The sequence below is a fragment of the Pinus tabuliformis genome, chromosome 6 (assembly GCF_031772625.1).
Source record: "Pinus tabuliformis cultivar Carrire ecotype Pingquan chromosome 6, CPIR1, whole genome shotgun sequence".
Lineage (NCBI taxonomy): Eukaryota > Viridiplantae > Streptophyta > Pinopsida > Pinales > Pinaceae > Pinus > Pinus tabuliformis.
This window is the reverse complement of record NC_142292.1, coordinates 977605944-978182659: the sequence shown is the minus strand read 5'-3', so window position 1 is coordinate 978182659 and position 576716 is coordinate 977605944. Positions and strand designations below refer to the sequence as shown.

The window sequence follows — 576716 nt, the reverse complement described above, 5'->3', positions numbered from 1 at the left end:
TTTTTTGATCTAAGAGTATGTTTTCTATGGATTTTTTTAGTGGTTGCATTTTTGCGAGATCTAGCTACTTGACCTATTCTCTCCTCTATCTAGGAACCAAATATACTTGTATGGGATCCATACAAACATGTTGTTGCACATTTATTTTTTATGGGGGTGTTGGCTTGAGGGGGCCTAACCGAAGTCTCACCCGAAGCAGTATGGGGGGATGCTGGAACCAAGTTTCCACACCTTGAGATGGTCGTGATGTCGTTTTATTCCCTTTATTCCTGCCTTCATGCAGGTCACTTCGCTCTAGGGCTTGCCAGACGAGCCCTCTATTCCGTCCTTCAATACCTCAGTGAAAGGGTACGGCTCACATTTGCGCAACCTTAACCATTGACCTAGACACTTTCGCACTGCTAAGGCAGTGTACTGTGCAGATCCCTAAACGAGTCTAAGTGTCTTACTTATCTTCTTAGATATTCACAGTTAGCGTCGCATAAACAGATATTCTTATATGCGTTCAGTTATCCAACATAATCATACATGTTCACGCATCATATAAACATTATAAAGGAAATTCATACATAAAATGATAAAATGCATTAATCGGAACAAGGACACAAAAATTGCAGAATACTTCTCTTTATTGATATCCTCCAAGTGATTATAGACTCTATCCACCCTGTGCACACAGCTATAGGGGTTTGCGCACTCAACTGCGAACTTCTACCCTAGGCCTTTGCACACTCAGCTGGAGAGCCTCTTCCTACGCTATGAACCAAGACTTAGACTTCTAGCTCAGAGCTATGACTCTCTTCCATTCTTCATGATTCTAACTACTTAGAGCTTAGCTCCTTTTATACAATCCCATGGTTCGCGGACCATGGGTAGATCTTTTACAGCCGAATTTACTTTACAAATCTAAGGGCGGACAACACTTTATGAATTATGACACCTACGCGCTCCGCGACCACAAAATGAGGAGTCTTTACACTTTTATTACAAAATTTGACTCGAACATGAGCTTTTAGCCCCAAAACTTCCCTTTGGGGGATCTCGTTCCCAACAGGCCCCCAACATAAACATCGGACTCACCCTCCATTCACGTAGTAGGTGCAGAGATCTTTGCGTAAAGTCCTTCTAGCTCGACTCATATGATCACAACCTTGGTCGTGCACTGAGCTATCGCCTACTTCGTGTCTTCCACTGTCTTCTTGGTCATTGCTCTTGCGCTGTCAGTCTGAAGCTTTTGTGGCGTTGCCTGTAGAGTCGCAAGCTTGCCTTCGATATTTCTTGTCACTGCGTAAGCCTCATCCAGCCAGGGTTTTAGTCTCACCTTGAGCACTGCTTCCATGTGCAACACTGTGTCCACTTGTTTCTTCAGCTACTTGGCCACTTGTAGCTTGGATAGTCTTTGTGTTAGCACGACGGTTCACGCTATGCCCTTAACCTCATCGTAGCGCTATTGTAGCTCGCGTGCTTCCTTCTCTAGCCTCTGTACATTGGGGTCCTCCTGCAAGCTTGTCAGGACCTCAAATGACTGCTCGGACAGTTGCGTGCAGTTTTCTACTGCACTATCCACTGCTGTTGCTGCCTCTGTGACAGCGGTCGCTCACTGTTCCTTCACTTTTGGCGGAGTTGAATGCTGGGCCCTTAGCTGTAACTCTGTAATTTGCAGGTTCAACTCCAACTGAACCCGTGCCATCTCAGTCCGAGTGTCACGCACCCTGTGGCCAACTTGCAAATGCATACCTCGACTGGCTCCTCCTCCGGAATGGCCAACTCTGAGACCATTTTGCATGCCTCCTCTATGACCTGCAAAATGTGCTTTCTCTGATTGGTCACCTCAGTCTCAGCGACGATGGAAACATTTCTTTGTAGGTCCATCTGCTCGTTATTGATCTGCTGTTCACTAATCACTTGGAGGGCGTAGTGCTCTCGGGCCCTCAACTCTGCAAGAGGTGGAGTGCTTCATGTGGGTGCGCTTCCAGGTTCAATCTGACTCCCTTTAGGGCGTTGACAGTGGGCCTATCAGCCTCATTCTCTGTGGTTAGTGCTCCATCTGACAACACTATCACACTGGAAGTCTTCGTGTGCAACATATCGACAGCCTCTGAAGTGCCAATAGCCAGGCTAGTAGACACAATACTAGCCTATGACACGTGGGCTTGCAACTCATGCAACCCTATCTAGATGGCCCCTGAGATGATTCGCTGATGTTGTTCAAACTGTTGCAAGGCATTCGCGATGACATCCCTGACTATGTCACCGATGTCATGTAAATCACCCTCTGTCAATGTGATGGGGTCTAGCGAGGTCTTGGTTGCCTTTGACTTCTTCCTGGGCCCTCCCTTCTCCAGCTCTCTTGGGCACTTGATGCAAGCAGACATCTCTTGAGGGTCCGTGTCATGTTGTTTCGTTTCTTCCTCTGTCTCAAGTGAAGGTGACCTCGTGCCTTTGTTAGAGCCCGCTTTGTCCCACCTGTTTGCTTTCCTATCTGTTGCGCGGCCTCGTGCTCCACTTGAGCCTTATCAGTAGCCTCCTTCTTCCTCTTTTCAACCAGCTGTGTCATCTTAAGATTGAACTCCTCCTTTTTCTTCTGCGTGGCGGACTTGCTTCCGCCCACCACAAAATATGTTGTAGAGTGCCACTCTACCGACCATTGATCAAGCACCGCATCAATGGCATCATCCATTGCCAAATACGACAGGTTGTACCATTTCTGCGCATGGGCCTTCCACGCCCCGATGGATACTCAATGTAAGTCTACTTTAAACTCGGCGTAGCCCTATAGGTTGGCATACATCATAGGCGACAATCGTGGCTTGCGATTGATGGCCATCCAAATGTTCATTTCCATCAAGATCCAAAAGATCTTGTTGTCCCTGACTCGCTGTGCATCCTTGGTCACCCATAGCGAAGCGTACTTCGCTGCTTCAAGGAGGTCTGGTGCGATTGAAGGGAATTGGCTGTCCTCTGGCAGCTCCCATGCTACTAGCACAATCGCTAGCAAGAGCCATGTGTAGTGGAATGTCTTGCTGAGCTCTTGTGCTTTGCGATAGTTCGCCAGGAACTCTCTACGAAGGTAGTCTGACCAGTTGAACTAGACTCCTTCAGCGCACTTTGCTGCTAGTGTGACGACAGGCGTCGGCACCTCATCGGCGCGACACTTCCTCATCACCTTCCCCACGAGGATCTGTGTGGCTACTTTCACAATGGGGTCACAGATACTGGATATGGCGTATCTGCGCGACTTCTTCACTAGTTTAAATTTTTCTTTCATTGATTCCGCGAGAGCCTATTTGCCACCTTTTCCGCCAAAGATCATGGCCAGATTCTCTCCTGTATATGGTAGTCATGTTAACCAATGAATCAACCTATTTGTGATGGGTATCAGCTCCTCCAGCCACAAACACCCATCATGCACCAAGCACAACAGCTGCTTGATGACCAAAACTGTCATCATGGTGCGATTGTAGTGCGGTACCTAGAGCAGGTTAAGAAACCCTTCCTTTTCTACTCCCTTGACCCACCTCCACGGCTCCAATGTTGTTATTCCCGAATTTGTATCAATGATGTAGCGCATTAGCTACTCGGTCGCCAGATGTGGAAACTTCTCGTGGTCCACCAAGTCCCAGTCTTCAAGTTTCAGCAGCGGCACTCATGCCAAGCGCAGACCGTCGAACATAATTTCATCTGGCAGTAGAGGGGTTTGCAAGGGAGTCTTACTCTCATCGATGTCCTTCGGCACCTTGGACTTAGGTTTGCGTGGAGGGACATACTCTAGCAATGGAGTAATAGGGTTCACACCCTGGGTTTCAACCTCCTCGACTTCAACTCCCACATCCTCATTGTCCATTGGGATGTCTTCAATGTCTTCCTCCTCTGGTTCTAAGTCTATGGCCTTGCCTTTCTCTTGTGTGGCGGGTTTTGGTGGGTTTCTCTTGGGCGATGCACACACCGGTATGGCAGGCTGCTTGCCCTTCTTGTCCTTCACAGTTTCCTTGGTTGGGTTCAACTTTGGTCTCGACATCCTCGGCGATTTAGGGGTCTCTACCAGTACTTCGGCTACTTTCGGAGCAACTAATTCTGCCTCTCTTTCCATTTCCTATGCTGGATCCTCTACTACTTGTTTGATATTTATAATTTCGACAGGTACTGACATAATGCTTTCTAACAGTGCTTAAGACATCTTTGGCAAGTCTGCAAATGCGGGAGTCTCTTTGAAAGCCTCAAAGAATTCTCGGTCCATGGGTGCCTGAGAGCTCAACAACTCAATTCTCAAAATGCCAAGTGTTTTTTGCTGGACAACCACTTGTAATTTATAGGTCATTTTGAATTCAAATCCGTCCGTTCCCCCCAAATTTGGTCCATTAATGCTCGATTGGCAGCATATTTTCAAGGATCTAAGCCATAAATTTAATCTTAAATGATGGCCGCTCGCTCCATTTGGTCGCACTTCTGCTGTCAAATCATGAATAGTGACTTTAACGGTTTCTTTTTGGCCGACTTGCGCGATTTCTCCCTGGGTAGCGCAACTCCCTCCGCGCTGCCGCGGACCCTATAACACGTCCTTGCTTCGCACCATCTGCTAATCGCGTAGCTCCCCAACCGGGCAGTGTAGTTTATAGTCCCACGCCTCCTTTCAACTTCCAGGAGTGCTAAGACTATGCTACCTTCATCTAGTCACATGGCCAGACTTTCGGTGTATGGCTTCAAGCGACTGCCATTCACCTTTCCTGGGAAGGGATCTCCATTCAACTTGACCAACTCTACTGCTCCTCCATCGGTAATCTCCTTAATGAAATAAGGCCCTAACCAGTGCATCCAGAATTTACCTAGAAATTTATCAAAATTGCTATCATATAACAAAACCAGGTCATTTACCTTAAATGTGCGTAGCTTAATATGTCAATCATGCCATGCCTTTTCGCGCTACTTTTGGACCTATTCGTGAAATCCAACTAGAAATCTTTCTTCTTCGAGCTCATCCAACTGTGCGAGCCTTTCTTCCAGGGCTTCATGATCTATCATACCTATGGGCGCTGCGATGCGTAGACTAGGCACAATATATTCCATAGGCAAACCGCTTCAACACCATAAACAAGCCTAAAAGGGGTTTGTCAAGTCAACTTATTGCATGTCATTCGATAAGCCCATAGTAATATAGGTATGCATAGGTCCCAATCACTTGGCTGAGCATTGCAAACCTTGGTTAGCGCGTTCTCCAGCACTTTATTGAATGCTTCCACTGTCCCGTTAGCCTGTGGGTGATAAGGCGTGCTCTTTTGTTGGTGTACCCAGAATTCCTCCATCAGCGTGCTGATTGTCTCATTCAGAAATTGCGTGCCACGATCACTCATCAAGATCTTTGGACATTCAAATTGCGTTAGTACATTCTCAAAGAGGAACTTCGTGGTAGTTGCGCCTCTGCAATTCTTCACAGGCTATGCCTCCGCCCAACGAGTCAAATACTCCGTCGCGGTGATAATGTACCTTGCTCCCATCTGGGCATAGCCTTTGATAAAATTTCTATAATACGTTATATGTCCTAAGGTAGCGCGCAACTACTTTACACTCCTTGGCGCCTCCAATTTCAGTATCATTGCAATCTTCACGGGGTCTACCATCAGTCCCTGTCAGCAAAACACATGACCCAACATGGTCCCAAAAGGAACACAGAACATATACTTCTTTAGGTTGAGCGCGATCTGGTATCATTGAAAGGTATCCAGCATTAGGCGCAAGCTCGATACATGGTGTTTTACCAACCCAAGCACAGTCCAATCATCAAAGTATACCTCTAGGAATTTATGAATAAATTCCTTGAACGCAGCAACGACTACGCGTGAGAAGATTGCAGGCGCATTCTTCAATCCAAACGACATTACAGTGTATTGAAAACAACCCCACTCAGTCGTGAAGGTTGCCTTGCTCCTATCCTCTGGCACGATTTTGATCTGGTGGTACCCCAAGAACCCATCAGTGAAGGAATATGCCTCCTAGCCACCTACATTGTCCAACACTTCATCGGTGAACGGAGTCGGGAAAGGATCATGTACATAAGCATCATTCAACTTTCTAAGATCCACGCATATCCTTATCTCATCCTTCTACTTTTTCTCCTTTACCACCATTGGGCTTACCCAGTCAGATTCTTCCATAGGCTCAATAATTCCTACCGCAAGCATCTTGTCTAGCTCTAAGCGGACCTTTTCCTTATACTTCAGATTGAGACGGTAAGGTCTTTGCTTAAACGGCTTCGCGTCGGGCTTCAGTGTAATCTTCATCGTACCTAGGTCCCCGATTATCCCCTTCAGATCCATGAACTTGGTAGGGAATAAATCCCGGTATTCATGGAGAAATTCAACAACCTTATCCACTGTCGCGTCGTCCTAGTAATCTCCAATCTTCGCAAATTTTGTCTCTACCTCAGTACCACTATTTACTTGTTTCATTTTCAATGATGCGGTTATATCAGGATTCTCAACCTGTGGTCCTTCAACCTCGCAGTGACCTTTTGTTTCCGGAATGTTTATCTTTCATGGATACTCATCCTCTTCTTCAGCGGTTATATTATAACATTGTAGTGCGTGGCTCAACTGAGTAGCCCATTCAAGCTGAATCAGGTCTAAAGGATCCTGCGGTATCCTAAAGATTGCTGCTTTCACCTCTTGTAGCGCTTCATCAATACTGTCAAACCCGTATTCAAAACTGAATGTCATCATGAATCCTTCGCGTAGAATATCCCATTCACCTGTCCCATGGTGGAGCTTTGTTTCTACATACCAGTTCATCGAGACAACATCCAAGGTATGATAGAACAAGTGCACCCATTCAGGTTGGGGCTTCTCTCCATAAGCTTAAGCCCATTTGGCCAAGTGTGTGCGTGGATCATCCTGCCCATCATACTTGTCTGTCATTCGCATCTTCGGCTTCCCAAAGTGAGTTCTCATCATTCTCCTACATTCGCGCCAATCATCAAAGCTTCCCTTGTGCATACCCCACCACCTTGCGGGCATAGCGTGCAGTGCCTAGTCCAATGCCTGGAAGCGCTACTTTTCTGGTACCTCCCTCTCAAATGCATCCAGAAAAATATCCACATCATTCAAGCCATCATAAGTAGGCAGGTTCCTTACCTCTGACGACACACAATGCAATAACCGGGTGATCATGTTATAGCTCAACGTAGTTACTTCATGTAACCGATTCTTCCAACGCTCTAGTTCTTCATCAGAGTCCGAGGTGCATGAACTCTCGCGATCCCATGTAATTCGCCCATCCGCCTTTGGATTCACCTAATCTTGGTCTTGCATTGTTATCTTATAGATATAGTCCAAATAATCATCACTCTCATAATCGTGGACTGGTTCAATATAGCGTGATCCTTCAGCAGGATCTAGGGGTACTATTACGCGGAGCAATTTCTTCTCAAATATCATCTTTCGCTTCTTTAGATTGATTACCCCGTTCATATCAGTAGCCCAATCAATTCCCAAGAGTGCAGGATAGGGATTGCTATAATCCACTATCTCTATTACTTCAAAATCAACTAGCATGCTCGCACTTTCAATATCCACAATCACCCCCTGCAGTTGCCCCATGGGGATGATCTTCTGCTGATTCGCCATCCTTAGTTGAATCAGAGACCATTGTAACGCGGGTCTCCCCATCCATTCCCAAGTCTGTTTAGGTAGGATGTTCGTGTCTAACCCCAGGTCCAAGATAACCTGATCCATCTCATACTCTCTTATCTGTGTTGTCAGTCTCATCTCTCATCCCGTCCTTGTTTTATGCTTACCTATCTTTCGCACTATGTGTGGATCACCCGAAGCAGTTCTATCGCATCTATTTATCAGCTCTTGTAACCCCTTCACAGCCTTGCTATCGCATAGTAACTTCATACAGGTCTCCAGAAAATTTGTAAGCATAGAAGGATCCATCTCCTGATCAGGCTTATCCTTGCTCCCTGAGGTCGAGGCCTCAGTGGAGATCTTCTTTGCTTCCATGAAGGTTTCACGTGCGCGCTCCAAATAAAACTCAGTTTCCTTTGCTGGAGCTTTGTGAACCCATGTACTGTCTTCAGGTTGTTTCCCCTTATCGTCTCCTGTTGCGATTCCACTTCTGAGCACTATATTAACATTTGGGTCCTCTTCGCATGGCTTAGACCTCATCATCTGTAGGTTTTGAGTAGGATGTGGTGGTAGCGCCCCTTTGTCGCGTATCCTTGCTATCAGCGTAGGACAATCTTCTATTTAATGATCAAACAAAGTGCAATACTTGCACAACGGACGTGTAGGTTTAGTGTAATCGCGAGCATAGTGTCCCGGTCCCGGTCCTTGACCTCTGCCAGGTCCTCCTCTGCCTCGACCTCGTCCGTGCCCTTGAAATCCTGTCTGCGCCATCCCTACGCTCTGGTCAGGGGGTCGCGTTTCGTCCTGAAACCTGTAGGTGGGTGTTCTATCCATCATCAACTCATAGCTTCTACAGTTGCACTCATCATGCCCTACCGACCTACAAAAGTTGCAGAACAGTTGTTGCAGTGTCTGTACAAACTTCTGCAGCAAATGACAATTATCCATGGCATGTTTTCCTACTACCTGACATATAGCGCACCACAATGCAAGCCCCACACTCGGTCTTGCTTGAGCTTCTGGCCTCAAAGGCATTGGTCCTCCTCCTGTAAGGTAGTTCGCAAAGACCGGACAATGGTCTTTGTCATGCCCCTAACTCTTGCATTTCAGACACCATACCTCTTCGCATACCTCTGGTCAAACTGTCCTATCTTGCTTCAAGCTTTGCATCTCAAGGCAAATATTTTTCAACTGTGCATGGATCTGCTGAATCCCCAGATTTGGATCCTGCATCAGTGTTTCATGTAGCCTCATTGCGATCTCCAAGGCCTTTGCCTGAGTTGTTATCTTCTGTTGCGACAACGCAACCCTTAAGTGTGGTAGGAGCAAAGCCACAAACCACTCGTGATGCTATCCGTCTGTTAGGTTCATGTTAGCTTCGTGGATTGTACACTTCAACCTTTGATCGAGTTCCCAAGGTGTCTCACCTAGTTGCATCACGATTTCTTTGAATCCCACAATCGACTGTGCTTCAGATTTAGGCCTATTGAATTCTCTATTTAGTGTTGTCTGGATGTCTACTACTCCAGCATTTGGGTTATCATTAGCATACTTGATATACCAGGTTAGCGCGCGATCCTGCAGAGCACTAACCAATGTTGCCTTCTTCATGTTATCATCTGTAATGCCCTGAGCTTCCCATATGGCTTTCACAACGAACCAAAATTGGTCTGGGTCCTCATTCCCCAAGCCTTTGAACAAAGGCAACTTCACTGAATTCGTCATACTGAACTGCGGTGGAGGTGGAAGTGGTACGGGTGAAGTCACAGGTGATGGTGGTGAAGTTGGAGAAGGTGTGGGTGGAGGTGGTATTTGTGGGAATCCTTTCCTTATTAACTGAATAGCAATTCGTGGAGAAGCCTACGTTATTCCCTCTTCGTCACCTCGTGGAGGTGAGATCAATGGACTATATTTAGGACCCCTTTTTCCTTCGTTTCTGTAAGTTTTCTGCTTCATGTAGCTCTGAACATCAAGGTAGCTGCATAACCCGTTTTTCGCACAATAACATTTTAATCCAGGTATTCAAATATTTCATGTACTTATCTCGTGGTCCTTTGAAAAAGCACCACTCCGCCTCGCTGTAGCTGACTGAGGTATCGACCACAAATTCAGTTACAAATCCTCCGATGATGTGATCGAGCCAATGATCGACAATGCAGTAAATCTTATCCTCCGATGCTTCCAACCTTCGCACTAGCTCCGGGGTCCACACGATAGGACCGTCAAGTTTCCACCTTCCTTGGTTATTTGCTAGCTTCACGATCCACTCGTATAGCTTAATCAGAAAGGAGAAGAAAAAGATCTCATTGATCTCTGTATACAGGTACCTATCCAACCACTATTCCTTTGTCAATCGCGGGTTTTTGTTCTCCTGTACTGCGAATTCATGGATCTTCCTATCTAACTAGTCTCCAATCTCTTTCTTAGTTGGATTCCAGTGATACGACATCACACATCTCTTATGCAGATTCTGGTCCCGGCAATAGAACCATTTGTTGGCTTGAGGGGGTCTGACCCAGGTTCTGCGTTAATTAGTCAAATAAATCCCTACACTACTGGCCCTTTCGGCATCATCCCACGGAACGTGGACCGAAGTCTCACCCGAAGCAGTATGGGGGGATGCTGGAACCAAGTTTCTGCACACTGAGATGGTCGTGATGTCGTTTTATTCCCTTTATTCCTGCCTTCGCGCAGGTCACTTCGCTCTAGGTCTTGCCAAACAAGTCCTCTATTCCATCCTTCAATACCTCTGCGAAAGGGTACGGCTGACCTTTGCGCAGCCCTAACCCTCGACCTAGACACTTTTGCGCTGCTGAGGCAGCGTATTGTGCAGATCCATAAACGAGTCTAGGTGTCTTACTTATCTTCTTATATATTCATAGTTAGCGTCGCGTAGACAAATATTCTTATATGCATTCAGTTATCCAACATAATCATACACATTCATGCATCATATAAGAATTATAAAGGAAATCCATACATAAAATGATAAAATGAATTAATCGGAACAAGGACACAGAAATTGTAGAATACTTCTCTTTATTGATATCCTCCAAGTGATTACAGACTCTATCCACCCTGCGTGAACAACTGCAGGGGTCCATGCACCTAGCTGCAGACTTCTACTCTAGGCCTCTGGGCACTCAGCTGTAGAGCCTTTTCTTACGCTACGACTGAATACTTAGACTTCTAGCTCAGAGCTACGAATCTCTTCCATTCTTCATGATTCTAACTACTTAGAGCTTGGCTCTTTTTATACAATCCCATGGTTCGCGGACCATGGGTAGATCGTTTACAACTGACTTTATTTTACAAAACTAAGGGCGGACAACGCTTTATGAATTATGGCACCTACGCGCTCTGCGACCACAAAATGCGGAGTCTTTACACTTTTATTACAAAATTTGACTCAAACATGGGCTTTTAGCCCCAGAACTGCCCTTTGGGGTATCCTGTTCCCAACAGGGGGTTAATTTCAGATTTGGGGATTGATTTAAAATAGTAGACAACATTGCAACATCTTAAAAAAACCATTGTTATCTATCTGTGTAAGGAAGAAAATTTATCAGAACCATGGATTAATGAATTATGATGATTGAGCTTAGGTAAATTTTTTGTAATGGAGAAACAATGGTGCATGAAACTTGAATCTGTGTGCCTATACCCAAGTGCCGCTACTACTAATCAAAGATTATTACTGCATCTATTTTACACTATTCTTCCTAAAATATGGTTCTTAATTGTTGCAACGGTTATATCTCGAATTGCATGGTTTTGTGGATAGGAAATACCACCTTTCTAGGAACATTATACCTATGTGCATATAAATTATCGATGGGACACCTAGGTTCCTATGTTTAATATCAAGGGCTTATGAGGTTGTATTCGATAGAGTGCATATTCTTGACAATATGTGGTAAGTTACTTCCAAATGGTACTTGTTTTTTGTTGTAGATATTAATTTTGGGGCTACGATCATGTTTTCCATCATTTCAAGGGAGGGGGAGCCTCCTCTAAATCATAAATAGGGTAATTTACTTCCAGATACATAATTTTTTTTTCTTTTATTTTTAGGTGAGATTATTTAAAAAATAAAAATAAAAAAATATTCAATTAATTCATTTTTCTTCTATTCTTAAGTTTACGATCTTTGTTTGCTTTTGATTTGGTTTCTTGTTTTTATTCATCATGTTATAGGCTATTTTGTCTCATCTGATCAATTAGCCTCCTAATGGGATCAATAAACATCCTATTCCCCCTTTACATCCTGATTGCACAAATCCCTATGCATGACTCTCTTATTCCCCACAAATTTTGCCCTAAACTACATCATCTGAGCCAATTTTAGGACCAACGCACCTTGGCCTCTTGCTAGACAATGTTCACCTACAGGTTTCTCCACTATGGCCTGCGTTGATCACCTACATGTTGCTCTCCTTGCACCTACATTGGTTCTATAAAGTTGAGAAAAAGAGAGAGAATCTCGAAGCCTCCATTTCCATAAGCTTCCAAGATCTATTGTAACCATTTACCTCAGATAAAACACTCGAATCCTATCCTATCCTACCTTGGAGTTTCCATCCCTTATCCTTAGATCTCATCCTCCCATCAAGAGTGGATCTCAATCCCAAGATTGGTAAAAGGATAATAACTCCCAACTTACCCCACTCCTCTATATATTTACAACCTTCCATATGTAAGAGGTTGGCTTTTGGAGAGTGATTCTACCATTATGCTGATGTTGTGAGAGTGACTCTTTCATGACTTTAGGGTGATTGAAGGTACACTTTGTGACAAAGAAAGGACAATTCAACAACTTGGAGGAGCTCTTCTACAAGATTGACACCTATTTATGGTTGTAACTCACTCCATTTATATCAATACAAAGAGTTCTTTTGTTTTCCTATATGTGATGTCGTTATTTCATATATTTCAATACCATGTCAATCTGTTGAATAAAGTAGATAGATGATGCTACATAGATATCATAGTTTCTTGGCTTGTGTTGTCTGGTTGTGCAGGTTCTAATTTTGGTAGCTGGAGCTAGGATTGGAGCATTCAAGCCAAAGAAGGAGCAAAACATACAACATATTCCAAGTAGGTTTCTTCCCCTCATCTACTTACTTTAAGGAAAACATTGGGTCCTTTGTCATTCTATTGTTCTAGGTTAGCCACCAAACCTAGGGGAGATATTTCTGTCCGCAGTCATAAATCCCACATAACACATCATAATGAATTCATAAATAGTTTTTGTTTATGAGTTAGTGGGTTCTACCTATCTTCCCTGGAAGAGAGGTTGATATTCTCAAGTGTAAGAATTTATGGTGGTTAGTTAATGGTGAACATAATAAACCTATTGATTCTAAAGACATGGCTAAAGAGTAGTGTGATCAAGCAAGAGGATTGATTGGTCAATTTTTTTTAGATAATGTTCAGGTACGTATAGAGGTTGAAGATAACACTGTTTAGGTATGGAACACTTTATCTTCTTTATTTGACAAATCTAATGTTGTATATGCTTACTACCTTGAAAAGAGAATCCATGAGTTATATCCTAAATATTTTGATATGATAGAACTATTTCTTGTTGAATTAAAAATCCTAAATGAAAAACGATATAACTATGACAAATATTACAAGAAAACTTATACAACCCTAGTAATTTTTGTAGAACACAAATTGCCTTTTTCTTTTGTTATGTCTATCCAAACTAGGAATATAACAATTGAAATGTCTAAAGGATCCATGACAGATAACTTTGAATATTTTTGTGAAGGTCTAATTAATGATAAAGAAATGTGATTGCTTAGGACAATTAATTCCTAATAAAGCTCTAATGGACCATGAAAAAAATAACCATAATAAAGTTCTTAATAAAAATCTTAAATCACATACTACATGATCTTCCCAACACTCTTCTAATGATGTTTGTAATGATGACAGTGAAAATAAAATGTTTAATCATTGTAAGTATTTTGGAAAAACCAACCATCTTGAAAATTTTGCTTTAAACAAAGATGTGAACTTGCTAAATCCAAGAAAAAATCCTCTACTCAACACCAATTTTCTCTTTGTTCCTATTCTATTCAACCAAGTAAATATTCATTTTTTGTGTGGAATGGATTATTGATTACAGTGCTTCTAACCATATGTTTGGTACTGCTGCATTGTTTTATTATTATGACACACAAGCACACATCAAAAAAATTCTAATGATGATTGTGAATAACTTTCAATAGTAGGTTATGGTAATGTTAAAGTTCCTAATGGTACATTGGAAGATGTTTTTCATGTTTAAGGCATGCCTATAATTTTGGTTTCTATTATCATGCTTGTCAAAAAAGTGATAAGTTTTAAGCATGTCTAGATAAATATGTTCTTAAAGATATCAAACATAACTTCAAACTAGTTTCTTACAGTCCTGTTGATCACGAGTCTAGTTTATATAAATTCATTGGTTTCATTCAACTAAAAATAAAGCATTTTATGCTTATGTTTATCACGGTGATGAAAAAAGTAAATTATGGCATGAAAGATTAAGTCACTTGAATTACAGTAAAATGCAAAGGTTATCTAAAATTGTACTTTTATTACCTCCTATTTATTCTATTAAAGGTGTTTATGAAGGTTGTGTGCTTGGTAAACGCCATAGGGAAATGTTTGATAAAGGTAAATCTCGGCGTGCTAAAGAACAATTGCAATTAATTCATAATGATATATGTGGTCCACTTGAAACACATTCTTTGTTTCATGTTGTCTATTTTCTTACTTTTATTGATGATCATAGCATAAAATATTGGGTTTATTTATTGAAACATAAAAGTGAAACCTTTGGGAAATTTAAAGAATTTAAATCCATGGTTGAAAATTAATTTAATAAAATTATTAAGACATTGAGAAATGTTAATGGGGGGGGTTTATTAAAAACAAATTTATTGCATATTTATCTAAGTATTGTATTCAAGGTCCTCAACAAAATGGGGTAGATGAAAGGAAAAATGGAACTTTAAAATGGTTAGATGTATGCTTTGTTCTAAAGGATTACATAAATGATTTTGGGTTGAAGCCATTTGTTGTGCTAACTTTATTTTAAATTGTTTTCTTACTAAGGTAATTTTTCTAGTTACTACTGAAGAAAAATAGAATGGGAGAAAACCCGACATAAGTAACTTTAAGATATTTGGCAGTGAATGTTGATCACATATTCTTGTTGACGAATGGAAAAATTTAGAGCCCAAGTCTCACAAATGTATTTTTATTGGTTACAGTGAGGATTCTAAAGGTTATAGGTTATTTGACCCATCTACCCAAGGTGTTATCATTCGACGAGTATGAATTTTCTCCTTCTCTTGAGTCTTTTGAACCTCATGTTACCTTGAATTTGCATTCATATTTGTGCCTAGCCTTAATTATAGTACACCCACCTATTCCAATGAGCCTCCTAAATGTTTCAAAGATATTAGAGTGGTTCCTCCCACTACCCCTATTCTTTTTTGGTCCCAAAAAACTCTTGAAGTTGTAGGTTATGAGATTAAAATTTCTTATGATACTCATCAGAATAGGTCAAACTTTGCTCTTATAACTAAAGTTTTAGCTACAAATGTTCATTTCACATATTCTCAAGCTAAGGACAAACTTGAATGGGAAAAATCAATGATTGTAGTCTATGACACATTAATAAAGAACACAAATTGGACTCTTGTTCCCCTTCCTCCCGGATATAATTTAATTGGCTGTAAATAGATAAATAAGATAAAGCTTACCATAAAAGGAAAAATTGAAAAACATAAAGCCCAATTAGTGGTAAAGGATTATTCTCAACAAGAAGGTGTCGATTATAATGAGACATTTGCTCTAGTTGCTAAAATGGGAAGTATAAGAAATACTATTTTTCTTGATGCATCTTATCAATGGGAACTGCACCAAATGGATATTGAGAGTGAATCTTTGAATGGTGATCATTGTGGATACATTTATATGTAAAAACGACTTGGTTTTATTACTCTTGAAACTTTAAGTTTGGGATGAAAATTACAAAATCCTTTATATGGTCTCAAGCAGGGACCTAGAGCTTGGTATGAGAAAATCAATACTTATTTCTTGAAAAATAGTTTCAAATGGTGTATAGCCAATTCAAATCTATATGTAAATTATTTTGGTGATGAAGTCCTCAATTTAATATCATATGTTCATGATCTTATAATAAATGGCAGCAAACTTTCATCTAAACAGGTTGAAAAATAATCTTTAGAATCATTTGAAATAATAGATTTAGGCATCTTGCACTTTTTTGGGGGTCTTCAAATTTGGCATATGTCCAATGGTACATTTATTTCATAGCCTAAGCATGTGAACCATTTACTTTCTTAGTTCCATATGAGTAATAATAAGGCTTCCCCAATGCCATTTTAGTTTGCCGTAAAATTAATTGTTGATGCTACTCTTTGTTAGGTAAAATTGACTTGGTGAAAGCGTCAAAGTTGCTCAGTCAAACAATGGTGTTTTCGAGCGCATGGTTTTTCTTTTCAATGGTTTCATGATCAAATATTACATGTAATGAATCCTTTAAAAGGATTGGGAAGACTTCATTATAAAGGGCGAGGGAGGCGAGCATTGAAGGCTCACTTGGTCGAGTTTTTGCCAGGGGACTAATAGAATTCTACTAGCTAGTTTTTCTCTAGGTTAGGGTTTATTTATGTCAAATAGTGTGTGCATGTTTTGTTGTTATTATTCGTTTTCATCTCTCCTAGTAAAATTTAACATGTTATTAGAGATAATGGTTCATGGCTTGTAGAAGGAGGTGATGGTTGAAAATGCTAGCATATTACATGTTGAAGTTGAAGCTAACATAGAGAAGCACAATTGATATTTGACATGCATAAATGAAGATTTTCTGAGAGGAAATAGAGTTCTAGTAGGTTTAGATGCAACCACATAAGAGGTATCTAGTGAGGAGAGCACTCAGTGCGAGTAGGCATGCATATGTGATAGAATGACCGCATTAGTGTCGAACAACAATAAAAGAAAAAAAATTATTGTCATGGAGTTATTTATATATATATATTATTTATTACATGTAAATGGGCATACAACTATAAGATCTAGTAAGGCATGTGTATCCCTATGAAATGACTAGTAAAGTCTATACATAGACATGGGCAAAACAAGGGAACATGCCAAATCCTTAGATATAAACTTTGAGGAAGGTACATTCTGGAGGTGAGTGGTGCTAGCTCACTTGGACAATTCTTCCAAATTTGGTCAAGAGAAACCCCAAGTCAAGTTTTAAGGTGGGAATATTAAGTAAACTTGACTCAATGAAATAGTCAAAGTTGCTTAGTTAAATAATAGTGGCTTGAGCACATGGCTTTTCTTGCCCATGGATTACATGTATCAAATCCTTTAAAAGGCTTGGAAATAATTAAATGTAAAGGGCTAGGGAGGTCAATGGTGAAGGCTCACTTGGCTAACTTGACTGCATTTTCTCCAAGGGACTAATAAAATTCTATTCGCTGGTTTTTAGCATGTTGCAATTTTTTCGTGGTTAAATATTGTGTGCATATTTTGTTATTGTTACTAGTTATTATCTCTCTCGATAAATTGTAACACTCTTTACCATCAACTTGTGGGTAGTTTCATATATTTGACACACAATAGGCTTGATATCTCCTTTTTTCGTTAGTATAGTATTGAGGTTTATGCACAAGCCCCATGAAATTAATTGGTAGAAAACAAAGAGAATTCTCAGATATTTACAAGGGATAATGAATTATGCTGTTTTTTATTTAAGAAAGGCTACAATTTCTCCTTTCTTATATTGATTTTGATTGCATAGGTGACAGTTTAAATAAATGGCCTATTGTAGGGTACATCTTTAAGCTTTGTTCATATATGATTTCATGGTCTCATAAGAAGTTGAGAACTCTTTTCGTCTCTTCTTGTGAAGCATAATACATAGAAACTAAGGAAGAAACTAAACAAGCAATATGGTTATGACATGCTCTTATCGAGTTTGGAGTAATTCAAAAATAAGCTACAAAGTTAAAATGTGACAATCAAAGTGCAATTAAGCTTGCATATAATCGAATGTTTCACTCTAAGACCAAACACATTGATCTTGACACTCACTACATTCAATATCTTATTGAAAATGCTATTATTTCTTTGGAGTATTGTCCCATGGAGTAGCAAACAACATATATTTCACCAAATCCATGATGGAGGTAAATTTTGTGCAATTTCGATAGTTGTTGGGAATGTAGGAAGTTATCATTAAGGGGGAGTGGTAATGTAATGCCATCTTCTTCCATAAGTTTTCCTTCTTCCTAGCCATCATTAAGAAGGAGTGTTGGAATGTGTTGTTTTGAAAGGTAATAAAGTCTAGTGTTATGTCATAAGAAGTTGTAATATTATGTAAAAGAGTCATCTCACATTCATCATGGAGTAAAATATCCTTATTATTGTTAGAAAATGTAGCAAGAAAGGCTCAATTTGACTTTAGCCTTAGCCAAATTGAGTAAATCGAATTTCAACATCAACAGGACAACTTGGAGGCAATTAACTAGTGTGAGATGGATCTTGTCACTCAGTTAGATCAGTAAATTCAAGTTAATGGGCTTGGAGTTCAATCATGCATGTGTTGATTGCTAAATTTTAGCAATATGGTTCAGTTATTTTCAGTTGTAATCAATTAACTAACCTCTAACAATTAATAGAGTCAGTTGAAGGTTAGTTGAGAAGTGGGACAACAGTCTAACTCAGAGATATGTCAGTTAATTTATCAATCAATCCAAAATAGCTCATGCATGCATGGAATTTGAACTGTTAAGTTGGAGTGGAGGAGACAAGGCTAGTGTAACATGAGTTGTATACTAGTTGAGTGTACAATTGTTGCATGCAGTCAGGAGATCAATTCCTTGGGAATTACACAAATAAATAGAGACTTCCCTATTATTTAGGAGCTTAAATATGCTCAAGATTGCGCAAGGAAATAGGAGGCCGAAGGAGACAAAATTTGGCCAAATGTTGGCTAGAGGATCTCATTCAACAAAGAGAACAATTTTTCTTTTGTAGGTGGTGCTCAGAGTTGGAGCATGCAATTGTAATACTTTCTCTATTCAACTGATTAATGCAAAGAGGCTTGAGGGTTTTTTCCCAGTTGGGTTCCCGTAGAAATCACTATGTACTTGTGGTTTTGCTTGTTACATGTCTATGCATGTTGTTCTAAATTGTGATTTCATTCCACAAATTAGTAGAGTAGAATTTGTGTCTCCTGATTTCAGTTCAAATTATTGAGCAGTTGTAATTTCTATTAAATTTCTACAGTTATCGTTTATTATATAAAGAGGTGAAATTACATTTATTCCACATCTATTATTGGGATGTAAATCATCCATATCTCTTGGTATATGATAGAGGCAAGAGAGACCCATGATACACACAAATACCCAAATAAGAAAGTATTATCCTTGTAAAGGGTAAAGCATTTGTGGATGTGCTCTCAATTATAATATTGGATATTTATGAAGAATAATGAAGGCATTACCTTCCCATGGTGTTTCCCCACATTGCAGTTTTACCATGTATATTTGGTGCACTCTTCTCTTTAATTTTATATTGTCTTTTTACTTTGATTAAATGTTTTTATATGGATATGAGGATAGTTTAGTAATGATTTGATGTTTCATATTGTTTTATGTTTATTCATATGTCTCAATATTCTAACATATAACTAGTGCAACTAATGGTTTGATGCGAATAGTTTAAGCTAATCTAGCCTAATACTAGATCCATCATATTAAAAGAAAATGACTATAACCTATCAAATAAATTAATCATGCTCAAATAATCCTATACTATGGGTGGGGTCTTCCAAACAACCAACAATTAAGGCAAAGAACATTCTAACGTGGATGAGTGAAGATATGAGTGAGACAACTATCATTAGGAGGCATTACATGATGAAATCCAAATGGCCCAAAGAAATATTCCTTAGCTTCCCTCCCTCTTGAGAGAGTCACATAGGAAATAATACCTAGTAAAAACGTGTAATAAGTTACCTTGTCTTCAAGATGAAGTCAAATGGTCTTGGGATATTTAGTAGTGAAAGGGAGAGGGGTCCCGATAAAATCTCCAGTCCAAACCTTAGCATTATCCACTCTAAAAGAGCACACTTGTTACTAAATGGGTTGGGAATATCCAATTAGAAAGATTTTTAAAAGTTTCCCTAATTGTCAACCTCTATGTTTTATTCTGAAATGACCAAGGGAATTAGTTGGATGCTTATTTATAGGGTTCCAAACTAACTACACTATTATTTTTGTTATTCAAATGGGCTTAGATCTATTAAATTAGAGGGCTAATCATTAGGCTGAGCTTGACAACTTGAAGCAAGAATAATTTTTTAAGGTGTGAGGTTGTGTGCACGTGTAGTGTATCTAACTAGAAATAAAAGTAAATTTCAAGTAATTGCAATCTAAAATAAGTGAGAAATCAAGTAATAAAGACACATACTAAAATAATGATTTATTTACTTATCTAAATTAAGTTTTAAAACTGAAATGTGCTTGCAAAAATTTAGATCTCAAAACAAAAACAATCTACTCCACTATTGGCTCAGAAGAAAACAACTTCTAAAAAAGAAAGCCTCTATTAGCAAGCAAAACATTGGGGTCCTATGAGACTCTTTTATTTCACTAAGAGACTATTCAATTATGATATAAATGGAATTTTAGGACAATAAGGAAATCTAATTTAAAATTGTAACAAAAAGAAAAAATAGAATGCTAGAAAATATAAGACAATGACCTTTCACACAAATCTATCTCAAGGACAAGTACTAGGGAAAAAGTGAAATCCTTTTTTCATCCAAGATTTATGTGAAAAGGGATGCCTAAAGACTAATCAACAATCAAGAAACCTAATTTACAACGTATTGCGGTGGAGCACACAAAGTAAAATTTGAAATAAATCAATTAGGGGAAATGTATTAGAACCCTAAAGATAATACTTAACCTAAATCAAATATTATTTAAAAATAAATCTACATGTCCTAAAAAACACTTAAAAGAGTCAAAATCAAACCCTAAAAATTGAAAATTTGAGTTTTGGGGGCCCTTGTTTAAACTAACATGAAAACTTCATTTCCCTTGTGATTTCCCATAAATTGTATTGGAAAACAAAGATAAGAGGCCATTAAGTGCATTGGTCAATGCAATGATTGACCCCACAAACCGTGTTGGATTTTAGGAGATTCTTGATAGTTGTGTGCTTGGCCCTAAAGAAAATCTAAATTTCTTCCAATATCTATTTCTTCAAAACACTACACATAAGTGATAAAATTTTAAAAAGGCCTTAAAAACTCAAAATATGAAATGACAAGAGAGGTATATAGATTTAACCACACACCCACAACCAAGGATCATGAGATGGGTTATAGTCCTAGTGGAGTCGCCAATTCATTATGTAAATTTTGTAGCCAGGATTAGAAAAATCTACTAATATGGTGGTTGTATCTAGATCATAGACATATGATAGAAACAAAGATCCTAACTTAAAATGAAAATGTTCGTCTTCATGCCTAAGTTATTCATGTAAATAGAAATAAAATGCAACATAATAAATAAACCAAAACAAAAAATCCATGAAAGAATGAACAAGTGATCCATTACCCAATGAAATGCTTTGCAAAATACACCTATGAGAAAGCTCCTTGAAGAGAATTGTATCCTTGGTCTCATCCTTGTAGGGGTTCTTGTTGTTTCTTGAGTGTGTTGTTTGGCTTGGATCTTCTCCTTTGCAGCTACAAGTAGTGGTTAATGATACTAAAATGTATAAACCAACACAATGGGTATCTTGATCGGTTGGAGAAATTTTGGTAGTGGTTCATTATTTTCAATGGGGGATATGGAAAATGGAGGAGTATTCTTGAATTTATAAGCAAACTAGTGGTTTATGTTTTATAATATCAAAGATAATAGTATGATTATATGACCAAATCAATTTTAATCACTTTTTTTCTATGTGGTTCATAGTCCATGAAGGTCAATGACCACTATGTCCACAAAATAATTGCACCAGGAAAATCTGCCCGAAAGGATCACTTCCCACTGGCTTAACCATAAAGCCTGACCTTGACAATGTCAAGAGAATTGAACCCGTGGCCTCTCAATAGAAGAGGTGATTTTAATGACAGGGACATGACCAACTAATCTAACCCTCACATCTAAATCAATTTTAACCATTACCTTTAGGGTTTTTTTAAAATTTAAATTTTAATATTTTGTATAATTTCAAGAACAAAAAATCATCAAGTAGGTTTATGACCTTAGGAAATGAAAATGACTTTAGGAAAAGTGGTTATTTAAGTTATTTTAGTGGAAAATGGTGTAAAAGTGGGCTTAAACACGAGATACCCATACTATTGGGCTTAAGGACCTGATTTATACTTTTCATACATAAAGTCCAAATACAAAGACAATTAAATATCTAAACTAGACTAGAAGCTAAATTAACATAAATATTTAAATAACATGAGAGAAATTAAATATTATATCATAAATAATGACACACATGTAGTGATTTTACCGTAGAAGCCCTTAATTGGGAAAACCGGCTAACCTTTCAGCTACACCACCCTTATATTCTCAACTGAATAGTATAGCTATATAAATTGAACCCCAAACTTAGCCCGCACATAAGGCTAATGCATGAGTCTTACATCCATAAAATTTCAGCATCTCAACATCTCTCATCAACATTACATCATGCTCTATTTAACGGCAACCCTAATTCGAAGCATCTCAAAATAGTATAGGTGGCTAAAGATCATAAGATAAAATCCTATGAATCTTAGGGTTCATAACAATTTCCTGACAGTAGTTGATTCTCTTTCAACCCTTAGTATAAGTTGACTATGCATTTATGCCCAACTGTGATCCCTCCAACTTCTTCAATCGACTATTGAATTCGAATAGCTGTTTGACTACCCATCGACTACGGCTTAGGTAATTTCTCTTCCAAATTTACTACTAACCTATAAACTTTATTTTTGACTTGTCTTCCCTAGTCAAATTTTTCCTAACTAGATTTGTTGAGGTACATGCCTATTCGTCCTACTCAAACAGAACATTGGATGACTGAACTCTAGCCAATTAGTTAATTACGTATAAAGAGTAAAACACCTCAGCATTCTCTGACCTATTGTATTCTTTGCATGATTTGTTAATACCATGCTTTTAGTGAACCAAGGATTCCAAACCCAACTCCATTTTTCACCAAGATAATTCACCAACACACATCGACTTTGTTAGAAATCCCGCACCATTAGTCACTGCCTCTACTTTTACTAGAAAATCCTTTCTTATTTCCAACATGTTTGATAACAGAATCGTATTATACATCAATATGTTATGTAATTGAATGGTAAATTGGGTTCTTTGCCAAGAATATTGTACTTTGACCATCACAACCTATCCTTATTTCTTGTTGAGCCATCCCAATCTATGAACATAGCTTTGCAATCCGCATACTTCCTTACTTGCATGAGTGGTTGCCATGTGTTCAAACGCCATCATTGATAGTGTTATGAGTGACTGCCACTTATTCATCCAACTAATAGCTTTGCCAAAAAACTTGAACAAATATCTGCCAGTCAACCTTCTTCTATCCAAATTACCAGCCTAGTCATCATCGATAAATCATTGTATAATTACTTCACTATCATCATACAATCCTTCATGGTAGTAGATGGCATGATCACTTATGCCTCACAAATACCTAAATACTCATTTGATAATAGGCCAATGCTCTTTTTGGTTGTTGACATGTATCTTCTTAATACTCCCATTATATGATGAATATTTAATCGATTGCATACCATTTCATACATTAAGCTACCTAGAACACTTTCATATGGAACATGGGCCATGTCCTCTCTCTCTTCTTGTGCCTTTGGACACTATTCAATAATTAGTATTTCCCCAACAAGAATTGGTACCTTCACCAGTTTACAATCTTGCATGCTGAAACACTTTAGAATTGTTTCAATGTACTTCCTTTGCTTTATCGATAGTTTCATCACTGCATAGTCTCTCCCAATCTCCATTCCAATAATGAAATATGCAACACTGATATGTAGAATTTGGAGGATGGTTGCATCTTCACCACTTTGTTTACACCCATGTTGTTTCTAGTTATCGACATGTCATCGACATACAACACTACATATATGAAACACTCACCTTCTGACTTGAGATATACATAGTGATCATCTTGGATTCTCCCAAATCCCAATTCTTTGATGTATATGTCAAACTTCTGGTACCACATCTTGGGTGCCTTGTTTAAACCAGAAGGGAATTCCTCAGCTTGTAGACTAGCTTCTTCTTTCCCTTTATTACAAATCCTTCATGCTATTTCATATATATTTCTTCTTCCAAATCACCTTGTAGAAGTGTTATCTCTACATGTGTTTTCTCTATTTCCAGATCAAATGATGCAACCAAACACATTAGTAGTCTAAATGAAGTTGATTTTGCAATAGGGAAAAACATCTCACCAAATTCAACTCCCTCGACTTGGGAATAACCATTTACCACCAATCAAGTCTTGTACTTATTAACATTAACCATTGCGTCTTTTTTTCTTGGACATCCACTTGCAACTAATAGGCTTCCTTCCATTAGGTAATTTGACCATATTCCATGTCTCATTCATGTGCAAAGTATCTATTTCTTCCTTCATGGATTTCGAGTAGAGTTTACCCTCTATCAAGTTGATTACATCCTCACCAGACCTGGGTTCAGAATAAATGGTAGGCAATACAAAAGAAAACTTAAATTTAGGTGGTAAATATCTTCCAGGTTCTTTTCTTACATGTCCAAACCTCCTCAAAATTGGAGTTTGTTATTATACCTCTTCATCTGACTGAATTGACTCATCTAAGTCTTTTTCTTATGACTTCAACTTGAGATTTTTTTTTTTCCTTTCTCCTTTTCTAGAGTCTCTTCAGTATTGGAAGTACACCTAAGTTCCCTAAAAATAACATCTCAATTATAAATCATCTTCCTTATCACTAGATCCCACAACTTATATTCCTTGATTCCATCCTTGTAGCTAATGAAAATACACTTGACTACCTTGTTATCTAACTGCCTTGTCTTCTTTGGGATATGGACAAAAGCCTCACAAAGAAATACTCTGAGATGTGCAAGTGAGGGTTTTTTACCAAACCATAATTCACATGGAATTTTTTTTACCAACACCAATGATGGAGACTTATTCATTAGGTAACATGCAATGTTAATTTCCTCCACTCATAACTCCTATGCCAATCCCACACTACTGAGCATGCTCCTTTACTTGTACACCAATGTCCTATTTATCATTTTTACAACTCCATTCTACTGAGGGATTTATGGAGTATTCATATGGTGTACTATCCCATGCTATTTGCAAAAGTACTCAAAATCCTTACCATAGAATTCACCTCCATTGCTGGTTCTTAGCATCTCTATCTTCCTATCTATTTGGTTCACCATAAGATATTTGAAATATTGAAAGATATCGAAAACCTTTGATTTCTTCTTCAAGAAATATAACCATTTCATCTTATAGAAGTCATCAATCAAGGATACATAATATATGGAGTCACCTAAAAACTACACTAATATTGTCCAAAATACATCACTACGAATTAACTCCAAAATTCCTTTTGCCCTTGTGGCACCATATAGGAATCTACCATGATTCTATTTCCCATAACAAAGTTCATAGAAATCGATTTCTAGAGAGTTACAAAAAAAACCTTCAATTGTACCTTTTCTTTGCATAGCTTGAAGTCCTTTCTCTCTAATGTGTCCCATTCTTTGATGCCACAACATGGTTTTGTTGATTAGACCAGAGGTTGACCCATCGGTTTAAGAGATAAATGAAATATTGCACCCAATTAGGTCACTATTCCCTAAGAACTTGTATAATGTCCCTGACTAAACACCTCTCATCAACACCATCACCCCATGAACCATTTTTCATTAATCCTTCTTAAATATGATATGCACACCTACATCAACCATTCAAATGATAGATATTAGGTTTCTCGCCCAACCTAGAATTTGTAGCAACCCCAATGATGTTCTACTCGAACCATTATTCAACACTATTCAACCAAATATCTTGGTTGTTGAGTCATCCCAGAGGAAGACATCCCCACCATTATATACTTCATAATTGCATAACCATTCCCTATGGAGTGTCATATGATAGGATGATCCTGATTTGATTAACCATGCCTCATGATCTAACTGCTTACTTATCAAAGATAAATACACACATCCTCCTTCATATGAATAATTTCTCCCTTCAATCCACTACTCATTATATCCTTCATTTTGTTCAACATTATACTTTCACTCTCTTTTATAATGCCTTGCTTTACTGCATTTCCAACATCTTCTTATGGAGTTAGCAGGGGACCTAGATCTTTCTTTGGAGAATCTATATTTAGCTCTGTCGATCAATCAACTTCTCCCCAACAAAGAATATTTTCTCAATCCTTCCATGTTCCTTCACATCACATCCTTTAATAATAGATATGCCACCACATCATCATGTGTCAGTTTGGTTGTACTAGTCTTGATAGCCACAACATTTTAGTTAGAGGTGTTTCGAGATGCACAACAATTTAATGTCCTCGATCTATGAGGGAATCCTCCATTTTAAGCTTCCAAAGCTCAAAATTCTGGCTGTTAAACTTCTTAGTCACAATTCTTGTACTGCTAGCCATCTTTCTTTACTTTAAGCTCTATCTTAAGACTCCAACTCAAACAAATTTATCTTCGATATAATAAAGAATGATGTCCTTTGAACAAATCCACGTTAAATATCCTTAATATTTGATAGTAGATACATTCCTCTATAGCCAAAATGAGATATGATACTAGTTTTTGGGCTTAAGGCACATGGTTTACACGTCATATATAGAAATTACAAATACAAAGATGACTAGACATCAAAACTTGACTAGAAGCTTCATTAGCATATGCCTTTAAAGATCGCGAGAGAAATTGTAGATAAGATAATAAACAATGGCACACCATATATAGTTACACATTGGATAAATATTTCACCTTGGAAACCCTTAACTGGGAAAACCAACTAACCTTGAGCTACACTACTCTTATATTCTCAACCAAATATTACAACCATCTTACAATGAATGTTGACCTTAGTCCACACCTAAGACTAATGAATTCATCTTACATCTCTCATATTTCAACATCTCAACATCTCTCATCAATTTTACATCATTCTCTATTTAAAGGCATAATAAAACCCTAATTCGAAGCATCTCGAATCAATACAGGTGGCTGAGATCCTAAGAATCGTGGGATTCATAACTATTTCCCGACTGTAGTTGATTCTCTTTTGACAAATAGTTGACCATCAGTCTAAGTCAACTATGTGATTACACTTGACTATGATCCCTTTGACTACTCCAATCGATTATCAAATTCCATTATTTTCTCAACTACCCATTGACTTCGACTATGGTAATTTCTCTAAAGAGTTGGTTGTTAACCTATCGACTTGACCATTGACTTGTCTTCCCTAATTGATTTGTTCCCAACTAGACTTTTTGATGTAACTTCATAGTTGTATTACTCGACCAAACCATCAAATGACTAAACTCTATTCGATTAATTACCTTCAAAGAGTAAAATACCTTAACATATAATATTATGAATGATATATTTTGATAAACCTAGAATTTTGGTCTAGGTGATCGACTCTTGTGTGATAACATTAGGCCCTTTATAGACTTCGGGGATATGTAAAAGGGATAGAATTTTTCTTTTCCTTCCTTTACAAATTAGAGAGAAATTCAAAAGATAAGCATTCAAATCATATCTTTAGAGGTAGGAGGTATATTAATTTTATGGACTTTGGAGGAGCATCATAAGAGGCAACGAGCTCCAATTTTGGAGGAAGACTTCATATTTTAAATTCAAATTTGGAAGAGGGAAACCCCTTGAGGGGTTTAGTTTTGAATTTTAGTTTTCCTTATTAAAAAAAAAACCCTCTCATGTCCTTAATTGTAAATAAATGTTCACAAATAATCCCATTTGTCATAAGGTATATTATTCTAATTTTTTGTAAGGAGCCATATGTTGCTTTGACCAAAGAAATGTTTCTACGTCAACACCATTTGGGGTTTTTCCCCACAAATTGGGCCCTTCTTCTTCAAATTGGCATAATTCACAAAACATGAAGAACCACATGGCGTGCCACATACCATCAAGATCATCACAATGAGGAGAATACAACAAGGACGGTCCTGTCCCAAGAAATCATGAATTTACATGTCATTTTGGCCGATAAAAGGCAAGGAATCTACTGGTGCTATTTGGGTTGACATCATTGACAACCACATATCAATAGTTTTCTCCTTTGGCATTGATGGCAACACACGTACTCCCCCTATGATCACTTCTCCCCCTGACTCCATGCCTTTGATCTTCTTGACCTACTTTCTCTCCCCCTTTGACATAAATGGAAAAGGGTGACTCCCCCTCACAATTTGCCTACTAATGTGTGTTGAGAACTCTAGGGCATCAAGATTAGGTGATTTCTCTATTAATGATAACTTCTTGTGAATTCTTTTTACTTCAATAGATTAGGATCTTTTCTTTAGTTAGATTATTATAGTGTTCTTATTCATCAAACAACTACCAAAGCATAAACAATAAAGAGACCAGAGACATAGAATGTAGGTGATCAGCCAGGGCCAAAAACCTCTCCAAATTGAGAGGAAAACCCAAACGAATTCTTCTTCTTATAGAGACTTCAATTGACGAATACCAACACCATGGCCAAGACCCTTTCCCTATTGACCTCTCCAATACCAAGTTACAAGGCTTCCTTGAGTCAATGATAGTCAAACTCCTTGCTTCTTCCTCCTTCTTGGCTATCCTTTAGAAATTTGATCCTGCAACTTTTGAACCTAATACAAAAACCCTAGTTGAGGTATATGAGAGAGAAAGACACCTTGATTCCCTTCGCTTTAGATGGATGCCTTCTCTCCTTCACTTCGACTTGGGAATTACTTTGTTTTTTTCCCAAAACTTCCTTCTCACTATGATTGTAGTAATTCGGCCCTTTTCTGCAATAGACAGTTCTAAAATTTCACATGTGAAAGAGTTTTAGCCGTAAAACATATCCATAAGAATTTGGTTATCTTCATCCCTCCTTTGCTTGATGATTAGGCTTTGTTCTTAATGTTTTCCCACTTCTTATTGCAGACTTGCTTCATCGAATTGCTTGATCTCAAATGGAGGCCAATCTGCCCTATTTATAGTGGTTAGCCCATGTGAACAGGATGACTTGATAGAATCCTAGGACCACATGTCATTTTGTGTAGCTTCATTATTTCATTTAAGGCCGACTTGATGGAGGTGCTTGAGAGAGGGTCTTTTGTCTCTTTCAGTGACTCACATACATTTGTAACATGCCCAAGAAGGGTCTTCCATACATGACATTGACTCAATAGACTTTTATGACATGATGACTCATCCTAAACACTCATAGTGGGAGCCTTAACTAAAAATAAAATTCCTTGATTATGAAACCCACGATTCAAGAATTACAAAAATAATTTTATTTTTATTCTTTACATCAATTACAAAAAATCATAATTACACATGTCATTATTAAGAACGAACCTAGTTACACTTTTCAACACTGCGAACTTGTAACTTGCCTCTACCCCCCCTGTCTACTTGGTTGAATAGGGAGCATCTCAATGTGAACTTGGGATAATCCCAAGTTTTTTTCAAAGATACTTAAACGCCTCACACGATAAAGGTTTGGTGAAGATGTCAATGATTTTCTCCTTTGTCCCAATATATTACACCTTTATGTTCCTTTTTTCTACTTACTCTTGAACAAAGTGATATTTAATAGGAGTGTGTTTTGTTTTTGAATGCATGACAATATTCTTGGAGATTCTAATGGCATCGGTGTTGTCACAAAACATCAAAATGGGCTCATAAAACTTCACCTGCAAGGTTTATTTAATGTAGAGAACCTGTGTACAACATGTTGTTGTTGTGATATATTTTTCTTCTATTGTGGATAAGGACACTAACCATTGCTTCTAGCTCAACCATGAAATAAGACAACCACCTAGATAGAAAATTTCTCCACTAGTGCTTGTACGATCATCAACACTGCCTTCCCAGTCTGCATCAGTATAAGTTGTGATGATTAAGTCATTTTGTGTTGGATACCATAAACCAAAATATAGTGTTCCCTTGAGATATCGAAATATTCTCTTCACTACAACAACGTGAGACTCTTTGGTGTTGATTGGAAACATGCTACCTGCCAAACTTCATGCATCACATCTGGCCTGGACATTGTTACATATGAAAGACTGCCAATCATTGACTTATACATCCTCTGGTTCACATCTTTGGATAAGTCATCCGTGCTTAGCATGCAACATATCACCATTGGGGGGTTGACTAGTTTTCAGTCTTCCATTTGAAATCTCTTCAACATTTCTTTGATATACTTGGTTTGTGAGATGAATATGCACTTATCTTCCTGAGATATCTGAAGTCCCAAGAATAAATTCAACTCACCAAGTAATGGCATCTCAAACTCACTTTGCATATATGATGTGAAATTCTTGCTTAATCTGTCATCATCACTGCAAAAAATGATGTCATCCACAGAAACTTCAATGATGATCAAATTTTCGTGTCAACCTTTACATAAAGGTTGCTATCAACATTTCCACTCTTGAACCCTTGTTTTTGCAAGTACCTGTCAAGACAAGCATACCAAGCTTTAGGAGCCTATTTGAGACCATATAATTCCTTATTCATCCTACAAACATAGTCTTTCTTTTTAGTGAGCAAAAATACCTCAAGTTGTTATATGTATACCTATTCTAACTCTCCATTCAGAAAGGTTTATTTTATGGCCATATGATACACTTTTATTTCCCTCGAACATGCATATACCAAGAACATCCTGATGGATTCCATTCTAGCAATGGGAGAAAATGTTTCTTCGAAATATATTCCTTCAACCTGTGCATACCCTTTGCATACCAATCTTTCCTTGGTCTTGGTAACCTTTCCATCCTCATTCAATTGGTTCATGAAACACATTTGATACCAATGACCTTTTTGTCCTTTGGTCATGGAACCAATTCCCAAGTATCATTCTTTTTAATGTGATCCAACTCTTCGTTCATAGCTTCTATCCAATATTCATCTTGTTAGCTTCTTCAAAGTTGATAGGATCAAATGTGGCCAAGGGGCAATATGGGCTTGTTCTAGCTTGCATAGCTATCGGTTTCTTCTAGTACCTATGCCTTCTTTGATGTTCCCGATGATCTAATCTAAAGGATGTTTCAATTGATACCATTTATTGGGAGTCTTCAAAGGTGCTTGCTGTTCATTTCTTGTCTCTTCTTGGTTGGAAGTTGTTTCCTCATTTGATTTCACTTGCTTTGGTGCTTCCTCTTTGACCTTTTCTAGTTTTTCCTTTTGTGTCTCTGGTTTTCCTAAACATAAGCTTCCTTGTTCAATTTTTGGTCCAAAAGTTTCGTCAAACGTTACATTGATGATTTCAACAATCCAATTGAGTCTCTAATTATAACATCTGTATGATTTTCTTTTGAGCGAGTAATCAACAAAGATGCCCTCATCTACTCGAGACTCAAATTTTCATGTCTTTTGGTCTTCCATTTTAATGTAGAATTTGCTTCGAAAGGCTCAAAAATGTTTGACATTCGCTGGTCTTTTCCTCCATAGTTCATATGGAGTCTTATCATAGCTGCTTCTAAGTAATCCTCTGTTCAAAATGTACACTATTGTATCAACTACTTGAACCCAAAATTTGTTGTCCAATTTTGAATCATTCAACATTATTTTGGCCATTTTTTCTATTATTCTATTTTTCCTTTTGACGACTTCGTTTTGTTGTGCTATGCTAGCTACTAAGAACTGTCTCTTTATTCCATATTCCTCACAAAAGTGTTGAAATGATTGGAGGTGAATTCTCCACCGTTATCCAATCTCAAACATTTGATCTCCAAATCAATTTCATTTTCAACCATTTCCTTGTAGATTTTGAAACATTCAAATGCTTCAGAAATTTTCTTCAAAAATCTGACTATTGTCATCCTTGTATAGTCATCAATCATTAGCATGAAGTATTGTTCACCATCTAATCCTTTAGTATTCTTCAGTCCACATAGATTAGTGTGAATTGGTTCTAATGGTTTTTACATAGAGTGTTCCTTAGCCTTGAATTCAACTCTTGTATGTTTTCCATGACTGCAATGTTTACATATAGTGTTAGTTAGTTTTGAGATCTGTGGAATTTCTCTCACAACCTCCTTTTTAATAACTTTGGCAAGGTTATCAAAGTTTATATGTCCCATCTGTCGAAGATTAAGTCTGGAGTGGCAGGCCTACATTTCCAGAACACATTCTTTGCGTAAGACATTTGTATCTGTTAAGGGCATCTACTATCAGGCAGAAGTCGAGGGTCAAAACATTACGTGGCTCACACCACATGTTCTGCAACAAGTTCTCCCCGGGGATGTTGATTTTCGTGTTATGCTGACATTTGTAGAATTTTATGAGACTCTTATAGGATTTGTGAATTTCAAACTTTATTATGCTATATCTTTAAAGTATCCACCAATACTTGATCCAAGATTGGAGGCAGCAGCAGCGGCAGCAGAACCCGCTTCAAATACTGTGAACCCGCTTCAGGACGATGTTGCTGAAATCGTTGTAGACCAGTGGAGTTGCTGTGTTGCTGAAATCGTTGTAGACCAGTGGAGTTGCTGAAATCTGCCCATGTCTTATATGTGTTTGATTACTCAATCCATTATTCCTTGTGCACGCACATTATGTCATTAGAAATATAAGTTCATAAGCTATAGCATCAGTCAATTGCTTTGCATTATACTCCAGCCCAAACATTCTCACAAGCTCTGCATTATACTCCAGCCCAAACATTCTCACAAATTCCATGTTAGGATCCTTCAAGTACATATTATGTGAACAGTCAATAAGGTAATCCGATCCTTCTTCATCAGTTTTTTTGAAATAAACACGGTACAATTGGGCTACCTGCCTTACTGCATTTACAGGTCCAGTCAACCCCATTATTTTTGCATGAAATTCTTTAAGATATGCACGCAATTGTGAAGGAGTATCACGTAAGGGATCGATGGTAATAAAGACTGGGTTAATCCTCATGTTCTTCAAATCTAAGATATCAATGACTTTGACTATCTTGTTTGAATAAATTCTTTGCACGTGCCAATGAGGAGGCTTTCATACACTTGCTGGAGAGTATTCTTGTACACAGGATTTAATTTGTGAGCACTGGGAGTAGTGTGGGCATAGATATTTCTTAAGAGTGATTTTTGTCAGAACTTGAAAGTAAGAACAGCATTCAGTTCAAATTTATGGTGGTAATTGTACAGTTGGGAATCTTATAATTATTAAAACATTCAGCTAGACTGCCTGTCCTTGAACAACTGTACCTTGTAATAAAATACTTGAGAGGCAGGAACTAGTGATGATGCGTTTTGTGAATGTAGTTGGATCCTACTGAAGAGTGGAGCATGCTTTGTTGGAAGTTAAATTCTCAGGTGAATTGAAGAAAATTCATTTTTTGAATGAGGAGTCTGTTTTCTGGATATCACCATTCTCTGTATGTTGAATCTATTGCAAGCTGATTTGAAGTTGTTGCCATAAGTTTATTTGGTGTCCATCTTTTCCTCATTGTTTTATTATTTTGAGGTTAGAAATGGCTCCAATCGGTGCAATATTAGAGTTAGTGAACAATCTAATACTCTCTACTATGGATAATACAGTCAAAATCAGCAAGGATTTTCTCACCGATATTCATAGTTGTTTACAAGATGTACATGAAAAGATTGATTTTTTACAACTTGAATCTCAGCTTCAGCAAGAAGAATTAAAACAGAGGAGTCATCATTCTAAACATGTTTCTGTTCAGAACATTAAGACAACCACCCATCAGCAGCATGTTAATAATGGTACAATTCATTCAAATAAAGTAGCAGTTGTATATGCAGATGCAGAAACTCAATCTGCACTTCCCAAGCCCATCATCAGACCTTGGGAACAGCTTGTCCACAACAAGCACAGAACTGGTCTTGGATATGACAAGGACTTGTCCTTTCATATTCCAGACTATGCCAAGCCCATTCAGTTTCAGAGTGCTGGATTCATTTATGACAGTTCAACTGCTCCTTATGACAGTTCAGTTTCAGCTGTTCCAGATTCTGCCCCTCTTCCACAGCAACAACAACAACAACAACAACAACAACAGATCGTGAAATGCCAACACTGTGACCGAGTTGGCCATCTGAAAGATCACTGTTTTGATCTTCATCCATGTGAGCACTGTCATAAAACCAGCCATTCTTCACACAGATGCTTCAAAAACAAACGTCCTGCAAGAACAAAGATTCATCTTGGATGGATCGCTTCTTGGCAATGGGCATCAACAGCCAAGAAGATATTCCAAACACATGTTAGAACTTGTTCTAGAGTATTGAACAGTCTTGCAGTTGAGTTTTCTCCATCTTCTCACCTTGTACCTGATAGGGGGGGAAATGATGGTCGTCTACAAGCTTCAAAGTCACATCAAGCGAGCCTGAGCCACAACCTGCCACACCAGTTTCAGAGTTGTAGTCAGAGACAAGATGCCTGAACATGCCTTCAGTTGGCAATCTGGGACTTCTTCTAGCAGAAGACTTCAGCTTCTTGCCAGTTTCGGAAGCATTCCAGGAACATATTAAGAACACTTCCTCTAGTAGAAGACTCCAGCTTCTTGCCTGTTTTGGAAGAGTTCCAGGAATTGCATTAAGCATTCCAGAGTTGTTGGTCATCCTTAAACCATCACAGATTGAGAACACTTCCTCTAGCAGAAAACTTCAGTTTCTTGCCAGTTTTGGAAGAGTTCCGGGAACTGCACTAAGCATTCCAGTGTTGGTGGTCATCCTTAAACCACCGCCCTTTTTTACCAACATTTCATAGAGCACATTCAGCCTAGTGCTGCCATGCATTTTTTTGCACATTTTGTATTACAGCTCTCTTCTTGGACTCATACATAACCCTTCGGATTAAGGGGGGGAATGTTGGACACCTAATCCTAAAGGGTTAGTGTGGAATTCAAATGGACAAAAGCAGTCCAAGAGACCTTGGGATCTGAATCCCAAGAGTCACCTATTGTACTATAAATGTGTATCTTATGTTAATAAAAAACGTATTCAGTGATTTATCTTTCACATTGTTTTCCTATCCATGTGTGTTTAACACATATTTTTAATGAGAAGCACATCCTCTGTTGTAACATCCTTGATTCTAAGCTTGACTGTGCCTGTTCCTATAATGTTTGCAGATTCGTCACTTCCAAAAGACATTGTTCCATTCTTTCCTTCTTTGGGAAATATAAATTTTATTCTTGTCTCCAGTCATATGCATTGAGAAACCACTATCAATAGACCACACATTCTTCTTGCTCTGAGATTTTAGTGAAAGTGCACATATTTCAGTTTTCTTCCTCCAACCCTGAGCATTCTAATTCTGCTGTGATTCCCTTGTGGGAGTAGTTAATGTGCAATCTTTAGCCAAATGTCCAAAGTTGTTGCATTTATGGAATTCTACTTCATTTCTTAAATAACCAAACATGTTGTAGTTTTACTTGTAATCTTCCTGCAGTTTAAGGGATAATCATTCTTGAAAGACCTTCCAAAGTTGCTTCTATTCCTACCATATTCCCGACAATTCACAACTTTATGTCCAAAATTTCCACACGAACAACAAACACCAATAAAGATATTTTGACACTTGAGAGGGGGAGACCTTCTTCGTGATACTATTCTCCATGATCCTTCTTGTTGATATTGAACCTTTTATTCTATTGGGAATCCTCTTTCCTTCTCAATAGATCCTCTAGCAATTGTTGCATAATTTTTCTTTCCATCTCCCTTTTCTGTCGTGCAAGAGGTTGAAATTTTTACAAACGTTTTCTTGTAGCACAATCCTGTCTTTTCAATGTGCGGTCTTTGATTGTTGATGAGCTCATCTAATGCTATGGAGCTATTCACAAAATTCTGCTAAACATTTCTTCTTTTCTACACTTCCTTTCATATATAGATTATCTCTGCTTCTAAATGTTCCCTTGCCTTGTTGCTTTCTTCAAGTTCTCTTCTAAGAGAATCTTCCATTTTCTTGGCTTCTTCCAATTGTACTTTAAGGATGATAATTGCTTCCTTTGATTCTTCATTCTACTCATTGAGGCTTATAGCATGTCCTTTTGCTATCTTTAGTTCAGTTTCGAGAGATTTGAGATTTCCCCTTTCAACCTTAAGATCCTTTATAATTATGACCATCTCGTTTTGAAATTAGATCTTGTCCATATATTCTTCATCTCCTTCTTCTTCTTCAGGTGCTTCCTTCATGCTATCCCCAGCCATGAATAATACTCTTTGTGTATCGTTTTCTTCATCACTATCACTTTCTAATTTAGATGAAGAGCTGTCTTCTTTAGAGATTTTTTAATTATTAAATCCTTTCTTCTTACCTTGCTTATTGAATCTTCTTTGACCCTTCTTCCCTTTCCTGGGTGCTTCATCTTCGTTACCAAAGTTCTTATGAGGACATTTAGCTACAAAATGACCAATCTCACCACAATTAAAACACATTAATGGAAGTTTATCTTTGAACTTACTTGTTCCTCTTTTCATCTTTCTCTTCAAGTTGGCAATTTCTTCATCTGAGTATTCTTCCTCTTCATAGAAACTAGAGATTTGCCTTGATTCTTGTTTGTTATTCTAGGTATTCTTGGATGCTATGAATGATGCTTATCGGTTAGATGGACCATCTTGTTCTTTCAACATTTCATATTCCATAAGTATTTCATGCAACTAGTCCATGTTGAGGTTTTCCAGATCATCTCTTTCTTCAAGCACAAAGACTTTAACATTGAATTTCTCTAGAAGAGATCTTAGAACCTTTCAGACAACTACCTTGCTTTCCAGTGGTTCTCCTAATGCCACTATAGCATTCACTATTTCATCAACATAGAGTAAGTAGGCTGGAATATTTTCCTCTTCATTCATTTTTAGCTGCTCAAATTGTCCTCAGTGGGTTTAGAGCTTGACCTCCTTTACCTTCTTGTCTCCTTCATATGTATTTTGAAGCTTGTCCCAAATTTATTTCATTGATTTGCAGTGCATTATTTTGACATATATAGAATTTGTCACACTAGTCATGAGGGAATTCTTAGCTTTACCAAGGATTTTGTAAACCCTTATGGCATTTTCATCTGAAGGAGGAGTCGTAGGTTTCTTGTATTCAATCAACACAACATTCCAAACATAAAAACCTTGTGCTTCAAGATATGCCTTCATCTTTTTATTCCAGAAATCATAGTTTTTCCCATTGAGTACTAGAATTATCAGCTTATTCCACTCCATGATCTCCTTCCAGTTGTTAAACTACTAGTGAAGGAACCTGCTCTGATACCAATTATTGGAAACACTGAGAGGGAGGTGAATCAATATTTCCTAGCAATTAATAACTTTTTATTTTTTTTAGAACATTAATTTATCTTCAACATTAATTCAAGAACATAAAGAAGTAATAGACAATAGACACCAAAACATTTTAGGTTGAAAACCCCCTTCAGAACAAAAAACCATGAAACACTTCTCTAATAATTTTGTGAGTACATCAAAATGCTTCAACTCCAACTGAAAAGGGTAGCCCCAACTCCCTATTACTCTAGAAAAGTGTTCAATTTTTCTAGCTCCAACTAGAAGGATGCTAAAAGTTTTGTTTTATAAGCTAATGCTAAAAGGATGCTCCAATGCCTTGGTTTTATTAGCCAATGCTAAAAGGATGCTCCAACACACTAGCAAGTTCCAACTTTCCCTAACACCAACCTAACACCTTGAAGTGTTTTCAGGCTCCAACCTGAAGGTGACTCCAACCACCTGCCTAGCCCCACCCAACCACCCTGAAAATTATAATGAATTTACTATTGTGGACTCTTGTACCAGGGATAATAGTTCACTTACAATGAACCAACTTTTGCAATATTATGTGGGCTCTCGTACCAAGGAAAATGACCCAATTACAACAATTTCCAACAAAATTCTTCCTGTCTATTTTGCTTCAGATATATATTAATAGTCTTTTCATGAAACCGGTGTGCCAACAACAAAAACCTGATATAAATTGAAAGCTAGGATACTCCTTTAATAAAAGTGTTGATCAAAAGTACCTCTGATGGAAATATTAATGATGAAGGCCCGAGTGCCGCTGATGATAATATTACTATTGTCTGATGCAAATTATTTTACAGATATTCAACTTCTATTGCTTAAATATAATGTCATTTTATTCTCCAAAATATGATAATGCAACCCCAACATAAAATTTCTTACTGCCTTCTTCAAAATGATAAAACACTATTGCAAGGATGAGAGTAAATATACTTTTTTTGTAATTGCAAATGGGTCATTTTTGTTACAAAATGTTGTGTATAGTCACTGGAAAATTTGTAGATACTTTTATTACAATGATCAATTCATATGCTGCATAGAAGGGACTAAATAAGTATAGACAAGTTCAAGCATTAGGATCCAGGACATAGAAAAGAACCAGCACAATACATAATTACTTGCATACTTGTAGCTCCTTTAAAATTGGGCTACTTTCTGAACCAAATTCCCAATTAAAACACCAATCTCACTTCTACCTCATATAACTAGATGACACAATGCCACAATTCCAACCAATGCCAACAATAGTGAGCATGCTTATGGACTTGGACAAAAGCTTCAAACAACTAATAATTGAGAAGAGCCATATGCCTAATCAACACATCTTTTTGTTGTTATGAGAATTGATTTTGATACTTCTGAGGAAACCCTAGTCCATGGTTTCATAATGAGCCTTAATTATGTCATAGACGAAATCCATAGAACAATAACAGTTTTCAACCAACCTTTAACCTTCTTCAAGAGTAGATTTGGATGTCCAAGTAATAATTATTCTTCACTGGAGTTGGAGCCTACTTAATGTGCTATCTTCATTGCCCTTGGAGCCTACCTTAGAGACTTGTAACTTCAAACAAAAATTATGCCCAAAAATCCTTCACTGATTTGTGACAAAGGCATAGAAGGATAGCTGCAGAGTTTTAACCAATAACTGCATTCTTTTCAAGGCATAAATGTGTTAAATTATGAAACTATGGTCAAATTCCACTTTGGGCAGAACATTTTATGGAGATGATGATTTCATTGAATTCCTCTTTTTGAGAGTACCAAAATCGACCTAAAGGTCACTCAAACCAGATAAGGAAAATTGTACTTATGAAGGAAAGCCCACATATGCACATTTGGACAAGGTCGGCCCCAAAGAAAATTAGACACCGATGGAAGCCTATAAATACAAGTGACCTCAAGCTCATTTGGACATCACCAAGCATATTCTTCTTCTCTTCTTCATTGATTGTTTCGCACAAGTATGAGGATGTGACGACAAAATAAGTTTGCGAAGGGCTAAAATTACAAGGTCCGAGGGTCACATCTGTTTTAGGGTTTTGGGTTACAGTTGCTGGCTTTCCACATGGTACATTCGGCCATAGTCATAGGCATCACAAGCTCAAGGGAGCAACTAGAAACCTTCAGTCGCATGCACAACTCCTCATCGATGTGATCAGGGAGTTCGACTAAGTTGACCATTGACCGCAACTGGCTGCAATTGATTGCAGACAGGAAAAGTTGTCTCTGATATATCTTGATGCTGGAATCATATTTTTGAATGAGATTTGGTTATTGGATGATATTGTATTAAGCTCGTTGTACTCTCCGCTGAACATTTTATGACAATCTAATAGAAGAATATTTTTCAAAGGGTTTCCCCCCTAGTGGGGGTTTTCCCTGGTCCTTGACCAAATTTGGTGTCTCTTGTTGATGTGTTGATTGTCTCCTTTGTCATTGCATTTATTATTCTATCTTCGATTACTCTTGATGAATGGAAAGACTAATTGTATTTGGAAATATTGCTAATTGAAGTATTGAATTGGGCTAAAGTAATTTATACATAGTACAATCTACAAACTTAACATGGTTTCAGAGATAAGGTTAAGGGAAAGCCTAAAAGGAGACAAGCATTAAAGCAATCATCTTTGAAAATTTGAAGGATATAATCTAGTTAAGTCAAGATGTCTTCCTTCTTCAAGGAGAATGAAAAGTTGGGAGGCTCATCAAATTGTGCTGCATGGAAAGTTAGATTGGAGATCGTAACTGATAATAATGATGTTCTAGATTACATTCAAGGAAAAGTACCCGAGCCTTCGGGGAATGCCTCCCTTGCTGTCAAGAACAAGAAAGGTGAGTTAAAAGAAAAGAAAATTATAATTGATGGTTTACAAGATAATCTACTTGCATATGTTGGAAATTTGAGGTGGTCTAAAGATGTGTATGATAAGATAGATGACATGTATGAAATCAACAATTTTAATGAAATCATCTCCTTGAAAGATCAACTTAAAGACATGCAAATTAACAAGGGAGAGCCTGTGCAATCCTACACTATGAGCATATCTTAGAGATCAATTGCAAAGAGTTGGAGAAACTGTGTCTAACAGGGAATTAGTGATCGTAACTCTAAGAGGTATCCCTCTTGTTTGGGAAACCTTCATCACTACCATATGCAACAATAATGTCCTCTCATCATTTGATGAAATTGTTTAAAAGCTTACTAAAAAAGAATCAAGGATGATATCAAGAGGAAGGATTCAAAAGTATGAAGAAGGAGAACCAGCTGCATTCGTCACAAGAAATAAGAAGAAGAAAGGAAAATAAGGTCCATCAAGAAATCCTCCACATCAAGATACAAAAAGAAGGAATGATAGAACATCATCTCACATTGAATGCTACAATTGTCACAAGAAGGGTCATTATGCTCGAGATTGCCCCGAGAATAATAATGGTCCATGCTACAACACTAGAAGCAACAAGAATTTTGATGATCGAAGAAGAAGAGATGAACGAAGGAATGATCGCAATGGAAGAGATGAAAGAAGAAGAAGAGATTCTCCAAGTGACCATGAAGAAGATCGTCATCCTCAAAAGAAGTCAATATACTCCAGGTATGAAAGTAATGTTGGAAAACAATATGAATATCTTGCTATTTCCGCTCTTACTAGTTCCTCTCCTCTGGATTCGTGGGATAGTTGGTTGGTTGATAATGGGGCACTCCTCACTTCTATGGTTATAAGGAAGTTCTCTCTAATTTGCTGGAGATGGAGTCAAATTTGAAAATAATTCTTGGAGACAACTCCACTCATCCCATTAAAGGTTTTGGGTCCATCAAATTTCATTTGAATTCAGGAGAATCTATTTTTCTCCATGATGTGATTTATGTGTCAGGGTTAAATAATAATTTGGTATCAGTATCCACTTTGGAAGACAAAGGGATGAGGGTTTCCTTCATCAGGGGAAAGGTTCTTAATTGGATTGTAGGATCACCTAAGAGAGATGCATTCACATTAGGATCAAGATATGAAGGACTCTACAGGGTTACCGAAAGACCACTTCTAGCATTGGTCCATGACACTAATCATCTGAGTGAGATATGGCATTGAATATTGGCCCATCTACATTATGATGCTCTTCCGAAATTGAGGAAATTGGTCTCAGGGATTTCTAAGGTTCAAGCCCAACATGATGGAGTAAGTCCAGGATATGCCAATGGGAAGAAGACAAGGGGAGCATTCCCCATAGGTGGTCTAATGCCTATAGACTCTCTTGGTGGAAATCTCTATTATATCATCTTCATCGATGACTTTTCAAGAAAGACATGGTTATATTATTTGAAGCATAAGGATGAAGCCTTAAAAATGTTCAAGGAGTTCAAAGATTTGATAAAAAATCAAACAGGGAAGAAAATCAAGATATTCAGGTCTGATAATGGTGGAGAGTACACTTCGAATGAATTCATTGATTTTTGCAAGAAGGAAGGTATCAAGAAGGAAACAAATGTGCCCTATACTCCTGAACAAAATGGAGTAGCTGAAAGGAAGAACAAGTCTATTGTAGAAGCCACTCATGCCATGCTCCATGATCAAAATTTGTCGAAGTTCCTTTGGGGAGAAGCAACAAATGTTGCCGTATATGTTCAAAACAGGGTGCCTCATCAAGCATTGGACAACAAGACCCCCAAAGAAGTGTTCATAGGTATCAAGCCTGATGTTAGCCATCTTTGTATCTTTGGCTGCCCCATATGATTTCATGTGCCGAAGGACAAAAGAAATAAGTTGGAAGCCACCAGAAGAAAATGTACATTTATTGGATATTGTGAAAATTCTAAGGAATTTAAAATATATATTCCTGGTCAAAGGAAGGTTGATATTAGCAGGGATGTAACATTCGATGAAGATGCTTCCCTTGGAAAAGCAAGGGGCCTTCCTCTTCCTCCTGATAAGAATAATGATATGGATATTTGGATGGTCCTTCTGTGCCCGAATCTGAGACATATATTGTTGATGATCCCATGAAGCCCATGGATCCCTTAGATCCTCCTCCATATGATCCTCCCACCAGGAAGAGGGATGAGCTCCCATTCAAATATCATTTAGAGAAAGGAAGAAGCCATGCAGGTATCACAAATATGTTGCAGCCATGAGCACTATGATGCAAGCCGAACCTCCCACGTTTGAAGAAGCCGTAAAAGAACGAGTTTGGAAAGATGTTATGGGGAAATAATATGAATCGACTCTGAAAGATGATGTATGGGATGTTGTGCTGAGATAGAAGGGGAAATATGTGGTAAGTTCGAAGTGGATATTCAAGATCAAGCATGGAGTTAATGGTAGAATTGAGAAATACAAGGAAAGGTTCATGGCTCTAGGATTCTCCCAGAAAGAGGGAGAAGATTATGATGATATATTTGCACTTGTGGCTTGATATATAACCATTCGTTCAATAGTTTCCCTTGCCACAAGTCAGGGATGGACTTTTCATGAGATGGACGTAAAGACACCATTCCTCCATGGTATGTTACAAGAAGAAGTGTATGTTGAGCAACCACAAGGATTTCAAGTAGAGGACCGAAGGACAGATGTTTGTAGGTTGAAGAAGGTATTGTATGGTTTGAAGCAAGCCTCCATAGCATGGTACACACACATAGGAAATTATTTGGTAAAGCTGGGATTCACAAGAAGTAATGTCGATCCCAACCTCTACTTCAAGGTAGTCCAAGGTATGTTGTTGATTTTGGTTTTATATGTTGACGATCTATTCTTGACAGGTAGCGAGCCCCTGATTATCGAGTGTAAGAGGGAGCTAGCCTCTAAATTTGAGATGAAGGACCTTGGACTCATGCACTACTTTCTAGGCCTTGAGGTGTGGCAAAGGTCTAGCGAGATTTTCCTTTCACAAGGAAAATATATTGTGAAGTTGTTGGAAATATTTGGAATGACAAAATGCAAGTCACTACCCACACCAATGGAAATGAATTTCAAGAAGTTATGTGGAGAAGTTGTAGGACCCGATTTGGCGAATCCATTTGAGTATAGACAATTGATTGGGGCTCTAATGTTCCTAGTGAACACCTATTCGGACATATGCTATGCAGCAAATACATTGAGTCAATTCATGATTGAGCCTCTCCATGCATACTGTATCACTTCTAAACACATTTTGAGATATTTGCATGGGACTATCACACTTGGTCTGAGATATTCTACTGGAGATGTTAGAGTTCATAGATACACCGACGCTGACTGGGTAGGAAACATTGTCGATAGGAAGAGTACACCTAGATATTGTTCAAGCCTTGGATCTGCCATGATATCATGGATGAGCAGGAAGCATAAGTTCGTAGCATTGAGTACCACTGAGGTAGAGTATATTGCCGCTAACATGGCTAGCTGTGAAGTAGTTTGGTTAAGGAAGATCTTTGGAGAGCTATTTGAGTAGGTCCTAGATACTATAGTGATATATTGCGACAACAAGAGTGGGATTCGTTTGGCAGAGAATCTTGTATTTCATAACAAGTCCAAACACATAGAGATTCGATATTGCTTCATTCGATACATGGTGCAGAGAGGAGCTGTTTGACTCCATCACATATCGACAAATGAGTAGATTGCAGATATTCTCACAAAGGATTTGCTAAAAGGGAAGTTCTTTGTATTTAGAGAGCAACTTGGACTGATGGATGTGACCCCTCCTGACAAGGGGCATCAATGATCAAGAACACTGAGCCAAATCTTCCCCCCTATCTAAGCTCACAAGGTGGAATTGAGATAGAGGGCTCCTGGGGTTGAGGGATCTCTGGACAATAGGGCCGTATATGTTGCTCCCCTATCTGTTACCCATATGGTTGGAAATGTTTCTCCCCTATCTTGGTATTTGTAGAGTATACCCCATTTAGCATCACACCAGAAGCTCGACTTTTTGGGATTATCGCTCCCCGTCTAGCCAATAGGTTGAGAGTGTACTTTGGGTTGTACAACCCAAGCTGATTATGATGTAGGTGTTCTACTGCATGAATATTGAGGGTCATCATTGGGAAGATCAGTGAGCAATAAGATGGGTTGAGATGTTCTCCCCGATGTAGATTTAGGTTGAGATGTGCTCCCTGTATTATTCTCAATTGAGATGTGCTCTTCGACGTTATAGAGGGTAGAAGCTAATGCTCCCCGATTCTTATTCTTTATATTCAATAATTTTTCAGTAGATAGATTTGAGAAGATATGGGAGATGATATTTCAATAGGATATACATGACCAGATGTTCAATGATCAAATATTGACAGGTGGAATTATCCCTAGTTGAGAGGGAGTGTTAAATTATGCAACTATGGTCAAATTCCACTTTGGGCAGCTCATTTGATGGAGATTATGATTGCATTGAATTACGATTTTTGAGAAGACCAAAATTGACCTAAGGATCACTTAAATCGGATAAGGGAAAGTGTACTTATGAAGGAAAGCCCACATATGCACATTTGGACAAGGTCGAACCCCAAGAAAATTGGACACCCATGGAATCCTATAAATACAAGTTACCTCAAGCTCATTTGGAAATCAGCAAGCATCTTCTTCTCACTTATTCATTGATTGTTTAGCACAGGTGTAAGGCTGGGACGAAAAAAGAAGTTCACAAAGGTTCGAAATTACAAGGCCCGAGGCTTACATCTGTTTTAGGGTCTTGGGTTACAGTCGTTGGATTTACACAAGGTATATTTATCCATAGTCGCAATCATCTTGGGCTCAAGAGAGCGAATGGAAACCTTCAATCGCACGCATAACTCCTCATCCATGCGACCAAGAATTTTGACTGAGTTTTGACCATTGATCGCAGGCAGGAAAAGTTCTCTATGATATATCTTGATGATGGAATCATATTTCTAAATGTGATTGGGTTATTGGATGATATTGTATTAAGCTCATTATACTCTCTGTTGAACAATTTATGACAGTCTAATAGGAGAATATTTTTCAAAGGGTTTTCCCCCTAGTGGGGTTTTCCCTTGGTCCTTGACCAAATATGGTGTCTCTTGTTGATGTGTTGATTGTCTCCTTTGTCATTTCATTTGTTGTTCTATCTTCAATTATTGTTGATTAATGGAAAGACTAATTGTATTTGGAAAGATTTCTACTTGAAGTATTGAATTGGGCTAAAGTAATTGATACAACATAACAATCTAAAAAATAAACGAAATGGTGGTCTAATATAAGCCCTAGCATCAGACCTTGATGTTTTAGAGGGTTGAGACCAACTAGGAAAAGATATTCATAATGGACTTGAAACAATGATGACCACAGAGTTAAGGAACCGAGAATAGGTTTGAATCTTTAGAGAAGAAAGAGCCCTTGTGCTAAGAAAATAACAATGTCAAACCTGAAGTATTATATATCAAGAAGGATCTAAACAAGCATCAAACTGTGCCTCAACAGGGTGCTGAAAATGTTCTAGAATCTGACCTTTTATTAGTCTTTAGGACAATGGCTAGGTATGCAAATAATTCCCAAAAAGTAGATATGTATCAAGATATTAAAGCCCAGACCTTGATGCCCTAAAGAGGGACAAAACTCCTTTCCTACACAAGTGAACAACAATCCCAATCAACAACAAGTCAAGTGAAAAGAAAACCTCCAAGCCTCTTGTCTCATGTGTCTATCTTCCATAGGGTCGAAGTATTTCAAAGAGCAATGCAAAAGATAAACATTCAAATCATATATTTAGAGGTAGGAGGTAGCTCATTTTATAGACTTTGGAGGGGCACTATAGGAGGCAACGAGCTCCAATTTTGGAGGGAGACTTCATATTTTAAATTCACATTTGGAAGAGGGAAACCCCTTGAGGGTTTTAATTTTGAATTTTAGTTTTCCTTCTTAAAACAAAAACCCTCTCATGCCCTTAAGTATAAATAAATATTCACAAATAATCCTTTTGTCATAAGGAATATTATTCTATTTTTTGGTAAGAAACATTATGTTGCTTTGACCAAAGAAATGTTGCTACCTCAACACCCTTTGTGGTTTTTGCCCACAAATTGGGTCCTTCTTATTCGAATTGGCATAATTCACAAACCATGAAGAACCACTTGGCGTGCCACATGCCACTAGAATCAACTCAACGAGGAGAATCCAACAAGGATGGTTTGGTCTCAAAAATTCATGAATTTCCATGTCATTTTGGCTGATAAAAGGCAAGGCATTTGCTGGTGTTTCTTGGGCTGACATCAATGACAACCACATATCAACAAAAACCACCTTTGAATCAGTATATCTCCTTGATGCCTTCATATTTTAACAAAATTTAAACATGTCGTGGCAAGTAAAAGTTATTTTGAGAAATTTAAGCCTTTGTTGAATTTTGGCCTCTGGGATCCTATGCATTGGGGTCCATGAAATACTGTGGGAAACATAAAATGCTGGCAATTGTGAGACTTCCATTTTGATATTATTAAAAATGAATGATATACCAAGGCCAAAGAATGCATACAAAATCTATTACACATGACCATGTGGATAAGACATAGGTGTGTTCAAGACACATAATGGATTGGTCCTACAAAGTGTGATCACCCATATAAAATCAATTTCTCCTCTAAACCATGTTTCTAATCCCTCCAAAACTATATAGGACGAAAGGACCTACAAGTGGAGTCTAAGAAGATTAGGCATGACCAACCACAGCAGGCCTATGATACCACAACACATAACATCACATGCTTCAAGGCTTTGACTTGCAATATCTGGGCTTACAATGGTAATTCCAAATGAAAAAAATGCATATAGCTACACTTGATAAAATGAGGGGTAACAAATCATAAGTGGATTCTCATGGCCACAAACTACTTCACCAAGTATGTTGAAGACATACCAGTTAAGAGGGCCGCTAACAAGGTAGTCATGGAATTTTTGGAAGAAAAAATCATCATTCATTTAAGAGTTTAAGAAAATATCATCATTGCCGATATTAAGGCATTTAGGTCCTTATATTTGTCAACCTTTTGTTTCAACTGTGTAATTTCCCTATCCTACTCCTCCAATTACTATCGTCAAGGAAATGGTCTTTCTTAATCAAGTAATAAAATTTTTATGATCATCATAAAGAAGAATATGGGGGCTAACATGAAAAGTTGGGATAGAAAGATCAAGTATTCTTTATGGACTAATACAATCCTCGAGAAATATTCCACTATAAAGAGCCCATTTGAGTTGGCCTTATTAGCCATGTATGGGGGTAACCATAGAAGAAAATTATTTTCCATGATGCAAATTTCCAACCAAAAGCATAACATGCCCCTCAAATAGTAGTCTCTCAAATTATTCTCACTCATCATTGGTTATCTCATTCACTTAGTCAACATGCTAATTTGATGAAGGTAGGTTACCAACCATGAGGTATATTAGCCATTGTTTCATACTGCTTGCTTACATCTAATGTTTCAGGAATTTAAGTAAGGAACATGAGTTAAAGCTAGATATGGATCATGATTCTTGGTAGTTATACTTGTTGTCTTATTTCACCTTGGTGGTCATCTTTTCCTTCTCGTATGGAGTAATTATGCTAGGGATTTTCTTTCACTATCTAGGAGGGGCATAAATATGAGTCCTAGATAGAGATAGTATATCCATATCCTTCCATACTTAGCACTTTCCATCTATCCATTTCTCTATTGTCCTCTCTTTTGGGTTGGTTGTTGTGAGTTACCCACACTACTTCCCTTTTTTTCTCATTATATGAGAAGAAGGGGCTTGGAAATGCCTAGAGGTTGATGTAGTTGCTTAAAAATAATTAAATAAAGAAAGAAAGAATATAAGAGCTTGTTCCAAATGATGAAATACAAAACAATGGAAAGCTTGGATGAAATTGTGATTAAAAGCCAAATTAGCTTGAACTCTACACCCTCATGTGAGGTCATCACCTCAATCCAATGTGTATCATGGTCTATAAAAATAAAAGGGACTTCAAGAACATCTGAACCCCTATGAGCTATGAATTTATTATTCCAAAGGGGTATTTAAAGAAAATTAATGAAAACTTGTTAAGAAAGCCAATTAAAGGAAATCAAAGACTAAGTGAGGGATGGAAAAAGTAGTGTCGAGGAAAGGGTACGTCAAGTAATGTACACAATCCCTCTACAAAGGTGCTTCTAGATGATGGTATTTCATAACCCATGTATAAGGTCGCTATGACACTTATCATGAAGTCCAACCCTAACCATATCATTTATCTCTTACACTTATTGATTGAACAGTTGGCATAGGAAATATTCCTCCCCCTCAAGGTGGGAGCACCTAATAAGGTTAATTGATGACCCTCCCATACCTAAATTTGAAAACTCATATAGGGTCTTAAATTAGTGTGAAGTTTAAATATGATACTTACAATGAAATACTTATATGGTTTCGACATTAAATATGGTTCATTTTTTATGCTTTAATGACTCTTGTAGCATAGTTTGAAAACTTGGTTGGTCGAATTATTAATTAGCCAAATCGGTCAGTTGGATAGGCCTGGGCATCAAATTAACCAAGAAACTAGACCAAAGGGTCAATTTGTACTTGATAAGTACCAAATTTGCTGGTTTGCTACCTAATTGGTACAAAATGGCCCTGACTGGCCAACTTTGACCCTAAATAGATTTTCAAATCTCACATGTGAGGGGGCAGTCAAAGATCCATTATGGTATTTTTTAAAGTGGTTTTGGAGGAAACTAAGGGCTTTTTCTCTCCCAAAACAACCCCCCATTGCTATAAAATCAACCCTCCCCCTCCTAAACCCTAAACCTAAACAAAAAGGCTAACTTAACCCTAGCAACATTGGCAATCAATGGTAATGTTAAATTCTTAAAGTAATCTTTTACTTATTTTAACATTGCCATTATTTTTTATAAGATGTTTGAGAGTGGTTCCAACCTTATCGGAATTCATATGGAGAAAGTAGAATTTCATATCCTACTCAAAATTTAGTATACTTCATAGTTTTTAGGATTTTAGGATTGGTGGGATTGCAACATTTTCATCTACTTTTATCATTTACGAGGATATGGGATTTACACTTAATCAAGAGCATGAATCCCTTTATGTACCTTTATGTTGGTGGTATTGATTGTTGAACTCTTTTACTATTGGTCGTATTGATTATTGAATTACTATGCCATGGACTTAACAAACTTTGCACCCTTCACTCGAACCAAAATCATTGGTTAGACATGTTAAGCTTTTCCAATTTCTACCATATTATAAGGTTGACGAATTTGAGTCTAAAAGCTTTGAGCTAGATGATGTTTATGTAGTTCTTGTTGATGATCCCATTTTTAGCAGTAGCGAATTGGTGATGAGATTGATAAATGGTCATCTTAATAAGTGGTTTGCAGAAGGCTAGTGACCCAATAGCTTGTAGCCTAATTTTTGTACTCTAGAAGCCATTCAAAGCTTCATTTATTATGTATTTTTTTGTTGATTTGTATTGCACTCGATGCCATTTTGTTTTATTAATCCTTATATGGCATATCAATGAGCAAACTTTGCATATTTTATCTCTAATGGTTTGGGATCATGGTTTAGAATCTTAAAAATAATTTTTTCATTAAAAATGATTATTTTATGTATTTTTTTTAAACCAATTTATCGAATTTGGTTCAAAATCAATTTGATGTGTTCAGTTCAACGACCAACTTTGGTTTTTAAAACTATGTCTTGCATGCATGTTGGTTGGTATCACTTGATTCCTTGAGCCTATGAAATTTAGACATGGTCATGTTCCTTTGGAGGATGTTGATGATGATTCTCTTGCAATTCATGGACAATGTTGCATACCCTTCAAAGGAATTCCACTTGATGATGAGAATTGAGCTTGATGATGAATTCACACATTTTCAAAGACACTCCTCCATCCTTCAGACCTTGGATTTTTCCTTTTAAAGTAAGGGCATTGCACATGTGAGTTGACATGGTACCTTGTGCATGATGTGACATCTTGAAAAGATGACGTTGGGCTTGATGAGGAACCTTTTGACAATGAGACATGACTTTTGAACAAGGATACATGCACGATAAGCTTAGTTTGTGGACTTCTTTTATATTGATTATTGTTTATGGGTGATGGTAATTAAATATTAAGCAAGTGGACATATTATTTTGTTTTCATTATCCGTCTTAGACAAAATCGTCTTCCAGGACTTTGAGAAAGTAGCAAGTGAGCTCTTTCCCTTATATCATCTTTCATGATTGAGATCCTTGATTCAAACCCTAGATATAAGTAAGTGGACTTACCCTAGTCTTTTGAATCTTCAATCAACTACAAAGCTTTTAAGTGCCTTGATCACATACTCCATTAACTCTAGATCAAGAAAGACATTAGTCATATGTCTTCTGCCAATCACTTAAAATCTCTAAAGTTCATTTTTTTTACTTGTTCTAGGGTAAAGTTAGGATTTGATTACAAAAAAATCATATATTTTCAACAATTAATGTCTTAGATGCTATTGTCATATGGTTAGAAATTGCTTGATATATATTGGAAAAGCAAAAGTGTCATTTTAAGTGTATTTTCTAGCCATAAATTAGGGTTGATGTCATGGGTTTTAATTATTGTTATATGCCTTTCAAATGTAGAAAATTGTTTTAATTAATTCTCATGTTTACTCCTATATCTATCCTTCAATTTTCAATTTCTTATCATAGTTTCTAAGGTTAGATTTGTTGTTGTTATAAACTAGTTGTTTGTTGTAACTTTTTATTTTACACATTAGTTTACTTTGACTAGAGGTCTTTTCTTGATTGTGTATGTTTGGGGACCTTCTTTGAACCTTTATTGGTTGAAATAAGCCTATAAATGAGCCATAAGATGGTAGGACTTGTTACAACTTTAGTTTTATGTGCGTGATAAAACCCCCAATCCACAATGCATAATCCAATGGGAACCTTCAGGAAGGTCACCCATTGTCATCTCAACAACTTTTCCTCTCGCTTTAGGATGTCTCCCCTCCAACTCAAGGCATGTTTCCCTAGTAGGATCACTAAGGCATAGTCAATTATGCACAAGATGATGTCAATGGTAGTGTTAATGAAACATATTTTTTTGTAAAAAAAGGGGAAAAAGGCGATGGAGGGATATGATGATCAATGCCAATATCCTATTATGATTATGGAGTCAATAAGAATCAACCATACACAATGGATTACCATCCATTTTCATTCATATTCCTATTAAAACCACTCATATAGGCTAAGGAAGAACCATTTAAGGTTTAGGCCATCTTAAGATGTTTTCTCTCTACTTTTTTCTACTCCCTTATATATATATATATATATATATATATATATAAATAAAAGTTGTTGGAACACTCTAGGAGTAGTAGTTTTACTATACTTTATGTTGTCTAAATTTCCCTAAAAAATCACAAAAATTGCAAGTTATTACATCATAATTCCATACATGGAGTTGTTACAACACTTGCGACTTTGGAAGGCTATTTCTAAGGCAATATTGTAAGTTTTTTTCCTAAGTAGTTTGTTGCAAAAATGGTTTCATTTTAATCATTGATAAATAATGTTGTCTATAAATTATGTGGAAATGGACAAAAAATTTAGTCCTTTAATACATATTTATCATATTACATGGGGGATTTAAATATTTGGAAATGTTAGGGTAGTTGAGTGTGCCTAATGGTTAAGAACATGTGTTTCCTCCTCAAATATCACAAGTTTGAATATGGAGGGGGTATGGTATGTACACCTCCATAGACTAAGTAGTTAAAGCATTGTGCAATTATTGTTATTATATGAAGGAAAAAGTTTATTGTGTTTAACTATGAATATAACTTAAGTTGATTGTAATTGAATTCTATATTGGGAACGCCAATTGATTCCACTTATGAATTTTAAAGATTGTTAGTTTACTAATTTAAAAATAATAATTTGAAGTTTCAAAATTTTGTGACTTTTCGAGTTAAGAGCTATTGGGCCATATTTCAAAAATCCACAATATTACAATTATTTTTGTGATAGAGTTAAATGTTACTTGATGAATTCTATGTAGGAATGATGGTTAAAAATATTTTGTATAAAATAAAATTGATATATTGCCAATGTTGGGTAGCAAGAACTAGGGTATTACATATGGTATTTGAGAACACTTTGAACACCATGGACATATGGCCCAATGAGAAGAATCATCATGCTTGTGCAAGGTATTCAAAATTCACATTAATAGTTACCATTATCATTGTCATTGTCAACATCAATAATGGATTTTGGAAGATAATAGTATAACGTTGTAAATTTCTACACGTCCGTGCTGATCGAATTTTCCCCCACTGAATTTTGAAGCCTATGCCCTCCTTCTGTATCCATGTCCCCTCCAGAGTCCTCTTCGGGAGGAGGCCAACCCCCACCCCCTCCGCTAGATCTAGCTACAATGACCTTCCTTTCTTTGATCACCTCCCTTGGTCCTTCGTGAGAGTGTCCTGTTATCTTAAAGTTTGTAAAGAGTATGGAGTCCATCCCTGAAATTGATCTCCCCCCAACAATTCCTCACAAGGAAAATCTCTCCCTTGGTGAGTGAGGTTTGGTCAGGAGTTTCATTGGTCTTTGGCCTTCACCAAAATTAGTTTGGAAGTGGATAGAGTGTAACTAGTCCATTAAAATCAAGGGACAAATTTCAAACTATTTCTGTGGAAGAGGGTTTTACACCTTCTACTTTGAAACAAAGGAATATAGAGATCTAATCTTCAGAAATCAGAAATAATTCATGGATTTGAGAGGAATCTACTTGAACAGATGGACCCCATGCTTCCATCAGGAGCTTGATATTCTCGGTGTAGTCCCAGTCTAGGTTCGTCTCCCTCATCTCCCACTCCATTGCTGGGGAGATGACTCTATAAGAGAAATAGAGAATACTATTGGAAAATAAATAGATCAAAGTAAGCCAAAGGAGAACATGCATGCATGTGCAAGGATCTACGTGGAGGTTAACTTAGATAAAGGCCTCCCAGAAGCAGTAAAGATAAAGGTTGACAACTGGTCACACATAAAACAACTTGAATACGAGCAACTCCCCTTAAAATGCAATGTATGTCACAAGTATGGTCATTTTAAAAATGGATTCCTCTAACAACCAGCAACTGAATCTACAAAAAAAAATAAGAACAATGGGAAACGACAAGGTGTAAGTCCAACAACTCCAGAAAAAATTGAATCTCTAATGGTCAACCTCATTTTGGCTCTCCTCCTTCAGCCTCTCAACCCCCACCTTCTAACTCTAAACCCATCAACTCTAATCTTTCAAGCCCTTCAAGATCCTCCATTCCCTGCCCCTTCAATCCCTTTGAAGTCATAGTGAGCACATCCTCTGACCTTGATGACCATCAAAACATCTCTTCTGATATTGAGGATGGTGAAGTTACAGAAGACAATCCCCATTCCCCATATGACCCCAAATCACTAATCTGATACTATTGATCATATCAAAGGTAGTCACATTCTCCCTCGAATTCATGAAGAACCCATAAGGCCTCTCAAATTATTGCATGAAGATTTATCTCTCTCTCATTTTGATCCAATTTTCATTCCATCCCAACCTGCTTCAACCTCTGCTGTCATATTGACTTGAACCAAGGCCAAAGAATTTTCGGTGCCACCAGAGGGATCCCAAAAAAGAATTGGTAAGAAATAAAATAAAGAAGTTCAAGATGAGGAAGCACAAAAATATATGGCGATGGGCATTCAACAACCCATTGATCAAATCTTAGGGAAAGGACAAGCATCGAAAGAAATTCAAACCTAGGCAAGGAGAGTCAAGGGATTTTCCATTTATCACCAAGGTAAATGATGATAATGGTCTCCTGGCATTGCAAATGACTGGAATGAGCTCCAAAATTAGGTGCATTAAGAGATTTAGTTTGAAAAAAAAAACCTACAGTCCTTCTCATAAAAGAGACCAAGTTAAATGAGGAAAAAAAGGCATCAACAATCAAGAAAATTGGTAAAGCCCTGAAAGGAATAACGATTAGCGCTACTGGGAGAATCAAGAGGTCTATGCACAATATGGAACCAAACCATCTTAGACATAAAAAAATATACATCAAGATCAACATTGGGTGAAGACCGACTTTAGGAACAAAGAATATTGAAAGGAGTCCACAGTATACAACATCTATGGGTTGGCCCATTACGGAGATAAGGAATAGTGTTGGCACTCATTGGCCCTTAAATTAGAATCATAAGGAAATCATTTCTCAATTCTTGCAAGTGATCTAAATCTGGTGATGAATAACGAAGAAAAAAGAGGCAATTTTTTGTGAAAATTTTATCTATCACAACAACTGGAAATTATTTTTCTAATTGTTAATTTATTCAACAATTTATCTGCTGTTTGCTACGAAAAATATTAAATAATTCACACCATGATTTTTCAAAAATAAGTTGGGGACAAAATAGAGCTAGAAACTGAGAAAATCCAACACACACACAAATAAATTTACACATTTATTTTTGGACAAATGTACCTAGAAAAACCCAACACTGGAAAACTGGTGCAACAACTGAGGGTTTTATTATTATGAAACAGTGAAATCTGTGTACAATCTATGGATGCCCAACTAGAAATCCAAACAACAAGTATCTGACAAAAATAATTAGAGAGAAGACATTCTCTCACTCCATAGGCAATTTCGACACTGGCTCCTCCTGAAAAACTAGCCGTCCAAACCCCAATGTAAGCCCTCTGCACAGTCCTTGCCTCTCACACATTTGGCTTATATCAACCTCCAAGCAAGGCGTCTTTCCTGCCTCTGCTACTGGAAGTGACTCTCTGAACCTCTTGAAGACTTTCCTGACCCCTGGAAGATGAATCAACTTCCTCCCCAGCTAAATCAAATTGCCTTGCTTCAGCGACTGTGTAGTCCTTGCACTGCTTCGGCGTGGATCACTTCTGTCACTTGTTGCTTCCTCTTCAGATCTGGAAAACTTCCTCCAGATCACTACCCCTGTCCCTCACTGTCTCTACTTTGATCTTTGGCTCTCCTGCAACTATCGCTGCTCTCTGGAAATTGATTTGATATTGAAATTGAACTGCTCAAAGTGTCTTGAGTGTATTCTCCAAGTGCCCATTGACTTCTTATAATCTTCTTTTGGAGCACTAACGACCAAGATTAAAACTTAATCAAGGGAAAAGATCATATAAGAGTCAATCCATGTGAGTTTCCAGAGATTCTCACCTTAACTTAATTAATTTTGATTAATTAACCAATTTTCCTAAGTTTAGACTTAAGAAACATTAAAAAATATGTTGATAATCTAATTAAGTCATCTCTAGGTGGAATTTCTAGAAACGATTTCTGAGTTATGGAGATCTCATGTATTCTAGCCCCTCCACCAAGTTTCGTGATTAGAACATATCCGATGCTACAAAAAGTAACATTGTTACCTCCTTGACCCATGTAGATACAAATTGGATAGCATCATGGTGGATCACAACTACATAAACATCAAGGCAAGAAATGACAAATTTACATGGAGCAAGAGGCGTCTTGTCCCCAACAACATCAAAAAGCGATTGGACATGTTCATCATCCACTTCGATATGATAGCAGGCTCCATCAATGCATCTTAAAAAACATTATCGACAACAATATCAAATTATAATCCTGTATGTATCACCTTCAAAGAAAAAAGGCAATCTTAGTCCTCTTCCTTTAAGATGCAATCTTCTTTGGTCCAAGAATAATGAAGTGCTGCAGTTGGTTGAACAAACCTGCTGCACCAATATAGATGGCTCCCAAAGCTATATTTTGGAATCAAAACTAAAACTTGTCAAATCTCCCCTCAGGATTTGGGCAAAGAACAACTACATAGAGCCCTCTCAAGAAAAGAGGGCCATTCAAAGGGAGTTGAAAATAGTTCAATCTAGAACGGAGAATGGAGTAGAGACAAAAGAACTTCAAACCCATGAAAAGGAACTTTATTGGAAGGTCTACCAAACAAACAAAAAAGAGAAGGATGATTGAAGAATCAAGTCAAGGAGTCTTTGGCTCCAGGAAGGAGATAAAAACACAACATTCTTTCACAATCAAAGGCTCAAAGAAATAAAATCTGCATCCAATCTATTTACAAAGAAGGGAATATTCTGGTTGAGGGGGTTGTCACACGGAATAAGTCGATCTTGCGGACAAGATAGACCTTCCTAGAATCTAAAGAAGACCTAATGACAAGCAAACCAACCAGACACTATCTTTCTCTAAATATGCTTTAGTAAACAATAGCAAACAAGTGTTTTTAGGGCCTACCTTATGTCCAACGCTAGCTTGTGGATGCTCTCTCTCCTTCGATCCAAATGAGCTCCTTTTCGTGAATCTACAAACACAAACAAGGCAAACAAATTAAATAGCATCTGAAAAGCCAATTGCATAAAACATATTTAACATGAAAGTCAAGGAGTCCATGAAACAAATAACATAAGATACTTGTTGAGAAAAATGAGTTTGATTGTATTAATTCAAAAGAAGAAGAACCTTACAACCTTTGCCTTGACGCTGTACAAGCTCCTCCCAGGGTCCAGCAAGAAGTCTCCTCTACTTTGACAAGTTTCACTCACTCCCCAATGAAACCAAAAAGGTATGTGATCTCTCCTCTTTAGGCTTAACTAGGAAGTCTTGATTTCACCATCATTTACCCTAAAAAATGTTCAGCTTCTAACCTCCTTAGCAACCAGCCCAATCCCTGTATTTATAGTGCAATGGAGGGAGGTTACTAGGTCCTCCTTCAAAGGGATAGCTCCTCTCATCAAGGGATTAGCTCCTTCTCTTTTGGGATGCATGAACCACCTCAGAGCGAACAATCCACGTCAAAATTCCTTCTAGAAACCTCTAGAATTAACCCAAAGTGAGTTTTTTAAGATAAAACTTGCGCCTTTTGACTTTCACAGGGGTCCGCACCTACACCGTTAGGGACAGAGCAGGTAGGTACGCAACTTTTGTACACAGAAGGTGCGGGACCGCAGGTGACCATGAGAGAAAGTGCAGAACCAGAGTTACATTGATTTTTAATGTCTTTCTCTCATTTCCAAAGCTTGATTTGAAGAGCTGAGGTCTGAGACTTGCTTAGGAGGACAGTACAAGTGATGATAGACCCATACTAACTGTAAATAATCATGATGACGATATTTTTTTGTAACAGATTGCCCCCTAAAGTGCGAAGTCTGTAGTAGATGAGAATTTCTTATCATTTAGGAAGAGTGAAGTACTTTATCATTTCGAGGATCATCTTGTGGAGAACCCGGTTGGAACCTGTAAAAACATTCAATGCAAAATATATATATGAAATCATATCATTGCTGAGGTAGGCATTCCCATGCTCAGATCAAAACTGACTAGAAAAAACTAACTACTGCTCTGATACAGGAATGATATTGTAAAACATCACAAGTATAGACTCATGTGGACACAGTATGGATGCAGCCATCTGTTTATGAATAGTCCATTATATAATGAATACAAAATTCCTCGCAGCCTGGATTGTGGAAACTAGATCCAGGGTCTTCATTTCTACTTCCCGAAACAGTACGATTCTATCCATGCGAATGAATGTGTTGATGTCTAACATGGTAGAAACCACTTGATTACCAGTCAATGATGTAAACCGTTAACAAGTGTGAGAGAAACCACCAGTGATGTCAATGGCTCTCAAAGTACCCAGTGCAATCCATGAGATGCGAATAAATGTGTTGATGTTGAGCATGTCACGGAATCCTCTGATCGAAAGTCAATGATGTAAACTGTCGTAAAAGGCGAGAAACCTGCCATTGATGCATGCAGATCTCAAGGTATTGACGATTCCTAGATCATCTTTCTAGATAATGAGTTGATGTCGATAGAAAGCGATCCGTCGTAGGCAAGCCCACAACACGAAATCATAGATCAAGTTGAAGAAATTTAGTTGCAAGAATTGACTCAGGGATGGTCAAGATGGATGACAGATATTTTGCAGATGAATGGCTTAGTGGCAGTGACCTCTTGAACACATAACGACACAACAGATGGTTTGGTGACAATTGACCCAAAGTTAATACCCAGAAACCGGTTGAAGACTTTCAATGTGGTTTGATCAACTGTTAGGCAAAGGATTTCCCAACCAAGGTGAATAAAAGTGTCGTGTTCAAGAGTGGTTATAAAGTATGACAAACAGGCTCATTTTTCTCTCTTTTCCCCCACCATTTCTGGCAAGTACCTCTTTATTTTTGACAAGTTTGAGGAGGATAACATTTGCTTGATTATAAGCTCATCCTTCGGATGAGTCCAACTTAGTTTAAATTCGAACCCTAAGAAGGAGTGGTTCGTTCCTGTTTGTAATTGAACAGGTCCTTTACTGTAAAATTTTAACGAGTCCAGTATAGTAGAAACTCGGCGTTTTTCAATTTTAGAGAGTCTGAAAAAAACTTAAGAAGACTCCAGGGTTGACCTTTTTCGTAAATTTGTGTCTCTCAAGCCCGAAAAAGTATAAAATAATACTTGAGAGAACCGCTTGATCTTTTACGACCAAGGAGTACTTTTCATCATTAGTGCCCTTGACCCGAAAAAGTAAAAAAGCGATCAATGACACGTCGTTTTATAACCAGTATCGAATTTGAAATGACAAAAATCCGGCAATCTTTTCATGTTTTTACGGTCGGAAAAGAGCTGTAAGGGGACCGTCTTTTAATTCCGTTTTAACGAGTTTAAAAGAAACACTCGGCAATCTTTTCATGTTTTAGGAGTCAGAAAAGAGCTTAAAGATGACTCTACATGTTTTTCTGTCGAAAATGGTAGATTTCGCCTGAATAATCCTTTATTCTGCACAAAAACACAAACATTACTCATACCTGTTTGAAATGGATAAAAACGTCGCAAAATACCTTTTCAAAGTGAAACATAAACAAATTTGCGATTTATTTACTCAAAAAACTTATAAAAAGGGCCTTTGTCGATTCATTTTTACCGTTTGAGTTTGGGTTAGAAAATAGTGCCTTTGCTTAGAAAACTTCCCGTGAAGATTGCGAAAAATCCAACCGTCGGAATCGAGCGCCATCTTCTCCAGGTAATCCACATCATCCTACTCTTCATTTTCAACCGTTTAGTTTTTTGTTTTAGTCCTTCATTTTATTTTTGGGAGGGTTTTTAGGCGCAAAACCCGCGCGCGGGGGCCTGCAGGTTTACCATTGCGGACCCGCAGACCCCGAATTTTTCTCCATCGGGAAAAAGCTCGGGGTCCGCACCTTCCGTGTAGACAAAGTGCGGTCCCATGCACTGTGTCTAACCCGGAGGGTGCGTACCCCGCCGCAAGGGTTTTGAACCCAAAGATTCTCAAAAATGGACCAATCAAAATATTTTCTAGCAATTTAATTAATCTTTATACTTGATGCAGAGAGTACATCATGCTAGATTGGTGTGAACGAGAGCACGAGGACGTGGATGCTGCCGCATGGAATCATCAGCCTTCACTTGATGCTTTGAGGGCGTGCGGACTGTACAAATTCTGGGCCATTCCTGGCATGAGGGCTCAGGTGGATTTCTTACAGTGGCTGGTTGACAGATGGAGCATACAGGACCAGTGCTTCTTCATTGGCGGCCACCAGCTCGAAATCGAGCCGACGGACATATATTTCTTGACTGGTTTGCCTAAGAGAGGTGAAGACTTGACTCTGCACGGGACTAGGCCAGGTGGCCAGTCTGTCGATAGCCTCCGGCTAGAGTACTGCAATAGCCAGGCTAGAGACAAAGGGATAGACATAAAGACCATATCCCGTCCTGAACTCATGGTGATTGCGTTTACTGTCACCAGACTTTGCGGAGCTGCCGCATTACATATTGCCACTGGATCCCAGATGTGTATGGCAGTTGATTGCTTTCGAGGCACCATCTTCAACTGGTGCGATGCCGTGTTGGCCAATGTGAAAGGCCAACTGACCAGGGCCAAGAACGGACGACTAAAGACCTTTGGTTATGGGGCTTTGGTCATGAGTTTTGGCCTGTAGAGGGTTCCTATGCTGATCCCACAGCACCTTACTGTTGGAGCTGGGCTTCCTCGAGAGCCCAAACTGATGCGATGGGTCGTAGTCATGGCCCGTCACCCGGACGAGAGGACAGAGGTTGCTCGGTTCAAACCTGAGTATTTCCAATGGTTGGAAAACCAGGTCTTTTCCATTCAGGACTTCCCTTACGCTGGGATAAATTTTCGTGGTGACCCAGACATGGCTCTTCCACCAGGAGAGCAGTGGGACGAGTCAGGTAAAATCCTTTTCAACTTTTTCCTATTTTAATTTTTTATTTTATTTTTCCATCGTCTCAAAACTGATAGTAAAAATTTCAAATGCAGATGTGGGTCCACAGCGACCAGCCGCTCTCCGGCCTTTCGAGAGGAGGCAACCAGTTGCACACACGCCAGCCCCACAGGACGAATCAGCAGAGGTTTTGGCCGAGTTGGAGGGTCATCTCGAGCGCTTGACAGGAGATATTCCTGAGACCACTATAGACGACATTCCTCGTCGACTTCAGCGCTATGTGATTGGAGTCCCAGGACCTTTTAGGAGGTTCCTTTGCAAGGTGGCCCGTGCAGTGGTTTCTTATAGAGATCATCACCAGTGATAGGATGATCGCCTATTGTGGGCACATGTGACATTTTGTTTTTTGTACTTATCATTTTTGCCAATCATAAGGTGTTTCAACCTATGATCGAGGACGATGTATTTTTTGACACACTCCTATATATATATATCACTATTACCGGCTTATCTTGTAAATCATGTTATGGAATGATTTTAAATTCACATGTATGATTATTGCAAATGTCTATTTAACATTCGAGAAGCAATTGCATTTGCTAATGTATTTAAAGACCTTGGAATATGCTGATATTCAATGTAATCAAACTCACGTTCCAAGAGACGCACTCTCAAAAATAATCTTAATAACACTGGATTTCTAATGGCATACACTCTATTAAGCTGTAATACAACGAGTTCAGAATCTAACCTCACTATCAAACTCTGAATCCCAAATGAAATAGATTCAGACAATAACTCAATCACTGCACTGTACTCGGCAATGTTGTTCGTTGTTTGACCGAGGCTTACCCCATGCATAGATACTAACTCGTCAGAGGGCGAATAGATAACCCAAGCTGCGGAAGAGATGTTCCGTGTATTACGACAAGCACCATCAGCGAAACCAATGTATGTTTGGAGAGGCATCGACATCTGCAATATCAAGAGTAAAACCAAGATAAGCAGGAATAATGACGAAAAACACTCTCTAAGCTAAGCACACTGTTTAAACTAAAACACACCAGCTAGAAAGAAAAACTATCCTAACTAAAAATCTCCATACCCATTCTTTTAAGCATAATACCTCTTCAAGTAAAGGCCATTTCTGGGTTTACCCAAAGAGTCCCCATCAAAGTCTACCAATTCATAAGCCCCTTTGGCTAGCTTTCGCTTGACAACATAGGGACCATGCCACATAGGAACGAATTTTCCAGCGCCTAATTTATCATTAGCTTGATCATAAACTAAGACTAGATCTCCTTCCGAAAAATTTCGAGGGGTCACATTTCGATCATACTGAGCTTTCATCTGTTTTGCGTGAGTCTCGATCGCCAATGCAGCATCACGTCGATTCTCATCTAATTGAGCCAAGTATAACAAACGCTTTTCCTCTTCAGAAGTGGCTGGAAGTAACTCGATGGCCATTTGCAGTGACGGGATTTTGCATTCAATGGGTAACACGGCTTCCAAACCATAGACTAGTTGGAAAGGAGTGAACCCTGTTGATGTTTTTACTGAAGTTCGGTACGCCCAAAGCGCTGAAAATAGCATGTTGTGCCAATTCGACTGATGAATCCCAATGATTCGTCGGATCATGATAACTAAAACTTTGTTGATGGACTCAACCAGACCATTCGCTTGTGGATAATAAGGGGTTGAACTATCGTGACGTAAACCAAGCTGGCTTGTAAGTTCGGTCATCATAACGTTTCGAAAATGACGCCCATGATCAGTGATTATCGCTTGCGAGACACCAAACCTAGCAATTATATGATTGAACACGAAAATTGCAGCTGTTTTGCCATCTGCCTCGAATGTAGGCATCGCCTCGGCCCACTTAGTAAAATAATCTACCGCAAGGATGATATACGCATGCCCCCGACCGAGTGAGGGTTACATGTAATAAAATCGATACCCCATTTGGCAAAAGGACCAACGACAATTATAGGGTGGAGAGGAGCAGGTGGAGCGCGCATCTTACGATCAAAAATCTGGCAGTTGTGGCATTTTCGGACCGCCGTAATACAATCTTTAAATAAAGACGGCCAGAAGTAGCCAGCGCGCAATATCTTTTGGGCTGTGGCATACCCAGACATATGACCGCCACACGCTCCAGAGTGACAGTCATTTAGAACCCTTTCAGCTTCCTCGTGAGTTAAGCAACGTCGAAAAACAGAGTCCGCCCCACGGCGATAAAGAGTATCTCCAATAATTCTGAATTGTTGGGACTGGAATCGAATTTTCCAACGTTCTGACCTTGAAATTTCTAGCCGAAAGGATTGGGTCTGGAGATAAACGATGATATCCCCATACCATGGATCTAAAGTGCTGATTAGAAACAAGGATTCGTCCGCAATGGGCTCCTCCGCCACAGTTTCCGTGTCAGCACGCGGGAAGTCACACATTAACTCCGCAAAAACTAAAGATTTCTTAGACTTAGATTTCTCAAATTCCAAGTCGAACTCTTGCAGGATAACGATCCATTTAGAGTACTTGCCCCCTAGCAATTGCTTGGTCAAAATGTAGATCATAGGGTTGCAATCCGAAATTACTGTAGTTTTACGTAGTAGAATGTAGTGACGAAAACGTTGGACAGCTTGGACGGCTGCCAATGCCAATTTCTCCACATGTGAGTATTTTAGCTCAGTTGGATTTAACGTTCGACTAAGGTAATATATCACATGTTCCGTTCCGAATTCATCTTCCTGAACTAAGACCATTCCAATGGTGGAATGAGAAGCGGTGAGATACAAGAAGTAATCCTGGTTGTAGTTGGGAGGATGCAACAACGGTGCATGGGTCAACGCGTGTTTGAGTGCATCAAAAGATTTCTGAGCTATCTCATCCCAATAGAATTGAGTGTTTTGCTTCAACAACCGGGTAAAACCCTTTGTAACCTCGGCGTAGTTAGGAATGAATCGTCGTAAAAAGTTTGCTTTCCCTTGCAAACTTTGGAGTTGGCGAAGACTCGAAGGAGGAGGCAATTTGATGATAGCTTCGACCTTTGAGGGATCAACGCGAATGCCGGCTTTCGAAACTACAAATCCCAGCAATCGACCCGTTTCTATACAGAAGACACATTTGTGTGGGTTCAACCGAATACGATAATGCCTACACCTCATAAAGATTGCTCGTAAATGGACGAGGTGATCAGCTCGATGTAATGAATGAGCAGGCAAATCATCGAGATACGGTTGCACAATGTGCTTGATGTCATGAAACGCATAAGACATCGCCCTTTGAAAAGTTGCTCCGGCATTCTTAAGCCCAAAAGGTAATTTGCAATAAGAAAATGTCCCCCATGGACAAAAGCTGTTTTTGGTTGATCGACATGTAGAATGTTGATTTGATTGTATCCGGAAAAACCGTCCATAAAGGAAAATATTTCGCTGCCGGCACAATCATCAATGATTTGATCGATATAGGGAGTTGGGTAATTGTCCTTTGGACAGGCTCGATTAATGTCCCTATAATCGATGCATATTCTTATTGTTCCCTGCTTTTTGTTAACCGGAACAATATTCGATACCCAATCCGTTAATGGGATCGGATAAATGAAACCTGCTTTCAACAGTTTTTCAACTTCTGCTTTAATTGCAGCAGCTTTTCGTGGGTGAATCTGACGCAAACGTTGCCGGACGGGTTTAGCGTCCGGGTAAGTCTTGATCTCATGAACAACAATCGCGGGATCAATTCCTGGCATTTCCTCATAGGACCAGGCAAACACGTCGCAGAATTCTTGAAATAGGGCCTTATATAATTGAATTTCGTTATCTGTACACGAGGCACCTATATGAATGTTCTCAACAATTCCGGGCTTAACCGAAATGTCAATAGGAATAGTTCGAGAGATGTTTCCCAAATTTAACTCTGAATCGGGATGTTTCATTGGATTCTGAGGTTCCTTGACATATTCAGTTGTAAAAATTGATGAGAAATCATTTTCAAAACGATCATCCTCAGGTAAAAACGAAGATCTGTGATGGAGATCTTCCCATGGTAAATCATCTACACATAGGATTTCACGAATTTGCTCATCAGAGTGAACAAGTTCAGAAAACGTAGTTAAATCCGAGGTTGATGTGAAAAGTGATTCCTCACAGACCACATTCATTAAGTCATTTTTGGTTGAAAACGAGTTAGCAAACGACTGCACAGCTTCATAGGCAATTTCATATGGACTCAAAGGCATGGAATTACCAAATGAGTCTATCTCAGATTCAGAAGGGACGATCCAAGGATCATCATAAATAATTGTGTCTGATGTAATCATATGAATGGTTGCAAATGAAGATGATGCGTTGATTGGAGGAAAAGGAAAAGTTCCCAGTAAACCGACATCTTTAACTAATCCTACTCCAACATCCTTATATGGGATAGTCGTTTTACCAACATGCTGAATACTCTCCGAAGAGGCTGGGTCGGATGAAAAGTAAGCCAGCTGGTCTATTGTTACGATCTTTCCATTGTGTGGAAACTTTATTACTCGAAAGACCGATGAAACAACCGCTGTCATAGCATAAGACCAACTTCGACCCAAGAGAAGGTTGTAGTCTAGAGGGGCATCAACCACCTCCACATCTAGACTAACAATTTTTCCTTCAACCCCTATAGGCAAATCCTATAGAATGCCAAAAGGATGAAACCCACGGCCATCAAAGGCCTTTAGAATCGTCGGGGATTGATTTAGTGAAGGAGAACCAAGTGATCTCCAACACTGTATCGACATAATACACGTTGAGGCTCCCTCATCAATTACAGTCCGATGAATAGGCCTGTTTTTGACTATCACTGGAATCTGGAAAGCCATTTGATGAGGCAAACGTGGCGTACTATTTTCTAGATAGAAAATTATTAGGTTCGGGTCCTGAACATCAACAGCTCCTATAGCCGACAAAAGTAATTTACGTTGTGCTGGGCATGATTGCAGCACTTCCAAAGCCGACATTGCTGAGGGTGAAACAGCTAAATCCTCAACAATGTTATAATTCTGAGCCGCTCTCGCATGTGGATTGAAAGCTGACTTTCGAAGTATACCCTTGGCGGACAGTTTGATTACCAAGTCTGGATTAGGTTTCTCGATTTGTAGTGGATCGGAACCGGGAGCTGAGGTTGATGGATTAGAATGAGAAGATTCTTCTTCTTTACCATCAACAGGACTCTTACTACCATAATCTTGCGATCGAGTCGCAATCCTAACATGGGACATCATCAGTATGGGTTCTTCATTGGCACTCGAGGATGAACCTATCATCTTGCTGTCTTGAGCCGGAAAAGGATCCTTCAAAACAGCAGGAGTTTGGGAACCCTTGACAATCTTCGCAACCTCTGCACGATGAGGGCAGTCTCTTGTAAAATGTTCATCGTCACAAATGAGACAAGGATAACGAGGTTTGCGTTTTTCGTCATTGGATTCCGCCTTTTCAGGTTTCTCCTTTGAACTTTTGTCCGTTTTATTCTTCTTCTTTCCTTTCTTCTTCCCACCGGATTTTGATTTGGCTGTAGATGACTCTACAACGTGAATATCGGCGGAAATCTCTGCAGAAGAATCTCCTGTTGGGGAATCAGGCAAGGTTATAATAGGAGAAGAATTCTTGGAGGATTTCTTCTTACTTTTAGTGTTAACCGTGCCAATCATACCATCAGCGGCATGAGATCCCGAAGGAGCTGCAGCGATTTGATTTGACTTGGGAAGATCGGGGATTTTTTCGTGTAACGTACCTGACTGAGTATAGACCAAGTCAAGGTACTGTGCTTGAGCAATGACTTGCTCCTCAGTAACCACTCCGGCTTTAGCAACATCTTCAGTGATCTTTGGCAACAAAGATTTTACAAACCACTCAGCCAAGATTTGATCCGGAATAAATACCTTCACTAAACGACGTCGACGTCTCCACTCATGAATATGATCTGAAATGTACGTGGATGTCGATTGTTTTAGCGAAGTTAACAATTCCGTGCCATTGTCATATCGGACTGGCAACTGGAAATGAGTTAAAAATGAGGTAGCTAACTGACTAAAATTATAAAAAGTGCCTCGCGGTAACTCAATGTACCACTTGGCCGCGAGACCAATTAGAGTGCGCTGGAAAAGTCTAAGACGGATCGAATCATCTGTGATGGAGTTAGACGCACACCAGAGGTGGTAAGTCATCACATGGTTCGACGGGTCCTCTCCTGATTTACCTTCGAACTTGGGAATGTCACTGGGCAACTTATTCGGCATTGGCGGCCAAAACGGAAGATAATTAATGGGATCGTTCGTTAGGCGCGACAAGTCAGGTAAGTCCAAAGTTGCGATAAATGGTAACTGCCGATTAGGATCCCTAAAACTCTGGGTCATGAGACCAGCCCCAGGAGGAGGATATCCAGGATAACTAGGAATAGGAATCGTGTTCGGGATATTGTATCCTCCCGGAAAACCAGGATTAACGGGACCATACTGGGGTTGTTGATAAGTGTACCCAAGATACGGTTGATACTGATAAACTGGCTGCTGGATAGCAGGACCGAATTGGTACTGTCCCTGGTACGGTTGATAAGTGAATTGTGGTTGACTTGTGACAACCATACTTAAACCAGGTTGTCCTACAGGCATCTGAATCGAAGTTTGAATCGTAGATCCAGACGGTGGTAAAGATGTCTGAGGAGTAGATACAGGAACAGTAGAAACCGGAGCTGTCGATACTCCAGAAGTAGGTGGGGTAGATTGAACAGATGTAGCAGCAGTTGTAGCAGTCGTTTGAGGCGGAGTACGAGGTGTACTAGGCCCAGGCTGAGAAACTACCGAAGGTACAGAAGTTTGAATGTTAGACTGGACCGGTTGCTGGGATGTACCAGAAACTAAGGGTTGTCCAGTTTGAGATGACAACTGTACACTTGGCTGCAACACCTGTTGGGTTTGCGATGGATCCCACACTATATTCATTCTGGGGTACTGACCCATAACTGGTTGAGAATATTGAGGACCATAACCGGGTTGAGGGTAGGATTGATAATTGAAAGGTACATTTCCCGTTCCTTGAACAAATGTTTGACCTTGGGGTGGTTGGAAACCTTGGTTCGAGTATTGACCTTGGGGTTGATACCCTTGAGGCACATACTGATACTGGGGTTGACCTTGAGGTATAAATTGATACTGGGGTTGACCTTGGGGTACATATTGAGTCTGGGGTTGACCTTGAGGAATGTACTGTCCCGTAGGTTGCCCCCCAGATGTAAATTGTGTACCTTGAGGTTGCCCCCCAGGCGTTAATTGAGGCTGCCCCCCAGGCGGTAACTGGCCACCTTGAGGTTGAGGATTGGGAATAGAACCTGACATCATAAGAATGTCTTCTACGCTCAACGGTTTATTACCATTGCTTCCAGTTAATAACCCTTGCTCAATGGGTTGAGGAGATGCTCCCAAAAAAGTACCAGAAAGAGACTGATACCCAGAGGGAACAGATGGACCGCCGTACAAAAAGGATTCAGGCGATTGAGTAAACATGGACGACTGTCCTGACATATTTACGGGAGTATAAAAACCTCTAGGTGTTGAGTGATAAGGAGCACGAGGTGGTGAAAAAATTAACCCTGAGTTTTCTAAATAATTAGTCAAAGAAAGATACCAAGAACTACTCCTAGGTGGACTGTAAAAAATTGATTCACGCTCCCTTAGTTCAATGACAGGTTGATTTTCAGGGATAGGGATGCCTACTTCTTCTTCTTCCGGAGCAATTTCTTCAATAGAAATAAGTCCAGAAGGAAGATCTTGAGTGATTACTCTTTCTACCCTAGGTGAACCAGGACCACTAAAAGTTGGAGAAACAAACCCCGATGTCGGAGTAGCAGCAAATTCACTTTCAGGCTCGGATATTTCGGGTTCTTCACCTATATCACTAGTAGATGAAAAGCTACCAGCGATTTCGGAGACAGACACTGACTGTGGATTATATTCTACTACTGGCGTTTGAAAATCAGGATGTACTATCAAAGAAGATTCTCCTTCTTCCGGTGATCCAACTCTACTGTCTCTAGGAGTTACGAGGACTTTTAAGCCTTCAAGTTGGCTCGGTACTTCCTCAGGAGGTTGGCCCCGAAGTCTACGGGACTTCCTCAGTAACTCAGCCACGTTTATAATCTCAGGAGACTGGCCCCGAAGTCTACGGGACTGTCTTGGTAATTCAGCCACAGTTAAAGACTTTTAACTACTTCACACGCAAACAAAGTAAAATCTCAATGAAAAACACCTAAAGTCTCTAAAGAACCAAACAAATTTGAATCACATGCCTAAAGAATCTAGGAGATCAAACACACACAAACAGTAACTTTCCGGACCGAAAACACTAGTTGGTGATGAAATCCAACGTCGCAGAGTTCAGTACAGAAATGGCGGTTGGAACAGTTACCCCGGCAACCTGCTTAATGAATAGACTGGCACAAGTTCCTCCACTTAACCGTCTCGAGTGAAGTGAACCCCCCAGAAAATCCAAGTGAGTCTAGCCGACGTCTGCTCCAGGTACAGTGGGATCTTCCCACCACTGTCACCTCAGGAAGAGTCCTAAAGAATATGGCCACTAAGGTTACCAACTAAGACAAATACACCTGGGGGAACAGTCTACGATCCGATACGCACGCAAGGGCAGAGTAGCAAGCTCAATCCCCTTGAAGGCTCCTTGACATAATCCAAGGTTTACCAACAAGTGACCCCAGGCTCCTTGACAATGGTTAATCTGAGGTTTACCGTTTTTAATACGTGAATATCTGGCGTCGTTCCCAATGAGGAAGGATTGATTCCCACACTGGTTCGGACACGATCTCGTGCTTCTCCTTTAAGAGGAGCTTTCCCAGAGCATAAATGCAACAATTGGATTTTTTCCCTACCACAAGATACAACTACTTGTTTGTTTTTACTGTCTTGGAGAGTTAATTACTCTCCTACTCCAAGACACTAGCCTAAGCTAAGTTGGTGTATCAGAGCCCTAGAAATAAAAATGTTACTAGGTGAATTTTACTTTAAGTGTTAATTTTAGTGGTTTTTGTTTAAGTCCAAAGGTGCAGAGATGAAACTCGTGGTATGAAGACTCGACTCAAAATCACTAAAAATGCACCTAAGATGATCTAAACAATCTTTTTCTCTTTGATGAACTTCTAAACTAAGAAAGAGTTTGAGAATGCAAATACTTTGTAAACACAAATCTTTCTCAATTAAACAAATTAAAAGAAAAGCTTTTCCTTTCCAAAGCACTCAAAACGAGACATCTAGTTATTTCACAAAAATTTTCCTTTTTCGTTTCAAAGCATTCAATCACTACAAAAAACAAACTTTTTCAAAAGAGATTTTTTTTTTTATATTTTGTAAATAAAACACTCAAAACGATGCAAATGACTAACTTTGAGAGCTACAAATTATAAAAACCTACTTGAAGTCAAAGCCTACTAAAAGTCTTTTTTGAGGATGTTTTACTCAGCTAGATGCAAGCTAAGGACTAATTCATACAGAATCACAAATCAGTCAAGAACAACCAATTTCGTTTTCTTTTTGAAAATGAAAATCCAAACTCTCAAACACAAGCTTTTCGAAGTTTTGAAATGAGAAAATACAAAGCAGATTCCTCAACAAGGGGAGATTTCATACATGGTCAGACTCATAAGAAGGCTGGTAGACACTAAGGTGATCTGAAGTCCCTACAACCTCTAAGCTCAGAGCCACTACACAACCAAAACGAAAAACAAACCCAACAAGCAAAACTCCTAGGAATTTCACCTAAAACCCTAACACTAACGAAATCAATCCAAGGAAAGTTTTTGACAGGGTACACACAGGTCTGGGCAATGGCTAAAACCTATAAACAAATTCTAAACTGATAAAAAAGAGAAAAATTTAAAATTTCTCAAAACTTTGACAGGGTACGTAGGCAACCTGTTTACACAGGTGCGTTCACGCTCTGTGCACAAAGAAAAAGCGCGTACAGGTACGCACTGTGCTTAACTCAGAGGGTGCGTACTTCTCCCAAAACTATGAAAAATAAAAACTAACTCAAGAGGTGGCTTATCAGCCTTCTTAGCATGCTTATCCCTACGGCGCTGCTCCCTTCGTAGTTTCTTATCGGACTTCACCTTAGAACCATGTGTAGGGTGCTTGAACTGAGGAGGTCTTTTCATTGGACTTAGAATACTGATTATCGGGCCGGCCAATCATGCTCGCCCCGGACCATAACATCCATGGCAAGGAAGAATGGAAAGGGTGGATTTTGCATTTCACTATTTGTGGATGTGGGCAATCTTTGGAGATATGACCTATGTAATGACAATTGTAACATATTATGGGAACTGACCGTCTGCCAACCTTTCCTCCTTGATAACCTCCTCCATACCATCCCTGGTAGCTGCCCCATATCCTCCTTGGTCGCTTCCTTCTACAACCACATTGCACCAGTTTTGTTGGAATCGTCTGCTTGGATTTAGGAACTCCTTGCCCCCCGGAGGGACAAGCGAAGATTAACTAAAATCACCCAATCCCACAATCATCAAGCCAAAAACAGAAACAAAAATACAGTTTCTCAGGTCAAAGTATAAACAAGGAAAACAATCAATTCCCCAGTGGAGTCGCCATTTTGTCACATGGAATAAGTCGATCTTGCGGACAAGATAGACCTTCCTAGAATCTAAAGAAGACCTAATGACAAGCAAACCAACAAGACACTATCTTTCTCTAAATATGCTTTAGTAAACAATAGCAAACAAGTGTTTTTAGGGCCTACCTTAGGTCCAATGCTAGCTTGTGGATGCTCTCGCTCCTTCGTTCCAAATGAGCTCCTTTTCGCGAATCTGCAAACACAAACAAGGCAAACAAATTAAATAGCACCTGAAAAGCCAATTGCATAAAACATATTTAACATGAAAGTCAAGGAGTCCATGAAACAAATAACATAAGATACTTGTTGAGAAAAATGAGTTTGATTGTATTAATTCAAAAGAAGAAGAACCTTACAACATTTGCCTTGACGCTGTACAAGCTCCTCCCAGGGTCCAGCAAGAAGTCTCCTCTACTTTGACAAGTTTCATTCACTCCCCAATGAAACCAAAAAGGTATGTGATCTCTCCTCTTTAGGCTTAACTAGGAAGTCTTGATTTCACCAGCATTTACCCTAAAAAATGTTCAGCTTCTAACCTCCTTAGCAACCAGCCCAATGCCTGTATTTATAGTGCAATGGAGGGAGGTTACTAGGTCCTCCTTCAAAGGGATAAAGCCCTCCTTCAAAGGGATAGCTCCTCTCATCAAGGGATAAGCTCCTTCTCTTTTGGGATGCATGAACCACCTCAGAGCGAACAATCCACGTCAAAATTCCTTCTAGAAACCTCTAGAATTAACCCAAAGTGAGTTTTTTAAGATAAAACTTACGCCTTTTGACTTTCACAGGGGTCCACACCTACACCGTTAGGGACAGAGCGGGTAGGTACACAGCTTTTGTACACAGAAGGTGCGGGACCACAGGTGACCATGAGAGAAAGTGCGGAACCAGAGTTACATTGATTTTTAATGTCTTTCTCTCATTTCCAAAGCTTGATTTGAAGAGCTGAGGTCTGAGACTTGCTTAGGAGGACAGTACAAGTGATGATAGATCCATACTGACTGTAAATAATCATGATGACGATATTTTTGTGTAACAGGGGTGGAGGAGATAAAACAAGAAGCCTATCAACACTTTAAAAGGCTCTTCACAACTGATTTTGAGCCAGTTGATTTTGAGGAGATATGAAGCATAATTCCAAAAATAGTAATTGCAGAGAAAAATGCAATCTTAGTCAAGTAGATAACAAAGGAAGAGATGCAAAATGTTATCTAGAGTCTGCACCTTGATCAATATCCAAGACTTGCTGGTTTCTCTATATCTTTCTACAGAACCTACTGGAATCTTTGCAACAATTATTTCTCGCAGGCCCATTCTCCCAAACTTGTTGGGAATTCCTTCTCCCCTCCCGACCCCCCTGAACTTTAGCCTCTCTATACCTAACTTCTTTGCTAAGTGTAATACCAATTACCCTTTTTCTCTCCCAAAAAAATTCTCATCAAGCGTTTCTGGCATACTCTTCCAGCAATCCTCTACTAGCAAATTTGGCTTGCCAGAAAGAAAAGTATATTTGAGTAAAAAAAAATCCTGAGCAAAGAATGGTCTTGGCCAAGGTCTGGATCCTAACAACTGAGGCTATTCTATCAAAAGGAAGTAATAAACTGGATTATGCTCACCCCATAATTTTGGGCGATTATGCTCTATTGATAAGTCAACTTAGTAAAGGATCCAACTCCAACAACATAGAAATAAATCAAATCATAACCCGTATCAGACACCATCTAGCACGATTGGAAGGGGCCTCCTATTATCACGTTTTAAGAAAGAATAATCAAGTTGTAGACAAAGAAATAAACAAAGCATGCCAGAGAAATCAAGGTGAAGCACCCACATCAATAATGAAATAAAACACATTTCCATTCCATGATCATGAGATAAAATCTGGAATCCATAGAACTCATTCTTAGAAAAGGAAATATAGTAATCCTTCATTTCCCCTCACAACAAAGTCAAAAGGACGACATCCATAGGAAAAAATCCACCAGGAATCCCCACCTCCAACCGTACCCCCTTCTTCCCCCAATCTCACACCATCTCGATCTCAGATTACGATCTCTTGAATCCCTCGCTCACTGTGTGTAAGATGACCAAATTAAGCTTCAAATCTCCCCTCCCTTGACTGCCTCTTCATTCTAGCTCTATGCCTCCAACTTGTTATTTGATTTCAAACTCCCATTTGTTCATCTCCCCTTCCAAATGGACCCCTCTGGATCCTCTGGTTTCGCTTGTAAAGGTTGTGCAAATCCCGAGGCACAGTTGGCCTGAATCAAAGAATTACAAAAGCAATGGAATGAACAATGCGAAGCAACATACAATTTAGAGTTTGAGAGACTACAGGCTAATGCCACCTCCCTCAGGGAATGCCATGTCCCTTCCTAAATTAATTTGGAACAAGATTGATTATTACATTTTGGGGAAAATTTTTGGAGATAGTGGGGCCCATTCGATTCTATTAGGAGATTAGACTTAGGAAAAGTTATTTTTGTTGTGGTTAAGTTCCATGTGGGGGCCACCCACACTAGGGAAATACACACTCCCTAGTTCGAATTGCATGGAGGGGAAAGTCGATGGTTAAGTGAGGGCCCACGATGGAGGGAAAAAGTGCTCCATGAAATATATATAAGGAAGGCAACTCTCCTCATTTCATCTTCTTTTGGCATATACATTTCCCTTTGGTTGATCGAGCTTTTTAGTCGAGTCACTTGTTGTTCATCATGAGTTCCTCAAGCGAAGAGCTCACCCTTTCTTCGGGGGACTCCGAGTGTCACCCTAGGAAGGTTTTTATTCATTCTTTCGCAGGAGGATTTCGTTGTGGTTTCCAACAATTGCATTCATCTCCAGGTGGTGTGTATTACTGGAGGACGCAGTGAAGAGGAGGCCGAGTTTGTTTGTGGTGTCTTGCAGTGGAGTTTTGTTGGGATATTTTCCAGAGAGGAGGCATAGGATGTTTGTTGTCATTTTGAAGAGTTTGGGAGCTAAAGGAGAGTGCTTCTTTGCAATGTGACTTTCGCACTTCCTAGGCTAGCACAGAGGCAACACTTGGTGCACACGTGGGAGGTAGTGTATCAATCTTTGAGGCTGAACTTTTCCGGGGAAGCTAAGGGAAGCATTTTTGGAGGAGATTGCTTCATTTTCATAGCTTGGGACGAGGATTTCACTGGTGTTCCTTGCAGGCCGTATTATTGAGCAGTTTGGAGGGTGTAGGGCATAGTGGAGGCTGAATTTGGGAGGTTGGATTCAGACCAAACCCTTTCTAGGTTTTTGTGAGTTTTGGTCAAGGAGATTGGGGTTAAAGTTTTAGGATTTTCTAAGCATCGGAGACAGGGATTCTTGTAGTTCCTTTTCAGCCAACAATGTAGTTTCTATGGGCAACGTAGAGCATTAGAGGAGCATTCATTTCTAGCTTTTGAGATTATTATTTTATCACCTAGGTTTTGTCACGCTTGCCCTTGAGGCAAGCCCAGGTGCATTTCTCCATACTATTGTAGTTGCTCCATTCATTAATAAAATGGCTCAGCTGGTTCTCACTTTTGGAGTTTTATGAGCATTTGCTGATTGTTTTTATTTTCTGTGTTATAAATCAATTTTGCTTTGCATGTCACTATTTATTTAAGTTTGGAACATTATAATGGTATCACAGCTCAGATTCTGGCTCATTTGTGGGGAACTTTCCTATGAGTGAGGAAGGTCGGAAAAATATTACTTACAGGAGGCAAAGGTACCAAAGCAAGGAAAGAGAGTTGGAAATTACTCTCAACTCAGAGAATCGTAGGAAGGGATTTGTAGCAGAAGATATGGCAGAGCCCAAGAGTAGGGAGGAAATGGCCTTTGATAGTCTCTTGAAGGCCTTGAGCGATTTGGAAAAGGGGTAGAAGGAAATGCTAAATGAGATTAAGATGCAGAATCGGAAGCAGAGCACTCACTAGGAGTTTGTATTTAGAGAGACCTCAGGGGCCTCTCAACAACTTGATCTTCTTTCAACTACTCCACAATAAACATCTTCGAGTGAGCCAACTTGAGCTACTCTACCTTCTTTCCTAACTTTGGTGCAGGGTGAAATGAGTGGAGGAGAGGATCCATCTCTGATGGGAGAGCATTTCAGGGAGTAGCAATCCATGGGAGCTGATTTCAAAGAGGCTCTGTCTTTCAAAGATTTTTTCTAGCTCAAACAAAATGAGAGAGGGAAGGGATATGGAGGGCATGGTATGTAGAACTATGAGCCACATCGTTCCATTGGGAAGATGTATTTTCCTACCTCTGATGGAACTACCAAGTGCACGACATGTGCTTGGGTAGAGAAGCTGGACACATACTTGCAGCTCAACATGATGACAGAAGTAGATGCCATCAAGATGGCCACATTGCCCCTGGAGGAGGAGGCACACGATTGGTGGTTTCATGGCTTGTCCACTCTGGGGTGTGCCAGCGTGACTTCCTATGAGGACTTCACACAGAGAGTAGTGGAGCACATTGATCAGAGGGATCCAGAGGCACACTTCAATGAGCTGACTCAGCTCGGACATACATGGCATCTGGAGCACTATATTTCATAGCTTTTGAGGGTCTCAATCATGGTACCTGATTTTTCAAATGCGAGGAGAGTATACACATTTTTGGAGCGTTTGATAGAGCCACTGTGAGGACTGGTGAAGTCACGCAAAAAATTTACTCTTCTAGAGGTAGTGTCTTGCACTCGAGATTTGCAGGGGGGTATCCCCAAGACCTGAGCTCCATTTCCTTCACGCACTCCCTACCCTTAGAAGGGAATGAGACACTAGAGCGCCCGCAACATAGAGAGCAGCCCAAGGGCAGGGATAGTTGGCTGACGAGACCAGTAAGGACCTCAGGAGGAGGAAGTTATGTTTTACATGCCAAGAGTCGTGGGGACCGGGCCATCAGTGTGCAACAGGCAAGGCTGATTATATCGAGGTCTTCTCAGATAGTGATCAGGAGGAAGAGGTGGAGTTGGAACTTGGTGGAGGAGACATCGAGGATCCAGCAGGGAGGGGACAACCACCACCACCACCACATGGAGGAGCATATTTTGCACCATCCGAGGGAGTCCTAGCTTCTTTCTGTAGGATTCCCAAGTTTTTGACCATGAGGATCAGAGGTACAGTGCAAGGGAAACATGTCTTAGTTTTAGTAGACAGTGGGGCCACCCACAATTTTAGTGATGCTCAGATGGTCTAGAGGAGTGGCATCATCACTGCAGAGTTCAAGGAGTTTTCAATCCTAATATGAGGAGACATGACTATGCAGTGCACTCGATATGTTCCCGCTCTAACAGTGACTATGGGGAACTATTTGATGACAAACCACTTTTTCGTGGTGGATGTACCATACACCAATGTGGTGTTGGGGTCCAATGGTTGTATTCCCTTAGCTAAGTTACCACCAATTGGAAGTAGCTTGTGATGGAGTTTCCTAGGCTAGATGGCAAGCCGGTGGTTCTTCGGGGCATGCATTCGTACCCCCCTCATACAGTTTCAGTCCATAGGATGGAAGTGGATTTGAGGCATGGAGACGTAGCATGGGCAACAGAGATAAGGATTTCAGAGGTTGGGGGGAAGCCCAATCCACCACATCCAAACATACAGGCAGTATTGGATAGATATCTAGTAGTATTTGGAGATATACCAGAGGGACAACCACCTGATAGGGGATTCAAGCACACTATAGAGTTGGAGCCTGGTGTGCAAGCAGTCATTAGTACACCCTATAGGCATCCCAAATTCTATAAGGATGAGATTGAGAGGGCTACCAGGGAGCTATTGGCATTGGGCCACATTAGACTAAGTTCTAGTCCATTCGCTTCTTCGGTTGCGTTGGTGAAGAAGAAGGATGGGATTCTCCGCATGTGTATTGACTACAAGGCCCTCAACAAGAAGACGTTGAGGAACATGTATCCCATTCTGCGTATTGATGAGTTGATGGATGAACTTAGAGGATCCAAGTACTTCTCTAAGATATATTTGCAGTTGGGGTATCATCAGATCCGGGTGAGGGAGTAGGACATCTCGAAGACAACTTTCAAATGTCGTTATGGGAATTTCGCGTTCCTAGTCATGCCTTTTGGGTTTACCAATGCACCAACTACTTTCTAGTCGTGCATGAACCATGTGTTCAAAGGCCAGCTGAGGGGGTTTGTCCTAGTATTCTTTGATGACATCTTGATCTATAGCAAGACTTGGGAGGGGCCCCTGCAAGACCTAGAGATAGTCTTGCATATATTGGAGGAGCAATAATTCTACGCCAAGATGTCCAAGTGATAGTTTGGGCTGACAAAGATGCTTTACTTGGGGAACATCATAGGTGCAGATGGGGTCAAGGTGCACGAGGAGAATATTCGGGATTGGCCAGAGCCTTGAGATGTGACAACGTTGAGGGTATTTTTGGGCATCTATACCTATTATCGGAAGTTCGTGAAGGGCTTCTCACAGTTGGCAGCACCCCTTACTGATATGACTAAGAAGGGGGCTTTTGCGTGGATAGAGGGAGCTCAGGCAACATTTGATTGCCTCAAGGAGGTGATGAGTTGTTGCCCGGTATTGGCACTTCTGGATTTTACACAACCTTTCACATTGGAGTGCAATGCATCGGGTGTGGGGATCATGGCAGTCTTGTCCCAAGGAGGGCACCCCATTGCTTTTGAGAGCCTAAAGCTTCTGCCAAATGAGATGTTGTATTCCATATACAATAAGGAGATGTTGGCCATAATGCATGCATTGGCCAAGTTTAGACAGTACTTGGTGGGGAACCAATTTTTGGTGAAGATGGATCACAACAGACTTTGCCACTCCATGGGGCAGCAAGGCCACAATGACATGCAACAGAGGTGGGTCAGCAAGGTGCAGGCCTACTATTTTGATATTGAGTAGGTGCGGGGGAAGCACAACGTGGCAGATGCACTATCCAGGAGATCAACAGGACCTTCACTCATGAGCATTTGCCATGATTGGAAGGCTCAATTATTGGTAGAGTACTCCAAATATCATTGAGTGAGTGAGATCTTGGAGGGAAACTATGAAGATGAGAGCTACAAGGTGATGGATGAGGTTATTTATTGCAAAGGGTGCATATTTCTGGTTTTGGGATCCCAATTGAGGGAGTGTGTCCTTCAAGTAGCTCATGATTCTCCTTTGTCTAGGCACTAGGTGTTCAGGAAGACTTATATGGCAGCGAGAGAGCGCTTCACCTGGAAGGGCCTCAAAGGAGACGTGTTGAGGCATGTGCAGAAGTGCAAAGCTTGCCAAAGGAACAAAGGAGAGTTGACCCATCGAGCAAGACTGTTGCAACCTCTTCCCATCCCTGAGGGGAAATGGGAGAGTATCTCTATGGATTTCATCATCGGATTTCCCTTGGTGCAAGGGAAGGATTGTATTTTTGTGGTGGTCGGCTGACTGAACAAGTTTGCACACTTCTTTGCCATACCGACATGAAATTCAACCTCACAGGTGGTAGAGTTGTTCTTTAGGGAGGTTTTTCGTTTGCACGGACTCCCTAACACTATAGTCAGTGACCGAGATAGCAAATTCATGGGAGGATTTTTGCAAGAGATTTTCAGACTAGTGGATACTAAGCTCACCCCGAGCACCATCTATCATCCATAGACCGACGACCAAACAGAGATGGTGAACCAATGGTTAGAGTGATATCTCAGGAACTATTTGACAGGGCAGCATAGGGTTTGGATTTGATGGTTGCATCTGGGAGAGTATTGTCACAACACCACACATTACATGTCTATTGATATGACTCCTTTCCATTCTTTATATGGTTATGATGCTTTGTCTTTTGCTGACATTGTTTTTGGAGACAGCAGGGCCCCAAAGGCCAAGGATTGGATCCTAGAGAGCTAAGATATCTTCAAGGCTCTTAAGGATAACTTACAGACAACTTAGAACTAGAAGAAGATGTATGCCGACAGGCATCAAGTTTAGAGGCATTTCGACGAGGGGGACTTCGTCTACCTTCGATTGTAGCCTTACCAACAGTCCATGTTAAAGTAGAAGGGGGACGATAAGCTACAGTCGAGGTTCTTTGGGCCTTACAGGGTGATCAAGAGGGTTGGAGAGGTGGCTTATGAGTTGGAACTACCACTAGGGAGCAGGATCCATAACATTTTTCATGTGTCATGCCTCAAAAGGGTGTTGGGGCAATAGGTTACAACAATTGTGGAGTTGCCTCCACTTGATGATGAGGGGAACCTGGTTTTAGAGCCGAAGGCCATCTTGGAGACCCGGGGGAGGAAACTTAAGAGCAGGGTCATCAGAGAGTATTTGGTGCATTGGAAGAGCTTACCAGATGAGGATGCTACTTGGGAAGGGGAGCACATACTTGAGCATCCAACATTGAAGTTGCTTGGGGACAAGCAACATTTGGAACAAGATTAATTATTGCATTTTGGGGCCAATTTTGGAGATAGTGGGGCCCATTCGATTTTATTAGGAGATTAGACTTAGGAAAAGTTATTTTTGTTATGGTTAAGTTCCACGTGGGGGCCACCCACACTAGGGAAATATACACTCCCTAGTTCAAATTGCATGGAGGGGAAAGTCAATGGTTAAGTGAGGGCCCATGATGGAGTGAAAGAGTGCTCCATGAAATCTATATAAGGAAGGCAATTCTCATCATTTCATCATCTTTTGGCATATCAATTTCTCTTTGGCTACTCGAGTTGCTTAGCGCAGTTACTTGTTGTTCAACATGAGTTCTTCAAGCAAAGAGCTCACCCTTTCTTCGGGGGACTTCGAGTGCCACCCTAGGAAGGTTTTTCTTCATTCTTCCGGAGGAGGATTTCGTTGTGGTTTCCAGCAGTTGCATTCATATCTATGTGGTGCATATTACTGGAGGACACAATGAAGAGGAGGTCGAGTTTGCTTGTGGTGTATTGCAGTGGAGTTTGGTTGGGATATTTTTCGGAGAGGAGGCATAGGAGGTTTTATGTCATTTTAGAGAGTTTGGGCGCTGGAGGAGAGTGCTTCTTTGTAGTGTGACTTTCGCACTTCCTAGGCTAGCACAAAGGCAACACTTGGTGCACACGTGGGAGGTAGAGTATCAGTCTTTGAGGTTGGACTTTGCCAGGGAAGCTAAGGGAAGCATTTGTGGAGGAGATTGCTTCATTTTCAGAGCTTGGGAGGAGGATTTTGCTGGTGTTCCTTGCAAGCCATATTCTTGAGCAGTTTGGAGGGCGTAGGGCATAGTGGAGGCTGAATTTGGGAGGTTGGGTTCAAACCAAAACCTTTCTAGGTTTTTGTGGATTTTGGTCAAGGAGCTTGGGGTTAAAGTTTCAACATTTTCTGAGCACTAGAGATAGGGATTCTTGCAGTTCCTTTTCAGCTAGCAATGTAGTTTCTAGGGGTTGCCAGCATAGAGCATTAGAGAAGTATTCATTTCCAGATTTTGAGATTATTGATTTATCACCTGGGTTTTGTCACGCTTGCCCTTGAGGCAAGCCTAGGTGCATTTCTCCATGCTATTGTACTTGTTCCATTCATTAATAAAATGGCTCAATTGGTTTTCACTGTTGGAGTTCGATGAGTATTTGTTGATTGCTTTAATTTTCTGTGTTACAAATCGATTTTTCTTTGCATATCACTGTTTATTTATGTTTGGAACATTACAGGGAAGCACTCAACAATTGAAATCAATGCTAAAGGCATATGGAATCGACAATCTCTTCTCTGGGAGAGATCATCTCCGCACACCAATGTAGAATCACCAACCTAGAGCACAAGATCTCGCTGCTGGAGTGTAAGACCTAGGAGGTGAGTGAATCCAACAACGAAGAACAATTCCACACCGTAGGAGAGGACAAATCCATCAATCAACCAACCAAAAAACACATAAATGCAAAGTCAACCTCCAAAACAATTTTGTTTTTTGTCATGAAATGTAAATACATTTTTATGACGTTCTAGTATGCTTGTTGCTATACGAGTGACACAATAGCTCCAGATGTTAGTTTTAGAGTTACAAGTAGTAGCCATGTAGCAATGTTATCATAGAATCCATACCCCTCCCATGAATCCTATGAATGAATGAATGAAATTTTAACATCCACGAGACTAGAAATAGTCTATGGAACCACCAGCCTCCTTGTGTTTTGCCTTTTGCAATTTAATCCTTTTATTACTCAACTTAATGATGAGCTAACCCAACCTTCTAACAGTCCCCTCACTGAAAAGAAAATACCAAGGAACCAATGTTAACATACTGTTGTAACTATCTCTGATGTCTCTGAAAGCATCACATTCCAAAATGAAATGTTTTTTCGATTCCACTACCCCAGGAGTGCAAAACGTACACACGTTCTTCCCAAGCTTCTTTAGGTCTTTTGCAATGACCCATTTCGCATCGAAGTTGATGCGAGTTAGTTCTTAATTGAGCAATAAGAATCTTTTCTCTCCATGGAATGTTAGCTCCAATGAACTCTTCTTCTTGGACATCAGAAGTGGGGTTGGATTCCTGAACATAGTACCTCTTCTTTCTACCTAGCTCTTTTCTCCATATACGCTTACGAAACTTCTCCATAACAAAATCCTTTAAATCCTTGCTATGTACTTAGGCCTCCAAGCCCATAAAATTCAGAAATAATACAAAATACCAATTTCTGTTATTAAAAAAAAAAACATCCAAATCTTCTATTACAACAACAATTATTCTTTTGGTACAAAGCAAGGAAAACTAGGGAAGCTCTTTTAATTACATAGTTCGATGATGTTTTGATAAGGCTAATCCTACATGTTATTTGGAAAAGTTATTTTTCTTTTCCAAGTAAAACTTCACAAGCAAATCCAAGAGATGCTTACCCACATATGCTTAAACCAAAGAAATTTAAACTAGACACTGCTAGCATGGAACTAGCCAAATGCCCAACACCAATAACATTGGTGACAAATAGTTAAATTAAATATAAAACATTTAACTTAAGGAATTTCATGGAAATTCAAACCACCACCTCCTTAAGTTAATCCATAAACATAATATGAAAAGTAATCCACTTAATGCCCAATTCTTATCATACTAACATCCTCAAAGTCTGTTGCCCACATTACTCATAATGTGTCAAAGTTTCAAGAAAAAACTACATTTAATACCAAACTCAAATATATGAACTCTCATTTACATACCTACTCTTCATTAACCCTTTTAAATTTCCTTGCAAATTCCCATATTCTACTATAATTCAAATTTCTTAAAATATGCTTTACTAGCTAAACAAATATTCTATTATAAAACACCCCAAATCGAAGGAATTCAAAATATCCACCATAACAATAAATTCTAAATGAAGAAGAAAATGTTAAGCTAACAATAAATTTCTTGTATTATTCTCCCCTCTAAATTTGTTTTGACATGTTGTAAGGAAGAATGATAAGTAGTGTACCGTTCTAAGTTCTTAACAAACTATACAATTATAGGTCAATGCACAATCCATGTATGGTGAATTTATAAAACTTTTTTGGTTTATGTATATAAAATTAAAATTCATGAGTGTATTTAAGTTGCTTGCAATTTTAACTAAAATTCAAACATCAAATTGTCATAAATATGTATAGGTTTTAGTGTCTAGTTAAATAAAGTTGTTTGATCATATTCATATTGTTGCATTAATTTGTTAATTGACTGTAAATTATCAATATCAAAACAAACCAATTTTCTTTTAACAATAAAAATATAATATAAAGGTGATGACTTTGTTTTTTTATAGAGGTGTGTACACGTACAATCTTCTCAAAATATGGAATAATCAACCACCAATAATAAATTATTTGACCATGATTAAATTAGGTAAACGCTGATAAAAAAACAAATCTAAAACTTTGGGAGTTTGTATAAGATAATCGTTGCGATTGTGTGTAAGTGATATTTCACTAAAAACTGAATGTGTGACAAGAGAGATGTTTCAAAACACTAAAGTTGTGATAATGAAATTGGATTTACTAGCCTATCAATTTAACTAGTGGCTATTGAGCATTAAACCGGTGATGTAAAAGAGAGTTCATAATCAAGTTGTTTAGCAAATAACAAAACACAAACAAAATTATTTTTACCTATCGGATGAGAAGCTCTCTCTTTTCTTTCCTAAACCTCACAATTTAAACTTTGAATGCATTAGTAAATGTGTACATCTATACATGGTTGTTGATAAAATTGAGGAGTGGCGATTGTAACATACTTTATGTTTTCAAATTTCCTAAAACAAATGACAAAAATTAAAAGTTTTTGTTTTTGAAATTTCATCTAAAAGGGTAGGAACCACTTCCCCCTTTGAGTACCATCCCTAATCTAAAAGGGTAGGAACCACTTCTTCCTTTGAGTACCATCCTTATTGAGAGAATGGAAAGGCTTTATTGCAACATTCATGACTTAACCTCAAAATTTTGCCTCTACATGAGATCAATATAATATTTCTAATGAATTATTTATTCATTGTAGCTAGAAAATTGACAACTAGGTCAGTTTCATACTCATGTGATGTCAAATCAATTTTGATCACTAACATTATAACTTGTAGGTGCTTACATATGCCCCTTCCACAAACACGAGTAATTTGGGGGATTAAATCTTGCATCTCATAGTTTACATAACACCTCATGGCATGACTTTGCCTATTAAGCTTCTCCTAAAACCTATTTCTAATGAATTTATATAAGCAATTGTCTTGACTCTTTCGTTACAAAAATGGTTGCATTTTGATCGTTGGTTAAAATCGTGTTTTTTATTAACAACATAAAGATGAAGGAAATTTGAGTGCTTTCTTACATGTTTATCACAATACTATAGGGATTTAAATGATTGAAGATACTAAAACAATTTTATATTATGGGATATTGTATAGTGAATTGTTGTAATACTTTGTAAACATATATTTATTCTAAAGACATGCATTTTTTATTTCTCATTTTCAACAATTTTATTAGTTACACTATTTTATTATTTTTGTTAATTTCATTTTCATGATAGTTTAGTGAGTAATTTTTTTTAAAGAAATTATCTTTATAAAAATTATCTGATGCAAGTGTAGATTTTCATACTTAATAATATTGTTGTAAGAGTTTTTTGGAAATCGGTTGGGTCCGAAGTTTTGAAATGTCCAACATTTTGAATAAACACTCCACTCATTATCAAAGATTAAATAAGCTATAATGTTCAAAATGAGTGCCAAGAAATGAATAAATGAATGTACAGATGATGTCAAAAGAAAACAATTGACAAATGTAAATAGAATTCAAAGATAGAGAAATCATTGTGTAAAATAATAAATTAGATATTATGAGGAAAATAGGGGGTGGGGGGTTATAAAATATTAAATATAAACATTATGAAAAATATAAAATTTATAAAAAAAATAATATAAGATTATACTATTAAAAATAAAAGAATATAATACCAAAATTAAAGTTTTTCACTAATAATTAAGCCATATATTATGCCCTAAAACTGCTTCTTGGCCAAGAACTCGTTTTCCTCTGATGTAAAAAAATAGATTAATGGCCCAAGATCTAGAGGTATTTGATAGGAGTGACAACCTACCCCCTTACGGACCATCAACGGGTCATTCGAGATGGTGTATTTTTCCTTGAATAACGGTCATGAGTCAACCTGCATTCGTGGATATCAGCCAAAGATGGTTATCCTTGTTGTTGGTTTGACAACTAAGTTATGATAAGTTTTCCTGCTGTAGAAAAAAGAAGAATTCATTATGGAAATGATTAAACATATGCAAGGAAGAAATAAAAGATTAAAAAGGATAAGGAAAATATAAGAAAGGGATGATCCACGATTAAAAGAAAGAAAAAAAATGCTTTGATGATAAACAAAGGTCAAAATGTGAGGTTAAGCCAACAATGCGGGGGCGGGGAGGAGTTGTGTGAATCTAAATCAAGAGAAAAAAGAAACCAAGAAAGGCCTAGTGGTGACGGTGATGAATAATGGGTTTCCAATTCTAGCTAAGCTTATAACTATCTTCTCAATTAAAATTATTGCAGTGCTTTTCAATTTCGAGAGCTTTCCGAATGATGAGTGAACTGTAATAGGGAGTCGAGGCCAATATTTTTGTTTGGTCATAACAAATGAGATGTTTTGATTTGAAAGAGTGCTCAACAATATTTGATTTGGAGATCAGTTGTGGGTGGTGCCAACGAAATTCTCTTTGAGTCAGACCTTAATTGAAGGACTAGTTTGTCCAATGTATGATTTGCCTACGAGTAAGGAATTTGGTAAACCCCTTATCCTAACACAAGTTTCAACCTATCCTTGGTAGTTCAAAATAATTGTTTAGGAGCTTAAAAGGGTTTAAAGAGGGTTTTTATATTCCATTTGGCTAAAATTTTGGATATAACATTGATGGTGCTTTGGCTATAGGGAAGCGAGATGAGGGCTCAAGGTAGAGAGGAGGTAGAAATTTTAGAATTAGGATTATGGGTAGTATGAAAAACTTTGTTGCTTTTAGGATAGAGTAACCATTGGCATTATGAGCTTTAGTCAAATGGGCATTTTATTTCTCCAAGAATTTGAGAAGAAAAAATTTGAAGAGCCCGAGTAATTAGAGTTTTTAGCACAACAAATTTTGAGTTAAGTGATGATGAGATTAAACATGAAGGTATTAGTTAGTGCAGGTATTTTTTCCCGTAAACTTGGTGAGGGAGCCATCTAGAACATGGGAGATGAGAACACCAATTTAATATCCCTTTTTCGAGAACAAGAGACTAGAAATAATTAATTTAATTATTTAATGTCATCTTAAAGGTGATAGTTAATAGTTAAATTAAAAAGGAGACTATTATGTGACTTGATTTAATTAAGAAATAAAACTCATACTCACTTTATTATTAAAAAGGTGACCCATGGTATTCTCCCATGGTATTTGGAGGAGAAAAATTATAAAAAAGAGGATGAGAGTTCATTGAGGATATGAAAAAGTATTGATATTTTGTTAATTGTCCCAAGAGCTCTAGTAGCTTATGGTGGGAGGGAAAAACCCTCATTATATTTCACAGTTTCGATGTTGAAATACACACCCTCATTGGTGGCAGTTGGTTTCAATAGTTGCATAGCCACCATAGCAAATTTTTGATCCTATAAGGAGTTTGAAGTGGTCTAGCAAGGAGTAAGCTTATCCATCCAACACATGGGCCAAGTTACCATGCTTAAGGAAGGCCAAACCAGTATCTCTGGAGAGGTGAAATATTCAAGATTGAGTTGTCAATGAGTTCAGGGAAAATACTTATGGGAGTCTAACTAGGTTTTGCTTCAGATATATATGTAAATTTCCTCTTGAAATTCTATTAATAAAATATTTCCAGAGTTGCAGTAGTTCACTTAATTTCTGGGTTTTACATTGCAAATTTAATTTAATTTTATAGCCATTAATATTGTGCAAAAATTGTGCAAATTCTTTTGTTTTTTGGAAAATGAATTAATGGGTTATTTTTCTGAAGTAAATTCTTGAAATTTTTAATCAAATAAAATTAAAAACCATTATAGTAGTATCAAAGATGGTTTTCTTGCCATCCTGAAGAGTTTAGTTGGATTAAAAAGACTTTCGAACTAGTAGGAGAAATTGTTCGCAAAAGTATTTCAAAAAATTGAGTATTTTAGTAGAATATGTGAAGATATAACAAAAAAATTGAAGATTATAACAGAAAAATTGAAGTATCTAACAAGATTTATGCAGGAATGGTATATCAGATTGAAGCATGGGCATCATCAATGGAAGCAAAAGGAAAAAAAAATTGCAAATTTGAAGTAAAAGGTAAAGACAAAAACACAGAGATTGAAGCAATGATCCAAATAAAAATATGGAAGAAGAATCCACTAGGAAGAAGAGTAATAGCTAGGAAGCAATAAAAGAGAAAGAAGGTTGCAGATTTGAAGACGATGGAACTGTAGTTGAGTGATTCCTGCAACTATTGAACAAAATCCCAGGGCCCATGTTGCAAATGTAGGTAAGACAGATTGACGGGGAAGTCCATGATCAAAGTATCAAGAACGATCTGGAAGAAGTTTCACTTGAGGAAAATAAACAAGATGCAAGAGAGACACCTCTTGCTATTTCAAGGATCGAATGTGAAAACCATGGTCAAACTACCAAGGATAAATTTAGAGAGGTTGCACCTATTGACGAAAAATATAGGGTAAAGCTTAACAATGATGTGGGGATCAGTTATGTGAGGACGATACAACAAATATATGTTGGAGCATTCTAGATGCACATTTGGAATCTTGGTATAGATTTGCGGCTTCCAGATTGTATGCAACAATGATTTAGTAGACTTATCTAGGACCTGGGAATATAAGTTAGGATTTCTTGGGACAAGCAATCTAGGGAAATGATGACTATAACGCCCCCTTTTCGAGAACAAGAGACTATAAATAATTAATTTAATTATTTAATGTCATCCTAAAGGTGATAATGAATATTTAAATTAAAAAGGGACTATTAGGTGACTTTAATTTAATTAAGAAACAAAACTCATAAAATCACTTTACTATTAAAAAGATGACAATGACCCATGGTATTTCAAGACCCATTAGAGAATTTTTGAGGTAAAAAATGAGCCTCAAAACAAAAATGTATAACAAAAATTCAACTTTATAAGAACTAATAGGATTCAATATGACGATATCAACCATGGAGAATGATTCATTATTTTTGAAGTAAAAATTTATAAAGATACAAAAAAAAATTGCTTCTTCAACTCGTATTTTCAACTTATCTCCCTACAATTTTACTCCAATTTCGAGCGGGAGCACTCATTGGATGTGAAATTTAATTTTGCGTCCAAGGAGTATCCATGTTTCATACTTTCTGACTCCTACTATACGAAAAATGTGAAATGCATGAAAAAATGTGATTGGGCACTCCTTGGATGCAAAATTAAATTTTGCATACAAGAAGTGCCCCTGCTTGAAATTTGAGTGAAATTGTAGGGAGATAAGTTGAAAAATAGTTTTTCTTGTAATATAATCTTATTTTATTATTTCTACTATAATTTTATAATATTCCTTAGGAGGCCCATTTTAGATGTCAAAATTTCTCTAATGCATGATATTCACCACGGTATTTGGAGGATATTTTTTTTTTTAAAGGAGGATGAGAGTTCATTTGGGGATATGAATGAGTAATGATATTTTGTTAACAGTCTCAAGAGCTTTAATAACTTATAATGGGAGGGAGAAACTTTTATTATATTTCCTAGTTTCAACATTAAAATACACACCATAGCTGGCAGAGGTTAGTTTCGGTGGCTATAAAGCCAACCTAGCTAATATTTGATTCTGCAAGGAGTTTGAAGTGGTCTAACAAGGAGTAATCTTATCGATCTAACAAGTGGGTCAAGTTCCTGTGCTTAAGTAGGGCTGAAATATTCAGGACCAAGTTGTGAAGGAGTTTAGAGAAAATACTTCTGGGAGTCTAACCATGTTTGATTTCAAATAGTTATGTAAATTTCCTCCCGAATTTCCATCAATAAATTATTGCCAAAGTTGCATAAGTTCATCTAATTTTTGGGTTTTATATTGCAAATTTAATTATTTTGTTGGCAATTAATATTGTGCAAAAATTGTGCAACTTCTTGAGTTTTTTGATAAAATAATTAATGTTTTTTTTGAAGTAAATTCATGAAATTTTTAGTCAAATAAAATAAAGGAAAATTCCATTTCCATATTAAATTAAATATAGGGGAAATGTTATGTAGATGGCTAAGAAAAGAGATTAAGGCATAATGACCATGAGACAAAATAATGAAGATATCATCTACAAAATGATACCAATACGAAATGCTAAGGGTTTAAGTCTAGGGATTTTAAGTGTTCCATAAATATATAAGTGACCACAGGGGACAAGGAGGAACACATGGCTATACCTTTAAATTGTTCATAATAAGTCCTTTTAAAGGTAAATAAATAGATAAAAGATAGATTTGAATAGGTTAAGGGGTTTGGGGTCAACTAATTTAGATATTAATTCAAAAGCTTTAGGAACTGAGATTTTGGTGAAGAGAGACAACGTCAAAACTTGATCATATTGTCCTTTTCATTTAGGTGAAGGTCCTAAGTTTTTTTGAATAAAATTGAAGGAATCGTTAATGAAAGAGGGAGTTTTACCAATGAAGAATTGGAATTTTCCAGCAAGAATGTGACCAAAGGCATGAGTCGGTGCATTGATAACACTAACAATAGGTCTAAGATGAATGTCAGTTTTGTGAAGTTTAGGTTGTCCATAGATCCTCGGGGTTTGTGGGTTATGAGGAATAAGCTATTTTTGTACATTAAGATCCAAGGATGAAGATTTGATAGCATTGATAACCAAATTGGTATTAATGGGGTTTTTGGGCAGAGGTTTATACAAGGAAGAAGAGATAATATTTAAAAAGTTAGACTCATGATTCGAGGTATTCATGATAATTGTAGCGATACCTTTATTAACTTTTATGATTGTGATATTAGGGTTATCATTAAGGCACTAAATTGATTGGAATTTCTCTTTAGTTAAATTGGGTTTTAGTTTAGAACAAGGGAAAATGATTTTACACTTTACTCGTATTTCCTCGTATTTCTTTATCTTTGTTTGGGGGAAGGTTTTGTTTCATGGATTCAATGATGCAAAATAATATCTTCAATAGGGAGATGATGAAGAACAACAACATAGTTAAAAACTACTTTCTGTAACAAATAGAAAATGGAAGATCTTTTATTTTTAATAATATTTGCATGATTTTATATATTTTTTTGTATGTTAGTCATATTTTTCATAATGTTTATTTTTAATCTTTTGGAATAACCACATTTTTTTTTATAACATTTAATTTATTAATTTATTTTTTGAAGTAATGTTTTCTTTCCCCATTTTTTATTTAGTTTGTCTTTTTAATGACCTTACCTTTACATTCATTTCTGAACCTTTGTTTCCAACATTATAACTTTGGATATAATTCATTTCCAAAAAACTTTTACAAACAAAATTATCTTCATTAATTCATAATAATAAAATTAAAATGATTAACAAATTAACAACTGAAATTAAATCTTGAATAGTTAGATAAATTTACACCCCTCAATGAATAAAAAAACTGAGATGCATTGGAGGAAAAAGCACTCAAGTATTGTTATGGAGGTGATTGTTGGATGAGGAATCGTTACAGGTTCATTGTGCAATGAATTTGTAAAAGTTTGATGTCTTAACTATTTGGGTTACAAGAAAATTTGGGAATAAAATATGTACATAGAAGACAATAGACAGTCAAACGTTTCCCTCGCTTCCGAGATTCTTCATGGGTGGGCTTACATCTACAAGAAGATGGCGAGAAAAGGAAGAAGGTGTTACCACTGAAAGTCCAATAGGTGAGGACATTACTACAAAGGAGGGCCATCAAATGTCATACACATGCAAAACATCTTAATTGTAAACTTCTTCTTGTTGGAAACCCTCTTGCAGTGTCTAAAAAATGACCAACATGTATTCCATCAGTTTGGTCTAAAACACTTGTTGCTATTATCGTTGCACTAATTATTTATTTTGTTGTCGATATTGGATAAAGCAAAAGTAGGCACACAGTTAACAGATCCAATTCCAATACCTTAACCCAGTGCCATTGATCTTGTTTCAAGAGTTAGTGCTGATGTTCAATTTGCTGCCTTAACATTGTTGGAATCCTAAGAGTCGGAGCTCCTAGAAGGTTTCAGATAGCTATATCGCAACACAGAATGACATTGACTATTGACCTAAAACCAAAAACAAACGCGCTACAAGTGAAAGCCATAGTGTGGGTTCCAAGTTGAAGAAACACATGTCTGGATCCCAAGTCATGAGATTTGGACAGTAGGTCATAGGTTTTAATAGTGAGAAGCAGGTGGAATTAACAACTTGGTCCACTATGACATAAACTAATAGCAATTGTGATATATCCCTGGCAGGATCTGCAGCTTACATTGTAAATCAATGGTTCGATTAATCTCAAAACAAAGTCACAATTGTTGGAAAGATGGATAAATTTTGGCAATATGCAGAAATACAGAATTTTGGAGAGTCTTGAGAAACGATGGGGTACTTATGTGCCTCCATTGTGAAACCATAATCTGGTGATGTCGATGCCCCTGCAAATTCGCTCCCACTGCTTGGAGTTGAGAGCTCAAAAAAGATTCTGTGTAGGAAAATTCCTAGGGATATTGGTAGGGTGGAACTCTTGCAAAGCCCTATCTTTAGGGTTCAGTACCTGTTACCACTCAAACCAGCAGGGAACTAAAAGGGGTTCCTAAGAGGGCAACTGCTAGGTCAAGGGCAACGATGGCGGCTTAACCCCACCAAAACTAAGTCTCCTTGCGCTTACGAACTTTCACTGATGGGAGGAGTCCCAGTAGTGTAGGGATCACTTTGTAAAGTAGATGTCAATGGATAGGTGAGGAGTGATCACTTTTCCAAGGATGCAATGAAAAATGTAACTTGCTTGCTCTTTAAGCAAGGGACTTGGTTCACCAGGGGTAAGGAGTGAGGATTGGAGGGATGAGGGAGAAAGAATAGGCTTATAAAGGAGTTTCTCAATCCCTATAATCCTTGGAAAGTTGGATTCCCAAATGGTCCTTGACAAATAGTCTTTATTGACAAGTGGGACCACATGGGGCCAAGTGAACCCAACCCAGGTTCAGGAATGGAATGTAGCAACCAATGATGTTCCTATCCTGGACAAGATGAGGGGAAATGACCAAACAAGATAACTTTCTTCAAAAGGTTGAATTGATCCTATTAAGGTCTAGCCTTGGGGATGCCTAGGCACAATTCGATCCTAAAGCTAAGGCTTGAGATTCCTAGAGATTCCACTGTTCGAATTGCCTCAAATTTGGAGGAGAGGGAGGGGACCCATGAGTGCAGTAGCCTATAGGAGATCAAATTTTTTCCTTGGGTCAATTCCCGGGAAATTGATGCCCTAGGTGACCTAATGGGTCTAGACTCGGCGAAAAGGGGGAAAATGGTTAAAAAAGGGTTGAATTGATCACCCTTCTTGAGGGATCAATGCCTAGTTCACTTACGGATATGGAGTCAAGGATAATGATGAGTAAGAACTTGGTTTCTTGATCAAGGAGGCTCACAAAGTCAACTTCGTCCAATTTTTGAGAGAGAAAAGAAAAATGACCTTCAAGCATTTATACTTTAAAGCAAGTGATGCAAGCTGCTCGAGATAAATAAATCTCTAGGACATTTCATTCATATAACATTGGCCCATACATTAAATTAGCTAAAACATGCTCAATTCCACATTTCGATAATGCAACAACTAGCCCTAATTTTAGAAGTATGCAGCAACAAGAATAATAACATCAAAATTTACTTACGACGTTATAGAGTATATCTAACCAGCATTTTTTTTGCTCATTAAAGCTCCAAGACAAGAGAAATAGCCCAGATCCATACATCAAAATTCATCCATCTCCAAAAATATCCACCAAGGAAAAAGTCTGAAAGTTCTCTATGATTAGAGAGATCCCAAGTCAAGTGATGATACAAATGAATGTATCTAACACCAATATATAGCCTCCTAAGTAGTTTGAATTAGCCTATGGGCCGTTAAAGATAAAATAATGTGTCAATAATAACTATTAATGGTGACAAGCCCACCATACTAGCTCATAATGTAAAAAACAAGCCTCATAAGAGGCCGAATAATGATGTATGCATGTCGTAGGGCCCTCCAAAAGCTCAATAACATCTTGAAGTGCCATATTGAGGAATAAATTCCTCAGAATATGATGGACAAGGGGGTGGCCCCTTGTTCTCCAAGTAGTAGACTCGTGGTGCTCTTAGTGGGTCTGAGGGCACATCAATGACCTCATGGGTATCCATATGAATCAGAGATGTTTGTAGATCCTATGCAATGGTCCAAGTGGTGGAATGAATGCTGCAATGACATCGTACAAGTGCTGGGACACCTGCCAAGAGTGTGCGGCTCCTGCGGGGGTCTGCTGGGCATAATGTACCAATCATGTCACCAATGTCCCAAAAGTGGATTGCTAGTAGTCTCTGAGCATCCATGAAGAGTTGTGGAGTGTTGTTTGCTGCTATGGAGGTCCATGGCTCTCTATGCACACCCTAGATGTGCCAATGTGGACCTTTCGGGTTCAAGATCCCATATAGGGAAGCCAAACCCAAATGGAAACCACCTGCAATCCTGCATCAGATCCAATGCGTCCTCTAGGCTCTCGGTACAATTAGTCATTAGAATAATGGGGCAAAGGAACTTACAAACCATGGATAACAACATTGGCACTTCATAATGGCATGCCCTTCCATAGTGGGCTTTGGCATGTGCTAGTGTCTTCAAACTCCAGAGGGGGTTAGCCAAGTACCTTATTAGGTGGTTTCAACTCTTAAAAGGGGATAGTATGTCCAAGGTACGCCCTTCTAATGGGGGTGGCATGTGACAAATAGGTGAGCTGGAATATGGAATGAGAGGGGCAGCCCTGGGCCACATAATGGGACATAGGGGTAGCTAGATAAGGGAAAGTCCACACCTGGGTATATAATGTATAGGAGGGAGAAATCGTGGTACATGAGGTGCTCCGACCTTGATTTTCCCACCCTTCTTTATATGCCTTTTGACTTTTATGAATTTTTCTTTAGTTAATTGCTCGGGGCTCAAAGGACAAGAGCATGATGTGTATAATATAGCAGTGATTACCCTTCTTGTGGTAGGGCGGTTCATTGCCCTCAGGGGTTGGGACAATCATGGGTTCTTGAATGATACAGGAGGCTCATTTAGGGCCTATGGAACCAGGGTGATGGCCATGGATGGGGTAGAGCTCATGTGTCTGTTTTTTCCCCCGTGCTAATTATTTTTGTCCTAGCCATCTTTTGCATTTTGTGGTACAATTTCCTATTAAATGTGGCCATTTATGCTTTTCACTTTTCTTTTAATTGCTTCAACTTCCGGGGCATCATTCTAGGCCTGACCCAAGGTGGGGGCAAGAGGGAAGGGAGGCTAGCCCTATGTGGACCTAGAATGTGAATGTGGACCCAAGTGGGAGAAAAGATGAATGGGGGTGTTATCACAAAACCTAACTTTGACAAGCTGCTGATCAGGTAGACCTTGAGTAATTGTTTCAAACCAACTTTTGGCTGAGGCTTAGCCTCCTCAACCTGAGAAGGCTTTCTCACTATGTTAAAGATTTTGATAATGGATTAGATGGCTCTATGAAACAAATGAAGGAGTGTAACTGGTTGAAACAAAGTCAATAAACATCCATTGGGCTTATGGAGTCAGAAAATGCTTAGTATGACAACAACATTAGTTGAACATGGAAGTCAGGGCATCAAAAGTTCAATATATCAGTTAACATATAGAAACATGTAGGAAACACAGTCTACAAATGCATGAAGGAAGTTAGATCATTGCCAATGAGTTCTAAGTATCATACATTCATACTACTGCAAATAAGGAAGTGAAAACAAACATAAAACAAGCCACCATTTAACTCTTTCTGAATCTTGAGAAGTAAAGCCAAAGTCTGTATTCATAAAAACATAATCTTCTACAATGACACAATATGAGTGTTTTCTCTGAAAAATTCCAACCTCTGGTGCATTACAACTCTTGTCATATATAGAGTTTCCTTACAAGCTTGAATTCCTTCCTCTAGCAAGAGGGGAATTCGAATTTCTCTAGACCTGACACCTATTGAACTTTAAACAAACTATTAATTACAACTGACTGTAAACTAACAGTCTTAGAGACCTAATTTGACTAGGAGTGTAACTCCTTATCTATGTTGGCAACAACCTTAGCTATGAAAACAAACTCGTTCTTTGACATCTGTCCCTCTTCATTTTTGGCTTGAGTGATGACTTTAAACTTCATGCTGGCCTTTGATTGCTTGTCCTTTAACTGTCCCTGGATAATAGGAAAACTGCCCTTGTTTTTTCTGCTTTGGTCTCCAAAGTGGTTCCTCGAATTCTGCTAACCATCTTATCCTTTTAATAACATGTGATGCCTTGAATTAGACCAAAGGTCCTGCTCATATACTCGTGCTAAGACAAAACCCCTTAGATGCTGGTTGAAGCATGACAACTGTTTGAGCTACGAAATGACTGCTGTTTTTGTAGCGCAGAGTTTGGAGTTATTAGATGCTTCTCATTCTTTGAATTTTCCTTTGCCTAGTATTCCAAACTTCTGAGGTGGCCCTTTTGTATCTTCTGCAGCAACATTCTTTCATAATGGTTCCCCCCTTTCATTTCAAAATTGATTCAAAAAACAAAACTGGCAGCTTCAGCAATTTCGTAGCGCGCTACGAAACTGCTGTGTGATTCAAGAACACAGTTTTTGTCATTTTTTTGGATTTTTCGATGGCTTATCCACATGCTATGAGCCAAATAATCTGACATTATCTATCCAAAATAACCTTCAATCTTCAAAAAGTAAACTTCACATCAAAATTGTCCCAAAATTGCTTCACTTACTGTCTGCTTCATTTATGTTGAGGCTGTTCTTCTGGTTCATTTAGTTGAATCTTCAAATCTTCGATCTATCTTTTCATCATTCGGATTCCAGTTCTCAATTTTTCATTGACCCTTCTGATATATCTTTCCTCTTTTATTGCAGGGACCGTCCAAGTGAAATATTGAGCATGACAGCTAACTACTTCAGGTATTGAAACTGTTTTATCTTCCTACAGAGCCTCCATTCTGTTGAAGTTGGCTTCCTTAACTGCATGTTTCCTTGTTTTTTTTTTCTAAGTTTGGCAATCTCAAGATTGGCAAGCTTCAATTTCTTTTCTACCTCTTCAAAACCACATTCCTCCTGCTGAGTGATAACTGCCTTACCTCTGTCATCTTTGTGCAGTTGTGATGATGTTTATGATGGAACCACAGGTTCTTCATGTAATTCTGCTACCTCCCCTGTCTCACTTGCTTCTGGCTGTGCCTCTTGTATCCTTCTTGAATGTCTTGTCACAGGTCTTCTCAGCTTGAACACAAACTCTGAGACCTGGTCATCAAATTGAAGCTTTTTGGAAGATTTAACTCTTTTGGTTTTGTTCTTGCTAGCTTCAAGTAGCTCTGCTTGGACCAGAGGAGTCTCTTCTATGTCAATGGCCTGGAGGAGATCGTTCAAACTTCCCTTTGAAGCTGGGCTTTCATCAACAATCACAATCTTCCCCTTTTCCTTGGCTAATTGACTTCTTGTTACTCTTCTTTGGATAGTTTTATCAACAGACTGCTCTTGTACCACCTCATTGATCTGAACCTTCTTCCTCTGTGACTGTTGAGGGGTGTCTTGAACTGCTAGTGGTGTCATAGGCTCCTTCACCTGCTTTTTAGCTTTCAATTTCACAAATCTTCTTGATCTTGTTTCCTCCTGATGACTTACTGCTGGTGCAGAAATTTCCTTAGCCTTAGGGCTAAGTCCTATTTCAGTTTTAAAGCCTGTCATAAACAAGAAAGCAGACCATTCTCTTCCAATCTTCTGAAGCTCATGTAAAACAATCAACTTGATCAACCCATGATGGAATAAGGAGGTTTCACAAGCTTCTTTCTTCAGTTGAACCTTATCAGAGATTTTGCCTAAGCTACGAAACAGATAAAAAGGTAAATCAAGAGATATCTTTCCAGTGAAATGTAAGAGGAGCTTAAAATGGTAAGAGTACACCTTATGGTATCTTCCCTCCCAAGTAAAATATCTTTGGATGCATGTCAGCAGGTTGGCATATGAATCCTTTACATAGCTTCTGGGCACTGATTTGGTTAAGTCCGAGCCTATGAATTATGGCTTCAAAAATTCTTGGCAGGATGCCATTTCGAATTTAAAGTTCTTGAACCATCTTTCCTGGCCTCTTGGTATCTCGGCGACTGCAGATATGACCTCAGGAGAAATTGGAATTTCTAGCACTCCAACTCTTGAATTCAAACCAGCGAAATTGAAAGCAAAATCTTTGGTTACTTGAACATGACCACCTTGAAGTTTTTTGCAAAATCTCCAACAACCCACCTGTTTGAATGCATGTTCAACCTCTCTGCTTCTCATGAGCACATCTAAACCTTCAGATTCAACTCTAAGACACCAGCTTGATCTGTGATTTTTCCTTTCTTCAGACATGTCTATGAAATCCCTGCAAAGAAAACTTGAAAATAAACTTGCACTGTATCAGATTGAACACTGCCTTGCTTGAATTTGAGACTGAGAACTGCCTCACTTGAGCTTTCAAAAAATTCTGATGAGTGCCGTCCTTAAGCTTGCCAATTGTCTTCTTATGCATGAAAGTAACATGGGAAAAACCAATACTAACTCACCTCACCTTAATTTTTTTGAAATTTGAAAGAATGTGTACAAGACATCTAACGAATCTAATGATGAGAATGAATGGCTGCATGTGATAGGCATGGTTCAAGGACTGACACATGGTGATGAAACATTAACGGATTTTGATGGAAAAGACAGCTAGACAAGATCTTGCATGAATCCCTGATTTCATAGTGCAGCGAGTGCAAATTCTGGGTTTTGTGCTACAAAATCTCCTAGTTACAAATCCCTGTTTTCGTAGCGCACATAGTGTATTTTTATGAGTTTGCGCTACGAAAACTCCTAGTTGATTTCGTAGTGCATGTCAATTTTGAAACAGCCTTGACACATGACACCTTTGAATCAATGTGGAATTAATGATAGGTAAAACAAGATTGTTGACCTTATTTGCTAATGGGAACAAGACTCCACTCTATGTTCTAGACTCCTTAAACAAAACTATAAAAATGACTTTGACTAGGACTAATCATAAAACTTTGGAACCAAACCAGTTGTCCAAATTTTTTTGAAAATTTTTCAGTGATAACAAGGGGTATAGTGAGTGGAAAGGGAGTGATATATGCAGATAAAGGAGCGGGACTGCACGCCCAAAATCGAGGTTTCCCAAGTAGTACCACCCTAGAATCAAATGGTCAATAAAGGAGATCCCACGGGACTAAGATGCAAGGGTAATAACCCTAAAGAGATCAAGGGGATAGGAGCACAAACTAAGTCCACTCTTTCTGCCAAATCCCCCCATCAATCCATACCCAAACGTATCCATGATAAGTAAACCAAATACTCAATTACCAAATGACAAGGCATACCTTAGATTCAGGAGGCCCACCTTCGAACATATGATCAATATAGGTGGGTGAGGGACCACATGGCTGGCTTAGGTGGCAGAGAAATGGCACAACGAGCTAGTAGGAGGCATCAAGGGGCTGCCGGCGGAGGCTCATCATGGAGAAAAAATTCTCCCGGGGATATCACCCACAAGGTGGTGGGTAACATATGGCTCCAACTGGGACGTGATCTCTCGTAGAAATGGTCGAGCCTGCTCGAACGTGAGGTCATGAGAAATCCAACAATCTCTTGGTCACTGTAGACCTATTATCTGCACATGTCAAAGATCAAAGCCACGAGATAACATGTTTTTCACGGTGTCTGATGATCACCCATGCTTAATGTTAGCCCATAAACTAATAAAATATGCAAATCATATATATATATATATATATATATATATATATATATATATATGCAATCTAATCTATCATGAAAAACATCATATGCAGTTAGTTCTAATGCAAAAATCATCATGCAATGCATCCTACTCTAACATGCATATGGTACAATGTCAAGTGCCTTCGGGAAAATACTCCTTCAAGAGTTGCCCATTTACGGGGAGAGGGACTGACTCACCTTCTTTAGTTTCCAAGTGATACGAGTTTACTCCTGCGGTGTCAGTTATCTTAAAAGGGCCTATCCATAGATTATCCCACTTCTTGTGCATACCTAGCTTCTCCCTTCTTTTATCCCATAATAGTACAAGATCCCTGGGTTTAAATGTTCTAGTTTGTGTATGTTTGTTAAATGTAGTTTTCATATTGTCATGGCCACAGGCAATTTGATCAAGGGCCTTCCTCCTATTTTCATCGCTTTCAATAATTTGTGCAACATGGGACTGTATAGTGTCTTGCTGTTCAAGGAAGGCTTTTAGGCACCCGAGAACAGGGAGTTGGAGTTGCATAGGTAGCTTGGCCTCTGACCCATACACCAATTGAAAGGGGTTGAAATAGGTGGAAGCCTTTACTGTGGTTCTGCCAGCCCAGAGGACGTATTTGATCTTGCTATCCCAATCTCTCTTGTGATTGTCCATAGTTCTCTTGATGATTCTAATGAGATTCTTGTCACTAGACTCAGCTTGGCCATTTCCCTGGGGGTAATAATTAGAGGAATGAGACAATATTATACCATACTTGTTACAGAGGGATGTGAGAGCCATGGAGTCAAAGGCTTTGGCATTGTCAATCACAATCTTAGGGGGAACCCCAAACCTGGTTATGATTTTGTCCTCAAGGAAGTCCATGACTACTTGGTCAGTTTCCACTTTGGTTGGTATGGCCTCCACCCATTTGGTGAAGTAGTCGATTGCAGTGAGGATCCACTTATGACCATGACTCAATTTTTCCTTGAATTCACCAATGAAAACCAAGCCCCATTGTTGAAAGGGGGCATCCACTACTACGTGTTCCAAGGGAAATTTTTTACAAAGTTCAAGGTATTAGCGAAGATAATGGGCCAATAGTACCCTGCTATTAGAATCTTGTGAGTGGTGGTTCGGGCAGCATAATGTCCCTCGCAAAACCCAGCGTGAAACTCCTTTAGTAATTTCTCGGATTCTTCTTTATTAACACATCTGAGGATCACCCCATCGGGGCTCATCCATCCGAGTCCATTTTGGGTTAGGCAGAACTTAGATGCCTTCAGCCTTAGGGACCTTCTTTTGTGGTTTGTTAGGTGAGGAGGGGAAAATATGTTTCGCAAGTAATAGACTATGTCTTTGTACCACTCGTCTTCCTCAAGCTCGATAGTAGTAGCGCGTAGTTGCTCTTCCTCTCCTTCTCTTATGGCTTTGTTATTGCTTTCAGTCATCATCTCGGCCAAGCCTTGCCCCCAAATGATCTTCTTTGGGCAAATGTCAAGGTCATATTCTTGGATTTTGGACACCCATTTTCCCCTGGACCCAAGGCAATCAGATTGGGATAACACATCTTTGACATCCAGGTACGAGACATATGCATAGATTTTGTTGTACCCAACATAGGCCCTGAAATGCTTGACCGATTTGACAAGGGCGTATGCTTGTTTTTCGGTAATGGTGTATCTTGTTTCGGCATCGCGGAGTGGTTTACTCATAAAATCTATCGGCCTCTCATCTCCATTACCGTCTCTTTGCACAAGTATCCCAACAATAATGCCTTTGGAGGCAAACAAGTAGATGATAAAATCCTTAGTGTAATCAGGGCTAACAAGGATGGGGGTTGAAGCAATTCTTTTCTTTATTTCCTCAAAGGCTTCATCCGTTGTGGAGTCCCATATGTATGGGGTGTTTTTCTTCAAGAGGTTACTCATGGGTTTGACAATTTCAACAAAGTTTGGTATGAATCTTCTTACGAAATTGATTTTGCCGAAGAATGATCTCAAAGCGTCTTGATTTTTGGGATAAGGGATATTGCTAATAGCTTGGATTCTTTCGAGGTCAATGCTAATCCCATCTTTGGAAACCACATGTCCTAGCAATCTTCCTTTGTCCACGCCAAAGATTGATTTCTTAGGATTAAGAGAGATGTTGTATTGTCTGCACTTCTCAAACACCTTTCTCAGATGCTTGGAATGGTCTTTTCTTTCTTTAGAGGCTACGGTCAAATCATCTTGGTAGATCTCCATGATCTTCCCGATGAGGTCCCTAAAGGTGAAGTCCATGGCCCTTTGAAAAGTAGATCCAGCATTTAGGAGACCAAAGGGCATCCTAAGGTACATGCATGTTCCCCATGGTATAGTAAAACCGAAATTCAAGTGGTCCTCTTCATTGACAATGACTTGGTTGTATCCAGAGAAGTCGTCCAAGAATGACATCATTTGAGACCCTGTTATTCTTTGTAGTAGGTTTTCCATGTTGAGCAAAGGGTAGTTGTCTTTTAGGCATCCACGGTTAAGGTCCCTAAAGTCAATGCACATCTTGATATTACCAGTCTTTTTTCGAGTGATTACCGGGTTGGAGATCCATGATGAATGCCTAATAGGGGCAATGATCCCTGCGTCCACCATTTTTTGGAGCTCTTCCTTGATGAGAGGGGCAAGTTTGGGATTCATCCTCAGTTTTTGCCTCACAGGTTTCACCTCCTCTTTGAGAGGAATTGTGTGTTGGATAATCTCAGGGCTATATGCTTTTAAGTCATCATATGACTAGGCAAAGACATCTTTAAACTCTCTTAGAAAACTTTTGAGCTCATCCCTTTCCCTTTTGGAGAGTCTTTTTCCAATATTGATGATTTAGGGAGAAGTCATAGATCCCAGGTTTAGATCAAACGTGTCAGGGTTTTCCTAGCTACTGTTAGTAATGCTAGAATCATTTCTATCAAAGTGTTGCTCATTGATGATATCTTTTTCTTGTGAGTGAGAGCTTTCATGATCTTGCAGGAAGTTATTTATGTCTTGGTCATCTCCAAATACATGCTGGTGTTCCTAATAGTTAGGGATGAGAGGTCTATGACTTGTATCAACGATGCATCTCCCTTTCCTTGCAACATCATGAGGGATAATTGTGGAGGTAGAAGCGACCACGACCAAGGTGTTAGCCACGTCGTTGAAAGATCTATCAAATGCCCGAAGAGATATCTCATCGAACCCTTTAAGCATGTGAGTGATTTTTTCTTTGTAGGGTTTCAATTTCTCATCCTTTGTGTTAGAGGTTCCCCTAAGTTGTGATACTACTAGATCCAAATCCCCTATTACAATTATTTTTTGAATCCCTCTAGACTTGACTACTTACAGACCTAACAAGAGGGCCTCATACTCGACAATGTTATTGGTGCAAGTGAATTAGAGTCTCAATGAAAACAAAAGGTATTCTTCGTAAGGGGAAATGATCACAATACCAGCCCTTGCCCCTGATTTGGAATGTGCCCCATCAAAGTACATTACCCATAATCCTAGATGTGGAGGGGTAGCAACATGTTCATTTTTGAAAAGCCTCCATTCTCCAATGCTATCACTCTCTTGCTTTAGGAAATATATATGTTAATTCTCTTTGCTTGATAATTGCTTGTGTTAGCTTTTTCCTTATTAGTTTTGATCTTTGTTAGTTCAATATGCATAACATCAAACAACTACCAAAACAGTAAGAACAATGACACAGTATGTAGGCTCCAAGCCAAGGCCAAAACCCCTCCTCTTGAGGGGAAAACCCATAAAATCTCTTCTTATCTTTTAGATCTTTCAATTGATGAATACCATGACCTAGACTCAGACAAGTACCCTCCAAGATCAAGTCTTCCTCGACCTTTTGCTGCAATATCTACGACCTCCTTAGTAAATCCAAAATTCTATCGCAGAAGCTGCTACAATTGCTGCTACTTCACTAGGAGACTTCGATCTCCTTTTTGCTGCTTTCCCTTGACCTCGCTTACCTTGATTTGAGTCTTAGGGCTAGAAGGAAAGCCTAAGAGACCTTTGCTTTCCTTCTAGCTCTTGCTTCTTCCAAAATCAAACTTCTAGACTTCCCGAGTGCAAAAACCCTAACTTTGCATTCCCAGAAGAAAGTAGAGAGACCCAAAACACTTCGACTTCTTTCTTCTTCCTTCCACTTCTTCCTCCTTCATATGAGAGACGAGTGAGTGAATGATCCAAATGGAGGACGATTTCCTCTTATATATAGGCTTCCTTCAAGGGTGGACATGTCTCTTCACCTAGGCTGACTTGATCTTGGAGGTATTTTGACATTTTCAAGACAATAATTTTTCTTTTACAATTTACAATGTGACCATAGGGTCTTCCATATATGGAAATGACTCTTATACCTAGGACAAACCCTAGAAGCACTCAATGGGTGCTTGACCTATAAAATAAAAGAACTTGAGCATGAAACCCATGCTCCAATTCCAATAATAATAATAATTTCCTTTTTATTTTTTATATACAAGAATACATTTCATACTAATGAAGACCGATCCTAGTTACACATTTTCAACAGAGGCTATCATAGGGGCAGAGAACTCATGTCTTGGAATTGATGCACAAGAGTTTTCTCTCCATGGGAGATAAATGACAAAGTCATCTTCATTCATGGATAGATTGAAATCCTTGATAAATTTCTTGGACATGATCATTCCCCATGTTGGGGGGTTTCTACCAAAACTATATTGATTGAAAATATCATTTCCAGATATGTATGAAGGAAGGTCTTTACACCTTCCATGATCTCACACACCTTCAACTTGTCAAAGTTCAAAATAATTTTGGAGAAACGTTTCCTTGAAAGCTTAAGTTCCATTTTTTTCATAACACTTGAAGACATGATATTGATGGGGCTACTATAATTTAGAATACAATTCCTTAAGGTAAATCCATTCAATCCAAAGGTGATGTAAAACAGGTTGCTTAGATCAAAGGTTAACCTTAGCAGGATCTTTGAAATAGGGTCAGGGGGTTTCTCTTCTACTTTGGGAGAAGGTTGGGACATAACATCTTCCTCATTGGGGGGGAGATCTTCATCATCAAATGAACTATCTTCTTTGACCTGAAGCATGTTGATGGATGTTTGCCTCATAGATTGATCAAGGTCAAATATGATGTTTTGGGCTTGGAAAAGGCTGCCAGGTTGCTTGTTTCGTGTGTCAAAAGCTAACTTTCCTGTGAAGGAATTCAAGTATACTGCCAAGGTTATTTCTTTTGGAGGGATCAAGTTATATGGGCATGCATGACAAAATTAAACTTGTGATTAAATTCGGCAACAAACTCATTGCTCCTTTTTCGATAGACAAGAATCCCTTGTATAATTGAACCACATCCTTTTTACTGCACCATCTTTTTTCAAATGTTTCAATCAACTCCTCCCAAGAAGATATGGATTTTGCAGGGAGGGAAAAATACCATTCACGGGCCTTTCCTATCAGGCTTGAGGCAAAGGCAGTTGTGCGGTTTAATTCATTGTAAGGTTCTCCACAGGTGAGGCCCTCAACTCTTAGCAGGTGTTCTTGAGGATCTTCTTCTCCACTAAATGTAGGTATGTCATCATCCTCTGGAAGGGGGGTGAATAGAGCCCCAGTTTCCTTTGAAAAGTTGAGAGGTGCGAAGATTTTATGCTTGAGTGTTAGGTTCTTGCACTTCCTCTCATAGAAAGAGACACTGGACTCATGTTTTTGTCTACGATGATAGGTAAGTGTCTCATGGTTTTTCATCCTAAGATGGAGATCGTGGAGTTGCCAGAGGAATGTTGAGAAATGTTGTTCATAAATCAATTCCTTAATGATTCACTATGGAGGTAAACCTGCTTCCTCCCCAACAACGGCGCCAGAAATGTTACCACTCAAACCAGCAGGGGACCTAAGAAGGGTTCCTAAGAGGGAAACTTCTAGGTCAAGGGCAACGGTGGAGGCTTAGCCCATTGTCACCACAACTAAGTCTCCCTGCTCTTTACAGACTTTCATTGATGGGAGGAGTCTCGGTAGTGTAGGGATCACTTTGTAAAGTAGATGTCAATGGATAGGTGAGGAGTGACCCTGAAAACCCTTTCCCAAGGATGGAGTGAAAAAAGGGAACTTGCTTGCTCTTTAAACAAGGTACTTGGTTAACCAAGGGTAAGGGGTGAGGATTGGAGGCTTGAGGGAGAAAGAATAGGCTTATAAAGGAGTTTCTCAATCCCTATAATCCTTGGAGACTTGGATTCCCAAATGGTCCTTCACAAATAGTCTTTAATAAGAAGTGGGACCACACAGGACCAAGTGGACCCAACCCAAGTTCGGGGATGGAATGTAGCAACTAATGATGTTCCTATCCTAGACAAGGTGAGGGGAAAGGACCAAACAAGAATACTTTCTTCAAAAGGTTGAATTGATCCTATTAAGGTCTAGCCTTGGGGATTCCCAGGCACAATTCGATCCTAAAGCTAGGGCTTGAGATTCCTGGAGATTCCACCTTCGAATTGCCTCAAATTTGGAGGAGGGAGGGTACCCACCAACACAGTAGCCTATAGGAGATCAAACTTTTTCCTTGGGTCAATTCCCGAGAAATTGATGCCCTAGGTGACCTAATGGGACTGGACTTGGGGAAAAGGGGAAAATGATTAAAAGAGGGTTGAAATGATCACCCTTCTTGAGGGATCAATGCCTAGTTCACTTGGGGATATGGAGTTAAGGACAATGATGAGTAAGAACTTCGATTCTTGATCAAGGAGGCCCAAAAAGCCAACTTCGTCCAATGTTGAGAGAAAGAAAAGAAAAGTGACCTTCAAGCATTTATAATTTAAAGAATATGATGGAAGCTTCTTGAGATAAATAAATCTCTAGGACATTTCATTCTTATAACATTGGCCCATACATTAAATTAGCTAAAACATGCTCAATTCCACATTTCGATAATGCAACAAGTAGCCCTAATTTTAGCAGTGTGCAACAACAAGAATAATAACATCAAAATTTACTTAGAATGTTATAGAGTATATCCAACTAGCATTTCGTTTGCTCATTAAAGCTCCAAGACAAGAGAAATAGCCCAAATCCATACATCAAAATCATCCATCTCCAAAAATATCCACCAAGGAAAAAGTGTGAAAATTCTCTATGATTAGAGAGATCCCAAGTCAAGTGATGATACAAATGAATGTATCTAGCATCAATATATAGCCTCCTAAGTAGTTCAAATTAGCGTATGGGCCCTTAAAGATAAAATAATGTGCAAATAATAACTCCTAATGGTGACAAGCCCACCATACTAGCTCATAATGTAAAACTCATAAGGGGCCATATAATGATGTATTCATGTCGTAGGACCCTCCAAAGGCTCAATAACATCCTGCAGTGCCATATTGAGGAATAAATTCCTCAGAATATGATGGACAAGGGGGTGGCCCCTTGTTCTCCAAGTAGTAGACTCGTGGTCTTAGTGGGTCCGAGGGCACATCAATGACCCCATGGGTCTCCATATGAATCAAATATGTCTGTAGATCCTCTGCAATGGTCTAGGGGGTGGAATGAATGCTACCATGACATCGTACAAGTGCTAGGACACCTGCCAAGAGTGTGGGATTGCTGTGGGGGCCTACTGGGCATAGTGTACCAATCATGTCACCATCATCCCAAAAGTGGATCACTTGTAGTCTTTAAGCATCCATGAATAGTTGTGGAGTGTTGTCTATTGCTGTGGAGGCCCATGGCTCTCTATGCACATACTACATGTGCCAATGTGGAAGCCAAACCCAAATGTAAACCACCTGCAATCCTGCATAAGATCCAATGCGTCCCCTAGACTTCTAGTACAATCAATCATTAGAATAATCGGGTAAAAGAGGTTACAAACCATGGATAACAACGTGGGCACTTCATAATGGCATGCTTTTCCATAGTGGGCTTTGGCATGTGCTAGTGTCTCCAAACTCCAAAGGGGGTTAGCCAAGTACCTTATTAGGTGGTTTCAACCCTTAAAAGGGGATGTATGTCCAAGGTACGCCCTTCTAAAGGGGGTGGCAAGTGAGAAATAGGTGAGATGGAATAGGGAATGAGAGGGGTAGCCTTGGGCCACATAATGGGGCATAGGGGTAGCTAGATAAGGGAAAGCCCACACCTGGGTATATAATGTATAGGAGGGAGAAGTTGTGGTACATGAGATGCCCCAACCTTGATTTTTCCACCCTTCTTTATATGCCTTTTGCCTTTTATGAATTTTTCTTTAGTTAACTACTCAGGACTCAAAGGACAAGAGCATGATGTGTCTAATATAGTAGTGATTACCCCTCTTGAGGTAGGGCAGTTCATTGCCCTCGAGGGGTTGGGAATCATGGGTTCCTGAATGATAGAGTAGGCTCATATAGGGCCTATGGAACTAGGGTGATGGCCATGGATGGGATAGAGCTCATGTGTCGGCGTTTTCTCACGTGCTAATTATATTCGTCTCGACCATCTTTTGCATTTTGTGGTACAATTTCCTATTAAATGTGGCCATTTATGCTTTTCACTTTTCTTTTAATTGCTTCAACCTCTGGGGCATCAACCTAAGGTGGGGGCAAGGGGGTATGGAGGCTAGCCCTATATGGACCCAGGTGGGAGAAAAGATGAATGGGGGTATAGTGAGTGGAAAGGGAGTGATATGTGCGGATAAAGGAGCAAGACCACGTGCCCAAAATCGGGGTTTCCCAAGTAGTACCACCCTAGAACCAAATGGTTAATAAAGGAGATCCCACGAGACTAAAATGCAAGGGTAACAACCCAAAAGAGATCAAGGGGGCAAGAGCACAAACTAAGCCCATTCTTTCGCCAAATCCCCCCATCAATCCATACCCAGAAGTATCCATGATAAGTAAAGCCAATACTCAATTACCAAATGAAAAGACATACCTTTAGATTCAGGAGGCCCTGTTACATAGTATTTTGTCACATTCCCAGCTTTGTACCCAAAGTGTCTTCCTTTGTGCCACTGTTGTCACAAATGTTGTAAAACGACAAAAGCTGTGTAAACTCATTCACCATGAATTATATGATGAACACATCCTTGAAGAGATGGAGAACTAATGTCTTAAAGTAATTCTGGAAAAAATTGTGAAAACCCTAATTTTCAAGACCAATGCTACTTTTAGTAGGCAAATCTGTGTTGGTAACCTTTTGTCTAATTAGTGACTAGCGTTGGCAACTTAACTTTTCATAGGAAAATCCACGCTTATCCTCTTGAGGTAGTTTCTCCAAAAATGGAGCAAAACCTTCTCTTATTAGAAGCCTCGAGAACAATGATATAGTAGTTGTTAGATAAATATATGGTCGAGTACTCCCATTTACAACCTTTGATCCTACCTTTAGGGATCTTACCTTTGGGATAAGGACCTTCTTCCCCCTTTGGTGGATCTCTAACCTCCTCTCCATCATTATAAATCCGTTCTTCACTTTCCTCAATGGGTTGGTCATTGTTGGTTGCCATTCTTCTGCTCAATTGTGCTTAGATGCTGCCATTTTGGTGAGAGAGGAAAGGAGAGCTTGTTAAGTTTGGCTTGGACTTGGAACCATCCTGAAGGAGGCCTTCAACATCAAGGCACTAGTTGTATGCTTCCCTCTTTGATTTAATCATTAATACAAAGCATGCTTTATTTCCCATAAGGTTGTCTATGATAGTTTGCTTAATACAATACTCCTTGATCTGTTGTATAAATTACATTGGAATTTATATGATATGATCTCTCTTGCAGGTATTCCGATGTGAGGAATATCGAGGAGCGAGCTTGGGAGCGAAGGGATCGGGATCATCATCAAAGGTTGAGCGCATAGGAGAAAGGTAGTCCATCTCCCTTTCTCATTTGTCATTCTAGTTTAGGTTAGGGAAGTTTGCTTGTTTTGTCATGGTTGTTACTAGACCCACACATTGGGCTCGAGGGATCGCTTCTATCCGTAGAATGTGAAAATTCCTAAATCTAACACATCTGAAACCCCTACTGCAATTTTTGGTTTACTATCTCCTACTTGTTCTTTACATTAACAAGTTATTTAATTGCATAAACATTGAAGTAAACACAAATGCTGCCTTCACAGATATACAAATCATGCACTGAAGTAACAAGAAACAATAACACAAGGGACACCGTTATTTTTGGACAATCATCCCCGGAAAAAACCAATGAGGGAAAACCGATGCAACATATATGAGGGTTTTATTATTAAGCAGATTTCATGAATACAACTAGGGTGCCAAAATTGGCTCACCCAACAGAGAATGTCGTCGGCAATTGTACCTCTATTCGGAGACAGATATTCTGGCAAATCAACAATCAGATGATCAACCCCACAGTGACTCTAATTGTTCCTTGTGTTGGTCAGCGAAAGCTGCTCCAAGCACTACTCTGGAATTGCGTCACCCTCTCTTGGCTAATCTGCTCTTAGTCTGCCCCACAAAATCTCCCCAAAGTTGCCTCTGAAGCCCAACATCAGCCTCTACAACCCTTTGCACTGCCTGCGTCAGCCTCTACAGCCTTCTGCATCCTCTGCATCAACCCTTCTAGGGCCTGCGCTGTCTCTTCTGCACTGTGTTGCCTCTCTGGTATGTATTCTTCAGCCTCAGATGAAAATCCCTTGCTGAACTGCCCCTCACTGCAATTGATCATTAACTCAATTTCATCAGCAAACCTTGCCCCAAAAAATCGAATTCTTTGATCACTCTTGGTGTGTCTCCAACTGATCCTCAAGCCTCCTCTTATACTTTTCTTGTTGACGATTCAACGGCTGAGATTAAGTCCCTAATCAACGGCTAAGATTAGAACTGGCTTGATCCTCGTCACTTAGAACTTTCTCACCCATTTTATATTAATACACATTAATATTTTTATTTTCCTAAGTTTAGACTTAGGCACCCATTAAAAATATTAATTATTTTAATATCTCTTCATCTGGGTGGAATTTGCTCCACCAAATTTCATTGCTAGAGCACATCCGATGCTACCAAAATTCAACACTCCCTCTTAGCGAGGAATGTGCTCTAGCAATGCTTCCGCATAGAAGCATCACACTGATCCTCCGCATCGGTCCTTTGTACTGATGCTTGGCCTGCTGCCCCACATCCACTGCGCTGTTGCTTCCTGTACTGTTGCCCATGACACTGCCACTGCCACTGCTACATCTGTACTGCAACTCCCTCTCAACATGCTGCATCATGCTACCCATAACACTGCCACTGCTAACTACTGCACTACAACTCAGTGACCGAGAAGTAAGTAATTGACTTCACCCAAACACTGACATCCTGGTCAATCTGGAAGCCTTGTGATGCTAAAGCTACCTTTGCTGCTAACCTGTGCTCCCTTTGCTGCCACTGCGCTGCTGCAACCCCTTCTGTGCCTCTCGCATTGTTGCAACCTCCACTACACTGCTGCAGACTTCTACACTCTAGCACTGCCTTGTCGCTCCATCACACCTTGCTCCACCCGAAACCTGTCATCATGCTACTGTCTTTAAGGGCTCTCGTAGCCGTATGTGATCCAAGAGTTTAGGCACCTCAAGGATCTTGCTCCCGCATGTAGTCCTCTTGACTACAACTCTATGTCTCCCCACCTCTTCTCTAAAGGTGCATGAGCACTTACGACACAATTGTCATCAATCTCGACATCCTTCTTCGCCTTTGCTGGAGTAGCCTTTGAGTCAGAAACTTCTCCCTTGCCTTTCTTCCTGGGCACTAATAGGCATAATGTCCTAACTCCCCACAGTTGAAGCACTTGACCTTGGAGATGTCTTTCTTCTTCCTCTTCTAAACCCCTATTGTCCTGTTGATACTAGTGCTGCATCCTCCTCCTCTTTCTTGATTCAAACTCCCTTACTGCTACTCCTTGCCTTGGTCAATCTCCCGATCTCTTCCCGTTGAAGAGCTACCCACATATCCTCCCAATTGGGAGAGTTGCTCTGCCAAAAATGCTTTGGAGAAATGTTTCCTAGTCCTCGGAGACTACATTCAGAGCAGTTATGACCATGAACTCTAGATTCGGTGTAGATCCCACGGAAGTAAGTTTGTCATGAATTCCTTACAACCTGAGAAAGAATGAATCTATATCCTCTCCTTTCTGCATATGATATGACCTCAACTGATTTTCCAATAACATCTTCCGCTGCACGTCGTGGCACGAAAGAGCCCTAGTATAAGGTGGTCAATGTCTGCCACATCTCCCTCGTTGTGTTCTTCTCAGCAATATGTGGTATGACATGATCCTTGACCTCCTCTAGGATCATGCATTTCGCTTTTGCCTTGGCCTCGTCATACTTCTCATTTGCATTAGGGTCAACTGGGACAACTATGATTTTCAAGGCACAGTCCTTGATGCGATGTTTATCTAGGATTGCCAGGATCCTGGCCTTCCAGATGACAAATTTGGAAGTCCTGTCCAATCTGTCCTGATCCCTCAATTCGCTTATTTCCATTTCTGCTCCTCTTCTATAGACTCCCTCCGAGTCCTGATTTCCCTCTTGGAAATCCTCCAACCAACTGTCGAATAATCCTCTCCAATCCTCCTTTGCTGCTGCAACTCGGATCTAGATTTCTTGGCTAGAAATTTGTTGAGGTAGTGCTTTCCTCTACCTTGGTTTAGTCTCCTTAGGCACTGCTCTGCACTCAGAGAAACGTCCCACTAACTCCACAAATCAAAACCTACTCAACTCCCTTAGCCCCGACGACTGAAGAATCTGAGCCCTTCTCGCTCTGCACAATCAAAGTGAGCGCTGGATCAGCTCCTCCTGGCCACTACGTTAATCCTTCCTGGCTCAAAAAGATGAATTGGCACCGAGTAACCATGATCTGCCTCCCTCTGCCTCTATGCTGGCCTAAACAACTGACTCAACTATTGCATGGGCTCCTCCCAGCTACTGCGTCTTCCTCTCTCGGCTCAGAATGCTGACACAGGCATTGCGTGAGCCTTTGCATCACACTCTCTGCACTGCATCACTCCTCTCACCTCTTCAACTCTCGAACAATGTTGTCTCTCAGGACAACTGCTTCTCTGCTACAAATTCTCAGATTTTCTCGATTGGTGTCTTCAGTCGCCTCTAATCTGCAATTGCTCTGATACCATGTGAAAATTCCTAAATCTAACACATTAGAAACCTCGACTGCGATTTTTGGTTTACTATTTCCTACTTTCTATTTACATTAACAAGTTATTGAATTGCATAAACATCGAAGAAAACACGAACGCATCCTTCACAGATATACAGATCATGAACTGAAGTAAACATAAACAATAACACAAGGGACACCGTTATTTTTGGACAATCGTCCCTGGAAAAACCCAATGCAGGAAAACCAGTGCAGCATATATAAGGGTTTTATTACTAAGAAGATTTCGTGAATACAACTAGGGTGCTAGAATTGGCTCACCCAACAGAGAATGTCCTCGATAATAGTACCTCTATCTGAAGACATATATTCTGGCAAATCAGCAACCAGATGATCAACCCCACAGTGACTCTGACTATTCCTTGTGTTGGATAGCAAAAGCTGCTCCAAGCACTGCTCTGGAACTATGTCACCCTCTCTCGGCTGATTTGCTCTTAGTTTGCCCCACAGAATCTCCCCAACGCTACCTCTGAAGCCCAGCGTCAGCCTCTACGACCCTCTACACTGCCTGTGTCAGCGTTGCCTTCTGCGTCTGCCTACACTGTCTCTCCTAACTGCGCCTCCTCTCTGATATGTATTCTTCAGTCTCAGATGAAAATCTCTTGCTGAACTGCTCCTCGCTACAACTTATCACTAACTCGATTCCCTCAGCAAACCTCACCCCAGAAAATTGAATTCTTTGATCACTCTTGGTGTGTCTCCAACTAACCTCAAGCCTCCTCTTATACTTTTCCTGTTGACGATTCAACGGCCGAGATTAAGTCCCTAATCAACAACTAACATTAGAATTGACTTGATCCTCGTCACTTAGAACTTTCTCACACATTTTATATCAATACACATTAATATTTTTATTTTCCTAAGTTTAGACTTAGGGACCCATTAAAAATATTAATTATTTTAATGTCTCTTCATCTAGGTGGAATTTCTCCAAATGATTTCTGGGTCATGGAGATCTCATGTGCCTTAGCCTCTCCACCAAATTTTATGGCTAGAGCACATCCGATGCTACCGAAATTCAACATAGAAGGGATTGTCTAGTTAACAAATTGGCGACTCACTGGGCAAGCCTACACCCTTTTCATCCTCCTTTCATTTTTTGCCTTCTCGTTAAGTTTGGCCAACCGTCGAAAGACCCTGTCTTTGGATTGATTTTCAGTCTGTACTCTGAATTGCTGGTGTATTAGGGTATGAGGTCGAAAGTTTCTTCCTGAGTCTTTCTTGTTTTTCCTAAAATTTTCTTGCTCAGCGCATGTTTTATCAGTGACAGTCACGTTGATAGTCCCTGTTTTTCCTTGTACAGTTGTGTTGAAAACCCGTCTTCCATTGTTTACCCGCACTGAAGACCAGCACGGGTTTTGCTATGAAAAGTAGTGCTGCTAGCATAGGTTTTGCTATGAAAAGTAGTGTTGATGACCTTGTCAGCACGGGTTTTGCTATATAAAGTAGTGTTGGTCCTTGAATGTGAGAATTTTTAGGGTCTCTACTGAAAACTCTAGTGTGTCCTGGTCTCTGAGGTCTCTTCTCTACTTTATCTGCATCAGTCTCTATCTGTATGCTTTTGATTTCTTTGTGGAATGCAAAAGATTGTCTCTTGCTTGAAGTGGTAAAAAATCAGATTTTGATTGAGTTTTTTCAAGTTTTGAGTCGATTGAGATCTTTGTTTACTACTTGTGTGCTTGAGAATTATTGATTGTTCTGTTAATTAAATAATGATTGCTCTTTTGCATTGATTAAAGGAATCGATTTTGCATTGAATTAGTTTTCATTTCGAAAAATTTACTTTTCGTTAAAATTGCATTAGATCACTTGCATGAAAAGTTATTTTTTGGAATTAATTATTGGAAATAGATCACATTTTTCAATAATTGAAAACTAAATGGTGCATTAGTTGCATTAAATCATTTAAAGCAAAAAGAAAAACATAATTCATATAAGTGCATCTTAGGAAAAGTGAAAATCATTTTTACTTTTTGGCATTGCATTTGGAAAACGAAAGTGAAAGTTAGTAGAGAGCATCTTGTTCACTGCATTTTGTTTGATGCATTATTGATTGAAACCTCTTCCCTTACTAGATTAGCTTTGATCGAAACAGAAAGAATCATTTTCTCATGATTGTTGCATCATACGAGTTCAGGCGACATCGTTTTGAGCCTTAAAACTGGAACTTAATTGAAGATAAACTTAAAATTTACCTCATAATCTAAGGAGCATTTGGAACTTAACGCAAACACTTAGAGGTCTAGGCTAGAGACGTGTTCCGGCACCGTTAAATGTAGGAGCTGTCATTATTTGCCAGCGTTGTATCCCAGGGGTGAAATCTCGTTCCACGTACAGAAGTGCATAGGATTGTTCTCTAGTATTTTCGGGTATATCAAAGGCACTCCACGAATGGTAAGTATATGGGAATGCTCTCATCAAATGATTACGCATTAGACATCACTACTACGGACTACACTCCCACGTATCGTCATGTATATATTGGGAATCATTTATAGGTTGTTATCCATCCATAGGTAACCGAGTCTGCTGCCTTGTATATAGTGATACACCGAACACAACATTCAGGGAGATTGGCTACCGTACATTAAGTCTTTGGTTCGCTAAGGTGTATATTGCAGTTGACGGTTGCTTGGTAAACCTTAATTACCCATTTTTGATTTATTTTTGTTAAGTTCTAAAATCAATTAATTGACTGCGGAAAAACATCCTTCTTGTGGAAATACTCCTTAGTAGATCTAAGTTGAGACTAATGGCAACAGTTTCCGAATTCACCAATCAAGGAAACTCCCCTGACGGGAATCACAGTCCTTTTCCTTCTTCTGGAAATTTTGGTGCTCGTTATATGGCAACGTTGTCCCTTCCTAGTTTTACCATTGGTTTGCCAGTTTGGTTATTTTCGAACCCTATGGTTCCGAATGTCCAAACTGCTCCTCAACCACGCTTTCCTCCACCTGAGCAGTATCAGCGTCCGATTGATCTTAAAGTTGACCCTTTACCTGCTTTGTTTTTTCGGTCTTCTTCCTCTTCGTCTGGTGAAAGCCTGCAAGCTAGTAATCAAGTGGATAAGAAGAAGAAGAAATATAATATTAAGAAAAAGAAAAATAAGCAAAAGGCCAACCAAGAAGTCATTGCTATCGATGCAACTGATGTTGAAAAATCTTCCAATCAACCTCGAAAAGTGAAATTCCCTTGTATGCTATGTAAGGGTGACCACCTTCTTAGAGATTGCCCTGGTATTCCCAAGGTCTTAGAAGTGTGGTCATCAGCCTCTAGAGATCATGATGGTGATAAAACTTCAACTAGTGACAGTAAAGTCCATGGGAAAAAGGGCAAAGTCAAATTTTCCTATAGGTTATGTGAAGAGAATCATCCTATTCACCTTTGTCCTTGTTTGGATGAAGCCTCAAAAGTGTTGGATAACTTTACTGCTTCTCAACCTCGTCTTCTGACTGGTTATCGGAAGATTTCCCTTGATCCTCCACTAATTAATCACGTGATTGATCAAAACTCATATTCAGTCAATCCCACTCTCTCTAAAAGCGAATCTCATGAGTCCATTTCCAACCAACCATTGGTTGAGGAAATGGTTGACCCGATTCCACTTTCAAGTAATCACACATTTCCTATAGAGAGTGAACCTCATATCGCTCATGTTCTTCTTGTTTCATCACATTGAAATGAGTCAGAGGGAAATCCTCCCGTTCCCATGGTACAGGGGGGTGATCCTCCTGTTCCCATAATGCAAGGGGGCAGTTCTCCCATTCCCATGGCACCCCCTCCAAGTAGTATGGTCGTTTCCTTTGATTGGAGTCGATTGGCAGGATATTGTCTTCCTTCTTATGTGCCCTTCCAGATCATGGTGCAGGCTTATAATATGGATGTACCTAGCACAATTATAGATGAAGGCGCGTCTGTTAGTATTTTGTCCTCCACTGCTTGGCAAGCTTTTGGTTGTTCGCAGCTTGTGCTCATTACCCAAAATCTGTTAGCTTTTAATAGAGGAATCAGTCAACCATAAGGGATCCTTCCTAAGTTGCCCATTACTTTGGGAGGAAAAACCATCTATCTTGATGTGATGGCTATCCAAGGCCCTTTAGATTTTAATCTACTCCTTGGCCGTGACTATGTTTATGTCATGGGAGCTCTTGTCTCTTCTCTCTTTCGTGTGTTGTGTTTCCCGCATGAAGGAAGAATTGTGACCATTGATCAGCGGTCATTCGTTGGTCCTAATTCAACTCCCAATCAACCATCTTCCCTAAATGGTCCTTACACACAAGTGGTATCATTCCCTGCCACAGATTCATTATGTGGCCCCCTGTTCCATGCCCACGTCAACCGATGATCTAGTCAATGATATAGTGTGTCATGTACTGGGGACATTGGAACCCGATCTTTCCATTAGATCCTTTGACATGTATCCCTTCCATAACATTGTTCTCCCATCTGATGAGAACCTCTTGGAAGCCATGGTCTCTTATAGTCCATGATCAAGGTCATGAGGATAGTTCTTTTACCATGTCAACCTCGTTAAAAAATGAAATAGGTTCCCATGAGGATAGTTCTTTTACTATGTCAACCTCGTTAAAAAATGAAATAGATTCCCATGAGGATAGTTCTTTTACTATGTCAACCTCATTAAAAAAATGAAATAGGTTCCCATGAGAATAGTTCTTTTGTTATGCCAACCTCGTTAAAAAATGAAATAGGTCTCCATGAGCAGAGTTCTTTTACTTGTGTCAAGCTCATTAAAAAATGAAACAAGGTGTCATGAGCATGGTTCTTTTCATATGTCAAGCTCGTTAAAAAATGAAACAAATCCCCTTCCAATTTGAGTCTTTGACTATATCTCGTAAAATTCCAGTCGAGTCTTTCATTTGATCTAGTAAGTGAACCTTCATTCCATCCACCTGTTAGTAACTAGTTGTCTACTTAGGTGCATGAAATGAAGCTTGGGGGGCATGCAAACTTATCTCAAGCATAGTGTTGTTTCCGTTTCAAGCTTGTGTAAAAATGAAACCAAATCCAAGCACAATTTTTTCTCATATTTCAAGCTTGTGAAAAAATGGAACTATCTTCAAGTATCCTCCAACATAGTTTGTTTCCGTTTCAAGCTTGTGTAAAAATGAAACCGAATCTAAGCATAGTTTTTTCCCATGTTTCAAGCTTGTGAAAAAATGAAACCATATTCAAGTATACTCTAGCATAGTTTCCCATGTTTCAAGCTTGTATAAAAAGGAAACTGTTCTCACTTTACCTCTCGTCATTGCCATTTTTATCAGCCTGTTTTTTTCCAGATGAGCCTTGATTTTTTCATTCCATCGTCACCATCTCTTTGGCCAATCATACACTTTCATTTGGTTGTTTTACCGTTGCCTGGGGAACATCTGTGATGAGTGGTCTTATTAGCTAGCCTCTTGACCTTTACATGTTTTGAGCAGTTCCATCATGACCAGAACCAATTTCTATCCTTTTATACCACTCGTTCCTCCAGGTGGAGTCCTCTTTCAACTCTTTTCAGACTCCAAAAATATGAAAATATTTCCAAGCACTTGTCTTTTCGAACTCGTAAAAGTAAATGAAAAGACGTATACTCAGTATAAGTTTAACCCTTTTCCAGACTGAGATGGACTAGTTACGAAAAAGGAATACCTTAGTTGAACATGGCTAAGAGGTTCTCTTGAATATTGTTTTCTACCTTTTCAGATTCGAGAAACTATCTATGAAAAGGGACATCTGGAGTTTTCTTTTTTGCCTCTTTTTCAAACTCTCTAAACATGAAAAAGACGTCGAGTTACCCCTCTGTCAGACTCGTAAAACTTAAACGACACAGGACTTGTCACCATGACGAGACCGAGTTTCTCCTTCCTAGGACTCGTTAAACTTACTAGGATGGATTCATCTGAAAGATGGACTTATAAAATAAGAATATGGTATCCTCTTTAAGCTTGTGATTAAAAATAAAGAGGTACTCACTAGCAATAGTGGAGGGGGGGGGATGGAAGTAAAGTGTGCTTTGTACCTTGTATAAAAGGCATCATGTCCCTCTTGAACATGACAATCATCTGTATCTCGTGGGGGGGGGATGGAAGTAAAGTGTGCTTTGTACCTTGTATAAAAGGCATCATGTCCTTGTTGAACATGACAATCATCTGTATCTCGTGTCGGGTTTGGGATATCCTCTCTTTGCCACTTGTCTTCCTGAGTTTGGGAAATCCTTTTGCCTCTAATTCAATCACCCATGTTGTCACCATGACCTCTGATCCCATTTTGAGTCAAATGCTGCCAAACTTTGGAGTCGTGTCATCGATATGTTCAAGAGAAGTCCTATCTACAAAGTCAAACTTCCTATACTTATTTGACCCTCTCTGCAACAATCTTGAATCACTCCTATCATTTTGAGATATCCTATGTTTCGTGTCGATGATGTGGGAAACTTTATGGCCCTCCTTCGACGGATCACTTCTTGTCGACTTTAGCTCATTATCCAGGAAGATGATTTAGAAATTCCCTTTCAATACCTTGGAGCTTGCATGCCTCAATGGAAAGTTCTTCGTGTTCGACGACATGCTTACATCATTGGCCTTTGATTGAATGATTCTGCAAGTGTTCGACTTTAGCTCACCTATTCACACTTGAAGATTGTATTGGTGTACCTTGAGGGCCATTGTCATTATTGGTGGTTTCTCTCGTGCCTATTAATAGTTTACATTATTGACCAGTAATCAGGTGGTTTCTACCATGTTTAACGTCAACACATCTATTCACATGGTTAGATTCGTACTTTGGTTGGGATAGAGATGAAGACCCTGGATCTCATATGTTAAAATCCAGGTTGCGAGGAGTTATTGAGTATTCATGATTGTATACATGATCCTTTTCATACGGATGGCTGCGCCCATGCCGTGGATCCATATACATGATCCTTTTTAGATGGATCGCTGCATCCATACGATGGATTCATGTATTATATTTTGATGCCTATTTAGATGTATTATTAGGAATATGTATATATCACAGATGTCATATATTGTATCATGTTTGATTTGCAGGTCTCTTGATGGTGGTCTTCCAAGTTCCTTGCCTTAACCAATAAAGCACTTTAACCATCACTACCTGTTCTGCTTTCATGTTTTAGGGGGCATCTGTTATACAATATTTTGTCACATTTCCAACTTTGTACATGAAGTGTCGTCCTTTGTGCCACTACTGTCACAAATGTCATAAAGCGACAAAAGATGTGTAAACTCATTCACCATGAATTATGTGCTCAACACATCTCTGAAGAGATGGAGAACTAATGTCTTGAAGTAATTCTAGAAAAACTTGGGAAAAACCCTAATTTGCAAGACCAACGCTACTTTTAGTAGGCAAATCCGTGCTTGTAACCTTTTGTCTAACTAGTGACTAGCACTGGTAGTGCGACTTTTGATAGGAAAATTTGCATTGATCCTCTTCAAGCAGTTTCTCCAAAAATGGAGCAGAAGCTTCTCTTACTAGAAGCCTCGAGAACGACGAGTTGGTAGCTGTTGGATAAAGATGTGGTCAAATACTCCCATTTAGAGCCTTTGATCCTACCTTTAGGATAAGGACCTTCTTCCCCCTTTGGTGGATCTCTAACCTCCTTTCCATCACTATAAATTCGTTCTTCACTTTCCTCAATGGGTTGGTCGTTGCCGGTTGCCATTCTTCTGCTCGATTATGCTTAGATGCTACCATTTTGGTGAGAGAGGAAAGGAGAGCTTGTTAAGTTTGGCTTGGACTTGGAACCATCTTGAAGGAGGCTTTCAAAATCAAGGCGCAGAATATATGCTTCCCTCTCTGATTTAATCATTAATACAAAGCATGTTTACTTCCCATAAGCTTGTCTATGATAGTTTGCTTAGTACAATACTCCTTGATCTATTGTATAACTTACACTGGAATTCATATGCTATGACCTCTCTTGTTGTTGTCTTTTGATCTCTCTTGCAGATATTCAGATGAAAGGAATAGCGAGGAGCAAGCCTGGGAGCTAAGGGATCGAGATCATCATCAAAGGTCGAGCGCATAGGAGAGAGGTAGGCCATCTCCCTTTCTCATTTGTCATTTTGATTTAGGTTAGGGAAGTTTGCTTGTTTTGTCACGGTTGTTACTAGACCCACACATTGGGCTAGAGGGATTGCTTCCATCCGTAGATGGGATTGCCTGGTTAACAGGCCCATCTTCAAACATACGATCAATACAAGTTGGTGAGGGACCACATGGCTAGCTCAGGTGGCAGGGAAATGGCACAACGAGCTATTAGGAGGCATCAAGGGGCTGCTGGCTATTGGCTGAGGCTCATCATAGAGAAAAAATTCTCCTGGGGATATCATCCACGAGGTGTTGGTAATAGTACCAATTGATTTGTTCACAATTCCAACAATGCAAATATTCTCACATACAAGTATAAAAAACCACAAAATGAAGTATGCAACTATGGGAGGAAATTGTTGAGACTGTCCACATTTGTACACACTATCTTGTACATCTTGAGTGGGCCTAATGGTTAAAAGAATGTGTTTCCTCTTAAGAAATCATAGCTTCAAATCTAGAGGGGTTAGAGTATGTATGCCCTTTGTAGACGTTAGCAGTTAAATGGTTGCACAGAGGTGGGTCCTTTGTCCCACAAACAAAGGGTCTCATACAACAATTTGGTGTCTGATTTTGCTGTGATCTTAAAATTAGATTATTATTATTATTATTATGTATTGATAGAAATACAAAATGTTGGATTTTTCTCATATTTCACTAAATCTGCAATAAGAAATATTCAAACAAGTCCCATTTGCAAGCATATGGCAACAACAACCCCAGAGGAAAAGTCATTGATGATTCTGCCTTTTATATTCCCACATCCACACCTCTCACCTGGTCATTTGATCTCTATGTGAAAGAATTGTTAAGTGCAAAAAAGAGGTTGGAGGTTTTAGAAGATAAAGAACATGAAATAGATCATACAATTCATGTAATAACAATTGAGAACCAGACTTTAGCAAAAAGCAATAAAATTTTGAAGGAGCAAGTGGCATTGCTACAAAAAGCTTTCTTGATAGGGAAGATATAATGGCAACACATGATGACAGATGCACAAAACATGAAGAAATTTGTAGTGGAGAGTGCAGAGGTGGTGAATGCAAAACCATCTTAGGATAAAGCGAAAGCGGTTGCCCAAATAGAAAACCATGAAGAGACAACAAGAGAAGAAAGGAAAGGAGGTTCCACACAAGTTTCCAAAACTTGGGCTCAATTTATTAGAAATTCTGCTAATAGGGAAGGAGAAACAAACATTCGGGTTGGCAATATGCAAGATAGAGAAAGCAACGAAAGGCAAGATAGAGCAACAAACATAATTATATCTATTCTTGACCTTACAAGGGACTTCTTAAAAGACAAGTTTCTATGGCAGGGACAAATATGCCAAGCACAGAGGGTAGGAAAGTTTAACAGTGAGAGAGTCAGGCCCATAAAATTCATCATGCCTAGCTTGCGCGATAAATATATTATTCTAAGCAAGAAGCAACTCTTGAGGGGTTCTCGCTTTTTTCTAGAAGAAGATTTAACTATAAGACAACAAGAGGAAAGGAGGGAGTAAATGTCAAAGGTTGGGGTAGCAAGAGATGAGGGCAAGAGAGCATGGTTTTTAAGGGTAAAGTCTAGCACGATTTGGACCTCCTTTCAAAACAGGGTAGCGAGATGATAATAAAGAAGAGGCAACACACTCTTTGGCAGGAAAGCAGGAAGCAAGGTAAGTATGGGCAAGCAGGGACAAAGATTCAACTGTGAGTCTTCCATGTCAAAACAAATGGCAATCAAGTCATACCTAGGTTGCTTTAAGATTAGTTTGTTGGAACTGCAGAGGTTACCCATGGAGACGAGGACATGGGTTAAGGCCTCTTATGGAAGATAAAGACATAATTTGCCTCATAGAAACACATGAGCATGAAGGGTGCAAGGCACCTTTGTTTGAAGGGTACTTGAAGATGGCCGTGTGGAACAAGGCAACAGGGAATGGCAAATGACACAGGGGTATCATGGTATTAGTGAGAGAAAAAGGTCGTTTCATTCAGCTAGAAAAAGAAGACTCAAATAAACAATTCATTTGGTTTAAAATATCAGAAAATGGAAATCACATTAGAATTGCAGCGTGCTATTTTGCGCTTCAAGTTTAAAAAATCTACAAAAGTAGGGGGCTTGACCACAAAGATCTTGCAGCCTTAAAGGCAGATATTGCAACATATTCTTAGCTAGGTGAAGTCATTATAGTGGGTGATTTCAATGCTAGGACTGCAAGTGAGCAAGCTAGCATTCTTTGTTGTAAAGAAGACTGCAACCCTATCTGGCTTACGAAAGAGAGTAATCATCAATGGGAAGAATTTCAGAGAACAAAAGCTGCAATCTATTTGGTGAACAATTGCTTACTCTATGTGGGGCTTTCGATTTAGTCATTTGTAATGGTTTGACTAGATGGGAAACTTCGGTAATTTCACTTGCAATGCTTATAATGGAGCAAGTGTAGTAGACTATGTAATTTGCTCACATAGTTTGCGTGAGAAAATGAAGTTTTGATTGAAGATCAGCTTTGGGACTTAAAATCAGATCACAAACCAATTTATTTAAGTTTTTCTTAGACCGGAAAGAAGAAGTTAGGGTCAAAAACTCAGTGTGTTCAACAAAATATCCCAAAGGGCAAAGTTCTTTTGACTCCAGAAAATTGTAATACCTTCAAAATGGCATGAGAGAGGCTCTTCGAGAAGGAGAAAATCCCATTTCACAACGTTCATAGTCACAAATTAACACATTTAATTCAAAGCGCACTTGCAGAGTGAAAATGAGCAAAAATTAAGAAGTTTAAAACAAATTGCTTTCAGGTTAATGCTTGTTTTGACGAGGAATGCAAAAAGACAAAGAGAATGTGGAAAGAGCCAACAAGGATAACATAAAGATCAAAGCTTACAAGCATATATTAAGAAAGAAAAAGGCTGATTTCAAGGTTTCCAGGAGAGAAGAACTAATCTTCCTTGGGAAAAATAACCCCAAATTATTTTGGAAGGAGCTCCAACCGAGAAAGATGCAAATTGAAAACAATATTACAACTTCTAAATGGTTTGACTATGCAAGACAACTTTATGAGCATGATCCCAAGGTTGACCCTCCTCCCTTGGTCAACACTGATACAAAACTCTTCACAGTGCAAGAGGTAGAGATGGGTATCAAGAAGTTGGGTGTTGGAAAAACAAAAGACTTAGCTGAACTCCAAGCAGAGTATCTAAAGTGGGGCTTAAAAATTCTTGCACCTCACATTACAAAAATTTTCAACAACATCATACAACAGGGGTTCCCCACAGATTGGACAACTAGTCTGGCAATACCTCTTTTCAAGAGTGGTGACATCAATAATCCCTCCAATTATAGGACCATAATGATAAACCCCTTGTTTGCAAAGTTATTTGGAAGCATGTTAGAAAATAAAATCAGCAAGTGGGCAAAAGAAAGAGATAAACGTGCTAAAGGGAAAGCAGGTTTTAGACCTAAACATTCCACAGTTGATCATGGTATAACTTTAAGGCACATCATTGAAAACGTTTGGGAGAAAAAGGAAGAAGCCTTTTGTTGCTTTGTTGATTTCAGAAAAGCCTTTGACATAGTTCCTAGGGATAAGCTTTGGCACAAAATGGAGGAACTTGGGGTTCCCAGGTGTTGTTGCACAGAATGTCTAGGCACTGCGACAACGCTCAGATTGGGGGTTGTCACCCTGATCACCAATCTCTCCGTTTAAGCTGTCTCCCTACAATAGGCTAAGGGGGGTAGACTCTATGGAAAAATGGGATGAAGAAGAATTAGTTGGGAATCAACCAGTTCGAGAGAGACAATGAGACGATCAAGTACTTGATTAAGATTTAGCAAGACTTAAGATTTGATTTGATTTTAAATGATTAATACCAGTGCCTTATGGAGTCAACGATCTTGCTAGGGAAATGAAGACCAAGTAATCGATTAGCAACTGCTGCTTAGGTGAATGACTATCTTATATGAAATGCAGATCCTAAAACTTAAAGTGAGATGCAGGGATCTTGGTTGATTTTAGTTAAATGCCTACTTAGATTGTGAATCCTACAATCCTTTCTGTGTTGAGCTCGATTTCGTAGTAATTGGCAGAGAGGAGGCCAGGAAAAGCACACTAAGGTGTCATTAACGATGCCTCTCTTGAACTTCAAACATACTCGGTGCCTCCGGCGCTGCAGAGAGTTGTGGCTCTGACGAATGCAAGGTCACCATTTTAAGTACTATTAAAACAGGCTTCTCAAGAAAAGACGGATGGATATCTATTTGTCTATCGACCAAGCTTATGCTTTGAAGTAAATTTTATCTATGCACAGTTAACTTATATGCAAATGCACTGGAAGATGAGATAAAATTAGACTCGAGGATGGGAAAACACTTATGTCGCAAAAGCCCTCAACTACCCAAATGAAACACTCGCTTTTTTAGATGAAGACTTACAAGATAAACTCTTGAAGATATTATAAATAAAACACTAGCTTATTTCAAATCTTCTTGATACAATTTAGCTCAATGATAACAAAAACTACTTTGCAATTCGATATCAATATCAACAAATGCTCAAAGTATGCTTAGCTTAGGAAACAAAGATATACAATCTATTGTACTTCCACGATAGAGCACTTTAACAATTACTTGAAAATATTCACAATATATCTAACATGTAGTACGCATCAAATAATTCAAGTAATGATGCAAGATATTCAACAGATGCACAATGTTCTAGCGATTAAGTTTCAAGAGATACAAATACTTTAAACAACCATGAAATTTAAACGCTAACCAATTTCAATTCTAGAATTAAAAGATGCATGCTTAGTGACCAAAATCTAGGAAAATTTACCTCTCCAATAGTTAATCTTTAGATATAGAAATTTAAGCACATTTAACTATAAAGAAATGAAAAATACTAATACCACAAAAGTTCATCTTTAGATTTTATCCTTAGCACAAAAGACACCAAGAAGGAATTAAAAAATTGACAAATTTAGTTAGTTCTTTAGGAAATCTTTTTCTCAGTATGCTAAGCAAGACTTAATGTGGTAAATGATTAATCTTTTTTTTTTAAATGTGACCAAAACAAATCGAATTGACTTAATAATTTTTTAAATATTTTAATGGGCCGAAGGCCACATAAAAAATTTAAAAATCTTTAAGCATGAAAATTAATTTCGATCTATTTCCTAGCCACATAAAATAAACTTTCTAGGTTTTTTTTTGGGTTTTTAAAATATTTATATTTTTTAAGATTTTTTTTTTGAATTTAAAAAAAATTAAATAAATCAAAATTTAAATAAAACAATAAAAAATCAAAATAAAACCAAAATCTAACCCCTTTTTATTTTTTATGTTTTTAGATTTCTTTTTTAAATCAAATTAAAATGACAATCAAAATTGTAAATTAAACAATCCAAAAGAAAAGAAAAGAAAAAATCAAATTGGAATAAAATAAAAAAATAACAAAAGAAATTAAATTTTCAAATGCACTAGGCTAAATCGAAAAAATCAAATTTAAACAAAATATGCATATGCTAAACCTAACCAATGCAATCGAATAATAAAAAAAAAGGAAAAGTGTGAAGGTTTTCGAACGAGTTTTTTGTTGTTTTGTTCGCAGGTCTGAGGGACTCGACGAGCAGCAAAGGAGCACGTATGTAGCGATAAAAGGATGCAGAAAAGCAACTGGAGAAGGGATTGCGGGGTTTGGAGGTTAATGGGATAGCAGCGAATGGACTGCGGGATGGAGCAGAACGCGAGGGAGTAGAGTGAAGGGGATGAGGACTGCGTGCAGGTTTGGCAGCGGACATGGATGAGCGATGGGAGAAGGGTACGCACAACAGAAGGAGGGTATGGGTTTAGGTATGCGTGGAAGAGTTTGGAGGGCTGCGGAAGAATGGAGATGGAAACACAGGTTTGGAGCAACGGACGAGGGTTTAAGCTTAATGCAGAATGGCAGCGTGCTAGGAAGTAGAAACTGAAATGCAGTTTGTAGGTGGGATGGACGCCGAATGAGATGGAGATGTGACAGCTGCGAAAGAGGATTTTCGAGGGTGGAGAAACTGCAGCCAACAAACTGTGGATAGTAGAAAAAAAAATTAGGGCCACAAAAAAATTCGAAATTTCTAGAAACCCTAAAAAAGGACTTCAAAATTTTTTGGAGGAGAAAAATGCAGCAGAAAATCGAAAACCCAGGCAACAAACAACAAGCAAAAATGGTGGCTAAGAACTTCTTTAAATACACCAGATCTTAAAGAATTTTCAGAAATCTTAATTAAAATTTTTAAATCCCTCTGTTTCAGATTTCTTTGAATGAAAATCCTTAAAAATTTTCTCCAGATTTAAAATATTTGAAAAACCCTTGGACTGCAAAAATAATGTCCCCGCAAAAGTTGGTTTTGACGCCACATCTTACCCTCCAGGGCCTAAATCTAGCTTCAAAATCAAACTTCACCTTCAGATCTGCAACCTGTATCTGAAAACACAAACACTTACAGATTTATGCACAGGAACAACAGATCTATCAGATATGGCGAGTGTGAGTCCAACTCCGCTTCTGATTTGATAATCTAAGGCTTTTAAAAGCCATATTTATCACTTTAGCACAAAAAAATTTGAAATTTTGATTTTAAACAGAGATGCTTCGCCCAAAACCCATCATGCATCACCAATGAAATTTCTTACGATAAGCCCGGGATCCAATCAAGCTGGGCTCTTAAGCAAATACGAATAAGGAGTTGGTTGGTACAACTGAAAACTTCTCCAAACACCCGATGATTTAAAAAATCAAGAATTTCCTGCACAACTCAATTCAACCATCAACGTAAAGCGAGAAAATGATAATAAAATTCAGATTTAATAGAGATATCTATTATTATATTCAAAACTTAAAATACCATTCAAACCTCAGTGATTGACCGAGATATCTGTGTTCAAATCACTTTTCAGAAAGCTATCATCAATGACTAAAAGGAAATCTATGCATGAAAATAACACATCTTACATCATTTTCACGAAGAGTAACACCAACAGAAATTAACCCCAAAGTCTTTCTTTATTGCTCATAAAAATATTACAAGAGATCTTTCACTTAGCACACGACTCAAAGATCAAATGATTTCAACTGACAACTGACCTCCTATTTAATGATAAATCTTCTAACGGCTAGTTCGAGTGATCATTGTCAAAACAATCTCAACCGTTGATGAGAATTAAAATTTCTTTTAATCTCATCCGTCGAAATATTAAATTCTTGAGGAAATTCGAATTTTTCAATTAAATGCATTTTAATTAACCCAAAAATAAAAATTTTGAGTTAATTTCCTCAAAATTTTGACTTTGACTTAAACCCTAGGGACTAAAGGCTTAAAATTTAGCAAAATAATTAATTTATCTTAGTCCCAAGACCTTTTAAAATTTGAATTTTAAGGACCCACGAATTTTGCCTTTGGAAAATTTAAATTTACCTAGGACCTATAATTAATTAGATTTCTAGGTTAGGATTTTAATTAATTTTTTGGCCAGAGAATTTAATTAATTGACCTATGAGGGGATAAATTACTTTTCCAACCCTCAAGACACTTTACATCATCATTTTCATATATTTTATATCAAAAGGGGGGAAAACCCATCTGAAATAGACCCTCACAGACTACCCATTTCTGCGACACAAATATAATTCAACAGACTAAGCAATTTGTAATAAAATAACCTACCCAAATAGTTAGGATTATTCCCAAATCACTTTTATATAGACTCCATCTATAATACTAGGACTTGCCTAAGATCCCCGTGACAAAATTTATTCCGGCTTTGGGGTAAGGCTAAAGGAAAACTCTGTTGACCATCCGAAAATGGGTCGATGAGACAAAAAACCTCCCGGAATGTAAATCGTCACCAGAAAAATAGGTTTCCCTAGGCAATTACATACATGACACAGATCTACTGAGATTATTTACATTACATACATGCAGAATGGGTTTACATTATAACATGACAATCAAGGTGATGATGATAGCTGGACAATACAAACACATCAATCAAGTGCTATCCCTTTTGTGAAAAAAGGGGGTGTACTGCTATGGGTCATTGACACGTAGTGGTCAACACCAGGCATTTGAGAGCAACTGTGTATAGGCTGTATGAAGAGGTGAAAGTCAAAATTAGAACTTCAGCAGGCATTTATGAAAGTTTTAAAAGCGATATCGGGGTCAAACAAGGTTGCCCATTGTCTCCTACCTTCTTTGGTTTATATATTGACAAGCTTGAAGAGTGGCTAAATTTGCAAGGGGGTGACGATATCCATTTGGGAAAATTTGTTATAAGGCTTATTTTGTACGCAGATGACCTTATTCTGATTGCTAAATTTTCTCTTGGTTTGCAAGAGCACTTACTTTCCCTTGAGCATTTTTGTAGAAGAGTGGGGATGCAAGTCAATATTAGCAAAACGAAAGTAGTGATTTTCTCTAACAAAAGAAAACATAACTAACATAAGTTCTACTTTGAAGGCAACAATCTAGAAGAAGTTGCGGATTACAAATGCCTCGGAATTGAATTCAACAAAAATCGAAGCCGGGATGGATGTAGAAAGAAAAAAACTTTGGGGGGTTGGAAAGCATTTTATGCTTTTCAAAATAGGTGTAGAGAGACAGAGTTATGGGATTGGAAAAACACTCTAACTCTTTTTGGGCTTTTAGTGATTCCACTGATTCTCTACGTTTGTGAACTATGGGCTAGCAGTGCATCCAACATGTAGTGGAAACACATTGAGAAACTTCAAAAGCGTTTGATTACAAACAAATTCAAAATTAAAAGTGCAATTCCTTATGCTATCTTGTTAAGTGAAATGGGGGTTGTTCCTATTGAAGCAATTGCTATGGTGCGGGTCATAAGGTATTTAAAAAAAATTGAGCAAATGGAAGAGGGTAGATGGCTTAAGGTTGCATTTAATGACATATTGTGCAAAATAAAGAAGACTTGGATGTGGGAAAATAACAAATCATTTAGTAAATGGGGTATTTGCTTGAGCATGTGTCCCACAAATAGTAAATAGATAAAAACTTTTTCATATGGATAAGTTCCACAAACGTACTTGGGAGAAGGAGCTAGGGAGAAAGAAAAAAAATATTATATTGAAGAGTTTAATCCCACTCATAATCATCAACAAAAAGCGTATATAGGGGCCAATATTTCTTGGAGAGCCAAAATTTTTATTGCTCAATTAAGGACTAATTCTCGTCAACTCCATTGTGAAACAGGGCGCTGAAAAATGCCAAAAGAAGTGTGGAAGGAAAGAGTGTATTTTTTGTTCTTCCGGAAAAGTGGAAACAAAAAATCATTTCATTTTAGAATGCGAGGCATTCAAAGACAGCAGGGAAAGTTATGCATATATTTTGGCAGCTAGCTATTGGGATAATCTATTCAGCGAGGGGTTTGTCGAGAAACTCATAGCGTTTATTGTGAAACTTCACAGGAAAATGGCCAAATACAAGAGCCAAATAGAGAAGCAATCAGCCTCTTGGACATTAAAATAGCTTCTTCTTCTTCTTCTTCTGCTAGGGTTACATAAAATATACATATTTAGGTGAGTGATCAAGTTCACTGAGGCTCATATGGATTATTTACAATGACAATGACAAATAAAAAAATAAAGTGAAAAAGTGTGTAACATTTCATCAAACTAAGCCTACTATGAACCTAGTTACTAAGTCTCATCAGGAAGTAAACTATAAGATCACTTAAACAGTCTAGAAGATGTCAATGGAGTACTCTAATATTTAACATTTGTCTTCAATACGTTTTAGCTCAGTATCTACTCCACTTCTAGTATTCTGATTTTCTTTTATTTGAATAAAACAAAAGAAGACTTTTATTTACCAAAATGTGATTCACACCAAAACTTATGATACAAAAACTGCACATTACTTCACAACTGCATAGCAACTTACTAACATCATAGCTCGTACATGGAGTTCAACTGTCTTCTTTTAATTGGTATTCCCAAGGAGATATGCATTAGCACAGAAATATAAATTGACAAAAAAGATTTTCAAAATTTAAACAGTCGGATATTCTCAAAAAGCCTAATCCCATGGAGGAGAGTACTTGTCTCCGAATACCAGTGCAAATACCTGCCACATCCTAAGCATAATCTGAATATGAAGGCCCAGTATCAAACTAGCTATTAAGATTTTCCTCTAAAGGGTTAGATGACTCCTCAGCATATTATCTTTTGTTATAAATATCAGCGTATATTGAAGTTTTCTATTTTCAAGTTTGGAAAAAGCGTCAGGGAAAAAACACAACCTATGAATTCTTTCATTTAAGTTTTTGTGGTGAGGTCTTCATCGCATCATCCTTGTAGAATTTTGGCAAAGGGAAGGAACTACCACTTTGAACAAATGGCCCATATATCTCAGTCATATAATCTAGTTTATTATCGCTATAATTTCAGATGGCAAAAACACAAGGAAATAGAAGCTATGGTGGTTGATTTATTTTCATAATAATTGACATTTCTGTGCCACTTACAAGCTATATACAATGACTAAGTGGGCAATAGCTAACTTATCTACAACCATTATTTTCATTTCAATTTTTTGGGATGAAAACGGGAAATTCCAATGCCAGAAACCTTTTGCAAGAAGAATCTGCTATAGCCTTTACAAATGTCCTATATATTTTTCAATTCCAGCATCTACTTTAGTATTTCTCTGATTTCAGCTACCAAAAGCAGGAGGAAATACAAATATCAATGACTTATTTAATGATAAAACTCACATTCCTATCCCATTTATGAGCTACAGAGAATAAATTAAATGGTTGTTTAACATCTTTGTTACTTTTCCAGCTTGCTGACAAAGGATTCTAATGGTGGCAACTCATTAATTAGCTCTTTCCAGTCAGGCATTCCCTGGAATAGGAAAAAACAAGATCCGTGAGATAATTTTTAATATCCAATTACCCCATACTCGTTATAATCTCCAGCTATTTCAAATAAGAAATCTAAAGAAAAAAATTTGACAAGAAACGGATAAGCTAGAAAAAGAGAAGCCTAGAATGAAAAATTTGATGATGACTCGCAATGACAACTTGCATTATAATCCAAGTTCCTTTTGGTGTGTGACAGCTGCTAGTTAGGCATTTAATTCTTTCCATCTCTCTTCCCCCCTCCTCATATTTAAGTGGTTACTTCAGCTTCTGAACGAATCTATTCCCATCCCGATGATTATTTTGGTTTCTAGTTTAGTTCAATTCAGATTTTTCCATCAATTACTTGTTGAGGTCTGGATAAAAGGGGATACAATAATATAATGCAACAATTTTCGGTACACATGCACGTCTTGTAAAAATATGGTCTAGTTAAATGCTTGGACGTGCTATTGCAGATAGCGTATTAAAATGACCAAGACCAAAATTGATGTAGAAATTGTTTAGTATAGGTCCAAGAGAAATTCATTCGACACAGGTTATTGGTTAGATTTGAGATTTGTAACGGAAAATTGGAAGAAAATAATTCTGATCGCATGTAAAATGTAATAGAAGAAAGCTTTAAATGTTTTTAGAAAAATATAAGGGTCTGAATCAGTGTGATTCATGGGATGAGATGAGCACTGATAGAGATGGTGCTAATGTAGTGAAGGACACTGTTTTTGACAGTTACTTTTGGTCACAAGTTAAATATGTTTTGCAATTCAGCAAGCCAATTTAGTATATGATCAAATTTGCAGATTCAGATTGACCAATAATTGGGGAGGTGTATGAGCAGATGGATAGCATGCTGGGGCAGATTAAAGAAATTGTTGAGCCTAGAGATATCACTTTGTACAATTGTATTCGTGTAGAGGTGGAAAAACAATGGGAAATGCTAAACATTCCATTGCATGCCTTAGCATATGTTCCTACACCTAAATACTATCATGTATCAGGACCTTCAACACCAACACTTGGTGGAGGGACCAAGAGAAAATTAAACCAAGATCTAGAGGTTCTGGCTGGTTATATAAAAGCATTGGAGAAATTAGTCCCTAATGAGGAGTGTGACAACATACAGAAACAATTGAACCACTATATCCTTCTTACTGGTGCACTTAGGACCAATCATGTAGTTAGAGATTCAGGGAATTTTTCCTCTCTTGAGTGGATGAATATGCGTGGCAGTGCTACTCCACATCTACAATGTTTGGCAATACGGGTGCTCTCGCAGGTGGTGAACACTTCTTCCATAGAGAGGTTTTGAAGCACCTATAGTTTCATCCACAATGTCAAAAGAAATAGGTTAAATTTAAATCGCGTAGAGAGCTTGGTTTATGTTGATTACAACATGCAACTGTTGTCCCACTACTGTGAGGAGGCAAAGGCAAATAAGGACTTGAAGGTTTGGGACAAAAATCCAAAGGAGAACAATTTGGACAATGGAGTGTTGTATTTAGAGAAATTGGAGGATGCTCTTAACCAGGATGATGATGATCGTGTTGAGATGCCACCCCCATCTAGTGCCATGGTCCCAATGTTCGAGTCTTCAACTGTTGAAATTTGGGTAGCCCAAAAGGTATTTTCCAGTGGAGAAAACCCACAAAAAGTGAGCTTGTGGGCAAGGTACCCAAGTTTGGGGGTTTTGACCCAAAGGAGTGGGCTTAGAACCAAGAAAGTGAATTTAATTTGGTTATGAACCTCGAGGTTTCACACCCCTTGGACTGGTATAAATAGGCCAAAGGAGAGGCTAAAATAAAAGGTGTGAAAGGACACACACTTGTGAGGAGGGCGAGCAAAGGAGCCACATATTTGAAAGAAAGAAGTCACAGTTAACTAGCTAAGGAGGCCGAGTGAATTTGTTTAAGGAAGAAGTTTGTTTGCAGGTGGCTGTAGGTAGGCTGCAAGGGGGGCACAAAGAGGGTTGTAGTGCTAAAGTAGTCCAATCCCTAGTTTGAGGGTTGGATTGTGTTTGGTGTTGAAGAATCACTTAGAGTTTAATGTGATTCTTCTTAGCTTGATAACTATTTGTGAGGTGTTTTTAACTTTTCTTCTTAGCATAATCTTCACTTGTTATTTATTGAGTGTGTCTTCTTAGTTTATCAAATAGCTACCAAAACAAAGAGACAAGAACACACGATGTTGGCTTTCTGCCAGGGCCAAAACCTCTCCCTCTTGGAGAGGAAAACTCGCACAAAATTCTTCTTATAGAGATTACAATTGACGAATACCAAGATCATGACCCTTGACCTACTATGCCACTCCAAGACCAAGACACCAATCCTCTTCTTTGTCACTGCTAAGATCATCATCATCATTGTTGTACCATGACTGTTTCTTCAACTAGATGACTGTTGCACCATGACTGCACCTTCTTCATAATTGTCTTGACGTTGTCTTTATTAGGATCATGACTACAATTATGTCAAGGTCATGATTGTGTTCATGAGACATAGTTTACTATTGTGAGATCACTCTAATCTTTCTCCTTATGATTATGCCGAGGCTGTGATTGTATTGAGAGAGTAGGCCGAGATAAATAATGCCTCTCCTTGACTCTTCTCTTCATAAGTATGCCAAGACATGACCCTTCTCCCAACCGAAACATTATACTGCTCCTTCTCCGAGATACCTGTAACACCTTATCCATCCGAATACTGTCCACTGTACTTTTGTCTGAGCTTCCTGCACTTATCCGAAGTTGCGGAGATATATACGAAATTCTCTGAGACAATGACTACATTCTTGTATGATTGCATTTCAGTATTGAGACTGTGATTATAAGGAGGCCGAGACACACTTTATTACTTGCACCGAGACACAATACTTCATCACTGAGACGCAATACCTGATCACCGAGATCTTGTACCCATCCGAGATTGCAGACTTGTCCGAGATTTCTTGTTTCCTGTGGTGACCTCAGTGGGGTATATATAGTTGTCATGTCTCCATAATTAACCGACATGTTAAGGTGAACCAATGTGTCTTTATTTTTGAGCCGACTTGTCATTAATATTCATTTTGAGGCCGACTTAACTGTTCTCTTCATCGTTTTGCAGGCAAACTTCTTCTAGTTCTTGTCTTGGAGGGTTGTTCTAGACTTGTATACATTTTACATAGGCTCAAGAAGAGCTCCTTATACATGACTTTGACTCTTTGACTTTCCTAGACCTATGAAATGAGCAAGAAACTCATTCTTATAAATTACAAAAATAATATTTCTTTTTCTTGACAAGTACAAAGATCAAAATTACATTTGTAAATATCAAACCTAGTTACACTTTCTTCAACACTCCCTCTTAACTAGGGAGGTATTTATAATGGTACTTGGTCATTCTCAATTTGAAGAATTTCTCATAAGAAAAATCAGATTGGTAATCCCATCTGTATAGCCTCATATCAACCAACATTGTCGCAGTGCAAGGCGTTGGCTAACAACTCCATCTCTCCATGGGATCATGAGCTACAATGCTGGTGAGACCAATGATTATAGACACCTTCATCATTGTCTCTCAAGGTACATACCCACCCGGGTGTTCACTGAGTATGACCTTCTAGGACTATTCTTCTCTTGGGTTCCCAACCCTCAAAGAATATCAGTCCTCTTGCCTACTCTTGTCTTGGATGCCCTACACATCCTCAAAGAGCATCGAATGCTAGATGATTACCCAATCCTCCATTCTTTCTTCCAAAGTGAAGACAAGAATGTTGTGTCTATCTCTCCCTCTCAACTGGGGAAGATATGCCCAAGCTCCCTCTGATCAGGAACTTGCCCAAGCTCCCTTTTAATTAGGAACTTGTCAGAGCTCCCTCTTAGCTAGGGACTCTTCTATACATCAACAACTTCTTCTTTGTGGGTCCTTCAGCTGCTTGATCAACTTCTCTTCTTGATGTCATGAAATTCAGTTGAGCTTCTTCCTTGTAGGGCAACAACCATCAATCACTTTCCTCCTTTGTTCGTCATGTCATTTCTTTCTTCATGGAAAGTGGCCTTCTTCATATCTGGAACCTTTGTTATATGGCTACTTCTTCCTCAACATCATGAATGCCAGTAGTATTTGTACTTCCAATTTCTTGTTTCAGTAGCCATGCATGAATTTATCCATATATTTTTTCAAGAAACCAAAACATGATTCTAAATCAAATCATATCTTACGAGATGGATTTTCATCATGACATCTTTCTGTGGGCATCAACATCCTGCATACATGTTGACACATCTCCCAAAGATATCCATTGTCAAGGGTCTTCATCTTTTTCCATCAGAGTCTTCATATCTTTTCGGGAGATTTCCTAGTTAAGTCTTCTTGGTCTTTTGGATGTTGATCACCTTCATTAGGGTTGCTCATCTTACGATCTCTTCCTTCTCCACACATTCCATTCCCAGGTGCTTTCAATCAAAGTTTCTTAATTGTAGTCAACTACCTCATACTTCATATGAGGACATATTATGTTGATTTCATCCAGTGTGTCTTATGCCTTCCTGCATCCTTTCAGAGGAGGAGATCCTTTTTCCTCTTGATCATGCTTCTTAAGATAAAAGTAATGATCCTTGTTACCTGCAACCATATGACATGACTTTATAATTTTAAACACAATCATACATACCTTACTTTACCTTTAGGTCATCTAGGCTTCTTTCAACAACTTCCTTGATTGAAGTGTCTTCAACCCCTTGATCTGCTTCTTCTATTATGTCACCATAACATCATCCATGAATTCCACAAGTTGGAGTTCTTGATGAAACACTTGCTTCCTCTCTAGATTGGTGAACCCTCTAATGAGGATTCCATTAGAGAATCTTGAGGATCTTGTATATCCTTATCTAGCAGATGTTTCCCTTCTAATGCATGATGAACCTTGTCGTGGATGACGTTTTCCTTTCCTTCAATGTTTACTAAAGTTCCCAAGAGTCATATCCTTCATGTTTGTCTGCCATGGATTTTTGTCCTTCATGATTCTCATGGTGATGTTACAAGCTCTTGTGTCTAATGATTCCATGATGCCATGATGCCATGATGCATCTTATTATCTTGATCATATCTATAACACAAGATTTAGGAGCTTGTGATTGGACCCTTTTGTGAGGGATATCATCTAGATAATAGTAGAGATCTATTAGTCCCTCTTTCCTTGGCCCTTTTTCTTCAGCTTCCTTCATCTTTCCGGTGATATGATCATGTTTCCACAATCTTTCCATAGCATTGAATCTCAACTATACTTATTTTGTCTTGCTTGAGGACCAAACTTGCCTTTCCTTTCCTCACATGTTTGAGTCCTTTACCTTTACTGCATTTGCCATCAACTTATCTTTCTCTAGCACAAATTGTTGAATGAGGTAACCTTTTTGTTCATGGACATTTTTTACCTTGCCTATCTGTTAGAACAATGATGATTATTTTATTATCATCTTTCCCAGGTCTCCCAATTGAGATCTTATAAAGATATCCCTACATTCTTTGATATCTTTAATCAGGTCTAAGTGATATGACCTTCTTCATTGTATTTCCGAAAGTTTATTTTCTAGCATTTCACATCTCTCTTTTATGTTACCTCCCCTGCTACATAGGTATGAGAGGCCCTACGACTGATTTCATATGACTTCTCTTTCGGGGACTATATCTATCCTCCTTTTTCATGCAAGGGATTTCTATAACCCGACCAGTATATTGATCTTCTTGCAAACACGAAGTCATTTAATTAGAGTCGTATTTATGAAAGATAATTACTTGGGACATGAAGATGAAATCTTCACCTTGATGCTTTCTTGAATGATCTCCTTTAATGAGATTCTTGCTTGAGCTACTTAGTACAACTGAGTTCCAAGACTTCCCTTGAGACTTTCTTGCATTGTTCAACACCAAGCAATTCTTCTTTTATAATATGTTGAGATTACTTGATCTCTTGACTGAGGGTATGATATCGAGACCAAGAACTTTGAGAGTACTGTCATAATGCCTGTTTGAGATGTGCCACTGTGTTCTCTTCTTGTAGTGATGTCGTTGTAGTCTATGATGTGATTATTCTTGATACCGTGCAGCACTTTGTTGACACATCCTTTTGACATTCCATGGTATGTCATTTGTTCATTGAGGTATGCCTTTGAACTATGAGTGGTACTGAGATACTAAGACCTTCCACTAATTGTTCTTTAGCATCGAATTGAGTTCCTCTGTATCACTGTGCATCATATTTTTAACACGGAGCTGCACCATCAAACATTACTAGAATACTGGACAAGGAACATTATTATAGCACTGAGAATTGTCAAGTCACTATGATCATGATTTTGTAGTATAAGCTGGAATAGTGCAGGCATCGTCACTGTGATTGCCATCAAGGCTGTGATATTGAAGACTGAGATATGTCAAGAAATGTCAAGGATGTCCTTGCTTTGCTGCCCTCCTTGAAGCTGATCCTTGTCCTTGATTGTCCCTTTTTGCTACCCTTCCTTTTAGCACCTTAGCTTCGATATCATGTTGAAGAATCTAGGGCACCTAGAGTTTAATGTGATTCTTCTTAGCTTGATAACTATTTGTGAGGTGTTTTTAACTTTTCTTCTTAGCATAGTCTTCACTTGTTATTATTAGAGTGTGTCTTCTTAGTTCATCTAATAGCTACCAAAACAAAGAGACAAGAACACACGATGTTGGCTTTCTGCTAGGTCCAAAACTTCTCCCTCTTGGAGAGGAAAACCAGCACAAAATTCTTCTTATAGAGATTGCAATTGACGAATACCAAGGCCATGACCCTTGACCTACTATGCCACTCCAAGACCAAGACACCAATCCTCTTCTTTGTCACTGCTGAGATCATCATCATCATTGTTGTACCATGACTGTTTCTTCAGCTAGATCACTGCTGCACCATGACTGCACCTTCTTCATCACTGTCTTGACTTTGTCTTCATTAGGATCATGACTACAATTATGCCGAGGTCATGACTATGTTCATGAGACAAAGTTTACTATTGTGAGATCATTGTAATATTTCTCCTTATGATTATGCCGAGACTGTAATTGTATTGAGAGAGTAGGCCGAGATAAAGAATGTCTCTCCTTGACTCTTCTCTTCATAAGTATGCTGAGACATGACCCTTCTCCCAACCGAAACATTATACTGCTCCTTCTCCGAGATACCTGTAACACCTTATCCATCCGAATACTGTCCACTGTACTTTTGTTCGAGCTTCCTGCACTTATTCGAAATTCTCTGAGATAGTGACTGCATTTTTATATGACTGCGTTTCAATATTGAGACTGTGATTATAAGGAGGCCGAGACACACTTCATTACTTGCACTGAGACACAATACTTCATCACTGAGACCCAGTACCTTATCACCGAGATCCTGTACCCATCTGAGATTGCAAACTTGTCCGAGATTTGTTGTTTCCTGTGGTGACCTTAGTGGGGTATATATAGTTTTTACATCTCCATAATTCCCTGACATGTTAAGGGTGAACCGATGTGTCTTTATTTTTGAGCGTACTTGACATTAATATTCATTTTGATGTCAACTTAACAGTTCTCTTCATCTTTTTGCAAGCAGACTTCTAGTGCTTGTCTTGGAGGGTTGTTCTAGACTTGTATACATTTTGCATAGGCTCAAGAAGAGCTCCTTATACTTGACTTTGACTTTCCTAGACCTATGAAATGAGTAAGAAACTCATTCTTATAAATTACAAAAATAATATTTCTTTTTCTTGACAAGTACAAAGATCAAAATTACATTTGTAAATACTGAACCTAGTTACATTTTCTTCAACACTCCCTCTTAACTAGGGAGGTATTTATAATGGTACTTGGTCATTCTCAATTTGAAGAATTTCTCATAAGAAGAATCAGATTGGTAATCCCATCTGTATAGCATCATATCAACCAACATTGTCACAGTGCAAGGCCTTGACTAACAACTCCATCTCTCCACGAGATCATGAGCTACAATGTTGGCGAGACCAATGATTATAGACACCTTCATCATTGTCTCTCAAAGTACATACCCACCCAGGTGTTCACTGAGTATGACCTTCTAGGCCTATTCTTCTCTTGGGTTCCCCGCCCTCAAATAATATCGATCCTCTTGCCTACTCTTGTCTTGGATGCCCTACACATCCTTAAAGAGCATCAGATGCCAGATGATTACCCAATCCTCCATTCTTTCTTCCAAAGTGAAGACAAGAATGTTGTGTCCATCTCTCCCTCTCAACTGGGGAAGATATGCCCAAGCTCCCTCTGATCAGGAATTTGCCCAAGCTCCCTTTTAATTAGGAACTTGTTAGAGCTCCCTCTTAGCTAGGGACTCTTCTATACATCAACAACTTCATCGTTGTGGGTCCTTTAGTTGCTTGATCAACTTATCTTCTTGATGTCATGAAATTCATTTGAGCTTCTTCCTTGTATGACAACAACCGTCGATCACTTTCCTCCTTTGTTCGTCATGTCATTTCTTTCTTCATGGAAAGTGGCCTTCTTCATATCTAGAAACTTCATTATTTGGATACGTCTTCCTCATCATGCTTCTTCTATCCACCACATGAATGCTAGTAGTATTTGTACTTCCAATTTCTTGTTTCAGTAGCCGTGCATGAATTTGTCCAAATATTTTTTCAAGAAACCAAAACATGATTCTAAATCAAATCATATCTTACGAGATGGTTTTTATCATTGTTGACCCTGCTGCCTACACCTACCTACAAGTCCGTGAGAAAAAGCCTTCAACCCCACAAGGTGTGGTTGGTGGCAGGGAACTCAGAGAAGGGGTTGTCAAACTAATCCTGACTCTCTGCATTTGAGCTATCTCATAGGTTAGCTAAGGGGGGTGGTCCCTAATGAAAAGTTAAGTTAAAGAAGATGTGAGTTTCTAGGAGAATTATTAGAGTTAAATAGATTATTTCTTTAAGATTTATAAGCAAAAACTGATATGAGCAATAACCATCACGACATAAGATAAGCATGAAATACATAAACAACCAGTGCCTTCAAAGTATTGCTCTTGAAGAAATGAAATTGTATTTGCTTAAAATGAAGTGAAATGATTTCAAATGGAAAGCCAAAATAATCCTGAAAAATGAAATAATAAATTGTTAGCACAAGATATTATAAATGCTTTTAAGATGAATACATCTACAAATTAAAGCATGGAAACTATCTCGCTCAAAAAAATACCATTAGAAATCTACTTGTGAGAAATGGAATGATAAAAAGAACTCAAGTATTAGACCAAGATGACAACATGCAATTAAGTTTGCAAACCCAAAATAATAGTACTTGAAAGTGAAATCAACCATTCATGACAATATGCAATTAAACCAAAAGATAAGCCTGCTGACCACTAGAGTGGCACCTGATGATTATATGAAGACTCCATGCCCAAGATGATCCAGAGGACACTTGTACCATCAGATATCGTCAGTCAACAAAGTTTTTTAAACTCTACTTCTATCTTCTCATCATTTTTTTTGTACCCAGATTCAACACCTTACGGGGAATTGTAATAAGTGATACTAGTAACGATGAGTTTTGAGTCTGTAACAAGCCTATGATGTTGGGACTCGATCAGCAAATGAGTAAACCTTGGAGTGTTTTTTTTATCTGGTTAAATATCCCCTTTTTTTCAGAGGCAGATAATTTTCTAGGTTTTTTCACTCACATTTTACCCCAAAGTCGGGGTGACGGTTTGAAGGTTGAGCCCCTGACACATCTTAGTGTCTAGAGTCGATGTATATTACCATACTAGATCACACAAAAAATTTAGTGGAATTTGGTTAGGTCTAGGTAGTCATTTTTTAATTTTTTAGGTTTCCCACAGGTCAAAAATTGCAAATAAAATTGTATTTAAATTGTAATAAGTGTGGAGTAGAGAAGTTGTATGGGGTATGAGTAATCAAAATTACACCTCTTACCTTCAACTTTCTACTATGACACACTTTGAGGGGTTAATAATGTGTTTTGGACCCTCAAAACCCACTTTTCCTAAGTTTAGTGGGAAAACTGGCAATTAATTAAGCCAACAATTAAATAAATGGAGAAAAATAAATATCTGCACATGCTAAATGTTGTGGAAATGAAGTGGAAAATTATGGGGGAGTTAAAGTGAAGTCCCAAGCTGATGTGGACTCCTAAAATCAAGGAAATGACGTGCTCAAATAAAATCGATTTTCTGGAATTAAATGAAAAAGCTGCTTGGAAATTCGAATTTATGAAGTTAATGCACATTTGGGAGGATTTGGGAGAATATTTGGTAGAGAATTTTGTGGGAAATTGTCCCCACATGGGTTACCACCCATATACACTTGTCATTCCACCATAAAATTCGAATTTGGCACATAAGGGAAGAAGAAAATAATGTCCACTTGCTAGAATTCGGTTTTTACACTTGGCATTGGAGCTCCATTCAAAAAATTCGAATTTCTCTTTGGATTGTCACCTCATGCCGCTTGTTTAACCACTTCTACGTTATGATTGGCTCCAATGCCATTTGTCATTGTCATTCTTTATTGGGATTTGCTCCCAACTCTCAATATAATAGAGCCATGGGCTCTCACATTGCATAATATTGTTACTAGCTATTGTGCTTGCAGAAGCGCTACTGTGTTGTACACCTTTAGATATATCAATAAAGACTTTGGGGTTTCGTTCATGAGGTGTTCCTCCTTTTCGAGTGTGATTAATTGTTGAGTATTGGTATAATTCCTTTTACTCATGCTTTGATCTAATTTGCTCCCATATGCTCTTGTAGATTTGTTAATGTAGAGCTATTTTGCATTGACATTTGATTTAGAAGTATGCTCTAGGTATAGAATGCTCTAGTTGGTTTTAAAGAAATCTCTAGAGTTTCTTATCATTGTTTATTGCTAAATCTATATGGAACTAATTCTTGATTGAAGCTTTGTAGAGGGAACATCTTGTTGGGATTACAAAATCAAGTGTGAGGGGAAGTCTTTCGAGAGACCAACTCACTCTTGATACATTCTTAAAGGAGCTCTCATTTGTTCTTTGAACCTTCATAGTCTTATCTTACAAAGTGGTTTTGCAGGGATTTCGGCACATAGCTTGTACACAAGTCGAGAACTCCTAAATTTAAATCTCCTTTAAAAAAACATTGTATTTCAATTCTTTCATTTGCTATCTAAGAGCTTGAAGATGGCTAACCAAAGACGAGAGTTTACTCTCACTCTTTAGCTTAGCCTTTTGTATAATTGTACATATACATTTTATCTTGCTAATTTTTCCATCAATACTTAACTTATTTTGTAGCCATTGTTTGCTAACTCTTGTGTGGCAGATTTTGAAGAGCAACTTCCCGCAACATCTAACAACTGTTTGCAGGACTTTTGGCAAGTGTTGGGGGTTCGATTTCCAAGGATGTCGTGAGCCCTTTTGAGGCTTATTTTGGCCAAGTCGAGTTCACTAGACGACTGCTCATTTCCTCTTTAAGCCGTGGGCATTTGGAGGAAACTCACACCTTGTTTCCCTTGCATAAGTTTTGTGAGATCTTGTCACTACTTTCTCAAGAAAGGAGGTCTAGTGTCCAAGTTTCAGGCAATTATTGTGAGGACTCTTCTTGAAGTATAGTTGAAAACTTTGAAGGGCCCTCTTCTCATTGTAATATTAATAAAAGATCTAACTTGCTTGTGGGAGCTTGGGATTTCTCCCATGGTATCCTATCTCCCCATTTAGAGAGAGGCTTCTCTTAGGTGGATTGACATTTGCATGGTTTAAGCTTTCATACTTCATTCACTTGCATGTTTTAAATGGGAATTAACACAACCTCACTATCACATTTCATTAAGTTAAAGTTTGTTACAATTTCATTTGAGCTTTGCATTTTCTTTCTCATTGTTTCTTGGAGCTACAAGCTTACACTTTACTTTGGGCAATTCATCCTTTACATGTAAGCATTTTATATTTTTAACAAACTTTGATTCATTTCCATTTACCTTGGTAAATTGTTTCATGAGCACTTGAGTACATGCTTCAATTTTATGCTACATTGTTATTTTGAATATTGGAGCAATTTATTGTCATTGTCTATTTGAAACAAATTTTACTTTCAAGCAAATTATTTGTATCATTTTAATTCATTGATGAAACACATGCAACACTTGTAAGCTAATTTTATTCCTCCAATTGAAGTTATAATTGGAAAGAATGTTGAACACTATTTCATTTTCAAGCATTGCAAATCAATCTCTTTAAAGCATTTGCATGTATCATTATTTTAATTTGGGGAATTAACACAATTTGCATTTCATCTAGGTATTTTAGTGTAGGAAGGCCCCAAGTCTCATTAAAATTTTACCTCCAACATAAGTTGGTTGAAGTAGACATCTTAGGGATCCTCTACTCCTCTATTGATTCCTCACTGTGAGATCCATATCATTGGGCGAGGGTGAGGTCTGAAGATTGAAAAGTTAAATTGTAATCTTTTGTTGATTTGGGGTAGCATCGGAGGTGCTCTAGCCATGAAATTTGGTGGAGACATTGGGGCACATGAGATCTCCAACACCCAGAAAGGGTTTGGGTAGATTCTAAACAGTTTGAGAAATATTAAAATAATTAATATTTTTAATGGAGTCCCTAAGTCTAAACTTAGGGAACTTAAAATATTAATGTGGATTAATATGAAATTATGTTAGAATAGTCCAACAGACATGGATCAAGCCAGATCTAATCTTAGCCATTGATTAGGGACTTAATCTCGGCTGTTGATATGTCAACGAGAAAAGTATAAGAGGAGGCTTGAGGGTCACTTGGGCATGTGGCATTGTCATTTCAAGTTGCTCACTTCATATTTGCCCATAAAGCCTTAAAAGTAATCAATTTTCACTATAACACTCTTCTAAAAACTCACATATTTTAACTTAACTTTTCATTAGGGACCACCCCCCTTAGCTAACCTAGGAGATAGCTCAAACGAAGAGAGTTAAGATTAGTGTGACAACCCCTTCTCTGAGTTACCTGCCACCAACCACACCTTGTGGGGTTGAAGGCTTTTCTCACTGACTTGTAGGTAGGTGTAGGAGGCAGGGTCAACAAAGCCAATTTCTAAGTACAAGAAATTTAAAACTTATTGCAAAATTAAAAGGGATTACAATGCTTGCATCCAAAGTGCCTCTTAAAATAAGATTTGCATGTGAGACTTTAAACCATCAAGATAGCAAGAAATTTAATAACTTTGCAAACAAAACAAATGTGATAGAATGTGTTCTTGGTTTATTTTATTAATTAGTGCTAAGGCAAAGTTACAATTGAACTCTAGTCCTTAGACCTCATCCTTGCCCAAATATTTGGATCTTACAATGAGGAGTCAATAGAGGTAGAGGGTCCCTAAAAGTCTATTCAATCAACTTAAGTTGGAGGTAAGTTTTAGTGAGGCTTGGGGTCTTCCTATACTAAAATGCTTAGATGAAGTGCAAATTGTGTTAATTCCGAAAATTAAACTAATGTTTCATGTAAATGCTTCAAAGAGAAATAGTTTGCAAAACTTGAGAGGCTAGAATGTAAATAAGCTCATATGTGTTTGCACTATTGAATGAAAAATAAGCAAATAAAATGGAATAGATTTTTTTTTTGCTACAATTGTTTCAAATAAATGATAGTGCTCCAATAGTTTTCATAACATATATCATAAATTGACCAAGTAGTGAAGCATATACTTGAAGAAATTATGAAACAATTAAAACTTGCCAAAGTATGAAGTGTTTACACATAATATGAGATTTTCTCTAGTTTACAATTTGAAAGCATATTCATGTGGGAATTTAAATAGAAGATGAATAAAAATTTGCATGTGGAGTGAAATTTATTGATTTTAAGCATGCACCATATGAAATTAAAGGCTAGAAAGCTAATAAAAATTAGAAGCAAGATTAGGCCACCCACAAGAATCCCTCCTTTAAATGAGGAAGGGGGATGCCATGGGAAAAATCCCAAGCTCCCTCCAACAATTTTTTTTAATCTTTTATTAGCGCTTAAAGCGAGTAAAAATGCCTCTAAGAGGGCAGCCCACAATACGAGAGAGGTCTTTACAAAGATGGACTAACAAAGCTAGATTTTCTCCCCAAAAATTATAACAACAACAAACTTGCAGATAGAAAAAACTCTCCAAAAGAGATTCACAAGGCTCAAAAGGCCCACGGCCTAGATGAGTTTGCAACTCTCTCCCAAGTGCTTATGGCCTCCCTAGAAATCAGTGTTTGGATAGCATGAGGGGGTCCGCATACATACGAGTGAGTAGTTTTCCAAAACTTCTCTTCAAGCTCCTTGCTGCCCAATGCTCAAGCCTATGGGCTACAAAACACAAAACAAGTTGTCAGTGTGAAATTAGGAAAAAGAAACCAAAACTAAACTTAGAATTTAATATACAAAGTACTAGCTCAAGTAATGGGAGTAAACCCCCATACTTGCCTAGCTTTGGAAATGACTCTTGAATAGGAGATATAACTTTGAAAGAACGAGAATCAAAGAAGTATTTTGAATTTAAATGGATAATCAAGGAGCTATAGAGTAAGAAAACTCTCTTTTTCTCTTCGTTGGATGGAAAACTTGGAGCAAAAAAATGGATGAGTCTTGGATCGCTCTGACTCTAGGAGTGAGTTGATCTAATTGAGATTTTTCTCACTTCTAGATGGATTCCTGTTCACAATACAAAATATCTTTCCTACATATTTGAGCATGTATTAATTTGCACAAGATCAGAGCAATATAATGAATAAGATAAACCAAGCATTCCTCCTAAAATGAATTGGCAAGTTTATCCCTAAAATGCTACTCTAAATCAATAATATGTGCAAGATAGCTTGCACACATCAATCCAAGCAAGATGGCAAGTATAAACTAATATTAATTCAATATGTGAAAGAAATTAAACACAATAGCAGTAGTATAAAAGGACATCACCTCATAATGCCAAGAGAACACTACCCAGATAGCTCCAAAGTTTTGATCGTATTAAGAAAATATGCAAGTACAAAATGACAGAGTTTTCTCAAGCCCAATAGCTCATTATATGATCTGATATGAGAACATATAGCCTCATTATATAGAGTTGGGAGAAAATCCCAAGGAAGAATGCATGTGAGAATTGATCTTGGAGCAAATCCCAAGGAAAGATAAGTCAAGTTCGATGTGGAGAAGATAAAGACATCAGAGAAAAATCGAAATCCATATGTGCACATCAAGGAAAATCGAATTCCATATATGGCATAGTAAACTCATCCATGAGTGAATCCAAGTACCGTGATAACTCCAGTCAACAAATTCAAACTTGAACTATGTGATGCCACATATGTAGATGATCTCCAGATAGCTCTACGTAGTTTCCCAGGAACTGCGTGATTCCTCCATGTGCGACTCGTAGTCTGGGCCAGTGAAACTCATAATCCTCAAGAGTGGAGTGCTAAGAGTAGAAAAATTTGAGATAATTGTGAGATGAGGCCCAACCTAATCTTCAGTCCAAATATACCATAGAATATTTCTTCAGTACATAAGCTCTTCTAATAAATTCAAAATCGAAATCCATATGTGCACATTAAGGGAAATCGAATTCCATATATGGCATAGTAAACTCATCCATGAGTGAATCCAAGTACCATGATAACTCTAGTCAACAAATGCAAACTCGAACTAAGTGATGCCACATATGTAGATGATCCCCAGATAGCTTTGCGTGGTTTCCCAGGGACTGTGTGATTCTTCCATGTGCAACTCGTAGTCTGGCCAAGTGAAACTCACAATCCTCAAGAGTGGAGTGCTAAGAGTAGAAGAACTTGAGATAATTGTGAGATGAGGCCCCACCTCATCTTCAGTCCAAATATACCATAGAATATTCCTTCAGTGCATGAGCTCCTCTAATAAATTCGATTTTCCACATGTGCAACTACTGCTTTATCTCTGGGAAATTCGATTTTATGAAATAATGGTGTATTTATGATGCAGTGTGCTCAGTCATCTTCCACATGTCCATTGACTCAACTCTTTGACTTAGGATAATTTCCAAGTCATTTCCACGTCATTCTGTCACATGGAATAATTTATTTCTCTCTATTTTATTTAATTCTAGCCTAATTAAATGCCACAATTTCCACTAAACTTAGGAAATGTGGGTTTTGAGAGTCCAAAACACATTATTAACCCCTCAAAGTGTGTCATAGTAGAAATTTGAGGGTGAGAGGTGTAATTTTGATTACTCATACCCCATACAACTTCTCTAGACTACACTTATTACAATTTAAATACAATTTTATTTGCAATTTTTGACCCGCGGGAAATCTAAAAAAATAAAAATGACTACTTAGACCTAACCAAATTCCACAAAAATTTTTGTGTGATCTAATATGGTAATATATATCGACTCTAGACACTAAGATGTGTTAATGGTTCAACTTCCAAACCGTCACTCTAGCTTTGGGGTAAAAAGTGAGTGAAAAAACCCAAAAAATTATTCGCCTCTAAAAAAGAAGGGATAATTAACTAGATAAAAAAACACTCCAAGGTGTACTCCTTCACTGATCGAGTCCCAACATCCTAAGCCTGTTACAGACTCAAAACTCATCATTACTAGTATCACTTATTACAATTCCCCATAAGGTGTGGAATCTGGGTACAAGAAATATGATGAGAAGATAGAAATAGAGTTAAAAAAAACTTTGTTGATTGATGATATTTGATGGTACAAGTGTCCTTTGGAGCATCCCTGCGCATGGAGTCTTTCATATAATCATCAGGTGTCGTCCCAGTGGTCGACAATCACGACATCTTTCTGTGGGTATCAACATCTTGCATACATGTTGACACATCTCCCAAAGATATCCATTGTCAAGGGTCTTCATCTTTTTCCATCAGAGCCTTCATATATTTCCAGGAGATTTCCTAGTTAAGTCTTCTTGGTATTTTGGATGTTGATCACCTTCATCAGGGTTGCTCATCTTACGATCTCTTCCTTATCTGCACATTCCATTCCTAGGCGTTTTCAATCAGAGTTTCTTAATTATAGTCAACTACCTCATACTTCATATGAGGACATATTATGTTGATTTCATCTAGGGTGTCTTATGCCTTCCTGCATCCTTTCAGAGGAGGATATCCTTTTTCCTCTTGATCATGCATCTTAAGATAGAAGTAATGATCCTTGTTACCTGCAACCATATGACATGACATTATAATTTTAAACACAATCATACATACCTTTAACTTTAGGTCATCTAGGCTTCGTTCAACGGCTTCCTTGATTGAAGTGTCTTCAACCCCTTGATTTGCTTCCTCTATTATGTCACCATAACATCATCCATGAATTCCACAAGTTGGAGTTCTTGATGAAACACTTGCTTCCTCTCTAGATTGGTGAACCCTCCGATGAGGATTCGACCAGAGAAACTTGAGGATCTTGTATATCCTTATCTAGCAGATGTTTCCCTTCTGATGTATGATGAACCTTGTTGTGGATGACTTCTTCCTTTCCTTCAATGTTTACTAAAGTTCCCAAGAGCCATATCCTTCACATTTGTCTGCCATGGATTTTTGTCCTTCATGATTCCCATGGTGATGTTACGAGCTCTTGTTCCTAATGATTTCATGATGCCATGATGCATCTTATTATCTTGATCATATCTATAATACAAGATTTAGGAGCTTATGATTGGACCTTTTTGTGAGCGATATTAGCTAGATCATAGTAGAGATCTGTTACTCCCTCTTTACTTGGCCCTTCTTCTTCAGCTCCCTTCATCTTTCCAGTGACATGATCTTCTTTCTATAATCTTTCCATAGCATTGAATCTCAACTATACTTATTTTGTCTTGCTTGAGGACCAAACTTGCCTTTCCTTTTTGCACATGTTTGAGTCCTTTATCCTTTACTACATTTGCCATCAACTTATCTTTCTCTAGCACAAATTGTTGAATGAGGTAACCTTTTTGTTCATGGACATTTGTTACCTTGCCTATTTGTTAGAACAATGATGATTATTTTATTATCATCTTTCCTAGATCTCCCAATTGAGATCTTATAAAGATATCCCTACATTCTTTGATATCTTTAATCAGGTCTAAGTGATATGACCTTCTTCACTATATTTCAAAGAGTATATTTTCTAGCATTTCACATCTCTCTTTTATGTTACCTCTCCTGCTACATAGGGATGAGAGGGCCTAGGACTGATTTCATATGGCTTCTCTTTCAGGGACTATATCTATCCTTCTTTTCATGCAAGGGATTTCTATGATCCGATTGGTATATTGATCTTCTTGCAAACACGAAGTCATTTAATCAGAATTGTATTTATGAAAGATACTTACTTGGCACATGAAGATGAAATCTTCACCTTGATGCTTTCTTGAATGATCTCCTTCAATGAGATTCTTGCTTGAGCTGCTTAGTACAACTGAGTTCCAAGACTTCCCTTGAGACTTTCTTGCATTGTTCAGCACCAAGAACTGTTGCTTTTATATTATGTTGAGATTACTTGATCTCTTGACAGTGAGGGTATGGTATCGAGACCAAGAACTTTGAGAGTACTGTCATAATGCCCGTTTGAGATGTGGCACTGTGTTCTCTTCTTGAAGTGATATCGTTGTAGTGTATGATGTGGTTATTCTTGATACCATGCAACACTTTGTTGACACATCCTTTTGACATTCCGTGGTATGTCATTTGTTCATAGGGGCATGCCTTTGAGCTGTGAGTGGTACTAAGATACTGAGACCTTCCACTGATTGTTCTTTAGCATCAAATTGAGTTCTTGTGTTTACTGTGCATCATATTTTTAATACTGAGCTGCACCATCAAACATTATTGGAATACTAAGCAAGGAACATTATTATAGCACGAAGAATTGTCAAGTCACTGTGATCATGATTTTGTAGTATTTGCCGGAACAATGCAGGCATCATGACTGTGATTGCCATCAAGGCTGTGATATCCGAGACTGAGATATGTAGAGAAATGTCAAGGCTGTCCTTGCTTTGCTTCCCTTCTTGAAGCTGATCCTTGTCCTTGAATGTCCCTTTTTGCTGCCCTTCCTTTTAGCACCTTAGCTCTGACACCATGTTGAAGAATCTAGGGCACTTAGAGTTTAATGTGATTCTTCTTAGGTTGATAACTATTTGTGAGGTGTTTTTATCTTTTCTTCTTAGCATAGTCTTCACTTGTTATTATTAGAGAGTGTCTTCTTAGTTCATCAAATAGCTACCGAAACAAAGAGACAAGAACACACGATGTTGGTTTTCTACTAGGGCCAAAACCTCTCTCGCTTAGAGAGGAAAACGCACACAAAATTCTTCTTATAGAGATTCCAATTGACGAATACCAAGACCCTGACCCTTGACTTACTATGCCACTCCAAGACCAAGACACCAATCCTCTTCTTTGTCACTGCTAAGATCATCACCATCATTGTTGTACCATGACTGTTTCTTCAGCTAGATCAATGTTGCACCATGACTGCACCTTCTTCGTCACTGTCTTGACGTTGTCTTTATTAGGATCATGATTGCAATTATGCTGAGGTCATGACTGTGTTCATGAGACAGAGTTTACTATTTTGAGATCACTGTAATCTTTCTCATTATGATTATGTCGAGACTGTGATTGTATTGAGAGAGTAGGCTGAGATAAAGATTGTCTCTCCTTGACTCTTCTGTTCATAAGTATGCCAAGACATGACCCTTCTCCCAACCGAAACATTATACTGCTCCTTCTCTGAGATAACTGTAACACCTTATCCATCCGAATACTGCCCACTGTACTTTTGTCTAAGCTTCGTGCACTTATCCAAAGTTGCAGGAGTATATCCGAAATTATCTGAGACAGCGACTGCATTCTTGTATGTCTGCCTTTCAATATTGAGACTGTGATTATAAGGAGGCCGTGACACACTTTATTACTTGCACCGAGACACAATACTTCATCATTGGGACCCAGTACCTTAACATCGAGATCCTGTACCCATCAGAGATTGCAAACTTGTCCGAGATTTCTTGTTTCCTGTGGTGACCTCAGTGCGGTATATATAGTTGTCACGTCTCCATAATTAGCCGACATATTAGGGTGAACCAATGTGTCTTTATTTTTTAGCCGACTTGTCATTAATATACATTTTGAGGCCGACTTAACAGTTCTCTTCATCATTTTGCAGGCAAACTTCTTCTAGTGCTTGTCTTGGAGGATTGTGCTTGTCTTAGAGGGTTGTTCTAGACTTGTATACATTTTACATAGGCTCAAGAAGGGCTCCTTATACATGACTTTGACTCTTTGACTTTCCTAGACCTATGAAATGAGCAAGAAACTCATTCTTATAAATTACAAAAATAATATTTCTTTTTCTTGACAAGTATAGAGATCAAAATTACATTTGTAAATACCGAACCTAGTTACACTTTCTTCAACACTCCCTCTTAACTAGGGAGCTATTTATAATGGTACTTGGTCATTCTCAATTTGAAGAATTTCTCATAAGAAAGATCAAATTGGTAATCCCATCTGTATAGCATCATATTAACCAGCATTGTCACAATGCAAGGCCTTGACTAACAACTCCTTCTCTCCATGGGATCATGAGCTACAATGCTGGCGAGACCAATGATTATAGACACCTTCACCATTGAATCTCAAGGTACATACCCACCCGGGTGTTCACTAAGTATGACCTTCTAGGACTATTCTTCTCTTGGGTTCCCAACCCTTAAAGAATATCGATCCTCTTGCCTACGCATGTCTTGGATGCTCTACACATCCTCAAAGAGCATTAGATGCCAGATGATTACCCAATCCTCCATTCTTTCTTCCAAAGTGAAGACAAGAATGTCATGTCTATCTCTCCCTCTCAACCGCAAAAGATATTCCCAAGCTCCCTCTGATCATGAACTTTCCCAAACTCCTTTTTAATTAGGAGCTTGTCAGAGCTCCCTCTTAGCTAGGGACTCTTCTATACATTAGTAACTTCTTCTTTGTGGGTCCTTCAACTGCTTGATCAACTTCTATTCTTGATGTGATGAAATTCAGTTGAGCTTCTTCCCTCTAGGACAACAACCATCGATCACTTTCCTCCTTTCTTCGTCATGTCATTTCTTTCTTCATGGAAAGTGGCCTTCTTCATATCTGGAACCTTTGTTATATGGCTACTTCTTCCTCATCATGCTTCTTCTATCCAACCCAAGAGATGCACTGTTACTGCCTAGAAAGGTGCTGCTACCTGAAATGATTTGTTGTTAGAGCCTTCCCTCTTGCTCAAAAAATTCTGGAAAATTAATCCCAATCTCTACGTAAGAAACCCAGAATAACCCACGAAGAAATTGGCCAAATGTTGACTGAAAATTTTGGCCCAAATTCCCCTTAGCTCCTCTTGCTGCTGGTTGAGTTGGGACCTCTGTTTGACCCCTCAGATCTGCCTAGAAAATTCTATAACATTAGGAGTGTGATCCTTCCCCAAAACCCAGAAAAACCCATAAAGGGTTTCCCTTGGTTCCTACCTTCAAAAATTGACCCTTCATAGCTTGGCCCTCCTCCAATTTCGAATTCAGCTGCTGTGACTGACCCTGTCAATCTCTGCTCTGCCGACTCCAGCAATCCTCCTCAAATGGCCCTTCAAATGATCTCCCAGCACCCTAGCTCCAAACTCCCCCGAATGTTGCTACCCCAAGGAGTCTCACTCCAATGACTACGCAGTCATGGAGGAGATGATGCAATCCTGCGTGTGATGAAATGAGAGCTGCGTGTAGGATAGCCCTCTTGTCTGTAGCTTCCCTCTATACTCCTGAAAATTATGAAAGGATGCTCTTGTCTCCCCAACTTCCTGGAGTGCCTCAGGCTGTGACTGCACAATCCTCGTGATACTGTAACTCCCCCTGTTGCTGGTACTTGACTTACAACTGCTGTAACTTGTCTCCCTGCTGCTGCTATGAATTGAGATGAAGAAGAACTCCCTCTTAGAGCTAGCACTCAAAGTCCATCGAAGCAAGGGTTGAGATCCCCACTCGGAGACACTCGTGTGCTAAACAACACAGTGACCCGACTAAGCAGCTCGAGCAACTAAGATTGAGTTCAATATGTCAAAAGATAAAATGCTAAAATGAGGAGAGTTGACTTCCTTATATAGATTTCGTGGAATACTTTTACCTCCATCTTCCTTCCATCGTGGGTCCCTCACTTAACCATCAATTTCCCCTCCATGCAAATTGAACTAAGGAATGTGCATTCTCCTAGTGTGGGTGCCCCCCACGTATAAATTAACCACATCGAAATAATTTATACAAAGTCTAGCCTCCTAATAAAATCGAATGGGCCCCATCACCTCCAAAATCGACCCCAAAATGTAGAAATTAATCCTGTTCCAAAATAATTTAGGAAGGGACATTACAGTCCTCCCCTCCCAAATGTTGCTTGTCCCCAAGCAACTTTAGTGTTGGATGCTCAAGTATGTGTTCGCCCTCCCAAGTAGCATCCTCATCCGACAAGCTCCTCCAATGCACAAAAAATCACTTTTCCTCAAGCAATGCCTGAGCAAGCATCCTCTCTAACTGTTTCTCCCCATTGTAATTGCAAAATGTGCCAGGGTCCCAGATGTGCCATTGGATCGTGCCTGACCTTTGCACTGTCCTGATATGAAAGAATCCTTCAATACCAGGGTCCAAGGCCATCCTATCCAACGTGAAGCTCCCCTCGCTCCACTCATTATTCTGCCCGGTGCAAGTACTAGAAGTCCCCTGCTCCATCAGTGACTCGCTAAAACCCAATGTAAGATCTATATGATCTCCCCCTATGTTAGCTAGCGCATCCATAAAGGTTATTGAGCTGTGATGCCCCAGTTCCCTGCTAGTCCCAGAGTGGTGCCACCATGCTGACGCTACATTACTCTGACTATGACATACTCCCCATCGTGCGCAGATAGTATCCTCCCCTCCTAAGGCCTAGTGGCGAAAAATCTGTGAAAGTCAAGCTCATCCTGCCCGAGCATCTCCATGATGCCAATATCTACCCCTCCACTGCCAATCTCAACTTTGAGCCATAATAGGACAAGTCTGCCTCGCCATGCAATGGAGGTTTTAGTGATCCCCCATGTGTCAAACCCAAAGTGAAATGGATCATCCTCTGCCATGACCCTGCTCGTTACAAAGTGGAGTGATATGCCCGCCAGCCAGATCCCCAGATTCCCCAAACATATGGGGACCTCATAACTCCCACTCTTCACATGATGTCGCTGCGTAACATCGTTACCAGCTAGAACCCATCTGGCCCTCATCTTCGATCCCTATATGTATTCCCTGGGTGGACCCCAAGTATAAGGAGTAGGTCTCATGCCTGTGAACCTGCCCTGCTCCTGCTAGATCATGTAGTGAAATCCGCTATCCCAACTCCTAATGATACACCTCGACACTGCTCGGAGTTTAGGTACCCTCCTGTAGACGAAGTCTACCATCCAACGTCCCTCAAGTGTGAGCTCAGGGGTGGAATATATGCTACCTCGACTATCAACCACATCATCCCTAAGCCTGTATCTGACAGCTCGTGCACCTACCAAGGGTCTCAATTGAAGAGTCTCCTCCCGACTCATGGCATGCAATGTCTCATCCAACTATCTAGGGTGAGCCTCCCATACCTTGCTGACTGAATGGAGAGTGTCAAGGGGAAACAACCAGACACTCAGTGACTGTAAGCAACACTGGAGGATGATGGGTGAGTATGTCCCAAACGGTATGATCAAAATTCTGCCGGAATGCCCAAGAGTGATCCTACAGATGACACTCTCTCCGCCTCAGATCTGCTGATAACTCCCTCGAAGCCCTGTCTCCGCTAAGCATGGTGTCCCCAGATGCTCAACAATGTCCTCATCGATCCTAGGTGAGCTGCATCCAACGATACACCTAATGCCCTTGTCCATATGCCTCCTTGGAGGCAACGCTCCAAGAGCCCACTGCGCCACACCATGCATCACTGCACACCACCAAGCAACACTGCATTCCTTGACATGCCATTATATGCCACAACCTGTCCCTATACACCACTGGATACCTCCAGCTACAACTATGCCATCTTGTACCGTCCTATGTCCCGCCCGTGTCACTGCACCAATCACTCCCCGCATATACTCAATGTGATGTGATGCACTCCCCCATGTGTTTCCATGCCCATATGCAGACCAATTCTCCACGCTAGATGCTCCTACCCATCCTCGAATGAGATGGCCTAAAGCTGTGTCCCTATGAGTCGACCCACACCCGATTGGTATCATCACCTCCATCATCGCATCATCATACCCTTCGGTGAATGGATCTTCACTCCAAATCCTCCCTGAGGGATCTGAGAAGTGAATCTCCCTATGTGTCAGCAGTGATGCTACCCCTGCGCTGCTCCTTTGCATCCTCTGTGCCCCACACAAAAGTGAAGAATCCCCAACTCCATACAAGGCACCATCTGGTGGCCTGCCAATGCCACCTCCTTCGACAAACTCCTGCCAAAGTGTGTTGATCACCCTGTGATCCTGTGTACAAACGTCATACCAAGTCAACCCAAGAAGCATGTCCATAAACTGGTTGGCCACTGGTGCTGACCGAAACTCTCCTAGTGGAGGTGCATGCTCGACTGCTAGGTCAACTATACCCTCTAGGTCGTAGTCAACCGGTATACCTGGGAAATGATAGGTGGTCCCTCCCAGATCCCAATGCCAGTCGGGGCTTCCAACATCCCTAGTGCCTGGAAACTCCTACTGAGCTCCACCTGGGTCCACTACCATCTCCATAGCCCACTCCACCGGGTACCAACTCAGAATCTCTCACCACCCAACCCCAAGAGAGGGATCGAATGCACGAACTCCTGCACATAGAACAACCCCAACATGCGGGTGTTGCACCCTGTGCAACTCAAGTCGTCTCATCTCGCTATCCTGGTCAATACATAAAATCTGACTAGGTAGCTCTATCTCTCTCTATCCAATGGGCCAAGGTAACCTAACAGTGTTGCCAACCCCATCTATGTATGCCCGAAGAGGGTTGCTCTCATGCTCCAACATGCACTCTAGCTGCACCAGTAGGGAATCCAACCGCTCCCCAACGTGAGTCAATTTGGCCGTGGACTTGGCACAAACCGCTCTCATGCCCTCCAACTCCTTGTTCTGCTGCAGAATAGCCTCACACACTAATGCGACCTTCCTTTTTAATGCTAGAAGGTTGGCCTGAAACTGGTGGAACTGTCGTGGGCCTCTATCGCCTGTAAATTCGAACATAGCTCCAGATACCTCAACAACTGTTGGCATCTCGTCCATGGGTGGCTCCTCCTCAACAGATGGCTCTATGTGTGTAGGCTCTATCTTCTCCACCAAGGTGTCAATTGGGGCTATCAAAGAGGTCTCTAATAAAGGTGACTCCTGTGCCACACCGGGTATATTGATGTGCTCCTCACCATCCTGTGGGCTCTCAGCATCATGCTCAACCTCCTCTTCAGGCTCCTGATATCTAAAGCCAGGTCTTCACCAGATCCATCCTCCTTAGAATCTTTCCGAAAATTTTCAAACTCATCCAAATTGTCAAGAAAACGGATCACCTGTTTCTCATCATCAAAAACTTGCCAATGCTCTGAGTTATTTGGAGCAGAGGGCCTAAATATAACTTCCATTTTTATCTTATCCTTAATCAGCCCATTAGATAACTGCAAAGTAGAAGCAGCTACAGCAAGCTCATCCGCCGAACTATTATGCTCTCTTGGGATTGCCTCAAGGTCAAGGGCGTCAAAGTATTCCATAGTATCCCATATAGCATTTTGATAATTCTTTAACCTTTGATTTTTGCATGTAAATTTATTTTTAAGCTGCATGATAATTAAGTTAGAATCTCTCTTAATGCTAAGCAACTTAATTCTTAAAGCCTTTGCCAACTCAAGACCCAACAACAAAGCTTCATATTCAGCAACGTTGTTGGTTGCTTCAAATTCCAATTGATAGGCAAACTTGAAAATACGACCAAGGGTGATTTTAACATTATCCCTGCACCTTTACCATGCCTAGACGATGCACCATCAAAATACATGTACCAAACTTTATCATTGAGATCCCTAATCCTTTTATCAACCTTATCATCAGGAGGAACTATGAAATTGGACATGGTAGCATAGTTCCCAATGTCGGATTGTTCTTTAATTATCTCGTTATGAGGTCGCGTAGGATCTTCAACATGGAATTTTCTCTCAGGCTCTCTATTAAGTCTCACAAAACCATCACCTCTAGGGGAAGGAATCATAGCATATGACCAATTCATTTGAATACTCCCTCCTAGATCAGAGGCCCATTTTCTAGATAAAAGCATACCTCAAGCATCAGGCACATTGTAATATCCCCTATCAGGAATATTCCTCAAACACAAGCAAACTCCAACCAGAGATGGATTGGGGGGGCATTTACCAGATATGTCGCCTATGAAAAGAGGACGAGATCTGAAGGCTACCTAGCCCTTTCTAGACTCTGTCTAAGAGTATAGGAGAAAACACACAAGTGGTATAATAGCCAGGAATCTCAAAGAGATAAAAATAACAATGGTGCAACATATAACAATATAACCATAAGCAGATACTCAAGAAGCGCAGTCATCTAAGATGCTCAATTCTCCTACCAAAATGTTGACAAAACTACTGCAAAATACTGATGCAAATACCTTGCCCGAGCAGGCACTCGAAGTCCCCCGGGGCTAAGGGTGAGGTCTCCGAACGGAGACACTCAATGCACTAAATAGTGCTGTAGACTAGCTAAACAGTCAGCATGCTCTCAGTCGAAGTGACAAGCTCAAATGCACATAATCCCATCCAAAATGAGGAGGCTCCTCTCTTCTTTATAGCATTGGCCTCTCTGAATCCCAAGGCTCACCTCCTCCAACGTAGCTTTCCTCTTGCCACGTGTTTCTCACCATCTGCGCAGTCACTCCAAGTGTCTATGTGGGCCTCTCCTCTACGTGGTTCTTTGGCCCCCCCTTGGCTCACCTTTTAAGTTACAATGTTGTGCTACTAGGGAGTGTCTTTATTCATGAAGTGAGTATGTCCCCCTCTCCTCACCTTTTTATTTATAAATAGCTATAGAAGGCAAAATTGAGCAAAATCGAATATTCCAATTAGCCATGGCTAATTAGGAATATTACAGTCTCCCTCGACAAAATGTTGCTTGTCCTCAAGCAACTGAAATGATGGATGCTGCAAGATCTTCTCACTCTCCCAAGTGGCATCCTCATCCGGTAAATTCTTCCACCTCACCAAGAATTCTCGGACTGTCCTGTTCCGAAGCCGCCTCTCCCTGGTATCAATAATAGCCTCTGGCTGCAACACCAAATGCCCCTCATCATCCATGGGTGGTAACTCATTTGTCATTGTCACATGCTATCCCAATGCCTTCTTCAGGCATGATACATGAAAAATGTTATGAATCTTACTGCCTTGGGGCAGCTCCAACTCATATGCAACCTGTCCAATCCTACGTATCACCCTGTATGGCCCATAAAAGCGGGGCTTGAGCTTCTTAGCCTGCTTCTGCTTCAGTAACGACTATCGGTATGGCTGTAATCATAGGTAGACCAGGGCCCCTACCTCAAACTGTCTCTCCACCCGACCCCTGTCAGCATACAACTTCTGCTGGCTCTGCGCTGTAGCCATATTATCCTTGAGAGCTCGGAGAATATCCTGACTCTCTTGGATCCAAATCTTGGCTCTTGGAGCCTTGCTAGCACCAAACATCACGTCAGTAAAAGATAAAGGATGATACCCATACAAAGCATAAAATGGTGACATACCGATGGACAATTGATGAGTAGTGTTGTAGCAGTACTCACCCAGATGCAGCCACTTCAGCCATGTTCGCTGCTGCCCATTGACATAGTTACGCAAGTAGCCCTCCAGCCACTTGTTACCTATCTCTGTCTGCCCGTCCGTCTGTGGGTGATAACTAGTATTGGGTGTCAAATCCGTCCCCACCAACCAGAAAATCTCCTGCCAAAATCCGCCCATGAAACGGCTGTCCCTGTCACTGGTGATGGTCTTAGGAAGACCATGTAACCTGAAAATCTCTCTGAAGAACAACTCGGCCACTTGCGCTGCTATGTAGTGTGCAGATATGGTGAAAAAGTGTGAGTACTTTGTCAGCCGATCAACGACGACAAAGATGCAATCCTTGCCCTATACCATGGGCAACCTTGTGATGAAATCCATCGTAATACACTTCCATTTCCCCTCCGCAATGGGAAAAGGCTGTAATAGTCCTACTGGATGGTTCATCTCCCCCTTGTTTCTCTGGCAAACATCACACTCCTGGACATGCTGGAGTACGTCCTCCTTGAGGCCCTTCCATGAGAACCTCTCTCTAATGGCCCTGTAGGTTTTGGTAAACCCCTGATGACCTGCCAATGGTCAATCATGTGACACCTGAAGTATCTTCTTCTTGAGTTGAGACCCCTCAGTCAAGAAGATCCAGTCCCTGTAGTAGATGATCTCATCGACCACCCTGTACCCGTCATTCGCCACCTGCCCATCTAGAACCTCACATGCAAATCTGTCCTTGAAGTACTCTACTAAGAGTCGAGCCCTCCAGTCTGCATCCAAGCTCATAAGAGACAACGTAGCTGGCCTACGTGAAAGGGCAACCGCTACCACGTTGTTCTTACCCTTGACATACTCAATGTCAAAGTCATATGCTTGGGTTTTGCTGATCCACTTCTGCTGCCTCTCCTGTAGCTGCTTCTGCTCCAGAAAGAACTTGAGGCTGTTGTGGTCAGTCTTCACCCTGAACCTGTTACCCACCAAATACTATCAGTACTTAGCCAATGCATGCATGATGGCCAACATCTCCTTGTTGTATATAGAATACAACCTCTCGTGTGGAAGGAGCTTCCAACTCTCAAAATCTATAGGGTGACCTCCCTACATCAACACTGCGCTGATCCCCTCTCCCGACGCATCACACTCCAAAACAAATGGGTGCGTAAAATCTGGAAACGCAAGCACTGGGCAGCTGCTCATAACCTCCTTGAGCCTGTCAAAGGCTCGCTGCGCTGTATCCGCCCAATTGAATGTCGCCTTCCTCGTCAAATCTGTTAGGGGTGCAGCAAGCTGTGAGAAACCCTTGACGAACTTCTGGTAGTAAGTACAAATGCCAATGAATCCTCGAAATTCCGTCACATTTCTCGGCTCCGGCCAATCTCTGATGGCCCTGATCTTCTCCTCGTGGACCCTCACTCCGTCCACTCCTATGATATGTCCCAAGTATAACATCTCCGTCAACCTGAACTCACATTTAGAGAGCTTGACATAGAACTGCTGCTCCTCCAAGATGCGCAATACTGTCTCAATGTGTTGGAGATGCTCCTCCCAAGTCCTGCTGTAGATGAGGATATCATCAAAGAATACCAACACAAACTTCCTTAAGTGACTGCGGAAGATGTGATTCATGCAAGACTGGAATGTAGCTGGGGTGTTGGTTAGCCCGAAAGGCATCACCAAAAACTCAACGTGCCCATAGTGACACCTGAAGGCGGTCTTGGAAATATCCTGTTCCCTCACGCGAATCTGATGGTACCCAGATCTCAAATCAATCTTTGAGAAGAACCGGGTTCCTCTCAACTCATCCATCAACTCATCGATCCTGGGTATGGGGTACCTGTTCTTCAGGGTCTTCTTGTTTAGGGCCTTGTAGGCAATGCACACCCTCAATGTGCCGTCCTTCTTCTTCACCAACACCACAGAAGAAGCAAAAGGACTCGTGCTCGACCGAATGTGCCCAAGAGCCAGCAACTCCTAAATGGCCCGCTCAATCTCATCTCGATAGGCCTTGGGATGCCTATAGGGGGTGGTAATCACTGCCTGTATGCCCTGCTCAAGCTCAATGGTGTGCTCAAATCCCCGGTCCAGTGGTTGTCCTGGCGGAATCTCCCCAAATACTATGGCATACCAGTCAATGATGGACTGTATCTCTGGGTGCACTGTCTGCCCTGTAGTCCCTGCCTCTGATGCATGTAGTTCCACTGCCCACTCTATGTCTCCCTTCCGGAAGACTGCCTCCATCCGATGAGCTGAAACAGTCTGAGGCGGGTATGTGTGTTGTCCCCATATCTTATGCCCCCCTGTCTTCTCATCATCCCACTCCATCTCTAGGGCCTTCCAATCTGTAGTGACCTTCCCTAGAGTGATGAGCCACTGAACACCTAGTACTATGTTGGTGTCCGGAATATTAACCACAAAGAAGTGGTCAGTCAGTGTGTAGGTGCCCATCGTCACTGATAACTCTGGAACATAACGAGCACACACCATGGTCTGATCTCCTGGGACCAAAACTGAAAATCCATCGAAGCTCTCTGTCGGTATACCTCTTCACTCAACCATTTGTGCATCGATGAAGTTGTGGGTGGCCCCACTGTCAACCAAAACTGATACTCGCTGGCCACGTACTGTCCCCTGTACGCGGAACGTCAAATACTTGGGAACCCCTTGCAATGCTGCAAGGGCTCCATCGATAGGTGCAAAAGTTGCACCACCTACTACTGGTGGTGGAGGCGACAAAGGACCCTGCATGGCATGACTATCTCCTGCCTCCACATCATTCTCCTCATCTTCTTCCCTGCCGCTCTCGGAGAAGACCTCAATAAAATGTGCTTTGCCAGCAGCACATCTATGTCCTGGTGCCCACGGCTCCTGACAGGTGAAGCACAACCGCTTCTTCTTCAACTCCCTACTGGCATCATCATCAATGTGTACTCGTCCTAGATTCCCCTTCGGAGGCGGAATCCTCACATCCTTCCCCTTAGGTTGAAAAGCCTGTTGCTGGGGGTAAGGTGTTCGGGTCTTGGGTAAGACATCCTGTAAGTCCCAGGTCCAGGTAATAGCATCCTGAAGGGTGGCTGGTCTAGCGGATCTGACTAGACCCCGAAGTGGCTCTGCTAACCCTCAACATACATGTAGATCGTTTGTGTCGTGGATAGATCTGGCACCATCATTGAAACCCTCAAAAAGTCCGCAATGTAGGTCTCTGGGCTCCCTATCTGTTTGAGCCTCGTCAGCTCAACAAAGTGTTGTTCCAGATCCTTCCGGTCAAACCTCTCCATCAACCTCTTGGTGAACTCGGCATACGTCGTCACTGTGGAATGCCCGAGTGTAACCATCCCATGGAACCACCAATCTTGGGCCTCACCATCCAAAGGTAACGTCGCCACCTTAATGGCCTCTGTCTCTGACATCTGGTTAAGCTGGAAGTAAATGTCTAGCTTCTCCAACCAAGACTTTGCCGAACTGTTTGATGAACCATCAAACGTAGGCAAGTGGAATCTACTAGCTGCACAGTGGGTGTCACCATCATGATAATGCCGGTACCCTCTGTGATGGTCGCGGGGTCTACTATCCCACTGGAGCTGAACAAAGTCTCTGAATGAGAGAGCCTCCCTGAACTCCTGCCCATAGGCCTGGTATTCTGCAAAATAATTGCCCATATGACCAGGCTCTGCCTCTTGCTGGGCTCTGGCCCCCGTGTCTGCTCCTAAGAAAGTAGGCATGGTAGAGCGTGTAGGGGCATGTGAGGCCACCTGTTGAGTAGTATCACGCTGCTCTAGCAAATGGTGGGATGCACCCGATCCCTCACCAACCTGGAAAACCCGTGGGCTCTCACGCTATCTAGCCTCTACTGCCATGAATCTTTGTCCCATCACCTCAATCTGCCTTGACAGATCCTATGCTAATTTGAGGAGCATGACCGCAAATCTCTTCCCGTCATCATCTGCCATCAGATTCTCCTGCTCTGCGTCCACCACAAGCTCTTCCTGTCCTGCGCCCACCACAAGCTCCTCCTGTTATACGTTCACCACCGGAACACAGTCTCCCTCTCTGTACGTGTTCTCCAACCTACAACCAGCGTCTCTGTATCTCCTACCTCTGTAACAGATATAGGGCTTTTCCCCGGTGTCATAGATTGCTAGCTCCGCAGGCTAAGCCAGATCTATGCTCTGATAACACTGTAATATCCCTTATCAGGAATATTCCTCAAACACAAGCAAACTCCAACCAAAGATGCACTGGAAGGGCATTTACCAGACATGTCACCTCTGAAAAGAGGATGAGATCTGAAGGCTACATGGCCCTTTCTAGACTCTGTCTAAGAGTATAGGAGAAAACACACAAGTGGTATAATAGCCGGAAATCTCAAAGAGATAAAAATAACAATGGTGCAACATATAACAATATAACCATAAGAAGATACTCAAGAAATGCAGAGAGAAATGCTAAGCCATTTTATTATACTGAGTAATAGAATGAGTACAGGAGGTGATTAAAAAGATGGCACTTCAACTTGCACAAGTGAAGAAATACACTTAGAATAGCAAAGGAATGGCCTCTCTCTGAACTGCGTCCAAGCTGCTTAAGAACTGTCGTGCTGCTGCTATTGGTGGAAATCAAATGAGGATTTGGGGTTGTTCCCCCCCTCAGAAAATGTTGAAACTTTGGAATTGGACTCTACTCAAGAAACCCAGAAAAACCCATAAAGCTTTTCTGAAATGGCCGACCCCCAAAAATCGCCCCCTTGAGGACCCACGCAATCCCTCAAGGCTCTGCGTTGCCACTGAAATAAACCCACCACAACTCTGCCTGAAACTCAGCCAAAATCCTCCAATATGCAAGGGCTGATCCCCTGCTCAACCTCCCAGCACAAATCCCCCTGCAAAACCTCAATCCAGAACTCCTGCCAGAAAGAACTGCGTCATCCCTCTCAAGACTGCACAGTCATCTAAGATGCTCAATCCTCCTGCCAAAATGCTGACAAAACTACTGCAAAATACTGATGGAAATACCTTGCCCGAGCAAGCACTCAAAATCCCCCAGGGCTAAGGGTGAGATCTCCGAACGGAGACACTCAATGCACTAAACAGTGCTGCAAACTAGCTAAATAGCCAGCATGCTCTCAGTCAAAGTGACTAGCTCAAATGCACATAATCCCATCCAAAATGAGGAGGCTCCTCTCTCCTTCATAGCATTGGCCTCTCTCAATCCCAAGGCTCGCCTCCTCCAACATAGCTTTCCTTTTGCCATGTGTTTCTCACCATCTGCGTAGTCACTCCAAGTGTCTACGTGGGCCCCTCCTCTACGTGGTTCTTTAGCCCCTCCTTGGCTCACCTTTTAAGTTACAACGTTGTGCTACTAGGGGGTGTCTTTATTCATGAAGTGAGTATGTCCTCCTATCCTCACCTTTTTACTTATAAATAGCTATAGAAGGCAAAATTGAGCAAAATCGAATATTCCAATTAGCCATGGCTAATTAGGAATATTACACATCAACAACAACGATGTCCATAACAATCATAATGTCAGGGTAAACTGATAAATGAACCTGTAAATCCTTGATCAGACCGTGAACTTCAATCTTTTTAGAATCCATGGCACATATATTGTAGTAAGGCCTAGAAACTCTCAAATTAAGCTATTCCATGACCCTCTTGGACATGACACAAGCTGACACACCAGAATCCAGCATGCAATTATTCAATTTATACCCATTAACCATCAAAGTGATAAAGAAAGGCTGATGATCCTTGTTATCTGAATCTAAATTTTGCAAATATATAGGAGCATCATGATAATCAACCTCTGGGGCTTTTTGTTGAGAAACATTAACTTGAGGACCTTCAATAGCTTTTAGTAGCTTAGCCCTTTAGGAAGGAATTTTCACAATCTTAGAGACAGGAACCCCGATTTTTGCATTATTAAACCAACTTCCCAAATTGACATCTAATCCAGAGTTTGAACCTGGGTTAAAGGTTCGAGGGGGAATTTGATTCCCGCTCTGATCTTTATCCCTCCTTTGATAAGTTAAACCTTTATCTCTAGCAATTTCCATGATTTGCTCTGGAGAAGGTTTTTCACCATATAATTTAGCCAAGATATCATCTTCACTTTCAAAATTATTTATACTAAAAGCTGACGAGGGATGCATAACGTCTCGACTATTTTCCTTAACTTCCATCCAGTCTTTCATAGACAAACTTCCATCCAGTCTTTCATAGACAAAGGAAACTCTTTACCCACTACATTTATTTGATTACCTGCCCCAAACATTCCATTATCCAACATTCTTCTAACGACGGGACAAGTAGCCTCCTCATGAAGGGCATCACAAGCCCGACAGTAAGGCGAAGCATCATCGACCAAATTAGTATGTTCAAGTGGATTAGGAGGTCTCTACTCGCTAGATTGACCCTTCTTTTGCCAATTATTATTTCGATTATTATTATTATTTCTAGGCTGGAAATTTTGCGTTTGAGCTCTGGACCAACCTATTCTACAAAGTAGCTAATTCCTTAGCATGGTTAGAGGTTAATTTTGCTTGGTTAATCTCCATGCTTTCAATCTTTTGCAGCAATTTCTGAACAAGGTCGTTATCAAGTTCTTGAACCTCTTTTCCTTTATGTTCTTTCAATTTCGTTGAATGCCTATCAAAACCTGGGATTTCAGATTTCTCGGATACTGCCTTATCCTTTTCAAGCTCTACAGCTAAAGCTTGACAATCCCTATAATCAGGAAGTTTAGCACGTCTCAACTCATAGGAGGGCTCAGGGCTAAAGGCATCAATATAAAAATCTCAAAGAGATTTGTTGGTAGGTTTATAATCTTGAGGTATTTCCTTAATAATATCATTAAACCTCTTGTTAAATTCTTCAACAGTTTCATTCTCTCTCTTTTTGATTATGCTGATAGCTTTCACGAGGTGTCTTCCTTCTCTCTTATCTCCATACTTTTCCTTAAATGCATTAATAATCGATTGCAAGGAATCAAATGAATCTCAAGGATTTTCTGTAAACCAATCTAAAGCATCGCCCTTCAAGATTAGAACAAAAAGGGTCATTTTAACATCTTCATGATTAAAATCAGTAGCGCTTGCATATTTTACCAGCCATTTACTAAAAGCTTTCAAATGCGAGTTAGCACTAATTGCATTATTTCCCTGAAAGATAGGTAATTTATCCATCCCATGCTTTGGAATATCATTGGGATAACCTTGAATGTTAGCAAAGTTACAAGGGGCGAATATGATGTCGTGCTCGACCAGGCTAGTAAAAAGCAAGCGGATATCAGAGAGGGCTTCTTGTCCGAGGTTAACAAGAAGTGTACGAGAAGAGAGTTTGTGTAATCGTACTATGAGAGCCCTTTCAAGATTAGGAGCAGGATTAACCAAACTGATCAAATGTCTTCTAGTATACACCCTTGCGAAAGGTAAATGAAGTGGAGTCGCCACCCGGACAGAAAGTGTAACACAGAAAAAATCGAAAGGAAGGAGTCAAAGATAGGAAAGGACGAGAGGAACAAAACGAGATGAATGTCGAGGAAACCAAGGACAAAAAAAACTCTATCCCCGGCAATGGCGCCAAAAAATGTTGTCGCACAAAGTGTCTAGGCACCGCGACAACGCTCAAATCAGGGGTTGTCACCCTGATCCCCAATCTCTTCGTTTATGCCATCTCCTTATAGCAGGTTAAAGGGGATAGACCCTATGGGACAAAGGAGAACCAGCTGGGAATCAACCGGTTTGGGAGACACATCGAGGCAATCAAATACTTGATAAAGACTTAGCGATATTAAGAAATCAATTAAATTTTAAATGATTACAACCAGTGCCTTATGGAGTCAATGATCAAGTAATTAATTATCAACTACTGCTTTAGGAAATATGAAACCAATTTTCAATTCCATGATAAAATTATTTAACAATCATCTGCAAAATGTAGAAAAACATTAAATGATCTATGCAACGACGATCAATTTATGCACAATGCCTTAATCCCCAATAATTTAATTTCCTCAATAATTTAATTTCGACGGATGAGATTAAAAGCTTTTTGATCCCCACAGAGATTGGGTTGTATCTTTAGGACTTACCCCTTGGTGTGCATGTGGTGGACTACTTGGTAGGGCAGCTTCATGGAGAGTTGGATAGAGTGCTACATTATCATGATGCTCTACTTATTGATAGTATGTAGAGGGATTTTGGAGCTTATACCTGGTTGGATGGTGAGTGGAGCAAGGGGTGCTTCACATTGATCAGGATGTCTTGGGATCCTGGTATTGAGAGATTCCTTCATGATCAGACAGTGCAAAGATCGGGGTTGAATCAGTGGCACATTTGGGACCCTAGTATTACTAGTGATGATAGTGGTGATTAGCAGTCAGAGGGGGCGCTTGTTTCGGCATTGCTTGAGGACAAGCAATTTTTGGCGGGGAGGACTGTAATATCCCCAATTTTGTGAGCATGGGAATTTTGCCTAATTTTGGTGATATTAAGTAAAGGGGCAAATATTATTTTGGAGAAAGGTGGCAAGTATTATTTTATTGGAGATTGGCGGAAAATTATTATTTTATTAAAATGGAGGAAAAAGTCACTTAGTGGAAAATGGCCCCCACCAATAAAATAATAATTTAAAAAGGAGTCTAGAAGCATGGGAGAAATTATAAAAAGAGGATGGACTCATTTGCTAATCATCTTTTGACTATTACATTTCACCTTTCATCTTCTCTTAGGGTTGTTTAGCACAAGAAGAAAAGTGTTGTTTAGCACCAGGAATTCCAAGCAGAATTCCACCCTCATTTCAGAGAACTTCGAGTGTCTCCCTAGTGAGGTAATTTGGGAGTCCAATTCAGGGCTTTCCTTGAGCTTCATTGCAGGAGTTTTCCCAGCTATGCGCATTTCCCAGGCATGAAAGGAGTTTGTGGCACATCATTTGGAGCAGTTGCAGTTGGTTGGAGACTCCAGGATTTTGCTGAGACATTCTTCATAGTTAAGGTCAGAGATTTGGAGCATTTTGCAAGGGAGCGAGTGAGGTCAGAATTTGTGATGAATTTCCCCTCATTTTGATAGTGCGCACAACTCACTGGCTCAAGTCTGCGTAGGAGTAGGAGGTGGCTTCTTTCCGAGGAAATTTGGGTTGGAGAAATCAGGCATTTTCCAAAGGGGATCTTTGTAGAACTTTGGGAGGATTGCAATGTCATATTTTGGGAATCCTACAACAGTTCCATTCTATGGGGCATTTTCTGGCCAAATTGGGTAATTTACACTCGTTGGGGGTCATTAGGGGTCAGTGGATTTAGCCCAAATCCTTTCTGAGTTTTTGCGGGTTTGGTGAGAGGAGGCTAGGATTAATTTTACAAAATTTTCTGAGCAATTCTGAAGGTAGAATTCCTAGTTCCATTTAGCAATCAGTAGTAGAAATTGTCGGAAGAGGACATAGTTTATCTCAGGTGTTGATTTGGGATAGCATCGAATGTGCTCTAAGCCTCAAATTTTGCAGGAGGGTTGTGCACATGTATTCCAAAGAACCAAGAAATCGTTTTGGGAAATTCCACCCAGAAGTGATTTTATTAAAATAATCAATATTTTTAATGGGGTTCCTAAGTCTAAACTTAGGAAACTTAAAATATTAATGGGTATTAATCTAATTAGGGGTGAAACTTCTAGAAAAGATGCAGATCAAGACAAAACGATCTGAGCCTTTGATTATGATTTAATCTAGGCCATTGGTTTTCCAACAGGAAGATATAAGAAGGAGCTTGAGGGTCATTTGGAAAACACAGAGAGATTGAGGAAATCGATTTTATGAAGTGAGAAGTTCTCAGGAGGAAAAATCGATTGAAGAGATCTCTTGCAGTCGAGGGGCAGGGATAGTAGCTTCCAGAGAGATGTTGGAATTTCTAAGTTTAACCCATTAGAAATTCTTCCTGTACTATCTGATTTATTTCTTCCTACTTGTTCAATTACTTAACAAGTTATTTACCATGTAAATATTGAAAATAAATATAAGTATAGTATCAACACATACAGATCATCAACTGAAAGTAAACAAGCACACAAGTGACACCGTTGTTTTTGGACTAATGCCCCTGGAAAAACCCAATGCAGGAAAACTGGTGCAGCTATTCAAATGATTTTATTATTATGCAGTTTTAGAATACAACCTAGGTGCCAGAAATGGCTCACCCAACAAAGAATGCCCTCGGCAGTAGTACCTCTCAGTCGGAGACAGATATTCCGACTAAATCACCAGATGGATGATCGCACAGGAACAATGCAGCTTCTGCTACTCTGTGTCACCCTATCTAGCGCTCCAGCTCTAATCTGTCCTATGAAAAATCTCCCAGTGCTGCCTCTAGGCCCTGCATCAGCCTCTCTAGGCTCTACGTCAGCCTCTGGAGCCTCTGCGTCTCACACGCTGGCCCTCTCTGGCTCTGTGCAGCTACTAGCTGGCTCTGCGTGGCCTCTGGCTACCTCTGCATGGCCTCTAACTGGCTCTGCGTCAACCTCTCCTAGCTTCTGCGTTGATCCTCTCGGTACTAACTTTGCCTCTCTGCTATGTATTCACTGCCCCTCAGGTGCAACTCAAATGATTCACTCAATTTCCTCAACAAACCTTGCACTAGAAAATCGAGTTCTTGATCTCTCTCGGTGTATTCTCCAAATGACCCTCAAGCCTCCTCTTATACTTTTCTCGTTGGTCCATCAACAACCGAGATTAAATCTCTAATCAACGGCTAAGATTATATTTGGCTTGATCCATGACTTTTGGACCCTTTTAACTCAGTTTCATATTAATACCCATTATTATTTTATTTTTTCGAAGTTTAGACTTGGGAACTCCATTAAAAATATTAATTATTTTAATATCTCCCAAACTGGTTAGAATCTACCCAAACCATTTCGGGGTCTTGGAGATCTCATGTGCTTTAGCCTCTCCACCAATTTTCGTGGCTAGAGCACATCTAATGCTACCCCAAATCAACACTCCCTCTTAGCGAGGACTGTGCTCTAGTAATACTCCTCACTGAGTATCGCCCTGATCATCCAGCATCGGTCCCTGTGCTAATGCTAGGCCTCCCTGCCCAACATCCTCTGCACTACTGCATCATGTATTGCTACCCATGGCCCTTGCACTGCCACTGCTGGATCTGTACAACAGCTCCCTCTGCATCCATGCTGCTGCCCATGGCCCTGCCACTACCAATATTGTATCGGCACTACATCCCCTCTCATCATGCTGCATCGTGCTGCCCATTGCATTGCCACTGCTAACCGCTGCACTACAACTCAGTTACTGAGAAGTAAGTAACTGATCCTCCCAACTCTGACATCTCTGTCAGGCTAGAAACGCTCCCGATACTGAAGCTCCCTCTGTCGCTGACAAGTGCTCCCTCTACTGACCTCTGCGTTGCTACAACAACTCCATGCATCTCGCACTATTGCCTTACATTGTCCTGGGACTCCTGCACTGTAGCAGCCTCTGCCACTCCATCTGCATCCATATCTACCGACAGCCGCCAATCCTGCTACTTCTCTTTGGGCCTCCTGTAGCAAGGTATAATCCAAGAAGTTGGGTACCTCAAGGATCTTGCCCCTCATTGTTTGTAGTCCGTCTGACTACAGCTCGATGTCTTCCCACTTCCTCTCAAGTGGCGCATGAGCACTCATGGCACAGTTGTCATCTGTCTCCACTTCTTTCTCCGCCCTTGCTGGCACTGCCTTGGTTTTAGAAGCCTCTCCCTTGCTTTTCTTCCTTGGACACTGGTTCGCATAGTGACCCAGTTCTCCACAGTGGAAGCACTTGATCTTAGAGAGGTCCTTCTTCTTTTGTTTCTCTTGCTTTCCCGTAGATACTAGAGCATCATCCTCCTCTTTCTCCTTCTTGATTCTGAACCCTTTACCACTACTCCCTGCCTTGGTCAACTGTCTGATCTCTTCTTGACGAAGAACCGCCCAGAGTTCCTCCCAATCCATAAGGTTCGACCTGCCCAGTAAGCTCTGGACAAATACCTCCTAGTCTTTTGAGACCGCGTTCAGTGCGGTCCTCACCATCATCTCCTCATCTGGCGTGGCCCCTATTGAAGTTAGCTGGTCCCGGATCTTTGTCAATCGTCTGAGGAAGATATCTATCTGCTCTCCCTTCTGCATCTGGTATGATCGCAGCTAATTTTCTAGAAGCATCTTCTTCTGCATGGAAGTATGCTGATACAATTTCTTCAAGGCATCCCACATCTCATTTGCCGTACCCTTCTCGGCAATATGTGGTACCACATGAGCCTTGACCCCGTCAAGGATGATGCACTTAGCCCTGGCCATTGCTTCTTCATACTTCTCATTTTTAGCCGGGTCAATTGGGGTCGCTATTGTTTTCAAGGCGAAGTGCTTGATGCGATACCTGTCTAGAATGGACAAGATCCTGGCCTTCCATACTACGAAGTTCGAAGCTCCTTCTAGTCTATCCTGATCTCTCAGCCCATTCATTGCCATTTCACTGCTCCTCTTTCGACTCTCTCAACTTCCTGTTTGGAAGTTCTTGGTTTGACTCACTCTGAGCCTCGATTTCCCTCCTGGAAACCTCTCTGCCAATGTCGAGATGCTCCATTCCGATCGTTTGTGCAACTGCACCACTAATCCAGATTTCTTGGCTAGAAATTCTCGGCAGCAACTCCCTCCTCCTTGGTCTTGCCCTGTTAGGTATTGTTCTGACCACAACACCCCACCAGCTTCACTCTGCAACTTACCCACAGCCTCCTATGCCTCAACAATCTGATGGTCTGAACCTCTAGGCTCTGTGCAATCCTAACACTGGCAAAATCTGCACCTCTTGGCCATAGTTTCGATCCTTCCTGACTGAGAAAGATGACCGGATACTATGTAGGTCAGGTCTGCTGCTCTCTGCCTCAGCGCTGATCCTCCTTCTGGCTCGAATTGATGACGCAAACCCTCTGCATCACCCCTTCCTTGCTGCTTTCTGTTAGGAACAACTTCTCGGTACAACTGTTTTTGCTGCTACTGCTCTACTCGGCTAATGCCTTCAGCTTTCCTGTGATCTGCAACCACGCTCTGATACCATGTTGGAATTTCTAAGTTTAACCTGTTAGAAATTATTCTTGTACTATCTGATTTATTTCTTCCTACTTGTTCAATTACTTAACAAGTTATTTACCATGTAAATACTGAAAATAAATACAAGTATAGTATCAACACATACAAATCATCAACTGAAAGTAAACAAGCACACAAGTGACACCATTGTTTTTGGACTAATGTCCCTAGAAAAACCCAATGCGGGAAAACCGGTGCAACTATTTAGAGGGTTTTATTATTATGCAGTTTTAGAATACAACTTGGGTGCCAGAAATGGCTCACCCAACAGAGAATGCCCTCAGCAGTAGTACCTCTCAGTCAGAGACAGATATTCCAGCTAAATCACTAGATGGGTGATCCCACAACAACAATGCAACTTTTGCTGCTCTGCGTCACTCTAATAGGGACTGCGTCACCCTATCCAGCGCTCCAGCTCCAGTCTGTCCCACAAAAAATCTCCCAGCGCTGCCTCTAGGCCCTGCATCAGCCTCTCTGGCCCAATGTCAGTCTCTCTGGGCTCTGCATCAGCCTTTGGAGCCTCTGCGTCTCACACGCTGGCCCTCTCTGGCTCTGCGCAGCTACTCGCTTGCTTTGCGTGGCCTCTGGCTAGCTCTGCGTGGCCTCTAGCTAGCTCTGCGTCAACCTCTCCCGGCTACTGCACTGATCCTCCCGGTACTAACTTTGCCTCTCTTCTATGTATTCACTGCCCCTCAGCTACAACATAGATCACTCACTCAATTTCCTCAACGAACCCTGCCCCAGAAAATCGAGTTCTTGATCTCTCTCGGTGTATTCTCCAACTGACCCTCAAGCCTCCTCTTATACTTTTCTTGTTGGTCCATCAACGACCGAGATTAAATTTCTAATCAACGGCTAAGATTAGATTTGGCCTGATCCATGACTTTTGGACCCTTCTAACCCAGTTTTATATTAATACCCATTAATATTTTATTTTTCCTAAGTTTAGACTTACGAACTCCATTAAAAATATTAATTATTTTAATATCTCCCAACCGGTTAGAATGTGCCCAAACCATTTATGGGTCTTGGAGATCTCATGTGCTTTAGTCTCTCCACCAATTTTCGTGGCTAGAGCACATCCAATGCTACCCCAAATCAACAAGAGAGAGATTCTCAGCCAGAGATACATCAGCAGAGAGTGATCCAATAGCCTTGACGTAGGGCCAGAAGGGCCACACAGAGGGAGAGAGAGAAAGTCGAAAATCAGAGCAGAGGTTCAGTTTCAGTAGTCGAAAGCTAGGGTGTGAGACCGGGAGGCTGAGAGTAGTGACTTTGGGCTACTGATCGATTCCCCAGTTGGGTGACGCTGTGGCTGAGAGGGTTGACGTTGGGACAACGTAGAGGCAGCGCAAAGATAGCACAAGGCCTGCCAGGGGCACCTCATCCAGCAGCCGGAACAACCGAGTCTTTTTCTCAGTGATTGTGTGAGTTAATCTCACTAAGCTTTTGCTAGTATTTTGCTCAATAACTAAATAACCCTGTGAGGTATTCAGTGATGTATTCAGAATTTGCTATTGCTTAATAATAATAAACCCTCAGAGCTGTTGCACCGGTTTTGCCGCATTGGATTTTTCTAGGGACTTTTGTCCAAAAATAACAGTGTCCTATGTGTTTCTATTTCATTGCTCAGTTTCTATGTTTCAGAATCATATTTAATTGGTGTAGGTTGCTTTAGCAATTTACTACAATGTTTCGAGAAGAAATTTGAAATAATCTTGTAATGTAATTTACAATCTAGGTGAAGTAGATTCAGTTGGTTGCAGTATGATTCCTGAGATTGTTAGATCTAGGAATTTTCACACCGGAACCATTTCCACCACTTGGGTCCATGAGATATTTTTGGGTTTTGTTGGAGATGGTGTGGAGAACGTACATTTAATTTTGCAGAATTTTTGGAGTACATTTGAGGGTCGAAATCTCAATTCACCTATAGCAATAGTTGCAATGATTCACTGGGTCAGCGCAAAGGTTTTTGGTGGAGTCATTCTAGTACTTGGGCATCACAATTCCAACCTAGGTTTTGCCTAGCTTGCTGTAGCAAGCCCAAGTTCCTATTTCCATACTCATTGTACTCCATTTTGCTCAAAATAAATAAAATGGCTTAGAGTTTTGGTGCATTTCCTCTTGTGTTTTGATTTCCTATGTATGTGTTGAATTTCCTAGTTGTTGTTATAGTGCATGTTTCTGTTATTCACTTTGTTATCACTCAGATTTTCCTTGAAGTTGTTGGGAAGAGGAAAGGGGTCCGAGGTAACCACAAACCAACTTTTAGGTACAGAATCTAGCCAATCTGTACCCAGAGAGGGCTCTCTCTTTAAGTTTTAGCTTTGTTTTGAAGGATATTAGGCTAGTTATGAAAGATTAGGAATTTTGATTGTGTTTGGTGCTGAAACTCAATAGTAGAGGGGTAGGACTAAGTAGTTTAGGCCATTTGGGCTAATGGAGTCAAAGAAGATGGCTTAACTGGATTTGGTTTCTTAACAAGGGATGGTTTCACAAGGCAAGGTAGCTAAACAGGGAACAAATAGAGACTTAAAATAGATGGAATGGACTCAAAAGAGATGAAGGGCATTAAGAATTCTTCAACATATTCGAAAGAGGGAACTTGAATGATTACCAATAAAGAGCAATTAAGAATTTTTTACTAAATAATCAAAGTGAATAAACTAGGAAACATGATCAATTAAGAATTCACTGTTTATGCCAGTTTAAAGGAAAACATTAAGAACAAAAATGATTGAAAACAGATTGCACTCAAGCACTTTCTGAATTATTCTTTTTCGTTTATCATTCAGACATGAAACATAGTTGATATAATAAACAAGAAAACTTTAAAACATGAGATAATAGAAGACTTATTGATGTGGTGTTTGACTCAGGAATCCAGTGAAAAGTCCTTTGCATCAATTCTTCATCCAGCTAGCCATACAAAATTTTGTCCAACAACGCTTTATTCCAAAATAATCAGTATTACAGCAATGTCTAAGAATCCACCCTCAATACTCCAATTGAGGGAGTATTTATACAAAAATTTTACAAAAAATATCTCATAACAGAGAGATATATTCTAGGATGACTAAGAATAAGTTATAAGAAAATAGAGACAAATGGTCTCGTAGATAGGAGAAAAGGTAAACTGATGTTGTGCTGTTCCTATTTTTGTGAATGTGCTGGAGGCAGGCCCTATGATTTGGCTTGTTGCTGTCTTCTTTGGTAACTCTGTGTTGGCTGCCTTGTTTTCACTGATACTCTTTACCTGTTCTGATACACTTCGACTTGTTTGATCTCTGTTTATCTTCTTTACCATTACTTACTGCAGTAAATAACCAAAATTTACCCAAGGATAATTTTACAAAATGTCTAACATTTCTTCCCACCATTGTGCTTCTGGTATTCTGGTTCTTTGAAGCTTTCTCAAGGTCTCATCAGTTTCTGTGTACCTAAAAAAGGTAGGCTGAATTGGAAACAAGTGCTTTATCTCATGCTCGACATAGAACAAGTTCTCTAGACTGTCATAGAGAACTCTGCCTGTAGGCAATGCTTTTGCTGCTGATGCACTTGTTGATGGACCTGCCTGGTTGCCTGCATACTTATTCAATTTCTCCACATAGTCTATATGACTCATTAGTTTATCATGAATAACTAAAGGACTTGGCAACCCTTTACTCTGCAAAATATCAAATCTCTTCATGAAAGCATTAATTTCTTCCTGCATGTCATGGCACCTTCTTTCTAAGTTTTGCATGAGAGTTCTTTTAGTAAAATCCCTTTTGAATTCCAAAATTGTTCCTGTTCTATCTTGAATGCCCAACTCTTCAAGCTAGTACTTATTCTTGGTATTCAAAAACTATATGAGCCTGTTGGCTTCCTCAAGCATATTTCCTAATTCCGCCCTTGCCTTTTGAACTTCTTGAGCTAGCTTCACTAAATCAATTTGCTCGAAAATTATTTGGATTGATGGCCAAACATCATTTATTGATTGAGTGATGTTGGCCCAAAGAATTTTCTTAATTTCTGTCAAAGGTTTCTCAAATGTGAGATCCGTTTCTAATGATTTCACTAGGTTTTCTAACCCTTTGATCTCTCTTGTCTTTTTTGCAACATTTATCATTGAGAGATCATACCTCTGTTCCAAGTTGGCACACTGTTCTTGTACCTTTTTAAGCTCTGAAACTTGCAGTTTCATGTCCTCCATTGATTTGATTAGTTCCTCTGTGCTCAAATTGACAGTACTATCCTGTGCTGCTCCTGTCGTTGTTGTATCTGTAACCACCTCTGCTGTAACTGCTCGAATGTTTGGTGCCAGAGCTGCTCCAAGAGTTGAAGGGATTACAGTTGAGACTACTGGTATCACATTGGAAGGCTACGAGGTCGACTCTCCCTGCTTGTCCTTCAATGCTTTTTCAAGTTCTTGCTCAGTCTCATTCAATCTTTCATTAAGTTTTAAGAGCAAATCCATCAGCTCTTCTTCAAATTTTTGCTTTATGATCTCAGCAGTCTGTGGATGCCTTGAAGGTGGTAGCTTTAGTTGTTTCCTTAGGGCAACAATATCTTCATCTTTCTTTTTTATTAAGGCTTCTGTAGCCTTTACATCTTTGGGATCATGACCCAATCCAATAATTATTTCTTCTAAAGACTTTATTCTGTTATCTTTGGCCTAGGAGGAAGCTTTCTCCAAATGTAGTTGGGCAGTTGTGTTATCCAAAGAATTTTCCAGCCTTTATGCCATCATAGCCTTGCTAGTCAATGTGGAATAAATCATTTCTCCAGTTTGTTTGTGCAGTTCAATCTGATCCAAAGGATGAATATCCTTTGCCATGACTTCAAAATTTGTTCTAAGATAGTCTGTTGTTGTTTGAGGCTGTTGCACTTTAGGCTTGAAATAACTCATGATCATCTTACCTTCCTTGATGTCATAGGCTGACATCAATCTGTTTTGATTTGAGGGAGCCATTTTCAAATATTGATTATAGACCTGAAGCCTTAATGGATCATTTTTGGCTTTTATGTCAATAAATGTCTTTTTGATATCCCAAGTGTCCTTCACTGGTGGTCTGAAAGATGATACCTCTGCACTTTGTTGCCTCTCTAACTCCTTTCTCTGTGAGCTAGTAGATGTCCCACCTATTGGGAAAGTTTGTTGGCTATCTACTCCTTCTCTCCTCTGACTATCAATAGTCTCTTCAACATATTCTTCTTCTGAGAGGGGATTTAGTCTTTGCCTTTTGGTACCAGGCTGTCCCGAAGGTCTACTGGCAGGGGTAGCAATTTCCCTGTCTCTCTTTTTATTTCTTTCCTCATTTATAGGAGTTTGCAAGATTGGAGGTTCTTCCACATTGCCCTGAGTGGGAGGAGTCTGCATTTGGACCTGTTCTTTGGAAATTTTAGGCTACTTAGACATTGTAGACTGCTCTATGGCCTATGTACTGGTTTCTAGTTCCTTGCCTTTGGATGTTCCTGTGGTTGGTGTGCTGGTTTCCTGTGAATGTTGCTGAGAGGTTCCAGCTGAGGAGGGACCAATCCCTAATCTTTGTACTTGTGTTCGGGGAGTGAACAGTGCGGAAAAAGGTACAGGCAGTAGCTGATAGGTTCTGGGATGGTTCGGCTGCAAATTTCCTAGCAAGGTGGCGGTTGGAAATCTTCGACAGTTGACCTCAACGTTTTTTGCATGGGAACATTGGTATACGGTAAAAAACAATGAAAATGACATTCATTTGTTTTATTAACAAAGTCAAGGTTGGTGGGGTTTTTTTTGGTTTTCGGGCGGATGGCGTGCGCCGAGAAAGAATTGACGTTTTGTCGTATGTGGAAAGCGGTAAGTGGTTTCATCGCACCGCTTTTGGGGATGGGCAGTATTTAGCTGAGAGCCAGCAATTCCATAGATTGCTTGACGCGTGGCAGAGGTACGAGGGAAAACCACTTAGTGATTGCGCGCTAACGCACGGTCACTAAGGGGTGCACGATATTGTTTAAGGCCGTCAGATCTGGAGAGGGCGATCGGACGGCTGACGAGAGGCGCGATACGGTGGGGTTTAACAGCGGCGGGCCCAACATAATTAAGTATTAGTTAATTATGTCGGGCGCGATATGATAGGTCGGGGAGAGTTATTAATTAGTCCTGATGACTAATTAATCCTTTTTAAACGGTGGCCGAGTAGGGTTCTTAATTAACTACAGGTTAGTTAATTAATCCCAGTTTAAAACGTATTATGGTTATATTTAACCATCGGGGCGGGGTATGTAAAAATTTGGGGTTTTTTAATATATTTAAATAATACGGGAAAGGGTAATTTTATTTTATTTGGGATTTATATAATAAAAGTTAAAAGTTAATATGATCAAATGAATGGAAAAAGTGCTAAGTACAATGTTTCCGAATATATTTCATCTTATAACATATTGACTTAAGCTAAAGTGTAAAAAAGGGTTTTTATGAAAATTTATTTCAATTTACCTAAGTAGAATAGGATTTTACTTAGGGAAAAGACTTATGAAAGTAAATGAATGATTTATGGATGATTATAAGTATTTAGGCTTTTAAATTATTGGGCCGAGGGTCTGGTCCCTCTAGAAGTCAGAGAAATGCTCTGAGCCCCTCTAATTTTCAAATGCCTTAGTACTTAGGGGGAATTAGTGAAAATTTAGGGAAAAATGAGAAGGGGAGTTAATTATTTGACCTTGTCTTACTTGAAATGCTTCCAGTGTAATGTCTGCCTTGTACTTGTGATGAAAGTGAAAATTAACACATTTAGAGTCATTATCCATCGCATGTAATTCTGCAACATCATCTACCTACCCTACCTACTCTAACCTAACATTTTTTTTCTTTATTTGGGTGCACTTAAACTGGCAAACCCTTATCACACTTTCTTTTCTTTTACATGTAGATATCTATCACACTTTCTTTTCTTTTACATGTAGATATCTATCTAAGTCTAACTTTATTACATCCAAGGGCTCAGACTAAACTGTTGAGCTCCTTTTATTCACTCTACCTATCTACTTAGCTGCCAAGATTAAACAGTTTGGTCAGATTTTATTCTCTATCTCTAAAACATAAAATTCAAATATGAACTAGCCAAGCTTAAGTTGTTTGACTGTTCATCAATTGTGGCATAAGTTGCAAGTTGCACCAATGTTGCAGGAAGCGTCCCCCCCGGTTCCAAGGCCCGAAGCGTGTCCCGTGCGGATGCGTCCAGGAAGCATCCCCAGAAGTGCGTTTCCAAAATTCGGAAGCGCGCTTCCGCCTATTTTGGACGCTTCCTAGAAATTTTGGAAGCTTTCCTCCGAAGTGTGCTTCCGAATCTCTGAAGCGCGCTTCGTAAGACGCTTTGGCAATACGAAGCATGGCACTTCGGAGGGCGAAGCGTACGCTTCCATACGATTCCGAAAAAGCATTTAGAAAATCGTTTTTTTTTTCAATTTTTTTTTTAATTTTAGGTGAGTTTGCTTGTTGGGGGTGGGTCCACCTTGGGTTAGGGTGAGGAATGAAGGCAAATATATCTATATATATATATATATATATAAAAATATAGCAAATGCTCCTTCATGGTAATCTTAAATTTTTAAAGTAAAAGTGAAGGATGAAAATGAAAAATAAAGGAGAATGTCACTTTTACTTAAATTTTTAACATTACCATGAAATGACTCAGGATGTTTGAGTGGTTCCAGCCTCATTGGACTTCATATGGAGAAAATAGAATTTCATATCCTATTCAAAATTCAGCAGACTTAATAGTTTTCGGGAATTCAGGATCAATGGGATTTTGGCATTTCATTAGATTATATCAAGTATGAAGGTATGCGATTAGCATTTAATTAAGAGCACCAAGCCCTATATGTACCCTAGTGTTGGTGGTGTTAATTGTTGAACTCCTTTGTCACGCGACACACCCTTAGCAAAAAATTACCTTTCAATCAAGTCAAAATCATCGATCAAGCATGTTAAGCTTTTTCTACCATATTTTAAGTCTTGAATTAGGTAGTTTGATCAAATTGGACAATGTTGACTAATATCCCTAGACAATCAAGGTAGAGGCAAAGGCTAGACAAGAGGAAAAGAATCTAGATTCTAGATGGTTGATGCATCTAAATGGTTGATGCTCGAATAATTAACCATTAATGTACAATGGATGTTATATCTATCTTGATTTATGCAAAAATGTGCATGTTTTCATGTCTTCCACAACTAATTTGGTATTTGGGATGTTTGTTTTGAGTATAAATGCAAATATATATATATATATATATATATATATATATAGCAGATGCTTCCACAGACGCTTCGCTTCCTAGATTTTTGGAAAATGACGCTTCCGCGTCCTCGCTTCGTGCAACATTGAGTTGCACACAATTTGTTTATTACGTAAGAGTAAAAAGTAGTGGCATTTTGACTTGCACACTTTCCTTGGTCTTTCGATTGGTGGGGTTCATTTTCTTTCACTTTTTTGACTATCTTACTCTTTTCACCCTTTGATTTTTCTTTTAGGGTATACCCTCTTTAAAGCCAGCCTGGTGGAAGCGATTTGTCGATGATACCAATATAAAATGGACACATGGTAAAACAAAGCTTGACAAGTTTTTTATTCACCTACATTCTATCTCTCGAGAAATAAAATTTATTATGGAGCTAGAAGAAAACATGAGCATTCCATTTTTAGACGTTCTCATCATCAGAAAAGAGGATGGCTCTTTAGCGCATAAAGTTTTCAGGAAGTCAACCCACACAGAAAGTTACCTCCACGCTGATTCCCACCATCACCCAGCCCAGAAGTTTGGTGTTCTAAACACTCTTGCTATCAGAGCCCTTCGAATTTCTAACTCTGAGCATCTGAATGAAGAGAAGAAGCATTTAATTTCAACCTTTAAGAGTATAGGCTACAAAGAACAGGAGATTAAAAGAGCCATAGAGAAAGCTGAAAGAAGGATGTTATCTCATGAACCTAAGGCTCAAGACCAACCTCAGAGTGGTAGGGTCTTTCTACCTTATATTCATAGAGTAACAGACGAGATTGCTAAGATCCTAAGGAAGCAAAACATATTCACGCAATTCTCAGCACCTGGAACTATTAGGCAAGGTATGAGGTCTGTAAAAGATGATATTGATAAACATCAACTTAAAGGAGTCTATAAAATAGATTGTTCATGTGGAAAAAGCTACATTGGTGAAACAGGTTGTTCCCTGCAGACAAGACTCAAGGAACATGGAGCTGATATTAGGAATGAAAGATCTTGTACTTCGGCCTTGGCGGAGCACTCCTCAAAAACTAAGCACCATATCTGCGTGGAAAGCGCCTCAATTGTCGCAAGGGAAGAACAGCATCATAGGTGAAAGATTAGAGAAGCACTTGAAATTATCAAACATCCTCATAATCTGAACAGAGACAATGGTATGGAGATTAGTGGGAGCTGGCTTCCCTTGATCAGAGAAATCAAGATCACCAACACTTCCTAGGTATAGCAATCAGTAGGTAGGTATCCCTCTCCTATTCTAATATTTAGTAGTTAGTAACCCTGCTTTAATAATTTAATAATAATAATAATAATTAACATTTAATTACAACATTTACAATAATTACGATAATAGCTATTACTATTATCATTAACTATTATTAAAAATTTTATTATTAAGTTAAAAAAAATAATAATAAATAAATAAATAAATTTTTTTCATAATAATGGGTACTATTTTAATTATTAATTATGATGTCGTAATATTAATTAATATTAATTATCAATTATTAATAATAATAATTATTAATGAATTATTAAGTGATTGTTAATTAATCAATATTAATATTGATTTATTAACATCAATAATATTTATTAATATTAATTATTTTAATATATTAATTATTTTTAATATAGCAATTAAGTAATATATTAATTATTATTAATATTAATACAACTTTAAAATTATATATATATATAATTTTAAATAATAATACAATTTACTAATTTTTCTATTCATTAAATACTAATATATATTAAAAATAAATAAACATTTCACATACAAAAATAAAATTAATAATATTATATTAACATATGTTAAATATTAGATGCTTAAATGAGTTATTATTATTAAGATTATTATTAGCATTAAGGTTAAGGATTTTAATAATAATAATTTAAATTAATATATTAACTCATCAATAAAAATTAATATATTAAACTCTTCAGTAAAAATAATTTATTCAAAAATCTACAATTAAATATTATAAAATCAAGCCGACATTCAGCTGATCCTTAAATCTATTCTCTTCATAACTATTTATATCCTTCAAATAATCTCTTCTTATTTCATCATTCATAAAGTCCTAATGATGGATCCCGGTTGGGATTTGAAACGTTGACAAAAAATGGTTCATACTGTGGATTCTCTGGTAACTAAGTCAAAAGATTTTTTAATTTTTTTGACAATATGGAAAACCTTTGCAACAAGTAAAGATATGAACATATTACATAGCCCATCAACTCAATCATGAAATATGATACCTATTGGCATAGGAGCATAACGCACTTAATATTTCCGTTAGGAATATTACAGATGTAACGCTTTATTACTTCATGTTCTGTAACATTTTATTCCCTGATAATGTACAATGATATAACCACCATACTATATAACTCTATTAATTTATTCATATCGAATGTGTCCTTAGTTGTTTGTTTATCTTGGTAATATTTTTTTGCACTTATCTATGTAGGTGGGGTTTCTCACAAGTTGTGCATACTATGGTAACTTGAGATGCTAATGAAAACATCTAAAAAATATTTATGAAATTAGAAGTAGAAGGATGTATTGCTAAGAAAAGGCCAATTCAATAGGTAATCAAATGTGAAAAACGAAAATGCAACTAGCGAATTTAGTTTGACTCACTAGTTGTGAAGAGGAATTCGAAGCAATTAAATCTTCATTAATACAATATGAGTTGTTTTAACCGAAATAGAATGTCATGCTCATACATTCTATTCTTCTTTCTTCTACAACTAAATCTTATCAAAGGACAATCATGACGCACATGGATAAAGCAAGAGATTGGATACATACAAGAACAATGTGGCAAAATTTAAAAGAAGCCTTTGCTATGTTATACATACCCGACCAGATTTTCGAACACGACCATCCAAACGCAAGACAATAAACACATCTTCCCCTGGAGTTACTCCTTCAGACTCTTGTTGCTCACGAATCCAACTGATCAAACAAAGTGTACTAGCATATGAGATGAGTTTTCCACTCATTGCACAACTAGTAAGCATGATGACAAGAATTTATTTGCATCCTAATGAGAGTAAAGTTTACAGAGATTCAACACTTGTGCCCAATTCAGTCTCTCTCCTCAAACTATTCTTCTTATCCCTTTTCATAAGGGCACATTCTCATTGAAAAATTGCTATTGATGTTTATCCTCCATATTGCAACTTCTACATTTTAAATTGTAGGCATGACATTTACAAATGAAATTGAGAAACCATAAAACAATATAATAATATATGGGGCTTAATTGAACTTCTCCAATTTAGTGGTGTCACAATAATGGTTAATATCAAAGAATAAAGGGAGACCATATGACCACATGAAAGAGATAATTAATCCTTCACAAAGTTTTATCATGAATGTAATAAAAAATTATCATTCAAATGGATCATGATACCAAGAAAGTACATAAAATCCTAAACCATTCAAGAACTAAAATGCGAGAATAGGTCAGTTTAGTAATAAATGATTTTTAAAGGCTCAATGGCTTCAAATAACTATAGTATTCCTTGGTATACAGGTTCACAAGCTTTTGGTTTAAAGAGAAGTAAAATAATTTTTAGACGCACCGTAAAGTACTGCCACATAGAAGATTATCTGTCACAAGGGCAATAAACAAAACTGCTGACATGACTAATTCGCATTAAATTTAACATTAACAATATGTGTGCCAGTGTGAAAGTCTCCAACAAAACAAATATACACTTAACATGTAATGGAATTACTCCAAATCAACTATGGAAAATAACAAGAGAAATACAAAGAATAGACAATTACACCTATGATTTGATGGCTAGAAGCTTATAATCATTAATAAATACATGGTACATATTTTGCAATGAAGTGCACTATCTCTCACTCAGGCTCTCAACTGTGTGCAAAGGTTATAAATAAAGTGATATAGCCAATAATGAATGATCGAAGGGCCCTTGACAGGGTTCGAAAGGCCGCCCAAGCCAATGCTTATTTGTCAATAAAGACACAAAATAATAATTAATAGCATGGTTGGTCATGACTCATGTTAGCCACAAATAGTGCATACATGTTCTAAGATAGCACTAGAGGGGATTCTGCGAAAAAGCATGCATACAAATCTGACCCTTAAAAGATTATTTTGTCCTCAAATCATCAAGGCTCAACATTATCTGGAAAATAAGAATCTGCTGTGAGTTGGTTTTTGTTGTCCCCTTCAACATATTGACAAGTAAAATCTAGAAAAATATATATAATGATGGTGGTGTTGCATTGAGCTGGCAGTCGAAAACAGTGACATTGTGAGTCTTTTTCTGAAAACTGGTATTGAATACTATTTTTTGTCAGTCTAGAGGCAGAAGCAATTTGACCAAACATTGGTTATGCACCAAGATGGAAGTCATAATCAACAATGCAAGAGATCCAAAACTGAAACAAACCCAACTAATAAAAACTGGATGGCCAGAGCTCAACAAAATATGTTATAAGGTTGCTGTTAAAAGTGTGTGATCTATGCCTACAGCAGCTGATGCAAAATTGCGCAAGTTGTATGCAATGATTGATACATAGCCAAGATTTCTAGTATCTAGAGGCAGTGAATTGTCAAACCTGGCCAAGATTCACAAGGCACTATGCTCATTTAGTCAACTATCTCTAACCAAATCAGATGACCTTGCAGACATACTTTTAGGGCACTGCTTGGCCCAGGAGGAGGTAATGTTGTTGATAACTTTATCTTGTTTCTTATACTAGATGGTTGACTGGATTTGGGCAACACAGACTATTTCCAAAGTCTTGGGCCAATTGCTGACTGAAAGAGGAGGTCTAGGCAGCTTTAATTTGTCCCAAGTTCAATCCGTCTGACGAATGTGTTCAGTTACAAGACAATCCCAATTGTCCTCTCCAGTGAACCATGACTACAACCAAGGTTGCAAAAGCATGGGAGTGGAATGGGAGCAGGAACTACATTTCCCAAAAATCCCAAGATTTTAAATGATATATATTTTATATATTATAAGTTATAACACATTTATACTCAAAAAATGTGGAATTGCAAATTAGGTGCAGAGTATATGAAAACATACAATATTGTGTGACTCATACATAAATACTACATTATTATGAACTTAGAAATGTAATCCATGGCAGATTAATGTTTAATTATTCAAGCATCAGCCATCAATCAATTGCAAACATACAAGTTCTCAAGCCATATAATAGGAAGTAGATCTGTGATTCATGGAATGAAAAGGGCTATCTGTCAATTGCCAACGTAACTGAGGAGTTATGTTTATGAAATGGGCCATCTGCATAAGTTCTAAAATGATAATTTAATTGATATATGACGATTGAAAGGTCCAAAACACAAAACTGAGTTGAAATCTATGATACGTGAAGTAGTGAAAAAGGAGAAGCAACTATTCTAATTTCTATTTATTTTTCCTTCCTCTTGAGTCTTTGTACTACTGTGATTTCCCCGTGAGGCTCCACGTGGTTGTTGAGTCAAAGCCGGAATTGAATTGCTGGAGGTAACTATGGCTCATTTTCTTCATTTTCTCAAGAGGAGGGGAGCATGCTAGGAGTGTCAGGGGAGTGATGCAATCATCAAACAATGTAAATTAAATCAGCAATAAACCATCTTTTACCTTATAATGGCACCAGGGTGTTCTTACCTTTTCTAGCTCTGAAACTTGTTACTCTAGCACCTGATGGAAATTCTGGAAATTTGGCAAAACAGTTAAACATCCTCAATATACAAAGGCAACACTGCGTTAATTGTCAAGAAATCTCCAATCGAACACAGATACAGATCAAATACGTACTTGGAATTAGTGAGCATTGACAATCCACCATGTTGTGTAGATGATCTAAACTCTACACCAAGAATGACCACATAGGCAGGTTTCTTGACTTTTTTTAGAATGACAATTCAACTCCTGCATTATATGCCAACAATTTGAACCATAACAGGGGTATTTCTGTCCTTTAAGCCTATGAATGCATCCTAGAGATTTGATATTTGATCCTTGTTACCCATCAAAAGTGGGAAAAACTCATAGGAGAAATTTGTTCTCCTCATTTGACAGCCAGCCAGCCAGCAGCCCCGTGATGGTGAGCGCATAGCATTATGTTGGAGTTCTCCACCCATTGCTCCATCCAGATCTCTCTCCCATCTAGTATTCTTCTTGAAGGAAGGTGGGTCATCTCTTGGCAAGTACTGTGTAATATTCCTTTTTATTTATTTGGCTAAAAATCCCCGAGAAAGATTACAGCAAAATTTTTTGCCAGAAACATTAATAAAATGCAACATATAACCACAAAGTTGCAGATAATAATGAATGCATGAAATCCCAGTTTTTATTTTTATTAATAACTTTCGGGAGGAGATTACATCAAAAATTTGGAAGATACACTGGGTTTCTGGTTCTCGGACTTCTGCAATTTGATCTTTAGCAAATTGGCAATGTGCTCCATCCCTTCTGAATAAACCAATTCGGCCCTCGGGGATTATCCAAATTCAGCCTCCTTGTATAATCAATTTGAACTCTCAAGCAAAAGGAAATGATTAGCTAGTGTGGCTTTAAAACCACCGAAACCAACCACCACCAGCTAGGGTGTGTATTTCAACACCAAAACTGGGAAATATATCGAGGGTTTCTCCCTCACACCACAAGCTACTAGATCTCCCGGTATAATTATCAAAATATCAATTCTCAATCATGCCCCTTAATGAGCTCCTCCTTCCCTTTTATTGAGATAGCCATACAAATACCATGGGTCAATACCATGGATCATCCAAATACAATGGGTCCTTTTATTCTTTAAATCAATGTTATCAGAACCGAACCAATGATCGAACCGAAAAACCTTGTGGACTGGGAACCGGTCGGAACCAGTAAAAAATGGGAGAAAAAACCAGTTTACCAAAAACACGTAAAATATTCATATTTTAAAGAAAAACATATATATTCAAGTGCATCCATATGAATCCAAACCATTTATACACAAGTATGCAAAATTATTCATTTATATAGCGTGTAAGGGTGCACATAACCAAAATAGCATCGAGTGCAATCCATCTCTGAACAGAAAATACTTCAACAAATAGGCTCTTGATGGCCTTTAGCATCCAAAAAAAATCATGCTACAACAATGCCTACATATCATTAAAATCATTGCCTCTATTGGGGTCTTCGCCATCAATATAACCATTTAGGCATTAAAATAAGATAGAAAAAATGTAGCATGTCATGTCAAGATTTTGTTTGAGTGATGGGTACATTTTTAGTAGAGTCATGATAGAGGAGTTCGACAATCAATCCCACTATCATCAAAGTATATAGAGGACTTGGTGCTCTTTATTAAATACTAGTTCCATACCCTCGTACATGACAAAATCCAAAGGACATGTTGCAATCCTCCCAATCCTGAAATCTTGAAAAACTGTTAAGTCTGCTGGATTTTGAGTGAAATCTAAAATTCTACTTTCTCCATATGAAATCAAATGAGGTTGGAACCAATCTCAAACATCCTGAGTCATTTCATGGTAATGTTTAAAATTTAAGTAAAAGATTTTCATCCTTTTACTTTAAGAATTTAACATTACCATGAATTGCATAATACTAGGGCCATAGGCTTGATTATTAGGTTGAGGGTCATACGCTTGAATATTAGCCTAGCCTAGGGGAGAGTAAGAAGTGGGCCAACCAACTAAAAAATCAAAATATTTAAAAAAAAGGCAATTTCTTTTCTGCACAGAACCGGTCCTGAATCGGCCAGTTCAATGAAATAGGCTAGTTCCATTATAGAACCAGCCGGTGTTGATTTTTGGTAGTATTGGATGTGCTCTAGCCATGAAAATTAGTGGAGAGGCTAAGGCACATGAAATATCCAAGTCCTAGAAATCGTTTGGGGAAATTCCACCTGGATGGAGAGATGTTAAAATAATTAATATTTTTAATGAGACTCTAAGTCTAAACTTAGGAAAATTAAAATATTAATGGGTATTAATATAATATGGGTGAACTCGGATGCGGGTGATCAAAATGTCATTAATGGTGATTAGATGGAAGGACGGCGGGAGGCAAGGCCACATGACCGCTCGCGTCCCCCCTCAAGCCAGAATGAAGCAAATTCATGGCGACTTGCAGGCACCATTAATAGGGTGCTCAAGTCGAGAATTCTGTAACAAGTTCAAGACAATGGCCTCCACAGACCATAATGCAGTCTTTCCTCCTCTGATCAATAGCACTTTCCCTCCTCAGGTTGCGGAGCCTTGCTCTCGCACCATCACTGGAAGTCGTTGTTGGTTGCTTAGCTGCATGGATGTGGGAAATGGGTATCATTTCTCCCAAACCATGCACTGTAATTTGATTCCAGCCAAGAATTTATTTGCTCTCCCTCTGAGAAACCATACCTCTGATACACCAAGTGATATATCTATGACAAATTCAGTCATGATGCACATACGCCACTGCATGCGCAGCAGAAGAGGGAGCAGTCGTGGTGGAAGCATTCGTCCTCCCATTATGCCCAACCCTGAATCTACTTCCCCCTCCTCTTCTCATATCATCTCACATCCCCATAGCACCTTCTCTGGTAGGTATCCAAACACCCGCAGTGGCAGAGGGCGGGCTTAGCTCCAGGGTGTCTGCAGGATGGGCGTTTTTGTCCATATGGCCAATTTTCCACTTCCCCCTCATCCTGCACCTCACACGACTCAATTTTGCTTCCATAGCCACTCTTCATAGGCCTGTTATCACTGCCACAGTCACCATCACTTTCTCTAAGGAAATTGACCTACAGGAAGCTCAACTAGGGAACAATGGTGAGCAGAAGAGGGCCGCTCAGTGGAACAGGAGTGCCCGAGACCCAGGAAAGCAACAGCTGGTTGAGGACTATGCCACCCCGCATGGAGAGGAGCTGGCTGGCAGCCAGCCGGCCACCGAAGGTAGAGCTGGAGACACGAAGGTAGCCGGTGGTAGAGCAGGGAACACGTCCGGCAAACATACAACAGAGGGCAGCTCTGCTGGCACTCAACCAGCTCATGGATTAATGCGTGGCACATCAGTAGAAGAGGAGGAGTGGTACAAGTATGCGTGTCATATCGTGGAAGAGCCTGCCACAACGACTTCTAGGATGTCCACCCTGATTGACAACTAGGCTGACACGTGTCGCCCTTATGCTTTCTGGTGTTTTCTTATGTATATTGGTTGATTTCGACTATGTTGTGTTTTGTGAAAACTTTCCTTTTGGATGGTTTTGCTATGTTTCGTTTTTTGTCAAAACTTGTAACCCTTGCGTGGGTTTTTATCTGGTTTCACAAACTGGTTTCCCCCTCGATGGGGCAGTCGAGCTTAGGCTGTGATATTTTCTTGACAAATGCTGTTCAACACTGTTGAGGCCAGAGCCTTGTTGTACTTTTATTTTGTTTCATATCAATAGAATAGTATTACATAGAAAAAAATATAATAAGGGTGAGAAATTTCTAAATAACGAGGATCAAGCTAGACCTAATCTTAGCCGTTGATTAGGGACTTAATCTCGGTCGTTGAATCGTCAACAACAAAAGTATAAGAGGAGGCTTGAGGGTCAGTTGGAGATACACCAAGAGAGATCAGTCAGTTCGATTTTTTAGGGCGAGGTTTGCTGAGGAAATCGAACAAGTGATCAGTTGCAGTGAGGGGTAGCTCGGCAGGAGGCTGAGGAATACATATTAGAGAGGCAGTTATTGATTTCGAGTAGCATCGGATGTGCTCTAGCCACGAAATTTGGTGGAGAGGTTGGGGCACATGAAATCTCCAGCACCTAGAAAGGGTTTGGGTAGATTCTAAACAGTTCAAGAGATATTAAAATAATTAATATTTTTAATGGTGTCCCTAAGTCTAAACTTTGGGAAATCAAAATATTAATGTGGATTAATATAAAACTGTGTTAGAATGGTCCAAAAGACATGGATCAAGCCAGATCTAATCTTAGCCATTGATTAGGGACTTAATCTCGACCGTTGATATGTCAACGAGAAAAGTATAAGAGGAGGCTTGAGGGTCACTTGTAGAATGCACTAGATGATCAGTCATTCTATTCTCTAGAGCGGGGTTTGCTAAGAGAGATAGAATCAGTGATTGGAGTTGCAGTTGAGGGGCATTGAGTATAGAGAGACAGAGAGGCAGAGATAGTGCCGGGAGAGCAGCGTAGGAGCCAAAGAGAGTGACGCAGTAGCAGCTAGGGCTCATGCAGGGCCACACAGAGGCAGCTGGGAGCTGCACAGTGCTTCAAAGAGGCCAGCGTTGCTAATGCAAAGGGCCAAAAGGCTAACGTAGGGCCTCTTGAGGTTGATGCAGACCCATTCAAGGTGACGCAAGGCCAGTGCTGGGCAGAGAGAGTTTGACGCAGTCCAGAAAGGTCTGGCTGGAGTTTTTGGGGCAGATTGGAGCTAAGGAGCTGTTACAAGGTTTATCCGAGGTTTCAATCGGGAAATTTGTCTCACACTGAGAGGTACTACTGCCAAGGAAATTCTCTGTTGGGTAAGACGGATTTGGCACCCAGATTGTACTTTGAAATTTCTTAATAAGAAAACCCTCAAATAGCTGCACCGGTTTTCCCGCATTAGGTTTTTCCGGGGACATTGGTCCAAAAATAACGGTGTCATTTGGTGTGATTGTTTCCGTTTCCTTCAGTTGTTGATCTGTAATATGTTGAGCATGCACTAGTGTTTATTTTCAATATTTACATTGTAAATAACTTGTTAAGTAACGGAACAAGTAGGTAGGAATAAATCAGTAAAGTGCATGGAGGGTTTCTAACTAGTAAACCTAGAAAGTTCAACATGGTATCAGAGTGTGGTTGCAGATCACAGAAGAACTGAGGACATCAGCGGAGTGGAGCAATAACAGCAAAAAATAGCTACCCTGAGCGACATAAGCTGTTTCTAGCAAAGCAGCAACAAGGGAAGGGTGATGCAGTGCCTGCGTCATCAAAGGTGAGCCAGGAATAGGCAGCGTAGAGGCTAAGGGAGGCAAAGGGAGCCTCACGCAAAAGCTAGGAGGGCTGACACAGTTGGCTGAGGAGGTCGAGTTGTTGGTGCCGGGATTGTGCAGAGCCTAGGAGCTCTCACCTTCAAGTTGCTGGGGTTTAGAAGGCTGTGGGAATGTTGTAGAGTGGAGTTGGTGAGGTACTGTAGTCATAACAGTACCTGACAGGGCAAGGCCAAGAGGAGGGTGTTGCTAACAAGGGTTTCTAGCCGAGAAATCCAGATCAGTGGTGCAGTTGCACAGACAATCAGAGTAGGGGGCATCTCAACATCGGCAGAAGGATTTTCAAGAGGGAAATCGAGACTCAGAGGGAGTCAGATCGAGAACTTCCAGGAGGGAAGTAGAAGAGCATCATGGCACTGCACGAAGTAAGAGACCAGATAGCAACTTCGCAGTCTAGAAGGCCAGGATTTTATCCGTACTTGACAGAAATCGTGTCAAGCACTTCGGCTTGAAGACGATAGCTATCCTAGTCGACCCAGTTGAGAACGACAAGTACAAGGAGGTAATGGCGAGGGCTAAGAGCATCATCCTTGACGAGGTCAAGGACCATGTAGAACCACACATTGCAAAGAAGGAAACGACATATGAGATGTGGAAGGCCCTAAAGAAATTGTACTAGAATACTTCTGTGCAGAGAAGGATGTTACTAGAGAATTAGCTAAGGTCATATCAGATGAAGAAGGGAGAACCGATTGACACCTTCCTCAAAGGACTGAATGAGATCCGAGATCACTTGAATGCTATAGAAGCCACGCCGGATCAAGAATTGACGGTGAGGACAGCCTTGAATGCAGTCTCAGAAGACTGGGAGGTATTTTTCCAGAGTATACTGGGCAGAGGGACACTTCCACCCTGGGATGAGATGTGGGCGACTCTTCGCCAAGAAGAGATCAGACGACAGTCAAAGGTGGGAAGCAGCAGTAAGGGGATCAAAGTCAAAGCGGAGGAAGATGTTGCCTTAGCATTTGAGGGAAAACAAGAAAAGCGGAAGAAGAAGATCTCTCCAAGGTCAAGTGCTTGCACTGTGGGGAGTTGGGTCATTATGCAACCCAGTGTCCAAGGAATAAGAGTAAGGGAGAGTCTTCCGAGACTAAGGCAGCGCCAGCAAGGGTAGAGAAGGAAGTAGAGATAGACGATGATTGTGCCATGAGTGCCCATGCACCACTTAAGCGGAAGTGGGGAGACATCAAGCTGTAGTCAGGTGGACTACAGGCGATGAGGGGCAGGATCCTCGAGGTACCCAGTCTCTTGGATTAGACCTTGCTACGAGAGCCCCGAAGAGGAGTAGCAGGACTGGCTGATGTGGATAGAGACAGATGCGGATGGAGCAGCAGAGAGAGCTATAGTGCAAGAGTCCTGAGACAGTGCCAGGCTAGCAAGCAGCAGCAGTGCGAGAGGCACGGGAGTGTTGCACCAGTGCAGGATGGCACAGAGAGGTGTGCAACGGTGCGAGATGCAGGGAGTTGTTTCAGCAGCGCAAAGGTCAGAGAAGAGCACTTGTCAGCGACAGAGGGAGCTTCAGCATCAGCGGGTATCTCTAGCCCAACAGAGAGGTCAGAGTTGGGAGATCAGTTACTTACTTCTCAATAACTAAGTTGTAGTGCAGCAGTGGGTAGCACGATGCAACATGATGAGAGGAGTTGCAGTGCGGATGCAGTGTTGGGAGAAAGGACCAACAGCAGCACAGATGCAGAGGGAGATGTCGTATAGATGCAGCAGTGGCAGTGGCAAAACCATGGACAATAGTACAGGATACAATAGTGCAAAGGATGGTGGGCAACAGACCTAGCATCAGCACAGGGACCGATGCCAGATGATCAAAGTAATACTCAATGAAAAGTATTGCTAGAGCACAGTCCTCGCTAAGATGGAGTGTTGATTTGGGGTAGCATCAGATGTGCTCTAGCCACGAAATTTGGTGGAGAGGTTGGGGCACATGAGATCTCCAATGCCCAGTAAGGGTTTGGGCAGATTCTAAACAGTTCATGAGATATTAAAATAATTAATATTTTTAATGGAGTCCCTAAGTCTAAACTTAGGGAAATTAAAATATTAATGTGGATTAATATAAAACTGTGTTAGAATGGTCCAAAAGACATGGATCAATCCAAATCTAATCTTAGCCATTGATTAGGGACTTAATCTTGGCCGTTGATATGTCAACGAGAAAAGTATAAGAGGAGGCTTGAGGGTCAATTGGAGAATATACCAGATGATCAGTCATTCTATTCTCTAGAGCGGGGTTTGCTAAGAGAGATAGAATCAATAATCGGAGTTGCAGCTAAGGGGCATTAAGTACAAAGAGACAGAGAGGCAGAGATAGTGCCGAGAGAGCAGCGCAGGAGCTAGAGAGAGTGACACAGTAGCTGCTAGGGCCATGTAGAGGCAGCCGGGAGTTGTGCAGTGTTCAAAGAGTCCAGCGTTGCTGACGCAGAGGGCTAGAAGGTTGATGCAGGGCCACCTGAGGCTGATGCAGATCCATTCAAGGTGACGCAGGGCCAGCGCTGGGCAGAGAGAGGTTGATGCAGTCCAGAAAGGCAGACGCTAGGGTTTCTGGGGCAGATTGGAGCTAAGGAGCTGCCGAAAGGTTTATCCAGGGTTTCAGCCGGGACATTTGTCTCAGACTGAGAGGTACTATTGCCAAGGAAATTCTTTGTTGGGTAAGCCAGATTTGGCACCCAGATTGTACTCTGAAATTGCTTAATAAGAAAACCCTCAAATAGTTGCACTAGTTTTCCCGCATTAGGTTTTTTCGGGGACATTGGTCCAAAAATAACGGTGTCATTTGGTGTGATTGTTTCTGTTTCCTTCAGTTGTTGATCTGTAATATGTTGAGCATGCACTAGTGTTTATTTTCAGTATTTACATTGTAAATAACTTGTTAAGTAACGGAACAAGTAGGTAGGAATAAATCAGTAAAATGCATGGAGGGTTTCTACCCGGTAAACTTAGAAACTTCAATAGCAACAAAGTGTCAGAAGAGGTATCGCAGAGCCTAAGAAGGCTGACGCAGAGGCAACAAGAGTTGACGTAGAGGCTAAGGAGGCCAGCGCAGAGGACGCAGAGGGCCAAAAAAGCTGACGCAGAGGCCATAGAGGCTGACACAGTTGACGTAGAGAGATTCAGAGGCTAGCTGAGGAAGTTTGTGGGGCAGACTGAGAGCAGATTAGCTAGGAGAGGGTGACGCAGTTCTGAAAAGGGTGACGCAATTCTAGAGGAGTGCGTGGAGCATCTTTCGCTGTCCAGCATATGGAACAGCCACAGTCAGTGTAGGATTGTTCATCCAGCTGCTGATTTGCTAGAATATCTATCTCCGGATAGAGGTATTGCTGCCAAGGATATTCTTTGAAGGGAGAGCCATTTTTGGCACCCTAGTTGTATTCAAAATCTGCTTAATAATAAAACCCTCTATATGCTGCATCGGTTTTCCCGAATTGGGTTTTTCTGGGGACGATTGTCCAAAAACAAGGATGTCCCTTGTGTTGTCTTAGTTTATTTCAATCATTGATCTGTATATTTGTGAAGGTTTTAAATGTGCTTACTTCGATGTTTATGTAAAGAACAAGTAGGAGATAGTAAACCAAAAATTGCAGTAGGGGTTTCTGATGTGTTGGATTCAAGAATTTTCACATCGTATCAAAGAGAATGCAGCTCAAGGAGGACTGAAGACACCAGCAGGAAACATTTGAGGATTTGCAGCAATGAAGCAACTATCCCAAGAGACAGCGTTGTTCCAGAGTTGAATAGGCAAGAAGAGGAGTGACGCATTGCTAGGAGGGTGACACAGAGCTCACGCGGAGCTTGAATCATCATTTTGAGCTAGGAGGAGAACCAGAACAGAGGCAGAGGAGGGGTAGATCAGGCCTACGCAGTGCTCGGTCATCCTTCTCAGTTAGGAAGGATTGACGCTGAGGCTAGGAGGAGTTGATCCAACTCTCACTGTGATTGCGCAGAGCTAGAAGGGCTCAGATTCTTTAATTGTCGGGGCTAAGGGAGCTGTGCAGATTGTGATTTGAGGAGTTGGTGGGACGTTGTGTCTGTCTGAGCAGAACAATGTCTAAGGAGACAGAACCAAGGTAGAGGGAAGCACTACCTCAACGGATTTCTAGCCAAGAAATCCAGATTCAAGTTGCAGCAGTAAAGGAGGATTGGAGAGGAGTGATTCAACAGTTGGCTGATTTCTAGGAGGGAAGTCGAGACTCAGAGGTAGTTTAGAGGAGGAGCAAAGATGGCAGTAAACGGATTGAGGGATCAGGACAGATTGGACGGGGCTTCCAATTTTGTCATCTAGAAAGCGAGGTTCCTGGCAATCTTGGATAAACATCACATCAAGGACTATGCCTTGAAAACCGTAGCTATCCCAGTTGACCTGAATGCTAATGAGAAGTATGAGGCCATAGCGAAGGCGAAATGCATGATTCTAGACGGGTTCAAGGATCATGTAATACCACATATTGCTGAGAAGTCAACAGCAAGGGAGATGTGGGAGACCTTGTGTAATATCCCATATCAGGAATATACCCCAAACACAAGCAAACTCCAACCAGAGATGGACTGGGAGGGCATTTACCAGATATGTCGCCTCTAAAAAGAGGACGAGATCCGGAGGCTACCTGGCCCTTTCCAGACTCTGTCTAAGAGTATAATAGAAACACACAAGTGGTATAATAGCCGAGAATGCTCACAGAGATACAAGTAACAATGATACTATATATATCAAATAAACCATAAACAGATACACAAGAAATGCAGAGAGAATGCTAAGCCATTTTATTATATTGAGTAATAAAATGAGTACAGGAGGTGATCAGGAAGATGGCACCTCTACTTGCACAAGGCAAGTGAAGAAGTACACTCAAATAGAAAAGGAATGGCCCCTCTCTGATTTAAGTCCAAGCCGCTGGGAAAACTGTTGCAGTGTTGCTGCTGCTAAAAGTCAAACGAGGATTTGGGACTGCTCCCCTCCTCAAAAAAAGTTGAAACTCTGGAACCGGACTCTACTCAAGAAACCCAGAAAAACCCAGAAAGCTTTCCTGGAATGGCCGACCCCCAAAAATCACCCCCTTGGGGTTTTGCGCAGTTCCTCACTGCTTTGCGCTGCCACTGAATAGAACCCTCCGAAACTCAGCCCAGAACTCTGCCAAACTCCTCCAATATGCAAGAGTTGATCTCTTGCTCAATCCCTCGGCTCAAATCCTCCACAAACCCTCAATCTAGACTACTCCCAAAAAGAACTGCATCCCTCTCCCAGCGCTGCACAGTCCTCCAGAACACTGATAAAACCACTGCTGAAATGTTGAAGATACTGCTGCTGAAATGCCAACGAAAATACCTTGCCCGAGCAGGCACTCGAAGTCCCCTGGGGCTAAGGGTGAGATCTCTGAACGGAGACACTCAATGCACTAAACAGTGCTGCAGACTAGCTAAACAGCCAGCGTGCTCTAAGCCAAAACGACTATCACAAATGCACATAACTGAATGATCAAAATGAGGGGGCTCCTCTCTCTTTTATAGCTTCTGCCTCTCTCAATCCCAATGCTCACCTTCTCCTACGTTATTCCCCTTTTGCCACGTGTTCCTCCCCTCCTGTGCAGTCCATCCATGTGTTTGCGTGGGCTCCATTTCTGCGTCCCCCTTTTGGCCCTCTTGGCTCTCCTTTAAGTCACAAAGTTGTGCTACTAGGAAGTGACTTTTATTCTAAAAGTGAGTTATGTCCCCCTTTCTCACTTTTTTATTTACAAAATAACTATAGAAGGTAAAATTTGGCAAAATCGAATATTCCAATTAGCTGCGACTAATTAGGAATATTACAGTGTCCCCCGGAAAAATGTTTCTTGTCCTCAAGCAACTGAAGTGATGGATGCTGTAAGATCTTCTCATTCTCCCAAGTGGCATCCTCATCCGGCAAATTCTTCCACCTCACCAAGAATTCCTAGACCGTCCTGCTCCGCAGCTGCCTCTCCCTGGTATCAATGATAGCCTCCGGCTGCAATACCAAATGCCCCTCATCATCCATAGGTGGTAGCTCATCTGTCACTGTTACTTGCTGCCCCAATGCCTTTTTCAGGCATGATACATGAAAAATGTTATGAATCTTGCTGCCTTGGGGCAGCTCCAACTCATATGCAACCTATCCAATGCTGCGTATCACCCTGTATGGCCCATAAAAGCGGGGCTTGAGCTTTTCAGCCCCCTTCTGCTTCAGTGACAACTGTCGGTATGGCTGTAATCGTAGGTAGACCATGTCCCCCACCTCGAACTGCCTCTCTACTCGACCCCTGTCGGCATACAGCTTTTGTTGGTTCGGCGCTGTAGCCATGTTATCCTTGAGAGCTCGGAGGATATCCTGAGTCTCTTGGATCCAAATCTTGGCTCTAGGAGCCCTGCTATCACCAAACATCACGTCAACAAAAGATAAAGGATGATACCCATATAAGGCATAGAATGGTGAGATACTAATGGATATGTGATGTGAAGTATTGTAGCAATACTCCCCCAAATGCAACCACTTCAGCCATGCTCGCTGCTGCCCACTGACATAGTTACGCAATTAGCCCTCCAGCCACTTGTTAACTATCTCTGTCTGCCCATTCGTCTGTGGGTGATAACTGGTACTCGGAGTCAACTCCGCCCCCACCAACCGGAAAAGCTCCTACCAAAACTCGCCCATGAAACGACTGTCCCTGTCACTGATGATGGTCTTAGGAAGACCATGTAGCCTGAAGATCTCCTTGAAGAACAGCTTGGCCACTTGTGTTGCTGTGTAGTGTGCGGATATGGCAAGGAAATGCGCGTACTTTGTCAGTCGGTCAACGACAACAAAGATACAATCCTTGCCCTGTACCGTGGGCAATCCTGTGATGAAGTCCATCGAAATGCTCTCCTATTTCCCCTCCGGAATGGGTAGCGGCTGCAATAAACCTGCGGGATGGCTCATCTCTCCCTTGTTCTGCTAGCAAACATTGCACTCCCTGATATGCCGGAGTACGTCCTCCTTGAGGCCCTTCCAGGAGAACCTCTCTCTAATGGCCCTATAGGTTTTGGTAAACCCCTAATGGCCTGCCAATGGTGAATCATGTGATGCCTAGAGTACCTTCTTCTTGAGCTGAGACCCCTCAGTCAAGAAGATCCGATCCCTGTAATAGATGATCTCATCGATCACCCTGAACCTGTCATCTGCCACCTGCCCGTCTAGAATCTCACATGCAAACCTGTCCTTGGAGTACTCTACTAAGAGTCGAGCCCTCCAGTCTGTATCCAAGCTCATAAGAGACAACGTGGCTAGTCTACGTGAAAGGGCATCTACTACCACGTTGTTCTTACCCTTGACATACTCAATGTCAAAGTCATATGCTTGGATCTTACTGATCCACTTCTGCTGCCTCTCCTGCAACTGCTTCTGCTCCAAAAAGAACTTGAGGCTGTTGTGATCAGTCCTCACCCTGAACCTGTTCCCCACCAAATACTGCTGGTACTTAGCCAATGCATGCATGATGGCCAGCATCTCCTTGTCGTATATAGAATACAACCTCTCGTGCAGAAGGAGCTTCCGGCTCTCAAAGGCTATAGGGTGACCTCCTTGCATCAATACTGCGCCGATCCCCTCTCCCGACGCATCACACTCCAAAACAAATGGCTGCGTAAAATCTGGCAATGCAAGCACTGGGCAGCTGCTCATAATCTCGTTGAGCCTGTCAAAGGCTCGCTGTGCTGTATCCGACCAACTAAATGCCCCCTTCCTCGTCAAATTTGTCAGGGGTGCAAGAAGCTGTGAGAAACCTTTGACGAACTTCTGGTGGTAAGTACAAATGCCAATGAATCCTCGAAGTTTCGTCACGTTTCTCGGCTCCGGCCAATCTCTGATGGCCCTAATCTTCTCCTCATGGACCCTCACTCTGTCCACTCCAATGATGTGTCCCAAGTATAACATCTTCGTCAACCCGGACTCACATTTGGAGAGCTTGGCATAGAATTGTTGCTCCTCCAAGATGCGTAATACTGTCTCAACATGCTGGAGATGCTCCTCCCACGTCTTGCTGTAAATGAGTATATCATCAAAGAACACCAACACAAACTTCCTCAAGTGACTACAGAAGATGTGATTCATTAAAGACTGGAATGTAGCTGGGGCGTTGATAGCCTGAAGGGCATCACCAAAAACTCAAAGTGCCCATAGTGACATCTGAAGGCATCTTGGGAATGTCCTGCTCCCTCATATGAATTTGATGGTACCCTGATCTCAAATCAATCTTTGAAAAGAACCATGCTCCTCTCAACTCATCCATCAACTCATCGATCCTGGGTATGGGGTACATGTTCTTCAGTGTTCTCTTGTTCAGGGCCCTGTAGTCAATGCACATCCTCAATGTGTCATCCTTCTTCTTCACCAACACCACAGAAGAAGCGAAAGGACTCGTGCTCAATCGGATGTGCCAAAGAGCCAACAACTCTTGAATGGCCCGCTTTATCTTGTCCCGATAGGCCTTGGGAAGCCTATAGGCGGTAGTCATCACTGCCTGTATGCCCTGCTCAAGCTCAATAGTGTGCTCAAACCCCCAGTCCGGTGGTTGACCCGGCGGAATCTCCCCAAATACTATGGCATACCGGTCAAGGATGGACTGTATCTCCGAGTGCACTGTCTGCCCTGTAGTCCCTGTCTCCAATGCATGCAGCTCTACTACCCACTCTATATCTCCCTTCCGAAAGACTGCCTCCATCCGATGAGCCGAAACAATCTGAGGCGGATATGTATGCTATCCCCGTATCTTCTCATGCCTCCCTATCTTCTCATCATCCCACTCCATCTCTAGGGTCTTCCAATTTGTCGTGACCTTCCCTAGAGTGATGAGCCATTGAACACCCAGTATCATGTTGGTGTCCGGAATATCGAACACGAAAAATGGTCAGTCAATGTGCAGGTGCCCATCGTCACTAAAAGCTCTGGAACATATCGAGCACACGTCATGGTCTGATCTCCTGGGACCAAGACTGAAAACCCATCGAAGCTCTCTATCTGCATGCCTCTCCGCTCAACCATCTGTGCATCGATGAAGTTGTGGGTCGCCCCACTGTCAACCAAAACTGACACTCGCTGGCCACGTACCGTCCCTCGTACGCGTAGTGCTAGATACTTGGGAACTCCTCGCAATGCGGCAAGGGCCCCTCCGGTGGGTGCAAAAGATGCACCACCTGCTGCTGGCGGTGGAGGTGGCAAAGGTCCCTGCCCATCATGGCTATCTCCTGCCTCCACACCATACTCGTCATCCTCTTCTCCACTGCTCTCGGAGAAAACCTCAATGAAATGTCCCTTGCTAGCAGCACATCTATGTCCTAGTGCCCATGGCTCCTGAGATGTGAAGCACAACCGCTTCTTCTTCAGCTCCCTCTTGACATCATCGTCAATCTGCACTCCTCCTGGATTCCCCTTTGGAGGTGGAATCCTCACATCCTTCCCCTTAGACTGGAAAGTTTGTCTCTGGGGGTAAGGTGTCCAGGTCCTGGGTAAGACATCCTGTAGGTCCCGGGTCTTGTTGATAGCATCCTGAAGGGTGGTCGGTCTAGCGGATCTAACTAGACCCTAAAGTGGCTCTGCTAACCCCTCAACATACATATAGATCCTCTGTGTTGTGGATAGATCTAGCACCATCACTAAGACCCTCAAGAAATCTGCAATGTAGGTCTCTGGGCTCCCTGTCTGTTTGAGCTTTGTCAGCTCAACAAAATGCTGCTCTGGATCCCTCCAATCAAATCGCTCCATCAATCTCCTGGTGAACTCGGCATATGTCGTCACCATGGAGTGTCCTAGTGTAACCATCCCATGAAACCACCAATCCTGGGCCTCACCATCCAAATGCAATGTCGCCACCTTGATGGCCTCTGTCTCCGACATCTGGTTAAGCTGGAAATAAATGTCCAGCTTCTCCACCCAAGACCTTGCCGAACTGTTTGATGAGCCATCAAACATAGGCAAGTGGAATCTACTTGCTGCACGGTGGGTGTCACCATCATGATAATGTCAGTACCCTCTGTGATGGTCGCAGGGTCTACTATCCCGCTGGAGCTGAACAAAATCACGGAATGAGAGGGCTTCCCTGAACTCCTGCCCATAGGCCTAGTACTCTGCAAAATAATCACCCATGTGTCCAGGCTCTGCCTCCTGCTGGGCTACGGCCCCCGTGTCTGCTCCTAAGAAAGTGGGCATGGTAGAGCATGTAGGGGCATGTGAGGCCACCTGCTGCGCAGTATCACACTGCTCTGGCAAATGGTGGGATGCACTCGATCCCTCACCAACCTAGAAAATCCATGGGCTCTCATGCTGTCTGGCCTCTATTGTCGTGAATCTCTGCCCCATCACCTCAATCTGCCTCGACAGATCCTGCACTGATTTGAGGAGCATATCCGCAAATCTCTTCCCGTCATCATCTGCCATTGGAGCCTCCTGCTCTGTGTCCACTACCGGCTCCCTCTGTTCTGCGTCCACCACAAGCTCCTGCTGTTCTGTGTCCATAACCAGAATACAGTCTCCCTCTCCATAGGTATTCTCCAACCTACGCCCAGCGTCTCTGTATCTCCGACCTCTGTAACATATATAGGGTTTCTCCCCCAGTGTCATAGATTGCTAGCTCCACAGGCTGAGCCAGATCTATGCTCTGATACCACTGTAATATCCCATATCAGGAATATACCCCAAACACAAACAAACTCCAACCAGAGATGGACTGGGAGGGCATTTACCAGATATGTCGCCTCTAAAAAGAGGACGAGATCCGGAGGCTACCTGGACCTTTCCAAACTCTGTCTAAGAGTATAATAGAAACACACAAGTGGTATAATAGCCGAGAATGCTCACAGAGATACAAGTAACAATAATATTATATATATCAAATAAACCATAAACAAATACACAAGAAATGCAGAGAGAATGCTAAGCCATTTTGTTATATTGAGTAATAAAATGAGTACAAGAGGTGATCAGGAAGATGGCACTTCTACTTGCACAAGGCAAGTGAAGAAATACACTCAGAATAGCAAAGGAATGGCCCCTCTCTGATCTGCGTCCAAGCTACTGGGAAAACTGTTGCGCTGTTGTTGCTGCTAGAAATCAAACGAGGATTTGGGATTCCTCCCCTCCTCAGAAAAAGCTGAAACTCTGGAATCGGACTCTACTCAAGAAACCCAGAAAAACCCAGAAAGCTTTCTTGGAATGGCCGACCCCTGAAAATCACCCCCTTGGGGTTCTGCGTAGTTCCTCACTGCTCTATGCTGCCACTGAATAGAACCCTCCGAAACTCAGCCCAAAACTCTGCCAAACTCCTCCAATATGCAAGAGTTGATCTCTTGCTCAATCCCTCGGCTCAAATCCTCCACAAACCCTCAATCCAGACTGCTCCCAAAAAGAACTGCGTCCCTCTCCCAGTGTTGCGTAGTCCTCCAGAACACTAATAAAACCACTGCCGAAATGCTGAATATATTGCTGCTGAAATGCCAATAAAAATACATTGCCCGTACAGGCACTCGAAGTCCCCCGAGGCTAAGGGTGAGATCTCTGAACGGAGACACTCGATGCACTAAACAATGTTGCAGACTAGCTAAACAGCTAGCGTGCTCTAAGCCAAAACGACTATCACAAATGCACATAACTGAATGATCAAAATGAGGGGGATCCTCTCTCTTTTATAGCTTCTGCCTCTCTCAATCCCAATGCTCACCTTCTCCTGCGTTATTCCCCTTTTGCCACGTGTTCCTCCCCTCCTGCGCAGTCCCTCCATGTGTTTGCGTGGGCTCCATTTCTGTGTCCCCCTTTTGGCCCCCTTGGCTCTCCCTTTAAGTCACAACGTTGTGCTACTAGGAAGTGACTTTTATTCTAAAAGTGAGTTATGTCCCCCTTTCTCACTTTTTTATTTACAAAATAACTATAGAAGGCAAAATTTGGCAAAATCGAATATTCCAATTAGTTGGGGCTAATTAGGAATATTACACCCTGACCATCTTATACCAGGGCTCTTCCGTGCAGCGGAAGATGTTATTGGAGAATCAACTGAGTTCATATTAGATGCAAAAAGGAGAGGAGATAGATCACTTCCTCCTTAGGTTGCAAGAAATTCGCGACCAGCTTACATTCGTGGGGTCTACATTGGATCCAAAGTTTATGGTCAGGACTGCTCTAAATGCAGTCTCTGAGGACTGGGAGACGTTTGTCCAAAGCATTGTGGGAAGAGCGACTCTCCCCAGTTGGGAGGACATGTGGGCAACTCTACGACAGGAGGAGATCAAGAGGTTGACCAAGGCAGGGAGTAGTGGTAAGGGAGTTCGAGTCAAGAAAGAGGAGGGGGAGGATGCAACTCTAGCATCTGCGGAACAACAAGGGAAGAGGAAGAAGAAGGACATCTCCAAGGTCAAATGCTTCAACTATGAGAAATTGGGACATTATGCATCTAAGTGCCCTAGGAAGAAAGGCAAGAGAGAAGCTTCTGACTCAAAGGTAGCTCCAACAAAGGCGGAGAAGGAGGTCGGGACTGATGATGATTGCGCCATGAGTGCTCATGCACCACTAGAGAATAGGTGGGGTGACATTGAGTTGTAGTTAGGAGAACTACATGTGGGGGCAGGATCTTTGAGATGCCCAAACTCTTGGATCAAATTCGGCTACAGGGGCCTTTAACGATAGTAGCATGATGACAGGTGTCCGCTTTGTTGACAATCTGTCCGCTCTGCTCTGCTGTCTGCTTTGTTGACAATCTGTCTGCTTTGCTCTGCTGCAATTCCTGTCCAACTGCGTTACTTAAATGACCAAAACCTCCTTGCCGAACTGAGTACAACCTAGGTACTTAGTTTCAGAAAGCTTTCCAATTGAAGCAGTCTGATTCCCCCATGTCCAAAAACTTCAGTATAATCAAGACTCGTATCCAAAATTATTCTCCACTCTGCTGCCCCCCCTTCAAACTGGTTTTTCCCTCTTCTTTTATTTCCTCATCCACTGCTTTCTCCTCATCCCCGTGTCAAAAATTTGATTACGTGTACTTTATGAAATCAAGTCTCATTTGATTTCGTTGATCTTTATTTGAATACATAGTTTAATTTCCGTTGGTTTTAAGGACTTATCATATATATGATACTCTGGTGTGGTATTAATTTATTACCTTAATTTATATGTCCTCCTGTATTTACTAGTTTACATATAGTGCGATACATGCAGGTCTATGCATACGTAGCTATCGTATGAAGGTCTCGTATGTATGCTAATACTCGTATTTTATTTATAGGCGGGTCATTACAGCAGCAGAGGTTGCAGCAGTGCGAGAGGCACAGAGGTGTTTGCAGTAGCACAATGGCAACAGAGGGATGTCGGTATTTGGGGGAATTCAGTTACCAACTTCTTGGTAACTGAGTTGCAGTATAGCCGTTAGCAGTGGCAGTGCTATGGGTAGCATGATGCAGCATGTTGAGAGAGAGCTGCAGTACAGATGTAGCAGTGGCAGTGTCACGGGCAGCAGTACAGGAAGCAGCAGTGCAAAGGGTGTGAGGTAGCAGGCCAAGCATCAGCACAGATACCGATATGGAGGATCAGTGTGATGTTTCTATGGTGAAGCATTACTAGAGCACATTCCTCACTAAGAGGGAGTGTTGAGTTTTGGTAGTGTTGACCTTGCTGCCTACACCTACCTACAAGTCAGTGAGAAAAGCCTTCAACCCCACAAGGTGTGGTTGGTGGCAGGGAACTCAGAGAAGGGGCTGTCATACTAATCCCGACTCTCTCCGTTTGAGCTATCTCCTAAGTTAGCTAAGGGGGTGGTCCCTAATGAAAAGTTAAGTTAAAAGATGTGAGTTTCTAGGAGAGTGTTATAGTGAAAATGGATTACTTTTAAAGATTTATGAGCAAATATGAAGTGAGCAACTTGAAGTAACAATGCCAATAATTAATATGATTAAAAACTATAAAACCAGTGCCTTATAAGGAATTTGCTCAACAATTTAAAGATATATTTGCTCAAAGTAAAATGCAATGCTCTCAAAAGAGCAAACAAAGTAACCCTGAAATGTAAATAATAATTGTTAGCACAAGATACGTAAGATACAAAATACTTTTGAGATAATCAACTTTATAAATCAAAACATGTGAAACATATTTTGCCAAAACCCAAAAATTAGTAATTAACTTGGAAATGTAAAAGAAAGGAAGTGCTAAACCAAGACATCAATATGCAATTAGACTTTAAACATGAAAAGAAAACACTTGTTTGAAATGATTACAATACTTGCTTTTGGAATAGACTTTGCATATGAAAACTCAAACCATCAAGAGACAAGTAAAGTAAATGTAACGGAAAGGGCTCTTGGTTAATTTTATTAATTAGCTCTACAGAAGATTACAATTTAACTCTTCAATCCTCAAACCTCACCTTTGCCCAATGATATGGATCTCACAGTGAGGAGTCAATAGAGAAGTAGAGGATCCCTAAGATGTCTACTTCAACCAACTTATGTTGGAGGTAAAATTTTAATGAGGCTTGGGGCCTTCCTACACTAAGATGTCTAGATAAAATGCAAATTGTGTTAATTCTCCAAATTAAAATAATGATACATGCAAATGCTTCAAAGAGATTGATTTGCAATGCTTGAAAATGAAATAGTGTTCAACATAAGTTGCAATTATAACTTCAATTGGAGGAATAAATTAGCTTACAAGTGTTACATGTGTTTCATCAATGAATTAAAATGATACAAGTATTTTGCTTGAAAGTAAAATTTGTTTCAAATCGACAATGACAATAAATTGCTTCAATATTCAAGTTAACAATGTAGCATAAAATTGAAGCATGTTTTCAAGTGCTCATGAAACAATTTACTAAGGTAAATGGGAACGAATCAAAGTTTGTTAAGAATATAAAATGCTTGCATGTAAATGATGAATTGCCCAAAGTAAAGTGTAAGCTTGTAGCTCCAAACAACAATGAGAAAGAAAATGCAAATCTCAAATGAAATTGTAACAAACTTTAACTTAATGAAATGTGATAGTGAGGTTGTTAATTCCCAATTAAAGTATGCATGTAAGTGAATAAAGTATGAAAGCTTAAACCATGCAAATGTCAATCCACCCAAAAGAAGCCTCCTTCTAAATGAGGAGATAGGATACCATGGGAGAAATCCCAAGCTCCCACAAGCAAGTTAGATCTTCTATTAATATCACAATGAGAAGAGGACCCTTCAAAGTTCTCAACTATATTTCTAGAAGAGTCCTCACAATAATTGCTTGAAACTTGGACACTAGATCTCTTTTCTTGAGAAAGTAGTGACAAGATCTCACAAAACTTATGCAAGGGAAACAAAGTGTGAGTTTCCTTCAAATGCCCACGGTTTCGAGAGGAAAATGGGCAGCCCTCTAGTGAAATCAACTTGGCCAAAATAAGCTTCAAAAGAGCTCACGACATCCTTGGATATTGAACCCCCAACACTTGTCAAAGGTCCTGCAAACACTTGTTAGATGTTGCGGGAAGTTGCTCTTCAAAATCTGCCACACGAGTTAGCAAACAATCCAAACAATGGCTGCAAAATAAGTTAAGTATTAATGGAAAAATCAACAAGATAAAATGTATATGTACAATTATAATTTACAAAAAGGCTAAGCTAAAGAGTGAAAGTAAACTCTCGTCTTTGCTTAGCCATCTTCAAGCTCTTAGATAGCAAACGAAAGAAATGAAACACAATGTTTTTTAAAAGAGATTTAAATTTAGAAGTTCTCGGCTTGTGTACAAGTTATGTGCCGAAATCCTTGCAAAACCGCTTTGTAAGATAAGACTATGAAAATTCAAAGAACAAATGAGAGCTCCTTTAAGAATCTATCAAGAGTGGGTTGGTCTCTCCAAAAACTTCCCCTCACGCTTGATTCTGTAATCCCAACAAGATGTTCCCTCTACAAAACTTCAATCAAGAATTAGTTCCATATAGCTTTAGCAATAAACAATGATAAGAAGCTCTAAAGATTTATTTAAAACCAACTAGAGCATATAGAGCATACTTCTAAATCAAATGTCAATGCAAGATAACTCTACATTAACAAATCTACAAGAGCATATGGAAGAAAATTAGATCAAAGCATGAGTAAAATGAATTATACCAATGCTCAGCAATTTATCGCACTCAAAAAGGAGGAACAACTCATGAATGAAACCCCAAAGTCTTTATTGATATTTCTGAAAGTGTACAAGGCAACAACGCTTCTGCAAGTACAATAGCTAGTAATAATATGATACAAATGAGAGCTCAAAGCTCTATTATATAGAGAGTTGGGAGCAAATCCCAATGAAGAATAACAATGACAAATGACATTAGAGACAATCCCAATGTAGAAGTGATTAAACAAGTGGCATGAGGTGACAATTCCAAAGAGAAATTCGAATTTGTTGAATGGAGCTCCAATGCCAAGTGTAAAAATCGAATTTTGGCAAGTGGACATCATTTTCTTCTTCCCTTATGTGCTAAATTCGAATTTTATGGTGGAATGGCAAGTGTATATGGGTGGTAACCCATGTGGGGACAATTTCTCACAAAAATCTCCACCAAATATTCTCCCAAATCCTCCCAAATGTGCATTAACTTCACAAATTCGAATTTCCAAGCAGTTTTTTCATTTAATGCCAGAAATTCGATATTATTTAAGCACGTGTCCTTTCCTTGATTTTAGGAGTCGACATCACCTTGGGACTTCACTTTAACTCCCCCATAATTTTCCACCTCATTTCCACAACATTTAGCATGTGTGGATATTTATTTTTCTCCATTTATTTAATTTCTAGCTTAATTAATTGCTAGATTTCCCACTAAACTTAGGAAAAGTGGGTTTTGAGGGTCCAAAACACATTATTAACCCTTCAAAGTGTCATAGTAGAAAATTGAGGGTGAGAGGTGTAATTTTGATTACTCATACCCCATACAACTTCTCTAGACTACACTTATTATAATTTAAATACAATTTTATTTGCAATTTTTGACCTGCGGGAAATCTAAAAAATGACTACTTACACCTAACCAAATTCCACGAAATTTTTTGTATGATCTAGTATGGTAATATACATCGACTCTAGACACTAAGATGTGTCAGGGGCTCAACTTTCAAACTGTCACCCCGGCTTTGGGGTAAAACGTGGGTGAAAAAATCCAGAAAATTATCCGCCTCTGAAAAAGAAGAGATAATAAACCAGATACAAAAAACACTCCAAGGTGTACTCGTTTGTTGATCGAATCCCAACATCCTCAGCTTGTCATAGACTCAAAACTCATCATTACTAGTATGACTTATTACAATTCTCCGTAGGGTGTGGAATTTGGGTACAAGAAAGATGACGAGAAAAAAGAAGTAGAGTTAAAAAACTTTGTTGATTGATGATATCTGATAGTACAAGGGTCCTCTGAATCATCCTTGGGCATGGAGTCTTCATATAATCATCAGGTGCCACTCCAATGGTCAACATTTGGCTCCATATGGGGATGCATGCTAGATACAAAGTGATAGTGTGCAAGAACCTGGAATCTGGATCAACCTACAAAAGACATATATCAACAGTGTCCATTCAAAATATCATCAAATGAAATAAAGTACAGAAACGAAGAAATGGAAATTTATTCTAAGAGCATAAATGACAATTTATTCATGAAATAAAACTAACTAAACAAAAATGACACGATATAGGGTTAGAAATATGATACAAAAAGATGCCCCATGACATCAAATATTTTCTTGGTAGAACAATTTGAGCAGTTGGTCGTTCACAAGTAACTCGAGTGGTTCTCCATCCAAAGTGCTCAAATGGTAGGAATTATGTCCAGCTGCTTCCCTGATAATGTATGGTCCAAGCCACAAACTGTCAAACTTACCATGATTTTCTGGCTTTTCATTCCTGCAATCTTGTAGCAAAACCATATCATTGTTAGAAAACATTCTATTTCTAGATGATTTGTAAAAATTTCTTTTTACCTTAGATTGATTTTTACAACAATGCTCAAAGGCTCTTCTTCTGGTTTATCCAATTCTACAATTTGGTCAATCCTACATTGCACAACATCCTTATAAGATGTAAACTTTGTAGCAATTGGTAAGCTGGTAACCTCAAATGCACAAGAAGGGCAACATCCAAGCCATAAACTAACTCAAAGGGACTCTTCTTTGTAATCCTATTAGCCCACAAAGCATATTTAATTTTACTATCCCATCCCCGTTTGTTAACCCCTACTATCTTCTTGATGCCCTCCACAAAATCCTAAATGAAACTCAGATAGAAGCTTTTTGCCTTCAACTTCATCAACACACCTAAGTATTACCCCCTCCGAATTTTCTCCAACCCAAACCATCCTTCATAATGCAATATTTAGTTGCTCTAAGCCTTAATGCTCTTCTCTTATGGCCAACTAAATGGTTAAGACATGACAAATTTTGCAATAATAAATAATGTCTTGATACCATTCAAGTTGACCCAATTTTTGAAGTTCTGATGAAGTTAATTCCAAATCATTTTGACAAATCATTCCTATCACTTTCTCATTTCCTTCAGTCAAGATTTTGGCCAATCCCTGGCCTTTCACAAGCTTGGTAGGTCTAATATCCAAATCGTACTCCTGAATCTTCGAGACACACCTAGCTCGAGTTCCTAAGCAATCAGCTTGGACTAAAATATCATTTATAGTAGAGTGGGGAACAAATGCAATTATCCTAGAATACCCCACATAAACTCTGAACTGTTTAAGAGACTTGACTAAAGCATAAGCTTGTTTCTCCATGGTGCTATACTTCAACTCAAACCCTTGAAGGGACCTACTCATAAAAACAATAGGTTGCTCATGCCCTTCATTATTCTTTTGAAGCAACACCCTAGCAATAGTATCTTCGGATGCAAAAGAGAAAATCAAAACTCCTTTGAATAATTGGGGCTTATTAGAACAAGTGCTTTGACAATAGAATCCTTTATTTCCCGAAAACCTTTTCTAGCCTCATTTCCCCAAACAAACTTAACATATTTCTTTAAGAGGGTTTGGATGGGTTTGACAATCTCAGCGTAATTTGGTATTTGAAGGGTTTTAATATTATGATGTAAAGGAATCTTTTGAATAACCTCAACTCTTTCAGGGTCAATCTTGATCCCATCCTTTGAAATGATGTGACCAAGCAACTTCCCTTCAGTCACTCCAGAAATAGATTTAGCAGGATTTAAGGATATTCTATACTCTCTACACCTATCAAAAATTTGTCTTAGGTGGTTTATATGGGAAATTCCAATTTTAGAAAAAACAGTTAAATCATCTTGATAGATCTCAATAAATTTCCCAATTAGACCCTTAAAGGCATAGTCCATAGCCCTTTGAAAAGTTGTTCCAACATTTGTTAATCTAGAAGGCATCCTCAAATATTCAAAAGTGCCCAATGGTCTGGTGAATGTTGTCTTATGTCTATCCTCCTTCTTCACCAAGACTTGGTTGTATCCTGAAAATCCATCTAACAAAGACATCATTCCAGATCCTGTTACCCTTTGCAATAATGTTTCCATATTAGGTAAAGGGTAATTATCTTTTTTATAGGCTAAATTAAGATTTCGAAAGTCTACACATAGCCTGATTGATCCATTCTTCTTCCTCACAATAACCAAGTTTGAACACCATGTGGAATGCCTAGTGTGAGCAATAATACCAGCCTGAAGCATCTTTTGCAATTCCTTTTGTACTAAGGGAGCTAACTTAGGATTGATTTGCCTAAGTTTCTACCTAAAGGGTTTAGCATTTTCATCCTTAAGAGGGATAGTATGTTCCATAACATCTTCCCTATAACCTTTCAACTCATCATATGAAAAAGCCAAAGCGTATCTATATTCCTGAGGTAAATTTATCAAATTCTTCCTTTCTTGCTCATTGGTACCCTTGCCTATTTTAATAACCTTTGGGTCATGAGGGGTACCAATATTCACTTCAATGAATTCCCTTGGGCCAATTTTCTTATCATCTTTTCTCTTTGGTGCATCATGTCTGTCAAACACTTGCTCCAAGGCTACACGTTCCCTAGGAGTGGGATTTGTCACCACATTACACTCCTCATAATCACATCCTTCCTCTTTGTAGCCAGCCTTAAATTCAAAAAATTCCTCCATGTTATTTAAAAAACGAACCACCTGGCTTTCATCATTAAAGATTTGCCAATGCTCTAGATTATTAGGAATTGATGGCCTAAAGATAATTTCCATCTTAATTTTATCATCCACCAAGTTCTCTCCAAGCTATAATGTAGACGCAGCAACAACCAACTCATCAGCTTGTTTATTTCCTTCCCTAGGAATTGCTTGAAGGTCTAATGCATCAAAATATTCCATATTATCCCAAACAACATTTCGATACTTCTTTAATCTATCATTCTTGCATGCAAATTGATTCTTAGTTTGAAGAATGACTAGATTAGAATCCCCCTTGATACTAAGCAACTATATCCTCAAGTCTTTTGCCAACTCAAGACCCAACAATAGAGCCTCATACTCTACTACATTGTTGGTTGCATCGAATTCCAATCTATAGGCAAACTTGAATATGTGACCAAGAGGGGAGGTAAGGACAATTCCAGCACCCTTACCATACCTAGAATGGGCACCATCAAAATTCATGTGCCAAACTCCATCTTTCTTACAATCAACCTTATTTGCCAAAGGAGGAAAAGAATTAGCCAGGATAGCATAGTTTCCCAAGTTATCAAATTCATACACAATTTCATTATGAGGCTCCTTGGGATTTTCTATATGAAACTTTCTCTCCAATTCCCTCTCCAATCTAATCATGATGCCCTCACTATTAGGGATGGTAGCATAACTTAAACCCATTTGCAAACTACCCCCAATATCAGCTCCCCACTTTCTAGACAATAACATCCCCCAAGCATCAGGCACATCAATCACCACAATATCCATGGTGATCATAATGTCAGGATGTACAACTAAGTGGACTTGAAGATCTTTTATCAAACCACACACTTCAATGATATTTGAATCCATTGCACAAATGTTGTGGTAGGGTCTAGAAATCCTCAAATTTAATTGATTCATGACTTTCTTAGTCATGACACAAGATGATGCCCCAAAGTCAAACATACAATTGTGTAAAAGCATTCCATTGACCAACATAGTTATGAAAAAAGGTTGGTGGTCTCTGTTATCTCTACACATATCACTACTTTGCAGAGTGATAGGGGCATCCTCATATCTATCCTTAGAAAAATTAGACATTTCTTTTTCATTGGGAGCATCAATGGCTTTCAACAATTTATATCTTTGGGAGGGAATCTTCATGATTTCAGTGATAGGATCTAAAATCTTAGCATTATTAATCCATCCTCCCAAGTCAATATTCAACTTCGATGTGGGTGGAGTGAAAGTTTTACTATGATTTCTTTCTTTATTCTTTCCCCTTTCCTTATCCTTGGCTATCTCTAAAATCTAAGTTGATGAAGGCTTCTCTCCATATAATTCAGTGATCCTATCCAAATCTTCAAAATTATTTATACTATAGGAGGATGGAGATTTTTTTTTTACCTTCTGACTACTCTCCATAACTCCCATCCAATTTTCGAAGGACAAATGATGCTCTTTTCCAACTACATTGATTTGTTCACTTGTTCCCATCATATCTCCTTCTAGGATCCTTCTTGCATGAGGACAAGTGAGTTCATCATGGATGTCATCGCAAGGTCTACAATAAGGCATGGAATCATCAACTAAGTTTGTAGACTCGAGTGGATTAGGTGGCCTATGGTCATTGGGAGGTCCTCTCTTTTGCCATCTATCATTTCCTCTATTTGGGAATCTCCCACCTTGATTCTTTCCATGGCCACTAATCGATTTTGGATAGCATTCATTTGACTGGTGTGATTTGCCTCCATACTCTTGATGAATTGGGCTAACTCCTTAATAGGATCATGTGTAGTCTCTTCTTTGGCCTTGCCTTTGAAATCATTCGGTTTCGATGGCCCTCTATTGAAACCAGGAATTTCAGATTTTCCTAATTGCTTTCTAGCCCTTTCTATCTTTTAGGCTTCAGATTGAGCTACACTTAGATTCGTAGGCTCCTTCCTCCTCAACTCATAGGCAGTGTCAACCCCAAAAGCATCTAGATATGAGCATAAAAGAAATTCATCAAGAGGTTTAACAGTAGCAAGCATGCTTTTTACTAATTCATTGAATCTCTTGTTAAACTCCTCCATAGTTTTATTTTCATTTTTCTTCATGTTGCTAATGGCGTTGATCAAATGCCTACTTTCCTTCTTCTCTCCAAACTTATCTAAAAAGGCAGTTAGAATGGCTTGTGAAGAGTTATATGAGTTAGCAGGTTGCTAGTGAGCCAATCAATAGCATCCTCTTCTAAACATAAAACAAAATGTCTCATCTTCACATCCTCATAATTAGCAGTGTTACACCATTTAAAGATACAAACATTAAAGTTTTTCACATGTGATGTAGCACTAATGACATTGTTACCTTGAAAGAAAGACAACTTTTTAGTAGCCTTGTGAGGGATATTGTGAGGATAGCCATTTATGTTAGTGAAGTCACAAGGAGCAAAAAGATCATTCATGATGTTAGGCTCTACTTGTTATTGAAAAAGAAAATGAATATCAGAAATAGCCACTTGCCCAAGACTAGCAAGAGCTCTACTCCGAGAAAGTCTATTCAACTTCTCTCTAAAAACCCTTTCAGGATAAAGGGAGGGGCTAACTAGACCACTTGAACTTCTCCTAGTAGAGACTCTTGCAAAATTTGGATTGAATGGAGTCGCCACTTGAGCAAGAATCTAAATGTAAAGTTCAAAAATGTTGAAACCAAACGGTTAGTCGATTTCCTAGGTACAAGAAAGCTTGTCCCCGACAGCGCCGCCAAAGATGTTGACCCTGCCACCTACACCTACCTACAAGTCAGTGAGAAAAGCCTTCAACCCCACAAGGTGTGGTTGGTGGCAGCGAACTCAGAGAAGGTGTTGTCACACTAATCCCGACTCTCTCCGTTTGAGCTATCTCCTGGGTTAGCTAAGGGGGGTGGACTCTAATGAAAAGTTAAGTTAAAAGATGTGAGTTTCTAGGAGAGTGTTATAGTGAAAATGGATTACTTTTAAGGATTTATGGGCAAATATGAAGTGAGCAACATGAAATAACAATACCAATCATTAATTTGATTAAAAACCATAAAACCAATGCCTTATAAGAAATTTTCTCAACAATTTAAAGATATATTTGCTCAAAGTAAAATGAAATGCTCTCAAAAGAGAAAACAAAGTAACCTTGAAATGTAAATAATAATTGTTAGCACAAGATATGTAAGATACAAAATGCTTTTGAGATAATCAACTTTATAAATCAAAACATGTGAAACATATCTTGCCAAAACCAAAAAATTAGTAATTAACTTGGAAATGTAAAAGAAAGGAAGTGCTAAACCAAGACATCAATATGCAATTAGACTTGAAACATAAAAAGAAAACACTTGTTTGAAATGATTACAACACTTACTTTTGGAATAGACTTTGCATATAAAAACTCAAACCATCAAGAGACAAGTAAAGTAAATGTAATGGAAAGTGCTCTTAGTTAATTTTATCAATTAGCTCTACAACAAAATTACAATTTAACTCTTCAATCCTCAAACCTCACTCTCGCCCAATGATATGGATCTCACAGTGAGGAGTCAATAGAGGAGTAGAGGATCCTTAAGATGTCTACTTCAACCAACTTATGTTGGAGCTAAAATTTTGATGAGGCTTGGGGCCTTCCTACACTAAAATGCCTAGATGAAATGCAAATTGTGTTAATTCCCCAAATTAAAATAATGATACATGCAAATGCCTCAAAGAGATTGATTTGCAATGCTTGAAAATGAAATAGTGTTCAACATAAGTTGCAATTATAACTTCAATTCGAGGAATAAAATTAGCTTACAAGTGTTGCATGTGTTTCATCAATAAATTAAAATGATACAAGTAATTTGCTTGAAAGTAAAATTTGTTTCAAATAGTCAATGACAATAAATTGCTCCAATATTCAAGATAACAATGTAGCATAAAATTGAAGCATGTTTTCAAGTGCTCATGAAACAATTTACCAAGGTAAATGGAAAACGAATCAAAGTTTGTTAAGAATATAAAATGCTTGCATGTAAAGGATGAATTGCCCAAAGTAAAGTGTAAGCTTGTAGCTCCAAACAACAATGAGCAAAAAAATGCATGAAATTGTAACAAACTTTAACTTAATGAAATGTGATAGTGAGGTTGTTAATTCCCAATTAAAGTATGCATGTAAGTGAATGAAGTATGAAAGCTTAAACCATGCAAATGTCAACCCACCCAAAAGAAGCCTCCCTCTAAATGAGGAGATAGGATACCATGGGAGAAATCCCAAGCTCCCACAAGCACGTTAGATCTTTTATTAATATCACAATGAGAAGAGCGCCCTTCAAAGTTCTCAACTATACTTTTAGGAGAGTCCTCACAATAATTGCTTGAAACTTGGACACTAGATCTCTTTTCTTGAGAAAGTAGTGACAAGATCTCACAAAACTTATGCAAGGGAAACAAAGTGTGAGTTTCCTCCAAATGCCCATGGCTTCGAGAGGAAAATGGGCAGCCATCTAGTGAAATCGACTTGGCCAAAATAAGCCTCAAAAGAGCTCACGACATCCTTGGATATTGAACCCCCAACACTTGCCAAAGGTCCTGCAAACACTTGTTAGATGTTGCGGGAAGTTGCTTTTCAAAATCTGCCACACGAGTTAGCAAACAATCCAAACAATGGCTGCAAAATAAGTTAAGTATTAATGGAAAAATCAGCAAGATAAAATGTATATGTACAATTATAATTTACAAAAGGCTAAGCTAAAGAGTGAGAGTAAATTCTTGTTTTTGCTTAGCCATCTTGAAGCTCTTAGATAGCAAATGAAAGAAATGAAGTACAATGTTTTTAAAAAGAGATTTAAATTTAGAAGTTCTCGGCTTGTATACAAGCTATGTGCCGAAATCCCTGCAAAACCACTTTGTAAGATAAGACTATGAAGGTTCAAAGAACAAATGAGAGCTCCTTGAAGAATGTATCAAGAGTAGGTTGGTCTCTCCAAAGACTTCCCCTCACGCTTGATTCTGTAATCCCAACAAGATGTTCCCTCTACAAAACTTCAATCAAGAATTAGTTCCATATAGATTTAGCAATAAACAATGATAAGAAATTCTAGAGATTTATTTAAATTTTGAACGTAATAGTAGGTATCTCTATTTGTCTGAATTTTATTATTATTTTCTCGCTCTATTTTTTATGGTTGGATTGAGTTTTGCAGGGAAGCCTTGATTTTAGATCCTCGGGCGTTAGGGGAAGTTTTCAGTTGGACCAGCCAACTCTTGATCTGTATTTTTTGAAAAGCCCAGCTAAATTAACTTCGGGCTTATCATAAGATTTTTTGTTTCATTGATGCATGAGGATTTCGAGTTAGCACCTCTAAAAAAAAAAAAAAAAAATTGTGTGGCATATGATAGATCCGGCTACGGAGAGCCTTCAGCCTGTAATTATTGTAATTATTTCACTGGTTTCTAGGTTTGCTTTTTATCATTGTATATGTTGTTCTGGGTGTTTCATTTTTCTTTTTTGCAGCTATAGATTTGAAGGAGAATTCTTGTTTAAAGCCAGATCTAGGGACTGGAGGGTAAGATCTGGCCTCAATATCACTTTGCAGGGATATTATTCAATTTCTTTTTTGCAGTCCAAGGGTTTTAAAATTCTTAGATCTGGAAATTTTTATAAGGGTTTCAAGGATAAATCTGAAGCAAAATGAAATATCATTTTAAATCAAAATTTTCTGAGTTATTTTTTAAGTTTCTAGGCTACCATTTATCTGTTGACTGGGTTTTTCAATCTGCTACTTAGGGTTTTTGATTCGTTGCAAATTTCGAATTTTTTTTTAGAAAACCCCTTATTCAATGTTGTTAAAAGCGCGATCGGGATTAAATAGGCGCCGGGAATAAAGCGGAAAAAATCGGCAAAAGCGGGAAAAAAGCGGAAAAAAGCGGGAAAAAAGCGTTTGGCACAAAAATATTCATTTTTTTTCAATTTTTTTAATATCTAAACCATCTACAACATAAAATAAATACATTGACACATAAATATGATAAAAAAACTAATATATAAGATGTTTAATATCATTTCTAGCGCTAAAATCACACATAACATTGAATCATGTCCTGAATAGTAAGTCCTGAGTCCCAACTCCGCCTCAAAATATCAACAAAAAATATGATAATGTATCTCATCATGTCATAATGTCATATACAATAAAATGAAAGTCTAATCCTATTGATTTCCTTTGCCCCTCTTGCGAGAAAATGGCACAACTTTCTCTTTCCCTCTAGATGTAGAAGCTGGTGCCTGTGCTGGTGGAAATGGCAGTGGAGTCTGACGTGCTCTAGAAGCTGAAGAACTAGTAGTAGCAGCTACAGGAGGCTGAGGTAGACGGAGACCACGTCCTCTACTGGTGGTAGTGGTAGCCCGGGTAGGCGATGTCACCTCCTCCTCCTGCTCCTCCTCCTCCACCTGCTCCTCCTCCTGCTCCTCCTGCTCCTCCTCCTCCCCCTCCTCCTCCCCCTCATCCTGCACTAACCAATCATCAGTGGGATCCATGAGAGGCCTCTCGGTCTCAACCCTCCATTCAGTAGTGGTGTCAATCCCATCCAATGAGATGGCTTCCATATCAGGTGTCCTCTCTAGTTGTCTCACCCACAATCGAAGATTGTAGTAGACATAGACCATGTCATTAAGTCTATGGGACTCCAACCTGTACAAAGTTCATGAAATAATAATTAATAATTAATATTATAAAAAAAATATTGTTTAAAACTTTAATGAATTCAAAAATTTATTTGGAAATTTGCAATATTTTAAATGTTTTAAGTGTTAACCTATTGCGCTTCTTGTTGTGTATTTTTTCAAATACACTCCAATTGCGCTCACATCCTGAGGAGCTACATGTTTGGCTGAGGATGCGTACGGCAAGCCTTTGCAAAAGGGGTACTCTGCCACCATACATCTTCCACCATGCGTCTACAACAAAATTACAAATAAAATTTTAAATAAACATAAGAAAAAAAATGGAATTTGAAGAGACAATGAAATTTGAAACAAAGTTACAAAGTACAAACTAAAAAATACCTGGCATTTTAATCGTCCTATCAGTGACAGCCATCTCAAAGCCAAATGTGCCACCTGACATCTTATATGTCTCAATTTGTCTAGAGATCTCTATACGTTGTTCTGGAGATCTCACCATCTTCTGGACACAGGTTAATAATCCTTCCACGACCTCAGCATCAAAATCAAACCCACATGCATAAGAAAATGCAGGGTTCAGGAAAAGCCCAGCAGCATGAATGGGACGATGGAGTGTGTTGTTCCATCGCTCATCAATCACTTCCCATAGAAGGAGTTGTTTCTGAAACCCATCATCTCCCTTATCATCATAGTAGGACCGAATGGCTTCTTTGGCCCTGTCCATGGCTTCATACAAATAGCCCATTGCGGGCTTCTCACCATCAACCAACCGAAGAACCTTTACCAAAGGTTCAGTAACGGCGCACACCTCCTGCACTCCCGCCCAGAAGTCTTCCTGGTATGAAACTAGTCTGCATACCGCCTCTCCTTCTGGTTTGCGGCTCATTGACGAAGCACGCCACTCCTCTGAAAGAAACATTCTCTTCAAATCCCACATAGAATTCAAAAGGGATTGAAGAGATATGAAACTCGTCGCAAACCGTGTAATGGCGGGGCGCACCAACTCTTTGTTGTTGGTGAATCTTCTCATCAAGCTAAGCACAGATGTATGATTATATATAAATTTTGTGATGCTTTTTGATGAGTCAACAATATCTTTGACAAAGGGAATTTTCCCTATGTCCTCTAACATCAAATCAATACAATGGGCAGCACAAGGTGTCCAAAATAAAGTAGGATGCCTGTCCATAAGCATTCTACCAGCAGCAACATAATTTGCAGCATTGTCCGTTATGACTTGGACAACATTTTCTGCACCCACCTCCAAAATAAACACATCCAGCAAATCACATAAAGTTCTTGCATCTTTGATTTGATGAGTTGCATCAATAGATTTGATAAACATAGTCCCCTTGGGACAACTAACCAAGAAGTTTATAAGGGTTCTCCCCTTTTGGTCAGTCCAACCATCTGACATAACAGTGCATCCTGTTTGTGCCCATGATGCCCTAAAATCCTCCAATCTTTGGGTGCAGTCACGCTTTTCCTCTTGAAGAATCCGGCCTTTGAAATCATGAAGAGAAGGGATTTTGTACCCCGGGCCAACACTGGCAATAGCATCAACAACAGGTTGGAAAAATGGATTATTCCTTACAATGTTGAAAGGAATATCACTCCAGAGGAGAAATTTTGCCATCAACCTATCAGCTTGTTCTTTTTCAGTTCTTTTTAGCATTGAACCGATAGTTGGTTGTGAACCAGGTGTGGTTCGAGGAACAAAAAATGATGATGCAGCTACCGGATTGACTGACGCTGCAGTAGAACCAGTGCCACTTGGTCCACTTCCTTCAGCTGACCTTCTTAGTTGCCTTTTGAGTTCTTCTTTGGCCTCTCTAGTTTGCTCTAATTCTCCCAATGCTCTCATGGCTCTTTGGATAAGTTCAGGATTTGTATTTATACAGGGCCCCACATCACGTCCAGGGATTTGTGCAAGGTGGTACTTCAACCTGTACACCCCCCCGCTTATCTCCTTTCCACACAACTTGCAATTCAAGTTTTGTCTATCATTCGGAGCTTTAGGTTCACCATATTCCCAGAAAGGATCCAATTTCCTTGGCATGTTTGTTTTTGAATTTTGAATTTGCAAACCTATGGAAAAATAAGGATTAAGAAATAGGAATTTAGGATTACATAATACAAATTACAATTTAGCATTTACAAAATTACAAGTTAATTATTTCCAAAATCCCAATTTCCAAACCCAAGTTACCCAACCAAATGCCAATGGCGAATGCCAAAAAACAATGAAAATTCAAAAACCATAAACAATGTTTAAAAAAAATGAAAAAATAAAAATAAAAAATTGGTTCTCATAGTCATAACAAATTACCCATCCCAAATCAATGAAAAATTACAAAAAATTCTTTAAAAACAATGAAAAACAAAGTTTTTAAAGAAGCAAAACAAAAAAAAATTAATCTACATACCGTTTTTATGGACAAATTGGTGATCTTGTCTTGGATTTCTCCTAAAAACACTTGGATTTGCTCCCAAAGTCGACCCAAACCCTTCAGCTCTTCTCCTTCAGCTCTTCTCCTCCTCCTCCGCGCGGCGACAGTTAGAAATGACTTAAAAAATTTCATTTTTTCTTATTAAAAGCCCGCGCCCTCGGCGATTTTTTCGGAAAAAAGCGTTAAAAAAAAAATCCGGCGATTTTTTGGGATAAAACGCGCGTTTTATGCGGTCTTCCGAAAAAAGCGCGATTTTTTGAAAAAATCGCGATTTTATCGCGATTTTAACAACACTGCCCTTATTCCTCCATCGAATCTGCAGTTTCTTCTCCCTCTGCATTTTTTTTCCATTATCGACCTCATTGCTGCCATCGTATGCCTTCCATCTCCATTTTGCACACCCTTTCCTTGCCTTAGATCCATTCTGCCGTCAAAATTGCGTCATCTTCCTCATGTCCCTGCTCTATCAAATCCCTTGCCTTCAACCTACAAACCCTTTTGCATGTCCCTCTTGCAGCTCCTCAACTCTCCTCGAGCTCTCTTCCTCATCAATCTATGTTGCCATCGCTGCTCTTCCTCCCTTACTCGCAGTTTTTGTTGCAACCTTCATCTCCTGCGATCTTCCCCGCAGTTCCTCCTCTCCAAGCATTGTCATCCCTTCTCTCGGCCCTCCTCATCGACCTGCGTCACCTATCCTTGTTTCTCCCTCACCTCTCGTCCATCCCTCCTGTGTAGTTCCTGTGCCAATCTCCTCTGTCATCTTGCTTGCAGTCCCTCCATCCATCGTTCCTCGAGTTGCTCCCTTCTGCTGCCTTCCAAGCCCACACCTGCACACACAGCACTACAATTCGATTTCTTTTTCTTTCATTTGTATTATGTTTGTTTAGGTGTTAGGGTTAGGTTTTAAATTTGATTTCAATTGTTTATGTTAGTTTAGGTTAGGATTCACCTAATTAAATTTTCGGTTTTTTCCTTTTTTTTGTGTTTCTTAACTTTTCAATTTGTTTTAGTTTGATTTAAAAAAATAAACAAAAAACTTTTTGGTTTTGTTTCACATTTTGATTTTTTTTTACTTATGAATTTTTCTTTTTGTTTTGATTTTGATTTCATTTAAAAAACATTTAAAAAAGTCTAAAAAAAAACATTAAAAATCTAAAAAAAAAATGGTGGTTTTGGAATGAAATAAATCAAAATTAAAAAATTAAATTTTTTATGTGGCCTACAACTCATTAAAAATTTTAATTTAATTATGGTCTTTTGATTTTTCTCTTTGGTCACATTAAAAGATTTAATTGCCACATTGAACTTACCTAAGGGATAATTAAATTCTAATCTAAAGTTCCTTGGTTTTTTTTGTGTTAAAATGTAAAATTTTAAAATTTGTGGTAGTAATTTCTCTATTGTCAAGTGCGATTAATGTTTTAAAATCATTGACTATAGGAGAAAGATTATTTTTTCTAAATCTGGGTTATTGAAGTATTTTTTTTAAATCTAGAACCATTGCTTAGTACTTAAGTTTCATAATTCTTCATGGGATTTAATTGCTAGAAAATTTGCCTGATAAAGTTTTGGGCATTTACATTTAATCTTTCATGATTGTCACTTTCGCCACATTTATAAATTGCTATGGATAGCTTTTTTTATTTAGTCTATGGTTCATTGAATGTAAAGGCACTGGTCTAAAATCATTCATATCTTGTGGTAGTGTCTTATCCACCTCGGTGAACCAGGACTTGTTTACATTCATCAAGTTATTCATTCTTAAGTCTCCTAGATCCTATGTTCCACAGGTTTCCTTTATTCATTTACCCTTAGGGACTACCCCCTTGACTTGCCTAGGAGAGAGTCTAAATGGAGTGAGTAAGGATTAGAATGACGGCCCTTACTCTGAGATTTGTCGCAGTGCCTAGACACTTTGTGCGACAACAGGGGGGTTCGATTTCCAAGGATGTCGTGAGCCCTTTTGAGGCTTATTTTGGTCAAGTTGAGTTCACTAGAGGGTTGCCCATTTTCCTCTCTAAGACGTGGGCCTTAAACAAAGACTTCTTTTCTCTTTCTCATGCTAATTCCTCTCCTTCTAAGTTGCTGAAACTTACATGTAAAATTCAGATTTTAAAGCTAAGATTTGTTGGTTTTCAAAAAAAAGAAAGGTTTTCTTCGGCCTCATTGCTTGTGAGTTTTGATAAAGGTTCATAATTGAAGCATCATATTGTAAAGGTTTTCTTGAGGCTTTTTGAGGCCTAGACAGAGGTTCCCGTCTCTTATTTATAACACCTAATAAAATTCCAATTTTCTTGTGGGAGCTTGGGGTTCTACCCATGGCATCCCTTCTCCTTATTTAGAGGGAGGACCTTTGTTGGGTGGATTGATTCTCTTTTTGGCATGGACTTACACGCATGCTTTAATTGGGAATTAACACAACCCCACTATCACATTTCATTTCTTTAAAGTTAAAGTTTGTTACAATTTCATTTGAGCTTTGCATTCTCTATCTCATTGTTGCTTGGAGCTACAAGCTTACACTTTACTTTGGGCAATTCATCCTTTACATGCAAGCATTTTATATTCTTGACAAACTTTGATTCGTTTCCATTTACCTTGGTAAATTGTTTCATGACTACTTGAATACACGCTTCATTTTTATGCTACATTGTTATCTTGAAAATTGGAGCAATTTATTGTCATTGTCTATTTGAAACAAATTTTACTTTCAAGAAAATTACTTGTGTCATTTTAATTCATTTCCAATCAATTGATGAGACACATGCAACACTTATAAGCTAATTTTATTCCTCCAATTGAAGTTATAATTGCAACTTATGTTGAACACTATTTCATTTTCATTACTTTGAAGCATTGCAAATCAATCTCTCTTTTGGGGAAAAACATACATGCATTTCATCTAGGCATTTCAGTATAGGAAGGTTGAGGCCCCAAGCCTCATTAAAATTTTACCTCCAACATAAGTTGGTTGAAGTAGATATCTTAGGGACCCTCTACTCCTCTATTGACTCCTCACTGTAAGATCCATATCTTTGGGCAAGGGTGAGGTCTGAGGATTGCAGAGTTAAATTGTAATATTGTTGTAGAAATAATTAATAAAATTAACCAAGAGCACTTTCCATCATATTTACTTTACTTGTCTCTTGATGGTTTGAGTTTTCATATGTAAAGCCTATTTCAAAAGCAAGTATTGTAATCCTTTCAAACACGTGTTTTTTTCATGCTTCAAGTCTAATTGCATATTGATGTCTTGGTTTAACACTTCCTTTTTTTTACATTTCCAAGTTAGTTACTAATTTTTGGGTTTTGGCCAAATATATTTTACATGTTTTGATTCATAAATTTGATTATCTCAAAATAATTTTGTATCTTACATATCTTGTGCTAACAATTTTTGTTTACATTTCAGGGTTACTTTGTTTTCTCTTTTGAGAGCATTTCATTTTACTTTGAACAAATATATCTTTAAATTGTTGAGCAAATTCCTTGTAAGGCACTAGTTTTATTGTTTTTCTCATGTTAATGATTGGCATTGTTATTTCAAGTTGCTCACATCATATTTGTTCATAAATTGTAATGTTCCTAAGTAGGAATATAAGTGATATTCTAAACAAATAAACAGTGCAATAGCATAAATTTAAAAACATGCATTATACCCATGAAACACTATAAATTTGGAACTGTTGAGTCATATATTATAAAATATGAGAACATAGGTACAATATAAATGAGATGGTGCACCTGGCCTTGTCTCAAGAACAAGTTGGACAAAACCCAGGTGATGGAATAGTTGAGCTGAAGGCTGCCCAGTTGTTGCACCACTCTGCACTGCTTTGTCCCAGTAAAACTGTTGTTCTGCTGAAATTCGACCTGCTGGAATGTGCCCAAAAACCGCCTATAAAATTATATCTTTTCATCGTTCGGCTCCTTGGACAAAACCTAGAAAAACCCAGAAGGGAATTTCTCTGGTTTTGACTTTGGATTTTCGACCTCCTTGGAGCCTCTCCCTAGCTGTTGCTGCCAAATTCGACTTGCAAGAAATAACCTGCAAATCCCTCTAAAAACATCCAAGAATGTTGGGTTCACCTGTGATGATTGTCTCCTTGCTCCCCGGATGACTGCTCTCTTAAGCACCACGAGTTCGCTGCCAGAGGCCTCTGCGCAATCTCTCTGCCCAGAAATTGATACTGTTGTAACCCTTGACTCGCTGGCTGCAAAACTCACTCAAATTGTCCTCAACCAACAACCTTCCCAACCCCCAAAACTCCCAGCAAACTATGGACCTCTTGGCTGGCACAATCCTCTCCTCCGTGTTTCTGGTTGCCCAGAAAATACACAGTCTCCTCCTCTACGTGGCTGGATGAAGTGTATGTTAATGTTGGAACACCTAAAATCTCTATGGAACAACCTTCCTAGGGTGGGCATGAATAGTCCCCCAAAATAGAGGTTAAATCTCGCCTGCGGAAGATCCATGGCTAAATAGTCGGTAGACTCGCTAAGCAGCAGAGCATACAAAGATAAGTTTGTTTGTAAAATGATCAACATCCTGCAAAATGAGAGCTCCTTCCTCTTTTATCACCTTCGGTCCCTTTAGCCTCTTGTGGGCTCCTCCTTCCACTAATTTGATTCCCTCCAACTCATGCAATGGCCAAGTTCGAATTATTCATGTGGGTGGCCCCCACATTCCACTAGCTGCCAGAAATAAAGTCGAATTGCCTATAGTTCCTAAGTTTTGCATGTGGGGTCCTCCTCCTAAGCCAAAAATGATGCCAAAATTGTGTAGCTACACCCTGTGACTAATACATTTGAGAAGGGACATGACAGTCCTCCCTTCCCAAATGTTGCTTGCTCTCAAGCAACTGCAAAGCAAGGTGCACCAGTATGTGCTCACTCTCCCAGGTGGCATCTTCATCCGGCAAGTTCTTCCAGCGTACCAAGAACTCCTTGATGGTCCTGCTCCTCAGTCTCCTCTCCCTGCTCTCTAGAATGGCCTCTGGTTCCAACACCAAATGGCCCTCATCATCCAATAGGGGTAGATCAGCTGCTGCGGTCACTTGTTGTCCCAGCACCTTCTTTAGGCATGAGACATGAAATACGTTATGGATTCTACTCCCCGGAGGCAGCTCTAGCTCATAAGCCACCTCCCCAACCTGCCTAGTCACCTGGTAGGGCCCATAGAAGCGTGGTTGTAGCTTCTCGACCCCCTTCTGTTTCAGTGTAGACTGTCTATAAGGCTGCAATCGGAGGTATACTAAGTCCCCCTCCTCAAAGTGCCTCTCTATCCTGTGCCGACCTGCATGCAGTTTTTGCTGATTTTGGGCTATCGCTAAATTATCCTTGAGAGCTTTGAGGATAACTTGTCTCTCTTGGACCCAGTCTTTGCCCTTTGGGGCCCAACTATCTCCAAAAAGAACATCAGCAAAAGTTAGTGCATCATATCCATAGAGGGCAACAAAAGGAGTCATACCGATAGACATGTGGTGCGTGGTGTTGTAGCAAAACTCGCCCAAGTGCAGCCACTGAATCCACGTCCTATGCTGACCTGTCACATAACTCCTCAAGTACCCCTCCAACCACTAGATGACCCTCTGTCTGGCCGTCCGTCTGAGGGTGATAACTGATGCTAGGAGTGAGCTCCATCCCAACCAACCTGAAGAGCTCCCACCAAAAGCCACCCATAAATCTGTTGTTTCTGTCACTCACAATGTTCTTGGGGAACCCATGTAGCCTGAAAACCTCTCGGAAGAGCAACTCGACAACCTGTGCAATTATGTATCTAGTGGGGATGGCGAAGTGGGCAAATTTGGTCAACCTATCGACCACTACATATATGCAATCTTTCCTTTGTACCGTGGGGAGCCCAGTGATGAAATCCATTGAAATACTTTCCCATTTCCCCTCTGGAATGGGAAGTGGTTGTAGTAGCCCTGTAGGGTGAGTCAGTTGCCTCTGGTTCTGCTGGCAGGCCTCACACTCACTTATGTGTTGCAACACGTCCTCCTTGAGGCCTTTCCACGTGAACCTCTCCCGAACAGCCATGTAAGTCTTCCGGAACCCCTGATGTCTAGACAGTGGTGAATCGTGAGCTGCATGGAGTACCCTCTCCCTCAACTGTGAGTTGGCACCAAGTAAATGCGCCCCTTGTAATAGATGACCTCATCCATCACAGGGTAACGCTCATTTGCATGTGTCCCCTCTAGCACCTAGTAGGCCCTCCTGTCCTTGGTGTACTCTCTACCAACAGATAAGCCTTCCAATCCTGGCAGATGCTCATGAGAGATAACTGTTAATTTTAGGTATGTTCTATGCTTAAAGCAAGTTATTTCAATTTCATAGTTAGCTCAATATCTTTTCCAGATTAGCAATCACATTAGCATTAAAGTAAACTGAAGATAGAACATAAACATAAATCGCAGAAGACAAGCCAAGACAAGAGGACACTAGATGTGGCGCAATCCTTGATCAATTCTTTTTATATGTTCTTCAATAGTTCAGCAGAGAGAAGAGAGAGATAGTACATTTACAATAGAAATCAACACTTTGACTTATCTAGATAAGAGAATAGATCATCTCTAAGAAGATGATACATGAGATCAGTTGAAGACATGCTGCTTCCACTGATTCTCCAAGGTGACTCCACCTATCATCATGCTGCATTTCATCATCATGTTGCACCTCATCGTGTTGCACTACGATGCACTCATCATCACAATGCTGGACCTCATGACTGTTGCACCTAATGCTGCACTACTATCCCATGTGCCATTGTTGAACCATGTTGTCATACAGCATGTCTCATGTGCTTGCAGTACCATACTCGCTGCTGCTATCCATGCTGTCCATGATAGCCATGTTGTCCATGCTAGTTGTTGTACCATGCTTGCTGCTGTACCATGTGCCTTCTGCCATGTCACAGGCATAACTGCTATCCCACTTGTTGGAATTTCTAAGTCTAACCCATTAGAAACCCTTCATGTACTTTCTGATTTATTTCTGCCTACCTGTTCTGATTAATTAACAAGTTATTTACCATGTAAATACTAAAAATAAATACAAGTACATGCTCAACACATTACAAATAATTAACTGAAGGAAACAAAACAAGCACACAAGTGACACTGTTGTTTTTGGACCAATGTCCCTAGAAAAACCCAATGCGGGAAAACCGGTGCAGCTATCTGAGGGTTTTATTATTATGCGGTTTCTAAATACAATCTGGGTGCCAAAACCGGCTCACCCAACAAAGAATAATCTTAGTAGTAGTACATTTTAGTCGGAGACAGATGTTCCGGCTGAAACCCCGAATAATCACTTCGGCAGCTTCACAGCTCCAATCCGCCCCACGAAACCCCAGCGTCAGCCTCTAGGGACAACGTCAGCCCTTTCTGGCCCAGCATTTGCCCAACGTCACTCTGGCTTGGCCTGCATCAGCCTCTGGAGGCACTACATTAGCCCTCTGGCCCTCTGCGTCACCCACGCTAGCCCTTTGAGGCACTACGCAACTCCTAGCTGCCTCTGCATGAGCCCTAGCTAGCTCTACGTGAGCCCCTAGCTGGTTCTACGTCCCTCACTCTTGGCTACTACGCTGATCATCCTAATGCTATCTTTGCCTCTCTGCTTCTATATTCATTACCCCTCAGCTGCAACTCTGATCACTCTCTCAACTTTCTCAGCAAACCCAACCCCAGAAAGTTGAAATCTTGATCTCTTGATGTATTCTCCAAGTGACCCTCAAGCGTCCTCTTATACTTTTCTCATTGACAAATCAACGACCGAGATTAAGTCCCTAATCAACGGCTAAGATTAGATCTGGCTTGATCCATGACTTTTGGACCATTCTAACACAATTCCATATTAATTCACATTAATATTTTATTTTCCCTAAGTTTAGACTTAGGAACTACATTAAAAATATTAATTATTTTAAAATCTCCAAAATTGTTTAGAATCTGCCCAAACCCTTCATAGGTATTGGAGATCTCATGTGCCTTAGCGTCTCCACCAATTTTCATGGCTAGAGCACTTCCGATGCTACCCCAAATCAACACTCCCTCTTAGTGAGGATTGTGCTCTAGCAATACTCCTCACTGAGTATCACCATGACCATCTGGCATTGGTCCCTGTGCTGATGCTAGGCCTGCTACCCATCATTTGCATTGCTGCATCCTGTACTGCTACCCATGGCCCTACCATTGCCACTGCTACATCCGTACTGCAACTCCCTCTCATCTTGTTGCATCGTGCTGCCCATAGCACTCTCACTGCTAACTGTTGCACTGCAACCCAGTTACTGAGAAGTAAGTAACTGATCTCCCAACTCTGACATCTCCGTCAAGCTAGAAACACCCATGATGTTGAAGCTCCCTCTGTCGCAAACAAGTGCTCCCTCTCTGACCTCTGCATTGCGGCAACAACTCCTTGCATCTCACACCGTTGCACACCTCTGTGTGTGTTAATTTATGGTATGTTCTATGCTTAGAGCAATTTACTTCTCTTTCTTATTATTATTCACAGATTAGCAATCACATGTGCATTAGTAAAGTGCAGATAGAACATTAAATGATCAACAAAAAACAAGCCAAGACAAGAGACACAAGATGTGGCAGCTAGCCAGGGACAAACCCCAATATGGAGAAACCCTTTGATCAAATCTTCTTTTATCTTCAATAATTCAGCAGAGAGAAATAGTACAAAAATCCGATTTATATCAGCAGTAGCAAACCCTAGATCAACAGCATTAGCATTAGCGGCTTCATCATCAAAGTAGGGCAGTCGATATCTCGCAAACCGATCGTCGGATCGGCTTGATTCCTTCACCAAAAAATGCGGCGTTCAAAGGAGATCCAGGTACACCTACAGCACAGTTCAGAGGAGGTCTGATGGTCAACGCTGGTCAAACTTTGGATCTGTAGTTGCAACTTCAGGTTTTGCACCTTCCTTCCACACGTGTGAGAGAAGAGTCACCTACTGTGCAGGAGAGAAGAGCCTCTTTACTGCGCTGGAGAGAGAGAGAGAGAGAGATGTGATGAGTTGAGTGAGTCAAAATGAGGAAAAGTCGTTCTGTATTTATACACATTTGATGATAATTGAATAAATGTGACTGTTGGGCTTCTGAGCCTACATGAGTTGTTGGTAGGCTTGATAATTATTCCATAATCAAAATAGATTCATATCTCCATAAATACTTGTCGGAATCAAATGATCTTTAGATCAATCCTACACCTCTCGATGAGAGGAATCTAATAAAAATATTATCAGCCATGAATAAGATGACCCACATGGAGTTTGGCCCTAGTTTCCAAATTTAACACTCCCTCTCAACTAGGGAGAACTCCATCTGCAATCTGTCTATCGGTCGCTACTATTCATCCATCAAATGCACTGCCCTATACAGCTTGACCCTTGCCCTGCTCTGCTCTATTCTGCCTATTTTGCTTTGTCTTGTTCTGCCCTATACTGATCTATACTATTCTGCTCTGTTCTGTTCTGCGCTGTACTGATCTACACTACTCTGCCTCTGCTTTTGTCCGAATTATGAAGAAGAAGAAATGATCGAGGATCCATCATACTGACTCAAAGTCAGTCTCAGAGTATGTACCACTGGTCCCAGAGCAGTCTCAACCAACCCGAAGTCAGCGTCATAGTGAGTACAACTCCTACAACTGGTCCCAGACCAGTATCATCCTCCACTGACTCAAAATCAGTCTCAAAGTGCATACCACTGGTCCCAGACCAGTCTCAACCGACCCGAAGTCAGCGTCATATTAGGTACCATTCCTACCACAGGTCCCAGACCAGTCTCAACCGACTCGAAGTCAGCGTCATATTAGGTACCATTCCTACCACGGGTCCCAGACCAGTATCATTGATCCCAGATCAATGAAGGTCATCCTAGCTTAGGGAGTACGATAGATACAGCGATGCGTCCATCGGTACTACTATGGTCCCTAACTTCATTTCCCTGTTCATTGATCAAATGAGAGGTACTTCCCATGAATCCCTGACTACATGGGTAGGATGCCTTGATAGGAGAACTTAATCAATCCCGTCCTCACAGGAGAACTAATCATCCTGCTACAATTGTCATGGAGAACACAGCATCCAGACCTCACAAGATAACTAATCATCCTGTTACATTTTGTCATGGAGAACACATCATCCAGACCTCACAAGAGAACTAATCATCCTGCTACATAGTCGCCACAGGGTGATACAGGGAAAGTTTTGATTCTTTTACGCTGTGGTCATATGTCGCTCCAAGAAGTACCCCGCACCCCCTCCTAGAGCTACAAGAGTTCCATACATCATACAGGACCCTCATCAGAGGGTTTCTTAACGACAACAAGTCGTTCTCGGAAAGTCAAGAATTTGACCTTTCCTAGGGGCTTTGTTAGAATGTCGGCGACCTGTTCATCTGTACCGATATGTTGAAGCCTTATAGCTCCCCGCTACACCATATCTCGAATAAAGTGGTACTTGATATCGATATGCTTGGAGCGATCATGAAATATGGGATTCTCTGACAACGAATCCCACTCTAGTTGTCACATAGGATCACGGTGGTATCCAGTGTAAATCCAAACAGCTCACTAAAGAGCTTCTGCAACCAAACTGCCTCACAGGATGCCATGCTAGCAGCAATATACTCTGCCTTGGCGGTGCTCAAGGCCACTGACTTCTGCTCACTGCTCATCCAGGATATTGAAGCAGATCCCAAGGAGAAACAACACCCAGAAGTGCTCTTACGATCCACCACACTGCCTGCCCAATCAGCATCAATGTATCCAAGTAGGCTCACATCTCCGGCAGTGTATCTTAACCCATAGGTGATTGTGCCATGAAGATATCTCAACAGATTCTTGGCACCAATCCAATGTATGTGGTGAGGTTCAACCATATGTTGACTCAACGTGTTGACTGCAAAGCATATATCTGGACGGGAGTTCACTAAGAACATTAATGCTCCGATGAGTTGACGATACTTGGTGGCATTTCGTAAAACAGGTCTAGCGGCGCTACCGCTTAGCTTCTTAAAGTCAAGCTCCATCGGGGTAGTTACAGGCTTGCAGTCTACCATACTGAATCTTTCCAATATCTTCACTGCATATTTTCCTTGAGATAGGAAAATTTCCCTTGGCTTCCGCCAGACTTCAAGTCCTAGGAAATAGTGCATCAATCCTAGGTCCTTCATTTCAAATTCAAAAGCCAACTCCCTCTTACATTTGTGAATGAGAGGGTCTACACCTGTTAGGAAGAGGTCATCCACATACAGCACCAGTATGAGAGGTTTGTCATCTTCAACCTTGAAGTAGAGGTTAGGGTCGGCTTCACTCCTAGTGAATCCCAACTTCATCAAGTAGCTGTCGATCCTTTCATACCATGCTCGGGGTGCTTGCTTCAACCCATAGAGAGCTTTCTTCAACCTGCATACATGAGAATTTTGATCATGAATCTCAAATCCTTCGGGTTGTTCCACGTAGACCTCTTCTTTGATCGAACCATGTAAGAATGCTGTCTCGACATCCATCTGATGTAGATTCCATCCTTGTGAAGCCGCAAGGGCTATGATTGAGTGGATGATGGTATATCTGGCAACAGGTGCAAATATCTCGTCATAGTCTATACCTTCTTTCTGGGAGAAGCCACAAGCGACAAAACGAGCCTTATATTTCTCCGTACTTCCATCTACTGCATGCTTTATTTTGTAAAGCCATTTAGAAGTGACAATTGTTTTGTCCTGGATTTGGGAACTACTTCCCAGATATCATTCTTCATAATAGACTCATATTCTTCGGTCATAGCATCCTTCCATACTTGATGTTTGACGACATCTGAGAATGATGAAGGCTCATTTTGTATGATCGTGCTCATGATGGTTAGGTAACCCTGATATCTGTTGGGTTTCTTACTTTCAGGGAAGGTTCCTTGGGGTGCAGTGTGTCCTTCAGCATCATCGAGTAGCCCCCGAAGCCAAGAGGGCCTCTTCCTGGAAGAGGAGGGCTCAGGTGGATCAATAGGATCCATGGGTTCTTCCACATCAGGGATTATTTCATCATCCTTCTCTTTCGGTTCCCTGGTGTTGGCTTCTTGAGAGTTCCTCAAAGTCGGAAGATTGTCCACCTTGTTGAGGGCCATATCTTCGTCAAAGGTGACATCATGACTAATCACGACTTCCCTTTGACCGACAACATAGATTCTATAACCCTTAGTATTTTCAGAATAGCCCACGGAGATTCCTTTCTTTCTAGATGAACCCAATTTATTCATTTTCTCTTTCGGCACATGAAAATATACAAGGCTTCCAAAAATTCTAAAATGAGATACGTCAGGTTTTTTACCGATGAACATTTCTTTAGGAGTCTTGGAACCCAATGCTTGATGAAGGCATTGGTTTTGTACATATACGGCGGTGTTTGCAGCTTTGGCCCACAGAAACTTCGGAAGTATTTGATCATGGAGCATGGCACGGACAGCTTCCACAATCGTACAGTTCTTCCTTTTCGCCACACCATTCTGTTCAGGAGTATATGGTGTAGTAGTCTCCCTCTTGATGCCAGCCTCTTTACAGAAGTCATGAAACTCGTTAGACTCATATTCAATCCCATTATCAGTCGTTAAGATCTTGATCTTCTTTTCGGTTTGATTCTCGATTAGGGCTTTGAAGTGTCGAAACCAAGAGAACACTTCATCCTTCCTTTTCAAGAAGTATATCCAAGTCTTTCGAGAATAGTCATCTGTAAAAGTAAGATAATATAAAAATCCTCCCAAGGATTTCACAGGCATCATACCAGATATGTCTGAGTGAACCAGTTGTAATATATCGGAGGTCTTGCTTTGGCTTGAGGGGAATGGTCCCCTTTTGAGCTTTCCTTTAGCACATCCCGGACATACACCTTCTTTCTCTACTCGGAATTTGGGCATTCCTATTACCATTGTCTTACATCGGGTAGAGATTTATAATGAAGGTGGGAAAACCTTCGATGCCAAAGTTCAGACTGAATAGATGTGTCACAAGACATGACACCTAGCGGACTTCCACCAACCTGATATAATGAATCAACTTGAAACCCAAGAGTGAAGGCATCTTTAACATTATTTTTCCATACACGTACCTTGTTGTCGCTGAAGGTCACCTTGTAGCCTTTGTCTTCCATTGCTGAGATGGATACCAGGTTCTTCTTGAGGTCAGGTACATATAATACATCCTGTAAGTGGATCGTATTTCCTTGATTCAATTTAAGAGAGACATTGTCTACACCTTTCATAGGATATTTCATATTATCTCCAAGGACAATTTCCAGGTTAGTTTCCTTCTCTATTAGATTATGGACAACTTCTTTGTAACCAATGAAGTGCCTTGATGCACCACTATCAATGAGCCAAAGTTCCATTGACTCTAAAGGAGCAAAGGTAGATAGAGCAGTTGGTAAATAAAATTCATCTTGGTTATTTTCAACAATGTTGGATTCATACCTGGAAGTTTTAGCCTTCTTAAATGGTTGTCCTCTTCCTTGATTACCAGCACTCCTTTTACCTTTGCTATTAGATTTCCCATTCCTTTGATTGCCATGAGAGGAATTTTGATCATCGTCCTGGTGTGAGATCTTTCTATCAGGGTACTCCTTCGCATAGTGACCTGGTTTATCGCAAATGTAACATCGTCCTTTTCTTCCACCCTTAGGTCCAACCTTTCTTTTTGATTTAGTCCCGGAATTATTTCTTTTCTTAGCATGAGAAGAAAAGGCAGTAGGAGGACCTTTAGGCATGGGCATTTCTTGCTCTTCTACCCTTGTTTCTTCTTGAATGCATCTAGCCATTAATTCCTTGAAACCAAGAATTACATTATTGTTCAAAAGAGTAGTCCTGAACACGTACCATTCGGATGGTAATCATCCAAGAGTTGTGAGTGCCATTTCCCCCTCAGTAATAGTCTCCCCAATAGATAGGAGATCATTCCTGATCTCGGTGATCCTTAAGAAGTATGCTTGCATGCTCTCATCTTTGCCCTTTTTAATTTCCTTCAGCTTATTTCTAAGAAACAGAACTTGATTTGCATCATTAACTTTAAATAAACTCACCAGTCTATCGTAGATTTCCTTGGAGGTGTTCAGATTGGAGATGTAGGCCACAAAGCGCTTGTCGATAGAGTCCCAAATAATCTTCTTTGTTTTGACTTCGCCAATTTTCCATTTGTTCCTCGCAGCAGCAGGTGCATTTGATGGAGGCTCAACAATATTGCCTCTCACATGGTCCAACACTCCTTGATCTTCTAAGGTTAGATCGATAGACATCTTCCATCCGTGATAGTTAGCTTTCTCACAGAGCTTGTCTTCGGCAGGGAAGAGTGTTGAGGACCCCATAGTTCTTTTAGGATATCCTTGCCAATCTTCTCTCCAGTGATTGCTCTTGCTCTTGCTCAGGCTTTGTCTTCACCTCAGCTCTGATACCATGTTAATTTATGGTATGTTCTATGCTTAGAGCAATTTACTTCTCTTTCTTATTATTATTCACAAATTATCAATCACATGTGCATAAGTAAAGTGCAAATAGAACATTAAACGATCAACAAAAATAAGCCAAGACAAGAGACACAAGATGTGGCGGCTAGCCAGGGACAAACCCCAATATGGGGAAACCCTTTGATCAAATCTTCTTTTATCTTCAATAATTCAGTAGAGAGAAATAGTACAAAAATCTGATTTATATCAGTAGTAGCAAACCCTAGATCAGTAGCATCAGCATTAGCGCCTTCATCATCAAAACTAGGGCAGTCGATATCTCGCAAACCGACCGTCGGATTGGCTTGATTCCTTCACCAAAAAATGTGGCCTTCAGAGGAGATCCAGGTACACCTATAGCGTAGTTCAGAGGAGGAGGTCTGATGGTCAATGCTGGTCAAACTTTGGATCTGGAGTTGCAGCTTCAGGTTTTGCACCTTACTTTCACAAGTGTGAGAGAAGAGTCACCTACTGCGCAGGAGAGAAGAGCCTGTTTACTGCGCTGGAGAGAGAGAGATGTGATGAGTTGAGTGAGTCCAAATGAGGAAAATTCCTCTTGTGTTTATACACATCTAATGATAATTGAATAGATGCGACTGTTGGGCTTCTGAGCCTACATGAGTTGTTGGTAGGCTTGATAATTATTCCATAATCAAAATAAATTCATATCTCCATAAATACTTATCGAAATTGGATGATCTTTAGATCAATCCTACACCTCTCGATGAGAGGAATCTAATAAAAATATTATCAGCCATGAATAAGATGACCCACATGGAGTTTGGCCCTAGTTGCCAAATTTAACATTGTGCCATCTTGCACTAGTGCAACACTCTCGTGCTTCTCACCCTGTTGCCTCACGTTATCCTGGGAATCCTGCACTGTAGCTCTCTCTGTCGCTTCATCTGCATCTGTCTCTATTGGCATCCGTCAATATTGCTACTCCTCTTCGAGGCCCTGTAGCAAAGCCTAATCCAAGAGGTTGGGTACCTCGAGGATCCTGCCCCTCATCGCTTGTAGTCCATCTATCTACAACTCGATGTCTCCCCACTTCCGCTCAAGTGGTGTGTGTGCACTCATGGCACAATCATCGTCTGTCTCCATTTCCTTCTTTGCCCTTGCAGGCGCAACCTTGGTCTCGGAGGCCTCTCCCTTGCTCTTCTTCCTTGGACACTGGGTCGCATAATGACCCAGCTCCCCACAGTGGAAGCATTTGACCTTGGAGAGGTCCTTCTTCTTTCGTTTCTCCTGCTTTCCCTCAAAGGCTTGGACAACATCCACCTCCTCCTCCTTGATTCTAATCCCCTTGCCACTGCTTCCCGCCTTGCTTAGGCTTCTGATTTCTTCTTGGCGAAGAGGAGCCCACATTTTCTCCCAATCTGGAAGGGTTGCCCTGCCCAGTATGCTCTGGACAAACACCTCCCAATCTTCTGAGACTGCGTTCAGGGCTGTTCTCACCATCAATTCTTGATCCGGCGTGGCCCCTATGGAAGTCAGCTAATCCTGAATCTCCTTACATCGATCGAGGAAGGGGTTGATCTATTCTCCCTTCTGCATCTGGTATGATCGCAACTGATTTTCTAGTAACATCCTTCTCTGCACAGAAGTATGCTGGTACAATTTCTTTAAGGCCTCTCACATCTCATTTGTTTTGTCATTTTCGGTAATATGTGGTACTACATGGCCTTTGACCCTATCAAGAAAGATGCTCTTGGCCCTCGCCATTGCCCCCTTGTACTTGCATTATCAGCTGGGTCAATTGGGATAGCTATCGTCTTCAAGGCGAAGTGCTTGACACGATTCCTGTCTAGAACGGATAGGATTTTGGCCTTCCAAACTACGAAGTTTGAGGCTCCATCTAGTCTGTCCTGGTCTCTTACCCCATACACTGCTATCTCACTGCTCCTCTACTTCCCTCCTGGAAGTTCTTGGTGTGACTCCCTCTGAGCCTCGATTTCCCTCCTGGAAACCCTTCTGACAATGTCGAGTGCCCCCACTCCAATAGTTAGTGCAGTTGCACCATTGAACCTGATTTCTCGGCTAGAAATCCTTAGTGGCAACTCCCTCCTCCTTGGCCTTGCCCTGTTAGATATTGTTCTGACTACAGTACTCCACCAACTCCAATCTGCAACTTACCCACAGCCTCCTAAACCCTAGCAAACTGAAGGTTAGAGCTCCTAGGCTCTGCGCAATCCCGACACCGACAAATCAACTTCCTCAACCAATTGTGTTAGCCCTCCTAGCCTCTGCGTGAGTCTGTCTTTGCCTCCCTCAACTTCTACGCTGCTTCTTCTTGGCTCGAACTTGATGACATAGGCACTGCATCACCCCCTCCTTGCTGCTTCTCTACTAGGAACAGCGTCTGTCACTCGAGACAGCTGTTTTCTGCTATTGTTGCTCTGCTCGAATGATGTCCTTAGTTCTCTTGTGATCTGCAACCACCCTCTGATACCATGTTAGAATTTCTAAGTCTAACCCGTTAGAAACCATTCATGTACTTACTGATTTATTTCTGCCTACTTGTTCTGATCAATTAACAAGCTATTTACCATGTAAATATTGAAAATAAATATACGTACATGCTCAACACATTACAGATCATCAACTGAAGGAAACAAAACAAGCACACAATTGACACCGTTGTTTTTGGACCAATGTCCTCGGAAAAACCCAATGCGGGAAAACCAGTGCAACTATCTGACGGTTTTATTATTATGCAGTTTCTGAATACAATCTGGGTGCCAAAACCAGCTCACCCAACAGAGAATAATCTCGGCAGTAGTACCTCTCAATCAGAGACAGATGTTCCAGCTAAAACCCCGAATAATCACTCCGGCAGCTTCACAGCTCCAATCTGCCCCATGAAACCCCAGCGTCAGCCCTTTCTGGCCCAGCGTTTGCCCAACGTCACTCTGGCTTGGCCTGCGTCAACATCTGGAGGCACTGCGTCAACCCTCTGGCCCTCTGCGTCATCCACGCTGGCCCTCTGAGGCACTGCGTTGATCCTCCTGGTGCTATGGCACTGCGTCAACCCTCTGGCCCTCTGCGTCACCCACGCTGGCCCTCTGAGGCACTGCGTTGATCCTCCTGGTGCTATCTCTGGCTCTCTGCTTTTGTATTCACTACCCCTCAACTACAACTCTAATCACTCTTTCAACTTTCTCAGCAAACCCAACCCCAGAAAGTCGAAATCTTGGTCTCTTGGTGTGTTCTCCAAGTGACCCTCAAGCCTCCTCTTATACTTTTCTCGTTGACAAATCAACGGCGGAAATTAAGTCCCTAATCAACAGCTAAGATTAGATCTGGCTTGATCCATGACTGTTAGACCTTCCTAACACAGTTCTATATTAATTCACATTAATATTTTATTTTCCCTAAGTTTAGACTGAGGGACTCCATTAAAAATATTAATTATTTTAATATCTCCCAAACTGTTTTGCATCTGCCCAAACCCTTTCTGGGTTTGGAGATCTCATGTGCCTTAGCCTCTCCACCAATTTTCGTGGCTAGAGCACATCCGATGCTACCCCAAATCAACACCACTTAGCCTTGCCATACCTACCAGTTGTCCCACATGTTTAAGCATACCTTGTTGCTGTCCATGTGTCTTAGCAGCATTATGCTCGTTGTTCCATGCATCTTAACATACCTTGTTGTTGTCCCATACATCTTAGCAGCACTATGCTTACTGTCCCATGCATCTTAACAAACCTTGCTACTGTCCCATACATGTTAGCAACACTATGCTTGTTGTCTCATGCATCTTAACATACCTTGCTATTGTCCCATACATGTTAGAAGCACTATGCTTGTCATCCCATGCATCTTAACATACCTTGTTGTTGTCCCATACATGTTAGTAGCACTATGCTTGCTGTCCCATGCATCTTAACATACCTTGCTGCCGTGCCATACATGTTACAACTGCTGTCTTGCCTTAGCATTCTTTTGTTGTCCCATTTATTATACAGTTGTCCCTTACAGCTCCATTCTTGCCATGCTTACCATCTATTGTTTCACCATGCTACACCACTGTGTTGCATCACAGTTTAGGGCATCACCCTACAACCCTTATTCTCCATACAATTCAGCAAGACAACTTTCTAAAGACTGCGGTTCTCCAAGGGAATAACCCTCCACACATATGCTATTCCTTTTGGCTTGTTTAACTGCGGTTAAGGCCACACTGTCCCTACATCTCCTTCACACTGTCTAGGGCAGCCTCTTCGTTGTTCCTTTGACCCTTTATATGGCGGCTAAGACTTTGTTGTCCACACAACCCTTCACGCTGTCTAAGGCAGTCTACATGCTATCCCTTTTGACCCTTCATGCTACGACTAAGACTCTTGTTTGACTACGGTTGGGGTTGAATTAGACCAGCGTTTAGGGCTGGATTAGACCATCATTTAGGGCTGGATTAAACCATTGTTTAGGGCTGCCTTTAGGTCTGCGTTAGGGCAGCCTTTAGTCTGCGTCTAGGGCTGCCTTCCATCTGCATCTAGGGCAGCCTCTTTTCCTCCAACGTCTAGGGCTTCCACTCCTAGATTTCTCTTCCACTAAAACCCAAGACAAGTGGAGAGAAATCAAGATAGAAGTGTGTGTGTGAAATGATTCTCAAGTCATCTCCTTTTATACTAAAACGTTGAGCACATGTGGGGTTTATTTGGTTGCGGCCGACCTAGACGAATTATCTTATAACACAAATAAATCCATAACTCCATGAATACTTATAGGAATTGGATGATCTTTAGATCAATCCTACACCTCTCGATGAGAGGGATCCAAGAAGAATATTAGCGGCCATAAATAAGATGACCCACATGGAGTTTGGCCCTAGATGCCAATTTTAACACGCCGTCCCAACTAGGGAGAACTCCATCCGCTGATCCATATGTCTGACTATACTATCTCTGCCATCAGTGCCTTACACTGCTCTACTGAGCTCTTCTCTGCTGAACCATGAAGAAGAAGAATTGATCGAGAATGTCTCATACCATTCTCTAGTGACCCAAAGTCAGTTTTATTGATCCCAGATCAATATCACAAGAGAGTGTCTCAAACCACTCATACTGGTCCCAGATCAATGGAGGTCATCCTAGCATAGGGAGTACGGTAGATACAACAATGCGCCCATCTATAGTACTACTATGATCCCTAACCCAGATAAGAGGTACTTCCCATGAGTCCCAGACTACATGGGTAGGATGCCTCAACAGGAGAACCATTCATCTTGTCCCTAAGTCGCCTTGGGGTATCACAGGGGAAGGCTGAGCCATTCACCCTGTACACAGCGCACCATTAGGGGAGGGTGAGTCGCCCTATGGGCGCGTGTTGCTCCAATAGTACCCCAAGCCCCCTGGAGATCCCAGAGCTCAATGCATGCAACATGCAAGACCCTCATAAGAAGGTCTCTCAACGACTCCAAGTCGTTTGGGAATGTCACAAATTTGACCTTTCCCGGGGGCTTTGACAGAGTATCTGCGACCTATACATCAGTCTCAATGCGATAGAGCCTCCTTGCTCATCGACGTACCATATCCCAGATAAGGTGGTATCTGATGTCTATATACTGGAGCAATCATAGAATATGGGATTCCTCAACAATTGAATCCCCCCATGATTGACACAGAAGATCTCGGTGGTATCCATCATGTGTACAAACAGCTCACTGAAGAGCTCCCGCAACCAGGCAGCTTCACACGAGGTCATACTCATAGCTATGTATTCAGTCTCAGCGATGCTCAAAGAAACTGTCTTCTGCTTCCTGCTCATCCAGGATATCGAGCAGAACCCAAAGAGAATCAGCACTCAGAAGTGCTCTTGAAATCCTCCACGCTGCCTGCCCAGTCAGTGTTCGAATAATCATGTAGCTTCATATTTCCAGCTGTGTATCTCAATCTATGAGAGATTGTGCCCTGAAGATATCTTAGAAGATTCTTGGCACCAATCCCATGAGGCTCAACCATATATGAGCTCATTATGCTGACTGCAACACATATATCCACACCTATGCTATTCCTTTTGGATTGTTTAACTGCAGTTAAGGCCACGCTGTCTAGGGCAGCCTCTTCATTGTTCCTTTGACCCTTTGTACGGCGGCTAAGACTTTGTTGTCCATACAACCCTTCACACTACCCCTTTTGACCCTCACGTTGCGGCTAAGACTCTTGTTTGACTGCGGTTGGGGCTGAATTAGACTAGCGTTTAGGGCTAGATTAGACCATCATTTAGGGTTGGATTAAACCATTGTTTAGGCTTCCTTTAGGTTTGCATCTAGGGCTGCCTTCCATCTACGTCTAGGGCAGCCTCTTTTCCTCAACGTCTAGGGCTTCCACTCCTAGATTTCTCTTCCACTAAAATCCAAGACAAGTGGAGAGAAATCAAGATAGAAGTGTGTGTGTGAAATGACTCTCAAGTCATCTCCTTTTATACTAAAACGTTGAGCACATGTGGGGTTTATTTGGTTGCGGCCGACCTTGACGAATTGTCTTATAACACAAATAAATTCATAACTCCATGAATACTTATCGGAATCAGATGATCTTTAGATCAATCCTACACCTCTCGATGAGAGGGATCCAAGAAAAATATCAGATGCCATAAATAAGATGACCCACATGGAGTTTGGCCCTAGTTGCCAATTTTAACAATAACCCAGCGGGTCTCCTGGAACAAGCATCAGCCACCACATTGTGCTTGCCCGGCACATACTCAATGTCAAAATCGTAGGCCTGCACCTTGCTAACCCATCTCTGTTGCCTATCATTAAGGCCCTGTTGCCCCATGAAATATCAAAGACTGTTGTGATCAGTCTTCACTCGGAATCGGTTGCCCACCAAGTACTGGCAGAACTTGACCAATGAATGCATAATGGCCAGCATCTCCTTGTCATATATGGAATATGAAAACTCATGCGGTAGGAGCTTCCGACTCTCGAAAGCTATGGGATGCCCCTCCTATGACAATACGGCTACAACTCCTACCCCTGATGCATCACACTCCACTGTGAATGGTTGGGAAAAATTCGGGAGTGCCAAAACAGGGCAACTGCTCATCACCTCCTTGAGGCGATCGAAGGCGGCCTGTGCTCCATCAGTCCATGTGAAGTTGCCTTTCTTGGTCAAGTCAGTCAAGGGTGCTGCCAGTTGTGAGAACCCTTTGACAAACTTCCTGTAGTAAGTGCAAATACCCAAGAAGCCTCTCAGCGTAGTCACATCTCGGGGTACTGGCCAATCCCGGATGGCCCAAATCTTCTCCTCGTGAACCTTCACCCCATCTGCTCCAATGATATGCCCGAGATAAAGCATCTCCGTCAATCCAAACTCGCACTTGGAGAGCTTGGCATAAAACTGCTGCTCCTCTAGAATGCGCAGTACCTCCTCCAAGTGTTGGAGGTGCTCCTCCCACGTCCGGCTATAGATCAAGATGTCATCGAAGAATACTAGCACAAACCTCCTCAGTTGTCCCCGAAAGATATGGTTCATGCAAGACTGAAATGTGGCGAGAGCATTGGTTAGTCCAAATGGCATGACCAAAAACTCAAAGTGCCCATAGTGGCATTGGAATGATGTCTTCGAGATGTCCTGATCCCAAACTCCTATCTGGTGGTACCCCAAACACAAATCAATATTAGAGAAGTACTTGGCTCCTCTAAGCTCATCCATCAGCTCATCAATGCATGGAATGGGGTACCGGTTCTTAAGGGTCTTCCGGTTAAGGGCTCAGTAGTCGATACACATCTTGAGGGTCCCATCCTTTTTCTTCACTAGCACTACGGAAGAAGCGAAAGCACTGGAACTAGGCCTGATATGGCCTAACGCAAGCAGCTCCTGAATGGCCTTCTCTATCTCGTCCTTATAGGCTTTGGGGTGCCTGTAAGGAGTAGTGATCACTGCCTATATCCCCGGCTCCAACTCAATGGTGTGCTCAAACCCTCTATCTGGTAGTTGCCCTGGTGTAATGTCTCTGAACACTACTGCGTACCTGTCTAGTAGAGCCTGTGGGTCTGCTAGTGGTGGTTGTTCCTATCCCCCAACCTCTAAGATCCTCAACTCGACTGCTCATGCAATGCCCCCATGCTGAAGATCTGCCTCCATCCTATGGGCCAAAACTCTTTGAGGCGGATAAGACTGCATGCCTCTCAAGACCCCCAGTTTTCCATCTGGATCCATGAACTCCATCTCAGGTTTCCTCCAATCTATCGTGACTCAACCAAGGGAATACAACCACTAGACACCCATCGCCACGTTGGTGTCTGGCACATCGACCATAAAGAAGCGATCCATCATCGAGTAGTTTCCCATAACTACTGTCAAGGAGGGCACTATCTAGTACAATGGACGGTATGGTCACCTGGTACTAGGACGAAGAACCCCTCAAACTCTGTTGTGGTGAGGCCCCTCCTCTGGACCAACTGTGCATCTATGAAGTTGTGGGTAGCCCCATTGTCCACCAGTACCAACACTCTCTGTCCCTGTACTGTACCTCTAATCCTAAGTGTCAAAAACTTAGAAATCCTGCATAAAGAGGCAAGGACTCATCGTGATGAGGCAAGAGATGCCCCTCCCTGTGGAGGTGGTGGTGGTGGCCCTCTATCCGTCGGACTCTCTCCATCAGTCCCAACACAATCCTGCTCCACCTCGTCGTCCTGGTCACTATCAGAAAAGACCTCAATGCAATGCGCTCTACCTGCAGTGTGTAATATCCCTTATCAGGAATATACCTCAAACACAAGCAAACTCCAACCAGAGATGGACTGGGAGGGCATTTACTAGATATGTCGCCTCTAAAAAGAGGACGAGATCCGGAGGCTACCTGGCCCTTTCCAGACTTTGTCTAAGAGTATACAAGAAACACACAAGTGGCATAATAGCCGAGAATGCTCAAGAGATACAAATAACAATGATGAAACATATAACAATAAAACCATAAGAAGATACTCAAGAAATGCAGAGACAATGCTAAGCCACTTTATTATACTGAGTAATAGAATGAGTACAGGAGGTGATCAGGAAGATGGCACCTCGACTTGCACAAGGCAAGTGAAGAAATACACTCAGAATAGCAAAGGAATGGCCCCTCTCTGAACTGCGTCCCAGCTGCTGGAGAACTGCTGTGCTGCTGCTGCTGCTAGAAATAAAATGAGGATTTGGGGCTGCTCCCCTCCTCGGAAAAGGCTAAAACTCTAGAATCGGACTCTACTCAAGAAACCCAGAAAAGCCCAGAAAGCTTTTCTGAAATGGCTGACCCCCAAAAATCACCCCCTTGGGGTTCTGCGCAGTCCCTCAATGCTCTGCGTTGCTACTGAATGAAACACTGCAGAAACCTGCCTGAAACCCCTACCAAAACTCTCCAATATGCAAGGGTTGATCCCCTGCAAACCCTCAACCCAGACTCCTGCCAGAAAGCACTGCGTCCTCCCCTCAGTGCTGCGTAGTCCTCCAAAATGCTGAAGAAACTACTGCTGAAATGCTAATGAAACTACTGCTAGAATGCCAATGTAAATACCTTGCCCGAGCAGGCACTCGAAGTCCCCGGGGCTGAGGGTGAGATCTCCGAACGAAGACACTCAGTGCACTAAATAGTGTTGCAAACTAGCTAAACAGCCAGCGTGCTCTAAGTTGAAATGACTATCACAAATGCTCATAACCGAATGATCAAAATGAGGGGGCTCCTCCCACTTTTATAGCCCTTGCCTCTCTCAATCCCAAGGTTCACCTCCTCCTGCTTGATTCCCCTCTTGCCACGTGTTTCTTCTCTCTTACGCAGTCCCTCCATGTGTCTGTGTGGGCTCCATTCTGCGTCCCCCTTTGGCCCCCTTGGCTCCCCTTTAAGTCACAACTTTGTGCTACTAGGAAGTGACTTTTTATTCTAAAAGTGAGTTATGTCCCCCTTCCTCACTTTTTTATTTACAAATAACTATAGAAGGCAAAAATTGAACAAAATCGAATATTCCAATTAGCCATGGCTAATTAGGAATATTATAGTCTCCCCCGACAAAATGTTGCTTGTCCTCAAGCAACTGAAGTGATGGATGTTGTAAGATCTTCTCACTCTCCCAAGTGGCATCTTCATTCGGCAATTTCTTCCACCTCACCAAGAATTCCCGGACTGTCCTGCTCCACAGCTGCCTCTCCCTGGTATCAATGATAGCCTCCGGCTACAATACCAAATGCCCCTCATCATCCATGGGTGGTAACTCATCTGTCACTGTCACCTGCTGCCCCAACGCTTTCTTCAAGCATGATACATGAAAAATGTTATGAATCTTGCTGCCTTGGGGCAGCTCCAACTCATATGCAACCTGTCCAATCCTGCGTATCACCCTGTATTGCCCATAAAAGCAGGGCTTGAGCTTCTCAGCCCCCTTCTGCTTCAATGACGACTGTCGGTATGGCTATAATCGTAGGTAGACCATGTCCCCTACCTCGAACTGTCTCTCCACCCGACCCCAGTCGGCATACAGCTTCTGCTAGTTCTCCACTGTAACCATGTTATCCTTGAGAGCTCCGAGTATATCCTGACTCTCTTGAATCCAAATCTTGGCTCTAGGAGCCCTGCTATCACCAAACATCACGTCAACAAAAGATAAAGGATGATACCCATATAAAGCATAGAATGGTGACATATCAATGGACATGTGATGTGAAGTATTGTAGCAGTACTCCCCCAGATGCAGCCACTTCAGCCATGCTTGCTGCTGCCCACTGACATAGTTACGCAAGTAGCCCTCCAGCCACTTGTTAACTATCTCTATTTGCCCATCCGTCTATGGGTGATAATTGGTACTCGGTGTCAACTCCGTCCCTACCAACCAAAAAAGCTCCTGCCAAAACCTGCCCATGAAACAGCTGTCCCTATCACTAACAATGGTCTTAAGAAGACCATGTAGCCTGAGATCTCTTTGAAGAACAGCTCGACCACCTGTGCTGTTATATAGTGTGCGAATATGGCAAAAAAATGTGCGTACTTCGTCAGTTGATCAACGACGACAAAGATACAATCCTTGCCCTGTACCATGGGCAACCCTGTGATGAAGTCCATCGAAATACTCTCCCATTTCCCCTCCGGAATGGGAAGAGGCTACAATAAACCTGCGGGGTGGCTCATCTCTCCCTTGTTCCTCTGGCAAACATCGCACTCCCGGATGTGCTGGAGTACGTCCTCCTTGAGGCCCTTCCATGAGAACCTCTCTCTAATCGCCTTGTAGGTTTTGGTAAACCCCTGATGTCTTGCCAAAGGTGAATCATGTGATGCCTGGAGTATCTTCTTCTTGAGCTGAGACCCCTCAGTCAAGAAGATCCGGTCCCTGTAATAGATGATCTCATCGACGACCCTGTACCTGTCATCCGCCACCTGCCCATCCAGAATCTCACATGCAAACCTGTCCTTGGAATACTCTACTCAGAGTTGAGCCCTCCAGTCTGTATCCAAGCTCATGAGAGACAACGTGGCTGGTCTACGTGAAAGGGCATCTGCTACCACATTGTTCTTACCCTTGACAAACTCAATGTCAAAGTCATATGCTTGGATCTTACTGATCCACTTCTGCTGCCTCTCCTGTAGCTGCTTCTGCTCCAAAAAGAACTTGAGGCTGTTGTGATCAGTCCTCACCCTGAACCTGTTACCCACCAAATACTGTCGGTACTTAGCCAATGCATGCATGATGGCCAGCATCACCTTGTCATATATAAAATACAACCTCTCGTGCAGAAGGAGCTTCTGGCTCTCAAAGGCTATAGGGTGACCTCCCTGCATCAATACTGCGCTGATTCCCCTCTCCCGACACATCACATTCCAAAACAAATGGCTGCGTAAAAACTGGCAACGCAAGCACTGGGCAGCTGCTCATAACGTCCTAGAGCCTATCAAAGGCTTGCTGTGTTGTATCCGACCAACTGAATGCCCCCTTCCTCGTCAAATCTATCAGGGGTGCAGCAAGCTATGAGAAACCTTTGACGAACTTCCGGTAGTAAGTACAAATGCCAATGAACTCTCGAAGTTCTGTCACGTTTCTCGGCTCTGGCCATTCTCTGATGGCCTTGATGTTCTCCTCGTGGACTCTCACTCCGTCCAGCCCTATGATGTGTCCCAGATAAAACATCTCCATCAACCCAAACTCACACTTGAAGAGTTTGGCATAGAACTGCTGCTCTTGTAGGATACACAATACTGTCTTAATGTGCTGGAGATGCTCCTCCCAAGTCCTACTATATACGAGAATATCATCAAAGAATACCAACACAAACTTCCTTAAGTGACTACGAAAGATGTGATTCATGCAGGACTAAAATGTAGTAGGGGTGTTGGTTAGCCCAAAAGGCATCACCAAGAACTCAATGTGCCCATAATGACACCTGAACGCGGTCTTGGGAATGTCCTGCTCCCTCACGCGAATTTGATGGTACCCAGATCTCAAATCAATCTTTGAGAAGAAACGTGCTCCTCTCAACTCTTCCATCAACTCATCAATTCTGGGTATGGGGTACCTGTTCTTCAGGGTCTTCTTGTTCAAGGCCCTGTAGTCAATGCACATCCTCAACGTACCATCCTGCTTCTTCACCAACACCACAGAAGAAGCAAAAGGACTCGTGCTCGGTCGTATGTGCCCAAGAGCCAGCAACTCCTGGATAGCCCTCTCAATCTCATCCCGATAGGCCTTGGGGTGCCTATGGGGGGTGGTGATCACTGCTTGTATGCCCTATTCAAGCTCAATGGTGTGCTCAAACCCCCGATCCGGTGGTTGTCCTGGTGGAATGTCCCCAAACACTATGGCATACCGATCAAGGATGGACTATATCTCTGGATGTACCATCTGCCCTGTAGTCCCTGCCTCTGATGCACGCAGCTCCACTGGCCACTCTATGTCTCCCTTCCGGAAGACAGCCTCCATCCAATGAGCCGAAACAGTCTGAGGCGGATATGTGTGCTGTCCTCGTATCTTCTCATGCCTCCCTGTCTTTTCATCATCCCACTCCATCTCTAGGGTCTTCCAATCCGTCGTGACCTTCCCTAGAGTGATAAGCCACTGAACACCCAATATCATGTTGGTGTCTGGAATATCGACCACGAAAAAGTGGTCAGTCAATGTGTAGGTGCCCATCGTCACTGAAAGCTCTGGAACATAACGAGCACATGTCATGGTCTGATCTCCTGGGACTAACACTGAAAACCCATCGAAGCTCTCTGTCTGTATACCTCTCCGCTCAACCATCTGTGCATCGATGAAGTTGTGGGTCGCCCCACTGTCAACCAAAACTGATACTCACTGGCCACGTATTGTCCCTCGTACGCATAGCGTCAGATACTTGGGAACTCCTCCCAATGCTGCAAGGGCCCCTCCAATGGGTGCAAAAGATGCATCACTTGCTGCTGGTGGTGGAGGTGGTAAAGGTCCCTTTACGGCATGGCTATCTCCTGCCTCCACATCATCCTCGTCATCCTCTTCTCCACTGCTCTCAGACAAAACCTCAATAAAATGTGCTTTGCCAGCAGCACATCTATGTCCCAGTGCCCACGGCTCCTGACATGTGAAGCACAACTGCTTCTTCTTCAGCTCCCTCCTCGCATCATCATCAAGTTGTACTCGTCCTGGATTCCCCTTTGGAGGTGGAATCCTCACATCCTTCCCCTTAGACTGGAAACTTTGTCTCTGGGGGTAAGGTGTCCGGATCCTAGGTAAGACATCCTGTAAGTCCCCAATCCCGCTAATAGGGTCCTAGAGTGTGGCTGGTCTAGTGGATTGGACTAGACCCTGAAGTGGCTCTGCTAACCCCTCAACATACATATAGACCCTCCGCGCCGTGGATAGGTCTGGCACCATCACGGAGACCCTCAAAAAATCTGCAATGTAGGTCTCTGGGCTCCCTGCCTGTCTGAGCCTCGTCAACTCAACAAAATGCTACTCTGGATCCCTCAGATCAAATCACTCCATCAATCTCCTTGTAAACTCAGCATATGTCGTCACTGTAGAGTGCCCGAGTGTAACCATCCCATGAAACCACCAATCCTGGGCCTCACCATCCAAATGCAATGTTGCCACCTTGATGGCCTCTGTCTCTGACATCTGTTTAAGCTGGAAATAAATGTCCAGCTTCTCCACCCAGGACTTTGTTAACTGTTTGTTGAACCATCAAACGTAGGCAAGTGGAATCTACTTGCTGCACGGTGGGTGTCACCATCATGGTAATGCCGGGACCCTCTGTGATGGTCGCAGGGTCTACTATCCCGCTGGAGCTGAACAAAATCTCTGAATGAGAGGGCTTCCCTGAACTCCTGCCCATAGGCCTGGTACTCTGCAAAATAATCGCCCATATGTCCAGGCTTTGCCTCCTGTTGGACTACGGCCCCCGTGTCCGCTCCCAAGAAAGTGGGATGGTAGAGCGTGTAGGGGCATGTGACGCCACCTGCTGCGCAGTATCATGCTGCTCTGGCAAATGGTGGGATGCACCCGATCCCTCACCAACCTGGAAAACCCGTGGGCTCTCACGCTGTCTGGCCTCTACTGCTGTGAATCTCTGCCCCATCACCTCAATCTGCCAAGACAGATCCTGCACTGATTTGAGGAGCATATCCGCAAATCTCTTCCCGTCATCATCTGCCATCGGAGCCTCCCGTCCTACGTCCACCACAAGCCCCCTCTGTTCTACGTCTACCACAGGTTCCTCCTGTTCTGCATCCACCACCGGAACACAGTCTCCCTCTCCGTAGGTGTTCTCCAACCTACGCCCAGTTTCTTTGTACCTCCGACCTCTGTAACAGATATAGGGTTTTTCCCCTAGTGTCATAGATTACTAGCTCCACAGGCTGAGCCAGATCCATGCTCTGATACCACTGTAATATCCCTTATCACGAATATACCTCAAACACAAGAAAACTCCAACCAGAGATGGACTGGGAGGGCATTTACCAGATATGTCGCCTTTGAAAAGAGGATGAGATCCGGAGGCTACCTGGCCCTTTCCCGACTCTGTCTAAGAGTACGAAAAACACACAAGTGGTATAATAGTCGAGAATGCTCAAGAGATACAAATAACAATGATGCAATGTATAACAATAAAACCATGAGAAGATACTCAAGAAATGCAGAGAGAATGCTAAGCCATTTTATTATACTGAGTAATAGAATGAGTACAGGAGGTGATCAGGAAGCTGGCACCTCGACTTGCACAAGGCAAGTGAAGAAATACACTCAGAATAGCAAAGGAATGGCCCCTCTCTGAACTGCGTCCCAATTGCTGGAGAACTGTTGTGCTGCTGCTGCTAGAAATCAAATGAGGATTTGGGGTTGCTCCCCTCCTTAGAAAAGGCTAAAACTCTGGAATCAGACTCTACTCAAGAAACCCAAAAAAGCCCAGAAAGCTTTTCTGAAATGGTCGACCCCCGAAAATCACCCCTTTGGGGTTCTGCGCAATCCTTCAATGCTCTGCGCTGCTACTGAATGAAACACTCCAGAAACCTGCCTGAAACCCCTGCCAAAACTCTCCAATATGCAAGGGCTGATCCCCTGCTCCACCTCTTAGCACAAGTCCTCCTGCAAACCCTCAACCCAGACTCCTACCAGAAAGAACTGCGTCCTCCCCTCAGTGCTACGCAGTCCTCCAAAAAGCTGAAAAAACTGCTGCTGAAATGCTGATGAAATTACTGTTGGAATGCCAATGGAAATACCTTGCCTGAGCAGGCACTCGAAGTCCCTCAGGGCTAAGGGTGAGATCTCTGAACAGAGACACTCAATGCACTAAACAGTGCTACAGACTAGCTAAACAGCCAGTGTGCTCTAAAGTCGAAATGACTATCACAAATGCTCATAAACGAATGATCAAAATCAGGGGGCTCCTCCCTCTTTTATAGCCCTTGCCTCTCTCAATCCCAAGGCTCACCTCCTCTTGTGTGATTCCCCTCTTGCCACGTGTTTCTTCTCTCCTGTGCAGTCCCTCCATGTGTCTGCGTGGGCTCCATTCTGCGTCCCCCTTTGGCCCCCTTGGCTCCCCTTTAAGTCACAACGTTGTGCTACTAGGAAATGACTTTTTTATTCTAAAAGTGAGTTATGTCCCCCTTCCTCACTTTTTTATTTACAAATAACTATAAAAGGCAAAAATTGAACAAAATCGAATATTCCAATTAGCCATGGCTAATTAGGAATATTACATAATGCACCTATGGCCAGGTTCCCAGGGTTCTCTGCATGCGAAGCACAGCTTCCTCCTCCGGAGGTCCTTCTGTGTCTCCTCATCTTTTTGCTCCCTCCCCTGTGTGGTCCTTGGTTGTGGGGGTCTAGTCTCATGCCCCTTCTGTGGCAAAGGGGTCCATGCAGGAAATGGCGCTCTGGTCTTGGGGATGGCCGCCTGTAAATCTCTGGCGCACACCACCGCTTCCTATAGCGTAGAGGGTCTACATGACTTCACCAGTCCATGCAGCGGCTCAAGCAAGTCCTCGATGAAGGTGTATACCCTCCTTGCCTCTAATAGATTTAGGACCATCACTAACACACACAGAAAATCTGAGTACTGCTTTGGATTGCCTGTTTGGCGCAGTTGTGTCAGTGCCCTTAAAGATGCCTCTAGATCCCTCTGATCAAATCACTCCACTACACTCCTGGTGAAGTCCTCATAGGAAACTATTTGGGCATGCCCTAAAGTGGTCAGGCCGTGAAACCACCAGTCATGGGCTTCCCCCTCCAAGTGCATCGCTACCATCTTAATGGCTTCCTGCCCCGTCATTTGGTTGAGTTGAAAGTATATGTCCATCTTTTCAACCCAAACCCTCACTGTGCACTTGGCAGTGCCATCAAAGGTAGGGAAATACATCCTCCCTATAGTGCTCTGCAGCTCATAGTTTTGGGTCCCTTGTCCTCCATACCCCTTGTTCCTCTCACTCTGTTGGAGCTTGTAGTAATCTCTGAAGGAGAGGGCTTCTTTGAAATCTTCGTCCATCGCATGCCACACTCTGAAGTAATCCCCCATTTGGGGAGTGTCTTCCTCCCTTGTTGGTTCGATTTGTGCCATTGGCACGAAAGAGGGTAGTGTAGCCCTAGTTGGCACACTAACTGAAGGGCGTTGCGCTGCTAGTGAGGGGTGATCGAAAGGCTGAGAAGCCCCAGAAGTTTCTCCACACAAAAACCCTCTAGGTGTGGCCCTGTCTTTGTTCTGTGATTTGATCTCCTCCAGCATGTCTTTCTGCCCCTTGGCCAAGTCACTCAAATCCCTCAAGTGGCTATCGAAAGCCATCTCCTCCCTGCTCTAAGGCTCTGCCATTTCCTCCTCTTCGGCCACTGCTTTCCCTCTTTCCTCCGTATCTGGCATAATTTCTAGCTCCATTTCTCTGCTCCTGTACCTCTGCCTCTAGTAAGTAATGTTCTCCCGGTCTTCTCCTCTCATAAGAAACCAACCCCACAGCTGAGCCAAGAACTAGGCTCTGATATCACTATAATGTTCCTAAGTAGGAATATAAGTGATATTCTAAACAAATAAACAGTGCAGCAGCATAAAATTAAAAACATGCGCTATACACCCATGAAACACTGTAAATTTGGAACTGCTGAGCCATATATTATAAAATATGAGAGCATAGGTACAATATAAATGAGATGGTGCACCTGGGCTTGTCTCAAGGACAAGCTGGACCAAACCCAGGTGATGGAATAGCTGAGTTGAAGGCTGCCTAGTTGTTGCACCACTCTGCACTATGCTGTCCCAATAAAACTGTTGTCCTGTTGAACTTCGACTTGCTGGAATGTGCCCAAAAACCGCCCAGAAAATTATATCCTTTCAGCCTTAGACTCCTTGGACAAAACCCAGAAAAACCTAGAAGGGAATTTCTCTGGTTTTGACTTTGGATTTTCGGCCTCCTTGGAGCCTCTCCCCAGCTATTGCTGCCAAATTTGACTTGCAGGAAACAACCTACAAATCCCTCTGAAAACACCCCAAGAATGTTGGGTTCACCTGTGATGACTGTCTCCTTGCTCCCCGGATGATCCTTGGCTTGGATGATTGCTCTCCTAAGAACCATGAGTGCGCTGCTAGAGGCCTTTGCGCAATCCCTCTACCCAGAAATTCGTATTGTTGTAACCCTTGACTGGATGGCTGCAAAAATCACTGAAATTGTCCTCAACCAACAACCTTTCCAGCTCTCGGAACTCCCAACAAGCTATGGACCTCCTAGCTGGCACAATCCTCTCCTTCGTCTTTCTAGCTGCCTAGAAAATACGCAGTCTCCACCTCTGTGTGGCTGGATGAAGTGTATGTTAATGCTAGAACACCTGAAATATCTATGGAACAGCCTCCCTAGGGCGGGCATAGATAGTCCCCCGAAGTAGAAGTTGAATCTCCCCTGCGAAAGATCCGTGGCTAAACAGCCGGTAGATTCACTAAGCAGTGGAGCGTACAAAGATATGTTCGTTTGTAAAATGATCAAGATCCTGCAAAATGAGAGCTCCTTCCACTTTTACCGCCTTGGGTCCCCTTAGCCTCTTGTGGGCCCCGCCTTCCACTAATTTGATTCCCTCCAGACTCATGCAATGGCCAAGTTCAAAATATTCATGTGGGTGGCCCCCACATTCCACTAGCTATCAGAAATAAAGTTGAAATGCCTATAGTTCCTAAGTTTTGCGTGTGGGGTCCTCCTCCTAAGCCAAAAATAATGCCAAAATTGTGTAGTTGCACCCCCTGACCAATACATTTGAGAATGGACATGACATAAATCCCTAAAAGTAATCCATTTTCACTATAACACTCTCTTAGAAACTCACATCTTTTAACTTAACTTTTCATTAAGGACCACCCCCTTAGCTAACCTAGGAGATGGCTCAAACAGAGAGAGTCGGGATTGGTGTGACAACCCCTTCTTTGAGTTCCCTACCACCAACCACACCTTGTGGGGTTGAAGGCTTTTCTCACTAACTTGTAGGTAGGTGTAGGCAGCAAGAAATACATTTTTGGCATTGTTGCTGGGGACAAGCTTTTTTGTACCTGGGAAATTGACTAACCTTTTGGTTTTAGCATTTTTGAACTTTAGATTTAGATTATTGCTCAAGTGGCGACTCCACTCAATCCAAATTTTGCAAGAGTCTCTACTAGGAGAAATTCAAATGGTCTAGTTAGCCCCTCTCTTGATCTTCGAAGGGCTTTCAGAGAGAGGTTGAATAGACTTTCTCATAGTAGAGCTCTTGCTAGTCTTGGGCAACAGGTTATTTCTGATATTCATTTTCTTTTCAAGAACAAGTAGAGCCTAGCATCATGAATGATCTTTTTGCTCCTTGTGACTTCACTAACATAAATGGCTATCCTCACAATATCCCTAACAAGGCTGTTGAAAAGTTGTCTTCCTTTCAAGGTAACAATGTCGTTAGTGCTACATCACATGTGAAAAACTTTAATGTTTGTATCTTTAAATGGTGTAACACTGCTAATTATGACGATGTGAAGATGAGACTTTTTGTTTTATCTTTAGAAGAGGATGCTCTTGATTGGTTCATTGAGAAAACTGCTAACTCATATAACTCTTTACAAGCCATTCTAACTACATTTTTATAAAGTGTGGAGAGAAGAAGGAAAATAGGCATTTGATCAACGCCATTAGCAATTTGAAGAAAAATGAGAATGAAACCATGGAGGAGTTTAACAAGAGATTCAATGGATTAGTAAAAAGCATGCTTGCTATTGTTAAACCTCCTGATGAATTTCCTTTATACTCATATCTGGATGCTTTTGGTGTTGACACTACTTATGAGTTGAGGAAGGAGCCTGCGAATTTAAGTGTAGCTCAAACTGAAGCCTTAAAAATGGAAAAGGCTAGAAAGTAATCAGAAAAGTCTGAACTTCCTGGTTTCACTAGAGGGCCATCAAAACCGAATGATTCCAAAGGAAAAGCCAAAGAAGAGACTACACATGATCCTATTAAGGAGTTAACCCAACTCATCAAGTGTTAAATTATGGTATGTTCTATGCTTCTAATAGTTTACTTCTTTTTCTTATTTAGCAATCACATGTACATAAAGTGCAGATAGGACATTAAACGATCGACAGAAAACAAGCCAAGACAAGAGACACAAGATGTGGCGGCTAGCCAGGGACAAACCCCACAATGTGTGGGGAAACCCTTTGATCAAATCTTCTTTTATCTTCAATAATTCAGTAGAGAGAAATAGTACAATAAATCTGATTTATATCAACAGTAGCAAACCCTAGATCAGTAGCATCAGCATTAGCGGCTTCATCATCAAACTAGGGCAGACGATATCTCACAAACCGACCGTCGGATTGGCTTGATTCCACCACCAAAAGTTGCGGCTTTTAGAGAAGGTTCAGATGAACCTACAGTGTAGTTTAGATGAGGAGATTTTCTAGTCCACGCAGGTCAAACTTTACTTATGCAGTTGTAGCTTCAGTTTCGGCAACTTCCGGCTTCAAACTAGGGCAGTCGATATCTTGCAAACCGTCCATCGGATTGACTTGATTCCACCACCAAAAGTTGCGGCTTTCAAAGGAGGTTCAGATGAACCTACAACACAGTTCAGATGAGGGGATCTTCTAGTCCAAGTAGGTCAAACTTTACTTCTGCAGTTGCAGCTTCAGTTTCGGCAGCTTCCGGCTTCAAATTAGGGCAGTCAATATCTTGCAAACCGACCGTCGAATTGACTTGATTCCACCACCAAAAGTTGCAGCTTTCAAAGGAGGTTCAGATGAACCTACATCGCAGTTCAGATGAGGAGATCTTCTAGTCCATGCAGGTCAAACTTTACTTTTACAGTTGCAGCTTCAGTTTCGGCAACTTCTGGCTTCAAACTAGGGCAGTGGATATCTTACAAACCGTCTGTCGGATTGACTTGATTCCACCACCAAAAGTTGCGGCTTTCAAAGGAGGTTCAAATGAACCTACAGCGCGGTTCAAATAAGGAGATCTTCCAATCCACGCAGGTCAAACTTTACTTCTACAATTGCAGCTTCAGAGTCGACAGCTTCCAGTTTCACGTGTGAGGGAGAGACCCTTTTCTACACTATAGAGAAGAGACTCTTTTCTACACAGTAGAGAGAGAAAGATGTGATGAGATGAGTGAGTCCAAATGAGGAAAATTCTTCCTATATTTATACACAACATTGGTGTTTGAATAGATGCCACTGTTGGGCTTCTGAGCCTATATGAGTTGTAGGTCGGCTTGATAATAATTCCATAATCAAAATAAATTCATATCTCCAGGAATACTTATCGAAATCGGGTGATCTTTATATCAATCCTACACCTCTTGACGAGAGGAATCTAATAAAAATATTATTAGCCATGAATAAGATGACCCACATGAAGTTTTGCCCTGGTTGCCAATTTTAACACTTCCTCTCAACTAGGGAGAAATTCATCTGCAATCTGTCTATCGATCGTTACTATTCATCCATCAAATGCACTGCCCTTGTACAGCCTGACCCTTGCCCTGCTCTGCTCTATTCTGCCTGTTCTGCTTTGTCTTGTTCTGCCCTGTACTAATCTGTATTGTTCTACTTTGTTCTGCTCTGCTCTTGTATTGTTCTGTTCTGCTCTGCTTTTGTTCGAATTATGAAGAAGAAGAATTGATTGAGGATGTATCATACTGACTCAAAAGTCAGTCTCAGAGTATGTACCACTAGTCCCAGACCAGTCTCAACCAACTCGAAGCCAGCGTCATAGTGAGTACAACTCCACTAGTCCCAGAGTAGTATCATCCTCCACTGACTCAAAGTCAGTCTCAGAGTGCATACCACTAGTCCTAGACTAGTCTCAACCGACCCAAAGTCAGCTTCATAGTAAGTACCACTCCTACCACTGGTCCCAGACCAGTATCGCAGTCTTAGAGTGTACCACTGGTCCCAGACCAGTCTCAACCGACCTGAAGTCAGCGTCATAGTATGTACCACTCTCATTGGTCCCAGACCAGTATTGCACTAACACGAAGCCAGTCTCGGAGTATGTACCACTGGTCCCAGACCAGTCTCAACCGACTTGAAGTCAGTGTCATAGTAAGGTACAACTCCTACCACTGGTCCCAGATCAATGGAGTTCATCCTAGCGTAGGAAATATGGTAGATACAACGATGCGTCCATCGGTACTACTATGGTCCCTAACTTCATTTTCCTACTCATTGATTAGATGAGAGGTACTTCCCATGAGTCCCAGACTACATGGGTAGGATGCCTCGACAGGAGAACTAATCAATCCTGTCTTCACAAGAAAACACATCAATCCTGCTACAATCACCATGGAGAACACATCAATCCAAGCCGCCATGGAGAACACATCAATCTAGGCCTCACAGGAGAACACATCAATCCTGCTACAGTCGCCATGGAGAACACATCAATCCAGGCCTCACAGGAGAACACATCAATCTTGTTATAGTCGCCATGGAGAACACATCAGTCCAGGCCTCACAGGAGAACACATCAATCCTGCTACAGTCGCCATGGAGAGCACATCATTCCAGGCCTCACAGGAGAACTATTCATCCTGTTACACAAGAGAGCGAATCATCCTGTTCCACAAGAGAGCGAATCATCTTGTACCACAAGAGAGCGAATCATCTTGTTCCAGTGCGCACCACTAGGGGAGGGTGATTCACCCTGTGGTCATATGTTGCTCCAGTAAGAACTGCAAGCCCTCAGAGCTCCCAGAGCTCAATGTATGCAACATGCAGGACCCTTGTACAAGGGTTTCTTGATGACTCCAAATTGTTTGGAAAAATCACAGATTAGATCTTTCCTCGGGGCTTTGACAAGGTGTATCGACCTGTACATCATCTTAATGTGATGGAGCCTCCTTGCTCATCGTCTTACCATATCCCAGATGATGTCTATCTGCTGGAGCAATCGACAAATGCGGGATTCCTCAATAATCGAATCCCACCTCTAGTTGTTACAGAGAATCACAATGGTATGTGTTCAAACAACTCACTGAAGAGATTCCCCAACCAGGCAGCTTCATACGAGATCATACTCATAGATATGTATCCAGTCTCGGCAGTGCTTATGGCAACCGACTTCTGCTTCCTACTCATCCATTATATTGAAGCAGAATCCAAAGAGAAACAACACTAAAAAGTGCTCTAGTGATCCTCCACACTACCTGCCCAATCAGAATTCAAATAATCATGCAGTTTCATATTTCCGGCAGTGTATCTCAATCCATGAGAGATTGTGTCCTGAAGACATCCCAGAAGATTCTTGGCACTAATCTAGTGAGGCTCAACCAAATATCAGCTCACAATGCTAACTGCAAAACATATGTTCGAACAGAGGTTCACCAAGAACATCAACGCGAATGAGTTTTTGAAACTCAGAGGCATTTCCTAAATCTGGTCCGACATCACTACCATATAACTCCTGAAAGTTAAGATCCTCGAGGTAGTCACAAGCTTGCAGTCCAACATACCAAATCTTTTCAGAATCTTCACCACATATTTTCCTTGAGATAGGAAAATTTCCCTTAGCTTCTGCCACACTTCAAGTCCTTGGTTCTTCATTTCAAATTCAGAAGCCAACTCCCTCTTACATTTTTGAATGAGAGGATGTGCACCTGTTAGAAAGAGGTCATCCACATACAACACCAGTATGAGAGGCTTGTCATCTTCAACCTTAAAGTAAAGGTTAGGATCAGCTTCACTCCTAGTGAATCCCAACTTCATCAAGTAGCTATCGATCCTCTCATACCATGCTCAGGGTGCTTGCTTTAGCCCATAGAGAGCCTTCTTCAACCTGCATACATGAGATTTTCAATCATAAATCTCAAATCCTTCAGGTTGCTCCACATAGACCTCTTCTTTGATCGAACCGTGCAAGAACGCGGTCTATTCATCTGATGTAGGTTCCATCCTTGTGAAGCCACAAGGGCTATGATCAAGCGGATGGCCGTATATCTGGCAACAGGTGCAAATATCATAGTCTATACCTTCCTTTTGGGAGAAACCACGAGTAACAAAACCAGCCTTGTACTTTTCTGTACTTCCATCTGCTGCATGCTTTATCTTGTAAAGCCATTTTGAAGTAACAATTGTCTTGTCCAGGGTCTGGGAACTACTTCCCAGACATCATTCTCCATAATAGACTCATATTCTATGGTCATAGCATCCTTCCATACCTGATGCTTGACGACATCTGAGAATGATGAAGGCTCATTTTGTATGATCGTGCTCATGATGGTCAGGTTTCCTTGATACCTGTTAGGTTTCTTACTTTGATAGAAGGTTCCTCAGGGTGCAGCATGTCCTTCAACATCATCAAGTATCCCCCTAAGCCATGAAGGCCTCTTCCTAGAAGAGGGAGGCTCAGGTGGATAAATAGGATCCATGGGTTCCTCCACCTCAAGCATTGTTACATCATCTACCCATAGAGACAGCTTCCACAATCGTACGGTTGTTCCTTTCCGCCACGCCATTCTGCGCAGGAGTATGTGGTGTAGTAGTCTCCCTCTTAATGCCAGCCTCAGATATGCCTGAGCAGGGTTGCAGGAATCCCCCCCCCCGGATCCTAACCCGGAACCGCGACCCGTGCGGAATCGTTTCGGAATCTCGAGGCGAAGCGCGATTCCAAATTGCAGGTGGCGCGATTCCGTTTTTTAAACACGCTTCCTGGTTTTTAGGTGGCGGTGGCCCGGATCCGCGCTTCGGAGGGCGATTCTGGCATCCGGTTGCGCCACGCAACCCGCCCGGAAGCGCACGCAACCCGCACGCAACCTGGACGCAACCCCGACGCAACCCGGATGCAACCCACCAATATGACATCATTCTCATATAGGATTCCTAATACCATATAACTTGAGCATTGTAGCCTGAATATACGGTCTTACTGCTCTGAATACAATGTCAACTCAATGAATATACATTGAAAAAGGGTAGAGGGGTCTTACTGCTCTGAATACAATGCCAACTCAATGAATATACATTGAAAAAGGGTAGAGGTACCATACGTACAAAGCAGAGAGCCATATATATATCTACTGAACTGATGGATGCACTTCTATATATTCATATACTGTACCATCATACATAGGGATGCCATACATATTTGTGAGATTGATACACACACACACACATAAATATATACAACTGTTGAAGTTGAGGTCATGCATATACTGCTGTAATTAGAACATAGCAATACCATACTCAAGCTATTTGAGCAGTGATATCCATACATAATGCTAAGTGCATATAAGAATGAAGAAGTCTCTGCTTATAGGTTTATACCCATCATTGCCAATATTGGGAAGCCATACCAATATTGATCTATATGAGAAACGATAACATATATATGACTGAAGCAAGTGACATGTCCATATTGAATTGATGTCATGAACAAATGTCATAATGCAAAGAATCATACTGAAGCATATGCCAATGATCATATGACGTTATTGGTAAATCATACCAGGAGCAAGAGCATAGCCATATAACGAACGTCCAATTATTCCAGAGGTGCAGTATCAAATTATCAATACACTGTGAGAGTAGATCTGAGAGACTTCCTTGTAAAGTCTGCAATTCTTGCTAATGTAGTTTGTTGCCCTTACCTTGCTTCAAATCACTGTGATCTTATGTCCAACTATGCTTCCACCTATGCTGATCTACTAGGTATTCAATGTACTGCTGGTGGGGCTTAAGGTTCCTCCTCAAGCCTCCTACAATTCACAGTTTTGCTACAGCAAGGTCTAGGTCTTCATATACATGAAAATATACTTGGTTATAACTGCACTGATCCTCAGGATGACTGTGGCCTGGGTAGAGGACCTTAACTAGGCCTTCACCCCCTCAAAACAGACCCCCCAAGCTGCTGTAGAAACAACCCTTCTTTGTGGCCTAGAGAAGAATGAGAATCTCCTTCGATGACAAGGAACCACCCCCCTTTACCTGTGCTGTTGCTTGAGATGACTGCAGCTAGGGCAGTAGGTCCCTTCTAGGCCTCTTGGCGCTCTCAAATCCTCCTCCTCATACAGCTGTAGCAGCACCTTCCTGCAGCCTTGTAAACAGAGACAAACCCTCCACAAAATAGCACAGAAAAAGCATCAATACTTCTTGACTTGTGGCCTGATCTAGCAAGTGAGATGCTGCCCTAAATAGTCTTGAATTAGCTCTCCAAGCCTCCTTGCTGGCTGCTTCCATTAAATGCTGAAGGAGGACTTTGCAATCATGGTTTGCATTTTCAAATTTGATTTGTGGCCTTCATGAGCAATTGAGCCCAGCTCTGACATATTCCCAAACTTGAATTCTAACAGTCCCTTGCTTGATAGAAACTTGATAACTTTCCTTGTGATTGCATTCCTTCTCTTGCTTGAGCTTGTCCTATGAAATTTTATAGGCATCAAGCACTATCAAATTGATACTGATGTATGTTTGTAATAGCTAGAATATAGATGATTGTTGTACACACTAGTAACTACAATGGAATCATGGATGCCATATCTATCTTGATTTATGCAAAAATATGCATGTTTTCATGTCTTCTACAATTAATTTGGTATTTGGGATGTTTGTTTTGAGTATAAATGCAAAAAAATATAAAAAAATATATATATATAGCAGACGCTTCCGCGGACGCTTCGCTTCCTAGATTTTTGGAAAATGACGCTTCCGCGCTCCGCGCTTCCGCTTCGCTCCCGCTTCGTGCAACATTGTGCCTGAGTGAACCAACTGTAATATATCGGAGGTCTTGCTTTGGCTTGAGGGGAATGGTCCCCTTTTGAGCTTTCCTTCGGCACATCTTGGACATACACCTTCTTTCTCTACTTGGAATTCAGGCATCCCTATCACAATTTGTCTTACACTGAGTAGAGCTTTATAATGAAGGTGGGCAAACCTCTGATGCCAAAGTTCGGACTAGAGAGATGTGTCATAAGACATGACACCTATCGGACTTCCATTGACTTGATATAATGAATCAACACGAAACCCAAGAGTAAAGGCATCTTTAACATTATTTTTTCATATACATACCTTGCCATTGCTAAAGGTTACCTTGTAGCCTTTGTCTTCCATTGCCGAGATGGACACCGGGTTTTTTTTGAGGTCAGGTCCATTTAATACATCCTGGAATTTCTAGCCTTCTTGAATGCTTGTCCTCTTCCTTGATTCTCAGCTCTCCTCTTACCTTTGCTATTGAATTTGTCATTCCTTTGATTGCCATCAGAGAGATTTTGATCATCGTCCCGGTGTGAGTCCTTTCTATCAGGGAACTCCCTTGCATAGTGACCTGCTTTATCGTAGATGTAACATCGTCATTTTATTCCACCCTTAGGTCCAGCCTTTCTTTTCGATTTAGACCAGAATTATTTCTTTTCTTAGCATGAGAAGAAAAAGTAGTAAAAGGACCTTTAGGCAAGGGCATTTCTTGCTCTTCTACCCTTGATTCTTCTTGAATGCATCTAGCCATTAATTCCTCAAAACCAGGAATTACATTATTGTTCAGAAGAGTATTCCTGAACACGTACCATTCGGATGGTAATCCTCCAAGAGTTGTGAGTGCCATTTCTCTGTCAGTAATAGTCTCCCTAATAGATAGGAGATCGTTCTTGATATCGGTGATTCTTAAGAAGTATGCTTGCATACTCTCATTTTTACCCTTCTTGATTTCCCTTAGCTTATTTCTAAGAAACAAAACTTGATTTGCATCATTAACTTTAAATAAACTCACCAGTCTATCGTAGATTTCCTTGGAGGTGTCAAGTTTAGAGATGTAGGCAACCAAGCGCTTGTCGATAGAGTTCCGGATGATCTTCTTCGCTTTAATTTCTCTGTTCTTCCATTTGTTCCTGGCAGCAAGAGGTGCATTTGATGGAGGCTCAATAATATTGCCTCTCACATGATCCAACACTCCTTGATCCTCAAGGGTTAGATCAATAGACATCTTCCATCTGTGATAGTCAGCTTTCTCACGGAGCTTGTCTTCAGCAGGAAAGAGTGTTGAGGACCCCATCGTTCTTTTAGAATAGCTTTGCCAATCTTCTCTTTGGTGATTGCTCTTGCTCTTGCTTGGGCTGTCTTCACCTCAGCTCTGATACCATGTTAAATTATGGTATGTTCTATGCTTATAACAGTTTACTTATTTTTCTTATTTAGCAATCACATGTACATAAAGTAAAATGTAGATAGAACATTAAACGATCGACAGAAAACAAGCCAAGACAAGAGACACAAGATGTGGCAGCGAGCCAGGGACAAAACCCACAATGTGTGGGGAAACCAGAAACCCTTTGATCAAATCTTCTTTTATCTTCAATAATTCAGCAAAGAGAAATAGTACAATAAATCTTATTTATATCAACAGTAGAAAACCCTAGATCAACAACATCAGCATTAGCGGCTTCATTATCAAACTAGGGCAGACGATATCTCACAAACCGACCGTCGGATCGGCTTGATTCCACCACCAAAAATTGCAGCTTTCAGAGGAGGTTCAGATGAATCTACAGCGTAGTTCAGATGAGATCTTCTAGTCCACACAGGTCAAACTTTACTTCTGCAGTTGCAACTTCAGTTTTGGCAGCTTCCGGCTTCAAACTAGGGCAATCGATATCTTGCAAACCATCTGTCGGATTGACTTGATTCCACCACCAAAAGTTGCGGCTTTCATAGGAGGTTCAGATGAACCTACAACGCAGTTCAGATGAGGAGATCTTCTAGTCCAAGTAGGTCAAACTTTACTTCTGCAGTTGCAGCTTTAGTTTCGACAGCTTCCGACTTCAAACTAGGGCAGTTGATATCTTGCAAACCGTCCGTCGGATTGACTTGATTCCACAACCAAAAGTTGCAGCTTTCAAAGGAGGTTCAGATGAACCTACAACGTAGTTCAGATGAGGATATCTTCTAGTCCACGCAGGTCAAACTTTACTTCTGCAGTTGCAGCTTCAGTTTCGGCAGCTTCCGGCTTCAAACTAGGGCAGTCGATATCTTGCAAACCGTTCGTCAAATTGACTTGATTCCACCACCAAAAGTTGCGGCTTTCAAAGGAGGTTCAGATGAACCTACAGCGCGGTTCAAATGAGGAGATCTTCTAGTCCACGCAGGTCAAACTTTACTTCTGCAGTTGCAGCTTCAGATTCGGCAGCTTCCGGCTTCACATGTGTGAGGGAGAGACCTTTTTCTGCACTGTAGAGAAGATACTCTTTTCTACGCAGTAGAGAGAGAGATGTGATGAGATGAGTGAGTCCAAATGAGGAAAAGTCCTATATTTATACACAACGTTGGTGTTTGAATAGATGCGACTGTTGGGCTTCTGAGCCTACATGAGTTGTAGGTCGGCGTGATAATAATTCCATAATCAAAATAAATTCAAATCTCCATGAATACTTATCGGAATCGGATGATCTTTATATCAATCCTACACCTCTCGACGAGAGGAATCTAATAAAAATATTATCAGCCACGAATAAGATGTGACCCACATGAAGGTTTGCCCTAGTTGCCAATTTTAACATCAAGAGTATTGAGGCAAATCACATTAGTCAAATGAATGCTATCCAAAATTGATTAGTTCCCATGGAAAGAAATCAAGGTGGGAGATTCCCAAATAGAGGAAATGATAGATGGCAAAAGAGAGGACCTCCCAATGACCATAAGCCATCTAATCCACTTGAGTCTACAAACTTAGTTGATGATTCCATGCCTTATTGTAGACCTTGTGATGACATACATGATGAACTGACTTGTCCTTATGCAAGAAGGATCCTAGAAGGAGATATGGTGGGAACAAGTGAGCAAATCAATGTAGTTGGAAAAGAGTATCATTTGTCCTTGGAAAATTGGATGGGATTTATGGAAATGTTAAGCTATGGTATGTTCTATGCTTAGAGCAGTTTACTTCTTTTTATTATTATTATCCACAGATTAGCAATCACATGTACAAGAAGTAAAGTGCAGATAAAACATTAAACGATCGACAAAAAACAGGCCAAGACAAGAGACATAAGATGTGGTGGCTAGCCAAGGACAAACCCCAATATGGGGAAACCCTTTGATCAAATCTTCCTTTATCTTCAATAATTCAACAGAGAGAAATAGTACATAAATCTGATTTACATCAACAGCAACAAACCCTAGATCAGCGACATCAGTCAATATGTAACGACCCATCTAAATTGATCCATTATATAAAATTTTAAACTTTATAATATATATATATATATTAAATTTTATAAAATATATAATTGGACTTTATAATATAAATTTATAAAATATATCATGGAACTTTATAATATATATAAATGAAATGTTATAAAACATATAATTGAACTTTATAACATATATAAATGAAATGTTATAAACATATAATTGAACTTTATAACATATATAAATGAAATGTTATAAACATATAATTGAACTTTATAACATATATAAATGAAATGTTATAAACATATAATTGAACTTTATAACATATATAAATGAAATGTTATAAAACATATAATTGAACTTTATAACATATATAAATGAAATGTTATAAAACATATAATTGAACTTTATAACATATATAAATGAAATGTTATAAAACATATAATTGAACTTTATAAACGTATCTAAACTAAAGCGTAAAACTAAACTGTGCTAAAAAAATATATATATACCAAAGATCATTAAAGGGGCGCGTCCAACCTGCTGAAAATTTATAACAGAGCACACCTTGCCGGGAAATATCTGAGAGTTAAATTGCATGGAGGGCGTGTCAAGTAGGGGGAAGGCGGTGGCTGCAGGTAGGAGGGCGGCCACCGCCAGGCCCATGGATAAAAACCGGCAGCCTGGATCGAGAGAGGGGGGAAAAACCAGAGAGGGGCAGAGAGAACCGAAAGTAGAATTTCACCAGGAGAAAACCAGGAGAAGATAATTATCTATTGGAAGAGCTTTAAGCCGTCTGAGGTTCTGGGCACGGAGGGACAGAGAGCTTCTGTTGAGCAGCTTTCTGGATTGAGCAGCTAGGTTTGCTCAGTCTGGTTGGGTGGTATTGGTCTCCCGGAGACTGGATCAAAATAGCCACGACATCACCAGCAGAATCAGCAGCACCAGCAGAATCAACAGCAGTTAAGGTAAGTACAAATTTAAATTCTTCAGGCTTTCTGTATTTCAGATTCTAGTTTCTGTGTTTGAGTATTACACATGGTATCAGAGCTAGTTGTTCAAACTCTTTTCGACCTTACAGGCCCACAAATCCGTTGTTCTTTGGTATATGGTGAATGAAATGGATTTCTTTAAATTGCCCTTGTCTGCATTCTTTCCTTTCCCTGTCAGCCGTATCACCTGTTGCTGTAATAACGCAGGAAAAATAATTCAACTTACCAACTGAACATGGCCGACTTATTAACTAGGGGTCAAATTTAATTGGAGTGAAAAATTCCCGGAACCTGCGGAAGTTACCGCAATTGCTGTTCATCGTCGGAACGTCGGTGGCTGCCCTCTGCATCCTGCAAGTCATTGTTTAAAAGAAAAAAAAGAAAAAAAAATTCCGTGAGCGGGATTAGAACCCGTAACCACCGAGGGATTTCGGACTCACGATTTTGAAGGTGTGTTCCACTTAATCCCGCGGAAATCTGAAGGTCGCGTGTTCGATCCACGCTCACCGCAGATTTCACACCGTTACCGTATTCTAGTATTCTACTGTTTCAATAAATTGGTGCCGTTTCAATGAATCGGGCACCAGCAGACTGCCGTTTTGATAAAAAGGCCAACCTCTGCTCTCATCATCTGTTGCTTTGAACAACGATGGTGGAAAAAGGTGCCGTTTCAATAAATCGGCCACCCAGCCTGTCTACCGGGATGCCGGCCCCTGATCCTCAGCAAGTCACTGCCGCAGCGGCAAGAACAAAGGCTTTGGCTTTGTGTCGTACAAGTCGTGTGTTCGACTCGCGTGGTCCTAACTTTAGAAAAATCAAACTGCGGCCACATGTGGCCGGCCCAGCCCTGTCTAGCGACCTCATTCTTTTTATTTCCGAAAGATGGGAGCACGGGATTCGAACATGCGACTGCTGATTTTTCTGGCGGCTCTCAAGGAGCCGAACAAGAAAATCGACGAACGGGTAACGGTCTGCAAGCTTTCTGTAAACAGTGCATATTTCAAGATTGTGTGACAGCCTCAGCATTTTGCTTGTATGCGAGCCTTGAGAGTATAATTGTATGAATGAGACATCTCATAAATCACTGCATTACATAGTACATACGAGCAGTGATAGGTAGTTTAAATTCTGGTTCCTTGAGCAATAGCGCATGTATCTTCAGCCATGATCAGAGATGTATGGGACTTATATAACTGTTCAAACAAATGTATGTGTGAAACCTTCCCATTTGCATATCATCCATCAATTCTGTTTTGTACTATGGAGCTGAACTCATAATTATAAACCTAGAAATGTCATTTAATACTTGGAAGTTACAGTATATTAATACAAGATATATGCTCTATGTAATGGGTATCTAACCTAAAGAAAAATACTGTTGCATCAAAGATTGCATGAATTACAGATACGAACAAAATGCTAGTGCAATGTCAAATGTTTTCCATGTCTACCTTATATTGTCCATACTTAATTTCTATGGAGATTGGAAGCACAAAAATGGCCAGCCAGACAATGTATATATCAAGTCATAGTCTATATACAGATTTATGACCACATTATGTTCTAGTTTGTCCAACCAGATATTGAGGATGCAAATGTTAGATTTTGCTAAATTGTGGTAACTCTGGAATCTTCGAGATTGCCTCCCAAACAGTCTGCTACAGACACAAAATAACCTGAAAAATAATCTGCTATACCGATCATTTTTCAAGGAAGGATATCTACCAGTGGATGATATATTAAAACAAGATAGATAGCAGCAAAGATGCCAGCCCCTGTATAAAGGCAATGAGAACTGTGAAATCTGGGTAATTATAGAAAAAGATATTGGGATCTTATCTAAACAATTCAGAAGAACAGAGCACGTATCCAAGTTGTAGAAGCGGGCTATCAAATTATAACGCTGAAGCCACAAATATCGTGAAGCCCAAGCGTAGAATATGATCAGGAAAAATCTGTCGATGATCAGGCTAAATCTACTGTGGGAAACCGTAGCTTAATGGGACTGTAAAGGACTTGGCTACATCGATGAACACAGGTACTGACAAGATCAAGCTCTAAGATTGATGGCCAAAATCCATTATAGAGCACGGAACTATATAAATTTAAAGAATCTAAGTGTTGTCATAGAGTGTGCATGAACGGTTTGATGAAATGGATCAATGAAACTTATTATGACTGTTTAATAGATTTCATGTTTTGCTGGTATACTGGTTTCCTAACTGAATTTGAGAGCTGTTAGGATTGGCTATCTCATCATTCCTAATCTCACTTAAATTTGAAAGTTGGTCTCTCAAATTGTCTTATTTTCCATCTTAAAACAAAACATTGCATTTCATTCCCATCTATAAAAAAAAAAAACCAAAACTTTATCATTTTTAAGTTGATATGTTGAAGCAAGAACTCTATCCAGATGCCGGTAACCTTGGCAAGTGCTATAACTCTTTAGCATCGGAGACAACGTCTGAGTTGACGATGCTGTTAACAAATTAGTTGCATGCTCATTCCGCTGCATTATAAGACCAACAAGGTCTGCATGCTGAACTGCAATTCCCTAGGCAAATGCAAAGTTCTCTGTTAAAACATATTGTTGCAATCACAGTATCACACTATCAGAACAATAAAAATATATTGGTGCCAGCACTATTCCAGCAAAGAGGTAAATATCTGTAGCCACATAGCACAGGATTACTAATATTGAGAAATCTCTTGGAATGAGAAAATATGGAACATTCTCTTATACATTGAATTTTGCACAGCTATATGGAATCTAAATAGCAAAATTGAGAATTATAATATATTTTCTCAAAATATATAAAGGAATATCTGGAGAATTGTATGGATAAATGGCATTTATTGATCAATAAAGATTTATCATGAGATACTGCCTAGGCTAGCAAGGCCTCTATTATAGAATAAAATAATAATTTTAAATCTGGTGTTACTGCATGACTGTAATACTAAGGAACCAAACCAACCCTTCTATTTTTAGATTTAATCTGTACCCAAGTAATATATACAGAATATCATGGGTGTTATTAGGTAATTAAACTTTAGATGTCTTACCTTAGGAGCTAATAGTCATACACTTCTGCATTATTCATATTATGATAGAATACCCTGCATTAGGACAAGGAGGTCGCGAGACCACCCTCCTTGACCTCGGTATCAGTAAGATCCACCTAGGGGGTAAAAATAGCAAAACTATACCCGTTTATAAATGTGATGTTGCAAAGAAAATTGTGTGTTAAAATTCGGTTATCCACCTCAATTTTTTTTTTTTATATAAATTTTATTTTGTGTTCAGGGACCATTACCATGGTAAGGACGTATGAGCGACGACGACGTGACCAGGCAACATCATCACCATTAATGCCGCCACCGTCGCCATCACCATCCCCATCACCTTCGTCACCACCAAGACCACCGTCAACATCAAACGCTCCAACGCCAGAGTTGACTGTGATAATGAACTCTTTGGAAGCCTTATTGGAGACATTAAAGGAATTAGCTAAGGCTAAAAACAAAGAGGAATTTCAGCATGTAGCCACCAGTTCAGCGGAACCAAATAATTTGGAGCCCAGAGGATCGAGAGAAGACATCTCTAGAGAGCTTCAGAAAATTAGACTCCCAGAATTTTTGGGAGGTCGAGCTGGTGAACGCGCTGAGGCATGGTTGGAAGGGATGAACCGGTGCTTTAGGTTAAGAGAATATTCGCCTTCAGCAAAAACAAAAATTGCCGTGTTTCAACTAAAGGAAAGTGCCTTGATTTGGTGGGGAAATCTTAAAAAGCAGCTGCACCTTACATCGGATAATGTTCCGTGGGAACTATTTGAGGAAAAGTTCCGCGCAAAGTATTTACCTCCATACTTTCAACAACAGCAAGCCAGAGCCTTTCATACACTAATTCAGGGAAGTAAAACGGTGGAAGAGTACGAAATAAGGTTTATGGAGCTGGTAAAATACATTCACTACTTAGACTCTGATGAACGTCAAGCTGAACGCTTCATATTTGGGTTAAATCCTCGCATCAGAGCCTTGGTAAGTATGTGGAAACCATCATCTGTAGCCGAGGCAGTCGAATGTGGCCGTTATGCAGAAGAGCACCTTGGAATCAAAAAGGATATGGGGCCAGCAGGGCCTTTACAATCAGGATTTCCAGGGAAGGCTCCCCGGAACTTTTTCAGAGGAGGTAGCTCGAGGCCACCTTACGGTAACAGGTTTACCCCAAGTGTGGGGACAAGAGTTCCCATGGCAGTAAACACTATAGCCGCGGAATCATCCAACACCAGACCATGGGCATCGCGAGGGACTACCGGTAGAGGAAGGAGTGCGAGAGGAATCAACATGGGAGGACGCGGCTCGTTCTCTAGAAATTCACACCTTGATTCAAGAGGATCAGCGCAGCTCAATTGTTGGGGATGTGGGGGGCCGCATTTCCAGCGTAACTGCCCAGAAGCTTCATCGAATATATTGCAAAGGACTGGGAAGGAGCCGATATCAGCCAATCGAAGTAATCATAGAATTCATGCAGTAGTCAACCACGACCAAGCAGCCCATCAATCCACTGTAGTGGAATCTTCAGGTATTATCAATGGCGTAAAACTCAAAATCTTATTTGATACTGGTGCCACAGATAGTTTCATTTCGTCATATGCATTAAACAAATGTGGGTTGGCAGCTCGTAGACAAAATGATTTCCACCAAGTGGAAATGGCCTCAGGAGAACTCCAAACCATGGGCTTGAGTGTGGATCAATGCAAAATTGACCTAGGGGTCTGTTCGACTAAACTAAAGGTCTATGTCACAGCCTTAGGAACGTATGATCTTATCATAGGTATGGATTGGCTGGGAGCTCACCAAGCTTGGGTGGACTATTATGGAAAAAGGATTTTGGGCATAAATGATGAGGGAGAAGTAATCCAAATTCGAGGAATCAAGAGGGAAGTTTCTTTACGCTACATTTCGGCAATGCAGGTGAAGCGTTGTTTAAGAAAGGGTTGTCAGGCTTATGCAATTCACGAAGTAAGCCAAGAAAAAGGGCCATCCTTAGAACAATATCCGGTGTTAGCCGAGTTTCCGGATGTATTTCCAAAGGAACTACCTGGGTTACCCCCGGTAAGAGAATTGGATCTCACTATTGAATTAAAGCCAGGTACCCAACCGATCTCTAAAACGCCTTATAGAATGACAGCTCCAGAACTTCAGGAATTGCAAATTCAGTTGAAGGAACTACTCGATATAGGGCATATTCGGCCCAGTACCTCACCTTGGGGCGCTCCTGTAATTTTTGTGAAGAAGAAAGATGGATCCTTAAGGTTATGCATAGACTATCGAGACTTGAATCGAGCTACAGTAAAGAATCAATATCCTATGCCGCGAATCGATGATCTTTTCGATCAAATGAAAGGAGCTGCTGTCTTTTCAAAATTTGATCTTCGATCAGGGTATCATCAGCTAAGGATTTCTGAAAATGATATCTCTAAGACTGCATTCCGGACACGTTTTGGGCACTATGAATTTACTGTGGTACCATTCGGGTTAACAAATGCGCCAGCCGTATTCATGAATCTTATGAACAGTGTTTTCCGTCAGTATCTTGATAAATTTGTACAAGTCTTTTTAGATGATATTCTCATCTATTCCAAGAATGAAGAAGAGCATGAAGATCATTTGCGGATAGTATTGTCCTGCCTTAGAGAACGTCAGTTATATGGAAAACTATCCAAGTGTTCTTTTTTTAGGAAAAGATTCATTATTTGGGTCACATCATATCAGGTGAAGGGATTTCAGTAGATCCTGAGAAGGTAAAAGCGATCATGGAATGGCCAATACCGAAAAATGCTCATGAGATTCGAAGCTTTATGGGTTTAGCAGGTTATTACCGGAGATTTGTGGAGGGATTCTCCAAAATCGCAAAGCCAATCACAACCCTTCAGCGTAAAGGTGTTAAGTATGAGTGGACCGAGGAATGTAATAAAGCATTCTCTGAACTCAAAAGACTACTCACCAGTGCACCAATCCTAAGAGTCCCTGATATGGGCAAAGACTTCACGGTATGTACTGATGCATCCAAGCAAGGGCTGGGTGCAGTGTTGATGCAGGATAAGGGAGTGATAGCTTATGCTTCCAGAAAGCTAAAACCTCATGAAGAACTCTATGCTACTCACGATTTAGAATTGGCCGCTGTAATGCTAGCTTTAAAGATATGGAGACACTATTTGGTGGGACGAAATTTTACACTTAAAAGCGACCATCAAAGTCTACAATATTTGTTCACCCAAAGAGACTTAAATGCCAGGCAAAGACGATGGAGTGAATTCCTAAGTGAATATGACTTCGGAATATCATATATTAGGGGAAAATAAAACGTAGTAGCCGATGCCTTAAGCAGGAGACCCCGGATATTTTCTCTCATACCCATTAAAGTGGACTTAAGACAACGAGTACTGGATCGTCTTATAAAAGACAACTGGTATTTAAAGGTGAGGGCAAGTCTTGAGGGAATTAAGGCAAAAGAATCTAAATTTGAGGGTTATGAATTAGAAAACGATGGGATCCTACGATTCCATGGAAGGATGTACATTCCTGATGATAAAGATCTTCGAGATACCATCCTTGGGGAAGCTCACAAAGCAGTATATTGTGCTCATCCTGGAGTAGGGAAAATGTATGCGGATACCAAGAAACTCTTCTTTTGGGCAGGCATGAAGCGTGATATCACTCAATTTGTTGCAAAATGTTTGGAATGTCAGCAAGTAAAGGCAGATCATCGTCACCCAGCGGGCCTCTTACAACCCCACGACATTCCTATGTCTAAATGGGAGACCATTTCTATGGATTTTATCATTGGACTAACTCTTACTTCTCAAAGACACAATGCCATTCTGGTAGTCGTGGATAAATTAACAAAAAGCGCCCATTTCATTCCGGTAAGAGATACTTATGATGTTACTGACGTAGCTCGAGTATTCATAAATGAAATTATCAGATTTCATGGAGTACCTAAGAAGATTACATCCGATAGAGATTCGCGATTCACTTCCAGATTCTAGACTTGCATACAGACAGCCTTAGGTACTCAGCTAAATTTAAGCACTGCTTACCATCCTGAGACTGATGGGCAAACTGAAAGAGTAAAGCAGGTACTTGAAGACATGTTGCAAATGTATGTGATGGATCAGCAATCACACTGGGAAAAGTATTTACCCTTAGTCGAATTCGCATACAACAACAGTTACCACAGTTCGATTGGGATGCCTCCATTTGAAGCTTTATATGGCAGACCTTGCAGAACACCGTTAAGTTGGGACAGGTTAGAAGATCGAGTGATAATAGGACTAGAATTAATCCATGAAATGGAAGCGCAGGTCAGACAGATTAAACAAAGATTAAAGGAAGCCCAGGATAGACAAAAGAGTTATGCTGATGCTCACCGAACTGATAGGAGGTATGAAGTAGGGGACCAGGTCTTCGTCCGCATCAAACCAAATAAAAGTGCTATTCGATTCGGAAAAGGGACAAAGTTGTCACCCCGATTTATAGGACCGTTTAAAGTAGTGGAAAGAGTTGGACCTGTTGCCTATCGTCTTGCCCTGCCACCTCACCTGCATAGAATTCATAATGTATTTCATGTTTCTGTATTAAGACATTATATAGCTGATCTATCTCATAACATCCAGTGGAAAGAATTGCAGGTATCGGACGAGGGAGTCATAACGGTCGAACCGTTACGTATACTGGAACGTAGAGTTCGACAGCTGAGGAACCGTCTGGTGGACCAAGTTAAGGTCCAATGGGACAAGTATAGTCCTGGATCAGCAACTTGGGAAAGTACAGAGGACATATGTCAGAGATACCCTAATTTATGTCCATTTTGAAGAACTTTACAATATGTTTAGTATATATTTACTTCACTACAATCAGAGACTCAGAAACATTTTGAATGATTATGGATAGACATGAAACTTTATGGCATAATATATGTTTAAATTCCTGCTGGTACATGGATACCAAAACAATCTATGTGGTTCATTTTACTAAGTTATAGTTGTTTAAGGAAAGACCTTTATTTATAGATCGGATTTATTTATTTTGTCAAATATGATCAATGGGATAGAAATCAGGAAGTGAATACAATCTAGGTGAACGTCAAAAGACATGCATGGAATATGGCAAAATATGTTATGCTGTAGTGTCATATGTGAATAATACATGAGTTATTTTGAATATGCTGATGCACATTTTACAAATGCATGGGTAAGTGTATGATTGCAGGTAAATGATCCAATTTCCGAGATGACCACGTGATGACAGAACCTCAGACCAATTAAAGCTCAAAGTGATTCTATGATAGGGTAGTAGCCCTAATTTTACTGGGAGGGGTGGAGGTGTTACCCACCGTTTATCCTCCGAACCCTGGAGTCATGGGAGGACTGTGCGAGTCACGCTCCCCTAGACGTGTGATGATGACTGCCGGATGCCTACTGGGAATCAGGTCGGTATAGCCGACGCTGTCACCTTAGTGTTTATGAATGGTTAGGTCAGTAAAATTGACGCCATGGCATACTCCAGTAGAGGACGGATAGGATGGGAGCAGAAGAGATTAGGGAGGATAGGATGATTTTGAATAGCTTGGGGACCTGGATAGAAAAGGTCATGTCCATTAAAACCTTGAACTTAAAACTCTAAACTTCGGGACGAAGTTCTCAGAAGGGGGGGTGTATGTAACGACCCATCTAAATTGATCCATTATATAAAATTTTAAACTTTATAATATATATATATATTAAATTTTATAAAATATATAATTGGACTTTATAATATAAATTTATAAAATATATCATGGAACTTTATAATATATATAAATGAAATGTTATAAAACATATAATTGAACTTTATAACATATATAAATGAAATGTTATAAAACATATAATTGAACTTTATAACATATATAAATGAAATGTTATAAACATATAATTGAACTTTATAACATATATAAATGAAATGTTATAAAACATATAATTGAACTTTATAAACGTAACTAAACTAAAGCATAAAACTAAACTATGCTAAAAATATATATATATACCAAAGATCATTAAAGGGGCGCTTCCAACCTGCTGAAAATTTATAACAGAGCACACCTTGCCGGGAAATATCTGAGAGTTAAATTGCATGGAGGGCGTGTCAAGTAGGGGGAAGGCGGTGGCTGCAGGTAGGAGGGCGGCCACCGCCAGGCCCATGGATAAAACCGGCAGCCTGGATCGAGAGAGGGGGGAGAAACCAGAGAGGGGCAGAGAGAACCGGAAGTAGAATTTCACCAGGAGAAAACCAGGAGAAGATAATTATCTATTGGAAGAGCTTTAAGCCGTCTGAGGTTCTGGGCACGGAGGGGCAGAGAGCTTCTGTTGAGCCGCTTTCTGGATTGAGCAGCTAGGTTTGCTCAGTCTGGTTGGGTGGTATTGGTCTCCCGGAGACTGGATCAAAATAGCCACGACATCACCAATAGAATCAGCAGCACCAGCAGAATCAGCAGCAGTTAAGGTAAGTACAAATTTAAATTCTTCAGGCTTTCTGTATTTCAGATTCTAGTTTCTGTGTTTGAGTATTACACAATATCTGTCAAATCATCTAGATTAGCGGCATCAGTCAATATCTGTCAGATCATCTAGATCAGCGGCATCAACGGCATCAGTCAATATTTGTCAAATCACCTAGATCAGCATCATCGACATTACCGGCATTAGCATCATCGACATCAGCGGCATCAGCATCATTGGCATCAGCATCATAGGCATCACCGGCATCACAGGCATCAGCATCATCGGCATCAACATCATCGGCATCAGCATCATCGGCATCAACATCATCGGCATCAGCATCGTCATTCCTTCCACACGTGTGAGAGGAGTCCCTTTCTGCGCAGTAGGAGAAGAGCCTCTTTTTTGCGCAGGAGAGAGAGAAAGAGATGTGATGAGATGTGTGTGTCCAAATGAGGGAAAGACCTCCTGTATTTATATACAAATGTTGATGATGAATAGATGCGTCTGTTGGGCTTCTAAGCCTACATGAGTTGCTGGTCGGCTTGATAATTATTCCATAATCAAAATAAATTCATATCTCCATAAATACTTATCGGAATTGGATGATCTTTAGATCAATCCTACACCTCTCAACGAGAGGAATCTAGGAAAAATATTATCAGCCATGAATAAGGTGACCCACATGGAGTTTGGCCCTAGTTGCCAATTTTAACAGGAGAGTAGTCAGAAGGCAAATAAAAAGTCTCCATCCTCCTATAGTGTAAATAATTTTGAAGATTTGGATAGGATCACTGAGTTATATGGACAGAAGCCTTCATCAACTCAGATTTTAGAGACAGCGAGGATAAGGAAAGGGGAAAGAATAAAGAAAGAAATCATAGTAAAACTTTCACTCCACCTGTTGATTTGAGGTAGCATCGAATGTGCTCTAGCCACGAAAATTGGTGGAGAGGCTAAAGCACATGAGATCTCCAATACCCAGAAATGGTTTGGGCAGATTCTAAATAGTTTGGGAGATATTATAATAATTAATATTTTTAATGGAGTCCCTAAGTCTAAACTTAGGGAAAATAAAATATTAATGTGAATTAATATAAAATTGTGTTAGAAGGGTCCAAAAGTCATGGATCAAGCCAAAGTTAATCTTTAGTTGTTGATTAGGGACTTAATCTCGACCATTGATTTGTCAACGAGAAACGTATAAGAGGTGGCTTGAGGGTCACTTGGAGAACATACTGAGGGAGACCAGTCAGTTCAATTTCCGGATTGGGGTTAGCTAAGAAATTCGAACTAGTGGTCTGGTGAGCAATTAGGAGGCAGCAAGTATGGAACAGAGAGATGGGATTAACCACTGGAGACCAGCGCTGAGGCAGGAGAGGCAGATGCAGGGCATTTAAGGTAGATGCAGGGCATTTGGAGACTGCACAGTCACTAGAGGGCTTGCGTGCGTGACGCTGAGACGCCCAGGGCTAACGCAGAGTGTCTGGGAGTCACGCAGAGGTTAGCCAAGTTGACGCTGGGACAAGGAGAAGTGCTGGAGAATTTTTCTTTTCTCTGTGGGTAAGCTAGTTTGGCACCCTATTGTACTGAAGAATTGCTAGATAAAAGAAATCCTCCCTTGCTGCATTGGTTTTCCCACATTGGGTTTTTCCGAGGGCTATTGTCCAAAATATCTGTGTCAATGTGTTGATTCTTGTACATGTGTTTGTTTCTGTATTACGGTGTGATATCTGTAGAAAAATTTATTTTAATGTTTATTGAAGGAATTTCATAAATAACTTATTGAAGAATAAGTAGGAAAAGTAAATCAGAGGTTGCAATGATAGAATTTTCACATGGTATCAGAGCGAGTAATCAGAGACACGAAGGTAGTAGTTCAACGAGATGTAAAGTTCTTGAAGGACAAGGCTTTCAGAAAATCTCGTGAGGTGCCTTCCAAGGAGCAATCAAAAGAGGAGCTGATGGTTAAGCCTCTTCAACCAACAGAAGTAAAAAATTCTTTCTCGGGTCAGGAAGATTCTCAAGATAAGGAGGAGGACCTAACAAAAGCACTTGGTGGTAGAGGAAGAACTAGTAGGGAACTTCGTCAGATTCTGTGAGATGTAGAGGACTTCATCGATGCACCAAGAAACAATAAGAGGGAGTGAAAATAGCGAGAAAGATATCAAGCATTAGTAGCTCAGGATGGGGAGCCAGCGAGTTTCAAGGAGGCAAATCAACATCGGGTTTGGCTAGATGCGATGGTAGAGGAGTACAACTCCATAATGGTGAACGATGTCTGGGAGGTAGTGCCAAGGCTTCAAGACAGATCAGTGGTAGGTTCGAGATGGATCTACAAGATCAAATACACTACAGATGACAGTGTTGAGAAATACAAGGCCAGGTTTGTGGCTAAGGGGTATGCTCAAAAGGAAGGAATTGACTACCAGAATACCTTCGCCCCGATAGCCATTATACGTCTATTAGGACCGTGATATCTCTTGCAACTCAGATGGGATGGGAAATTCATCAAATGGATGTCAAAAAGGCTTTTCTGAACAGAGTAATAGAAGAAGAGGTATACATTGAACAACCAGAGAGCTTTGAGACACATGAGAAGAAGTCTCAAGTATGCAGATTGAAGAAAGCCTTGTGTGGGCTGAAACAGGCACCTAGAGCATGGTATGGTCGAATAGATCGCTACTTGCAGAAGATGGGATTTGTCAAGAGTGACGCGGGTCCGAATCTCTACTATCTAGTTGTAGAGAATGAGCTGCTAATCTTAGTATTGTATGTGGATGATCTCTTTCTGACAGGATCATCCAAGCTCCTTGGGGACTGCAAGAAGAATCTAGCCACATAAATCAATATGAAGGATTTGGGACGAATTCATTACTTCCTAGGGTTGGAAGTTTGGCAGCAGAAGGGAGAAATCTTCCTTAGGCAAGGGAGGTATGCTATGTGAAAATTCTATCACTGCAGTAACTGATTTACTTTTCCTACTTATTCCACCATAAGTTATTCACGAAATCACTTCAATAAACATTAAAATAAATACTGCTACAAATATCACACCGTAATACAAAAATAAACATATGCACAAGAATCAACACATTGACATAGATATTTTGGACTAATGTCCCCAGAAAAACCCAATGTGGGAAAACCAGTGCAGCAAGGGAGGATTTTATTATTCAGCAATTTTCTAGTACAATAGGGTGCCAAACTGGCTTACCCACAGATAGACAAATTCTTCAGCACTTCTTCTAAACCCAGCGTCAGCCCTATTGACCTCTGCGTGGCTTGAAACCCTTTGCGTCAACCTGTTGAGACTCTGCGGAGACTCTCTGGCCTTCTGCGTCACTCCTGCAGCCTCTGCGTGCATGACGCAGGCCCTACTGGCTCTGCGCAGTCTCTGCTGCCTCTGTGTGGCTCCCTCTAGCCCTATGTCTGCCTTTTCTGCCTCTGCACTGATCTCCCTCTCTCTGTTCTATATTTGTTGCCTCCTGACTGCTCACTAGACCACTGGTTCAATTTCTCAGCTAGCCTAGCTCCAGAAATTGAACTAACTGGTCTCCCTCAATGTGTTCTCCAAGTGACCCTCAAGCCTCCTCTTATACTTTTCTTGTTGACAAATCAACGGCCAAGATTAAGTCCCTAATCAACAGCTAAGATTAGATCTGGCTTGATCCATGACTTTTGGACCATTCTAACACAGTTTCATATTAATTCACATTAATATTTTATTTTCCCTAAGTTTAGACTTAGGGATTGCATTAAAAATATTAATTATTTTAACATCTCCCAAACTATTTAGAATCTGCCCAAACCCTTTTTGGGTATTGGAGATCTCATGTGCCTTAGCCTCTCCACCAAGTTTCATGGCTAATACACATTCGAGCTCTAGCAATACTCCTCACTGAGCATCATCCAAGTTTCTTAGCGAGGACTATGCTCTAGCAATACTCCTCACTGAGCATCACCCCGATCATCCGACATCGGTTTCTATGCCGATGCTAAGCCTTCCTTCCCAACATCCTCTGCATTGTTGTATCCTGTACTGCTGCCCATGGCTCTGCCATTGCTACATCTATACGACAACTCCCTCTGCATCTGTGTTATTGCTGGTCCTTTCTCCCAACACTGCATCTGCACTGCAACTCCCTCTTCATCTATGCTGCTAACACACTCATTTCTACTTTTGAAAGGGGTTCCTTACCATCCCCATCTTTTCCCTGAAGTAGTCAAATTTTGACTTTCCAAGGGCCTTGGTGAGAATATTTGCCACTTGTTCTCCTGTAGGAGTGTAGCTCAACTGTACAGCTCCTCGTCGGAAATAGTGTCTGAAAAAGTGACACCGAATATCAATATGCTTCGAACTATCATGAAACACTGGATTCTCAAAGAGTTTGATGCAACTTTGATTATTGCACATGATCCTAGTCGCCTCCATATTTCTTCTGAATAGGTTCACCAGCTGTTTTCTAAGCCATATGGCCTCACACGAAGCTGTGCTTGTTGCCATATATTCTGCCTCAGATGAGCTCAGAGCCATGGACTTCTATTTCCTATTGCACCAAGAGGTCATTCCTAATCCAATGTTGAAACAATACCCAGAGGTACTTTTCCGATCCACTGAACTTCTTGTCCAATCTGCATCAGTAATCCACTCAACCTGATATCCTTCCCCTTGGTGTATAGGAGCCCATAATCAACTGTTCCCTATAAATACCTAAGAACGTGTTTAGCTGCTACCCAATGTGCCCTCTTTGGTTCCACCATGAACTGACTGAGGGTGTTGACAATGTAGCAAATATTTGGCCTGGTATTGACCAGATACATCAGGGACCCTATGAGCTGCTGGTATAGGGTGGGATCGACATCCTTGTCTTCTAATGCATCAATCTTCTTCCAGTTGATGATCATTGGCATAGCCATAGGTCTACAATCTCCCATCCTGAATATTTTTAGGATTTCTGTAGCATACCTCCCTTGCCCAAGGAATATTTCTCCTTTCTGTTGCCAAACTTCCAACCCTAAGAAGTAGTGCATTCATCCCAAATCCTTCATATTGAACTCTGTGGCTAGATTCTTCTTGCAGTCCTCAATGAGTCTGGATGATCCTGTCAGAAAGAGATCATCCACATATAATACTAAGATAAGCGGCTCGTTCTCTACGACCAGATAGTAGAGATTCGGATCCGCGTCACTCTTGACAAACCCCATCTTCTGCAAGTAGCCATCTATTCAACCATACCATGCTCTCGGTGCCTGCTTTAGCCCACATAAGGCTTTCTTCAGTCTACATACATGAGACTTCTTCTCATGAGTTTCAAAGCCCTCTGGTTGTTCAATGTATACCTCTTCTTCTATTACCCCATTCAGAAATGTCGTCTTGACATCCATCTGATGGATCTCCCATCCCATCTGGACTGCAGAGATATCACGGTCTTAATAGATGTATACCGGGCTACCGGGGCGAAGGTTTCTTCATAGTCAATCCCTTCCTTTTGAGCATACCCCATAGCCACAAACCTGGCCTTGTATTTCTAAACATTGTTGTCCGTAGCATATTTGATCTTGTAGATCCATCTTGAACCTACCACAGATCTGTCTTGAGGTCTTGACACCACCTCCTAGACATCGTTCACCATTGTGGATTTATACTCCTCTACCATCGCATCTAGCCAGACCTGATGCTGAGTTGCCTCCTTGAAGCTAGCAGGCTCTCCATCTTGAGCTACTAACGCCTGATATCTGTCTGGTTGTTTTCGCTCCCTCTTACTATTCCTTGGCTCACCGATGAAGTTCTCTGCATCACGCAGAATCTGACAAAGTTCCCTGCTAGTTCTTTCTCTGCCAGCAGGTGCTTCTGTTCGCTCCTCCTCATCCTGAGAATCTTCCTGACCTAAGGAAGAATTCTTCACTTTTATTGGTTGAAGAGGCATGACCAACGGATCCTCTTTCGACTGCTCCTCGGAAGGCATTTTGCAAGATCTTCTAAAAGCTCTATCCTCCACGAACTTTACATCTCGTCGTACTACTACCTTCCTGCTCCCTGGAAAATAGATTTTGTATGCCTTAGTGTTCTCGCTATATCCCACCAGATATCCCTTTTCTACAGTCTGATCCATCTTCTTCCTCTTTTCTTCGGGTATGTGGCAATATGCCAAACTCCCAAATATCCTGAAATGACTGACTTCAGGCGTCTTCCCAGTGAAGGCTTTCTCTGGAGTAATCTTGCCCAATGCCCAATGAGGAGTCTTGTTCTAAACATAAACAGCTGTGTTGCATGCTTCCCCCCACAGGAGTTTTGGCATATCCTGATCGTACAACATGGCCCTAGCTGCTTCTACAATAGTCCTGTTCTTTCTTTCTGCTACCCCATCCTGCTCCTGACTGTAGGGATATGTCCACTCTCTTCTGATGCCCTCCTTAGCGCAATAATCAGTGAAGTCCTTATCGACATACTCTCCACCATTATCTGAGTGCAAAACTTTTATTTTCTTCCCAGTCAAATTCTCCACCAAAGCCTTGAACTCCTTGAATTGACAGAAAACCTCATCCTTGGTTTTCAGAAAATAAATCCAAGTTTTCCTCGAGTGGTCATCAATTAAGGTAAGGAAATACTCAGCAACACTGAGAGCTTTGACGGACATAGGTCTGCAGATATCTAAGTGTATCAATCCTAATACACTCTTGGCCTTGTGTTTGCTCCTAGGAAATGCCGCCTTGGCATACTTTCCTAGAGCGCATCCCTGCATACATCATCTCGTTCCGTACTCAAATCCAAAACTCCTGTTACAGTGCTCCTGAGAATTCTCAGAGCTCCATGGTGCAAGTGACCCATCCTTCTGTGCCATAGTTCGTTCAAGTCCTTGTCCCCATGACTACCTATTAGTGCCATTGGTGATTCTAGTTGTAATCTATACAACCGATTACTTTTGATCCCGATCTGCACTTTCTTTTTCCATCTCGGGTGTTTGACGTATACCTTTTCCTTAATGAAGTAGACGTCATAGCCCTTGCCTTGTAGTTGTGACACGAAAAGTAAGTTCATCCCCAATCCTGGTACATGCAGCACATTTGTGGCACAGGACCGCTCTCCCAATTCTGTCTAAAAAACTATGGTACCCTTCTCTACTGGAGTACACTTTTGCTTGTTCCCCATGGTGATCTGAAAGTTCATCTTCTCTTCTCGATATTCTAAGAAACACTCCTTGATTCCCGTCATATGCCACGAGACTCCACTGTCTATATACCATACTTCTGATGATGCAGCACTAGTCATGCACGCCACTTCTTCTTCCAGCCTGGAAGCCAACATAGAGAAATCGAAATCTCTTTCTCTTGTGCAATCTTCTGAAAATCTGTGTAAGTCCCCTGAGGTGGATGCCTCTGCATTGTGGTCTCGACCCATAACTGATTTTCCCTTTCTGTCTTTGATTACTTCCTCTGATACCATGTGAAAATTCTATCACTGCAGTAACTGATTTACTTTTCCTACTTATTCCACCATAAGTTATTCATGAAATCACTTCAATAAACATTAAAATAAATACTGCTAGAGTTTAGGCTTCTGTGATCCATATCAAGTTTACAAAAAATATTTTTCGGCGAAGGTCACATGAGACATCATTTGTCGACGCGTTTCGAACCAACCAGTGTGGTTCATCGTCAGGACAAGTTGAAGAACCAGATCCAGCCTAGCAGTTTAAATAGGCAGAGCAAAGCCCCCAGCGGTTAAAAAGACTAACAGCTACTTTTGACTAGGAATCCTAAAAAATGCTACCCGGGGGGACCAGCCCTTTAAATAAATTAATAATGTGATAAAAATATTAAAAATAATAATTAAAAATATATAATAGTTAGTTCAATTATAACCAAAAAATAATTTATGTTAATAGTTAGTTAAAGACAAATAAATAAAATCATATCTAAGGGGAAAAATTACCCTAGAGGGGGACAGTCCCTCAAAAAATAAAAATAAAAAATAAATAAATAAAAATAAAAATAAAAATAAAATAAATAAATAATTATGTTCAATTAGTAAAAATAATTTATAAAAATAGTTAGTTAGAGATAAATAATTAAAAAATTATATCTAAGGGAAAAAAATATTTCTCATAGAGGGACCAATCCCTTAGAAAAATAAAATAATTAAGTGAAAACTTTTTTATTAATGAAACTTATATGATAATAGTTTGTAATGATAAAATTATATTAAATTATATTAAAATTATGTTAAAATTAAAATATAATTAAAACTAAATTATATTAAAATTAAAATTAAAATATAATTAAAATTATATCTAAAGTTAAAATTATATTATTACTACATAATATAATATAATTAAAATTATATTATATTATTAAAATTATCTAAAATTATATTATTACATTATATTAAAATTATGTTAAATTATATTACCTAGGGGGACCAACCCCCTAAAATAAAATGATTATATAATTCAAAAATTAAATTTTTTTTTTTTAAGTTAGATTAGTAATTAAAAATACTTAGTGATAATATTTCGTTACAAATAAATTATTAAAAATAAGAAGGAAAATTAGGAAGGAAAAACAAAATGAGTAAAAAATATAAATAAATAATTAATTAATTAAATTAAATAAATACATAAAAATAATACTACTAAAAAAAAAACGAGGACTAGGACGAGAGTGCTGGGACCCAACATCGACTAATTTTCCAGCCATCATCTCTATTGAGATTACTCGGCCTCTTTTCAATCTCAAGCGCTTCCCTAAATTTCTGATGATGGAAGTGCAAAACCTTAGCAATAACACTAGCTTCCTCAATACAAACATGATGATTGGTTTTCTCGGCGTGCTCAGCCAAAGCGGAAGACTTAGTACGCCTATGCTTAAGATCAGCAGCATGCTCACTAATCCTCTGGTTAATGGAGCGACCAATTTCCCCAATGTAGGGGGTCCCACAAGAACAGGGGATCAAGTACACACCTTTCATATCTTTAGGGTCGATAGGATCCTTTGCTGATCTGAGGGACATGCGAATGGTGTTCAGGGGCCTAAAGGTCACAGGAACATCATGCGACCTGAGAATCCTACCGATCTTATCAGTAGTCCCCTGAACATAAGGAAGAAGGACACCAGGGATTCGCTCCTTCGGTTCTCGATGAGATAGCGAATTCTTCGAAGCTTTAACGAGTTATTCTGCAGATATCACACTGTAATACAAAAACAAACATATGCACAAGAATCAACACATTGACAAAGATATTTTAGATTAATGTCCCCGGAAAAACCCAATGTGGGAAAACTGGTGCAGCAAGGGAGGATTTTATTATTTAGCAAATTTCTAGTACAACAGGGTGCCAAACTGGCTTACCCACAGATAGACAAATTCTTCAGCACTTCTTCTAAACGTAGTGTCAACCCTACTGACATCTACATGGCCTAAAAACCCTCTGCGTCAGCCTATTGAGACTCTACACAGCCTCTCTGGCCTTCTACGTCACTCCTGCAGCCTTTGCGTGGATGATGCAGGCCCTGCTAGCTCGCGCAGTCTTTGTTGCCTCTGCAAGACTCCCTCTGGCCCTGCGTCTGCATTTTCTGCCTCTGCACTAATCTCCTATCTCTCTATTCCATACTTGTTGCCTCCTGAATGCTCATCAGACCACTGGTTCAATTTCTCAACTAACCCTGCTCCAGAAATTGAACTGACTGGTCTCCCTCGGTGTGTTCTCCAAGTGACCCTCCGGCCTCCTCTTATACTTTTCTTGTTGACAAATCAACAGCTGAGATTAAGTCCCTAATCAACGACTAAGATTAGATATGGCTTGATCCATGACTTTTGGACCATTCTAACACAGTTTCATATTAATTCACATTAATATTTTGTTTTCCCTAAGTTTAGACTTAGCGATTATATTAAAAATATTAATTATTTTAATATCTCCCAAACTATTTAGAATCTGCCCAAACCCTTTCTGGGTATTGGAGATCTCATGTGCCTTAGACTCTCCACCAAGTTTCGTTGCTAGAGCACATCCGATGCTACCCAAATTTAACATGCTACAGAAATCCTGAAAAGATTCAGGATGGAGGACTGTAGACCCATGGCTACTCTAATGATCACCAACTGGAAGAAGATTGATGCATCAAAAGATAAGGATGTTGATCTCACCCTATACAGGCAGCTCATAGGGTCCCTAATGTATCTAGTCAATACTAGGCCAGACATTTGCTACGCTGTCAACACCCTTAGTCAATTCATGGTGGAACCGAAGAGGGCACATTGGGCAACAGCCAAACACGTTCTCAGGTATTTATAGGGAACAGTCAATTATGGAATCTTGTACGCCAAAGGTAAAGATATCAGTTTGAGTGGATTTACTGATGCAGATTGGGTAGGAAGTTCAGTGGATCGAAAAAGTACCTCTGGGTACTGTTTCAACATTGGATCAGGAATGATCTCCTGGTGCAGTAGGAAATAGAAGTTCGTGGCTCTAAGCTCATCTAAGGCAAAATATATGGCGGCGAGCACAACTTCATGTGAGGACATATGGCTTAGAACACTGCTTGTGAACCTGTTCAGAAGGAATATGGAGGCGACCAGGATCATGTGCGATAATCAGAGTTGCATCAAGCTCTCTGAGAATCTAGTGTTTCATGATAGGTCGAAGCATATTGATATCCAGTATCACTTTGTCAGGGATTGTGTCCAACGAGGAGTTGTACAGTTGAGCTACACTCCTACAGGAGAACAGGTGGTGGACATCCTCACCAAGGCCCTTGGAAGAACAAAGTTTGACAACTTCAGGGAAAAGATGGGGATGGTAAAGAACCTCTTTTAGTAGCAGAAATGGGAGTGATAACAGCACGGATGCAGAGGGAGTTGCAGTGCGGATGCAGTGTTGGGCGAAAGGACCAACAACAACACAGTTGCAGAGGGAGTTGTCGTATAGATGTAGCATTGGCAGTAGCAGAGCCATGGGCACAGCAGTGCAGAGGATGTTGGGTAGGGAGGCTTAGCATCAGCACAGGGACTGATGCCGGATGGTCAGGGTGATACTCAGTGAGGAGTATTACTAGAGCACAGTCCTCACTACGAGGGAGTGTTCATTTGAGGTAGCATCGGATGTGCTCTAGCCACGAAAATTGGTGGAGAGGCTAAAGCACATGAGATCTCCAATACCGAGAAACAGTTTGGGCAGATTCTAAACAGATTGGGAGATATTAAAATAATTAATATTTTTAATGGAGTCCTTAAGTCTAAACTTAGGGAAAATAAAATATTAATGTGAATTAATATAAAACTGTGTTAGAAGTGTCCAAAAGTCATGGATCAAGCTAGAGTTAATCTTAGTTGTTGATTAGGGACTTAATCTCGACCGTTGATTTGTCAACGAGAAAAGTATAAGAGGATGCTTGAGAATCACTTGGAGAACATACTGAAGGAGACCAGTCAATTCAATTTTTGGAGCAGGGTTAGCTGAGAAATTCGAACTAATGGTCTAGTGAGCAGTTAGGAGGCAGAAAGTATAGAACAAAGAGACACGATCAACCACTAGAGACCAGCGCTGGGGCAAGAGAGGAAGACGCAGAGGCAATAGGAGACTGCGTCGTCACTAGAGTGCCTGCGTGGGTGATGCAGAGAGGCCCAGGGTTGACGCAGTCAAGCAGGGGCTGATGCAAAGTGTCTAGGAGTCACGCAGAGGTCAGCCAAGCTGACGCTGGTACTATGAGAAGTGTTGGAGAATTTTTTTCTCTATGGGTAAGCCAGCTTGGCACCCTATTGTACTGAAGAATTGCTGGATAAAAAAAAATCCTCTCTTGCTGCACTGGTTTTTCCACATTGGGTTTTTCCGGGGGTTGTTGTCCAAAATATCTGTGTCAATGTGTTGATTATTGTACATGTGTTTGTTTCTGTATTACAGTGTGATATCTGTAGTAGAATTTATTTTAATGTTTATTGAAGGAATTTCATAAATAACTTATTGAAGAATAAGTAGGAAAAGTAAATCAGATGTTGCAGTGATAGAATTTTCACACCACCCACATCGAAGTTGAAGATTGACTTGGGTGGATGGATTAATAATGCTAAGATTTTAGTTCTTGTCACTGAAATCATGAAGATTCCCTCCCAAAGATATAAATTGTTGAAAGCCATTGATGCTCCAAATGGAAAAGAAATGCCTAATTTTTCTAAGGATAGATATGAGGATGCCCCTATCACTCTGCAAAGTAGTGATATGTGTAGAGATAACAAAGACCACCGACCTTTTTTCATCACTATGTTGGTCAATGGAATGCTTTTACACAATTGTATGTTTGACTCTGGGGCATCATCTTGTGTCATGACTAAGAAAGTCATGAATCAGTTAAATTTGAGGATTTCTAGACCCTACCACAACATTTGTGCAATGGACTCAAAGATCATTGAAGTTTGTGGTTTGATAAAATATCTTCAAGTCCACTTGGTTGTACATCCGAACATTATGATCACCATGGATATTGTGGCGATTGATGTGCCTGATGCTTGGGGGATGTTATTGTCTAGAAAGTGGGGAGTTGATATTGGGGTAGTTTGCAAATGGATTTAAGTTATGCTACCATCCCTAATAGCGAGGGTCGTTGATTTGGGGTAGCATCGGATGTGCTCTAAGCCTCAAATTTTGCAGGGAGGCTTGGGCACATGCGTTCCAAAGGACCTAGAAACTGTTTTGGGAAATTCCACCCATAGACGATTATATTAAAATAATTAATATTTTTAATGGAGTTCCTAAGTCTAAACATAGGAAAATTAGAATATTAATGGGTATTAATCTAATTGTGGGTGAATCTTCTAGATAAAGACAAAGATCAAGTCAAAATGATCTGAGCCTTTGATTAGGATTTAATCTAGGCCGTTGGTTGTCCAAGAGGAAGATATAAGAAGGGGCTTGACGGTCATTTGGAAAATACACCGAAAGATTAAGAGATTGAATTTCTGAAGTGAGAAGTTCTCAGGAGGAAATTCTGATCGAAGAAATCATTTGCAGTAGAGGGGCAGGGGCAGTGATCTGGAGGAAGATTTCCAGATCCAAAGGCAAGAGGTTGAGTTATTCCCAGTGCAGGAACTCGCAAGTGTAGGAATGCAAGAGTGTAGGAATGCAAGTGCAAGAACGCGAGTGCAGGCAACACGAGTGTCGAGGTTGCTTAGGGAATATCTCTGCCAGATTTTCTTGTTGCTTGGATTCCTAGTTACGCATCCATAGATGTACTCAGATTTCACTACTGCATAATAAAATAAAACCCTCTGAACTGTTGCACCAGTTTTTCTAGGGACATTTGTCCAAAAACAACAGTGTCCTATGTGTTTGTATTTCCTTGCTCAGTTTCTATGTTTCGGAATCATATTTAATTTGGTGTAGTCTGCTTCAGTAATTTATTTCAATGTTTCAAGTAGAAATCTGAAATAAGTTTGTAATGTAATTTACGATCTAGGTGAAGTAGATTCAGTTGGTTGCAGTAGGATTCCTAAGATTGTTAGATCTAGGAATTTTCACATGGTATTAGAGTTGTTGATGTGAAACAGGGAGAGAAAATCTAGCACTGAAGCAAGGGCTAACTAGCTACAACAAGCAGTAGTTTGAATCCCCTAAGGGATTGCACAGTTCTAGCCAGGAGGGTTATATTTTCGTGGGTATCTCTCTCTGAGTGAGCTGATAGAGAGGTAAGACTGTCGGATCGAGAATTTGCCAAGGCAAAGGGAACCACGCAGAGCATCAACAAAGAGCTAGAGGGACGCAGTTTTCTGCAAGCTGAGTGCTGGGCAGAAAAGCCGTTGGAAGAAGGAAGCAGATCGCATAGTGAGGGAATACTTCCTCAGTGATTTCTTGCCGAAGAAATCAGTGTTTCTCATTTGCAGAGCAACAGAGGAGCAGCAAACTTACCAGCTCCATCAAGGAGTGTGTAAGCCAGCCTAGAAGCTACGCAGTAGGGAGAAAGAGGGAGTTGTTCGACAGTTTTCGAAGGATATGGCAAACACTGGCTTGAGGGATCAGGACAAGTTGGACGGAGCTTCCAACTACATCATCTGGGATGCTAGAATGTCCTTCCTTCTAGATGATCATGCCCTCAAGACGTATGTTGATAGTGTGGTAGTTGTCCCTGTGGATGCAGATCTGCTGAAGAAGTACAGAGTTGAAATGGCAAAGGCCAAGAGGATGATCTTGGATGGATTAAAGGATCACGTGGAGTGCCACGTTGCTAGCAAAGCAACTGCTAAGGAGATGTGGGATGCTTTGGCCACATTGTATCAGGGATCTTCCGAGCACCAGAAGATATACTTGGAATAGAAGTTGAGATCTACGCAAATGCAAAAGGGAGAACGTGTGGATCCATTCCTCACGAAGTTGAAGGAGACCTGTGATGAGTTGTCAGCTGTGGGGCATACACCTCAGGATTCAGAGTTAGTGAGATTGGCTCTAAATTATGTCTCAGATGAATGGAAAGTCTTTGTCCAGAGTATCCTGGGCAAAGCAGCATTGCCAAATTAGGATGAGATGTGGGCAACTCTAAAACAAGAAGAGCTGAGGAGAGTCCTAGTCAAGGTCAAACTTGACGGAAGCAGCAGCAGCAGTGGGTCGAAGCCCAAAGTACAGGAGGAGGATAACGCAGCCCTTGCATCGAAGGGGCAACAGGGGCAACAGAGACGAAAGAATGACATCTCCAAGGTGAAGTGTTTCAGATGTGGCAAGATGGGCCACTATGCATCCCAGTGTCCCTTGAAGAAAAAGGACAAGGATGATAAGCACGATCCTAAGGTTGCAACCGCAAAGATCAAACAGGAGGAGGAGTTTGCCATGATAGCCAAGATACTTGCAGGAGGGAGGTGGGATGATACAGAATTGTAGTTCGATAGAGCTACAGATGGGCATGATTCTTAAGCAACCCACCTCTTGGATCATCACCTTTCTACGAGAGCCCATGATCAGTAGTAGCGGGATGGAGGAGTTTTCAGTTGGTGCCATGGAGTGTTGGTGCGATAGATGCAATAGTTAGCAGCGCCAAAACTTGAGCAACGCAGAGCACAGAGGCAACAGTGCATGGAGGCACAGTGCAGAGCTTCAACAAGGCGGTGGCTTCAGAATATAGCGTTGGACTAGCAGCAATCAGGCTTTCAGAAACAAAGTGTATCCACGAAATACTTATCCAGTTTTAGGTGCTTTCAATTGCTTCTCTCAATGTAATATTCCTAATTAGCCATGGCTAATTGGAATATTCGATTTTGCTCAATTTTTCCTTCTATAGTCATTTATAAATAAAAAGGTGAGGAAAAGGGGAACATAACTCACCTTTAGAATAAAGTCACTCCCTAGTAGCACTATGTTGTGACTTAAAGGGGAGCCAAGGGGGCCAAAGGACCATGCAGAGAGGGGACCCATGCAAACACTTGGAGGGACTGCGCAGATGGAAAGGAACATGTGGCAAGAGAGGGACTACGTTGGAGGAGGTGGGCCTTGGGATTGAGAGAGGCCAACGCTATAAAGGAGAGGGGAGCCTCCTCATTTTATCATTCGATTATGTGCATTTGAGCTAGTCACTTCGACTTGGAGCACGCTGGCTGTTTAGCCTGTCTGCAGCACTGTTTAGTGCATTGAGTGTCTTCGTTCGAAGATCTCACCCTTAGCCCCGGGGGACTTCGAGTGCCTACTCAGGCAAGGTAGTTTCCAGCAGTCTTTTGCAGTAGGATTGATCTTTGGCATTGTGGAGGAGCTGAGCATTTGAGGACTGCGCAGTCTTGAGAGAGAGGGACGCAATTCTTTTGGTGGGAGTTCCAGATTGGGGGTTTTGTGGAGGATTAGAGCTGGGAGATTGAGCAAGGGATCAGTTCTTGCATACTGGAGGATTTTGGCAGAGTTTTAGGCTGAGTTTTGGTGGATTCTATTCAGTGGTAGCACAGAGCCTTGAGGGACAGCGTAGATCCCCAAGGGGGTGATTTTCGAGGGTCGGCTATTTCAGAAAATCTTTCTGGGTTTTTCTGGGTTTCTTGAGGAGAGTCTGATTTCAAAGTTTCAACATTTTCTAAGGGGAACAACCCCAAATCCTCATTTGATTTCCAACAATAGCAGCAGCACACAATTCTCCAGCAGCTCGGACGCAGTTGAGAGACAGGCCATTCCTTTGCTATTCTGAGTGTATTTCTTCACTTGCCTTGTGCAAGTCAAGGTGCCATTTTTCTGATCACCTCCTGTACTCATTCCATTACTCAGTATAATAAAATGGCTTAGCATTTCTCTCTACATTTCTTGAGTATCTGCTTATATTTCATGTTCACATTGTTATATGTTGTACCACTGTTATTTTTATCACTTTGAGTTTCCCAGTCACTATATCATTTGGACGTGTTTGGTTGGAGTTTCCCTGGGTTTGAGGGTTATCCTGGAAATGGGATATTACACTCAACAACTGAGTTGCAGTACGGATATAGTGTTAGCAATGGTAGTGCTAGCAGCATAGCAGATGCAGCATTTGAGAGGGAGTTGCAGTACAGATGTAGCATTGGCAGTGGCAATGTCAAACGTAGCAGTACAGTAGCAGCAGCAACACAATAGTTGGTGGACAACATGTCAAACATCAGCAGCGCAGAGGATGATGCTTCAGAGTGAGAGCAGTATGCAGTAGCAGTATATTGTTAAAGCACATTCCTCGCTAAGAGGGAGTGTTGATTTGGGGTAGCATCGAATGTGCTCGAAGCCTCAAATTTTGCAGGGAGTCTTGGACACATGCATTCCAAAGAACCCAGAAATTGCTTTGAGAAATTCCACCCAGAGACGATTATATTAAAAATATTAATATTTTTAATGAAGTTCCTAAGTCTAAACTTAGGAAAATTAAAATATTAATGGGTATCAATCTAATTGTGGGTGAATCTTCTAGATAAAGACGAAGATCAAGTCAAAATGATCTGAGCCTTTGCTTAGGGTTAATCTAGGCCATTGGTTGTCCAACAGGAAGACATAAGAAGGGGTTGGAGGGTCATTTGGAAAATACACCGAAAGATCAAGAGATCGAATTTCTGAAGTGAGAAGTTCTCAGGAGGAAATTCTGATTGAAAAGATCTTTTGCAGTAGAGGGGCAGGGATAGTGATCCGGAGGAAGATTTTCAGATCCGAAGACGCAGTAGCAAGAGGCTAAGTTATTCCCAGTGTAGGAACGTGTGACTGTAGGAATGCGTGAGTGCAGGAACGCGAGTGCAGGAAAGCGTGAGTGCAGGAACGCGAGTGCAACAACGCGTCAGTGCAGGAACACGTGAGAGGAAGAACGCGCGAGAGTGTAGGAACACGAGTGCAGGAACTCGCAAGTGCAGGAACACGAGTACAGGGAACACGAGTGCCAGGGTTGCTTAGGGAATATCTCTGCCAGATTTTCTTGTTGTTTGGAATTACCCAATTTTTGTGCTATGCCCTGCTTGCCAGAAACTGTGTCCCCCAAAATCCCAACTGTTGTATATGGCCCTTATCTCTCCTCAATCTGTTGTAGAAATGCTCCAAAAATGGCCTCCAGAAGAGGGAGAGAGTTTCTTCCCCAAAATCTGGCACAAGAGGGCAAATCCTAGCTCCACGAATTTCTGCCCAGTGACCCCCTACGCAGACCCAAAGATGACAAATTCGACCCTCCCCAAAGCAGCAACCTCCAACTCTAAATATTCCCATTAGTGTTGGTCCACCCCTAGTGAAATTCCTTCAAAATTCTCTGGCCAAAATACCCTAGAAACTCGCTTTATTGAGCGGTACAACTTTGCTCTTGCGTTTTCCCTGGAGTACGAACTGGGTAAGGAAAATCGTTGAAAGGCATCACAATCTCCCACAATTTCCCTCTCCACTAAATTTAGAAATACCTGCCTAGGGTGGCACTCAAGATCCAGCAAAGAAAGGGTGAGTTTTCCAATTCTCCTTGGAAAACTATGGTGCTAAATAGCACTTGTGACTCCGCTGAACAACTAGAGCAACTATGGTAAATGTCAAGTTATCAAAAGGTCCCAATAGTTTCCCCCCTCCTCCTATTTATATTCGTTTCCTTCCTTCCCTTTGTGGGACCCTCCATCAAATATTTTGACCTCACTTATCCAAATCGAACTTTTCCTTCAAGGGGTGCGAACTTCATGTGGGGGTGGCCCCCACATTCCACCAACTCAAATGCTTGACCCACTTTTCCTAAGTTGGTGTCCAAAAATTTTGTTGGCTTCAAAATTGCAAAAATGGTAGTTCTTCCCTTAACAAAATTTATTGAGAAGGGGCATTACATATCCTTAGGTTCTACCCTTGGTAATATTGGGACTTTTGCTCTAGGGAATTTGAGCGCTAACTCGTAACATTGCCCCTTAGCCTTTTACCTTTTCTTTGATTAACTTTGTTTTGCAAGCTTCATTGATTGCTTTTTTGAATCCCCATTTTGCCATGAGCAGTTCATTGCTTAGACGAGTTGGAATGTTCTTTAAGTCCCTTTTATTTTGATCATCATGATATGCATGGGACTAGGGGTGTTGGTTTCATATAAGACAATAGAGGTCAAGCTAAATTGGCTTTTGACTTTATGATTCATCCCTTGCCTTTATTTTGCATTTTAACATTTTGCCAGTGGCTATTTTGTTCTTTCTTTTAGCAACATCAACCTCTAGGCATTTACAAGCCCCTTCTTCTCATAGGATGAGACAAACAACAAACCAAAATGAGTAATTGACAACAACCAACTCAAAAATGAGGAAAATGAAAAAAATGAATGAAAGAAAAATTTGTTAAGTATGGAAGGATATGGACATGCTCTCTATCTAAGCCTCCTATTCATGCCCCTCCCAAATAAGGAAAGAAATTTGTCAGGGTAGTTACAAATGACTAGAGAGAATTAATGACCACCAATACGAAATAAGGCAACAAGCATAACTTCCAAGCATCATGAGTCATTATTTGACTTCAAACCATGATCCTTACTTAAATGCCTAATATAATAAATGTAAACACTTGGTATGAAACAATGGCCAATGTACCTCATTTGTGTTAAACAAACATCATCAAATGAGTATACTAATCAAGTGAGTGAGTTAAGCATGATATATATATATATATATATATATATATATATACATAAGAGGTTGTTGGAAAATGTAACTAGTTTCGGTCTTCATAATTGTCATTGTACTCGTGTCATTATGTATATCTTATGTAACAAGCAAAATAAGAAAGAAAAATATTATCTTCTAGCATGGGTTTCCTGGCTCCTTTTGAATGGTCAATTAGGTCAAGCATGTATTTCATGCTCCTAGGGTTTATCAAGTCAGGAAAATATTTGTCATGAGTCAAGAGAGTCAATATCATTTGTATAAGACCCATTTGGGCAAGTTGTAACATGTAAAAGAATTTATTTTTGAGTCTAGAAAGTCAAAATGACCTCCAAAGACCAAGTCGATCCTCACTATGAAAAGTCGGCATAGGATAGGCCTATTCGACCTCATATGAAGGGTATATAAAGAAAGATAGCTCGACTTATTAGCACACACTTATGTGCTTCGATCTCAAGCAAAAAAGAAGAAAAAAGGGACCGAAGGTCTAGGAGAAGGAAGCATCTCAAGAAGAAACCGAAAATATGATTTTTTTTATCATTTTCTCTCACATGTGGAAGATTCTAGGGTTCCTGCAATGGTTGCAGTGCCGAAAGTTGCAGGCCGAAGTTGTAGATCTGAATTGAAGGTCGAAACTTTGATTGAAGCAAACCTTAAGGAAGTTAACCTTCGTTGACTTTGGTTGACCTTGTCTTGTCTTGAAGGAGATCTTTTGGAGGGCTGACTTGGTGCTTGGAGGAGGTCTTGGTCTTGAAGTTTGGGTCTTGGCTTTCTCATTTGATCTGATTCTATAAGAAGAGGAGATTCTTTTTGGGTTTTCCCCTTGGAGGGGTTTTGCCTTGTGGCCTGGAGCCTACTTACTGTGTCTAATGTCTTTATTGTTTATGCTCTTGATAATTGTTTGATGAGAATAATCTGATAAAGAATAAGAAGAAGCTAACTAAAGTTCACAAGCAATTATTAAAGATAAGGAGAATTGTTTAAATAGCTGCCCTACTTGATTCTCCAACAGAGGCATCTAAGGGGCTCCTATCTATGGAGAATGTTGGTCTTCATCTCAGGGACCACTATCTACAATTCGGTTCATGGAAAAATGATCTCCTCTAGCTACCCCTAGGTGAGAGGGGATAACAGTCAGCAAACTAAAGTTTTCAACCACAAAAAAAACAAAAGGTGCCTATAATGAAAGTGAAAGAAGCAAAGAAACTCTTTAATGCATTCATTGACATTTTACACCCAACTAGATTGCATCACACACTATAAACGTTATCAAAGTCATAGCAAAAGCAAATAAAACAATGAAACTATCCATACAATGATATCATCACCACTTGACATCGTAATAAAATCATTGAATTATAAAGGATAAACTAGAAGCATCAACCTTTCCCATTCATTAGGAGAAACAACCTCTGCCTTGAATCGTTTTTCAACTTGTGCTATTGACTTGGAAGCAATATCTTGCATTCGCTTTTCAAATTCACCCTGCCAGATATCCAAATTAACCATATTCAACAATAATTTTCTCACCAAATTAAGCAAATGACCACAAACTACCAAAATAGAATCAAGAAATGAGTTGCCATCAAAGCCTAATACTAATCAAAGGTATGAGTGTAAAGGGTTTTCTTAGAGTCTTCATGCATGAAACATTATGAGATTGATAAAGGAATTTTCTCATTTACGTATACTATATCACTAACTCTAAGAGCATGTTTAATGTTTCAAGTAATATAGTTTTAATGCTTCAAGTACTATAATTTTGCTCACAAATGCATGCTGAAGAAGGAAATTTAACAAAGAAGTTATTGTAACTCAAAAAAAAATATGATTTCTAAGATGAGTATCTCTCCATCCTTCCAATGCCACAAGAAATATGACTAAAAAAAATAATTTTTTAATGAAAACTAAATTAAAACTCTATAGAGGTTGCACTAATAGAAAATATAGATTTTCTCCATCTGTAGAGTACTGCTAAATTTCTCCCAGTGTCAAAAATGTACTAAGAGACAAAGCAATGGTCATGAAAGCTAATGCCTCCTAATATATTAACTCAAAGGCATTCAAACAATCAAGTAAAGATCCCATGACAAACATAAATCTGAGTTAAATTATAATTCAAAATAAACATTAAATTGGTACACATATAATATGCCCTCTCAGATTATACTATTATAGACAACAACAATTTCAAATTTGTCAAAGATGAAGTTTCTAAGTTCCTTACATAGATCTTATTCAAGTGACTGCTCTTTCTATTATGAATGGTAGCACTTCTTCATGTAGACTAATTAACACGCAATAGGATCATCATAAGGTATCATGTATGAGTCATGACATGGTAGCTAAATTTGTGTTTGTCAATAATGTCATACAAGTCAACATAGTTATGCCTTATTAGAAATGGACCCCATATATCTAATCATAGTTCTACATAGAAAAACTTGAAAATTGCAATGGTCACAGTTAAGAAAAAAAACATATATTATTTTAGACAACATGTTATAATGGAAATATCATGTACTTACAGTCATGATTTAATATAAATTAAGAGTAGACATAATAGATAATTAGACACTAGGAACATGAAAAGAACCTTTCTTATTGAGCTTATGTAAAAGACTCTTTAGAATATGAATAAATCAGTTTGAATCATTCTCTCTTCCAATTTTGTTATTGTGTTTCACCCATCCACATATATGGGTAACCCTAGGAGAAGATTTTTCTCTTATGATGTAGCTTGCCAACCAATAGCCACTAATATTATCCATAGATAGTCAGCCTCAAATACCTATTACCCATTCTCCGTTTAGTACACTCACTGATATAGCCTACTTATCTGATGAAGGTGGCTCTTCTATTGTAAGGTACATTAACAGTTTTTCCATTCAAGTGCTCTCATTTAATGCTTGATGCATTCTATGTAATATTTCGTAAAAATTTTAACTAAATTCTTCAAATATTGCTCAGAAAAATACATCATGAATTTCTTTACCAAAAACATAATAAAATTGCACAATTTCGCACAATAGAAATTACCAGCACTTCAATAAATTTACAAATGTAAGAAAACCCATAAATTAGAGAGAGATGTTGCAGCTAAAAATAAACATGAAAAGTAGCAGCAAAAACTCAACCTTATTTTATTAAATATAAATCTGGAACTACATGCCAATGCTTTTATTTCAGAACTTGGAACAGATTTGTCAATGACCCTTGCTACATGGCATGCTTGGCTGGATAATAAACTGATGTTGTGGCTTCAAAGATGAACGCTGCAACATGGAACTCGGCCTCCTAAATTCTACTACAAACTGTGAAAATTTCACCACTGAAATTCTATTGCAGCAACTGGAATTAATTCTTCTAACTGATAAATTAATTATGCAGTTTATTGCTACGACAACAACAAATTAATCACCCTACAATCTTCACAAATAAAAAATATTGCATAAGATAAACTAGAAACTGAGAAAATACTAGCACACACGCAAAAAATTATAACACCGTTATTTTTGGACAAAAGTCCCCGGAAAAAACCAATGTGGGAAAACCAGTGCAGCCGCTAAGGGTTTTTATTATTAAGCAGCAGTGAAAAAATTCTAAGTACAATTGGATGCCCAAAGTGCCAATCCAATCAACAAAATAAACTAACCAAAATATATCTGAGGCAAATACCTCAACACCACGCCTGATCCTACTCCAACAACTAGCAAAACTAGCCAGTTGTACAACCTCTACGTCGTGCTTGCACAGACCCCAACTTGCTAAGCTCTGGAACCGCTGGAAAAATGACGTACTAGCTGACTTTGCCTCTGGAAGGAATTCGCTTAGCCTCCTTGAGAATTTCTGGACTAATTGCAACTGAATTAGCCCTCCCTTCAGCGAAATCGATCTCCCTCTAAAGCTATATGTGTTGGAATTTCTAAGTCTAATTGTTAGAATCCCTTCACGTACTTTTCTGATTAGTTAACATTGAACAACTAAGTCACAGGACACGTCCCCCAGGGTCCCGTGTCCCGTATTTTACGTATTGGACAAGAAAACGGCCCTAATACGTGTCGAATACGATTTTCAACGTGTCCTGAAAAATTGAATACGTATTCTCCGTTTTCCGTCGTGTCCTGAATTTAGAAAACGCGTATTTGGTTGGCAGAAAACGTTGCCCTAATGTATTTCGATAGGTTGAATACGTACCGCGCAAAAAACGTAATTTAAAGCCTACGCGTTGAATTTTTCCCAGTTATTTCGTCCTGCTGTCGTGTGGAGCAGGGTGTTTGAAGTTAGCATTATATTTGAAGTCTGGAGCAGATTGTGGTGCGGCTGGTGCCCGTGCCGATTGCTGTGCAGTGTGCAGCGTTCAAGACCGGCCCGTAAACCAGTAAGCCGGAACCCCTCCCACTCCCGCATTGGTGTTATAGCATTGTATTATTCACTGTGTTTTTTTTAACACATTCGACTTTGCCATATGTGCCATACCTTGAGACTGCTGAATATATTAACATTGCCTCCATACGCAATAGTCACCATACTTGGCCACAACATCCTCGCCTCCATACGCAACAATCGACATACTCTTCGCTGTGTATACCATTGTGTATTGTCTCTGTGGCTCAGTCCTCTCGGTTACCAACCCGCTCTCGGTTTGTCATTACAATACCTCCCTCCACGGTAATGCAACTCCGGTTGGCTCATAGTGCGATTACCCATATTGTAACAAGTATGTAACCTATTGACAAGGATTGGATCCATAAACTAAATATTGAATTCAAATTTAAAACTGAAAAATTCTTAGTAATATCCACGACAGACTCTAACGGATCTATGAGACCACAAATAAAACACATATATGACAGTGATAGATTATTGTGACCTTTGATTATGCAACTAGAGGCTAATCAATGCAAATGAGATGCAAAGATTTGAAATGCAACTAGAGAAAAGAAACAAAGACCTTTTAGTGACCAAACAAAGGGTATCCTTCACAATGCACAAGAGACAGATCAAGAGAAATGCCAATGTCCTTATAGCTTCCCAATACCAATAATAATCACTTCAAGAAATGCACCAAACCTCCAAGTAAACTATTGTCAACAAAGGTGAGCTCACTGCAGTATATATCAGTCCACTTAGTGATGAGATCAATCACAAAATCATTCACAAGGTGCAAGGAATAGTGCCAAAGTTCAGTGACCAATTCTAGTGCTTAGATGTAAGGAAAAAATGTCAATGTAACGCCACTGTAGAAGAGATCAGACCACTGCAATTTATATCAGACCTCTGCAATAACCCAAGTTAGTCACAGGCTTTGACAGTGCATAATTATTGCGGTTTGTAACAAACAGTAAGAAACAACAAGACTGCATGTTATCAACAGCTCCATCTCTGGGGCAATTTGAGTTGTTTTGCTCCAGAGTCAATTTGTATGCAGTGTGCACATATTGAATCATATAACAGTTCTAACTTCTGAGTTAACTTTATAAGTTTATAAATTATAAATTAAAGTGAACTATGAACTTTGAGAAGTAATTATATTTTAATTTGATTAGATAAGCTGCAACCTGCAATTTAATATGGATTAAAAACTATATTTCGGTAGATATATATATATATATATATATATATTTTATTAAATATATATAAAACGTGTCCCCCGTGTCCTGTTTCCAGGTTGCTGCGTTTCGTATTGAATACTCGTATTTACGTGTCCTCCATGTCTCGTGTCCTCGTGTCATGTGACTTAGGTTAACAAGCTATTTACCATGGAAATACTGAAAATAAATACAAGTACATGCTCAACACATTACAAATCATCAACTGAAGGAAACACAACAAGCACACAAGTGACACCGTTGTTTTTGGACAGATGTCCCCGGAAAAACCCAATGTAGGAAAACAAGTGCAACTATCTGAGGGTTTTAATTATTAAGCAGTTTCAGAATACAATCTGGGTGCCAAAACTGACTCGCCTAACGGAGAATAATCTCGGCAATAGTACTTCTCAGTTGGAGACGGATGTTTCAACTGAAACCCCGGATAAACACTCCGACAGCTCCCAGCTCCAATCTACGCCACGAAAACCCCAGCGTCAGCCTCTAGGGACTACGTCAGCCCTTAGAGCCTCTGCGTCACCCACGCTGGCTCTCTAAGGCATTGCGCAGCTCCTGGCTGCCTCTGCGTGAACCTCTGTCTGGCTTTGCATCCCTCTCTCCCGACTTCTACGTTGATCCTCCTGGTACTATCTCTACCTCTATGCTTCTGTATTCAATGCCCCTCAACTGCAACTCTGATCACTCTTTCGACTTCCTTAGCAAACCCTGCCCCAAAAAATCAAATCTTGATCAACTCGGTGTGTTCTCCAAGTGACTCACAAGCCTCCTCTTATAATTTTCTCATTGACAATTCAACAGCCGAGATTAAGTCCCTAATCAATGACTAAGATTAACTCTGGCTTGATCCATGACTTTTGGACCCTCCTAACACAATTTTATATTAATTCACATTAATATTTTATTTTCCCTAAGTTTAGACTTAGGGACTCCATTAAAAATATTAATTATTTTAATATCTCCCAAATTGTTTAGAATCTGCCCAAACCATTTATGGGTATTGGAGATCTCATGTGCTTTAGCCTCTCCACCAATTTTCATGGCTAGAGCACATCCGATGCTACCCCAAATCAACACTCCCTCTTATCAAGGACTGTGCTCTAGTAATACTCCTCACTGAGCATCACCCTGATCATCTGGCATCAGTCCTGGTGCTGATGCTAGGCTTGCTTCCCAACATCACTGTTGCATCACGTACTGCTACCCATGGCCCTGCCACTGCCACTACTGCATCCGTACGGCATCCCCTCTCATCATGCTGCATCGTCCTGCCCATAGCACTACCACTGTTAACTGCTGCACTGCAACTCAATTAATGAGAAGTAAGTAATTGATCTCCCAACTCTGACATCTCTGTCAGGCTAGAGACACCCTCGATGCTGAAACTCCCTCTATCGCTGACAAGTGCTCCCTCTCTGACCTCTGCGCTGCTGCAACAACTCTATGCATCTCGCACTGCTGCGTCACGTTGTCCTGGGAATCCTGCAATGTAGCTACCTCTAACGCTCCATCTGCATCCATCTCTACTGACATCTGCCAGTACTGCTACTCCTCTTCGGGGCTCTCGTAGCAAGGTATAATCCAAGAGGCTGGGTACCTTAAGGATCTTGCCTCTCATCGCCTGTAGTCTGTCTGGCTACAGCTCGATGTCTCCCCACTTCCACTCAAGTGGTGTGTGAGCACTCATGGCACAGTGATCATCTGCCTCCACTTCCTTCTCTGCCCTTGCTGGCGCAGCCTTGGTCTCGGAAGCCTCTCCTTTGCTCTTCTTCCTCGGACACTAGCTCACATAGTGACCCAGTTCCCCACAGTTGAAGCATTTGACCTTGGAGGGGTCCTTCTTCTTTCGTTTCTCCTGCTTTCCCTGAGATAATAGGGCAACATCCTCCTCTTCCTCCTTGATTCTGATCCCCTTGCCGCTGCTTCCCGCCTTGCTCAGCCTTCTGATCTCTTCTTGGCGAAAAGCTGCCCACATTTCCTCCCAATCTGGAAGGGTCACTTTCCCTAGTATGCTTTGGACAAACACCTCCGAATCTTCATAGACTACGTTCAGGGCTTTTCTCACCATCAATTCTTGATCCGGCGTGGCCCCTATGGAAGTCAGTTAATCTCGAATCTCCTTCAATCGACCGAGGAAGGTCTCAATATGTTCCTCTTTCTACGTCTGGTATGACTACAGCAGATTTTCAAGTAGCATCCTTCTCTGCACAAAAGTGTGTTGGTACAATTTCTTTAAGGCCTCCCACATCTCATTTGCCATGTCCTTTTCAGCAATATGTGGTACTACATGGTCCTTGACCTCGTCATGGATGATGCTCTTGGCTCTTGCCATTGCCTCCTCGTACTTTTCGTTCTCAGCTGGGTCAACTAGGATGGCTATTGTCCTCAAGGCGAAGTGCTTGACACGATTCCTGTCTAGAACGGACAAGATTTTGGCCTTCCAAACTACGAAGTTTGAGGCTCTGTCCATTCTATCCTGGTCTCTTACCCCGTTCACTGCCATCTCGCTGCTCCTCTACTTTCCTCTTGGAAGTTCGTGGTGTGACTCCCTCTGAGCCTTGATTTCCCTCCTCGAGAGCCTTCTGCCAATGTCGAGATTCCCCCACTCTGATCGTTAGTGTAGCTGCATCACTGATCCGGATTTCTTGGCTAGAAATCCTCGGTAGCAACTCCCTCCTCCTTGGTCCTACCCTGTTAGGTATTGTTCTGACTACAGTACCCCACTAGTTTCACTCTGCAACTTCCCCACAGCCTCTTAAGCCCCATCAAATTGAAGGTTAGAGCTTCTAGGCTCTACGCAATCCCAGCACCAGCAAAATCCGCACCTCCTGGCCACGAGCGTCAATCCTTCCTAACTGAGAAAGATGACTGGGCACTACGTAGGTTGAGTCTGCTCCCCTCTACCATTGCGCTGATCCTCTTCCCGGCTCAAACTTGATGACGTAGGCACTGCGTCACCCCTTCCTTGCTGCTTCTAGCTAGGAACAACTTCTATCACTCAGGACAGCTGTTTTCCACTGCTGCTGCTCTGCTCGGCTGATATCCTCAGTTCTCCTCTGATCTGCAAGCACAGTCTGATACCATGTTGGAATTTCTAAGTCTAATTGTTAGAAACCCTTCATGTACTTTTCTGATTTATTTCTACCTACATGTTCTGATTAATTAACACGTTGTTTAGCATGTAAATACTGAAAATAAATATAAGTACATGCTCAACACATTATAGATCATCAATTGAAGGAAACATAACAAGCACACTAGTGACACTGTTGATTTTGGACCAATGTCCCTAGAAAAACCCAATGCGGGAAACCAGTGCAACTATTTGAGGGTTTTAATTATTAAGCAGTTTCAGAATACAATTTGGGTGCCAAAACTGGCTCACCCAACAGAGAATAATCTCAACAGTAGTACTTCTCAGTCGAAGACAGATGTTCCGACTGAAACGCCGGATAAACACAGCGACAGCTTCCAGCTCCAATCTGCCCCACGAAAACCCCAGCGTCAGCCTCTAGGGACTGCCTCAGCGCTTTCTAGCCCAACGTCACCCTAGCTCACCCTAAGTCAGCCTCTGGAGGCACTACGTTAGCCCTTAGAGCCTCTGCGTCACCCACGTTGGCTCTCTGAGGCAATACATAGCTCTTGGCTGCCTCTGCGTGAGCCCTAGCTGGCTGGCTCTGCATCCCTCTCTCCCGTCCTCTGCGCTGATCCTCTTGGTACAATCTTTGCCTCTTTGCTTCTATATTCACTGCCCTTCAAGTGCAACTCTGATCACTCTTTCGAATTCCTCAGCAAACATTGCCCAAGAAAATCAAAATCTTGATCAACTCGGTGTGTTCTCTAAGTGACTCTCAAGCCTCTTCTTATACTTTTCTTGTTGACAATTCAACGGCGGAGATTAAGTCCCTAATCAACAGCTAAAATTAACTCTGGCTTGACCCATGACTTTTGGACCCTTCTAACACATTTTTATATTAATTCACATTAATATTTTATTTTCCCTAAGTCTAAACTTAGGGACTCCATTAAAAATATTAATTATTTTAATATCTCCCAAACTGCTTAGAATCTACCCAAACCATTTCTGAGTATTGGAGATCTCATGTGCTTTAGCCTCTCCAACAATTTTCGTGGCTAGAGCACATCCGATGCTACCCCAAATCAACAATCTGCATAGCCTCTCTGGGAAATACGGCCCTTCTGTTGCTGACTCTCTGGAACTAGAAAAACTTCATCAGGACTCACTATCTTTGCCCCTCTCTGGCTTAAACTCTTACGGCAAACTGTTGTTTTTGCTTTCTGGAAAAATCGAACTGCCCAAGGAAATTGATCTCAAGTGTGTCTTCCCATCTACCCATCGACTTCTTTTTATAATCTCACTATGGGACTCCAACGGCCAATATTAAATCTTAATCAATGACTGAGATTATTTCCTAATCGATCCGTGTGAGTTTCTAGAGAAATATCACCTTCCTCAATTAGTTCATGTTAATTAATCATTTTCCCTAAGTTAGACTTGGGAAAAATTTAATTACTGATTAATTAGCTTAATTAAAGCATCTCTAGGTGGATTTTCCTGAAACCTTTTCTGGGTTATGGAGTTCTAGTGTTTTTTAGCCTCTCACACAACTGTCAAGACTAGAACACCATCCAATGCAACAAAGACTAACACAAATATTATGCTCCTATAAGAGCTCTGACTGACCTCTCCTTGCGGTCTCAATGTTAATCCCCAATGAGTGGATCTAATTTGATCCCTCTTCTTCAAGTGGCTAGGTTATATGATCTGAATACCAAATTCGATGTGCTAAGTTTTATGAAACAAGTCTAATGTGGTAAATGATTAATCCAAATTTCTTAATGTGACCAAAACAGATCTAAAGGATTTAATAACTTCAAAAAAAAAAAAAAAAAAAAAATTAATGGGCCAAAGGCCACATAAAAAAAAAATTAAAATCTTTTAATGTGAAAAATTACTTTTGATTTAAATTTTTTAGAAGGTCTCTAAGTCACGTGGAAATAAAAATGGAAATGAAGCCCTTTTTTATTTTTAGGGTTTTTTTAAGCAAAATCAAATAATCAAAACAAATTAAAATGAAACACCAAAAAAAAATAAAAAATAAAAAATTGAAGTCAAATTTATTTATTTATTTATGTTTTAGACTTAAAAAACAAAATCAACATACATCAAAATAAAAGGAAACTCATAAAGTGAAAATACATTAAACCTAATCTACCCTATCTAACCCTACAAACACACAAAAGATAAAAAGAAAACGAAATAGAAAATCGAAATGCTCGTTTGCAGGGCCGACGGCGGGAGGGGAGAACAGTTTGACGGCGGTGAAAGATGCAGGTCAATGGAGAGGTGACACAAGAGACAAGGGAGGGTGGAGCCGCGGGTTAGGGAGGTTGTGGAAAAAAATAAATAAATAAAAAATAAAAATAAAATAAATAAATAACTTGAGGGATGAATATGCAGGTCCAGAGGTACGATGGCAGCGTTTGAGAGCGCAGACAGGGATGTTCGCTCGAGGAGAAAGGCAACGCACAGGTATAGTAGCGAAAGGCTCGGATTTGATGAGGAAATCACAAGTTTACGAAAGGAGAGGCCAAAAGGAAACACAAATAAAAGTCTCAAAGGAGATGGGAGTGCAGTTTTGAAGATTGAAGGAGAAAAGGGCAGCAATGCAAGGTTTATTGCAGGTCCAAGCAGTGAAAAATGAGGAGAAGCCATAGGCAGCAAAACTTAAAAAACAATTTTGAAATTTTTTTAGAGAAAAAAAAATATCTCGAAGGTAGCGAACAAAGAGAAAAATGGTAGCTCAATGAACCCTTAAAAAAACTTTTGATTAAATTGATATGTTATGCTTTAGATTTATTAGTAAAACCCTAATAAAAAAATTCTAGAATTAAAAAAATTTCAAACCCTTGGATTGGAAAAACAATGCCCTGCAAAAATGTTTTGGAGGCCAGGCCTTACCCTCCAGGGCCTAGATCTGGCTTCAAATCAAACTTCACTTTCAGATCTGCAACCTGTATCTGAAAACAAGAACACCTAGCGGCCAGATATACAAAAATAAATAAAACCCAAGTCAAAGAACCAAAAAAAATCTACAAATCTATGTGTTAACTTGGGGTAGCATCAAATGTGCTCTTGCCACGAAAATTGGTGGAGAGGCTAAAGCACATGAGATCTCCAATACCCATAAATGGTTTGGGCAGATTCTAAAGAATTTGGGAGATATTAAAATAATTAATATTTTTAATGGAGTCCCTAAGTCTAAATTTAGGGAAAATAAAATATTAATGTGAATTCATATAAAACTGTGTTAGAAGGATCCAAAAGTCATGGATCAAGCTAGAGTTAATCTTGGTCATTGATTAGGGACTTAATCTCGGTCGTTGATTTGTCAACAAGAAAAGTATAAGAGGAGGCTTCGGGGTCACTTAGAGGACACACTAAGGGAGACCAGTTAGTTCAATTTCTGGAGCAGCGTTAGCTGAGAAATTCGAACTAGTGGTCTAGTGAGCAATCAGGAGGAAGCAAGTATGGAACAGAGAGAAGGGATCAACCACTGGAGACTAGCGCTGAGGCAAGAGAGGCAGACACAAGGCATTTCAAGCAGACGCAGAAGCAACAGGAGACTGCACAGTCACTAGAGCACCTGCGTGGGTGATGCAGAGTCTCTGGGAGTCGCGCAAAGGTCAGCCAAGCTGACACTAGGACTAAGAGAAGTGTTGGAGAATTCTTCTCTCTGTGGGTAAGCCAGTTTGGCACCCTATTGTACTGAAGAATTGTTGAATAATAAAATCCTCCCTTGCTGCACCAGTTTTCCCACATTAGGTTTTTCCAGGGACTATTGTCCAAAATATCCGTGCCAATGTGTTGATTCTTGTACATGTGTTTGTTTCTATATTATGGTGTGATCTCTGCAGCAAAATTTATTTTAATGTTTATTGAAGGAATTTCATAAATAACTTATTGAAGAATAAGTAGGAAAATTAAATCAGATGTTGCAGTGATAGAATTTTCACATGGTACCAGAGGAAGTAATTAGAGACAAGAAGGGAAAATCAATTATGGGTCGAGACCATGATGGAAAGGCATCCACGTCAGGGGACTTGCACAGATTTTGAGAAGATTGCACAAGAGAAAGAAACTTCGATTTCTCTATGTTGGTTTCCAAGCTGGAAGAAGAAGTGGCTTGTATGACTAGTTCTGCATCATCAGAAGTGTGGTATATAGATAGTGGAGCCTCATGGCATATGATGGGAATCAGGGAATGTTTCTCAGAATATCGAGAAGAGAAAATGAACTTTCAGATCACCATGGGGAACAAGGCAAAGTGTACTCCAGTAGGGAAGGGTACCATAGTTTTTCAAACAGAATCGGGAGAACGGTTCTGTGCTACAAATGTGCTGCATGTACCAGGATTGGGGATGAACTTACTTTCCGTGTCACAACTTCAAGGCAAGGGCTATGACGTCTACTTCATCAAGGAGAAGGTATACGTCAAACACCTGAGCTAGAAAAAGAAAGCGCAGATCGGGATCAAAAGTAACAGGTTGTATAGATTACAACTAGAATCACCAATGGCACTAATAGGCAGTCTAGGAGACAAGGACTTGAATGAACTATGGCACAGAAGAATGGGTCATTTGCACCATGGAGCTCTAAGAATTCTCAGGAGCACTGTAACAAGAGTTCCAGATTTGAGTACGGAACGAGATGATGTATGCAGAGGATGTGCTCTAGGAAAGTATGCCAAGGAAACATTTCCTAATAGCAAACACAGGGCCAAGAGTGTACTAGGATTGATACACTTAGATATCTGCGGACTTATGTCCGTCAAAGCTCTCAATGGTGCCGAGTATTTTCTTATCTTCATTGGTGACCACTCAAGGAAAACTTTGATTTATTTTCTGAAAACCAAGGATGAGGTTTTATGTCGATTCAAAGAGTTCAAGGCTCTGGTGGAGAATCTGACTGGGAAGAAAAGGAAAGTTTTGCACTTAGATAATGGTGGAGAGTATGTCGATAAGGACTTCACTGATTTTTGCGTTAAGGAGGGCATCAGAAGAGAGTGGACAACTCCCTACAATCCGGAGTAGAATGGACTAGTAGAAAGAAAGAACAGGACTATTGTATAAGTAGCTAGGGCCATGATGTATGATCAGGATATGCCGAAATTTCTGTGGGCGGAAGCATGCAACACAGCAATCTATGTTTAGAACAAGACTCCTCATCGGGCGTTGGGCAAGATTACTCCAGAGAAAGTTTTCACAGGGAAGACACCTAAGGTCAGTGATTTCAGGATATTTGGGAGTTTAGCATATTACTGCATACTAGAGGAAAAGAGGAAGAAGCTGGATCAAACTGCGGAAAAGGGATATCTGGTGGGATATAGCGAGAACGCTAAGGCATACAGAATCTACCTTCCAGGGAGCAGGAAGGTAGTAGTTTGACGAGATGTAAAGTTCATGGAGGACAAGGCTTTTAGAAAATCTTGTGAGATGCCTTCCAAGGAGCAATCAAAAGAGGAGTCGTTGGTTAAGCCTCTTCAACCAACCGAAATAAAAAATTCTTCCCCGGGTCAAGAAGATTCTCAGGATGAGGAGGAGGAGCTAACAGAAGCACCTACTGGCAGAGAAAGAGCTAGCAAGGAACTTCGTTAGATTCTACGAGATGCAGAGGACTTCATCGGTGCGCGAAGAAACAATAAGAGGTAGCGAAAACAGCCAGATAGATATCAGGCATTAGTAGCTCAGGATGGGGAGCCTGCCAATTTCAAGGAGGTAGCTCAACATTAGGTTTGGCTAGACGCGATGGTAGAGGAGTACCCTGAAGAACAGGTACCCCATACCCAGGATCGATGAGTTGATGGATGAGTTGAGAGGAGCACGATTCTTCTCAAAGATTGATTTGAGATCTGGGTACCATCAAATTCGTGTGAGGGAGCAGGACATTCCCAAGACCGACTTCAGGTGTCACTATGGGCACTTTGAGTTTTTGGTGATGCCCTTCGGGCTAACCAATGCCCCAACGACATTCCAGTCCTACATGAATCACATCTTCCGCAGTCACTGAAGGAAGTTTGTGTTGGTGTTCTTTGATGACATTCTCATTTATAGCAAGACTTGGGAGGAGCATCTCCAACACATTGAGATAGTGTTGCGCATCTTGGAGGAGCAGTAGTTCTATGCCAAGCTCTCCAAGTGTGAGTTTGGGTTGACGGAGATGTTGTACTTGGGACACATCATAGGGGTGGATGGAGTGAGAGTCCACGAGGAGAAGATCAGGGCCATCAGAGATTGGCCGGAGCTGAGGAACGTGCCAGAACTCCGGCGATTCATTGGTATTTGTACTTACTACCAAAAGTTCGTCAAGAGTTTCTCATAGCTTACTGCACCCCTAACAGATTTGACAAGGAAGGGGGCATTCAGTTGGTCGGATACAGCGCAGCGAGCCTTTGGCAGGCTCAAGGAGGTTATAAGCAGCTGCCCAGTGCTTGTATTGCCGAATTTTTCGCAGCCATTTGTTTTGGAGTGTGATGCGTCGGGAGAGGGGATCGACGCAGTGTTGATGTAGGGAGGTCACCCTATAGCCTTTGAGAGCCGGAAGCTCCTTCTGCATGAGAGGTTGTATTCTATATACGACAAGGAGATGCTGGCCATTATGCATGCATTGGCCAAATTCAGGCAGTATTTAGTGGATAATAGGTTCAGGGTCAGGACTGATCACAACAGCCTTAGGTTCTTTTTGGAGAAGAAACAACTATAGGAGAGGCAGCAGAAGTGGATCAGTAAGATCCAAGCGTATGACTTTGACATTGAGTATGTCAAGGGTAAGAACAACGTGGTAGCAGATGCCCTTTCACGTAGACCAGCCATGTTGTCTCTTTTGAGCTTGGACACAGACTGGAGGGCTCGACTCTTAGTAGAGTACTCCAAGGACAAATTTGCATTTGAGATTCTGGATAGGCAGGTGGCGGATGACAGGTACAAGGTGGTCGATGAGATCATCTACTATAGGGACCAGATCTTCTTGACTGAGGGATCTCAGCTCAAGAAGAAGATACTTCAGGCATTACATGATTCACCATTGGCTGGCCATCAGGGGTTTACCAAAACCTACAGGGCCATTAGAGAGAGGTTCTCATGGAAGGGCCTCAAGGAGGACGTACTCCAGCATATCCGAGAGTGCGATGTTTGCCAGAGGAACAAGGGGGAGATGAGCCATCCCACAGGATTATTGCAGCCTCTTCCCATTCCGAAGGGGAAATGGGAGAGTATTTCGATGGACATCGTCACAGAGTTGCCCATGGTGCAGGGCAAGGATTGTATTCGTCATTGATCGACTGACAAAGTACGCACATTTTTTCGCCATATCTACACACTACACAGCAGCACAGGTGGCCGAGCTGTTCTTCAGAGAGGTCTTCAGGCTACATGGTCTTCCTAAGACCATCATCAATGACAGGGACAGTCGTTTCATGGGCGGGTTTTGGCAGGAGCTTTTCCGGTTGGTGGGGACGGAGTTGACACCAAGTACCAGTTATCACCCACAGACGGACGGGTAGATGGGTGGCTGGAGGGCTATTTGCGTAACTATGTCAGTGGGCAGCAGTGAGCATGGCTGAAGTGGCTGCATCTAGGGGAGTACTGCTACAACACTACACATCACATGTCCATTGGTATGTCACCATTCTATGCTTTGTATTGATATCATCCTTTATCTTTTGCTGACATGATGTTTGGTGCTAGCAAGGCTCCGAGAGCCAAGATTTGGATCCAAGAGAGTCAGGATATCCTCCGAGCTCTCAAGGATAATATGGCTACAGCACAGAACTAGCAGAAGCTATACGCTGACAGGGATCGGGTGGAGAGACAGTTTGAGGTAGGGGACTTGGTCTACCTACGATTACAGCCATACCGATAGTCGTCACTAAAGCAGAAGGGAGCTGATAAGGTCAAGCCTCGCTTTTATGGGCCATATAGGGTGATACACAGGATTGGACAGGTTGAGTATGAATTGGAGCTGCCCCAAGGCAGCAAGATTCATAACGTTTTTCATGTATCATTCTTGAAGAAGGCATTGGGGTAGCAGGTGACAGTGACAGATGAGCTACCACCCATGGATGATGAGGGGCATTTGATGTTGCAGCCAGAGGCTATTATTGATACCAGGGAGAGGCAACTACGGAGCAGGACGGTCTAGGAATTCTTCGTGAGGTGGAAGAACTTACCGAATGAGGATGCCACTTGGGAGTGAGAAAATTTTGCAGCATCCATCACTTTAGTTGCTTGAGGACAAGCAACATTTTGCCGGGGGAGACTGTAATATTCCTAATTAGCCATGCCTAATTGGAATATTCGATTTTGCGCAATTTTGCCTTCTATAGGTATTAACAAATAAAAAAGTGAGGAAAGGGGGACATAACTCACTTTATGAATAGAGTCACTCCCTAGTAGCACAAGGTTGTAACTTAAAAGGGGAGCCAAGGGGGCCCAAGGACCACGTAGAGAAGGGGCCCACGTAGACACTTGGAGGGACTGCGCAGATGAAAAGGAACACGTGGCAAGAGAGAGGCTACGTTCTTGGAGGTGGCTTTAGGGTTTTAAGAGAGGCCAATGCTATAAAGGAGAGAGGAGCCTCCTCATTTTGATCATTCGATTATGTGCATTTGAGCTAGTCACTCCGACTTAGAGCACGATGGTTGTTTAGCTGGTCTGCAGCACTGTTCAGTGCATCGAGTGTCTTCGTTCGGAGATCTCACCCTTAGCCCCGGGGGACTTCGAGTGCCTGCTCGGGCAAGGTAGTTTTCAGCAATCTTTTGCAGGAGGATTGATCTTTGGAGGGAGGAGGAACAGAGCATTTTGGATAATTGCGCAGTCTTAAGATAGGGACGCAGTTCTTTTGGTGGGAGTTCCGGATTGAGAGTTTTGTGGAGGATTTGAGTTGGGAGATTGAGCAGGGGATCAGCCCTTGCATATTGGAGGATTTTGGTAGAGTTTCAGGTGGAGTTTTGGAGGATTCTATTCAGTGGCAGCGCAGAGTCTTGAGGGACAGCATAGAACCCCAAGGGGGTGAATTTCGAGGGTCAGCTATTTCAGAAAAACTTTCTGGGTTTTCTGGGTTTCTTGAGTAGAGTCTGATTCCAGAGTTTCAGCATTCTCTGAGGAGGGGAATAGCCCCAAATCCTCATTTGATTTCCAACAGTGGCAGCAGCATGGTAGTTCTCCAGTAGCTTGGACACAGTTCAGAGAGAGGCCATTCCTTTGCTATTCTGAGTGTATTTTTTCACTTGCCCTGTGCAAGTCGAGGTGCTACCTGTCTGATCACCTCTTGTACTCTTTCCATTACTCAGTATAATAAAATGGCTTAGCATTTCTCTCTGCATCTCTTGAGTATCTGCTTATATTTCATGTTCACATTATTATATATTGTACCACTGTTATTTTTATCACTTTGAGTTTCCCGATCACTATATGATTTGGACGTGTTTGGTTGGAGTTTGCTTGGGTTTGAAGGATATCCCGGAAACGGGATATTACACTAACACTGGGCCACGCAGAGTTGACGCAGTGGCAATGCAGAGCCTGAAGGGAGATCGAATTCCTGTTGAGGAAATCGAGTTTTAGAAGTTGGGCGCCGGGGTGTGAGACCAAGAGTTTGAGAGCTGAAGTTTCCAGCCAGTAGAGGGTCAGAAGGAAGAGCAGCGCAGTCCCCAGCAAAGGTGATGCAGAGACTGCATGGGGTTGATGCAATTCTGCGCAGAGGCTGACGCAATTCTGTGCAGAGGCTGACCCAAAAGGGACACAGAGGCTCACTTCCAGCAGATCAGAGCCGGATCTTCCAGTGACAGGGTGAGATCATCTCACTATTTTGTTTTGTCCAATTTCTCTCTGTATCGGATAGCCAGTTGGGCATCCAACGAATTGTACTCATAATTACTATTGCATAATAATAAAACCCTCAGTTGTTGCACCAGTTTTCCCACACAAGGTTTTTCCAAGGACATTTGTCCAAAAATAACTGTGTAGATGTGTGTGATGTTTATTTCTCTCCTGTGTTGTATTTAGTTTCCGCAGTTTTATTTTGGTGTAGGTTGTAGTGTATGTATTTCAGTATTTGCCATAGAAAACTGCAAGTAACTTGTTCAATTAATTTAACAAGTAGGTGAAATATAATCAGTTTGTTGCAGTAGGAATCGGGTAACCGATTTTTCACATGGTATCAGAGCACAAATCGTGAGCAGAGGAGCTCAGAAGCAGAAAGGAAGAGTTCAAAATTACTACAAAGACAATAATTCGAAACCCCAATAGGCAGCGCAATCCTTGGGCCAAAAGGTCAAAGTTTTGATGATAATTCGATTTCTCTGAGTGAGTCGACAGAGAAATTCAATCTCCAAATCGAAGCTTTCCAGTGGTAGAAGTGAGCAACGTATTTTTCCTTGCAGAGCAAATCTTCAGCTAGGATGCAGACATTTTGCAGTAGTTGCTGGCAGAACAGTGTCAGAAGGAGAGAGAGAGACACTTGAGGGAATTTCTCCTCAAATAATTCCTAGCCAAAGAATTCAAATTCTCAATTGTTGAGCAGCAGCAAGGAGCAGCACATCTACTAAGCCCAGCAGAGAGTGCATAGGCTAGCCCAACAGCGACGCAGAGGAGAGAGGAGGTCATTCGACTTTTTTATTGGCAGAGATGGCAACCAATGGGTTGAGAGATCAGGATCAGTTGGATGGTGCATCCAACTATGTGATCTAGAAGGAAAGGATGTCATGCCTTCTGGATGAACATTTTCTCAAGTTCTACGTCAACAGTGTGGTAGTTGAGCCTGCGGATCCAGATCCGATCAAAAAGTACAAGGGAGAGATGGCGAAGGCCAAGCGGATGATCCTCAACAGAGTGAAGGATCATGTAGTATGTTGTAATATTCCTAATTAGCCATGGCTAATTGGAATATTCGATTTTGCTCAATTTTGCCTTCTATAGTTATTTATAAATAAAAAGATGAGGAAAAGGAGGACATAACTCACCTTTAGAATAAAGTCACTTCCTAGTAGCACAACATTGTGACTTAAAGGGGAGCCAAGGGGGCCAAAGGACCACGCAGAGATGGAGCCCACGCAGACACTTGGAGGGACTGTGCAGATGGAAAGGAACACGTAGCAAGAAAGGGACTGCGTTGGAGGAGGTGGCCCTTGGGATTGAGAGAGGCCAACGCTATAAAGGAGAGGGGAGCCTCCTCATTTTGTCATTCGATTATGTGCATTTGAACTAGTCACTTTGACTTAGAGCACACTAGCTGTTTCGCTGGTCTGCAGCATTGTTTAGTGCATTGAGTGTCTCCGTTCGGAGATCTCGCCCTTAGCCCCGGGGGACTTTGAGTGCCTACTCGGGCAAGGTAGTTTCCAGCAGTCTTTTGGAGTAGGATTGATCTTTGGCATTGTGGAGGAGCTGAGCATTTGAGGACTGCGCAGTCTTGGGAGAGAGGGACGCAGTTCTTTTGGTGAGAGTTCCGGATTGGGGGTTTGTGGAAGATTAGAGCTAGGAGATTGAGCGAGGGATCAGCTCTTACATATTGGAGGATTCTGGCAGAGTTTCGGGCTGAGTTTTGGTGGATTCTATTCAGTGGCAGCGCAGAGCCTGGAGGGACAGCGTAGATCCCCAAGGGGGTGATTTTCGGGGGTCGGCTATTTCAGAAAAGCTTTTTGGGTTTTTTTGGGTTTCTTGAGTAGAGTCTAATTCCAGAGTTTCAACATTTTCTAAGGGGAACAGCCCCAAATCCTCATTTGATTTCCAACAATAGCAGCAGCACGGCAGTTCTCCAACAGCTTGGACGCAATTCAGAGAGAGGCCATTCCTTGTTATTCTAAGTGTATTTCTTCACTTGCCTTGTGCAAGTCGAGGTGCCATCTTTCTTATCACCTCCTGTACTCATTCCATTACTCAGTATAATAAAATGGCTTAGCATTTCTCTCTGCATTTCTTGAGTATCTGCTTATATTTCATGTTCACATTATTATATGTTGTACTACTGTTATTTTTATCACTTTGAGTTTCCCGGTCACTATATCATTTAGACGTGTTTGGTTGGAGTTTGCTTGGGTTTGAGGAATATCCTGGAAACGGGATATTACATATGTCACATCTCAGGCAAAGGGACTTCCAAAGAGATGTGTGATGCCTTGTCCACGCTGTATCAGGGATCTTCCGAGTAGCGGAAGATGTACTTGGAGCAGAAGATGAGATCCATGCAGATGCAAAAGTGGGAACAAATTGATCCATTCCTTGCAAAGCTTTAGGAGACCCGTGACGAGTTGGCAGTTATGGGGTCAACACCTTAGCCTACTGAGATGGTGAGGTTGGCTCTAAATTCAGTATCAGAAGAATGGCAAGTGTTTGTCCAGAGCATCCTGGGTAGGGAGAAATTGCCAAGTTGGGAAGGAATCTGGGCTGCTCTTCAGCAAGAAGAGATGAGGAGGGACTTAGTCAAGTGTAAGCTTGACAGTAGCAACAGCAACAATGGGACGAAGCCCAAGGAGGAGGATGAGAATGCAGCCCTCACATCTAAGGGGCAGCAGGAGCAGCGAAAGAAAAGGAAAGATATTTTGAAGATCAAGTGCTTCTGGTGTGGTGAACTTGGTCATTACGCTACACAGTGTCCTCTCAAGAAGAAGGACAAGGACGAGAAGGATGATCTGAAGGTTGCATCTACACAGACCGAGGAGGAGAAGTTTGCCATGATCGCCCAGAGGTGGGGTGATATAGAACTGTAGTTCGAAAGAACTGTAGATGGACAGGATCCTTGACGAGTCCACCTCTTGGATCAATACTTTGTTACGAGAGCCCAGATCAAAAGTAGCAAGATGGACCAGTATCAGTTGATGTAGAGGAGTGTTAGAGTGATAGTTGCAGTAGCTAGGAGCGCAAGAGACTAAGCAGGGCAGAGCTAGAGTTGGCAGCGGTGCAGTTGGCATAGAGCAGAGTCAACATCAACATAGAGGATTCATAGGGTCAATGTAGAGACTAACAGCAGTCAAAACTCCAGCAACAGATGCATCATGTTGAACACCAGTTCAGTAATTTTGGATGCTTTTCCGTTGCTAATGTAGTAACAGCAACAGTTGGAGAAGGTTGCAGTGCAGATGCAGTGTTGGCAGTGGCAGGGCCAATAGCAGCACGGATGCAGAATTTGAGAGGGAGTTGCAGTACAGATGGAGTGTTGGCAGTGGTAGTGTCAGCAGCAATACAGATGCAGCATTTGCGCAGTAGTTGATGGGCAGAGATGTCAGACATCAACAACGCAGAGGGAGATGTTACAGAGTCTGGGTGATGCTTCAGCAGGTTGCATTACTAGAGCACATTCCTCGCTAAGAGGGAGCGTTGATTTCTGGTAGCATCAAATGTTCTCTAAGCCTCAAAATTTACAGGGAGGCTTGGACACATGCATTCCACAATACCCATAAATCGGTTTGGAAATTCCACCCGAAGAAAATTTTATTAAAATAATTAATTATTTTTAGTGGATGCCTAAGTCTAAACTTAGGAAATTAAAATAATTAAAGGGTATTAATCTAACTATGGGTGAAACATCTAGAAGAAGACGAGGATCAAGCCAAAATGATCCGAGCCATTGATTATTATCTAATCTGGGTTGTTGGTTCTCAACAAAAGGATTATAAGAGGAGGCTTAAGGGGCATTTGGAAAACACATCAAGTAGAGATCAAAAGATCGAATTTCTGAAGCACAGCAGTTGTCAGAAGAGAAATTCGAAGTGATCTTTCATAGTGAGGGGCAAGGATAGTATCTAGTGGGGAGTTTTCCTGGGCCGGAGAGTACAAGGCAGAGAAGGCAGAACAACATCCAGAGAGGTTGACAATGAGCCACGCAGCGCTGACGCAGTGCCAGCGCAGAGCCTGAAGGAAGATCGAATTCCTGCAAGGAAATCTAGTTTCAGAAGCCGAGAGCCAAGGCGTGAGAGCGGGAGGCTGAGAGCTGAAATTTCTAGCCAACAGAGGGTCAGAAGGAAGAGTAGCGCAATCCCCAGCAAAGGTGACGCAGAAACTGCGTGGAGTTGATGCGGTTCTGCGTAGACACTAATGCAGAAGGGACGCAAAGGCTCACTTCCAGCAGATCAAAGCCAAATCTTCTAGCGCTAGGATGAGATCATCTCACTATTTCATTTTGTCCAATTTCTCTCTGTATTGGATAGGCAGTTGGGCATCCAACGAATTGTACTCAGAATTACTACTGCATAATAATAAAACCGTCAGCTACTTCACCAATTTTCCCACACTAGGTTTTTCTGGGGACATTGGTCCAAAAATCATTGTGTAGATGTGTGTGATGTTTATTTATCTCGTGTTGTATTTAGTTTCTGCAATTCTATTTTGTTGTGGGCTATAGTGTATGTATTTCAGTATTTTTCGTAGAAAACTACAAGTAACTTGTTCAATTAATTTAACAAGTCGGTGAAATATAATTAGTTTTCTGCAGTAGGAATCGAGTAACTGATTTTTCACAACCCAGAGAGACCTCAGGAGGAAGAAACTGTGCTCCACTTGTCAGGAGTCATGGGCACCAGGCCACAAATGTGCAACGGGCAAGGCCCACTACATCGAAGTCTTCTCTGACAGCGATGCAAAGGATGAGACCTATTTTGAGATGGGTGAAGATGACAACGCAACACCTCAAGAGGGAGGACCACCACCACCACCACCATCAGTAGGGGGAGTTTCCTTTGCACCTTTTGGAGGGGTCCTTGCATCACCGCGTGGAGTACCCAAATTTTTGACTTTGAGGATCAAAGGCACTCTTCAAGGGTAGTGTGTATCAGTTCTGGTGGACAGTGGAGCCACCCACAATTTCATTGATGCTAAGTTCGTTCAGAAGAGAGGCATCACAACTGAGGAGTTTGAGGGTTTCTCAGTTCTTGTGCCTAGGGACAGTACCATGTAGTGTACTTCCCTATGTGCCAGCTTTGACAGTGACCATGGGGAACTACTCCATGACAGATCATTTCTTTGTAGTGAATGTACCGGACACCAACGTGGTGCTGGGAGTCCAGTGGCTCTATGCGCTTGGCAGTCACAACCGACTGGAGAAAGTTGGAGATGGAGTTTGTAGGGCCAGATGGCAAGAAAGTGTTGCTTCGGGGAATGCAATCATACCCACCACAGACTATTTCGGCCCACAGGATGGAGGCTGAATTGAGACATGGAGACATTGAGTCGGCTATGGAGTTGAGGATCTCGGAGACTAGGGGCAAGCCCAACACACCACATCCAAAGATACAGACTATTCTTGATAGATATCCAGTTGTGTTTGGGGACATGCCACCGAGTCAACCACCTAACCAGAGGTTTGAGCACATGAATGAGCTAGAGTCGGGAGTGTAGATCGTCATCACCACTCCTTATCAACATCCCAACGCATAGATCGAGAGGGCCAACCACGAGCTATTGACACTTGGGCATATCAGGCACAGCTCTAGCCCTTTTGCTTCATCGGTTGCGCTAGTGAAGAAGAACGATGGGTCCTTACATATCTGCATCGATTATCGGGCCCTCAACAATAAGACACTGAAGAACCTCTACCCCATCCTACGTATAGATGAGTTGATGGACGAGTTGAGGGGAGCTAAGTTCTTTTCAAAGATTGATCTGCGATCGGGGTACCACCAGATCTGGAGGAGGGACTAAGATGTCCCAAAGACAGCATTTTGGTGACATTATGGGCACGTCGAGTTCTTGGTTATGCCCTTCAAGCTTACCAACGCACCCACTACCTTCCAGTCATGCATGAACCACGTGTTTCGTGGGCAGTTCAAGAAGTTCGTGCTATTGTTCTTTGATGACATACTGATTTATAGTTGGACTTGGGAGGAGCATCTGCAGCACCTTGAGACATTACTGCGCGTTCTGGAGGAGCAACAGTTCTACACTAAACTGTCCAACTGTGAGTTTGGGCTGACTGAGATGCTCTATCTAGGGCGCATCACTGAGGTGGACGGTGTTAGAGTACATGAGGAGAATATCAGGGCTATCTGGGATTGGCTAGAGCCCCGGAATGTGACTGAGCTGAGGGGTTTCGTAGGCATTTGCACTTATTACAGGAAGTTCGTGAAGGGCTTCTCCCAATTAGCAGCACCCCTCATAGACTTGACGAAGAAAGGGGCTTTCGAGTGGACCACTACAGCGCAGGAGGCATTTGACTGCCTCAAGGAGGTCATGAGTAGTTGTCCGGTGTTGGCACTTCCTAACTTCACTCGAGCTTTTGTGTTGGAGTGTGATGCATCAGGAGTGGGTGTGGGGGTCGTGTTGATGCAAGGAGGGCACCCCATAGCTTTTGAGAGTCAGAAGCTACTGCCCCATGAGCTACTGTACTCCATCTATGATAAGGATATGTTGGCCATCATGCATGTGTTGGCCAAGTTCAGGCAGTATTTGGTGGGGAACAGGTTTAAAGTCAAGACAGATCACAACAGCCTCAGGTTCTTCTTGGAGCAGAAATAGTTGCAGGAGAGGCAGCAAAAGTGGGTGAGCAAGCTCCAAGCATATGACTTTGACATTGAGTATGTCAAAGGGAAGCACAACATAGTGGCTAAAGCGTTGTCCAGGAGGCCAACCACTCTTTCTTTGATGAGCATTGCGCTGGATCGAAGGGCACAGTTACTAGTGGAGTACTCCAAGGACTGGTTTGCATGTGAGGTCCTTGATGGGTTGGTGATAGATGACTGGAATTGGGTGAAGAACAAAGGTGATCTATTATTGAGATCAGATCTACTTGGTACCCAACTCCCCACTAAGGGAGAAGATTCTAGGCTGCCCACGATTCACAATTAGCGAGGCACCAAGTGTTCACGAAGACATACCAGACCATTAGAGAGTGCTTTGCGTGGAAGGGCCTCAAGGATGATGTTTTGAGGCATATCCGGGAGCAGTGTTGATAATATCAGTATCGGGAAAATATCGCGAGGGTCCGGAAAATATCTTATCAGCAATATCGGCGAAAATATCGGCAAAATATCGGCAAATATCGGCAAGCATAAAAAATGCATAATATATTCATTTTTTTCAGATTTCTAAACACATAAAGCAATAACAACATGAACTAAACACATTGGCACATAAATATGAAGAAGGCATTGATATATATGATGTCAAATAGAAATGATACATCAAACTTCAAAGCCGATACCAAATCCTGCTGATCCCTGATAATTGTCCAATCAAGGACTCAAACAAAATAACATCACATATCCTGCTGATCCCTAATAGTGATAATTGTCCAATCAAGGACTCAAACAAAACAACATCACATATATAAAACTTTAAAAGTATTTCATCATCATGAGTTATAAACTTATATGTAGCAATTTTTCAATTTGTGATTGATCATTGACCTCTCTGATTTAAACTCTGCTGCGTAATTTTATTTCTGATACAGCCAATGGTTTTTAACTTTTTATTATCTATAATTCAAATTTCAGAGACAGCTCCCAGCCTAGATTAAATAAATTTTAAAAAATGTAATATATAACCCTTGTTTTTTTAATATATAAAATTCTTAAGAAAATGACAGTTAATTTGTTTAACTGTCAGTCCTTGCTGCCCAGACTTGTCAAGGTCTTGTTCATCTTACAACCCTTGGTAATAAAGGCATTGAGCATTCTTCGATGACTATCCCATGTGTTTTTAACTTTTTTGTATGTAAAGCTTCTACGTTCCTTAGACTTCTCCATGCTACCAATCTTAGTTTCACCAAAACTTGAGTGGTAGGATTCGGAATGTTTTTCTATGCTATTTGTTTTTTTCTTATTTGCATGTTTTTCGACTCCATTAAAGGCACTAGTAGATTGACTAATAGTTATTAATCCCTTATATAAAAGTGAACCATCATACCTATATCGAAAATTGTTTATCTTAGGCATTCCGGGCATATAATTAGGGATTTTACAACACTTAATTCAGTTATACGTTAAATCACAGCAAGGATAGCTTGCTGTAATTATGTTTTTACTTTTTAGTAGAGAAACTGTATATCTTTCTTGATTTCAGTGCATTTAAAAAACTAAAAACATTAAAAATACACAAAATAAAAATAAAAAATAAAAACATTTAAAATTAGTCTAAATGGCATAAAGACAACGATTACAGTCTGCTAAACTTGCTGTTTTCAGCACTCCGGTTCAGTATTTGTTGGTATAGAATTCACATTGGGTTGCATGCCCAACATTTAGATAAAATTCTGCATCATTTTCCGTGATTTTTTTAGTTATTAATTTAATTTCTGCTTATTGTATTTCGTATTTATTGCCGCTAAATAAATAAATTGCTGGGAAGCGGTTGATAATTTATTAATTTGAGACAGTGGAGCAGCGTTTGGAGGTTGCGTTTGGGAGCAAGCAGACTAGAAGTATATCACACCTCCTTGCAACGTTTCCACAACAGATTCAAAACCACAGCGTAAACTCAATATTCGACTTTTGGGGAAGCGTTCGTGGATTCCTGAACAGTGAAGACGATGTCGGATTCATACCTGTTCGCAGCGATCGCAGCCAAACCCTCCTTCGCGAATCGCAGCCAAACCCTCACCGGTTCCGTCTCCAGCTCTCACGAAAACAAAATGACGTGCATCAAAAACTCAAAAACCAATTTATAAGTCGATTTCAACCTAACCGGCGATATTTTCCATCGTCTCGCGATATTTTCTAAAATATCGCCGAAATATCGGAAATCGCGCGAGAAATTCAAAACATGAAAATATCGCGATTTTTTGGGGGCGATATTTCGGCTCGCCGAAAATATCGCGATTTTTGCGAATATCGCCGATATTTCGGCGATATTATCAACACTGTCCGGGAGTGTGACACATGTTGATTTTGGGTAGCATCAGATGTGCTCTAGCTTCGAAATTTTATGGAGGGGCTAAAACACATGAGATCTCCAAGACCCAAAAATTGTTTGGTGAAATTCCACCCGAATTGTATTTTATTAAAATAATTAATATTTTTAATGGGGTTTCTAAGTCTAAACTTAGGAAAATAAAAATATTAATGCGTATTAATGAAAATATGGGTGAGAAGCTTCTAAGTGACGAAGATCAAGTCTAATTTAATCTTAGTCATTGATTAAGGACTTAATCTTAGTCATTGATTCATCAACAAGAAAAGTATAAGAGGAGGCTTGAGCGTCAGTTGGAGATACACTAAGTGGATCAGTCAATTCGATTTTTCTGGGGCATGGTTTGTGTTGAAGTTTCTAAGTTTACTTAGTTAGAAACCCTCCATGCACTTTATCTGATTTATTCCTACCTACTTGTTATTTTCCTTAACAAGTTATTTACAATGTAAATACTGAAAATAAACACTAGTGCATGCTCAACATATTACAAATCAGCAACTAAAAGAAACAAGAACAAACACACCATATGACACCATTATTTTTGGACTAATGTCCCCAAAAAAACCCAATGCAGGAAAACTGGTGCAACTATCTGAGGGTTTTCTTATTAAGCAATATCAAAGTACAATCTAGGTGCCGAAACTGGCCTACCCAACAGAGAATTTCCTTGGCAGTAATACCTCTCAGTTTCTGACAAATCTACTGGCTGAAACCCCGGATAATCCTTCCGACAGCTACTCAGCACCAATCTGCCCCAGAAACCCCAGCGTCTGCCCAATTTGGACTGCGTCAGCCTCTCCTAGCCCAGCGCTAGCCCTGCGTCAGCCTATCTTGGCCTGCATCAGCCCCAGTAGGCCCTGCTTCAACTCTCGGAGCCTCTACGTCAGCTACGCTGGCCCCTCTAGTGCTCTGCGCAGCACTTAGCTGCCTTTGCGTGGCCCTCTGTGAGCACTAGTTGATCCTGCGTCTCTCTCTCTGGCTACTCTGCTGCTCTCCCGGCACTATCTCTGCCTCTCTGTCTCTCTGTACTCAATGCCCCTCAGTTGCTCTCCCGATCACTGATTCTATCTCTCTTAGCAAACCCCGCTCTAGAGAATAGAAAAACTAATCACTCTGGTGTATTCTCCAAGTGACCCCCAAGCCTCCTCTTATACTTTTCCTGTTGACATCTCAACGGCCGAGATTAAGTCCCTAATCAACAGCTAAGATTAGATCTAGCTTGATCCATGTCTTTTGGACCATTCTAACACAGATTCATATTAATACATGTTAATATTTTAATTTCCCTAAGTTTAGACTTAGGGACTCCATTAAAAATATTAATTATTTTAATATCTCCTGATCTGTTTAGAATCTACCCAAACCCTTTTTGGGTATTGGAGATCTCATGTGCCCCAACCTCTCCACCAAATTTCGTGGCTAGAGCACATCCGATGCTACCCCAAATCAACACTCCCTCTTAGCTAGGATTGTGCTCTAGCAATACTCCTTACTGAGTATTACTCTGATCATCCAGCATCCGTACCTGTGCTGTTGCTAGGCCTTCCTGCCCAACATCCTCTGCACTGTTGCATCCTATACTGTTGCCCATGGTTCTGCCACTGCCACTGCCACTGCTGCATCTGTATGACAGCTCCCTCTGCATTCGTGTCGCTGTTAGTCCTTTCTCCCAGCACTGCATCCGCACTGCACCTCCTCTCATCATGTTGCATCGTGTTGTCCACTGCTGCATGTAACTCATTTACTAAGAAGTAAGTAACTGATCTCCCAATCTGACCTCCATGTTGGGCTAGAGACACCCACTGATGCTGAAGCTCCCTCTGCCGCTGACAAGTGCTCCCTCTCTGACCTCTCTACTGCTACAACAACTACCTGCATATCGCACTGTTGCACACCTCTCTGCACCATCCTACACTGGTGTAACACTCCTCTGCCTCTCGCACTGCTACAACCTACTAGCCTCACATTGTCTCGGCACTTCTGCACTGTAACTCTCTCTGTCGCTCCATCCGCATGCATCTCTACCCACATCAGCCAGTCTTGCTACTCATCGGGGCTCCCATAGCAAGGTCTAATCCAAGAGGTTGGGTACCTCGAAGATCCTGCCCCTCATCACCTGTAGTCCGCCTGACTACAGCTCGATGTCTCCCCACTTCTTCTCAAGTGGCGCATGTGCACTCATGGCACAGTCATCGCCAGTCAAAACTTCCTTCTCTGCCCGTGCTGGTGCTGCCTTAGTCTCGAAAGACTCTCCCTTACTCCTCTTCCTTAGACACTGGGTTGCATAATGACCCAGCTCCCCACAATGGAAGCACTTGATCTTGGAGAGATCTTTCTTCTTCCGCTTCTCCTACTTTCCCTCAGATGCTAGGGCCACATCTTCCTCCTCCTGCTTGACTTTGATCCCCTTGCTACTGCTATCCGTCTTCGACTGCCGTCTGATCTCTTCTTGGCGAAGAGCTGCCCACATCTCCTCCCAAGGTGGGAGAGTCCCTCTACCTAGTATACTCCAGACAAATACCTCCCAGTCTTCTGAGATAGCATTCAGGGCTGTCCTCACCATCATCTCTTGATTTGGTGTTGCCCCTATAGCAGTCAATTGGCCTCGAACCTGATTCAGTCGTCCAAGGAAGGTGTCAATCGATTGTCCTTCTTCATCTGATACGACCTCATCTGATTCTCAAGCAACATTCTTCTCTGCACAGAAGTATGCCGGTACAACTTCTTGAAACCCTCCCATGTCTCAAATGTCGTTTCCTTCTCGGTTATATGTGGTACCACATGATCCTTGACCCCGTCAAGGATAATCCACTTGGCCCTCGCCATCGCTTCCTCGTACCTATCATTATCACTGGGGTCGACTGGGACAGCTATTACCTTCAAGGCGAAGTTCTTGACATGATTCCTGTCAAGCACGGACAAGATTCTGGCCTCCCAGACTGCGAAGTTTGATGCTCCGTCCAGTCTATCCTGGTCTCTTACCCCATGTAGTGCCATGATGCTCCTCTACTTCCCTCCTGGAAGTTCTCTATTCCACTCCTCTGAGTCTCTACTTCCCATCTATAAGTTCTCTTCTGGACTCCGTCTAAGTCTTGATTTCCCTCCTGGAAATTCTTCTACCGCTTGTCAAGATGCCCCCTAGTCTGATCGTCTTGTGCAACTACACTACTGATCCGAATTCCTCTGTTAGAAACCCTCGATAACAACTCCTTTGGCCCTGCTCTATCAGGTATTGTTTTGAGTACCTCACGAGCTCCACTCTACAATATTCCTGCAGCCTTCTAGACCTCAACAACTACCTCTCTGTGAACTGCATCAACCCCTCTCTGCCTCATGCTGGCCCTGCGTCACACTTTGTTGGCTTCTGCGTTGCTAGAAACAATTTCTGTCATGTCGGGACAGCGGTTTTTTGTTGCTATTGCTCCGCTCGGCTAATGTCTTTTAGTCCTCCTGTGATCTGCAATCACGCTCTGATACCATGTTTAAGTTTCTAAGTTTACTTACTTAGAAACCCCCCATGCACTTTAACTGATTTATTCCTACCTACTTGTTATTTTCCTTAACAAGTTATTTACAATGTAAACATTGAAAATAAACACTAGTGCATGCTCAACATATTACAGATCAGCAACTAAAAGAAACAAGAACAAACACACCATATGACACCATTATTTTTGGACTAATGTCCTCGGAAAAACCCAATGCGGGAAAACCGGTGCAGCTATCTGAGGGTTTTCTTATTAAGCAATATTAGAGTATACTCTGGGTGCCGAAACTGGCCTACCCAATAGAGAATTTCCTTGGCAGTAATACCTCTTAGTTTCTGACAAATCTACTAGCTGAAACCCCGGATAATCCTTCCAACAGCTACTCAGCACCAATCTGCCCCTGAAACCCCAGCGTCTGCCCAATCTGGACTGCGTCAACCTCTCCTAGCCCAGCACTGGCCCTGCATTAGCCTATCTTGGCCTGCGTCAACTATGCTGGCCCCTCTGGTGCTCTGCGCAACACTTAGCTGCCTTTGCGTGGCCCTGCGTGAGCACTGGCTGCTCCTGCGTCTCTCTCTTTGACTGCTCTGCTTCTCTCTCGGCACTATCTCTACCTCTCTATACTCAATGCCCCTCAACTGCTCTCCCGATCACTAATTCTATCTCTCTTAACAAACCCTGCTCTAGAGAATAGACTGACTAATCACTCTAGTGTATTCTCCAAGTGACCCGCAAAACTCCTCTTATGCTTTTCCTGTTGACATCTCAATGGCCGAAATTAAGTCCCTAATCAACGGCTAAGATTGGATCTAGCTTGATCTATGTCTTTTGGACCATTCTAACACAGATTCATATTAATACACATCAATATTTTATTTTCATTAATATTTTATTTTCCCTAAGTTTAGACTTAGGGACTCCATTAAAAATATTAATTATTTTAATATCTCCTGATTTGTTTAGAATCTGCCCAAACCCTTTCTGGGTATTGGATATCTCATGTGCCCCAACATCCCCACCAAATTTCGTGGCTAGAGCACATCCGATGCTACCCCAGATCAACAATTTGTTGAGAAAATTGAACAAGTGATCTGAGTTGCAATCAGAGGGGCAGATGCAGAGATTTGAATAGGAGAGGAAGTTCTAAGCCAAAGAGTACGTAGCAAAGAGGCAACATGAGCATCAGGGACGCAGCACAGAGGCCTACGTAGCCCAGGAGGGGCTCATGCAGAGCTAACGCAATCTAGAGGGGCTCTTGCAGTGGCAGTGGCAGCGCAGAGTATTCGTCAGTAGTCCGAGATTTTGTTGGAGGAGTGAGGTTCTGAGCCAAGAGGGCTGAACAACAGTCTTCATCCAACAAATCGATCCAGCAGAAGAGGAGACGCAGTTCTCTAGAGGCAAGACGCTGGCCCACGCAGTGATTCCATAGGGACTTCGCAGTGTTTGTCAGGAGGGTGTCAGATCATTCATTGGATCAGCTGTGACTTGGGGAGCAAGGTAAACCCTCGAATGTATTTCTTGTTGCCGTGATTTCTTTGTAAGGTTAGCCGGTTTTAGAGGCAACCTATTGTACTCAGATTCTGCTTGCTTAATAATACAAACCCTCTATCTGTTGCACCGGTTTTCCTGCATTGGGTTTTTCCGGGGATGTGTTGTCTAAAAATAATGGTGTCCCTTGTGTGTTTGTCTCATCTATTGTTTCAGTTTATGATCTGTATGTCAGTGTAGTCTACAGTAGTGTTTACATCACTATTTATCTGATTAAATAACTTGTTGAATAAACTAACAAGTAGGAGATGTTAAACCAGTAACTGCAGTCTGTTTGTAAAGATTCAGAAATTTTCACATGGTATCAAAGCGATTGCAGATCATAGGACACTAGAGCAATTAGCAGAGAAGATCTAGCAAATCCGTTGTAGAGAGGCAGTTGTCCCAAGTGATAGTGTTGTTTCAAAGCTAGAGAAGCAGCTGAAGGGGTGACACAATGCAGGAGTGACGTAGAATCTCACGCAGTGCCTGCATCATCTTTCTGAGCCAGGAGGAGGTGATGCAGTAGCCGAGAGGAGCCCACACAGTGACTGCATTAGCTCTCTAGGCCAGCGCAGAGCCTAAGGGGCTCAGATCAGTTAGTTGTCGGGGCAGTAGGAGCAGTGCAAATTAGATCTGTGGTGCTGGTGGCACAATGTTGCTATTGTTGTAGAGCAGTGTTTGTGGAGACAGAACCGAGGTAGAGGAAGTCACTCCCTTAAAAGATTTCTTGCCAAAGAAATATAGGTCCGGGTTGCTGAGCAGCAGCAAAGGAGGATTGGAGAGGATTGATTCGACATTGTTTCGCAGAAGGATTTCCATGAAGGAAATCAGGGCTCAGAGGGAGTCTAAAGGGAACTTGTTTCTTAGAGGATTTCTAGCGCCAAAGAAATCCAGATCCGAGTTTTGCTGAGGCAATAGCAAAAGAGGGAGAAGAGAACCTGTTCGACACTCATTTGAGAAGAGATGGCAGTAAATGGACTGAGGGATCATGACAGATTGGATGGAGCATCCAACTTTTTCATTTGGAAGGCCAGGATCCTGGCAATCTTGGACAAAATTCGCATCAAGGACCATGCCTTGAGGACGGTTGTTGTTCCGGTCGATGTTGATCCTCTCAAGAAATACGATGAGGCTCAAGCAAAGGCAAAGTGCATGATCTTGGACGGGGTCAAGGATCATGTGGTCCCATGTATTACTGAAAAGGACACAGCAAGGGAAATGTGGGAGGCCTTGACCACTTTGTATGAGGGAAATTCCATTCAACGAAAGATGTTGCTTGAGAACTAGCTGAGATAGTATCAGATGCAGAAGGGAGAAGAAAACGATCCCTTCCTTCTCAAGTTGCAAGGAATTCGAGACCAATTGACTTCCGTGGGGTCTAAACCAGATCTTGAGTTTATGGTCAGGACTTCCCTAAATGCAGTCACTCAAGAGTCAAGACTAGGAGACCTTTGTCCAGAGCATCTTGGGCAAGGCTTCTCTCACCAGTTGGGAGGAGATGTGGGCAGCTCTTCGATAGGAAGAGATCAGACAATTAACCAAGGCGAAAGTAGAGACAAAGGAGTGGGAGACAAGAAGGAGGAAGAAGAGGATACAACTCTTGTTGATTTTCGGTAGCATCGGATGTGCTCTAACCTTGAAATTTGGAAGAGAGACTAAGGCACATGAGATCTCCAAGACCCAGAAATCATTTTGAGAAATTCCACCCAGATGAGGAGTTCTTAAAATAATTAATATTTTTAATGGGTTCCTAAGTCTAAACTTACGAAAATAAAAATATTAATGGGTATTAATAAAGATAAGGGTGAGAAGCTTCGAAGAGACGAGGATCAAGTCTGTTTTAATATTAGCCGTTGATTAGGGACTTAATCTCGGCCATTGATTCGTCAACAGGAAAAGTATAAGAGAAGACTTGAGGATCATTTGGAGATACACCGCCAGATACTCAGTATCTCAAGGAAAATCAATTCTCAAGGAGAGGATATCGATTTCAGAGGGAGAGTTGCAGGGTGGAGGAAGAGGAGGGCATCAGCGACGGGTAGTGACAGAGAAGGAGGTGACGCAGGGACAGTGGGAGACAATGTAGAGAGAGACATAGTCCAGAGGAGAGACGCAGAGCCTATGCAAGCTGACGCAGAGGGACGCAGAGCCACTCAGAGCCACACTGGGCCATGCAGAGTGATGCAAGGGTGACGCAGGAGTGGGAGCAGTGTCTCCAAAGTGTCAAAAGATCTCAAGGGAAAGTCTCAAGTGTTTTCTTTCAGTTTCTCCGTAAAATCATTCTTTGTAAAAGAAATTGTTGCTAAAGATTAATAAAGTCCTCATCTGCTGCACCAATTTTCCCACATTGGGTTTTTCTAGGGACAACTGTCCAAAAATAACTGTGCTGATGTGATTGGTTCTTGTGCATCTATTTTTCTCTGGGTAATTGTGTGATAATTGCAGTGGATTTTATTTTAATATTCACTGAAGGCATTTCTTAAATAACTTATTATGAATAATAAGTAGTTGAAATAAATCAGTTGCTGTAGTAGTATAATTTCAGTTTAGAAATTTTCACAGCTCTCGCATCAGCGGGGCAGCAATGGCAACAGAAGAGGAAAAAGAAAGACATATCCCAAATTAGATGCTTCAAATGTAAGGAACTGGGACATTTCGCCACTCAATGCCCTCGAAGGAAGGGCAAGGAAGAGAAGTCTGACTCAAAGGCTGCTCCAGCGAAAGCTGACAAGGAGGACGATGATGAGGATTGCGCCATGAGTGCTCAAGCATCTCTAGAGAAGAGGTGGGGCGACATTGAGTTGTAGTTAGGAGGACTACATGAGGGCAGGATCCTTGAGGTGCCCAAACTCTTGGATCACATGCGGCTACGAGAGCCTTTAATTACAGTAGCGGAATGACAGGCGTCAGTTGGTGCGAGGGATGATGGAGCGACAGTGGCAGAGCTAGAGTGCCAAAGTCTGAAGCAACACAGTAGAGTGTTGCAGCAGTGCAGGAGGCAGAGAGCAGATACAACAATAGCACAATAGCATTGGAGGGTCGGCACAGATTAGCAGCAAAGGTAGCTTCAACGTCAAGGGGCATCCAAATTGACAAGCATGTCAGGTTTTGGGTTGCTTTTCAGTTGCTTACTTCTTAGCAACTGAGTTGCAGTGCAGCAATTAGCAGTGGCAGTGCTATGGGTAGCATGATGCAACATATTGAGAGGGAGCTGTAGTACAGATGTAGCAGTGACAGTGGCAGTGTCATGGGCAAAAGTACAAGTTGCAGCAGCGCAGTGGATGAAGGGCAGCAGGCCGAGCATCAACATCGCGAAGGACCGATGTCGTGGATCAGTGTGATACTTCTGTTGCGAAGTATTGCTAGAGAACATTCCTCGCTAAGAGGGAGTGTTGATTTTGGGTAGCATCGGATGTGCTCTAGCTCTGAAATTTTGTGGAGGGGCTAGAACACATGAGATCTCCAAGACCTAGAAATCGTTTGGTGAAATTCCACCCAAATTGTATTGTATTAAAATAATTAATATTTTTAATGGGGTTCCTAAGTCGAAACTTAGGAAAATAAAAATATTAATGGGTATTAATGAAAATATGGGTGAGAAGCTTCTAAGTGACGAAGATCAAGTCTAATTTAATCTTAACCGTCGATTAAGGACTTAATCTCGATCATTGATTCATCAACAGGAAAAGTATAAGATGAGGCTTGAGGGTCAGTTGCAGATACACTAAGTTGATCAGTCATTCGATTTTTACGGGGTGTAGTTTGTTGAGAAAATCGAACAAGTGATCTAAGTTGCAGTGAGAGGGGAAGAAGTAGAGATTTGGATAGGAGAGGAAGTTCCAAGCCAAAGAGTACATAGCAGAGAGGCAGCGTGAGCATCAGGGGGGCAACGCAAAGGTGTACGTAGCCCAGGAGGGGCTCAATAGAGTAGACACAGTTCAGAGGGGCTCTTGCAGTGGTAGTGTAGAGTATTCATTAGTAGTCAGAGATTTGTTGGAGGAGAGAGGATTTGAGGTGGGAGGGCTGAACAATAGTCTCCATTCAGCAAATCGATCCAACAGAATAAGGAGATGCAGTTCCCTAGAGGCAAGACGCTGGCCCACGCAATGATTGCGTAGGGACTTCGCAGTGTTTATTGGGAGGGTGTCAGATCACTCATTGGATCAGCGGTGACTTGGGGAGCGAGGTAAACCCTTGAATGTATTTCTTGTTGCCATGATTTCTTTGTAAGGTTAGCCAGTGTGAGAGGCAACCTGTTGTACTCAAATTTTGCTTGCTTAATAATACAAACCCTCTATCTGTTGCACCGGTTTTCCCACATTGGGTTTTTCTGAGGGCGTGTTGTCCAAAAATAACGGTGTCCCTTTTGTGTTTGTCTCATCTATTGTTTCAGTTTATGATTTTTATGTCAGAGTAGTCTGCAGTAGTGCTTACATCACTGTTTATCTAATTAAATAACTTGTTGAATGAAATAACAAGTAGGAGATGTTAAACCAGTCACTGCAGTAGGATTTTTGTTTGTAAAGATTCAGAAATTTTCACAACACATGCCAGCGGAACAAAGAGATCAGACACACCCCACAGGCCTCTTGCAATCGCTTCCCATTCCAAAGGGGAAATGGGAGAGCAAATCGATGGATTTCATTACTAAGTTGCCCATAGTACAAGGCAAAGATTGCATCTACGTAGTGGTGGACCGCTTGACAAAGTATGCTCACTTCTTTGCCATCCCATCCCGGTACTCGACCTCACAGGTGGCCGAATTGTTCTTCATGGGGATGTTTTGGATACATGGTCTCCCAAAGACCATTGTCAATGACCGGGACAGCGGGTTCATGGGTGGGTTTTGGCAGGAGCTATTCCGGTTGGTGGGTACTGAGCTCACCTCGAGTACCAATTACCACCCTCAGACCGACGGGCAGACGAAGATAGTTAACAAGTGGCTGGAGGGCTACTTGCGTAACTATGCGACAGGTCAGCGGAGAGTATGGATACAGTGGCTACACTTGGGTGAATACTGCTAAAACACTACGCACCACATGTCTATAGGTATGTCACCATTCTGAGCTTTGTATGGTTATGATGCATTGTTTTTCCCTGACATTATATTCAGAGACAGCAAGGCCCCAAGTGCAAAGGACTGGATACAGGAGAGCCAAGATATCTTGAGGGCTTTAAAAGACAACATGCGGACAACCCAAAACTGGCAAAAGTTTTATGCAGACAGGGGCAGAGTTGAGAGGCAGTTCGAAGTAGGGGACTTGGTGTTCTTGAGGCTCCAACCATACCAGCAGTCTACACTCAAACAGAAGGGGGCTGAGAAGCTCAAACCCAACTTCTATGGACCATATCGTGTCACTCGAAGGGTGGGGGAGGTAGCATATGAGCTGGAGCTACCCCTGGGGAGCCGAGATCACAACATCTTTCATGTTTCTTGCCTGAAAAAGGCACTGGGACAACAGGTTACAACAACTACAGAGTTACCCCCTATGGACGATGAGGGGCATTTGGTGCTGGAACTAGAGGCAGTTTTGGATACTAGGGAGAGGCATTTGCGTAACAGGGTCATCAGGGAGTTTTTGATCCAATGGAGGAATCTACCAGATGAGGATGCCACCTAGGAGGGGGAGCAGATACTACAACATCCTTCATTGCAGTTGCTTGAGGACAAGCAACGTTTTGGTGAGGAGGACTGTGATATTCCTACTTAGTATTTTACTAAGTAAATATCAATTTTGCTCAATTTTGGTTTATTACATGGTTACACTTAGGAGAAGTGGGCTTAGAGGACCCACATTTGATTTTTGGCATAGGAGGCACTCCAACATTAGAGCTAGTTGAAAGATTGCAGCCTTGGTGGAGCGTGGGGGCCACAGTCCACCACGAGGGAATTTTGGCCCACATGGAGAGTACGCTCTCATTGGAGCAGAATTGATATAAGGAATTCAATGTGGGCCCACATCGGCAATATTGGAGGCAATTTGACAAAAGGAAGGGGGGACTCTCATTTTTGTTCATCATATATCATTTCAGAATTTGTCTCTTGACATAGCACGCTTGAGCAATGAGCCAAGTTTGCATGTGTTGTTCAACACACGGGTGTTTCCAAGCGAAGATCCTAACCCTTGCTTCGGTGGACTTCGAGTGCCAGCCCAAGGAGGGATTTCTACTTACTTCCGATTCATACCAGCAACAGTGAGGCCATACTATAGCAGAGGGGAAGCTACAGCGGCGCAGGGACTGTGCAGTCTTGGGTAGAGTCACTTCAAGAGGTTGAGGAGTGAGTGGAGTTTGAGGTGGAAACTTGGAGGGAAGGCCTGGGGAGCCTTCTAACAGGGATTGCAGGAATTTTTGGGGCATTTAGCAGCAGATTCTACAGGTGGGTCGATTTGCCCAGCAGCAGAGCCACTCAAGCCAAAGAGGGTCGAATTTCCAGGGTCAAGCTTTGGCCAAACCCTTTGTGGGTTATTCTGAGTTTATTGAGGAGAGGTCGGGATTAATTTCCTGGAATTTTCTGAGCATTGGAAAAGGCCCTAGGAGCAGATCCTTTCAGGTAGTAGCACATTTCTGGGCAACTACAGTCCAGTACTTGGGCAGCATAGGAGTAGTTTGGAGGAGGGTGTCTCACTTATCATTTCGCGCTTTGCTAGCTTGCCTAGAGCAAGCGCAGCTGCACTCACTCTAGCACCTTATTGTACACCCATTTTTCATTAACAAAAAGAGTGCACAACGCAGTATTTGGTCCCAATTTGTGGTTTGATTGCTTTTTATTGCTTCATGGTGTTTTTGTCTATTTTTCTTTGGATATTTACTGTTAATTTTCCCTTAGGGATATTACATATTATGACTTATTAAAGCATGGGTTTCATACTTGGGTCATCATTTTATAGGTCAAAGTTCCCATTAAGGACTTCTAGGTTTTATATTGAGTCATTAGAGTCATTGTCCATTTAATAAGACCCTTCTTGGGCTTTTGAATCATGTAAAAAGAATTATTATTGATTCAAATATGTCATTTGTCACCTCCACACCAAGTCGACCCTTGCCTGATGAAGTCGGCCTACATAAGCGCAATTCGACCCACAAGAAGGCTATATATAGAAGTGCATTTCAATCCATTTGCTCATCCACTTAACAAGTTCGATATACATAAGAAGTGCAAGAAAAAGTGCGAAGTTCCAAGATAAGAAGGAGAATTGCAGGAGAAGAATAAAATCAAAGTTTTGGGCTATCTCTCTCTCTTTCCTACAAAGTTGCTGAGGTCAAAGTTCTGCGGTTGCTGGGGTCGAAGTTCTGCTGCTACATAGGTCGAAATTTTGTTGTTGCTTCTAGGTCGAAGTTGTTGCTACTAGGGTCGAAGTTGCTGCTACTAAGGTCGAAGTTGTTGCTGCTAAGATCGAAGTTGCTACTGCATCAAGGTTGAAGTTGTTAATAGATCGAACTTTTTGCTGCTATTAGATCGAAGTGTTGCTGCTAGGTCGAAGATATTGCTGAAAGGATATCATCTGCAGAAGAATGGAAGGGTTGACTTGGTGATTGGAGGAAGTCTATCTCTAGGTCAAAGAGTCTTGGATTATCTCATAAAACTATAGAAGGGAGAGTTGACTAGGTTTTCCCCTAGATAGGGGTTTTTCCCCTGGTTGTCTGCCTACATCTGGTGTCCTTGATCTCCGTGTTATGTTTTGGTAATTGCTTGATGAACTAAGATAAAAGAAGAACACAAGAAAGTTAATAAAAGCATAAGAATATCACAAGTAATTATCAACATAAAGAAAATCTTTCTGCCTTTCTGATTTTCCAACACTGCACTAACCTACCTTCTTGAGGATCATGGTTCCCATCCCATGCATGCCTACCTAGTTATCCCTTGAAGGAAGGGGAAAACTCCTACCTCGTTCACTCACGCACAAAGGAGGGCCTGCTCCCCCCCTAAAGAGGAATGGTTATTATTAAGCAAAGGCTTAAGGAAGCTAGGGACCGACATAAAAGTGACACAGACACTAAGATAATAGATAGGGACTGAGGATAACGAAGTTTTCATGAGAGTAAGACCCTCTAAGAGTTCCTTCAGGTTTGGCAAAGGAACAAAGTTTTCCCCCAGATTCATTGGACCGTTCAAGCTCTTGGAAAGGATCGGACCAGTTTCTTACAAGCTTCAGCTGCCATCCCATCTTTCTACAAACAATGTCATTGAAACAACATAGTTTTGTGTGTCCAATATATGTAGAGGAAACGGTCATGTCGTTGGGAAAGAACCTGAACAGCTTCTTTCCTAGAACTGAATCCTACATTTATTTGCACGATCACACGCCAATCTATCTTTAGTTGCCCAAAATATGCTACTAGTAAATAACTACTCAATTGGCCAAACACAAAAACACCTATTCCACCACCTAAATAGAAGCGAAATAACACCACTAGATACCCAAAAATGAAATGTCACCCTTTAAGCTGCCAAACATGAAATAAACACCCAATGGCTTCCATTTGTGAATCTCCCGTGCAAGACTATAAATCTTGCTCTGAGAATTCTTTTTCCTTTATTGGGGTGAATGTTTCAATTGATCACTAATTCAAAAATCCCATGTCTGAATGGTAGTGCTGTTTAAACCAGCAGTAAGACAGCAACCAACAGAAAAATTAACAATACTGGGAATAAGCCACAGAATCAAATTGTTTATCTGCTGCCATTTTGGTTCCTTGACTGAAGACAATTGAAATTGCACAATTTACCACATTGCTGTTTCTTACACTGGATGAAAGGCTAGAAATTGCACGCTTCTGCAAACTTCCAAAACCTTTCTTTCTGATAGGACCTTTACTTTTGCTGCTCCAAACTAAAGGTACTAGAAGAATTCCCCTTTTGACAAGATCATTGCGAAACTTCTCAGCTCTTTGAACTGCTCTATTTACCACATCTTTTGCCCCTGCCAAAATTACCTGCAGACAAACTTCCCTGAGAATCCTGCATGAATGGTGGTAATATTAAATTAAAAAACATCAAAAGACACCAGTCTCAAAAAAATTGAATCCGGTTATGAAAATTCTCACAGGACGAGTTGTATCCCGTAACTGTACAAGCTCTACAACACGATCAGTTGATAGGCGCAAAGGCAACCTTGAAAGAGTTTCATCCCGGGAAATTTGGGCAATTTGTTCCTCTTCTTTCCTATTATCCCAGATGAAGAGTGCCACGAGTATGACAATACCTGCAGAAAAGAGTTTGATTAGATTCCATACCAAGAAAGTCATTGTGCACCACTGGAAGTTGAATATCTATCAGCCAGTGTTCCTGGTTTCAAATTGAAATTCACTTTTGATGTCCAGGAGAACTACAGTGAAGCCTCATTCCTAGCCTTTATGTAGACAACAGAGATACATCAGCATAGTTTTAGATGAGACACCAAAGTTAAATCTGATCATGGACAACCCCAAAACCCCCCAGATTCCTAAGCAAGATCATGATTTTAACACTGACCATTCAATAGTTGTTGACAGTGAGCAAGAGAAAACAAGAACAAAATAATTTAAGATATTTCATGTTTATTAGGCTTTGGGCTCTAATGTAGATCTATAATGTGGCAAATTATCCTATCTTTTATGTTTGAAGATTATGTGTGAAAATAAATGATCTGAGTATTTTGACTTCTTTTTTATTGTTAGTATTTGTTCAATTTTCAACCTTTGGAAAAATGAGAGGTATTATTTATGTATGGATAGAGTTTTTGCCAGTATTTTTAGTTTGGGGTCAGGAGTTCAAAGCAATCATTTTTTGGTAATTTTATAAATTTGTTCAAGTGTTCATTATAGCACTCATGTCTTGGATTGCAATATTTTGAAGCCTATGTAGGAACAGTTCAAAAAGATTCAGGAGATGCCTATTATCATTCCATCCTTTCAAGTAAACATATTGTCACTATTGGTACTTTTGATTTAACAGCTTGTACCAGCTAAAAGAGTTAACACAAAATAACTCGTCTTTTACACCTTCCCACTTTCCCATCTAGCTTTCTAGATTTTAGATCAGGTTTGTAGTTAATGCTGCACAAACATGTCCTTTATTTGACATCCTTGTGCCTTCAACTAGTTTTTGTACAGCCATGCATAAGAATATCAATGCAAATGCAAAGACACCAAAATACACCATAAAAACATTAGAGGATAGCATGATTAGAAAAAAAGGAACAGATATTTTCATGAGAACAACCAAAGATGAAATAGTAGTGGTTCAGGCACACACTTATGGCAGCCATACAACTCAATTAATGAAGCTGTGCTACATGATGATACAGAAAACATGCTCTTCATAGAAATTGCATTACAAGTATATTTCAGCTTCCCCACATTTATTACTGGGATGACCTAGAAATCAGTACACATGGATATATATATATATATAGATATGAAGGTGATGGCTGGGATTTCTCCCCATCAACACAAAGTTTCTTGTTGCCCCTTTAGGGTCACTACCTTAGAGACACACTCAGTGTAATGTTACTGCATTGACGAGATTCCTATTCCATCTTCTCAACTCTGTTGACACCTAATCCGAAACGGATGAGGTGAAGCCGGACAGTCATCTAGAAGATGAACTGATCCGTTTTTGTATATGTATAAATAATAATAGTTGAATGAATAATATCACTCAGTTGTTTTGCGCTCATTAATTTCTGAGCTAACCTGGCCTGACATGGTATCAGAGCACAGGTCCCAGGTTCCAGAAATAGCGTAACTCCTCTGCTGCCTCATGAAACCTCTACTCCCTGGCGCACCAGCGCTGCATACGCTCTCTGCTATTCTGAATGGCCTGACATCGCTGCATACGCCCTCCCTTTCCGCTGGTCTTTTTTTTGAAACACTAATTGCTCATAACGCTGCGTTGAGGTCTGTTCTAGGAAGAGAACGAAGGTCTCCGCCCGGTTACCAATACTATCAAGGAAGAGAACGGTAAGATGACTGCGTTTTATTGTAAGATGACTGCCGTTTTTTATTGAAGCTGCGTTAATGTATTGAAGCTGGGTTAATGTATTGAGAGCTGCGTTAATGTATGACCACTGCGTTAATGGTGTGCTATTGAGACCTGCGTTTAATATCAAAGCAGTGATATATATTGAGACTGCGTTTTTTTGAGCACGGTCTTAAGGTTTTTTTCTCGCAGAACTTGTCCGCTGCTATTAGAGATACCTTTGCTGGTTCGAATAGAATATATATGTGTTATTGGATGTTTTTTATTGGAAAAACTTGTGGATACAATAGCCAGCTCGAGGGACTTTTAAGAATGGTCACGTTGATACCAATATCTATCTTGCAGCAATAACACGCCATCAACAAAACCTATCACGGGTCGCAACAACAACAGTAATACACTTCCATTACAACCCCATAAATTGGTGGTATTGGTGGTATATGTTCACTGTGTTGTGAATATATTGGTGACTGCTTTTTTTGTCAAAACTGTGATATATATGTGCGCCCTTTTTTTTCAAAACAATGGTATATGCTGAGCGCCCTCATTTTTTTGTTGAACTGTGATATATATTGATATATGGAAAAGCAGTGAGCGCCCTCATTCTTTTTAAAACAGTAATATAGTGATATATGTGAGCAGTCTTTGAGCAGTGAACACTATTTGAGTGCCCTTTGATTGATATATGTGAGCAGTGAACAGTGTATTGAGCGCCCTTGTTTTGTTGAACAATGATATATATATGTGAGCAGTGATATATATATACTGTTGGAATGTTAGAAGAAAAATAAAATTGCATAAGGCAATCATATAAGGATTTTTTTTTTCTCTCAACAGAAGTGTTTTTGGCAGAGATATTTTTTTTACAGAATGCATTCAATCATTTCAATGGTCGGAATAGTTCTCACTGGCAAGGAGAACTATCTTGAATGGTCTCGGATGGTGAAACACACCCTCATCTACAATGAGCTGTGGAAAGGTGTGTGTGTCGGAGAAGAAGACAGAGACCCTGTGCAGCCCACATCAGACAAAGAACTCGCCATTTGGGAAAACAAGAACAGCAAAGCCTTTGCATTGATCGCAGCATCTGTCAATGAGGAAGTAAGTCGTCATATTTCATCCTATTCCACTACCTTTGAAGCTTTACAAAAGCTGAAAGAACTCTATGATACACATTCTGCACTTGAAGTTGTTCAGCTCATGATTAAACTCTTCACTCTTGAACTGAAAAATAATGATCCTCTTACTCTTGCATCTGAAATAAAGTCTATAGTGCATGATATTAAATCCACTAAGGTTGAGCTGGATATCTCTCTTATTGCCTTTCTCAAAGCACTCTATCCTACCTACTCTAACTATCTTTAGTCTTTACAAGCAAATGGAAATCTTAAAGATATAACCTTTGACACTCTTGTGAAAAAGTTTGCTGAAAGAGAGAAAGCCTTTGGAAAGAAAACAGTCCCTGAATCTTCTGAAGAGACTGTTTGCCTTGCTCATAAAGAAAAGCAGCCTGCTCAAGATTCTACAAGAGGAAGAGGTGGACGAAGAGGAAGAGGAAGATACTTCAGAGGCAGGGGGGGCAGACATCCTCAAGCAGAAAAGGCAGATCTGCATTGCATTCGCTGCAAACGAAATGGATCACATGATGCTTCTACATGCAAGCTACCATGGGACAAAGTTGAGCAGAGAAGAAACCAACAGAAAGGTAAAACTGATGACACAGACAAAGGTAAAGCACCTGAATCCGCTCACTATATTGAGGCACAATGTAACATTGGAGTAAATGAAGACTTGTTTAATGCTTCACTTGCTTCTTCGAAAAATGACTGGTTGCTTGATTCAGGAGCAACCTGTCATATGACTTATAGGAAAGAATTTTTTGAAGATTTCACTGACAATATTGATGGAGCAGTATACTTTGCAGATCAGTCAAAAATCAAGCCATCAGGGCTTGGCACAATCAGGCTTAAACTGCCTGGTCTTCCAGACTTTCTTCTGGATCATGTTCTATATCTCCCACAGCTGAAGAGAAACTTGCTGTCCCTGGTCCACATCCGCCAGCAAGGTCACTCCATTCACATGTTTGATGGCAAGCTTGAGGTAAGAAAGGCATCTGACCACTCACTTGTCATGAGGGGTATAGAAGAAGAAAGACTCCTTAAACTGCAAGGAACCTCTGCTCATGCACAGCATTTCTCATATATTTCTCATCATGAAGAAGGTGCACTTCCATCAAGTTTATTATGGCATGCTAGATTTGGACATTTAAACTATGATAGTCTCCGCTTGTTGAAGAAAAATGGTGTTGCTGGTTTGCCTACAATTCCTAGAAAACATAAACAATGTGATGCTTGCATTCTAGGAAAGCACAGCAAACAGTCTTTTCATGATTCACATTCAAGAGCACATAGGAAGCTTGAACTTATTCATTCAGATTTATGTGGTCCAATGCCTGTTTCTTCTGCAAATGGAAATAAATATATCATGACATTTATTGATGATTACACCAGAATGTGTTGGGTTTACTTATTGAAGAACAAATCTGATGCTTTTCAAACATTCAAGAATTTTCATAAATGGATTGAAAATGATGCACAATCTCATATTGGGTCTATTCGCACTGATAATTTGAACACTATCTTCGCCAACATGGGATTAAACATCAAACAACTGTGCCTTATAATCCTCAACAGAATGGTGTAGCTGAAAGAATGAACAGAACAATTTTGAATATGGTACGATCCATGCTTTTCTTCAAAAATGTAAAGACAATGTTTTGGGCTGATGCTGTTCTATGTGCTGCATATATAAAGAATAGATGTCCATCTAGTGCTATAAGAAACAAGACTCCTTATGAATTGTGGTATGGACATGTTCCTTCGGTAAAACATCTCAGGATATTTGGTTCCACCTGTTATGCTTTAATACCAAAGGTACATAGAAACAAACTTGGTGCTAGAAGTCGTAAGTGTATCTTCCTGGGGTATTCAAACACATCTAAAGCATACCGCCTTTATGATGAAGTAAATAAAAAGTTTGTTTTATCTAGAGATGTCATTTTTCTTGAATCATCCAAATCTGACAGTGTTGTTGAGCGGCAACTTGATCGCTTGGATAGATTCACAAAACCGAAATCATTTCAAGAGTTTGATAATCAGATTCCACATCTTGAAGGGGGGATTCCTATACTAGATCAACATGTGGAATCTTCTTCTGAAGAACAATCTCCCCTGCATGACACTCCAACAACGGATGATGCTTTAAGTGATGTAATTGATAGAATTGGGAGACTCAATCTTGATTCAGACCCAACTCAATCAACAGAACAGCCTGGACCATCTCAGAAAGGTCCCCCAAAGTGGCTGACAAAGACACTTGAAAGTGTTCATCCTGATGAAATTGGAAAAACAGGAACCAGAAATTCAAACCGACAAGATGGAGGTGATGTAGATAACTCTAATTCACCTGTTGATATGGATGTTACTTATGATTGTGAATTGAACTTGTCTACAGATTTTGAACCAACTTCCTTCAAAGAAGCTGCTTCTCATGATGAATGGAAAGAAGCGATGCAGAAGGAGTATGATGCCCTCATAAAGAATGGCACTTGGAAGCTGGTTGATCCTCCATTTGGAACCAAACCAATTGGCTGCAAGTGGGTCTACAAGAACAAGTACAAAGCTGATGGCTCACTTGACAAGCACAAAGCTAGGCTTGTGGCAAAAGGTTTTGCACAGAAGGAAGGGGTCGATTATGAGGAAACTTTTGCTCCCACAGCAAAATGGGCCACCATCCGGACACTCTTTGCACTAGCTGCTCAGAACGGTTGGAAAGTCCATCAAATGGATGTAAAAACTGCATTCTTGAATGGAGATCTAAAAGAGAATGTTTTTATGTCCCAGCCTGAAGGATTTGCTGTGAAAGGACATGAACACAAAGTATGCAAACTTGTGAAGTCCTTGTATGGCCTCAAACAAGCACCACGAGCCTGGTATGAAAAACTAACTGAGCATCTTCTGAAACTCAACTTCAAACATTTTGATCTTGATGATGCAACTTTATTTGTCAAGAAAGTTGGCAAAACAGTTGTATATCTTGTGGTATATGTAGATGATCTTTTAATGACAGGGAACAATGAAAGCTATATTGCATCCATAAAGAAAGAATTAGGAAAATTTTTTGAAATGACTGATTTGGGCTATGTTCATTACTATCTTGGCATTGAAGTAACCCAACATCCAAAGTCCATATTTCTTTCTCAAAAGAAATACATTGGAGATTTGTTATACAGATTTGGCATGACAGAGTGCAATCCCCTTTCTACTCCAATGGAACAAAACTTGAAGCTCACATCTACTGAAGGAAAAGAATTTGAGGATGCAACAAAGTATAGACAGCTTGTAGGAAGTCTCATCTACCTCACTACTACCAGACCAGACATTTCATTTGCTGTTGGAATCCTCTCCAGGTTTATGCAAAAGCCTTGTGAGGGACATTGGTCTGCTGCAAAAAGAGTTCTAAGGTACTTGAAGGGAACTCAAGACCTTGGAATCAAGTATACACAGGTGGACGACTTCAACTTGATTGGATACTCTGATTCAGACTTCGATGGAGACAAAGAAACTGAGGTATCTACTTCAGGATATGCTATGAGTCTTGGATCAGGAGCTGTCTCCTGGAGATCACGCAAACAATCAGTACCAGCAGATTCCACAACAGAAGCAGAATACGTGGCAGCAGCTGAAGCAACGAAAGAAATTGTGTGGCTCAGGAAAATTCTTGAAGATTTGCAAGTAAAACAAATACAATCTACTCCACTCATGATTGATAACACATCTGCAATAAAGTTGGCCAAGAATCCAAAGTTCCATGATCGTACTAAGCACATCAATACTAAATATCATCTGATCCGACATCATGTTGAGGCCAAAACAATTCATCTCCGTCATTGTTCCACAAACGAGCAAATTGCAGACATCTTCACCAAAGCGCTTGGAAGAGAAAAGCTTGAAAGATTCAGAATGATGCTTGGACTCACCAACATCCCTTCAGATTAAGGGGGGGAATGTTGACACCTAATCCGAAACGGATGAGGTGAAGCCGGACAGTCATCTAGAAGATGAACTGATCCGTTTTTGTATATGTATAAATAATAATAGTTGAATGAATAATATCACTCAGTTGTTTTGCGCTCATTAATTTCTGAGCTAACCTGGCCTGACAAACTCCTTGACAATGCCTTCACTATTTGGAAAAATTTCAACACGTCATCTCCTCGTCAAACTAAGCATTTTGGGACCAAGCTGACTTCTTCACTTCAGGACCACTTGCACTGGGAAACATGAATTTCCTTAGGAAGCATGAAAAGTTGAATTTTTCAAACTGCTAGGTTGAGATTCTGAGAACTATCTGAGGGATAACCATGCAATAAGACATAGGTGCACCCTGACACGCGCTGGACTAGCCCATAAACTGGTGATCACCCCTATATAAGCATGATCCTCTAAACCACAAGTCCCAAATAAGCCCATCCAAGTCCCTCCAACCCTATCCAAGATGAAAGGAACCAAAAATATATCCAACGGGATCAACCATGGCTGACCAAACACAGAGGTTTAGGGCACCTAATACAGGGCCTCACATGGTTGTTACAAGGATTTAACTCGTGACCTTGGGCTTACAAAGGTGATGAATGCACTAAAAAACTGTATGTGTACCCTTGCCAATGTTGAGAAAAATGGTACCAAGGAAGTGTTTCCTAGTGCATTGGCCTTTTTGCCTAGGAAAACACTTTAATGACCTTTTTGTCATGAGACATTATGAGTTATATTAATGTCATGGAGTAAAGTCACTTTATGAGGTGGTACATGTGCTAAGTACTTTTTAATAAAGTCATGTTTTAAATGTGACTTTAGCGAGAAAAAATGCAAAGTGACTTTTATTATTAACGTGACTTTTATGTTTTAAAAGTGACTTTATAAGAAAAAAGTGCACATGGTACAAAACATATTAAAGTGACTAGGAGTTTATTAAGTGAGGGGGACCACATGAGAAAAGGGGTCAAGAGAGGGAAATGATCTCCACCCTTGATCTAATAGGCTGAGATTTAATCTCAACCATTAGATTCCAAGGGTTGGAGTTCTCTTCATTTAGAGAAGACAAAAGAGAAAAGGCTAGGTATTATTCATCATTCTCATGAGATTTGAGGAGAGTAGAGCAAGGAGCAAGGAGGAGGCTAAGATTGCAAAGAAGGGGAAGGCGGAGTAAAACTAGGAGACAAAGCCGAATTTTCTACTGTAAACTAGCACGCATCCTATAATGACCCACCTATAACTATAAATAAAATACGAATATTATCATACATACGAGACCTCCATACGATAGCTACGTATGCATGGACCCGCATGTATCGCACTATATATAAGCTAGTTACTACAGGAAAGATATAAATTAAAGTAATGAATTAATACCTCACCAGAATATCATATATATGATAAATCCGTAAACTAAAAGAAAATGTTAATTTTAATTTACAAATTAAATTTAAAAAAAATAATAAAAAATTAATAGAATAATAATATAAATTAAATAAATCAAATTAATTTATTAAAATAATAAATAAACTTTCATCAAATCTCCACATCCGAATAAAATCAAATAAGATTTGGTTTTATAAAAATTACACGTATCAAAATAATGACATGGAGATGGGAGGAAGGCGGTGGATGGGGAATTAAAAGGAGGAAGGAAATGTTGAGAAGGGGGGGAGGAAAAACAGAGAACAATTTCAATTTTAACACAGAGATACAAACACTCTTGAGTTCTGATTGAGTTCTGATTGTACTGGAGTTTTTGGGCACGGAGGATCAGATTGCTTCGATTGGAAAGCATTCTGAGACTGTGTACCCAGGTTGTACCCAGTTCGGCAGGGTGGTTTTGGCCATTTTGGTAACACAGCCGGACAAGAATTGCAGCAGAGCAAACAGATTTGCAGCAGAGCAGACAGGTTGGTATTCATTAGATTAATTATTTAAAATTCGGTATTTAAATTCAAGTTCTGGTATTTTAAAATTAGTTTGAAATTAGGGTTCTTACATTCTGGTATCAGAGTTCAGTTTCAAACCCTGGAGACCTTACAGGGCCTAGAAGTAATTAACCCCTATAACTTTGCATAAACATCCACCGATTAAATTTAGGTTGCAGCCAGATTAGCTCCATATTGTAAATCTGCTCATTTTCCTTGTCTGAAGATGATCTATAAATGGTCATTGAATTTTGGGCGCTCTGTCTCAGTTACCTTTAAACCAGCCTGACAGTAGAATAGATTGGTAGAGTATGCATCAATCTAGAACGGGTTAGTGAGATGCAATTATCAGAATAAGGAAACTTCAGTATGATATAAAATAAATGGAAAAGATGTTAAATGTAATTAGCTGGATGATCGAACCCATTCATATCATTATCTCAGATGGCAGAGTATTAATAAAGTATATTACAATTTATTAAAAAAATTTAACATGGCAATTAGCCTTCAACTGCTGAAAAACCCACCCAGAACCCGGGAAGAATGGTAATGCTTGGTCGGGCTTCTGCTCTCCTCACAGTCAAAAAAAAGTGAAACGTAAAGTTTGTACTCAAGCATAGGCACAATGACTGAAAGCTGGCTGGCTGTCACATGCGTGCTTCTGACGTCCATGACGTCCTTCATAAATGTCATGGGAAATGATGGTCTCCTTGATATGATCATATAGACCAGCTGTGAGGCCGTCACGATCATGACTCTCTGGACCGTTAAGAATGATCCTATCCAGAGCGAAGTGATGTCCTCCTGTCGAACCATGCAACTGATAACGTCGTGGAATGGAGTCAGAGCCTGAATTTATTTCTTAGGAAACAACCCCTATTCCTAGAAAACACAATATCCCAACGCATTCTGCGTCTTAAATGAGACAAATTTGGAAAACCATTCACATTTAAGCATCTTCAACAAAATGTTGATCCGAAACCACACAACTTATTTAACATATATTTAAATACAAATAAAAATAGTTTCTTTACAGTAACAAAATAACAATTTCATCAATGGGAAATATGTGAAGTTAAATTTCATAATCAAAAGCAATTGCAGAAACAAAGGGCAGACTCCCCTTAACCATGCTTTTCATTTACAGAAAAACTTGACTGCAGCAAATTATTTATCCAACAGAGCATAAGCACATGCTGCCCGGAAAGAATGACATATATGCACCAAATATTCCTATGAATTTCGAGAAATTCGACTTCCCAAACTTGCCTTCAAATTAGCGTCTCAGGATCGCAGCTATCTCAGAAATATATCAAATTCACACGGATTGGGTGACACGCAAGGGCCAGACCGTATCAACCTGTGGAAGGAAAGCCGGGAGGCACGTAGATTTCCCTCTTCTGTCTAGCCCGTAGAATAAATCTCTGTTGACGTATGGCAGTGATTATATAGCTGATATATATTATAAACTATATATTCAAACTTGAGTTTTAAAACATAATCATAAATATTTAAATAAATTTATTTAAAACATATTTTGTCCTGCGTTTTCAGAAGTCATGGGTTGTATAAAAAAAATGTTGACGGTTGTTTGATTTATAAGCTAAGTCCCCTCGTATAGGTTATGTTTGACACTTTAAATGACACAGTAAAGGTGACAATTCAACATTCGAGATTAAGTCCCTAATCAATGACTAAGATTAGATCTGGCTTGATCCATGACTTTTGGATCTTCTAACACAGTTTTATATTAATTCACATTAATATTTTATTTTCCTTAAGTTTAGACTTAGGGACTCCATTAAAAATATTAATTATTTTAATATCTCCCAAACTATTTAGAATCTGCCCAAACCATTTATGGGTATTGGAGATCTCATGTGTTTTAACCTCTCCACCAATTTTTGTGGCTAGAGCACATCTGATGCTACCCCAAATCAACACTCCCTCTTAGCGAGGACTGTGCTCTAGTAATACTCCTCATTGAGCATCACCCTGATCATCTAGCATCCGTCCTTATGCTGATGCTAGGCCTGCTGCCCAACATCCTCTGCACTGCTGCATCATGTATTGCTACCCATGGCCCTGCCACTGCCACTGCTGCATCTGTACAGTAGCTCCCTCTGCATATGTGCTGCTACCCATGGCTCTGCCACTACCACTGCTACATCTACACTGCAATCCATCTCATCATGCTGCATCGTGTTGCCCATAGCACTACCACTACTAATTGTTGCACTGCAATTCAGTTACTGAGAAGTAAGTAACTGATCTACCAACTCTGACATCTCTGTCAGGCTAGAGACACCCTCGATGCTAAAACTCCCTCTGTCGCTGACAAGTGCTCCCTCTCTGACCTCTGTGCTGCTACAACAACTTTGTGCATCTCGCACTGTTGCCTCACACTGTCTTGGGACTCCTGCACTGTAGCTCCCTCTCTCGCTTCATCCGCATCCGTCTCTATTGACATACGCCAATCCTACTACTAATCTTTGAGGCTCACGTAGCAAGGTATAATCCAAGAGGTTTGGCACCTCGAGGATCCTGACCCTCATCACCTGTAATCTGTCTGACTATAGCTCGATGTCTCCCCACTTCCGCTCAAGTGGCGTGTGAGCACTCATGGCACAGTCATCATTTGTCTCCAATTCCTTCTTTGCCCTTGCTGGCGTAGCCTTGGTATCGGAAGCCTCTCCTTTGCTCTTCTTTCTCGGACACTGGCTCACATAGTGACGCAATGCCCCACAGTTGAAGCATTTGACCTTGGAGAGGTCCTTCCTCTTCTGTTTCTCCTGCTTTCCCTCAGATGTTAGGGCAGCATCCTCCTCTTCCTCCTTCTTGACTCTGATCCCCTTGCCGATGCTTCCCGCCTTTCTTAGCCTTCTAATCTCTTCTTGGCGAAGAGTCGCCCACATTTCCTCCCAATCTGGAAGGGTTGCTATTAAAATTGGCAACTAGGGCCAAACTCCATGTGAGTCATCTTATTTATGGCAACTGATATTTTTTCTTGGATCCCTCTCATCGAGAGGTGTAGGATTGATCTAAAGATCATCCAATTCCGATAAGTATTCATGGAGATATGAATTTATTTGTGTTATGGGACAATTCGTCAAGGTCGGCCAACAACCAAATCAACCCCACATGTGCTCAACGTTTTAGTATAAAAGGAGATGACTTGAGAGTCATTTCCATCACACACTCTTGTGATCTCTCTTCATTCTGTTTTGGGTTTGATGAAGAAGAGATCTAGAGGGAGTGCCCTAGGATATACGTTGGCCTAATGATGCCCTAACGCTGCCATAAAGAGCCCTAGACGTGGAGAAGAAAAAGGTCTTCTAGAAGCACCTACGCTGCCCTATTACAGTCAATGAAGCCAGCCCTATGGATGCTGTCCTAGAGGAGAATTATCTCATCGAAGAGAAGCACCTACGCTGCCCTAAAGGAGGTTCCTAGCCGCAGAGGAAGAAGGGTTTTATCCACAGCTAGCCGCAGTCCTAAAGGGAGATCCTAGCCGCAGTAAGGATGAGCCTTAGCCGCAGAGATCAGGCCGCTATCCTAGAGAAGAACCCTTGCCCTAAACGTTGTCTAAGGGAGCTACAATGCACAGCCTAAAAGGGTCCCCTAATCCGCAGTCTATGGGACACTTCATCCGCTGTCAAGTCAAGCTCTAAAGGAGCCCTAAACGCAGGTCTGTAAATCACCTTCTATCCGCTGTCAAGGAAGCCCTATCCGCAGACAAGAGGAGGTTTCCTAAAGCTGTATGTTGGAGGCTCTACTGAGACCTAGAAGGAAGCCCTAATCCGCATCTATTAATGATACTAATCTGTTGTTATATATGGTTCAGATGAAGCCCTAAAATGTTGTAAATGGAGGTCATTATGTTCAGCCTGAAGTAGTCCTAAAGAAGCACTCATTAATAGATATGTTCACAGCAAAGGTGGCTGTAAGGAAACATCCTATCACAGCATTAATACATGTTTGTTGTAGGTGACTATGGGATGAAGGGAGCTGGTATAATCATGTCCTAAGGACTGTTTGATAAACCACAGCCTTAATGTAAAGGAAAGGGTTGAAGTCTGCTCCTTGGAGTTGATGATTTTACTTCAGAATTGCTATGTGCTAGGCCATAGGCCATAGCATCATAGCAAGGGTTTATTAAGAACTGATCCATTGAGATTAGTGCCCTCATCAGATCAGCTTCATAGTGATAATGAAGTGCAACATGAATGGTGCAGCATAGTGATAGCATGACTGTAAGGGACAGCAGTATGGTACTTGGTGCAACAAGTACACAAAGCAGCAATGGTACAACAAGCACATAGGTGACAGCATGGTGCAGCAGTGGCACAAGGTACAATTGTGCTAAACACTGGGACAACAGTACAGCATAAGGTGTAGCAGTATGATGTGTATAGCATGGTCATGAGGTCCAACATTGTGATGATGGGTGCAGCACGGTGAGGTGCAACATGATGACGAGATGCGGCACAATTATAAGTGAAGGAGTGAGTCACCTTGGAGAATCAGCTGAAGCAGTGTGTCTTCAACTGATCTCATGTGTCTGCTTCTTAGAGATGATCTATGCTCTTATCTAGATAAGTCAAAGTGTTGACTTCTGTTGTAAATGCACTATCTCTCTCTCTCTTTGCTGAACTATTGAAGAACATAAAAGAAGAATTGATCAAGGGTTTCCCCACATTGGGGTTTGTCCCTGGCTAGCGCCACATCTTGTGTCCTCACGTCTTGGCTTGTCTTCTACGATTTATATTTATGTTCTATCTGTAGTTTACTTTAATCCTGATGTGATTGCTAATCTGGAAAAGATATTGAGATAACTATGAAAAGTGAAATAAATTGCTCTAAGCATAGAACATACCTGTTAGCGCTTGAATTTGGCCTCAGGCTGAAAAGGACAAAATCCAAGGCAACATCAAACCACTTAGCCTCGTAGCTAGCCCTACGGGGCAGGAGAGGGCTCTCTCCAGTCTATCTCAGCAAAAAGTTTTCTAAAAGGGGCTGAGATGACTTTAAAAGAGACTGATTTTAGGCTAGTAAATTGATTAAAAGGGGTTTTTAATAAAAGATGGGGTTTTTCTAGGCTGCATGGGGCAAAGAAACAACTTGAACAGAGAAATATAATCAAAAAACACGGATTATCCCCTGAGGCAAGGTAGGCAAGAAAGTTTAACATCAAATTGAGTTTAAATGGAATGGCAAGACTGCTGAGGAGCTGACAAGGGCATAGAAGATGAATCCTTGTCAAACAGAAGAAAACATTAAATATGAACAAACTTAAAGGCAGAGCATATAAATTATGAATTCTACCTTAACACTTCATTTGTTCAATTGGAAATGATCATGAAATGAAATGAACACATAACAGGCTTTACATGAAACAAAGGAAGACACAAATGTTAAATCTCATACCACAGGAATCTCAGAAGCCAGAGCTGTGTATTTTCATTAAAATCTCTGTCAAAGACTATACAATAGAAGCTCTCTGTTCTCCACCAGCTCTCAGAATTCTCTCTTTCTCTTCCACTAACTTTTTCAAATGATTATTTTTATACATTAAATAAACTATTCTAAAAAAACACAACAGATCGACCCCCAAAACAGGGGCGCTGTTTCACCTGCAATTACAAAAAAGAGATAAAATCATTTCTTTTTCCTAAAACAGAAGATCGTTCCCCTTGAAATCCTCTGATGGCTAATAAACCGGAGCGCAGATCCTTTTGACTTATTAACTGAAGTCATTAATAGGAAATTGGTTCCTATTTTTCTGTTGTGGTTGATGTCTTTGTGGCGTGAATGAGGACCGGATTTAATGCTCTGGTAGGGTTCACTTCACCCGATTCCATATCTAAAGAAGAAAGCCTTTTTGTTGTAAATATTTGTTATTGGGACACCCGCATTGTTCATGAAAGTGGCAGTGGTGATGAGGGCGGACCAATGTTTTTAAAACCGGAACCGGTGATCGGACCGGTCCACCTAATGAACCGGTTTACCGACCGGAACCAGTCTAACCGGGACTGGTTTGGTCTAAACGAACCGGTTTTAGAAAAATACATTAAATAATTATTTTTTAATGAAAAAAACTATTTTTAAGATTTAAAACCATGATTCCAAGCCAATAGAGACAAAATATGCAAAGATTGCTCATTTATATACCATGTAAAGGTGAATATATCAAAATGGCACCGAGTGCAATACATATCATCGACAAAATACATAAGCAATGAGGCTCTAAATGGCCTCTAGAGTGCAAAAACAAAGCCTACAAACTATGGGGCCAGTGGCCTACTAAAAGACTTCACTGTAGACTCTACATATATGATAATAGTAATGCTATAATAGTGATCAACATTATCACTTGAAGTTGAAACTTCTCATGAGTCTCAATCATCATGATCAAACTCAGGTGGTTGAGTCTCGACTCTCAAACTTTGCAGTCACAAACTTCTCTATTGGTTCAGTGACTTGAGTCTCAAACTTCTGAAGGTATTCTGCCCTAATATGCCCTATTATTTCATTTGGTGCTCCACATGGCTTTACGTGGCCTCCTATCCCAGCCAAGTGTTGCTTGAACCTGTTAATACCCCCTCCTTGAATGGATTTTTGGCAATATTTGCAGATCATTTTGCCATCAATCATATCACAATGAGCCCATGCAGTATCTCTGGCTTTTGGAGGCATGATGACTCCCTGGATGGTAGATCATAGAAGTGAGAAGTTTGTAACACATAAAAAAAATTAATTCATGGACAACAGCCAAATAAGGAATTTTCTAGTCCAAATCCTTACCTGGAATTGCAAACTAGCTTCCTTCGCCTCCTCTTGAAGATGGCAACTCCACTGACAACTACACACTATCTCCAAAATAGATCCAACTCCAACTCCAAGATGACTACTTCAGCAAAAACTCAACACTCTCCAAGCTCACAAACAAACTCACAAACACTCCAAATCAGTGGTGTGAGACAAATGAGAGTGAGAGGGGCCTCTTATAGCTTGGAGAGGGTGTTTTTGGAGGGAAAACACCCTTAGTTCCCCCCCAAAACCCCTAAACCACAATCAGAAAACCGCTTTTTGCAAGTTATGGTGGGCATGCCAAAAACCGGCCGGTTTAGGACGGAACCGGCCGGTTTGATACAAACCGGCCGGTTCCGTCCTAAACCGGCCGGTTTTCACCGGTTAGGGCCCAAAAAAGGTGAAATGCAAGGTATAACCGGGTTTTTTGGCCGGTTCAGACCGGCCAGCTTGCTAACCGGCCGGTTTGACCGGTAACCGGTTTTTCAAAACGGTTTTTAAAACACTGGGGCGGACCTAGTGGCCGCCACGCTCCTACACTACGAAGGATTTTTTGCAGGCGGTATATCCACAAACTTGTTAAGAGGTTCCAAGATGCGAGTATGTTTACGCCCGGGCGATAACAACAACACAACTCATTTTAATGGTTCTCGTACTTAACCAGTAACATGATAAATGTATGATTCGATGCTTCACGGACGGTTTACTTGAAATGTAACTCCACATCTTTATCATTCCCCACCATTTTCCATCGACTCCCATGTTGACCTTAAACCTTAAAACAATTCCAATAGGTAGGCCAACGACCTAATATGTTGCCAAATTCACATATGTTGCCACAGCTTGCCATCTGCATCCTTTTATGCTATCAAAAGGAAGGTAATCAGGGGCTCCACTATGTAATCCCTTGTGTTTATCCGCGGATATTGGGCCCTTGCCGGTCCTTCACTAATTGGTTTCTTTATATTTTGAATGAGTTCTCTGTTTACGAACTGCAAAAGTCACCATTTTAACTCCCTCCGAGCAGCTTTCACAACACTTCGGAGAATCTTTAGTCCTTCGTCCAATCTCCAATGCAATCAAACTGTGATTCCACCTGCAAACTTTCATAGGAATTCAAAATACCAAAAACTGAAACAATAGATTAACCAATGTTTACATCATTTGCATTTGGGGCGCTCACGTCCACTGATGATACCAGCGGATATTTTTGTCCCTACATAACCAGAAGCATTCAGCGCTCAATGGAACTTGAAAAGGAGATCCAGAAAAAGGAAAGAGAGCCACCCACGCACAGGCTTTTATGATTTATCTCCTCTGTCCATCAAATCAAATCTAAAGCACAGATTCCTGGAGAACAGCGACCCCTGAAATCAAAACCACTGCATATAAAAGCAAAATGCAGTAGGCTAGGAATGGAGAAACAAAAACAGTAGTCATCGACACATTTACAAGGCCCGTTAATATATTTGCCAGGAGGAAAGTCACAAGCACACACCATACAGAGCTCGAGTATTTCTTCCCCCACTCAAGTCGATAGCCACAGCATAATATTTGTTTTGTTTGCCGGTTTAAAATTTTCAAGACCGCCAAGTGTATAAAGCACCTCAGCATATGATAAGTGAAAGAATGGATTTGATGGTTGAGCAAGTATTAGCTCTTCAAAACAAAAAGCTGCCTGCTTACACATTTGAAGAGAAATGTATAAGTCTGCAAGTTCCCTCCATGCATCATAATCTGCCATAAATATCTCCAGGCATTTATTAAGAAGATCCACAGCTCCTGATAAATTTCCCTGTGCTTTAGCTATGGCAACCGTCCTTTTGTGAATTTGTTGGTCTAATGGATGCTCTTCCAATAGGCCTGAGTAAACTTTTTCTGCTCGTGTACAGGATCCTTTAGCCTCAAACCACATTCCTTTGATCAATAAGACGCAGGGCATTCCCAGCGCCAACACAATCATTTGATTCAATAGCTGTGACAATGAAGTTTGTTTGGGATTTCCAGTGAGACCTCTCCAAATAGCTTGTAATTTGCTTTGCCTCTGATTGCTGATGATGTTTTGTTTTCTTCTGTTTGTGCTTTTGCAGAGATAGGAGCTGAGGAAGCTGCTGCCTTTTGAAGAGCTGGAGAATTTGATACATATTGACAAATTACATATTCTAAAAAACACATTTAATGATTTCTTCTTCAAAACAGGGTTTTGAAGAAGAATCAATCTCACACTGACATACAAGACGGAGTCTAACATCGGCTCCACTTGGGATGGTAGCTGCCGCTTCGTGGAGGTGCCAAGAACCACAGAACTTTGGGTGAGCAGACAGTGCCTCCATCCATTGGGCAATGGAGTCCATTATTTCAACAAATCAACACAACTGAAGACTCAACTTATTAACTGGAACTGACTGAATTGATTGAAACACTGACTCGGCAAACTTCAAACTAACACAACTGAATTGATTGAAACTGGAACAAAATGCTGCCTTTTGGCTGCTTATTTATTTACAAAATCTACCTTAATCTGCTGTACAAACAATAGATCAGGTCATACTAAAATGCCAGATTAACCATTCAAGTAAACCTGAAAATGATGCCGTTCGAGAATGCTTCCACCAGGACACAGATGTGATTGCTGGCAGCCCTTCATGCACATAATGAGCCTGGTCACGTGGAAAACAGCCTGATCCATCAATCAAACTGAAAAACGTGTCCATGTAAGTTGCCATTGGATCGTGGAAGCCGGACTCTGTTGGCTGCCCCAACTCTGCAATACATACTTCCAGCTGCACATTGTCAATGTAAACATCTGTAGGCAAGTCTATGATTTCTTGTTGCGAAGGAGGAAGGATTTCCAAGAACTTTTTAGGGTCTTGGAAATCATATGACTGGATCTGCTCATCTAAACATTGAATCTCCTTTTCGATTCTTTCAACAATTAACTCACAAAATTTAGTTTTGAACCAAGGGAACTTTGGATATTTCAACCAATGAAGCAAGGCACTGAAAACATCTTCATCAAATTCAGTATCTGCTAACTCATTTCTTATTTCTTCTACAGCTTCACACAGGGCAGGGTTTGCCACATACCCTACCATTGCATGAATGGATCAACAAGCACTGGAATGTCTGGATCGAATTGGAGTCGCCAGGTGAATGGTTCAGCCTGCATATGTGTCTGACTGCTGTCCACCATCAGCATCAGATCTGCAATTTGATTTCATGTACTGGGACAAGACAATCAACAAGTCGACTGTTCTCCCCAGTATGGTCGCCACTATGTTAGCGCTTGAATTTGGCCTCAGGCTGAAAAGGACAAAATCCAAGGCAACATCAAACCACTTAGCCTCGTAGCTAGCCCTACGGGGCAGGAGAGGGCTCTCTCCAGTCTATCTCAGCAAAAAGTTTTCTAAAAGGGGCTGAGATGACTTTAAAAGAGACTGATTTTAGGCTAGTAAATTGATTAAAAGGGGTTTTTAATAAAAGATGGGGGTTTTCTAGGCTGCATGGGGCAAAGAAACAGCTTGAACAGAGAAATATAATCAAAAAACACGGATTATCCCCTGAGGCAAGGTAGGCAAGAAAGTTTAACATCAAATTGAGTTTAAATGGAATGGCAAGACTGCTGAGGAGCTGACAAGGGCATAGAAGATGAATCCTTGTCAAACAGAAGAAAACATTAAATATGAACAAACTTAAAGGCAGAGCATATAAATTATGAATTCTACCTTAACACTTCATTTGTTCAATTGGAAATGATCATGAAATGAAATGAACACATAATAGACTTTACATGAAACAAAGGAAGACACAAATGTTAAATCTCATACCACAGGAATCTTAGAAGCCAGAGCTGTGTATTTTCATTAAAATCTCTGTCAAAGACTGTACAATAGAAGCTCTCTGTTCTCCACCAGCTCTCAGAATTCTCTCTTTCTCTTCCACTAACTTTTTCAAATGATTATTTTTATACATTAAATAAACTATTCTAAAAAAACACAACAGATCGACCCCCAAAACAGGGGCGTTGTTTCACCTGCAGTTACAAAAAAGAGATAAAATCATTTCTTTTTCCTAAAACAGAAGATCGTTCCCCTTGAAATCCTCTGATGGCTAATAAACCGGAGCGCAGATCCTTTTGACTTATTAACTGAAGTCATTAATAGGAAATTGGTTCCTATTTTTCTGTTGTGGTTGATGTCTTTGTGGCGTGAATGAGGACCGGATTTAGTGCTCTGGCAGGGTTCACTTCACCCGATTCCATATCTAAAGAAGAAAGCCTTTTTGTTGTAAATATCTGTTATTGGGGCGCCCGCATTGTTCGTGAAAGTGGCAGTGGTGATGAGGGCGGACCTAGTGGCCGCCACGCTCCTACACTGCGAAGGATTTTTTGCAGGCGGTATATCCGCAGACTCGTTAAGAGGTTCCAAGCTGCGAGTATGTTTACGCCCGGGCGATAACAACAACACAACTCATTTTAATGGTTCTCGTACTTAACCAGTAACATGATAAATGTATGATTCGATGCTTCACGGACGGTTTACTTGAAATGTAACTCCACATCTTTATCATTCCCCACCATTTTCCATCGACTCCCATGTTGACCTTAAACCTTAAAACAATTCCAATAGGTAGGCCAATGACCTAATATGTTGCCAAATTCACATATGTTGCCACAGCTTGCCATCCGCATCCTTTTATGCTATCAAAAGGAAGGTAATCAGGGGCTCCACTATGTAATCCCTTGTGTTTATCCGCGGATATTGGGCCCTTGCCGGTCCTTCACTAATTGGTTTCTTTATATTTTGAATGAGTTCTCTGTTTACGAACTGCAAAAGTCACCATTTTAACTCCCTCCGAGCAGCTTTCACAACACTTCGGAGAATCTTTAGTCCTTCGTCCAATCTCCAATGCAATCAAACTGTGATTCCACCTGCAAACCTTCATAGGAATTCAACGGTACTCTGCACCTTGACACAAAGTATCCGAAATACCAAAAACTGAAACAATAGGTTAACCAATGTTTACATCATTTGCATTTGGGGCGCTCACGTCCACTGATGATACCAGCGGATATTTTTGTCCCTACATAACCAGAAGCATTCAGCGCTCAATGGAACTTGAAAAGGAGATCCAAAAAAAGGAAGGAGAGCCACCCACGCACAGGCTTTTATGATTTATCTCCTCTGTCCATCAAATCAAATCTAAAGCACAGATTCCTGGAGAACAGCGACCCCTGAAATCAAAACCACTACATATAAAAGCAAAATGCAGTAGGCTAGGAATGGAGAAACAAAAACAGTAGTCATCGACACATTTACAAGGCCCGTTAATATATTTGCCAGGAGGAAAGTCACAAGCACACACCATACAGAGCTCGAGTATTTCTTCCCCCACTCAAGTCGATAGCCACAGCATAATATTTGTTTTGTTTGCCGGTTTAAAATTTTCAAGACCGCCAAGTGTATAAAGCACCTCATTTGATGGTTGAGCAAGTATTAGCTCTTCAAAACAAAAAGCTGCCTGCTTACACATTCGAAGAGAAATGTATAAGTCTGCAAGTTCCCTCCATGCATCATAATCGGCCATAAATATCTCCAGGCATTTATTAAGAAGATCCACAGCTCCTGATAAATTTCCCTGTGCTTTAGCTATGGCAACCGTCCTTTTGTGAATTTGTTGGTCTAATGGATGCTCTTCCAATAGGCCTGAGTAAACTTTTTCTGCTCGTGTACAGGATCCTTTAGCCTCAAACCACATTCCTTTGATCAATAAGACGCAGGGCATTCCCAGCGCCAACACAATCATTTAATTCGATAGCTGTGACAATGAAGTTTGTTTGGGATTTCTAGTGAGACCTCTCCAAATAGCTTGTAATTTGCTTTGCCTCTGATTGCTGATGATGTTTTGTTTTCTTCTGTTTATGCTTTTGCAGAGATAGGAGCTGAGGAAGCTGCGGCCTTTTGAAGAGCTGGAGAATTTGATACATATTGACAAATTACATATTCTAAAAAACACATTTAATGATTTCTTCTTCAAAACAGGGTTTTGAAGAAGAATCAATCTCACACTGACATACAAGACGGAGTCTAACAATACCTAAACTTAACATGGTATCAGAGTTGAGGCAAAGACAAAGCCCAAGCAAGAGTGAAAGAGCAATCACCGAAGACAGTTGGGAAAGGACAAAAGAATAAATGGATTTCTCATCCCTCTTCAAATTCACCAAGGTGAAGTCGAAGCAGAGAATATTATCAGAATGGCACAGCGGAAGCTTCTGATGGCCTAAAGAACACTTCAATGGGATGTCTGGATCTAAGGGTGGAAAGAAGGACAGATGCCTTGTTTACAATAAGTTCAGCCATTATGCAAAGGAACACATCACTTGATGATGATAACAATCATTCTCGGGACATCTTCAATGATCAGAGGAATGACAGGTAATGCAGGTCATCAAGGAAACGGCCGACTCATCAAAGAAAGAAAGGAACTCTAGGTATGAAGAATCAAATGTTATTTCTGTCAAGATGAAGCAGCATTATCTTATATTGGCCCTCTCCTCCAGACTCTTTGGGAATCTGGTTTATTAATTGTAGTGCTTCAAGGCACTTCATCGGATAGAACGGAGCTCTCTTGAATTTGGTAAGAGATGGAAACAATCATGGGATTATACTTGAAGCCGATGCCACCTATTCGGGAAAGGGTGTAGGAAATGTTATCCCTCAATTGAATGAGGGTAACTTGATTCATTTACAGAATCTCTTTTATGTACCTAATCACAAGAAGAACCTAGTGTCCATTTCGGCAATGGAATTCAAAGGTTTCGGTGTGGCATTCATCGATGGAAAGGTACATGTTTAAAAATAGAATTTTCAAAGATGCTTTTTCTCATGGGTTCAGGGTTGGCAATTTGTATCAAGTTGCAGGATGGTCCATTGGGGATCATGTCAATTGACATATCTCATCTATAGCACCAGAGGTCTACTTATGGGGCCCTACCCGATGTGAGTCAGATGGTGACAAGGATGCTTGAATTCAAGAAGAGCATGAAGGTACATGTCTGAGATGTACCAAATGAAAATCTTACAAGGGGACCATTCCCCTTATGTAGCAGGCCCGCAGGTTTGGAATAACCCGAGGAGTTTGAGATTCATGATCGGGAGTCTCATGTATACAGGTGGAAGAAAGCCCTCTATGGCTCGAAGCAAAACACCCTGGGCATAGTATGAGAGGATTGATAGCTGTCTGATGAAGCTGAGATTCACTAGGAGTGAAGCCAATCCAAACCTTTGCTTGAAGGTTGTGGATGGTAGACCTCTCATACTGGCACCTTATGAGGGCGACCTATTTCTGATAGGTGCAAACCCTCTCATTTGCAAAAGTAAGAGGGAGTTGGATTCCGGATGTGGAACAGTAAACTGCAAGCCTGTGACTACCTCGAGGATCTTAACTTTCAAGAAGTTATATGGTAGTGATGTCAAACCAGATTTGGGAAATGCCTCTGAGTTTCATAAACTCATTCACATTGATGTTCTTGGTGAATTTTCGTCCAGACATATGTATTGCAGTTAGCATGATGAGCTCATATATGGTTGAGCCTCACTGGATTGGTGCCAAGAATCTTCTGAGATATCTTCGGGGCACAATCTCTCATGAATTGAGATGCACTGCCGGAAATGTGAAGCTGCATGATTATTCGAATGCTAACTAGGCAGGCAGTGTGGAGGATCGCAAGAGCACTTCTGAGTGTTGGTTCTCTTTGGATTCTGCTTCGATATCATGGATGAGCAAGAAGCAGAAGTCAGTTGCTATAAGCATGACCGAGAACGAATACATAGCTACGAGTATAATCTCGTATGAAGCTGCCTGGTTGTGGAAGCTCTTCAGTGAGTTGTTTGTACACATGATGGATACCACCGTGATCTTTTGTGTCAACTAGGGAGGGATTCGATTGTTGAGGAATCCCGTATTCTATGATTGCTCCAGCAGATAGACATCAGATACTACCTTATCAGGGATATGGTACGTCGATGAGCGAGGACGCTCCATCGCATTGAGACTAATATACAGGTCGCAGACATTTTGTCAAAGCCCCAGGGAAAGGTCAAATTTGTGACTTTCCCGAACGACTTGGAGTCGTTGAGAGACCCTCTTATGAGGGTCCTGCATGTTGCATGCATTGAGCTCTAGGAGCTCCGAGGGGGCTTGGGGTACTACTGGAGCAACACGCGAGCATAGGGAAACTCACCCTCCCCTAATGGTGCGTTGTGTATAGGGTAATACTCAATGAGGAGTATTGCTAGAGCACAGTCCTCGCTAAGAGGGAGTGTTGATTTTGGGTCGCATCGGATGTGCTCTAGTTACAAAATTTGGTGGAGAGGTTGGGACACATGAGATCTCCAATACCCAGAAAGGGTTTGGGTAGATCCTAAACAGTTCATGAGATATTAAAATAATTAATATTTTTAATGGAGTCCCTAAGTCTAAACTTAGGGAAATTAAAATATTAATGTGGATTAATATAAAACTGTGTTAGAATGGTCCAAAAGACATGGATCAAGCCAGATCTAATCTTAGCCGTTGATTAGGGACTTAATCTCGGCCGTTGATATGTCAACGAGAAAGGTATAAGAGGAGGCTTGAGGGTCACTTAGAGGGGACACCAGATGATCAGTGATTCTATTCTCTAGAGCGAGGTTTGTTAAGAGAGATAGAATCAGTGATCGGAGTTGCAGCTAAGGGACATTGAGTACAGAGAGATAGAGAGGCAGAGATAGTGCCGAAAGAGCAGCACAGTAGCCAGAGAGAATGACGCAGTAGCATCCAGGGATCATGCAGGTCCACGCAGAGGCAACCGGTGTAAAAATTCTATCACTGCAGTAACTAATTTACTTTTCCTACTTATTTCATCATAAGTTATTCATGAAATTACTTCAATAAACATTAAAATAAATACTGCTGCAGATATCACACTGTAATACACAAACAAACATATGCACAAGAATCAACACATTGACACAGTTATTTTGGACTAATGTCCATGGAAAAAACCCAATGTGGGAAAATCGATGCAGCAAGGGAGGATTTTATTATTCAGCCATTTTCTAATACAACAAGGTGCCAAACTGGCTTACCCACAGATAGACAAATTTTCCAACACTTCTTCTAAACCCAGTGTCAGCGCTACTAACCTCTACATGACTTGAAACCCTCTACGTCAACCTGTTGAGACTCTGTGCAGCCTCTCTGGCCTTCTGCGTCACTCCTGCAGCCTCTGCGTGGATGACGCAGGCCCTGCTGGCTCTGCGCAGTCTCTGCTACCTCTGCGTGGCTTCCCCTGGCCCTGCATCTACCTTTTCTGCCTCTGTGTTGATCTCCCATCTCATTGTTCCATACTTGTTGCCTCCTGACTGCTCTCCGGACCACTAGTTCAATTTCTCAGCTAACCCCGCTACAAAAATTGAACTAACTGGTCTCCCTTAGTGTGTTCTCCAAGTGACCCTCAAGCCTCCTCTTATACTATTCTTGTTGACAAATCAACGACCGAGATTAAGTCCCTAATCAACAGCTAAGATTAGATTTGGCTTGATCCATGACTTTTGGACCATTCTAACACAGTTTTATATTAATACACATTAATCCTTTATTTTCCCTAAGTTTAGACTTAAGAACTCCATTAAAAATATTAATTATTTTAATATCTCCCAAACTCTTTAGAATCTGCCCAAAATCTTTCTGCCTCTCCACCAATTTTCGTGGCTAGAGCACATCCGATGCTACCCCAAATCAACACTCCCTCTTAGCGAGGATTATGCTCTAGTAATACTCCTCACTGAGTATCACCCTGATCATCTGGCATCGGTCCCTGTGCTGATGCTAAGCCTCCTTGCCCAACATCCTCTGCACTGTTGCATCCTGTACTGTTGTCCATGACTTTGCTACTGCCATTGCTGCATCTGTATGACAACTCCCTCTGCATCCGTGTTGCTGCTAGTCCTTTCTCCCAACACTGCATCCACACTACAACTTTCTCTGCATCTGTGTTACTACTAGTCCTTTCTCCCAACATTGCATCTACACTGCAACTCCCTCTTCATTTGTGCTGCTAACACACCCATTTCTACTTCTGAAAGGGGTTCTTTACCATCCCCATCTTTTCCCTAAAGTAATCAAATTTTGACTTTCCAAGGGCCTTGGTGAGGATATCTGCCACCTGTTCTCCTGTAGGAGTGTAGCTCAACTGTACAGCTCCTCGTTGGACACAATCTCTGACAAAGTGACACCGGATATCAATATGCTTTGAACTATCATGAAACACTGGATTCTCAGAGAGTTTGATGCAACTCTGATTAGCACACATGATCCTGGTCGCCTCCATATTTCTTCTAAATAGGTTCACCAACAGTTTTCTAAGCCATATGGCCTCACATGAAGTTGTGCTTGCTGCCATATATTCTACCTCGGATGAGCTCAAAGCCACAGACTTTTGTTTCCTACTGCACTAGGAGGTCATTCCTGATCCAATGTTGAAACAGTACCCAGAGGTACTTTTCCGATTCACTGAACTTCCTGCCCAATCTGCATCAGTAAATCCACTCAACCTGATATCCTTCCCCTTGGTTGTTCAATGTATACCTCTTCTTCTATTACCCCATTCAGAAATGTCGACTTGACATCCATCTGATGGATCTCCCATCCCATCTGGGCTGCAAGAGATATCATGGTCCTAATAAATGTATACCTGGCTATCGGGGCGAAAGTTTCCTCGTAGTCAATCCCTTCCTTTTGAACATACCCCTTAGCCAAAAACCTGGCCTTGTATTTCTCAACACTGTCGTCCGCAGCATATTTGATCCTGTAGATCCATCTTGAACCTACCACAGATCTGTCTTGAGGCCTTGACACCACCTCCCAGACATCATTCACCGTTATGGAGTTATACTCCTCTACCATCGCATCTAGCCAGACCTGATGCTGAGCTGCTTCCTTGAAACTGGCAGGCTCTCCATCCTGAGCTACTAATGCCTGATATCTATCTGGCTGTTTTCGCTCCCTCTTATTGTTCTTTGGCTCACTGATGAAGTTCTCTGCATCACGCGGAATTTGACGAAGTTCCTTGCTAGTTCTTCCTCTGCCAGCAGGTGCTTCTGTTTGCTCCTCCTCCTCATCCTGAGAATCTTACTGACCTGAGAAAGAATTCTTCACTTTCATTGGTTGAAGAGGCATGACCAACGGATCCTCTTTTGACTGCTCCTCGGAAGGCATTTCCCAAGATCTTCTGAAAGGTCTATCCTCCATGAACTTTATATCTTGTCGTACTACTACCTTCCTGCTCCCTGGAAGATAGATTCTGTATGCCTTAGCATTCTCGCTATATCCCACCAGATATCCCTTTTCAGCGGTCTGATCCAACTTCTTCCTCTTTTCTTTGGGTATGCGGAAATACGCTAAACTCCCAAATATTCTGATATGACTGACTTCAGGTGTCTTCCCAGAGAAGACTTTCTCTGGAGTAATCTTGCCCAATGCCCGATGAGGAGTCCTGTTCTGAACGTAGACAGTTGTGTTGCATGCTTCTGCCCACAGGAAGTTTGGCATATCCTGATCATACAACATGGCCCTAGCTGCTTCTAAAATAGTCCTATTTTTCCTTTCTGCCACCCCATTCTACTCCGGATTGTAGGGAGTTGTCCACTCTCTTCTAATGCCCTCCTTAGCGCAATAATCAATGAAGTCCTTATCGACATACTCTCCACCATTATTTGAGTGCAAGACTTTTATTTTCTTCCCAGTGAGATTCTCCAGCAGAGCCTTGAACTCCTTGAATCGACAGAAAACCTCATCCTTGGTTATCAGAAAATAAATCCAAGTTTTCCTCAAGTGGTCATCAATGAAGGTAAGGAAATACTTGGCACCACTGAGAGCTTTGACAGACATAGGTCCGCAGATATCTGAGTGTATCAATCCTAGTACACTCTTGGCCCTATGTTTGCTCCTAGGAAATGTCGCCTTGGCATACTTTCCTATAGCGCATCCCCTGCATACATCATCGCGTTCTGTACTCAGATCCGAAACTCCTGTTACAATGCTCCTGAGAATTTTCAGAGCTCCATGGTGTAAGTGACCCATCCTTCTGTGCCATAGTTCGTTCAAGTCCTTTCCCCATCACTGCCTATTAGTGCCATTGGTGATTCTAGTTGTAATCTATACAACCGATTACTTTTGATCCCGATCTACACTTTCTTTTTCCAGCTCAGGTGTTTGACTTATACCATTTCCTTGATGAAGTAGACGTCATAGCCCTTGCCTTGTAGTTGTGACACGGAAAGTAAGTTCATCCCCAATCATTGTACATGCAACACATTTGTGGCACGAAACCGCTCTCTCGATTCTGCCTGAAAAACTATGGTACCCTTTCCTACTGGAGTACACTTTGCCTTGTTCCCCATGGTGATCTGAAAGTTCATCTTCTCTTCTTGATATTCTGAGAACACTCCCTGATTCCCGTCATATGCCACGAGGCTCCACTATCTATATACCATACTTCTGATGATGCAGCACTAGTCATGCACGCCACTTCTTCTTCCAGCCTGGAAGCCAACATAGAGAAATCGAGATCTCTTTCTCTTGTGCAATCTTCTAAAAATCTGGGTGAGTCCCCTGAGGTGGATGCCTCTGCATCGTGGTCTTGACCCATAACTGATTTTCCCTTTCTGTCTCTGATTACTTGCTCTGATACCATGTGAAAATTCTATCACTACAGTAACTGATTTACTTTTCCTACTTATTTCACCATAAGTTATTCATGAAATTACTTCAATAAACATTAAAATAAATACTGTTGTAGATATCACACCGTAATACAAAAACAAACATATGCACAAGAATCAACACATTGACACAGTTATTTTGGACTAATGTCCCCGGAAAAACCCAATGTGAGAAAATCGGTGTAGCAAGGGAGGATTTTATTATTCAGCAATTTTCTAATACAACAAGGTGCCACACTGGCTTACCCACATATAGACAAATTTTCCAGCACTTCTTTTGAACCCATTGTCGGCCCTACTGACCTTTGCGTGACTTGAAACCTTCTGTGTCAGCCTGTTGAGACTCTGCGCAGCCTCTATGGCCTTCTGCGTCACTCCTGCAGCCTCTACACAGATGACACAGACCCTACTGGCTCTGCGCAGTCCCTGCTACCTCCGCGTGGCTTCCTCTGACCTTGTGTCTGCCTTTTCTACCTCTGTGTTGATCTCCCGTCTATCTGTTCCGTACTTGTTGCCTCCTGACTGCTCTCCATACCACTAGTTCAATTTCTCAGCTAACCCCGCTCCAGAAATTAAACTGACTGGTCTCCCTTAGTGTGTTCTCCAAGTGACCCTCAAGCCTCCTCTTATACTTTTTTTGTTGACAAATCAAAGGCCGAGATTAAGTCCCTAATCAACACTAAGATTAGATCTGGCTTGATCCATGAGTTTTGGACCATTCTAACACCGTTTTATATTAATAAACATTAATATTTTATTTTCCCTAAGTTTAGAGTTAGGGACTCCATTAAAAATATTAATTATTTTAATATCTCCCAAATTGTTTAGAATCTGCCCAAAGTCTTTCTGGGTATTGGAGATCTCATGTGCTTTAGCCTCTCCACCAATTTTCAAGGCTAGAGCACATTCGATGCTACCCCAAATCAACAATCGGGAGCTGCACAAAGCTTGAGAGAGGCCAACGTTGCTGACGCAGAGGGCCAGAAGGCTGACGCAGTACCTCCTAAGGCTGATGCAGGCCCATTCAGGGTGACGTAGGGCCAGCGCTGGGCAGAGAGAGGCTGACGCAGTCCAAAGAGGCAGACGCTGGGGTTTTTAGGGCAGATTGGAGTTGAGGAGCTGCCGGAGGGTTTATACAAGTTTTTAGCTCGGACATTTGTCTCAAACTGAGAGGTACTACTGCCAAGAAAATTCTCTGTTGGGTAAGCCAGATTTGGAACCCAAATTGTACTCTGAAATTGCTTAATAAGAAAACCTTGAGATAGTTGCACCGATTTTCTACATTGGGTTTTCCCGGGGACATTGGTCCAAAAATAACAGTGTCATTGTGTGTGTGCTTGTTTCTGTTTCCTTCAGTGGAATATTTGTAATATGTTGAGCATGCACTAGTGTTTATTTTCAGTATTTACATTGTAAATAACTTGTTAATTAATGGAACAAGTAGGTAGGAATAAATCAGATAAAGTGCATGGAGGGTTTCTAACTGGTAGACTTAGAAACTTCAATATTCCCAAGCAATGTTCTAAGCCATATGGCTTCACACGAAGTTGTGCTTGCTGCCATATATTCTGCCTCAAATGAGCTCAGGGCCACGGACTTTTGTTTCCTACTGCACCAGGAGGTCATTCTTAATCCAATGTTGAAACAGTACCCAGAGGTACTTTTCAAATCCACTGAAATTCTTGCCCAATCTGCATCAGTAAATCCACTCAATCTGATATCTTGTGGTGTAAAAGAGTCCATAATCAACTGTTCCCTATAAATACCTGAGAACATGTTTGGCTGCTGCCCAGTGCGCCCTCTTCGGTTCCACCATGAACTGACTGAGGGTGTTGACAGAGTAGCAAATGTCTGGCCTGGTATTGACCAAATACATCAGGGACCCTATGAGCTGCCTGTATAGGGTGGGATCGACATCCTTGTCTTTTGATGCATCAATCTTCTTCTAGTTGGTGATCATTGGCGTAGCCATAGGTCTACAATCCTCCATCCCGAATCTTTTCAGGATTTCTGTAGCATACCTCCCTTGCCCAAGGAAGATTTCTCCCTTCTGCTGCCAAACTTCCAACCCTAGGAAGTAGTGCATTCGTCCCAAATCCTTCATATCGAATTTTGTGGCTAGATTCTTCTTGCAGTCCCCAATGAGTCTAGATGATCTTGTCAGAAAGAGATCATCCACATACAATACTAAGATTAGCGGCTCGTTCTCTACAACTAGATAGTAGAGATTCAGATCTGCGTCACTCTTGACAAACCCCATCTTCTGCAAGTAGCCATCTATTCAACCATACAATGCTCTCGGTGCCTGTGTCAGCCCATACAAGGCTTTCTTCAATCTGCATACATGAGACTTCTTCTCATGAGTTTCAAAGCCCTCTGGTTGTTCAATGTATACCTCCTCTTCTATTACCCCGTTCAGAAATGTCGTTTTGACATCCATCTGATGGATCTCCCATCCCATCTAGGCTGCAAGAGATATCACAGTCCTAATAGATGTATACCTGGCTACCGGGGCGAAGGTTTCCTCATAGTCAATCCCTTCCTTTGGGTTGCCCCACTGTCAACCAAAACTGGTACACGCTGGCCACGTACTGTCCCTCATATGCGTAGCGTCAAATACTTGGGGACTCCTCGCAACGCTGCAAGGGCCCCTCCGGTGGGTGCAAAAGATGCACCACCTGCTGCTGGTGGTGGAGGTGGAAAAGGCCCCTGTATGGCATGGCTATCTCTTGCCTCCACATCCTCCTCGTCATCCTCTTCTCCACTGCTCTCGGAGAAAACCTCAATAAAATGTACTTTGTCAACAGCACATCTATGTCCTAGTGCCCATGGCTCCTGACAGGTGAAGCACAACCGCTTCTTCTTCAGCTCCCTCCTGGCATCATCGTCAAGCTGTACTCATCCTGGATTCCCCTTTGGAGGAGGAATCCCCACATCCTTCCCCTTAGACTGAAAAGTCTGTCTCTGGGGGTAAGGTGTCCAGGTCATGGGTAAGACATCCTGTAAATCCCGGGTCCTGTTGATAGTGTCCTAGAGTGTGGCTGGTTTAGTGCATCGGACTAAACCCCGAAGTGGCTCTGCTAACCCCTCAACATACATATAGACCCTCCGCGCCATGGATAGGTGTGGCACCATCACGGAAACCCTCAAGAAATCTGCAATGTAGGTCTCTGGGCTCCCTATCTGTTTGAGCCATGTCAGCTCAACAAAATGCTGCTCTGGATCCATCAATCTCCTGGTAAACTCAGCATATGTCATCACTATAGAGTGTCCGAGTATAACCATCCCATGAAACCACCAATCCTGGGCCTCGCCATCGAAATGCAATGTTGCCACCTTGATGGCCTCTGTCTTCGACATCTGGTTAAGCTGGAAATAAATGTCCAGCTTCTCCACCCAAGACTTTGTCGAATTGTTTGATGAACCATCAAACGTAGGCAAGTGGAATCTACTCGCTGCACGGTGGGTGTCACCATCATGGTAATGCCGATACCCTCTGTGATGGTCGCGGGGTCTGCTATCCCGCTGGAGCTGAACAAAATCTCTGAATGAGAGGGCTTCCCTAAACTCCTACCCATAGGCATGGTACTCTGCAAAATAATCACCCATATGTCTGGGCTTTGCCTCCTGCTGGACTACGGCCCCCGTGTCGGCTCCTAAGAAAGTGGGCATGGTAGAGCATGTAGGGGCATGTGAGGCCACCTGCTGCGCAGTATCACGCTGCTCTGGTAAATGGTGGGATGCGCCCGATCCCTCTCCAACCTGGAAAACTCGTGGGCTCTCACGCCGTCTGGCCTCTACTGCCATGAAAGTCTGCCCCATCACCTCAATCTGCCTCGACAGATCCTGCACCGATTTGAGGAGCATATCCGCAAATCTCTTCCTGTCATCATCTGCCATCGGATCCTCCTGCTCTGCGTCCACCACAGGCTCCTCCTGTTCTACGTCCACCACCGGAACACAGTCTCCCTTTCTGTAAGTGTTCTCCAACCTATGCCCGGTGTCTCTATATCTCCGACCTCTGTAACAGATGTAGGGTTTTCCCCCGGTGTCATAGATTGCTAGCTCCACAGGCTGAGCCAGATCTATGCTCTGATACCACTGTAATATCCCTTATCAGGAATATTCCTCAAACACAAACAAACTCCAACCAGAGATGGACTGGGAGGGCATTTACCATATATGTCGCCTCTTAAAAGAGGACGAGATCCGGAGGCTACCTGGCCCTTTCCAGATTCTGTCTGAGTATAGGAGAAAACACACAAGTGGTATAATAACCAAGAAGCTCAAAGATATAGAATAACAATGGTGCAACACATAACAATATAACCAAAAGGAGATACTCAAGAAATGCAGAGAGAAATGCTAAGCCATTTTATTACACTGAGTAATAGAATGAGTACAGGATGTGATCAGAAAGATGGCACCTCGACTTGCACAAGGCAAGTGAAGAAGTAATATTCCTAACCCAGAATATTCCTCAAACCCACAACAAAAACTCCAGCCGAATAAATGCAAATGATATAATAACCCAGATGTGATAAAATAACTGTGGAATAGCATATAATAATGTAAACTGGAAATATAAGCAGATACACAAGAAATGCTAAGCCATTTTATTATACTGAGCAATAAAGTGAGTACAGGAGGTGATTAGACAAATGGCACCACGACTTGCACAAGGCAAGTGAAAAAATACTCTCAGAATGACAAGAATGGCCTCTCTGCCTGGATGTTGCAGTTGTGCTGCAGCTGTTGCTAGAAAACAAATGATGGTTTGGGGCTGCTCCCCTCCTTGGAAAAAGCTGAAACTCTGGATTCGGGCTCTACTCAAGAAACCCAGAAAAACCCAGGAACTTTTCCTGGAATGGCCGACCCTCGAAAAACACCCTCTTGGGGTTCTACGTAGTTCCCCAATGCTTTGCGCTACCACTAAAGGAAACCCCTCTAGACTCTGCCTGAAACCCTGCCAAAATCCTCCAATGAGACAAGAGCTGGACCCCTGCTCAATCTCCCAGTAAAAGCCCACCTGCAAGACCCCCAATCCAACACAACAACCGAATAGAACTGCGTCCCTCTCCCAGTGTTGTGCAGTCCTCCAAAACACTGCTAAAACAGCTGCTAGAATGCTAATGAAAATATTACTGAAACACCAAAGGAAATACCTTGCCCAAGCAGGCACTCGAAGTCCCCCGGGGCTAAGGGTGAGATCTCTGAACGAAGACACTCAATGCACTAAACAGTGCTGCAAACTAGCTAAACAACCAGCGTGCTTGGAAGTCGAAACGACTAGCTCAAAATGCACATAACTGAATGATGCAAAATGAGGGGGCTCCTCTCTATTTTATAGCCTCTGCCTCTCACAATCCCTAGGCTCACCTCCTCCTGTGTTCTTCTCCTTTTGCCACGTGTTCTTCCCTCCTGCGCAGTCTCTCCATGTGTCTGCGTGGGCTCCATTTCTGCGTCTCCCTTTGGCCCCCTTGGCTCCCCTTTAAGTCACAACGTTGTGCTACCTAGGAAGTGACTTTTTATTCTAAAGTGAGTTATGTCCCCCTCCTAACTTTTTATTTACAAATAACTATATAAGGCAAAAATTGAACAAAATCGAATATTCCAATTAGCCATGGCTAATTAGGAATATTACAGTCTCCCCCGACAAAATGTTGCTTGTCCTCAAGCAATTGAAATGATGGATGCTGCAAGATCTTCTCTCTCCCAAGTGGCATCCTCATCCGACAAATTCTTCCACCTCACCAAGAATTCCCGGACCGTCCTGCTCCGCAGCTGCCTCTCCTTAGTATCAATGATAGCCTCCGGCTGCAATACCAAATGCCCCCGTCATCCATGGGTGGTAGCTCATCTGTCATTATCCCCTGCTGCCCCAATGCCTTCTTTAGGCATGATACATGAAAAATGTTATGAATCTTGCTGCCTTGGGGCAGCTCCAACTCATATGCAACATATCCAATCCTGCTTATCACCCTGTATGGCCCATAAAAGCGGGGCTTGAGCTTTTCAGCCCCCTTTTGCTTCAGCGACGACTGTCTGTATGGCTGTAATCGTAGGTAGACCATGTCCCCTACCTCGAACTGCCTCTCCACCTGACCCCTGTCGGCATACAGCTTCTGCTGATTTTGTGTTGTAGCCATGTTATCCTTGAGAACTCGGAGGATATCCTAACTCTCTTGGATCCAAATCTTGGCTCTAGGAGCCTTGCTATCACCAAACATCACGTCAAAAAAAGATAAAGGATGATACCCATATAAAGCATAAAATGGTGACATACCAACGGACATGTGATGTGAAGTATTGTAGCAGTACTCCCCCAAATGCAACCACCTCAACCATGCTCGCTACTGCCCACTAACATAGTTACGCAAGTAGCCCTCTAGCCACTTGTTAACTATCTCTGTCTGTCCATCTGTCTGTGAGTGATAACTAGTACTCGGTGTCAACTCCGTCCCCACCAACCAGCAAAGCTCCTGCCAAAACCCGCCCATAAAACGGTTGTCCCTATCACTAACGATGGTCTTAGGAAGACCATGTAGCCTGAAGATCTCTATGAAGAATAGCTCGGCCACCTGTGCTGCTGTATAGTGTGCGGATATGGCAAAAAAATGTGCGTACTTTGTCAATCGATCAATGACGACAGAGATACAATCCTTGCCCTGTACCATGGGCAACCCTGTGATGAAGTCCATCGAAATACTCTCCCATTTCCCCTCTGGAATGGGAAGAGGCTGCAATAAACCCGCGGGATGGCTCATATCTCCCTTGTTCCTCTGGCAAACATAACACTCCCAGATGTGCTGGAGTACGTCCTCCTTGAGGCCCTTCCATGAGAACCTCTCTCTAATGGCCCTGTAGGTTTTGGTAAACCCTTGATGCCTGCCAATGGTGAATCATGTGATGCCTGGAGTATCTTCTTCTTGAGCTGAGACCCCTCAGTCAAGAAGATCCGATTCCTGTAATAGATGATCTCATCGACCACCCTGTACCTGTCATCTGCCACCTACCCATCCAGAACCTCACATGCAAACCTGTGCTTGGAGTACTCTATTAAGAGTCGAGCCCTCCAGTCTGTATCCAGGCTCATAAGAGACAACGTGGCTGGTCTATGTGAAAGGGCATCTGCTACCACGTTGTTCTTCCCCTTGACATACTCAATGTCAAAGTCATATGCTTGGATCTTACTGATCCACTTCTGCTGCCTCTCCTGTAGCTGCTTCTGCTCCAAAAAGAACTTGAGGCTGTTATGATCAGTCCTCACCCTGAACCTGTTACCCACCAAATACTGCCGGTACTTAGCCAATGCATGCATGATAGCCAGCGTCTCCTTGTCATATATAGAATACAACCTCTCGTGCGGAAGGAGCTTCTGGCTCTCAAAGGCTATAGGGTGACCTCCTTCATCAGCACTGCGCCGATCCCCTCTCCCGACGTATCACACTCCAAAACAAATGGCTGCGTAAAATCTGGCAACGCAAGCACTGGGCAGCTGCTCATAACCTCCTTGAGCCTGTCAAAGGCTCGCTACGCTGTATCCAACCAACTGAATGCCCCCTTCCTCGTCAAATCTATCAGGGGTGCAGCAAGCTGTGAGAAACCCTTGACGAACTTTCGATAGTAAGTACAAATGCCAATGAATCCTCGAAGTTCCGTCACGTTTCTCGGCTCCGGCCATTCTTTGATGGCCCTGATCTTCCCCTCATGGACCCTCACTCCGTCCACTCCTATGATGTGTCCCAGATACAACATCTCCGTCAACCCAAACTCACACTTGGAGAGTTTGGCATAGAATTGTTGCTCCTGTAAGATACACAATACCGTCTCAATGTGCTGGAGATGCTCCTCCCAAGTCCTGCTGTAAATGAGAATGTCATCGAAGAATACCAACACAAACTTCCTAAAGTGACTACGGAAGATGTGATTCGTGCAGGACTGAAATGTAGCGGGGTCATTGGTTAGCCCAAAAGGCATCACTAAGAACTCAAAGTGCCCATAGTGAAACCTGAAGGCGGTCTTGGGAATGTCCTGCTCCCTCACGCGAATCTGATGGTACCCAGATCTCAAATCAATCTTTGAGAAGAATCGTGCTCCCCTCAACTCGTCCATCAACTTATCGATCCTGGGTATGGGGTACCTGTTCTTCAGAGTCTTCTTGTTCAGGGCCCTATAGTCAATGCACATCCTCAATGTACCATCCTTCTTCTTCACCAACACTACAGAAGAAGCAAAAAGACTCATGCTCGGTCGAATAGATCAGATTGTGGAGTTAGATGAAGCTCGTAGGACAACTTTTGATAATATATGTAAAAAACAATCTAACATTAAGAAAAGCTTTGATAAAGCATCTCGATCTAGATCTTTGTAGGTTGGAGATATGGTACTTCTTTGGGATCGGAAAAATGAAAAACCAAGAAAGCATAAGAAGTTCAACAGTTTGTGGCTGGGACCATACATCATTCGAGATAGAGTTGGACCAAACTCATTCCACTTGAGCAGACTGGATGGCGATCCACTTGATTTACCTACAAATGGCCAAAATGCTCAAGTTGTTTTTCAAGGATGATATCTGATGCCATGGGGGCATCCTTTGTATTGTATTTCTAACCTTACTCCTTGTCATTTCAGCATTTTATTTCTGTTTTAGGATTAGATTTACTTTTCATGTTACTAGATAGCTAATAAATGAAGAGCTTATATCTTTCATGTGCTTAATGTTATATGATGATTTTTTGGATGGACGCTACTTATTTCTTGTTGTGTGTTGCGTGAATGCAGATTCTGCATTCTCACATTCTTTTAGTGCAACAACGTGTCCCCAAGTAGAGCCAGATGTTGACCACTACATGTCAACTACCCATAGCAGTACACCCCCTTTTTTCGAAAAAAGGATAGCGCTTGATCGACGTGTCCATGCCATTCGACTATCATCATCAGCGTGATCGTGTTATGTTGTAAACCCACTCTGCATGTATAAATTGTAAATAATCTTAGCAGATCTGTGTCATGTATGTATTTGCCTAGGTAAACCTAATCTTCTAGTGATGATCTACGTTCTGGAAGGTTTTTTGTCTCACCAACCCATGGTCGGCAGAGTTTTCCTTTAACCTAACCCCAAAGCCGGAATGGATTTTGTCATTAGAATCTTAGGGGAATCCTAGTGTGCTTCGAGTCTATGTAAAAGTAATTTGGAAGTAATCCTAACTATTTGGTTAGGTTATTACAAATTGCTTGATCTGCTAGATTATATGTGTCGCAGAACTGGGTGGTCTATGAGGGTCAATGTCAAATGGGTTTTCCCCCTTGAGATGTAAAATTGTAAAAGTCATGATGTAAAGTGTCTTGAGAGTTAGAAAATAATTAATCCCCTCATAGGTCCTAGGTCCTAGCTAAAATTCCCAAAGGATAAGTTCGAGGGTCCAATAAAAATAATAAAATTAAATAAACATAATAAAATAAAATAAAAATTTTAAAAATAATAAAATAATAATAAGTAAAAATTTTGAGGAAATAAATGCAAAAATTTAATTTTTAATATATGAAAATGCATTTAAAATTTTCGACGGATGAGATTAAAAGAGATTTTGATCCTCATCGACGGTCGAGACCACTTTGACATGGATCACTCAAACTAGCCGTTGGGAAATTTTCTTTTAAATAGAGTGTCAGGGGTCATTTGAGATCATTCGATCTGTGAGTCTTGTGATAAAGAAAGCTCTCTTGTAGTCATTTTTCATATGCAATAAAGAAAGACTTTGGGGTTGAAATCTTGCTAGTGTTACTTTTCTGGAAATGTTGCAAGATGTTTTATTTCTGTGCATGACTTTAATTTCAGCCATTGATAATAGCTTTATCAAGCGTGATTTTAAATACAAGTATTTTGTTTAGTCGCTAGGGTTTGAATGGTAGTTAAATTTCTGAATATGATGGCATGTATCTCCATTAGATTTGGATTTTAGTATCGTTTTCTCTTCTTTGTTAATGGTTGGAGTAAATTGTGCAAGAAAATCTAGATTTTGAAAATCAACGGGCGTTTGGGGAAGTTCTCGACTGACCCAGCCAACTCTCGAGAAGCACTTTCTGAAGAGCCCGGCTAGTTTTGATCCTAGGTTTATCATTTGAATTTTTCTTGTGAATGCATGAAGGGTTTTCTGAAGCATCTCATAGTAAATTTAAAATTCTGAAAATATTTTCGTGGATTATTGACAAATCTGACTGCATAGAGTCATTAGTTTGTGAATAGTGTAATTATTTAGTTAAATTTTGGGTTATTTCCTTGCATATTTTGCCTCTGGGTTTTCCTTTTTTTTGCAGGTTGTTGATTTGAGGAAGAGATTCTCGTTGGAAGTCAGATCTAGGCCCTGGGGGGTAAGATCTGGCCTCACAACCAGTTTTTACAGGGGCACTGTTTTGTTGTCCAAGGGTTTCAACTTCAGTCACGTTCAGATCTGGAAATTTATTGCAGGGTTTTCATCAGAAGCAAAGGGAGTTAAAAAATTTTAAGGTTTCAGAAGAAATCCACAGCTCTCTCCAGCCATCCCTCTGGCATCCTCAACTTCATCGCATTCATCATCTGCGGCTATCTATGTCCCTCTCATTTTGCCCACAGCTCAGTCCCTCGTCCAGCTCCACGCAGCTAATTTCTGCTCCACCCTCACTCTCCTGCAGCTCCCTCTGGCAACCCGAGTCTCATTCTCTTCCCCACAGTCATCATCCCTCTGCGTGCTGTCCCTTTCCGCATACCTGCAAGGAAAACCACCACGTCGTCCATTCCTTCACAGCCAAACCTGCACCCCTGCGTTATTCCTCTACTGCTCTCACGTCCATCCCTGCAAACTGCAGTCACACCCAAACGCTGCCACACCCTTCCTTACGCTGCCATACTACGTCCCTCTTCTTTCCCGCAGCCAGCTTTCTCATCACCTTCATCGTCTGCATATTTTCTCCATAAACCCTCACATCCTTGGCTCTCTCTCTCTTGGTTTCATCGAGGCCTCAATCTTCCACCTGCAACCATATTCACCTGCATATTTCCTCTCCGACATAGAGCACACACACAACACAACAACTAACAGTGCATTCCATCTTTCATTTTTTTTCATAAACAGCGTAGGTTTGTAGTTTAGTTTTTTTTTTGTGATATGTGTGTTTAGTTTTAGGCTAGGTTAGATTTTTCTTAAATCTGAGTTTTATTTATTTAGATTTTAGATTTTATAAATTTCACTTATTACATGTATTAGATTAGGTTTTAACTTTTATTTAGCTTATAGTCTTTGGTTTTTGTTTTAGTTTTAGATTTAGATTTAGTTTTGTTTTGATTTTGATTCAAAAAAGAAAATCTAAAAAAAATATAAACTATAAAAAATAATAATAATAAAAATCATAAAAAAGGTTTTTTTTAGTTTTTTTTTTGTTTTGATATTAGTTTAGACTTTAGTTTATTTTTTTATTTCATGATTCTGAAAATCATTTAAAAAATAAAATAAAAAAATTCTTGAAAGAAATATTTTTTCATGGTATTTATCATGGCTGAATGTGCTTAAATTTTTACATCTGAAGATCAGCTATCTGAACGTTGTGATTCATTTTATGAGCTAGTTAGCATTTAAATTCTATGGTTATTTAAAGCATTTGATCTTTTGAAGTTTAATTGCTAAAATTTTGTGCATCTGGTGAATGTCTCGCATCTATCTTTCGCTATTGCTTGATTAAAGCTTCAGTAAATATTTTAAAGCTATTGTTAAAGGGTTCGTTTCCATTTCTATTTTCTAAGCAGCAAACCAATGGGGCAAAGGCACTAGTCTTTGTAATATCCCTTACCAGGAATATTCCACAAACACAAGCAAACTCCAACCAGAGATGGACTGGGAGGGCATTTACTAGATATGTCGCCTCTAAAAAGAGGACGAGATCCGGAGGCTACTTGGCCCTTCCCAGACTCTATCTAAGAGTATACGAGAAACACACAAATGGTATAATAGTCGAGAATGCTCAAAAAGATATAAATAACAATGATGCAACACATAACAATATAACCATAAGCAGATACTCAAGAAATGCAGAGAGAATGCTGAGCCATTTTATTATATTGAGTAATAGAATGAGTACAGGAGGTGATCAAGAAGATGGCACCTCGACTTGCACCAGACAAGTGAAAAAATACACTCAAAATAGCAAAGGAATGGCCCCTCTCTGAATTGCGTCCACGCTGTTGGAAAACTGTTGTGCTGCTGTTGCTGCTGCTGCTAGAAATCAAATGAGGATCTGGGGCTGCTCCCCTCCTCAGAAAAGGCTGAAACTTTGGAATCAGACTCTACTCAAGAAACCCAGAAAAGCCCAGAAAGCTTTTCTGAAATGGCCAACCCCCGAAAATCACCCCCTTGGGGTTCTGCGCAGTCCCTCAATGCTCTGCACTGCCACTGAATGAAACCCTCCAAAAAACTGCCTGAAACCCCTGCCAAAACTCTCCAATGTGCAAGAGCTGATCCCCTACTGTACCTCTCAGCACAAATCCTCCTGCAAACCCTCAACCCAGACTCCTACCAGAAAGAACTGCGTAATGTTGCGCAGTCCTCCAAAACGCTACTGAAACTGCTACTGAAATGCTGATGGAACTACTACTGGAATGCCACTGGAAATACCTTGCCCGAGCAGGCACTCGAAGTCCCCCGGGGCTAAGGGTGAGATCTTCGAACGGAGACACTCAATGCACTAAACAGTGCTGCAGACTAGCTAAACAGCCAGCGTGCTCTAAGTCGAAATGACTATCACAAATGCTCATAACAGGAATGATCAAAATGAGGGGGTTCCTCTCTCTTTTATAGCCTTTGCCTCTCTCAGTCTCAAGGCTCACCTCTTCCTGCGTGATTCCCCTCTTGCCACGTGTTTCTTCCCTCCTGCGCAGTCCCTCCATGTGTCTGCGTGGGCTCCATTCTTGCGTCCCCCTTTAGCCCGCTTGGCTCCCCTTTAAGTCACAACGTTGTGCTACTAGGAAGTGACTTTTTATTCTTAAAAGTGAGTTATGTCCCCTTCCTCACTTTTTTTATTTACAAATAACTATAGAAGGCAAAAATTGAACAAAATCTAATATTCCAATTAGCCATGGCTAATTAGGAATATTATAGTCTTAAAGTACTTAAAAGGCTAATCAATTCTTAAATCAATCAAGTGCTTGTTTGCCTTGCTGTGCCTCCCAAACCCAGTTGGTTCCCAGTTGGTCTTCCTTTATCCCATAAGGTCTACCCCCTTAGCCTAGGGAGACGACTTAAACGGAGAGGTCGGGGATCAGGGTGACAGCCCCCGGTCTGAGCGTTGTCGCGCTATCCAGACAATTTGTGCGACAATAGGAAGCATTTCAACGAGACATTCTTTGAAGATATAACAACCATCACCAGTTGTTTTCCATATATTATGAAGCATTGTCAAAGTCAAAAGTCAAATCATTATAACTAGGGGCATTATCTCTGGTATGAGAGGAATATTACAATCTCCCCCGGCAAAATGTTGCTTGTCCTCAAGCAACTGAAGTGATGGTGCTGCAAGATCTTCTCACTCTCCCAAGTGGCATCCTCATCCAGCAAATTCTTCCACCTCACCAAGAATTCCCAGACCGTCCTGCTTCGCAGCTGCCTCTTCCTGGTATCAATGATAGCCTCCAGTTGCAACACCAAATGCCCCTCATCATCCATGGGTGGTAGCTCATCTGTCACTGTCACCTGCTGCCACAATGCCTTTTTCAGGCATGATACATGAAAGACGTTATGAATCTTGCTGCCTTAGGGCAGCTCCAACTCATATGCAACCTGTCCAATCCTGTGTATCACCCTATATCGCCCATAAAAGCAGGGCTTCAGCTTCTCAGTCCCCTTCTGCTTCAATGACAATTGTCGGTATGGCTATAATCGTAGGTAGACCATGTCGCCTACCTCGAACTGTCTCTCGAACCGATCCCTGTCGGCATAAAGCTTCTGCTGGTTCTACACTGTAGCCATGTTATCCTTGAGAGCTCGAAGAATATCCTGACTCTCTTGGATCCAAATCTTGGCCCTAGGAGCCTTGCTATCACCAAACATCACGTCAAAAAAAGATAAAGGATGATACCCGTATAAGGCATAGAATGGTGACATACCAATGGACATGTGATGTGAAGTATTGTAGCAATACTCCCCCAGATGCAGCCACTTCAGCCATGCTCTCGGCTGCCCACTCACATAGTTACGCAAGTAGCCCTCCAGCCACTTGTTAACTATCTCTGTCTGCCCATCCGTCTATTGGTGATAGCTGGTAATCGGTGTCAACTCTGTCACCACCAACCGGAAAAGCTCTTGCCAAAACCCACCCATGAAACGGTTGTCCCTATCACTGATGATGGTCATAAGAAGACCATGTAGCCTGAAGATCTCTATGAAGAACAACTCGGCCACCTATGCTACTGTATAGTGTGTGGATATGGCAAAAAAATGTGCGTACTTTGTCAGTCGATCAACGACGACAAAGATACAATCATTGCCTTATACCATGGGCAACCCTGTGATGAAGTCCATCGAAATACTCTCCCATTTCCCCTCTGGAATGGGAAGAGGCTACAATAAACCCGCGGGATGGCTCACATCTCCCTTGTTCCTCTGGCAAACATCACACTGCCGAATGTGCTGGAGTACGTCCTCCTTGAGGCCCTTCCAGGAGAACCTCTCTCTAATGGCCCTGTAGGTTTTGGTAAACCCTTGATGGCCTGCCAATGGTGAATCATGTGATGCCTGGAGTATCTTCTTCTTGAGCTGAGACCCCTCAGTCAAGAAGATCCGATTCCTGTAATAGATGATCTCATCGACCACCCTGTACTTGTCATCTGCCACCTGCCCATCCAGAACCTCACATGCAAACCTGTCCTTGGAGTACTCTACTAAGAGTCGAGCCCTCCAGTCTGTATCCAAGCTCATAAGAGACAACGTGGCTGGTCTACGTGAAAGGGCATCTGCTACCACGTTGTTCTTCCCCTTGACATACTCAATGTCAAAGTCATATGCTTGGATCTTACTGATCCACTTCTACTGCCTCTCCTGTAGCTGCTTTTGCTCCAAAAAGAACTTGAGGCTGTTGTGATCAGTCCTCACCCTGAACCTGTTACCCACCAAATACTGCCAGTACTTAGCCAATGCATGCATGATGGCCAGCATCTCCTTGTCATATATAGAATACAACCTCTCGTGCGGAAGGAGCTTCCAGCTCTCAAAGGCTATAGGGTGACCTCCCTGCATCAACACTGCACCGATCCCCTCTCTCGATGCATCACACTTCAAAACAAATGACTGCGTAAAATCTGGCAACGCAAGCATTGGGCAGCTACTCATAACCTCCTTGAGCCTGTCAAAGGCTCGCTGCACTGTATCCAACCAACTGAATGCCCCCTTCCTCATCAAATCTGTCAAGGGTGCAGCAAGCTATGAGAAACCCTTGACGAACTTCTGGTAGTAAGTACAAATGCCAATGAATCCTCGAAATTCCGTCACGTTTCTCAGCTCCGGCCATTCTCTGATGGCTCTGATCTTCTCATCGTGGACTCTCACTCCGTCCACCCCTATGATGTGTCCCAGATACAACATCTCCGTCAACCCAAACTCACACTTGGAGAGTTTGGCATAGAACTGCTGCTCCTGTAGGATACGCAATATTGTCTCAATGTGCTGGACATGCTCCTCCCAAGTCCTACTGTAAATGAGAATATCGTCAAAGAATACCAACACAAACTTCCTGAAGGGACTATGGAAGATGTGATTCATGCAGGACTGAAATGTAGCGGGGGCATTGGTTAGCCCAAAAGGCATCACCAAGAACTCAAAGTGCCCATAGTGACACCTGAAGGCGGTCTTGGAAATGTCCTGCTCCCTCACGCGAATCTGATGGTACCCAGATCTCAAATCAATCTTTGAGAAGAAACGTGCTCCTCTCAACTCGTCCATCAACTCATCGATCCTGGGTATGGGGTACCTGTTCTTCAGGGTCTTCTTGTTTAGGGCCCTGTAGTCAATGCACATCCTTAACGTACTGTCCTTCTTCTTCACCAACACCACGGAAGAAGCAAAAGGACTCGTGCTCGGTCGAATGTGCCCAAGAGCCAGCAACTCCTGGATAGCTCTCTCAATCTCATCCCGATAGGCCTTGGGGTGCCTATAGGGGGTGGTGATGACAGCCTGTATGCTCTGCTCAAGCTCGATGGTGTGCTCAAACCCCCGATCTGATGGCTGTCCTGGTGGAATCTCCCCAGGGCCCAAACACTATGGCATACCGATCAAGGATAGATTGCATCTCTGGATGTACCGTTTGCCCTGTAGTCCCTGCCTTTGATGCATGCAGCTCCACTACCCACTCTATGTCTCCCTTCCGAAAGACTCCCTCCATCCGATGAGCCGAAACAGTCTGAGGCGGATATGTGTGCTGTCCCCGTATCTTCTCATGCCTCCCTGTCTTCTCATCATCCCACTCCATCTCTAGGGTCTTCCAATCTGTCATGACCTTCCCTAGAATGATAAGCCACTGAACACCCAGTATCATGTTGGTGTCCGAAATATCGACCACGAAAAAGTGGTCAGTCAATGTGTAGGTGCCCATCGTCACAGAAAGCTTTGGAGCATAACGAGCACACGTCATGCTCTGATCTCCTGGGACCAAGACTGAAAACCCATCGAAGCTCTCTGTCTATATACCTCTCTGCTCAACCATTTGTGCATCGATGAAGTTGTGGGTCGCCCCACTGTCAACCAAAACTGATACTCGCTAGCCATGTACTGTCCCTCGTATGCATAGCATCATATACTTGGGAACTCCTCGCAACGCTGCAAGGGCCCCTCCAGTGGGTGCAAAAGATGCACCACCTGCTGCTGGCGGTGGAGGTGGCAAAGGTCCCTGTACGACATGGCTATCTCCTGCCTCCACATCATCCTCGTCGTCCTCTTCTCCACTGCTCTCGGAGAATACCTCAATAAAATGTGCTTTGCCAGCAGCACATCTATGTCGCGGTGCCCACGGCTCCTGACATGTGAAGCACAACTGCTACTTCTTCGGCTCCCTCCTGACATCATCATCAATCTGTACTTGTCCTGGATTCCGCTTTGAAGGTGGAATCCTCACATCCTTCCCCTTAGACTAGAAAGTCTGTCTCTGGGGGTAAGGTGTCCAGATCCTGGGTAAGACATCCTGTAAGTCCTGGGTCCTGCTCATAGCGTCCTGGAGTGTGGCTGGTCTAGTAGATCGGACTAGACCCCGAAGTGGCTCTGCTAACCCCTCAACATACATATAGACCCTCTATGTCGTGGATAGGTCTAGCACCATCACGGAGACCCTCAAGAAATTTGCAATGTAGGTCTCTAGGCTCCCTGTCTGTTTGAGCCTTGTCAACTCAACAAAATGCTGCTCTGGATCCCTCTAATCAAATCGCTCCATCAATCTCCTAGTAAACTCGGCATATGTCGTCACTGTGGAGTGCCCGAGTGTAACCATCCCATGAAACCACCAATCCTAGGCCTCCCCATCCAAGTGCAATGTTGCCACCTTGATGGCCTCTGTCTCCGACATCTGGTTAAGCTGAAAATAAATGTCCAGCTTCTCCACCCAAGACTTTGTCGAACTGTTTGATGAACCATCAAACATAGGCAAGTGGAATCTACTTGCTGCACGGTGGGTGTCACCATCATGGTAATGCCGGTACCCTCTGTGATGGTCGCGGGGTCTACTATCCCGTTGAAGCTGAATAAAATCTCTGAATGAGAGGGCTTCCCTGAACTTCTGCCCATATGCCTGGTACTCTGCAAAATAATCCCCCATATGTCCAGGCTCTGCCTCCTGCTGGGCTACAGCCCCCATGTCTGCTCCTAAGAAAGTGGGCATGGTAGAGCGTGTAGGGGCATGTGAGGCCACCTGCTGCGCAGTATCACGTTGCTCTGGCAAATGGTGGGATACACCCAATCCCTCACCAACCTGAAAAACCTGTGGGCTCTCACGTTGTCTGGCCTCTACTACCGTGAATCTCTGCCCCATCACCTCAATTTGCCTCGACAAATCCTGCACTGATTTGAGGAGAATATTCGCAAACCTCTTCCCGTCATCATCTGCCACCGGAGCCTCCTGCTCTGCGTCCACCACAGGCTCCCTCTGTTCTACATCTACCACAGGCTCCTCCTGTTCTGCGTACACCACCAGAACACAGTCTCCCTCTCCGTAAGTGTTCTCCACCCTACGCCCCGTGTCTCTATACCTCCGACCTCTGTAATAGATATAGGGTTTTTCCCTCGGTGTCATAGATTGCTAGCTCCACAGGCTAGGCTAGATCTAAGCTCTGATACCACTGTAATATCCCTTACCAGGAATATTCCACAAACATAAGCAAACTCCAACCAGAGATGGACAGGGAGGGCATTTACCAGATATGTCGCCTCTGAAAAGAGGACGAGATCCGAAGGCTACTTGGCCCTTTCCAGACTCTGTCTAAGAGTATACGAGAAACACACAAGTGGTATAATAGTCAAGAATGCTCAAAGAGATACAAATAACAATGATGCAACACATAACAATATAACCATAAGTAGATACTCAAGAAATGCAGAGAGAATGTTGAGCCATTTTATTACACTGAGTAATAGAATGAGTACAGGAGGTGATCACGAAGATGGAACCTCGACTTGCACCAGACAAGTGAAGAAATACCCTCAGAATAGCAAAGGAATGGCCCCTCTCTGAACTGCGTCTACGCTGCTGGAGAACTGTCATGCTGTTGTTGCTGCTAGAAATCAAATGAGGATCTGGGGTTGCTCCCCTCCTCAGAAAAGGCTGAAACTCTGGAATCGGACTCTACTCAGGAAATCCAGAAAAGCCCAGAAAGCTTTTCTGAATTGACTGACCCTCGAAAATCACCCCCTTGGGGTTCTGCGCAGTCCCTCAATGCTCTGTGCTACCACTGAATGAAACCCTCTAGAAAACTGCCTAAAACCCCTGCCAAAACTCTCCAATGTGCAAGAGTTGATCCCCTGTTGTACCTCTCAGCACAAATCCTCCTGCTAACCCTCAACCCAGACTCCTGCCAGAAAGAACTGCGTCCTCCTCTCAATGTTGCGCAGTCCTCCAAAACGCTGCTGAAACTTCTACTGAAATGCTGATGGAACTACCGGTAGAATGCCACTGGAAATACCTTGCCCAAGCAAGCACTCGAAGTCCCCCAGGGCTAAGGGTGAGATCTCCGAATGGAGACACTCAATGCACTAAACAGTGTTGCAGATTAGCTAAACAGCCAGTGTGCTCTAAGTTGAAATAACTATCACAAACGCTCAAACAGGAATGATCAAAATGAGGGGGCTCTTCTCTCTTTTATAGCCTTTGCCTCTCTCAATCCCAAGGCTCACCTCCTCCTGCGCAGTCCCTCCATGTGTCTGTGTGGGCTCCATTCTGCGTCCCCCTTTAGCCCCCTTTGCTCCCCTTTAAGTCACAACGTTGTGCTACTAGGAAGTGACTTTTTATTCTAAAAGTGAGTTATGTGCCCCTTCCTCACTTTTTTTATTTACAAATAACTATAGAAGACAAAAATTGAACAAAATCGAATCTTCCAATTAGCCATGGCTAATTAGGAATATTACAATCTTAAAGTACTTAAAAGGCTAATCAATTCTTAAATCAATCCAGTACTTGTTTGCCTCGCTGTGTCTCCCAAACCCAACTGGTTCCCAGTTGGTCTTCCTTTATCCCATAAGGTCTACCCCCCTTAGCCTAGGGAGACGGCTTAAATGGAGAGATCGGGGATCAGGGTGACAGCCCCCCGTCTGAGCGTTGTCGCGCTATCCAGACAATTTGTGCGACAATAGGAAGCATTGCAATGAGACATTCTTTGAAGATATAACAACCATCACCAATTGTTTTCCATATATTGTGAAGCATTGTCAAAGTCAAAAGTCAAATCATTATAACTAGGGGCATTATCTCTGGTATGAGAGCCCATTTTGTAAAAGAGTCAAATTGCCTAGAGTTGTAAAGGCATTGTTGGGGAGAGTTTATTCTATTGTCAAGTTTTTCGGGACAAGGTTAGGTCCTAGTATTATCTATCATTTATTGTAAATCATTGTAACGTGGATCAATGTCCCTGGTACGGTAGTCCACATCTTTTATTCTATTTGGTCTTTATAGGTTGGTAGGGTGCTGCTAGTCTGGTGAATGAACTCATCTACAGGTTGGGGCCTATAAATACTTCAGGGTGGCAGGGTTGTGCTAGGGTGAGTTGTGGCTCACTAGGGAGTTGGGGCATCCTTTTAGTTGACTTCTAATAAAACCAGGGCATTGAGGCGTCGTTCCAGTGAGACCTGGAGAAGAATGTTTTTCTAGAGTTCTAGGAAGTTGTCGCTTTCTTTTCAGTTGGGGTTGAAGCTTAAAGAACTTATTAGAAAAGCGTTTGGTGGTTTTTGACCCAGAGGGAGTTTTCCACCTAAAATCTTGTGCCTACTTTTTCTATCTTTTGCATTGTTGTTTACTGCTTTCACTGAATAATTATAATCAATGAAAATTAACTAATGCTCTGAAAAACATTAATAAAGTGCTAATTGCTAAGAAATACTGATTCACCCCCCTTCTAGTGTTTCCAACATCAGAAACTCTGAAATGTTTCGGTGTTTCAGGCAACTTAGCTTGAAAATCTATATTTTTTGTATTTTTAATACAATGACAAGGTTGGCTTATGAATTTCTGCCAAGTCAAGTCTAACTCTTCAACCAAAATCAATCTTTGTGCCAAGTCATATCTGGCAACTTTAATGATAAGAATGCAGCAAAGGACTTGCCTTGAGGAAACAATTACGTTGTTTTCTCTGTTTCACTATTTGGAAATTGCCACAAAGACATTTTAGAGCATACTTGGTAACTAGTGTAGGACTAGAGCTATCAATGAGAATGATCGAGTTTTTCTAATCATTTTTCAACATTGAATATTAGTTGTTAATAGATGAATGCTTGAATGATTCGAATCTGTCATCTGAAAATGAATCTGAATCATTGTTGATTTAAATTTCAATTATTTTTTTTATTTTTTTCATATATATAATTTTTTTTGTAACCCTAACATTCCCCATCCCCGTTTCAAAAGGTGTGGTACCGGTACCTGCAGAAGTCCCTATACCCATGCACCTTGGCAACTTACAGTAAGAACCTAAAGATCAACATAAATTGGTACCTTGTTGTGAACATGCAAACCTACAATAAAACAAAACCCACTCAAACAAATAATTATGAAATGGACAATACTTTTCATTGAAATGTTTGTTTAGAGGGCACTAAAACATAAAGGACATATGTTAGTCATACGTTCATAACTATTTTGCAAACCAAAAAACAGTCAAAAGAACAAGAGGAAAAAGAAGAAAATCGGAGATAGGGTTTCATTGAACGTGAATAAGGGTTTGGGATTGGCCACCATGATCCATCCTCTGGATGGCTCTCATGGCTACTTGGGTTCTAAAGCTCCTGATCGTTGGTGGACTACCACAACGGATGCCAATCTTAGGGCACCAGAATCGATTTTGCTCTGTTCTGCTCAGCTCCGCATTCTTCATGGGCCCATTGATGCTGACTCACACGAGATGGAAAGGTCGAAGTGGGCTCTCTGGATTACATTGGAGCGATAGATATTGGCGTCCTAGTGGCTAGCAGTGAAAACTCTTCTTCTTGAGGACAGTGCTCATGATTGGCGCAGTACCTGCGACTTGGATCCCGGCGGCGGCCTCAGTCTTGCGTTTGGCTTCGAATCATGCAAATCTTACCTGCGTGTGGTTTAGAGGAAGCAGCTCTGGTTTATTGGAGAGGTGGTGGGGGCTGGCCTTCGGGTACCTCACACACTCCTTGTCCCAGTTGGGGACGGGCCAATATCATCACTCGCTTCCCTGGCACCAGAGTTTATTGTTGTTGTCGGTTGTTTGGCTACTTGCCCTCTGTTCTTGCCACGCCGCATCATTATCCATTTTTCAAGGTCACAACCGGTACATGGGGCACGGTTTGACACTAAAGCGTTGGGCCTGGCTCCAACCTGCACCAACATTAGCCCCACACGATCCTCGGCGCCATATGGGCATCTCGTTACAGAGTTGTCTAGGGGCAACAAGTGGGATCATGGCTCCCGGTACCTAGTAAATCCTCTCCATTTTCAGATTTTTATTAAAACCCCAGCTGGGATTTCCTTATTATTATGGGTAAATAAATCAGACAGAGTGAAACAACTGAAGCACAACATCTCGCTAAAAGTTGGATACCCTGCACAAATACAAAATTTGATATTTGGGGGCAGAGCATTACAGGATAATCGGTCATTGGAGGATTACCATATACTATCAGCATCCTCCATTACCCCAACATGAGACTTCGAGGAGGTGCTAGAACAGCAAGTAAAACAAATAATGTGGGAGGTGGTTATGGGAGCAGTACTTCGAAAAACACAGAAACCCAACAGAAGCAAATGAATGGAGGAGTCTCCTTCAAGAACATCCTACAAGGGAAAAGAGCTGCTACAGAACCAAAAAAGCATGTTGGTACCTCACCTAGCCCGTACATTGTGGAGCAACTGAACTCCATTCCAGAACTTAAAATAGACAACACAGAAACAAATGAGCATTGTGCTACTTTTGAATCACAAGCAATTATTTGTCGTTTTAACTGCTTCTGGCCAAAACCTATTGAGCTCTTTCATTGGATTTTGACCAATTGGTCATTAGATTGTGAAATTCACCTATGCTCCAAAGGGTTTTTCATTGTAAAATTCCCATCAACGGATGCAAGAGACATTATTTTACAGGAAGGACCATGGTTCTGGGGATGGACGGGCCTATTCATCACACCTTGGTTCCCTGATTTTGATGCAAACACCATGGTTGTCTCCAGGATGCCGATGTGGTTCTAACTGCACAATCTCCCTCTACATTTCTAGGATGATCGAGTTCTAACAGGTATCGGGAACATCATTGGGAAATATATCAAGACAGATACCCAAAGATTGGAAGAAAGGATCTACACATACGCACGGATATGTGTGGAAGTAGATCTCAACAAAGGTTTACCAGATCGCATTCAACTGATCCATAAACAAAGGAACTGGACTCAACTGCTAGATTATGAGAACACAGCCTTCAGATGTAGAATCTACAGGCAAACAAGGCATCTTCAAAATATGTGTCCTGACGCCAAGAAAGACACCGGTAGAAAGAAGAAGAATGGGAAACAGCCCAAAGGCTGGAATTTCCCTCCACCCATGCCGGATGAGGAGGAGGACACAGCAAAGGAGGAAACCACACAAATCGGGATCAATTAGACAACACAGGTACTAGGAAATCAGGGGGAACACTCTCGGGATCCAAATGAACTACAGAATAATCAAGTACAATCAGCAAACATACCAGAAGCAATGGAAACAAGTGGGTACAAGTATATCCATACATCAGACAATTCAGATTCAGACAAGGACAATGCAATTCCTGATACTGGCACTCAGCTTGCACTTGTCTCTTCCTCGCCGTCTCAAGGGGAATGGCACAAGGTCGAAAAAAGAAAGGGAGAAAAGCCTAACTTTCCGATTTGTATATTAGTTTGATTGTATGTTTATGCTTATCATCAGTCATGGACTTGATGATGCTATGTTTCTCAGCAAATGCAACATGTAATTTTGTTTTCACTAATAAAATTACGCCTTTTTCCCAGGGAAAAAAACTATTTTGCAAACCTGAAAGTCATGTTGAGGGAATGTTATTATAAGTCCTCCATTAGATATTCTGTTTTTTATAAAGAATGAGCTGCTGATTGGACATACTTTAACTTTCAAGAATCAAGGCTATACATTTACTTTTTAAACAATCAAAAAGCATTTACCTCCAATGTTAATTGCAGCATTCCCAGTGGTCTCCCAAAGATCAGGAGCGCCACTACCCCCTCGAACTGCACTAATTAGCCTAGGTATGGTGAAAAGGGTTGAAATTCCCGCAGAAGCACCTAAAGCTATGTAGAAAAATCTTCGAACACCGCGAAAAGGGGCTTGGACTTCACTGATAAGCTTCAAGTCCCTTCTGAAACTGCTCCCTATTTCTTGACCCCCAATTCTAGCCTGTAAAATGAGAAACTACAAAAAAATTATATGGGATCTTGCAACTATTAGGATATACAAGAATTGGATGACGACAATGAATTAAAACATAACAATTACAATGCTGTGAAGAAAAAGCTACAAGATTTCTGCTCCACTCATCTATTTCACAGAGTATAACTCTCAACCACAAAAGCTATCCTGAAGAGAACAGAATACCCTTCAACTGCACCTGTACAACCAGACAGTAAGGACTAGAATATTTGTTTACCTATTCATCTTTGACTTAGAATTCTGCATTTAAAACTAATTGATGTAAATGATCTTGCAGGAAAAAACATGAAAGGCAAACAGCATCGTATTTACTGTTCAATCATGAGAAACTAATAAGAAAACAATATTGACACTAATGAGAAAAACTATTGACAGAATCTAACCCATGTATTAGGATGTATGACAAACAATCAGGGCCGTTAAAGCCAGAGGCGAGACTGCATGAGGCAGAGAGGTTAGATGGCCATTGTGTTTTTCTATCAGAAGAATGAGAAAATGAAGCATGCCTTCTAGAGTTGCAACATGTCTGGGTCCTTTTGGGATCGGACGCAACCAAATGTTCACCACTTTTTGTGGGTCCATTTCAGTGGAAAGGAACAGTTATTAGAGACAAACGTATGATCAGACTTCGTGGCATGGAGATTTTAAGTGCCATCTTACTCACAGACTCTCATTCCCATGGAGGATATCCAAGGTAACCTTCTAAGCTCAATTTGAAATCCCAAATAGCAGCTTTCAAAATTGATTGACATGCTTAAATTATAGCCACATTCAATTTTTTTCAAAACAGTTATTCCTTTCCTGGAGTTTGAAGCTAAAGCTGATATGTTGGCCCTTGTTTCCTAGGTTGGACAAGAATGCTACTACATACAACTTTTAGGCCCCGTGATGTACTATCTAATGTGATTTTCTCTATTATTGATATAATATAAGATGCAATTCCAGAAAAAATGTGTGAATATATTGACAGAACATTTTTATCATCTCACGAGTCACAACTGATTCTTTACAATTACTATCAATAATGTACAATCAAAGTAAATAAAATGTCAAGCTAAAGATCCATTAGAGTTGTTCAAGCAATGTTAAGATTCCAACAATGCAATTACATGTTTTACATTCAACTATAAAAAACGTAACTACTGAACTATTAAACAAGCTGTATTACCTCTTCTTGAAGTTGCTTGAACTCAGGCATAGCCCGAAAGGGAGCCATGTCTGGATCATTGAGAATCACACTAAATTTAAGATTGTAATCCCGCAAAGCCTTCCGTAAAGCTTCTGCAGCTTTTGTTCCTTCTTCTCTGGTATCAAAACAAATTTATGAAAATGCAATAAACCAAAACACTGAAATAAAAATTTATGAAAATGCAAAAGATAAAAACATTGACTTAACTTGTTATATCCTTCTAAATCCATAATAGAAAGTGTCAAATATCAAACAATAGTTTAATCACTTGATTAAAGTAAGTGTTACATATCCACAAATGATATAAGCTTCAGAAAAAGAGGGAAAATATCCTTTTCAAGTTAAAGCAAACCCAAGGCTGGAAATGTCATTTTGGTCAATGATAAAATGTAAAGTATCAAAGTACTATAAATATCCCTGCCACAAGCTGAATTTGGATAAGCATCAAACGTTCAAGGATGATTTAAAACTTCAAATATGGATTCTCACATACCATCTTTGAAATTCTTAATTCAGAGTAGATTTAGTAATATATGCATGCACACAAACTAGACTTTTCTATGTAAGTAGCTGTAATATCCCTCTATTATTTTCACTAAAAAATAGGGGATTTGCTCCAGAAAATTAAACCTTGCCTTTCTAGTCCAAAGACAGCATAAATTTGCACAATTTCACACCACAGAAATTGCCAACAAATTAAATAAAATTTGCAATGTAAAAACCCAGAAATTAAATAAAGAGTTGCTGCTCCGGAAATTTTTATTAATGGATTTCTCAAGACAAAATTTGTTGATTTGGGGTAGCATCGGATGTGCTCTAGCCACGAAATTTGGTGGAGAGGTTGGGGCACATGAGATCTCCAATGCCCAGAAAGGGTTTGGGCAGATTCTGAACAGATCAAGAGATATTATAATAATTAATATTTTTAATGGAGTCCCTAAGTCTAAACTTAGGGAAAATAAAATATTAATGTGTATTAATATGAATCTGTGTTAGAGTGGTCCAAAAGACATGGATCAAGCCAAATCTAATCTTAGCCGTTGATTAGGGACTTAATCTCTGCCGTTGAGATGTCAACAGGAAAAGTATAAGAGGAGGCTTGAGGGTCACTTGGAAAACACACCAGATGATCAGTCATTCTATTCTCTAGAGCGAGGTTTGCTAAGAGAGATAGAATCAGTGATCGGGAGAGCAATTGAGGGGCATTGAGTATAGAGAAACGGAGAAGGCAGAAATTGTGCCGAGAGAGCAGCGTAGCAGCCAAGGAGAGTGACACAGAGCCAGCGAGGGCTCACGCAGAGACAGCCAAGTGCTGCGTAGAGCACCAGAGGGGCCAGCGTAGCTGATGCAGAGGCTCCCAGAGCTGGCTCAGGGCCTCTTGGGGCTGACGCAAGGCCAGCATGAGACAGAGAGAGGCTGACGCAGTCCAGATTGGGCAAACGCTGGGGTTGCAGGAGCAGTTTTGTGTTGAAGAGCTACCGGAAGGATTTTTCGGGGTTTCAGCCAGGAGATTTCTCTCAAATTGTGAGGTATAGCTGCTAAGGAAATTCTCTGTTGGGTATCCCAGATTTGCCACCCAGATTGTACTATGATATTGCTTAATAAGAAAACCCTCAAATAGTTGCACTGGTTTTCCTGCTTTGGGTTTTTCCGGGCACATTGGTCCAAAAATAATGGTGTCATGTGGTGTGTTTGTTCTTGTTTCTTTTAGTTGTTGATCTGTAATATATTGAGCATGCACTGGTGTTTATTTTCAGTGTTTACTTTGTAAATAACTTGTTAAAGGAAAAATAACAAGTAGGTAGGAATAAATCAAAAAAAGTGCATGAAGGGTTTCTAAACTAAGTAAACTTAGAAACTTCAACATGGTATCAGAGCGTGATTGCAGATCATAGGAGGACTAAAAGACATCAACCGAGCGGAGCAATAGCAGCAAAAAACAGTTGTCCCGAGGTGACAGAAGCTGTTTCTAGCAGCGCAGAAGCCAAGAAGTGTGACGTAGAGCCAGCCAGAGCCACACAGAAGAAGTCGGGAACTGCGCAAAGCCTCAGAGAGGCCAGCGTTGCTGACGCAGAGGGCTAGAGGGCTGATGCAGACCCATCTGGGGTGACGTAGAGCCAGCGTGAGGCAGAGAGGGGCTGACGCAGTTCACAGAGAGGCAGTTGCTAGAGTCTAGAAGGCTGCAGAAATATTGCAGAGTGGAGCTGGTGAGGTACTATAGTCAGAACAGTACCTGACAGAGCAGGGCCAGAGGAGTTGTTACCGAGGGTTTCTAGCCGAGGAACCTAGATCAGCAGTGCAATTGCACAAGACGATCAGAGTAGGGGGCATCTCGACAAGCGGCAAAAGGATTTCCAGGAGGGAAATCAGGACTTAGAGGGAGTCCAGAAGAGAACTTCCATACGGGAAGTAAAGACTCAGAGGAGTCGAATAGAGAACTTCCAGAAGGGAAGTAGAGGAGCGTCATGGCACTACACGAGATAAGAGACTAGGATAGACTGGACAGAGCATCAAATTTCGCAGTCTGGAAGGCCAAAATCTTATCAGTGCTTGACAAGAATCGTGTCAAGAGCTTTGCCTTGAAGGTTATAGCTATCCCAGTCGACCCAAATGATAACGACAAGTACGAAGAGGCGATGGCGAGGACCAAGTGCATTATCCTTGACGGGGTCAAGGATCATGTGGTACCACATATAGCTAAGAAGGAAACGGCAGTTGAGATGTGGGAGGCTATCAAGAACCTGTAAAAGCATAATTCTATGCAGAGAAAAATGCTGCTCAAGAACCAGATGAGGTCGTATCAGATGAAGGGTCAATCGATTGATACCTTCCTCAAAGGACTGAATGAGATCCGAGACCAGTTGATTGCTATAAGAGCGACACCACATCAGGAGCTTATGGTGAGAACAGCCCTGAATGCTATCTTAGAAGATTGGGAAGTGTTTGTCCAGAGTATCTTGGGCAGATGGACTCTCCTACCTTGGGACGAGATGTGGGCAGCTCTTCGCCAGGAAGAGATCAGACGACAGTCGAAGACAGGTAGCAGCAGCAAAGGGATCAAAGTTTAGCAAGAGGATGTGGCCCTAGCATCTGAGGGAAAGCAGGCGAAGCGGAAGAAGAAAGATCTCTCCAAGATCAAGTGCTTCCACTGTGGGGAGATGGGTCATTATGCAACCCAGTGCCCGAGGAAGAAGAGTAAGGGAGAGTCTTCCAAGACTAAGGCAGCGCCAGCACGGGCAGAGAAGGAAGTTTTGATAGACGATGACTGTGCCATGAGTGCACATGCGCCACTTGAGCAGAAGTGGGGAGACATTGAGCTGTAGTCAGGCGGACTACAGGCGATGAGGGGCAGCATCCTTGAGGTACCCAGCCTCTTGGATTCGACCTTGCTACGGGAGCCCCAACGAGGAGTAGCAAGACTCGCTTATGTGGGTGGAGACAGATGTGGATGGAGCGGCAAAGAGAGCTATAGTGCAAGAGTCCCGAGACAACGCAGAGCTAGCAGGCTGCAGCAGTGTGAGAGGCACAGGAATGTTGCACCAATGTAGGAACGCACAGAAAGGTGTGCAACGATATGAGATGCAAGGAGTTGTTGCAGCAGCGCAGAGATCAGAGAGGGAGCACTTGTCAGACGCAGAGGGAGCTTCAACATCAGAGGGTGTTTCTAGCCCAACAGGGAGGTCAGTTGGGAGATCAGTTACTTACTTCTCAGTAACTGAGTTGCAGTGCAGCAGTGGGCAGCACAATGCAACATGATGAGAGGAGGTGCAGTGCGAATACAATGCTGGGAGAAAGGACCAACAGCAGCACAGATGCAGAGGGAGTTGCAGTACGGATGCAGCAGTGGCAGTGGCAGAGCCATGGGTAGCAGTACAGGAGGCAGCAGTGCAGAGGATGGTGGGCAGGAAGGCCTAGCATCAGCACAGGTACCAATGCCAGATGATCAGAGTAATACTCAGTGAGAGGTATTGCTAGAGCACAGTCCTCGCTAAGAGGGAGTGTTGATTTGGGGTAGCATCGGATGTGCTCTAGCCACGAAATTTGGTGGAGAGGTTGAGGCACATGAGATCTCCAATACCCAAAAAGGGTTTGGGTAGATTCTAAACAGATCAGGAGATATTAAAATAATTAATATTTTTAATGGAGTCCCTAAGTCTAAACTTAGGGAAAATAAAATATTAATGTGTATTAATATGAATCTGTGTTAGAGTGGTCCAAAAGACATGGATCAAGCCAGATCTAATCTTAGCTGTTGATTAGGGACTTAATCTTGGCCGTTGAGATGTCAACAGGAAAAGTATAAGAGGAAGCTTAAGGGTCACTTGGAGAACACACCAGATGATCAGTCATTCTATTCTCTAGAGCGGGGTTTCTAAGAGAGATAGAATCAGTGATCGAGAGAGCAACTAAGGGGCATTGGGTACAAAGAAACAGAGAAGGCAGAAATTGTGTCGGGAGAGAAACACAGCAGCCAAGGAGAGTGACGCAGAGCCAGCAAGGGCTCACGCAAAGGCAGCCAAGTGCTGAGCAAAGCACCAGAGGGGCCAGCGTAGCTGACGCAGAGACTCCCAGAGCTGACGCAGGGCCTCCTGGGGCTAACGCAAGCCAAGAAACGCTGACGCAGGACTAGTGTGAGACAGAGAGGAGCTGAAACAGTCCAGACTGGGCAGACCCTTGGGTTGCAGGAGCAGTTTAGTGCTGAAGAGCTACCAGAAGGATTTTCCGGGGTTTCAGCCAGGAGATTTCTCTCAAATTGTGAGATATAGTTGCTAAGGAAATTCTCTGTTGGGTAGGCTAGATTCGGCAACCAGATTGTACTCTGATATTGCTTAATAAGAAAACCCTCAAATAGTTGCACCGGTTTTCCACGCTTTGGGTTTTTTCGAGGACATTGGTCCAAAAATAATGGTGTCATGTGGTGTGTTTGTTCTTGTTTCTTTTAGTTGTTGATCTGTAATATGTTGAGCATGCACTGGTGTTTATTTTCAGTATTTACTTTATAAATAACTTGTTAAAGGAAAAATAACAAGTAGGTAGGAATAAATCAGAAAGAGTGCATGAAGGGTTTCTAAACTAAGTAAACTTAGAAACTTCAACAAAATTTACATAAAATTCTGGAGATGGAAACCAGTGAATGAACTCTGAAAATGTTGATCCTTGGAATTCTGGGTAATTTGGCCCTCCAACTGAATAAATCAACGTTCTTGCAGATGGCAATTCAGCCCTTTTTGCTGGTACAATTCAGCCCTCCTTGGAGACCAATAAATTTGATCTCTAGTTGGAATAGCTTGGTTACTTGGATGATGTAACAATTCAAACCCCGTATAACATCAACGATTAGCTAGGGTGGCTTTACAACCACTGAAATCAACCGCCAGCAGTGTTGAGTTGGCATTGGCCAACTTGGATCTTAATGACCCAATGCTAGAGCCTAACACTTTTGATGATGGTGATATTGTTGAGGAGTCATCCTCCACACCAGCAGATGCAGAGATGACATTGTCTACACAGGAGGATGTAGCAGTGGTGACCATGACATTGGTGTTGATTTTGATGATGATGATTGATGACTCAAGTCATAAGCTACCTAGTACCTTGAGGCTTGTAGTTCTTTTGTATTTGCTATTTCTATTTTCCATTGGCATTGCTACTACCTATGTAACACATTTTGATTTTGATGACTTATGACAAAACTGCAGTTTCTTGTCTTTCTCCTATTGGATCATTGATGAATCTGTCACAGCTGTATTTGTATGTATAATGTTACTTTGTAAAACTTACAATGTAGAATCTAGATCTATGTTTGAATTTGTATCATGAATTATACCTTGCTACGGGAGCCCCGAAGAGGAGTAGCAGGACTGACGGATGCAGGTAGAGACGGATGTGGATGAAGTGGCAGAGAGTGCTACCTTGCAGGAGTCCCCGGACAGCATGAGGCTAGCAGGCTGCAACAGTGCGAGAGGCATGGGAGTGTTGCACCAGTGCAAGATGGCACAGAGAGGTGTGCAATGGTGCGAGATGCAGGGAGTTGTTGCAGCAACTCAGAGGTCAGTAGAGGGACCACTTGTTAGCGGAAAAGGGAGCTTCAGCATCGGGAGTGTTTCTAGCCTGAGTTGCAGTGCAGTAGCAGTATGCAGTAGCACAATGCAACATGATGAGAGGGAGCTGCCATATGGATGCAGCGATGGCAGAGCCATGGACAGTAGTATAGGATGCAGCAATGCAGAGGATGTTGGGCAGGGAGGCCTAACATCAGCACAAGGACCAGTGCCGGATAATCAGGGTGATGCTTAGTGTAGAGTATCACTAGAGCACAGTCCTCGCTAAGAGGGAGTGTTGATTTGGGGTAGCATCGGATGTGCTCTAGCCATGAAAATCGGTGGAGAGGCTAAAGCACATGAGATCTCCAAGACCCAGAAATGGTTTGGGTATATTCTAACCAGTTTGGGAGATATTAAAATAATTAATATTTTTAAGTTCCTAAGTCTAAACTTAGGGAAAATAAAATATTAATGGGTATTAATATAACACTGGGTTAGAAGGTTCCAAAAGTTATGGATCAAGCCAAATCTAATCTTAGTCGTTGATTAGAGATTTAATCTCGGTCATTGATGGACCAATAAGAAAAGTATAAGAGGCTTGAGGGTCAGTTGGAGAACACACCAGAGCGATCAGTCATTCATTTTGCTAGAGCAGGGTTGCTAAGAAAAAAAGTTGAATCAGTGATCAGCAGTGAGGGGCAGTGAGTACGAGGAAGAGAGGCATGGGACAATACTGGGAGACCAGCGCAGAAGCAGAAAGAGCGGGAGCAGCAGCCAGTCTAGGCTACGCAGAGCCCAGCAGAGGCAGCGTAGAGCCCAAAGGGACTGCATCATCCACACTGTTATCTCAAAATCAGACCCTGGAAGGCTGCTGACCAGGAAGACCTTAAGTAACTATTTCAAACCTACTTTAGGCTGAGGCTTAGCCTCCCCAACCTGAGAGGGCACTCTCAAAGGATTAATGTTTTTTTATTCTGATTAAGATGGCTAACTCTTGTGAAACAAAGATAGAAAAATGAGAGTGGTTAGAACACAATTAGAAGGTATCCATTGGGCTTATGGAGTCACAATTGTTTCAGTATAACAATGATATCAACCTTACATAGAAGTCAGGGCATTTAGATTTCTACCATTCAGAACACACCAGAAACATATAGGGCACACAGTTTATAAATATGTGAAGGAAATTAGAGCACATACAGTGATTTCTAAGTAATCACACATCTATACCACTGCAAATATTGAAGAGAAGATAATACACAACATCCTGAATAGTAAACTCCTTCTGATTCCTGAGAAGTAAAGTCAAGTCTTGTATTACTAAAACAGAGTCATATACATAGCACAATAGTTCCAATTTCTCTGAAATTTTCCAACCCCTAGTACATTGCCCTCTCTCCTATATATAGAATTCTTTTACAAGGCTGAGATTCCTCCTCCAACATGAGGGGAACTCGAATTCTACTTCCTATGACACCTGTTCAAACTTTAACTACCTACTAAATGTAACAAATTGCTAACTAGACCTTTTAGAAACCTAAGGCAATTAGGAGTCTAACTCCATATCATGCTAATAATAGCATTAATTACAATCAATTCTCGTTCTTTGACAAGTGGTCTCTTTTAATTTAGCTGTGGTGGATGTTTGTAGCTGCCTGCTGGCCCTTAATGTCACATCTCTCAATTGCTCCTAAAAAGTAGGAAACTGCCCCTGTCTATCTGCTTTTGGTTTTCCTCAAGGATATTCGAAATCAATGAACCATGTCCTTCTTCTTTGATTATACAAAATGTATTAGAGTGCCACGTCCTTTATGTGACGTCGACCTTTCCCATGTGTGAAGACAAGACCTCCTCCAAGCTGTCTGACATATCATGAACTGTAGTAACTATGATCACTTTATAACAAAAAGTTTAGAGTTCAAATATATGTTTCCTCCACTTCTTTTTTCCCTTGTTGAATGTTGACACCTGTTACATGATCCTTTGAAGAGATTCATTTTTCAAAAATTTCCCCTCGGTCCCTCAGAATTGGTTGACTGAGTTTTAATTATGTAGCTACAGCAGTTTCGTAGCGCACTACGAAACTGCTGTGCATTAGGCATCATCTTCAGCAATTTCATAGCGCGCTACGAAACTGTTGTGTAATCACCAAAACACATCTTAATACCAAAAATTTGCTATCTTGAGCTTCCTTATATTTAAATATTCTTTTCAATTGCTCCAAAGTTTTTCAAAACTAAGTGGAGATGTATGATTCTTCAAGAAAAAATGCAACAAGGAAAACCATCAAAATTTGGAACATAACCTTACTTGATGTGTGACTTCCTTAAGGAGATCTTTCCCGCTGGCTTAGCTGCAACTTCAACTCTTCAATTTGTCTCTTCATAACCCTGTTCCCAGCTCTAAGTTTCATATTAACTCTCCTGATGAACATCGCTTCCTTTATTGCAGGGACTGACCAGGTATAATATTGTGCATTACAGACAACCACCTCGGGTATTTGGACTGTTTTGTCTTCCCATAGAGCTTGCATTTTGTCAAAATGAGCTTCCCTGATTGTATGTTTCCTAGAGGCTTTCTTCAATCTAGCAATCTCAAGATTAGCTAACCTCAACTTATTTTTCAATTCTTCAACACTACACTCCTCTTGCGGGATGATTTCCTTTCCCTTATCTTCTTTATGCAGCTGTGATGATGATTGTAATGAAGTCACAGGTCTGTCATGGGTTTTTGTGATCTCCTCTGTTTCACCTGTTTCTGGCAGCAACTCCTGTATCTGTTTGAACTTCCTTGTCATGGGTTTTATTGGCTTAAAGGCAAATTGAGCAACCTGATCATCAAACTTGAGCTTTTTCGAGGCTTTGGTTCTTTTAGTCTTGTCTTTACCTGGTGTTATCAAATCTGCTTGAACCAGGGGAGATTCTTCAATTTCAATGGCCTGCAGTAAGTCATTCAAGTTCCCTTTTGAAACAGGGCTTTCCTCAGCACCCACCTTCTTGCCTTTTTCCTTAGCTAATTGACTCCTAGTCATTCTTCTCTGCACTACTTCTCCTGCAGATGATTCACGTCTACCTTCTTCGACCTGAGTTTTCTTTTTTAGGGACTGCTGGGGTGTGTCCTGGATAACCATTGATCTGGCGGGCTCCCTTACTTGTTTCCTAGCTTTCAATTTGGTGAATCTCTTGGATCTTTCTGTATGATGACCAGTTGTTGGTGGAGAAATTTTCACAGCTTGGGGACTGAGACCAGTTTCATTTTTAAAACCAGACATAAACATAAACGTGGGCCAGTCTCTACCTACTCTCTGGAGTTCATGCAGAACGATCAACTTAACTAAGCCATGGTGAAACAATGAGGTCTCACAGGCTTCTTTCCTTAGCTGCACCTTGTCACACATTTTGCTTAGGCTACGAAATAAGTAGAAAGGTAAATCAAGAGATATTTTTCCTGTGAAATGCAGCAGAAGCTTGAAATGATATGAATACACCTTGTTATATCTCCCTTCACAGGTAAGGTATCTCTGTATGCAGGTAAGCAGATTAGCATATGAGTCCTTGACATAATTTCTAGGCACAGACTTGTTTAAATCTGAGTCAATGAACTCCGGCTTCAGAAATTCTTTGCAGGGAGTCATATCAAATTTAAAATTTTTAAACCAGCTTTCTTGTCCCCTTGGAATCTCAGTAACTGTGGATATTACCTCTGGTGAGATTTGCAATTCAAGCATCCCAACCTTTGAATTCAGTCCTGTGAAATTCAAGGCAAATTCCTTGGTTATTTGCGCATGACCTCCCTGGAGTTTCTCGCAAAAATTCCAACATCCAACCTGCTTGAATGCCTGCTCAACTTCTTTGTTCCTCAAGATAATGTCTACCCCTTCAGGTTCGTTCCTCAAACATCTACCTGACCTGTGCTCTTTTCTTTCTGGAGATCCTTCCATGAGACTTCAGCGTAATGAAGGTTTGAAATACTGGCACTGCTCAATCTTCGATCCCTGCCTCGCTTGATATACAATGCATTCAAATTGAACGCTTGTAGATTTGTTCCTCATGCAATGAATACAATCATAATTATGACTGTGAATGTCTGGCTCTTCTTGAAACTTGCAATCCGAGTGTACCAAGGTACCTAACGACTGTAATAATGAAGATAAGCGGTTGGACATGATATGTGAAGTGTATAAGCTGACAGTGGATGATGCAACCATAACTGAACTTGACAGATCTGACAGTTATGAAAGATTTGCTACGGATTGCACGAATCTCCGATTTCGTAGCGCAGCCAGTGTAAAATCTGGATTATGCGGTACGAAATCACCTAAAGAGCTTTGTAGCACATAATAACCTCTGAACAAAGCTGACACATGGAAATTGTGTGAGTTATGAGACCAGTGATGAATGAGGATGAATGGTTATTCTTTATTTAAGCATACCATCAAGACTCCTAACACTCAGACTCTAAGACAAACAAAAAATCAAACCTAGACTAGCACTGAACCTTTACCATCAAACTAATGTGAGCAATTTGGGAATTAGAATTCTTAAGTGATAACACACGCAGAGGGCAGAGAGAGTGACGCAGAGGGTCCCAGAGGCTGCGCAGTGCCTCAGAGGGTTGACGCAGTGGCCAGAAGGGCCAGCATTGAGATTCAGTTGTGCCGGAGAGGGTTTCGTGGGACAGGTTTTCTGAATACCTGTTTCTGAATATAGAGGTATTGTTGCCGTGTATTTTTCTCTATCGGGTGAGCCGGTTAGGCACCTAGTTGTACTCAGAAAGACTGCATAATAATATAACCCTTAGAATAGCTACACCAATTTTCCCGCATTGGGTTTTTCCGGGGACATTTGTCCAAAAATAACGGTGTCACTTGTGTGCTTGTTTTCTTTAAGTTGATGATATGTAGATGTTGATATTGTACTTGTGTTTATTTTCAGTATTTGCATGGTAAATAACTTGTTAAGTAATTAAACAAGTAAGAGAAATAAACCAGATAGTACAAGAAGAATTTCTAACCTGTTAGACTTAGAAATTCAAACATGGTATCAGATTGTGGCTGCAGATCACAAGAAAATTGAAGGCATCAGCTGAGAAGAGCGTTTGCAGCAGATTCAGCTATCCCGAGTGACGGTGTTGATCCTTGCAGAAGGCGACAGAGGAAGGAGTGACGCAGAGGGACTGCGTCATCAGTATGGGCCAGAGAAAGGCCAGCGCAGACGCTGAGGGAGGCAGAATCAGGCTCATGCAGAGCCCCAAAGCACTGACACAGTGGGCTGAGGGAGCTGATTCGTCGCTGCCGGGATTGCGCAAAGCCAAGTGGCTCAATCCTTCAGTTGCTGGGGCATAGGAGGCAGTGGGTAGTTTGCAGAGCAAAGCTGGTGGGGTACTGTGGTCAGAACAGTACCTAATAGGGCAAGACGAAGGTGGATGGAGTTGCTGCCGAGGCGGATTTCTAGCCAAGGAATCCGGACTAGTGTTGCAGTTGCACAGACGATCAGAGTGGGGCAACTTGACGTTGGTAGAAGGATTTCCAGAAGGAAAATCATGACTCAGAGGGAGTCGAACCGAGTACTTCCAGACGGGAATTTGAGAGACTCGGAGGAGTCGAAAGAAGAGCAGTGAGATGGCCGTGAATGAACTGAGAGATCAAGATAGGCTGGATGGAGCGTCCAATTTTGTGGTCTGGAAGGCCAGGATCTTGTCCATTCTAGAGACACATCACCACAAGGGCTACGTCTTGAGAGTGATAGCTATCTTACTTGACCCGATAGCTAATGAAAGGTACGAGGAGGCAATGGCTAAGGTTAAGTGCATCATCTTTGATGGGGTCAAGTATCATGTGGTACCACATATTGCCGAGAAGGAAACGGTAAAGGAGATGTGGGACGCCTTGAAGACATTGTACCAGCATACTTCCATGCAGAGGAAGATGCTCCCAGAGAATCAGCTAAGGGCATACCAGATGCAGAAGGGAGAGCAGATAGATCTCTTCCTCGATTGGTTGAAGGAGATCCGTGACTAGCTAACTTCCATAGGGGCCACGCCGGATGAGGAATTGATGGTGAGGACCGCACTGAATGCAGTTTCCGAGGATTGGGAGGTATTTGTCCAGAGCATACTGGGCAGGACAAGTATTCCAGATTGGGAAGAACTATGGGCTGCTCTTCGTCAAGAAGAGATGAGCCGGCTGTCCAACGCAAGGAGTAGCGACAAAGGGGTCAAAATCAAGAAAGAGGAAGAAGAGGATGCAACTCTAGGATCTGCAAGAAAGCAGGAGAAGAGGAAGAAGAAGGACCTCTCCAAGGTCAAGTGCTTCCATTATGGGGAACTGGGTCATTTTGCAAACCAATGTCCTAGGAAGAAGAGTAAGGGAGAGGCTTCGGACTCGAAGGCAACGCCAGCAAAGGCGGAGAAAGAAGTCGAGGAGGAGGACGATTGTGCCATGAGTGCTCATGTGCCACTTGAGAAGAAGTGAGGAGACATCGAGTTGTAGTCAAACGGACTACAGGCGATGAGAGGCAGGATCCTTGAGGTATCCAACCTCTGGGATTTTACCTTGCTATGGGAGCCCCGAAGAGGAGTAGCAGGACTGACAGATGCAGGTAGAGACGGATGCGGATGAAACGGCAAAGAGTGCTACAATGCAGGAGTCCCTGGACAGCGCAAAGCTAGCAGGTTGCAACAGTGCAAGAGGCACGAGAGTGTTGCACCAGTGCAGGATGGCACAGAGAGGTGTGCAATGGTGCGAGATGCAGGGAGTTGTTGCAGCAGTGCAGAGGTCAATAGAGGGAGAACTTGTTAGCGAGAGAGGGAGCTTTAGCATCGAGAGTGTTTCTAACCTGAGTTGCAGTGCAGTAGCAGTATGCACTAGCATGACGCAGCATGATGAGAGGGCGTTGTCGTACGGATGCAGCAGTGGCAATGGCAGAGCCATGAGCAGCAGTACAGGATGCAGTAGTGCAGAGGATGTTGGGCAGGGAAGCCTAACATTAGCATAGGGACCGGTGCCAGATAATCAAGGTGATGCTCAGTGTGGAGTATTACTAGAGCACAGTGTTCGCTAAGAGGGAGTGTTGATTTGGGGTAGCATCGAATGTGCTCTAGCCATGAAAATCGGTGGAGAGGCTAAAGCACATGAGATCTCCAAGACCCAGAAATGGTTTGGGCATATTACAACCGGTTCGGGAGATATTAAAATAATTAATATTTTTAATGGAGTTCTTAAGTCTAAAATTAGGAAAATAAAATATTAATGGGTATTAATATAAAACTCGGTTAAAAGGTTCCAAACGTATGGAACAATCCAAATCTAATTTTAGCAGTTGATTAGAGATTTAATCTCAGTCGTTGATGGACCAACGAGAAAAGTATAAGAAGAGGCGTGAGGGTCAGTTGGAAAACACACCAGAGTGATCAATCATTCATTTTGCTAGAGCAGGGTTGCTAAGCAAAGTTGAATCAGTGATCAGCAGTCAAGGGCAGTGAGTACGAGGTAGAGAGGCAGGGACAATACTGGGAGACCAGCGCAGAAGCAGAGAGAGCGAGAGCAGCAACCAGTCTAAGCTACGCAGAGCCCAGCATAGGCAGCGCAGAGCCCAGAGGGACTGCGTCATCCACGCAGAGGGCAGAGGAAGTGATGCAGAGGGTCCCAAAGGTTGCGCAGTGCCTCAGAGGGCTAACGCAGAGGGTCCTGGGGCTGACGCAGGTCAGCAGAAGGCTGACGCAATGGCCAGAAGGGCCAGCGCTGAGCTTCAGTTGTGCCGGAGAGGGTTTTGTGGAACAGGTTTTCTGAATAGCTGTTTCCGAATATAGAGGTATTGTTGCCATGTATTTTTCTTTGTCGGGTGAGCCGGTTACGCAGCTAGTTGTACTCAGAAAGACTGCATAATAATATAACCCTCAAAATAGCGGCATCGGTTTTCCCGCATTGGGTTTTTCTGGGGACTTTTGTCCAAAAATAACGGTGTCACTTGTGTGCTTGTTTTCTTTCAATTGATGATCGGTAGATGTTGATATTGTACTTGTGTTTATTTTCAATGTTTACATGGTAAATAACTTGTTAAGTAATTAAACAAGTAGGAGAAATAAACCAAATAGTATAGGAATAATTTTTAACGGGTTAGACTTAGAAATTCCAATAGTTAGAAATATTTATTTAGTATTAATTTTTAATATATATATATATATATATATATAGATAACATGTCCTAACGTGTCATGTTTCATGGGGTCAGCGTGCTCGCGTTGGACACTCGAATTTTTGTGTCGTGCGTGTCCTATTTTAGGGGGTCAATGTGCTCGTGTCAGACACTCGAATTTTCGTGTCCTGCATGTCCTGTGTCCCCGTGTCAGGTGACTTGGATAATAAATAAAATCCTATTATAATATCAATTAATATTAAAAACAAAATTATAAAAATAGAACTATAATATAGTCAAATCAAAATAACCAAATTATATAATAAAAAATATATTATAATAGTACTAATGTGGGGGCCTACTTATTACCAAATCATCAATATACATATTAAAATATAACTTAATTATATTAATATTAACAAGAGGATATAATAATAATACAAAATAATGCCAAAACAACAAATTTATAACAGTATAAATGATAAAAGGAATAATTATAATATTATTAAAATAATAAAACCCTAACATGGATCTAGAAGTCTTATATCTAACTTACTCATCTCACAGAAGCCTAAACTCTGGAATAATGATGTTGGAAAATAGAATACATATTTCAATTCTTATATAGAATGAAGAAAAATAGAAAAATCCCAAACATTATGGAAGGCAATGATCATGTTAGACATAACAACCATTTAGTGTCTAGGCTTTGTTGAAATATGCAGCAAGAAATTCTCAATTTGATTTTGCCTTCATTAAATTGAGAAAATTTGAATTTCCACATCAGCAAACAACTTGGATGCAGTTACTTGTGTGATATGGCTTGTGCCACCCAATTTACTCAATAAATTCGAGTTGGAGGAGTTAGAGTTCAGTTAAACATGTGATTGCTAATTTGTAGCAATCAAAGTTAGTTATCACAAGTTGTTTTCAGTTAAACTAGTTCCAACTGTTGGAGGAACTAATGGAAGGTCAGTTGTGCAGTGGAACTTTCATTCAAACTTAGTGATCCTCCAGTTAACTAATCAATCAGCCCAAAATAGCTAGTGCATAAAAAGAATTCGAGTTCTCCAATTGTGGTGGAGATTCCAAGGCAGTGTAACATCAGTTGTAAACTAGTCTTGAGTGTACAGGTGTTGCATGCATTCAGATGATCAACCTTGGGAATTGGGAATCCATTTCGGAGAAATTTCCAAATAATAGGGGCCTAATTTCTCAAGGAATTGCGCAAGGAAATGTTGATTTAGAGTAGCATCGAATGTGCTCTAGCCATGAAAATTGGTGGAGAGGCTAAAGCACATGAGATCTCGAAGACCCAGAAATAGTTTGGGCAGATTCTACCCGGTTAAGGAGATATTAAAATCATTAATATTTTTAATGGAGTTCGTAAGTTTAAACTTAGGAAAAATAAAATATTAATGGACATTAATATAAAACTGGGTTAGAAGGTTCTAAAGGACATGGATCAAGCCAAATCTAATCTTAACCGTTGATTAGAGATGTAATCTCGGTTGTTGAAGACTCAACAGAAAAAGTATAAGAGGAGGCTTGAGAGTGAGTTGGAGAATACACCAGAGTGATTAGTCATTTGATTTTCAAGAGCGGGCTTTGCTAAGAGAAATCGAATCAGTGATCAGAGTTGCAATGAGGGGCAGTGAGTAGGAGGCAGAGATAGTGCCGGAAGACCCGCACAAGAGCAGAGAGGCAAACGCTGACGCAGAGGGAGCCACGCAGAGGCTAGCAGGGATTGCACAGAGGCCAGAAGGGCCTGCGTAATCCACGCAGAGGTTGCAGGAGTGACGCAGAGGGTTTCAAGCTCATGCAAAGGCCAGGAGGGGTGACGTGGTGCTTCAGATTGTGCTGGAGAGGGTTTCTTGTGGCAGACTTTCCGAATATCTGCTTCTGAAGAGAGGTATTATGCCAGATTTGTTTATCTCTGTCGAGTGAGCCAGTTTGGCACCCAGTGTACTCAGAAAAGATGCTTAATAATAAAACCCTCAGAACTGTTGCACTATTTTTCCCAAGTTGGGTTTTTCCGAGGACGATTGTCCAAACATAACAGTGTCACTTGTGTGTTTGTCTATTTATTTCAGTTGTTGATCTGTAGATGGTTGAGATTGTATTCTATTTATTTCAGTATTTATATGGTTAAATAACTTGTTAGTAATTAAACAAGTAGGCGAAATAAACCATAGAATACAATTAAAATTTCTAATGGGTAATACTTAGAAATTTCAACATGGTATCAGAGCGTTGCAGATCACAGGAGAGTTGAAGGCACCAGCTGAATCAAAGAATTTGTAGCAGAAATAGTTGTCCCGAGTGACAGAAGTTGTTCCTAGGCAGAAAGCAGTAGAGAAGGGCTGACGCAGAGGGACTGTGTCATTAGTTCGAGCCAAAAAGAGGTCAGCACAAAGACAGAAGAAGGCAGAAAAGGCTCACAAAGAGCCACATAGAGACCAGGAGGGTTGACAAAGTTGGCCAAGGGAGCAAATCCGCCTTCCCGGGATTGCGCAAAGCCTAGAGGCTCAGTGCTTCTGTTGCTGGGGCATAGGAAGTTATGGGAAAATTGCGAGTGACGCTGGTGGGGTGTTGTTGCTGCCGAGACAAAACAGTACCTAACGGGGCAAAACAAAGGTAGAGGGAGTCACTACCTAAGCGGATTTCTAGCCAAGAAATCCAGCTCAATGTTGCAAGTGCATAAGAGATCGGAGAGGTGCGATTCAACAGTTCGCAGGGGATTTCTAGGGGGGAAATCGAGACTTAGAGGGAATCGAAGAGAGAACTTCCAAGAGGGAAGTGGAGACTCTGACGAATCGAAAGGAAGAGCAAAGAGATGGCCATGAATGGACTGTGTTGACCACTACGTGTCAACGACCCATAGCAGTACAACCCCTTTTTTTCGCAAAAATGATAGCGCCTGATCAACTTGTCTATGCCGTTTGACTATCATAATCAGCCTAATCATTTTATTTTGTAAACCCAGTGTGCATGTGTAAATTGTAAATAATCTTAGCAGATCTGTGTCACGTATGTAATTGCCTAGGTAAACCTAATCTTCTAGTGACGATCTACATTCCAGGAGGTTTTTTGTCTCACCGACCCATGGTCGGCAGAGTTTTCCTTCAGCCTAACCCCAAAGCCGGAATGGATTTTGTCATTAGAATCTTAAGGGAGTCCTAGTGTGCTAAATCGAGTCTATGTAAAAGTGATTTGGGAATAATCATAACCATTTGGTTAGGTTATTTTATTACAAATTGCTTGATCTGCTAGATTATATTTGTGTCGCAAAACTGGGTAGTCTATGAGGGTCTATGTCAAATGGGTTTTTCCCCTTGAAATGTAAAAATGTAAAAATCATGATGTAAAGTCTCTTGAGGGTTAGAAAATGTTTTATCCCCTCATAAGTCCTAGGTCCTAGGTCCTAGGTAATTTTAAATTTTCCAAAGGCTAAATTCAAGGGTCCTTTTAAAAATTAAATTTTAAAAGGTCCAAGGACTAAGGTTAAATGATTATTTTGCTAAATTTTAGGCCCTTGGTCCCTGGGGTTAAGTCAAAGTCAAAATTTTGAGAAAATTAATTCAAAAATTAAATTTTTGAATTAATTAAAATGCATTTAAATGATAATTTCGAATTTCCTCATTATTTTAATTTCGACAGTTGAGATTTAAAGATATTTTGATCTTCATCGACGGTCGAGATCGCTTTGACAAGGATCACTCGAACTAGCTGTTGGGAATTTTTTCTTTAAATAGGAGGTCAGTTGTCCATTGAGATCATTCGATCTGTGAGTCTTGTGCCAAAGAAAGATCTCTTGTAATCGTTTTTCATGTGCAATAAAGAAATACTTTGGGGTTTAAATCTTGCTGGTGTTACTCTTCTGGAAATGTTGTAAGATGTTTTATTTTTCTGTATAAATTTAATTTCAGCCATTCATGATAGCTTGATGAAGAGTGATTTTAAACACAGGTATCTTGTTTAGTCACTAGGGTTTGAAACGGTAGTTAAATTTCTGAATATGATGGCAGGTATCTCCATTAGATCTGGATTTTATTGTCGTTTTCTCCCTCTTTGTTAATAGTTGAATTAAGCTATGCAGGAAAATTTTGATTTCGAAGATCAATGGGCGTTTTGGGAAGTTCTTGGCTGAACCAGCCAACTCCCGAGAAGCACTTTCTGAAGAGCCCAACTAGTTTTGATCCCGGGCTTATCATTTGAATTTTTCTTGTGAATGCATGAAGGGTTTTCTGAAGCATCTCATATTAAATTTAAAAATCTGAAAATATTTCTGTGGCACACTAACAAATATGGCTATTTAGAGCCTTTAAACTGTGAATATTGTAATTATTTAGCTGGCTTTGGGTTTTTTAGTTTTGCTTCTTGAATATTTTGTTTCTGGGTGTTTGTTTTTGTCATTACAGGTTGTAGATCTGAAGGTGTAGTCTTGTTCTGAAGCCAGATCTTGGCCCTGGAGGGTAAGATCTGGCCTCAGCATCATTTTTGCAGGGATACTCTTCAAAGGATTTTCAAATTTTCTCGAGAATTTGGAGGGTTTTCTGGTCCATCTTTCTGCTACTACCTAGGGTTTCATTTTCACAGAAAAATTTCGAATTTTTTTTAAGAATAACCATTGTTGGGACAGGGCTTTCATCAGCGTTTTGCAGGAAATTTTTAATTGATCCTCGTGCTACTTCGCTCCCATCTCCTCTGCGACTATCATCCAACCTCCTCGTCCCCCTCAAGCAGCCTTTCCGTCCACTTGCAGCAGCATTCCTTTCCCTTCCTCGTAGTTGCACCCACGTTGCCCTGGACATGCACATATCCCTCACGCAACTCCATCTCTCAAATCTGCTGTCCATTGATCCTCCTCCGCTTTCTTCCATCTGCCCGCATCCTCTCCTTAATCCGTTGTTCCTCCATCGCTGCATACTCTTCATTCACGTCGCTTCTGCCGTCCAACCTGCACACTGATCTACAATGCACAACAACAAGCATTCCTTCAACTAGTCGCAGCTTCCTCCACGACTCAAACGCTCCATCGACCCGCAGCGTCTCCTTTCCTTCCTCTGCCATCGCTGTCCATTTTCGTTCAGCTCAAACCCTCATTCACTGCTATCCTAAGCTCCTCTCGCTGCGTATTATTACACTATCCAGCCTCATCCTAACCACGCTTAATCCCGCTGCTCCTCCGGCCATCGAGCTCTCACGTAGCGTGTTGCCTTGTCGTTGTCCTCCTCTCCTGTTGCGTGTGGTCTCTACCTGCATTCGCAGTCCTATCCGTCTCCCTCGAAGCTTGGCCCGAGGCTATTGGAAATAATACTGAGAGGGAGGTGAATCATGTTGACACATAATCCTCACGATTGGGTGAATTTATGTAAATAATTAAATTAGGAATGTGAACAGTCATCAGGAGATGAACTGAGCAGTCACACCCTTTTGTATATAACAATAACATACCTAATGGAATGAATCGAATCAGTTTTACTGCCTATTGGAGTTACTGCCTGGCCTGACATGGTATCAGAGCCAAGTTCTCAAAATAGTTGTAACTCCCTTCATTTTTGCTACTGTGGGTTGTATGCTGGTCTGTCATATGCATTCCTATTCCTAAGCGCTGTCCTGACCTGAGCACTGTCCTGACATGGTATCAACGCCTCTGTCCTCTGAAATATCTCTCGAATGTTTTAAATGTTACTCCCTCTTGGTGCGCAGGACTAACCCAACTGCGTTTTTGGTATAGTAACGTTGCGTTGCTTTGATCCGAGAATCCTGTAAAGTCTTTCCTTTCATGCCAAATAATTCTCTATGTTTTGTGGACCAGAAGAACGCCTTTGTCCAGAGCGGAAGGCAGACAACCGTTTTTCGGTGTATTGGTATTGCGTTTGATAGCAATTGGTATTGCATTTGACTGCAATTGGTATTGCATTTGATAGCAATTCGTGTTGCGTTTGATTGCAATTGGTATCGTTTCTCAGCTGGCGAAATTCTGCTGATAAGAGCTCGAAATTTCATCAGATGATAAAGGAATGCTTAAGATTGTCGAGTTTGTTTTAGATTTCCACTGAAGAATGGAGTTCAGTGGACGGCACAAGCTTCGGCTTTGAGCTTTTCCTCTTAATTATGGAGTAATGATTAAGCGAGGTCCGAGGTCTGGAGAAAATTGATTTAAAGATTGCAGAGCGAGCTCAAATATGGAGTCGTGATTAAGTTTTGAGTTCGTATCAAGCGAATCCTTTGAATGGTAAGTGAGTTGGGAAATCGTGCTTGGATCATGGCGTAATCGACATACTCTCGACATACTCTCTGGTGATTGATTTGGTTTGGTTACCAGCGCAGTTTTTAAATTATTGTTCAGTTAATGGTGTGTGAGCCCAGGTCTCCACGGAACAACTACAGTGAGACTGTTCCATGGACTTCGTTCTTCTGTCAGCGCTTCTCTTGTGACTTCATTCCTTCTGTTGACGCGTCTTTTGTGACTTCAGTTGTTGCGTTCTTGGCTTACATGTTTTTGTTTTTCTGAGAACCATATTTTTTACCTGGAGATTTTCATATGATCTGCGTGGAGATGTGCTGCTGTTATATGGTTTTGAAGGCAGCCATATGTATTTTTTAATGCAGTCACATGTATTTTGTTGAAGGCAGCCATATGTATTTTTTTAACGCAGCCATATGTATTGTTTAAACATTGTATTATTTGGTACATTGCACGAGTGAAATCATCTCCACCATATAGGAATTGGTAATACCTTTGTCCTATAAGAGTGCAATCTTTTTTTTTACAATTTTTACACCAAAGCTCCACTTTTTCCTCCACGAAAAGTACAATTTTATACATTAACAACAGAAGTATTTTTCTATCAGCAGAAGTATTTTTTTACAGAATGCATTCAATCATATACATGGTGGGAATAGTTCTCACTGGCAAGGAGAACTATCCTGAATGGTCTCGGATGATAAAACACACCCTCATCTTCAATGAGTTGTGGAAAGGAGTGTGTGTCGGAGAAGGAGACAATGACCTAGTAAAGCCTACCTCAGACAAAGAGCTCGTCATTTGGGAAAACAAGAACAGCAAAGCTTATGCATTAATCGCAGCATCTGTAAATGAGGAGGTGAGTCGCCATATTTCATCATATTCAATTGCCTTTGAAGCCTTACAAAAGCTAAAAGAACTCTATGACTCACATTCTGCACTTGAAGTTGCTCAACTTATGATTAAACTCTTTACTCTTGAACTGCAAAATAATGATCCTCTTGCTCTTGCATCTGAAGTAAAGTCTATAATGCATGATATCAATTCCACTAAAGTTGAGCTGGATATTCCTCTTATTGCTTTTCTCAAGGCATTTTATCCTACTTATTCCAATTATCTTGAGTCTTTGCAAGCAAACGGAAATCTCAAAGATATAACCTTTGACTCTCTTGTGAAAAAGTTTGCAGAAAGAGAGAAAGCTTTTGGAAAGAAGACAGCCCCTGAATCTTTTGAAGAGACTGTGCCTTGCTCATAAAGAAAAGCATCCTGCTTAAGATTCTACAAGAGGAAGAGGTGGACGAAGAGGAAGAGGAAGATATTTCAGAGGCAGGGGGGGCAGACATTCTCAAGGAGAAAAGGCAGATTTACACTGTATTCGCTACAAAAGAAATGGATCACATGATGCCTCTACATGCAAGCTACCATGGGACAAAATTGAGCAGAAAAGAAACCAACAGAAAGGTAAAACTGATGATACAGACAAAGGTAAAGCACCTGAATCCGCTCACTATATTGAGGCACAATGTAACATTGGAGTAAATGAAGATTTGTTTAATGCTTCACTTGCTTCTTGGAAAAATGATTGGTTGCTTGATTCAGGGACAACCTGTCACATGACTCATAGAAAAGATTTTTTTGAAGATTTCACTGACAATGTTGATGGAGCAGTATACTTTGCAGATCAATCAAAAATCAAACCATCAGGGCTTGGCACAATCAGGCTTAAACTGCCTGGTCTTCCAGACTTTCTTCTGGATCATGTTCTATATCTCCCACAGCTCAAGAGAAACTTGTTGTCCTTGGTCCACATCCGCCTGCAAGATCACTCCATTCATATGTTTGATGGCAAGCTTGAGGTAAGAAAAGCATCTGACCACTCACTTGTCATGAGGGGAATAGAAGAAGAAAGGCTTCTCAAACTGCAAGGAACCTCTGCTCATGCACAACATTTCTCATATACTTCTCATCATGAAGAAGGTACACTTCCATCAAGTTTATTATGGCATGCTAGACAGAGTTGCAGGAAGCGCCCCCCCCCCCCGGATCCTAGGCCGGAATCGCGTCCCGTACGGAAGCGTTCCGGAAGCGCCAGCAGAAGCGCGATTCCATTTTTGACGAAGCGCGGTTCCGAGTTTTTGGAGCGATTCCTGGTTTTTAGGAAGCGTTGCCCCCGAAGCGCGCTTCGGAGGGCGCTTCGGGCCTCCGGAAGCGCCACGCTTCGGGCCCGGAAGCGCACGCTTCACGAGCGCTTCGGAGCGCTTCCGGAAATTTCCGCGCGGGCAAGGAATTAAACTTAAATTTTTTTTAATTTTTTTTAAAAGTTAACTTAACTTGCAATGAGGGGGTGGGTTAGGATGAGTTTAGGGTGAGTTTAGGTGAGGAATGAAAATCATAAAGCTCCCATTCATTCCTCATTTTCTCACTTTGAGTTTATGAGAGTTGGAGAAGAGAAGAGAGGAGAGGAGAAGAGAAGAGAGGAAAGGAGAGGAGAAGAGAGGAGAGCTTGGAGGAGTGAAGAAGGAGGAGCTAGGAGAAGGAGGAGGAGCTTGGAGCAAGAGCTTGGAGGACTTCATCTACAAGAGCTAAAGAGGTAAGTTCAAACCCCAAACTCCCTTGTTTTTTTGAAAAAAAAATTGTATTTTTCTCCTCCCTCTCCTACTCTTTCCCATTGTTTCTACTTGCTCCTTTATTTACAGGTTGTCCACCACCTATATCCATATTCCAAGATGGTGTTCTTTTGGCTTCTATGTATCATTCCACTCTTGGTTTTAATGATGGCAAGGGTGAGGAATAGAGGGGAAGAGGAAGGGGATGAACTTGGTCCTAATAGTAGTGACCCAATGTATGATGAGGAGGAAGGGTTTGAAGAGGAAGGGGATGAACTTGAAGGGGACACTGAAGCACAAGATGGGAAAGGTACATCAACACCCTTGTGGAACTATGTGACCAAACTTGATGGGGGAAAGGGTGGTGGATCTTACAAATTTGTGTGCCCTCATGGTTGTCATGGAGGAAAACCATATACGGGTTCATATACCCATCTGAGGAAGCATCTTTGTGGGGTGCTGGACAGTGATGAAAAAAAGGGTTCTGTGGGGGTACAAATTTGCCCAAACATTTCAACTGAAGAAAGAAGAAAATACATCCAAATAGAGATGGCTGCACAACAAAAAACAAGAAACAAAAAACTCATTCTGAATCAAGTGCAACCTCTAAATTTGGTAGTTGCCCATCTCCTCATGGTACTTCTGCAACCTCTGGAGGTAGAAAAACAATAGGGGATTTCCTTAATGTTGCTGGGAGGGATGATGTGGATGGAAAGATAGTCCGTTTTCTTTGTGCTTGCGGTGTACCATTCAATGTGCTTCGCTCTCCCTATTGGCATGACATGGTAAAGGCCATCAATGAAGCCCCAAAAGGATACAAGGCCCCCAACTATGAGAAAGCTAGAACAGTGTTATTAGAAAGAGAAAAAGCTAAGGTTCAAAGAGCTTTGACACGTTTTACACATGAGTGGGTGGATTCTGGGGTATCCATTGTATCAAATGGGTGGACAAATATTAGAAACCAACATTTGATAAATGTTCTTGGTGTTTCTTCTAGTGGTGCAGTATTTATTGCATGTCATGACTCCTCCTCCATCAGTGCAACTGCACAAAACATTGCAGATCTCTTATTGAAATCAATCAAAGATGTTGGTCCGAATAATGTGGTTCAAGTGATCACAGATAATGCAGCAAATTGTAAGGCAGCAGGAAAAATTATTGAGCATACTCATCCACACATCTTTTGGTCTGGGTGCCTGGTTCACACATTGAACCTTTTGATGCATGATATTGTGAAACACAAAGATTGTGGGTGGATTGCTGAGGTTTACAGGAAAGGGAAGCAACTCATTAAATTCATCACAGGGCATACAAGGGTAAACTACTTCTATGGCACTTACTCCAAGTTGCAATTGCTTAAAATTGCAAAGACAAGATTTGCTAGTTATTACCTCACCTTTAGGCGGCTAGTGAGGGTGAGACAAGCTTTAACTAATCTGGTGTGTGCTGATTCATGGGATGAAATTAACACTGACACAGATGGTGCTAATGCAGTCAAGGACACTGTTCTTGACAGTTACTTTTGGTCACAGGTTAAATATGTTTTGCAATTCACCAAACCAATTTATTACATGATCAAGTTTGCAGATTCAGATCGACTAGTAATTGGGGAGGTGTATGAGCAAATGGATAGCATGTTGGGGCAGATTAAAGACATTGTTGAGCCTAGAGATACCACCTTGTACAATTATATTCGTGTAGAGGTCCAAAACCGATGGGAAATGCTAAATATTCCATTGCATGCATTAGCATATGTTTTGACACCTAAATACTATCATCCATCATGGCTTTCAACACCAGCCCCTGGGGGGGGAAGCAGGAAAAAACCACACCAAGATAGAGAGGTTCACGAAAAATATATGGCTGCATTGAGTAAATTAATCCCTGATGAGGAGGAGGCTGCATTGGTACGGAGACAGGTGAGCAACTATACGCTCAACACTGGTCCATTTGGGAGCATGCATGCAATTAAAGATCGAGAGACTTTTTCTGCTCTTGAGTGGTGGAACATGCATGGAGGGGGTACTCCACTTCTATAGAGTTTGGCATTGCGGGTGCTATCACAGGTGGTAAACACTTCTTCTGCAGAGAGGTGTTGGAGCTCTTATTCTTTCATCCACAGTGTTAAAAGGAACAGGTTGAATTTAGACCGGGCAGAGAGCTTGGTTTATGTTCATTACAACTTGCGATTGTTGTCCCATTACTGTGAAGATGCAAAGTCTAATAAAGACTTGTTGATTTGGGACAAGAATCCAGAGGAGCCCAATTTGGAGGATGGAGTGTTGCGACTAGAGCAATTAGAGGATGCTCTTATCCAGGTATGTCCATTGTGGTATGAATTTTCCAATTTTCCCTTATAAAGCATTTCTCTAATTCATGTTTTTAATTTTTTTGTTAACTAGTGTTTTTTTTTTTGCATGAATTTTTTGAGCGATTCTAGGATGATGATGACCGTGTTGATATGCCAGCACCCCCACCCCCATCTGGTCCCTTGGTTCCTAGGTTCCATGGTTCAACACCAACAACAGGGGGTTCTTCTTCATCAGTTTCAGTGCCACGACTTACACAGGGACCATCTTCTTCATTGCCACCACGTGGAGGCCCGCCATCACGTTCTATTCGTGGTGGAAGGAGGAGAGATTAGTAGATATATTCACAATCTACTACTTTTTGTCATAGATTACTCATTAGACTTGTAGACTTGTGAATTTGAATTTTGAACCTTTTTGGCTTGGCGGTGACCAAGTGACATATTTTGTAAACATTATTATTTGAATTTTGGACATGACAAATGTTGACAGTTGCTCACTTGCTAGATAAATCATAATATGCTCTATGTTTTATGTTTTATAATATGCTTAAATGTTTTATGTTTTATAATATGCTTAAAAATTTGATGTATGTTTGTAATAGCTAGAATATAGATGATTGTTGTACATACTAGTAACTACAATGGAATCATGGATGCCATATCTATCTTGATTTATGCAAAAATATGCATGTTTTCATGTCTTCTACAATTAATTTGGTATTTGGGATGTTTGTTTTGAGTATAAATGCAAAAAAATATAAAAACATATATATATATAGCAGACGCTTCCGCGGACGCTTCGCTTCCTAGATTTTTGGAAAATGACGCTTTCGCGCTCCCGCTTCCGCTTCCGCGCTCCCGCTTCGTGCAACATTGATGCTAGATTTGGACATTTAAACTATGACAGTCTCCGCTTATTGAAGAAAAATGGTGTTGCTGGTTTGCCTACAATTCCTAGGAAACTTAAGCAATGTGATGCGTGCATTCTAGGAAAGCATAGAAAACAATCTTTTCATGATTCACATTCAAGAGCACATAGAAAGCTTGAACTCATTCATTCAGATTTATGCGGTCCAATTCTTGTTCCTTCTACAAATGGAAATAAATATATCATGATATTTATTGATGATTACACCAGAATGTGTTGGGTTTATTTATTGAAGAACAAATCTGATGCTTTTCAAACATTCAAGAATTTTCATAAATGGATTGAAAATGATGCACAATCTCATATTGGGTCTATTCGCACTGATAATGGAAAAGAATATACATCAAATGAATTTGAAAACTATCTTCGCCAAAATGGGATCAAACATCAAACAACTGTGCCTTATAATCCCCAACAGAATGGTGTAGCTGAAAGAATGAATAGAACAATCTTGAATATGGTACGATCCATGCTTTTCTTCAAAAATGTAAAGATAATGTTTTGGGCTGATGCTGTTCTATGTGCTGCATATATAAAGAATAGATGTCCATCTAATGCTATAAGATACAAGACTCCTTATGAATTGTGGTATGGACATGTTCCTTCGGTAAAACATCTCAGGGTCTTTGGTTCCACCTGTTATGCTTTGATACCAAAGGTACATAGAAACAAACTTGGTGCTAGAAGTCGTAAGTGTATCTTCCTGGGTATTCAAACACCTCCAAAGCATACCGCCTCTATGATAAAGTAAATAAAAAGTTTGTTGTATCTAGAGATGTAATTTTTCTTGAATCATCCAACTCTGACAATGTTGTTGAGCGGCAACTTGATCGTTTGGATAGATTCGCAAAAACAAAATCATTTCAAGAATTTGATAATCAGATTTCACATCTTGAAAGGGGGATTCCTATTCTAGATCAACATGTGGAATCTTCTTCTGAAGAACACTCTCCCCCGAATGAAACTCCAACAACGGATGATGCTTTAAGTGATGTAATTGATAGAATTGGGAGACTCAATCTTGATTCAGTCCCAACTCAATCAACAGAGCAGCCTGGACCATCTCAGAAAGGTCCCCCAAAATGGCTGACAAAGACACTGGAAAGTGTTCATCCTGATGAAATTGGAAAAACAAGAACCAGAAATTCAAACCAGCAAAATGGAGGTGATGTAGATGACTCTAATTCACCTGTTGATATGGATGTTTCTTATGATTGTGAATTGAACTTGTCTACAGATTTTGAACCAACTTCCTTTAAAGAAGCTGCTTCTCATGATGAATGGAAAAAAGCGATGCAAAAGGAGTATGATGCCCTCATAAAGAACGGCACTTAGAAACTGGTTGATCCTCCATTTGGAACCAAACCAATTGGCTGCAAGTGGGTCTACAAGAACAAGTACAAAGCTGATGGCTCACTTGACAAGCACAAAGCTAGGCTTGTGGCAAACGGTTTTGCACAGAAGGAAGGGGTCGATTATGAGGAAACTTTTGCTCCCACAGCAAAATGGGCCACCATCCGGACACTCTTTGCACTAGCAGCTCAGAACGGTTGGAAAGTCCATCAAATGGATGTAAAAACTACCTTCTTGAATGGAGATCTAAAAGAGAATGTTTTTATGTCCCAGCCTGAAGGATTTGCTGTGAAAGGACATGAACATAAAGTATGCAAACTTGTGAAGTCCTTGTATGGCCTCAAACAAGCACCGCGAGCCTGGTATGAAAAACTAACTGAGCATCTTCTGAAACTCAACTTCAATCATTTTAATCTTGATGATGCAACCTTATTTGTCAAGAAAGTTAGCAAAACAGTTGTATATCTTGTGGTATATGTAGATGATCTTTTAATGACAGGGAACAATGAAAGCTACATTGCATCCATAAAGAAGGAATTGGGGAAAAGTTTTGAAATCACTGATTTGGGCTATGTTCATTACTGTCTTGGCATTGAAGTAACCCAACATCCAAAGTCCATATTTCTTTCTCAAAAGAAATACATTGGAGATTTGTTGAATAGGTTTGGCATGACAGAGTGCAATCCTCTTACTACTCCAATGGAACAAAACTTAAAGCTCACATCTACTGAAGGAAAGGAATTTGAGGATGCAACAAAGTATAGACAGCTTGTAGGAAGTCTCAACTACCTAACTACTACCAGACCAGACATTTCATTTGTTGTTGGAATCCTCTCCAGGTTTATGCAAAAGCCTTGTGAGGGACATTGGTCTACTGCAAAAAGAGTTCTAAAGTACTTGAAGGGAACTCAAGACTTTGGAATCAAGTACACACAGGTGGATGACTTCAGTTTGATCGGATACTCTGATTCAGACTTCGATGGAGACAAAGAAACTGGGGTATCTACTTCAGGATATGCTATGAGTCTTGGATCAGGAGCTGTCTCCTGGAGATCACGCAAACAATCAGTTCCAGCAGATTCCACAACAGAAGCAGAATACGTGGCAGCAGCTGAAGCAACAAAAGAAATTGTGTGGCTCAGGAAAATTCTTGAAGATTTGCAGGTAAAACAAGTACAATCAACTCCACTCATGATTGACAACACCTCTGCAATAAAGTTGGCCAAGAACCCAAAGTTCCATGATCGAACAAAGCACATCAATACTAAATATCATCTGATCCGACATCATGTTGAGGCCAAAACAATCCATCTCCGTCATTGTTCCACAAATGAGCAAATTGCAGACATCTTCACCAAAGCGCTTGGAAGAGAAAAGCTTGAAAGATTCAGAACGATGCTTGGACTCACCAACATCCCTTCAGATTAGGGGGGGGAATGTTGACACCTAATCCTCACGATTGGGTGAATTTATGTAAATAATTAAATTAGGAATGTGAACAGTCATCAGGAGATGAACTGAGCAGTCACACCCTTTTGTATATAACAATAACATACCTAATGGAATGAATCGAATCAGTTTTACTGCCTATTGGAGTTACTGTCTGGCATGACAAATCAGTATTAGCAAATCAATAATAACTTTTCATTTCATACTCTGATTCATATATGCTACTTCAATTAAGGGAAACCGAGTGTACACGCAATTGTGTTTAATGCAACTAGCGTATATCCAGTAATTTTATGATTCAGTTAATCCATCATATGTTGGTCATTCATTAGTGCATCAGAACTTCATTAACCATATAAACAGTAAACAGGTGCAGTAAAACAGAACAGATCATCACACATATGCACACAAGATATAAGGTGGAAACCCAATGTGGGTGAAAACCACCTGCTGCAATCGTCTCTATCTTTTAATAATAAGAAACTTCTTTTTACAATTTTGTACTGGTGCAGACTTATACTAGTACACAGGCTTCTACCTGCAGAAGGCTACAACCTTCTCTCGTTCTCTAGCTTCTCCTGGAAGGGAGCTACAACCCCCTAGCTCTTGTACTAGCTGATATGTTTACTAGTACGTAGGTGCCGGCCTACAGAAGGCTACAACCTTCTCTTTTCTTCCAGGGACCACATTTCATAAATTTTCAGACTGGATCCATCATCATTCAATCATCAAATATATATGCATCAACCAATCTCCTTTTCACAACTGAACCAATCAATCACTCTGACAACCCTTCAATCTGATCTTTTAGAATGTTGTAACCAGAATACAGTAACCAGAACCCAAGCCAAAACCCATAACACTGCAACAGCAAACAGAAGTAGCTAAAACAAATTTTACAAGGTATACGCTACTTCCCTATGTCGAACCTGCGTATATACGCACCTTTCTCAAGGCGAACCTGCGTACAGATCTGCAAATCAAACTTAAGATGTATACGCTGTTTTGATATGCATAACCTGCGTGTATACGCGCCTTTTCTAAAGTGAACCTGCATATAGATCTGTAAATGATGATTTTAAATATTACAACATTTCCAAACTTCAGTTATACCCAGATCATCATATTTACAGACTACAACATGCGCCAGTTATTCAAATAAATGATCAAACCATATAAAAAATACTTCACTTCAAGCCTTAAGGTTTTGACCCATCATTAGATCTTATCCTTCATCAAGTGCCACAGTTCATCCTTGGTTCAAATCCAGCTATGCACCAGGGAAAATTTTAAGAACCCCCTCTAAATTTATAAATATAATAAATGGGCGAATCTCCATGGTATATAGGAAAAATGGAAGGCGATTTTATCAATAATATAATATGTATATATAATTTTTTGGCGAATCTCTCACCAGGCATGGCGAATATTTTACTCAATTATAAAATCTTGTAAGATCTTGGCGAGTCTTTCACTAAATAATAAAACTTTGTAAAGTCCTAGTGAATCTTAGCATAGGCTACATGCTGGTTTAATTCCCCCATTTAAATAGGCTACATTCCAGGTGAATACCATGGGTCAATACCATGTGCCATTTTGGTGAATACCATGGGTCAATACCATGTGCCATTTTTATTTTTATTAATTCTAATATTAGGGTTAATAATGGTTTTTTGCATGGTATTAATAACAATCTAGTCCATGGTATTTGTCCCATAGTATTTTGGCCATAGGTTTCACCTAAATATAACCCATTTTTTGAGTGTTTGTAAATATAAGGTGACTTATGGAGTAAATATAAAAAAATGTTTTATTTGTTTACCATACCTCCCATTTATTTATATTTTTATTAATTTACCATACCTCTTTTACAAATATGGTATTTGGCCCATAGGATTCACTTAAATAAAACCTCTTTCTTGAGCCTTCATAAATAGAACGAGGGTTATGGACTAAATATAAAAAGAGGTTTTATTTATTTACGATACGTCTAGTTTATTTATATTTTTATTTATTTACCATACCGTTTGAGTAAGTATAAAAAGACGTTTTATTTATTTACCATACCTCCACTTTACTTATATTTTTATTTGTTTACACTGTTACATGTATATAAGGCGACTTATGGAGTAAATATAAAAAATGTTTTATTTATTTACCATACCTCTCATTTATTTATATTTTTATTAATTTACCATACCTCTTTTATAAATATGGTATTTGGTCCATAGGATTCACTTAAATAAAACCTATTCTTGAAAATGGGCGAATGGTTTCACTAAAATAAAACCTATTCTTGAAAATGGGCGAATGGAAGGTTGTAAGTCCTAATTTCAAGGGCTAAATTTACCTTTTTTACCCTCTCCCTTAAAATAAGGTGGGCTATTTGAGGTGATTTGTAAAAATATAGTATGATACAAAATATTCGCCCACTAAAAATTTAAAACCCCTTAATTTCGCCAAAGGGCGAACATTCGCCCCTAAAATTATCCTTGCTATGCACCATAACCCAATAACCTGTGCACTAGATCTTGCTCATCATCAGATATTCAATTCTTGAGTACATTTGTGTAATATCCCTTATCAGCAATATTCCTCAAACACAAGCAAACTCCAACTAGAGAGGGACTGGGAGGGCATTTACCAGATACTAAGCCATTTCATAATACTGAGTAATAGAATGAGTACAGGAGGTGATCAAGAAGATGGCACCTCGACTTGCACAAGGCAAGTGAAGAAATACACTCAGAATAGCAAAGGAATGGCCCCTCTCTGAACTACGTCCAAGCTGCTGGAGAATTGTTGTGTTGCTGCTACTGCTAAAAATCAAATGAAGATTTGGAGCTGCTCCCCTCCTCAGAAAACGCTGAAACTTTGGAATCAGACCCTATTCAAGAAACACAGCAAAGCCCAGAAAGCTTTTCTGAAATGGCCGACCCCCGAAAATCACCCCCTTGGGGTTCTGCGCAGTCCCTCAATGCTCTGCGCTGCCACTGAATGGAACCCTCCAGAAATCTGCCTGAAACCCCTGCCAAAACTCTCCAATATGCAAGGGCTGATCCCCTGCTCTATCTCTCAGCACAAATCCTGCTGCAAACCCTCAACCCAGAACTCCTGCAAAAAGGAACTGCGTCCCTCTCTCAGTGCTGCGCAGTCCTCCAAAACGCTGATGAAACTGCTGCTAAAATGCTGATGAAACTACTGCTGAAATGCCAATGGAAATACCTTGCCTGAGCAGGCACTCGAAGTCCCCCGGGGATAAGGGTGAGATCTTCGAACGGAGACACTCAATGCACTAAACAGTGTTGTAGACTAGCTGAACATCCAACGTGCTCTGAGTCGAAAGAACTATCACAAAAGCTCATAACAGAATGATCAAAATGTGGGGGCTCCTCTCTCCTTTATAGCCTTTGCCTCTCTCAATCCCAAGGCTCACCTCCTCCTGCGTGATTCCTCTCTTGCCACGTGTTTCTTCTCTCCTGCGCAGTCCCTCCATGTGTCTGCGTGGGATCCATTTCTGCATCCCCCTTTGCCCCCCTTGTCTCCCCTTTAAGTCACAACATTGTGCTACTAGGAAGTGACTTTTTATTCTAAAAGTGAGTTATGTCCCCCTTCCTCACTTTTTTTATTTACAAATAACTATAGAAGGCAAAAATTGAACAAAATCGAATATTCCAACTAGCCATGGCTAATTAGGAATATTACAATCTCCCCCGGCAAAATGTTGCTTGTCCTCAAGCAACTGAAGCGTTGGATGCTGCAAGATCTTCTCACTCTTCCAAGTGGCATCCTCATCCGACAAATTCTTCCACCTCACCAAGAATTCCAGGACCGTCTTGCTCCGTAGCTGCCTCTCCCTGGTATCAATGATAGCCTCTGGCTGCAATACCAAATGCCCCTCATCATCCATGGGTGGTAGCTCATCTGTCACTGTCACCTGCTGCCACAATGGCTTTTTCAGGCATGATACATGAAAAACGTTATGAACCTTGCTGCCTTAGAGCAGCTCCAACTCATATGCAGCCTATCCAATCCTGCGTATCACCCTATATGACCCATAAAAGTGGGGTTTGAGCTTCTCAGCCCCCTTCTGCTTCAGTGACGATTGTCAGTATGGCTGTAATCGTAGGTAGACCATGTCCCCTACCTCAAACTGTCTCTCCACCTGACCCCTGTCGGCATACAGCTTCTGCTGGTTCTGCACTATAGCCATGTTATCCTTGAGAGCTCGGAGGATATCCTGACTCTCTTGGATCCAAATCTTGGCTCTAGGAGCCTTGCTATCACCAAACATCACGTCAGAAAAAGATAAAGGATGATACCCGTATAAGGCATAGAATGGTGACATATTAATGGACATGTGATGTGAAGTATTGTAGCAGTACTCCCCCAGATGCAGCCACTTCAGCCGTGCTTGCTGCTGCCCACTGACGTAGTTACGCAAGTAGCCCTCCAGCCATTTGTTAACTATCTCTGTCTGCCCATCCATCTGTGGGTGATAACTAGTACTCGGTGTCAACACCGTCCCCACCAATCGAAAATGCTCCTGCCAAAACCCGCCCATGAAACCGCTGTCCCTATCACTGACAATGGTCTTAGGAAACCATGTAGCCTGAAGATCTCTCTGAAGAACAGCTCGGCCACCTGTGCTGCTGTATGTGTGCGGATATGGCAAAAAAAAGTGCGTACTTCGTCAATCGATCAACGACGACAAAGATACAATCCTTGCCCTGTACCATGGGCAACCCTGTGATGAAATCCATCAAAATACTCTCCCATTTCCCCTCCGGAATGGGAAGAGGCTGCAATAAACCCACGGGATGGCTCATCTCTCCCTTGTTCCTCTGGCAAACATCACACTCCCGAATGTGTTGGAGTACGTCCTCCTTGAGGCCCTTCCATGAGAACCTCTCTCTAATGGCTCTGTAGGTTTTGGTAAACCCCTGATGTCCTGCCAATGGTGAATCATGTGATACCCGGAGTATCTTCTTCTTGAGCTGAGACCCCTTAGTCAAGAAGATCTGGTCCCTGTAATAGATGATCTCATCGACCACCCTGTACCTGGTACCTGTCATCTGCCACCTGCCCATCCAGAACCTCACATGCAAACCTATCCTTGGAGTACTCTACTAAGACTCAAGCCCTCCAGTTTGTATCCAAGCTCATAAGAGACAACGTGGCTGGTCTATGTGAAAGGGCATCTGCTACCACGTTATTCTTACCCTTGACATACTCAATGTCAAAGTCATATGCTTGGATCTTACTGATCCACTTTTGCTACCTCTCCTGTAGCTGCTTCTGCTCCAAAAAGAACTTGAGGCTGTTGTGATCAATCCTCACCCTGAACCTGTTACCCACCAAATACTGCCGGTACTTAGCCAATGCATGCATGATGGCCAGCATCTCCTTGTCGTATATAGAATACAACCTCTCGTGCGAAAGGAGCTTCCGGCTCTCAAAGGCTATAGGGTGACCTCCCTGCATCAGCACTGCGCCGATCCCCTCTCCCGACGTATCACACTCCAAAACAAATGGCTGGGTAAAATCTGGCAACGCAAGCACTGGGCAACTGCTCATAACCTCCTTGAGCCTGTCAAAGACTCGCTGCATTGTATCCGACCAACTGAATGTCCCCTTCCTCGTCAAATATGTCAGGGGTGCAGCAAGCTGTGAGAAACCTTTGACGAACTTCTGGTAGTAAGTACAAATGCCAATGAATCCTCGAAGTTCCGTCACGTTTCTCGGCTCCGGCCATTCTCTGATGGCCTTGATCTTCTCCTCGTGGACTCTCACTCCGTCCACCCCTATGATGTGTCCCAAATACAACATCTCCGTCAACCCAAACTCACACTTGGAGAGTTTGGCATAGAACTGCTGCTCCTGTAAGATACGCAACACTGTCTCAATGTGTTGGAGATGCTCCTCCCAAGTCCTGCTATAAATGAGAATATCATCAAAGAATACCAACACAAACTTCCTCAGGTGACTACGAAAGATGTGATTCATGCAGGACTGGAATGTAGCGAGGGCGATGGTTAGCCTGAAGGGCATCACCAAAAACTCAAAGTGCCCATAGTGACACCATAGTGACACCTGAAGGCGGTCTTGGGAATGTCCTGCTCCCTCACGCGAATCTAATGGTACCCAGATCTCAAATCAATCTTTGAGAAGAACCGTGCTCCTCTCAACTCGTCCATCAACTCATTGATCCTGGGTATGGGGTACCTGTTCTTCAGGGTCTTCTTGTTCAGGGCCCTGTAATCAATGCACATCCTTAAAGTACCGTCCTTCTTCTTCACCAACACCACAGAAGAAGCGAAAGGACTCGTGCTCGATCGAATGTGCCCAAGAGCCAGCAACTCCTGGATAGCCCGCTCAATCTCATCCCGATAGGCCTTGGGGTGCCTATAGGGGGTAGTGATCACTACCTGTATGCCCTGCTCAAGCTCGATGGTGTGCTCAAACCACCGATCCAGTGGCTGTCCTGGTGGAATCTCCCCAAACACTATGGCATACTGATCAAGGATGGACTGTATCTCTGGATGTACCATTTGCCCTGTAGTCCCTGCCTCTGATGCACGCAGCTCCACTACCCACTCTATGTCTCCCTTCCGGAAGACTGCCTCCATCCGATGTGCCAAAACAGTCTAAGGCGGATATGTGTGTTGTCCCCATATCTTCTCATGCCTCCCTGTATTCTCATCATCCCACTCCATCTCTAGGGTCTTCCAATCCGTCGTGACCTTCCCTAGAGTAATAAGCCACTGAACACCCAGTATCATGTTGGTGTCCGGAATATCGACCACGAAAAAGTGGTCAGTCAATGTGTAAGTGCCCATCGTCACTAAAAGCTCTGGAACATAACAAGCACACGTCATGGTCTGATCTCCTGGGACCAAGATTGAAAACCCATCGAAGCTCTTTGTCTATATACCTCTCTGCTCAACCATCTGTGCATCGATGAAGTTGTGGGTTGCCCCATTGTCAACCAAAACTGATACTCGCTGGCCACGTACTGTCCCTCGTACGCGTAGCGTCAGATACTTGGGAACTCCTCGCAAGGCTGCAAGGGCCCCTTCGGTGGGTGCAAAAGATGCACCACCTACTGTTGGCGATGGAAGTGGCAAAGGTCCCTATATGGCATGGCTATCTCCTGCCTCTACATCATCCTCGTCATCCTCTTCTCCACTGCTCTCGGAGAAGACCTCAATAAAATGTGCCTTGCCAGCAGCACATCTATGTCATGGTGCCCACGGCTCCTGACATGTGAAGCACAACCGCTTCTTCTTCAGCTCCCTCCTGACATCATCGTCAATCTATATTCGTCTTGGATTCCCCTTTGGAGGTGGAATCCTCATATCCTTCCCCTTAGACTGGAAAGTCTATCTCTAAGGGTAAGGTGTCCGGGTCCTGGGAAAGACATCCTGTAAGTCCCGGGTCCTGCTGATAGCGTCCTGGAGTGTGGCTGGTCTAGTGGATTGGACTAGACCCCGAAGTGGCTCTGCTAACCCCTCAACATACATATAGACCCTCCACGCCATGGTTTGGCACCATCACGGAGACCTAGGTTGCACAAAACGGGGAAACGGGTACGAGTTTCTGAAACAGGAAGCGATACGAAACACGACCTCCCCAAATTTTGGAAACGGGGAAACACGAATATATATATATATATATATTAGGACATTTAAGAAATATGTGTAATCATAAAGCATATATGATACATTCTAATTTATTACATTATGATAAAATTGTCAATTGTCAATGCATAAACTATAAGTCTCTAAATTTACATCACATTTACTCATGAATGATCACATAATGAAAATAGAAATATCCAAAATCAGCCACGAGAAATTTCTAATTTCTTGTCTCGTGCTTGATTGGGAGTCTCCTCCTACATAGTCGAACGACCTTACTGCTCTTGATTAAATACGAGTTTCATACCCTAGTACCCTACATGCTCTTCATTATTGGGAGTCTCCCCTGCATAGAGGGCTTGGTTCTCTTGATTAAATACAATTTCCATACCCTAGTACATGATAAAATCCAATGGAAACATTGCAATCCCCCAATCCTGAAATCCTGAAAAACAAATAAGTCTGCTGGATTTTGAGTGAGATCTAAAATTCTACTTTCTCCATATGAAATCCAATGAGGGCGAAACCACTCTCAAACATCCTAAGTCATTTCATGGTAATGTTAAAAATTTAAGTAAAATGATGAAAATGAAAAATAAAGGAGAATATCACTTTTACTTTAAGAATTGAACATTACCATGAACTGCATATCAACACTAGGGCAAAAGTTCACTTTTATAACTTTAGACAGGCATCTAGAAGCAACTAGAAGTCACTAGGATAACCTAAAAATAAATTAGAAAACAAATTAACAAAAAAAAAAACACAAGTAAAAAGCTAAAAAGTGAGTCATACGGCCCTGAAACGCGTTTCAGGGCCGTACTGGCCACGTTTCAATTTCCTGAAACGTGGCAGTACAGCCTGAAACGCGTTTTAGGGCCGTACCATACGCATTTCAGCGTTTCGTACCCGTTTCCATACGGAAACGCCCCCCTGCCCTACGTTTCCTACAACATAGACAGAGACCCTCAAGAAATCTGCAATGTAGGTCTCTGGGCTCCCTGTCTGTTTGAGCCTCGTTAGCTCAACAAAATGTTGCTCTGGATCCCTTCGATCAAATCGCTCCATCAACCTCCTGGTAAACTCAGCATATGACGTCACTATAGAGTGCCCGAGTGTAACCATCCCATGAAACCACCAATCCTGGGCCTCACCATCCAAATGCAATGTCGCCACCTTGATGGCCTCTGTCTCCCTCATCTGGTTAAGCTAGAATTAAATGTCCAGCTTCTCCACCCAAGACTTTGCCGAACTGTTTGATGAACCATCAAATGTAGGCAAGTGGAATCTACTCGCTGCACGGTGGGTGTCACCATCATGGTAATGCCAGTACCCTTTGTGATGGTCGCAGGGTCTACTATCCCACTGGAGCTGAACAAAATCTCTGAATAAGAGGGATTCCCTGAACTCCTGCCCATAGGCCTGGTACTCTGCAAAATAATCGCCCATATGTCTGGACTCTGCCTCCTGCTGGGCTACAGCCCCCATGTCTACTCCTAAGAAAGTAGGCATGGTAGAGCGTGTAGGGGCATGCGAAGCCACCTGCTGCGCAATGTCACACTGCTCTGGCAAATGGTGGGATGTGCCCGATCCCTCACCAACCTAGAAAACTCGTGGGCTCTCATGCTGTCTGACCTCTATTGCCGTGAATCTCTGCCCCATCACCTCAATCTGCCTCGATAGATCCTGCATAGATTTGAGGAGCATATCCGCAAATCTCTTCCTGTCATCATCTGCCATCAGAGCCTCCTGCTCTGTGTCCACCACAGGCTCCTTCTGTTCTGTGTCCACCATAGGCTCCTCCTGTTCTGCGTCCACCATCGGAACACAATCTCCCTCTCCGTAAGTGTTCTCCAACCTACGCCCAGTGTCTCTGTATCTCCGACCTCTATAACAGATGTAGGGTTTTTACCCCGGTGTCATAGATTGCTAGCTCCACAGGCTGAGCCAGATCTATGCTCTGATACCACTGTAATATCCCTTATCAGGAATATTCCTCAAACACAAGCAAACTCGACCAGAGATGGACTGGGAGGGCATTTACCAGATATGTCGCCTTTGAAAAGAGGACGAGATCCAGAGGCTATCTAGCCCTTTCCAGATTCTGTCTAAGAGTATAGGAGAAACACACAAGTGGTATAATAGCCAAGAATGCTCAAAGTGATACAAATAACAATGGTGCAACATATAACAATATAACCATAAGCAGATACTCAAGAAATGTAGAGAGAATACTAAGCCATTTTATTATACTGAGTAATAGAATGAGTACAAGAGGTGATCAGGAAGATGGCACCTCGACTTGCACAAGGCAAGTGAAGAAATACACTCAGAATAGCAAAGGAATGGCCCCTCTCTGAACTGCGTCCAAGCTGCTGGAGAACTATTCTGCTGTTGCTGCTGCTAGAAATCAAATGAAGATTTGGGGCTGCTCCCCTCCTCAGAAAAGGCTGAAAGTCTGGAATCAGACCCTACTCAAGAAACCCAGAAAAGCCCAGAAAGCTTTTCTGAAATGGCCGACCCCCGAAAATCACCCCCTTGGGGTTCTGCACAGTCCCTCAATGCTCTGTGCTACCACTGAATGGAACACTCCAGAAATCTGCCTGAAACCCCTGCCAAAACTCTCCAATATGCAAGGGTTGATCCCCTGCTCTATCTCTCAGCACAAATCCTGCTGCAAACCCTCAACCCAGAACTCCTGCAAAAAGGAACTGCGTCCCTCTCTCGGTGTTGCGCAGTCCTCCAAAACGCTGATGAAACTGCTGCTGAAATGCTGATGAAACTACTGTTGAAATGCCAATGGAAATACCTTGCCCGAGCAGGCACTCGAAGTCCCCCGGGGCTAAGGGTGAAATCTTCGAACGGAGACACTCAATGCACTAAACAGTGCTGCAGACTAGCTAAATAGCCAGCGTGCTCTGAGCCGAAATGACTATCACAAAAGCTCATAACAGAATGATCAAAATGAGGGGGCTCCTCTCTCCTTTATAGCCTTTGCCTCTCTTAATCCCAAGACTCACCTCCTCCTGCGTGATTCCTCTCTTCCCACGTGTTTCTTCCCTCCTGCGCAGTCCCTCCATGTGTCTGCGTGGGCTCCATTTCTGCATCCCCCTTTGGCCCCCTTTGCTCCCCTTTAAGTCACAACGTTGTGCTACTAGGAAGTGACTTTTTATTCTAAAAGTGAGTTATGTTCCCCTTCCTCACTTTTTTTATTTACAAATAACTATAGAAGGCAAAAATTGAACAAAATCGAATATTCCAATTAGCCATGGCTAATTAAGAATATTACAATTTGCCTAATGATCTTCTCCTCCTTTTATAAACTTAGGCCTTACTCAATACCATGGACCAAAACCACTTAGGACCAATACCTTGAACCAAATCCCTGGGGTCAACACTTTGGACCAGATACTTTGGATCAATACCATGGATCAAAATACCATGGACTAAATACCACGGACCAAAACTTAGTTTTCCAACATGTACGCGCCTTTCCTTCCATGAAAGTGCATATGTACGTCATACGCACCTTTTGGTCAGCGAACTAGTGTGTACACAAGGCTTGGTCAATGGGGAACCTGCGTATACCTCTTTTTCTTCATTCTGTGAGTCTGAACTGTGATCTGTCATTTGAGTGAGTTGCCATCAAGGACAACACCTGTGTCATAGTGTCAAATCTGTGTCATAATGCCAACACCCTGGTCGTCCCTGCTCCATCCTCTCGCTGCAAGTCCACATCCACCGTCAAGCAAACCTCGAACCCTTCCGTCGAACTCCCCTGCACATCAAACAATGTTAAATAAAAATATTCAAAACTCTTTTGATTTGGTCTCATTTATATGTATACGCATTAAGTTATATATCAAGTATTTTTTCTTTATTAGATAGTTCTTATATATATAGATATATATATATATATATATATATATATATTCGTTTAGGGTTTTGTAAGTTAAGTGTTTTTTTAGTTTAGTTTTGTATGTTATTATAGTTTAGGGTGTAGGTAGATTAGTTTTTTTTATACATTTCGATTTTATGATAGTCGTTACACTTGAAATTACAAAATCATAAAAATAAAAAATTTAAAATTAAATTATGTTTTCATTATTGATTAAATCATTTAGAAAATCCCTAAACAAAAAACCAAAAAAAAAATATTTAAATATTGTCACATTTAGTCTTGGCATATTCACTTAAGGATTTGTCACATTTACAATTTTCGTGTATCTTTTTCGCTAAGGCTAAAAAATTTTATTTTTCATTTTTATATAGTTAAATGCGCTTAAATTTTATCTGAAGATTAGCTATCTGAAAGTGGTGAATCATTTTCTGAACTCTTTAGTATTTGAATTTCATGGTTGAGTAATGAATTTTGATCCTTTGAAATTTCATTGTTAAAGCACTGTGCATTTGATGAATATCTTGCATCTATCTTTCGTTATTGCTTGATTGTATTAATGCTCATTGTATGCTAGACATTTCAGCAAATATTTTCAAGCAATTGTTAAAGGGCTTGTTCATATTTCTATTTCTTAAGCACCAACAGCGAGTTAATCACTCAGTTTTCACTTCATCTATCAAAGGCACTGGTCTTAAACATTTAAAAATTCAATCAAGTTTTAAAATCTATCAAGTTTGTTTCCCTCACTGTGTCTCCCAAGCCCGTTGATTACCAGTTGGTCTTCTTTTATCTCATAGGGTCTACCCCTCTTAGCCTAGGGAGACGGCGTAAACGGAAAGATCAGGGATCAGGGTGACAGCCCCCAGTCTGAGCATTGTCGCTGTGCTTAGACACTCTGCGTGAAAACATTTTTTGGCGCCGTTGCCGGGGATAGAGTTTTTTCTGTGCTTGGTTTCCTCAACATTCGACTCATTTCTTTCCTCTCGTCCTTTCCTGTCCTTGACTCCCTTCTTTCGAGTTTTTCCGTATTATACTTTCTGTCCGGGTGGCGACTCCACTTCGTATATCATCTGCAAGAGTGTATACTAGAAGACATCCAAGCAGTTTGTTTAATCCTGCTCCTGATCCTGAAAGGGCTCCCAGAGTACGATTACACAAAATCTCTTCTCGTACACTTCTTGTTAACCTCGGACAAGAAGCCCTCTCTGACATCCGCTTGCTTTTTACTAGCCCACTCGAGCACGACATCATGGACATATTTGCTCCCTGCGATTTTTCTAATATTCCAGGTTATCCCAATGATATTCCAAAGCATGGGATGGATAAATTGCCTATCTTTCAGGGAAATAATGCAATCAATGTTGACTCTCATCTGAAAGCCCTTAGTTCATGGTTGGGAAAATATGCAAGGGCTGCTGATTTTAATCATGAAGATGTTAGAATGACCCTTTTTGTTCTAACCTTGGAGGGCGACGCTTTACATTGGTTTACGGAAAAATAACGTGATTCATTTGATTCCTTACAATCGATTGTTAATGCCTTTAAGGAAAAGTATGGAGACAAGAGAGAAGGACGACACCTCGTGAAAGCTATTAGCATAATCAAAAGAGAGAGAACAAAACCGCTAAAGAATTTAATAAGAGGTTTAATGATATTATTAAAGAATTACCTCAAGATTATAAACCCGCCGACAAATCTCTTCGAGATTTTTATATTGATGCCTTTAGCCCTGAGCCTTCCTATGAGTTGAGACGCACTAAACTTCCTGATTATAGGGATTGTCAAGCCTTAGCAATAGAGCTTGAAAAGGACAAGGCAGCATCTGGGAAGTCTGAAATCCCAGGTTTTGATAGGGCTGCAATGAAATTAAAAGAACCTAAAGGAAAAGCGGTTCAAGAACCTGATAGCGAGCTTGTTCAGAAATTGCTCCAAAAGATTGAGAGCATGGAAATTAATCAGGCGAAATTAACATCTAACCATGTTAAGGAGATAGCTACTTTGCAAAATAGGTTGGTCCAAATGGAAAGAGCTCAAACGCAAAATTTCCAGCCTAGAAATAATAATAAAATCGAAATAATAATTGGCAAAAGAAGGGTCAATATAGTGAGCAGAGACCTCCTAATCCGCTTGAACATGCTAATTTGGTTGATGATCCTCTGCTTACTGTCAAGCTTGTGATGCTCTTCATGAAGAGGCTACTTGTCCCATCGTTAGAAGAATTTTGGATAATGGAATGTTTGGGGCAGGTGATCAAATAAATGTAGTGGGTAAAGAGTTTCCTTTGTCCATGAATGACTGGATGGAGGTTAAGGAAAATAGTCAAGATGTCATGCATCCCTCATCAGCGTTTGGTATAAACAATCTTGAAAATGAAGATGATATTTTGGCTAAGTTATATGGCGAAAAACCCTCTCCAGAGCAAATCATGGAAATTGCTAGAGAGAAAGGTTTAACTTATTAGAGACGGGATAAATATCAGAGCGGGAATCCAATTCCCCCTCGAACCTTTAACCCAATTTTAAACTCTGGATTAGATGTCGGTTTGGGAAGTTGGTTTAATAATGCGAAAATCTGGGTTCCTGTCTCTGAGATTGTGAAAATCCCTTCCCAAAGAGATAAGTTACTAAATGCTATTCAAGGTCCTCAAGCAAATATTTCTCAACAGAAGACCCCCGAAGTTGACTTTCACGATGCTCCTATATATTTGCAAAGTTTAGATACAGATAACAAGGATCATCAACCTTTCTTTATCACTTTGATGGTTAATGGGTATAAATTGAATAATTGCATGCTGGATTCTGGTGCATCAGCTTGTGTCATGACTAAGAGGGTCATGGAACAGCTTAACTTAAGAGTTTCTAGACCCTATTACAATATATGCGCCATGGATTCTAAAAAGATTGAAGTTCATGGTCTAATCAAGGATTTACAAGTTCATTTATCAGTTTACCCGAACATCATGATTGTTATGGACATTGTTGTTGTTGACGTGCTTGATGCTTCGGGTATGCTTTTATCCAGAAAATGGGCCTCTGATCTAGGAGGGAGTATTCAAATGAATTGGTCATATGCTATGATTCCTTCTCCTAGAGGTGATGGTTTTGTGAGACTTAATAGAGAGCCCAAGAGAAAATTCCATGTTGAAGATCCTAAGAGACCTCATAACGAGATAATTAAAGAACAATCCGACATTGGGAATTATGCTATCATGTCTAATTTCATAGTTCCTCCTGATGATAAGGTTGATAAAAAGATTAGGGATCTCAATGATAAAGTTTGGTACATGTATTTTGATGGTGCATTGTCTAGGCATGGTAAAGGTGCAGGAATAGTGTTAAAATCTCCCCTTGGTCATATTTTCAAGTTTGCCTATCGATTGGAATTTGAAGCAACCAACAACGTCGCTGAATATGAAGCTTTGTTGTTGGGTCTTGAGTTGGCAAAGGCTTTAAGAATCAAGTTGCTTAGCATTAAGGGGGATTCTGACTTAATTATCATGCAGCTTAAAAATAAATTTACATGTAAAAATCAAAGGTTAAGGAATTATCGAAATGCTGTATGGGATACTATGGAACACTTTGATGCCCTTGACCTTGAAGCTATCCCAAGAGAGCATAATAGTTCGGCGGATGAGCTTGCTGTAGCTGCTACTACTTTGCAGTTATCTGATGAGCTAATTGAGGATAAGATTAAAATGGAAGTTATATTTAGACCTTCTGTTCCAGATAACTCAGAGCATTGGCAAGTCTTTAATGATGAAAAGCAAGTGATTCATTTTCTTGATAATTTGGATGAGTTTGAAAATTTTCGGATAAATTCTGAGGAGGATGGATCTGATAATCATGAGCATATCATAAATCCTACTCCTAGGAATGTGGTTTCTTTAGAACAACACTTTGATAGTCATGATGCCACAAAGTTGAAAGAGGAAAATAAAATGATTCTAGGCGAATACATCGAGGTAAACATTGGCACTCCTACGAACCCAAAGGTCGTTAAAATTGGTAAGGGTACTAATGTTGAAGAAAGGAAAAAGTTAACCAATTTACTTTGTGAGTATCGGGATGTTTTAGCGTTTTCTTATGACGAGTTGAAAGGTCATAGGGAGGATGTCATGGAACACACTATCTTTTTGAAAGATGAAAATGCTAAACCCTTTCGTCAGAAGCTTAGGCAGATTAATCCTAAGTTAGCCCCCTTGGTTCAAAAATAGCTTTCGAAGATGCTTGCAGCAGGAATTATCGCTCAAATGAGGCATTCAGCCTGCTGTTCCAACCTGGTGATTGTTAGGAAAAAAAAAAGGTACGATAAGGCTTTGTGTCGACTTTCGAAACCTTAATCTAGCATGTAAGAAAGATAATTACCCTTTGCCAAACATGGAGACTCTGTTACAAAGAGTAACCGGTTCTGGAATGATGTCATTGCTAGATGGTTTTTCTGGGTATAATCAGGTATGGGTTAAAAAAGAGGATCGTCACAAGACTACATTCACCACACCATGGGGTACTTTCGAATATATTAGAATGTCATTTGGATTAACCAACGCTGGGGCTACATTTCAAAGGGCTATGGATTATGCCTTCAAGGGTTTAATTGGGAAATTTATTGAAATTTACCAGGATGATCTTACTGTTTTTTCTAAGGATGGTATCAGTCATATAAATCATCTTAGGCAAGTTTTTGATAGATGTAGAGAGTACAGGATTTCTTTGAATCCGGCTAAGTTTGTTTTTGGAGTAACCGAAGGGAAATTACTTGGTCACATCATTTCTAAAGATGGAATCAAGATTGATCCTGAAAGAGTTGAAGCAATCCAAAGGATTCCTCTTCCCCATAATCTTAAATCCCTTTAGTCTTTCCTTGGAACTTTCTTAGAAGGTTTATTCCAAATTACGTAGAAATAGCTAAGCCTATTCAGAGTCTTCTGAAGAAAGATGTAAGATTTGTTTGGCAAGAACACAGCAAAAGGGATTTTCAGGAAATCAAAGGTGCTATTGCAAAAGCCCCTGTTTTAGTTAGTCTCGATTACTCTAAGGATTTCATGATTTTCTCTTTCGCTTCTGAAGATACCATCACTGGCGTCTTATTGTAGAAAAATGAAGATGGTCACGAGCAGCCTATTGCTTTCATGAGTAGAGCACTTCAAAATTCTGAGTTAAAATACAATACCATGGAAAAGCAAGCCTATGCCTTGGTCAAATCTCTTGAGCATTTCAAGACTTATGTGAGTTATTCCAAAATCATTGCTTTTGTCCCACATTCTGCAGTTAAAGATATATTAACTCAAATTGATTGCTTAGGGACTCGTGCTAGGTGGGTTACTAAAATACAAGAATATGATTTAGCAATCAGACCCACCAAGTTTGTCAAAGGCCAAGGCTTGGCTCAAATGTTGACCGAAAGTAATGAAAAGGCTCTTGGTTTGATTTGTCTTAACAATCTATCTTCACCTGAGTTGCAAAGATTAGGAGAGCATGAGTGGTACAAGGACATTATTTATTACTTGTTAAATCTTACATGTCCTAACCATTTAGTCGCTCATAAGAGAAGGGCTCTTAGACTAAAAGCCACTAAGTATTTCCTTATGAAGGTGGCCCTGGATAGAGAAATCCTGAGGGCATAGTTCTTAGGTGTGTTGATGAAATTGAGTCCAAGAAGTTAGTTTCTGAGTTTCATTTAGGATTTTGTGGTGGTCATTATGCTGCTAGAACTACTACCCACAAAATTCTGAGAGCTAGTTATTATTGGCCTTCAATTTTTTCTGATGTGCATAAGTTTGTTAGAAGTTGTCAAGCTTGTCAACTATTCACTGGGAAACAGAAGCTTGCTGCCCTGCCCTTACAACCTGTCGTTGTGGAGACACCTTTTCAGCATTGGGGTCTAGATTTCATCAGGAAGTTTCATGAAAATTCTAGCAATGGCTACTCATGGATTTTGACTGCTACTGATTATTTCACTAAACAGGTTGAAGCCATCCCTGCTAAGAATGCCACTGAAAAAGTCATTATGGATTTCATTGAAAATAATATTATTACTAGATTTGGTGTCCCTGCTAAGATCACTACTGATAATGCCAAGGCTTTTAGTTCTTCAGAATTTTCATCTTTTTGTTTTAAATATAGCATTGTCTTATCTCATTCATCAAATTACTATCCTCAGGGTAATGGTCTGGCTGAATCAAGCAATAAAAATCTCATAACCATTATCAAGAAGATAGTAGGAGATAATAAGCGATCTTGGGATAGCAAAATCAAGTATGCTTTATGGGCAAATAGAATTACTAAAAAGAAAGCTACTGGTAAATCACCCTTTGAATTGATCTATGGCTTGGATGTAACCTTACTTGTGCACCTGAAATTGCCAGCTTATCAGAGCCTTCAACATTTTTCCACTAATAAAGATGTTGTTCAGAATAGGATCGATCAAATTGTGGAGTTGGATGAAGCTCGTAGGACAGCCTTTGATAATCTATGTAAAAATCAATCTGACATTAAGAAAAGCTTTGATAAATCATCTCGATCTAGATCTTTGTAGGTTAGAGATATGGTACTTCTTTGGGATAGCAAGAATGAAAAACCAGGAAAACAGTGTGTGGCTAGGACCATACATTATTCGAGATATTGTTGGACCAAACTCATTCCACTTGAGCAGATTGGATGGTGAACCACTTGATTTACCTGCAAATGGCCAAATGCTCAAGTTGTTCTTCAAAGATGATATCTGATGCCATGGGGCATCCTCTGTATTGTATTTCTAACCCTACTCCTTGTTTTTTCAGCATTTTCAATTCTGTTTTAGGATTAGATTTACTTTTCATGTTACTAGATAGTTAATAAATGAAGAGATTATATCTTTCCTGTGCTTAATGTTATATGATGATTTTTGATGGACGCTACTTATGTTATGTTGTGTGTTGCGTGGATGTAGATTCTGGGTTCTCACATTCCTCTAGTGCAGCAACGTGTCCCTAAGTAGAGCCAGATATTGACCACTACAAATCAACGACTCATAGCAGTACACCCCCTTTTTTTTGCAAAAAGGATAGTGCCTGATCAACTTGTTCGTGCCGTTCGACTATCATCATCAGCGTAATCATGTTATTTTGTAAACCCAGTCTGCATGTGTAAATTGTAAATAATCTTACCAGATCTGTGTCATGTATGTAGTTGCCTAGGTAAACCTAATCTTCTAGTGATGATCTATGTTTCAGAAGTTTTTTTGTCTCACCGACCCATGGTCGGCAGAGTTTTCCTTCGGCCTAACCCCAAATCCGGAATGGATTTTGCCATTAAAATCTTAGGGGAGTTCTAGTGTGCTAAATCGAGTCTGTAAAAGTGATTTGGGAATAATCCTAACCATTTGGTTAGGTTATTTTATTACAAATTGCTTGATCTGCTAGATTATATTTGTGTCGCAGAACTGGGTAGTCTATGAGGATCTATGTCAAATGGGTTTTTCCCCTTGAGATGTAAAAATGTAAAAATCATGATGTAAAGTGTCGTGAGGATTATAAAATGTTTTATCTCTTCATAAGTCCTAGGTCCTAGGTAATTTTAATTTTTCCAAACGCTAAATTCGAAGGTCCTTTTAAAAATTAAATTTTAAAAGGTCCAAGGATTAAGGTTAAATGATTATTTTGCTAAATTTTAGGCCCTTGGTCCCTTGGGTTAAGTCAAAGTCAAAATTTTGAGGAAATTAATTCAAAAATTAAATGCATTTAAATGATAATTTCGAATTTCCTCATTATTTTAATTTCGACGGATGAGATTAAAAGGTATTTTGATCTTCATCGACGGTCGAGATCGCTTTGACAAGGATCACTCGAACTAGCTGTTGAGAATTTTTCTTTAAATAGGAGGTCAGTTGTCCATTGAAATATTCGATCTGTGAATCTTGTGCTAAAGAAAGCTCTATTGTAATCGTTTTTCATGTGCAATAAAGAAAGACTTTGGATTTGAAATCTTGCAGGTGTGACTCTTCTCGAAATGCTGTAAGATGTTTTATTTTTCTACATAAATTTAATTTCAGCCATTGATGATAGCTTGATGAAGAGTGATTTTAAACACAGGTATCTTGTTTAGTCACTAGGGTTTGAACGGTAGTTAAATTTCTGAATATGATGGCAGGTATCTCCATTAGATCTGGATTTTATTGTCGTTTTCTCCCTCTTTGTTAATGGTTGAATTAAGCTGTGCAGGAAAATCTTGATTTCGAAGATCAACGGGCGTTTGGGGAAGTTCTTGGCTGAACCAGCCAACTCCCGAGAAGCACTTTCTGAAGAGCCCAGCTAGTTTTGATCCCAGGCTTATCATTTGAATTTTTCTTGTGAATACATGAAGGGTTTTCTGAAGCATCTCATATTAAATTTAAAATTCTGAAAATATTTATGTGGCATACTGACAAATCTGGCTATTTAGAGCCTTTAAATTGTGAATATTGTAATTATTTCGCTGGTTTTGGGTTTTTTAGTTTGTTTCTTGAATATTTTGTTTCTAGATGTTTGTTTTTGTCATTATAGGTTGTAGATCTAAAGGTGTAGTCTTGTTCCGAAGCTAGATCTAGGCCCTAGAGGGTAAGATCTAGCCTCAACATCATTTTTGCAAGGATACTCTTCAAAGGATTTTCAAATTTTCTCGAGAATTTGGAGGGTTTTCTGGTCCATCTTTCTACTGCTACCTGGGGTTTCATTTTCACAGAAAAATTTCGAAATTTTTTTTAAGAATAACCATTGTTGGGATAGGACTTTCATCAGTGTTTTGCAAGAAATTTTTAACTGCTCCTCGTGCTGCTTCGCTCCCATCTCCTCTGCGACTATCATCCAACCTCCTCGTCCCCCTCACGCAGCGTTTCCTTCCACTTGCAGCAGCATTCCTTTCCCTTCCTCGTAGCTGCACCCACGCTGCCCTGGACATGCACGTATCCCTCATGCAACTCCATCTCTCAAATCCGCAATCCATTGATCCTACCGCTTTCTTCCATTTGCCCGCATCCTCTCCTTAATCCGTTGCCCCTCCATTGCTGCATACTCTTCATTCATGCCACCTCTGTCGTCCAACCTGCACACCGATCTGCAATGCACAACAACAAACCTTCCTTCACCTAGCCGCAGCTTCTCCTTTCCTTCATCTGCCATCGCTGTCCATTTTTGTTTAGCTCAAACCCTCATTCACTGCTATCCTAATCTCCTCTCGCTGTGTATTATTACACCGTCCAGCCTCATCCTACCCACGCTTAATCACGCTGCTCCTGTGGCCATCAAGCTCTCACGTAGTGCGCTGCCTTGTTGTTGTTCCCCTCTCCTACTGTGTGTGGTCTCTACCTGCATTCACAGTGCTATCCGTCTCCCTCAAAGCTTGGCCCAAGGCCCCTGGTCATCCCTGCTCCATCCTCTCACTGCAAGTCCACATCCACCGTCGAGCAAACCTCGAACCCTTCCATCGAACTCACCTGCACATCAAACAACGTTAAATAAAAATATTCGAAACTCTTTTGATTTGGTCTCATTTTATATGTATACGCATTAAGTTATATATCAGGTATTTTTTCTTTATTAGATAGTTCTTTTTTTATATATATATTCATTTAGGGTTTTGTAAGTTAAGTGTTTTTTTAGTTTAGTTTTGTATATTATTATAGTTTAGGGTGTAGGTAGATTAGTTTTTTTTTTACATTTCGATTTTAACATAGTCGTTACATTTGAAATTACAAAATCATAAAAATTAAAAAATTAAAATTAAATTTTGTTTTCATTATTGACTAAATAATTTAGAAAATCCCTAAAATATATATATATATATATATATATATATTTAAAAAATATTTTGTCACATTTAGTCTTGGCATATTCACTTAAGGACTTGTCACATTTACAATTTTGGTGTATCTTTTTCGCTAAGGCTAAAAAAATTTATTTGTCATTTTTATATAGTTAAATGCACTTAAATTTTATCTGAAGATTAGCTATCTGAAAATGGTGAATCATTTTATGAACTCGTTAGTATTTGAATTTCATGGTTGAGTAATGAATTTTGATCCTTTGAAATTTCATTGTTAAAGCACTGTGCATTTGATGAATATCTTGCATCTATCTTTCGTTATTGCTTGATTGTATTAATGCTCATCGTATGCTAGACATTTCAATAAATATTTTCAAGCAATTGTTAAAGGGCTTGTTCATATTTCTATTTCCTAAGCAGCAACAGCAAGTTAATCACTCAGTTTTCACTTCATCTATCGAAGGCACTGGTCTTAAACATTTAAAAATTCAATCAAGTTTTAAAATCAATCAAGTGCTTGTTTCCCTCGCTGTGTCTCCCAAGCCAGCTGATTCCCAGTTGGTCGTCTTTTATCTCATAGGGTCTACCCCCCTTAGCCTAGGGAGACAGCTTAAACAGAGAGATCGGGGATCAGGGCGACAGCCCCCGGTCTGAGCGTTGTTGTTGTGCTTAGACACTCTACGCGACAACAAAATGAGGGATTAGGACAGGCCAGACGAGGCGTCCAATTTGTCATCTAGAAGGCTAGGATCCTGTCCGTTCTAGATAAACGTCACATCAAGGCCTTCGCCTTGAGAACCGTGGTTATCCCAGTCGACCCAACTGACAATGAAAGGTATGAGAATGCGATGGCCAAGGCGAAATGCATAATCCTTGATGGGGTCAAGGATCATGTGGTCCAACATATTTCCGAGAAGGAGATGGCAAAGGAAATGTGGGATACCTTGAAGACATTGTATCAAGGCACTTCCGTGCAGAGGAAGATGCTACTAGAGAATCAGCTACGGTCGTACTAGATGCAGAAGGAGGAGCAGATAGATCACTTCCTCAGCAGGTTGCAAGAGATTTGGGACCAATTGACTTCCATAGGGGCCACGCTGGATCAAGAGTTAAAGGTGAGGACCGCCCTAAACGCAGTCTCCGAGGAGTGGGAGACATTCATCCAAAGTATTTTGGGCAGAGCGAATCTTCCAAGATGGGAAGAATTATGGGTAGCTCTTTGCCAAGAAGAGATCAGATGGCTGACCAAGACGGGAAGTAGTAGCAAAGGAGCCCAAGTCAAGAAAGAGGAGGAAGAGGATGCAACTCTGGCATCTGCAGGGAAGCAGGAGAAGAGGAAGAAAAAGGACCTCTCCAAGATAAACTACTTCAACTGTGGGGAACTGGGGCATTATGCAAACCAGTGTCTGAGGAAGAAGAATAAGGGAGAGGCATTTGACTTCAAGACAAGCCAACGAAGGTGGAAAAGGAGGTAGAGGATGATGACGATTGTGCCATGAGTGCTCATGTACCTCTAGAGAAGAGGTGGGGAGACATCGAGCTATAGTCAAGAAGATTATAGGCGATGAGGGGTAGGATCCTTGAGGTACCCAAACTCTTGGATCATACCTGACTACGGGAGCCCCGAAGTGAGAGTAGCAGGATGGCAGATGTCGGTAGATACAGATGCGGATGAAGCGGCACAGAGTGCTACAGTGCAGTAGTCCCTGGTAACGCAGAGAAGATTGGAGCAGTGCGAGAGGCACAGAGGAGGTTGCAGCAGTGTAGGATGGCACAAAGAGGTTTGTAGCAGTGTGAGAGGCATAGAGTTGTTGCATCAGCGCAGAGATAGCAGAGGGAGCACGAGATAGCAACAGAGAGAGCTTCAGCATCGGGAGTGTTTCTAGCCTGACAGGGATGTCAATAGTTGGGTGGATCTGTTACTTACTTCTCAGTAACTGATTTGCAGTGCAGTAACATGATGCAACATGATGAGAGAGAACTGCAGTGCAGATGTAGTGTTGGGAGAAAGGACCAGCAGTAGCACGGATGCAGAGGGAGCTGTCGTATGGATGTAGTAGTGGCAGTGGCAGTGGCAGAGCCATGGGCAGTAGTACAGGATGCAGAAGTGCAGAGGATGTTGAGCGAGGAGGCCTAACATCAGCACGGGTACCGATGTCGTATAATCAGGGTGATGCTCAGTGTGGAGTATTACTAGAGAACAATCCTCGCTAAGAGGGATTGTTGATTTGGGGTAGCATCGGATGCGCTCTAGCCATGAAAATTGGTGGAGAGGCTAAAGCACATGAAATCTCCAAGACCCAGAAATGGTTTGGGCAGATTCTACCCGGTTAAGGAGATATTAAAATAATTAATATTTTTAATGGAGTTCCTAAGTCTAAACTTAGGAAAAATAAAATATTAATGGGCATTAATATAAAACTGGGTTAGAAGTTTCTAAAAGACATGGATCAAGCCAAATCTAATCTTAGCCGTTGATTAGAGATGTAATCTCGGCCGTTGAAGACTCAATAGAAAAAGTATAATAGGAGGCTTGATGGTCAGTTGGAGAATACACCAGAGTGATCAGTCATTCGATTTTCTAGATCGGAGTTTGCTAAGAGAAATCGAATCAGTGATCAGAGTTGCAACGCGGGGCAGTGAGTACGAGGCAGAGAGGCAAAGATAGTGTCGAAACACCAGCGTAGGAGCAGAGAGGCAAAGGGAGCCACGCAGAGGCTAGCAGGGACTGCACAGAGGCCAGAAGGGTCTGCATCATCCACGCAGAGGCTGCAAGAGTGACGCAGAGAGCCAGAGAGGTTGCGCAGAGCCTCAGAGGGCTGACGCAGAGGGTTTCAGGCTAACGCAGAGGCCAGGAGGGCTAACACAGTGCTGCAGATTGTGCTGGAGAGGGTTTCGTGAGGCAGACTTTCCGAATATCTGCTTCCGAAGAGAGGTATTACTGCTAGATTTGTTTATCTCTGTCGGGTGAGCCAGTTTGGCACCCAGTGTACTCAGAAAAGCTACTTAATAATAAAACCCTCAGAACTGTTGCATTAGTTTTCCCAAGTTGAGTTTTTCCAGGGACTATTGTCCAAAAATAACGGTGTCACTTGTGTGTTTGTCTATTTCTTTCAGTTGTTGATTTGTAGATGGTTGAGACTGTATTGTGTTTATTTTAGTATTTATATGGTTAAATAACTTGTTAGTAATTAAAGAAGTAGGTGAAATAAACAAGAGAATACAGATAAAATTTCTAACGGGTAATACTTAGAAATTTCAACAGGAAATAGGGGCTCAAGCAAAAGAAAAAATTGACTAAGTCTAGCTCAGAGCTTCTCAGTGAGCAGAGAGATAAGTTATTCACTTGCAGGTTGTGCTCAGTTGAGCAAAGCAATTGTAATGCAACTCTAGTCATCATATTAATGCAAGCAAGCATTGGGGTTTTTAGTAGATTGCTTTCCCCAGGAAAAATATCGTGTGCATGTGTGTTATTTCTTATTGCATGTCTAGAATTTTTGTTCTAAATTGTGAATTAACTTTCGCAGAGCAGTAGAGTAGGTTTGTGTCTTGTGATTTTTATTAAAATTTCATGAGCAATTGCAAATCTACACCATAATTTCTACAAGGTTAAGACCAAAATAAATAATATGACATGAATGTATTGTGGCTATTGTTCCCCCCTCATATTGCATATGAGGATTAACATGTGTGAGTTTATCACACGTTTCAAAACTTTGCAAGATGACACCTTCATGAAGAGTTGGCTTATTTGGAGATGGTGCTACCATTTGGTTGCTTGATTGACTTGGCTGGAGGAGACTCATTTCTCCTTTGTGATTGATATGGTCCTTGTTACAACAAAATCTAGTAGCCCTTGGAGAGGGAAACCCTACAAGATAAAAGATAGACAAAGTGCTTACAATGGGGAAGAGGCCCAATGTCACCTCAGCCAAAACCCCCTGCTTTTAACGGAATTTCACCGACGGAAGGAGTCCCAATAGGAAGGATATCACTTAAAATAGATAGGCTAGGTATTAGGCACAAAGTCATCAAGCTAAAACTCATTCAAGAGAAAGACTCAATAATGCTTCAAGGCTTCAAAGAAGAAAAATGCTCCCAAAGAAAAGCCCTAGAAAAAGAGGCTCAAGGCCTTGAGTTTTGAGATTTTAGATAATGATAGGTATTCACAAAGTCAAGGCCTGGGAGAAAATGTGTTGTCACTGCTCAATATAGAAAGGATCCTAGGAGGTGTTTCAAAGGGACTACTACTAGACCAAGTGACAACAATGGGGCAAGGACCCACTGTCGCCTCAGTCGATGTACCCTGCTCTTTACGGACTGTGAAAATTTCATCTATTGCAACAACTAGAAATTATTCTTCTAAATGTAAATTTAATTGTGCAATTTATTTGCTATGGCTAACAACGAATAAAATCACAACTGCAATTTTCACCATAAAAATACTACAGAAAAATAAAAAGTTGAAAAGTGAGAAATACTAACACACAAAATTTTGACACCTTTATTTTTGGACAATCGTCCCCAGAAAAACCCAACTTGGGAAAACCGATGAAGCAAATGAGGGTTTTATTATTATTATGTAGCAAAAATCTGAGTACAATAAAATGATGCCAAACTGGCTTATCTATCTGAGAGAAATACTGGCCAAAATATGTAATATTCCTAATTAGCTATGGCTAATTGGAATATTCGATTTTGTTCAATTTTTGCCATCTATAGTTATTTGTAAATAAAAAGTGAGGAAGGGGGACATAACTCACTTTAGAATAAAAAGTCACTTCCTAGGTAGCACAACGTTGTGACTTAAAGGGAAGCCAAGGGGGCCAAAGGGGGACACAGAAATGGAGCCCACGCAGACACATGGAGAGACGCGTAGGAGGGAAGGAACACGAGGCAAGAGGGGAACCACGCAGGAAGAGGTAAGCGTTGGGATTGAGAGAGGCGAAGGCTATAAAAGAGAGAGGAGCCCCCTCATTTTGGATCATTCAGTTATGTGCATTTTGAGCTAGTCGTTTCGACATCTGAGCACGCTAGCTGTTTAGCTGGTCTGCAGCACGATTTTGGTGCATTGAGTGTCTCCGTTCGGAGATCTCACCCTTAGCCCCGGGGGACTTCGAGTGCCTGCTCAGGCAAGGTATTTCCATCGATATTTCAGCAGTAGTTTTATCAGCATTTCAGCAGCAGTTTCATCAGCATTTTGGAGAACTGCGCAGCACTTGGAGAGGGACGCAGTTCTTTTTGGTTGCAATGCTGGATTGGGGTTTTGCAAGAGGAGATTCTGGGAGATTGAGCAGGGGTCCAGCTCTTGTCTCATTGGAGGATTTTTGGCAGGGTTTCAAGCAGTGTTTCAGGCAAAGTTTAGAGGGGTTTTCTTCAGTGGCAGCACAGGGCATTGAGGAACTGCGCAGAACCCCAAAAGGGTGTTTTTCGGGGGTCGGCAATTCCAGGAAAGCTTTCTGGGTTTTTCTGGGTTTCTTGAGTAGAACCCGAATCCAGAGTTTCAGCTTTTTCTGAGGGGAGCAGCCCCAAATCATCATTTGTTTTCTAGCAGCAACAACAGCACAGCAGCAGCATCCACGCAAAGAGGCCATTCTTGTCATTCTGAGAGTATTTCTTCACTTGCCTTGTGCAAGTCGAGGTGCCATCTGTCTAATCACCTCTTGTACTCATTTTATTGCTCACTATAATAAAATGGCTTAGCATTTCTCGCTACATTTCTTGTGTATCTGCTTATATTTCCAGTTTACATTATTATATGTTGTTCCACTGTTATTTTATCACTTCTAGGTCATTATATCATTTGCATATATTTGGTTGGAGTTTTTGCTGGGGTTTGAGGAATATTCTGGGTTAGGAATATTATAGTGGTATCAGAGCATAGATCTGGCTCAGCCTGTGCAGCTAGCAATCTATGACACCGGGGGAAAAACCCTACATTTGTTACAGGGGTAGGAGGTACAGAGACACTGAGCGTAGGTTGGAGAATACCTACAAAAAGGGAGACTGTGTTCCGGTGGTGGACGCAAAACAAGAGGAGCCTGTGGTCGACGCAAGACAGAGGGAGCTTGTGGTGGACGCAGAGCAAGAGGATCCGATGGCAGATGATGACGGGAAGAGATTTGCGGATATGCTCCTCAAATCCGTGCAAGACCTGTTGAGGCAGATTGAGGTGATGGGGCAGAGATTCACAGCAGTAGAGGCCAGACAGCGTGAGAGCCCACGGGTTTTTCAGGTTGGTGAGGGATCAGGCGCATCCCACCATTCGCCAGAGCAGCGTGATACTACACAACTAGTGGCCTCACATGCCCCTACACGTTCTACCATGCCCACTTTCTTAGGAGCCGACACGGGGGCCGTAGCCCAGCAGGAGGCAAAGCCTGGACATATAGGCGATTATTTTGTAGAGTATCAGGCCTATGGGCAAGAGTTGAGGGAAGCCCTCTCATTCAGAGATTTGTTCAGCTCCAGAGGGATAGTAGACCCCGCGACCATAATAGAGGGTACCGGCATTACCATGATGGTGACACCCACCGTGCAGCGAGTAGATTCCACTTGCCCACATTTGATGGTTCATCAAACAGTTCGACAAAGTCTTGGGTGGAGAAGCTGGACATTTATTTCCAGCTTAACCAGATGTCGAAGACTGAGGCCATCAAGGTGGCAACATTGCATTTGGATGGTGAGGCCCAGGATTGGCGGTTTCATGGGATGCTTACACTCGGGCACTCCACAGTGACAACATATGCCGAGTTTACCAGGAGACTGATGGAGTGATTTGACTGGAGGGATCCAGAGCAGCATTTTGTTGAGCTGACGAAGCTCAAACAGACAAGGAGCCCAGAGACCTACATTGCAGATTTCTTGAGGGTCTAGGTGATGGTGCCAGACCTATCCACGGCACGGAGGGACTATATGTATGTTGAGGTGTTAGCAGAGCCACTTCGGGGTTTAGTCCGATCCACTAAACCAACCACACTCCAGGACACTATCAGCAGGACCTGGGACTTACAGGATGTCTTATGCAGGACCTGGACACCTTAACCCCAGAGACAGACTTTTCAGTCTAAGGGGAAGGATGTGAGGATTCCTCCTCCAAAGGGTAATCCAGGACGAGTACAGCTTGATGACGATGCCAGGAGGGAGCTGAAGAAGAAGCGGTTGTGCTTCACATGTCAGGAGTCGTAGGCACCGGGACATAGATGTGTTGCTAGCAAAGCACATTTTATTGAGGTCTTCCCCGAGAGCAGTGGAGAAGAGGATGACGAGGATGATGTGGAGGCAGGAGATAGCCATGCCATACAGGGACCTTCGCCACCTCCACCGCCAGCAGCAGGTGGTGCACCTTTTGCACCTATCGGAGGGGCCCTTGCAGCATTGCGAGGAGTACCCAAATATCTGACACTATGCGTACGGGGGACAGTACGTGGCCAACGAGTATCAGTTTTGGTGGGTAGTGGAGCGACCCACAACTTCATCGATGCCCAGATGGTTGAGCGGAGAGGTATACAGACAGAGAGCTTTGATGGGTTTTCAGTCTTGGTCCCAAGAGATCAGACCATGACGTGTGCTCATTATGTTCCAGAGCTTTCAGTGACGATGGGCACCTACACGTTGACTAACCACTTTTTCGTGGTTGATATTCCGGACACCAACATGATACTGGGTGTTCAGTGGCTTATCACTCTAGGGAAGGTCACGATAGATTGGAAGACCCTAGAGATGGAATGGGATGATGAGAAGACAGGGAGGCATGAGAAGATACAGGGACAGCACACATATCCGCCTCAAACTGTGCTCATCGAATGGAGGCAGTCTTCCGAAAGGGGGACATAGAGTGGGCAATGGAGCTGCGTGCATCAAAGGCAAGGACTTCAGGGCAGACGGTACATCCAAAGATACAGTCTATCCTTGATCGGTATGCCATAGTGTTTGGGGAGATTCCACCAAGACAGCCGCCGGATCAGGGGTTTGAGCACACCATCGAGCTTGAGCAGGGCATACAGGTCGTGATCACCACCCCCTATAGGCACCCCAAGGCCTATCGGAATGAGATTGAGTGGGCTATCCAAGAGTTGCTGGCTCTTGGGCATATCCGACCAAGCATGAGTCCTTTTGCTTCTTCTGTGGTGTTGGTGAAGAAGAAGGACAGTACATTGAGGATGTGCATTGATTAAAGGGCCCTGAACAAGAAAACCCTGAAGAACAGGAACCCCATACCCAGGATCGATGAGTTGATGGACGAGTTGAGAGGGGCACATTTCTTCTCAAAGATTGATTTGAGATCTGGGTACCATCAGATTCGCGTGAGGGAGCAAGACATTCCCAAGACCGCCTTCAGGTGTCACTATGGGCACTTTGAGTTCTTGGTGATGCCTTTTGGGCTAACCAATGCCCAAGCTACATTTCAGTCCTGTATGAATCACATCTTCCGTAGTCACTTGAGGAAGTTTGTGTTAGTATTCTTCGATGACATTCTCATTTATAGCAGGACTTGGGAGGAGCATCTCCAGCACATTGAGACAGTATTGTGTATCTTACAAGAGCAGCAGTTCTATGCCAAACTCTCCAATTGTGAGTTTGGGTTGACAGAGATTTTGTATCTGAGACACATCATAGGGGTGGACGGAGTGAGGGTCCACGAGGAGAAGATCAAGGCCATCAGAGAATGGCCGGAGCCGAGAAATGTGAGGGAACTACGAGGATTCATTGGCATTTGTACTTACTACAGGAAGTTCGTTAAAAGTTTCTCGCAGCTTGCCGCACTCCTAACAGATTTGACGAGGAAGGGGGCATTCAGTTGGTCAGATACAGCGCAGCGAGCCTTTGACAGGCTCAAGGAGGTTATGAGCAGCTGCCCAGTGCTTGCGTTGCCAAATTTCACACAGCCATTTGTTTTGGAGTGTGATGTGTCGGGAGAGGGGATCGGCGCAGTATTGATGCAGGGAGGTCACCCCATAGCCTTTGAGAGCCGAAAACTCCTTCCGCACGAGAGGTTGTATTCTATATACAACAAGGAGATGCTGGCCATCATGCATGCATTGGCTAAGTACCGGCAGTATCTGGTGGGTAACAGGTTCAGGATGAGGACTGATCACAACAGCCTCAAGTTCTTTTTGGAGCAGAAGCAGCTACAAGAGAGGCAGCAGAAGTGGATCAGCAAGATCCAAGCATATGACTTTGACATTGAGTATGTCAAGGGTAAGAACAACGTGGTAGCAGATGCCCTTTCACGTAGACCAGCCACGTTGTCTCTTCTGAGCTTGGATACGGACTGGAGGGCTCGACTCTTAGTAGAGTACTCCAAGACAGGTTTGCATGTGAGGTTCTGGATGGGCAGGTGGCAGATGACAGGTACAGGGTGGTTGATGAGATCATTTATTATAAGGACCGGATCTTCTTGACTGAGGGGTCTCAGCTCAAGAAGAAGATACTCCAGGCGTCACATGATTCACCGTTGGCAGGACATCAGGGGTTTACCAAAACCTACAGGGCCATTAGGGAGAGGTTCTCATGGAAGGGCCTCAAGGAGGACGTACTCCAGCACATCCGGGAGTGCGATATTTGCCAGAGGAACAAGGGAGAGATGAGCCATCCCGTGGCTTTATTGCAGCCTCTTCCCATTCCGGAGGGGAAATGGGAGAGCATTTCAATGGACTTCATCACAGGGTTGCCCATGGTACAGGGCAAGGATTGTATCTTTGTCATCGTTGATCGACTAACAAAGTACGCACACTTTTTTTCCATATCCTCACACTATACAGCAGCACAGGTTGCCGAGTTGTTCTTCAAAGAGATCTTCAGGCTACATGGTCTTCCTAAGACCATCGTTAGTGATAGGGACAGCCGTTTCATGGGCGGGTTTCGGCAGGAGCTTTTCCGGTTGGTGGGGACAGAGTTGACACCGAGTATCAGTGATCACCCACAGACAGATGGACAGACAAAGATAGTTAACAAGTTGCTAGAGGGCTACTTGTGTAACTATGTCAGTGGGCAACTGCAAGCATGGTTGAGGTGGCTGCATCTAGGGGAGTACTGCTACAATACTTCACATCACATGTCCATTGGTATGTCACCATTCTATGCCTGATATGGGTATCATCCTTTATCTTTTGTCGACGTGATGTTTGGTGATCGCAGAGCTCCTAGAGCCAAGATTTGGATCCAAGAGAGTCACGATATTCTCCGAGCTCTCAAGGATAACATGGCTACAACACAGAACCAGTAGAAGCTGTATGCCGACAGGGGTCGGGTGGAGAGACAATTCGAGGTTGGGGACATGGTCTACCTACGATTACAGCCATACCGACAGTCGTCGCTTAAGCAGAAGGGGGCTGAGAAGCTCAAGCCCCGCTTTTATTGGCCATACAGGGTGATACGCAGGATTGGACAGGTTGCATATGAGTTGGAGTTGCCCCAAGGCAGCAAGATTCATAACATTTTTCATGTATCACGCCTTAAGAAGGCATTGGGGCAGCAAGTGACCGTGACAGATGAGCTACCACCCATGGATGATGAGGGGCGTATTGCAGCCGGAGGCTATCATTGATACCAGGGAGAGGCAGCTGCGGAGCAGGACTGTCCGGGAATTCTTGGTGAGGTGGAAGAATTTGCCGGATGAGGATGCCACTTGGGAGAGTGAGAAGATCTTACAACATCCATCACTTCAATTGCTTAAGGACAAGCAACATTTTGCCGGGGGAGACTGTAATATTCCTAATTAGCTGTGGCTAATTGGAATATTCGATTTTGTTCAATTTTTGCCATCTATAGTTATTTGTAAATAAAAAGTGAGGAAGGGGGACATAACTCACTTTAGAATAAAAAGTCACTTCCTAGGTAGCACAACGTCGTGACTTAAAGGGGAGCTAAGGGGGCCAAAGGGGGACGTAGAAATAGAGCCCGCGCAGACACATGGAGAGACTGCGCAGGAGGGAAGGAACACGTAGCAAGAGGGGAACCACGCAAGAAGAAGTGAGCCTTGGGATTGAGAGAGGCGAAGGCTATAAAAGAGAGAGGAGCCCTCTCATTTTGGATCATTGAGTTATGTGCATTTTGAGCTAGTCGTTTCGACTTTTAAGCATGCTGGTTGTTTAGCTGGTCTGCAGCACTGTTTAGTGCATTGAGTGTCTCCGTTCAAAGATCTCACCCTTAGCCCCGGGGGACTTCGAGTACCTACTCAGGCAAGGTATTTCCATCGGTATTTCAGCAGTAGTTTTATCAGCATTTCAGCAGCAGTTTCATCAGCATTTTGGAGGACTGCACAGCACTTGGAGAGGGACGCAGTTCTTTTTGGTTGTAGTGCTGGATTGGGGTTTTGCAGGTGGAGTTATGCTAGGAGATTGAGCAGGGGTCCAGCTCTTGTCTCATTGGAGGATTTTTGGCAAGGTTTCAGGCAGTGTTTCAGGCAGAGTTTAGAGGGGTTTTCTTCAGTGGCAGCGCAGGGCATTGAGGAACTGCGCAGAACCCCAAGAGGGTGTTTTTCAGGGGTCGGCCATTTCAAGAAAGCTTTCTGGGTTTCTTGAGTAGAGCCTGAATCCAGAGTTTCAGCTTTTTTCGAGGAGGGGAGCAACCCCAAATCATCATTTGTTTTCTAGCAGCGGCAGCAGCACAGCAGCGACATCCACGCAGAGAGGCCATTCTTGTCATTCTGAGAGTATTTTTTCACTTGCCTTGTGCAAGTCGAGGTGCCATCGATCTAATCACCTCTTGTACTCATTTTATTGCTCAGTATAATAAAATGGCTTAGCATTGCTCGCTGCATTTCTTGTGTATCTGTTTATATTTCCAGTTTACATTATTATATGTTGTTCCACTATTATTTTATCACTTCTGGGTCATTATATCATTTGCATATATTTGGTTGGAGTTTTTGCTGGGGTTTGAGGAATATTCTGGGTTAGGAATATTACAAAATATCTGAGGGAATTTTACCCTCCTCTCCAAGCAATCTCGACTCAGTTTGGGCTCAGAAATTGAACGCTAGAATGATCTGTGTCAACCTCTGCACAGGCCCTACGCAGTCCCTTGTGCGCTCATTCCGGAAATCCCTTTGAATCAGACGTCTTGCCTATCTTCGCTGCTGGAAGTCTCTGGCCAAGCCCTCTAGAAATTTCCTAGCCTCCGGCACCTGAAACAATCCGCTCCATAACCAAATCGAATCGCCCCTCTTGAGGCACTGCGAAGCACCTGCATAGCCTCCTAGAGAATAATTTCGACCTCCTCTGCTGACTCATGTAGAACTGGAAACTCCTCCGAAAAATCTCTATGTTGCCCCTTTTCCACCTGCTACTCTATCATTGGCTCGATCTCACTGTTGAATCACCTGCTACTGGAAAATCGAATTGCCTAGATCACTGAGTATCTGCAATTGGTGTGTTCTCCATCGACCCATCGACTTCTTATAATCCTCTGTTGGAGAACCAACGACCAAAATTAGAACTTAATCAAGGGCCTATACTAATCCCAATCAATATGTGTGAGTTTCTAGAGAATTCTCACCTTATCTCAATTAATAGTGATTAATTAACCATATTCCCTAAGTTTAGACTTAAGAAATATTTAAAAAATCAGCTAATAATCTAATTGAGCCATCTCTAGGTGGAACATCCAGAAATGATTTTTGGGTTTTGGAGATCTCATGTGTTTTAGCCTCTCCACAAAGTTTTGAGACTAGAACACCTCCGAGGCTACAAAAAACTAACACTCCATCTTAGCGAGGAAGGTGTTCTTTTGTTGCACCACTATTGCTACAACACCTTGTCTCTGTATCACCCCTCTGATACGTTGCTGATGTCTGGCCACTACGCAACTCTGATGTTGCATCTGTGCTGCTGCTGACACTGTCATGCTGCTTCCAACTCTGCAACTCCCTCTCATCTATTGTTGCTGCAACTATATCAACTACAACTGAGAAGTATCCAAAATAATTTGTCCCTGCTACTGAAACGAGTTCTCCACCATACCCATATGTTCTCTGAAATAGATGAACTTAGCTCTCCCTAAAGCTTTCATGAGTATATCTGCAACCTAGTCTTCTGTGGGAACATATTGTAGCTGGACCACTCAATGCTGCACACAGTCTCTGATGAAATGACATCGAATATCTATGTGTTTCAACCTATCATGAAACACTGAATTCTCAAAGAGCTTAATGCAACTTTTATTATCACAGTAGACACTGGTCGCCTCCATCTTCTGATTGAATAAGCTTACTAGTAGCTTTTGAATCCATATAGCTTCGCACGTAATTGTGCTTGCTACCACATACTCTGCTTCTACAAAGCTCAATGCTATTGACTTTTGCTTCTTGCTACACCAAGAAACCATCCTTGATCCAACGTTGAAGCAATACCCAGAGGTACTTTTCCTGTCCACTGAACTGCTTGCCCAATCTGCATCTGTGAATCCACATAGTCTGAAGTCATCCCCTCGAGTATATCTCAACCCATACTCGACTGTGTCGCACACATCCCTTAAAATATGTCTTGTTGCTGCCTAATGTACCCTCTTTGGTTCTACCATAAACTGACTAAAGGTATTCACTGCAAAGCAGATATCTGGCCTAGTGTTGACCGAATACATGAGAGAACCGATAAGCTGTCTATACAAGGTGGGGTCGACATACTTGTCATCTAATGCATCTACCTTCTTCCAGTTGGTGATCATGGGCGTAGACATTGTTGGAATTTCTAATTCTATCTATTAGAAATCCTTCATGTACTCTCTGATTTATTTCTTCCTACTTGTTTTGTTAATTAACAAGTTATTTACCATGTAAATACTAAAAATAAATACAAGTACATGATCAACACATACAGATCATCAATTGAAGTAAAAACAAGAACACAAGTGACACCGTTATTTTTATTATTAAGCAGTTTCATAATACAATCTGGGCGCCAGAAATGGCTCCCCCAACAGAGAATGCTCTCAGTAGTAGTACCTCTCAGTGGGAGACAGATTTCTAGCTAAAAACCCCGGATGAAAAATCCCACAGCTCTCAGCTCCAATCTGCCCCACAAAATCTCCCAGTGTCTGCCTCTAGGCACTGCATCAGCCTCTCTGGCCCAGCGTCTGCCTCTAGGCACTGCATCAGCCTCTTTGGCCCAGCGTCAACCCAGCATCATCCCAACTAGCATTCCATCAGCCTCTGGAGCTTTTGCGTCACCCACGCTCGCTCTCCTCAGGCACTGTGTAGCTCTTGGCTACCTTTGCGTGGCTTCTGGCTGCCTCTGCGTGGCCTCTGGCTGCCTCTGCATCGCCTCTAACTGGCTCTGCATCCAACTCTCCCGGCGTCTGCGTTGATGCTTCCAGTACCCTCTCTGCCTCTCTACTTCTGTATTCACTGCCCCTCAACTGCAACTCTGATCACTCCTTCGATTTCCTTAGCAAGCCCTGCCCCAGAAAATCAAATTCTTGATCAACTCGATGTGTTCTCCAAGAGACACTCGAGCCTTCTCTTATACTTTTCTTGTTGACAATTCAACGGCCAAGATTAAGTCCCTAATCAACGGCTAAGATTAGATCTGGCTTGATCCATGACTTTTGGACCATTCAAACTCAGTTTTATATTAATTCACATTAATATTTTATTTTCCCTAAGTTTAGACTTAGGAACTCCATTAAAAATATCAATTATTTTAATATCTCCCAAACTGGTTAGATTCTGCCCAAACCATTTCTGGGTCTTGGAGATCTCATGTGCTTTAGCCTCTCCACCAATTTTCGTGGCTAGAGCACATCTGATGCTACCCAAATCAATAGACATGGGTCTACAATCCTGCATTCTGAACCTCTTCAGAATATATGTAGCATATCTTCCCCATCCTTCTGCCACACTTCTAATCCTAGGAAATAGTGCATCAACCCCAAATCTTGCATATCAAACTCTGTTGCCAGGTTCCTCTTGCAGTCCTCTATGAGTCCTGATGATCCTGTCAAGAAGAGATCATGCACATACAATACTAGGATCAGTGGCTCACCCTTTACCATTAAATAGTAAAGGTTGGGATCTGCGTCACTCTTGACGAATCCTATCTGCTGCAAGTAGCTGTCAATCTGACCATACCATGCCCTGGGAGCCTGCTTGAGCCTGTATAAAGCTTTTTTCAGTCTACACACGTGTGCGCCTCTCATGTGTCCCGAAGCCCTTTGGTTGTTCTTGTTGGACTTTCTAAGTCTATCCGTCAGATATTCTTCCTGTACTATCTGATTTATTTCTCCCTACTTGTTCTTTTACTTAACAAGTTATTTACCATGTAAATACTGAAAATAAATACAAGTACAATATCAACACATACAAATCATCAACTAAAAGAAACAAGAACACAAGTGACAATTATTTTTGGGCTAATATCCCCGGAAAAACATTTTTGGGCTAATATCCCCGGAAAAACCCAATGAGAGAAAACCGGTGCAACTATCAGAGGGTTTTATTATTAAGTAGTTTCATAATACATGTGTTCCAGAAATGGCTCACCCAACAAAGAATGCCCTATTAGCATGTATCATTATTTTAATTTGGGGAATTAACACAATTTGCATTTCATGTAAGCATTTTAGTGTAGGAAGGCCCCAAGCCTCATTAAAATTTTACCTCCAACATAAATTGGTTGAAGTAGACATCTTAGGGATCCTCTACTCCTCTATTGACTCCTCACTGTGAAATCCATATCATTGGGCGAGGGTGAGGTTTGAGGATTGAAGAGTTAAATTGTAATCTTGTTGTAGAGCTAATTAATAAAATTAACCAAGAGCATTTTCCATTACATTTACTTTACTTGTCTCTTGATGGTTTGAGTTTTCATATGCAAAGTCTATTCCAAAAACAAGTATTGTAATCATTTCAAACAAGTGTTTTCTTTTCATGTTTCAAGTCTAATTGCATATTGATGTCTTGGTTTAGCACTTCCTTTCTTTTACATTTCCAAGTTAATTACTAATTTTTGGGTTTTGGCAAGATATGTTTCACATGTTTTGATTTATAAAGTTGATTATCTCAAAAGCATTTTGTATCTTACATATCTTGTGCTAACAATTCTTATTTACATTTCAGGGTTACTTTTTTTTCTCTTTTGAGAGCGTTACATTTTACTTTGAGCAAATATATCTTTAAATTGTTGAGAAAATTCCTTATAAGGCACTGGTTTTATGGCTTTTTATCATATTAATTATTGGCATTGTTATTTCAAGTTGCTCACTTCATATTTGCCCATAAATCCTTAAAAGTAATCCATTTTCACTGTAACACTCTCCTAGAAACTCACATCTTTTAACTTTAACTTTTCATTAGGGACCACCCCCCTTAGCTAACCTAGGAGATAGCTCAAACGAAGAGAGTCGGGATTAGTGTGACAACCCCTTCTCTGAGTTCCCTGCCACCAACCACACATTGTGGGGTTGAAGGCTTTTCTCACTGACTTGTAGGTAGGTGTAAGCAACAGGGTCAACAGGTCCTTCTTCTTCCATTTCTCCTGCTTTCCTGCAGATGCGAGAGCCGCATTTTCTTCCTCCTCCTCCTTGATTCTGACCCCTTTTCCGCTACTCCCTGCCTTGGACACCCGTCTGATCTCTTCTTGACAAAGAGCTGCCCACAGTTCCTCCCAATCTGGAAAGCTCGTTCTGCCCAGTATGCTCTGGACAAATACCTCCCAATCCTCCGAGACTGCGTTCAATGCGGTCCTCACCATCAATTCCTGATTCGGTGTGGCCCCTATGGAAGTTAGTTGATCACGGATCTCCTTCAATCCACCGAGGAAGGCATCTATCTGCTCTCCTTTCTACATCTGATATGACCGCAACTGGTTTTCAAGTAACATCCTCCTCTGCACAGAAGTATGTTGGTACAATTTCTTCAGGGCCTCCCACATCTCATTTGTCGTCTCCTTCTCAGCAATGTGTGGCACCACATGATCCTTGACACCATCAAGGATGATGCACTTTGCCCTAGCCATTGCCTCCTCGTACTTGTCATTTTTAGCTGGGTCAACTGGGATCGCTATCGTTTTCAAGGCGAAGTGTTTGATGCGATACCTGTCTAGAATGGACAAGATCCTGGCCTTCCAGACTACGAAGTTTGAAGCTTCGTCCAGTCTATCATGATCTCTTAGCCCATTTACTGCCATTTTGCTGCTCCTCTTTCGACTCTTTCAAGTTTCTCTACTTCCCATCTGGAAGTTCTCGGTGTGACTCCCTCTGAGCCTCGATTTCCCTCTTAGAAACCCCTCTGCCAATGTCGAGATGCCCCACTCGGATAGTTAGTGCAACTACACCACTGATCCAGATTTCTTGGATAGAAATCCTCGGCAGCAACTCCCTCCTCCTTGGTCTTGCCCTATTAGGTATTGTTTTGACCACAGTACCCCACCAACTTCGCTCCGCAACTTACCCACAGCCTCCTATGCCTCAGCAATCTGAACGTTAGAGCCTCTAGTATTTGTGCAATCCAAGCACCAGCAAAATCCGCACCTCCTGGCCACGAGCGTCAATCCTTCCTGACTGAGAAAGATGACCGGGCACTGCGTAGGTCAAGTCTGCTCCTCTCTGCCACTGCGTTGATCCTCCTCTTGGCTCGAACTGATGATGCAGGCACTACGTCACCCCTTCCTTGCTGCTTTCCACTAGAAACAACTTCTGTCACTCAGAACAACTATTTCTGCTGTTGCTGCTCTACTCGGCTGATGCCCTCAATTATCCTATGATCTGCAACCACGCTTTGATACCATGTTGGAATTTCTAAGTCTATCCGTCAGAAATTCTTCCTATACTATCTGATTTATTTCTCCCTCCTTGTTCATTTACTTAACAAGTTATTTACCATGTAAATACTGAAAATAAATACAAGTCCAGTATCAACACATATAGATCATCCACTAAAAGAAACAAGAACACAAGTGACAGTTATTTTTGAACTAATGTCCCCGGAAAAACCCAATGCAGGGAAACCGGTGTAGCTATAAGAGGGTTTTATTATTAAGCAATTTCATAACACAATCTGGGTGCCAGAAATGGCTCACCCAATAGAGAATGCCCTCGACAGTAGTACCTCTAAGTCGGAGACAGATATCAACCCCAATCTGCCCCACGAAATCTCCCAGTGTCAGCCTCTAGGGTCTACGTCAGCCTCTCTGGCCCAACGTTAGCCTATTTGGCTCAGCGTCATCCTCTCAGGGCTCTGCGTCAGCCTCTGGAGCCTCTATGTCTCCCACGTTGGCCCTGCTCAGGCTCTGCACAACTCCTGGCTACCTCTGTGTGGCCTCTAGCTGCGTCTGCGTGGCCTCTAGCTGACTCTGCGTCAAACCTCTCTCGGCTTCTGCGTTGATGCTCCCGGTACTATCTCTACCTCTCTTCTACTGTATTCACTACCCCTCATCTGCAACTCTGATCACTCCTTCGATTTCCTTAGCAAGCCCTGCCCCAAAAAATCGAATTCTTGATCAACTCAATGTGTTCTCCAACTAACCTTCAAGCCTCTTCTTATACTTTTCTCGTTGACAATTCAACGGTCGAGATTAAGTCCCTAATCAACGGCTAAGATTAGATTTGGCTTGATCCATGACTTTTGGACCATTCTAACTTAGTTTTATATTATTTCACATTAATATTTTATTTTCCCTAAGTTTAGACTTAGGGACTCCATTAAAAATATTAATTATTTACTATCTCCCAAACCGGTTAGATTCTGCCCAAACCATTTCTGGGTCTTGCAGATCCCATGTGCTTTAGCCTCTCCACCAATTTTCAAGGCTAGACCACATCCGATGCTACCCCAAATCAACAGTTCTATGTACAACTCTTCCTCTATCACCCCATTCAAGAATGTTGTCTTGGCGTCCATCTGGGGAATCTGCCATCCCATCTAAGCTACTAGGGATATAACTCACTGAATATAAATGTATCTGGAAACTGGGGCGAAAGTCTCTAACTTGGCCTTTTATTTTTGCTTGATTTTTCTTTGTATTATTGTCCATAGCTCAAAGGATTAGAGCTTGCTTTAAATGACGTATAACAGTTGTATTACCCCTTAAGGGTAAGTCATTTCCCTGGTCATCGAGGTTGGGACATGCAAGGGTTCCTTTTATGATGTAATTGAGCAACAAGTGCTCAACAACTGGGTGATGGCCATAATGAGTGAGGTAGAGCTCATGCTATGCTTTTTCCCGCTTGCTAATGTGTATGTCTTGGCCATCTTTTGTTTTTTGAAATTCTTTCTATTATATTTTGTGGCCATGATATGCTCTTTCTTTTCTTTTATCTACATCAAACTCCCAGGGAAAAGTTTTGGGCCCTACCCAGGTATGAGAATGTATGAGTGCCAACTCCCAGAGAACTAATGGTCAGTTGAACTCGAAGAATGGATGTGAGATAAGGGCTTGTAATGTATGATGGAAAGTGGTAAGTATCAAATAAGGATAGATGGAACTATGCTATCTCAATTAGGGCTTCCCAAGTAGTGCCCCTCCTATTACCCATTAGGCCATTAGGGGAGGTCCCACTGGACTGGGATCGATAATTAACCCCCCATTTAAGGTGAGGGAACAAGATCATGATAAAAACCTCTCTTTCTTCTAGGTCACCCCATAATCCATATCAAATGCCCAAACATAAACAAAAATGAGCACCCAATTACAAAATGAATAAAGTACCTTTTGATCGAAAGCCCACCTTTGTCCATGTGTTCTTGCCGAATGGGTGAGAAGCATATAGCTGATGCTGGTGGTAGAGATATAATGGCACATCATCAGCTAGTGGTGGATGTCAGGGGATGTATGGTTGGATGTGCAGAATAGGAGAAAAGTTTTCTCCTATAGGGTTACCCATTTTGGTGGGTAGCAGGCTCAAGAGTGCTCTTCACTCCAAGGGACGCCATCAAAATGCATGGTTACATCTCCAAGTAACATCTCCTCCACCAAGATGTCATCACCGAGAAGGCCCACGTCACCTTTCTAGGGCATGCATGGGTGACATGGAAGAGCTAGGATCAAGTCTTGGCATCAAAATAGGATGTGCTAGATGTTAATTTTAGGGCTAGATTGTTCCTTGTTGTAGATAATTGCATTTTAAAAAATTTCATCATTTACATAATACATTTTTCCATTTAACATTCACCCCATATCATATCATCATTAGCAATTAAGTAGAGAGAACTGTTAATTTATGGTATGTTCTATGCTTAAAGCAATTTACTTCTCTTTCTTATTATTATTCACAGATTAGCAATCACATGTGCATAAGTAGAGTGCAGATAGAACATTAAACGATCAACAAAAAACAAGCCAAGACAAGAGACACAAGATGTGGCGGCTAGCCAAGGACAAACCCCAATATGGGGAAACCCTTTGATCAAATCTTCTTTTATCTTCAATAATTTAGCAGAGAGAAATAGTACAAAAATCTGATTTATATCAGTAATAGCAAACCATAGATCAGTAGCATTAGCATTAGCGGCTTCATCATCAAAACTTGGGCAATCGATATCTCACAAACCGACCATCGGATCGGCTTGATTCCTTCACCAAAAATGCGGCCTTCAGAGGAGATTCAAGTACACCTACAGCGCAGTTTAGAGGAGGTCTGATGGTCAACGGTGGTCAAACTTTGGATCTACAGTTGCCGCTTCAGGTTTTGCACCTTCCTTCCACACATGTGAGAGAAGAGTCACCTACTGCGCAGGAGAGAAGAGACTCTTTACTGTGCTAGAGAGAGAGAGAGAGATGTGATGAGTTGAGTGAGTCCAAATGAGGAAAAATCCTCCTATATTTATACACATCTAATGATTATTGAATAGATGCGACTGTTGGGCTTTTGAGCCTACATGAGTTGTTGGTAGGCTTGACAATTATTCCATAATCAAAATAAATTCATATCTACATAAATACTTATCGGAATCGGATGATCTTTAGATCAATCCTACACCTCTCAACGAGGGGAATCTAATAAAAATATTATCAGCCATGAATAAAATGACCCACATGGAGTTTGGCCCTAGTTGCCAAATTTAACACTCCCTCTCAACTAGGGAGAACTCTATCTGCAATCTGTCTGTCAGTCGCTACTATTCATCCATCAAATGCACTGCCCTATACAGCTTGACCCTTGCCTTGCTCTGCTCTATTCTGCCTGTTCTACTTTGTCTTGTTCTGCCCTGTAATGATCTGTATTGTTCTGCTATGTTCTATTCTGCCCTGTACTAATCTGTACTGCTCTGCTCTGTTCTACTCTGCTCTGCTTTGGTCTATTTTGCTCTGCTTTGTTCTTTTCTACTCTGCTTTTGTCCGAATTATGAAGAAGAAGAAATGATCAAGGATGCATCATACTGACTCAAAGTCAGTTTCAGAGTATGTACCACTAGTCCTAAACTAGTCTCAACCAACCCGAAGTCAGCGTCATAGTGAGTACAACTCCTGCCACTGGTCCCAGACCAATCTCAACCGACCCGAAGTCAGCGTCATAGTAGGTACCACTCCTACCACTGGTCCCAGACCAGTATCATTGATCCCAGATCAATGAAGGTCATCCTAGCATAGGGAGTACGGTAGATACAGCGATGCGTCCATCGCTACTACTATGGTCCCTAACTTCATTTCCCTGCTCATTGATCAGATGAGAGGTACTTCCCATGAGTCCTTGACTGCATGGGTAGGATGCCTTGACAGGAGAACTTAATCAATACCGTCCTCACAAGAGAACTAATTATCCTACTAGAATTGTCATAGAGAACACATCATCCAGACCTCACAGGAGAACTAATCATCCTGCTACATTTTGTCATGGAGAACACATCATCCAGACCTCACAAGAGAACTAATCATCCTGCTACATAGTCGCCACGGGGTGATACAGGGAAAGTTTTGATTCTTTTACCCTGTGGTCATATGTCGCTCCAAGAAGTACCCCACACCCCATCTTAGAGCTACAAGAGTTCCATACGTCATACAGGACCCTCATCAGAGGGTTTCTGAACGACACCAAGTCGTTCTCGGAAAGTCAAGAAATTGACCTTTCCTAGGGGCTTTGTTAGAATGTCGGCGACCTGTTCATCTGTACTGATATGTTGGAGCCTTATAGCTCCCTGCTGCACCATATCTCGAATAAGTGGTACTTGATATCGATATGCTTGGAGCGATCATGAAATACGGGATTCTCTGAAAAACGAATCCCACTCTGGTTGTCACATAGGATCACGGTGGTATCCAGTGTAAATCCAAACACGTCACTGAAGAGCTTCCGCAACCAGACTGCCTCACAAGATGCCATGCTAGCAGCAATATACTTTGCCTCGACGGTGCTCAAGGCCACCCACTTCTGCTTCCTGCTCATCCAGGATATCGAAGCAGATCCCAAGGAGAAACAGCACCCGGAAGTGCTCTTACGATCCACCACACTGCCTGCCCAATCAGCATCAGTGTATCCAAGTAGTCTCACATCTCCGACAATGTATCTTAACCCATAAGTGATTGTGCCACGAAGATATCTCAATAGATTCTTGGCACCAATCCAATGTATGTGGTGAGGTTCAACCATATGTTGACTCAACGTGTTGACTGTGAAGCATATATCTGGACAGGAGTTCACTAAGAACATTAATGCTCCGATGAGTTGACGATACTCGGTGGCATTTCGTAAAACAGGTCCAGCAGCGCTACCGCTTAGCTTCTTAAAGTCAAGCTCCATCGGGGTAGTTACAGGCTTGCAGTCTACCATACCGAATCTTTCCAATATCTTCACCGCATATTTTCCTTGAGATAGGAAAATTTCCCTTGGCTTCTGCCAGACTTCAAGTCCTAGGAAATAGTGCATTAGTCCTAGGTCCTTCATTTCAAATTCAGAAGCCAACTCCCTCTTACATTTGTGAATGAGAGGGTCTGCACCTGTTAGGAAGAGGTCATCCACATACAGCACCAGTATGAGAGGTTTGTCATCTTCAACCTTGAAGTAGAGGTTAGGGTCGGCTTCACTCCTAGTGAATCCCAGCTTCATCAAGTAGCTGTCGATCCTTTCATACCATGCTCGGGGTGCTTGCTTCAACCCATAGAGAGCTTTCTTCAACCTGCATACATGAGATTTTTGATCATGTATCTCAAATCCTTTGGGCTACTCCATGTAGACCTCTTCTTTGATCGAACCATGTAAGAACGTTGTCTTGACATCCATCTGATGTAGATTCCATCCTTGTGAAGCCGCAAGGGCTATGATTGAGCGGATGGTGGTATATCTGGCAACAGGTGCAAATATCTCGTCATAGTCTATACCTTCCTTCTGGGAGAAGCCACGAGCGACAAAACGAGCCTTATATTTTTCCGTACTTCCATTTGTTGCATGCTTTATTTTGTAAAGCCATTTAGAAGTGACAATTGTTTTGTCCTGGGGTCTGGGAACTACTTCCCAGACATCATTCTTCATAATAGACTCATATTCTTCGGTCATACCATCCTTCCATACTTGATGTTTGATGGCATCTGAGAATGATGAAGGCTCATTTTGTATGATCGTGCTCATGATGGTCAGGTAACCCTGATATCTATTGGGTTTCTTACTTTCACAGAAGGTTCCTCGGGGTGCAGTGTGTCCTTCAGCATCATCGAGTAGCCCTCTAAGCCAAGAGGGCCTCTTCCTGGAAGAGGAGGGCTCAGGTGGATCAATAGGATCCATTGGTTCTTCCACATCAAACATTATTTCATCATCCTTCTCTTTCAGTTCCCTGATGTCGGCTTCTTGAGAGTTCCTCAAAGTCAAAAGATTGTCCACCTTGCTGAGGGCCATATCTTTGTCAAAGGTGACATCATGACTAATCACGACTTCCCTTAGACTGGAGACATAGATACTATAGCCCTTAGTATTTTCACCATAGCCCACGAAGATTCCTTTCTTTCCAAATGCACCCAATTTATTCCTTTTCTCTTTCGGCACATGAAAATATACAAGGCTTCTAAAAATTCTAAAATGAGATACATCCGATTTCTTACCAGTGAACATTTCTTCAGAAATCTTGGAACCCAATGCTTGATGAGGGCATCGGTTTTGTAAATATATGGCGGTGTTTGCAGCTTCGGCCCATAGAAACTTCGGAAGTCTTTGATCATGGAGCATGGCACGGACAGCTTCCACAATCGTACGGTTCTTCCTTTCCGCCACACCATTCTGTTCAGTGGTATATGGTGTAGTAGTCTCCCTCTTGATGCCAGCCTCTTTACAAAAGTCATGAAACTCGTTAGACTCATATCCAGTCCCATTATCAGTGCTTAAGATCTTGATCTTCTTTTCGGTTTGATTCTCGATTAGGGCCTTGAAGTGTCGAAACCAAGAGAACACTTCATCCTTCCTTTTCAAGAAGTATATCCAAGTCTTTTGAGAATAGTCATCTATAAAAGTAAGATAATATAAATATCCTCCCAAGGAGTTCACAGGCATCATACCAAATATGTCTGAGTGAACCAGTTGTAATATATCGAAGGTCTTGCTTTGGCTTGAGGGGAATGGTCCCCTTTTGAGCTTTCCTTCGGTACATCCCGGACATACACCTTCTTTCTCTAGTCAGAATTCAGGCATCCCTGTTACCATTTGTCTTACATTGCTGAGATGGACACCAGGTTCTTCTTGAGGTCAGGTACATATAATACATCCTGTAAGTGAATCGTATTTCTTGGATTCAATTTAAGAGAGACATTGCCTACACCTTTCATGGGATATTTCATATTATCTCCAAGGATAATTTCTAGGTTAGTTTCCTTCTCTATTAGATTATGGAGAACTTCTTTGTAACCAGTGAAGTGCCTTGATGCACCACTATCAATGATCCAAATTCCCATTGACTCTAAAGGAGCAGAGGTAGATAAAGTAGCTGGTAAATAATATTCATCTTGCTTATTTTCAACAATGTTGGATTCATACCTAGAATTTTTAGCCTTCTTGAATGGTTGTTCTCTTCCTTGATTACCAGCACTCCTTTTACCTTTGCTATTAGATTTCCCATTCCTTTGATTGCCATGAGAGGAATTTTGATCATCGTCCCGGTGTGAGATCTTTCTATCAGGGCACTCCTTCGCATAGTGACCTGGTTTATCGCAAATGTAACATCATCCTTTTCTTCCACCCTTAGGTCCAGCCTTTCTTTTTTATTTAGTCCCAGAATTATTTCTTTTCTTAGCATGAGAAGAAAAGGCAGCAAGAGGACCTTTAGGCATTTGACGAAGATATGGCTCTTAGCAAAGTAGACAATCTTCCTACTTTAAGGGGATCTAAAGAAGTTGACACCGGGGAACCAAAGGAAAAGGAACATGAGACGATGCCCGATGTGGAAGAACCTATGGATCCTATTGATCCTCCTCTGCAAAAGCCTTCCTCTTCTAGGAAGAGGCCTTCATGGCACCTAGAGGGACACTTGATGATGCTGAAGGACACATTGCACCTAGAGGAACCTTCTGTGAAAGTAAGAAGTCGAACAGGTATCAGGGATACCTGACCATCATGAGCACGATCATCCAAAATGAGCCTTCGTCATTCACAGATGTTGTCAAGCATCAAGTATGGAAGGATGCTATGACCAAGGAATATGAGTCCATTATGAAAAACGATGTTTGGGATGTGGTACCCAGACCCCAGGACAAAGTAGTTGTCACTTCAAAATGGCTTTACAAGATAAAGCATGCAGTTGATGGAAGTGCGGAAAAATATAAGACTCACTTTGTCGCTCGTGGCTTCTCCCAGAAGGAAGGTATAGACTATGACAAGATATTTGCACCTGTTACCCGATATACCACCATTTGCTCGATCATAGCCCTTGCTGCTTCGCAAGGATGGAACCTACATCAGATGGATGTCAAGACTGTGTTCTTACATGGTTCGATCAAAGAGGAGGTCTATGTGGAGCAACCGGAAGGATTTGAAATTTATGATCGAGAATCTCATGTGTGCAGGTTGAAGAAGGCCCTCTATGGGCTAAAGCAAGCACCCCAAGCATGGTATGAGAGGATCAATAACTAATTGATGAAGCTGGGATTCACTAGGAGTGAATCCGACCCTAACCTTTACTTTAAGGTTATAGATGACAAGCCTCTCATACTAGTGCTATATGTTGACGACCTCTTTCTATCAGGTGCAGACCCTCTCATTCACGAATGTAAGAGGTAGCTGGCTTCTGAGTTCGAGATGAAAGACGTAGGACTTATGCACTATTTCCTAGGACTGGAAGTTTGGTAGAAACCAGGGGAGATTTTCTTATCTCAAGGAAAATATGTGGTGAAGATATTGGAGAGATTCGGCATGGTGGACTGCAAACCCGTAACTACCCCAATGGAGCTTGACTTTAAGAAGTTAAGCAATAGTACTGCTGGACCTGTTTTACGAAATGCTACAGAGTATTCTCAACTCGTCGAAGCATTAGTGTTCTTGGTGAACTCTCGTCTGAATATATGCTTTGCAGTCAACACATTGAGTCAACATATGGTTGAGCCTCACCACTCACATTGGATTGGTGCCAAGAATCTGTTGAGATATCTTCGTGGCACAATCACTCATGGGTTGAGATACACTACCGGAGATGCGAGACTACTTGGGTATACTAATGCTGATTGGGCATGCAGTGTGGTGGACCGAAAGAGCACTTCCAAGTGTTGTTTCTCTTTGGGATCTGCCTCAATATCCTGGATGAGCAGGAAGCAAAAGTCGGTGCCTTTGAGCCAATGTTGCATGAAGCGGGGACGAAGCGGGGATGTGGAAGCGTCATTTTCCAAAAATCTAGGAAGCGAAGCATCTGCTATATATATATTTTTGCATTTATACTCAAAACAAACATCCCAAATACCAAATTAGTTGTAGAAGACATGAAAACATGCATATTTTTGCATAAATCAAGATAGATATGGCATCCATGATTCCATTGTAGCTACTAGTATGTACATCAACCATCTAAATTCTAGCGATTACAAACATACATCAAATTTTTAAGCATATTATAAAACATAAAACACTTAAGCATATTATAAAACATAAAACATAGAGCATATTATGATTGATCTAGCAAGTGAGCAACTGTCAACATTTGTCATGTCCAAAATTCAAATAATAATGTTTACAAAATATGTCACTTGGTCACCACCAAGACAAGAAAGTTCAAAATTCAAATTCACAAGCCTACAAGTCTAATGAGTAATCTATGACAAAAGTAGTAAATTGTGAATATATCTACTAATCTCTCCTCCTTCCACCACGAAGAGAACATGGCAGCAGGCCTCCACGTGGTGTCAATGAAGAAGATGGTGCCTATGGAAGTTGTGGCAGTGGCACTGTAACTGATGAAGAAGAACCCCTTGCTATTGGTGTTGAACCATGGAACCTAGGAACCAAGGGACCAGATGGGGGTGGGGGTGGCATATCAACATGATCATCATCATCCTGGAATCGCTCAAAAATTTCATGCAAAAAAAAAACACTAGTTAACAAAAAAATTAAAAACATGAATTAGAGAAATGCTTTATAAGGAAAATTCATACCACAATGGACATACCTAGATAAGAGCATCCTCTAATTCCTCTAATCGCAACACTCCATCCTCCAAATTAGGCTCCTCTGGATTCTTGTCCCAAATCAACAAGTCTTTATTAGACTTTGCATCTTCACAGTAATGGGGCAACAATTGCAAGTTGTAATGAACATAAACCAAGCTCTCTGCCCAGTCTAAACTCAACCTGTTCCTTTTAACACTGTGGATGAAAGAATAAGAGCTCCAACACCTCTCTGTAGAAGAAGTGTTTACCACTTGTGATAGCACCCGCAATGCCAAAGTCTGTAGAAGTGGAGTAGCCCCTCCATGCATGTTCCACCACTCAAGAGAAGAAAAAGTCTCTTGATCTCTAATTGCATGCATGCTCCCAAATGGACCAGTGTTAAGCGTACAGTTGCTCGACTGTCTACGTACGAATGCAGCCTCCTCCTCATCAGGGATTAATTTACTCAATGCAGTCTCCTCAACTCCAATTTGCCCCAGAAACCCCAGCGTCTGCCTTTCTGGACTGCGTCAGCTTCTCTCTGCCCAGCATTGGCCCTATGTCACCTTGAATGGGCCTGCGTCAACCTTCGGGTCCTATGCGTCAGCAACGCTGGCCTCTCTAAAGCACTGTGCAACTCCCGGCTACCTCTACATGGCCCTGTGTGAGCCCTGGCTGCCTCTGCATGGCCCTCACTGGCTCCTGCGCTGCTCTCCCGGCACTATCTCTGCCTCTCTGTCTCTCTGTACTCAATGCCCCTCAGCTGCAACTCCCATCACTGATTCTATCTCTCTTAGCAAACCCCGCTCTAGAGAATAGAATGACTGATCACTTTGGTGTATTCTCCAAGTGACCCTCAAGCCTCCTCTTATACTTTTCTCGTTGACATATCAACGACCAAGATTAAGTCCCTAATCAACGGCTAATATTAGATCTGGCTTGATCCATGTCTTTTCGACCATTCTAACACAATTTCATATTAATTCACATTAATATTTTAATTTCCCTAAGTTTAGACTTAGGGACTCCATTAAAAATATTAATTATTTTAATACTTCCTGAACTGTTTAGAATCTGCCCAAACCCTTTCTGGGTATTGGAGATCTCATGTGCCCCAACCTCTCCACAAAATTTCATGGCTAGAGGACATTTGATGCTACCCCAAATCAACAGGGAGATGGGTACTCACCCAATCTCTCTAAATCACCCGAGGGTTTCCGTCCTGGGGCTACAAATGAAGTAGAGAACTAGGTTTTCAAACCTTTCATACAAGAAGAAGATCAAATCCAAGATGTCCTCTAATGGCCTCCTTCTCCTCTTTTTATTAATCTGATGGACCCCTCTAAAACCTGCTATTTTATTATTATTTTAACCATTGAGCACTTTTCCCTCTTTTAATTTCAATTAAAATATTATTTTTAATGTGGGAAAAGGGTAAATTAGCCACCATGCCTCCTCAAGTCACTGAAAATCACTTCTAAACATCCCATCCTATAGATTTTCTCATTTTGGTTCCAACGACCTATTACACTAAGGTGTTTCATCGAGTATTCCTCTCGGAATGCCACCTTAAGCATAATTAATTGAGTTAGGCCCAATAATAACCCTATTTTTCAAAACTTGTCAAAATGCAATGGAACGAAAGGCAAGGTGTGCAAATGATGGAATACGCCAAGCGAATGCCATCAGATCCAATAGAAACTCCTCAAAACCCCATGAAACATCTCCAAAATGTGAAAATTAGAGAATCCCCGGGGCCCGAATCACTACTGCAGCAAACTGATATTACTTCTCCTACTTGTTAATCCATGCAAGTTATATACTGTGTTCTACTGTAAGTATCGAAGTAAATACAACTGCAGCCTTCACAAATTTAAATAATATGCGGAAACAAGAAACTGAACAAGAAAGAAATAAAACACACAAATGACACCATTGTTTTTGGACCAATGTCCCCGAAAAACCCCACTGTTGTTGCTGCCATGAAGTTTGCACTTGACTAAGTCTTGCCTCATCTCTTCCTACTGAAGTGCGGCCAACATTCCCTCCAAATCTGACAATCTCTCTCTACCCAAGATACTCTGGGAAAATACTTGCCATTCTTCTAAGACTGAATTCAAGGCCAACCTCACCATTTCTATAGGCTGAAGTGTTGATCCTACAGCTAACAACTGATCTCGGACTTCCTGAAGCTTTGATAGGAACGGATCAATGTGTTCCCCTTTCTCCATCCTTGTTGATCTTAGCTTCTCCTCCAAGTACATCTTTCACTACTCAAAAGATCTTGATATAGAGTAGCCAAGGCATCCCACATCTCTTTGGCCATTCCTTTGCCAGCTATGTGACATACAACGTGATCCCTCACTCCATCAAGGATCAACCGCTTAGCCTTTGCCATCTCCGCCTTGTACTTCTTGAGTGGATCTGCATCACCTGGTAATGCTACCGCACTATTGACATACATCATGAGATCATGCTCATCCAGAAGGTATGAGATCCTAGCCTTCCAGATCACATAGTTGGATGCTCCAACCAACCTATCTTGATCTCTCAGCCCATTAGCTGCCATCTCTGACAACAAAATGTCAAATTGCCTCCTCTCTTTTGCGTTGTAGTTGGGCTAGCCTACGCACTCCCTGCTGGAGTTAGTAGATCTGCTCCTCTCTACTATTGCTCAGCGAATGAGAAATAGAATTCCTTGGCTAGGAATTCTCTGAGGAGAAAATTCCAGCAAATAGTGGTTCCTTCCCTCTTCAGATGTTTTTCTGCCCCATCAACTTCTACAAAAAACTACGTCTCACCAGAAAACTGCTCTGCGCTGAATCTGCTTTTGCGTTGCTCCCTCTGTCACTGACAAATCTCGATCTGGAAATCTTACCCCTCTGTCAACTCACTCAGAGAGAGATTTTCCTCAAGAATCTTGCCCTCCTGGCTTGGACTGTGCAATCCCTTTAGGGATTCGATCTGCTGCCTACGCAGCACTTCAATCTTCCTCCTCTTCAACGCTCGGCTCTTCTAGTCTGCTCTCCTGCTTCACCTGCCCTCTAATACCATGTGAAAATTCGAGAATCCCTAAATCACTACTGCAGCAAAATGATATTACTTCTCCTACTTGTTAATCCATGCAACTTATTTACTGTGTTCTACTGTAAATATCAAAGTAAATACAGCTGCAGCCTTCACAACTTTCAATAATATGCACAAACAAGAAACTGAACAAGAAAGAAATAACACACATAAATGACACCATCTTTTTTGGACAAATGTCCCCGGAAAAACCCAATGCAGAAAAACCGGTGTAGCAACTGAGGGTTTGCATTATTAAGCAATAATTTTTTAGTACAATTCTTCGGATGCCCAAACTGGCAATCCTATACAGAGATCTAACTGGGCAAAAAGCTAGTGAGATGATCTCACCCTGCCACTGGAAGATTCGGCACTAATTTGCATTGGAGATGAGCCTCTGCGCAGTACTGCATCACACCCATGTCGTCACTGCTATTAGGACTACGTTGCACCTCCTCTCGATCCTCTGTTGGCTGGAAACTTCGTCCCTCTGGTTTCCTGGTATCACACCCCGGCTCTAGCACTAAATCCCGACTGTTCCTCAGCAGAATTTCGATCTCCCTTTGAAGCTCTGCGCTGCCATAGTGTAGCTCTGCGCAGCCCTGTGTCAGCCTCTCTAGACGTCTTTCTGCCCTCTCTGCCTTGTACTCTTCGGATCAGGAAAACTTCTTCTAGAAACTATCCCTGCCCCTCACTGCAAGAAATCACTTCAATCACTTCTCCGGTAACTGCTGCGTTGCTCTCTTGAGAAAATAGATCTCTGATCTCTCACTCGATGTGTCTTCCAGATGACCATCAAGCCTCTTCTTATAATCTTCTCGTTGAGTAACCAACGACCCAGATTAGATTTTAATCAATGGCTCAGATCATTTTGGCTTGATCCTCGTCTTCTTCTAGAAGTTTCACCCTCAGTTTAATTAATACCTTTAATTATTTTAATTTCCTAAGTTTAGACTTAGGCATGCATTAAAAATAATTAATTATTTTAATGAAACCTTCTCCAGGTGGAATTCCCAAAATGATTTCTGGGCATTCTAGAAAACTCATCTCTGGATGTTTCTACCTCTGATCATTTACAGGACAAACCGAATGTCAGCCTGTCATTACATTGCAGAGAGGACACATCTTCCTCTGAAAATCCGTCCCATCTGTCATCTATTATTTATAAAAACACAGAGGGTGAACATCCTCGTTTTTCATCTACCCCTCTGCACAATTCATCAAATCATGATGATGTCGACGAACATCCCAAATTTTCTGATTATGGTTGTCGTGATCTCTGTACTTCTTCATTTGATCACGATGTTGATTCATTCGCTGGTAATCTTTCTGAGCCACTGGTCTCCGATGATCTATCTATTGACGAAGTGGAAACCCCACAAGGTGTCGAGGCACTTCAGCCTGAGCTAATGGTTATGCCAGGCCATCACTGTCCTAAGGTTAGTTCCACTTCCAATCAGAAAATTTTTGAAACACCCAAGGCTCCTCATCACTCATCTGTATGCATTGAAGATCAATCCAATACACAGATTTTGCTTCCTCCACCTGAATCACATGATCCCATCACTCATGCATTGGAGGAATCATACACAGCAAGAACACTTGCAAGGCGTAAGTTGTCTCTCTTTCTCATGTTTTCTTGTCTGTCACAGTCAAAAGAGTACGCATGCTTATCATTTGCACGCAGTGTGTCACAGCACCATGTTAAGTTCGTAGAATGCTTGTCTTGCGCTTTCACTCTTTTCTTTTCTGTGGACGCGTTTAAACTCGAAGTGTGTTGGTCTTCATTGTTAAATATTTCTTTTTCACTAGTTTACATGTATATCTTTCTTGTTTACCATGCCTTTGCCAACATGGGCCAGCCAATGCGCCGATGGCTACATTGGAAATATCACTTCACGTGAGTAGGCCCATGCACTGTTTAGTGTAGGAGTAGGAGTAGTGTTTGCTTTCTTGATTTGCTTTGCTTTGCTTTCTGGTTCACGTGTTTGTTTGATTGCTTACTTGATTTGGTTTGCTTGGTTTACTTACTTGTTCATTTTCGCTTTACTTCTTCTTTTTGCTTTCTTTGCTTGCTTGTATCCGTAGGTTAGCCTCACATGAAACCGTGTTTACAAGTCGGGCAAATCTAAGAGGACTTGTATAGCTATCAACATCTGGTTATCTGTTGTCCTCTCTCTTTATGAAGAGCTTGTTATCTTCAGTTGATGATGCCTTGATGGAAAATACGTTCTGTTCAGAGTGAGTCTTGGTGAAAACACAATGCTTGCACTGTTAACTAGTACCGCCTACTCTAATCGGTTCTTTTGGGTTAACCCTTGTCAGCTTAGTCAAGTAGAGTAAGGTGAGGGGGAAAACCTTAACAAGTATGTCAGAGGTATATATAACATACTTCTCTGAAGGAACAACCTCTTCTACTCTCAATAAGTCGGGATCCCTCTTCCGCCTCTGAAATAAATAAGTGCCTATGCACAGTTCTTTGAAAAAAAAAATGAGGCGAAAGAAGAGAAAGGCTTCCTGCGCAGAGAGGTGATGCAAGTAACTCCGTCGGGGTAATGACCAGGCTTGCTGGCAGCAAAGATATGCTTGTGTTCCTGCATGACTCCACCGGGGTACTGTCCAGGCCTGCTGGCAGTGAAGCAACACCAGAGATGAAACTTAAACTTTGACAGTTATATTACTTGTGCATCAATATACCCCTCATCCCCAATTGAAACAACTAAGTTGATTTGGCTTGGAATGTGTGTTGACCGATCAAGAGAATGGTAGGGACTACATATTTCACACAAGCTAGTGCGAAAGCCATCATGATCAAAGAATCAAACAATACTTCTGGAAGGGTTAGACTCGCTTTTCACGAAACAAGGTCCATACAGAGAGCTAGAGTTCTACCAGTGTGTTGCCAATGTTGTAGCGGCTACAACCACCCTCCAAAATTTTGGCTCGCATGCAAATTTCGGAGCCTACCTTGGATCCTGCAATCGATCGTCCTTGGTCACTTGTTGGTAAGCTGATGATCTCAAGCTTCCCCTCCTTGATCTTAAGAGTTATTCATGTTCTCATCTTTATGTAGCATGTGTCATCTTTGGGCATAGGGATTGTCGTTTGTCATGCAAAGGGAATGTTGTTTTTCTTCAAGGGAAAACATGCATTCATAAGTCATCGTCATCACATAGACATGTTTCATTCTCACTTCACACACTCTAGTCACGAAGGTTGTTGCATCAAGCAGAGTATGTTTTATACATTCTGGATGGACTATGTGTGCGTGAAAATTTCTAGACTCGAAGGAACCCCTACTGCAGCGAATCTGAATCTACTTCACCTACTTGATTTTTAAATTACATTCATCAAGTTGTTCTTCTGAATACTGAAGCAAATTACTTTTGCAGCCTACACTAATTAAATATTTGATCTCATTTTTCTGGAGGATGCGCTGTGGAAAAAAGCTTTTGCAGGCCGAAAACCCTAGTTCCGCCATGGCCGCAGCCGGAGAAGCCGAGGATGAATATGATATCTTTCCCGTCTGGGATCTCAACACGGGGAATTCGAAGCTGGAGACCGACATACTGACGGAGCTTTTGGCGTTGTCTCTTGAAGGGAATGCCTCGCGGGATTCGCGCGAGCTGTTCAACAGTACTCCTCCGTCAGCTGACGCGCTTAACCTGAAGGATCTCGATTCGGCTCTGGAGGATTGCCAGGATGTGGACAGCCTTATTGCAGACATGGCCGGGCTCAATATTTCCGTCTCTGTAACAGCGCTGGGGTTTCGTTCTGTGGAAACCACTCGCCCTCCGTTAAGATCTGGGGAAACCATTCGCCCTCCGAAGCACAGTCTGGGCTTCAGATCTGACAAAGATCAGCCAGATCTAGTCACCCAGAAGGAAGAACAGTCCACGCTCAGGCCAGATCCAGAGTTCTGTTCACATCCTGGCCAAGATCTTGCAGGTCTGCTCCCCTGCAGGGGAAATGACCATGGCAGATCTGCTCAAGGAAGCTCAAAGCCCTCACCTGACTCCTTTCAAATTCAGATCTCCCAGCCTATAGGCAGCACCATCATGCAATGGGTTAGCCCTTCAGATCGGGTGCAGGATCTCAAACTGAAACTAGAGCGCAGAATGGGGATTCCTTCAAGTATTCAGCGACTCCTCTTTCAAGGTAAACAACTTGAAGATCCTTTTTCCCTCTCTGCTTACAGTATTTCCAGGAACAGCTCTGTAGTGGTAACCCTCCGTTTGAGAGGAGGTGCAGCGGGACAGTCTTCCTCCTCTCAGCCTTTCTCATACAAAGATGTTGTTCACTCTGAGCTCCCCAAACCCCCGGAAGCCCTTAAATCCAAAGCCTTCTTGGTTGACAAGGCGGAAGAAGTTCCCTTTGTTGAACTCAGGCATGATGATCTGGCTTCCCATCTTCAAAATTTTGCAGAAAGAGCCATCATTTGCAGATTCAATGGATTGTGGCCGAGATCTCAGGATCTCTATGCATGGATCCATGCAAACTGGACACATCACTGTAAGGTCTTTTTTTGCTCGAAAGGTTATTTCATTGTTTTATTTGACAATAGTAAGCACTATGAAAAGGCCTTAGCAGAAGGCCCTTGGTTCATGGGAACAGCAGGGCTATTCTTGACTCCTTGGTTCCCAGATTTTGATCCAGCTACCGCAGTCATTACTAAGACACCTGTATGGATCCGGCTTCCAAACTTGCCTGCCCACCTATGGAGTACTCTTGTCTTCAAAGCCATAGGAGACACCTTGGGCAGCTTCATTCATGGTGATTTTTGGCGGGAATCCAAAGGTCTCTACTCATATGCAAGAATATGTGTGGAATTAGACCTGAGCAAAGGACTTCCAGAACAAATCAATCTCAAGATTAACGACTTCGTATGGACCCAGATGCTGGATTACGAGAACACTGCTTTTAGGTGCCGACATTGCCACCAATCTGGGCATTTGCAGAATACATGCCCATCTCGCCCAGCAAAAAAGAACAAGGCCAACGTCTCCAAGCCCAAGGCTAAACGATGGGCTCCTTGTTCTCCTCCTCCTGTCGAGAATTCTGATTCCTCCAGCTCTGAAGATGAAGATAGTGATGAAGAGCTGCCTCAGTCGCCTCATTTCGAGGCCCCTCCCACAGATGGTCTGGTGCCTCCCACTGATTCAGCCATTGCTCAGAAACGTGTCCATCTGTCCTCCTCCTCTGATTCAGAAAAGGAGGGCTCTCCTGTGGAGGAACCCAATCTTCAAGTTGTTATTGCTCATCCACCCCAAAATGGTTGGGTGGAAGTCAAAAAAAGGAAAGGTAAAAAGATTCGTGTTGACGCCCCTACCCCTTCAGGGTAGGATTCACTGCTTCTTTAGGTCACCAGTGACTCGTTGTAGCTCCTTGCTTGCTTATTTCCTTCTCCGGAACCGAGGTTGATAGTCTTATCATTTCCGGTTGCCGGTTCTCTGCATCTCTGAAATGTAACCTCTTGTACAATATTTTTCCTTAATAGAATTAGTCTTAATCGAGAAAAATAAAAATTAAATATTTGATCTCATGAAACAGAAATCATAGCAAAGCACAAGATACATAGGACACACTTATTTTTGGACACAATAGTCCCCGGAAAAACCCAATGCGGGAAAACCAGTGCAGCAGCTCTGAGGGTTTATTATTATGCAGGAGAAATATCTGAATACAAATCTAGGATGCTCATCTAGCAATCCTTTACAGAGAAAAATACTAGCGGAAAATCTAAGTGAGTTTTACCTCACTTCACCCGGTAGAATTCCGGCTGATCCGGCAACAAGACTAGCTAACCCCGGCTACTTCTGCGTTGGCCCTGTGTAGACCCTGCATCAGCTCTTTTGCCCTCTATGTCAGCTATCCCAGTTGTTCTAGCAGTTTCGGCTTTTGCGTGATAAGGCAGCTTTCCCTTTTGCGCTGGCCCTTCTGGCTCTACGTCAAGACTGTGTGGGCCCAGACTAGCCCAACGTCAGCTCTCCCAGCTACTACGCTGCCTCTCTGCAAGCTCTCTCCGCCTCTCTGTCAGTATTCTCCGAAAAGTCCTCCCGGATTCTCACTGCCTTTCTGCTGCAGAATGATCACTTAGTTCGAATTTCTCAGCTTCCTAGCCCCAAAAATCGAACTCCAGATCAATGCGTTACCTCTGTGTGTTGTTCAAAATGAACCCCAAGCCTCCATTTTATACTTTTCCTGTTGAGTCTTCAACGGCCGAGATTAAGTCTCTAATCAATAGCTAAGATTAAAACATGACTTAATCCGCCTTCTAGATCATTCTCACCAATATTTTGATTAATACCCATTAATATTTTAATTTACCCCATTAAAAATATTAATTATTTTAATAAAATACAATCTGTGTGGAATTTCACCAAACGGTTTCTGAGTTCTTTAGAACTCATGTGCCTTAGCCTCTCCACCAATTTTCAAGGCTAGAGCACTTCTGATGCTACCAAAAACTAACACTCCCTCTTAGCGAGGAAAGTGCTCTAGCAACAATGTCCACCTGCATGTTGCTCTATTTCTGAAGCACCTCCTTTCTGCACTGCTGCTGCCACCAACACTGTGTTGTTGTTGCTATTGTACTGTTGCCCATGACACTGCCACTGCCACTGCTACATTTGTACTACAACTCCCTCTCAAATGTTGCATCTGCTATGCTGCTAGCACTGCCACTGCTAACACTGCAACTCAGTTGCTGAGAGAAGCAACTGAAAAACATCCAAAATTAGTTGAACCTAACTGTGTTTAGCATAATATAATGAATGTTGGAATCTGGCTGTTGTTGATTCTAACCCTCTGAATCTTCTGCACTGCTGCTGACTCCTGCAATGTGCCAACTGCACTGCTGCCAACCTTGCTCTGCGTTGATCAATCTGTTGGGTCCCTATAATACTAGTGATTACCCCATTAATATTGTAGTTATACCCTTATTTATATTGTTGTGCCCCTATTACCCCCCATATTGTTATTTCTGTGCCCATAGAAGCCCCCTATTGTTATTTGTGTGGCTTTATATTATTATTGTTAGGTCGGCTGGATTATATTGTGACTCCTTAGACTCCTATATATAGAAAGGAGGTTTTGTCATTTGTATCATCCAAGAATTGTTCATTTATGTAATGTAAAGGAGGTTGCTCCCTCGAAGAGGCTGAATTCTAAGGCGTGGATCTCTCTTTTCTATCTTTTTGTGAGCTGGTTTCATAACATTTGGTATCAGAGCTTTGGATTCTAGGGTTTCGCTGCTCCAAACAGGTCATCGTGGCATTTTCGCTATAACTTTTTTTCTGTGACGTTTCAGAAGTCGCAAAAAAAACCCATTTGAGAAGAATTGGCGCGGAACCTGGGGTCCGAATTTCAGAGCTTTTCGCGCGATATTGTCGGAGATATGATCTGAGGAAGTTGGCCTTTCTGCAGACTCCTGAATTACATTCAAAACAGGTGACCTGGGGAAAATCGTCATAACTCTCTCTCTGAGTATCAGATTGAAATTTCGTAAAAAGGTACAGAAAGAGGACGGACTGTAGTTTTTTGTATGTGTGTTTCAGATTCAAAGGTTGAAACAGTGACTCGTGGCACGTCGTACAAGTTCACTCTACTGAACCAGTCTAAAAGCAAGTCACTGTGGGAGATTTCACATAACTCTTACTTGGAGAATCCAATTTGGCTCAGACTTGTGGCATTGGAAAGAGGACGCAGAAGGCTACTACAGATAGCAATTTCAGAACTGGATGATCTGAAATTACAGAGATACATCAGATTCAATATCAGGCTTCTATAAAGTGAAAAAAGGTGTGTAGTTTTTTTTTTAATTTTTATGTAAGCTTGGTTTAACGGAATTCAAAGGGCATAGTAAAGCATTATTATCGGTAACTGATGCCCCGAGGAAAGAAAATGCAAACACCTAGTAAGGAACCTGAAAGCTCTAGCATGACTCATGAAGAAGAGGAAGAAATGCTACATGATATATCAAAATTACAAGAACAAGTGCAACAAATGTCACGCTCACAAAAGCTAACAGAAGCTAAGATAAGTGGCGTGGAATCTAAGATAAATGGCGTAGAATCTAAGATAAATGGTGTGGAATCTAAGATAAAGGGCATGGAAATTAAGGTGGAGGATTCGATGGTAAATTTGAAGATAGATTTGAAGACAGACATGGAAGAATTGAAGAACTTGCTACAAGAAAGGGTCACTAATGGTGAAAAGGTAGTAAAGGAAACTCATGATGAGAACAAAAGAAATGTTAATCATGATTCCATAGACTCTAATGTTGGATCGAAGACTCACCATGTTCCAAAAATCGATATGAGGAAGTTTGATGGCAAGGATCCCGCCACATGGATATTACAGATGGAGCAATTCTTCGATCTCAATAATGTGCAAAACACACAAAAGGTACGTATGGCAACTTTATATTTGGAACCAAATCAGTTTGTATGGTATCAATGGCTTTGTTCTCGTAAACAATTTATCACTTGGGCAATTTTTACGGAAGAATTGATAGCACATTATGAGGATACAAAAAGCAACACTTTTTTTAGCCAATTGATAAGTCTCAAACAAAAGGGTTCAATAATGGAGCACATTGAGGAGTTCCAAAAATTGAACATAAGGGTAAAAGATATTCCAGAGGAGCATAGGATTGATGTGTTCATAGGGTCTTTAAAGGATAATATCCAACATGATGTGCGCCTTTGGGAACCTGATTCATTAGAGAAGGCATTCAGGTTAGCAAGAAAAATGGAAAGCAAAATTATGGCAACTAGGAAGCATACCACTCACAACTATAAAGATGGAAGTGTTGTTGCCCATAGTCTTCCACAACCTACAAGGTTGACACCACAACAATTGGAAGAAAAAAGAGCAAAAGGGCTTTGTTACAATTGTGATAGCAAATACACAAAAGGTCATAAGTGTGCTGAGAAGAAATTATTCTACATAGATTGTGAAGAGGAAGAAGAAAAGGAGCAAGAAAGGTCAAAAGAAGAGGATATATTCCAGGAACAAAGCCTAGATGAAGAACAAATAAATCCGACCATATCTTGTAATGCATTGGCGGGAATTACCACTCCTCAAACCATCAAGATAGAAGGACAAATCAAGAAGAAAAAGGTAATAGTGTTGATTGATTCAGGAAGCACCCACAATTTTATTCATTGTAGGGTAGCAAAAGAATTGAATTGCTTCCTATATCCAGCACCAGAGTGTCAAGTGATGATTGCAAATGGAGGAACAATAAATTGCTCTGGAAAGTGCCATAATATCAAGCTATCCATGGGAGAATATGTATTGACTAGCCCAATGCTTTCCATTCCAATGGGAGGTGCTGATGTTGTACTAGGAGTCCAATGGCTACAATCCTTGGGTACAATAGCTTTTAATTTTCAAGAACTTTTCATCAAATTTTCTTCGGAAGGAAAGGAAGTTGAATTAAGGGGTATTGCAGGGAAACCAGGAAAGATAATCAGCTCTAATGGTATGACAAAGCTTCTAAAAAAGGAGCAAAGAGGTGTAATTGCACAATTATGTTCGCTAGATGTTTCCACATTGGAATCATCTATTTCTCCAGATCTCCAAAAAGTCTTGGACAATCATTCCAAGGTATTTGAGACTCCCAAGGGTCTCCCACCTATGCGTGATCATGATCATGCTATTCATCTGATTCCAGGAAGTGTTCCTCCAAACATCAGGCCGTACAGATATCCCTATGTCCAAAAAAGTGAAATTGAACGTATGGTTGCAGAAATGCTAGAGGCTGGTATAATTCAACCGAGTCAAAGTTCTTTCTCAGCTCCAGTAGTATTGGTGCACAAGAAGGATGGATCATGGCGCATGTGTCCAGATTATAGGGAGCTCAACAAGCTCACTATTAAAGATAAGTTCCCCATTCCTGTTATTGATGAATTACTGGATGAATTGCATGGATCAATTTACTTCACCAAGTTGGATCTTCGTTCGGGATATCATCAAATCAGAATGAAGATTGAAGACATTCCAAAAACGGCATTTAGAACTCATGAGGGTCATTATGAATTTTTGGTCATGCCTTTTGGCCTTACCAATGCACCTTCAACATTTCAAGGTTTGATGAATTCAATTTTCAAACCATTCCTTAGAAAATTTGTGTTAGTATTTTTTGATGATATACTAATCTACAGCAAGTCTTGGAAGGATCATGTTGAACATGTTGACAGGGTGCTACAACTATTGGAGGAGAAACAATTATATGCAAAAGATCCAAATGTTTCTTTGGAGTCCAGGAGGTGGAATATTTGGGTCATATTGTATCTCATGAAGGAGTTAAGGTAGACCCTAGCAAAATTAAAGCCATTAAGGAATGGAAAATCCCCACATCCATAAAGCATCTGCGAGGATTTCTTGGGTTGACAGGGTATTATCGCAAGTTTGTTAAGAATTATGGGAGAATAGCAGCACCTCTAACAACATTATTGAAGAAAGATTCATTTTCATGGACTCCGGAAGCAACAAAGGCCTTTGAACATCTTAAAGAGGCAATGTGCCAAGCACCGGTCTTAGCTACACCGGACTTCACAAAAACCTTTATTGTGGAATGTGATGCTTCAGGAAATGGAATTGGTGCTGTTCTAATGCAAGATGAAAGACCCATTGCTTTTGAAAGTCGTCCAATCAAGGGAAAGTTTTTAAGCAAAGCTATTTATGAGAAGGAAATGTTGGCAATACTCCATGCACTTAAGAAATGGCGACCCTACCTAATGGGAAGACACTTCAAGGTAAAAACGGATCATGATAGCCTTAAATACTTTTTAGAACAAAGATTATCCTCTGAAGAGCAACAAAAGTGGGTCACAAAGATGTTGGGTTATGACTTTGAAATCATCTACAAAAAAGGGAAGCAAAATGTGGTGGCAGATGCACTCTCAAGAAAGGATGAGGATGTGGAAGCATTGTTGTGTGCCATTTCTATTATCCAACCAGATTGGATAAACGAAGCAAGGGAGGAATGGAAGAATGACGAAGAAGTGTGGGCACTTATTCGAAAGCTACAACAAGATTCCAGTACTTCTGATACATTTAGCTGGAAAAATGATTCGTTATGGTACAAAGATCGCTTATACCTCTGTAAGAATTCCCAGCTAAAACAAAAGATTCTTATGGAATTGCACACTTCTCCCTTAGGAGGGCACTCAGGATTTTTAAAAACTTACCACAGGGTTAAGAAGGAATTTTTTTGGGATGGCCTTAAATCAGATATTCAAAAGTTTGTGGCGGAATGTTTGGTTTGCCAGCAAAATAAAGTTGAAACAATTAAGACACCGGGTCTATTACAACCTTTATCCATTCCAAGCCAACGTTGGGAGGAGGTTTCAATGGATTTTATCACAGGTTTACCCAAGTCTGAGGGAAAGAGTGTCATCATGGTGGTAGTTGACAGACTTACCAAGTATGCACACTTTTGTGCATTATCACATCCATTTAAAGCCAGTACAGTTTCTACTGCATTTATGGAAACAGTTCAAAAGCTACATGGAAACCCAAAGATTATTGTAAGTGACAGAGATCCCATTTTCACTGGAAATTTTTGGACAGAATTATTTTCTTGTCTTGGTACTCAGTTAGCTCATAGCTCATCTTATCATCCTCAATCTGATGGGCAAACTGAGATAGTAAACAAATGTTTGGAAGGATATCTTCGTTGCTTTGTATCTGATAAACAGACACAATGGGTCAAATGGTTGCCTCTGGCTGAATGGTGGTATAACACTTCCTTCCATACAGCAACAAAAATGACCCCATTTATGGCACTTTATGGGTATCAACCACCATCCATCACATCATATTTAAGAGAAAATTCTAAGGTTCAGGCAGTGGAACATCACATCAACAACAAGTCCTCCAACTCTTAAAGGATAACCTCGTGTTGGCACAAAATAGAATGAAACAACAGGCAGATCAACATCGCAGTGAAAGAAGTTTTGATGTAGGTGATTGGGTATTCCTACGGCTACAACCATATAAGCAAATGTCCCTAAAGCAAGCTAAGAAGGATAATAAATTATCACCAAAGTATTATGGTCCGTACAAGGTGTTGCAAAAGATTGGTACTATGGCATACAAATTGGAGCTTCCTGCAGCTTCTCGATTGCACCCAGTTTTCCATGTTTCATGTTTAAAGAAGGTTATAGGTGACAAGCTCCCAATTCAAACAATATTGCCAGAACTTGATGAGGAAGGAAAAATTATATTGGAACCGGAAGCAGTCATAGAAACAAGAACTCGACAGCTACGAAATCGATCAATTTCAGAGTATCTTATCAAGTGGAAGAACTTATCCGCTGAAGATTCCACATGGGAGGATGAGAATTTTATGCAGAAGTATCCAGAACTACTCAAGCGTTGAGGACAACACTTTTTTGAAGGAGAGGGGCATGTTGGGTCCCTATAATACTAGTGATTACCCCATTAATATTGTAGTTATACCCTTATTTATATTGTTGTGCCCCTATTACCCCCATATTGTTATTTCTGTGCCCATAGAAGCCCCCTATTGTTATTTGTGTGGCTTTATATTATTATTGTTAGGTCGGCTGGATTATATTGTGACTCCTTAGACTCCTATATATAGAAAGGAGGTTTTGTCATTTGTATCATCCAAGAATTGTTCATTTATGTAATGTAAAGGAGGTTGCCCCCTCGAAGAGGCTGAATTCTAAGGCGTGGATCTCTCTTTTCTATCTTTTTGTGAGCTGGTTTCATAACACAATCTCTGGTCCCAAGCCACTGCATTTGTCCTCCAAACAATCCACTACATCATCTGACACTAAGTCCATCTCGCTATTGTTGAATCTTTGGCTCCCGTAGCAAGGAATTGATTCAAGAGGTGGAGTCCTCAAGGATCCTGCCCACATGTAGTCTTCTCGACTACAGCTCAATATCGCCCCATCTCCCTCCTGGAGATGCGTGGGCACTTATGGCATACTCATCCTTGTCTATCTTCGCGGTTGCAACCTTTGGATCATGCTTCTCGTCCTTATCCTTTTGCTTCAAAGGACACTGAGATGCAAAGTGACCCATCTCGCCACATCTGAAACATTTCACCTTCGAAATGTCCTTCTTCTGCTTTTGCTTCTGTTGTCCCTTCGATGCTAGAGTTGCATTTTCCTCCTCCTTCGTCTTTGTGACACTCCCACTGCCGCCACTAAGGTTGACCTTCACTAGGCCCCTCCTTAACTCCTCTTGTTGAAGAGCTGCCCACATCTCCTCCCATGAAGGTAGTTTTTCTCTGCCCAATATGCTTTGGATGAAAACTTGCCATTCATTCAAGACTCCATTCAGGGCTATCCTCACCATCGCGGTTGGCTGAGGAGTGGACTCCACTACAGCAAACTAGTCTCTAGTGTCCTGAAGATACTGAAGATTGTAATATTCCTAATTAGCCATGGCTAATTGGAATATTCGATTTTGCCCAAATTTTGCCTTCTATAGTTATTTATAAATAAAAAAGTGAGAACGGGGGACATAACTCACTTTAAGAATAAAAAGTCACTTCCCAGTAGCACAACGTTGTGACTTAAGGAGGAGCCAAGGGGGCCAAAGGGGGACGTAGAAATGGGGCCCACGCAGACACATGGAGGAACTGCGCAGGAGGGAAGAACACATGGCAAGAGGGGAATCACGCAAGAGGAGGTGAGCCTAGGGATTATGAGAGGCAGAGGCTATAAAATAGAAAGGAGCCCCCTCATTTTGGATCATTCAGTTATGTGCATTTTAAGCTAGTTGTTTCGACTTCTAAGCATGCTGGCTGTTTAGCTGGTCTGCAGCACTGTTTAGTGCATTGAGTATCTTCGTTCAAAGATCTCACCCTTAGCCCCAGGGGACTTCGACTGCGTGTTCGGGCAAGGTATTTCTATCGGCATTTCAGTAGTAGTTTTATCAGCATTTCAGTAGCAGTTTCATCAGCATTTTGGAGGACTGCGCAGCACTTGGAGAGGGACGCAGTTCTTTTTGGTTGTAGTGCTGGATTGGGGTTTTGCAGGTGGAGTTATGCTGAGAGATTGAGCAGGGGTCTAACTCTTCTCTCATTGGAGGACTTTTGGCAGGGTTCAGGCAGTGTTTCAGGCAAAGTTTAGAGGGGTTTTCTTCAGTGGCAGCGCAGGGTATTGAGGAACTGCGCAGAACCCCAAGAGCGTGATTTTCAGAGGTTGGCCATTTCAGGAAAGCTTTCTGGGTTTTTCTGGCTTTCTTGAGTAGAGCCCGAATCCAAAGTTCCAGCGTTTTCTGAGGAGGGGAGCAGCCCCAAATCATCATTTGTTTTCTAGCAGCAGCAGCATCCACGCAGAGAGGCCATTCTTGTCATTCTGAGAGTATTTCTTCACTTGCTTTGTGCAAGTCGAGGTGCCATCTGTCTAATCACCTCTTGTACTCATTTTATCGCTCAGTATAATAAAATGGCTTAGCATTTCTCGTTGCATTTCTTGTGTATCTGCTTATATTTCCGGTTCACATTATTATATGTTGTTCCACTGTTATTTTATCACTTCTGGGTTATTATATCATTTGCACATATTTGGTTGGAGTTTTTGTTGGGGTTTGAGGAATATTCTGGGTTAGGAATATTACAGTCGTATCAGAGCATAGATCTGGCTCAGCCTATGGAGCTAGCAATCTATGACACCAGGAGAAAAACCCGACATTTGTTACAGAGGTAGGAGGTACAGAGACACTGGACGTAGGTTGGAGAATACCTACGGGAAGGGAGACTGTTCCTGCGATGGACGCAGAACAGGTGGAGCCTGTGGTAGACACAAAACAGAGAGAGCCAGTAGTGGACGCAAAACAGATGGCCGATGAGGACGGGAAGAGATTTGCGGATATGCCCCTCAAATCAGTACAGGATCTGTCGAAGCAGATTGAGGTGATGGGGCAGAGATTCACGACAGTAGAGGCTAGACAACGTGAGAGCCCATGAGTTTTTTAGATTGGTGAGGGATCAGGTGCATCCCATCACTTGCCAAAGCAGCGTGATATTGCGCAGCAGGTGGCCTCACATGCCCCTACACGCTCTACCATGCCCACTTTCTTAGGAGCAGACACGGGGACTGTAGCCCACCAAGAGGCAGAGCCTGGACATATGGGGGATTATTTTGCAGAGTACCAGGCCTATGGGCAGGAGTTTAGGGAAGCCCTCTCATTCAGAGATTTTGTTCAGCTCCAGTGGGATAGCAGACCTCGCAACCATCATAGGGGGTACCGGCATTACCATGATGGCGACACCCACCGTGCAGTGAGTAGATTCCACTTGCCTACGTTTGATGGCTCATCAAACAATTCGACAAAGTCTTAGGTGGAGAAGCTGGACATTTATTTCCAGCTTAACCAGATGTCGAAGGCAGAGGCCATCAAGGTGGGAACATTGCATTTAGATGGCGAGGCCCAGGATTGGTGGTTTCATGGGATGGTTACACTCGGACACTCTACAGTGATGACATATGTTGAGTTTACCAGGAGATTGATGGAGCAATTTGACCGAAAAATCCAAAGCAGCATTTTGTTGAGCTGACATGGCTCAAACAAACAGGGAGCCCAGAGACCTACATTGCAGATTTCTTGAGGGTTTCCGTGATGGTGCCACACCTATCCATGGCGCAGAGGGTCTATCTGTATGTTGAGGGGTTAGCAGAGCCACTTCGGGGTTTAGTCCGATCCACTAAACCAGCCACACTCCAGGACGCTATCAACAGGACCCGAGATTTACAGGATGTCTTACCCAGGACTCGGACACCTTACCCCCATAGACAGACATTTCAGTCTAAGGGGAAGGATATGGGGATTCCTCCTCCAAAGGGGAATCCAGGACGAGTACAGCTTAACGACGATGCCAGGAGGGAGCTGAAGAAGAAGCGATTGTGCTTCACCTGTCAGGAGCCATGGGCACCAGGACATAGATGTGCTGCTGGCAAAGCACATTTTATTGAGGTCTTCTCCGAGAGCAGTGGAGAGGAGGATGACGAGGAGGATGTGGAGGCAGGAGATAGCCATGCCATACAGGGCCCTTTGCCACCTTCCCCACCACCAGCAGGTGGTGCATCTTTTGCACCCACCAGAGGGGCCCTTGCAGCATTGCGAGGAGTCCCCAAGTATCTGACGCTACGCGTACGAGGGACAGTACGTGGCCAGCACGTATCAGTTTTGGTTGACAGTGGGGCAACCCACAACTTCATCGATGCATAGGTGGTTGAGCGGAGAGGTATTCAGACAGAGAGCTTCGATGGGTTTTCAATATTGGTCCTAAGAGATCAGACCATGATGTGTGCTCGTTATGTCCCAGAGCGTTCAGTGACGATGGGCACCTACACATTGACTGACCACTTTTTCGTGGTCGATATTCCGGACACTAACATGATACTGGGTGTTCAGTGGCTTATTACTCTAGGGAAGGTCACGACGAATTGGAAGACCCTAGAGATGGAGTGGGATGATGAGAAGACAGGGAGGCATGAGAAGATATGGGGACAACACACATATCCGCCTCAGACTGTGTCGGCTCATCGAATGGAGGCAGTCTTCCGGAAGAGAGACAGAGTGGGCAATGGAGCTGCGTGCATCAGAGGCAAGGACTGCAGGGCAGACGGTACATCTAGAGATCCAGTCCATCGTTGATCGGTATGCCATAGTGTTTGGAGAGATTCCACCAGGACAGCCACCGGATCGGGGGTTTGAGCACACTATCGAGCTTGAGCAGGGCATCCAGGCACCACCCCCTATAGGCACCCCAAGGCCTATCGAGACGAGATTGAGCGGGCTATCCAGGAGTTGCTGGCTCTTAGGAACATTCGACTGAGCACGAGTCCTTTTGCTTCTTCTGTGGTGTTGGTGAAGAAGAAGGACAGTACGCTGAGGATGTGCATTGACTACAAGGCCCTGAACAAGAAGACCTTGAAGAATAGGTACCCCATACCCAGGATCGATGAGTTGATGGACGAGTTGAGAGGGGCACGTTTCTTCTCAAAGATTGATTTGAGATCGGGGTATCATCAGATTCGCGTGAGGGAGCAGGACATTCCCAAGACCGCCTTCAGGTGTCACTATGGGCACTTTGAGTTCTTGGTTATGCCTTTTGGGCTAACCAACGCCCCAGCTACATTTCAGTCCTGCATGAATCACATCTTCCGTAGTCACTTGAGGAAGTTTGTGTTGGTATTCTTCGATAATATTCTCATTTACAGCAAGACTTGGGAGGAGCATCTCCAGCACACTGAGACAGTATTGCGTATCTTATAGGAGCAGCAGTTCTATGCCAAACTCTCCAAGAGTGAGTTTGGGTTGACGGAGATGTTGTATCTGGGACACATCATATGAGTGGACGGAGTGAGAGTCCACGAGGAGAAGATCAGGGCCATCAGAGAATGGCTAGAGCCAAGAAATGTGATGGAACTTCAAGGATTCATTGGCATTTGTACCTACTACCGGAAGTTCGTCAAAGGTTTCTCACAACTTGCTACACCCCTGACAGATTTGACAAGGAAGGGCGCTTTCAGTTGGTCAGATACAGCACAACGAGCCTTTGACAGGCTCAAGGAAGTTATGAGCAGCTGCCCAGTGCTTGTGTTGACAGATTTTACGCAACCTTTTGTTTTGGAGTGTGATGTGTCGGGAGAGGGGATCAGCGCAGTGTTGATGCAGGGAGGTCACCCTATAGCCTTTGAGAGCCAGAAGCTCCTTCCGCACGAGAGGTTGTACTCTATATACAACAAGGAGATGTTGCCCATCATGCATGCATTGGCTAAGTACTGGCAGTATCTGGTGGGTAACAGGTTCAAGGTGAGGACTGATCACAACAACCTCCAATTCTTTTTGGAGCAGAAGCAGCTACAGGAGAGGCAGCAAAAGTGGATCAGCAAGATCCAAGCATATGACTTTGACATTGAGTACGTCAAGGGTAAGAACAACATGATAGCAGATGCCCTTTCACATAGACCAGCCACGTTGTCTCTTATGAGCTTGGATACAAACTGGAGGGCTTGACTCTTAGTAGAGTACTCCAAGGACAAGTTTGCATGTGAGCTTTTGGATGGGCAGGTGGCGAATGACAGTTACAGGGTAGTCGATGAGATCATCTATTACAGGGACCGGATCTTCTTGACTGAGGGGTCTCAGCTCAAGAAGAAGATACTCTAGGCATCACATGATTCACCATTGGCAGGACATCACGGGTTTACCAAAACCTACAGGGCCATTAGGGAGAGGTTCTCATGGAAGGGCCTCAAGGAGGACGTACTCCGGCACATCCGGGAGTGTGATGTTTGCCAGAGGAACAAGGGAGAGATGCGCCATCCCGGGGGGTTAGTGCAGCCTCTTCCCATTCTAGAGGGGAAATGGGAGAGTATTTCGATGGACTTCATCACAGGGTTGCCCATGGTACAGGGCAAGGATCGCATCTTTGTTGTCGTTGACTGATCGACAAAGTACGCACACTTTTTTGCCATATCCGCACACTATACAGCGGCAAAGGTGGCCGAGCGGTTCTTTAGAGAGATCTTCAGGCTACATGGTCTTCCTAAGATCATCGTCAGTGATAGGGACAGCCGTTTCATGGGCGGGTTTTAGCAGGAGCTTTTCCGGTTGGTGGGGAAGGAGTTGACACTGAGTACTAGTTATCACCCACAGACGGATGGGCAGACAGAGATAATTAACAAGTGGCTGGAGGGCTACTTGCGTAACTATGTCAGTGGGCAGCAGCAAGCATGGTTGAGGTGGCTGTATCTAGGGGAGTACTGCTACAATACTTCACATCACATGTCCATTGGTATGTCACCATTCTATGCTTTATATGGGTATCATCCTTTATCTTTTGCTGACGTGATGTTTGGTGATAGCAAGGCTCCCAGAGCCAAGATATGGATCCAAGAGAGTCAGGATATTCTCCGAGCTCTCAAGGATAACATGGCTACAGCACAAAACCAGTAGAGGCTGTATGCCGACAGGAGTCGGGTGGAGAAACAGTTCGAGGTAGAGGACATGGTCTACCTACAGTTACAGCCATATCGACAGTTGTCACTAAAACAGAAGGGGGCTGAGAAGCTTAAGCCCCGCTTTTATGAGCCATACAGGGTGATACGCAGGGTTGGACAGGTTGCACATGAGTTGGAGCTGCACCAAGGCAGCAAGATTCATAACATTTTCCATGTATCATGCCCAAAAAAGGCACTAGGGTAGCAGGTGACAGTGACAGATGAGCTACCACCCATGGATGACGAGGGGCATTTGGTATTGCAGCCGGAGGCCATCATTGATACCAGGGAGAGGCAGCTGCGGAGCAGGACGGTCCGAGAATTCTTGGTGAGGTGGAAGAATTTGCCGGATGAAGATGCCACTTGGGAGAGTGAGAAGATTTTGCAGCATCCATCACTTCAGTTGCTTGAGGACAAGCAACATTTTGCCGGGGGAGACTGTAATATTTCTAATTAGCCATGGCTAATTGGAATATTCGATTTTGCCCAATTTTTGCCTTCTATAGTTATTTATAAATCAAAAGTGAGAACGGGGGACATAACTCACTTTAAGAATAAAAAGTCACTTCCTAGTAGCACAACGTTGTGACTTAAGGAGGAGCCAAGGGGGCCAAAGGGGGACGCAGAAATGGGGCCCACGCAGTCACATGGAGGGACTGCGCAAGAGGGAAGAACACATGGCAAGAGGGGAATCACGCAGGAGGAGGTGAGCCTAGGGATTGTGAGAGGCAGAGGCTATAAAATAGAAAGGAGCCCCCCCATTTTGGATCATTCAGTTATGTGCATTTTGAGCTAGTCGTTTCGACTTCTAAGCACGTTGGCTGTTTAGCTGGTCTGCAACACTGTTTAGTGCATTGAGTGTCTCCGTTCGGAGATCTCACCCTTAGCCCTGGGGGACTTCGAGTGCCTGCTCGGGCAAGGTATTTCTATCGGCATTTCAGCAATAGTTTTATCAGCATTTCAGTAGCAGTTTCATCAGCATTTTGGAGGACTGCGCAGCACTTGGAGAGGGACGCAGTTCTTTTTGGTTGTAGTGCTGGATTGGGGTTTTGCAGGTGGAGTTATGCTGGGAGATTGAGCAGGGGTCCAGCTCTCATCTCATTGGAGGATTTTTGGCAGGGTTTAGGCAGTGTTTCAGGCAGAGTTTAAAGGGGTTTTCTTCAGTGGCAGCGCAGGGCATTGAGGAACTGCGCAGAACCCCAAGAGGGTGTTTTTCGGAGGTCGGCCATTCCAGGAAAGCTTTCTGGGTTTTTCTGGGTTTCTTGAGTAGAGCCCGAATCCAGAGTTTCAGCTTTTTCCAAGGAGGGGAGCAGCCCCAAATCATCATTTGTTTTCTAGCAGCAGCAGCAGCATCCATGCAGAGAGGCCATTCTTGTCATTCTGAGAGTATTTCTTCACTTGCCTTATGCAAGTTGAGGTGCCATCTGTCTAATCACCTCTTGTACTCATTTTGTCACTTAGTATAATAAAATGGCTTAGCATTTCTCGCTGCATTTCTTGTGTATCTGCTTATATTTTCGGTTTACATTATTATATGTTGTTCCACTGTTATTTTATCACTTCTAGGTTATTATATCATTTGCACATATTTGGTTGGAGTTTTTGCTGGGGTTTGTGGAATATTCTGGGTTAGGAATATTACAAAGATAGAGGTTCACCCCTTCTCCTTTTTGCATCAAAGTCCACTGCAACTTCTGCTCCAAATACATCTTTCGTTGTTCAGAAGAGCCTTCATACAGAGAAGACAAGGCTTCCCACATCTCCCGGGTTGCATCCTTGCCCTGCAAGCGTGAGACCACATGATCTCGAACCCCATCGAGAATGAGCCTCTTCGCCTTCCCCTGCTCGGCTTTGTACCTCTTCTTTTGATCGTTGTCAGCAGGGACATCTACAACACTATTGACATAGGCCTCGAAATCATATTCCTCCAGAACAGCTAACATTATGGTCTTCCATATGACATAGTTGGAAGCACCTTCCAACCTGTCCTGATCTCTGAGCCCATGTGATGCCATCTCACCCAATTGTCGAACTGACTCGTCTAGTCACTGCTCAACTGCTCAGCAAATGAGAAATTCGAACTTTCTAGCGGAAAGTTCTCTGAGGAGAAAATTCGCCTTCTACGTGTCTTCGTTCTTTTCCAGCAGTTTTCTGCCCGAGCAGAAACTGCGCCCTTCAAGCACTGCGTTGAGGCTCTGCATCATTCCCTCTGCCTCTGCAAACTCACGAACTAGAAATCACACCTCTGTCGTCTCACTCAGAGAGAGATTTCCTCGGATCTGCTTTCCAACAAGGACTACGCAATCCCTTCAAGGGGGTTCGAATTGCTGCCAAGTGCATCTTTCGGCCTCACTACTTAGCACTTGATCTTCTCTTCCTATTTCAAAATCAACGCTCCGATACTATGTGAAAATTCCTAGACTCGAAGGAACCCCAACTGCAAGAAATCTGAATCTACTTCACCTACTTGATTTTTAAATTACATTCATCAAGTTATTCTTCTGAACACTAAAGAAAATTACTTCTGCCGCCTACACTAATTAAATATTTGATCTCATGAAACAGAAAACATAGCAAAGAACAAGATACATAGGACACACTTATTTTTAGACACAATAGTCCTCGAAAAAACCCAATGTGGGAAATTGGTGCCGCAGCTCTGAGGGTTTATTATTATGCAGGAGAAATATCTGAATACAAATCTAGGATGCTCATCTAGCAATTCTTTACAAAGAAAAATACTGGCAGAAAATCTGAGTGAGTTTTACCTCACTTCACTCGGCAGAATTTTGGCTGATCCGGCAACAAGACTGGCTAACCTTGGCTACTTCTGTGTTGGCCCTGTGTCAGCCTTTTAGGCTCTACGTCAGCTCTTTTGCCCTCTGCATCAGCTATCCTAGTTGTTCCGACAATTCCAGCTTTTGCGTAACAGGCAGCTTTCCCTTCTGCACTGGCCCTTCTAGCTCTGCGTCAAGATTGTGTGAGCCCAAACTGGCCCAGCGTCATCTCTCCCAACTACTACATTGCCTCTCTACAAGCTCTCTCCGCCTCTCTGTCAATATTCTCTGGAAAGTCCTCCCATATTCTCACTGCCCCTGTGCTGCAGAATGATCACTTAGTTTGAATTTCTCAGCTTCCTAGCCCCAAAAATCGAACTCTAGATCAATTCGTTCTCTCCGTGTGTTTTTCTAAATGAACCCCAAGCCTCCATTTTATACTTTTCCTGTTGAGTCTTCAACGGCCGAGATTAAGTCTCTAATTAACGGCTAAGATTAAAACATGACTTGATCCGCCTTCTAGATCATTCTCACCCATATTTTGATTAATACCCATTAATATTTTAATTTCCCTAAGTTTATACTTAGGAACTCCATTAAAAATATTAATTATTTTAATAAAATACAATCTGGGTGGAATTTCACCAAACAGTTTCTGGGTTCTTTAGAGCGCATGTGCCTTCACCTCTCCACCAATTTTCAAGGCTAGAGCGCTTCCAATGCTACCAAAAACTAACAGTGTGTGATCACAATCAAGTCTTATCGATGTTTACATATGTTTCACTGATCTCACACTTAGCCAATTTCTCAAGCAACTTAGCCTCATTCAGCCTCCGGGAATTGTGCACTTTGCTTCTGCAATCATCAAGCTTCCTCCCTTGCCTATTGGAACTCCCCCAGTGTCTTTTCCCAGCCGAAACCTACTGTCTCCAGAAATTGCGCAGTGTTGTCCCTCAATTACCCAGCCAGCACTGCTCTCCAGAAATGTGCAAAGCAGTCAGGTAGCCAGCACTGCTCTCCAAAAATGTGCAGAGCAGTCTGGCTTCCCTACACTCAAAAACTGCGCAAAGGTGTCCTCCCAGGACCCCATCCCGCAGTAGTGTCCTGTGCCTCAAAACTGCGCAGTGTTGTCCAAGCTGCCCTGTCTGTCTTGCATTCAGAAACTGCGCAGATGGGCCTCCCAGGCCTCATTCCAGTAGCAGTCACCGCCTGCTGAAGCTGTGTTAATCTATCTCCCAGTGACTACAAGAAAAGGTGACATGTTAAGATCACTCCCACGGAGTTGAGGAGAAGGACCAAGGAACCAAATGACGGAAAAAGATCAGGACCGCATGCAAACTCCATCGGATGCATGATCATCTCGAGGGTAAGTATGGTAAGTAAAGAACACCTTTTGAAGTACACCTCTTAGTTGAGTTTGCAGGACTGCTTGTCATTGTCATATCATCTTGTCTTCAGTAACATGCATGTGTGCAAACACAAAAGGTCATTTCATGTGTTTCCTCTACATGTCTTGCTTCCTTTTCGCTTGTTTGACCAACTGTCGTCTTCGGCATGTTGATTGCCATGTCATGCTTGCGACCTTGTTCTAGTGATATCGAAGGTTTGTCTTCGTGTGCATGAGTTGTTTCGACTATGTAAACACCCGTCGCACTCACACACAATGTTGTAAGCACTATCATGCAAGTGTCGTCACAGTCATCCGAAGGTCTATCCGAAGTGTCGCACTTGTCGCTTTCACCATTAGACAATCCCACAGTCAGTCACACTGAGCATATGTTGTCTTTTGGTTTGAGGTGTCTTGTTGTCAAGTCATGTTGAGTGTGTGTTTGCAAGGTCATGTATACACGAGTTCACTCGCTCACACACTTAGCCATTTTTTCCGAAAGTCTGTTGACCAAACCACCCTCCATCAACTAGACCTCCATTGAGCTACACTGCGCAGTCTCAGCCCTCAGTGACCAAGCACTATTGCCCAAAACTGTGAAGAGCTTGAGGTTGCCCTCCAGGTAGTCTGCACTGCGCAATTTTGGAATCAACCCGGCTGACTTTCACCCAGAACAGCGCAGAATTTGCCCAAGAAGCCATCTCAGTCTGCGCTTCCCGCAAGCCTGTCCATCTAGCCTCCTCCTGGTCAACCAAAGAAGTTGACTGAAGCAGTGACCCAAGGTTGCACTCATCTCCAAAATTGCGTAGAAGTTGTCAGCCTGCCTGTTTGCACTGCCTGAAGAAATTGCGTAGACAAGAGGGACAAGCACCCGCTGCCTGTCACTGCACTATCTCTGGAAATTACGAAGTTTTGTTAGTCAGTCTCCCTGTCGGCTTGCCTGCCACTCCTCAAAATTGAGCAGTTTTTGTGGCCAGTCTGCCTGATGCCCAGCACCCCACTCGGCCCGAAAACTACGCAAACATGTCCTGCATGACTGCCTCCCAGATCTATGCAGTTTTGGCCAGCAAGCTCCTACAACCCGATCCCGGCCTCTTCTAGAAATCTGCGTAGTTTTCACTGCCAGTGCCTCTTGCTGCCCGCACTACCTCCCAACTGAACCAGATCCTGTAGATGTGGCTACTGCCCCGGACAGCTCAACCCAGCCTCTCAGTGACCTCTGCGCAGTTTTTCCCGACAGTGTCCCAGAGCCTCGCATCCCGACCTGACATGTGCTCTGCACTGTTTCAGAGCCTTGTCCTTTCTCCCGGTCACCTGCACCCAGAAATGAAAGACAATGCATCATGGTAGACTAGGGGATTTCTAGATTTGATGTTGTCTCATCATGAGTGATTGCAAAAACAGGTACATGGATGAGAAATGGCGCGATGATGAACAGGATCGTCGCGCCTACTAGAAGGCTTGCTCAAGGTTGGACGAACACACGGAGCATACCAAGTTGTAAGGACTGTTATTAAAATGTAATAAGATGAACAAATTTCTTGTAAAATTATATCAGATTATTAGATTAGTTCTATCAAATTAAATGCATTTGCATAGCTGATTCTCCCATCTAATGTCAATCCCCGTTGCTCCGAGTTTTCTGGTTCCATTACCAAATCAACCGATTCCTCCCTGCCTATCTGGGATCAACCTCTGCGGTTCCTAGATCTAGAGGACTTCGAAATGGAAGTCCTCTGGCCCCCGTGCCCAAAACTCCAAGAACAGCTGAAGATTTTCCAATTTTCAGTTCCAAAATCGAGCCCCTGGCTCATCCCTCAAACAGATTTATTTTTCCCCATTCTCTGTATATTCCCCCCCCTGTTTCATGCTCCTCTTCCGTCTATGTATAACATTTCTTGGTGGTCACCGCTTCCTACATGGTGACACCTTTCCCCCTTTGTAACGTTTAACTCCATCTGTTCAAAGCTACGGGAATATTGACGTGTATTAGTTTACCTTTAGGAATTTTTTATTAGTTTTCATTAAATGCCCATAGCTTATATATTTATATTATTTTGATTTAAATTTCTTATTTTAATAATTATTTAATATTATTTATTAATATTATGGGATATATAAATATATAACCATATTTATAATTAACTTTAAATTTTACATTCATTTCTTTATAACAAAATTTACTTTATACTTTTAAATTTATATTATTGAAATTATTTAGGGTATTTTCTCCTTAATTATGACGCATTTAAGCAATATGCTTGGTGATGGGTGAGGGTGTAACTTCTATCTGAAGCAGTGTCGATTTTCAACATTTATAGTTAATTTAGAATATATATATATAATAGTGCAATACATGCATATGTAGCTATCATATGCATGCATTGTATGCATGCTAATACTCTTGTGCTCTCTATATTAAAGATGGGTCATTACACAAGTGGTAAGCGAAGGAGACACATGCGCATGCATGAACCATCAAGTGAACACCAAGACCATTGAAGACTTCGCTCACTTTGCCATGCAGAGGTGAAGCTATGGTACACCATGTTGACCACTACCGGTCAACTGCCCATAGCAGTCCCCCCCCTTTTTCTTTGCAAAAAGGGTAGCGCTTGATCGACATGTTCGTGCCATTCTACAGTCATCGACAGCTTGATCAATTTATCTTGTAAACCCAGTCTGCATGTATAAATTGTAAATAATCTTAGCAGATATGAGTCATGTCTGTAAATTGCCTAGGGGGACCTAATTTTCTAAGTGATAATCTACGTTCCGGAAGGTTTTTCGTCTCACCGATCCATGATCAGCAAAGTTTTCCTTCAGCCTAACCCCAAAACCGGGATGGAATTTGTCATTAGAATCTTAGGAGAATCCTAGTGTGTTAATCTATTAGATTATAGTTGTGTCGCAAAACTGGGTGGTTTATGAGGGTCTATGTCAAATGGGTTTTCCCCCCCTTGGGATGTAAAGTTGTAAAAGTCATGATGTAAAGTGTCTTGAGGGTTAAGAAATGTTTTAATCCCCTCATAAGTCCTAAGTCCTATGTCCTAGGTGATTTTCCCAAAAGCTAAGTTCAAGGATCCATTTAAAAATAAATAATAAATAAATAAAAATATAAAATATAAAATATAGATATATATAATAAAGTAAACAACCTAAAAATAATAAAATAATAATATTTTGAGTAAATAAATGCAGAATTTCAATTTTTTAATACATTAAAAATTCGATGGATGAGATCAAGAGATATCTTGATCCTCATCGACGGTTGAGATCATTTTGACGTGGATCACTTGAACTAGCTGTTGGGATCTTTTCCTTTAAATAGGGTGTTAGGGGTCATTTGAGATCATTGGATCTTGGAGTCTTGTGCTGAAAAAGCTCTCTTGTAAACTTGTCTGGTGCTAATAAAGAAAGACTTTGGGGTTAAAATCTCGCTGGTGTTACTCTCTGGAAGTGCTGTGAGCTATTTTATTTTCTGCATATTTTGATTTTCAGCCATTAGTAACAGCTTATTATAGAGTATTGTTGAGCACAGGTATCTTGTTCACTTGCTAGGGTTTGAATGGTATTAGGTTTTCTGAAGTAATGGCAGGTATCTCCATTGCTTTTTGAGATCTAGTATTATTTTCTCTCTCTTTATTGATGGTTGAAGTGAGTTGTGCAGGAAACCTTTATTGAAGAAGATCAGCGGGCGTTTGGGGAAGTTCTCGGCTGAACCAGCCAACTCCCGCAAGCATTTTCTTGCAGAGCCCAGCTAGTTTTGATCCTGGGTTTATCATTCAGTTTATTTTTCTGAATTGCATGAGAGATTTTCTGAAGTTCTTCATAGTAAAATCTGAAATTTTCAATAATATTACTGTTGATTACTGATAGATCTCGCTGTTTAAGAGCCAAAAGCTGTAAATTGCTTAGTTGATCTAGGGTTTCATTTTTGTTTTATACACATATTATATTAGGGTTTGCCTTTCTTCTGCAGGTTACAGGTACTTTTGGAGCAAGGAAAATCAAATATAAATTTCGTGGAGCTTCAGTGATTTCTTTTGGCAATCTGGGTAATCCTTTTCATCTCCCTAGCTGCCAAATCCACAATCGGTCACGCAATTCCTCTTGGCATTTCCAGCTGCCCAACCTGCAAATCTATTTTCACTCAACCTCCATCCCTGCAAAGCCCTCTTATCTCTCTGCTGTCAGAAATCTTTTTCCTGATCCGCCCTCCTCTTTCATTTCTTTCCCCACGCCATTCCAAATCTGCAGTTGCAAAAAAAAAAACATTATATACAAAGCCTGCAAATAAAGCAAAATAGCGTGATCGATCCTTGCTGCTGACTCATCGCATCTCTCTCAGCCTGCGTATCTCCTCAGGCCTCCTCACTCTAGTCTGCAGTCACATAAAACAAATCGATTTTCTCTTGGGCAATCCCATCCGCCGTCAAAGGAAATTGCTGAATGCGTTATAAGGGAGCACGTTCGATCGTTTTTCTTTCTTCTCGAGCCAGGTGATACGTACGGGCCAGAGAAAACAGCTTTGGTGGTATTACGGCTGAGCCTTTTCCTGTCTGACTGCACGAAGAGGGGAAAAACGTATCCATCTGCTGCTCCAGACTCCTGCGGTTACGTTTCTCACCCTAAGCCACGCATCATCTGCATCAAAACTTTCGTGGCCCCGCACCTGTTCAAACAAAAAATCGTTGAAGTTCCAGAGACGGGGTAAGGATCAGGGTTTTTCCGTGGGCGTCAGGTGAAGGTCTCGATTCATACGTTTGCATTTAGAATATTGATCAAATCCTTTTTACGCTGTTAAATTCGCATGAGGGTAGGCTGCGTATGCGTATTCCCCTTTCCGTCCGGCTAAGTTTCATCGTAAATACAACTGCAGCCATCCACTTTAGATTTTAGTTTTATCATAGTTTTAGTCTAGATTTAATTAAGTTTCGTTTGTTTCCCTTTTGGGCTTTAACTTTTAAAAATATATAAAACATAAAGGGTCCCGTTTTGAATTTTAATTAGGGTTTTAGTTTTATAATTTTAGTTTTAGTTTAAATTTAAATTGTATTTATAACAAATATAAAATTCCCTAAAAATTATAAAATTTCAAAAAATTCCTAGAAAAAATTTATTTTCTTATTGTTTAGGTTTATTTTCTTAGTTAGAGGTAAATAATAAATTTTTTGAGAAGACTTAACAAAGTCTTGGAAATTTCATTTTGGCAAATTTTGCAGTTGTTTATGTTCCATTTCTCTATGGCTAAATGTACTTGAAGGTTTAATTAAAGTTAGCTGTTTGAAAGTCGCAACTGACCAGCATTTAAATTCAGTGATCTTTTAAAGCATTTAATTTTTCTTTGAGTTCAATTGCTGGATCATCTTTAAAGCATTGTGGTTTTACTGGATATCTTGCATTGTTCAGGTTGTTTGATGATAAATGATTGTTGTACATGGTTTACATCTTTGCAACATCTAGTAAATAATTGTTTAAACATCAAACCCACAAGGCACTGGTCTTTTAACTTAATAAAATCATTTTAGTGCTTGTTTCTTCGTGTCTCCCAACCCAACTGGTCCACAGTTGGTCTTCATCATCTCATAGGGTCTACCCCCCTTAGCCGTGGGAGACAGGCTTAAACGGAGAGATCGGGGATCAGGGTGACAGCCCCCGGTCTGAGCGTTGTCATGACAATCTGTGCGACAACATTTTTTGGCGCCGTTGCCTTGGATAGAGTTTTTCTGTCCTTGGTTCTTTCATCTCGAGCTTTTTCGTGTTTCACTTCTTGTTCAGGTGGCAACTCCACTTCATATGTTATCTTCAAGAGTGTATACTAGAAGACATCCAAGCAGTCTGTGCAATCCTACTCCTGATCCTGAAAAGGTCCTCAGGGTACGATTACACAAACTCTCTTCTCGTACATTTCTTGTTAACTTTGGACAACAAGCCCTCTCTGACATTCATTTGCTTTTTAAAGGTCAAGTTAGGCACAGCATCATGGATATGTATGCCCCTTGCAATTTTTCTAACATTCCAGGGTATCCCAATGCTATTCCATCAGTTGGGATAGATAAATTGCCTAACTTTCAGGGAGATAATGCTATTAGTGCAAATTCGCATCTAAGAGACTTTAGTATATGGATGGCTAAGTATGCAAGGTCTCCTGATTTCGATCATGAAGATGTTAGAATGACTCTTTTCATTTTAACCTTGGGGGGTGATGCTCATGAATGGTTTACTGAAAAACCCCAGAATTCATTTGATTCATTAGAATCGATCATTAATGCATTTAAAGAAAAATATGGAGATAAGAGAGAGGGAAGACACCTCGTAAAAGCTATTAGCCTAATAAAAAAGAGAGAGGATGAAACTGTTGAAGAATTTAATAAAAGGTTTAATGGTATTGTTAGAGAATTACCTCAAGACTATAAACCTACAGACAAAACTCTCCAAGATTTTTACATTGATGCCTTTAGTCCTGAGCCATCTTATGAATTAAGGCGTGCTAAACTTAATGATTATAGAGATTGCCAAGCCTTAGCTATAGAGCTTGAAAAGGACAAGGCCGTATCTGGGAAGTCTGAGATGCCAGGTTTCAATAGGGCTGCTACGAAACTAAAGGAACCTAAAGGAAAAGCAGTTCAAGAACCTGAGAGTGAGCTTGTTCTCAAATTGCTTCAAAAAATTGAAACTATGGAAATTAATCATAATAAGGAGATAACCACTTTGCAGAATAGGTTGATCCAAATGGAAAGATCACAAACGCAGAATTTTCAACCTCGAAATAATAATAATAGAAATAACAATTGGCAAAGGAAGGGTCAATCTAGTGAGCAGAGACCTCCTAATCCGCTAAGTAATTTGGTTGATAATGCTCCTCCTTACTGTCGGGTTTGTGATGCTCTTCATGAAGAGGCCACTTGTCCCATCGTTAGAAGAATTTTAGATAATGGAATGTTTAGAACAGGTGATCAAATAAATGTAGTAGGCAGCAAGTTTCCTTTGTCTATGGATGATTGGATAGAGGTCAAGGAAAAGAGTCGTGAAGTTGTGAATCCTTCATCAGCTTTTAGTATAAATAACCTTGAAAATGAAGATGATATTTTGGCTAGGTTATATGGTGAAAAGCCCTCTCCCGAGCAAATCTTGGAAATTGCTAGAGATAAGGGTTTGACCTATCAGAGAAGGGATAAAGATCAAAGCGGGAACCAAATTCCCCTTCGAACTTTTAACCCTGGTGTAAACTCTGGAATAGATGTCGATTTGGGAAGTTGGTATAACAATGCAAAAATCTGGGTTCCTGTCTCCGAGATTGCTAAAATCCCTTCCCAAAGAGACAAGTTACTAAAAGCGATTCAAGGTCCTCAAGTCAATACTTCTCAGCAGAAGACTCGCGAAGTTGACTATCATGATGCTCCCATATATCTGCAAAGCTTAGATGCTGATAACAAAGATCACCAGCCTTTCTTTATCACCTTATTAGTTAATGGGTATAAATTGAATAATTGCATGTTGGATTCTGGTGCATCAGCTTGTGTAATGACTAAAAGGGTCATGGAACAGCTTAACTTAAGAGTTTCTAGACCCTACTATAACATATGTGCCATGGATTCTAAGAAAATCGAAGTGCATGGTTTAATCAAAGATTTGCAAGTTCATCTTTCAGTTTACCCAGACATCGTGGTTGTCATGGATATTGTTGTTGTGGATGTGCCTGATGCCTAGGGTATGCTGTTATCTAGAAAGTGGGCCTCTGATTTAGGAGGAAGTATTCAAATGAATTGGTCTTATGCTATGATTCCTTCTCCTAGGGGTGATGGTTTTGTAAGACTAAATAGAGAACCCGAAAGAAAATTTCATGTTGAAGATCCTAAGAGACCTCACAACAAAATAATCAAAGAGCAATCTGACATTGGGAACTATGCCATCATGTCTAATTTTATAATTCCTCCCGATGATAAGATTAGGGATCTCAAGGGTAAAGTTTGGTATATGTACTTCGATGGTGCAACGTCTAGGCATGGTAAAGGTGCTGGAATAGTGCTTAAATCTCCCCTTGGTCACATTTTCAAGTTTGCCTATCGATTAGAATTTGAAGCAACCAACAATGTCGCTGAATATGAGGCTATATTGTTGGGGCTTGAGTTGGCCAAGTCTTTGAAGGTTAAATTGCTTAGCATTAAGGGGGATCCTGATTTAGTTATCATGCAGCTTAAAAATAAATTCACATGCAGAAATCAAAGATTAAGAAATTATCGAAATGCTGTGTGGGATACTATGGAGCATTTTGATGCCCTTGACCTCGAGGCAATTTCAAGAGAGCAAAATAGTTTGGCAGATGAACTTGCCGTAGCTGCTACTACTTTCCAGTTATCTGATGAGCTAATTAAAGATAAGATCAAAATGGAAGTAATATTCAGACCATCTGTTCCAGATAACTCAGAGCATTGGCAGGCCTTCAATGATGAAAAGCAAGTCATTCGTTTCCTTAATAGTTTGGATGAGTTTGAGGATTTCCGGATAGTTTCTGAGGAGGATGGATCTTTAAATAATGAGCATATCATAAATCCTACTCCTAGGAATGTGGTTGCCTTAGAGCAACATTTTGATCGGCATGATGCCACGAAGCTGAGAGAAGAAAATAAGATAGACCCAGGCGAATATCTCGAGATAAACATTGGTACTTCTGAAAACCCAAAGATCATTAAAATTGGTAGAGGTACTAGTGTGGAGGAAAGAAAAAGGTTAATTGATTTACTTCACGAATATCGAGATATTTTAGCCTTTTCTTATGATGAATTAAAGGGCTATAGGGAAGATGTCATGGAACATACTATCCCCTTAAAGAATGAAAATGCTAAACCCTTTCGTCAGAAACTTAGGCAAATTAATCCTAAATTAGCCCCCTTGGTTCAAAAAGAACTTGCGAAAATGCTTGCAGCAGGGATTATCACCCAAACAAGGCATTCAACATGGTGTTCGAATCTGGTGATTGTTAGGAAAAAGAATGGTACGATAAGGCTGTGTGTCGATTTTCGAAACCTCAATCTAGCATGCAAGAAAGATAATTACCCTTTGCCAAACATGGAGACTTTGTTGCAAAGAGTAATCGGTTCTGGAATGATGTCGCTGCTAGATGGTTTTTCTAGGTACAATCAAGTATGGGTTAAGAAAGAAGATCGTCATAAAACCACGTTCACCACACCATGGGGTACCTTTGAATACATCAGAATGCCTTTTGGATTAACAAACGCTGGGGCTACTTTCCAAAGGGCTATGGATTATGCCTTCAAAGGGTTAATCGGGAAATTTATTGAAATTTACCAAGATGATCTTACTGTTTTCTCTAAAGATGGTATCAGTCATGTAAATCATCTTAGGCAGGTTTTCGATAGATGTAGAGAATACGGGATTTCTTTGAATCCGGCTAAGTCTGTTTTTGGAGTAACGGAAGGGAAATTACTTGGCCATATCATTTCTAAGGAAGGAATCAAGATTGATCCTGAAAGAATTGAAGCAATCCAGAAGATTCCTCTCCCTCATAATCTTAAGTCCCTTCAGTCTTTCCTCAGAAAGATAAATTTTATTAGAAGGTTTATTCCAAATTACGCAGAAATAGCTAAGCCTATTCAAAATCTTCTAAAGAAAGATGCAAAATTTGTTTGGCAAGAAGATGGCAAAAAGGCTTTCCAAGAAATCAAATGTGCTATCGCAAGAGCTCCTGTCTTAGTTAGTCCCGATTATTCCAAGGATTTCATGATTTTTTCTTTCGCTTCCGAAGATACCATTGTTGGTGTCCTGCTTCAAAAGAATAAAGAGGGTCACGAGCAACCTATTACTTTCATGAGTAGAGCACTTCAAAATTCCGAATTGAAGTACAATACCATGGAAAAGCAGGCTTATGCCCTGGTCAAGTCTCTTAATCACTTTAAAACTTATGTGGGTTATTCTAAAATCATTGCTTTCGTCCCACATTCTGCTGTCAAGGATATATTAACTCAAACTAATTGCTTAGGGACTCGTGCTAGGTGGGTTACTAAAATACAGGAATATGATTTAGAGATCAGACCCACCAAACTGATCAAAGGCCAAGGTTTAGCTCAGATGTTAACCAAAGGTAACGAAAATACTCTTGGTTTGCTCTGTCTTAGCGATCTATCTTCACCGGAACTACAAAGATTAGCAGAGCATGAGTGGTACAAGGACATAGTTTATTACTTGGTGAATCTTGCATGTCCTAACCATTTAGTTGCTCATAAGAGAAGGGCTCTTAAACTAAAAGCCACTAAGTATTGCCTTATGAAGGATGGCCTTGGGTGGAGAAATCCTGAGGGCATAGTGCTTAGGTGTGTTGACGACGTTGAGTCCAAGAAATTAATCTTTGAGTTTCATTCAAGATTTTGTGGTGGTCATTATGCTGCTAGAACTACCGCCCACAAAATCCTGAGAGCTGGCTATTATTGGCCTTCAATCTTTTCTGATGTGCACAAGTTTGTTAGAGCTTGTCAAGCCTGTCAACTATTCACTGGGAAGCAGAAGCTTGCTGCCTTGCCCCTACAACCTGTCCTTGTAGAGGCACCTTTTCAGCATTGGGGTCTGGACTTCATAAGGAAGTTCCATGAAAATTCTAGCAATGGCTACTATTGGATTTTGACTGCCACGGATTATTTCACTAAATGGGTTGAAGCCATTCCTGCTGAGAATGCCACTAAAAAGGTTATTATGGATTTCATTGAAAATAACATCATTACTAGATTTGGTGTCCCCGCTAAGATCACTACTGACAATGCCAAAGCTTTTAGTTCTTTAGAGTTTTCATCTTTTTGTTTCAAGTATGGCATTGTCTTATCTCATTCGTCAAATTACTATCCTCAGGGTAATGGCCTGGCTAAATCAAGTAACAAGAATCTCATAACCATTATCAAGAAGATAGTAGGAGATAATAAGAGATCATGGGACAGCAAAATCAAGTATGCTTTATGGGCAGATAGAATCACTAAGAAGAAAGCTACTGGTAAATCTCCCTTTGAATTAGTTTATGGCTTGGATGTAACTTTACCTGTGCACCTCAAATTGCCAGCTTATCAACTCCTCCAGAATTTTTCTACTAATAAAGATGTTGTTTAGAATAGAATAGATCAGATTGTGGAGTTAGATGAAACTCGTAGGACAGCTTTTGATGCCATATGTAAAAATCAATCTAACATTAAGAAAAGCTTTGATAAATTTTCTCGATCTAGATCTTTGCAGGTGGGAGATATGGTATTGCTTTGGGACCGCAAGAATGAGAAACCAGGAAAACATAAGAAGTTTGACAGTTTGTGGCTGGGACCTTACATCATTCGAGATATAGCTGGACCAAACTCATTCCACTTGAGCAGACTGGATGGCGAACCACTTGATCTACCAGCAAATGGCCAAATGCTCAAGCTGTTCTTCAAAGATGATATCTGATGCCATAGGGCATCCTTTGTATTGTATTTCTATCCCTACTCCTTGTCATTTCAGCATTTCATTTCTGTTTTAGATTAGATTTACTTTTCATAGTTAAAGAGCTTCTATCTTTTATGTGCTTAAATGTTATATGATGATTTTTGAATGGACGCTACTTATTTCTGTTGTGTGTTGCGTGGATGCAGATTCTGGATTCTCACATTCCTACAGTGCAGCAACGTGTCCCCAAGTAGAGCCAGATGTTGACCACTACCGGTCAACTGCCCATAGCAGTCCCCCCCCTTTTTCTTTGCAAAAAGGGTAGCGCTTGATCGACATGTCCGTGCCATTCTACAGTCATCGACAGCTTGATCAATTTATGTTGTAAACCCAGTCTGCATGTATAAATTGTAAATAATCTTAGCAGATATGAGTCATGTCTGTAAATTGCCTAGGTGGACCTAATTTTCTAAGTGATAATCTACGTTCCGGAAGGTTTTTCGTCTCACCGATCCATGATCGGCAGAGTTTTCCTTCAGCCTAACCCCAAAGCCGGGATGGATTTTGTCATTAGAATCTTAGGAGAATCCTAGTGTGTTAATCTGCTAGATTATAGTTGTGTCGCAGAACTGGGTGGTTTATGAGGGTCTATGTCAAATGGGTTTTCCCCCCTTGGGATGTAAAGTTGTAAAAGTCATGATGTAAAGTGTCTTGAGGGTTAAGAAATGTTTTAATCCCCTCATAAGTCCTAAGTCCTAGGTCCTAGGTGATTTTCCCAAAAGCTAAGTTCAAGGATCCATTTAAAAATAAATTAAAAAAAATAAATAATAAATAAATAAAAATATAAAATATAAAATATAAAATATAAAAAATATAAATATATATATATAATAAAGTAAAAAACCTAAAAATAATAAAATAATAATATTTTGAGTAAATAAATGCAGAATTTCAATTTTTTAATACATTAAAAATTCGACGGATGAGATCAAGAGATATCTTGATCCTCATCGACGGTTGAGATCATTTTGACGTGGATCACTTGAACTAGCTGTTGGGATCTTTTCCTTTTAATAGGGAGATAGGGGTCATTTGAGATCATTGGATCTTGGAGTCTTGTGCTGAAGAAGCTCTCTTGTAAACTTGTCTGGTGCTAATAAAGAAAGACTTTGGGGTTAAAATCTTGCTGGTGTTACTCTCTAGAAGTGCTGTGAGCTATTTTATTTTCTGCATATTTTGATTTTCAGCCATTAGTAACAGCTTATTATAGAGTATTGTTGAGCACAGGTATCTTGTTCACTTGCTAGGGTTTGAATGGTATTAGGTTTTCTGAAGTAATGGCAGGTATCTCCATTGCTTTTTGAGATATAGTATTATTTTCTCTCTATTTATTGATGGTTGAAGTGAGCTGTGCAGGAAACCTTTATTGAAGAAGATCAGCAGGCGTTTGGGGAAGTTCTCGGCTGAACCAGCCAACTCCCGCAAGCATTTTCTCGCAGAGCCTAGCTAGTTTTGATCCTGGGTTTATCATTCAGTTTATTTTTCTGAATTGCATGAGAGATTTTCTGAAGTTCTTCATAGTAAAATCTGAAATTTTCGATAATATTACTGTTGATTACTGATAGATCTGGCTGTTTAAGAGTCAAAAGCTGTAAATTGCTTAGTTGATCTAGGGTTTCATTTTTGTTTTATACACATATTATATAGGGGTTTGCCTTTTTCTTCTGCAGGTTACAGGTACTTTTGGAGCAAGGAAAATCAAATATAAATTTCGTGGAGCTTCAGTGATTTCTTTTGGCAATCTGGGTAATCCTTTTCATCTCCATAGCTGCCAAATCCACAATCGGTCACGCAGTTCCTCCTGGCATTTTCAGCTGCCCAACCTGCAAATCTATTTTCACTCAACCTCCATCCCTGCAAAGCCCTCTTATCTCTCTGCTGTCAGAAATCTTTTTCCTGATCCGCCCTCCTCTTTCATTTCTTTCCCCACGCCATTCCAAATCTGCAGTTACAAAAAAAAAAACATTATATACAAAGCCTGCAAATAAAGCAAAATAGCGTAATCGATCCTTGCTCTCTCAGCCTGCGTATCTCCTCAGGCCTCCTCACTCTAATCTGCAGTCACATAAAGCAAATCGATTTTCTCTTGGGCAATCCCATCTGCCGTCAAAGGAAATTGTTGAATGCGTTATAAAGGAGCATGTTCGATCGTTTTTCTTTCTTCTTGAGCCAGGTGATACGTACGGGCCAGAGAAAACAGCTTTGGTGGTATTACGGCTGAGCCTTTTCCTGTCTGATTGCACGAAGAAGGGAAAAACGTATCCATCTGCTGCTCCAGACTCCTGCAGTTACGTTTCTCACCCTAAGCCACGCATCATCTGCATCAAAACTTTCGTGGCCCCGCACCTGTTCAAACAAAAAATCGTTGAAGTTCCAGAGACGAGGTAAGGATCAGGGTTGTTCCGTGGGCGTCAGGTGTAGGTCTCGATTCATATGTTTGCATTTAGAATATTGATCAAATCCTTTTTACGTTGTTAAATTCACATGAGGGTAGGCTGCGTATGCGTATTCCCCTTTCCGTCCGGCTAAGTTTCATCGTAAATACAACTGCAGCCATCCACTTTAGATTTTAGTTTTATCATAGTTTTAGTCTAGATTTAATTAAGTTTCATTTGTTTCCCTTTTGGGCTTTAACTTTTAAAAATATATAAAACATAAAGGGTCCCGTTTTGAATTTTAAATTAGGGTTTTAGTTTTATAATTTTAGTTTTAGTTTAAATTTAAATTGTATTTATAACAAATATAAAATTCCCTAAAAATTATAAAATATCAAAAAATTCCTAGAAAAAATTTCTTTTCTTATGGTTTAGGTTTATTTTCTTAGTTAGAGGTAAATAATAAATTTTTTGAGAAGACTTAACAAAGTCTTGGAAATTTCATTTTGGCAAATTTTGCAGTTGTTTATGTTCCATTTCTCTATGGCTAAATGTACTTGAAGGTTTAATTAAAGTTAGCTGTTTGAAAGTCGCAACTGACCAGCATTTAAATTCAGTGATCTTTTAAAGCATTTAATTTTTCTTTGAGTTCAATTGCTGGATCATCTTTAAAGCATTGTGGTTTTACTGGATATCTTGCATCATTCAGGTTGTTTGATGATAAATGATTGTTGTACATGGTTTACATCTCTGCAACATCTAGTAAATAATTGTTTAAATATCAAACCCACAAGGCACTGGTCCTTTAACTTAACAAAATCATTTTAGTGCTTGTTTCTTCGTGTCTCCCAACCCAACTGGTCCACAGTTGGTCTTCATCATCTCATAGGGTCTACCCCCCTTAGCCGCAGGAGACAGGCTTAAACGGAGAGATCGGGGATCAGGGTGACAGCCCCCGGTCTGAGCATTGTCGTGACAATCTGTGCGACAACACACCACGAGCACACTCATCACTCAGCAACACAACAGCTCGACATGAACAACACATCCAGCATGTCCATACCAGTAGCGTCATGTCGAGTTGTGTCATGAGTCGCCTTGGCCACATCACTACCTTGGGTCATAACTATGTAATCAATGTAATGTAACGTGGAAGTCCAAGAGACCCACGATAAAGTCAAAGAGTCATGTAAGTCAAACAATCATGAGGGAAGTCGAACAGTCACAAGGGTCAATTTCACCCTTGGCTATATATACCCCTCATTTGTACATGCAAAAGACTTTTCACCTTGGCTCCTCCCACATAGCCTTGATAGGATGTAGTCTTTTCTTTGAGGAGGGAGCAATGGCTCCAACGCCCCGCTATCAGGGTTAGTGATGTATGGTGTACAGATGTGTCTTGGAACTTTCGCTTGATTCAAAAGCCTGTGACATACAACGTGATCCCTCACTCCATCGAGGATCAATCGCTTAGCCTTCGCCATCTCCGCCTTGTACTTCTTGAGTGGATCTGCATCACCGAGTAATGCTACCACACTATCAACATACATCATGAGATCATGCTCATCTAGAAGGTATGAGATCCTAGCCTTCCAGATCACATAGTTGGATGCTCCATCCAACCTATCTTGATCTCTCAACCCATTAGTTGCCATCTCTGACAACAAAATGTCGAATTGCCTCCTCTCTTTTGCGCTGTAGTTGGGCTGGCCTACGCACTCCCTGCTAGAGTTAGTAGATCTGCTCCTCTCTACTGTTGCTCAGCAAATGAGAAATCGAATTCCCTGTCAAGGAATTCTTTGAGGAGAAAATTCCCTCAAATAGTGTTTCCTTCTCTCTTTTGACATTTTTCTGCCCCAGCAACTACTGTAGAAAACTACATCTCGCCAGAAAACTGCTCTGCGTTGAATTTGTTGCTGCGTTGCTCCCTCTGCCGCTGACAAATCTCGATTTGGAAATCTTATCTCTCTGTCAACTCACTTAGAAAGAGATTTTCCTTGAGAATCTTGCCCTCCTGGCTTGGACTGCACAATCCCTATAGGGATTTGATCTATTGCCTACGCAGCACTTCGATCTCCCTCCTCTTCAATGCTCAGCTCTTTCGGTCTGCTCTCTTGCTTCACCTGCCCTCTGATACGATGTGAAACTTCGAGAATCCCCTAATCACTACTGCAGCAAACTGATATTACTTCTCCTACTTGTTAATCCATGCAAGTTTTTTACTGTGCTCTACTGTAAATATTGAAGTAAATACAACTGCAACCTTGACAACTTTAAATAATATGCGGAAACAAGAAACTGAACAAGAATGAAATAACACGCACAAATGACACCGTTGTTTTTGGACCAATGTCCACGAAAAACCCAATGCGGGAAAATCGGTGCAGCAGCTGAGGGTTTGTATTATTAAGATTAATTTCTGAGTACAATTATTTGGATGCACAAACTGGAAATCCTATACAGAGATCTAACTGGGCAAAAAGGTAGTGAGATGATCTCACCCTGTCACTGGAAGATCCGGCACTGATTTGTGCTAGAGATGAGCCTTTGCGCTACCTCTGCGTAGTACTGCGTCACACCCACGCAGTCACTGCGTCACTCCTGCTAGAACTACGCTACACCTCCTCTCAATCCTCTACTGGTTGGAAACTTCAGCCCTATGGCCTCCCGATCTCATAGCACTAGATCCCGATTGTTCCTCAACAGAGTTTCGATCTCCCTCTGAAGCTCTGCGCTACCACAACGTAGCTCTACGTGGCCCTGTGTCAGCCTCTCTAGGCGTCTTTTTTCCCTCTTTGGCTTGTACTCTCCAGATCACGAAAACTTCCTCTGGAAACTATCCCTTCCCCTCACTGCAAGAAATCATTTCAATCACTTTTCTGGCAACTACTGAGCTTCTCTCTTGAGAAAATTGATCTCTGATCTCTCACTCGATGTGTCTTCCAAATGCCCATCAAACCTCTTCTTATAATCTTCTCGTTGAGTAACCAACAACCTAGATTAGGTTCTAATCAATGGCTCAGATCAGTTTGGCTTGATCCTCATCTTCTTCTAGAAGTTTAACCCTCAGTTTAATTAACACCCTTTAATTATTTTAATTTCCTCAGTTTAGACTTAGGCATCCATTAAAAATAATTAATTATTTTAATAAAACCTTCTCTGGGTGGAATTTCCCAAAACGATTTCTGGGTGTTCTGGAATACATGTGTCCTAGCCTCCTTGCAAATTTTGAGGCTTAGAGCACATCCAATGCTACCAGAAATCAACACAAAATCCCCTGGGCCTGCTGATAAAGCAAACCTGCACCTCTGAACTGTCTGCCTCCAACCCTGAAAGTCCATCCTAACCATGCCATGAGGAACACTAGAAAAAGGAACATCACACATATGTGCTCTCAAAGTTGGGCTAGATATCCTCTTCACTGTGTTGGAAACATGTCAAGCCATCTCTCAAGGGATCTCTATTGCACGTGTGATGAGCCACTTGAAATACACTCTCAAAATCAAGTCAGATCAACATAGTGGACCATAAAGACCATTAAAGTATCATAGTGGACCATATTCAATGTTAGAGACACAAAAATACTTCATACAAACCTTGCCTTCAAATGTCTTTCTAGCTCATGATTTGTAGGCAAGTTACCACACTTATGTTAGTGATGATTATGCAATTAGCCCTATTAGGTTCTTATAGCCCTAAGAGGAAAGACATTTCATAGGTAGACCCAACAATCCATAGATGCATATGATAAATGTGGTCATGGAAAAGGAAAGACTTCAAGGAAGATGGCCATAGCTATAGTACCCACTAATGGAGGTCCAACATCTTGAGCATAACGATGAGAAGAGGGAGCAATTGTGAAGGTTTGAGTTACCTCTTTTATCGGCCTGCTTTTTCCACCCCTCTAGTGTGTATTTTACTTTAATGATTTGTATTTCTTTCTTGCATAGCATAGGTGACCCAACTTGCTTTATGTTTTTCCAATAGCCCTTAAAGATGTAGCAGTTTATCGCTCATCAAAGTTGGGACATTCATAAGTTCCTTTATTTAGGTATAGCAAGGAATGCTTAGGAACTCGGTGATGGATAATGACAGGGGTAGATCTCATGGAAACATGAAAGATGGCAAGTATGGATTACCTTGGGCACTCTATATCAACTGGTGCCTCCTATTAGTGCCCCTCCTAACAATGGAAGAAAAGGGCCTCAAGGGAGGTCACACTTGACTAGGTGCAAAGGATAATCTCCTAGGTGAAGCGTGGGAACAAGGGTACAATCAAGAGCATTCAATCATCCAGCTTGACCTGTGATTCATATTAGTATGCCCCAAAACATTAAATGAAAGCACTTGATTACCGAAATGGTTAGTTTACCTTCTAATTGATGACCCACCTTCCTTCAAGTATGCCAGATGGGAGAGAGCACTCACAAGAGCATAGTGGAGAGCTCCGAAGTAAAGCTATCTATGGATCATCATAGGGCTGCTGGCTGGTTGGCTGACCAATGGCGAGAAATTTTCTCCTAGGGGTTACCCACTTTTGGTGGTAATAGGGATACCGCAATAATTGTCAAGTCAGCAATAATTTTGCTATTTTTGCAACACTAGTTGTATAACCACTTGGCTATCCATAGGACTAACTTTGGTATCCATAGTACATACTGTCAACAGAATTACAAAAAGAGTCCTGGACTAGGAAGTAATTCCTTCAATAGAAAATACTTTTAAGAGTTTGAAGTAAATGTTTATAAATTTTGACATGAATCCAAGTGCAGGATGATGTAACAACGAGAGAGATCAACCAAAAATCATCAAAATAAAATATGTTGGCTCTATCCCCTCTGTCATGGAGGGCAGGAAAAGAGTTACCCTGTCCTTTTTTTGTCACTGGTATATGGAAAAATTGGCTGTATTGGGAAAAAAGTGGAAGTGATATAGCAAGAAGACTGTAGAAGTTAGATCTTATGGTATTGTGTATGTAAATTATGTACCATTTTATTAAAATTGGAATACATAATATTGACAATATTATTGTATGATTTACAGTTTTACATCTCTCATAATAAAATTAAAAATGAGGTCGTGATTTATAGTTAATATTTTCTATCGAAAAGACAAATTGCAGGTCTAAATTTAATCCTTCATAATAACTCAGCAATCTCCAGGATGATTTACAAGCTTCATCAGCTTGGGTACTTCGGGAACAGGAAGCAACCCCTATGGCAAAGTTTTCTGTGTCATAAAATACTGCCATAAAAATTACTAGGGATTGCATGAATACAGATAACAAAAGATAAGATTATTTATCAATGTCCAACTATCAACAAATGAACACAAAAGTAGGTCAATATGACTAAACAGAGTACAGCCTAATACAAAATGGGAGTGCATATGCAGCAACTATAGAAATTGACAACATTTTACCTCTGCCAGTAATTAAAAACAGGATCAAACGGTAGTTAATATATCTACCTGTAGGCATGGCAACAGGCTTTATTGTATAAAGCAGCAGTGGCTTCCTCTGGATCTGGGCCTAGAGAAAGTGCCTTATCAAATTGAACAAGGGCATCTCTTACCTGTCATTTCCAACAACTTCACGCATATGAAAGCAGAAACTAACATGCAACCAGCATGCAATCATTTTATAAAATATTTTAAAATTTCTATTCACAATTGCTGCAGTTTCAGCAATAAACCATCTATAAATAGAAGTTAAGCCTTGGTCCAGTTGTTAATATAGGTTAAGTGTTGAATTATTCCCTCTATTTAAATGTAAATCAGGAAATGAATATACGTCCAATGCAATCATAGATGGCTAGGGTCTCGACTTTATTCGACTCAAGGGATTGGTTGGAATTCAAACGTTTTTCAAAAAAAATCACAAATACAAATAAAACCATGAGACTTCTCACATAAATAAAACATATGTGCTTAGAAAATCATGATGTGTTAGCAAGAAAAATATCCACGGGAACTTTTAGGCAGTGAATAGCTCACAACTTGGAATCATGGAAATAAGGTTTACGTTTAGAAAGTGTGCAAATGATAACCAAAGTTTCTAACACAATAGAAATGTTCTTTAAGCATACAAGACTAGAAAAAAAAGCAAATAGAATCTTAAAAATCAATTTTGCATGGTCCATAGCAGTGCTATCAGAGCCAACCAGTTCCAACTGAACCACCCAGTTTGGACCTGCTTTTGGGCAAAACTTGTCTGCAGTGATCTTTCAACCTGATTCTGGGATGGTTGGAACCCCAAACAGATCAGTTTGGACACAAACCAGCAAAACTGCTTGGTTCAGTTTAGACCCCAAACTGACCAGTTTGATCACAAACCAGTCCAACCAACCAGTTTAGTGACAACCTCAGGCTCAAACTGGCCAGTTCATTGACAAACAGTCAAACCCACTGGTTCAATGCCAGATTGAACTGCACACCTCCTAGCCGAAATAAATATCTTTGTAGTCAAATATATCTTATATTACAAGGAAAAATTTACAAGATAGCAAAAGGAAAGAAAGCAATATTCAAAAGGGTTATACAATTATATCTCATATTCTCTTCCTGAGAGCAACTGGGGCAGCAATATACTCAAAATAAGCGAAAGCACTTAACTCCTTGGTATTCTTAATCAAGAGGTTGCCTTCGAAAACAATTGCATACATACCTTTTCTCATCAACAGTGACAAAATTCGAACTGAACTAATCTCATCAAAGAAGACTTGCATCTTAAGTTCCTGACTATGAATAGTGTTGCAATCCAAAGGCAAATCCCAAATTCCCAACAAGTGAGAAAATACTGAAATCCAATGACCCTGAAATAGCACTGAATGTCAATCCTAGACCAACTGCTAGCATGATCTAGAAAAAGTGCCCTCCCATAAGATATATTTCAAGGTCGCTTAGTGGGAACACATGCCATCTATCAGCCCACATTGGAAAGACGGGCTTTAGAAGCAAACTCTAATAAAAAACTAACCATTTAAAATACTCGGAGCTTGTAGCTCAAACGAAGTAACCAAAAATTGTGCATTGGTGGATCCATCTAGCCTTAGGGTCAAAAGGCATCCATCTAGCATCTAAAACAGGAGATAAGGGGTGCTTCCAATGCAAAAGAGAGTAGAGTTTCTTTGAATCATATTGTTAAAGTTGTTTCCAATATCTCCATCTCCAATCTCTCCAAGAAGGCCTTGCATGTCAATATTTAGCTTATATCGGATTTCAGGAGAGAGAGAAAACACGAAATGGGGAAACGGGTACGAGTTTCCGAAACAGGCATGGGTACGAAACGTGACCCCCCCCCCCAATTTTGGAAGCGGGGAAACGTAATATATAAATATATATATATATATATATATATAGATAGATAGATATTAGAATTTAGAACATTTAAGAAATGTTATGCGCAATCATAAAGCATACATGATACATTATAATTTATTACATTTAAAGTTTAAACATTATGATTAAATTTACATCACATTTACTCATGAATGACCACATAATGAAAATAGCAATATCGGAATATCCAAAATCAACCTTTATTATATATCCAAATCTCAAAATCAGCCTTTATTATATATATGAGGCTGCAAGTACAATAAAGACTATGAGGCTTCAAGAACTATAAAGACAAAAGACCACTGCTCTCTTCCTCTTTTCTCCTTTGCTAAAATCGTCCATCTCCAAGAGAAACAACTTGCTCAATTGTGTGATGAGGGAATGAGGCGAGAGTCTTTTTATAACTTGAGAGAGCGAGAGTCTTTTTATAACTTGAGAGAGACATCTAGAAGCATCCACAAAATATTTTATTGGCCCAATAAAAAATTATGACTGAAAAAACAAAAAAAATAAAAGAAAAATCGCAATATGAAGTGGAAACTTTGTCGTACAACCTGAAACTCATTTCCGACCGTACTAGCCATGTTTCCCCAAGTCGGAAACTCGTTTCCAGGCCGTACTGTACGCGTTTCCCTGTTTCCATTTCGTTTCCTGGCTGAAACGGACCTGGGGGCAACGTTTCCTGCAACATGGGAGAAAACCCATTATGTCTCTAATAACCAGCTTATTGTATGAAAGAAGGGCCTTTTGGTGGAGCTAACTTCCTCTAATCCTCCCAACCCTAGATGTGAAGTCCAAAAGATCCCTCCAAAAGAAGACCCCTTTCTTGCTTAGTAATAAGCCTACAAGCTAGGACACTTAGCAATACATTACCCTTGATTCAACTAGCTCCAAATAGACCAGCACATCAAATCCCCTCCAACACGACTCCTAAAGAAGCTCCATCTAACCAAAGGAGTGACAAACCTGCAAGCCTCCCAAATGATTCAACAAGTGACAAAACCAAACACCTTAAAGTGGATGAGATAATATCACGTAAGCCCAAAGGATCCTCAAATCAAGAGAAGATGTTGAGTTAAATGAAACCAATGACACAAGAATTTATCAAGGGAAAAATTCTTCAAGACACCTAACTCTACAACCTTGCATCGCCCCATCAATAAGGCCAAGACCACCTTCATCTTCAGGCATAATGCAAACATCCCAAGGAACCATAAAAGATCCATGATTGCCACCACACTTGGACCAAAGAAAGGATTTATGAATATTGTCCAATTTCTTGAATTATGCCTTACTTGGAAGCTAGCAAGAGACCGCACGACGTAAATGTGTGAAAATTGGAGGATATTTTTATATAAGAAATATATAAAAAGGGAAAAAAAAAATCTATGAAAAGGGAAAATATATAAAATATACACTTCTCAGTATGAATTCCATCTACATCAGTAATGTACCATTTTGCTACACCCTTGAAAGAAACTTGTGAGTGAATTTGTGCGCCCAATCAAAGGTATGTACAAAAATTTCAAATCCTCATTCTTGTTTAGCATAAAAAATGATATCTTGTTTAGAATTACAATATCATAGTTTTTTATTTGCAAATATAGTTTCATCGTATTGAGGGGAAGTTAACATGCAATTATTTTCAGAAGGAATTCAAATGTGGGACATACATTGGGTAAAATGGCACAAGGAAGAAGGAACATTCAAGGGAATGTTAAACCCAACCCAAAAGTGTCAACTAACTTAAAATCTCAAATGCAAGTAGTTGTTAAATTCTATTCAATGGCTAAAGCCAAGCAAAAAGTGATTTGCGAAGAGATAAGGCAAAGTGGAGAGATCCCTAGGCATGATAGTGAAAGTGGAAACCCTAGTTTTGAAGCCTCCTTCACCTACCCTTGTAATGGTCCTGTTAACTTACCACCCAAATTAGCAGGTTTCACTAAGGTCCTTATCAAATGATAAGTTGGCATCGCACAAAACAAGTTTCCACTATCACCTCGACACGAACCCCCACTCTTTAGACTAATTCATACAAATCCAAAGGAGGATTTTCTACACTAAATACCTCACACAAGTTAGTAGACAATGCCTAATAATACCTTTTGGGTGATGGAATCTAGGAGTTAATTTTAGATATATTGTTGATCTGAAGGTAAACATTCACTATAGAAAATGCATACGAACAAGAAAACAACACTCTAATTATGGAAAAAATGCCTTGAAATAGCACAATAATTTAGTGTTGAGAGCCCTTACTAAGCCTGTAAGATGAAATCCTTGTCGTAGAGCTTGTATTGGCTGAAAACAAATAATTAGTTAGTTTTTCTATAACTTCAGACATCTAAAACTACAGAAATGTAGAAACTAGCAAGCTACACCCCTTTTTGGGCCACCTACAAGTGTATAAATGATTTATTAAGTTGGGATTAAGGGGTGGAAGTGTTAGGACAATGTATAAGCATCAATATCAGCAGTCCAACACTTAGAATGAATAAATTGAAAGATATGACAATATGGAAAATATTACTCAATGAGGTCAAAACCCACATTTTTATTTATGCAATAAATTAATTTCCAGCAAGCTCGAAATTGATTATTCATCTGTAATAATGTTGAATTAATGCCCATAAGTGAAAAATATGACAAAGGTTTATATGTATATACCTTTTAAGCTCAAACCCTTGAAGAAAAGTTTCACTTACAAGTTACAACTCAAATATGCTACTGTAAATGATAATGCATACTTGTAAAACCTTTGGACAGCCACACAAATTTGCTTCAGATTAGCTTTTCGAACACAAGGCGGGCAAGTTATACCTTTATGGGGCCCATTGGATAAGGTTCAAGCATAACCTATGTGACAAAACTAGCTGAAAAATGGAAATTAAGCTCAAGCTAGTGAAATATTTTTGTATTTTTATATTTTCTGAATTTTTGTTTTTTATATTTTATAAAACAAAACAAAAAAAATGTTTTGTATTTTTAAATAGGTAGAGGTAAAGTGAGACTTACTTTAGCCTTGCAAAATTACCTCTTCTAGTGCTAGATTACGATCGCAACCCCTTCCAAATCAGCCTTGTATTTTTGGACTAAGATGTGAGTTTGGAGTCAGAAAGAATAGTCACCCTCACTCTAGTCTAAGATGATGTATGGGTGCCCAAACCCAACTGGGAATGATTCCCTCTTAGAATATCATCAATGTGAAAATTGCTAAAATGGAAATCCTACTGTAGTGATTAATATGACTTCTTCTACTTATTACTTCAGAAATAAGTTATCTACTGTATTCTTACGGCAAACATCAAAACATATTCTATTGCAGCCTTCACAATTAAAACATTGTAAGTAAAATCCCGGTACATATACAAACACAATAACACAGTTATTTTTGGACAATTGTCCCTGGAAAAACCCAATGCGGGAAAACCGGTGCAACAAATTAGGGTTCTATTATTCTTCAACAAAAATCAACATGTACAAAATTTCACCTAGCAGTATAGAACTGAGAAATATTTACAAACGTCCCTGAACAAGTGTCTGACCCAAGAGAAAGGTTTCTTGACTCTCTGCGTATCTCTAGCTTGCCCAGCATCAATTTCTCTGGCTGGCCTGCGTAATGCCTGCATCACTCAGGCCAGCGCTGCCTCTCGCAACATCAATCTTCCCAGCATTGTTCCTTCTGATGCTCTATGTCCTTGTCCCTATCTTCCTGACTGATGTTGAACCCTCTTTGTCTCTCCTCCACCTACAACTCTCCCTCTGAATCGATTTTCTCTTACCGAACTTCGACCAATGAGAAAATCGATTTCTCTTGGGCAACTGAGTATCTGCTTGGTGCATTTTCCAAATGACCCTCAAGTCCCTTCTTATATCTTCCTGTTGAGCAATCAATGGCCTAGATTAAAACATAATCAAAGGCTCAAATCGTTTTGACTTGATCCATGGTTTTTTCTAGAAGTTTCACCCCTGATTAGATTAATACCCATTAATATTTTAATTTTCCTAAGTTTAGACTTAGGAACCCCATTAAAAATATTAATTATTTTAATAAAATCACTTCTTGGTGGAATTTCCCAAAACGCTTTCTGGGTTCTTTGGAATACCTATGCCCAAACCTCCCTGCAAAATTTGAGGCTTAGATCACATCCGATGCTACCCCAAATCAACACTCCCTCTTAGCGAGGAATATGCTCCAACAATATACTGCCTCTCTGCATACTCTGACTCTGAAGCATCATCTCTGCGCTGCTGATGCCTGACATGCTGTCCATCAACTACTGCGTTGTTGTTGCTACTGTACTGTTGCCTTTGACATTGCTACTGTCAATTCTACATCTGTACTGCAGCTCCCTCTGCATTCGTGTTGCTATTGGTCCTGCCACATAACACTGTGTTGATTTGTGAAGCATCGGATGTGCTCTAGCCATGAAAATTGGTGGAGATGCTAAAGCGCATGAGATCTCCAAGACCCAGAAATGGTTTGGGGAAATTCCAACTAAATAGAGAGATATTAAACTAATTAATATTTTTAATGGAGTTCCTAAGTCTAAACTTAGGAAAATTAAAATATTAATGGGTATTACTATAAAATTGGGTGAGAATGTTCTAAATGACATGGATCAAGTCAAATCTAATCTTAGCCATTGATTAGAGACTTAATCTCGGTCGTTGAAGACTCAACAGGAAAAGTATAAGAAGAGGCTTGAGGGTCAGTAGGAGATACACCAAAATTGATCAGTCAGTTCGATTTTCTAGAGCAGGGTTTGCTGAGAAAATCTAAACAAGTGATCTGAGTTGCAGCGAGGGGCAGTGAGTACATAGCAAAGAGGCAGAGATAGTGCCAGAGGGCCAATGCAGTGATTGAGGAGGCTACGCAGAGGCAGCAGGAGTCATGCAGAGGCAGCTAGAGACTGCGCAGAGGTTGAGGGGCCTGTGTGGGTGACGCAGAAGGCCAGAGCGCTGACACAAAGAGGAGGAAGGCTGACGCAAAGGGTTCCAGAGCTATGCAGAGGCTAGCAAGGCTAACGCGGAGCCTTGGAGAAGCGTCGGAAGGATTTTCGTGGGGCAGACTAGTGCTGAGAAGTTGAATATCTACTTTCGAGAAGAGGTAATACTACCTTGTAGAAATCTCTGTTGGGTGAGCCAGTTTGGCACCCTAGGAAAGCTATTTAATAATAAAAACATCAGAACTGTTGCACCGGTTTTCCCACATTGGATTTTCCGGGGACGATTGTCCAAAAATAACGGTGTCCCTTGTGTATTTGTCTATTATTTCAGTTGATGATCTGTATATGAGTTGAGACTACCTTTGTGTTTATTTTCAGTATTTATATGGATAAATAACTTGTTAAGGAATAAACAAGTAGGTGAAATAAACCAGATAATGCAGTAGGAATTTTTCACGTGTCAGACTCAAAAATTTCAACATGCTATCAGAGGGTTGCAGATCAGAGGAGGACTGAAGGCACCAGCATAATCAGAGGTATTTGCAACATTAGCATAATAAGCCCCTAAAAGTGACTTTAATGTGCAAAATAACTAACCTATTGGTGACAATCCCACCAAATAGATCATAAGTACAAAATAAGTCTTCCTAATGAGGCCGAAATGATAACATAATGGTGCAAAGGGTCGTTGGAAGGCCAAGATAAGTCCTCCATGTGCCATGATGAAGAGGAGGGATCCCAAAATGATGACCGAGGGGATGGCTCCTTAGTTTCCAAGCAAGAAAATTGTGGTGCTCCCAAGTGGCTGAGGGCACAATGAATGGTCTCATGGGTCTCCAACTGGATCAAACATGTCGATGCTCCATCAATAAGGGATAGAATGATTATACAATGTTAATTTTAGGCAACAATGGTATATTCTATGCTTTAGAGCAATTTTACTTCAATTTCTTTATTAGCCCAGTATCAATATTCAGATTAGCAATCACATCAACATGATAGTAAAATGCAGATAGAACAAAAACATAAATAGTAGAAGAAAAGCCAAGACAAGAGGACACAAGATGTGGCACCAACCAAGGACAAACCCCAATGTGGGGAAACCCTTGATCAAATCTTCTTTTAGTCTTCAATAGTTCAGCAAAGAAAGATAGTACAATTTACAAATTTGATAATTTATAACAACAGCAAAAGAGCCCTAACCAAAAAAGTCAACGCTGGTCAAAAGGGCAAATTTGACCCTTAGCAAATCGCCCAACTTCAATCAACTTCAGCCTCCAAACAGCAAGATAAAACAGTCAAATTCAGCCCAGTCAAAGTCTGGTCAAACAACCCACTTGCAGTCAGCCCTAGCTACAGTCAACATTGGTCAACCCTTGGTCAAACTGTCCAGAAATTCAGTCTCCTGAAATTTTGGCCTCCTGAAATTTCGGCTTCCTAAAATTTCGCTCTCCTGAAATTTCGGACGTGTGGAAAGAGAGAGGCCCAGAAATCCGTACCCAATCAATGAGAAAAGAGAGAAAAGTGTGAAGATGAGTGTGTCTAAATGAGGCTAAGTAACCTTTTATTTATATGCAACGTTGAGGATGAGTAGACGTGACAGTTGGGCTTCTGAGCCTACATAAGTCTATTGGCAGACCTTAACAATTTGACCATAATCAAAATAAATTCATAACTTCATTTGTGCATGTCAAAATCGGATGATCTTTAGATCAATCCTACACCTCTCAGAGAGAGGAATCCAAGAAAAATATCAGTTGTCATAAATAAGATAACCCATGTGAAGTTTGGCCCTAATTGCCAATTTTAACACTCCCTCTCAACTCAGGAGAACTCCATCTGCTAATCCATCTACCAATCGGTACTATCTCTGCCATCAATGCACTGCTCTGCTCTATTGAACTATGAACAAGAAGAAGTGATCGAGAATGTATCATACCATTCTCTACTGACCCGAAGTCAGTCCCAATCAAAGGAGAGTTTGTCATACCACTCTTACTGACCCGAAGTCAGTTCCAATCAAAAGAGAGTGTCTCATACCACTCTTGCTGACCCGAAGTGAGTTCCAATTAATCCCAGATCAATATCGGTCATCCTAGCATAGGGAGTACGGTAGTACACGATGCGTCCATCGGTAGTACTATGGTCCCTATCCTCATTTCCCTACTCATTGGCCAAATGAAAGGTATTTCCCATAAGTCCCAGACTACATGGGTAGGATGTCTCAGTAGGAGAAGGATGAACCACTCATCCTGCCTACATGTCACCACAGGGTATCACAGGCAAAGGTTGAACCACTCACCCTGTACACAGCAAACCACTAGGGAAAGGCTAAACCACTCACCCTATGGTTACTCATCGCTCCAAGAAGTACCCCAAGCCCCTCGAAGCTCCTAGAGCTCTATGTCCATATCATACAGGACCCTCATAAGAGGGTCTCTCCACGACTCCAAGTTGTTCTCAGAAGGCCAAGAACTTGACCTTCCCCAGAGGCTTTGTCAGAATATCGGCAACGTGCTCATCAGTCCTAATGTGATGGAGCCTTATTGCTCCTCGTTGTACCATATCCCGGATAAAGTGGTACCTGATATCTATATGCTTGGAGCGATCATGAAACACAGGATTCTCTGATAATCGGATCCCACTCTAGTTGTCGCAGAGGATCACGGTGGTATCCAGCACATGTCCAAATAGCTCACTGAAGAGCTTCCTCAACCAGACAGCTTCACAGGAGGCCATACTAGTAGCTATGTATTCGGCCTCAACGGTGCTCAAGGCAACCGATTTCTGCTTCCTGCTCATCCAAGATATTGAAGCAGAACCCAAAGAAAAACAACATTCAGAAGCCCTCTTGCGATCCACCACACTGCCAGCCCAATCAGCATCAAAATAACCATGCAGCCTCACATCTCTGGTAGTGTATCTCAATCCATAAGTGATTGCGCCCCGAAGATATCTCAGAAGATTATTTGCACCAATCCAATGTATATGATGAGGCTCAACCATATATTAGCTCAATGTGTTAACTGCAAAACATATGTCCGGACAGGATTTCACCAAGAACATCAGTGCTTCTATGAGTTGACGATTCTCAGAAACATTTCCCAATTCCAGTCTAGCAACACTACCACATAACTGCTTAAAGTTAAGTTCCATCGGAGTAGTCATAGGCTTGCAGTCCACCATCCCAAATATTTCCAATATCTTCACAACATATTTTCCTTGAGAGAGGAAAATTTCACCTAGCTTTTGCCAGACCTCCAACCCTAGGAAATAGTGCATCAGTCCTAGGTCCTTCATCTCAAATTCAAAAGCCAACTCCCTCTTACATTTGTGAATGAGAGGGTCTGCACCTGTCAGAAAGAGGTCGTCCACATAAAGTACCAGAATGAGAGGTTTATCATTTTCAACCTTAAAGTAAAGGTTCGGATCGGCTTCACTTCTAGTGAATCCCAGCTTCATCAGATAGCTATCGATCCTCTCATACCAAGCCTGAGGTGCTTGCTTCAATCCATAGAGAGCTTTCTTCAACCTGCATACATGAGATTCCCGATCATGAACCTCAAACCCCTCGGGTTGTTCCACATAGACTTCCTCTTTGATTGAACCATGCAAGAAAGCAGTCTTGACATCCATCTGATGTAGGTTCCATCCTTGCGAGGCAGCAAGGGCTATGATCGAGCGGATGGTGGTGTAGCAAGAAACAAGTGCAAAAATATCATCGTAATCTACACCTTCCTTTTGAGAAAAGCCGAGAGCAACAAAGTGAGCCTTGAACTTTTCTACACTTCCATCAGCTCCATGCTTGATTTTGTAGAGCCACTTAGAGGTGACAACCGATTTGTCCTGCGGTCTAGGGACCACATCCCAGACATCATTCTTCATAATTGACTCGTAGTCTTCATTCATGGTATCCTTCCATACTTGATGCTTCACGACTTCTTCGAATGATGAAGGCTCATTTTGAATGATAGTGCTCATGGCGGTTTTTGCATCTTCAACCCATAGGAACTTCGGAAGGCCTATATCATGAAGCATGGCACGAACTGCTTCTACAATAGAGCGATTCTTCCTTTCAGCCACACCATTCTCCTCTAGAGTGTATGGCATTGTAGTCTCCCTCTTAATGCCAGCGTCTCTACAATAATCTTGGAATTCATTGGATTTGTACTCGGTCCTATTATCATTCCTCAATATCTTGATTTTCTTCTCGAATTGGTTTTCGATCAACGCTTTGAAGTGTCGAAACCAGGTGAACACTTCATCCTTCTTCTTCAAGAAGTAGATCTAGGTCTTGCGAGAATAATCATCTGTAAAGGTTAGATAATATAAGTATCCTCCCAAACAGTTTACGGGCATCATACCAGATATGTCGGAGTGGATCAATTGCAATATATTTGTGGTCTTGCTATTACTTGAGGGGAATGGTCCCCTTGTAAGTTTTCCTTCGGCACATCCCGAACATACACCTTCATGGTCTACTTTGAACTTGGGTATACCTATCACCATTTGTCTCACATCGAGTTATAATGAAGATGGGCAAACCTCCAGTCCCATAGTTCAGATTGTAGAGATGTGTCACAAGACATGGCTCCCAATGGACTTCCTCCAACTTGATACAAAGTGTCAACCCTGAACCCAAGAGTAAAAGCATATTTAAAATTTCTTTTCCAAACACGTACCTTTTCATCGATGAATGCCACCTTGAATCCTTTGTCCTCCATGGCTGAAATGGACACCAGGTTCTTCTTAAGATCAGGTACATATAGTACTTCTTGCAAATGAATAGTGTTACCTTGATTCGATTGAAGGGTAACATTCCCTACAACCTTCACGGGATAGGTGGCATCGTCTCCAAGGATGATCTCCAAGTTTGTCTCCTTTTCTATCAGATTAGAGAGGGCTTCCTTGTATCCGGTGAAGTGCCTTGAGGCACCATTATCAATCAGCCAATTTCCCAAAGGGCTCGTAGGAGAGGTAGTGGAGAGGGCCGATATAAAATAGTACTCCTTTTGCTTAATGTTAACAACATTTGATTCTTCATACCTAGAGTTCCTTGCTTTCTCGGAGGGTTGACCATTTCCTTGATGTCCCGCATTCCTTTTTCCTTTGCCATTGAACCTGCCATTCCTTTGATTGTTGTCGTTGAAGTTGCCCCTGGAATGATTGTGATCATCATCATGTGATGTGTCCCTTCTATTTGGACACTCCCTTGCATAGTGGCCAAACTTATTGCAAACAAAGCACCTTCCCTTCCTTCCTCCCTTAGACCCAGGCTTTCCATGGAAATGACCTTTAAACCCTGCATTATTTCTCCTTTTGGCATGAGCGGAGAATGCAGTGGGGTTGCTTCTATTAGAAGGCATTTCTTGCTCCACCATTCTTATTTGTTCTTGAATGCATCTCGACATCAATTCTTCAAACCCTGGAATTCGATCATTGTTGAGGACGGTGGCTCTAAATACATACCACTCAAGTGGGAGTCCTCCAAGGGTGGTGAGAGTAAGTTCCCTGTTAGGAATGACTTCTCCAATCGAGAATAGATCATTTTTTATCTCAGTAATACTCAAGAAATAGGATTGAATATCCTCTTCCTTGCCCTTCTTAATATCCTTCAACTTATTCTTAAGAAATAGAATTTGATTACCTTTACTAACCTTGAACATGCCGACCAACCTGTCGTAGATCTCCTTGGAGGTGTTCAAATCGGAGATGTAGGCCACCAGATGCTTGTCAATGGAATCTCTGATAATCTTCTTTGCTTTGACTTCAGCCTTATTGTACTTGGTCTTCGCAGCAACCGATGCATTTGAAGGAGGCCCAGGGATTTTACCCTGCACATAGTCCACCACTTCTTTTTCTTCCAAGGTCAAATCAAGAGACATCTTCCATCCATGATAGTCAGATTTATCATGGAGCTTGTCTTCAGCCGGGAAGTAGGATGAGGAACCCATTGAACCTTTTGTCCTTGTCCAACTATCTTTGGTGATTGCCTTTTCACTCTTGCTTGGGCTTTGTCTTCACCTCAGCTCTAATACCACGTTAATTTTAGACAACAATGGTATGTTCTATGCTTTAGAGCAATTTTACATCAATTTCTTTATTAGCCCAGTATCAATATTCAAATTAGCAATCACATCAACATGATAGTAAAATGCAGATAGAACTAAAACATAAATAGTAGAAGACAAGCCAAGACAAGAGGACACAAGATGTGGCACCAGCTAGGGACAAACCCCAATGTGGGGAAACCCTTGATCAAATCATCTTTTAGTCTTCAATAGTTCAGTAGAGAGAGATTGTACAATTTACAAATCTGATAATTTATAACAGCAGCAAAAGAGCCCTAATAGAAAAGTCAACGCTGGTCAACAGGGCAGATTTGACCCTTACCAAATTGGTCAACTTCAATCAAATTCAGCCCAGTCAAAGTCTGGTCAAACAGCCCACTTGCGGTTAGCCCTAGTTGCAGTCAACGTTGGTCAACACTTGGTCAAACTGTCCAAAAATTCGGTCTCCGCAAATTTTGGCCCCTGAAATTTCACTCTCCTAAAATTTCGCTCTCCTGAAATTTCAAACGTGTGGAGAGAGAGAGGCCCAGAAATCCATACCCAATCAATGAGGAGAGAGAGAGAAGTGTGAAGATGAGTGTGTCCAAATGCGGCTAAGTCACCTTCTATTTATATGCAATGTTGAGGATGAATACGCGTGACTGTTGGGCTTCTGAGCCTACATAAGTTTGCTAGTCGGCCTTGACAATTTGACCATAATCAAAATAAATTCATAACTTCATTTGTACATGTCAAAATCAGATGATCTTTAGATCAATCCTACACCTCTCAGAGAGAGGAATCCAAGAAAAATATCAATTGTCATAAATAAGATGACCCATGTGGAGTTTGGCCCTAGTTGCCAATTTTAACATACAAGCCCTCCCATGTCTCTCTGGATGAGACAAAACCTCGTTTGGGCTCTGGATCAACTGCCAAGTGTCAAGCACAAGTGTGTGGTTGGTTGGGCAACATGGTCGAAGTGCATCATCTCTGTATGGTTGGGGCATGAACAAGTAATATGTAGTGCTGAAGAATCCCATGGTGTGGCAACCAATGCTCTGTTGTGAAGGAAGCCCATGGCTCTCAATGCTCACCCTACAAGTGCAATTATGACCCTCTGCTGGGCTTGAATCCCATATAGGGAGGCCAAGTCCAAGATGAAGACCCACCTGCAATCCTGTATAAGATCCAATGTGTCTCCTCGCCTTCTAGTACAACCAATCATTAGTGCAATTGAGTAAATAAGCTTGCAAATCAGGGGCATAGGTGGACACTTGAGAGTGGCATGCCCTTCCAAATGGGCTTTAGAGTGTACAGGTGTCACTAAGCTCAACAAGATAGGTTAATAAAGGACCCTACTATGTGGTTTCAGCCTCTAAGGGAGCAATAGGTCCATGGTACATCCATCAGTTGGCAAGTATCATGCGAAATAGTGGTGGAACGGAGGGGGCAACAGGGAAGGCTCCAAGCCACATGCCATGATACAAGAGTAGCTAGAAAGAGGGAAGCCCACACATTGGGTGTATAGATGTAGGAGGGAGAAATCATGGTACATGAGTTACCCCGGCCTTTCGTTTTCCACCCTTATTCATATTCCTTTTGCCTTTTATTAATTTTTCTTTCTCTTAACTGCTCGGGGCTCTAGGGGATGAGAGTATGATGTGTATGATAAAGCAATGAATACCCCCCTCAAGGTTGTGCAGTTTATCGCCCACCAGGGGTTGGGGAAACCATGGGTTCCTTAATGATGCAGGGGCTCACATAGGGGCCCTAGGAACCAAGGTGATGACCATAATAAGTGATAGAGTTCATGTTTGGTTTTTGCCCACACACTAAATTTTTATGTCCCAGCCATCTTTTGCATTTTATGGTACATTTCTTGTTGTAAGTGGCCAAATTGTGTTTTTTCTTTTTAGTTGGATCAACCTCTGAGGCATCGTTCCAAGCCTGACCTAAAGTGTGGACAAGGGGATGGGGAGGCTAACTCCTTATGGACCCAATGGACAAATGTGGATCCAAATGGGAGAAGTGTGAAAAGGGGTTATAATGAGCGGAAAGGTGTGATGTATATATGGTGTCAAGAAGCAAGACCACACAACCAAAATCAGGTTTCCCATGTAATGTCATTCCTAAATCTTGTAGCTAAAAAGGAGATCTAGCGAGACTAGGATACAAGATTAACCACCAAGTTGGGACAAGGGAACAAGAGTACAGACCAAGCCCATTCTTTCCGCCGAATCCCCCCACTAATCCATGTCTGAATGTGCCCAAGAAAAGAAAGCATAAACACCTAATTGCATAATGAAAAACCATACCTTTAGGGTTGGAAGGCCCACCTTCAAACATACGATCATAACAGATGAGCGAGGGCACATAATGTGTTGATTTGGGGTAGCATCGAATGTGCTCTAGCCACGAAAATTGGTGGAGAGGCTAAAGCACATGAGATATCCAATACCCAGAAATTGTTTGGGCAAAATCTAATCAGTTTGGGAGATATTAAAATAATTAATATTTTTAATGGAGTCGGAAAATAAAATATTAATGTGAATTAATATCAAACTAAATTAAAATGGTCCAAAAGTCATGGATCAAGCCAGATCTAATCTTAGCCATTGATTAGGGACTTAATCTCGGCCGTTGAATTGTCAATGAGAAAAGTATAAGAGGAGGCTTGAGGGTTATTTGGAGAACACACCAAGTTGATCAAGAATTCAATTTTCTGGAGCAAGGCTCGCTGAGGAAATCGAAGAAGTGATCGGAATTGCAGCTAAGGGGCAGTGAATACAGAAGCAGAGAGGCAGAGAGGGTATCGGGAGCATCAGCGCAAAAGCCGGAGAGAGCGGGACACAGAGCCAGCTAGAGGCCACGCGGAGGCAGCCAGAAGCCATGCAGAGGCAGCCAGGAGCTACGCAGTGCCTGAGGAGAGCCAGCATGAGTGACGCAGAGGCTCCAAAGGCTGACGCAGAGCCTCCAGAGGCTAACGCAGGGCTAGTTGGGCTGACGTTGGGCTAACGCTAGGCCAGAGAGGCTGATGCAATCCCTAGAGGCAGACGTCGGGAGATTTCGTGGGGAAAATTGGAGCTGAGAGCTGTGGGATTTTTCATCCAGTGTTTTTTGTCGGAATATCTGTCTCCGACTAAGAGGTATTACTGCCGAGGGCATTCTCTGTTGGGTGAGCCATTTTTGGCACCCAGATTGTATTCTGAAACTACTTAATAATAAAACCCTCAGATAGATGCACTAGTTTTCCCATATTGGGTTTTTCCGGGGACATTAATCCAAATATAACGGTGTCACCTATGTGCTTGTTTTTTTCCTTCAGTTGATATGTATGTGTTGAGCATGAACTTGTATTTATTTTCAGTATTTACATGGTAAATAACTTGTTAATTAACAGAACAAGTAGGAAGAAATAAATCAGAAAGTACATGAAGGATTTCTAACAGATAGACTTAGAAATTCCAACATAATGGTTGGCTCAGGTGGCAGAGAATGGTGGTACATTGAGCTCTCTAGTGGCTGCAAGGGGCTGCTAGCTACAGGCTTAAGACAAATCTAGGAGAAAAAATTTTCCTATAAGGGTCACCCACTGGTGGTGGGTAACATACTGCTCAGGGCTCAAGGGGATGAGAGCATGATGTGTAAGATTTAGCAGTGATTACCCCCTTAAAGTGGGGCAGCTCATCGTCCACTAAGGGTTGGGACATTCATGGGTTCCTTAATGATGCAAGGGGCACTCATAGGGGCCCTAGGAACCAAGGTGATGGCCATAGTAATTGTGGAAATTCACTTGAAATACAACAATTGGAATTAAATGTTCTAACTAATAAAATTATGCAATTTATTTTGTTACGGCAAAATAACGAATTAATCACACTACAATTTCTTCACAATAAAAAATGTTGCGGAAATAAACTGGAAACTGAGAAATATTATGCACATACACAATAAAAGTTTGACACAGTTATTTTTGGACAATTGTCCCCATAAAAACCCAATGCAAGAAAACCAGTTAAGCAAATGAGGGTTTTATTATTATGCAGCAAAATTATTTGAGTAAAAAACTGGATGCCCAACTAGCAATCCTCCAGCAAAATACGCTGCAAAAATTTTTGGAGGATCTCTCGACCTACGACAACTGAAATGACCCTCTTCTGACACTTTTGTTGGGGTTTCTAACTTACTCGCTCTTCCTATACAGCTTTCCTGCAGAATAATTTGGCCTCCCAACTACAATTGCTATGTTGCTGAGAATCTCTGTTGGAAATGTCTTTGTTGCTGCCTCAACCTCCTTGTTTGATTCGAACCTTCTTCCTACACTGGATAGCTCGATTTGCCCAAGGAACTCGCTTTCCTAGCTTCAATTGGCTCAGACAAATGTGATTGAATGTGTCTTAGTCCAACCCCATCGACTTCCTCTTATAATCTCCAATTGGATCACCAACGGCCACGATTACCACCTTATCGATGGCTAAGATCATTACTGAGTTGATCCATGTGATTTTCTAGAGAAATCTCACCTTTCTCAATTAATTCTTATTAATTAATCATTTTCCCTAAGTTAGAATTAGGAAAAAAATTAATTATTAATTAATTAACTTAATTGAGCCATCTCTAGGTGTTTTCTCTTGAAAAATTTTCTAGGTTTTGGAGCTTGAGTGTTTCTAAGCCTCTTTAACCAAAGTCGATACTAGAACACCATCCGATGCTACAAAAATTAACACTCCCTTTTAGCAAGGAAGGCATTCACCTAGTCTCCATAACATCCTCCAAACATGTTGATGACTAACATCTGTGACCACTACCATTGCCACCAACTACTGAGCAACTTTGATTCATCTGCCACAACTATCGCTGAACCACCCCACATCTATGCTGCAGCAAACACTGCACTGTACAATTGTATTGCTACCAACCCTTCCACTGCACTGCAACTGCTCTCATAATGTTGCAACTGAAATCCAAAAATATTGAATACTGAATCAATTGTGTCCATATGTTGCAACTGTCTCCTGAGTCTCTGATTGCTACTAGTCTTTGCGTTGTCCACTGAGTCTGTCTATGTTGCAACTGCACTGCACTCCTCAGCATCTGACTGCAACTGTCCTTCAAGAATTGACTGCACCATCTGACACTGATCCATCTGCGACTGCATACTATGGGCCCCTGTAGCAAGGGTATTGATCTAAGAGGAAACACCTGTCCAATGCTGACCTCAATGGACCCTGCCTAGCTCTGCGCAACTCTGAAGTCTAGAGCTCAATGTCTCCCCACCTCTCTCCTGGAGGTATAGTTGCATACAAAGCAAAATCTTCCTCCAACCTGGAGGACAATTGATCAATCTCTGCCAAAGTTGTTGCCTGCTCCTACTTCTCCTTCTTGTCCTTCTTCCTCTGAGGACACTGAGTACTGTAGTGACCAAATTCACCACACCTGAAGCACTTGATCTTCAACAGATCTTTCTTCTTCTTGTCTCCTCCCTACGAGCCTTGTCCTTGACTAGGACCTTTCTTTGCCTTTCCCTTTGATGCAAGGATTGTGTTCTCCTCCTCCTTCACACTCTTCGACCCTCTGTTGCTGCCACTGAGACTATTATTGACTAGAACAAGTCGCATCTCCTCCTGCTTGAAATCTGCCCATAAGCGGTCCCAACCAAGTAGTTGATCTCATCCAATGATGCCTTGGAGGAAAGTAGCCCACTCGGTGAAACCATTGATAGCTATACACAGCAGTTCAGCTTCTTGTGGCGCCTCTCCTACTGCAGCAAGCTCATTCCAGATATCCTGAATTCTGGTGAGGTAGGGGGTAACTCCTTCTCCCTTCTGCATCCTAGTGGTTCTCAACTTCTCCTTCAGGAACATCTTCTGATTCTCAGAAGGATTCTAGTATAGTGTTGCGAGAGCATCCCACATTTCTTTGGTCGTATTCTTGGCCACTAAGTGTGAGACTATATGATCCCGAACTCCATCAAGGATCAATCGCTTCGCCTTGGCCATCTCTTTATTATAGTTGTCTAGCTACTGCAGATCTGTAGGTACAGCTATAACTCGTTCTGCATACGTCTTCAAACCAAATTCATCCAGCAGAAAGGACATCCTAGCCTTCCAAATAATGTAGTTGGATGCACCATCCAATCTGTCCTAATCTCTAAGCCTTACTGAGGCCATTTTCTGCAAAACTCACAATTGGGATATAAACAGGAATCTCCTCCTCTCCCTGCTAGGGTGCCTGCTCTGCTACACACACTTCCTTCAGGAAATGCATAAATTTGCTCTGTCGCTGCCCTCTGCTACTGGAATTTTTGGATTTCCTTCAAGGTTGAAACTGGAAACCCTCTGAGGAGAATCCCACAATGTGTGCAATTTCTCTTCCACTCAGCGTTGATTCTGCTACTACAAAGCAACTATGCCCAAGTCAAGACTCTGTTATGCGAAAAATACTAATCTACTCACCTACTGCCTGCCGGAATGACTTCCGGACAAATTCGAACTTTTCCGACCACCTGCCTCTAAAAATCGAACCCTTGTCTAGCAATTCACACTGCCTAGCTAGGGCATGCAGAGACCTAGAAATCGAGCTACCAAACTCCCTCTGAATCTGGACGATTTCCTCCTCCTACCTTTTAGCTTCCTGTCTGATCAAATTTGCACTTATACCATGTGAAAATTCGCTAGAAATGCAACAACTAGAACTAGTTCTTCTAACTGATAAAATTATGCAATTTATTTTGTTACGACAAAGTAACAAATTAATGGCACTGCAATTTCTTCACAATAAAAAACGTTGCGGAAATAAGCTAGAAACTCAGAAATAATATGCACACACAATAAAAATTTGATAGTTATGTTTGGACAACTGTCCTCGGAAAACCCAATGCAGGAAAATCGGTGTAGTGGATAAGGATTTTATTATTGTGCAGCAAAATTATCTGAGTACAAACCTGGATCCCCAACTGGCAATCCTCTAGCAAAATACATTTCCAAAATATTTGGAAGAATTTCCTCCCTCTGGCAAAATAATTTGGCCTCCTTCTGGCCTGCTTGCACTGCTACCTCTGGGCAAGTCATACCGTCTGTGGAACTACTCCAACTAGGCCGTCTAACCTCCCTCTGTCACTAAAAATAAGTCACTCTTCCTTTCGGGTTCCCGACCTCCAACAACTAAAACGACCCTCTTCTGACACTTTCGCTAGGGTTTCTGGCTTACTCACTCTTCATGGATGGCTTTCCTGCAGAATAATCCGACCTCCTTGCTATAATTGCTCTGTTGTTGAGAATCTTTGCTTGAAATGTCTCTGTTGCTCCCTCAATTGTTAGCTTTTGTAGCATCCGATGGTGTTCTAGTCTCGACAATTGTCAAAAAGGCTAAGAAGCACTAGGATTCCATAAACCAAAAAAGTTTTTGAGGAAAATCACCTAGAGATGCCTTAATCAAGTTAATTAATTTGTAATTAAATTTTTCCTAAGTTAAATGATTAATTAACAAGAATTAATTGAGGAAGGTGAGATTTCTCTAGAAACTCACATGAATCGACTAAGAAATAATCTCAGCCATTGATTAAGTTTTAATCTTGGTTGTTGGAGTCTTACAGTGAGATTATAAGAAGAAGTCGATAAGTAGATGGAGGAGTACACTTGAAATCGATTTCCTTGGGTAGCTCGATTTTCGAAAGAGCAGCAGTAGTTTTCGGAAGAGTTCGAGCTAGAGAAGGGAAGCAAAGACAGAGGGGTAGAGACAGTGAGTCCAAAACAAGTTTTCCAGTTCAGGAGAGTCAGAAAGAGGAGGCCGAGATTTTCTCCAAGAAGTAGCGCAGGTACTACGCAGTTGCTTTAGAAGTGCAGTGCGATCCAGTTGAAGAGGAAGACGTTTTCAGTTTCAGAGGCCGAGAAGATTTTCCAGAGAGCCAGAGAAGCATTTTCCCAGTCAGTACTAGGCAGGACGGCTAGAATGGCAGTGGATTCAAGCAGTGTGAGTCGTAGGCAACACTAGGGTGACACAGAGCCTACGCAGACCACTTGGACGACTAGCTTTTTCAGAGGTCAGACAGTGTTGGGATTGCTCAGAGTGAGGGTGAAATCCCTCAGAAAAATTTTTGCCAGTGTTTCTCTTGGATAGATTTGCCAATTTGGCGATATTTATTGTACTCGAAATTTTCATTGTTGCTTAACAATAAAAACCCTCAACCACTGCACCAGTTTTCCCAAGTTGCGTTTTTCTGGGGACTTTTGTCCAAAAATAATGGTGTTATATTTTTTGTGTGTGTGCCAATATTTTTTCAGTTTCTAGTTTATCTTCCGTAGTATTTTTATTTGTGAAGATTGCAATGTGATTAATTCGTTGTTGTCGTAGATTAAAACTGAATAATTAATTTATCAGTTAAAAGAATTAATTCCAGTTGTTGCAATAGAATTTAAGTAGTCAAATTTCTGTTGAATTTTCTAAGTTTACTTAGTTAGAAACCCTCCATGCACTTTATCTGATTTATTCCTACCTACTTGTTCCGTTACTTAACAAGTTACTTACAATGTAAACATTGAAAATAAACACTAGTGCATGCTCAACATATTACAGATCAACAATTGAAAGAAACAGAAACAATCACACCAAATGACACCGTTATTTTTGGACCAATGTCCCCGGAAAAACCCAATGTGGGAAAATCGGTGCAGCTATCTGAGGGTTTTCTTATTAAGCAATATCAGAGTACAATCTGGGTGCCGAAACTGGCCTACCCAACAGAGAATTTCCTTGGCAGTAATACCTCTCAATTTGAGACAAATCTCTCGGCTAAAACCCCAATAATCCTTCCAGCAGCTCCTCAGCTCCAATCTGCCCCAGAAACCCTAGCATCAGCCTTTTCTGGACTGCGTCAGCCCCTCTCTGCCCAACGTTGGCCCTACGTCACCCCGGATGAGTCTGCATCAGCCTTAGGAGGTCCTGCGTCAACCTTCTGGCCCTTTGCGTCAACAACGCTAACCTCTTTGAGGCTCTGCGCAGCCCCCGACTGCCTCTGCGTGGCCCTGCATGAGCCCTAGCTAGCTCTGAGTCACTCTCCCTAGCTACTGCGCTGCTCTCCGGGCAATATCTTTGCCTCTCTATCTCTCTGTACTCAATGCCCCTCAACTGCAACTCTCGATCACTAATTCTATCTCTCTTAGCAAACCCCGCTCTAGAGAATAGAATGACTAATCACATTGGTGTATTCTACAAGTGACCCTCAAGCCTCCTCTTATACTTTTCTCGTTGACATATCAACGGCCGAGATTAAGTCCCTAATCAACGACTAAAATTAGATCTGACTTGATCCATGTCTTTTGGACCATTCAAACACAATTTCATATTAAATCACATTAATATTTTAATTTCCCTAAGTTTAGACTTAGGGACTCCATTAAAAATATTAATTATTTTAATATCTCTTGAACTACTTAGAATTTGCCCAAACTCTTTCTAGGTATTGGAGATCTCATGTGCCCCAACCTCTACACCAAATTTCGTGGCTAGAGCACATCCGATGCTACCACAAATCAACAATTTCACATGATATCAGAGTGGTTTTGATCAAACGGGAAGCTCAAAAGCGGAAGCAGAAAAATTCATTGTTCAGAGGGAGCAGCAGGACGTTTTTTTGGAGATTGCGCAGAGACTAAGCCAAGCAGTGTGAATTACTTCAGCAGCTCGATTTTTCAGTGCAGGGTTGCAAAAAAATTTGGCTTGCCAAATTGAGTGATTCCAGCAAGTAGAGGGAGCAACAGTTTAGTATTTTTCGCTGGGCAGATTCCTTGTTTGTGTGCACAAGGGTTTTGCAGTAGTTGCTAGAGTAGAATCAACGTCGGGTGGAAGAGAAAGTGCACACACAGAGGGAAATTTCTCTTAGAGGGTTTCTAGCTTAGAAATCAAAATTTCCAATTGCAGTCAATAGTAGCTACAAGCAGATTGTTTCACTCCAAAAGGGAGTGCGAATAGAAGATTCAGCAGTCAAGCAGGTGAAAGAGGGAGTTTTTTCGTTTTAGTTTTTGAGATGGCCACAATTGGGCTTAGATATCAGGATAGGTTTGAGGGAGCCTAGAAATATGTCATCTGGAAGACCAGGATGTCCTTCCTGTTCGAGGAATTTGCCCTGAAGACCTATGCAGATAATGTTGTGGCAGTACCAACTGATGCGGATCAATTGAAGGAGTACAAGAAAGAGATGACAAAGGCGAAGCGGATGATCTTGGATGTAGTCTGGGACCATATACTCTCGCATATATCGACCAAGAATACGGCCAAGGAGATGTGGGATGCTCTCGCTCAGCTATATCAAATCCTTCCGAGTAGCGGAAGATGTTCCTACGGGATAAGCTAAGAAACATCAGAATGTAGAAGGGTGAAGGCATAGATCCCTTCCTCACCAGAATTTAGGAAATCCGGAATCAGAGTGCAGCGATTGGGGTAACGCCTCAACCTACAAAGCTTGCGCATTTGGCCCTGTTGACCACACTTTGTCAACAATTCAAGGAAGCAGAATATAGAGTTATGAAGAAATTTTTTCAAATTCAGAATCATCAATCAGCACCTATTGTATCATTGTAAACCCAATTTCCGCAAGTTGTATTGTAAATGACGCTAGTATGACCATTTAAATATGTAACAACACTTAGGTAAACCTTTGATTTTGGCAACAAATTTCATCCTAGGAAGCTTTTTAACCTCACAAAATTATGTGTGTTTCTAGACACAGATAATTGGCAAAGTTGTTCTTCAAGTTTAAACCCCAAAGCTAGGGTGGAGTTCCTTGACAAGGTCTTAGGTAAGTCCTAGTATTACATCAAGTCTTTGTCAAAGTGTGTTGGGAATAATATAAGCACATTTATCTAAATTATTATATTACAAACACACTTGATCTATACGAAATCATATTGTCTCGCGGAATTGGGTAAATTATTGAGGGTCTATATGTAAAGGTGTATTCCCCCTTTGAGGGTTGAATTAATTGTAATATCTTGATGTAAAAAATATTTTAGTGCATAGTCCCTCATACTTAGACACCATGGCTAAAATATTTGAGGGTGGAAAAATTATTAATCCCTTCTAGTGTCAATTAATTAATTTTTCTGGCTAAATTAAATTAAATCTTAAGCTAGAAATTAATTAATTTTGAGTCAAAAATAATTATAAAGAAATGAATTTCTCTCCAAGTGGAAAATAATCAAAATCTCGTGGGTAAAAGAAAAAATAATTTTTGGAGGTCTCCACCAAGGGGAAAACGGATATTTTAAGGAAAATTGAGCCCTTAGACCTTGATGGTTAAGTCAAAGTCAAATTTTTTAGGAAATTAATCCAAAATATTTATTTTTGGATTAATTAAAAGTGGGTTTTAAAAAAAATTCGAATTTTTAATCAAAATTAAAAATTGGACGGTGGAGATTAAAAGATGATCAAGCTATTTTCCACAGTCAAGATTATTTTGACGAGGATCAAGCCAACTAGCCGTTATTTTCCACTTGTAGGGGTTTCTCTATATAAAGAAGTCATTTTGCTTCTATGGAATATCTTTGGATGATGTAATTCTTGAACGCTAGTATTGAGTTGTTTCTCTATTGGAAACATTTTGTATCATGATAGAAAGACTTTGAGGTTCAGTTCATGGTGTTTTTATTCCGATGATCTGTGGTATGTGTTAGCTATGTGTATTTTATATTGTGCTAAACATTGCTAAATAATTGTTATTTCATTTTTCGGTGATAAGAACATTATATTGGTACATGCTATCTTAGGTGATCTAATTCACCATATGATCTAACAATTTTCTTGAGAATATTATAGAGATTTACAGGTACGCTAGCCCTTGGGCTCCAAGTTCACAGACTGTGGGGAAGAGCTGACTATGTTTGGGCTCTGAGATTTCTTTATGGTATTTGATTTTGCAAGAGGGTTTTGCCAATATTTATTTTTTCGAAATTTGCTCATCCATTTTTATTTATCAAAAATTATTTCTCCAAAAAAAATTGTAAATATTGTATATTTGTAAATAATTTGTAAATTATTTCTAACCCATTTGTTTTGCAGCACTTGGGGTTTTATTATATTTTGGGGTTTTATAATTTTGTATATATATTTGGGGTTTGGCATTCTTTTATTCATTTGTGTAGGTGAGTTTCAAGTTGATCAAAAGAATTTTGTTGGGGTTTTGAGGCAGATATAGGCTTAGGAAGGCAAGATCTAGCCTCCAAGCTCAACGTCCAACCCAACAAGGAATCCATCCAGCTTTTTTGTAGTAAATTTGTGAGTAAATTTTGTTGTAGGGGTTTCGAATTTTTTTTGGCCTTTGGGCCTCGCCGTCTACCCTTTTATGACCCTCTTTTCCCCTCGACCCCCTTGACCCCCTCGTTTTGGCTAGTCACGGGCCTAGAAAGGCCTTGGCCTCCCTTGGTTACCCTAGTCGTGGGCCTAAAAAGGCCTCGGCCACCCTTTCGAGGAGTCGTCTAGCCGTAAATGTGTCTCGGGCCTCCTCCTTATGCCTTGTTGTGGCCTCTAGGAGGTCGTCCTCCCTCTCAACCTCCCTTTAGGACCTAGTCGCGGCCCTCTAAGGGTTGTTCCCTTGGTCACTAGCCCTTCTAGGGATTTTTCTACCCCAACGTCAGCCTTTCTAGTGATGATGTCAGACCTTGTGGGCTTATCTCCCCTTGTCGTGACCTTTTTCGGCCTTTTGGCCCTTCCTTTGAAGTTTGCCCTTATTGACCACATTTATGTCAACAGTCCAAGGAAGTAGAATGCAAAAACATGAAGAGTTTTTTTCAAAATTCAGATTCATTAGCTAGCACATATGTTATCATTGTAAACCCAATTTCTGCAAGTTGTAATGTAAATGATGCTAGTATGACCGTTTAATTATGTAACAACACCTAGGTAAGCCTCTGATTTTGGCGACGAATTTCATCCTAGGAGGTTTTTTAACCTCACCGAATTATGTGTGTTTCTAAACACGGATAATCGATAGAGTTTTTCCTCCAGCTTAAACCCCAAAGCTAGGGTGGAATTCATTGACAAGGTCTTAGGTGAGTCCTAGTGTTATATCGAGTCTTTGTAAAAGTGGTTTGGGAATAATTTAAGCACATTTGGCTAAATTATTTTATTACAAACCACTTGGTCTATACTAGATCATATTGTGTCACAGAATTGGGTAATTTCATGAGGGTCTATATGTAAAGGTGTATTCCCCCTTTGAGGGTTGAATTAATTGTAATATCTGATGTAAAAAATATTTTAGTGCATGGTCCCTCATACTTAGACACCATGGTTAAAATATTTGAGGGTGGAAAAATTAGTAATCCTCTCTAGGGTCAATTAATTAATTTTTCTGACAAAAATAAAATTAAATCCTAAGCCAGATAAATAATTTATTTTGAGTCAAAAATAATTATATAGAAATTAATATTTCTCCAAGTGGAAAATAATCAAAAAAATTCGTGGGTCAAAAAGAAGTCAATTTTTGGAGGTCCCCCACCAAGGCAAAAATAGATATTTAAAAAAAAAATTGCCCTTGGACCTTGGTGTTTAAGTCAAAGTCAGTTTTTTGAGGAAATTAATCCAAAATATTAATTTTTAGATTAATTAGAAATGAGTTTCAAGAAAATTTCGATATTTTCCTCAAAATTAAAAATTCGACGGTGGAAATTAAAAGATCATGAAGTTATTTTTTACGGTCGAGGTTATATTGACGAGGATCAAGCCAACTAGTCGTTATTTTCCACTTGGAGGGATTTCTCTATAAATAGAAGTCATTTTACTTCTTTGGATCATCCGTAGATAATGTAATTTTTGTAATGTTGGTATTGAGCCATTGTCTACTCGGAACGTTTCTATATCATAATAGAAAGACTTTGGGGTTCAATTCACGGTGTTCATCTTCAATTGATCTGTGGTATGTGCTAGTTATGTGTTTTCCTATATTGTGCTAAAAAATTTAACGAATTGTTATTTCGTTTGTCGGTGATAAGAGCATTCTATTCGTAAAAATTTATTATTATGTATGTGATCTGATTCACCATATGATCTAAAAGTTCTACTAGAGAAAAATTATAGAGATTTGCAAGTACAGTAACCCTTGGATTCCAAGTTCACAGACTTTGGGGAAGAGCAGACTATGTTATGGCTCTATTACCCACCATTTTGTGGGTAATATCCCTAAGAGAAAAAATTTCTCCAAAATGGTCCTCAGTTGGTAGCCAGCAACCCCTTGCAACCATCAACTAGCTCATTGTGCCATTTCTCCACTGCCTGAGCCAGCCATGTGGTCCCTTGCCCATCTGCCACAATCGTATGTTTGAAGGTGGGCCTTCCGAATCTAAAGGTATGTCTTGTCATTTGGAAATTGAGTATTATAGTTTGCTTATCATGGACACTTTTGGGCATGGATTAATGGGGGAATTTGGCAGAAAGGATGGGCTAGGTCTGTGCTTCTGTCCCCTAGACCCCTTTTAGGAATTAACCTTGGATTCAATTTCTAGCCCTATGGGATCTCCTTTACTGACCATTTGGTTTCAGGGATGGTATTTCACGGGAAACCTCGATTTTGGTTGTGTGGTCCCTCTCCCTTATCTGCTTATATTGCCCTCTTTCCATTCATTATTACCCCCACCATCATTTCTTCCACCTAGGTCCACATCCCTCCAACGGGTCCACATAGGGTTAGTTCGCCCCTTCCCCTTGCCCACACCTTGGGTCATGGCCTAGAATGAAGCCCGGAGGTTGATGCGGCTAAAAAGAAAAATAAAAGCATATATGGCCACATTCAACAGGAAACTGTACCACAAAATGCGAAAGATGGCCGAGACAAACACATTTAGCACATGGGCAAAAGCCAACACATGAGTTCTATCCCACTATCATGGCCATCACCCTGGTTCCTACAGGTTCTATGAGCCTTCCTCATCATATAGGAACCCATGATTGTCCCAACCCCTGGTGGGTGATGAACCACCCCACCTTAAAAGGGGGATTCCACTGCTATATCTCATATATCATGCTCTACCCCCTTGAGCATCGAGTAGTTAATCAAAGAAAATCACAAAAAGGAAGAAGGCATAAAAGAAGGGTGGAAAAACCAAGATCGGGGCAACTCATGTACCACGATTGCTCCCTCCTACATATTATAAACCCAAAGTGTGGGCTTCCCTCTTATTAGCTACCCTTGTACCCCAACATGTGACCCATGGTTGCCCCTTCTCATCCCCTACTTCATTCACCAATCTGTCACATGCCACCACCTTTTGACGGATGTACCTTGACTATAGTATCCCCTTTAGAAGTAAAAACCACCTAATAGAGTGCTTGGTTAACCCATTTGAAGTTTAGGAGACATTGGCACATCCTGAAGCCCATTATGGAAGGGCAAGCCATTATGAAGTCCCCACCTATGGTACATGATTAGGTAAGCTCATTTACTCGACTTCTCTAATGACTTGTTGTGATGGAAGGCTAGTGGATGAATTGGATCTTATGCAGGATTGTAGATGGTTTCCATTTGGGGTTTAGTCTCCCTATACGAGGCCCTAATCCTCCAGAGGGCTACATTGGCACATGTAGGGTGAGCGTTGAGAGCCATGGGCCTCCACAACAGCTTATTACACTCCATGGATCCCCATAGTCATTCAGAGATTGCTCATGGTTCACCTATTGGATGAGGATGCACTTGATCCGTCATGCCCGGTCGACCCCAGATCTACACCATACACTTGGTGGATGGTTTAAGAATTCCACGAAGATGTGGCATCACCTACTGTGAAAATTTGGATGCTCGAATTTCTACTGCAGCAACTGATTATGTTTCTTCTATTTGTTAATTACTGAACAAAATTATTTATTGTTTCTTACAGTAAACACTGAAACTAATACATTGAAGCCTTCACCATTTAAATAAAATGCGGAAACAAGAAATTGAACAAGAAAGAAATGCACAACACATCTACACAGTTATTTTTGGACAAATGTCCCCGAAAAAAACCAGTGTGGGAAACCCATGCAGCAGTTGAGAGTTTTATTATTAAGCAGTAGTAATTTTTTAATACAATCTTTGGATGCGCTCATGGCTATCCAGTACAAAGAATATGACTGACAGAGAGATAAGTGAGATTACCTCACACTATCACTGGAGATCTGACTGATCCAGCCACTGAATGAATAGCCCCCGCCTGCCTCTGCGCAGTGGCTACGTCAGCCCAGCGTCACAACCTCTAGGGACTATCTCACCCCTTCTGCTGATCGATTTGTTGCCCAGGAACATCAATTTTCACCTCCCGGTTTCTAGCCTTTGAAATCGATTCCTCCAGCAAATTTTCGGACCTCCTCAAGGCTTTGTACTACCTCTACGTTAGCCTACGCTGCTTCTGCGTGGCCCTGCGTCAGCCTCTTCTGGCTCTGCGCTGCCTCTCCCGGATCTCTCACTGCCTCCTTTGCTGAGTATTCCTGGATCAGGAGAAATATCCAACCGAAACTATCCATGCCCCTCACTGCAAAAGCTCACTTTGAATTTATCATCGGCAACTGCTCTGCTTCAAAAATTCGATCTTCTAAACTTTATTCGATGTATTCTCCAAGTGCCCCTCAAGCCTCTTCTTATATCTTTCTGTTGGACAACCAACGGCCCAGATTAACTTCTAATCAATGGCTTAGATCATTTTGGCTTGATCCTCATCTTCTTCTAGAAGTTTCACCCACAGTTAGATTAATACCCTTTAATTATTTTAATTTCCTAAGTTTAGACTTAGGGTCCCATTAAAGATAATTAATTATTTTAATAAAACTATCTCCAGGTGGAATTTCCAAAACGATTTTTGGGTATTGGAGAATGCATGTGTCTAAACAAATTTTGACACTTGGAGCACATCCGATGCTACCAGAAATCAACACTCCCTTCTTAGCGAGGAATGTGCTCTAGCAATGCACCACGCTGAAGCATCTCTCTGATCTGTAACATCTCCTTATGCACTGCTGATGTCTGACATCCTGTCCATCAACTACTGCGCAAATGCTGCATCTGTACTGTTGTTGACCCTGCCACTGTCAACACTGCATCCATACTGCAACTCCCTCTCAATTCCGCATCCGTGCTGCTGTTGGCACCGCCACTGCCAATACTGCATCTACGCTACAATCTTTTCCAATTGATGTTGCTACTGCATCAGCAACGGAAAAGCATCCCAAATTATTGAACAAGTGTTCAGTATGATGCATCTCATTGTTGAAGTTCTGACTACTGCTAGTCTCTACGAGGACCCTCTAAAGCCTCTACGTTGATGCTGACCTCTGCTCTATGCCAACTGCACTGCTGTCAACTTCAGCTCTGCGTTGCTCAGTCTCTGGTGCTCCTAGCCACTGCAATTGTCACTCTGACACTCCTCTGCATCATTTGACATTGGTTCATCTTGCTACTTTGATTTGGGCTCCCGTAGCAAGGAATTGATCCGAGAGGTGGGCTTCTCAAGGATCCTGCCCAACTGCAGTCCTTTCGAACTACAACTCTAGATCTCCCCACCTCCCTCCTGGATATGCCTGGGTTGTCATGGCTAACTCCTCTTCCTCGATCTTCGCAACTACAACCTACGGATCATGCTTCTCATCTTTTTCCTTCTTCCTAAGAGGACATTGTGTTGTGTAGTGACCGAATTCACCACCCCTGAAGCATTTTATCTTCGAAACATCTTTCTTTTTCTTCCGCTACTCGTGCTGCCCCTTGGATGCGAGGGTTGCATTCTCTTCCTCCTCGTTGGGCTTCGACCCACTGTTGCTGCTTCCGTCAAGTTTACACTTGACCAAGTCTCTACTCAGCACCTCTTGCTTAAGAGCTACCCACATTCCATCATAGTTTGGCAAAGTCGCCTTGCCCAGGATGCTCTGGACAAAAACTTGCCACTCCTCAGAAACTAAATTTAGGGCCAATCTTACCATCTCAGAACCTTGAGGTGTTGACCCCACATCTGTCAGCTCGTCTCCGGTCTCCTAAAGCTTAGTGAGTAACGGATCAATGCGTTCCCTCTTCTGCATCTGCATAGATCTCATCTTCTACTCCAAGTACATATTTTGTTGCTTGCAAGATCCCTGATATAGCATCGACAAAGCATCCCACATCTCCTTGGTAGTATCTCTGCCAGCGATGTGATAGACTATATGATCCTTCACTCCGTCGAGGATCATTCTCTTGGTCTTCGCCATTTCTCCCTTGTACTTCTTGAGTGGATCTGGATCTGCGGGCTCAGCTACCACGCTGTCAACATAGATCTTGAGAAAATGCTCATCCAGAAGGCACAACATCCTTGCCTTTCAGATCACGTAGTTGGATGCCCCATCCGACCTATCATGATCTCTCAATCCACTGCTTGCCATCTCTGCCAAGCGAAAGTGTCGAATGACCTTCTCTCTCCTGCTGTTGCTCAGCAAATGAGAATTCGAATTCCCTGGCTAGGAATTCTCTGAGGAAGAAATTCCCTCAAGTGTCTTTCTTCTTCCTTCTGACGTCTTTCTGCCCAACAATTGCCTGCAGAAAACTGTATCACACCAGAAACCCATCTTCCTGAAGCTACTGTTGCATTTCTCCCTCTGTCGCTGACAGATTTCGATTTGGAAATCCTACCTCTCTGTCGACTCACTCAGAGAGAGATTTACCACGAAAATCTTGCCCTCCTGGCCTGAACTGTGCAATCCCTCTAGGGATTCGATTTGCTGCCTCTGCAGGAATTTCGAACTCCCTTCCTCCTTCAGTGTTGGGCTCTTCTGACACTACTCTCTTGTTTCACCTGCTACTTTGATACCATGTGAAAATTTGGATGCCCAAATTTATACTGCAACAATTGATTATGTTTCTTCTATTTGTTAATTACTGAACAAAATTATTTACTATTTCCTACAGTAAACACCGAAACTAATACACTGCAACCTTCACCATTTAAATAAAATGTGGAAACAAGAAACTGAACAAGAAAGAAATACACAACACATCTACACAGTTATTTTTGGAAAAATGTCCCCGGAAAAAACCAGTGTGGGAAAACCGATGCAGCAGCTGAGGGTTTTATTATTAAGCAGTAGTAATTTCTAAATACAATCTCTGGATGCCCTTCTGTCTATCCAGTACAAAGAATATCACTGACAAAGAGATAAGTGAGATTACCTCACACTATCACTGGAGATCTGACTGATCCAACCACTAAATGAATAGCCCCCGCTTGCCTCTGTGTTGCATTTGCACAGTCACTGCGTCAGCCCAGCATCACAGCCTCTAGGGATTGCGTCACCCCTTCTGTTGATCGATTTGCTGCCCAGGAACTTCGATTTTCACCTCCCGGTCTCACACCCCGGCTTCTGGCCTCTGAAATCGATTCCTCCAGCAAATTTTCAGACCTCCTCAAGGCTCTGTACTGCCTCTGTGTCAGCCTACGCTGCCTCTGCGTGGCCCTGCATCAGCTTCTTTTGGCTCTGCATTGCCTCTCTCGGATCTCTCTCTGCCTCCTCTGCTGAGTATTCCCGGATCAAGAGAAATCTCCAACCAGAACTATCCCTGCCCCTCACTGCAAAAGCTCACTTCGAATTTCTCACCAACAACTACTTTGCTTCAGAAATTCGATCTTCTGAACTTTACTTGATGTATTCTCCAAGTGCCCATCAAAACTCTTCTTATATCTTTCTGTTGGACAACCAACGGCCCAGATTAACTTCTAATCAATGGCTTAGATAATTTTGGCTTGATCCTCGTCTTCTTCTAGAAGTTTCACCCACAGTTAGATTAATACCCTTTAATTATTTTAATTTCGTAAGTTTAGACTTAGGGTCTCATTAAAAATAATTAATTATTTTAATAAAACTGTTTCAAGGTGGAATTTCCCAAAACAATTTATGGGTATTAGAGAATGCATATGTCTAAGCCTCCCTGCAACTTTGAGACTTAGAGCACATCCAATGCTACCAGAAATCAACACCTATGCCATCATCCTAGCCCCTTGAGGGCGACCTACAAGCATCTTCAATTTGTTTGGAGACCTATGAGGACACTTGTGTGCCCCTAGTTGTCATTTGGAGCACCACATGTTATTACAAGGGGTCACCCCTTTGTCCACTGCTTTTGAGGGTCCTTCTCGTCATTATGGCACCCATGGACCTCATTAGGCCTCTTAGAGGGCCCTACGACATGCATAGATTATTATTTGACCTCTTGAGAGGCTCATTTTTCATTCATGAGCTAGTGTGGTGGGCTTGTCACCAAAAGTTATATTATTAGCACATTATTTTATTTTTGGGGCTTATGTAGGCCAAGGAGGCTAATTCGAACACCTTAGATGTGTATAAATACAAGTGAGGTGAGATCATTTCTCATCATCACTTTGGATTGGATCTCTCTCTTCTATAGAAATTTCACACTTTTTCTGGATGATGAATTGGAGCTTTTATGGATGAATTTTGATGTATGGTTATTGGTCTATCTTCTCTTGGAGCTTCTCTATTGTCATTTGTGAATGGTTGGATATATTCTACTGCATGTAAGTACGAAATTTTGATGTTATTCTTGTTACTTTTTGTCATATATGTTGGATTGGGATTTTCGTTGTTTTAGGGCTAATTGTTGCATGTAGTTATTGCTTAATATTGTGGAATTGTCTCTATTATAACGTTCTCTCCATGTATGGGCCATGTAGTGTGAGAGAAATCTCCTAGGGGTAAAATTTGACCTTGGTAAGCCATTCCTCTTGTGCATTTGAAGTATAAAAGCTGCAAGATTGCTTTCACTTGACCTAGAGGGTTTGTGAAGTAATTTTGAGGCCTCCTTGACTGGGAACCAAGAAATATTACACATAATCAACATAGATTCTATTCTCCCAAGGATTAAGGCATTGATCTAGCAAGGGTTATCACCAAAGCTCTTATTCTTTCACCTTCTCCCGATTCTAGCCACATTGGGGTGCCTAGGGCATCAATTTCCCGACAAGCTAGCCACTGAAAAGTTTGACCTCCTAGGCTCTCATGTGCTAGCTTTTCCCCTACCCCTCCTCCAAATTTGAAGACATTCCGACGGTGGAATTGGGAGAAAATCCAAGCCCTAGCTCCGGGACCAAAAATTGCCCTGCCATCCCCAAGGCTAGCACTTCCCAGGGTCAAACCAACATCTTTGAGCAATTATATTTTCTTTGATCCTCTCTTCACCATGTCTAGGGTAAGAATATCATCGACTGCTACATTCCTTCCTCATACCCTAGACTAGGTCCACTTGGCCTCGTGTGGTCCCACTCCTTTGAAAGACCATTCTTCAAGAACCATCCGAGATACCAATTCTAACAAGGATTTTAGGGATTGGGAAACTCCTTCACACGTCTTATCCCATAAACCTAACCCTAAAATCCTCTTTTCCCTAGATCACCTAGTACCTTGCTTATAAAGAAAGCAATCTTTATCCTTCAAATTCTGGGAAAGGGTTATTCGAGTCACTCATATCCATAGACTTATCCTTCATTAGTGACTCCACACATATCGGGTCTCCTACCATCGGTGAATGTTCATAGATAGAAGGGAGCCTTAGCTGAGGTGACAATGGGCTAAGACTCCATTTGTTGCCCTTGGCCTAGCATTTGCCTTTAGGGATTCCCCTTAGGTCCCCTGCTACTTTGAGCAGTAACAGGCTCTTCGATTTCTACATGGTATTTTAATTTTGCAGAAGGGTTTGTGGCCAATGTTCTAATTTTTTGGAAAATACATTTATCCACTACTATTATTCAAAATATTTCCCCAAAATTTCAATTTGCAAAACATTGTATATTGTAGATATTTTGTAAATTTGTAAATTATTTCTAACTTTTGTTTTGCAGAAACTGGGGTTTTATTTTTTGGGGGATTTTGTTTTTGTATATATTTGGTGTTTTGGGAAAATTCTATTTTCATTTGTATAGGTGAATTCTCAAGCCATCAAAGAAGATTCGAATTTTGTGGAAGAGCCTAGCCCTAAAGCTAGGGTTAGAAGAGTTTCTCTCACCCAAGTGAGACGTCTAGCCTTCTTGAAGGAAGTCACTGGGGTTTTGAGGCGGATGCCTAGGAAGGCAAGATCCAACCTCTAGCTTCCATCCAGGCTCAACGCACAAGCAAGAAGGGAATTCGCTAGCCCTCAAAGATGAATTTGTGGCATTTTGTGGCAATACAATGGTGAAACAAGCTAATCACTACAAGTTCGTCTAAAAGAACATGCAACAGACATAGCAAGAACCAAGCCTCCATATCTGTTAGTTTTTGTAGCATCGGATGTGTTCTAGCCATGAAATTTTGTGGAGAGGCTAGAATATATGACATCTCGAAAACCCATAAATCATTTCTAGAAATTCCACCTAGAGATGACTTACTTACATTATTAGTCATTTTTTAATTATTTCCTAAGTCTAAACTTAGGGAATATGAGTAATTAATCAGAATTAATTAAGTTATGGTGCGAATCTTCTAGAAACTCACACAGATCAACTTCTAGTTAATCCTCGCCATAGATTAAGATATAATCTTGGTCGTTGAAGTCTAACAGAGAATTATAAGAAGAAAGTCGATGGGGTTTGGAGAATACACTTGAGTAGTTCGATTTCATGAGCAAATCGATTTCCAGAGTAGTAGCGATCAGTTGCCGAAGAGAGAGCTAGTGAGATTCAAGCAGTGAGAGAGGGGTAGAGATAGTGAGTTCGGAGGAAGCTTTCCCAGTTCCAACGAGTACATTGCAAAGAGGCAGTGATTGCCATAGAAAGGCAGCACAGAGCCCTCTTGGGGAGATTTTCGTTTTGTTGGGGAGAAGGAGAAATTCTGAGCCAGAAGTTGGGCAGAGGGTCTGAAGGCAAAGAGTATCAATTTCCCAGACAGCAGCTAACGAGACAGTGAGAGGAGACGCAGTTCTGAGCTTGTGGGACGCAGTGACTGCACAGAGGGAGCAAGGAGCAGCTCAATTTGAGTTGAGGTTAGTGTTGGATCGCCTGTGGAGTGAGAAATTTTTCTCACTAGTTATTATTGCCAGTTATTTCTCTGTTTGGATTGCTAGTTTAAGCATCCATAGATTGTACTCAGATTTTCACTACTGCATAATATTAAAACCCTCAGTTGCTGCACTGGTTTTCCCAAGTTGGGTTTTTCGAGGATGTAGTCCAAAATAATGGTGTATTTTGTGTGTGCATCTATTTCTTCCAGCGTTTTTATTCCTTCCGTAGTATTTATTTTGCGAAGGTTGCAGTGTATTTGTTTCGATATTTGCCGTAGCACATAGCAAATAATTTGTTTAATTAAATTAACAAATAGAAGAAATAACATCAGTTGTTGCAATAGGATTCGGGGTTAGCTGAATTTTCACATGGTATCAGAGTGCAGATGATCAGCCGCAGAGCTCAGTAGCAAAGGAAGAGGGAGTTTCGTTGTTCGGTGTGGGCAGCAGATCAAAACCCCAGAGGCAACGCAGTCACCTTGGCCAAGAGGCTGAATTTCTTGAGGAGATTCGATTTTTCTGAGTGTGAGGCGGAAAAATTCAATCTCTCCAAATTGAGGGATTCCAGAGGCAGAGGTAGCAGCCGGAATTTTCGCAGAGCAGATCTCCAGCTGGACACAGTATTTTTGCAGCGGTTTGCTATAGCAGAGCTAGCGTCGGGTGGAAGAAGAGCACACACTTGAGGGAAAAAATCCTCTCATGGAACTTCGAGTTTCAGAAGTTTGATTTTCCATTGCAGATTGGTAGTTGTTGTGGGAAGATTTTCTCACTCCAGAAGGGAGTGCGAGTAGCAGATTCAGCAGCCGAGCAGGGGAAAGAGGGAGATTTTGGACGTTTATTTCTCCAGTTTTGAGTTTCCAGATTTTGTAGCTCTGTAGGGATGGTCATACGAGATTGCCAGAAGAGACCATGCGAGTTAGCCATAATGCAGATCTAGGCAGCAGATCGACTTCCAGTTGCCGAAGGCAGATGCCGGAGGAAGTGCGAGTTGTCTAGTGTGAGTTGCAAAGAAAGGAAGGGTCCCAACCAGGGACTAGGCTCGAAAGGAGATAGTGGGGCACTAGATCCAGGTGGAGGAGGAGTATGAGACTCTGGTGTGCCAGATGGGTAGGGTCCAGCGCAGTTGCAACAAGGAGATCAGCCAGATCAGTTCCAGATTGTTGCAGCGGGACCATCACCTTTGCTACAGGAGCCCACAGTATCATAGTAGCAGGTTCAGTGTCAGCAAACGCAATTTGTCATTAGACAGTTGCAAATCTAGTTGCAGTCAGTACCCAGGAGACAGTTGCAGAGCTAGATGCAGTGACACAGGCAGTGTGAATTGCCTAGTTGCAGGATGCAAGTGCAGTTCCAGCTAGAAGATTCCCAGTGCAGAGCTACACAGTCCAGTTTCTAGTACAGGAGGACAGTGCGAGTTGCCAGGAGGGAGCAGAGAGATTTCCCATAGGGAGATCAAGACTCGGGGGGAGTCTAGTTTTAGAGGGAGCAGCCCTATGGAAGCTAGTACTTTAGGATCTAAGGAGATCAAACTCATTATTGCAGTAGTTGCAACAGCGGTGCGGAAGCATCAGCAGAGCAGTAGCAGCAGCAATATGAGTAGATCAGATTTCGCTATGATTGCTGACATACCCCCAGGAGTGAAATGGGGTGATTTGGTGTTGTAGCCCCAGAGTGCTACAGATGGGCAGGATACTTGAGGAGTCCACCTCATGGATCAATACCTTGCAACGGAAGCCCACAATATTTCAGTAGCATGACGGGTCAGTGGCAATAGATGCAGTCAGATGCAAAGTCTAGTTGTAGTCAGATGCTCGGGAGCGCAGTGCAGAATTGGCAGCAGTGCAGTTGGCACAGTACAGAGTCAGTAGCAGCGCAGTTGCCTCATTGACAGCACAACGACTAGCAGCAGTCAAAGACTCAGGTAACAGATGCATCATACTGATCACAGTTGATTCAATATTTAGGATTTTTTTCAGTGGCAGTAGCAACAAATGAGAGGGAGTAGCAGTGCAGATGTAGTGTTGGCTACAGTTCAACAGGGTCAGTAGTGGCACAGATGCAACACATATCAGAGTTGCACAGTAGTTGGTGGGCAACAGCGGCCAGACCTCAGCAACGTGACAGGAGACGATGCAGAGATAGGGTGTTGTTTCAGTAAGTTGCAACACTATGACACATTCCTCGCTAAGAGGGAGTGTTATTTTTTGTAGCAACAGATGTGTTCTAGCCACAAAATTTTGTGGAGAGGCTAGAATACATGAAATCTCCAAAACCCAGAAATCGTTTCTGGAAATTCCACCTAGAGATGACTTAATTAGATTATTAGTCGTTTTTTAAATATTTCATAAGTCTAAACTTAGGGAATATGACTAATTAATCAAAATTAATTAAGTTATGGTGTGAAATTTCTAGAAACTTACATGGATCGACTTCTAGTTAAGCGTAGCCATAGATTAAGATCTAACTTTGGCCGTTGAAGTCTTGACAGAGGATTATAAGAAGAAAGTCGATGAGGCTTGGAGAACACACTTGAGCAGTTCGATTTCTAGAGTAGCAACAGTCAGTTGCCGAAGATAGAGCTAATGTGATTGAAGTGGTGAGAGAGGGGCAAAGATAGTGAGGCTGGAGGAAGCTTTTCCAGTTTCGGCGAGTACATTGCAAAGAGGTAGTGACTACCACAGAGAGGCAGCGCAGAGCCCTCTTGGGGAGATTTCCATTTCGCTGGGGAGACGGAGAAATTCTGAGCCAAAAGTTGGGCAGAGGGTCCGAAGGCAAAGAGTATCAATTTCCCAAACAACAGCTGACGAGACAGTGACAGGAGACGCAGTTCCGAGCTTGTGGGACGCAGTGACTACACAGAGGGAGCAAGGAGCAGCTCAATTCGAGCTGAGGTCAGTGTTGGATCGCCTGTGGAGTGAGAAATTTTTCTCACTAGTTATTATTGCCAGTTATTTCTCTGTTTGGATTGCTAGTTTAAGCATCCATAGATTGTACTCAGATTTTCACTACTGCATAATATTAAAACCCTCAACTGCTGCACCAGTTTTCCCAAGTTGGGTTTTTCTAGGGACTTAGTCCAAAAATAACGGTGTATTTTGTGTGTGTGCATCTATTTCTTCCAGCGTTTTTATTTCTTCCACAGTATTTGTTTTGTGAAGGTTGCAGTGTATTTGTTTCGATATTTGTCGTAGCACAAAGCAAATAATTTGTTTAATTAAATTAACAAATAGAAGAAATAACATTTGTTGCTGCAATAGGACTCGGGGCTAGCCAAATTTTCACAGTATCTACTCTTGTAGAACACTCTCATGACACTTCTCATCACATTTGCATGGAAAATGCAAAGTTGGTAGCCAAGTAAGAACACACAAAAAGAACGATAGAAGCTCTAGAGATAGAAAAGTGGAACAACACTCAAATAGAGATGATAGGCTAAAACTCAGCAACATCTAGAGGCTGATAATAAATCTGTTCATGTGACCAGCAGCATGGTATAACAATGAGTCTAGGGTATAAGAAAAGTTTAATGGTAGTCATCCAACCTCACTCCTCACAATACACCCCTTAGAAAATCACATCGCATCCATATTAATGAAGGAACTCTTGTCATTCTTACTTATCCCATTCATAGCATGGCAATGCCCTGAAGATGGACTCTCCTTTATGAAGTCCAAAACTTTGGGTTAAAAAAACACAAGAATGCAGGTTTTCCTCTTCAGATAAAAGAATGAAGCACTTCCCTACTAGTAGCACTCAAATCTATGTTTTCTGCAATTGATTGGCATGCTGCACCTTCGTCTTTGAATATACATGCATTATAATATATAAAATATATATTTATTTTTATGTGTCAGAATGCTTTGCTCACAGATTTCTTTGGGATGGACCACTCCCACACTCTTGCTCATGCTCCCCCATTATGCTCCACATTATGGCGACACTGGTCTTAAGACTTCATTCTAGACATGTTAAGGTGAATGGCGCTCTTGTTTCATGGCAACTTCTTTCCAATGTACTGGAGACATCCTTTTTGTTGCCTCATCACGATCTTAACTCATTTATTTGCTTGTTGCTCTTGATTGACAAACTTGCTACTATTTTGTATTGTGCTGTTAGTATAAGGTGCATGGCTCAATCCCCTTTGTTGCTCTGAGTTATATGTTCTGGTTCTTCTTTGTCTTGGCTCCCTTTGCCCATACCATCTAATGCAAGGATATATGTCATATCAATATGTTTAACTATTCGCACAAATTCTTTGGCATGAAGGACAAACCAACTTTAACTGGATGATATGACTAACAATCCCTATCCTATGTAGAACTCAGGACAAGAACCTTATATGCCGGAGCAGAGTTCAGGACCAGGACCTTACCTACCTAAGCAAAGTTAGCTCGAGACCTGGACCTTACCTGAGCTGAAGTGAAACCTTTCGGGACAGGCCTTAACTTCTAGCTCAAGTAAGGTTGGCTTTCACTTATATGAGCATGGTGAAGATAAGGTCACTTACCTAACATTAATAAAGGTAAGGTATGACCAACATTTCAGAGGTAAGTAATGAGAATATTGCACTCAAAAGGCATCTCTGTTAAATAATATATTGAAGTATTTCACCTTAGAACTGGAATACAGACAACCTACATTTCTAAAGAATTAAATGTTCCTCTCGCGTCCTTATAGTACGAACTAGATGCTATAAGAAGACAGCGGTAAATGCCAGAGGGCTAATCAAAATGCAAGACGGGAAACAACGTAAAAACTTATCCCTAGCTGGTGAGGTTTTGTACCCATAAGTTGCTCGTTCCTTAGAGATGCTTATGTCTACACGTTACATTGTTATTAGCTTTCAACATGCAAAAACCAATAGGAGCAAGGCTCCAGACAGTTCAATTGTGGCTTTCATGAATCTGCAGATTCAAGAGTTAAATGAAATCCATATAGAATGCAGTAAATTACCCGGCGTTTTGAGAAGAGAGAAAGCCCCAGATTGACAGCATCCCTGGCAGTTGTAGCGTCCAAGGAAGGGGTCTCTGTATCTGCCTCTGCTCCTGTTGAAGCGGCAACAACTAAACTCCTTTCCTTCCCCTCGATATATCTCACTGTCTTGGCTACTTTCAAATTCCATCCGCTGAAATTTATTTTGAATGCTGGTCTTCTGCTTTCTACAACAGGTGCTATAGTGAATTTGCAGGTGGTTGCTGAGAATTGGGGAATTACAGTCATATTATCAAAGCCATTTGCAATGGCCATGGTCATGGCTCTTGCTTATGGATAATGAGAAGGACTATTGTTGTCCAGGCTTAGTAGCCATCGCCATCCCATACTCGTTAGTGTATATATAGTAATTTACCAGGTGAAACCATGACTGAGGATTATCAATTTACGACAAAATTATCCAATACTCTAAAAACGAAGTGAAAATAATGAAAAACAAAGCAATGGAATAATTCAGGGGCGTATTGTTTGGCGTTCTATGGTGGATAGATACAAATAGATTGGTTAAAAGCTTGGAATGGTTGAGCACAAGCTTGCAATATTGGATTGATTTTTAAATGATGGTATAATTTTAAAAATATTTAAAAATAACGATTTAAAAATTTTATTTTAAAATATTTAAAAATTTTATTTTAAAATATTTTAATATTTTAATTAATCTTTATAATATTTTATTAAAAAATAAAATATCCAATATAATTTTTTATTTTTTAATCATAAATGAAAAATATTTGTATCAAAATAAAAAATGTGAGATGAATATAAAAAGAAGGCATTTTACTTAGATGAAAGTATAGTTATGTTTAAAACAATGTTTAATTAAAGTTAGAGAGGGAAAAGTCCTAGGGGCAGTGCAATTGGTGATCAAAGTAGTATGAAATCTATGAAAACTGAGAGATCCAAGGTTCAAATCCCCTCGGTTGTGAACCCGTTTACTGAGAGGAGGACAGGCCATAGACCCCAGAGGTTTACTAGTAGCTACGTCTCAAGTAGGTTGTTGGTTTCCTTTGGGATACAACTAAAATAAAATAAAGGCAGAGATGGAATTTTCCATACATCATAATTTTGTAATACCTATATGTATAAATTCAGCAAAAGAGACCTAAAAGAAGGCATACTTTGATGTACATAGAGTCAAAAAAGTGAGAAGTGAAGGATCACTCATTGGTTTCCTTGTCCTTTGATGGGTCAGAGGCCTCTTTGTTCTCTTTGTGTTGAGGTGGCAGAATCGGATCCAATTATTGCTAGGTGGTTGTGGCTATAATGTAGTTCGTTGAAAGAGTGTTGCTAGGGTAGTGAGATTGAAGCCTAGTGGGTAAGGGAGTATGCTTCTGAGCACATTGCTGGACTAATTGGAGTTGGAGGTCCCATGCCTGGTCTTCCAAAACCAAAACTCAACAAGATTGATGCACTAGAGAGCTCATGAAAATTCCATTAGTCATCAGTCTTGAATTATGATTAGCTCTAATATCCTCTAGTTAACATTCAAGCCCACTAATCATGGCTACAAAGTTCTCAATTGCTTGCCTAGTTCGACATAATTCTGAGTAATCCATGAGACAGCGATGATGATTGGCTTCAAAATTCCTACGAGTTGGAGCAATGTTCCTATCAAGGATGCACCAAAAACCACAATCTACCACACGAGTTGGACATCTTAAAATGATGAGTCCTAAATGGTTGTGTAGATGACAATGTTGATTGACAAAGAAATCTCAATTTTGAGTGGGTACATTGATTCTAATTATGCTCAAAGGACTCATGTCCCAGATTGAAAGCTTAAGGAACAAGACGCAAAAGGGGGTGTTGATCATCAAGATTAGCCAAATCTCAAATATAACATTTGAGGGAAAAATCCCCCCCTGCCCCCTTCCTTGCTTTTATAGAGGTGGAACTCCTCTTCAACGAGAATCATCAAATTAAGGAAAATGCAAGAAAGAAAGGGCTTGAGGTAGGAGCAAGTCTCAAATATTTACAATGATATGATATAAAATTGATACACACATAAATGAAATTAAATATCATCAATTTTCGGCATGATTATAAGTGAAGAATCACACATTTAGATAGATGAAAGTAATCATGAAACACATTTGAAGAGAACTTCAAAAGATAATTGTATTCAAACTCATACCGATGAAAAGAGTTGCACCCATGTAATCTTAAGCTTAAAACTCAAATTCAAAAGATCACACTAGACATGAACTCTTGGTAGTTCTCTGAGGAAACTTTAAAGAACATACAGAGTTTTAAATAAAATTCATAATATGCAAGAAATGAAAATGCATTAGTCTGTTTAAGGATAGGGATGGGATAAGGAAAAGACTTGGAAGAGAAAAGAAACTACAATTAGGAATCGACCTTGATACCGGGTAAACTTCAAAGTTAAGAAGGTTGAATTATTATTAAGTGAGAGGAAGAAAGGTAGGGGGGCAGATTACGCAATTTACTTGCAGTGTTGGACCTAACCATCAGAACTATCAATGAGTCATCTTGAAGTCGTTACCTTTTCCAAAGTATCTTTGAGCCATTATTCTATGTAGTCTTGTAAAGGTGCAACAATGACTTCTTGGTTTACTAAGATTTCAAAGAAATATTCAATGTCCCTTAAATCATACTGACTTGATTTATTATGTTTGATTGGCTTCATTCTTGTTCACGTAATAAATTAACCACTTTTCAATGTGCATTTTGGAAAAATCAACAAGTTTGTTGAAGCCATTTCTCCATGTGATCGTCAGTACATCGACATGTTCCTATATTTGTTCTTGGTTCAAATATATTGCATCCATAATTAAACTAGGACCCTCCATCTCCTTATCCATCTTGATTAACTTAAAGACTAAATCGCTCTATCTTGTCTTATTGTTATCACATTTGGAAATTAATTCTTGAAGCATTTTATTTATTTCCCCCCAATAAGCCTTTAATTGCTTAATTCTTGCTTGGGATGGAAAATTTTGTCATTTTCTTTGTGCTTCATTTATATCTAACACCTTCCTAATAAATGTATTTAATGACCCTTTATACAACATATCATCGTTCTTTGAGTTCCTTTGCAAATAGTGAATCAGAGAATTGATTCTAACGAATAAATTGGCCAAGGTCGTGGCTACTTCCAAGATTGTATCAATTCTTTTATTTATATTATCATCCATATACTACCATATTTTGATTAACAAGCTTGATGTTGCTTTGATCCTTGAGCTAATTTATGGGTCCTCTAAAGCTTGACTTGGCCTAATGGTGGATAGTGATTTAGTGAACAATGGCTTCGGTAGCAATGCCATTTCCAATTCCTTTATCTACTTTCTTATTACCACATTCTCCATTTCCTGCTCATAGATTGAATAGGTCAATGTGTCTCTAGTTGCTTGATGGAATTTAAACAACTTGGATAGTTTTAATCCCTTGACGTCTATCTCTAAGTTTACCATGTTAACAACTTGCTTATTTTTTAAATTCACCTTCTCAAAGTGTATATTCTTTGAAATTTCATTATATCTTGCATGATGTAATGTTACTGATACAATTTCAAAATCAATAGGCTCTTGTTTAGTCAATTCTTCAGTAATAGATTAGCTTTTCAGGGCTTGATTTTCAACGCAATTTGGTATTTCTGGTGTTCCATTAAGATCATCTATTTCCATTACTCGAATGCTCACGTCCTTGGGTGTGCTCTAGGTATTCCCCTATTTGTTACTTCTTTTACTTTTTGAACTGACTCTAAAAACATGAGTCTTCTCCAAATTAAATTTGGGGTTGTTTCCATCTTTTCCTTTTCCAACACCATCACTACCTTTTTCCTTGATCCTTTTCTTTAATATTGACTCCTATATGTAGAAGTACTCCTCTAACCATGGGACAGAACCAACACTTGCAACAGAATTTCCATTTTGTTTATATGGTCTATTAGTATTGTGTAAGGCACTTAAATCCTCATGAAAAACTTGAGGGGTATCAAGTAAGACTTGATTGTCTCCTCCACCTTCAATTTGTCTTGCTTGAAATACAACACCATACCCAATAAAATTAAGATGAACATGAAAAAATTCAAGGTCAAAACCCTTGATTGTTTATAATACATTTAATTTGAAGCTCTCCAGATAAGTAGTGTGTTCATCAATGTTTGAAATACTCTTGGCACTAAAATTGCCAAATCTAATAGGAAAAGGTATAAATTATTTATTTATTTTTCATTAAAGAAATGTGCCTAGTACTTACAGTGTTGACACACCTCTATATGGGAAAACTTGTCACAAACATATATTGGAAACATCAGAGGCTTTCCTTCAAATATGAATAGACAAATAAATGGAAATTCTTCTTGTTTTTCAAAGATTCCCTTTTCTTCCAAAAGAGTTAGGGCTTCAGGAAATCACTTATTGGCCAAAGGGCCAGCCATCATTCTTCTACATTATGCAAGGAAGAAATTATGTATGAGATAAAAGTGGAACTAAGATTTCTACTTCCAAAGCAACAAGTACCAAAACTACACCAAGTCAAAATCAAATTTCAAATGATGCGACTTTGGTAGGCCTTCAAAAACATTGCAATAGAAAACTACATATACTAGGTACAAGGACATATAAAACCTCTTTGTTAGAGTAAAATTTCCAAGTTAGTATGAAATTCAATACAAATCATATGGGCCCAGTAAAAAATGGACTCCCTCGTGGATGGAGTAATGTAGAATGTGTAAAGAAAATATTTAGGAACAAATTCAGTGGATTCTTGACCAAGAATCCTTGCAAATAACCAAGCAAATTCCCTATATGAGTTGTCCAATGTACATACCTCAATTTTGCCAGCATTAGAAACTTATTAAGAAGACCTTGTCCTTCATTGTGGTTCATAAGGAAGGCATCGACCTCTAATATCTTAAAAACTCAATTGGCTCTAGGAAGTCAAAGCATCTTCTTGAATAAATTGGGATTTAGAGGAATAAGGGTTTTGTTGGGTTTAGTGAGTTGTATTTGTCTCTTTCTACTATCCAATTTATCAACATGCTAGGAAACTAGTTCCAAAAAATCAAAGACTTCATGAATGCACCCAACGTGTACAATATCTGAATTCCATGCCTTGTTAGTACTCATCTTTTTTGGGATAATCTCTGGATACCATTGATAATTCGTGAACCATTGGGAATCGTAATCCTATCACCCAAGTGTATTAAGAGTCTCCACAAAAATCCTCCCTTATTATGTTCAACATCTTTGTTTAATACTTATTAACAATGATCAATGAGTGAATGAACTAAGATCTATCTTTTTAGAAGCTTTGGTAGTGTTAAGTATCTTATTAATTTCTTTATGTGAAAATGTGCAAGAGGAGGTGGTTCATAAATAACAAGTACTACTTTAACTAGGAAAGGTTGCCATATCTGAGTAAAAAATGTGCTTCATTTAATAGAAAAGAGATCTTCGATCACGTGAAGCATGGATTGGAATTGATGATTTAATGTGTCCTAAAAAAGGTGGTAGGAATAATGAATGCAAGATGTAGGATGAAGGACATGAATATGAGAGATTGTCAAGCAAGACCTGTTACATCCACATGCAAGATGAGAGGATAGGTATAGAAATGACTAAATTATATATGTTTATGGGAAAGAGTCGTGTAGGAGAGAGTCATGTGGGAGAGTAATTGAAGAAAAGGCCTCTTACAACTTGCATTGATGCAAAAATGGCTAAGTATAAGAAAGGGTGTGAATTGTAGGATGCAGAAATGTAGGTGCAAACTGTAGAATGTAGGATGTGGGTATAGGATGAGTTGAGGAAAAAGAAAGTTTGCAACTAGCATACATACAAAATGACTAAGTATGGTAGATGTTTGGGGTTGTGAATAATGCGAGAAGTGAGTGGGTGAAAAGGTCTTCCATAATCCACATATGCAAAATTCACTAAGTATCCAAAGAGGAAAAAAAATGGTTATAATTGATCAATGAAAGTTTCCAACAAGGTGGAATATAGGTAGGAGGAGAGAAGAGGCATTCAATCAATAATGGGAGAAAACGCCTTGGAATACTTTGGATGATTGACTGTAAAGGTGGAGATGGATGGCCAAGCGGGACGATTATGGGTCTAATTCTTAAGCCAAAGTGGAATGAGTTCGAAGTGGGTGTTGGCAGAGGTTCAAGTGCAGAAGCCATGGTAGGAATCCTAGATGTGTCTTGTCTCATTACAAGAGAGTAATCATAGACAAGGGCAGAGGAAGTTTGGGGCATGGGAAGGTGGTGGAGGTGTCTAATTGGCTTCCCTTCTTTGTATGCAATAAGGTGCTATTATTAATAACCTAGCAAGAATAAAGATCACAAACTATCCTATTATGTGGAATCATATCTCGCACTTGAAAGATTTGGTATATATCATTATATTACTACGAGATATTCACATATTAGTTTATGTACTATATAAGATATATTGCTAATATAAATGGTAATTACTTGTTAGTAATGCCATTTATATTAGTTTATGTGATATACTTAATATTCATTTAGTATATTAGTACTATATTAGTTTTATAAGTGTTGTACTATCAAGGATGCTAGCAATTCTACCTTATGAAGTTTTTCTTTCTTTGTTTGATATAGTATATCATATTATTACACTCTTTTTGTTTGGCATCATTAGGGTATATTAATGCCTATTATATTAATAAGTTACTTCACATTATTTGATAATATTAATTAGCATTATAACTTATACAATAATACATTAGCCACATTATGACAATATTAATTATGTATTTATTCATTAATTACTTATTGATATATTTTATCACTTATTATTATTTTTAAAAGCAATTGTTTCTAGGTTTTTTTCATATTGTAGCAGATCTTTCCTCCTTTTCCCTCTAGCATCATGTATCTATAAATCTCTTATTTCCTTTCTTTTCCTTGACCCTTGTCTCTTGATGATGTATCTGATTATTGGATTCAAAACATCAACTATTGCAAATGCCTACTGTGGAGATAACTTCAAAAAGTCCCAATATCCAATATGTAGGATTGTCGATCTTTTTGACATGAGCTAAGTTCTCAGTCATTTAGTCGAAGCCACTAGCACAAAGTGGGGAAAAGATATCTGAAGGTGGTTGTGATGGGGAGATCATATTTCTTGAACCACGATAACTCTTCCTTTGTTAATGCATTGATGGTTATGAAGCAAATGCTTTTGGACTAAAGGGCCTATGAAAGAACAAAGATGGTTTTGCAAGCCACGTGATTTGGGTAAGAGTCTTCTTGCACAAAAGGAGCCATATTGCTAGCTAGCCACACTTATAGCTAATGTACTTGGGAAGTAAAAGCCATTATTTATTAAAATCTATTTTTCTTTTTAAGATTCCTATGTACAAAATAGACTATTTTATGATTATCTAATTCAAGACCATTGCCCTTTGATACATGTGATCCATACCCATAAAGGAAATGGTCTAGAATTTGTACATGAACTTAGATTCCAAACATAAGTGGATCAATATTTTTAATTTTTTATTACATAGGGAATATCTTGAGGGTTCTGAGATTCCTCATATTTGTAAGTTGTCCATTGTCAGCAATTTGCTGTGTGCTGAGATCCAAATGAAAGTGTTGATTTTTGGGAGACTATCTATTTTCCAAATTTTCATCTAGAGGGTGGACCTTGGGGGTAGTGGAGAGAGTCTTAGTAGGTAGTCATATCCTTTATTCACTTAGTAGTTTGTGGGATCTAGCCTCTACAATATTTGGTGTGGAAGTGACTAAGAGAACAACCATTAAGGGCTACTTGAAGTTGCGCAAAGCCTGGGAAGAGATTAGAAGGGATATGAACAAAAGGCCACCCCATCCAACTACTTGAACATAACCATAGTGACAAGTCAAAGTGGATTTTTTTCTTGTGTTGTCGAAGCTAATATTTTGTTGGAAATCGATTGAATGTGAGAGAGGGGGATGTCCCACAATATTATCAATCCAAAAGTTTATCTCTTTTCCATTTCCTAGAATCCAGATCAACTTGGATTTTGATAGAGGGCAAGAAAATTTAATAAGTTTCCATATTGGGGAGCCTATTTGATCTTCTTTCTCCAAGTCTAAGCATCGTTGTCATTATCCCTCAAAGTATTTTTTATGGATCACTTTCTTCCACCAAGAATAATTACTTGTGACGAGTCTCCAAAGAATTTTGGCCCCCAAATTTATGTTCATAAGGAAGGGGTTAGATTCCCAAGTCCCCACGGAATTTAGGGTCCCTTAAAATGGATAATTTGACTAGGTGAAATATTTTTGAAATATTCCCCCCCCTCGTCCCTCCCACCTTGACAAAGGAACTTTCTCATTTCTTAGGTTGTCTAGTTTTTTCAATACCCATGAGGGATAGAAGGGTAGTGAATTGGAAGATTGGAAGTTCGAAGAGAAAAACTTTAAGAAGAGTTAGTCTATATGTTGGATATAACCACTAGGAACCCCATTGAAAAAAAATTGCCTTGATTTTGCTGATTATTCCCTACCATGTGGATGATGAAGTTGGATGGAGATAGATTGACATTCTTAGATATTTAAAGGTCTTTCAGCCATCCACGAAGGGGAAGGCAAGGATTCTAGAAATAAGTTGAATGATATGGTTGTTAGTATTCCATTATTTGTGATATGGTTGTCCACTATTTGCTTCTTAGCTAAGAAACCTCTTGATTTTTCAAGATGATCTTAGGAAGAAAAAAAATCAATATTTTTGCATTATTTTGTTATAATTGTATATGAAACATTGCATAATGAGATTGGTCTAAATATCGAAAAGGAGGAGGGATTATATTCCTTTGGGATGACTGCTACAAAATAAGGGTTTGTAGCTTCCCCTATTCCAAAGGATCTTTGAACATACCTTAACATTGAGGTTGGTCTTATTATATGCTAGCAATTGCAGTAAAAGTGAGAAGTGAAGTCGTCCAATCTAGGGGCTTTATCAAGTTCCATCTCCCAAACTTCTTATTTGAATTTTTCTTCCTTTATATTCTAGGTCAAGAGTTCATTTTTCTTCTATTAATATTAAACTAATTATGTTTTCCAACACTTTCATTGTCTTTACAAGTGTGGCTCCTTTCTTTTTGATGTAGAGGTTTTCAAAGTGTTCAACAACTATTATTTTTCATCTCAAAATCTTGAATGACCATCCCATTAGCATTCTTGTTTTCTTTTATGTTGTTTCACCATTGGTAAGTCTTTGCCTATTTGTGAAAGAAAGTGGTGTTTTAATCTATGGTCGTTAACAAAGAAACTTAGATTTGAGTCTCCAAGTTGCCTCTTCTTTTTTTATTACCTTCTAGAGTATTTGGAATGCCTCTTTTTCTTCTGCAAGAAATGATTTGAAGGTATGATCTATTGCCATTTTAGATTGGATTGTTTCTAAGGCTACCTTTGTCTCTTTGATATCTTTTGTAGGTTTGCGTGTAAGAGGATTTGGTCTAATTTTTTAGGACCCATTTTGAGTTATGCAATTTTTGTTCCCATATGAAGACTCGGGATCCCTTAATCGAAATGTTCCATTTTCTGGTAATGAGATATTTTTCCTCTTTATTTTGTAGCTAAAGGGATTGTATTGAAATGGGAGAGAGCCATAGTCTAGCGTAGCTTTTATCACCATGGAGATCAATTTGTGGTATGAATCCAACTAGGGACTAATTCTTGAAGTGGTAGAGAAGTTATTTTCAAGAAAATTGTTGTGAATGAGAAATCTATCCAACTTGGTAGTGTTATTCCCTAGTCCTAGCTTCTTGTTGGTCCAAGTGTATTTACCATTGCTTGGTTTGAGGTCGACCAAATCCAAGTGGGATATCAGGTCTTCCAATTTTTTGTGGAATGGATCATAGACTATGTTACCCCCTCTCTCTTCTTTGAAGGGATAATTGTTGTCTTAAAGTCCCTTGCATTTATGTAGGTTGGTCACTAATTTATGTCACTTATTTTCACTAGAAATTTGCAACATTCATAATTTTCTCCATGGTGAGTAGGCATGTAGAGATTTACAATGGAGAAGATTTCCCCTGTGTGGATGTGAACCAAACTTGTTAGAATCCAAAGAAAAGTGCATAGACTAAATTTAATTTTTAACAGGTTATTTTCCATAATGTATGAAGTCCTCCTAAGGCCTCATTAGAGTTTACTATTGGCCCAATGCTTCTTATTGACCTTAAGGACATTCTTTACCCCTAGTTTCGTTTCCTCGAGGAGTAGAACAATGGGGTTTTTAGTTCTTATGAGATTGTTGATTGAGTTTTATTTTCTTTTACTTTTGAGCCTTCATAGTTCCACGAGACCGTTTACAACATTTATTACTTGGACTTGGTATCCTTCCAACTAGAGGGTTTATTACACTTTGTTCTCTGGTGGTTTTGGCTCCCTGGGTGTAGTTTTCAATGACATTTTGTTTTCCCAAATCTTCGTCTCTATCCACTTGTTTCTCTTTGGCCTCTTTGTTGATTTGTGATCCTCTATTTTTGGGTTTTTTATCTAGTTGGTTCAACTTCAACTCCTTGTTCAAGTTGTGTTCCTTCTTATGTAGAGATTTATGATTGAGATATAGTGCCATAAGAGTAAAGGACCTTTCTAGCTAAAAAGGAATCAACCTCAAGATTCGAGGCGGGGTCATCATTCCCAAAGAAGGAACATGGGTTCAATACTTTTTCTAGATTTCGGGTTTCTAGTGCTTGCCTTTGGGCTACATAAGGATTGTTGTTTTAAAAAACAAAAGGATCATATTCTTCTTCAAAAAAATCATATCTATTATGTGATTGGCTAGGTGTTAATTTGGTAGCTTAGGGATAAATTCGCTCCTTTGGACAACCTTCCTCGTCAAGAAATACCCCTCCTAGTCCTTCGAAGAATTTAATTTGGTCAAGGAAAAAAGTAATTTTTAAGCTGAAACCCACATGTGCATTAGGTCAACATTAAGATCAAATTGAGTCTCCTCCAATGCATATAAATATACCTAATGTCATATCACTTTGGAGCATCACATTAAGCATCTCTTCTCTCTTGATTCGTTCAACTACTTCTAAAATTGCAGGTCTATTTTTCACACGTGCGAAGGGAAGGAAATCTTTATGTTCTTATGTGTTGACTTTATGTTCAGGGCATCTTTGACCAGTGTTGACCAACAAGGCAAAGGGTTTGTTTGACTTGGATTTTAACTTGGATTTTGACTTGTTCTTGGAGACCGAGTTGAATGGGGTTTGGATTGAATTTTCTGGGCAGGTTGACTGAAGTTGACCACAGGCTTTGACTAAAGTTTGACTGCATATTTTTGAAGTTTGACCGCATGCATTCTCTCTCCTTTGACCAAACTTTTGAAGACTATTTTTACTGAGGTTTGACCAGCAAGGAAGCCTGAGTTGTTTGATTGCTGACTGAACTCTATTGGAGGACTGTTGACCATTGACTTTTGGACTGGTTAGGGCATCATTTGTTGTTGTTGAATTTGACATAAATTACAGATTTGAATTTTGGGCTCATCTCTTGGATATTGGTTATTTGATTGTTGTATAAGTCAAAGGTTTGGTTTTGACTCATTGTTGATGAATTGGAACATTATATCTTTCTACTGAACATTTGATGAATTTGAAAGGGATTTCCCCCTTGTGGGGTTTTTTCCTCTAGCTTTTGACAAAATCTTGTGTCTCTTGTTATTTGTTCTTAGTTGTCTTTTATTGTGCATTTGATTTATTGGTCTATCTACAATTGCTTATTGTCATTAGAAGATTGAATTTATTTGAAAAGTGATTTCTAATTTAAGAAGAATTGGAATAAGTGATTGTGCTAAGCATAGAACACTAAAAATTAACATGGAATCAGAGTTAGGGTGAAGACAAAGCCCAAGGATACAAGAGACTAAAGCAATCACCTTTGAAGGAATCCATTTGGAAGAAGCTACTTGGTCAAGATGTCTACCTCATACTTCAAGGATGTAGAGAAGTTGGGTGACTCGTCAAATTTTGTTGCTTGGAAGATCATGTTGGAAGTGACATTAGATGAAAATGATGTTTTGGAATATGTGGAAGAAAAGTATCTGAGCCATTGGAAAATGCTCCTAATGTTTCCAAGGCCAAGTATAAGAAAGGTGAGATCAAAGCCAAGAAAATAATTATTGATTCTTTGAAAGATAATTTGCTTACTTACATTGCAAAGCTAAAGAAGTCCAAGTACATCTATGATAAATTGGTTGGGATGTATGTGGTCAACAATTTCAATCATTTTCTCTCCTTGTAAAATCAAATCAAGGATATTAATATGAATAAGGGAGAGATTGTGCAGTCATGTTTCAAGAGGCTTTCACAACTTCACGATCAATTATTGACAGCTGGAGAATCTATGTCTGATAGAGAGTTGGTACTTGTTTCCCTTCAAAGTCTTCCTCCTATTTGGGAGACATTCATTACAAGTATAAGAAATAATGACAAATTCTTGACATTTGATGAGGTGGTTGGTAAATGTACTCAAGAAGAAACCGGGATGATTTCTAGAGGGAGAATTCAAAAGCATGAAGATGGAGAGCCCTCTGCATTTGCTGTTCAAGACATGAAAAGGAAAGGAAGAGGAATACCATCTAACTCTAGAAATCCTGCTCCAGATTCTAGGGATTCCAATAGAATATTAAGGAAAAATGAATGCTACAATTTCCACAAGCATGGTCACTATGCCCAAGATTGTCCAGAAAAGAGAGATGCTCTAAGGTCTAACTACAACAACAATCGTTGCTTCAACAATAATAGGTTTAATGATTGAAGAAGAGGAGATGATAGAAGAAGAAGAGATGCTCCTGATAATCATGAAGAAGGACATCGTCCTCAAAAGAGATCAAGAAACTCAAGGTATGAAAGTAATGCAACTTCTACTCAAGTTGAATATATTCTTATTTCTGCTCTTTCTAGTTCCTCTCCTTTGGATTCATGTGATAGTTGGTTTGTAGATAGTGGGGCCTCTAGACATATCTCTAAGTATTGTGAAGTCCTATCGAATTTGGTTGAGAGGAAGACTAACATGAAGATTGTTCTTAGGGATAACTCTACTTATCCTGTGAAGGGTTTTGGTTCTATCAAATTTCGTTTTGATTATGGGGAAACTATACTTCTTCATGATATTATTTATGTAACGGGATTAAAGAAGAACCTAGTATCTATATCTACCTTGGAAGACAAAGGGATGAGAGTCGCCTTCATAAGAGGAGCGTTCTTCATCTGACCTATGGAATCTCGCATGAGGGATGCATTCATCTTGGGATCTAGAATTAAGGACTTTATAGAGTCAATGGAATACCATAGAGAGCAATGGTAAATGATATCAATCATCAAAGTGAGCTATGGCACCAAAGGTTTTCTCATCTACATGTTGATGGTGTTGGATACCGCCAACATACAGGGGATCTCCCCGATATGAGGTCCCAATTAGACCTCACACCATTTGGTGTAAGAATCTCATATGAAAATACGACTTGATTGTCATTTACTTAAATATTATCCTTGGATTAAATAATTAGCATGAGAGAGAAGCACACATGTGCTTTTCAATGAGAAAGAGAGTGTGCCTTGTGAAATGTTTGTGTTGAAAAATGCAATAAGAAATTCTCAATTTGATTTTGCCTTGATTAAATTGATAAAATTCGAATTTCCACATCAGTAGACAACTTGGATGATGCTAACTTGTGTGACATGGCTTGTGTCACCCAATTTACTTAGTAAATTCAAGTTGGAGGAGATAGAGTTCAATATTGCATGTGTGATTGCTAATTTGTAGCAATCAAGGTTATTTATCTCAGGTTCTTTTCAGTTAAACTAGTTCCAACTTTTGGAGGAACTAGTGGAAGGTCAGTTAAGCAGTGGGACTTCAGTCAAACTCAGTGATCATCTAGTTAAATGATCAATCAACCCAAAATAGCTAGTGCATGTAGAGAATTTGAGTTACCTAGTTGAGGTGGAGATTCCAAGGCAGTGTAACATCAGTTGTAGACTAGTCTTGAGTGTACAAGTGTTGCATGTAGTCAGTTGATCAACCTAAGGAATCGCACAATTCAATTAGAGGAATTTTTTAAATAATAGGGGATAATCCCTCAAGGAACAATGCAAACAAATGGGGGCTCAAGAAAAGGCAGGGAATGACTAAGTCTGGGTTAGAGAATGTAATGTTCCGAAATAGAAAAAATAGTGATATGCAAAGCAAAAATGGTTTACAACTCAAAAATTTTAAACAATTAGCAAATGCTCATAAAAACTCTAGAATTAAGAATCAACTGAGCCATTTTATTAATCAATGGAGCAAATACAATAGTATGGAGGAATGCACCTAGGCTTGCCTTAATGGCAAATGTGATAGAACCCAGGTGATAATACAATTATCTCAAATGCTAGAAATGATTGCTCCTCTAATGCTTTGCGTTGCCTAGAAAACTTCACTACTGCCTCGAAAGGTATTGCAAGAAACTCCTCCTCTGGTACTCAAAAAATGATGCAACTTCAGCCACAAACTCCTTGGCCAAAACACAAAAAAACAAAGAAATGGTTTGGCCCGATTTGGACTTCCCAAAATCGACCCCAAAGGCACTATTCAATCCCCAGCGATTATACATTGTCTGCTACAAAGATACAGCTTAAAACCCCACCTCCGATGCTAAGACAATTATGGAAGTTTATATTGGGATCCTTGTCAAAAACCCAGAAATGGTTTGGCCTGATTTTGACCTCCCAAATTCGACTTCTTCTATGGCCCGCACCCTCCAAACAACTCTAGAAATACAACCCGCAAGGAATGACTACAAAGCCCTCCAAGCCCTGAAATGGAAGCAAACACCACTCCAAATATCTCCTCTAACCTCCATGACAAAGCTTAGCCTCAAGGACTAATACTCTACCCACTAAATGAGCTCCCACACACTGCCTCTGCACTAGCCAAGGTAGTGCAAAAGTCACACTGCCAAGCCAAAAGCTTAGTCAGCTCCCAAAATATCCTAGATGATGACAATCCTCCCTAGTCTCCTCTCCAGAAAATCTCACATCAAATCTCTGCTGCTAAGCACCACCAATGAACTTGGCCTCCTCTCCACTGGGTCCCCCAGTAATACGCACAACATGGAAGGGAATGCTATAGTTAGGAATCACAATGTGATCCTCCTCCTAAAGAAATGATAGAAACCTTCCTAGGGTGGCACTCGAGGTCTTTCGAAGAAAGGGTGAGATCTTCGCCTGAAGAACTCTTGTTAAACAACCAATGATTCAGTTAAGCAACTCGAGCAACCAAAGAGAAATCGATATACTCCAATAAGATGAATGAAATGAGGAGAGCTACCTTCATTATATAGATTTTGTGGAGCACTTTTCCCTCCAATTTTACCTCCATCGCAGGCCCTCACTTAACCACCTACATGCAAAACTTAACCACCTTCATGCAAACTGGACTAGGGAGTGTGTATTTCCCTAGTGTGGGTGGCCCCCATGTGTAATTTAAACACAACACAATAAGTTCTCCATAGTCTAATCTCCTAATAGAAATCGAATAGGCCCCACTATCTCCAAAATTGGCCCCAAAATGAAATAATTAGTCTTGTTCCAAATTAATTTAGGAAGGGACATGATAGAGGCCTTCAGTGAGCAGAGAGATAGGTTATGCACTTGTAGGGTGCGTTTAGTTGAGTAAAGCAATGGTAATACATATCTATTCATTTGATTAATGCAAGAAGGCATTGAGGTTTTTAGCAAATTTCTTTCCCTAGATAAAAATACTTATTGCATGTCTATTATTACTTCCTTCATGTTTGAGATTTTTGTTTTAAATTGTGAGTTAATGTCAATAGAGTAGTAGAGTAGGTTTGTGTCTTGTGATATTGATTAAAAATTCATAAGCAATTGAAAATATAAAACCTAATTTCTACATGGTATCAGAGTTGGATTCACATTAGAGTAGGAAGTTAGAAGTTGTTTCTCAGAGGTTTGAATTTGAAGATCAGTGTAGCAGGATTTCTTTAGAGCTAAGAAAATGGCCTTCAATGTACTAACGCTAAAGTATTCCTTGGAAGGCACCTCAAATTTTATTGCATGGAAGGACCACATGGAGGAAGTATTGAATGACAATGGATTGCTTGAATATGTCAAGACATATATTCCAATACCACTAGCAGTTGATGTTCAAGACCTTGAATCGTGGAAGGAAGATTTAGCCAAGGCAAGGAGAATAATCTTGGAGGGAGTACAAGATCATATTGTCTCGAATCTCCTTGGAAAAGAAACTCCATTCATGATGTGGAAAGCACTGATAGAATTGTTTGAGAATAGTAGTGACCACCGAAAGCTGGCGCTCAAGGATAAAATTCAAAGTATCAAGATGCAGAAGAATGACACTATACCACAGTATCTGAGCAGGTTCACACAATGTTTTGAGGAGCTGGGCGAGGTATGTGTTACTGTCCTTGAAGATGACTTGGTAAGTGTAGCCCTTATGGGCCTTCCTAAGAGTTGGCAGAACTATCAAGATTCAGTGAACTGGAGGGAGAAACTACCGAATTGGGAGTGCTTTTGGTTTGATTTGGTACAGGAGGAAATAAGGCAGAATACCAGAGATGGGACTTCATCCAAGCGCAAGGATGAAGAAAAAATTACATTGGCTGGAAAGGAAAAGAAGGGAAAAGGGAAGAAATCCCAATCCAAACTAGAATCCTGTCAAGGGGGCAAGAAGAAATATTTGTCAAAAATTAAATGCTTCCATTGTCATGAATTTGGGCACTATACCACGAAATGTCCACATAAGAAGGCAAGCAAGAAGACATCAGGAGGAGGAGCAGGTGAAGCTTTAGGTTCATAGTCAAGCTTGAATTTACCCTCATTACATGCATGGCCAACATAGTCATGGGGAGCATGTGGTACTTGGACTCAGGTGCATCGTTCCATGTAATGGGGAATATAGAATTTTTCAATAACCTGGAGGAGAAAGATTTGTAGATGCACATCGAGATTGGGGATGATGAAAGGTATGGCGTGACCGAGATTGGTACAGTCACCTTTCAAAGGGAGTCCGACTCCCCCCTTAGGCTCAAGGATGTCATGTTCTTTCTGGGCTTCAAGAAAAATCTCATCTTTGTTGTAGTTTTGGAAGACCATGGTTATGATGTGATCTTCAGCGAAGGAAAGGCATTCCTAAGACACATAGCCATGGAACATGTGAAGCAGATCGAGGTTCGTGTGAAGAACTTGTACAAGCTAGATGTGAAGGATTGTGTTGCATTGAGCATAAAAGGCAGAGAAGGTACAGAGCCACAATGTCGAGGAACTTTGGCATAGAAGACTTGGCCATTTGCATCATGGCACTTTGAAGATCATGCAATAGATAACCAAAAGCCTCCCCAAAGGAGAACTTGAGTAACAAGATGTATGTAAATGATGTACTTTGAAGAAGTACACAAAATCCACATTCCATGATCGGGACAACAAAGCACATGCAGTCCTGGAAAGGATCCACTCTGATGTTTGTGGACCTTTCTCAATAGGCTCCATTGCTGGGCACATAAATTTTATCATTTTTTTTATGACTTCTCACGGAAGTGCTGGATATTCTTCACGCGAAAGAAGGATGAGACCCAAGTTTGTAGAATTCAAGGCACTAGTTGAGAAAGAAAGAAACAAGAAGGTGAAGGCTCTCAGGAGTGATAATGGAGGTGAGTAAGTGTCAAATGAATTTATAAATTTATGTGCAAAAGAAGGCATTCAACGGAAAGTTAAAAACACCACAAAACCCACAATAGAAAGGGGTGGCTGAGAGAAAGAAACGTAGCATTGTGGGAGCAGTGAGGGCGATTTTAAATGACCAAGGCCTTCCTTTGCATTTGTGGGCTGAAGAATGCAACACAATAGTATATTTGTAGAACCAGAGTCTTGATCAAATTTTGGGCATGATTACACCGGAGGAGGCTTCCTCGAGGATAAGGCCATATGTGTCGCACTTCAGGATTTTTGGATCCTCTATTTACTGCCATGTCTCCAAAAAATCAAGGAAGAAGCTAGAACCCACAACAAAATTGGGGGTTTTTGAGGGTTACACAGAAACTCCCCACAACTACCATGTGTACTTGCCATCCCTTAGAATGACAATTATGCAAATGGATGTAAATTTTGATGAAGACAAAGTGATGTGGTGCTCTCTTGAGAGGGAGCTTCAAATCCCACGAGAGTTGGAGATTTTAGCTCCAAAGGAGAAACCTCAAGAAATTGTGGAGCAACCACAAATTGAGGAGCAAAGATTGGAGACAACCACTCAAGCAGAACCATCCAGAGAAGGCAGAAAAGGGACTAGGGAAGCTTAGAGACTTGTGTAGGATGCAATGGAGAAAGTGGGTACTACTTCAAATCATGGCAGGTAGAGAAGATCACTAGATTGGTACACTGGCTACATGGCTCTAATGATTGAGCTTGTAGAGACTGATCCATCCTCTTTCGAGGAAGCAATAGAGCAACCTCTATGGTTGATGCAATGGTGGAGGAATATAAATCCATTGTAAAGAATAATGTTTGGGAAGTGGTCCCAAGACCAACAGACAAATTAGTTATGGGTTCGAGATGGATCTTCAAGGTAAAGCATGTAGCGGGTGAAAACGTGGACAAGTAAAAGGCCAAATTTGTGGCCAAGGGGTACTCTCAAGTTCAGGGGATTGACTATGAGGAGAACTTTGCTCCTATAGCAAGGTACTCATCCATCAGATCAATTCTTTCTCTGGCTACACATATGGGGTGAAAGATCCACCAGATGGATGTGAAAATAACATTCCTCAATGGAGTTATTGAGGAGGAGGTGTATATCAAGCAACCAAAAGGCTTTGAGACTTTTGATTGAGAGTCTCATGGCTGCAGACTCAAGCAAGCATTGTACAGTCTCAAGCAAGCACCTCGTGCTTGGTACACCAGGATCAATAGTTATCTCACCGGTTTAGGATTCACCAAAAGTGAAGCAGATGAAAACCTCTATCATATCTTGGGAGAAGGTAAATTGTTGATTATTGTCTTATATATTGATGATTTGGTTTTAACTGGTGATGGGCATTTGATTAAATCTTGTAAGGAGGACTTTGTAAGAGAGTTTGAAATGAATGACATACGTCTCATGCACTACTTCCTCAGATTGGAAGTATGGAAAGGCGATGGGGAATCGTTTGTCTCTCAGGGAAAGTATGCCAATGAGATACTTCAAAGGTTTTGCATGGACAATTGCAAACCCATGGAGACACCTCTATCGATCAACTTGAGAAAAGAGGATGCCACTTAAGATGAGGAAGTGGATGCTACTATTTACCGATAATTGGTGGGCTCACTAATGTATCTTGTGAACACATGACCATATACGTGCTATGCAGTCAACCAACTAAGTCAAGCTATGGTTAGGCCAACCAAATTATTTTAGAGGGCAGTTAAGCATGATCTACGGTACCTCAGAGGTACTACCCAGTATGGACTATGGTACAAATAAACAGAGGGAGTGAAGCTATGTGGCTTCACAAATGTAGATTGGGAAGGGAGTCCATCAGACCGGAAGAGTACATTAGGTGGAATTTTTAGTGTTGTGTCTGCAACGGTTTTTTGGTACAATAGAAAGAAAATACCTGTGGCACTCAGCTCGACAGAAGCATAATACATGGCTTCCAGTCAAGCATCATGTGCGGTGATCTGGATGAGAAAGATACTTGTTGGATTGTTTGGTCAAATGATGGATCCAATTGTGATCTACTGTGATAACCAAAGTTGCATCAAGCTCTCTAAAAATATTATTTTTCATGATTGATCCAAACATAAAGATATGTGGTATCACCATTTACGGGTTTGTGTGTAGAGGCGGATAATGAGGTTGCAATACATTTTGACAAAGGAACAAGATTTTGATATTTTGACAATGACCTTATCAAGAGGGAAGTTCGAATTCCACAGGTGCAGGATAGGGGTGGTTGATAATCCCTTTCTTGATTAGAGGGAGTGTTGAAAATTGCAACAAGAAATTCTCAATTTTATTTTGCCTTGATTAAATTGAGAAAAATCGAATTTCCACATCAGTAGACAACTTGAATGATGTTAACTTGTATGACATGGGTTGTGTAACCCAGTTTACTCAGTAAATTCAAATTGTAGGAGTTTGAGTTCATTTCTGCATGTGTGATTGCTAATTTGTAGCAATCAAGGTCAGTTATCTCAAGTTGTTTTTAGTTAAAATAGTTCCAACTTTTGGAGGAACTAGTGGAAGGTCAATTAAGCAGTGGGACTTCAGTAAAACTCAGTGATCATCCAATTAACTGATCAATCAACCCAAAATAGCTAGTGCATGTAGAGAATTCGAGTTACCTAGTTGAGGTGAAGATTCTAAGGCAATGTAACATCATTTGTAGACTAGTCTTGAGTGTACAGGTGTTGCATGCAGTTAGATGACCAACCTAAGGAATTTCACAATTCAATTAGAGGAATTTCATAAATAATAGTGCAAGTAAATAGGGGCTCAAGCAAAGGAAAAAATTAACTAAGTATGGGTTAGAGGCCTTCAATGTGCAGAGAGATAGGTTATGCACTTACATGGTGTGCTCAATTGAGTAGAGCAATTGTAATGCATCTCTATTCATTTGATTAATGCAAGTAGGCATTGGGGTTTTTAGCAGATTTCATTCCCCACATAAAAATATGTGTTTCATGTGTGTTATTACTTCTTGCATGTCTTATAATTTTGTTCTAAATTATGAATTCATGTCTGTAGAGCAGTAGAGTAGGTTTTTGTCTTGTTATCTTAATTTAAACTTCATAAGCAGTTGCAAATCTACAACCTAATTTCTACAATTTGATTGTAGATGTGTCAGGGTCCTTTCACTACAAGGGGGAGAAAGTGATCCTTTAAAAGATAAGTAATAGTAGTAATCTAATTGAAACACACACACACACACGAACAAGAAATAATCGTTAGAAATCAAACAAAATAGTTCACATAGATGCAACGGTCGTTAAATCACCACAACACATTTCCAATAAGTTTAGCACCAAAGTCACCAAAATATTTCAATTACATCAGTACATATGAAAAGCAACATAAACCACAAAAATTAGAAGAATAGTCTCAAAACATCTATGATTCATGCATGAAAATGTGATGGCAAAAAGTCTTCAAGTATTAAGAAAAACTTCCAAGATACGTAAGTACAATGAACATCACTAGCTCCAATAGTGGAGCATTAGAGCCACTACTTGCTCCCCCAAAAGTACTATTTCTACCACTCTAATGCCTTATGGGAGAAGCCAAGGTTAAAAGTCCTTTGCTTGAGTAATGAGGATCTTTTTATAACTTGAGGCATGACCTTTCATATCCTCATGACTCTTGACTTTCCAACTTCTAATGACCTATGGAATTCTATAACTCTTGAACTTCCAAAATAATTTTGGAATTACATGTGACTCTTCGAATTGCATGCATTTTGGACTTCTATACATGGCTCGTTTGTCCATACATGACTCTTGGACTTCTACTTCTTTTGTCTATACACTAATTACATGATTACAACATAACTTCAACATAATCATGTGGCGAGGAAATGACAAGTGACTATTATTGATGACTAGGACTCATAATGACTGATTACATGGAATTTCTTCGATAGGTGACAAGGCTTCCACGTATGTCTTCGATCTTGCATGCAACTTCCATGTTGTTGATATCTTCGCTCTCCAAAAGTCTTTGATCACATTGAGTCTTTTGGGTTGCTTCAATCATCAAGATTTCAATGTGTTTTATTTTGAAATACCTGTAACCGAAATCACTCATGGAGAGGAAACATCAGTATGAAAAATATCATATCCTAACATGTTTCATGCCAGTTTATGTTCATGACTTAATCAATGTGCTTGGAAAGGACAAGGAAACTTTTGGGCGCGAGGGTGCATTGCAAAGGAGGGAAGGGCTAAGCACTTCGAGGCTTCGGGGTACGTTTAGGTACTAAAATATAGAGGGAAAGCTTTGAGGGAAGGTGCAAGGCGTAGGTCCAAAGGATGCAGGAAGAGCTTTCGTGATTCCCAAGTGCATTGTATGCTCAAGGAAGACAAGGAGGGTGCACGGCGCACTATCGAAGGACGAAGGGATGAAGCTTCAGGGCTTCGAGGTGCGCTCATGCACTCAAGATATCCAAGGAGGGTGAAAGGCACAATATTGAAGGACGAAGGGATGAAGCTTTAGGGATTTGAGGTGCGGTCACGTCAGCCAAGGAGGGAAAATGACTCATTTTTTAAGGTTGAAGGAGTCATGATGATGCTTCGATTATGCGCCATGTGCTCAACAATAAGAGGAGTGAGGATTAGTAGTGCACTATGATCTCTTGGAGGGCATAGTGCACACTTCTCAATAATGAAGGAGCCTCGATCAAGGCTTAAGTGTACACCATGTGCTCCTAGCCTTAATGGGTTAACTTGTGCAACCAAAATCTATCTAAGTCTATAAGATAGAACAAGGGGTGAAAACAATGAGTTTAGACATAAAATCAAGTGCGACACATACCAACTCATCAATAATACTTAGATAGGCTTGAATAATGAGAAATACACATCAAGATGTTAGTTTACAAACACTACCCA

The 576716-nt window shown here is 41.0% G+C and overlaps 1 protein-coding gene across 8 annotated transcripts; it reads right to left on the bottom strand.

The window, feature by feature from the left end:
• Positions 1 to 126150: 126150 nt before the first annotated feature.
• On the bottom strand, positions 126151 to 554615 carry LOC149262266 (protein LOW PSII ACCUMULATION 1, chloroplastic-like). Of its 8 annotated transcripts, XM_089423857.1 has the most exons (10): positions 554085 to 554614; positions 513289 to 513392; positions 389831 to 389966; positions 388398 to 388629; positions 336019 to 336154; positions 335679 to 335910; positions 295788 to 295888; positions 182810 to 182906; positions 145051 to 145113; positions 130415 to 130760 (listed from the first exon to the last, which is right to left on the bottom strand). In XM_089423857.1, the coding sequence occupies exons 1-9, from the start codon at positions 554382 to 554384 to the stop codon at positions 145078 to 145080; spliced, it is 1374 nt and encodes a 457-aa protein (XP_089279983.1). In that variant the 5' UTR covers positions 554385 to 554614; the 3' UTR covers positions 130415 to 130760; positions 145051 to 145077. The 8 variants fall into 8 exon arrangements, with proteins under 8 accessions (XP_089279947.1, XP_089279957.1, XP_089279951.1 ...); XM_089423821.1 differs by lacking the exons at positions 130415 to 130760; positions 145051 to 145113 and adding an exon at positions 126151 to 126645 and having other exon boundaries at positions 554085 to 554615; XM_089423831.1 differs by lacking the exons at positions 130415 to 130760; positions 145051 to 145113 and adding an exon at positions 126154 to 126645 and having other exon boundaries at positions 335697 to 335910; positions 554085 to 554612.
• Between the last annotated feature and the right edge of the window lie 22101 nt (positions 554616 to 576716).

Bases quoted from the DNA above. Each gene is read 5' to 3' on its own strand.
- LOC149262266 (XM_089423821.1), bottom strand. From the start codon at position 554,384: ATGACCATGGCCATTGCAAATGGCTTTGATAATATGACTGTAATTCCC. The intron at 295,889-335,678 runs GTAAATTGTGCA...GATATCTGGCAG, and splicing joins GTGTAAGAAACAGCAATGTG to GGTGAATTTGAAAAGCGAAT. The intron at 182,907-295,787 runs GTTGATGCTTCT...TTGTTTGATCAG, and splicing joins TCTCCTAATGAATGGGAAAG to TTGGATTCGTGAGCAACAAG.